Source organism: Nomia melanderi, chromosome 1 (genome assembly GCF_051020985.1).
Source record: "Nomia melanderi isolate GNS246 chromosome 1, iyNomMela1, whole genome shotgun sequence".
NCBI lineage: Eukaryota > Metazoa > Arthropoda > Insecta > Hymenoptera > Halictidae > Nomia > Nomia melanderi.
In genome coordinates, this window is record NC_134999.1 from 23,028,631 (window position 1) to 23,536,426 (window position 507,796).

At 36.6% G+C, this 507,796-nt stretch overlaps 1 protein-coding gene and 1 long non-coding RNA gene across 2 annotated transcripts; one reads left to right on the forward strand and one right to left on the reverse strand.

Moving 5' to 3' along the window:
• Positions 1-954: 954 nt before the first annotated feature.
• On the forward strand, positions 955-474,056 carry LOC116425277 (lachesin). The gene is made up of 11 exons (XM_076366478.1): positions 955-1,083; positions 153,033-153,142; positions 264,725-264,932; positions 297,188-297,346; positions 300,606-300,734; positions 397,011-397,228; positions 401,415-401,490; positions 444,906-444,962; positions 446,027-446,113; positions 466,640-466,738; positions 473,640-474,056. Exons 1-11 carry the CDS (start codon positions 987-989, stop codon positions 473,711-473,713), a joined length of 1,314 nt encoding a protein of 437 aa, XP_076222593.1. The 5' UTR covers positions 955-986; the 3' UTR covers positions 473,714-474,056.
• On the reverse strand, positions 416,789-456,607 carry LOC143174414 (uncharacterized). Its single transcript, XR_012998316.1, has 3 exons — positions 456,502-456,607; positions 435,654-435,944; positions 416,789-418,449 (listed from the first exon to the last, which is right to left on the reverse strand). It is a non-coding gene; the product is annotated as an uncharacterized LOC143174414 (long non-coding RNA).
• Positions 474,057-507,796: the final 33,740 nt, after the last annotated feature.

The window sequence follows — 507,796 nt, forward strand, 5'->3', positions numbered from 1 at the left end:
TATCTGTATGTCCGCTGATTTATCTCTGGTACCAGGTGCTAATGATCCTGCTGCTGTCTGCTACCAACCTGTCAATCCCAGGTGCTGTCATCCACCTGGATCTCCACTGATCAATCCCTGGTGTTGCCAGGTGCTAAGCTGATCAATCCTGCTGCTAGTCAGCTCAGCTGATCAATCCCAGGAGCTACCAAGCATCCATCTGGGTATACACCACTGATCAATCCCAGGTACCACTTAGCACCCCAACTGGGTCCTCATCACTGATCAGTCCCAGGTGCAACTTAGCACCTCAGCAAGATCCTCATCACTGATCAATCTTAGGAGCTACCAGCATCCAACTGGGTCTACACCACTGATCAATCCCAGGTGTCACTTAGCACCCGAACTGGATCTTCACTGATCAATCCCAGGAGGTACCAGCATCCAACTGGATCCTCATCGCTGATCAATCTCAGGTGCCTAGCACCCCAACTGGATCCTCACTGAGCAATCCCAGGTGCCTAGTACCTCAACTGGATCCACTGATCAATCGGAGCTACCTTCACAGCGCTATCGTCAGCTACTGTCAATCCTGGTCGCCGCGTGGACCCAGCCAGCCAGGTCTAGGATGCGCTTGAGAGACATAGTCTTCTACAAGATCCTGACCTAATCAGCCTGCACGCGAGCGACTGCTGATACCCTGCCACGTGAACCCCGGCCCGGCTTCCATGGAGCGGGGCGCCTCCGGTGCATGCTGCAGGTGGATAAGAGGACGCCAGACCGACCGGCCTGACGGGTCCCAGGTTCGTGCGCGCGTGGCGGGACCCTGGTGCGAAGCGGGCAAGTCGTTCCGCGCGTGGAACGGCGAGCCGGACCGGTCGACTGCTGCGGACCTCCTCGGTGTGTCTGTTCTTTGCCGGTGCGCGGCCTACGAGCGTGATTGTGCTACCGCGGTTGCCTTCGGCAACGTGCCCGTGAGTCGAGTGTCCGTTAGGAGAGGCAGGGAGATGGCTGTCAGCTTCCTGCCCCGCATGGCCGCCTTCTTCGTGTTCGCGTGCGTCCTGCTGCAGGACGGCCGGCCGACCTCTGCCGCTTTCACCACTGGTAAGTTTGATGCTCTGGCTTTGTCACGTGAAATATTCGAAACAAATATATTAAGAAAAACATGTCTGTCGTTGAACCGTTATTCAAGCGACTGCTTTTACTCCGCAGGGAATTTTACGTTAGTGACTTAATGTTACCTCATTCTGTACCTGCTCATGGAAAAACTAGCGTTCTAAACTATTGCGTTGAAAATATTTAGAAAATTTCTACTTTGGGTAGACTCTCTTTTCTTTCATTTTTGATTCTCATCTTGTTCTCGCGCACGGTTTCGATTGGGAATGTATACTAATACGTTTCTTATCAGGGGGATGTAGGTGTTTACTTATAGATCGATGATTCATCGACGATTCTCGGGAATTTAGGCTGTCACAGCTTCTTGAGCTCGATGCTGGCACTACCAAGTGGAATGGGGTGTCTCGGCCGCTTGCTGTACTTCAACCTTTTGCACTCGGAGTTTTTATATTTGCACTATTTGCTGTCATTTGTGCGAGTTTTCTATTTTGCTCGGACGTTAATCGAGAAAGGAGAGTAATCTACGTTTGTAAATATGATTGTGGTTTGCCCTCCATATTTCTTAACGTTTGTGAAACTCGAAGAGAGGTCATATGTATATTGAGGAACGATGTTTTATTTCAATGTTTCTCAAATTGATGAATTATACAGGGTGTGATATTAAATTTTATGGTTTTACTGTATGGGTGCAAAGGGTTAACGAGTTTGACTCGTGATACAAATTAGAGCGAATGTAGGTACTGAGTGAGTCGAGGTGATAGAAATGAGATAATGGTATGGCAAGGGGTGAAAAGCATCGAAAATTCGAAATGATTTGAAAATAAATTGTCTCCATTTTACTGTATTAGAAAATTGAAAATAATCAGAAAATTTTTTGTCTTTTTGATTGATTGATTGATGAAATTGAGTCTTTCACTTGAAATGTAGTCTCTGTGGACGAGATTGCTCGAAATTAATTTATTAAGGAGTTACGTGTAAATTATGGGACGAAGGTTCTTTCAATGTTTCACGTATTGTAATTAGAAACTTGTAATTTTTCTGTGTCGAATCCTCTCGAGCGCAAGAGGTTACTTTTTCCAGTAAGGTTATAGGTCACATGTTTTTACAGGGAAAGTTGTGCAGTTCTTTATTGAGAATAAATTGGTGTATTATTTGGAAGTACCTTGCTAGGTTACTTTCAATTAATATCCTTTTAATTAAGGGAATGTGTGGGTCGTAAAATGAAATGTGATTCTGTCGTGCAGAATTCTTTGTGATTAAATTGTATAGGAAAGGCATAAGTGTTTGGAGAAGTTCCTTATGGGTTCTGAGAGAGTGCTGGAAAATGAATTTTGAAATGTTTCGTTGACACGTTGTGTACTGGTTATGGAGAACGTCGGTTTTGTGTGGAGACAATTAGCTGTGAGTCTGGTAATTATCATGGTATTTTGAAATAGTAAATTTTGTTAGAACTGATTATTCGAAATATATTAATGTAAAATATGTAATTTGAGCGATTATCATGGTGTTTAGGAAAAGTAAATTTTGTTAGAAGTGATTTTCTATTTAAAATTTATTACTGTAAAAATCTGTAACTTTTGTAATTATCATAGGACTGAAAAAATATTAAATTTCATTAGAATTGATTATCTGTTAGAATATATTATTGTAAAATATATAACTTCACTGATTATCACACTATTTAAAGAAATACTTATCTGATTAGAATTGATTGCCTATTAGAATAACTTTAGCAATTATCATGATATTTAAAGATGGAAGATTTTATTACAACTGATTATCTATTTAAAATATTTTACTGTAAAATTATGTAATTTGACTAACTATCACACCACTTAAAAAATATTAAATTTGATTAGAACTGATATTCTATTTATTCAGATCTAAGGGGCGGGAATAACAATAATACTAATAACATAAAAATGAATTTTGATTTCCATGAAACTCCGAGTGACTCGACATGAGTTTCATTTTATCAAGATATACTGAGTTTATTCAAATCTAACAGGCGTGACATATAATAATAATATAATAATAACAGAAAAATGAATTTTAATTTTCATTCATCTTCGAGTGACTCTATAGGATTTTTATTTTATCAAGATTTTCTGAGGTCACTCAGATCTAACAGATGTGACAAATAATAATAATAGTACTAATATAATGATAACATGAGAATGAATTTTGATTGACTCTATAAGATTTTTATGTTATCAAAATATTTTGAGTTCACTTAGTTCCAACAGATGTGAATAATAATAATATAATAATAAAAGGGAAATTAATTTGGTTTTCATTTATCTTCGATTGACTCTGTGGAGTTTTATTTCATAAAAATATTCTAATTTCACTTAGATCTAACAGATGTGTCAAATAATAATAATAATATAATAATAATAAAAGCGAAACATAACAATGACACCACTAATTACATGTAACACACGAAATGTCGTGCTGAATCATCGAACTACCAACGTTAGAAATCAGTGTTCACGATTAAACCGTTGACTACCAGTGTCTTCGTATCAGTGAAATTGTACCACAGATCGTTTAGTACGGTGACAAGCTGCGCTATTGTTACCATTGGCACGGCGGTCCAATAGTGGTCAATCTGCATGTATCCGTATCGCTAACTTCATCGAGAATAACGTAGGAACTGTTCTCTACGCGCATATTTCCTGCCTGACGCGGCTCGTGTACGTTGGAATGGCATACAGCGCGGCGAAACGGCCATTTTCTGGACAAAAATCGATAACTTGGAAAGTATGAGTGATAGGAACGGATGTTTACGACTAATTGAGTGCTGTGCAGTCAAATTCTTCAACCATTTCCCAGAGAAACGTCTGTTATTTTGTTAATACGTGTAGAAAGGAGGAAATCAGATGGGGCCATTTTTATCCCTTTGGGAAAAATGGTAATTTGACGGCTGTGAGGGATAGAAACGGATGTTTCCGACTAATTGAGTGTGCCCTCGAATTATTTAAACAATTCCCAGAGCAACGTCTGTTATTTTGTTAATAAGTGAAGGAAGGAAATCAGAATGGGCCATTTTTAACCATCTGGAAAAATAGGTAAATTGAAAATTAAGAATGATAATGACAAATATTTCTGACAAGTAGAGTATTGTTAAGACAAATTTGTTAATCATTTCATAAAGGGACATCAGTGATTTTGTTAATAAGTGAAAAAGGAGGAAATCAGAAGGGGCCATTTTGATTTGCCTGGAAAAATCGGTAAATTAAAAAGTACGAGTGATAAGAAAAAATGTTTATGACAAGTAGAGTATTGTCGAGACAAATTTGTTAATCATTTTTCAAAGGGACGTCTGTTATTTTGTTAACAAGTGAATAATGGAGAAATTAGAAGGTGCAATTCTGATTTGTCTGGAAAAATTGATAAATTGAAAAGTATGAGTGATAGGAATAAATGTTTATGACAAATTGAATATTGTTGAGACAAATTCTTCCTATGCTTGTTAAAGAATTTTTTCAGCAGTACTCAATTTGTCAGAAGCATTGTTAAAGGATTAAGAGTTTCTCGGGAAGACATTTGTCATCTTTCGAATCAGTGCGAAGAGAAGAATTCGAAAATGAGCCATTTTAACTCGTCTGGTAGTTCTAGTGTCAATGAAAAATTCTATTTTTATGAAGATTGTTTTTAATACATTGCGAACCAGGTAATTTGTTGCTCATCTCGACTAAACTGCAATCTGCGCAGGGTAAACCGAGGCGAATAGGACCACGTGGCGAAACGGATAAAAATAGGAATGTCGGCGATATTTGTTACGTTGTTATAGGAATCAGCATATCGACTGTTCATGTTACATCGTACACCTTCCCTGCACAGAATCCAATACATCTTCAATCGTTTCGAACCGTTGTTTGACGGCAGCACGCGTTGGAATCGACGGGAACACAACGAATTCGTGGCAAAACTAAAACATGTACTCGGAATTTCGCATATAGAATGGCAAGGAGAGCTCAGAAATTCAAATGTGTCGATTATTATTAGTCTCCAAGGTATCTAGCTTCAGTATTCAATGCACTGTTGATCATCATATTGCATTTCGTTAATTTCTCAGTCTGAAACCCTTCCGTGCGGAGCTGCCATCTTGTCGCTGAACAGCAGAAAGCGGCCGCGAGCCGTTCATTACGCCAATAACGCCAGCATTGGCGTTTCCAGATAGAATTCTATTGAACTTGTCAACGATACAACAATCTTCTACCAAATACTAAAGAATAATACACTAAAAGTAACAAAAATCATCAGCAAAACGAGAAATAAAGACACACGTGTCGTCACAGCGATGTAAAAAAATGAAAAAATAAATAAAAATAAGATACACTTAATTAAAGCATATACAGATGATAATTGATCTAGAGATCACGAAAACAGCGTATCGATCAGCAAGCAGAGATTACGTGCACCGAAACAAAATTTTACGTAGTTTGGAATTCGTGGAAAATGGAAGCAACTGAGATTAGAATTAATTAATTAATTAGAACGTTAATTTTGCAAAATGATAACAACGAGTGCAGACTAATTTAACAACAATTATGCTCAAAAGTTTGTTAATTTTTGCAGAATGTTAACACTTTGCCTTAGGATTTGTTTCTCAACTTTGGAAATATTAGGCCCACAAATTTGTTAATTTTTGCAAAATGTTAACCCCTTGCCTTAGGATTTGTTTTTCAACCTTGGAAATATTAGGCTCATTAGTTTGTCAATTTTTGCAAATTATTAACCACTTGCCTTAGGAAATATTTCCCAACATTGAAAATATCATGCCCATAACTTTGTGTTAATTTTTAAAAATGCTAACAATGAATACACACTACTTCAGCAACACTCAATCCTTAACACTCAGCTACGATCCCCAACAAACAAGCATCAAGTAACCCACAATCGCTCCAACCCTTCGCAACACAGCCCATCGGTACCCCACAAAACACCGGAATCTCCTGCGATCCAGAATTCCCGTTCCGGTCGAGATTCCTTGGAAGGCGAGGAAAGTCGCGCGTATCGCATGAAATTTTAAAGTCGCTCGGGAAGAAAGCGAATTTCAACGAGCCGGGCGTGAACCAGTGCCCGGCCCGCCGCGGCTAAATAATTCTGCGCACGGAGCGTGTTTCCACGTGTCATTAAGCGTCGTTAAAATATTTAAGCGCCGCTTGATACGGTTCCCCTTGGTTCCTTGTTTTTTTTTCCTTCGCTCGACCGAGATGCCGTGTTCAACGTTTCATCGCGTATTTAGGGATTCGCCGGGAACACCGACGTGGCGACGTGACTGCATACTTTTACGGCGTCATCCGTCATCGCGCCGGCACGCGCGGGGCTGGGGCCTGCTGATGAATGATTTAAGCGGTACTTGGAGTCCCGCGAGAACTTTTCGTTTGTTTTCGTTCCGCGAGTCGATACTGGGGATTCTTTTTAATGATCTTGTGGATATTATAGCATAAAATTTCCAAAGTGGAGAAAAAAGTACTGTGGCAAGGTTAATAATTTGCAAAAATTAACAAACTTATGGTCCTAACATTTCCAATGTTGAGAAATGAATCCTGAGGCAAGGTGTTAATAATTTTCAAAAATTAACAAAATGATGTACCTCACATTTCCAAAGTTGAGAAACAAATCCTAAGGCAAGATTAACATTTTGCAAAAATTAACACGAACTTATCAGCCTAAAATTTCCAAAGTTGAGGAATAAATCCTGAGGCAAGTTTAACAATTTGCAGAAATTAACAAACTCATGGGCCTAACATTTCCAATGACAACAATATCATATTCAATTCCAGTCAAACTTTCATCTTCTCCATCTCGAAATTGAATGTTTATAGTGAAAAATATTTCAAATTGTTAATAACGAAGCAGTTGAATCAAGATACTAACATATAGCAAAAATTAAAACAAACTTACGAGCCCAACATTTCCACTGACAACATCATATCCGATTCCCGTCAGACTTTCACCCGTTGAGCCTCGAGGAAGACGGTCGAACGGACGTTCTCAGCGAACGACACCTCGTGGCGATGTCGTTTGTAAGCATCGTCGCAAAAAGCTCGTCGACGGCCCGCCCTAATACCGTTGCACCCGCGAAATTACACTTCAATGGCGAAATTGCGGGCAGGAATGAGCTACTACGTCCTGCGCGTCGCGCATGCATAATTCATAGGCGAGGCGTCACCGGGAAACCTCGGGGCGATAAATATTTTTTGAAGGCGGAAGCACGTAAAAGTGCATGCAAATGAATTGACCCTAATGTAGCCGGCGCGCCGCTTACATGCCGCGAGCACTCCGCGGACAGTTTCTTCGTTTCCGTGGGTTCCATCGGCTTCGTCTACGCAAAATCATTGATTGCCAGGTTGGTTAAAGGTTTTTAAGATTTCGAGATGGAGAGGATGGTAGTTTGACGGGAATCGGATATGTTGCTATTATTGGAAATGTTGGGTCAATAGGTTTGTGTTAATTTTTGCAAAATGTTAACATCTTGATACAACTACTTCATTATTAACAATTTGAAATACTTCCCATTAAAAACATTGAATTAGTTTCTGACGAAATATTAATAATATTTACAAATTATATGAAAGAAAATCTCGTGTGAGTTAAGTGGAATAATTATTTTATTCCTATATTTGATGTATCAATATTCAATGCTTTATATTGAATCGTTCACTTTATTATTTTGTTGTTAAATCAAACGGCAACTCGGAATTCATGGGAAATAAAAAATAATCTACTCTGTGGCAATGTTTGGTATTGAATTATTACTAATGCTAATCTAGCAACAACAAAAATGCCAAACGTTCAAACATTTACAAAATAATGTTTATAAAATTCTATTAAAAATACATTTCTCCCATAAAACACTGCCAATCGGAACCAATGTCTCAGCCGATAGTGTCCAAAGCCAAAAACCTAACCTCCAATGCTAAACAGGCCTAAAATCAGCCACAATAGCGCGATTATCGAGCGACCCTCGCCCCTAAACGGGCCTAATCCCCGAATAGAATCTCATTCATCTCGAAAACCGCTGTCGCGTCGAAAAATTTTTGCGCTGGGGTCGGGACGTGAATATGATTCAGCAATACTTAAATTGTTTGATGCTTTGTTGAGGAATGAACAAATGTTTATGACAAACTGTGTACTGTTGAGTGAAATTTATTATTAATTTTTGAAAGGAACGTCTGTTATTTTGTTGATAAGGGGTAAATTAATTGTTTGTCAGAGAAACGTCTGTTATTTTTTTAATAAGTGCAAAAGGAAGAAATCAGAAGGGGTCATTTTGATTTTTCTGGTCAAAAATCGATAACTTGAAAAATATAAGTGATTAGAACAAATTTTTCTGACAACTTGAGGATTGTTGAGTCAATTTTGTTAATCATTTTTCAAAGGCACGTCTGTTATTTTGTAAATAAGTGCAAAAGGAGGAAATCAGAAAGGGGCCATTTTATTTTTCTAGACAGAAATCGATAACTTGAAAAATATAAGTGATTAGAACAAATTTTTCTGAAAAATTGAGTATTGTTGAGTTAAATTTGTTAATAATTTTTCAAAGGAACGTCTGTAATTTTGTTAACAAGTGAATAATGGAGAAATTAGAAGGTGCAATTCTGATTTGTCTGGAAAAATTGATAAATTGAAAAGTATGAGTGATAGGAATAAATGTTTATGACAAATTGAATATTGTTGAGTCAAATTCTTCCTATGCTTGTTAAAGAATTTTTTCAGCAGTACTCAATTTGTCAGAAGCATTGTTAAAGGATTAACAGTTTCTCGGGAAGACATTTGTCATCTTTCGAATCAGTGCGAAGAGAAGAATTCGGAAATGAGCCATTTTAACTCGTCTGGTTGTTCTAATGTCAATGAAAAATTCTATTTTTATGAAGATTGTTTTTAATCCATTGCTAACCAGGTAATTTGTTGCTCATCTCGACTAAACTGCAATCTACGCAGGGTAAACCTAGGCGAATAGGACCACGAGGCGAAACGGATAAAAATAGGAATATCGGCGATATTTGTTACATTGTTATAGGAATCAGCATATCGACTGTTCATGTTACATCGTACACCTTCCCTGCACTGAATCCAATACATCTTCAATCGTTTCGAACCGTTGTTTGCCGGCAACACGCGTTAGAATCGACGGGAACGCAACGAATTCGTGGCAAAACTAAAACATGTACTCGGAATTTCGCATATAAAATGGCAAGGACAGCTCAGAAATTCGAATGTGTCGATCATTATTAGTCTCTAAGGTATCCAGCTTCAGTATCCAACGCACTTTAGACCATCACCTTACATTTCGTTCATTTATCCCCATAAAATCCTTCGAAACGCGGCGGTTCTCATCAAATCACGCTTGACGAAAAATATGAGTATAAGCGACATTTGTCAAGTTGCTGCAGGAATCATCATAGTGACTGTCTGTATTACTTCGTACATCTTCCCTATACTTGATCCGATGCATCCTCAATTCTCCCGAACGGGCCGCCCGCGATTATCCGCGCTTATTCCCGCGGGATCCGGCGGAGTCGTTGGTATTTTTGCCACGTAGCGCGCAGGCGTCGCGAGCATATTAGATATTAGATTTAGCGCGCTTACAACTGTCGCTGTAGCTAATTAGGGGTGCGCTCCCCCAGCGAAACAGATGGCAGCCCTCAGGCGACGAGATAATTCCGTGGAGAGAGAGCGAGCGGCGCGGCGGGGAACAGTCGGCCGAGAAAACCGACACGGAACGGTTACACGCGCGGGAAAATCTAGAAAGGAACGGCGCGGATGGGAGCGAACAAAGAGGAACGCGGCGGAGCGGGGCGGGGAGGGGGCGGAGGGACGAAGGGCGGGAGATAAGCAAACTTGGGAATAGATTCAGGAAATGTATGCTCGGGATCCAATTCGGCGGGCGACATTCGTTATCAAACTCCTTTAATAATTCATCGGAATTAGATAATGCCGGGGAACGGATAAAGGGAAACTCGTGTAGGTCCGCCTATTTGAGCGTGTTAAACGCGGAAACGGCGGGGCTAAGGGTTGTCGAGTTTAAGGTTTCAACCGTTGCGCAAGGCGATTTGATATTGAGACAATGAGAGGTGCAGGTTATCTGTTTGATTGTTGCATGGAACTTGGCACTTGCGTTTGATTGGTTGGATTGTGGGGGATAGTGTTATTGACTGAGACGTCGGTGTTTTGTTGTTGGGAGTTGTGGGTGGAGATTGTGGAGAGATTTGGTATGATCTGTGACGTTGGGAGTGACAAGTTAGCTGCGACGGACGGTAATTATTAATTTGAATTTAAGAAGATTAATTAAAATTTAATTTAATAAAGATTAATTATAATGAATTGAAAGCTGAATGCGAGAAACAAGGTCTGAAATATTATTACTAGTATGCGAGTACTGAAAATTGCAAGTTTCCTATGAAGACTAGCTTCGTCCTGTGACGTTAGGAGTGACAAGTTAGCTGCAACGGACGGTACTCAAATTAATTATAATAATTTGAAGGCTGAATGGGAGAACCAGGGTTCGACATTTTATTATTAGTATGTAAGTACTGAAAATTGCAAGTTTCCTATGAAGACTGGCTACGCCCTGTGACGTTAGGAGTGCCAAGTTAGTTGCAACGGACGGTACTCAGATTAATTATAATAAATTGAGTGGTTGAATGCAACAACCAGGGTCCGAAATTTTGTTACTAGTATGCAAGTGCTAAAAATTGCAAATTTCCTATGAAATCGAAGAAAGCAATCAATATACAAGAAGAAATATTTGATAATATTATTTCTCCATCCTCTAAACTGTTTTATGTTCATTTCTCGTTTGGCATATTAGTTGTTAAAACTAATTTAACGTGAAATCACACATAAATTAAGAAACGAAGCTATTCTGTTTTAATATTTCACATACTGATGCATTGCACAAAGATTATTATAAAATATTACACTTCCTTATTTTATATCTAAGATGATTATAAAATATTAAATTTTCCTATTTTGTATCTAAGATCATTATAAAATATTAAACTTCCTTATTTTGTATCTAAGATTATTATAAAATATGACACTTTATTATTGTGCATCCAAGATTATTATAAAATATGACACCTTATCATCTTGTATTTAAGATTATTATAAAATATTATACCTTATCATCTTGTATCTAAAACTATTATAAAATATTCCATTTTATTATTTCGCATCTATTAAACCAAGTGTCCATTGCAAATCAAAAGTTTAAAAAACAAAGAGCCCTAGTGCAAACGATATAATAGAAAAAGCACCTCCACTGGCGACTCAATGTTGACAATAACAATTTCGCAAAATTTCTCCAAAGCAATATCCTCGCAAACAACAGTAACTGCACGATGCACATTAATATCAACAAAGTATTACCATCTGGCGGATACGACAAATGTAATTAACGACACATTTAATTACATTTACTTTCGTCTACCTACTTTCTTCATTCGTTCCACTGCTCGAAATGGAACACACGTATCCCCGCGAATACGCAAGGTTTCCCTATTTGCATTGCACCATATGATGTTCATACATATTCACGAAAGCTCCATTGCTGTTGTAAACCATGACTCCGCGTTTTAAAACAACAGCGTTCCATTCGTATCATTCACGTTTCAACCTCCCTTTCCCTCTGACGTCGTACGAGTTCGATAAAAATATACAATGCTCGAAATAAATTAGCAAACGTTAACGGTCGCTCGGTTAAACAGACCAGACGCGTTCTTGGGCAACAATAACAGTCAGTGCTGCCCTCTGTGCGGACATAACCTCGAAATTCGAAATATATAATAAGTAACGAAAATTGGAGGTTAAGTGGTCCCTTTGTGGATTCTACAGAAATGCAAAAATTGAATTGTTTTGTTGGAAAATTTTTAATAATTTTATGGAAGCATCTGTTGCTGAGGAGAAGTCACGTAGTGCTAATAATAATAAGATGCATTTGTATTTATTGGTTATATCTGGTACAGAGTGAGACTGCATTTGAATATAATTTCTATGTAATTGAAAGTGACGTTATTTATTTAAATATCTGTGCATTAGGGGTAGTTTAATAGAAATATTGAAATAGATTTTATTTTGAATGGAAACTTGAACAACTCAGGAATGGATACAATATTTTTAAATATTATTTTTGGAATTTACTTAATTTAATGCTTTGCACTATGTAGGTTATACTGGCGGTATGTGTAGTATTAAATATTTTAATGAATAAATTCTGAAAGACTAGTTTGAGGTTAGTGGGTATTTTACAAATCAAAATTTTGTATCAAAAAGGAAAATGGTTTTTCATTTTTGCTGGAAGGGTAACGATGGCTTGGAGTTGGTAGATTAGAACCATCTGGAGTGCTAAGGATTAAATAAATCATGTGGTGTTGAAAAGTAATCAACAGCAGAAAGTCACAGATGGTGTAGATCAGATGCTCCAAATAATTTTCTACTGTAACATTTATGATTCCTCGTCAAACCAAATCTAGAATTCATGATTTTTAGAGAACCAAAATTAGATTTCATGATTTTTACCAAATCGAAAGTAGAATTCATGATTTTTACCTAACCAAAAGTAGAATTCATGATTTCCACCAAATGAAAAGTAGAATTTACAATTTATATCAAACCAAAAGTAGAATTCATGATTTTCATGAACCCAAAAGTAGAATTTATAACTTCCATCAGTCCAAATCTAAAACTTCTGACTTTTCATCAATTCAAAAGTAGAACTCATGATTTCCCATCAAACCAAAATTAGAATTCCTGATTTCCATCAAACCAAAACTACAATTAATAATTTCTCTTAAAAATAAAATCCATCTAATTTTACATTTATAATTACAATTCTCTTTATTCGTCTAATAAAACTCAATAAATTTAATCACCAATTTTACAATTTCACAGTAAACCTAAGTCCAATTTTCTACAAGTAATCGAATTTTGAGGTTATGTGCACAGATGACATCACTGTCAAGCCTTGCATGAATATTCTTACATTAATATTCGCGACGAGAATATTACCTGAAATATGTATCGGTGTCCGAAATTTCGTTTACCTCTTTCCCAGAAGAAAATACCAAAAACGCAGCCGCGACTAGTGGCACGGATTATTCTACTTTTCCGTACACGCGCGTATGCGTTCGTGAATATTCATCTGCTCTCATCCGATTAGTACGAAGTATCTCCGTTTCCACTCGTTTCCACCTCATGTTAGAAGATGAACGGTGGCGAAAGAGGGTGGGAGTTCAAGGCGGAATAACACGATCTTTCTTTCGTTCGCGCTAATTGCGAGGCGAATAAAATAGTCGATGGGCTGGCTGAAAATTTAATTGATCGTACGTGATCCCCCGGGGGATAAATTTACATATGCCTGAATAAGGAATTCTATCTCCATTTCGATGAAAATTTTTTATCGCTGTCCTGTCATCCACGATGCGATTAAGAACAGCTGATTGCGATACGTATTAATTGGGAATTATTTCGTGAGATTTAAGCAATCTTTTTAATCGAGTCTTTGTTGTTATGCATTTGTTTATTGTCGTTTGTTTTATGATAGAAATGTGTATTATGTTATGTGTCTAATGTCACTCTAAGTCTCCGCTTGATCCGTATAATTAATGCAAAGTGATTTGCAAATGTAATTTTTTGATTTCTATGACCTTAAAGGGTTCAGTCGATTTTTAAATATTTTCTGATTCTTGTGAAGCTTCATGGAATATATTAATCTTTTTAGGTATTCAAGGATTCACTTATTTCTTCATTTTTTCTAGGTTAGGAAGCCCTTTTTCCAGCTTCTTAATATAATGTGCAATCATTTCAGTAAAAAATGAGGTTAGGTCAATTTTCCATATTTCCCAATTTTTCCAAATTTCAATGGAATAAATAATATTACTTTTATTCACTCGTCTCTTCATTTCTTCTAAGTTAGAAGTACCTTCATTTTACAGGCACTGACTATATTATACAATAATTTCAAAAGCCAATGAAGTTAGGTCAATTTTCCATACTATTCAATTTTTCCAAATTTCAATGAAATGGAGCACATTCTTTTTATTCACTTATCCCTTGGATTTTTATAGACTAGAAATACCTTCCTTTTACAGCCTCTGACTACATTACATAATAATTCCAAAAGCCAATGAAGTTATGTCAATTTTCCTTATTTCCCAAATTTTCCCAATTTCGATGTAATGAATAGTATTCTTTTTATTCATTCCTCTTCCTTTTTTCCGGCCTCTGACTACATTATACAATAATTCCAAGAACCAATGAGCTTACGTCAATTCCACATACCACCCAATTTTTCCAAATTCCAATGGAAGAAATAACATTCCATCCATCCACTCCTTTTTACAGCTTCCGAATACACAACCATTTCACCAACACATTAATTTCCCCAATTCCTCTTTCCCCCAACCCCATTGTCTCCTGACCTCAAATTCCATCCCTACCGTCGCTACATCAATGGACAACAGCGTAGACACCGTCCTCCACTGTTATTCTCTCAGAAACACCGAACGCACAATCTATTTCCATACAAGCCGTTCCGTCCCTGAAACATCCAGGTAGCCGGCCGAGTCCGAGCAGTTCCATAAAATAATGCACATACATTGAACAGCATTCGGTTGTCACGGTGCCCGGAGCGTCTCCCGGATCCAATCGTTTTTACGACCGTTCACGGTTCCGGATCACCGTTCCCGAAGTCGCGATCCGTGGGGCGGCATTATCATCCCCCCTGGTGGCCAATGCGGATTTTATACGGCGGTTATTCAATTCTCGTAGCGCTCGCTCGCACGCATTCTCGCTGGCCAGCGCACGGTGCTGCTGTCTCTGGACATAACCTCGAAACTCGACTATTCGCGAGACGAAATGTTCATACTGCGAATGAAATTTAGATTTGATTAGTCGAACAGCGAGATATCAGTGTATGGTCTTTTTTCAGCATAATTCAGTGTCGCGAGTTTTCTGGGATTTAACTCCTTGACTTATAACGTGGCAGACTCGTGAAGATTTTGAAGAGAATTTTCATTTAATTTTAGATTGATTTAATTTCATTTTATTTAGTATACAGGCGTCAACCCTTTGGTATAAAAAATAATAAACTACAAAGAGACAGATAGATTGTACATAAAAGTCGTAGGAGGCCAGAAATCGGATGGTATATCTAAAAGTAAAGGGTGGAAGGAAAATTGAGGACAATGAAATGTATTAACGTTGATGAAAATTCTATTTAGACAATTGAACTAACCGTAAACGGTCCTATGAGCTTCAGTACGCAATATTAGATGCTGTCTCAGAGATAACCGAGATATATTTAAACAAAATTTGGATGAGTTCCCGGGACAGCAAGAGGGACCATTTAATATCCTAAAATCAAAAATAAGATCAAATAATATTTTACGACTTTCAAGAGATAAAAGGTTAAGTGAAGATAAAACAGGCGAGTAGTTATGATCAAGAAAAGAGAATCTAACAAACGTAAATATTATTTAATTTTTGTGAACACAAATTGGAGAGTAGTCTTTTTTTACGAATTATTATAGCTTAGAGCAAACATAAGTATAGAATGGACTAAGGATTTTTGTCTTCTTTCAATAAATTTTTAATGGCCAAGAAGACGTGTCGATCATAGTTGAGAAGGAAATCGTAGGTCACGGGGTTAAGTCGATTTTTTGAAATTCCCTGGTTCTCGTAAATTTTAATATTCTTTTTAATTGTTCAAGGATTCACTAGTTTCTCCTAGATTAAAAAGTCCTCTTTGTTTCAGAAGTCGAAACACTAATTTTCCCCTTCTGCAGTTAACCTCGTTGTCTCCTGAGCGACTCATGTATGAGTGTCTCAGAATAATAGTCATACTAATATTTCTAAATTTTTGGGAGAAGAAAGTTTAACAAAATATTCATGGATTAACTAAATACTAATATTGAAAATCCATGAAAATCTAAGCAAAAGGTAGAACAGTCTTTGACCTAACCTCAAAAAGCTAACGGTTAACATTGAGCACCAGAAGTGAAAAGTAACATCACTGATCATGTACATAGAACTCAGCTGACAACAGGCAATGCAACACTACCAAACAGCCTCTCCAAAAATAATCCAAAAACTATTCTTTTCGTGTTACATCCAGCAACATCCAACGCGAAAACGGGTGGCCAAGCGAAAATACACGCTCTCCAGAGCAGTAACACGAAGACTAAATCCATCGACACGCGCAATATTGCCGAAGCACTATCAACCGACAGACAGCCGCAGCATATCAAAATCCATCACGTACGGCAACCGCCGAGCCGCCCAGATATAAACTTCGCGCAACATCCGAGCAACCGGGGTGCTCCGCGAAAGAATATCCCGGCCCCAAAAATTCTCTCCATTACAGAGTCCGTTCATAAGGCACGAGATTAACACTAGAACTAGCAGATGGGTCATTCATAAATTCTTTAACAATTATTTTTAAAGTTTTGACTGATGGACGTCTCTTTGGGTTTCTATAAAAAATTTTAAAGACAACTTGACTGCCTGGTAGTTCTAATATCGAACTGTCTGGGCGCCTCACAGCCTTTGGACATAACCTCAAAATTCTCCTACTCAGAAGTCCAACATTGAAGATTGCCCATGTCTAGTTAAGTAGTCCCTACAGCACAAAATGGTTTTCCCATCTCTCTATTTACAGAACCTTAGAATCGACACAACGTATCTATTGTCAGAGAAAGAACCTCATAACATCTCCATAACATTACAAAAACATACCCACCATGGTCTACAGCCTAGTCTGCAGCATTCTCGTATCACTCATACATCCCAAGTTATCGAGTTCCGTCCAGAAAACAGGCGCCTCTTCGCGTTCCGGCCACGTATTCCTCTTCTTTTCCCATCATGACCCTCGAACGACCGTAAAACACAATGGGACACGTGCGCGTACGCGTGTATTCGATCCGGGGGAATAAGAAGTTAGGGGCGGAGAGGCGCGCCCGATGACTGGAGCCATGATCAAAGATAATTTCCGATCAAAGATTAAGGATTACTCCCGCGGGCCCGTCTCAGAATCAAAGTCCAACGAAATATAAAATGCATGAAGCGAGAGTCCCCTGAGGTTACCACTGCAAACCCCTCCGCGCTTGGCGGACGTGTGTGGAAACCGCGTGCGGACCATCTCCCGTCCGCCACCCCTCGCGGGGCGGATGGTAGGGGGTGAGAGTGCGTTCGAACGTATACGCACGTACGGACAGCAGGAATGAGTATTGTACACATGACAGCGACAACACGATCGGCCGGGAACGCGGCGCCGCCGAAAATCAAAGTGTTGTTCCTCCACGATCAGCCTGGTTGCGGATTCGTCGATTACTGTAAGCGAGGGACATTCGCCACACGGAAAACTAGAATTATCAGGCGACCAGGGTCTACCAGCGACGCCGTAACATTTTGAATCCAGATAGAATCGTAAAAACAGCATAGGAGGGACCGAGCGCTTCAAGTGCCGCATTTCGGAAACATGGGGAAAATTGTACATTGAACCGGTAATATTATCTATTTAGATACTTTACAATCGTATAGTAACATTCGCGTTGCTACTTTAGCCTTTTGAACGATAAGCAGCATAGTAGGTGTGGTGGGTGCCCCCCAATAGCCCCAAGTGCCGCATTTCGGGAATTTGGGAAAATTGTACACTTAACACGTAATATTACCTATTTAGATACTTTACAATTCTATAGTAACATGCGCGTTGTTACTTTAGCCTTCTGAATGATAAGCCCTATAGTAGGTGTGGCGGGTGCCCCTCGACAGCCCCAAGCGGCGTATTTTGGGAACTTGGGGAAAATTGTACATCGAACCGGTAATATTATCTATCTAGATACTTTACAACACTATAGTACCATGCGTGTTGTTACTTCAGCCTTCTGAACGATATGCACCATAGTGCCTCTCGTGGGTGCCCCCCAATAGCACCAAGTGCGGCATTTCGGGAATTTGGGAAAATTGTACAATGAACCGATAATATCATCTGTTTAAACACATTACAACACTATAGTAACCTTCGTGTACTTACATCAGCCTTCTGAATGATAAGCCTCATAGTAACTTCCATGTATGTCATCTTTTTGAAGAGTACGTCGCGGCGCGATTCTTTGTCATTGATAGCTGTGCACATTGTAGTCTAGGTTACAATAATGTTGTATAATATTTCTAATATTAATCGATCTGCCTGGTAGTTTTAGTGTCAACAGCAATATTGATTTCACTGACGCACGAAACGGGAGGATTGAGAATTTTTTAATCACGATAGTGTTTGCTTCTGATCGGAGATATTGTTTTCCATTATCGTCCAGCCATTCCGTTCGCTGGAAAGGACTCGACAACAAGTTTGTATCTGTTTTCCATACGAGTCTCCTCGATTCCAGCTGTAAACATCGCTACATCTCGGCCCCGATGGACGACCACTTCTCCGCATAACCGTTTTTTACGGAGAGCGAGCGTTTTCGATTTGAATTCAAAATAACGCCACTTCTGCGCGATGCCGTTTTCACCGTGTCGCTCGGACCATTTCAGTTTTTCATTTGTACCCCCTTTGTCTTCCAGAAATTAAACCGGCGCAGTATTGTGTAACGCTTGTAGCGCGTATCGAGCATCGACGAGGGGGTTATGGGAATGTCCGCTGCACGCCACGAGAGTCACATGACTCTGTCAAATTTTATTTCAAGGCTCGTTGGAAATAGGAGACGATTGTTACGGAAATAGTTGAATAATTCAGGGGACATTGATTTCTCAATTCTTTCGGTTAATTCTTCGGTGCAGTGGTTCAATTGAAATATACAGATGTACCTCGCAACGTAGACTATTGGGGTATCTCAACATTTCCCAAATAATATTTAAACTATTAAATATCAGTCAGACTGGCGAGATTAGAAAATGACTTTTATTCGTTTGGCTGAGTTTTTCAATTTACTTGTAAAAAGAAGTATTTAAGATTGAAGATCAGAATATTTTATTCGAATAATTATTTGCGTCATAAGAACACAATTTCTGATTTTGGTATATAATTTTTTTTTAGTTAAGTCACGTTGATAAATTTATGAACGGACGCTCGCTTGTTATGAATAAAATGCCTAAATTTTAAATACCAGCTGAAACGTCCCGCAGTAACACCATCATTGCCGCGTGTGTATACACTTTGCTTTTTACGTTTAAATTATTCAATTAGCACGTCATTTGCCGGCGTCACGTATTTCCAACGTACACCATTCCGTATATTGCCCGGGAAAACCAAACTAATTTTACGCGGGCTTTTATTCGGCCCCATAACACCATGGAATAATATCCGCGAAGTTAACCAAATTTCTTTATTACATTTGTTCAATATTTCATGAAGAGAGCAAGGCCGCATTAAATAAAATATCTCTATGAGGACTGCGGCCGAGACTAATGGCGCCGGGGAATGTTTTAATACGAAGTAACAGAAATTTAACTTGTCAGTGTAAAATATAACGAACCTGTTTTATCATATGGAAAGTTCTTTAATTTCAGATAATTCAATTTCTGAACTATGGCTCGGATAAAACGGAATTTTCTCAGCGTACAGATACATACTCGATATCAAAACCGTCGAAAAAGTAATAGAACATTTTTCGCGGTTGTATAATTAAATTATTTGTATCTGAAAAGAGTGAATTTGCCATTGAACGTTGTATTCCAATTGTAACATAACCTATAAAATTGTAATAAATAATTTAGTTTATGGTTTGTATATTATATGAGGTAATCTTTGTTGATAATTGAATCGTCAATCAGAAGTGGCATATTTTATGACTAAATTTAAGGTTAGGTCATCCTTTGTTCAATGGACAGGGGCCAATTTTGCTCCATGACAATGCTCGACCGCATGTGCCACAAATAACGGTGCAACAGTTGAACACGTTTAATTATGGAACTTCACCGCATCCCTCAGTCATCATCGATTACTAACGAATTTCTGTTCACTTCAAGTTAACCGAAAAATCGAACATTTCATACGTTACAAACTAATAGAAGTGGAATTAAAAACCTCGAAATTTTTGTTCATTCCGAGCTAACCTAAATATCGGACATTTCATATGTTACAATCTAATAAAAGTGGAATTAAAAAGCTAGAAATTTCTGTCTGTTCCAAGGTAACCTAAAAATCGAACATTTCGTATGTTTCAACCTAATAAAAGTGGAATTGAAGGACTAGAAATATCTGCCATTCTAAGCTAACTTAAAAATCGAACATTTCACATGTTACAATCTATTAAAAATTTTATTAACAAACCAGAAGCTCAATAGAAAACATACATAAAATCCAATAGTTATTATTTTAAAAATCTAGAATCCTATTCTAAAATATGTAACATCCATTGGTTGTTATTTCGATTGAAAACATTCACAATAAAAAATACCTATTTATTCAAATCTAACCTAAAACTCGTACATTCCACATATTACAACCTAACAATAATGTAATTAAAAATCTAGAATCCTATTAAAAATATACGTAACATCTAATAGTTGTTATTTCGTTTAAAAACATTCATACTAAAAAATACCTATTCATTCCAACCTAACCTAAAAATCGTACATTTCACATACCACAATCAACCACAACATCCCAAAACCTCCACCCCATTAACCACCATAACCAAATAAACCCGCAGACCCCAACCGATCCGAAACCAAGCAACCCACATGACCATAGAAATCTAGAAGTCCCAGGGTCTCCATCGAAGCTGCAACAGCACGATCAACTGAAGCTTCCATTGTTATCTAAACGCCAGGATCCATGCAACATCCAATAGTTGTTATTTCGATCAAAAACATTCATACTAAAAACATCTATTCATCCCAACCTAACCTAAAAATCACATTCCACATGTTACAACCTACTAAAAATGTTATTAACAAACTAGAAGCTCACTAGAAAACATATATAAAATCCAACAGCTATGATTTAAAAATATTTCCCTCCATTCCAACCTAAAAATCGTATATTCTACATACCACAACAACACCCCAAAACGTCTACCCCATTGACCACCATGACTAAATAAATCCCCACACAACCGATCCACATCACCATAGAAATCCGGAAGTCCCAGGGTCTCCATCAAAGCTTTAACAGCACGATCAACTAAACCGTCCATTGTTGTCTAAACGCCAGGATCCATGCAGCACCTCTAAAGCAGGAGACTTGCAGCAACGTTGTCGTTGGGTTCCAGGTTAGGTTCGATATCCGGCGAGCCTAATCCTCTCGCGAAAGATTTGGTCCCGCCCGGCAAAAAACCGTCGCACCAGAGAAGACCGGAGGGAGCTAGGGTGGCGCCGCGAGACGGAGGAAGGGAAACGGTGGTTTTCGAGTAGAAATCCTCACGCGGCGGGTCTCGACTCGGCTTACCAAGTTGGCGAAATACTAGGAGCTCTCTCATCCTCTCGACCCCCCCCCCCCCCCCACTCTCGCTTACTTTCGCCGACAGCCTTCCACCTTTGCGCCTCGACCGACCGGCGTTCAAGTCCCCTTCCTAGGCGCCGCTGTCTTTTTCTTTTGCCCTCTCTTTTCTCTTCGTTCGCCACACACCGGTTGCGTACGTGAGGAGAGAAAGCTCCCAGCCTCCTTTCTCTTTCTCCGGGACTATCCGCCCTTGCCACCCCTGCTGAGCCGACTCCTCGCTGGAGATCGTCGACTTTAAAGTTCCTGTCGTTTTTAACTCCGGCGTCTCCCTTTCTTGGCGCAACGCTGTGTGCCTCGTGTTTGCCGGCTTCCTTTTTTTCTGTCACGTGCTCGGCAGGTTAATAAACATTCTGGATCGTGGGAAATGGTGAGCTTCTTTTAGTGGAATTTTGAGAGAAGAGACTTATTGGAAAGGAATGTAGGATTCAATGGTTGTTGTTTTGATTGAAAATATTCGTATTAAAAAATATCTAAAAAATAATATATTCGTTTCAAGCTGACCTAAAAATCGAAGATCTCGTGTGTTACAGCTTGATGAAGGTGGAATTAAAACACTAGAAATTTCTACTGTTGCAAGGTAAGTAATAATAGTAGAAAGTTATGAATTCTATTAATCGTGAAAACAAGTCAGTGATAAGAAGACTAAGTCATATGGGAATTTAAGGATACCTAGAGGGTTCAATATATTGGGGAAATCATAATAATATAAAACTATTTAATTTAGTCTAGATGATTATTAAATTGTAAAGATTCAAAATTGTTCAGATGTTTCGGCTGTAATTAAAAATATATATGAAAGTATATATAATATTTTGTCATGTATAATATAAAATATATCAGTAATATATTGTATAATATAAAATATATCAGTAACATATTGTACAATATAAAATATATTAATAATGTATTGTATAATATAAAATATATCAGTAATGTATTATATAATATAAGATATATTAATAATATATTGATATATTATTGATTATTAATATATTTTATATTATGCAATTTATTTTATAATATATAATATATCATATTAAATAATACTGTGTATACTATATATCATATATATATATATATTTCATACAATAGAATAGTTCAGACAGTTCCATACATACATAATAAAAATCAAGAATACTGCTTCCACCCTACAAAAATATAAATCCACATCTAAAATCGACAGCAGCAAAAAATATTTCACCATTGAAATAACGATAAATAACATTCTTCTGCCATTATTTAAAGCTTCAATGTATCATTCAACTTTCACAGAAAGACTCCCTGAACAAAAAAATCGTCGTTCGAAAAAGGATCGTGTCCACGCGTTGTTAGACCATATCAATAATCCGTGAATAACGGAATTACAGCCATTAGAGTTCAACGGTGCCGTGGAGAATTACGAAGTTGCAACGATGCAAAGCGCCGGCCACCCTACATTACGGTTTCTTCCTCCACAATGTACATCCAATTTAAAATAAATTTCCGGAAACCCCGGTGAATTCTGTTTCCCCCTCCGACTTAACGGAACCACTGAATATTTTCACAGACGTAATCACTCATAAAATTATAATTCCTCTGGACCTCCGCATCTGACTTCTCCCCCTCGTTCCACCCCCTTTCTCTCGGCGCCTCGTTTCTCCCTCCGACTCGCAGTGGCCAATTTGGACGTTTTAGGCGGGAAAAAGTCGATGTCAATGATTTCGTGTGAGATGTAGAATTTTTGATCGAAATTATTTAGTCTGTGAGGAATAAGGTAGCAACTGTTTTTTTATTTATACAGTTGTGTACTTGTATGGTTTGTTGAATATTGAGAGGTTTCTTTGTTGCTGAAGGAAATTAATTTTAGTATTTCCGTTTTATTCAGTTTTTATTGCAAATTATATTTTATTATGAATTTTGTTGTAAAGTATATTTTATTATGAATTTTATTATAAATGATATTTACATTTTAGTACCAAAATACTGTATAACTTCACTTTAAATTCATGGAATTCTCTTTAAATTACCTGTATTAAATATGTTCTACACAAACTCATGACAAGCCTTATTTTCCTGATAAATTTATATAAAGCTTCAAATATAATTAACAAATTTCTCTTTAGCTATTCAATTTAAATAAGATATAATCGTACTTTGGATTCTAATTCAAAAATTACATTTTCCCTTAATCACATATATTAATTATTTCATTCAATTTAAAATTCTGCTGTAGCCAAATAGTTAATAAAAATCAGTAAATACCAAATCTCTATATATTTTATATAATTATTATTATATAGAAAAAAATATTCAAAACCTGCAAACAGATTGCTTTAAAACATAACTTAAAATCAGAAGCGATTAATAGGCTCCAAACCACTGTAGCGTTCGTTGCATGGAACCTGGCACTCTCGACCGAGTGGTCAGATTCCCAAGCGCACGCCTGATTGGCCAAGGCGCTCACGCCCACCAATCAGGTCGCGCGGCGAGCCGCTTCAAGCCTCGCCATTGGACCTCTCGCGGCGACTGTTTCCGCCCCATGACGTCACGAGCGCCAGGTTCCCTGCAACAGACCATATTAATCGTATCGCTCGAACGAAAGCGAAATTCCCAACGGGGCCACTTGAAATATTATTTGCAGTTCTACCGAGGGAGGATTGTTTGCACTCGAGGCTCCTTTGAATCGTGTATTTAATATCGTTACCCTGACATTTCACGAGGCCTCTTTAAACGTCCCGGCCGCGACTGTGTACGATCCGAGTGCCGATCAATTAAAATATGTAGATGCAAGCGCGCGGCCCGTCTTTCAATTGGTTCCATCGCCGGCAGGCCTTGAGTAGCGTAAACAGTCGAGATTCGGTTTTAAGGAGCCTCTCTTCGACCAAAACATTCCTTCTCTAGAGGTCCTCTGTTCGGCCAATTTAGAGAACCGCTTCGAAATAATTATATTATCCAAATTTTATAGTTTTTGAAAATTCAATACTTGGATGTTGACCATTTGAAACGAGGAAACTGGTAATTACATGTTAGCTAGTAGTTTACCACTTATGATAAAACCAAAAACACTACAGGCGATTATTTTAATATTTTATATAATAAAATATAAAATATTTAATATTAAATATTTTTACTAAATATTTAATTTATAATATTAAAATATTAAATATATAATATTTAATATACTTTAATATTTTATATAACAAAATATACAATATTTTGAAAATTTAACAATTTTTAAAATTTCGTAAATCATTTATTTGCAACGATTATGACAAATTACAAATTGAAAGATATTAATTCCATGTTGGAAGTTAGAGGCATACAACCAAAGCGACCAAAATAAATTGTTAATTTCTTGCAATAAACAATTCATTTCAGGTAAAACATTCAAAAACTTTTATTAATCATATTCTTTACTTTTCCTGCAAACGCTGAATCACCTGAACAATTTCCATTCATGAAAGGCCCCCAAGCACGATTGAACCATCACTAGGGTTGTTTTCCATGCATTCTATGGGGGTGGGGGTGGAAGACGCCACGAGGAGCGAAACAACGGTCGGCAAACACTCGGCAAGGCAGAAGGAGATTCACGGCGCAAAGAAGGAAACGGTTGAAGCAATTATGGTCTGGACCGTGACGTTTATAATTCGCGGGGGGCATTGATGCTCGCGGATTTATTAATTACACGCCATCCCCGGCCGCCCTTTGTCCGCGCCGATTCAACGGTCCTGCCAATCTAAGCCCGGCAAACGCGAATCAAGATATTACACCGGTCGAGGATATAATTCTTATTACGTCGTTAGCGACGAAAAGGGCGCGGGGGTGGGGGGCGGGAGGCACGGCTGGGAAGGGGTCAGACAGAGAAAGGTCGAGTGTTTCCTTTGACTGTCGCCGCCTCGTGCAATAGCCGGGCTCTAACAGGGCAAAAAAGTACATTAATTGCGCGCTGTGTTGCGGTGTTATTAAATTCTTATGGAAATGCAGCTACAGTCGGGCTCCGACTCATAAAGTTCGCTATTGTGTTATAAAATCTAAATAATTTCGAGCTCTCCGCTGGCGGCACGCACCCCCCCCCCCCCCCGCCACTTCTATTCGTCGGTTTCTTCGCTGGAGCTGACGTTGTCTGGAAGAAGGCGTGTGGCTAGGGCCGATTGCCTTGGATGGTGTGGACGGATTTGTGTCGGGATTTTTTTTTTGTTGGGATATTGTTTTTGGGTGGATTGTGATGGAATACTGTGAGTGGATTGGATGTAATTGGAACAGGTAATTAAAGTAATGGGTATCATAAAGTAGAGGAGTAATAGTGTCAGATCGTTAGGGGTTGTGGGAGAGAGACATTAGCACCTGATGTAGACAGAAATAAAACAAGATGTGGATGTAGTATTAAAAATATTGTTTAATAAATTGGTAGTGATGGATATTAGAAGGATGGGTAAATAAATTGAGAATACAGGGTAGATTAATAAATAGACAATGTAAATTAAATAAATGAATGAGTAAAAAGTATGAATGAGTGAAGAGTAGGAAAAAGAAGTCTGCAAGTTTATATCTACTTTTTTTATTGTTTTTGTTGTGACGATGTTGTATTGCTATGTTGGTATTTATTAGGGGGTTTCTTTGGGGGCGTTGGGATGTGGAAGTTTAAGTGGGTGTATAGTAAGAAATTATTGAGGTGATTGAAATGTACAGTATATATGACGTGATAACATTAGAATTACCACGTGGGTCAAAATGACTTTGATTACCTTGTTTCGCAATTATTGATACTTCAAAAGCATTAAATATTCGAATTGATTTTGGAAATAAATCATTTCACTTGGACACTGTAATGAATTGTGGAGTCGCAGAGGCGGATGGGCGGACCCTACGAGCAGCTGACTCCGGCCCTATGGCATCACAAGTGCCAGGTTCCATGCAACGGACGGTACAAGCATACTTGCACATCTCCCCCTGCATCCCAGTTCACTCTGTTCCCACTCTTATCTTGGTTGCGGCCCTATGCCATCACAAGCGCCAGGTTCCGTGCAACGGACGGTACAAGCATACTTCCACATCAATCCTGCACTTCAACTCACTCAGTCCCCACTATAACCCAATTAGCTTATAAACCCCTTACCTCTCTGTAAACAGTGATATAATTTTCATAATAAAATTCGCAACATAACGATCTCCCAACACAAAACCTTCCACCCCAAATCGTCCAAACTTTCTCACTTGGCTCCGGCCCTATGTCATCACAAGTGCCAGGTTCCGTGCAACGGACAGTACAAGCAAACCTACACATCTCCCCTCTGTGTTCCGACTCACTCTGTCCCCAACCCAATTAGCCTATAAAAATTCGCAACATAACGATCTCCCAACACAAAACCTCTCACCCAAACCGTCCAAACACTCACAAGAGCGTACCCCAGCGAAATTGCATCGTCGCAAACACTGTCCAACGAGTCTCCCCCGGCCATGTCGGTCGTATCCCGTTGAAACGCCAACCAGGTCAAATATGAGACTTAAAGGTAGCTGCAATCAGATATTCAAATCGTGTTTACTAAATCAGTCCCCTACCGAACTCTCCCCGCCCCCTGCACCTTTTTTCCAGTTTACCTTATTTCCCTCCCCTGTCATCCTCTTTCCCTCCCCCACTCCGGGGAAGTTAACCGATAAGTTTGCTTCTGTCTGCTGCTTGCTGCCGAGTTAACAATTCGGTTAGGAAGTTAGGGGCCGCCCCTTACCTTTCTTCCATACCTCCGTCCCTGGCCGTTCTCGCTCTACGATCTTTTCGACGGCGGACAGTTCGATGGTCTTCTACTCGAAAGAGCTCGCCTTCTCGTTACGAGAAGGGTGGACGTCGAACTTCGTGCCGCGAGTGAAAATCAGTAAATTCGACGATCCTCTCCGGCTCCTCGTGAAATACCGGAATTGGCGGCGCGCCGAGGAAGGGTGTGCCGTGGAGGGGGTCGGAGGGGGTGTAATGCGGTGGATTTCGGGCTTCCTCGGGAAATGCCCCGGCGTTTACGCATTTTGGGATATTTTGGACTCGGATATTAATTAAGGAGATTCGGTTAGCGTTTCGTTTGTACATCGGCAACGATTTCGCGTGCATTTAGATTAACGTGCAGGAGGAATCCGCGTCGAGCACCGTTCGAGTTCCGCTTCGTTCTCCGGATGTAATATTTCCTGGCCTCTCCCGGCTACGGCGCTGTTGCGTTTCGGGACCGGCTCTCCTCGCGGCGCTTCGGTTTTTGCGAGCAGAAAATTAGGGGGAATTCGATTTTCTGGGTTTAGATGTTTTTGGAATTTAGTTGGGACGTTTGGTGTGTTTGTTTGGTGCTTTAGATTTTTTATGGGATAATGGTTGTGTATTTTTTTTGTTAGGTGGATTGGTAGGAATACTATAGTTTTGAAATGATTTGGGTTTTTCTGTGTTCTGGAAATTTTGTTGTTTGAATGGTGTTTAATTAATTGTAGCTAGTTTGATGTATATTAGTGTTTAATTAGCAAATTGGGAGGTCTATTTTCAATGATACTATTCGATTTTGGATTCCTTTGTTTTATAAACGTGAGATCAGTAGCAGCATCCATCAGTAAAGCATGAAAATTTTGTTTAAGTTCCTTTCATGTATATAAATGTAAGTTTAGAAATAAATTATCAATGAAAATAAACATAGTGAAATTTAAATATTACAGAATAAATACATTTTTCTGATATCTCGAAATTTTGAGCTTAGAATTCGTGCCTTCTCAAACTTTGAGGTCAGAATTTTAACCTTCCGAAAGTTTGAGGTCAGAATTCGAACCTTTCGAAAGTTTGAGGTTAGAATTCGCGCCTTTTTAAAGTTTGAGGTCAGAATTCGAACCTCATGAAATTCTGAAGTTAGAATTTGCACCTGTCAAAACTTTGAGCTTAAAATTCCTGGCCCTTGAAAATCTGGGGTTAGAATTCTCAACTCTGGAAACTTTGAGATTAGAATTCCCACCTGTCTAACCTTTAATGTCAGAATTCCAGCCTCCGTAACCCTTAAGGTCAGAATTCACACCTCAAAGCTTCTAGGTTATAATTCCTCGTCAAATCAGTTCCAAAACAATACCGTCTGCACTCCGTCGCAAAATGTCAAATATATCCAGCAAAAAGCTCCCGAGTGCAAAGGGCAAAGCGATCCGGACCATAATTCACATGTGGCGGTCGATTCCTCCTATATTAACGAAAATTATCTTTTGATTAATCTTTCGTCCGCCGCAGGCCATGGGCATACAGATATTCCTGTCACGGATCTTATGGATACAGTCGGAAGGGATCCGACCCTTCCTATTGAAATTTTTCTCCCTTAGCGGACGACGCTCCCCAAATATACGATGTTTGTGCTGCCGCTTTGTCTCATATTTCGAGCAACGGTCACCGTGGCGGCCATTGTTCGCCGGCCGGTGTTTGTTAAGAATTTATATCAAGCCAATTTTCATTCTTCGCTGGACTAGGGAATGGAATCACTTGTCCTCGGATGTACGAATCCCCAGTAAATTGGATACTCGGAAGGAAGAACCAGAATTGTGTCAGATTTTAATAATTTTTTGTAGGATACTAGTATAGATGTAGCAAATACTATGTGTAAAATATTAGGTGTAGATGGTTAGGAGTTTAGAAGGTGTGAGCATTTGAAGTTAGATGTCTTTAAGGAGTACCATGATTTTAAGGATATTCTTTCTAATACCCAATAGGGACGTGGGGTGAATTCTTGGCTAGTAATACGATATTCTTGAGTTCTAGCCTTCTCTGGGATCATTGACTCTTTTTCTATTATTTTTTTACATTTGACAATGTAATATTTTATTTATTTTTCAAGAATAAATTCGTGATTGTCCCTATATTATAATTTTGTTTAAACCTTCATATTTAACAATGTATCATTTTTTATTTTTCAAGAATAAATTCGTGATTGTCTCTATATTTTAATTTTGTTTAAACCTTCATATTTAACAATATATTATTTTCTTTATTTCTCAAAAATAAATTCGTGATTAGCTCTATACTATAATTTTGTTTATATCATCATATTCCACAATATATTGTTTTCTTAATTTTTCAAGCATAAATTCGTGATTGGCCCTGTTTAATAATATTGTTTAAACCTTCAGATTGGCCCTATATTATAATTTTATTTAAACTTTCATATTCTTGAATATATAATTTCCTTCACTTCCAACATACAAATGTGAAAGCAAACATTTACGAATCATCAATTTGTCTAAATAATTACGAATATGTTGATAGAAGACTTCTAATACAGAATAGATAAATACCGATGATATTTAAATTCGGCACCAATTAAGTGGCACGGCAACTAATTACATGCGAAGCATTTAAATAAGTGTGTGGCAATTAGTTCTCTGAGAACAGTTGATAAAAAACCGTCATGAAATCAGCGCATGGGAATTCATTAAATATTCCTTTTACCGAAATCTGTAAACGTTTAAACGCGCGCTGAGATTGCTGCAAAATTAGTTTCCGGCGGAAGTTCGACGTGCCTGTAAAATATTCAAAATTGCAACGAGCATTACAAACCCGCGTGCATATTTAAGCGTTTAATTAAGTAAGTATTTGGAAAATAAGAAATACCATTGCATTGTGGAAATCATTGCATTGATTTATTCGGGGACGGAATTTGCGATTTTTCGCTTTTCCATTGAGAAATTTCGCTGAAAGAGGAAAGGACCATGATAAAGCTATGGAGAGGTACATAACCTTAATTACAGACGAATAATATTTTCAAAATTAGTATGAAATGAAATATTTCTGCAATAATTAGCCCTTCGCAATCTCGAAATTACTTCCCATTGGTGTGTTAATTAAGAGGAATTCATGCAACTTCGGGGAAGGAGAATAAATTAGGAATTGAAAAAGCGTCCATAACCGCAATTCGTGCATGGAGAATGCAATTTTTCCATTCTTCGAGAAATTTCACTGGAAGACAAAAGGACCATAGTATACCTATGGAGAACTGCACAATTTTAATTACGGATGAGGAATATTTTCAAAATTAGTATAAAATAAAATATTCTGCAATAATTAACCTTTCGCAATCTCGAAATTATTATTTCTTCAGAGAAGAAATTTTTAATAACTGCTCAGTAATTTCAGTAATCGTTTACAGCATGGAATAAGTCTATTAACAACCATATAACTACATCATCAACATATATAGAGATATAGAGCATCTATAGAGCAATTTCAAAAACTGTTAATTAGTTTCAGTGCTGAAACCATCATTCAGTTCATAGGACCAGACTAGCAATAACCATCTAACCACATCATTTACTTTATAGAACAGGTCTAGTAATAACTGTCTAACTATATCATCAACAGATATAGAGATATAGAGCATTTACAAAAAGAATTTCGAAAAGTGCTCAGTAGTTTCAATGATTCTTTACTTCATAGAACAAGAGTTGGAGCAAGTATATAACTATATCATTTACTTCATAGAACAAGTCTAGTAATAACCATCTAATTATATGATCAACAAATATAGAGATATAGAGCATCTCTATAAAAATTTCAAATAGTGCGCAATAGTCTCAGTGATCGTTTACTTCGTAGAACATGTCTGGTAACAATTATCTAACCATATCATTTACTTCATATAACAAGTCCAATAACAACCATCCAACTACATCAACAAATATAGAGCTATAGAGCAGACACTAACCATAATCTGCTATATCTAAACACAAAAAAATTTCAAAAACTCAGTAATCCCAATACTAAACGAAACATTCATTCCACAGAACAATCCTACCAACAACCACCACCAATCCACCCCAAACCACCCCAAAATCTCCCACTCACCCCCAATGACACCCACCACCCCAAACCACCCGAAGCCTCCACCCAAAAGAAACTCCACTCCAACATCATCACACCAACAAACCCCCTGCACATTATTCCCAACTACCACCCCTGTAAATCCGTCGCAACCCTTAACGCGAACGCACACATGTAACTCAGCCGGCGAACACATCTGATCACCAAAGTCCGACACTTTACATGGATTCGGGCCGGTCCGTTTCGTCCTGCCTTTTCCTGGCTCCCCCGGGAGCGGGGCTAACTTATAAATATGATAATACGCGGGGAGATCGAGCAGCAGTCACGAAATAACCCCTTCCGACCTGCGCCCCTCCGCCTCCCCCGTGGAAGGACTCACCCTTATCGAACGTCAGGCATTACCCGGCGTCTTCCTTCACCGCTTTACGATATTGGAAATCCGAAAATGCGAATTAAAATCCGTCCTCCTCTTCACCGCCCCCGTTTCACCCCCACCCCCACCTCGACACGCCTTTAAAGGGTGCATGCACCGATGCCTGCCTCTGCAGACGCCGTCCACATAGAAATAAGAAATGCGTGTAAATTGGCTGAGCCTGGAGACCCGTAAAACGCTGGATCCCCGGTTGTTCGCAAATCGAATTCACCCTCGAGCCGGTTACCGTGGTAATCGGAATTCCGGAGTTTTGTATTGCCGCGCGGATACTTTCGGGCACGATGATTTTTCGATTGTACTGCCGGTCCTCGGCGTTTGAGTGGTTCTATACTGGGGAGTTTAGGGGATCTTAACACGTGTGATTTTGTTTCAGTTTTTGGGTATATTTAATTGTTTATTAGGGGGAGACAGTTTGTTGCTTATTTAATATACAATTTTGAAAAATTAATGATACGTAGATTTTTGAAAAATTAATCATATGTGGATTTTTGAAATTTAGATTCAGGTTTAACGTTTTCGTCACGAACTACTGGGAGTTTAATATAGATTAATATACAGTTCCTATGAAAATTTAAAATTAATGATGTATTAATAATTTTGCAATATTTCTGTAATGAAACAGCTATTTTATTTTGAAGTTAAATAATATAATAAAATAATATAATATCATCGAACAACTACCTCATTCCGCCAGTCAATTTCATTCCTAACGATTCCAATTAAGAATATACTATTAATTACATAGCATCAATTTGATCGTCACCTATCACCCGACACGGAATGTTTCGTGTACGACACAGTTCGCATTTCCCTATGTATTGATCGTTTTGACGATTATCATAGTAATAATAATATATAGTCTTGTATAGCTTTATATAGCTTTGTGTAGCTTTATATAGCTTTACATAGCTTTACATAGCTTTCTATAACTTTATATAACTTTGTGTAGCTTTATACAGCTTTCTATAGTTTGTAGAGCTTTATATAGCTTTATAAGCTTTTTATAGCTTTGTATATCTGTATATAGCTTTGTAGAGCTTTATATATCTGTATATAGCTTTGTAGAGCATTATGTATCTGTATATAGCTTTATAGAGCTTTATATATCTTTATATAGTTTTGTATAGTTTGTATAGCTTTATATATTTTTATATAGCTTTATAGAGCTTTATATATCTTTATATTACTTTGCGTAGCTTTGCATAGTTTTGTAGAACTTCATATAGCTTTGTTTAGCTTTATATAGCTTTATACAGCTTTATGTCGCTTTTTATAGCTTTATATCGCTTTATACAGCTATATATAGCTCTGTGGAGCTTTGGAGAACTTTATATAGCTTCATATAGCTTTGTAGAGCTTTATGTATCTGTATATAGCTTTGTAGAGCTTTATATATCTGCATATAGCTTTGTACAGCTTTGTATACCTTTGTATAGCTTTGTAGAGCTTTATATATATTTATACAGCTTTGTAGAGCTTTACATGTCTTTGTACATCTTTGTACACTTATATATAGCTTCATATAATTTTATACAGTCTCCCATAGTTTCATTTAATTTTATGTAACGTGCTACATAGTTCCATAAAGTTTCATATACCACCACATATTCCATTTACCTATCAAACCCTCCACTATCAACCAACACGACCCATTCAACATCAACTGTACCACCCCCCGAAGCCATCAACACACTACGTAATCCCTTCCCAAACATTCTCTAATATTCAACAACAATAAATATTCAAGATCTCCGATGGCAGACGCTCATACTTTTTCATCGGCGAAAGGCGACACGACCGCACGATCGATTCGATCGTGGTTCCTCGAGACTCAGCGGTGGCATACAGCCGAAATGTGGACGGGGAGAAACCACGAACAAGGGTTTCCCTGACCGAAGCTAATCCTCTGTAGGTAAGCCAAATCTAGTCGGAAACAAGCCACGGACTTTGCATCATCGTCTGTGTCCTAGTTCGGGCCAGGATATGCTGATCCTGTCGGCGGCGTGTTACACTTCATTGATTACAAATATCGAAAAAATTCCCTCCTTTCTCTCCGACGGCTGCCAGCCTTTCGCCGGAATATGCGTCCTGTATGAAAATATATTTGTGGCGGAATTCCGTGCGACCTGACGGTAATGCTGTGATGAAGATTGTTCCTGGCGATGGGTTTTTTATGGTGTGGGGTGGTTGTGATTTTGGGGGATGGTTTAGGGGTGGAGAGTAATTATGGAGAAATTTGGAGAATTAGTGATACTGTTTGGAGGGAGTAGGATAATTGTGGTTACTGTATTGTAAGATGTATTTTGAATGATTCTGGATATTTGTTGATTTAAGTAGGATAATTGTGGTTACTGGATTGTAGGATGTGCTTTGAATAATTTTGAAAGTGGATTTTTTGTTAATTTTGGAAAAATTATTTGGATGGAGTAAAATAATTGTAACTCATTTGTTATATTCATATAGTGAAAAATCAGATTTTTATATTTATTATACATATATATATATATATATATATATATATATATATATTATTATATATATATTAATAATTTGATTTTTATCTTATAAACAATATAAAATAAAATAGAAAATAATATTCTATATATTTGTATAGCATTCCCTCAATTGTTTATGTTACTTGGTTTACTGTAATTTTTTAATATATGTATAATACCATAGCTATATTAATTACAAGTTAAATAATATAATAATGTGGTATTATCAAACGAATATCATATTTTGCCAATTGTTCATTCTCACCAACCCCAATTAATAAAACCTTGTCAATTACATACTATCAATTCTACATTACTAATTTCAAAACATTTCCATGATGCAACGTCTATTTTACTTTCAAATTAAATAATACAATAATACAATAATACAATATCATCAAACAACTATCACATTTCGTCAATTGTTCATTCCTACCAACCCCAATTAATAAAACACTGTCAATTACATACCATCAATTCTACATTACTAATTTTCCAATGTTTCCATAATACAATTCTACTTTTAAATAAAATTTTTAACTTTTATTAAACTTTTAAATACATCGTCAAACAGCTATCACATTCGGCCAATTGTTTATCCCCACCAAACCCAATTAATAAAACCCTGCCAATTATCCCCACGCCAACCAAACAATCCCCACACAGGCATTCACTTATTCCTCCATCAGTGTCCCAATGCCGTGCACCATATTCCTAAGTATTACACGCGGAGGGTAAGGTCGCGCCGGTCCTTTGAGCGTGCCATTGACACGGTAAATACAAACACCGCCGGCCCATTAGAATAATTATCCACGCGTGTTTGCGTCGACGGACGGCCGCGACTTCTAATTAATCCGAGTACTTCACTATGGAAATTAATTCAATGGTGTATCGGCCACCTTGCCGCGCTGCTCTCTTACGAAGCGGGCCGTCCGCCATTTTGGGTGCATCTGAAATCGACGGTTTAGCGAGCTGCTCAAAGCCGGCTCCTTTGTTTGCCACGGCGTGGATTTTCATTTCACTGTTCGATGAATAATTAACCCTTTGCACTCGGAACTTCTGCCAGGCACGTTCCACGTTTCAGACGCGGCCGAGATTATTTGGAGGAAGTAATGAGAACGTGTACGTTAATCAGGGAACGATGGTGTTTTATATGTTTAGTGTTTTATAGAGTATGGGCAGAAGTGAATTGATGGTAGGAGATTTTGTGAACTTATGTTTAGTCCCACGAGTGTGACAAATAATTTTTTTTTTTTGGATGTTGGGTATTAGATTTTGAATATAGACATTATTAAATATATATATATATATATATATATATATATATATATATATATATATATATATAGGTATAGATATAGATAAATAGATATTAAATATAGATATCAATATGTTGATTATCTAATATATTAATTGTCTAGTATGTTGATTTCTTAGATATATGGATATTAGCAATAGATATCAATATATGGATCGTCAGAGATATTGATTTATCAGAGATATAGGTACTAGATATATGTAGATATCAATATATTGATTGTCAGAGATATTGCTTTATCAGATATAAAGGTACTAGATATATGTAGATATCAATATATTGATTTTCTAATATATTGATTTCTTAGATAGACAGATATTAGATATAGATATCAATATATTGATTATCAGAGATATTGATTTACCAGATATATAAGTACTAAATATATGTAAATGTCAATATATTGATTACCTAATATATTGATTCCTTAGATATACATATATTAGATATAGATATCAATATATTGATTGTCTAGTATATTGATTTCTTAGATATATGGATATTAGATATAGATATCAATATACTGATTGTCAGAGATACTGATTTATCAAATCTAGGTATTAAATATTGATATCAAGACATTGATTATCTAATATATTGATTTCTTAGATATATAAATATTAGATATAGATATCAAGACATTGATTATCTAATATATTTATTTCGTAGATATATAACTATTAGATATAGATATCAAGATGTTGATTATCTAATATATTGATTTTTCAAATATATAGGTATTAAATATAGATATGAAGATATTGATGATATAATATATTGATTCATCAAATATATAGATATTAGATATAGATATCAATATACTGATCATCAAATATATTGATTTCTTAGATATATATTAATCAGTACTACTGTTTAAGTGCAGAACTTTCAAACTCTGTCCTAAGAAAGTAAAATCATTACAAAGTGAACAATCTCGATTACCTTTTCAATTCTATAGTCCTCCGACCGTGTTTTTCGTGCGCAACGCGCTATACACTGTACATTCTTCGTATTTTTGGTTTCGCACGCAGCAAAGTGAACAATAGATTCACGTGCCGTTGATTGCAAACCATTCCACCGTAAGACTGAAATTTCCAATAAATTTTTATCACGCTAAAAGTCGAAAAAACGACTTCGATGATCAGCTGCCAGGGGTCAGTTAAAATTTCCGAACGCGTCACGCGCCGCTGTGCGTAACATATGTGTACCTTGCTCCATTGTTAGCAGGTTGGATACTATAGGGGTCACCGGTGACCCCAGACAAATCGAATTATAATTTATTCGATTAAGTAATGATTGCTTGGGAATCTTTGTGTTGGATGTGATACTACTTATTCTGGCGTATTTAGCTCTGTTTATTTTTGTGCAATGTTTTATAGAGTTTTTTATATTTTTGTATAGTTTCGTATAGTTTTGTATAGTTTGCATAGGTTTATTCAGTTTCATATTTTTTTTCATTTTGTTTGGTGTTTAGGTTTGTTCGGTTTTATGTAGAATTTCATATAGTTTTGAAGAGTTTTGTAGAGTTTTGTGTAGTTTTCTATAGTTTTGTATACTTTTCTATATTTTTCTATAGTTTTCTATAGTTTCCTATAGTTTTCTATAGTTTTCTATATTTTTCTATAGTTTTCTGCAGTTTTCTATAGTTTTCTACAATCTTCTACAGTTTTCTATAGTTTTGTATACTTTTCTGTAGTTTTCTATAGCTTTCTACAATCTTCTACAGTTTTCTATAGTTTTGTATACTTTTCTGTAGTTTTCTATAGTTTTCTGTAGTTTTCTAAATTTTTCTATAGTTTTGTATACTTTTCTGTAGTTTTCTATAGTTTTCTGTAGTTTTCTAAATTTTTCTATAGTTTTGTATACTTTTCTGTAGTTTTCTATAGTTTTCTGTAGTTTTCTAAATTTTTCTATAGTTTCCAATACTTTTGTACAGTTTTTCATAACTTCATATAGTTCCACATACTTTCACACAATTTTCCACAATTTTACATAATTTTACATATCTTTACACAGCTCTATATAATTTCATCTAGCTTTACAGTCATCCCTCACTAAATTAATCCTTTTCATGTAAAAAGCCATTAAACAAAACAAATAAGACATCTAAATTAATGTATACTGTTATAACTTCACCAACCATTTTAAATACAATCCCTTCCACAACAAATTTATTATCCCCATACAAAAACCTATCACAGACAACCAACCAACTCAAACCCACCCAATCTCACTAATCATTATTAAAAACAACTATTTCCACAACAAATTCACTATCCCCATAAAAAACATACTAAACACAACCAACCAACTGAAACCTACCCACTAATCACCATTCTCACTAATCACCATTAAAATCGACTATTTCCACCACAAAGTCGCCTTCCCCATACAAAAACCTTCTAAACGAAACGATCCCGAGCATCTCGGTGCACGATATATCTAAGGTCCGCACAAAGGCCGCAACCGGCCACAGATTTGTGGTCGTTCGTCACCCTAGACGAGCATAATCCTTCCTTTACCGTCCATTTCAATTTCATTAGTCGGTCTACATGAAGTCCTGCGCTCGCAGTTGTAATATTCTCCTCGGCTGGAATAGCCGCGATCCCCACTCTATTTATTCACCCGCGTAATTCACAACCGGAAGGTGCCCACCGACCGGAAACACATACACGGATGTGGCCATTGTTATTCGAGCTCGTGTCAGGATGCCCCATTCTACCTATAACGGCCACCAATCACACCCTTACAATCCCTCTCATGCGTTCTGCTTATTTTTAGAAAATCATAGGGAATATTGGCTCGTCCCAGACGCCGAGGCCTGGGATCTTAGGATTCTTGTCGAGCTGTTCCCGGGAGTTTGTACTTTTTTCTGTTTGTACACGCGTTTTGTTTATCGTCTTGCTGATTGACTGGCTGCTTTGGAATGACGAGGAAGAGTCGTTGCGAAGATTAGAAATATTGGCGGTTTTTGAACAATAGTAAATCTTCCTTAAATTTTTACTTAGATAATGCTAAAGCACTCAAAAATTTGTAAAAATATTTAATTCATGATGTTGTTAACCCCTTGCATTAGAGTAACGTCGAAGTCTTGAAACATTAATAATTTTTTAACAGTAGTAAATTTTTCTTAAATTCTATTAGATAAACTAAGTCACTTTAGGATCTGAACCAATTGTTAACTGACTCATAAAAATATCAATAAGTTCTCAAAAATAGTAGATCTTCCTTAAAATTTAAGAAATATGAATGTTACCGAATTTTTGTGAATTTAAATAAAATATTATTCTTTGTGATCAGTTATTATACTTTGGATCAAGTATAGATAATTCACAAGGCAAGGAATTAACACTAAGACGAATTAAAATGAGCCATTCCTGATTTTTTAATGTTGCAGTTATTAAAAGGAATATACACCGTGACATACAATATTTCATACTCCATAACTTTCATTTGACACATTTGTTTGTATCATTGATACTTTTTAAGATAATTCTTGATTTGTTCTTCATATATAGTTTCATATAGGTTTATATAGTTTCATATAGTTTTACATGGTTTTATATAGTTTGACATAGCTATATATAGATGTATATAGTTATATACAGTTGTATATAGTTGTATATAGTTGTATATAGTTGTATATGGTTGTGTATAGTTGTGTATAGTTGTGTATAGTTGTATATAGTTTTATATGTAGCTTTATTCAGTTTTATATAGTTCCATATAGTTCTTTATAGTTCTATATAGTGCTATATAATTTTATATAGTTCCATATAGTTCTATATAGTTCTATATAGTTCTATATAGTTCTATATAGTTCTATATAGCTTTATATAGTTTTATATAGTTTTATATAGTTTCGTGCAGTTTCATATAGTTTTACATACTTCCATATAGTTTTATATACTCTTATGTCGTTTTACATAGTTTCATATATTATCTCTTTACACTTCTACATACGTCCAACCACTTGCACATACACCTTCATCCACCTTTACATTATTTCCTTCACTCCCCCATTCACCCTTATTCCCTTCCCCATACTTCCTCATACCTCCCCATACTTCCCCATACCTCCACATACTCACAAATTTTTTTCAACCAAACCCATTCTCTCCTCAGAAACTATACTCTTTCGGGCCCACGTTCACCTGCATTTTTCTACTCGCTGCACTGAGTGGCCCATAACTTATCATTTGTCCGCGACAATTCAGTTACACCCTGTATATCGACGACGTCCCGGAGGTTCTAGATGAAACCGGAGCTGTTATGAAGCCAGCCGAATAAAGGGCTGCAATATTGTTCTATTGTACGTTTAAACTGGCAGATCCGGCTCTAAACCGGTAAAGGATGACTCCCGTCCACCGGAAGTTTCAATGGAATTTTATAAAATTCACGAAAATATTGCCACTATCGGGAATTCTCTTATGTGCAATAGAGTTTTCAATTTTTACGTTATTCCGGCGATACAAGTAGTTGTTTATGGACGCGTGCTTGACTCGGGGATATTCGATGAGATTTTCATGTGGACGCACTGCGTTCTGTGTTGGTGTAATTGTTATTTTGGGAATTTTTTGTTTGATTGGAAGTCAAGTGTTTTCTTGTGGGAAGCTGTGAAAGATGGTACAGGGTGTATGAAGTAGCTTGCATGTTTTGAGTTTAATTGTGAGTACTTTGGAAATAATTATTCTGGTGGTGAATTGAGGATTTTTGCATGGGAAGGTATTGAATAAAGTGAAATTGATTAGGTGTTTGTAATTTTATTGACTACTATTTTGGAAATAATTATTTTGATGGTGAATTGAGGATTTTTGTATAGAAAAATTTATTAAATTGTGAATTTTTGTATGGAAAGCTGTTTAACAGAGCAAAATAGATAAGGTGCTTGTAATTTTATTAATTACCATTTTAAAAATAATTATTTCCATAGTAAATCAATCGTTTCCTTCTAAATAGTTATTAAATAAAATAATATAACAGACATCCAAATTAACTTAGATCTATATAATTTTAATAGTGGCTATGTTAAACGTAACCACTTTAATAATAAATTTATCGTTTTGATATAAATTTATAATAATAATTTTAATACTAAGGTAATTTTTTTCATATAAAGAGTTATTAAACAAAACGAATTAACAGGTATACAAAACAACTTAGCCTTTTATAATTTTAATAATTACTATCTTAAAAAATTATTATTTCGGTAATAAATTGATGGTTTCTGTATAAAATTCTATTAGTCAGAATAAAACAACTTAGACTTTTGTAATTTTACTAAAAAACACTAATTCAAAAATAATTATTTCGATAATAAATTGATGGTTCCCATATAAAAATCTATTAAACAGATCAAAACAACTTAAATTTTTGTAATTTTATTAATCACTATCTAAAAAGAAATTATTTCCATAATAAATTGATGGATCTCATATAAAAATCTATTAAACAGAACAACATATACTTTTATGATATTAATAATAACTATTTAAAAAAAATTATTTCCATAATAAATTGATGGTTCCCATATAAAAACCTACTAACAAAATAACTTATACTTTTATAATCTGAGTAATTACTATTTAAAACTAATTATTCCCATAATAAATCGATGGTTCCCATATAAAAACCTATTAAACGAAAGCAACTTAGACGCACTCCAAGGAAATATATGAAATAATGCGGGACTTGCCCTTGTGGTATAATTAACGACATTCTATGTGAAGTTAGAGGACAGAATAAACCGGTACATAGAAGCGAACACGGAAAGCGAATATTGAACTATGTAACGCATAATTATATGGTACATGTGACGATCCCTGATGAATATTGCCACGTGCACGGTTACTTCATTAGTAGCTGTAGTTTCCGGGTGAGAGGCCAAGGAATTTTGTACAGATTAAATGGAAATTAAGGACAGGGATCTTCGATTAGCTTGATATATTAACTCCTTAATGTACAATTCTCCTCGTCACTGTATTCATCTAATAAATTTTACTACCAATAATCCTCGAGTAAACAAACGAATTTCGAATTCATTGTAAACGAAAGTTTATTTTGAAAATAAAATCATTGAAATTAAAATCAACAAGCAAAGGTAATAACAACAACCCTCAAACTACCCGAAAAACCCAAAAACAACTCTCAAAGCACCCAGAAAACCCAAAGAACCCAACAACCACCAATAATAATAATCCAACGAACAATAACAACCCCACAATAATCTAACCAAAACAACCCAACAACAAAGAACAATAACAAAAAGAAGCACTAACAATAACCCTCAAAACATCCCAAAAACCCAAGAAACGAACCTTCCAACCAGCAACAACTCTCGAAATAATCCAAAAACTGAAAAAACAAGAATCCACCAACCCCCAGTAATAATTCAAACAACAACCCTTAAACCACCCTAAAGACCCAAGAAGTCAGAACCCACCACCCCCAATAATAGTCCAACCAAAAACAACCCTCAAATCCAAAAAACCCAAAAAAAGAAAACCTACCGAACACACACCCAAACCACAGTCACCCACACCCCAGAAAACCCGATAACAGCCAAGCCCCCAAAATACCCAGACATCCCGTCAGCTCCCCCACGCAAGCAACTGAAACGTGAAATAAAAGGACGACGAGCCAACGGCCGAGCCAGCGTTTATCTGTCGCGCGTTCCTCGGCCGGCTCCACCTCGCAAGCGTTTCAATTACAAAATCCTGCGAAATCACCCTGGCCAGCTGCACGTCCGGCCGCTATATTTGTTGTGCCCCACCGTTCCACCCTGGCCAGGCACCTATTCCGCCCTTCGGCCAATGCCGGCCGACCCGGCAGCAGCAGCCGCTGCTAGCGGTTCTCCGGACGAAGAAGAGAAACAAAAAGGGCACGTCTATTGTTTGAACAAGCCAGAGTAAACACCGGTGTCCGACAAAATCGAACTGCCAAGGCTCGCGAATCGCAGACAGATACTTCGATATTCATGTCGCGCTCGCCGCTCCTCTCCTGGTTCGCTACTCGCCGATGATTAACCTTTCACCCACGGGATTCGGACTCGGCCGTGCGAAATACGCGGGATTTTTCGACGCGATGCTTGAGACAGCGTTACCCGGTTTTCGGCTGAATTTCGGTTGAGGGTGGTCTTGTGGTTTGCTTAGGGGTGGGTTTTTTGGGGTGGTTCCTTTTTTAGCTTCCTTTTGTTTTTTGACGCTGGGGTCTTGTTTTGGGGATTTTTGCGGTGTTTTTAGGGTTGCCATTGTTGGTGGGTTCTTGTTTTTGGGGTGTTCTGAGGGTTGTTATTTCTTTTTGCTTGTTCTTGCTTTTTGTTGTTGGATTCTTTAGGTTAGATTTTTGAGGGGCTGTTCCTTCTTCAGCTCATTTCTCTTCTTTGGCGTTAGGTCCTTGTTTTTGGGTTTCTTGGGGTATTTTGGGGGTTGTTATTGCTTGAATTGTTATTGGTGGTTGGTGGGTTCCTGTTCCTTGGGTTTCTTGAGTGCTTTAAGGGTTACTGTTACTGCTTTCTTTGTTATTGTTCTTTGTTGTTAGATTATTTCGGTTATATTTTTGTAGGGTTGTTATTGTTAGTCGTACTATTGTTAATAAGTCCTTCTTTTGTATCTTTCTAAGGTTATTCTTTCTCCAGAACCTCCTTCTCCTTCTTTATTATCAGTTCCTTCTCCTTATATTATTGTGAGCTTGCGTCGCAGCTACTTTTAGACTTAAATTATTCTCATCCACTCTTGATTTCTTCTCTTTAAATTTTTCTGTGGTCGTTCCTTCTTTAGCTTCTTCTCCCTCTTCTTACTTCTCTGTTTCTTCTTCGCATTTTTGTTCTCATTCCACAGCTCCTTTCTCTCAGCCTCTCCTTCGTCATCGATCTCTCCACTCCAAATTTCTCTCGTTTCATTCCGCAGCTCCTTTTGTCTCAATTTATTCTCCTTCTTCTTCTGCTGTCGGTTTCTACCCTTCTCGTTTTTTTACTCTCGTTCCGCAACTCCTTTTCTTAGACTCTTCGACGCTCCTGTTTCTGTTCATTTCCACCCTTCCTTGTTTGCTTTCCACGTGTTGACAGAACGGACCCTCGGATAATGATTCTCAACTGGTTTTATTGGAACCTGTCTTTCGTGTTGTTCTTTGTTGAACTCCGCGAGAGTTGTCTTCGTAAATTGTTGGTGTAGAGTGGATGCAGGGAGGAGCACGGGATTCGGGAGCGCCATGTGGACTGCGGAGTTCATTACGTTCGATCGCAAATTCCTTGGTAATCGCCATCTTTGATTAAAATAACAATCATTGGATTCTACACATTCTGGGCGCCAAGTTTCTAGATTCTTAATTCTAGTTTTATTTGATTGTAATGTATGAAACTTTCCATTTTTAGGATTAGCTTGAAATGGATAGGAATTCTTTCGTAGTGAATATTTTTCATCAAAATAACAATCATTGGATTCTACAAATTTTCGAGAAATTAATTTTTTAGGAATTGAGATTTGTAGTTAGAAATTAACAATCATTGGATTCTACATATTTTGTGCTAGAAGTTTTTAATTTTTAATTTCATTTTTATTAGGTTGTGATATATGGAATGTTCGATTTTTAGGATTAGCTTGGAATGAACAGAAATTCTTTGGTAATGAATATTTTTGATTAAAATAACAATCATTGGATTCTACGAATCTAAATTTCACAAAAATTACTTTTTTGAATATTTATTCATTTCAAGTTAATCCTAAAAATCAGAGTAACTAATTACAATTCACATGACACAACCTAACAAAACGAAACTCAAAAATAAAAAACTCTTTGAAAACGTTCCCTAAAATATATCACAACCCACTAAAAACTTTCTCAAAGTCCTATAAACTTCTCAACAATCCCAAAACTATTATTTCAATTTTCAACACCACATTTCACACACCACAACCTAACAAAATCAAACTCAAAAACTAAAAACTCCTTGAAAACATTCCCCAAAATCTATCACAATCCAACAGAAACGTCCTCAAAAACCCTTGCAATCCTCAAAAATCCAATAATTCTTATTCTAATCTATAAAATCACATTTCACATACCACAACCAAACAAAATCAATCTCAAAAACCAGAAACTCTTTGAAAACCATACCTAAAATATATCACAACCTACTAAAAATGTCTTCAACAACTTATACACTTCTCAACAGACCAATAATTACTTTATAATTAACAAATCCACATTTCACACACCACAAAATAACAGAAGCAGATTTATAAACCAAAAACTCGTTTAAAACCATCTCTAGAATACGTCACAACCTAACAGGATCATCTTAAAAACCTATAAACTTCTCAACAATCCCAAAATTCTCATTCCAATTCTCAAACCCACATTTCACACACCACAAGCTAACACTTAGTTACCCCACAACCCAATAGAAACGTCCTCAAAAACCTAAAAACTTCTCAACAATCTCATAACTCTTATTCTAATCTATAAAATTAAATTTCACACACCACAAACTACCACTCGCCACCCCACAGCCCCCAGCACCCCCAAAAGCAACAGCACCCAAGAAACAAAGGCAGCAAACCGTATATTCCGGGCGCAGCCATTTTACGTCCGCTTGGCCGCACCGTATCAATGGCGACGCTTAGGAATCGAGAGCCGCGGGATCTCGATATTGTTCTCCGCATATTTTTAGCCGGTCTACAGCTGTGCGATCGTTGCCCTGTCATCTCTTCGCTGCCGATCCCCTCGCGGAATTCCCGTCCTCCTCCTCCGCGTCCCTCGCGACGCCGATAAACTCCAGTGGAGAAGCACGCGGCGAACAAAGACGGACGATTCCTTGGCACGGAGTCACGAGGCGCCGTTAATGAACATCCCTCGCCGATTTTAGATGCCGGTCACTAACAAGTGCGAGGGCCAGGATATTTTCGTCCGTGGTTTACTCGTTTTCTTCGGCTGTTCCATGGTGTGTCTGTTGTTTTGGATGGTTGTTGGGTATTTATGTTGTTTGGAGTTTAATTGAATATTGCACTTTAATGATTAATTAAAGCTGTCAGAATGAATAATTTTGGGTGCCTTCTTTTGGAATTGTAGAAAGAATGGATGATTTGAAGAGAAACTATTTAAAAAATTGATTTGGATAGATGCAAAGGAGAATGCAAGGAAATTGATAAAGAAATAAATGTGTTTATTCATTACTGGATTAATTAATTTATTTATTAATTATAGGAAAGTAGGGATGATTTGATCAGGAATTATTGAAGAAATTGATTTAGGCAGATGCAAAGTTGAATGTAAGGAAATTCAAAACGAAATAAATGTGTTTTTATAAGTTTTATAAGAAAATGTGGAGTAATCAGTTTTACTGGAAGGAAGTTCTGGTGTTAATTGATTTATGGTGCAGTTTATGTACGGCTGATGCAATACAAGCTCAAGATGATATTCGCAGTGGGAAATTGAAATTGACGTTGGAAATTGGAAGTGAAAATTATAATTGAAAATGAAAATTGGATATACCAGTTAGAAATTACAATTGAAGATTGCAGTGGGAAATTAGAATTGAAGATTACAATTGAAAATTAGAATTGAATTTTAAAATTGAAGATTACAATTGAAAAGTAAAATTGAAAAGTAAAATTGGGAATTACAACTGAAAATTACCATTGAAAATGAAAATTAAAAGTTACAATTGCAGATTACAATTGAAAACTCAGATTGAAGAATACAATTGAAAATGAAAATTGAAGATTACAATTGACGATTACATTCGGAAATTAAAATTGAAAATTAATTTCTGAACTGAAATGAACTGAAAAAGCCTCACATCTCTCAGTGAGTCTTCATCCCCTCAATATGACACTGCTTTTCCCACAAATTCCTCATTAACAACCAATCATTTTTAATATTAGCAACACAAACATCCCAAAACCCAACAAATTTCCTTTTTTGCTCACAAAATAGCCTCACATCTCCCACAAAATTTTCATCCCTCATCAAGACACCGATTCCCAAAACTCACGCCCCCACACCACCCACAACATCGAAAAACAACCACCTAAACCTAAAAATCGGTCAATTTTCCTACAAAATCTTCATTAACACCAAATTACCTTCAATATCAGCTCACAAACATCCCAACACCCAAAAAATCTTCCTTTTCACTGCGCTTTTTTTTACAAAAACGCCTCACATCTCCCACAAATTTTCATCCCCAACCAAGACACTAATTTCCAAAACTCACCCCCTCACAGCATCCACAACACAAAAAACGACCACCAAAACCTCAAAATCTTCCCATTTTCCCACAAACTCCTCATTCCTGCCTACCACGCTTTCGACCAACGATCCACTCGCCACACGACCCACTCTCCCACACCAACCCCTCTGCTTCGATATTTAAACCCACCCCGTTGTTAGAGTCGCGGGAAACATTACTGGGGCGCGTAAACGACTCGCGCAGCTCTGTTCTCGGCTCGTTAAGTGTAAACAAAACCGTCTGCTTAAGCGGCGGGCCGCGGCGCGGCCGTTCGAAATGAACTCTCCATAATTAAACACGGCCGCGGTGAATTAAAACAATAAATACCCGGCCGTGGGGCACGAAAAAAACGGAGGGGGGGGGGGGGGGAGAATTTGTCGCGCGGCGTAACGCACGAGCCTCGTTTCTCCTCGCCGCGTGATTTTTCGGTTCGTAAATCACCTCGTTCGATATTTCATCATCGATTCGCCGGCGCACGGCGATTGATTGGGAATTATGGTGCGCCTACCGATCGATCGATCGATCAAACCGACCCGGTTGATCAAATATCGCCGATTAATCGTCGTCTTCGAGAAAAGGACCAATCGATCGACCGGTAGCTTGGTAGTTTGGTAGCTTGACGGCTTTACAGCTTGGTAACCTGTCAAGTTGTCAAACGACAACTTAGGAATTTGATTACTTGGAAACTTTAGTTTGAATAACTTACCAAGTTATCAAGTTCTTAAGTCGTCGATTGACTACTTCACAAGCTATCAAGCTATCAAGCTATGAAACTATCAATCTATAAATCTATCAAGCTGTCAAGCTATCAGCTATCAAGCTATCAAACTATCAAGCTATCAAACTATCAAACTATCAAACTATCAAACTATCAAACTATCAAGCTATCAAACTATCAATCTATCAAGCTATCAAACTATCAATCTATCAAGCTATCAAGCTATCAAACTATCAAACTATCAAACTGTCAAACTATCAATCTATAAAACTATCAGACTATCAAACTATCAAACTATCAAACTATCAAACCATCGAACTATCAAACTATCATACTATCAAGTTACCAAGTCACCAAAACGGTCACAGATATTATATCTCAAACACTCATCCTACAAAACAACTGTTTAACATCCCCCAAACCCAACAAGAAGAATATAAATATAACCCCAAAGTAATCATCCAATCGCATACACCAAGACCTCCACGATCACACCATAGCTTCAACAGAACAAAGGCACCTACATCGCGCTAACAGAAATACCCAACCATAACTATAAACCACGCGCACTTAAAAAAAAGAGTGGAGAAGCTAGAATTCCGATAACTGTTCTGAAAAGTATTAACTCGTGGCAGCAGAAAATTTGTCTGGCGGTATAATTCCGGCGGAAAGCGGCAAGCGATTCGAAAGTTTCGGTTGCCAGCATACACGCAGTCCGACACACCGGTCTCGAGAATGAAAGTCCAGTTTCGCCAGTCAACCTGTGACATATTTTCAATAAACCAACGTGCGCGCACAAGCGCCGCGGAGTTCATTATTTTCGTTCATCTCCTAAAATACCCGGCTTCGCCGACATTAATTTGTCGAACGAGCGCTGACAAATCGCGGGCGTTTGATAAATCTTTTAAACGCCCGGTCTTTTTTCAAATTCTTTTCACGCGAACGTTTGTGCAGGGGAAATGGAGCGTTTTGTTGTTATTTGTATAAAATTTTCTGTGCTCCCGGGATGATGATGAACTTTGATGACGTACTTGTGAATATTATAAACATTTTCGCTTGTAGTGAGTAATAAATAAAGTTATTGTATTTATTTGTTTATAGTTAGTTAATGCTGAAGGTATGACAGGTTTGGATATTTTGTTTAAAATTTTGAGTTTTGTTTCGTTTATTTAATTTTTCATTGAGTTTTGTTTTGTTTATTTAATTTTTCACTGAGTTTTGTAGTGTCCGAATAATTTTTTGGTGATTTTTGTGTTTCTTTTTTTTTAAATTTTTATTGATGGAATCATTGGACAGTTTGTTGTTAGATTGTGAGAAACAACGTTGAAACTGAAAAATAGGTAGGAATCCATTGAAAACAGAGTTAATATCATAATTTGTAACCTCTATAAAAATTGTGAATTTTTAAAATAGACTTTTGGCTAGTAGACATGCAGAACACGACGTGAAAAATCAGATATTCCGATTTTCGGTGATCTAAATTGAAAACTTCCTCGAGGACAAAGGTGCACATGGTACAAAAAACATTTTTTGACATTGTTCCTAACGTATTCAGCAACTTCAAACAACAATGTGCCATAGAATTTTTAAAATTGACCTTTGACCACCCAGATTGACAGAACACCCCGTGAAAAATCAGATTTTGCAATTCTTCTGATCTAAATTCAAAACTTCCAACAACATCAAGCAACAGTGCTTTGTAAAATTGTTTAAAATTGACCTTTGACTTTCCGAATGGGCAACATACTCCATAAAAAATCATATTTTCCAATTTTTCTGGGCCAAATTCAAAACGTCCATCCACCTCAAGCAACAATGTTTAACAAAATCACCTAAACCTGTCCTTTGACCTCCCGCGTGGTCAAAATACCCCATTATTCGCCGTTCCCGGCCGAATAGATGATTAGGAGCCGTTAAATTGAAGTACGTAGCAGATTTAACGCGCGTCCCGTCGCGTGAATTCGCCGATATTAACCATCCTTTGTGAAGGGTCGTGCGGTAAGCAGAAAATTCGCGGTTAACGCGGCGCCGGCGCGCGTTGTGCCTTTCATTCGATTATCAATTCGCATTCTTGAATCGGCCGGCCGGCAGGCAGGCGGGCGCGGAGCGGATAGGTGCGCTCGGCGTTTTGTTCCGCCGCGGATAATGCACAATGCGTCCGGATTCGGATTCCGCGTGAATTGCTCATTGTACGTTTCGGCACCGGGTATCGCGTGTATCTCTGTCCCCGTCCTATTTCACGTGACACTCCGCTTTCACCGAAAATTTTCCGGATAATGCAACGTCGTTTACGGGTCTTGATACGCATTTCGGCCGCGTTTGTTACAATTTCCCGGACATTCGAGCCTGGTTTATCGTGTGTCGATGCCGCCGCTGCGAAATGGAACGAGGCGTGTAAGGAGAGCTTTGGCTTTCAGGATCGATATGATGGATTTTGGGATTTATGTTTGGGCTGATTTGGGAGGGTTTGTTGTTGTTTGTGGTATTTGTTGATGACTAATTTGGTGGTAATGGGTTTGGGAATTTTTCTGTTGGGTAATATTTGGTATTTATGTATTTCTAATACTGTTTGTAGTTGTTTGTGGTATTTTTGATAGTGTTTGCTGTTGTTTGTAGCTGTTTGTGGTATTTATTGATGATTAATTAGATTTTAATGGGTTTGGGAATTATTCTATTGGCTAATATTTTATATATAGGTATTTTTCGCAGGGTTTGAGGTTGTTTATTGCTGTTTGCAGCTGTTTGTGGTATTTATTGTTGACTAATTTAGTTTTAATGGGTTTGGGAATTTTTCTGTTGGCTAATATCTGATATTTAGGTATTTCTAATACTGTTTGTAGTAGTTTGTGGTATTTATTGGTGATTAATTCGATGTTAATGGGTTTGGGAATTATTCTGTTGTCTAATTTTGATATTTATATATTTTTGATAGGGTCTTTTGTTGTCTGTAGTTGTTTGTATCGGTTTGTGGCAATTATTGATGATTAATTCGGTGTTAATAGGATTGGGAATTATTTCGTTTGCTAACATTTGATATTTAGGTATTTGTGATAGGGTTTGTAGATGTTTGTTCTTGTTTGTTTTACTAATTGAATATTAATTTGTTTTTAATGGACTTAAGAATCATTCTGTGGGCTAATAATTAATATTTAGACACTTTTAATACTGTTTGTAGTTGTTTCTAAGTGTTTCTGATATTGATCAAATATTAATTCAGTATTAATAGGTCTGAGAATCATTTTTTTGGCCAAAATTTAATATTCAGACACTTCTGCTACTGTTTTTAGTTGTTTATAACATTGATCAAACATTAATTGGGTGTTAATGTGTCTGAGAACCATTCTGTTCGTTAATATTTAATATTTAAGCACTATTGCTACTGGCTGTAGTAGTTTGTAAGTGTTTGTGATAGTGAATATCACAATCGAATCCTCCAACAATTTCTTTATGAAAAGCTGTCTTATAGCTATCAAACAGCTGCGCCATTTTCTAGCATTTTAGGTTAGAACAAATATAAATATAAAGAAGATCACAGCTATCACCTAGAAAAATGCAGAAATTTCCATTTCATAGTTATTATCAAACAAATTCCTAAAGTTCATCAACATCTAGGACGTATATAAAAGTGCCATCTCCCCAGCAACAAACATAAGCTGCAAACGACAGCAATAACCTCCATTCTTAGCACCATAAACAAAAGAACGAAATAATTCCATTCAGAAACTACGAAATCCGGATCGAACTCCCCAAGACTAATCAACAAATTAATAAACATGAGTGCCGCACGATTTCACACAGCAAAATACACAAAATAGACAAAGTGAAATATTAAATAATTTGATTGAACTGCACTATTATTACACGTTCATTTAGCTGAATATCTCCTCATTAAATATCATTATTTATTACACAAAAGCGTTTAAAAATAACCATCGTCTAATTAACTGAATTATAACAAATTGTGTCAACAAAAAGAAACAAATTGCTGTTCTCACTATCATATCTCCTTACTTTCAACACCAAGAACACATTCATTGCCATCACTCGCCCTACAATCCGTTGCACGGAACCTGTCATTCCCGCCCACTCAGAATACTCACATTCAACTGCCATCTCCCCAGCAATGCGCGATACTTTCCATCCTACCTAACATATCACACAACCAACACACCCGAACGAGCACATCCCATTAAATATCTCTCCCACGAACATTTCGAGCACGATTCGAACGAGAATTTCCGTCGGCTCTATCGTCGGCCCCGCCCCTCGACCGAATTATCGGCGAATAAATTTAATTACGATCATCAGGCGCAGAATGCGTTTCCATTAACGCGGCCGGGCTCGAGCCGCGCTCGCGTAAAAGAATTCCGTTATAAATCGGGCGGCGCAACTGTTTCCGATTAAATCTGGATCGTCCCCGATTCCGCGCGCATTTGAAATTGAAAATCTCCGGGGCCGGGTCATCGGCAGTCATGGGCGTTGCGGCCGCCCCTGCCAATTCGGATCGGCCGCCAGAACAAACATTAATTTTCCTGCTGCGACGTGGTGGCGGGGCGGAGAGGGGGGACAGAAAAAAAGAGGGAGAGGCAAAAGTATTCCGGTGGAAATGCGGGACGGTCTTCCGTTCGTTGGACGTTCGCGCGGCCGTGTCCAACGGGGGATGAAAAAAATCCGGCAAACACGCGTTCGCGGCGCGGCGCGGCGAACTTTCTTCCGTTGTCCATAAACAAACGGGGATTATTTATCGCCGCGGTTTTCACTTTCTGCCGCGCGGTTTTCGCGCGACGGTAAACCGTTCCGTTGATTCTCGTTCGTTTCGAACCCTTCGCGCTCGGGAGGTGTTTCGCTCCGGGGTAGTTAATGGTTTTTAACGCGTTAATTGCCATCCGGTTCGGCGCAGGGAAATACGGGAAATGGGGGAAGTATGGTGTCGAGTCGTTTGAGTGGACTGCATTATTATTATTATTATTATTGTCGTTATTGTTGTTAATAGATTTATTCTTGTAGCTGTTATTATTATGAATGTTGTTGTCGTCCTTGTATTTGTCCTTGTCCATGTTGTGGTTGTCCTTGTCATTGTCCATGCAGTTGTCGTTGTTATTGTCCTTGTCCTTGTCATTGTCCTTGTCCTTGTCCTGGTCCTTGTCCTTGTTGATGTCTTTTTCCGTGTCTTTACCGTTGTTGTTGTCCTTGTCCTTGTCTATTCACTTGTTGTAATAATAACAATTGTCCTTGCCCTCGTTCTTGTCCTTGTCTTTGTCCATGTCGCTGTCGGTGTCGTTATCCTTGTCATTGTCGATGTTTTTGTCCTTGTCTTTGTAGTTGTTGATGTCCTTGCCCTTGCCCTTGTACCTGTCTTTGTCCTTGTCTTTGTCTTTGTCTTTGTTGTTGTCATTGTACTTGTCCTTGTCCTTGTTTTTGTCTTTGTCCATGTTGTTGTCGTTGTCGTGACCCTTGTCCTCGTCCGTGTCTTTGTCGTTGTTGTTGTCCTTGTTCTTATCCTTGTCATTGTCTTTGTTATTCCATTTGTTTTTGCCGTTGTTGTTGACCTTGTTGTCGTTGTTCTCGTTCTTCTTCTTATTCGTCTTTTTCTTCTTTTTCCTCGTCTTGTTCTTGTTAATTGCATTAGGCAGCATTGTTCAAGAGATAAATATGTTTACAAATAATCATTATTTACTGAGTAAATTATAGTGATTTGGTTTGGCTGGAGATCGCCGGTAACCCCCATGGCATTCAACGTGTTAATACGTTGTAGATGACACTTTCTGAAGTTGATCTATAGAAATTTCTGATGAATTTAGGAATAAATGTTGATATTATATTTAATGTTTCATGTAGGAATGTATTATGGGAAGTATCATGTTAAATATGACAATTTAGAATGCTGTTCTGTCAAATCAATTAGGATTAATTACACGTTCGTAATGTATAGTGGATAATTTGGTCATTTTGGCTAGGGAAAATGGAAAAATAGCTATATACTGAATTTTTTTACATAATGTCATTATATTTGTGATGATATGTAATTATAATCAGTTGTAAAGTATGTAATAACGAAATAAATATTGAATATTGTTAATTATATAGTATACATTATAAGATATAATTATAACCCGTTATGAAGTATATAATAAATTAATAAATATTAAATATAATTAATTATGTATATAATATATAATTAAATTTCATTAACTATAAATACAATTTATAAACAAATTTATATTTATATATATGTAATTAATACACATAATTATATAATTAATATATATATATATATAATTTTAAGTGGTAACGCCACTCTAGACGTCATAAACTAAAATCATTTTCCGCGCCAACGATGACCATGCTTCCTAATATCACGCGCACTCATTACAAGTCTTACCCCATCACCTTTGACCCCATACCAACTAATCCCCCGCGAGCAACACACCATAACCCCAATTTCCACCGTTAACCACCGAAAATCGTCGCCAAGCGCCAACTCCCCAACAACACCACCGCCCGGACCCACAAACAACGTGCCACATTGCCCATCTTCTCCGACTAATACGGTGCTCGTTGCGTATGCAGCGCGCCGAGTAGCACCACCTAAAGAAAGCCCTTGCGCGACGACACTAAACTGCCGGCGTTTTCGTGGCCCGGCCTAAATGTTAATGAAGCTGCCGTGGAAACGGCGATCAGGTGGCGCCGGGGGGGAAGGGACGGCACGTGCCGCACCACGTGCGGCACGGCTGCACGCAGCGTGCACGCGTGACGGTGCACCGCTCGCGTCACGCGTGCGTAATGAATCCGCGGGCGCCGGGTGCGCTCGAGACGCTCGAGCGGGCCCGCCGCCGGACACGTGCGAACACATGTACGTACACGTGTACGCCGCGCGCGGGTGTGCGGCCGCGCTCGCCCATTGTGGCCGTTGAAAACGACACATTCCGTAATTGCGGGGAGCCGGCCGACGCGGGCGAGGAGAGCAACGTGCGGACGCTGCGGACGGAATGCGCAGCCGGGTCCCGCGATGTGCGCGGCACAGACGGATGCGCGGATCGCCGAGCCACGGACGAGGAAAAGTGACGGAGTGGGCTTCCATTAACGGCTGGGCTTAATATGCACCCCGCAACGCCGATGACGCCCCGCGTTGCCGAGCTCCGAGAAGCGGGATGATGGAAGGAATCTTTTTAGTTTTGTTGAGATACGGCGCGTTGCTGTGGAGATGGCACTTGTGACGTTGTGAGGTAGTGATGTAACGAGAGATTCGATTGAGAGTTGGGAGATTATTTGGGCATGTCGCATGGGAATTTGAGAACTGAGACGGGGGTGACAGGTTTCTTACAATTTTTCAGTTTTATGGAGATAATGTACGTTGCTCGGGAAATGGCACTTGCAACGTTGCTAGGTAGTGACGTGGTGAGTGGTATGATTAATAGTGGGGGGATTGTTTGGGAATATGGTATGGGAATTTGGATACTGGGACGAAGATGGCTGGTTCCCTGCAATTTTTTAGTTTTATGGAGGTACTGTGCGTTGCAGGGGAGATGGCACTTGCGACATTGTGAAGTACTGACGTAATGAGTGGTCTGATTGAGATTTGGGAGGTTGCCTGGGAATATCGTATGGATATTTGTGTAATGGAACGAGAGTGACAGGTTCCCTGAAATTTGTTATGTCTATAGAGGTACTGTGCGTTGCTGGGGAGACGGCACTTGTGACATTGCGAGGTAGTGACTCAAAGAGAGGCCCTGGACCTCCGACGTGGGAAAACTGTCCTCTGTGTCCTCTTGAAGCACTTGCCCTTCAGTTCGTGGGAGAAATTACCAAATCTCGTTATCAAATGATTAAGTTATCAAATTATCAAGTTATCAAGTTATCAAGTTATCAAGTTATCAAGTTATCAAGTTATCAAGTTATCAAGTTATCAAGTTATCAAGTTATCAAGTTATCAAGTCATCACGTTATCAGGCTATCAAGCTACCAAGCTATCAAACGATCGAATGATGAAACGATCAAATTAGCATATTATCAAGTAACCAAGTTATCAACTCATCAAGTTCTCAAGTTCTCAAGTTTTCAAGTTCTCAAGTCCTCAAGTTCCAAGTTCCCAGTATACCAAACTCGCAAGTACTAAAGTTGTCAAGTTGTCAAACTGCCCAGTTATCAAATTATCAAATTATCAAATTATCAAATTATCAAATTATCAAATTATCAAATTATCAAGTTATCAAATTACCAAATTATCGAACTATTATTATATCAAGCTACCTAATTATCAAATTATCGAATTATCAAGATATAGAATTACCAAATTACCAAATTGCCGCACTTGCCCTTCAGTTCGTCAGAAAACTGAAAGTACTTCGTCCATATTCATTGCATGGAATCTGTCACTCTCGTCCCACAGATCAAATCCCTTCACCAAACTTCCCCTGAACCTTCTCAGACCATAATCCGCATCCAAATATTTCAACACCGCCCATCCCGAAATAACCAAACACTTCTAATGCCCAGCACCACGGGACATCACCATCCGCGCCAGCAGAAGGCACAGCGTCAGAGCTCATGGGGTATCAAGCGACGTCCAACCACCGTTTCACAGAGCGTCCCCCGGAACCATTTTGTCCAATAACTGGAGGTGCATTAATGCAGCCTAGCGAGAAGATAACGGCCGGCGCATTGGCACGAGGATATCGATCCGATCGGGCAATGCGAGAAGTTAATAGCTACCGCCGAGAGAGCCTACTACCTGCACCCAGCAGTGCCGTATTTTAAAGGGACAGCGCGCTGCACGGGGTGGCGTGGGGTGTGCGCCAGTGACCAGAGGGCATCTCGGTGGCAGTGCCCGCTGGTAACGGGCATCACGGTGCCACTGGAGAATGTTAATCGCGCGCCGGAGAACACCGAGGACACGTTATGCCGAGCTGTGCTTCACGATCTACGGTCCGCAATGGCGCGGAATACAGCTGGCCCGTGATGCCTATCTCGCAGCGAGGATCGCCGCGGCGTCCTATCGGTGTTATCGGGACAATTATCCTGCGGAACGGCCGCGAAACAAAAGCCTGCTGAACCGATTCTTCGCTGGACCGCGGCTAATCGAGATGATTACCAATTAACGGGCTCGATTTATTCCATGCGCCGCTCTGGACGGCAGCGCGGTACTCCTCGCGACGATTAAGGGGCAACGCCACTGTGGAATTTTGAAATGACTTTTATTTTTGCTTAGATGGTGATTTATTGCGTGGAGAATTTGGGAAGGAAGTTTTCAATGGAGGAAAAATAGGGAACACGTTGTTGAGTTGAGTTGGTATGGTATTTCGAGTTTTATGAGGGAATTATTGAATTGATGACCTTTTGCGACCTTGAATAGCTGGCAGGATTTATGAGAGATTGGGTGATCTGTTCTGGTTTTCTTTGGCTCCTTGGGGAGCGTATTTATAATGTTTTATTTGAAGATTTAAGTTGTTTATTTAAGATTTGAGTTATTTTCCGACCTCTAGAGTGGCGTTATCCCTTGGGGTACACTGTATGGTGATGCACGGCTGAATTTCAAAAGTCTGCTCGGTTTAATTTCACTGTGCCAGCCCTACTACTTCCCCTTTACTCACTGAGTCGAGGTTGATGTAACGTGAGACCTGTGGATGGGTGCAAAATATGTATAAAATGAGGGGCACTGAGACAAAGGACAAACAGGTTACGTGGGGGTAAAGTGTAATCAGGCGAATGATATTTTAACCGCAAGGATTTTAATCTTAGCTTCATAATCGTAGTACCGATGGAGTATTGAGATTCTACTCGTTAAAATGAGCCCAAACACGATGGGAATCGGACTCGTTTATTGGTTTCATGAAAACGAGCCTTAATTTCATGAACTATAATCCATTAAGTTGGTGAGACTAGTCCGATTCCCGTCGTGTTTGGACTTGTTTTAATCGAAACGATCTCAGCAATTCACTGGCACTACATTTGGGAAGGTAAGGTTAAAATAGCTGCAACTGAATCTCGAGGAATACATTGTCCTAGTTTTTGCAAAACCTCAATAATACCATGACTGCTCAGTAATTTTAGTTTCCAAATCTAATTGTATTCAATTAAGTTATACCACAAATAATGTCGTTTCTGTGTTAGCTTCTAATGTAAAAAATAACAACTTATCTTTTTTTTTAGATACTGACGTATTGACATTATTCTAAACGACATTTGTTTTATGTCATTTTAAGAATCATCACGACGACGTGAAGAAACGTCGTCTGCAGACACTGATCATACGAATAATGCACTTGAAACCACAAAAATCGTTAACACCTATTACCAACGCCGGAAAAAGCATCTCAATTCGAATCAGAACAGGATAACGGAGATTTCAGCGCATTACAGGCTGGACGTCAGTTAATAGTCATCTATATTGTTACTAATTGAGAAATAATGAATATAATTTTGAGACGGCGCTTCACTGCCTAATGAATTCGTCGATACTTGCTTGAACTTTCCTTATTAGATCAAACCGGTCTGATTCCGAGAATATGTCATGAACTTCGCAGCAGTTAAATGGCAATTGGTCAAATTCGGTAACACTTATATTAGTGCAGGATGCAACTGTGCTGGGAATTGTGACAGCTCACACGTTTGAACAAATATAGAAAATGTGGTTTATTAAACATTTTCTTTCATTCACAATTTTTTAACACTGACAAAAGGGGGTACACTGGTTAACACTACTATCGAACCAAGTTTTTACCATCTCATCATTTAGCCCATAATATTTTTTCTTACATGGCAGTAGATAAGGCAGGGAGTAAAATGTACTGACACCATTTTTCAGATAAAGCAACCCCCAAATTTCCCATCTAGCCAGGACCTAACCAAGGCCAAAAAAGATCTAATCAAGATCAAACAAAGACCTACTTTTCCTATACTCAAACAGTTGACCAAAAGTCTATAAGGTAAGACCTAATTTTTCCATGCTTGAATAATTAACCAAGACACCATAAGGCAAGACCTAACTAAGACCTAAACAAGAGACCATAAGACAAGAGGTTAATATCATTTATTAAACCACTTTCCATCTAAAACAACCCCCAAATTTCTTAACTAACCAAGACCGACTTTCTCCATATTCAAACAATTAACCAAAGGTCCATAAGGCAAGGAGATAACTAATGACATTCTTTTTCAGCAATAACAACCCCCAAATTTCCCGTCAAACCAAAACCAAACCAACACCTACCTTCTCCATGCTCAAACAATTAATCCAAGGTCCATCAAACCCATTTCCACCCCAATCAACCCCAAACATCAAAACATTCCCACCCAACTTTTCCCTTGATTATTCACGCCACAAAAATCCTGTCTCACCCATCCATCCGACCGTCAATTCGCAGGTTTATCCGGTCGTTCGCCTAAGACCTGCCGTTCACCCGCGTTTTTTTCCCCAAGCTTACGTGTTAAGCGTCGGTCGCCGACGATAAACGAAGTGTCGATAAAGTTTCGCCGCGATAAAACGATGAATTTTCAATAGACGCCGCGGCAGATAGTGAGCCCGGGCGAAAAGATAGGACGGATGGTCTCCTTACGGTCGCCCTGGCCGGCCGAGGATCTTGGAAAGCAGTCACGTACAGACACGAATGACCCCGCTGTCCGACCCCACTCAACGTCGACAATTTATTTGCGACATCATAAACTAACGCTTCGCCCGTTATGGTGCTCGTGATTAACGAATTTCACTGTCACCGCTCGCTGCCCCGTGTATCCGCGACTTTATTCCCAGATATTAAACGTCCGACTGAACCCACCGACCGGGAAATCAACGATTAACTTCTCGTGCGGCGAGAAATATCGTTGCTGCTTCGGCGACTCTGTGTCTCGTGCGTTATGGTATTCCTGATTTGATTTGGATGAATGGGCTGGTGGATTTTGATGGTTTGTTGAGTGTTTCGTCGAGTTTAGTTAGTGGGAATGTTTTATTGGAGGATTGATGTTATTTGTTGATACTATTTGATAATACTATTCGTTAATCTTATTTGTTAATATAATTTGTTAATAGTATTTGTTAATACTGTTTGTTGATACTATTTGATAATACTAGTTTCTGATACTATTTGTTAATAGTATTTGTTAATACCTTAGTTGATACTCTTTGTTGATACTATCTGTTAATACTATTTGATAATAGTATTTGTTAATACTATTTGTAGATACTATTTGTTGAGAGAGTTCTGTGGATTTCGGTTAGTGGAAATATTACATGTCAGTTATTTTATATTACTTAAAAACCAAGTTTCCTCAAATAATACCAGTAACTTTTACTAACAATAATAACCTTTAATAATTCCAACACTAAGTTAAATTTTCAAAAAATGTCCTCTCACACTTTTAGAAATATTATAAATAATATTTAACAGCACCTCGCAAAGCAACCTCCAAAGAACAAGTCAAGAAACTTTTGAACGCGACTGTACTTACGATATATGGAAGTCCCAAGCTCCACGTACATTGATACTCAATGAACGCAGATATCATCGACGGACGCATTGCAGGTTAACAGGTTCGATGCGTGGCGCATAAACAATATCCCCGCGATTAATAACACAACCGTTAACTCAATGATTCACGTTAATAACAGATAAACGCCGACAAAGCGGTAACGCGAGCCGATTGATACAGTTTACCAGCACGCGCCAACCCTTCTGGCCGGGCTGCGTGTTGCGCACGCAACACGCAAGAAATAAAGAAATATCGCACGGCCGTCGGGCTAACATCTCGACGCGGATTATCAGAATCAAATGGAACAGCCGAAATTCCAATCAGTCATCGAAACAGCTGGAAAGCGAAATTTTCCGGTGAATTTCCGTTTCGACGCTAGTTTTTTGGGGAACTGACGTTGACGATGAGCAGCTCGGACAGGGATCATTGCTAACTATCATGGGGATCAGAAATGTTTTCAGTGCTGATGGGGAGCTTGATTAATTTATGGAAATTTAAATATTTCTTTGATGAGTTTATCAATTTGGGTTTCGACTGTTTTGTATTTTAGGTTAGATACTGAAGCTTTATTAATTCTTTACAACTACCAGTCATTGAATACAATTAACTTTATATAAACTTGTTTTTGCGGTTATAAATTTCAAGTTTTGTTACGGAATTATTGAATTAATGACCTTTGTGACCTTGAATAGCTTGCAGAGTTTATTGGAGGTTGGATGACTTTTTCTGATTTCCTTTGAGGAATGTGTTTTATTGTTTCGTTTGAAGATTAAATTTGTTGCTGCTTTTCGAGTTTTCTGATGGAATTATTGAATTGATGACCTTTTGTGACCTTGAATAGCTGGCAGGGTTTATGGGAGATTGGGTGATTGGTTCTGATTTTCTTTGAGTTCTTGGAGATCGTGTTTGTGATGTTTTATTTGAAAATTTAAGTTGTTTATTTAAGATTTGAGTTGTTATTTTCCGACCTCTACAGTGGCATTATCCCTTGGAGTATACTGTATGGTGATGCTCGGCTGAATTTCAAAAGTCTGCTCGGCTTAATTTCACTATGCCAGCCCTACTATTCCCCCTCTACTCGCTGAGTCGAGGTTGATGTAACGTGAGACCTGTGGATGGGGGTAAAATATGAATAAAATGAGGGGTAGTGAGACAAAGGACGAAGAGGTCACGTGGGGGTAAAGTGCAAACAGGCGAATGATATTTTGATCATAAGGATTTTAATTTTAGCTTCTTAATCGTTGTACCGATGGAGTGTTGAGATTCTGCTCGTTAAAATGAGCCCAAACACGATGGGAATCGGACTAGTTTATTGGTTTCATGAAAACGAGCCTTAATTTCATGAACTATAATCCATTAAGTTGGTGAGACTAGTCCGATTCCCGTCGTGTTTGGACTTGTTTTAATCAAAACGATCTCAGCAATTCACTGGCACTACATTTGGGAAGGTAAGGTTAAAATAGCTGCAACTGAATCTCGAGAAATATTTTCCAGTTTTTGTGAAATCTTAAAAATACCCTGCCTCAGGAATTTTAGTTTCTGAATTTTTTGGAAAGTTTCGAAAGTTTCTCGACGAGTACACCCGTCGTGAAGAAATGACAAGGTATTGCCTTATAACAACTGTACTCCTCGAAAAACAGTTGACTAGTTAAAGGAATATTAATTTTCGAAGCAACCAGTTTTACAGGTACACGTTATTTGAATGAGAAACTTAGAAAAAATTATTCCATGTAATAAATACGTACATACAGCAGAATGAATTACACACTTTTTAAAGACGTCGAAGCTTCTAACTGACTATACGTCCAGCGGTATCGGAGGAGCGCTAATTCTCGTCAAACGAGTACGGAAGCAGCGTGGCTCCAAGTTGGCGATGATAAATGGCCGATTAAAAGTGACCGCCGTCCCGGCGGAGTCGTCGCGCCGCTTTATTGCCCGGAACGCGTGTGTAGGAATGTTTACACTCGACCATTCCGCAGTCGCGCGGCCGGCGTCCATAATGCTCAAGGAAAAAAAATGTTTGCACGGCAAACGCGAGCGAAATAACGATTATGTTCAATTGCACTTCGGGGGCGGCCGGGTAAATTTACATGTAATCGCCTACACCGAAATTAAACGATCATTGAGAGTGATGAAATTGATGCTGTGCTTATGTGAAGCGTCAGACACGTGTTCGAGAATCATTTGGGGCAATATTTATCGAGAGTCGATTGGTAATTAGTAAAAATGTAATTGACCTATTAAGTCCCAGTGAACTATTAATAGATCACTGTATAAATCACATCATCTCTCAGTGATCTATTAATAGATCATGTTATATATAGTATATTGAATATGTCAGATTTTTTAAACTATTTTTCTAAGATAGTATGGACACACATTACTCGAAATACAAAATTTCATTTATAATTAAAAAAATAATTTCATGGGATTTAATGGGTTACGGAGGAGTAGATAATTGTGAATTATGGTTTTTAGGGGTTGTCGTCGAGGGAAGGTTGATTGTGTATTATGTGGTATCTGGGTGTTACAAAAATTATGATTTAATGGAGGAGAAAGTAAGCATGTGTAATATTGAGACTTCGCTGATTTGGATGAGCTTGGAGTATGTTATGGGGGACTCGATTCTGAACAACTTATTCCTGAGTATGATGGTACCAAATGGTTTTAGTTTTCGAGATATTCGAGGAAATATGAATATTTGAATACTAATGAATTAGGGGTAGTTATGTATAACACAGGATTTCTCACCGATTTGTATGAGCTTGGAATATGTTATGGGGGACATGTTTCTAAACAACTTTTTCCTATACATGTCACCACCATTCGGTTTTAGTTTTCTAGATATTCGCAAAAATGTACCCGAAATTAGACAGTGTCCTTATTTCATGGTGATGACGTATGACATTCATCTCGGTATATACTGTTGAAATCATTCTTCTACACACCCAGGACTTTAAACTTTCTGACACTAACAATTGGTTAAAAAATTAAAAAGCATAAAAATTTCGCAATGCGCTAAAAATCATTTTCATTTCCTCAGATTATATTCCTTATCAAATGTACATACATTCGAATATATTCATCTCACTCTCATCATTTCTTCATTCCCTCGTCACCATGCATCATTCTGACATAATTTCGTCATATTCTAGATTCGTTGACTGCCACTTCTGTCACCAATGACCGTAGCATCGAAATTACTTGACAATAATTACAATTTCAAATAACGAATATCAAATATAAATATTTCATAGCATAAATTACTAGATAATTTATATTTGCTGCAAAAGAATAAGCAATACGTAAACGTCTGAAGGTTTTCATGACAGTCATCATATTAACATATCAAAACCACAACAATGTAAAATATCCCAACACCTTAAACCAGAGATGGCAAAACCATGGCGCATGCGCCGAACGTGGCACACTGGATGATCACAAGTGGCGCATTGCATCCTTGCTCCTACTTATTCTTCTTAAGTGCTGCAACAAACGTGTGCCTTTTGAACTCAGGTCAATTAATTAATTTAATTGCGAGATCGAGTTATTCCTTTTCCTCCCTTAAACGAAGCAAATCCTACTCCTATCTCCATTTTCCTAGTACAACCGTGAACGTAAGGTCGAATAACTGCTAAGTGTATGTGTTTGGCTTGAAAGTTGTAGGACAGATCGTATTTTGGAGCTTCTTTTACGTAATAAAGACTTTGAGGACTTTTTGTTATTCTCACAAATGTGGCTCAGTAACAAGATAGTTTCTGCAAACAGTAAACTAAATACAATATAATAAACACGTCGATATAAATATCATTCAAAAGTCTCTGCCAGATTGTTTTTAGTGCTTCTCTTGTTGAATAAAGACTTTAAGGACTTCTCGTTATTCTGACAAATTTGGCACAGTAACCAGTTCGTTTTTTCAAATAAGGAACTAAATAAAGTATAACGAATATGTCGATATAAGTAACATCGAAGAGTCGCTACCAGATTGTTTTTAGAACTTCCCTTATACAATAAAGACTTTGAGGACTTTCTGTTATTCTGACAAATATGACACGATAACCAGATCGTTCCTACAAGCAATAAACCGACTACAATACCATAAATACGTCGATATACAGTGATGTTCAAAAGTTTAGCACCAGACAGTTTTTGGATCTACTGTTAGACAATAAAGACTCTGAGGACTTTTTGTTATTTTGGCAAATGTGGCTCAATAACCAAATCGTTTCTTCAACCAATAAAGCAAGTGCAATATAATAAATGCGTCGATATAAGTAGTGTTCAAGAATTTAAGACCAGATAGTTTTTGGAATGTCTGTGACACAATAAGGACTTTGATAACCATCTGTTATTCTGTCGTACAGCACACAAAAGCTGTCCAGCTCCGCCTCAAACACCCTCAAATCACACTTAGCCTCAGTATTCATCAACTACTCACGCGTCCACCGTTCCTCCACCCACCGCCAATAATAAACACCTCAAACCCTGACAAGAATAACATCACGAAATGTTTAATCGTCGGGAATTCTTATTCGCCCGACGCAACGATACTAAACGTAAAAACGTAACGCCGCGGCAACACGTGCGGCGAAGTAATTTACAGTTGCACACCAAGGAATTGCTGCTATCAAATCCATTTCCGGGCCGTACTCCCGCCGCTCCACGGTCCTCTTTAAATCGAGGCAGCTCTACATCAGAAACCGCAGTTTACGGTACAATTACAAGTCGCGCAATTAAACCGCTCGAGGAAAAGGGAGCTTCCTCGCGAGAAAAACTCCGCCGTGCATCACCGCTGCCCCGGACTACGCTCGAACACGGTCAATTTTAACGGTTGCCCGATAAATCAACCAAATATCGATCCTCGGTTCCGTGGCATCGGTTCGTCCAAACGCGGTGATATCGGGCCCGTCGATGCTTGTCGTAAAGGCGCACGGTGTGGTCGCGTGTAGACATAACCTCAAAATTCGATTACTCGTATAATGGGAATCGAAGGTGCCAATGTGTCGTTAGGCAGTCTCTTATTGGCGTCTACGTGGTTTTCTATTATTTCACGCGAGTATTTTAGGTGTTGTTCAAAAACTATGGTGTTTGGGGATAATTCTGTTGCGTGGCGTATTATAGGGCCTATGGACATAACCTCAAAATTTTATTACTGGCAGAATGTGTCGCTGAGTGGACGCTTATTGGGGTCTACTGATGATTTTCTGTTGTTTTAAGCGAATAGTTTTGGTATTCTACAAAAACTGTAGAGTTGGAGGATAGTTCTGTTGTGTGGAGTCTCACAGGGTCTATGGACATAACCTCAAAGTTTGATTAGTGGCAGAGTGGAGATTGAAGGTGCCAATGTGTCGCTGAGTGGTCTCTTATTGGCGTCTATGGGATTTTGTATTATTTCACGCGAGTATTTTAGGTATTCTTCAAAAATTATGCAGCACGTTAGTTTTGTTGCATAGGGTCTTTATCCAGTGACTCTCATCCTGTATGGTAGTGGCTGCCTTGGTGTTGTTGATGATATTGGTGTGTAGAGATTCCCAATGCTGCCAATATCCCTGCTATACAAAATGACTTTCATTTCAAAAATACAAATTTTTGTGGAGAAATTCCATTTTACTATTTACATAAAAAACTACATAGTATTTCCGTAATATAAACAAAATATTGCCACCATGTCTTTAGCTGTATACCTTACAACCTTTCATCTGAATCATTGGCTTGTACCACACACACTTTTTAAGTTATCCAGTTCTGTTTAGAAATCGACTGTTTACCCACAATGTGGACCCGTACACATAACCTCAGAATTCGTCAAATCACATAACCAAAATTAAAGATTAACAATGTGTCGTTAAGTATTCCCTGCTATTCAAAATAACTCTATTATTATCGTTATTTACGTTACCAAGTTCTATCCAGAAAATGACAGTTCGCCCACACTGTGGGCCCGTACACATGACCTTAAAACTCACCTCCTCACCTAACCAAAATTAAATGTTATGAATCTGTCCCTAGGTATTCCCTGCTATGCAAAATGACTTTATCACCCACATTTTTAAAAATATCAGGCTCTATCCATAAACCGACCATCTGCCCACATTGTGGGCCCATACACATAACCTCAAAACTCCCTCCTCACCCAAATTAAACCCTCTCAATCCCTCTCTTCCCTCACAACACCTCTATAACCTAATAAAAACACAACCACCTTTCGCTCTCTCCAAATTTCCCATCATTTCTCACCTCACCTTCCACTCACAAAACGACCCACACCGCGGTACGGCCGGGACACTCAGCAGATTTCGAACGCGTATTTCAGGGCGCTGCAGTTCCGCGGAAAGAAACAGTCAGCAGCCGGCAGGGACCCGAGGCCGAAAGGAAAGGGGCAGCAGCCGAAGGGGGCCACGGTCGTTACGCGGACAATACCGCATTAATGGTTTAAATCGAATTTAACAGCCTACGAGGCTCTTCCGTCTCTCTTTCCCTTTCTCGGCCGCCCCCTTACACGGCCGCGCGACTAACGCATCGACCACAATACCGCGGAGAATTTGATTGCTTTACGGGTTACCCGTGATTAGGTAATCTGCCTGTCTCATCCGGTGCGCCCCTCGTGCACCCCCGCCACCCGGCTAGCTAAGGGGCGTGTTGCGGTGCCGAATTCGCCCGCGTCGATCGTTCCCCGTGCGCCAGTGCCATTATGATCCGACAAATATGCCGGGTAAGATTGGAGAAATACTGTCGAATCGAGAGCGATGCGCGGACGTACAGTCATGTTGGAAAGTTGTGTATTGGTGATTGTGGGTTTCAACTTGATTTGGTAGTGGAATTGCTGGACGAGTATGTGGACTGCAATCTATGTAGTGTATAATGTGTTTAGTTAACTATATATGTTGCTATCTGTCTGTTTATATATATATATATATTTATTTATTTATTGTTTCTGTATTTATCTATTTATTTATTATTTCTGTATTTATTTACTTATTTGTAATTTCTGTATTTACTTACCTATTTATAATTTCTGTATATATTTATTTACTTATTACTTCTGTATTTATTTATTATTTCTGTATCTATTTATTATTTTTGTATCTGTTTATTTATTATTTCTGTATTTATTCAGAGAATCTTCGTCCGAAAAGTGTTAATTTTGCAAACGTTAGAATTTTCAATATAAAACAATTTCTGAATAAACTACCTTTATAATTTTCGTACATAAGTCTAATAGAACCCTTAATACTCCAAGTTTCCTCACAACACTGTCATCCAGATGGAGGCAAAGAATTAATCAACAAAACCAGGACCATTTTTCTGGTCCAGAATTCTGGGTAAAATCCAACATTAATCAATAAATCCAACATTCTCCGCTAAATTCTCTACATCTGCACCATGAAACCACTAATAATACTCTAAAATTCATAAAATAGAAACCTACGTTAGTTACTGGGAAGTTGGCACTCGTGAAGTCATAGGGCGGAGCCAGTGGCTCCGAGAGCTCTAATTACGAGTCTAAGACACCTCTCTCCACTCATCATCGCGCGAACTGATTGGTGGGCGTCAGTATCTCAGCCAATCAGGCGTCGCCCTCAAATCCGACCACTCAGATGAAAGTGACAAGTTCCCCGCAACAGATTGACACATTCTGTTTTCAATATTGATTACTTATCCTATAATTATAACTGAACATTGTGATGCCAAAGACGTTATTTCTATCTGAAATTAATTTACTGTCTGGATAAAAAATTCTGGCACGATTTACTCTACTAATTATTGAAATAATGAACTCTTTTCCTAGAAACATCCACAATTGAATAATGCGCGTTTCACTCGCACGATTTCTCTTAAGTATGGATCTGGAGTATCCGAGAACACAATTTTCAATAACACGGAACCATATCGTTGAATTTGTATGACTTCTAATTACATGTTTCGTGTAACACAGTTCTGAGTAACATGGAACGAATTAACCGTGTCATTCGAGGGTTGATCGTAGCACACGTTCGTGCGGTTTCCGGGCGGTTTCCGGGCGGTTTTAACACGTTACTTACCGACAGTGAATTATGTTAACGGATCACATACGGTGTAATATTGAACTTATGAGTGCATGTTTCTACGAGCGTTTAAAATTGTAAAACTATTTATCGAATGCAAAATTATTCAGCAACAGTACGATTATTGATGCAATAAACGTGCCAAGGATTTTCCTTGAACTGTTTTCTAGGTTAGAAAATTACTAAATTCATAAGTTTCATTCAATCTAAGAAATAATTTACTAATTAACTTTTGTATTAAATATATGACGTTGATAGTTTTGAATAATTCTATTCCCTTAATATTATAAACAAAATAATAAAAACCTTTGCAACCACTCGTAGAAAAATATATAAATTGTTATTTAACCCTTACCAATCCAATATTATTTTTATAGTATTCCTAATAAAAATTAAAAAATGTTATAATATTTCTTAGATCTTCCATTTCAATAATCTACAATTTACAATAATTTTATGGTAGCTCCTTCATTATGGATTTTTAAGATATTTAGTAGAATAAATGGTTCAGTAACATACCCCAAAGAGTGCAAAGGGTAAATAGCCAGAAATCTGCATCGAACTGTTTGTTGAACCACAGCTTCTGGACAGGGGTTGTTGTATTAAGGGTCACTGCTTTAGAAGATGTATCTCCACCGATGGATTAGGGTTTTGTTTTTCCGCTCGTGTTTCTTACAGGCTGATTCCGGAGGGTTGTTACGTTATCTGAGGGAGGTTTTGTTATTCCAGCGAAGGAACATTCAGGTGGGACGCCCTAGAAATATTTTAGATGTTGTCCTTAGATATTCGGGGCATCCATTCAAATGTCAGGGAATTTTTCTTGGGCCACTGGAAAAGAGAATTACGATGCCAAGCGTGGTTGGACATTCGGCGGTATTTGATTAAAGGACTTTCAACGTTGATAATTGTGTATTCGTCCCTAGGGTTCGGTTTCTGAAGAAGACTTTTGAATTATTGTAAGTGTATATGTGGGGCTCGAAAGTTCTGGGTCAGATGGTCATTTGGAGCTTCTCTGAGACAATAAAGACTTTGAGGACTTTTTTTTATTCTGACAAATGTGACAGAATAACCAGGTAGTTCCTCCAAACAACAAAATTTATAACGAGACAGATTTTGGAGCCTCTTTCACACAATAAAGACTTTAAGGACTTTTTGTTATTCTGACAAATGTGGCACAGTAACCAGATCGTTCCTTCAAACAATAAAGCAAATACAATACAATAAATACGTTGATATAAGTAGCATTCGAAAGTTCAAGACTAGATTGTTTTTGTATCTTTTCTTGTGCAATAAAGACTTTGAGGACTTTTTGTTATTCTGACAAATATGACACGATAACCAGATAGTTCTTTAAACAATAAACGAAATACAATATAATAAAGACGTCGATATAAGTAGCATTCAAAAATTCAGGACTAGATTGTTTTTAGAGCTTCTCTTACAAATTAAAGACTTTGAGGACTTTTTGTTATTCTGACAAATGTGACACGACAACCAGATCGATTTTCGATTTTGGATCGAATTGCACTGGTATATATTCCGTATCATCGCTAGTTATTGCAAACGAAAAGGAAATAAGCATATTTCCCATGCTACACATTTTTCTTGCTTGTTAGTGTTAATATTCGGTCGAAATTTATGTTTCCCACGACATCACCGTCGAAAATCGAAACAAAAATTCAACCCCGCTTGCGTGTTGCATACTAAATGAGCCCAGCGGAGCGTTTCGAGGCAAAAATTTCATTCACAGTGAATTTTTCAGCTCCAATGCACAGCAGAATTATTGGACGAAATTAAACGGTGCTATCAGTTTTGTGTATTACGCATTCAATTTAATTAGTTAATTGCATACGATAGATACACAACTGATTATTCATTAAAGCTGATGATTTTCAGGATTGTATTCACGCTAATACTCAGATCCACTGAATCTTTTATTTATAAATTTGCTAGAAACATTGTCTAAAGTAGACTATTCAGTATCATTGCTGGGAAGTTGGCACTCGTGACGTCATAGGGGCGGAGACAGTCGCTCCCACACTCTCAGTCGTGGAACCCGATTGCCAGGCGTCAGCGCCTCAGTCAATGAGGCGTATGCCTTCAAATCCAACCACTCAGACGCAAATGCCAAGTTCCCTACAACAGAGAGGAATGAGGATAAAACTATAGAATGAAGAAACGATATTATAAAACATTTCTTCTGATATATTAATTACTTCCTTTGAGTTCATAGGAAATTTACAATATTCTGTACTCGCATAACAATAATAAAATTTCAGAACCTGGATCTCGCATTCAACCCTTCTACTTGTTATAATTAGTTTGATAAGTACCATCCGTTGCAGCGAACCTGGAACTTCTGACGTCACAGGGCGTAGCCAGTCGTTCCACGAACTCCAATCGTAACTCCCCAATCAAGCATCGCCCTCGAATCCTACCACTCACACGCAAGTGCCAAGTTCCATGCAACGACCGGTACATATATCTCTCCGAACAACTTCAAATAAAACCCAATGAAATAAAACAAAGCATTTACCCATCAACCTCCGGTTGCACAGCTACAATCAAGCTCCCGCCGAATACACACAAAGCCGGCGGCGCGGAAACGGTTTACACCTTCGATTGCCGCATAGCTGCGCGAGAGGCGTCCCCTTCGTTAGTCACGGCGCGAGTCACGTCTCGCTCCGTATAATTTTCGGAACGTTCCGAATGAACGCGAAGGGTTCCGGCCCGGAGATATTCCGGTAGCATAGTCGACGGGGCAGGCCGGTCGAAATTTCTATCGCGCTAAAATGCGCGCAACGCACGGAAAATCCTTAGATTCGCAGCGCATTACTGAAGCTTCGGGGATCGGCGGAATGCTCGGAATCGGGAATTACGCGGCCGCGGTGTATATATATTCCGCCGTTCCATCAATGATCTACGGATGCCGCATTTCCCGCAATGTGTTTCTAGTTTAATGGCCCGCGTCGCGGCTAGACGGGACATTTTAAAAATGCATACACCGACCGATCGATTACAACGCGGCGCGGAGCGGCTCGACTTTTAAATTTCATCGATTTCACGTTCTTCTATGATAATGCCGTGTCGCGCCGCGAACGGGCACAGTTGCGGACGAGACGCTCGAGGGGCGGACGGACTCGACTTGCCCTTTGTTTTTGTGCTTCTCATGTTTGAGTTATGCTGTACGGACGTATTAATTTGTGTTGATGAACGTCGTTAGAGGAATTTTTTGTTTTTCATGGGATTGTTTTATTTGGATAAATTAAGTATGGGATTTTATGGATAATGTGAGTAATTAATTTCTATTTATTTTTTATCCTATTTATAATTATATTATGTTCTATATTGTATATATTAAATTGAATATAGTATATTAAATTATAAAATAAATTATAATTATTTTAAACTATATAATAAATATCAGGTAATATCAATTTTTAATCAAACAGTATGTTAATAATTGTCATATAATTATTATGAAAGGAATAAATTATATAATATTATATTATATATAATTATCATACAATTAAATATCAAGTAATGTCAATATTAAATTAAATATTATGATGTAAGTGATAATTTATATGATATTATTCAATATTTATTATATATCATATCATATTACAAAAAAATAAGTTATGTAATATTATATTATATTATATTATATGATAGTATACTATATTATATTATATGACGTTGTACTATATTATATTATATTATAATATATTATATTATATTATAATACAATATATGATATTGTATTACATTCCCAAACAACAAAAAACGAAACTACTCCAAGGACGCAAATCTTCAAAAAGGACCACATAATGTCAAATATATCCCCCTTCCTGAATTTTTCCTTCTATTTCACCCTTTCTACATTCAATCCATCCCAAAACCATCGTTCCACCGCATTTTCCCAACTAATTCCGTCGAAGGTCCCTCTAAGAGCAACGAATCGCGCGACAAATCAAACGAGAAGCATCTCCCAAGATAACGTAGAATCCGCAATAATCCCGGAATCGGCGACATCTGTTGTGCAAGCATCCGCGTAGAATTGGATCGTATATAATAACCACGAGCGAGTCGTGCATTAACATTCAAAGCGAAATCACCGCGCGCCCGAGCCGTGCCCATTTAAAATCGAAAGCAGCCGCGAGCCGGCTCCGCGTGATTCCCCCATCCCGCAGTGGCGCATCGGCGGATATCGAGCTCGCGGGGCCGGCTCCGTTTGTTTACCGGAGGAAGTGATAGATTCGTTATTATTCGCGAATCTGATATTCTATTACGTTAGGTGACCGTGTAATAGAGAAAAGGGAGATGGCTACTCAGTATGCATTGCGGTCTTCTGGTTGCTGGTAATATCGAGCTACCAATATATGATACGCCCAGCTCGTGCATGCACGTACCCGTCCACCGGCGAGCTCGCCAGAGGCGGCCTGTGTTCGTGCGGGTACACGTGCACGCGAGGCCGTCCCTCCCGACGGGCTCGCTCGGCTGTTCACCGCGAAATGCGATATACCTGGACGGCGCTTTCGATTTTGCGTCATCTAATCGCTGGTCTTTGTTAAGAAGGCCATCGGCGATTAACCTTTTGGGTACTGCACGTTGCTATGAGTAATGATCGATTAGTCTGATTTTTGGATTAGCTTGTTAATTGTTGTGTCGTTGGAATGTTGAGATCGCGCTGATTAAAATGAGTACAAACACGTTGGGAATCGGTCTAGTTTTTTGGTTTCATGGAAATGAGCCTTTAGGTTTGATAATGATATTAAATTTGTGAAAGTAGTCCGATTCCCGTCGTGTTTGGACTCATTTTAATCAGCGCACTCTCAGAAATCTGTCGACACTAAATTCGCGAAGATAAGAATTCGAATTTCTTTTATCGCACGTTTATGTGGGACTCTACATGGATACGTGCGTTAGATATAGATATGGATGAAGGAAGTTTCAGTTGCAGTAATATTAAACTGACTTTCTCAATTATAGTATGGGTCGCATGTTGAGATTTTGCTGGTTAAAATGAGTACAAACACGACATACCTCGGTCTAGTTTTTTAATTTCATAGAAATGAACCTTTAATTTATAAAATGACATAAAATTTGTAAAATTATTCCGGTTCCCATCGTGTTTGTACTCATTTTAACCAGCGCAAGCTCAGCAATCCACCAACACCAAATTCAACAAGATTAAACCAAAATTACAAAATTTTCTCCATCGCATATTTACATTAACCTCGAAGTCCCACGTCTCACCATCAATACCCAACGAACTTTATCCCACTTCCACTATACTCTCCCATCAAGCCCCTGAAATTAACTACAATCACCCAACTCTCTCCTGCATCTCTGCCACCAAAATCCTAAAATTTAACCGAGCACCACTCCACAGACACATTATCCCACCATCTCGCCGCGTTTCGCGCAAAAATATGATTAAAGAAAGGAAATCCTCTGCTTGCGTGATCGAGACAGCGCAGGGTCGCCCGGACACCTGTTGAGCCTCTGTTTACCCTGTAAAAAAGTATAATCTTCCCGGCGCGAGTCGGGCGTGTCCTGGCCGTTCGGCGTTCACCTGCGACGAGGCGCGTCCCGTTCCGTCCCCGATACCGCTCGTGGAACAAGATCCCGACGCCGGGCGAATATATTCAGCGCGAGGTTAGAAGTCGATAACGAGATAATTCGGACGGAGCGGCGCAACGCTCGAGGACAGGCCGCGCGCAGCCTGCACCGTCATTACGAAACTTCGAGCCAGATTCGAATCGAAAGTTGCTCGGCGCTTTTTTCCCCCCGGCCGCGCGGAAATTGGAAGTTCGAGGCCCCATTAACATTTTTCGCTCGGACTTTGTTACCATTGTTTGAATTTCGAACAAGCTTTGACGCTGCCTTGCATTAACGATGAACAGGAAAAATAACAGGTCGCCGTGGCGGAATTTTAAATTCCAACTTACGTAATCGGGAAATTGCATTAGGCATTCCTGCTTTATGCCGAACAGAATGCTTCGTGATTCCTGTACGCTGGATCGGAGTTTTGCTGGAATTCTTATGGGGAGACTGTTTTTGTGAACATTTTGAGCTTCTGTGTCGAGTGTGACTTTTTTTTTATTTTGGTGCTTCTTTGTTGAGTTTTTTTGGAATGGGTTGGGTTGGGTTGGTTTCAATGTTAGTGAGAATTGTTTATACTGATTTCTATGAGCTGAGGATTTTCTCAAATGCAGTTTGAATTAGGCGTGGTAATAATATTGTTGTCGATGAAAAAATGATAAGGTAATTTGGACAAGGTTTAATGTGATTTTGGTGGTTTCTTCTACTGCACTCGAGTTTTAGTGGTGGATTGAAAGAATTTTTAATTTAATTAATGTGTAATTATTGTAAATAATTTTGGTAATAGATTTCTATTATTTCTATCTTGATGTTTATAATAGAAATGTAAAAAATTAAAGGTTGTTCTAAATAATCTTTAATGTGATTAATGTGTGATTGTTATAAACAATTGTTGGAATAGATTCTTTTTATTTCTTCGTTTTATTTTTCATTGTTATCGTTTTTATCTTGATGTTTATAATATAAATGCAAAAAATTGAAGGTAGATCTAAAGAATGTTTAATATGATTAATGTTTAATTATTACAAACAATTTTGGTAACAGATTTCTTTCTATTTCTCAGATGTTTATTGTAGTATTGAAGTGAAACTATTTATTACTTAATTATTTTGAAGATTTAATGATTTTAGGATGTCGATAACTGTGAAATAAGGAAACTAGGTCATTTTGATTGCTGTGGTTCTAGTGTCAAACAGATTTTTCCTATTTTTTAATTTTCAAAAATTACAATAGAAATTCTTTTTAATATAAAATATTTGCCTCCATTATTCATAGATTAAATAAAGAACCTCTATTTTAAATTGAAAGAGTTTTTTTATCTTAATATTTAAAATATTGGAATAAAAAAAATCATGTTATTTATAGGATGACAGCATTGACGTTTTTCTTTTATTTTTTATAGGAATACTAAACATCAATGATATTAGACGTTACAGGTTCGATTTACATTTAAAGAAAATTTGTTTTTAGAACGAAATATTAATTAAAAATAGATTCAATTTCATTGGTCTCATATTGTATAATTTTTACAGGTGAAAATATACGTAGCTTTTATAAAAATTATGTTCCAAGTAACTTGCTTGATTAATGTGACTATGAAGAGCGAGGAGATATACATTAATATATCTTGCAATAACTTTATACTTTTCGGCAGTCGTAAACGGAATATGCCCGCGCATAAAGGGAATAAGTTGGAAGTTATTAGAACTCAGAGTGCGGAAGTTGAAATGTTTACGTGTTACGTTTCTACGTTCACTAGTAGATAAATAGGAAAATTAAAAAAAATTCAAACTAAACCAAATAATGGTTCGATTTCAACCTACCATTAATTTCAATTTTTTCAGTTTTGGGTTAACTATCGTATTATGCATAATATAATATGCAATATGTCAAATTTAACTATTTTTTCCAAAAAATGATACATATAGTAATATGAAACACTAGATGAATTTTTATAATATTTCTATACGTGATTTCATTATATTTAATAATTAAAACAAAATTATTAACGTTTGAAAAATATTGAAATAATATATATTAGTATCAAATCCTAATAGAAAAAATTGAAATAAAATGTGAAGCAAGAAAATATGTTAAAAAAATTATAAATTTTCTAGACGACTGAATATATTTACATTACACTTTTCCAATGAAAATTTATAACAGTTCATCGTTATAAAGTGTAACTTCCGGTGCCCCCGAGGAAATCACGCGAAATACACGTGATAGGTTGCATTGCAATAGGAAACGTCATACGGAACGTAAACTCTATTTGCGAGTGGTGTACCGATAGAGAATACTAATGTCCGCTCGGATTTTGCATGTGTCACTTCTAGTTGGCAAACATGCGTTCTTCGTGACAATAACAAACCATTCAACCGTGTACTAATTTGTCATGCCTTTATTGCGTGATAAACGCACCGTTGCCTCTTGTATATTATTTTTCAATCTTTATTTCGCTAGTATTTCAATGACAGGCTTTTCTGCGAATGATTCTCAGTTTAACTTCGTTCATATGGACACAATGTCACATCATTCGGACCTCAAGAAATCTGTTCTAATTGCAACGAATAATTGGAATAACATGAATGTTCTAAATTCTCTATGAAACCGACACCACCCTAATTTAATTGTATATTATATATTGTATATAATATATTATATATTACATATCATATACTGTATATTGTATATTATATATTGTATATTGTATATTATATATTATATATTATATATTATATATTATATATTATATATTATATATTATATATTATATATTATATATTATATATATAACATATTTCAAAATCGTCCAAATCGGTGAGGAAGCAGGTATTATACAAAACTACCCCCAATTCTTTAGATTTAACAAATATATTACTCAGTTCATACAAATTCAAAGTAAATATTCCTCAACTATTACACTCAAAAGGAAATATATGCACAACATAAGCTCAGAATTTTTCTCCCTCTCCAATAAGTTATTATTAATAAAATAGCCGTATCGATCAGAGTTGAGAAAGAAATCATATGCCAAGGGGTTGCTCCTTCAAGCTAAACGGCTCAATTAATTCGACGAAGCCATACTCGCGAGCTCATTCCGAATCTTGTCGCGCCGGAAGACGGTCCCGACGAGCGCGTGAAAGCACTCCGCTCCGATTCCTCGCGGCCGGCTCGTAAACCGCAGAGATGCCCGCATTAATATGCATGCCCGAAAAAGAAGCGGAATTAAGCAGGGATCCGGCGAATCGCGGCCCGCCTCTCGATGCTCTTAAAAATGTCACCGAAAGTCCCGTTACCCGGGACAGAATTTAATAAAAAGCCGCGCGCGATCTTTACGCCCTCGTAACGAGAGCACGCTCGTAAACCGGACAAAATGGCGAGCTGCCCGGGACTCCGCGCGCGATCCGCTTCCATCCCCCCCCCCCCCCCCCCACTCCGCACCGGTACGTGACGATCCGGAACGCGGCCTGCGAACAATAATTAGAACGTTAGGGTCCGTTTTTACTGCGGCTAGACAAGTCTAGATCGCCCTGCGAGCGTCTCGCGAATATCGATCGAAGGGGGACCGATGTTACCTCGATCGTAAAAATACGGTTAATAGCGATATCCCGTGGAATAGTCTTTGTAAAGTCAATTTTATGGGGTTCCCCGGTGCTCGTTCCAGCCGAGCCCTGTATTATACTGTGTTTAAGGGACGTTGCCATTTTTGGGAGTGGGCTGGTGAAGTTGGATGCGATGGTGCTGTGGGTGACGGTTAGGGGTTGATTTCCATGGAGAATTCGGAATTTTTATTTTTTTCTAGTTATTTGGATAATTATGTGTTTGAAGGGCGGCGCCATTTTTGGGGGTGGGCTGTAGGTGAAGTTGGAGATGATGGTTAGGGGTAATACTTAGGGGTTGATTTCCGTAGACACGTTGATTCTCGATGATGCGAGAGTTGTGGTGAAGGTTTTATGGGGCATTTAGAATTTTTATCTTATTCTAATTATTTGGAAAATTACAGGCAATACCTCCTATATATTTAAATAGCAAGGTGATGCAAATTGAAGGAGATTAACTTGTTCGTTAGTGTAGTGAGGCTGAATCTTGGTTATTTATGGTAATGTCTCGAAGAGTGTTGTAGTTTTACTAATAAGGAATTATATAGTATATAATTCCTTTTTCCTGAATATGATGGTACCGCTCGGTTTTAGTTTTCGAGATATTCGAGGAAATATGAATATTTGAATTCTAATGAAATGGGGGTAATTATGTGTAACATTTGCTTCCTCACCGATTTGGATGATTTTCAAATATGTTATGGAGGACTTTATTCTGAACAACTTTTTCCTGAATATGATGGTACCAAATGGTTTTAGTTTTCGAGATATTCGAGGAAATATAAATATTTGAATTCTAATAAAATGGGGGTAATTATGTGTAACACCTGCTTTCTCACCGATTTGGATGAGCTTGGAGTATGTTATGTGGAACTCAATTCTGAACAATTTTTTCCTATACAGTTACCGTGGCTCGATTTTAGTTTTCCAGATATTCGTTAAAATATGAACAACATTTCATTTGAATTCCAAAGAATTGAGAAACGCGGAGATTGACGTTAACACACCGGGTGACACATATTTAAATAGATAACGTCACTTTTAATGTTCAATTCATTGCATGTTGTTTATTCCGTATACGACGAAGAATTCTATGTTATTCAGTGGTCCTCGTCCCTCGGATACGAAGATTGAAAGAAACGTACCGGGTGACCGAAAAGAAAGAAATCCAAGAGACTGATTCGGCGGCAGTGTTTCCGCGCGGTTTACGAAAAGATCGGCGACACTCGGCCGCCTTTCAACGAGCGGTTCCGGGACTTTCATAAAATGCAAATGTTGTTAGCATTCCCTTATATTCGTTTATACTTCGCAGTCCACGCAATATATGCATACCCACACGTACGGGCCGCGTTTGATATTCAAACACCGAGATTTACGGTGAAATGAAAGGTACATATAACGTGTGCTGTAACAGTTCCTCCGCATTGGTCCCGACCCGATACCTTTTGATACGAATAATTCCGAATTTGCAATTGTTATTCGCTCGTCCCGGCGTGCTCGCACATTTTAAACGCACGGCATCCTGAAATAACAATTTGCTGGACATTAACTGCACACATCGAAGCGTCAACCGATTCGTACCGGTTCTATGTTATTAATTGTGCGTTGATAATTGTTATTCGATTATAGCATTGACGAAATTATTATCGACGTCATTTGTACAATAATAGATCTGTCGCTTACGCGTCGCTTGTCCAATTATACAGAGGCTCGCTTAAATTCCACGATTTCGGATGCCAACGGTGGAATTTAACCGAGCAGAAACGCAGGAGGAAGCTATTTTCTTCCTTGCTTATTTTTAAACTTACTTCAAACTTACTTTCTCCACTGCCAGTGGATTTCTGAGATTCTGCCGGTTAAAACGAGTCCAAACACGGTGGGAATCGAACTACTTTTACAAATTCGATGTAATTTTCAAAATTGAAGGTGAGTTTCCATGAAATCTTGAACTACACCGATTTATGTCGTGTCAGGACTTGTTTTAATCAGGAGAATCTCAGCAATCCACTGACATTAAATTCAACAAGATAAAACTACAGAAACCTCAATACTCATGGGAATCAGACTAATTTCACAAATTTAATGTAAATTTCAAAATTTAAGGTGAATTTCCATGAAATCATAAACCAGACCGATTTATGTCGTGTTTGGATTCATTTTAATCAGGAGAGCCTCAGCAATCCACTGACACTAATTTCAAGATAAAACCACAGAAACTTCAATACTCATGGAAATTAGACTCATTTTACGAATTTACTCTCATTTTCGAAATTAAAGTCTCGTTCCCACCAAATCGATGAAACTAAACCGATTTACGTCGTGTTTGGACTCATTTTAATCAGAAAATCTCCAGCAATCGGCCAGTGCCACTTTCGAGAATGTACCATTAAAATTATTACAATTAAAATATTTTCCACCACATGTTTATGTTCCACACATCTCTTCGACACGTGTCCGTCATTCTCCGCCCCCCCCCCCTCATTGTATTCATTTTCCATCCATCTGCTAGAGTCAAATTACAACGACCTCCAGACAGCGAGTAAAATTTAACCGAGCAGATTTCCTACAATTTAAGCGATCCTCGCTGTACACACAATTCAAGCTCCATAAAAGAACAATGTTACGGTTCGTGAGGATAACACCGGTTGCCAGAATATTCCCAATTAGACCAGCCGGAGGGCGTCGGAAAAACTGGCCTAAAAACATGGACAAAGCTCGCGAGAACGGAGAGCCGAGTAGTTGGCGAGCCCTGAGTGTCTTCATCAAGTAGTTACGGACAGTCTTGGTCAGCCGGGAGTTATTCTCGACTGTTTTCCGCTCGGCTCGCCGCATAAAGGTTTTCCACAAATGCCACGTGCACGGTCTCGCCTCTGCCTCCGACGCATGAATATTCGCTGCTAATTTGTAAGAAGCTTCGCTCACAATGGCGCGCGCGCGCGCGCGCAAGCCAGAAGAGAGACGATTCGGTGACTAGAATTTACCTTTAATTAGTGTACAAACGAATCGACAGAAACATCGTGGCCGTTGACGTGTGAGAGGAGCCGCGGCTGCGGCGAGTTTATAATTAGAGTGAACTGCCCCTTTGATCTCTCGATCGTGACGTTTCTTTCCGGGCGGGTTTTCACGTTGCGACGACGCGCAGCGGCCGATTTGGATGTTTTAGCTGGAATGGGGGACGTGTGTATTGAATTTCTCTGGTGGAATATGATTGCGTGTGTGGTGAGATGTAATTGTGATCGGTTGTGAAGCGTGGAATGAATGAGGAATTTTGAAAGTAATGTTTAATATTTGTTTGTTTATTATGTACTTTTTAACTGATTACAATAATAGTATGACAAATATGTTATACAAATAATAATAAATTATATAGTATTTATTATATGTCATGTGTCATATATCATATATCCTATATCATATATCATATATCATATATCATATATCATATATCATATATCATATATCATATATCATATATCATATATCATATATCATATGTCGTATATCATGTATTATGTATTTAATGTACGTCATATTTGATATGTTATATGTTTAATATACATCATATTTTATATATTATATATTTCTAATATATCGTGTATTATATATAATATATTTATTATTATATTAATTATTATCATATATTTATTATTTCCTACATAATGTAAATAGTATGTATGATAAGGTATAATTACAATCAATTATATAATACATAATAGATTAAATATTAAATGTGATATATATGAAATGAAGCAGTATTAGATATGATTAATAATATTTAATATTTAACGTATTATGTACTATATAAATTATTGTGATTATATCTTATTATACATACTATTTATATTATGTAGTCTATAATTAATATATGACAGTAATAAATATAATAATAAATATAATATATATTATGTGATATATATTAAATTTATTATATGTAATATATAATATATGATATATGAAATATATTAAATATATGGCATACAATATATGATAGATAATAAATATACAATATATCATTACAGTCAATTAAATCCGAAATTTTCCATAAATCTACTAGCAAACCGATTCAATACTTTCCATTCCTCGACATTATTTTTCATTACAAATATTAATTACTTTCAGACCAAATATTAACAATATTTTTCACATCCAAAACAATTAATTACCTCACACGAATTAGGTTAAAGAACTATTTTATTCCAACGTTCCATGTTGATCCATTAAACAAGGTTTAATGTTAAATTAAAGATTTTATAATTTTGCAAATGGTTAAATCTCGATCACCTCATTGTTACGAAGAAACATTATTTCATGACTCCCAGAATCACCGTGCGGATGGTGTCGGTTCTCGTGAATTGCCTCGCGCAAGTAGAAGAAGCTGTTGTTAAGATGACAAGAGAATCGCGATTGAGCCAATGGAATCGGGTCAACGACCGTAGTAAAAGATTACTCGCAGGGAACGCGGTTTCACGCACGTGCATCGTAAACAGGAGGACAAGGAAAGAAGTGGCTGGGAATTTACGTGAATTTGCAAAAAACCACTGCCGTCGGGGAGCCAGTATTAGCTGGCGAGTCTCGTGTACAGTGATGCTTGCTTAAATTCCACAACGTGAGCCCTGATCTTCTTCTACTATTCGCTTTAATGTGATCCTGGTAGATAGGGACGAAAAGTGTATATAATGAGGAAAGTCAAATGTCGACAGGTGATGGAGAAAAGTTCAATTGCAATCGTTTTAAAGTTACCTTGTGTTGATTGTGATCAATATAATCAATGTAACCGTCATAATCAATATAACCGACATAATCAACATAATCAACATAATCAACATAATCAACTACAGAAACTCTATCAACTCAATCAAATACATCGAATCCATCAACTCTATTGACTCAATCAACTTCATCAACTCCATCAACTCCATCAACTCCATCAACTCGATCAACTCAATACACTCCATCAATTCCATCGACTCAATAAACATATTCAACGTATTCAACATACTCAACATACTCAACATACTCAACATATTCAACATAATCAACATATTCAATGTATTCAACATATTCAACATATTCAACTCAATCAACATAATCAACATAATCAACATAATCAACATAATCAACATATTCAACATATTCAACATAATCAACACAGTCTCAAAGTTTTAAAAACTGAAACTTCAGTAACAAGACAACAAATCTTGGAAAGTGACTCTAAAATTTCAAAAGCAATGTGAAATACAAAAGCAAAATAAAATATATTAAAACAATGTCAACCCCTCTATAAAGTGTACCGGCGAAATAAAAAATATTGTTTTACTCACACTCGAAAGATTTTTCGAGCTTCCATACGTTATAAAGGTAGAGAACGTAAAAGGTTACTGCAAAATGACTTTTCAACCCCCTCATGTAGCAGCAGTTCGTTGTAGATCGCACAGGGACTAATTTAGAAATTAATATAATGCAAGTACGAGGTGGACGACGGTAATTTCGGTGTACCATCTAGAAATTCCGTGGTGAAATTTACTCCGTACTCCCATTCCAAGTCGTGATCGCAGACATTACCTTCGTATCACATGATATTAATATTAAATAATCGTAATGAGAATATTTGAGAACTGATAGGGAAGGTTAAATTTCCCTGTTCTTGGAATACGTATAAATGCTTGAAACATTTATGAAAATCATCGATCCAGGATAAAGCAGAATTGTGTATTTAACAGCGTTAAAATATTCGATTAGGGGATGGAGGAAAATTCGTATCGATTTTCACATATTAAAGTTCTTTTTTTAATATTTTATTACATATTATGTATTGTACATTGAATATTGTATATTATATATTATGTATTGTATACTGTATATTTTACATTGTATATTATACATTATATATTGTATATTGCATATTGTATATTATATATTGTATGTTATATATTATATATTATATATTATATACTATATACTATATATTATATATTATATATTATATATTATATATTATATATTATATATTATATATTATATATTATATATTATATATTATATATTATATATTATATATCATATACTATACATATAATGATAATTAAATTATTAAAATATGATAAAGAAGGTATAAATTAAAATATTTGATTATATATTAATTGCATTGATTATATTGATTAGTTAAATGACCTTATACGTAAAATAATAAATGGAAAACTATAAATAATTAAATAGTAACTGGTAGAATAAAATGAAATGAATCTTAATTGTCCTTCAAATGTATTAATTAATTCCTTACTAGTAAATGCTGTCGAATACGAAATCAGTATTATAAAAAATGTAACATAATGAAATTAATTTGAAATTAACAAAAATACCACTTTTCTTCCAACAATCGTTAATTTTTTTATTTAAATCGTCTAATATTTTACATAAATGTACGACAACTACAATACTTTTCGAGACATGACTATTAATAGCCAATATTTAACTTCACTGCACTAACAATCAAAGAGTTAATATTTTTCAATTCAATGCATCACTTTGTTGGTTAAATTTGTAGGAGTTGTTGCGTGCAGTCCGATCGAAATATCGACCTATATGCGGCAAAAGAAGAAAGTTACATAAAGAAAGCAGATTTCTGCGTGTTACAAAGTGCCGAGATATGAAATGGCATCATAGACAGGAACAAATAGGGGTGTTAGACGAGGTAGACAAAGTGGAAAAAGTGTTATTCGCATCAAGAGTAGACAGCCTTATATAACTTGAGAAATGAATTTTTTATTAAGCTGTGGACTATGTGCAACGCAGTGAACGCATTCTCCAATGGACATCTTCAAAATATTACTAACAATTACTAAAAATTACTAGTAAATATGTAATATTTAATATTAGATATTTAATATTAGATATTAAATATTAGATTTACTATTGAATCTAATATTTAAAATTTGATCTAATACTAAATATTAGATAGTAGATATTAGATCCAATATTAAATTTTAGGTATTATATATTAGATCTAATATTAAATATTAGATATTCAATATTAGATATAGTGTTGAATGTTAGGCATTAAATATTAGGTGTAATATTGAATATTAGGCATTAAATATTAGATCTAATATTAAATATTAGACACTAAGTATTAGACCTAATATTAAGTATCAGACATTAAATATTACAACTAATATTAATTAGACATTAAATATTATATCTACTATCAGATATTAGACATTAAATATTATATCAAATATCAGGTATTAGACACTAAATATTAAATATTTAGATATTCAAAAATATCTAAGAATCATTTGACCTGTTCACTGTAAGCATTATACACTGATTTTCACATTAATAATTAAGATGCATCCAAAGTCTTAATTATTCATTTGAAAATCAGTGTGTAATGCTCAAAGTAAACATAACATGATTTTAAAATATTTTTTTTAGTCTATATAAGTAGTTTTTGTAGTTTCTTAATCTTCAACTACCTTATTCCAATCTGTCCTTATTTTATTATATATACATTTGTAATAATCAAAAAATTATTAAACATTAGCTCTGGAAACCTAACCTCAAACAGTGTCCCTAACCTAGAAAACTATATCTTAAATTATTATTATATCACTCTTCCCATAAAAAAAGTTAATCACAGAAAAAATAAACATCTTAAAATAAGAGAATATTTGCTAAACGGAGATCATTAGTTCTCATTAAAAAATTCGCTAACGATGCATAATTCCTTGACCTTGTTAACTAGGCAGACAGGTCCCGTTAAGAAAACGTAGATTCACCGTGGCGGAATCGAATTTTCTACTGGGACAGTTCGTGAAGTCCATCGTTAGGTCAACTGCGAAGTTACAAAATTATTAAATCACTCGTTGGTGTGCACAGCGATGGGGGATGATGGAATTTTCCATAAACGTGGTCGATATTCTTTCGTTTCCCACGACATGGACTTCTTTCATCCGTAATGACGTTTCGTAAACGTAATTATAAGAGGTTAGGAATGTAACATATTTCCTGGTATATTTGACCTTTGCTCGCTGCAGTGTATCCATCATTAACAATTACCATATAATTACAGGTGTACGTTAGTTCATCATTGCATATATGTAACCATTCAACTGGAATGCATGAAGTGGGTCAAAAGTTTCACTAATGTTTTTAGTGGATATTTTTAATTAGAATATTAGAAGTTGGTAAACATTTTTCTGTTTTGTATTGTGATTAATGAATTTATTTATGAGGGTCTCATTTCTTCGTAATTTGAAAGCTTTTATTATGTGTATATAATTAAAACTTTGTATATTATATACGTAATAAGATTTCATTATATAAATCTTATATATATATATATATAATTCAAAAGCTTTGATTGCATATTTATATAATTGAAGCTTTGTATATATAATTTTTTAGCTTTGAAATTTAAAAGCTAATGTTATATACATCTAATTAAAACTTTGTACACTTAATTTCTAAGCTTTCTAATTTAAAAGTTTTTGCTATATATATAACTAAAGCTTTGTATATTTAATTTTTATGCTTTGTAATTGAAAGAATTCATTGTACACAAATATAATTAAAGCTTTGTATATTTAATTTTCAAGCTTTGTCATTTAAAGCTTTTATTATATACAAATACAATTAAAGTTTTGCAATTTAAAATTTTTTCTCATACATATAATTAAAGCTTTGTATATTACATATAACAAAGCTTCAGTCAAAAGACATTCACACCTTTCCTAGAAAAAATGCCATAGAATCTCTATTTCCCTTCAAAAGAAACCTTCCTCTTAATTAAATTCGTGGAGGTCCATTATAATAATACATAACCATACAAATTAATAATAACTTTACCACCAACAACTGAAAATAAATTGCATACAATCACAAATATAGAACATGCCTACGATTTCTCTTTCTCCAATAAATCACGACTAAATAAATAATAAATCACTAATAATAACTGTACCACCAACAACTAAAAATAAATTGCATACAATCACAGACATAGAACATGCCAACGATTTCTCTTTCTCCAATAAATCACTAATAAATAAATAATAGATCACTCATAAATAAATAATAAATCACTAATAATAACTCTACCGCCAACAACTAAAAATAAATTGCATACATTCACAGACATAGAACATGCCTACGATTTCTCTTTGTCCAATAAATCACTAATAAATAAATAATAAATCACTAATAATAACTCTACCGCCAACAACTAAAAATAAATTGCATACAATCACATACATAGAACATCCCCACAATTTTCCTCTTCCTCCAATAAATCACTAACAAAAAATCACAACACTCGTAACGAACCGAACTGTAAAAGAAACCCTAGGTCAAGAGGTCAACCGCGACGAGACAGTTTTAGTACGCCGCATCGAGCCACGCGATAATGCACAAATATCGCGGCACGTTAATTAGCAACGAGGCCCCATTGAAGAATCGTCGCGCCCCTAGGATCTCTCCGACGGCAGTTCTTTGGCAATTGCTTAATTAAACGAAACCTTCCGCGATGCGGCAGGGCCGGCTCTATGAATAAATAAGCCCTTTCTTGATTCACCGGCGCCGAGCGCGATACGAAAGAAAAAACACTGCTCCTCTCTGTGTTAAGTTAGTTAGCTCTCGTGGCGGTTCTTCTTCTTCTGGCTTAATTTTCTTCATTTTTCTCCGCCCTCCTTGTTTTTCGTTTCCGCCATTTTTCCCAGTCGTTTCTCTCGCTTTTAAGGGAACCGAGTACACGCGAGGGAGTAGCGAACGTTGAATGGTGTTACCTTTATACGCGATTCCTGAAAAAGAAGGGGGGTAGTTTGTAACGTAATGCGGCGTTTGAAATTGTTTGCTTAATTGCTCGGAGAACGACAGAATTCGGGTTTCTGTGCGGATGGAGGTTTTGAAGATTCGTCGTGTCTTTGGGAATCTATGGGAGGGTTTTTAAGATGTTAGTGGTTGGGTGCTTTTGATGGGGGTGGGATGTTTTTAATGTAAATTTTTGGAATGGTGCGGTATAAGTGGAATTGTGGGACTGGTTGTCAGCGTTTGTGTGAATAGAACAAAGGAAAGGTCTTGGTTAGGTTAATTAGATAAATTAGGTTGGGTCAGTTAGGTTAATTAGGCTATGTTAGTCGTGTTGATTAGATCAATTAGGCTATGTTAGTCGTGTTAATTAGATCAATTAGGCTATGTTAGTCGTGTTAATTAGATCAATTAGGTTACTTACGTTATGTTAAGTTAGTTAAGTTAATTATATAAATTATGTCAGGTCAGTTAGGTCAGATAAGTTAAGTTAGTTATCAGTATTCATGTAAATAGAACAAAGGAGAGGTCATAGTTAGGCTAATTATGTTAGGGTAATTTGGTAGGATCAGTTAGGTTAATTAGATAGATTAGGTTGAGTCAGTTAGCTCAATTAGGTTCAGGTAGTTATCAGTATTCATGTAAATAGAACAAGGGAGAGGTGTTGGTTAGGCTAGTTATGTTAGAGTAATTTACTTGGGTCACTTAAGTTAATTACATCAGTTAGGTTGGGTCAGTTAGGTCAGTTCTCGGGGCGAGAATTATTAAATTAATCCTTTATAGTTCTAGTGTTAAGTACTCGGTGGTTCCATTGTTAAATAATCTGTAGTTCTAGTGTTAAGTACTTGGTACCTATGGTGTTAAGTACTCGTTAGTTCTAATGTTGAGTACTTGGCATTTCTGGTGTTAAATACTCGTTAGTTCTAATGTTAAGTACTCGGTACTTCTAGCGTTAAACACTCGTCAGTTCTAATATTAACTACTCAGTAATTCTAGTGTTCAGTACTCGGTACTTCTATCGTAAGTACTCGGTATTTCTAGCGTTAAATACTCGTCAGTTTTAATATTAAGTACTCAGTAATTCTAGTGTCAAATCATTTGGCGACTGTGAGTCGCCTCTCGCGTGCAAAGGGTTAATTCCCGACCGAGCAGCCCGAAAAATCGCGAGGAACGGTCGACGCGTCGCGACGAGCTGCAACACAGGTCGGCGGAAGACGAGGGTGTGGGGCGCGCGAGGGGATGGTGGATGTCGTTTTTCATTCCGTCCATTGTCGGGGCATACAATTCAGAAGCCTATTATGGTTGTTATTCTTTCAGCGGCCGACAGCTTTGCCCGCGGTGTATGTGCACGCGCCGCGACGGACAGTCGCGCCGACATTTGTGTACCGATACGTTATTGCGTTTCGTTGCAATGCAACAAGCGGCGCAATATACTGCTAGACTGCGTTACCCTCCGATACCCGGCATCCTGTCGCACGAAATCTATCCGGGCCGCCCCGTGTGTGTTCAGTGGGTGTTCGGCGGGTGTAGAACGATACGCCGGATTCCCGTTCACCCGTTTCTTCCGGGACGCGGGGCAACCTCGGACACCAATAAACGGCGCGGACGAACGCGGAACTAATTTTTGGACTGCGGGGTTAGGTATGAAAGGAATTATTGAGTAGTTAGAATGAGTTTTGAATGTTTCTTTGAGAGAGAATTAATACTGGAGGTAATGAATGTTTGAGAGTAGAAATAGCGAGTGCTTAATAGTAGAAGTATTGAGTATTTGAGACTACGAGTATTGAGTACTTAACGGTAGGAGTATTGAATACTTGAGAGTAGGTGTACTGAGTAGTTAACACTGGACGTACTGAGTATTTGAAACTGGAAGTACTGAGTACTTAACACTGGAAGTATCGAGTACTTGAGACTAGAGGCACTGAGTACTTAACACTGGATGTACCAAGTACTCAGTCTTTCCAGTCTTGAGTTAATTCTAGAACTACAGAGTACTGAACTCTAGAACTACTTAACCGACTACTTAACCTTAGAACTAACACGTATTTCACACTAGAAGTACGGGGTACTTACAATAGATGTACCGAGTACTTAACACTAGAATTACTGAGTACTTAAAATTATAACTGACGAGTATTTAACACTAGGACTACCGATTACTTCACACTAGAAGTACCGAGTACTTAAAACTAGTATTTCCGAGTACATAACACTAGTACTTAACACGTTCACCACCAGCTTCACACATTTGTGACGGCCGTAATCCCTTACCTTACATAATGAAAATCAAATTAATCCTATAGACATTGGCATTAGAAATTGTAAATTAACAATCTCAAAAAATCTTCCACCATTCCATCAGTCCCACAAAACCCCTCAAAACTTCCAACCGAGAAACCCTAAACTCCTCTCTCTGCTTGAAGCCACCAATGACCCCCATAGCATCCAGCAATCAACCCCCTAATCCCAAACAGAAGCCACCAGCAACCCCCATAGCATCCAATATTTATAACATCTAACTAAACAAATAATAATTCTTCCAAAAACAATAAAACGAACTACACAGTATATTAACAAAATGACAAACTCAAAAATTCTTCCACCACCCCTTCCACTACCCCTCAATGCTTGAAGCCACCAATGACTCCCATGGCATCCAACAATCAACCCCTAATTCCAGTCACCCAAAAAACAAACAAAAAACAAGCAAAAAACAAACTACCCACCACCCCAAAACCACAAATCCAAAAACCTTCCACCCATCACCACAAAACTCAAAACATCCGACAAACCATAAACCCCTTAAGCAGCAGCGTGTCACAGCGTCTCCAACGTGCGCAGCGATTATCAGCGTCATGCTCGTCCGATAATTGGCCAGCGACGAAAGAATCGATGTCACCGGTGGCGGACAATCGTCGAGGGACGCCGGGCACTTTTAACGCGGCGAACGATCGTCATTGTTGTCCGTCGCGTTTTCACCCACGGCTGGCTCTCCGCGCAATTCTATAGACTCCCGTCCCCCCCGCCCCCACCTTCTCTTGCAGCCCCATACACAGCCGAGCTCCTCCGCCATAGACTCGTTTCAAGTTTACCCCCCCAACCCCCGGCGTTCGACCGACGTCCGCGGCTTCCTGGTTTCAGCGGCGTGTATGGTTCCACCTAGCACTGGCCACAACGAGTCCGTTGTATCGGCGCGCGAGCGTCCTACGCGCGCCGCGGCGGTGTGGGGTGAGATTTACGAGCTATGCGACTCCGACGTGCACACAAACGCGCGCGCGGCCGGCCTGCGCAGCAGCGGCGCCGCCGACGCCGCCGCCGCGGGAGACGGCGGCGTCGTTGTGCTTTTTCTATAGTTCGGTGATTAAACAGTTTAATATCACAAATACCGGCCGGACAATACGTCGCCCGGCGCGCCGGGGTGCGCGCGGACGCGCTTTGTTCCCCGTGCTCCTGGTCCGTCACCACCCCTGAGCCTCCCGCGTGAATTTTTGAGACTAAGGGTTGTGGATTTGTGTGTTTGTGTATTTGTGTATCTGCATATTTCTATATTTCTATATTTCTATATTTCTATATTTCTATATTTCTATATTTCTATATTTCTATATTTCTATATTTCTATATTTCTATATTTCTATATTTCTATATTTCTATATTTCTATATTTCTATATTTCTATATTTCTATATTTCTATATTTCTATATTTCTATATTTCTATATTTCTATATTTCTATATTTCTATATTTCTATATTTCTATATTTCTATATTTCTATATTTCTATATTTCTATATTTCTATATTTCTATATTTCTATATTTCTATATTTCTATATTTCTATATTTCTATATTTCTATATTTCTATATTTCTATATTTCTATATTTCTATATTTCTATATTTCTATATTTCTATATTTCTATATTTCTATATTTCTATATTTCTATATTTCTATATTTCTATATTTCTATATTTCTATATTTCTATATTTCTATATTTCTATATTTCTACATTTCTATATTTCTATATTTCTATATTTCTATATTTCTACATTTCTACATTTCTATATTTCTATATTTCTATATTTCTACATTTCTACATTTCTATATTTCTATATTTCTATATTTCTATATTTCTATATTTCTATATTTCTATATTTCTACATTTCTACATTTCTACATTTCTATATTTCTATATTTCTATATTTCTGTATTTCTATATTTCTATATTTCTATATTTCTATATTTCTATATTTCTATATTTCTACATTTTTATATTTTTATATTTTTATATTTCTGTATTTCCATATTTCTATGTCTCTATATCTCTATATCTCTATATTTCCATATTTCTTAAAATTGTTGATGTTACAGTCATCTGAAATTTTTGTTAATAATTCCAAACAGCCAAAATATGCATGGAATCACAATAAATATCTAGAACGTACGCGGAGCTGTAAAATATATAGAATATATAGAAGAACATTGTAAAAAGTACTAGACTTTTGGTGTTCCTTATATTTTCTGCTATTGTGTGCATTCAGTACAATGTTGCACTTACAAGCTCCTCATAAATATATAAAAATCCGCACACCAGTCATGAGCAGAGCAGACTGAAAGCATACTTATGTGCAAGTGTCTAGATAAACGTGTAGCATGGCTTGTCTCATTCAATCACTTGGATGCTTATATTCTCCACCTCTCGCAGGCACTTGGCTTCCAAGTCAGGTTAGAGGAAACGCCACATTATGTTCATTCTCCGGAAAGTCGTTGTGCAGTAATCTCCAGTGTATGCTCGTCAAAGCAGCAGGGACGTGTGTGTGCATAGGTGTGAATAAATCATTAAAATTTAAGTATAAAGATTCGTCAAGGTTCTCAAGTAACAAAGACAATTTTAAAAATTTGAAGAGCTTTTAAATAACCAAGATAATTATGAAAGGTTGACAAGGTTTTATGTAACAAACACAATTCTAAAGATTCGATAAGTTGTTTAAATAATAAATACTATTTTAAAGATTCGATAATTTGTTTAAATTACGAAGAAAACTTTAAAAATTCGACAAGGTCTTTAAATAACAAAGACAGTTCTAAAAATCTCACAAGTTGTATGAGTAACAAAGACAATTCTAAAGATTCGATCAATATGATAGTTTCTGAGACATTGGGGCAATCGATTCGAAAAACGCGTTCAAAGTTTCGAGAGCTTTCTACCGAGCAACGCGAAAGGATTCCTAACTTCGTTTATGTTGTCAAATGTCACTCTGAAATTTTAGAGCTCGCTTTCAAAGAGCTGAATGCGGTAAAAATCGAATATTTCAACCGTTACACTGGGATATCCTCCTATCGGGTGCGTCGAGTGTAATTAACTCTTATTCTATATTTATATTTCAATATTTCTATATTTCTATATTTCTATATTTCTATATTTCTATATTTCTATATTTCTATATCTCTATATTTCTACATTTATATATTTATATATTTATATATTTATATATTTATATATTTATATATTTATATATTTATATATTTATATATTTACATATTTATATATTTATACATTTATACATTATATTATTATAATACCATAATCAGATGGCCAGAAAAATTCCAAAACACCACGAATATCATGCATGAACACAAAATGAATTATTAATTTTTCCAACGTTCGTTACGTCGCACAATAAAAATTTATATTCAAGTTTCCGGATCGTACTACGTATTTTCCCGTTTAAAATTGAACTACGTATAAGCACCTATATCGCAGTACTAATATACAATATTTCTTCCGCATTTGCATGTAAACACAATGCCTCCGCGTAAGAGTGGAAAATATAGATGACAGCGTGGCGAATTCGATTGAATCCAGTTCAACTGAATTACAGAATATAATTCAGCGAAGCACGACAATGATTCGGATTACAACAGCTCCGAGGAGATTCGACGAATCAGAAATCCTACAAAGCATCGCTTCAACTAGCAGAATATGATTAAATGAAATTTCACCATAGAGTGCGCTTTCTGTTACCATGTAATATATACTAATCCAGTTGATTAGCTGCCAATTCATCTGACTCGTGCTGTTTTCAATATTATCAACCATTTGCTGACGAGAATATATTTCGCAACAAATAGGGATTGCTTGTAAAAGTTAGGATTCATATTTTGAGCCACTATGTTGATTGTATTTATTACGTATTTGTTTATTTAGAACTGGGATTTTTGGTAAAAATATTGCGCAAATAGAATATATTATTATATTGTTTTCAATGTTATTAATTCAACAAGTATTCATTATTTTCTGATGAAATATCAATGATATCTTCTACAACTGACAAAAAGGAATACGAATTAGAATTGTTCCATGTTGATCCATTATATAAAATAATATAATTAATGTTTACTACTTAATACTTAATATTTAATATATAATATTTAATATTTATTATTTAATATTTAATATTTAGTGTTTAATACATATGTGTAATATATTCAATATTCAATATAAGTAATATGTAACTCATTTAATATTCAATATATTTAATATACAATATATTTAATATTCAATATATTCAATATTCAGTATGTTTAATATTCAATGTATTTCATATTCAATATATTTCATATTCAATATATTTAATATACTTAATATATTTGATATGTAATATTTAATATATTTATTATATAATATTGAATATATTTAATATATTTATTATACAATATTCAATGCCTTTAATATGCAATATTTAATATATTCAGTATATTTAATATATATTACTCAATATAATACTAAAATTAATACTTAACATTGAATTTGAAATTCAATCGTTTTCTTGGGTCAATTCAAAGTGCCAAAACATGCTATTGACAATGTACTTACACCTGAAACCAACGGTCCCAATTGTTGAAGGGGTAGCACTTTATTTATTCGACAGAGGATAAGAAAATTATTCCCTGGAAGAAGAATTGCGATCTGGAGATCACTATTCAATCGGCATAACCGTCGAACCGATTCCGTTTGAATTCCTTTTCGATAATAGATGGGAACAAACAAACGCCGCGTATACGTCTGAAGAGGGGAAACCTCTTGGGGTGGGTCGAGGGTGGAGGGGGAGGGGGTGAGAGGGTTGAAAGTCATAAAACCCTCGTCCTCGTAAAAAGTCAAATCGCTGAATACCACGTACGAATCCCTTTCTTTGTCTGAAAATAAAAAAAGGATAGCTCTTTATAGCGCCGCATACATAGTCCAGGCGGAGGAAGTTTCTTAAACTTTATCGTCCCGCTCGTAATCTTGGTAAGACAGTTTTAACAGTCAAGTTGAATTTGAATTGGGGGTCGTTGAATTATTTTTTGGTGGCTGATTAATTCTTCTGTTTTGCAGTGATTGGAAGTTTTATGGATATTGATGGAATATTTTATACTTAATGTTTAATATTGTGCTTAATTTTATTTTTATTTTGGTCGTCTAAATGATTTCATGATTTTCTGCTATGTCATAATTAAAAAAGATGGAAGGCTATTTTTAAAGTATAAATTTGAATATTTTAAATTTTAGAAAGGTTTATATTTAAATATTTGAATTTATTTAAATTTTAATTTAAATATTTCAAATTTTGAAACAATTTTAATATATTCATTTCAATATTTTATACTTATGTTTGGTGCTCTTGAATATTTTATGGAAATAATTAATTCACATGTTCGATTGTAATTTTGATTTGTGATTGTTAGTTTTATTGATACTGATGTTATATTTTCTAATTAATGTTGAATATTGTATCTAATTTTATTTTTATTTCGGTCGTATCTAAATGATTTTGTGATTTATTATTTATTACAATTAAAAGAGACTTCCATAGTATAAATTTAAATATTTGAAGTTTTAAAACAATTGTAATTCAAATCTTTTAGATATATAAAAATTTCAATTGAAATATTTACAATTTCGAAAATATTTTAATATAAATATTTACAATTCTAAAATTATTTAATATAAATATATACAATCTCAAAATTTTATTAGTATAAATATTTACAATTTTTTAGATATCTTAACATAAATATTTACAATTTTTAAAACATTTTAATGTAGATATTTACAATGTTTTAAATATTTTAATGTAAATATTCAACATATTTAAACAATTGTAATTCAAATCTTCTAAACAAATAAAATGTCAAATCTAAATATTTCAAAGTCTTAAAAAATTTCACCCCAAATATTTTCATTATTAAATTACATTATTCTAAATATTCTTAAACAGAACTTAAAGTACTGATTAACGAAAATCGAACATTTAAAATGTTACATCCGAATATTTCTTGAACGAAATAATTCGACGATCGCGGTTGCTCGAAATGCGGACTATCTGTGTATGGGACAGACAAAAGCTGCGATAGAATCAAGAAACAAAAGTCGAAAGGACCAGGGAAAAACGAAGGTAAGACGAAGAAGTATTCGATGACCGTCTCCAATCAACCACTACCACGGCCGAATCGATTTTCGTAATGAATTGTGGCTTTGTAGCTGCTACTACCGAACCAATATTGCTTTCTCGGAGTTACCAGCTTTTTTCCGTTCCTCGAGTCCAACGAAAACATGACCACTTCTAGTTTCTAGTTTTCAATTAAACCCCCAATACTGTGTCCGGGTCGTTTCTATTTTAAGAAGAACTCAAGAAAGTCAAACGAACATTGTGTTATTACCTTGAGCATGATCTGAGTCTATGATGGTTGCTTTAACACTTTGCAGTTACTATTGACACATATAATAATATAATTATATTGTGTAATATACTATATTATTATATTATATTATATTTTACTGTATTTTATTATATATATTATGTATTATATTATATATCATATTATATACTATATGATATAATATGATATAACTAATATAGAAATGATATATAGGATATATCATATATTATATGATATGTCACATTATATGTGGTATAATTGTAACTATAATATTCTTACTATGTTTCTTTATTAACTATGTCATATTATATGATATCATATATGATATAATTATTACTATAACACTTTTACTGTGTTTCTAAATTAAATATATCATGATATATCACATTATACGTGATATAATTGCAACTATAATATCCTAACTATGATCCTATATTAATTTCATCATGTTGTATCGTATTATATATATGATATAATTATATCTATTATATGTTTACTGTGATCCTAAATTAATTATATTAGAGTATATCATTTTATATATGATATAATTGTAATTAATATTCTTACTATGTTCCTATATTAATTATTTCTTATTATATTTTTACTTTATTATACAATATAATATAATCTTACTATATTATATAATATAATAATATATAATATAATAATATAATCTTACTATAATATATAATATAATAAGATAATCCGACTATATTATATAATATAATAATATAATCTATATTTTGGTAGAATCACTGTTGAGGGTTAAAATAAATAAACCCTTGTTTAGGACAGCTACCACCAAAGCTTCTATACTTGATAAAATATTATAATGTTAACTATAAGAACTATTGAAAATTCAATTCTCTTAAAAGACATCTTTTGAAACGTTAATATGAAATTTAAACCAAAAAAAACGATTATAAATGAAAATGTCGAAAGTTTCGAATAAACTCTCGACAAAACACATAGCAACTAAACTTCTATATTTAATAAAATATAAAATTAACCATAAGGACTGTCAAAAATTCAATTCTGTTAAAAGACACCTTTTGAAATGTTAACATAAAATTACTTTCATATTTCAGTCGTACAATCAACTATAAAAAATATCCACGTTTGGAAAGTCGATTAAACAGAAAAAAAACGGTTATAAATTAAAATTTCAATAAGTTTCGAATAAACTCTCTCCAGCACACCTAGGAACTAAGCAGCAAGCTGTTTCCAAAGGTGCATCGACTTTTTCCTAGCCCAATGATCAGTTCACGTGTACGGAGCCACTGAATCCCCGCAGTTGAACGTTCCTTACGATTTGTAAAGCGCGCTGATGTTTTATTCGCGTGGAAAAAAAAACTGTAAATGATGCATGAGTTCGAGTGTATAAAAATGCGGCGGCGTTACTTATGCCGGCTGTCGAGTTACGCAAAAAGAACGCGGACCCTTCGGAAAGGAATTCCTGAAATATGCGAAATATCCCGAGAATGGCACGTTTATAATGCGTTCCTTCCAGAAGGGTGTCGTGTTCCCACGTTGAGATTTAAGTGCCACCACGTTGGAGCGAATTTCCTGAATGAAGACTCGCTATCGGTTCATTTGTTCATGTGGACTCGCCTGGTCAATTTGTGTCAATTAGAGGATAGAGAAATGGTATTTTGAATTTTTGAATAGAGATTAGAATGGAATTGAATGTTTTGATGTTTAATATGATCTTATTGGGATTAATTTATAACAGTATTAATGGAGAATTATTATTTATAAGATCTAAATCTGGATTAGGTCTTGGTTAGGATAGATTAATAATTCAAATTGTTATTGACAAGATCACATTATTGGTTTGATTGGGATAGATTAATAATAGTAATTATTATTAATAAGGTCTGATTCTTGGTTAGATTAGGGTAGATCAATAATAATTATTATTATTGATAATATCTAATTCTTGGATTAGACTTGGTAATATCAGTAATATAAATTATTATTGATAACATGTGGATCTTGGTTAGTTCTTATTAGATTAGATAAATAATACTAATTATTATTGATATGATCTAGATCTTGGTTAGGTTGTGGTTAGAATAGATCAATAATACTAATTATTATTGATAGGTTATATTTCTTGGTTTGGACTTCGTTATGTAAATAATTCAAATTATTATGTATATTGATCTCCAAAAATGATCCACTATATTTTCAATCATTTTCAAAGGCTCAGCATATATACATAATGATATAATATGATATAAGTAATATAGAAACGATATATAAGATATAAGATATCATATATGATATAATTACAACTATAATATTTTTACTGTGTTCCTAAGTTATTTATATCATGATATATCACATTATATGTGACATAATTGTAACTATAATATTCTTACCATGTTCCTATATTAATTATGTCATATTGTATCATATTATATACGATATAATTATAAATATAATATTTTCACTATGTTTATAAATTAATTATATCACGATATATCATATTATATATGATATAATTGTAACTATAATATTCTTACCATGTTCCTACATTAATTATGTCATATTGTATCATATTATAACTAATTTAGGAACACAGTGAAAATATTGTAGTTGTAATTATATCATATATATCACGTTATATCATATTATAATTGATATAATTATAACCATAATATTCTCCCTATATTCCTACTTACTACCTACTATATCTTCAACAATTACCAAAGACTCATCACCTAATAATTCCACTTAATCCCTCCACCTTTAAACCTCCAAACTCCCAACCCCCTTTCCCATCAAAACCCCACAAAAATCCCCACCCCATCCACCCCATAACAAATATTTCCAAAAAGAAACGTACCAGCCTGCAATGATCCAGAAGCCCATCGGATCCGGCCATGAAACCCTATACCCCGGCTTACTTCATCCATGGAAATCCCTTTGAATCGGCCGAGCCCGCGGAATTCGGTTTCAAAACCCTTGCAATTCGTCCATCAAATCGGGCCGGTCCGCGTGACCGCCCCGGCGACGCGTCGCTGCAATTTCCGTGGAAAAAAATCGCGCATATAAACGCGGCACCCGAAGGTTGCGGACGCAGATTGTTACCGGGCGCTCAATCAACGTATGGGCGTGACACGGGGCTCGGTGATGGGACGACACGGTCAAAAGCGGAGCAGGAGAATCCCGGGCGAAACAAAGAGGGAAACGGCGGGGGCAGGCGTGCCGCGTGACCACTAGATTAGTTTTGTTCGAGGCAATTTGAATTTAGATTAGTTGTCGCAAATTGCCAGAGCCGATCGCCGTCTGATCCCGTTACCTGTCTCGCGGATTTCTCCCGGACGTCTTCGTGCTACGGTGGAAGCGGATCGGTTGGGCTGAACGCTTTCGATAGTGTGACGAGTATGAGGTGCGGGGCAAGGGTCAACGGGGGATGGGGATGTATTTTCAGGATTTTAACCCTCTGTAGGCCCATGTAACTTTGACGTCACATATCAGTATGGCGTCTTGTTGATTTATTTCATTCTGCACTCAAAGTGGTGAATAAAATTAAAATTATTAAATTTATTAATTTTTAAGAAGAAAAGAAACTAATTTTCGCCTGCTGTACGTGTGAATCAAGCTCATGGTGTTACCCGCCGATGTTGTGTTAAGTAATCGGTTATCTTAAATTTGTATACACTGAGGCGTGAAAGTTTGACGTCATTATAAGTTGGAAGTTACAAAATATTTTCTTTTGATGAAATTATTGAAAGTGTTGAGTACATTGTTAGTTTGTATTCATATGTGGATATTTATTAATTATGTACTGCATAGATTTTGTTACAGTCATGAACTAAAATTCGGACTATAGGGGGTTAAGTCTTTGAATGTCGTGTTTTGGAAAGTGGAATGGTGTTGAGGAGAGTAAGTTGATAAGATGAATTAATTGTTGAGGAATTTAGTGATTAGAGGATTTAATGGTTTTGTTATTTGCGGATTGAATTGTTTTATTGGCTGGGTCTTGGTTAGATTAGATCAATAATTCAAATTATTATCGATAAGATCTAGGTCTTGCTTTGGTCTTGGCTAGGTTAGATCAACAACAAAAATTCTTACTAATACTATCTACTTCTTGGTTAGATCGGTTAGATCAATAATATAAAGTATCATTACTAAGATCTCGGTTTTGGTTCGGTCTTGATTATATTAGATCAATAATAAAAATTATTATTGATGCTATCTAATTCTTGATTAAATTAGGTTAATTCCATATTATTTCATATTATTATATAACATTCCTACATTTTGTTGCAAAAAGTTTATACAACTATATATATTTTCGAAAGGCCAATCTGGAAATTTATAACTATTGAAATTATAATCTTAACTTAATTACCGCCATTTCACTGCACACTATTCAGCATTCCGTTTCAAAGGATTCTAAGTAATACAATCTACGTCCTAAAAAAACAGCAATTTTTTTTATTTCGGATAATCCAGCTCCGAGCAACGGTAGTCAGAAAAAAACGTCACGGGAAAAGGCTTTGCGGATATCGATGGTACCATCTATCCCTTTTATTCCCTTTACAACTTTTTATAAAAGCACTTCCCAAAATAAAATAAAATCGACCGAAGTTTATTAATTGATAAGAGCGTTCCTTTTAATCTCTCGCCTTATAATAACGCGGAGAAGATTTGAATGAATATTATTCAGTTCTTCCAAGTTCGAGTGAGATATTACTATTTTTTTATCAATTATATTCTGGGGAAAATATGGGCGTAGAGTGCGCCTAGAATTTTTCTTTTCTATTCAAGTATTAAATGGGAAAGCTATCGATGATACTTAAGAAACAAATCGTAGGTCAAAGGTTTAAAGGGTCACATGATAATATTTCGTCTATAATGTTTCAGATTAAAAATTCTTCTTGTCTCTTTTAATGTCCACTTAACCAGTTAGCTGCTTTTGACGAGTATACTCGTCATGAAGTGGCAAAGTTTTATGACGAGTATACGCGTCATGAAATGGAAAGGCCTTGTGACGTGTATACTCGTCATGAAATGGCAAGGTTTTGTGACGAATATATTCGTCATGAAAAGGCAAGATGTTGTATGACTGACGAGTATACTCGTCATAAAATGGCAAGGCCTTGTGACGAGTATACTCGTCATGAAATGGCATAGTTTCGTGACGAGTAAACTCGTTATGAAGAATAGTTGTGACGAATATACTTTGTATGATAAAATGGCCAGGTTCTGTGTTACGACGAGTATACTCGTTATGAGCAAATTGCAAGGTTTTGTAATATGACGAGTATCCTGGTCATGAAGATATCGCAAGGTTTCATCTTATGACGAATATACTCGTCATGAAGATATGGCAGGGTTTCGTCTTACGACGAATTTACTCGTCATAAAATGACAAGCTTTATGTCGTGACGAGTATACTCGTAAAATGGGAAGGTTTCCTTTTATGACGAGTATATTCGTCGACAGCTACAACTCATTTTACATGCACACTTTTCAAAGACGTAGCAACAGATAACTGGTTAACGTATCGGACTTTTCTATTGTCATGAAAATAATAATCATGCCTCATTTCACACATTCTGTGCTGACGCCAGCGATCGTCGATGTTCTCCGTTGTTAATTGTGGCTCTCACTGCAATGATCCTTGTTGGCTGGGTTCAAATTATTGTAAAATATGCTGCATACCTTCCATATTCATTGGTTCTCACGCATCGAGTCCAATAGGTAATATAATTGTCAAAATTCTGAATGATTGCATATTGTTTCGATACATATTTATTAACTCGGCTATTTGAGAAATGTTCGTAACCTCTCTTTGCAAATTCGTAAATACCATTCCCTTGGTTTCAATTAGCATTGGTTCTCATTTAAATGTTAATAAATGACTATTATAAGAATTGTTAGGAAAATAATTGGCACAACAAAATAATATTTCCAACTTTGTTAGAACTGTTTTCTCATTTTCCAGTTCTAGAATTTTTATTTATTTTTGACTTGTATAAGATAAAAAATAATTTACTAAGTTTAAGTTGATGTAAATGAAGGATAACTTACTGAGTGAAAATTGATGTGAATAATGGATAATTTACTAAGTGTAAATTAATAATGAAACAATTTTAATTTAATTCACTACCTATTGCTCTATCTTTAACCTTGCCACCAATTCATTGCAAATATTGACAGGTGCATAAACAATTGGTCAAAGAATAGAATAATCAATCATTATCCCAATTTCATAATTACTTCGTTCCTTTAATTTCACCCTCAGTGGCTTTGGCCACTTGATTCAATATATACAAAATAATAGAATTTAACATTTAATAACATTATATATTGTTATAATCATAGTTATAAAATTATAATTCTGTAATGTTTATAATGCGTATATTATAATTGATATACTAATATTACAGTTAATATATTAATATCACAATTAATATATTAATGTTACAGTTAATATACTAATATCACAATTAATATATTAATATTACAGTTAATATATTAATATCTCAATTAAGATATTAATATTACAGTTAATATATTCATATCACAATTAATATATTAATATTACTGTTAATATATTAACATCACAATTAATATATTAATATTACAGGTAATAAATTAATATCACCATTAATATATTAATATTATAGTTAATATATTCATATCACAATTAATATATTAATATTATAGTTAATATATTCATATCACAATTAATATATTAATATTATAGTTAATATATTAATATCGTAATTAATATATTAATATTACAGTCAATATATTAATATCACAATTAATATATCAATATCACAATTAATATATTAATATAATATATTTCATATTATATATTAACATACTGTTAAAATATTATAATATTATAATTATAATACTATAATTTCAATATTTTTTATCTATTGAATCAAGTGGCCACTCATTGATCATTGGAAGACATAATTAAAGAAATGAAATATAAAATTTCAACAATGATTGATCATTTCATCCTCCATATCTCTAAAAGTTTAATATTCAATAATAACAATAATAACTCTGCACAACACACCAATACGTAAAACATTAAAACAAAATAATTATGATCCCCAATTCATATGTAACATCTCGTTAACCCAGTTTAAAAAAATTTCATTTACATCTCACGAGAAATTGTTGAATATCTCTGGTGGAACACTTTTGTTAACATTCTAAGAAAAAACGATCACAAATGGACATTACCCAGCCGCTGCGACGGTCAACACTTTCCGCTGACCAGACACATTAATGACAGATTGATCAATCGACCGTATCGTGCCTTATTTTCCACGTGTCTTCCATTGTTATCACTTACAGTCTAATTTTCCGAGCGAGCGCGGTGCAAGGATGATGTCTGCATCGCCGATGTATCGGAATAATCACTAATGGGTGCAAACATCGATTTCGCGAAACGGCTAAAGGGACGTGTTCTCAAAGAACTTTATCCGATCGACCGTTAAATACGCGTTTGTGTATAGAATCATCAGAATCATACTCGTGCCATAGACCAGTCGACGAGAATACGTTGTTATTAAATTTATAGGAGATTTTTATTGTCACTGTTGAACATTTTGCGAAGAGGAATCCCTGATTCCCCTTGAACTATGGGAAAAGAGTGGTGGTTCCTTGCTGTTTGAGTAATTAAATCATTTGTTTGCAAGTTAATTACATAAGTATATTTTATGGTTGATTGAGGTTAGGTAAAAGTGAGATTAAGGTTATGGATGAATAGATATACATTACTTGATTAAATTGTAGGAAGAAAGTACTTAATCCATGTTTTTCAAGTAATTAAATAATTTCATTGGATAGGTCTTGGGTAGATTAGATCAATAATTCAAGTCATTATTAATAGGACCTAATTATTGGTTAGATTAGGTTAGATCAATAATTCAAATTATTATTGATAATATTTAGATCTTAGTTAGGTCTTGCTTAAATTAGATCAATAATTCAAATTATTATTGTTAAGATCTAGGTCTTGGTTAAAATAGATCCATAATTCAAATTATTGTTGATAATATCTAGGTCTTGGTTAGATTTGATCAATAATTCAAATTATTATTAATAATGTCTGAGTATTGGTTAGATAAGATCATTAATTCAAATTACTATTCATAAGATCTATGTCTTGGTTAGATTAGATCAATAATTCCAATTATTATTGATAAGATCTAGGTCTTGGTTAGGTCTTGGTTAGATTAGATCAATAATTCAAATTATTATTGATGAGATCTATGTCTTGGTTAAAACAGATCAATAATTCAAATTATGGTTGAGAATACCTAGGTCTTGGTTAGATTAGACCAATGATTGAAGTTATTATTGATAATATCTAGGTCTTGGTAAGATTGGATCAATAATACAAATTATTATTTATAAAATTTAGGTCTTGGTTATGTCTTGATTAGTTTAGATCAATAATTCAAAATATAATTAATAGAATCTAATTCTTGATTAAATTAGGTTCGATTACTAATTGCGCCGAATGAATTCATTGATAAACATACCTGTCCAACAGTTCCTTGAGAATTGTTCGTTGGAACGAGCCGGCAAAATGGAATTTCAACCGCAATACTTAATGAAAATTACCATGTGAAACATTCGCGCAACCAATTGTCGCGGCAATCAACGCATGTCAAACGGCGTAATTAACGCGTATCATTGAACGAAATAATTACGCGTATCAGTATCTAGTGTCGAATCGGTCCTCGAATTTTCACGATCGGCCCGCGGCATCAACTCGTTTGCGCCGGCAATGTCACGTGTGGTTAGCCGCGCTTGACGTTTCCCGCAATAGCATGATACTGGATGGATGCGCGGACATATTGCTGAGGTCGTGTGGAAATGAGAAAAAAAAATTCAGAGAGAATAACACTCAGTGCTTACCTCGATAGACGGGATGGCAATCAGGCTGAGAGAGTGTTTTCGACCACTGGACAGTGGATATTTGGAAAAATATCATTAGTATTGTTTAGAATATATTTAATCTTACATAACCTTAAAACTCAAGTGACATCTTGAACTTTTCCTTCAACAATTATTTTCTATTATAATATGAAAATCAATAGATCAATTAATCCATGTATTTGATATTACCTAACCTCAAAATCAAGTGACATCTTGAACTTTTCCTTCTACAATTATTTTTTATTATACTATGAAAATAAGTAGATCAATTAATCCATTGTATTTAACCTTTTCCTGACCTCAAAATAAAATAACATCTTGAACTTTCCCTTTTAAAATTATTTCCTATCACATTATGAAGATAAATAAATCAATCAATTTATATAGGAAACGTAGCATCTTTTAAAGTACATTTAAACTAACCTAACCTCAAAACTCAAATGAAACCTTTGGTTTTGTGCTGTGACGAGTGTACTCGTCATGAAATGGCAATGCTCTGAGTTACGACGAGTATATTCGTCATAAAGTGGCAAGGTTCTGTGCTATGACGAGTATATTCGTCATAAAATGTCAAGGTTCTGAGTTATGACGAGTATATTAGTCATAAAATTTCATGGTTCTGAGATGTGACGAATCCATACGTCATAAAATGTCAAGGTTTTGTATTCTGACGAGTATACTCGTTCTGAAATATCATGTTCCTGTGTTGTGACGATTATACTCGTCATGAACATATGGCAAGGTTTTGTATCCTGACGAATATAATTATTCTGAAGGAATGACAAGGTTTTGTGCTGTGGCGAGTATATTCGTCATAAAATAGCTGGGTTCTGAGTTACGACGAGTATATTCGTCACAAAATGACGGTTTTATGACGAGTAAACTCGTTATGCAGACGTGTTGCAACGATTATACTCTGTATGAAAAAATGGCAAAGTTGTTTAATCTGACGAGTATACTCGTTCTGAAACAGCAAGGTTTTGTTTTATGACGAGTATACTCGTTACATGAAAACGGCAGGATTTGTTATCTCGACTACAAATATTTCCACCAACCATCGCACATCTCGGAAATGCATGACGCGACGTAACGTCAACTGCCAAATGGACAAGGGACGGGTGGAAGGAGCCGGAACGGCGCTCAAACGGTATCCAGTCAAGAAGGGGAGAATTTTTCATCTTCCTCCAGGCGTTCCCGGCCGTCCCGGAGAAAGGGAACGCGCATCGAAGATCGACATCCTCTCTCGAATGCTACGGCCACCCTTCCCCCTTCTCCCCCTCCGCAGGACAACAGTTATCCTGAGTGCAGATACGTGTGAGGAATTACTTTGACCGTAGAAATTTAATTTCCGCGGACCTCCTGACGCTTTGAGGGCTCGTCACCAACCCCCCACCCTCAACCCCTCTGAATCTACGGGTTTGCAGTCGCCTCGACTGCTGGCTCGCTCCGTGTGTGCGATCGCCAGACAACGCCGCTTCAGCTCGTTCCGCGTACCAATGACATCTTCGTGACACTGTTCCAACGTCTGATCGAAAAAGTAACGGATACTCGAAAGCGAGGTACGAGGGCGCGATGCTTTCTACCATGGCGAAAGGAATCCGTGATCTTTATGGTGTGACAAGTATAGAAAGGGATTTTTTATGGGGTTGGTTGAAATTACTATTTTGGGGTACAGGGTGGTAACCATGAATGCACTTGAATGTTTTTCAATAGGAATGTGTTTAATGTATCATTTGAAACTAATTTAAATAATTTCATTGTGCAGAGAGAGAAGGGATTTTTATGGTGTTGATTGAAATTATTACTTTGGGGTGCAGGGTGGTAATCCTTTGCACTCGAATGTTCAATGTTTCATTTGAAACTAATTTAAATAATTTATTGAGCAGCGAAGAAATTTTATTTCAATTTTTCTCGAGCAATAAAAAGTTTTATTTGAAATAGTAAATATTCTACTTTGTAATTTGAATGTGTTAAATCAAATGGTGGCAGAGTCACCTATCGAGTGCAAGGGGTGAAATTTAACACTAGCAGAAGGAATCCGTGATCTCTATGGTGTGACAAGTATAGAAAGGGTTTTTTATGGGGGTAATGGAAATTATTATTTCTATGCAGGGTGGTAATCCTTTGCATTTGAATGTTCAATGTCTCACTTGAAACAAATTTAATTAATTTATTGAGCATCGAAGATATTTTATTTAAATTTTTCACGTGCCATAGAAAGTTTTATTTTAAATACTGAATATTCAAGTGAAATTTTACAATTATAAGAATGTTCGCATTCATTTTTATTCTTTGAGGTTATGTAGCTTATCATATGTATAATTGCACTTCATTTGGATAATAGAGATTGGTATTACTACTTGCTTCATAACGTTTGATCCAATATTCACTGGAAAAAGTTTAAAGTCCTGGATGTACAGAATAATGACCTTGATGGCCTCAAGGTCATACAATACAATTAACCTGACCTAACCTCTAAAATGAAATATGATCCTGAAATATTTCCATCTGCAATTATTACCTATCACATTATGAAAATCAGTTAATAAAGCAATACATGTATTTAACCACGCCTACCTCTAAAATTAAATAACATCTTGAGCTTTTCCCTTCTACAATTATTTCCTGCCACATTATGAAGTTAGTAAATAAATAAATCTATGTATTTAACCTCACCTAACTTACAAAATGAAATAACATCTTGACCTATTTCCTTCTACAATTATTTCCTATCACATTATGAAAATCAGTAAATCAAGCAATCCATGTATTTAATCTCACCTAACTTCAAAAATTGAATACCATCTTGAACTTTCTTAAATTTAACCTAACGCGCCTGATAAGTTAACCTAAAATTATGAGCATAGCTTCCTCATCGCCGGAGCATTCGTATATCTCCGCAATCGTGCAGGGACAGTCGAAACTAATAAAGAATCGTGAGAGGCCTGCTGACACGTGGAACCTAACCTCCCCGAATTTGGTCACGAGGATATTGGGTTCGAAGGGAATTCGGTAAGGGCCGCCCCTCCATTAGTGAAAGATCAAGATTCCGATGACGGAAAACGGGGGAGCAGCTGAGAGAAAACTGTGACTGGCGGAGGGAAAGAAGGCCTGTAAGAAGGACTGCTTTCAAATGCAACGGCGGAGACCCCGGAAGAAGAGTAATGAAGACAGATGGATGCGCGTGCGAGAGATATGGCGGACCAGACTGAAGTTGGCGAGCATCTGTGACTTATGCGATCGGGGCATGAAAATTTGATAAACACGAGCACCGTGTTAGGAGAAAGTGGGAGGATAATGTGTAATATTATTTTATGAGACATTCGGATGAACTGCTGTTTAAATTAGCATTGAGGGAGTCAGAGGTAATTGAAGGTAAGTGCAGAAAGGAAGAACTGAGGAAATTGAGTGCTGAAAAGAAAGTTTGGAAAAATTGAGTGCTGAAAGAAAAATCGGGAAAATTCAGTTCTGAAAGGAAAATCGGGAAAATTCAGTTCTGAAAGAAAAATTGGGAAAATTGAGTGCAGATAGGAAAATGGGGAGCACAAAGGAAAGGTTGGGAAAATTCAGTGCTGAAAGGAGAATTGGGAAACTTCAATGGAGGAAGGAAAATTGAGAAAATTGAGAAAATTAATGCAGAAAGGAGAATTGAGAAAACTAATTGCAGAAAGGAAAATTTGGGAAAATTGAGTTCAGAAAAGAAACTTGAGAAAATTGAGTACAGAAAGGAAAAGAAAATTAATGCAGAAAGGAAAAGTTGGGAACATTGTGTGCAGAAAGGAAAATTGAAGAAATATAGTGCTTGAAGAAAAATTCAGTGCTGAAAGAAAAACTTGAGAAAATTAAGTGCAGAAAGGAAAAATTAAGAAACTTAGTGTTATGGTTTTTGCACTGATGAATGAGTTGGTAATTTCAATTTTATATTACGAGACTTAGCAGAGGGGAGGATTTACAACTGCAAATGAATTAGATTTATAGGTCAGTTCATTATTTAAATATTTCTTAGCATAACAGTTAATTACATAACACATTATTTACTTTCCTCAGTAATTTCACAATACATATTAGATTCAATTGTCCACGTAAAAAAGGAAACAATCCTCCTCAAATGTCAAAAATAACAATGATAAAATATTTAAAATAGTTCATTATTTAAACATATTATTTACCTTCACTTAAACAAAGTCTATTCGAAATACATTTACATTCAAAAGTTCCACACACCTCGAAATCCTCACGAATCCATATACAAGTAAGCGAATTAAATATTAAAAAAAATGACTTCGTTCAAAACGATATAACAATTCAACTGAAAGTGTTAGGTTACGAGCTAATTGCACGTTGCACGCCACCCAGTGTTTGTCTGCGAGAAACTTCTCCGTTTCCAACCGAAGAAAACTCAAGTTGGAGGAAGTGCGTACGTTATCCTGATTGGCAGCAATTTGTCGATAGAGAAACTGCACACTGCGCTAGTTGGACGGTTTGTCTTCGCTTCCGTCATGCAACAGTGGCAGCGCAGGCGGATCGTAGCCCGACGACTAACAGAAGACCACCTATTGTGACGGCGACCTCTTTGATGTATTTGTTTACGTACAGCTCAAGAATCCCAGCAGTGCGCCGACAAAGCTGACTGTTTACCTAAAATAAAAATAAGCAATTAATCCGATAAAACGAATAATATTTGACTCTGAGAGTGTGTTTCAAGGGAGAAAGTCTCACTGGTTTTGTAGCACAAGTTTTTATTTAGTTGAACCGAGTATAATATTTGAGTACAAACGTCGCAGTGTAGCTCGTCTAAAGAAAATTGCCTCCTCTTTTCCGTTTTTCCTCCGTATTTAAAGGATTTTGTAAAGGAGTGGGCGAAAGGGATTTTGGGAGAACTGAAGGCTACAGCGATTTGGTGGGGGCGTAGCTTCGTAATCTTGGAATTCCATCGCGGCAGTCCCTGAATTTTTTGGAAAAGGTGAATTTTGTCACCGGATGCGTAAATTTGGCGTCTAAAAGGAAAACTGGACACGTAAAAGGAAAAAGGTATTTTCAGGATACAGAAGTTAGGTGCATAGACAGGAGGTTGTTTTAGGTTCGGAGAAAAGGAAGATTGAAATGCAATCTCGGAAAAGGCCTGTACTCGGACAATCCCCAAATGAGATAAAATGATCAATTTCGAAATTTGTTTTTTTTTTGTGATGTTAGGTTATTTTAAATAGTATCAGGAAGCGAGTGACAATGTCATTTTGGAGCGATTAATCGGTGTTTTAAAATGGACTCTCTGAAATTACGATTGAAACTCGGGGGAATTGTCTGAGCGTGATTAAAGTAAGTAAAATAGACTTGTGAATAATTTGGACGTGGAGGCACGGTATTGCAGTAGAATATTGCGAGAATTTAGTACTGAGTACGTTAAAGCCTGTGCAAATCTTTATTAAAGCCGAACGCTTCTGAGCCGAGCATTAAAATTTCGAGAGCTCTCAGTATGTAAAACCGACTTCACGTGGGACGTTTGTGTCTTGTGAAGTAATAGCAACACGAATTTACTAATACTAATCTATGTTGTACCAGTGAAGTTTGAGTATATATATTGCGAGGATCATAACCTCAAAAGATGAAAATGAACATTTTAAAATTTTAATGCTTTGGAATTTTTGAACTAATACTCTATGCCAAAAGGTTTGAAGTATTGGGTGTAGAGAATAGTGAACTTAATAATGTTTATCAAGGTCAAGGTCGTAGGAGGTTTATTCTTTTTATTCTAATCCACTATTCCCGCGCCGAATCCCATGGGTGGGTAACCGGTGACCCACGCCAAAATCGAACTACCACAGTTCACTCACTCAAACAGCAATTGTTCAAAGACCTGCAATGGCAATACAAATCCACTGTCTCCAAAGTAAATCACGATCGGAATATTCCGAAAATGATCACGTAATGTGCTCGAACACCTCCCCGCCGCGATAGAGGCCCGCCGGAGACAGATGCTCGAGCAGATTACTTAAAAAGCAAGCGGAATTGGTCCGGGGTAGTTCAAAATCCAATGTCGGGCAGGGTGAAACCGGCGGAAAAATTCTGGCCGTGAGGGAAGAGAGGACAACGGCTCGGCCGGGATCGAATTGAGAGGGTGGAGCGCCGCGGCAGAAAGGGATGCGCGTTCTCGGTGTGTTTTCTGGTCACATATTTGTAAAGTACCCGGGAGCCAGCCGCTCTATTCATTTCTGTCCGAGCGGACGTTTCCCCTATTGCCCTGGGATCTCGGTCGCATAAATTCCAGCCACGCAGCATATGAAAAAAAAATTTCGCGCGCGGCCGGGATAAGGATTCCACGGACTGTCACGCGTTGGAGAAGGAGCGCGGTAGGGGTGGAAAGAGAGAGGAGTGGAAAGAGAGGGGAGTGGGGAGACCGGCTGAAGAGACTGAAGTGAATCAGTCTTAAGAGATGCTCTCGGGGGAGTGGACGTCCACTCCTCCACTATTATCCTCGAGCGCTCCTTTTCACTGCACACGGAGGAAATTCTTCCTTAAATACAATCTTCGTGACATTTATACCGGGTGGTGTATTATTGATGGCGTAAGCCGGAGGAAGTAGTCCTCTGTGCGGGAATAAATTGAGAATATGGGGGGAAGCTTTTCTAGGGTGTTTGACTGCGAGTGCTGGGAGGATGGTGGATGGGAGAAGGGGTGATGGTTTTGGGGGGTTTGGTTTGTTGATGATTGTTGGATGATTGGAGTCTTTGACGGTAGTGGGGGGGATGGTTTGTTTTAGGGTTGATGGGATGGGGATGTGGATTTTTTGAGGAAATTAGGGGGTGAGGAGTTGATATGTGTTTGGATGATTGTTTGTGTTTGGATGATTTGCTTTGGTGGAGGTAGTATAAAGTGAGGGTTATTTAAGGGCTGATGAGATGAGGGATATGGATTTTTTTATAAAGTTATGGTGTGAGAAATTGATACGTGTTTGGATGATTTGACTTTGATGGAGGTAGTGTGAGGAATGGTTTATTTCAGGGTTGATGGGATGGGGAATGTGGATTTTTATTTATGAAATTATGGTGTAAGGAATTGATACGTGTTTGGATGATTGTTTGTGTTTGTTGGGTGATTGGAGTGTCTTTGGAGGTAGTGTGAGGGATGATTTATTTTAGGGTTGATGAGATGAGGGATATGGATTTTTTTATGAAGTTATGGTGTGAGGAATTGATACGTATTTGGATGATTGTGTTTGTTGGATGATTTGTCTTTGGTGAAGGTAGTGTGAGGGATGATTTATTTTAGGGTTGATGAGATGAGGGATATGAATTTTTTTGATGAAATTATGGTGTGAGGAATTGATACGTGTTTGGATATTTGTTTGTTATGGATGAATCATGTTGGAGGATGGTTTAGTCCATATTAACACTAGAACCGAACACTTAAACTGAATTTTTAATATTTCTTTATGGAACAAACGTGGATTCACTTAATTTGTACGAGGAAAGTACTTCTTTTTTAATTCTCCTTTGAATTAAATACTTTTTAAGAATCAATATAAATTTGTAACATGAATATAGGTTCTTGAAAACAATAATATTTCATTTGTTGCAATGAAACATTTATCCACTAATTTTCAGAAGATTGATTACAATGCCACCTTTACCAATTAATTTTATTATCATTAAATTCTACAATTTCCACAAAAAATTAAATTTCTTTTCAGATTCCAAAATGATCAGCGAACTAATAAATTTTAACTAATACTTAAAACTCAGAATGAACATTTTTATATTTATTAACCCACATTCAGCTTCAACGTCAGCAGCAAATACGTTCAAAAATCGAAAAATCTCCGTTTTACAAACAAAAATCTGAAAAATGAGAAAATCGAATTTTCCAGAAACTCTGATACGAAAAACTAACAGTTAAAATTCCAGTTACCAATGCAGTCTATTTACAATATCAATATTAAAAGAAATTAATTTCAGTTAAATAAAAAATCCTAAATAATAAATTCGTGCATTACAATCAAAATTCATTCCTCGATTCCACTTACGACAAAATTAACAATAAACTATATCTAGTTTCTCCTATTGCAAAAAACCAGTCATGCAAATATTTAATTACTGAAAACACCACGCAAATGAAAGAATCACTCGAATTCAACAAAACATTCCTCTAACAATGAATAAAATTTTTCGAAAATTTCGAACGATTTCGAACGGTCCAGGTGAAATAGTTATTACTTTCGATATTTGTAGGCGTAGCATTGAATTTAATTAGCGGACCCGAGCGGAACACTAACGACTGCGACCCATTGAAACATCGTGGCCGTTCAAACAATCCGAAATTTAACGAAATGCAGATTGAAATTACTCGTTCGCCACGTAATTAAACCAACGCTCATACAATGTCGTATAAATCGAGGTTTACTTTTAAATGAAGTCCGGCCACGTATCCGAATGGAAGGCGCGGTTTTATCGGGTCCAGGCTTTCCCGACCACGACAATGGGCTATGGGAATAAAACATTCATAAACACCATAATATTTATTGACGTTGCGCTCATTCTTGCTGAACGCTGTGAAACATTGTATCGTAAAACCGAGGCAGAAATAAATATTTAAATGCAGACGTATAAATTGAAAATCACCGGCTCGACGTGTGAATAAACACATATGAATATTGGGGAATTTGTTGTTTTCGCTGGAGTTATTACTATTTCTAAATTCCCATTAACGTGGTGTGCGAGGGATTTTGTTATTGATTTTTTATAAAGGTGTTTGTTGGAATGCTGAAATTATTGTCACTTGTAATTAGAATTAATAAAATTATGAGTCGTATTGGTTGTTTATGAAATTTAGTTTTTGAGTATTTAAATGATGGCTTTTGGAAAAATTGTAAAATGAATTTTTGTATTTGTATAAATATAATAAGGGAGTCATCGAATCTTGAAGAATATATTGTTCTAATTTTTATTTCTAAGTTACAATATAATTCCATGATTTAGTCTCCTTTGCTATCTATTTTTAGAATCCACTTGTAACGATATTTACAGGGTAAACTTGAATATTTAAAAATTCTTTTTCTAATAACAGGTGAATTATATTTATTGTTGCAAAATTAGAGGTTCAGTATTATTATTATTGTTGTTATTATGTATATTTTAATATACATTGCGTTACTCGCGTGAGTCAAGCTGGCCTGTGAACAAAAGATTTAATATCCTTCTTCTTCTTCTAGTTATTACTATTATTATTAGTATTAATAGTTGTGGTAGTAGTATTATATATATTAATAAATATTTATCACAGTAGTCTATCTTTATTAATAGTTTTAATTTTGAGGAAGAAGAGATTGCTATGTAACAAATTTTTTTGCCAGAGAACCAAAGATTTAATATTCTTATTTTTATTATTATCAGTATTAGTATTAGTATTGGTATTATATACATTTTAACATACATTCATCACAATATTCTATCCAGTTTAATAGTATTAATTTTAAAAAAGGAGAGATTGCTATGTAACAAATTTTTTGCCACAGGAACTAAGATTTAATATTCTTCTTCCTCTTCATCTTATTATTATTATTATTATATACATTTTAACATACATTGATCACAATAATCTATTCAATTCAATAGTATCACTTTTAAAAAGAACCAAAGATTTAATATCCTTATTATTATTATTATTGTTATTATTTACATTTTAATACACATTCATCACAATAATCCATCGAGTTCAATGGCATTAATTTCAAGAAAGAATCAACTACTCAAGTTTCCTCGGAAAAATTCTATAAACAATTCTCGTGGAGCTGAACATGCATGTAGATAACAAAGTTCTACAACAGACGATTACGATTCGACGTATCCCATACCTCGAGTAGCTGTGAGTGGCTTCGCTTGCCTGAATTTATCTGAAACCGGTAGAGGGTCGCGCACGCTCAACCCTCTCGAACTGTTTCGGGAACCAGACCGATTTACCTGAAACTTCTGATGCAGTATCTCGCAATCAAACCTGTGCGCTGCTGCTACGTATGTTTCTTTCCTTCTTCTTTGACAGTTGTCGTGTGAGCTGTCATTTCAGTTGATTAAAATTATTTATTAGTGAATTTTGAGATTTTGTATGGTTTGCAACGAGTTTTTTATAAGGAAGTTAATACTAAAATAGTGTAAATTAAATAATGGAGAAGAAGCTGCGTGTAGATCATTTGTTGCTTGAATAAATAAATTATTAACTAAGTTAGGAATTCAATTTTTGTGAGAATCTATGATATAATGTAAATAAGAAAGTATATGAAATATAATGACACATAATTATGTCTATATCTATATATTAAATTATGTAATTGTATAATTATAACTGTATATATAAATATATTAAAAAAATATGAGAATGTAAAAATATATATATAAGTATATTAAAAAATATAATAAACCAAAGAAATCTATACTAATATATTAAAAAAATGTAATAAAGTAAGAAATATATACATATATAAATATATTAAAACATATAATATACCAAAAATTATATATTTTTTAATGTATTTATATATATATTTTTTTACTTTATTATATTTTTTAATATATTAATATATATTTTTTGGTTTATTATATTTTTAAATATATTTATACATATTTTTTATAAAATAATAATAATAATACTAATAAACCAGAAAAATATATATTAATATCGTAAAAAATATAATAGAATATCTGAATATTATATATTAATATCTGAAAATAAGGTAACATAAATTGGAATTGTTAGATACAGAATCTGAATAAAAAACAATATACCTTATAAAAGGATGTTTCCGTAAAATCGTTTTGTTTAAAAAATCTCCGAAGTCAGATAGTTTCCTCTATTTATTAGATAGTATTATTTGAAATCTCTAATCAACTGCAGAATTTCATTGAAATCACTAGATAGGCGACTGCAGCGAGTAAATCCTGTTTCAAAGCGTTCATTTCATAAATTCGGAATTATACATGCTTGTGTGTATGAATTTGCACTCATTGTCGGGTGCGTTTATTACGACACGCGTCAACGGGAGCGGCGGCCAAAGGGATATTAGAGCGTTAGAATGAATGAATTATTTCATTGTGGTTCGAGTTACCAGTTGAATTTGTTATTTCACCTTCAATAGGAACGTCCGCGGAAACCTTTCGTCGTTCCGTTGGAAAAAAATTGTCGAATATTTAGACTCTGCAAAAATTACGAATTATGAAGTATTTACGCTTTATGCAAATTATAAAGTTTTTTCACATTATACAAATTATAAAATATTTACATTTTATACAGATTATAAAATATTTACCCTTTATATAAATTATAAAATATTTTCATATTTCACAGATTATTAATTATGAAAGATTTACACTTTATGCAAATTGAAATTATAAAACATTTACACAATCCAGTGGAAAATTTGTTGTATGAGCTATAGTTTTGATGTACATTGAATTGTTGCTGAATATGTTACTAAGAATTTCAGAATATGCTTTTTTTGTATATCATTAGTATTATATATTATTATTGTATATATTATTAGTGCTAATTACTTTTAGTATCATTTAACATTGTTACGAAAGTGCCAATATAACATTCAAAATGATAAAAATTCTCATGGCAGTCAAGGTGTTAATAGGCTTCCAGTAAATAAACAACTGAAGAGGGTTAACCAATAAGGAACCAGTAAATAAACCACTGGAAAGGGTTAACCAATAAATAACCAGTAAATATACAGCCAAAAAGGGCTAACCAATAAACAATCAGTAAATAAATCGCCAAACAATGTTAACCAATGAATAACCAGTAAATAAACTACTAAAACGGGGCTAACCAATGAATAACCAGTAAATAAACTTGAAAAAATGGTTAACCAATCAATAACCACTAAACAAACTGTTCAAAAGTATTTGCCAATAAACAACCATTAAATAAACCACTAAAAAGAGTTAACCAATAAACAACGGTTAAATAAACCGGCAAAAAGCGTTAACCAATGATAACTCCACAAACCGTTTAATGCCAGCCGACAAAAAAGTCAGGCAGCCGTACTCCAGCGTGGAGCGTGATCGATTCGAAGCAAATCATGCGTCGCCGAGCGTCGCTCGGCGAATTACGCGATTCTTGGAGCGTCGCGCGCTCGGACCGTTTATTGAAAGTTCACCGGGCGCGATGGGAAGCGTAGAAAATTTGTCGGCGCGCGGGAAAGCGTCGCGAGCTCCTACTGGCTCCCACGAAGTAACAACATTTTCGGTTATAAAGGCGGGCAGGAAATTAAAATCGATTAACTGCCGGCCCGGGATGCGTGCGAGTTGCCGGCCTGTGACTCGCGTCTCGCGAGATTGACACACGTTCAACGTCGATCGTTAAACTTCACCGTTTCCTGCCGAGCAGTCGTGTTAACGCGAGCCTCGACAGTTCGGCGATCCATTGAATGAATGAACGATCGTTAACACCAGATTTAATGGAGGAATTTTATAAACATTTCTTGGTAAACGTTTGGATTTTTTGTTGATTCAATTAGGTGATTGTGGTTGATAATAATAAATTTTTAAACATTTGATTTTTTAGGTATAAGTGAATATATAATCTAATATGTGAATGTAATATAAATAATATATCTAATATATCTAATATATCTAATATGCAAATCTCTTATAAATAATATATCTAGTATATAAATCTAATATAAATAATATATCTAATATATAAATCTAATATAAATAATATATCTAATATATAAATCTAATATAAATAATATATCTAATATATAAATAAATTTGCATAATATATAAATGAATATATCTAGAATACAACGAACTGTACAAGTGTCCATAACTCTAGTGATAGTGTGTTGAATGCTGTAGGGTGGGTCACTGGTGACTCACGACCAAATCGAATTATAGTTCATTCAATTAAACAGTAGTTGTTTGAAAAGGTTTTTATATTACAAGCAATGCTACCTAATGCAATGACATTGATCAAGGCCAGCGTGCAATAATAATAATAGCATTCGATCAAGTGGTTTAATATTGTATCTTTTGTCGAACGTGATGTAAACTGAAATTGTCTGGCGTTTGGTTGATTTTTTGGCTACCGCGGGATGGAGATTTAGAGGTTTGTTGTGAATTGTGTTGAAATTCTGTGCTAGAGATACCTAAATTCCACTGCGCTAGATTCAGTCTTTCCCCGCTGCTCGCTGGCTTGGGGTTGATGTAACGTGTTCTCGGTAGACAGGGAGGAAAAATGAATACAATAAACAGAAACGGGATGACGCGGTCCGTTGAGCATTGAGGGTCGGCGCGAGATTCTGAAGGGACACGTGCGTTGGATGTAAATATGGATGGGGGAATTTCGGTTGCAGTAATGTTAAGCTGATCTTCTCGATTGCAGTATCGATGAGATGCTGAGATTCTGCTGATTAAAATGAGCCCAAACACGATGGGGATCGGTATATTTGCACTCATTCGGTGGAAACGAGCTTTAATTTTGAAAATTATATTAAATTCGTGAACATAGTCCGATTCCCATCGTGTTTGGACTCGTTTCAATCAGCGCGATCTCAGAAATTCACTGACACTACGTTTTAGAAAGTAAGATCGAAATTAACAATTGTTGTAACCTAGAAAAAACAGTTTACCACTCAATTCGTTTTTTGAAGATAGTGGAAGTAGTAGTAGAAATAATCTTTGAATAATCCCATCTCGATTTAATATAATATGAACAGTACCATTCAATTTTATTAATAATGAATTTTTTAAGATTATTTAAGTTTTATTATAAATATAAACTTAGCAAGACTTATACCATAAACTATTCGTTTAGACTGTTTGACAGGTTCCACAAGACGACATTTTTTTTCTTCATAGAAAACTTCAATGATTACTTTCTGTTTACCGGAAGTAAATAAGCCCGAGCACACACGTACACTGAAAGTCATATTTTCCGTTCAAGCTAATGACGGATTACAGAGTATATTTGTCGCATAATTTATTAGCAAATTTTCAGCGTACAGAATGTCCATTAATTGTGGGCAGATTTCATGTTCATGTGAAACATGAATCTGAATGTAATCAGAACGCTTGAATTAAGCAACCATATGATTTGCGGGAGTATCTAATTAAGCTACGCAGCACGATTAGTGTTTATAAATCAACTTCTGTGTCTGTTCAAGCTTACAATAAATAATTAAAGTTTCCATGGCTGTAATCACCCCTGTTATAATTTTAATCATTATATTTCGACTTGGTGTTGTGTAAATATTAATGATAATAACACTTTTAAGAAATATTTGACAGAATCGACAGAATAAAATATAGTAATATTATATATTGCATAATATAATATAATGATACAATACATTGTACTATATAATATAACAATATAATATATTGTACAATATAATAAAACAATATAATACAAGAATAGAATATATCGTACAATATAATATAATAATATAATATATTGTACAATATAATATAATAATATAATTTTTTCCCCACCAAACATGGGAAACAGTTCCAACCCAAAATTTCAAAAAGTGACTTCTGACAACATCAACAAAAATACCGTTAACAATGGCAAACAAATTGCTAAAAAAAATAAAAAACCATCGGCAGTACAGAGTAATCTAAAAATCAGATTCTTCATTTAGTCATAAAGCACACGTGGAATCGTAAAAACGAGACCTCACGATACTACGTTTTCAAAACGCGTGGCCAAAATACACGAAAACCACTCGACCGATTTATTTCGAACCTCGCAGGCTTATTCTAGAGACAAAAATCCAGGCTCCATGGAGAGCGTTTTTTTTTTGTTCCGGAGCTTAGTTCCTATGTTACAGGCGAAAAACGAGCGCTTTGTAGCCGAAAATCGATACCTTAACTTTTAACTACAACCGTTTGTTCGTACATTCATTTTTTCGAAAATTCGATACCGCCCACTAAATCATTTTTATACTGCGAGCCGCGCGAGCGATCGAATGTACGATCAGAAAATTACCAAATTTTTCATTTCGGGGCCATTGCGAGCTGCGCCAGTGATTTCGAAGTGATTCTGGAAAGGAAAATGGTCATTCACTGTGTGTTCCTATTTCGTTTGAGCTAAAGGTAACTATAATTTTTTGGAAATAACAGGTTCAAAATAAAAGGATTTTTGTTAAATATATAGTTGTTAAACGAGAAAGTTTTTGAAAAATAAATGTTCATTGAAATTTGTGTTTTTTATATTTAACAATGGATTTGTGGAACAACTCAATTTAATGGATATTGTATTTTTAAAATGTTATTAACAATAAAAATAGCAGGTAGGTCGAAGTAAGGTGTTCTTGATGTTTTGAAAATTTTTGAAAAATAAATATTTATTGGGATGTAAAAGTTTTAATTTTTATATTGAACAATAGATTTGTGGAACCAGACAATTTAATGGATATTGCATTTTTAAAATATTATTAACAATAAAAATAACAGATAGGTCGAAGTAAGGCATTTTAGATGGCTTCATTTTGCAATTGAAAATTTTTGAGAAATAAATATTCATTGGGTTGTGAAATTTCTGTGTTTTATATTTAACAATAGATTTTTGGAACCAGTCAATTTAATGGATATTGCATTTTTTAAACATTGTTAACAATAAAAATTGCAGGTAGGTCGAAGTAAGGCATTTTTGATGGTTTCTTTTTGCAATTATTAAAAAGATGACATGTTCCTCTGATGAATTATCAAAGGAAATGATTCAGCAATACGAAAACTGAATCATAAATCAATTGACACTTCGAAATTCGTTTTAAAATTGCTGATTGATGCTGGAACCAAAGCTCAAAATGACCCATTCCAAAATATTCGTTTCGCTTTATTGAAATCATGAAGATCCTCTCCTAGGAAATCACAAAATTTTTCAATCAACACATTTCCTTAATTGTCTAAAACTTCTCTTGTAAATTTTGTCTTGTAAGTTTTTGAGTATTTGAATGATGGCTTTTGGAAAAATTGTAAAATGAATTTTAATGTTGTATAGATACAATAAGGTAGTTATCGAATCTCAAGAAATATATTGTTCTAATTTTTACAAAACATTTCAATCTACACATTTCCCTAACTGTCACAGTAAATCACAAATGAATCTCGTTAACACACTTCTAACTAAATTAACCAAAAAAACCAAATTCAAAAAACCAAAAATTCACAAAAAACCAACTCCCCTAAACCCCCATTAAAAAACCCTAAAACCATAGAACCCCATACCAATCCGAGCCAACTCCACTCCAAAATTCCAAATTCCAGAGCAATCCACATGAAAAAAAAATAAACAAACAAACAAACTCCAGAACGTTTCATTCGTAGCATTCCTCGGCGAATAATCAACGGCGCGCTGGACAAGGCGATTAATAAAAACTCGGGGGAAACCCGAGGGATCAAGCGGGTGAGAATATTCGTCATCGGCCGGAAGATTTTATCCCGTGCATTTATTTGTTTCGGGAATAATGATTTCGGTGCGGCGTACTCCGGGACCGGGCCGGTCCCGGCGTCCATATGCTCGATAAATCTACTTGACAAAATCTCGGACGATCCCTCTTCGCAATCATGCCGGGTATCGGACGTTGACAAACACACTCGCGCCGACCACCGACACAGTTTGTCCTTCATATTTCCGCAGCGTGCTAAACTGATACTTCTCCCCGGGCGTCGTAAAGTAAATCCTCTCGAGAATCACGTATCGTAAGGACGGATTTATTCCTTAGCCCCAGAAGCATGAGGAGGGAAGAGGAAGAGGGAGGGAGGAGTGAGCGAGGTAAGACGGCGAGTGAGAATATCGGATTTACGTACTGTTCCGCTTGCCTCTTTGGCCCAGCCCGCCCCTTGTTCTTTTCTGTTTTCCCTTCCCCTCGCGTGTTTACGCCGCGCGGCGGCCCGTCCTCTTTCGTCGCTTTAAAATGCGATTCCCTACCTACCGCGTCGACTTTGCTCGGCTGACTTGTGGCGGACATTATTCCCTTATTCCCGTCTTGCTAGCGATGCTGCGTAAGGAGAAAACCGTGGGAGAGGCTTGTTTTGGGAGTTGCTTTTGTTTGAAGGTGATCGTGTGGGAGGTGTGGTTTAATAATATTGGGGATATTGGAGTATGCTGTGGGGGGTGGTTTTGAAGTTTTTGTTATGGTGTTGGTGTCCCTTGGTTTTAGTTTTAGAGATATTCGTTAGGATATGAATGATTATTGGAATTTTAGAGTTGGGGTGGTTCTTTGCGACACCTGCTTCTTCACTGATTTGGATGATCTTGGAGTATATTGTGGAGGGATTAATTTTGAATAAATATTTGTTATAGTGTTTGTGTCGCTTGATTTTAGTTTTAGAGATATTCGTTTAAATATGATCATTGGAATTTTAGAGTCGGGGGTAGCTGTGTACGACACGTGCTTCTTTACTGATTTGGATGATCTTGGAGTATGTCGTGGGGGGTGTGATTCTGAACAACTACCTATTATAGTGTTACCGTCGCTTGGTTTTAATTTTAGAGATATTCGTTGAAATATGAATAATCATTTGAATTGTAGACTTAAAGTAACTTTCCCAAATTTCTTAACTAGAAAACATCTAAACACTTAAATTGACTTTTCTAAATTTCTTTATAAAACTTCTAACTGCATATTTATTAAGATTTCAATTCTCTACTATTTCAGCATAAATATCAATAAATCAACGTTAACGATTTCTCACAGAAGCATCTGTACCTTTCCAGTAATTTTCTAGAAAAATTCTTTCAGCACAAAATTTGTATGTATGGAAAAGCAAATAATTTTATGGCACTATCTTTAAAGTTCATTAAAATATTTAACATTATAACTGGTTCAATATTACAGCTTACTGAGTTCAAAGCATTAAAGTATCTGTACGTCTTCATTAATTCCAAAAGAAATCAGGGATGGGTCAATTTTGACCCACCCAGTAGTTCCAGTGTTAAAACCGTTTCTGCTCTCAGCGTGCAAGCAACAATTTCTGTATGCAACGGATTAATAGAAATAAGGCGATTAATTAAGCGCAATCGGAATGCACAGTTGTATCATTAAAATATAATTCGAATTGAACCGCGTAATTGCCATTTCGCCGATGAAAGCGGGGCCGCATTAAAAGCCGTGTAAAATCCCCGTAGAATTTCCCCGGTGTACAAAGGTCTCAGCGTCGCAACGGTTTTACCGGGGGCCGAACAATGGAATGATTAATTCGAAAGATTGGCGCACAACAATCGATGGGAAACACGAGCCGGCCGGAAAGCTGAAACGCTCATAGAATCACTTGAAACTCTTTCGAGAGTAATATTTCAAATGGTTTCGCTCTTGGGCCAATCCGCTGAAACGCGAGGCCTTTATGGAATCGTTTTCGGGACTGTTGCGGAATTGGTATTTCGTGGCATCCCCCGGTCTTCGGTAAACATCCGGAGACACGGCGCGACTTGCGCGACACGCGCTGGCCGCATGTAAGGCAATGGCGCGCCAGCCGAACCGAGAACAAAACAAGCTTGGAAATGTTCGAAGTATAAGAGATAGATTCCGCCCGTGGAATTTATGTCCGGTGAATCCGAGGGGAAGAGCGGACCGGAATATCCTCTTTTGTGAAAATTCGATTGTTTTGAAACGCTGCTCGCATCGGGAGGAAAAGAAAAATTAGATGCGAGTCCAGTAATGTTTGAGTTCCGCGATATCGCGCCGGATCATTTCAATTGCAGTCATTTTAACGGTACGTTTCCGAATGTAGCACCGGTAGATTGCTGAGATTGCGCTGATTAAAATGAGCCCAAACACGACAGGGATCGGACTAGTTTTACCGATTTAATGCAATTCACGAAGTTAAGGCGGGTTTTCATGAAATCGGAAAACTAGTCCGATTTACGTCGTGTTTGGGCTCATTTTTATCAGAAGAATCTCGACATTCCATCAGTACTGCGACTGAGAAGGTTTAACATGCAGTGAACAAATTTCAATCATAGCTTTTTCAACTGTAAAAAATTTAATTTTAGCCTTACTTTCATAAATGTAGCGCCAGTAGATTTCTACGGTTGTGCTGATTAAAATGGGTACAAACACGACAGGAATCGGACTAGTTTTACCGATTTAATCTAATTTTAGGAAATAAGGCTGGTTTTCATGAAATTGATGAAAATGGAGCGATTTACGTTGTGTTTGGGCTCATTTTAATCAGAAAAATACCAGCAATCTATTGGCACTGCATTTGAGAGGATAAGTTTAAAATTGTTTCAACTGAATTTTTCTCAGTTTTATGTATATGTCACATTTAACATTGTTTTCACAGCATTTCCTCGAACCTGTTGAAAATTGTACAATATTTAAACAACCACAAACTGTTCCATCCAGAAAAAAGTTACACCAATGAAATCGATATTACAGTATCGATACGAAAGGACACAATATGGATTTCACCGTGAAACAACATTTCCAAAATGTCCGAACTCCAAACTATCCCATTCTAATTAGTATATCCGGCACGTAACACCTAATTGAAGCGATGAGGCAAACGGTGAACTTTAATGGGAGCATTACCGGAGAAAAGTTGGCTTTCTCGGATTTACCGCGCAAAAGCGCGATTTCATGCTCTAATGAGAACCGGGCGTTAAAGATACAACAGGAGTAATGAGGAAAGATCTCGCTACGAGGGGATCGGGATACGTTGTGATAACAAAGAAATGAAGGAAACGAGGCGAACAGAGAGATTAATTCGATTTAATAAAAGGCAGCCTTCAGATATCGTTCCGTGAAATTATGGTATGTATTTCGCGGGTGAAGAAATTTTTGTAAATCCGCGGAGAACGACGATAACGAATCACCGTATTATCATATATTTATGCAAGTTAAGTGAGTTTTTGTACCTTGTTAGCACGTAGACGGTCACGAGTGTTGTGATCGTTGCTATTATTATTTATTGTCTCATGACAGGTTCAAATAGTGTTAGAATTAATGACAAATTATTTCGTAACATTTTAGGGTCAGAGAGTTTCAGGGTTCACAGAATTAATTACAAATGACTTCGTAACATTTTAAGGTCAGAGAATTTCAAGGTTCAAAGAATTAATTAGCAATAATTTGGCATAATTTCAGAGAGGTTCAGAGTACATACAATTAATTAGCAATGATTTGGTATCATTTCAGAGAATTTCAGATGACACAGAAATAATTAGCGATGATTTGGTATTATTTCAGAGAATTTCAGACTCCACAGAATTAATTATCAATAATTTGGCATAATTTCAGAAAGTTTCAGAGATCACAGAATTAATTAGCAATGATTTGGTATCATTTCAGAGAGTTTCAGAGTTCAGAGAATTAATTAGCAATGATTTGGTACCGTTTCAGAGAATTTCAGACTCCACAGAATTAATTAGCAATAATTTGGTATAATTTCAGAAAGTTTCAGAGATCACAGAATTAATTATCAATGATTTGGTATCATTTCAGAGAGTTTCAGAGTTCAGAGAATCAATTAGCAATGATTTGGTATCATTTCAGAGAGATTCAGATTTCACAGAATTAATTAGCAATGATTTGATACCGTTTCAGAGAATTTCAGACTTCACAGAATTAATTAGCAATAATTTGGCATATTTTCAGAGAGTTTCAGAGATCACAGAATTAATTAGCAACTTTTTGGTATCATTTCAGAGAATTTCAGACTTCAGAGAATTAATTAGCAATGATTTGGTACCTTTTAATGTTCAGAGAGTTTCTTTATACGTTCTGAACACCTCTTTACTCTTCATTGAGCACAGCACTGTCAATAAATACAATTTCTTCAACTATTTTCGCCGTGCTGAGCTGGTATTAAGGACAACTTGCGAAACCAGCGCGTCAATCTTTTGTCACTGAAGTGAAGAATGAGTGAAACCAGCTGGATATTATTCCAGTAAGTAGTTGCTACTTAAATCTTCATAGATGCCGCGTATCAATTCAGCGAGTTCACTGCTTGAAGCAGTTTTACTTTTCTGTGCATTTTATTTCCTCGTGCCTTCGTTTATTCCCACGCCACCTCGATCTGTTACAGCGAGATTCGTATAGCTTGACATTTTTCAACGATAACACAGTGGACTAAAAAATTTGAAAAAATTTGTGATTGTCTGTCATACTAATTTGTCCATTACTGTAAAAATAGAAAAGTTGTCGTGTAAATACTTCATCGAGAAATCCACAGTTTTCTATTTTTCGGGGGGTTTTTCATTTTTCACGCCAAGAATTTTCAACCGAAAAGTCTGAAAAAATTCTCAGCGATGCACTGCTATGCCAGAAATGTCTCCAAATTTTTTCAGAATTTTTGGGTTCCATTAAATAGGGGAAATGGGGAAGAAACTGACAATTCGAATTTACCCTGTAACTACCTTTGTGGTTGAGATAGGGGGCTGAAAATTGGGATGCAATGTTTTCTGTGGGTAAGCTATCAACGAAAAGTTTCTCGAGAAAAATCGGTCAAAGGTCACTTTTCTCCTCCTTGTCCTGCTGTACCCTTTTGTAGAAAAACATTGTACGAATTTGCTTATTCACTTTCCGATTGAAAGTACAATCTAATGCAGCTGCTTTTCCATTCTGAGTTCGTCAATTAATTTTCAAGGTTATTCGCTGTTTTATTTCATTTAGTTTATTTAATTACTTTTATAATTCATTTAGTTTATATAATTCATTTTAGAATTTTACTTGCAATTTATTTACGTTCATTTTATTCATTTTATAATTTAGTTTATCATTTATTTACTGTATTTAATTTATCTTACAATTTAGTTTATAATTTATTTAGTTCATTTAATTTACTCGCTCGTTCCCGCTGTAAAAGTGTTATAAACCTACTCAACACTACTGCGATAATCCTAGAATCACCAGAAGAGTTTGCTGTAACTATGACTCTCGGTTTTATGATAGAATATTACCACAACGCAGTTACGGGAGGTTCAGTCGGGTCACCGAGTTACTGGGATCGCTCCGTTCAAACTCTATAACTTCGTTAATCGCTGGAATTTTCAGGTCGGATTTATTTTATAATATTTCTAACACATTGATTCAGGAGAAATAAGTGCTTCAAATTTCTTTTTTGCTCGAATGACGATTATATCGTACTATACAAATTTATTCTTTTACAATAAATAATTGGACGTTACGTTTAATTATCTTCAGTTGATTCTAAAATGATTTAGCATTCCAAAACGATGTAAAAACTACAGTAGGGGTGATTTGAAGTGAACAAGTCATTACAATAGTTGAAAATAATCGAATGACTTCTAAATAAAGAATTAACGAACATGAGAAACAAATGACCGACAAATATAATTTTATTTAATGAAAACGTCACTATGCGTATTCATAAATTATTTATTTTTCAATTTCTAGTTGTCATTTGTGAAATTTGTTCATTAAAATTGAAGTTCTCTTCACTGGAATACTTCATTACTGGAATTCTTCCGATTAAAATGAGAACAAACACGACGTAAATTGGTTTAGATTTTCGATTTCATGGAAACGAGCCTTAATTTTGGAAATTATATTAAATTCGTGAAACTTATCCAATTCCCACCGTGTTTGGGCTCGTTTCAATCAGCGCGATCTCAGAAATCCATTGGCACTACACTCAAGAAGATAAAATCAAACTCACCGCAGTTGAAATCTTCGCTGCATGTTTCGATATTCTTCGACCAACTGTATCCACTTCCACTCACTATAGTCCTCTGCCTTCGTCAGCCTTACTCAACTCTCGAAAGCAAACAGCTTCCTCCTTCACGCAAATTCCACTTCCCGAAATAGTAAAATTTAAGCGAGCATTACCATGCACTCAACTGTATTGTGCCATATGGCGTCCAAAGGGAACCCGCGCTATGACTCACCGTGACACCCAACAACCAAATCCCCGGTCTCTTTGTTCCGGTATCGGTTAAGGCGACGGCTCGCGAAGAATTACGAGCCTTTGTTTCGGCGGCGATACGATCGGAAGCAACGGGCCACCCTCCGGCGAGACGCGGCCGAACGAGCCGCGGATCGGGGCGCCTTATCTAAATGAACTGCCGTGTCCTAACTTCGTGCGTACTTTCGGCGAATGGCCGAATCGACGTAGCAAACGTTCGTTTCCCTGGCGAAAGTATAATTGGACAAGACGCTAAAATTGCCCGATTGGCCCGCGTCTGGGGGAGGGAATTTCGGTGATCTTGGCAGATCTCCACGCCGGATCCTTCCGGCCGTCTGAATGGAATCGTCGTTACCTTAATAAATATCGAATGCCCTTGACGTTGCATCGATATGTTATCGAGGCTCGCATTAAGCTTGATTAAACGGCCCTTGCTAGCGAGTAGATCGAATTAGGTCCGTCGGGATTCATTATTTTTGCATCGTCGTTTCCTATGGAGTTTGATGGGTCTTTGGCAAGGAAAATACTGGCTTGTTTATTTGGTGTGTTATGGTATGTAGTGACACTAGATTTAGGGATGATTATTCTATAAATTGTTCCAGTGTAAATGTGCAGGATACTTGCTTCTTCACTGATTTGGATGATCTTGGAGTATGTTATAGGGGACCCGATTCTAAACAACTTTTTATTACAGTGTTACCGTCGCTCTGTCTTAGATTGAAAGACATTCGTCAAATTTGAAAAATCATTTGAATTGTAAAGTGGAGGGTAATGGTGTACGACACCTGCTTCCTCACTGATTTGGGTGATTTTGAAATATGTTGGGGGGGACTCGATTCTGAATAACTTTTTATTGTAATGTTATCGTCGCATTTTATAGTTCAGTTACATCCTGTATATGTTTTATTTAACACTAAAACTACCGAGCAATTAAATTGAATTTTGGAAATTCGTTTATAGAAATTCCAAGAGTGCATTTGTTGAAACTTTAATTGAATTAGGTTTCAGTTTGTGTGGTGTTATATTAATTCCTTTAGCAATGTTAAAAGAACATCGAATGTCAATTAACTAGTGAGAAATCAAATATTTCATTGCTAACAGGTGTATTACATATTTATTTAAAACTAATTAGCAATTTATTGAAGGTAGCACACATTGCGCATGTAATTCGTATTATTACATATTTGGCACTACATCTACCAACTCGTAAATTTCTGCTTGAAATTTCGTTCTGAACAACTGTCCATTACAATTTCGAAAAATTGTTGAACTTTCCCAATTCTATTACATTAAACAACTGACTAAACTTTGAAAAATTGTGGAACTTCCCCAATTCTATTACATCAAAAAATTGACTCAATTCGAAAAATTATTAAATATCACCCAATTCCATTAAATTAAAAATTGATATAACTTTAAAAAATTGTTGCACTTCCTCAATTTTGTTAAACCAAAAGATTGACTAAATTTTGAAAAATTGCTGAATTTCCCCCGATTCTATTAAATTAAAAAATCGACTCAATTTTGAAAAATTGTCTAATTGTCCTTAATTCTATTAAATCAAAGGATTTATTCAATTTCGAAAAATTGTCGAATTTCCCCTAATTTTTCGTTTACATTTTCTCATTATCTCCTTCCAAACGATCTCGTCCACGCCCCATCGGAAAGTGTCGAAAGTTTCGAGTGAAGGGCTTCCGCCTGCGAAGGGCGAAATATTTCGAAAACCTGAAGCTCTGTTAATTCGCTGGCCGCTGCTGGCGTTCTAACTTCAACTCGCAGCTTGCGTGGAATTGATTTCACGTTGTTGCAGGCACGTAGCACTTGTTGATAATATGTTTATGCGTGTTTTACGGCGTCGAGCTCTGCGCGGCGTGCGATCTGTAATAAAGGCACAGGAGCATTACGAGCCCGTGATATATTTATTTTAACGAAGCAATTCACTGGGACTGGGAATTCAATAAAAATTGTTTCAGTTTCCAGGACGGCTTTATCAAAATTCATCGCATCTCCATTGAACGTTGCGAAAGGTAACGTCGGATTTTCGAATAATGCTCTTATTTTCCGATGCGAGCCCCTATTCCTAACCGATCTTGTGTGCACGTGTTCTGCTTTTTGTCGCCGGTTGGAAAAATCATCGGGACGTTTGGATTTTATTCCCATGGATTGACGTTGCTTTGAAAACAGCCCTTGCGAAGTTATATTTCCGCGGAATTAAATGCGAGGGGCGGGAGAGGGAGTCCAGCGTACCGTTGTAAAGCGAGCAGATATTTCGAGGATGACAAAAATATTCTGATGGAGACTTTAATCCGATTGTAAACGCTGCCGTTAGGACTTGAATAAAGTGTACTATGTTTGGATGAATTAACTGATGATTTTTTGGTGAACCGTGATTTTTTGGTCGAATATGCTGTAGTTTGAATATAAATAATATTTAGTGTATTTAATTTTGATGTTAGCTACGGAGTTCAATTACGCTTTCTGTTAGGTTAAAATTAGTGCAACTGAAATTTTCTATGTTGTATGATTAACTTTACCTTCTCGATCGTAGCACCGTTGGAATGTCGGGATTCTTCTGATTAAAACGAGTCCAAACAAGACGTGGATCGGACTACTTTTTCGATTTCATGAAAACTAGCCTTTAACTTCGTTAATTATATTAAATGTGTAAAACTAGTCCGATTCGTGTGTCGTGTTTGGGCTCATTTTAATCAGCAGAATCTTAGCAATCCACTGGCACTATATTAGACAAGGTAAAATTAAAATTGCAACTGAAATTTTCGTCATCGCTTGTTTATTCTTACCTTATCAATCGTAGTACCGACGGATTGTTCAGATTTTTCTCGTTAGAATGAGTCCAAACACGACAGAAATCGAACTTCATGGAAACATCGATTTCATGGAAACGCGACTTGAGTTTCGTGAATTACAATAGATCCGTAAATTTAGTCCGATTCCCATCGTGTTTGGGCTCATTTTAATCAGCACGATCTCAGAAATTCAATGGCACTGCATTCGAGAAGATAAAATTAAAACGATTATAATTGAAATTTTTACTTTTACTTTTAAACGAATATCTAATACAGTTCTCAAATGCTTGGTTTGCAAAAGGGTGCGTTTCATTTCCAGTAGGGTGAATTTGACATGTAAAACGTTAAATTTGATTTGCAAAAAGGTGGATTCGGAGTGCAAAGGGGTGGATTTAACACGTAGAAGAATGGATTTGGTTTGCAAAAGGGTAAATTTGACATGCAAAAGGTGAATTTGGTTTCCAAAAGGGTGAATTTCGATTGTAAAAGCCATAATCTCCCGATTTCGAACGGCGAATGAACAAGCCATTATGGATGCTATCCATACCTCCATCTCACAGTCGGAGACAGCAATGTTCACCATTTTCTTCTTACAACCGAGCATTGTCTTATCACGGCGTACCGAGTACAGCAATACCATAGGAAATGACTACACTTCCGGGAAACGCAGAACTTTAGTACGAAGCCTCAGGAATGTGTAACACGTAACGGAAAGCACTTGGCAGATGTGATTTTTAAAACAGCTTGATAAACGAAAATTGCCTTGCAATATTCTGCAACAGAAATTTGGATTTTATCTATATTGTCTTCTTTAACTTTTTTATTCTTTCAAAACGACTATACAAATTGGGCTGTCACCAAATTTTCATTAATTTATATATCATTTATTTATACATAAAGGAAAATTTATGTGTTATGTCATTTAACAGATTAATTGTGTTCAACGAGTATTTATTTATGAATATTATTTTTGAAATATTTACCTGAATGTTCGATTTTTAACGGTGAATTGCATTGTCGAGTGAATAAATAACCATAGTTTATATAATAGAATAACTGGTTACAATGTAAAGATAAATAAATCAGAGAATCAATTTGTTTTTAATGGGAACAGAAGCAAAAGGTAGGACAAAAATTGGAAAACTGATTAATCTGGCAGTATGTTTCATTAATAGCTGCCGTTCTATTTCACTTTGTTTTAATATAGATATAAAAGACTGTAAATTGATAGAAATAACGCAACACACAGTTTCATCTGAAATTTACCTTTTGATTCGTGTAAATATTAAATGTTTGTATTGCTGAAAATACGGTAGAACGTAGTTGAGTAATATATTTTCACTAAAATCAATACAAAAACGATATTTTTGGAGAGACAAGCTACAATGCAGGTATTTTTGAAGGAACAAATTACAATGCACATTTTTAAATACTCCATTTTATTTATTGTATATTTAATTTATTTTTAAATTCTCTAATTTATTGTTAAATACTCTACACGTAGTAAACAACAGGGTTTTAATAATTTATCGTTGGTAGACTCGAGAATTTCTCTGATAATCCTCCAGCCTCCGTTCACTTAGTACGTAACGAAAGGAAGTGGCATCTAAAAATATCTTTGTGAATATTAAACAGTTCAATCTTTCACGTCTGCGACAGAGAATGAAAATTATCGGATATCAGAAATAGATATCGATCAAGTTGAATCGAAGTATTACCATTACAGTAAAAATAAGAAGAAGATGCTATAATTTAGAGCTTTTCTTTGATAAATGTCTACACTTGAGGAGGTGATATTAAACATGCAATGAAAAAATTTCAATAGCAGTCATTTTAACCTAACCTTGTCAAATATAGTACCGGTGAATGCCTGAAATTGTGCTGATTAAAATGAGCCCAGACACGATAGGAATCAGACTAGTTTCACGAATTCAATGTAATTTTCGAAATTAAGGCTCGTTTTCATGAAATCAAAAAGTACACCAATTCACGTCGTCTTTGGGCTCATTTTAATCAGCAGAATCTCAACATTACATCGCTACTAAGATTGAGAAGGTTCAAAAATCATTAATAATTATTTCCAATATCACTTCCCTTTGTTATTAAAAAATAAGTATCACTATACAAGACGCTAGAAATTCTCGTGGCAGTCAACGTGTTTACCCATTTGGATCACAGGAAAAAGTAGAAAATTCCTCAACACCACAAATGTTTCGATTGCATCAAAATAAAAATGGTTTGAAACATATAAAAAATTAAAAATCTATATAGCCACACAATTATTGCATTTATAAAATGTATTCCTCCTTTTTTTGTGATATACAGATTACACAACAGTGTAAGGTGCAGTAATCTTAATGTTAATAGGTCAAAGCAAGGTCACGAATCACGGTTCACACCGATACCCAAAAATCTGAGTCTCTCAGGCATCCCTGCGCTGTTTCCCACCTATCCCAGCGATACGAATGTGCCACTTCCCAGCATTCGCAGTTTTCCACGTCTCCTGGCTGCGCGCACGTCCCCACCTCCCAAGGAGGGGACGAGGCTACTCGAGAACCTCGTGAACCTCCCGGTGGCGTGGGGGGAGGGGGTAGCGACGAAGCAAGGACGAAGAGGGCGGCCAAATGTAACAAGAAGGACGCAGTAGAACGATTGTAAAAAGCTATACGACGTGCGGGCGCGAGTCGGGCTCCTCTCATTTGAATACTTAGATTGGAAGGGTCGCCGAGGGGGTTGGCGGTTCGCCGGAAGTCGGCGCCGGGGGGGAACGGGCGCAACCTGGGGCCGCTTAATCGCGTTTTCCGTGAAATTTATGAGATCCGAACCGATAAGGTGGGAAATAAGAGTCGAGCCCCGGAGAAAGATGGAAAAACTGGCGCGAGCCTTGGCACGGGGGGCGGAGAGGAGGGGGCGGGGCGTGCTCGGGCGTCGGGGCGGGGTGAATCGGGGCTAAAAATCGTGGTAAGAGTATAACGGGCCGCTTTAATACGCGGAACGCTTGTGATCCCGAAGTAGATAAGGGGAACCGGCAACGGAGATGCTTTCCGGTGGCTTTTTTCTAGATGCAGACCGGATACGGAGATCCCGCGGATGGGTTATTGATGGAAGTGTTATTGGCCACGGAGTTACACCGTTTAAGGGGGAAGGGCGAATGGGACTTGGAGATTGCGGGGGCGTGTTTTTGTTTTCGTGGTCTTAAGGGGTCGGAGGATGAGACGATGTTTGGGAATTTTTTAAATAGAAACCGTAAGAGGTGTAGGATCAGGAAGAAGGTTCATTGCGTATATTGTCAGGGAGGTTTGTGAAATTTTTTAAACGTTTTGGATTCAAAATAGCTGCGGGTGGTGGATAGCGAAAACACATTTTCTCGGAGGATTGCATTGCTGGAAAGGTTTTTCTATAACGGATGGTCTTCGAGACTTCAAAGCGATAAATATATATATAGTGACGAAGATTTCAATTGCAGAATTTCAACATTACGTTATCGAATGTAGTGACAGTGGATTGATGGGATCGCGCTGATTAAAATGAGCCCAAACACGATGGGAATTGGAATAGTTTTACGATTCAATGGAAACAAGCCTTTAATTCTGTGACTTACATTAAATCTATAGAACAGGTCTGATTCCTATCGTGCTTGGACTCATTTTAATCGGCAGAATCTCAACATTCTACCTGTACTACGATTGGGAAGGTAAGGTTAAACATCCAATAAAGAAAATTTCAAGCGCAGTAATTCAGTTTTACCTTGTCAAGTATAGTGCCAGAGAATTGCTGAGATTGTGCTGATTAAAATAAGTCCAAACACGATGGGAATCGGACTAGTTTCACTGATTTAATGAAATTCACGAGATTAAGGCGCGTTTTCATGAAATCGAGAAGCTAGTCCGATTTACGTCGTGTTTGGGCTCATTTTAATCAGAAGAGCCTCAGCATTCCATCGGTATTATGATTGAGAAGGTAAGATTAATTAGACATCAAAGAGAATTCCAGTAATTTTTATAATGAATAATAAAATAAATAATGCCTTTCCATATCAGCAGAATACCTGTTTACTCTATGAACATAAAAATATTGACAAATGCACGAAAAGAATATTCGAAAGATTTCTTCTAACAGGTTCGGTAGAAATAGCGTTAAGTGATCATTGGAGTGCAAAAGGTCAATCGTAAGGATTTCCAAGGCAGCCAAGGTGATTACAGCAGTCGTCATCGTTCGTCCGGCGTTCCAGCCTTTTTTTCCTTTCGTTCTTATTTCTTTATTGCTCCCACTTAATCTTCGCGGCAATGATATCGGCGGGAAAGAAAGGTTTATCTACCCTCTGGTGTTGTTTTTCCACCATCAGTCTACCACCATGGCAGCGAAGTGATATCGATAGATAGACCCGACACCCTTTTTCGCCTTCTCCACGGGAAAAATCGAGAGGCTGCGCCGTGAAGCGGCTGATAAGGACGACTCATTGGTCCCGGGACAGACAGACTGCTGTCATTTGTCAGACGATCCGCGCCGAGCAGAGACGACTGCCGCCGCTAGACTTTAGCTACCGGGGCTGCCGATTCGATTGAGCTAGGACGGCGCATCGTATCAGCATTTTTGCAATTTATTTAACCAACCCCCTCCGAGCTTATTCCGTAAGACGAGGCGAACCAGGTTTCCTTTCTCCCGCGAAATTTGTTCGCAACGACGGAGACATTTGTGCCCGTTATTGCGAGAGTGGTCTAAGACAGCTTCTTTTAGTTTAATTTTGTTTAAGCCGCCACTACTGTTAGCTGGAGACGCTCGGGAAACTTGCGTTTAGGATACTATTAAGATTTTATTTTCTATACTCTGGTCTCTATTTTCTATTTTTTCTACTCTATTCTGTTTCCTATTTCCCATTTCCTATTTCCTATTCTCTATTCTCTATTCTCTATTGTCTATTCTCTATATACCATTTCCAATTTTCCGTTTCCCATTTCAATTTTCCATTTCCATTCCCCATTTTCCATCTTTTAGTTTCCCCTTTCCATTTCCCCCTTTCCGTTTCCCATCCATTTTCCATTTTCCATTTTTCGTTTTCCATTTTCCCCTTTTCCTTTCCCTTTTCTCTTTTCCATTTTTCATTTCCTCCTCCTTTCCCTTTTCTATTTTTCTTTCCCCATTTCTTTCCATTTTCCATTTTCCGTTTTTTCATATTCCATTTCCTTTTTCCATTTCCCATTTCCCATCCCCATACCCATTCCCATTCCCATTCCCATTTTTCCTTTTCCCATTTCCCATTTCCCATTTCCCATTTCCCATTTTTCCTTTTCCCATTTCCCATTTCCCATTTCTCTCTTCCCTTTTCCCTTTTCACTTTTCCCCTTTCCCTTCCATTTTCCATTTTCTATTTTCCGTTTTCCACTTCCTTTTTTTTTTTACGAAGCTTACGAGTCAATTGCTAAGATACCATCAGATATATGATGATACGCTGGTGCACCTTTCAGACATCGTCCAGTGACAGTTGCCAGCCGTTGCACAGTAAGTCCGAGGACGAAGTAAATCGCAAAATTTATGACCGTCTGAAAAACGGCATTGTTGCCTCCCGCCAAGGCATATACCCACGCACGTGGTTCTTGCAGGATATATTTGATTGCTATATAAGTTCCACCTGTCGCTTGGTTCACGTGGACAATTTTTCAGTGACTTATCCAATTAAAATGTAAGATTAGTGCCAACGTATATCACTGACAATAACGTGAACATTTCTGTTAAGAAAATTAAGAATCTGCCCGAATACAAATTATTATAACAATGAAGAAAGAAAGCATCAGATACACAATGGAATAATTCTCCACGGTTCTATTCGATACACTATATATATTTACTATTTATGTACAACACCTGATTAATCATCAATTTTAATGATCTTGGAGTATATTGTGAGAGGCTTCGTTCTGAACTACTTTCCATTATAATTTCTATTACGTTAAAAAATCGATTCAATTTCGAAGAATTGTTGTACTTCCCCAATTTCATTAAATTAAAAAATTGATTTAATTTTTAAAATTGTTGAATTTCCCCCAATTCTATTTGTCGTTTTGGTCCACACGATAGCTTTAGTGTTAACTGCAATCAGAAATAAATAGGCAACGCAATTCAGGCCAATACTTCATCCGTTACCAGGAAAACTAGCATTCTCTATCTGTACGTATTATTACAGAAGCACACCGGCATTCTTTAAAATTCATAAGATATCACACGTAACCGGTATAGAGGGAGCTCACATATTTCACTATCCACAAAGTCAGGATTTCATTTCGCCATACGATGTGCAAGATCCCGGGGCGTAGTACATAAAGATTCCGTTTCGAGCGTCGCTAATAAAGAAGACCATGTGGCACGGGCTAAAGAAAATAAAAGGAGTTTCCTTGGCATCCGTCATACCAGCCAGCTGAGCTGTTGTTCGCATCGAAAAATACGGCTTTTGATAATCTTCGCCGCGCACGTGCGTGTTCGCACGCTCGTTCTGCATTCTCGGGGCGTAGTTTCCCGAAGGATACAGAATAAAAGCCGCCGGAAGAGATGCATTGGTGGAAAATACATACTCGAATCAAGATAAAGTGAACGAGAACGCGGGCGAGAAATTATCTCAGTTCGAATAAAATTTAACTCGTATGTACAGCTATACAATAATTTTGATTTTTTTAATCTTCAATTTTTTTTAATTTTCATTTTTCTATGTTTCTCAGAAATTCAGAAGAATATTGCATATTCAGTCGCTAATTCTTAAATAGCATATTGGTTAAGAAAGATTTTCATTAAAATCGTGCATGTACCGCCAGTTGCATGGAACTTGGCACTTGTAACGACGTAGGGCTGGAGAAAGCTGCTTGTAACTAAGTGGTTCTAGGGTTGATATTTAATTCGAACTATAAATGGAATTCACTTAGGATCGCTGCTTCTATATTTGAATTTTCATGTGTTATCGGCTGGTAATTCAGTGGTTAAATAATATCCAACTAGCAACGTCCGTATGTTCTTGAAACATTGATGAGATAATTCGAACGAGTTAGTACCGTCCGTTGCAGGGAACCTGGCACTTGTGACGTAGTAGGGCCGCAGACAGTCGCTCCAAGAACTCCAATAGCGATTCCGAGATGGCTCTCCTCACTCTTCATCCCATGACCAAGTCCAATCGCACGAAAGTGCCAGGTTCCTTGCAACGTACAGTACTTTAATTCAAACCACGTTCCATTTCGAAGCAAGAAACATTCCAACGCACATTTACCTCAAACTAAGGAATCACAGAACCCGTGAACCGTGAAGCCAGTAAACAATGTCGCTCGAAAGTGCCAAGTTCCCTGTAACGTACAGTCCTATAATGCAAACCACGTCCCATTCCAACGCACATTTACCTCAAACTAAGGAATCACAGTACCAGTAAATCAAAAATAAACAAACTCGAGTCCCTGCTACACGAAGTTAGCCTCACTTATCGCAGCGTCCGCCGTAAAAATAAATACACAATGGCGTCACCGTTGGCAAAGGAAGCACGCACATTCCGGCGCCCGCATGGACTGGATTTATACGGACCTGCGTGCACTGGCGAATAGATGGAACGGAAATAAAATAGCGGAATAGTGGGGAAGAAGGTGACTTTTAAAGGTAACTCCGAAGGACCAGTGCTTGCCAAGTGAACAGGACGTACGCTACTAGGAAATTCTCTTTGGGCAGCTGCCATCGACTTCGCCATCCGAGCAGCCGAAAGACTGGGTAGTTACAGGTACATACGCAAACGTGTACACGTGTGTGTATATAAAACGAGCGCACTCAGCCGTACACGTGTATCCTCCTCTGTGAGACCGCATTCCAAACCCGCCCTCTACCTAACCCTCCCCCTCCCTCCGACCATCTGCCGTGGCCAGGCTCAACTTCACGCCACGAAATCCTGATTTTCGCAGTTCATAAAGACTACGAACTTTCACGGGGAATCAAAGATTCGTGTGAGAGCTTAGAGCCAACACTTGCTTCCCATGCTGGCTAAGGGTGCAGGCTCTCTGATGCGTGCATGCATTTTATATCCGGATAGCGGGCCGAATTGGAGGTTCGGATTTCGGGGATTGCCTGCTGTGTGTATACAGGGTGTTACTTGTGATTTTTCAGACACTTGCGGTAGTTCGACGAAAGGAAATTTAGGGGGAGTTTACACTTTCTCCGTTTAAAACAGAATAAAGTTTTGAAAATTTTTGTGGCACTGATGGGGAAATGAAAAATGATTTTTGGAGTAATTTTGTTGAGTACATCTTAAACGTTCAGATATAAGTCGAAGTTTTTATGTAATTTTGTAAGTGATATTTTATGGGGGTTTTTGCAGTCGAATGGGCATTTTGAAAATTTTGATCGTTACCTTCTCAATTATAGTACCAATGGATTGCTGAAGTTCTTCTGATTAAAATGAATCCAAACACGGTGGGAATCGGCCTAGTTTTACCGATTTAACATAATTAACAGAATTAAAAGTTGGTTTCCATGAAATCGATAAACTAGACCGATTTATGTCGTGTTTAGACTCATTTTAATCAGGAAAATCTCAGTAATCCATTGGTATTATGATTGAGAATTACCATCTCAAATATAGTGGCATCTTCGGAAACGTTCAAAGAATATTATTCAAATATGATACTTTCTAAAACGTCGACTTTTCCTGAGAATGTCTAAGGTCCCCTTAAACATGAACTTTAACATTGCACACTGGCTCCACGTTAATGCATAAAACCATGAACACAGCCTTAAATGAAACGAACAGCAAACATCCTTCCCAATGGTCCTCCGAGCTCGGTAGACGATATTTCACCGCAGGTAAAATAATTTTTAAGGAGACACACAACTCCTCCCGCAAGTGATAAATCCCGCCTGAGTAGGAGCAGATGTAGCAAGTCAGCGATTTCTTGCGGTAACGTCGAAGCAAAAACTTCTTGCCCCCGGTTCCTTTATTCTTGCCTGAATAAACTTTCAATTTGGCGGACGAAGGTGAATTAACATCACGAATATCCCGTCGAACGACAAACTGTCCCGACAATTTTCCACCAAGAATCATTCCTAAACCACGAATTCCATTACTACCCTAGAAGCTTGAATACCTGAAAATGTTAGGTTAGGTCAGCGAATCCTAATGAGCCCATATGTACGACGACAAAAATAAAATTCCCTATACCAGAAACTTATTAATAAAATCCTAATAAAAATAAGAAATTCATCCATACTAGTCGAATAGAAGCTTGTATAAAAATAAATAAATATTCGTGTGCCATCATTACTAAGCCAAGAAACTTTGTACGATGATACGTTGATGATGACTTGCAAGAAAAATTTCAAGATTTCGAAACATCCGAATGGCAGCATCAAAAATATGTAATTTAATATGGAGTTTCAGTTAAGAATTGTGACCTCTACAGGTCGTTCCAAGGTCACACAGTGCAACACCTCTCAGCACATGGTGCAAAAAAGGAAAAACCTATTTCTCCCCAGAAACAATCAACTTTGACCCTATGTTCACATTTTTCACTCAGTTCAGCGCAATTGTACGAGCAATAAACAATTGTGTATTGTACAACAACATCCTCATTCCGTTCCAGTTCCACTCGTACTCGTAACTCCGCGGCGGCTCGAAAATTCAGCGCGGATCTTCCAGCGAATTGGGCCGGCGCTCTCGAACAATAACAACTCTTGCTTTCAGAAGGGTGCCAAGAGAAACACGGTCGGGCCGCTCCGACTGCCGCCGTTTGGTCTAATCACCAATTCACTGGAGCGCAGGGCGCCCGTCTCGCGAGACACACGATCGCACGGAGACTTTCCGGCTTGTTACATAAATTAATAAACACGATATATCGCGTATGATGTGCCGGGGATGGGGCTGAGGGTGGGGTGGGGGTGTTTGAGAGGCGGCGGGGTGGTTGATTTCACGACGTGACACGCGGAACAGCCGATCGCGTAGCTGGTGACAGATATTAATTAAAATTCGCTGGTGGCACTCGAGCGGTAATGAAGGGATCTCTCGGTCTTTAATCACTCGAGGGTGTCGCGTGGGAGCCGGCGCGCAGGACACGCGCTTCCCGCGTGCGCCGGGGTAAGAGGCCGCTTTTGTGCGCTGAGTTTCCAGCTTTTCCCTGTCGTCGCGTTCGTTTTCGTTCCCCGTGGCCCTTCCAATTAGCGGCTGGCAAGGATGCACGTACGCGTCGCGGATCGAGCCCCGGTGAGCCGGGGCTCTCAGGGACCCCCGGCGGGCCCAAGGAGGCTCGGCCGCCCTCTTGGCCGCTTTGACCGCCTCCGCGCTCGTTAATTCGCGCCGATACTCGGGCAGGGTATTAATTATTCCGAACGCGACTCGAGGCGCTCTACTTTCCTCCACTCGTAATTGATACTTCGGGTTCTGAGGTAGTGTAATGAGGAGGATCGGGGTCTTGAGTGGCTACGTGGCAGCGGCTGGGACGGCGACATGTTGGAGGTGTTGGTGGGCCTTGATGGAGCGTGGAGTGTAGTTATAGGATGCCATCGGTAGAGGGCCAGACCTGGGCCTTGGTGGCGCGTAGTTCTAGGACTCCTCTGGGACAGGGCCAGTTTTAGTCTTTAATGATGCATGGGGCATAGTTCTAGGACGCCAGCGATAGAGGGCCAGGCCTGTTTCTTGATGGTGCGTGGTGTGTAGTTATAGGACGCCATCAGTAGAGGGCTAGCCTTGAGCTTTGATGGTGCGTCGGGCGTAGTTCTACATCACCAATGGTATAGTTCCAGGCCTAGGCCATCCAGAGCCTAGCCAATTTCGAGTCAATTTGTACAGGAGTATTAATTATTTCGAACGCGACTCGAGGCGCTCTACTTTCCTCCACTCGTAATTGATACTTCGGGTTCTAAGGTAGTGTAATGAAGAGGATCGGGATCTTGAGTGGCTATGCGGGAGCGACTGGGACGGCGACGTGTGGTGGAGGTCTTGATAGGCATTCATGTCGCGTGTGGCATAGTTCTAGGACAGCACACATAAAGAGCCACACCTGGGCGTTGGTGGCGTGTAGTTCTAGGACGCCACCGATATAGGGCCAGCCCTGAGCCCTGATGGTGCGTGAAGCGTATTTCCAGGACACCAGCGGTAGAGGGCCAGCCCTGTGCTTTCCCGGTGCAAATCAGTCCTTAATCTATATTAGGTTTTATACTAATTTATATCGGGGGTCAGTAAGCGAGCCATCCCTAGCCTCAACTAAAGACGCCTTAGACACCCAGACCACCGTTGACCCCCTCGGGGGACGCGACGCAGCAGGCCAGTACCTTTATGTAGGAGGAAGCAGCAGACCCAAGCTTCGCGTGCTGCTACGGTGCCGATTCCTCCCCCCACTCAGGCGAGAGGGGTGAGAGCTTTGATCCCAGTATGCAGCTCCCCCTGTCTAGGCGACAGAACACAACCGGACCTAAGCAATGGCAAACCAAGCCAAGGCAGGGACGAGGTGTCTAAATATGGGAGATAAGGAGTTTTTCTCCTTATCCTAGTGGTCCCACCGGTAGATCATGAAGGACTGGTACCTCGGAGGCTAGTGTCCAGCGCCCCTGAGGATGCTCCAGCCGTTTGGTGTTAGACTCGAAGAGGCAGTGGTTCAAAACCCACGTGCTGAATTAGGGACCCCTTTTCCTGGGTCTCGGCGGGTACTATCCGGTTGATAGTATATCTTTGGAAGGTGAGCTCGGCGCTACCAACAGCCTACGTTCAAAGGACCCGTCATCCACAGAAGGCAACGCTGGTAGGACTTAGGTCCCAGTTGATGGAGCCTAATCTCAATTCCGCGGCCATGGGGGCCTTCATGCCGGGTACAAGGAAGTGAAGCTACCTCTGGACCTCCAGAGGCCACGTGGCGATGGACTATCTAGCTAGGGTCTAACCCACCCTTAGTGTGTACGAGAGACTTTAATCTGTCAGCTATTCCTGTATGTAAGAAGCCGAACAGGTTCCACCAAGAGACCTCTCATGATTGGTACCATGGCGTCCGGGACTGAGCAGCATCTCACCTGCTCCTGGACCAGACAGGAAATCTAGCAGAGTTTTGAAATGTGATCTCGGTACCCACAGCCTACTTCCATGGGACTCGTCATCCTGGGAAGCAACGCTGGCAAGGCTAGAGCCTCAACTGATTGAGCTTAACACTAGAACTACCAGATGGGTCAAAATCACCCACTCCTGATTTCATTTTTTCCAGTTATTCCATAGTCAGCAGATACTTCTCTGAAAAGCTACTAGAGAAACTAGTTCAGTAACTGAATTTCAAACTAACTGAAGTCTCAATAATTGCACTGTCCATACAAAGAACAATTTGCTTTTCAGTTTCCTGTACTGTAAATCGAATAATATGTTATTAGAAACATCCTGTAGCATATATTTTGATCTCGTCATGATATCCTCTACAATATGCTAAAAAAAAGGATGTGTTCCTATTTGTGAAGCTCAAGGTGACCTTGATTTCAAAATGAAACCAATCTGTCTAAACATTTTTTCCTGATATCTGTTGCACACTCTCGTCTCATCGGACGGGACAATGAATTACCCTATTTTCACGTGAACTTGTATCCCAAGGGTCCCGTCAAAAGGCAGCGCGAGACAAAGGAAACGAACAGTCGTGAGGCCTGCAATTATCGTCCACGCGAACGGTTCATTATCAACACGTTGTTGCGGCGGAAAGGCGTTCGCGGAGCGCGGAGCACGCAGTAAACGCGGAAAGCTGCTCTCCCGTCGACAACGAGTCTTAGAGTGACTGTTCCGAGAAGGGTCTCAACGAAACACTGCTCTCTAGGACGTCTCGCGCGCTCAAAAGCGGTGGCGGAGCCGAGGGGGCAACAGTTTACGTCAATTTTCCGGTCCAGCTGGCGAGGAAAGTCTCGCGACGGCTACACAGGCGCCGCTCCTCGCGAAAATATCGCTGTTACGGAAGCCGTAGGCAATCGACCGTGCGAAATATCGAACGTGTCGCGTGGACTGGAGCCTCGTTACTTCGGCGCCGCGATTTTCTATGCGTCTGCATTATTAATAAGCGAAATCGGATTCCGATTTTCTATATGGAGGACCGGCTTCTTGATGAACTGTTCGTCGCGAGCTATGACGAGGGGTGCTGATTTCTCAGCATTGGTATCTGTTGATTTGGGTATTGGGAATTTGTTTAATTTGGCAATTTGTTTTGCGATTGGATGTAATCGAATCTTATTGTGCTTAGAACAATTGTTATGCGTTAATTTAGATCTTACGAATTAATTTAATTAGTCAGTTTGTTCTGTCAATTAACTGTATTCAAATTCCATTGTTCTTAGAACAATCGTTATCTATTCTTTCAGATCTTAGAAATTAGTTTAATTTGCCAATTCGATATATTTGAATCCTATTGTTCTTAGAAAAATTATTGTCCATTCATTTGGATCTTAGAAATTAGTTTAATTCGTCAATTCACTATATTTGAATTCTATTGTTCTTAGAAAAATTGCTATCCGTACATTCAGGTCTTGGAAATTAGTTTAATTTGCCGATTTGCTATATTTGAATTCTATTGTTCTTAGAAAAATTATTATCCATTCATTTGGATTTTAGAATATTGGTTTCATTTATCTTTGTTTTAAAAATTAATTCAATTTATCACTTTGCTTTGTTCATTCACTACATCCGAAACCGTCCTTATAAAAATTGCTATCCATTCATTCAGATCTCAGAAATCATTTCAATTCTTCAACTCACTATATTCAAGTGCCATTGTCCTCACAAAAATTGCTATCCCCTCACTCATCTCTCACAAATCATTTCAACTCAACTCCTTATACTCAAATTCCATTGTCCTTACAAAAATTTCCATCCACTCAATCTCAAAAATTACTATCAACTCAGTAATCAACATCAATCTCTCAACAAAGAAACAAATCCACACCAATCATCACTATACCTCCTATCAACCACTCATTCCCAGACCATCCTCCACTAACCATCCACCCATTCTATATCCAACACCCCCAGCTCAAACACCCATTCAACCACCGTAGTCACCCATTCATTCAATCTCAGAAATCAGTTCAACTTGTCAACTTACTATATTCAAATTCCATTGTCTTCACAAAAACTGCCACCCACTCAATCTCAAAAATCACAATCAACTCAAAAATCAACATCAATTACTCTCATCAACAAAACAAACCCACACACAACCCTAAACCTCCTATCAACCACTCATTCCCAGACCATGCTCCATCTATCCATCCATTCATTCCATATCCAACACCTCCAGCATCAAACACCCATTCAACTACCGTCTCACGTGTTTATCAGCCACGCCGAAAACAAAAAGCGCCATTCGGCAACTTACTCGGAATCGCCGCGCGAATTCCGGGACGTGTCCCAGGCGCCGAATTGTTTTCGCATTCCCGGATTTTCATTAAACCGAGATCGCTATCGGGCTTAAAAGGTGGCGTGGGGCGGGCGTTCATCAGAAATGCATGGGCTGCCGATTCCGCGGCCGACGTCTTTACGCTCGTTTCTCCTCTGCAGTAACGCCCGCTTCGAAGTCCGAGCGGAAATCCGAGATAAGGCTCGCACGCACGCACACCCACGGAAAAGTTTACCGCGCATGGTCGCATTTGCATATACAGGGTGTCGTGGCCGAGCACAGAGACCTTTTCTGCGGCACCGCGGAACTCGCGCGAATACGAATTCTTCTCTGGTGCTTTCGCGAGGTTTTCCGAGCGTTTCTCGAACTTGCCACTCGCCTGTGTGGTCTCGGATTATCGGATCGCGGCGTAAGCGGGGACTTTGGGATTTCTGGGTGATTTGGTGGAGAATGTTTTTAGTGTATTCTATATGACGTATTCTATGTTAATTTTTACTGTGGAGTGTAGTAACTGGTAACAGGATTAATTAACCACTTGCCTTAAGAGTTGATAGAATATAGAATATATTCTGTATAATATATTCTATATTCATTTCAACTAAGTTTTATTTATCAATTATTATCGCTACTACTTTAACATTAATAATTATTGAGGAAAAGAACAAAATCAGAAGCACATTCTATATTATCTATGATTAATTTGTCGAGTATGATTGATACAGCTACTTTGACATTAATAATTATTAAGTAAAAGAATAAAATATTAAGTGCATTTTATATTAATTTTTACTGAAGTGTATAATAGTTGATAACAGAATTAATTAACCCCTTGCCCTATGAGTTGATTAGCATTCATAGTATTCCTAACATCTAGTGTTGAATGAAACTTTCTCCAATAAATGATTAATTATAAATTAAATAAATGATAACAATTTAATTATAAATTAAGTAAACAATAATAATTCAGTTATAAATTAAATAAACGGAAATAATTTAATTATAAATTGAATAAATTATAATACTGTAATAATAAATTAAGTAAATAATAATAATGCAATTATAAATTAAATAAATAATGATAATATAATTACAAAATAAATAAAAAATAACAATTTAATTATAAATTAAATGAAATTAACTATAAATTAAATAAATAATCTGATCCCAGCACACACTGTCTCATTCACCAACATCTGTTAATGTTCAAAGAAAGCTCACGGTGGTCCGTGAAATCGACTGCAATCAGTACACGAGCCTCGCGCGTTCCAGCTTCTACCGTCGCCTCACGCTGGAACATCCCCATAAACTCGTAACCTTGGTAGACACTTGCAAATTCGAGTTAAAGCGCACCGCGACCATACTTTTCCATTAAATTTACCATGCGCGCCTTTATCCTGCAGGGAAGTTCTAAATTCAGTTCAGGGAAAATTGGAAAATCTGCTTCCTGTAGGGTGGAATCAATTAGAAGTTAACTCGCCCTGGGAAATATGCTTTTTCGCAGGGTACTCGGCCGATCTGGCCGGTCAGAAGTTGGTTTCAAAGAATTCCACGAAAAATTTTTGCTGCTAGGGACAGCTGAATGTGTGAACAATGTAAAAAAAATAAACACCATGTAACATCTAAATAAGACGAAATAAGGAGACCCTATTTAAAATTGTAACAATGAATATTCGATATTCTTCGTGACCTTTGACCTGCAATATGTCAGACTCTTGAAGAAAATTTTCAATTGATTTTGAGAAATCTATCTGTTATTCATTCTTTTTGAATACAAATTATAAGTGATAACTAATAAAGTAATAATGCTATAAATAATCAAAGTATAAAAGTTAATATTATTAATAACATTCATCATTGAACACTAATGTTAATAACATTAAACTAAATATGTCAACATTACTAACAAGAGGAGGAATTGTCCCTTTCAGATTTTAATAATTTTCTGCAAGAGAATAGTATACATATACCTAAAACCATGTGTGAAATATTAAGTGTATATATTCAGGAATATAGAAGATACAAGCATTTGAAGTTAGACACCTAGAATAAGTACCATGATTGTAATGTTATTCTTTCGAATACGCAATGGAGACGTGGGCTAAGTCGTTGGCTAGTAATCAGACGTCTTGGGTTTCGAGTCCCTCTCCGAATCACTCATTTTTCTTTCTTGAATTTTTCACCCAAACTGCGGTACGCACCATGCAGACTAATAATTGTCATACATAAACAAAAATCACAGAAAAATCAGACACCAGTAGTACAGAAAGTATTTATTTTCAAACAAACTAGTATCCAATAATTTCTAAATATATTGGAGCTCCCATTTGTGGATGGGTAGTAAAAATGTGCAATTCGATACAATCTGATTAGATAGGTCTCAACTGGATGAATGTTTATAGAGAATATTAAGAAAAAAAATGAGTGATCAGAGAGGACTCAAATTCAACAATGTCTGATTACCAACGAGGTTTCCCCACTCCATTGCGGAACCAAAGGAATAATATTAAAACCAATGTAGTATTTATTAGAGGTATCTAAAAATTCATCATATGCTTCTTATATCTTCGAAATTTCCTGGATAACCACACCTAATATTGGATATATGTGTACTATTATCCTGCAGAAAATTGTAAGGCGTTCAGACTTGATTCTGAGCACTTAACATTTCCCTTGCACTTCTGACAAATTCCCGGATACCTAACGAACTATACGGGGTCGAATTCCAAGGATACATTTACCGATCGTCTGGATACTAATGCCCTTCAAAGTGCACCGTTCAAACGTTATTACGGATTGCACGCGGATGCCTCTCTCCGAGGAGAGAAGAAGTGAATAAAGATCTCGGAGCCAGAGAGCAAACGAGGTGGTGTAAGGAAAGAGAAAGATCGTTACCTCTGAAGAGAGCCAGCCAGGTTTCTAAAAATATTCTCTACCGCAGGGAGAGGCACTACTTTCGTCTTCGAATGCAATTTTACTAATGATCCATATCATTAGGCCTGTATCCGTGAACCCTCGACGTTCATCTATAGCGTGGCACCGTACCAACACTCGTGTATACCATGCTCTTAGCTTTTGCAAATAGGATGCACGAAGAATATGAGATATTGAGATTGTACAGAATATTGACTGTTATATTTTAAGTGGGGTCTCCTTATTTATTTCGCCTCATTCGAGGTATCTTAATTTCGGATTACTCGTGGTAATTTGGAGATATGTCAAGTATGTATTTATAATAGTCCATCTAATTATTTCAATATTAATTGTTTCATAGTTATTAGTGTGTTTCTGTTTAGTTTTAAATATAAACGTTTTAATCGATATTTCTAAATACGTATCTACCTTCTTAATTAAACATTTTATGTTATAAAACGTTATACAACAATTCAGATATTTATTTCCATTAATCAATTCATAATTATTAGTATCCTATTTAGTTTTAGATATAAAGGTTCTAATTAATATTTCTAAATGTGTATCTACTTTCGGAGAGAATAAACGAAACATGATTGTCATAATTCAACTCAATTCCTTAATTAAATATTGTGTTACTAAACATTATGTAACGATTTAAATATTTTACATTATCGAACGTTATATAATAATGTAAATACTGTACATTATCAAACATGACATAACAATTTAAATACTATACAATATCAAACATGATATAACAATTTAAATACTTCGCATTGTCATACATTATATAACAATTTAAATACTGTACATTATCAAACATTACCTAACAATTTAAATACTTTACGTTATCAAACATTATATAATAATTTATATACTTTAAAGTATCAAACATTATATAATAATTTAAATGCTATAAAGTATCAAACATTATATAACAATTTAAATATTGTATATTATCAAACATGATACAACAATTTAAACATTGTAAATTATTAGACATTATATAACAATTTAAATATTGTAAATTATCAAGCATGGTACAACAATTTAAACATTTTAAATTATCAAACAATATAACAATTCAAATATTTACCACAATTATGTCACATTTATTACTACCTTCCTGCATATGAAATAAAACCACAACAGAATCTCAGAACCGAAAGCAGCGCACACGTTACCCTTGAATCCCACTTGCCCCAGCCGCGGTTCATGAAATAATGCTACTCACGATGGAAACGCGATCGCGAATTTCAGGATGGATGGGTCGTCCCGATCGTGCGGGGCGGGCACCTCGAAATCCTCCTGTGGATTCGATCAGCTCCCACAACGGGAACAGTCTGTTACTTCTGAAGACGGGGCTGCGACGAGATGTACCAACGGCAGACTTGAAAAATTGCATTTTGTATTCAATAACTAGACTGTCAGGCCGACCGGCGAGCGCCTATAACTCAAAGCGTATCCGCGCGTCCACGTAGACGCCGCTTCCCGATCGATCGATCTCTCTTCTCTGATGCAACCTATGGGATCCGGGGAAATACAACTGATAGCACGTGTCTCGGATACTCCTGTGACGTCGTGATTTGGGAAAGATGGAGGCTGCGACATCGGGGATCGTTTCGTTCGGTTTGCCGAGGGATGCTCGGTGCTTTCTTATTGGGACTGACAACGCGCCACGGGGTTGCGTGACAGGCTTTGTCTCTGTTTGCGAAGATATTCGTGGATTTTGGTGCGTGATGCAGAGAGGTGTTTGAAAGTCCTTGGATAGATCGGTTTTGCATCTCTTACACAATAAAGACTTTGACGACTTTAAGCGACGAGGCTGAGGGACACGATTTGTCTTTGTTTGTGAAGATATTCGTGGATTTTAGTGCGTGATTCAGAGAGGTGTTTGAAAGTTCTTGGACTGATCGGTTTTGCAGCACCTCTTACAAATTAAAGACATTGAGGACTTTAAGTGACGTGGCTAAGAGACAGGCTTTGTCTTTGTTAGTGAAGATACTTGAGGATTTTAGTGCCTGATGTATAGTAGTGTTTGATAGTTCGTAGTCAGGCCCGTTTTGGATCTTCACTTATGGAATAAAGACTTTGAGGACTTTGAGGACTTTAAGCGACGAGGCTGATGGACAGGCTTTGCCCCTGTTTATGTAAATATTCGTGGATTTTATTGCGTGATGTATAGTGACATTTGAAAGATCTCTGTCAGATCGATTTTTGGATTTTGTTCAAGGAATAAAGACTTTGAGGACTTTGAGTACTTTAAGCTACAGGCTTTGTCGCTGCTTGTGAAGATGTTTGTGTATTTTGATGTACAGTGGTTATGAAAAGGTTCTGGCCACATCAGTCTTGGAATTTTTGTTAGAGAATAAAGACTTTGTTTTGTTAGGGAATAAAGACTTTTCTTACGAAATGGAGACTTAAAGGACTTTGAGCTACAGGCATTGACTCTGCTTGTGAAGATATTCGTGGATTTTGATGCGAAATGTACAGTGGTCATCAAAAGGTTCTATCTAGATCGATTTTTGATACTTTTATTATAGACCAAAGACTTTGAGGACTTTGAGCGACAAGCTTTGTCTCCGGATGTGAATATATTTGCAGATTTTAGTGCATGACGTACAGTAGTATATAAAAGTTCTTGTTTAGATGGGTTTTGAACCTTTGATTAGACAATAAAGACTTTGAGGACTTTGAGCAACAGGCTTTGTCTCTGTGAACACATATATGACGTTCACTGACATACAATGACCTTCAAATAAAGACTTTAAGGACTTTCCGTTATCATGATACCTAAAGGACATATTGCATGAGAGAATACTGTGAAACATCCACACCATCTGTTTTTTACACATATTCTCGTCGAAATAAATAATTCTTTAATTAATAATAATTAATAATAATAATTATTATTATTAATTATATAAAAAATAAAAGAATGCTTGCTTGTGCCCATACAAATCGAAGTTCCGACTTAAATACTTTTCTCATAAATCAACAATTCTTATATTTAACATTTTAATCATCCCTCCATCAAGCTCCTTAATAAAGCAGGTTCTTCATCTCGAAACACAAGGTCCGTAAACATGAATATAGCCAGCCATAAAGCAGAATGTATCGAATATTTTACGATGTTGTGTACGTGCGCTAAGTCTCATTAATATTCACGCGGCAGAGTCGAGCGATGCCCATTGTTACATGGTTTACAATCGAAATAACGAGTTTTCGACGAGTTATGATGTATGTACCTTGCTTAAAAATGTCCTCAATGTCTCATTCCGCTGTTACTTTCTCAATTCCGCCGTTTTATGCCACATTTTTTGCCTCATGATGCTTCCCATTATATTTCCATGAAATTAAAGATTTAATAGGTTAACTGTAAAACGCCGTTCGGACAGAAAATATCGCCAATGATGGTTTCAAATATTGTTTCCTTGGTTCGACGACGCCATTTTGAATTTGCCACGTTCAGGCAGGTGATACCAGGTGTAATGGTGCAAAGTATTTTGTATTTTTCATGTTATTACTTGATTGGTTATTGTTTATTGTTATTGATGTGCCATTTTTGTAATGTGTGTGTATATCTGGTTAGTGTTGGTGTGAATGGTCAATCTTTGAGAGTGAACTTGTTTTTATGTAGTATAATTATGGAACTCTAATTAATTGAGTGTTAAAGGTGATTAAACTTGTTTATTGAGAGCTGTGAGATGAAAAGTTGTTAGAAAAATTGTTGGAAGGATTATTAGAAGAATTGTTAGAAACATAAATAGAAACATTGTTAGAAAAATGATTATAGCAATGATCGGATATATTATTGGAGGAACTATTTAATAAATGATTAGGAAAATGATTGGAAACATTATTAGAGAAGCTATCAGAAAAATGATTAGAAAGATTATTGGAGAAACAATTTAAAAAGTAATTAGGAAAATGATTAGAAAGATAATTAGAGAATATATTAGAAAAATGATTAGAAAATTTGTTAGAAAAATTATTAGGAAAATTATTAGAAAAATGCGTTAAAATTATTTTCCAAGTTTAGTCGTCTATTTAGAATTGACTTTTCGACTTTTCCAAACAGTTGTAAAATTAACTATGGGAAATGTCCAAAATTCAATGGAGGAAAGGTGACCAATTAAAATTTCAAAAGACATCTTTTGACACCTTCTATATAGACTCATAAATAAATAAACTCAAGTAACAGTGAACACTACGAAACAAGTTTAAACGAAACATTTTCCACTAATTACCTCTTCGATATTCTTTAGTCGCGTGACAAAGGTCATTGAAATTTTGGAAAATGTATTTTCTCAAATAAAAGCTAATCACACCGAAGAAATAAATTCTAAAATAATTTCTGTCAGCATTGAAGCGACATATTTAAATTGCATTCAAAATACAATTTAATATGCATAGGAATTAAAAATGCATTGGAATTCAATGAATCAGTAACTAACTTGTTATTTCACGCGCCCGTAATTTTTTTTTCGAACTTCGAATACGTGCCGCAGTCCTAACAAGTTAATGGCGAAGTTTGTAAACAAGTTAAATATTTTTGAAAGGCGAGAATTAAGCAAACATATACCATAAGTTAGGGATGAAACTGTTTGTACAGGCTTTGCTAGGCTTAAAGTAATGAATCAGCAGGTTTTCAATTTGGTTTTTGAATCGTCGACGTGGCAGTTTCATAGGATTTTAATTACCACAGAAATATTGATTTATTCATCAAATTGGGAACAGGTTAGGGTAATTTTATACATTACTGAAACAAAGTGTGAATATTGGGGCGTAAGAAAAATTCAAACTTCTCTTCTCAAAATTAATGCTTTCATTTCATTTGTTCCAGAAATTTAATGTGTATAGAATTTTTATTCCTAAGTTAACAAAAAAATTATTTAGTACATGTAAATATAGAATTATAAACGTTTTCATCTTTTTTGTATTTTTTATATGGTTGACGACCTTCGTAGATAAATGTATTGTCTGTTGCTGGGAACTTGGCACTCGTGACGTCATAGGGGCGGAGACAGTCTTGCGGAGAAGTCAATCGGGAGTGGAGGAGGCCTCCTTCCACCAACCAGGTGTGGACCTTTGACTCTGACCACTCAAACAAGAGTGCCAAGTTCCCAGCAACGAATAATTCTACAATATGCAACGTTGTATTAATTTAAGAAACCAAAATATTAATTTTCTCAATTTTTATTTTTCTTATAAGCAGCAGTAACTTATTTTGCTCTGTTACTGACGGAAACGAAACACCATAAAGCTCAGAAAACAGTTTTTAATATTTTCTGATTTTTGTACATTTTAATGGAATAAATAATATTCTTTTCAGCTGTTATATAATAATATTATTACATTTACATTAACGGTTATTACAATGTTTGTTTCAGTTACTACCATACCTGATCCCGAGTTCGTCGCTGATATTGGAAATAAAACAGTGCCAGCAGGACGTAACGTTAAATTAGACTGCAGCGTCAAGGATCTGGGACTGTACAAGGTAAGGGAACGTGCTGCTAACAGTTTATAAACTTGATCTTTCCAAAAATATTATGCTGTTATCACTAAGGAAATTTTTTCTAATAATTAATATTAAAATTTCAATAAATTTACAATTATTATTGATTAAAGTTTTTTAAAATTTATTAAAAAAGTAGACTCGGTTCAATAAATTATTTTATCGGTGTACAATCTTAAATTTCTCTAACCACAAGTTATTCATTAGAGACTTAATAAGAACTTGTACAATTGTTATTCCTTTTCTGAAAAATAATGCCTACCTATTAAACAAATTAATTTTATTCAACCATATTTTGTATATTTGATAAAACACGTGAATTGTTTTGATTCTCCATTCAGTCAAAGTCTACGTATATATTAACGCTAGGTTTGTCGCGTGGGTCATTTTTGGCCCAGGAGCCGCTTACATTCTTTTTCTTTGTGCTGACTTCTATCCGCACATTTCATAGTTTCATTTATAAGATCATCGTGTATCATTGTGTTGTATTATAATTGTTTAAGACTAAATATTTTCGATTTTGTTCAGGGTACAAATTAACCCGTGTCGATACAGATAGGTATATAAAAATGTCGATGCAGCTAGTGATGAAGAGTAGTAGAAGAATCAATTCAGAAATCTACATAACCTTAAAAGAATGTTTGATTCGAATCGACATAACCTTAAAAAAATGTCTGATTCAAGTCTACATAACCTTAAAAAAATTTCTTAATCGAATCTGCATAAACTTAAAAATATGTCTGATTCGAAACTATGTAAAATGTCTGAATAGAATCCACATAACCTTAAAAAAATATCTAATTTGTATCTATGTAACCTTAAAAAATGTCTGAATCTCATCTACATAACCTTAAAAAATGTCTGATTCAAAAAAGTGTTACACGTATACTACAAGGTGTAATGGAGGTGTAATTTTCTGCCAAAAATGACATGGTCCCTTATGCGAGCAGTAGCTGTTATTGAATGAAACCTGAAAAGTTCCGTTCCTCGAAAATCAAGTTACCGTAATTAGAAGTATTTAGTTCTCCCATTCGCTGCTCCGCAAAGTTTTCTTAGTACTTGCATCCGATACTTCCCAAACGATCCGTACCAGTTCCTGTTACTTTGCCTGCCTACACACCAGCAAGAAGCAACCAAAGTTTTCTGCCCGCCACGAATCTCAGTACCGATCTGCATCGTTATTCCGTGGCTACTAAATATTCTGATTCGCCGCATAATATTGAGGGAATGGCCGTAAGAATGAACGTTGTGCGTGTGTGCGACAGACGAACGACGTCTGTGCGTGTGAACGTTCATGACGTGTGGAATATTCTAGATATTGATTATCCGAGATATTGACGGTTGACGTAGTGTTCACCTGAATGTTCCAAATATACGTGAACTTGATGCAAGCTGACAAAAAAATAGAAAAAATATTATGTCGTGTAAAATAAAACAAATAAGGAAAATATTTTGTTGAAAATGAATTTTTTGAGTATCAATTTTCACAACATGATGGTTAATTGTAGGACACCCTGTATATAGAAGTGTTGTTAAATCTCGAGGATCAACTTTTTTATAAGGTTGATATTTATTTTTAATTATAAATGGAATTTACTTGCGATTGTTGCTACTATATTTGAATTTTCATGTGTTATATCGGCTGGTAATTCAGTGGTTAATTAATCTCCAATTAGCGACGTCAGTATGTTCTTGAAACATTGATGAGGTAATTCGAAAGATTTAGTACTGTACGTTGCTGGGAAGTTGGCACTCGTCACGTCATAGGGGGGTTGACAGTTGCTCCGAGAGCTCCAATCGCGAGTCCGAAACGGCTCTCCCCACTCTTCGTCGCAGGAGCCGATTGATGGGCGGCAGTGTTTTAGCCAATCAGGCGTGCGCCTTGAAATATGACCAATCAGACGAGAGTGCCAGGTTCCCTGCAACGGACAGTGCTATGGCATGCATAGGGTTTCATTTAAAAAGAGATTTTTGTGTCTGATCCTCACATTGTGAGTATTAACTTAATTAATTTTGAGTATTAACTCAAATTGTGAGTATTAACTTAATTAATTGATTCTATAAGTTTTCCATATTGCAAATGATATCTCCATCGAGAGGTAACTCCATAAAAATTCCTTAAATATTAATTGAATTCAATTCAACTAAATCAATCAGAAATAATTACTTTGTAACACCTAGCACCTCTTTCTAAAATAATACAGTAAAACTAGAAACTAGATAGACCAGATCAGAATTGAACTGTCCAATTATTTCTAAACTTATTATTCCTAAAATCATTAATTATTTAAATTGAAATATCTAATTATATATAAAATCCTCCACATAGCAAATGCCATTTCCATCCAGACCTATCTCCATCAAAATCCCTCAAACACTCATTAAATTCAATCCAAATAAATCAACCAACACTGCAACCCCTAACACAACCAACAACCCTAACAAATCCAAAATAAATCCAAAACCGAAAGCAAAGTGTCCAAGGAATCAAGACCACCTCTACAAAGCCAAAATAAATCCAAAACCTAAACAGACGAAACCAAAAGCAAAGTGTCCATCGAATCAAGACCACCTCATCAGTAAGCTTGTCGAAAATCCTGCTGCTCGAATGATTCGGCAGATCCAATTAGAAAGTGTCTCCCACAATTGCAGCGTGCCACGTTCCTCCGCCGCGCGTGTCCTCTCCCTCCCTCTGGCTCGATCTTCTTGCTTCCTCTGTCTTCCTCTCTGCCCGGTGGATCCCTCGATCCGAACTACATAAGCTCCGCTTCCCCTACAGCCATACTGTTAGCTTTGGTTTGGCGTTTGGTCGCTCCAAGCCGCGTGTTTGCGGTTTTACTGCCGGTGCTCTGGAGTATTCGTCGACTATATATTATACGCTCACTCCTGGAGCACCCTGTAGCCTGGCGACAGCTTTAACACGTTCGCGACAGGAGATACGTTGTTATCTGTCCCATGGGGCGGGATGTGCCACCGGTGGTACATTTTTGTCTGTCCCATGGGACGTCATGTACCACCGGTGATTCATTCCGTCCCATGGGACAGAGAAGCATGTAACACCGGTGGTACATACTTATTGTCCCATGGGGCGGTATGTACCACCGGTGTTACATGCTTCTCTGTCCCATGGGACGGAATGAATCACCGGTGGTACATGAACTACTGTCCCATGGGACAGGATGAGTCACCGGTGGTACATGAACTTTTGTCGCGTCACAGCATTTAAATAACTGATTACTGAAATTAATTACTGTAATTAATTAAAAATACTGTAAATCGAAAGGGAACATTCCTCGCACTCCAAACATATACAACCTGCTGCCAACGATATTACTGGAAAAATTATAGTAATTAATTCGAAATCAAATCAGATTAATCAAATTAAGTCTAAATTGAAGTCAAATTAATCAAATTGAATCTAAACTTAATTCGAATTAATCAAATTGAATCTAAGGTTAAGTCAAATCAAATTAATTCAATTACATCTAGATTTGAATCAAATCAAATTAATCAAATTATAATTAAATGTATTTACATCTTTATATACGTAAGAGAATTATTCTCTAAGGTCTCAAGTGCAAGGAGAAAGTAAATACATAGATAATTTTCGAATTAGTCCTGGCAGATGGGAGAAAGTAGGAAAAATAACATCGGCCCACGGCGGGTACACTAAATTCAAGTCCCGTCGCGAACGTGTTAAACAGCCGACGAGAGCGGTGAATGATCGACGTGGTAATAGATACGAACCGCAGCAGATTGCCAGTCCCGGTGGATACGAATTCTTTTGGTTTATCGGCCACTGCGAGCTGTCGTTCTGCGAGTTTTCCGTTCGAAGTGGGGATTTGATGGTGTCGGATGGAGTTCGGAGAATTTTGAGTTTTGATGGGGGAGATACTTGGGGTGGTTTTGAGATTTGCAGCGGAGGTGATTTGAAATTGGAAAGTTTATGCTTTGTGATATGATTTTAGCAATTTTAATTCTGATGCTTGAAATATTTTAATTTTCTCTGAAAGCAGTAATTCTGATGGTTCTAATTTTTAATTAGGAACTTAAAGCTTCATGATCTGATTTCAAACATTTTAATTATCAGTAAAGAAAAAATTTAAATATTTCAAATTTCTTCAACAAAAATGATAGAGTACTCAATGATTCTATTAATTAATAATAAATATATATGTAACCTCCTGCCAACGATATTACTGCAAAAATTATAGTAATTAATTCAAAGTCAAGTCAAATTAACTCAAAATTATAGTAATTAATTCAAAGTCAAATCAAATTAATCGAATTAGATCTAAATTTATATGAGACCGAATTAATTCTAATTAAAATCATTTCAACGCCAAAAAGATACATCACAAGTACCGAAGAACATTCGTGTTACACCGATCAGTCTCCGTTCACTCCCATCGCTGTGCGACAAGTAGTTTGTCCGACTTTCTCGCAGAGCAACATCTTAATAACACAACCGACAACCAACTACCAACCCTCCAGTTCATTACCCATTCCCATGTAAAGGCGAAAGCGAATCGGGGAATAACGAACCTCTTGGAAGCCGCCTGTAACGCCGGCAGACGCGACTCCGCAGAATCAATTGAAAAATCGTTCAGCTAATTAATTGAAGAATAATTTGAATGGCATTTAATACAGCGGATCGGTTGGCAGCTGGCATTCACGGGCACCTCGGGGTTGCTGGAATCTAAAGCCCCATGAATCGAGAAGTGGAAGAATCTGATGCATAACAGGGAATTTCGAATGAATCTTTGGTTATCGGTGGACTGTGGCTTTTTGTCGGAATTCAAATTGTTCGGAATGTGTTTGGGAGATTAATAATTAATCAAATTGCACTGAAGGCTAATATATTTCTAATTATAAACAGTATAATTAGTACTCGTTTAGTTTAAGTGAATTGGTTTATAAATAATCAAATTTATAAATTTATAAATATCAAATAGCACTGAGGTTTAATATCTTCGTAAGTATCAATAATATAATTATTATTCAGTAATTTAAGTAAATTGGTTTATAAATAATCTAATAGTACTGAGGTTTAATATTTTCCAATTTTCAATGATATAATTATTACTCATTAATTTAACTAAATTAGTTTATAAATAATCAAATAGCACTGAGGTTTAATATCTTAGTAATTATCAATAATATAATTATTATTCATCGATTTAAGTAAATTAGTTTATAAATAATCAAATAGCAGTGAGATTTAATATTTCCCAATTATCAAGAATATAATTATTATTTATTTAGTTTCAGTAAATTAGTTTATAAATAATGAAATAGCACTTAACCTTAATATCTTCCTAAACATCAACAATATAATTATTATTCATTTAGTTTCAGTAACTTAGTTTATATATAATAAAATAGCACTGAGTTCTAATTTCTTAGTAATTATCAATAATATGATTATTATTCATTTACTTTCAGTAAATTGGTTTATAAATAATCAAATAGCATTGAGATTTAATGTTTCCCAATTATCAACTGTATAATTATTTTTCATTTAGTTTCAGTAAATTAGTTTATAAATAATCAAACAGGTTTCATATCTTCGTAATTATCAACTATATAATTATTTTTCATTCAGTTTCAGTAAATTAGCTTATAAATAATAAAATAGTACTGAGGTTCAATAACTTCGTGATTATCAATAATATAATCGTTATTTATTCAGTTTCTTAAATACAGTCCTTAATTAATAACCAAATACCTTATTTATAATACTTTATTTATAATACTTTATTTATAAAATTCAACATCTTCCCAATCACCATTATTGCTCTTTATTCCCATCACAGTTCATTAAACATTTACTCCTAGACCCACATTGTTTAAACGAAAAGGAGACTAAAAAAAACTTCTACAAGTCATCAGCTCCCTGCCTCCCAGTCAGCGCCACTCAATTTTCTGCCATAACGTTAGAACGAACAGCCAGCATTCCACGGGAGAAAAAATCATCCTGAGTCAGGATCGAAATACATTTTCTTATCAGACATCTCTTCCTCATCCTATTTCCGTAGGAATGTCGATCGTTCCGGGCGATCTACCCATGTTACGAGGTCCACGATCGCATGCAGGCAACAGTATCGCAAAATAATATCATTGAATGGCAGGGGTCTCTATTAGACGAAGGGTCTGTAAATATCGAGCCACTTGATTGGCGGTTTATATATCAGAGACGTGATACGTTTAGTGTCTCTTGGAAAAAGGTGTATACATAGCCTCAAATATACCTGGAGTCTTCTGTTCCTCCTTCTTGTTTTTGAAGGATTCGAAGAAGAAACCTTGGACACATTTATTTCATAATGGCCCTGAGAAAGACATTATCGAGTTTTCCTGGGGTTTCCTTATTTTTTAGTCTATTTAAGAATGTTTGCCAATTTTTTTTCTTTGTTGCGTGAGTGTAATTTAGAAGCAGTTGTGTCATTAATATGTGTATTTTATAATGATTTATTTTATAATGGCACTGAAAATGTCATTTTCGAGTTTTCCTGGGGTTTCCTTATTTTCTAGTTAATTTAATATTAATTATCAATTGCAACATTTTTTCCTCTCATTGTTATTATGTCCATTATAATTGTATTAATTATGACAGTGGTAAGTGCGCTGATTAATTACCGGATATATTACACGAGTGTAACGAAGAAATAGTTGTAGTATCAATTAATCTATTTCATAACGAGTTTATCATTAATTTATTATATTCCACGTGTCAGTTAATTATTATTAATTAACAGTTCGTAATTAACAATATAGCAAGATTGTCCATTGTTTAAGTAATTGCTACATTATGTCCTTAAATGATCCCATCAAAATCCCAAATGAAGAAATATGTGTACAAAATCCCTTATCTCATTTCTTGAGAAAAATAAAAGAACAGAAGACTTTAGATATATTTGAGGAGCAAGGCGGCAGCGTCAATAGTTTATTACCAATAAATTATTAAAAACTATTTATACAAGGGATTAAAAATGATTAAAACTGTTTATATATGTTACTAAAAATTTTCAGGGCTATTATGAAACAAATCATTACAAAATACACAAACGCATAACACAATCGCTTCTAAATTACACTCAAGCAACAATCAGAAGCATGCAACCGTCAATCAATCTAAAAAAATAAGGAAACCTGACAAAAATTGGAAAATGACTTTTTCAGTGCCATTATGAAATATATCATTACAAAATACATAAATTAATGACCTCCACAACAAAGAAAAAGGACAATTGATAATCAATCTTAAATTAACTAAAACATAAGGAAATCCCTGGGAAACTCAAAAATAATTTTTTCAGTGTTATCATGAAATAAATCATTAAAATACACAAATGAACAACAAAACTGCTTCTAAATTACACTCACGCAACAAAGAAAAAAACAATTGACAATCAATCAAAAATTAACTAAAAAATAAAGAAATCCCTAGAAACCTCAAAAATGACTTTTACAGTGTCAATATAAAATAAATCATTACAAAATTCACAAACTAATGGCACAACCGCTTCTAAATTACACTCAAGCAACAATCAAAAACATACAACCGTCAATCAACCCGAAATGGCAAAAAAAACAAGGAAACCGCTGGCAAACTCGAAAATTACTCCAGTGATATTTCACGTGGCAACAGTCGATGAAACGAAAAGGAAATTCCTTTGCGGCAGACGTTTCTCTCTCGCCGTATTGACTCGGCCGACTCTGTGGAGGTGAGGGGCAGAAGAATTTTAATATCTCTCTTTAATGGTATTTTTCTTGCTCGATGTATCTCGTCTCGCAGACGCCTTTAAACCGACGATTTTCGCGGCAGGACGGACAGACAGCTGGGAGGGCCGGGACAAATAATTGAGGGAACCTCGCGAAACTGCTCGGCGCGGGTTATCGATTCGCGCGAAGTGTCGCGGATTTCATCCGGCTAAACGTTATTGGTACCTCTTCGGGTACATCAAACGGTCCGGCCCGCGAAAGAAATTGAATTATGCCGCATAAGTTGAATTCCCCGGGCGCGCGCCGTGTACCGTGCCGTTCCGAGGGCCGAATAATCGGGATTACCGTCGCGCAATTCCAATGTTTCCGTTCGGAATTTCATTTTCGGAGTAATATCGCGCCGATGTTTTCTCAATCTCGGATCAATTGTTTCGTAGACGAGGAGGAATTCGAATTATTACTCCTCTGTGCGCCGAAAAATGACACCGTGACTGCGTGAGATTGTAATAGGAACTTTCCAATTATTCATTCTCGGGGAACGCTGAGCCTTTGATTAAAATGCACGGGTTTTTGTCGTGAATTGTGTTCTGATGGAATGTTTGAATTTTAGTTGATTATTTGGGTGATGGATGGTAAATTGGACTGACACGAGTACTTTGGATGGATGCTGGGTCTTAGTACTAGGAGGAACAGCCAACGTTGGCAATGGGAATTTCTGATGATTTACTGACTGACTGACTTCCTGACTGACTAACTGCCTGACTGACAGACTGACTGACTGACTCGCTGATGGAGGTTTTCTGAATTCGTTTCTAAACTTCCTCCTGATTGAACTTGTTCCTCACTGAACTTGTTCCTAGTTGAACTTGTTCCTGACTGAACTTGTTACCAATTGAACTTGTTCGTAATTGAACTTGTTCGTAATTGAACTTGTTCCACACTGAAATTGTTCCTAATTGAACTTGTTCTTTACTGAACTTGTTCCTAATTGAACTTGTTCCTCACTGAACTTGGTTGCTGATTGAACTTGTTCCTGATGTTGAACTTGTTCCTCACTGACCTTGTTACATAGTATTGTAATTGTTGACCTGGTGAAGTGATTTTTAAGGTGTCAAAAGTCATCTTTTGAAATGTTAACCTAACATTGTCTTCTCATTTTAACACTAAAACTACCAAATGTGTTAAAATGACCATTCCTTGATATTTACTTTAACGATTACTGAGGGTACACATATATCTTTGAGAAATTACTAATGTAGCTAAGTAAGTAATACCTAACCTGAAATTTAAACCAATTCTAATCTTAATAAATCCACGTTTCTAGTTTTCATAATAAAATTTTGAAAGGTCTGTCCAAGTACTCGGTATTTCCAGCGTTAAAAGGTTATTTTTGGCGCTGATTTTTATTTAATCTTTATGGTTTTGGAGGGAATCAGGTTCTTATGCGTTTTATTAAATTCTTTAATTTCCATGGAACTCCATTTCCTTTATTCATTTCCTTTGGATAGAAAGGGGAAGGTTACTTTGGAATGTAAGTGAAATGCTTGTTGTAATTAAATGAAGTAACACTGACCTTTAGTAGCTCGCTCTGTTGTACCGTTGAAATGCCGTGCAACATTTCCTACGGTGAATAAAGCTGCTGGTTTCATCTCAGTGGAGCTGTTTATTTTGTTTTTCCATGGAGAAAATTCGACGTGATTTTGCCATAAACAGTAAACACACAAATAAATTGACTTCTATCTAGGACAAACGGAAACTACGTTTCAAGTATTATATTAGAGCCTCTGGACATCAACCTCAAAACTCTCCTGCTCACATAACAAAAATTAAGGTTACCAATCTACCATAAAATAATCCCTGCTATACAAAATGGTTTTCCTACCATTTCTCAATTCATACAACATTCAAATTGAAACACAAAATATCCACTGTCACTGACAAAAACCATATAACACCCCCATAAAATAAACAAAACGTAACCTCCACACCTTCATCTCCTCCCCGCGCAACTTTCTATCCAAATCATTCCACCCTACAACTCACGCTTCCTAAGTAATCACGTTCCATAAAAAAATTCGTCATTTACCACACCATGGACATAACCTCAATTCACCTACCACATAGGTATCGATGGGATTCGATACATAAACTCTCATCTAATTTACCTAATAAAATTTCGAATCTGGAAAAAAATGGGAAGGGATCAGAAATCGATTTGCCACTGGAACCGTCTTTCCAAGTGTCCCATAGAAAATACGTGGCACTGTAATCCCATGGCCCACGTAACGGCGAGTACGTGTACCGTGCACGATATTCGGGCAATATCGAGCCGCGGCGGTAACGATGCCGAGGTGAACAGCGGCGGCAATTACTTCCCTTTCGGTATTCGTGTGTCCCGGATGCGGTGAGTGGCGAACCGGATGACCATTGGGTAATAACGTTGATCTCGGCTGGAGGGTGCGAGATAGGTGGTTCAAGTGCGTGTTTAGCGGTGCCGATCTCCCCCGAGCGGCCCTTTCACCGAACACTAAAGCCCACTGGGGCTGCTATACGACTTGTAAGAAGGGCCGGCGTCTGGCAGACCCCGCCACGGAATCACTTGATGCCTTGATCGCTGACAAACTGTCGTCTTTATGGGGCCGTTACGGTTCCCGCGGGCGCCGATGAAAGGATCCGGCATTTAGGTAAACGGTGAAATCTTTATCTCCTTCCGCTATCGGGGATTTCACTTGGAACAAGTGGTTTCGGGGGCTCTGTGGTTTCGGTTGTCCTCGGGATTTGTGAGTTAGGCTTGTTTGGCTTTTGGGAGGGAGGTTTGTTTGGATTTTTTGAGTGAGGTTTGCTTGGCGTTTGTGAGTAAGGTTTGTTTGTTTTTTGTGAGTGAGGTTTGTTTGTCTTTTGTGGATGAGGTTTTTTTGTGAGTGAGGTTTGTTTGGCTTTTGTGGGTGAGGTTTTTTGTGAATGAGGTTTGTTTGTTTTTTGTGAGTGTGGTTCGTTTCGATTACGTTATCGAGGTTTGCTTGTTCTTTGTGAGTGAGGTTCTTTTATTTTTTGAGAGCGAGGTTTGTTTGGTTTCTGTTTGTGAGGATTATTTGGCTTTTGTGGGTGAGGTTTCTTTGGCTTTTTGGTTTGGATTGTGATTGGATTGCAGTGGAATTGTTGGAGCTACGAGATTGGTGTAGAATATTTTATATTTATAAATACGTCTAGTTGTGAATATTAAATTCATAGTCTTCGTTTTGATCAAGTGGTTTTGGTTATGTTCAGGATAGTGAGGATTGTTTGATTTTTGTGGCTTGGTGTGTGGTTTAGATTGCAGTGGAATTGTTCGAGCTGTGAGGTTAGTATAGACTATTTTATATTTGTGAATATTAAATTTAAAGTCTTCGTTTCAAAAAAGTGGTTTTGAAGACTTTGTAGTTTCAATTACCTTCGAAATTGTGCAGTTCCTTTGGTTTTTGTGGCTTGGTATATGGTTTATATTTCAGTGGACTTCTCATATTAATATAATATTTAACTTGTTACATTAATATAATAATTAAATATTTTATATTTGTGAATATGTCAGACTGAACATTAACATAGCACAGTCGCAAAGAAAACCAACCGCACCGTAAACACATCTCAAGATCTCGTCGTGCGAATTCTTAATGTAACATTCGAGAAACGCCAAGAAACCTGCGACACGAGGATCTAGCGCGACGTACCGTTTGGCGATGGTCCAGGAGATGCCAATTCAATCTTGCTCCCCGCTGCGGATGTAAAATTTCAGGTGGCCGGCGAACTTTCCTCTTTCGTACCTTGTTCCAGCCACTGCAGCAGTCCTCCGAGTATGTTTCTTCATCCCTTTCGGGCACGAGCTCTCTAACGACTTGCCTCGAGTTCTTTAACAACGGCACTCGCGCCGCCACTCGTCCAACAGGATAGCACTTCGCTCCTCGGTTTATTTTACTTCCCGTCATTTAATTATGTTCCCAGTTATCCCGTAAGAGTAACGAGCTTGTTGCTCTGTGACGTACCAGACTGGACGTAACTCTGTCCGTTATGTATACAGCGGCGTCCAAAAGTTTCTGGTCTGATCGTTTTTGGAGATCCTCTCGTGGAATAAAGACTTTGAGGACTTTTAGCTACAGGCTTTGTCTCTGTTTGTGAGGATGTTCTTGAATTTTAAAATGTGATGTGCAGTGGTGTATGAAAGACTTTGGTCAGATGGGATTTGAAGCTTTGTTTGGAGAATAAAGACTTTGAGGACTTTGAGGACTTTAAGCGACGAGGCTGCGCGATCGTCACTCCAAGATATGGACACATTGCTCGAAATACAAAATTTCATCCGAAAATTCAAAAAAAATTTCGTAGGTCTTAACGTGATAATTTACATACGATTCCTTGATAAATTAATTGTACAGAACCTACATCCAATTACAAGCTACTGAATATTTCAAGTGAAAATCTTTCGAATTCATTTCAGTAGTCCTGAATCTGAAAAAGGCGAATTCATTTGTTTACCATGGAGCACATTGCCTCGAACCACAGAATTATTCGGACATCTCCACTGAAAGTTGTTTCACGTGGTTCTATCATCGACGACGCGAGTTGATCAAAGCGCCGCACGATCCGAGCCAGATCTCGTGATCCCGTGCCGCATAATCAGGAGGAAATCAGAGGAGAACTTCCGGAACACCTCTTACCGCTCACTTGTTAGCATACATCGCGGTGTGTCGGCCTGACACGTTCCACGGCTCGAAACTTCGATCTCCCGATGCGAACTGTAGAGCGGCCGTGTTCGTCGCGACACGGAAGGACGCTGCAATATTCTTCGATTGCTGCCTGTGCTCGCGATGATCTCGTATTTCCTATCGGCACGATTGCTGATAAACAGGTCTCCTTTCCAGGAGCAGCTCGTAGCTGAAATTAGGAGTGCTGCTTCGTAAAACTGGTAGTGTTTGTATGTTTTTCATGAATTGGGGATGGCTACTGACATTAAGATTGAGGATTGTATATGGTACAAATGTAAATTTTAAGTGTTGACGGTGCAGAGGTTAGGATTTAGTTAGTGGAAGGGGAGGTTGCTGGAGAGAAGACATTTAATGGGGCATTTCAACAACAGCAGCAACATTTGTTTCTTATTGAATGACGACGACAACAAGAGTAACTACAACGATGACGACGACGACGAACACAACATTAGCAACAACAAACAACATCAACAACATCAACAACAATAACAATAACAACGATGACGACAAGAATAACAATGACATCAACAACAGCCACGATAACAGGAACGGTGACGACGACAACTACAACGACGATAACAACAACATAAAAAACAACAGCAACGACACCGATAGCAATGACGACGACGACGATAACAACAGCAACAATAACAACAACGATAACAGCAACGACAGCGGCAACAACAACGACAATCACAAGAACGACAACGACGAGGACAGCAACAACATTAATAACAACAACGACGACAACAATAACTACAACAACAATAATAATATTAACAACGACGACAGCGACAAGGACAACAACAACGACGATAGCGGTAACGGCAACAACAACAACGATGACGACGACAATGACAATGACAGAAACAACAACAACAACAACAACAACAACAGTAATAATAATAATAATAGTAACAAAAGTTATTACGAACGTACAGTGCGCTAAGTGGGATAGGATGTACCAATTACCTAGAAAATTGTCGGATCCACTAAACTTCTTGATTACATTACAATAGGACGAAAGAGGTGGATAATTTCAAGCAGGATATCGATCTCTATAAGTGCACAGCTTCGGTTGAGCACCGTTTAGCTCCACAACGAACAATAATCATTCCAATTCGCTCCCGTTTAGAGTACTTCATTATGGAACACTTGCGGATACAGGCAAATAATATTCTCATTGCAATAATCTTGATATGAGTCATTCAGAAACCAACTAGGTTAAGTCCAGGAAACAAAAATTGAGAAAACTAACGTTTTAGTTTATGAAATAATTGTACAACTTATTCAGAAGCTATAAAGAGACCTTTCTCACATAGAACAATCCTTGAATAATTAAGAAGAATGTTATCTATTCCATTGAAACTTAAAGTTACAAGTTTATTCTCTGTTGGAATCGAAACACAAAATATCTATTATCACTGAAAAAACCTCATAACGTCCTCAGAACCTAACAAAAATCCAGCCATTACATATTTACTTCTATACCTCACAACATTCTCCACTATGGACATAACCTCAAAATTCGCCAACACACATAAAGTTAAAGGTCACCAATCAACCATTAAGCAGACCTCGCTATATAAAATGATTTTCATTTCAAAAATGAAAGTTTTCTGCAAACAAACTCAATTTCTCAATTCATGCAACATTCAAATCGAAACACAAAATATCCATTCTCACTGAAAAAACCTCGTAACAACCCCATGATGTAAACAAAACATAACCTCCACATGTTCATCTGCACCCTTAACAACTTTCTATTCAAATTCCTTTCTACCACTCATGCTTCCCAAGTAATACTCCCATTAAATAAATCAGTCATTTGACTACACCATAGACATAACCTCAAAATTTGCCAACACACGTAACAAAAATTCATTCCAAAAATCATAATCTCCTGCAAATAAATAAATCCACTGTAATAAATCCTGTTTCTTCATTCATATTATTGAAAAAACCTTATAACATCTGGGAATGTTATGAGACATGAACAAAACATAACCTCCAGATGTTCATCTCCACCCCCTGCAGCCCATATCCCAGTCATTTCTCTCTGCCACTCATTCTTCCCAAATAATCGTGTTCCATAAGAAATCAGTCATTTGACTACACTATATACATAACTTCGAAATTCACCAACTCACATAACAAAAATCGAAGATCACCAATATGCTAAGCATACAAAATGATTTCCTCCCCCAACCCCTATCTCAATCATCCTTCCACCACTCATCCTCTTCAAAAAGTAGTTTCTAAAAAAAATCGACCATTGACCACACCATAGACCTCAAGATTCACCAAATCATACACCAAAAATCAAAGTCACCAAAATGTCGCTAAGCATACAAAATGACTCTCACCCCTCAGTCTTTCCTACCCCAATCATTTCTCCACCACTTATCCTGCCTAAATAATCGAGTTCAATAAAAAAAATCGGCCATTTTTCGACACCATGGACATAACCGCAAAATTCTCCACCTCGCAAAACAAAAATCGGTCACCAAAATGTCGCTAAGCATACAAAATGACTCTCACCCCCATCTCCTATCTCAATCATTCCTCCACCACTCATCCTGTCCAAGTAATCGAGTTCCATCGAAAGGATCGGCCTAACCTAACGCCGCGACGATCGGCAGGCGCAACGGCTGAGCGGCGTGGAAAGAAGAGGCGAGCGTGTCAGCGAAGAATTCCCGATATATCTCGAGCGTCGTTCCCCACTTTCAACGGGAAGGAAATATTCCATCGGGCCGGAACGGGGCTCCGATCGAAAAAGAGCTGCAATCGTGTCGCATGGGGGAGGGGCTGCTGGCGCTCAGGCCGGCCGGGTAGGGGGCAACGGGATAAAAGACCAGGAGATTAACGCATCGATTAGTCGGAACACGGCAGGACACTCTTCGGCACTTTGGCGCCGTGTGTATGCTCCGCAACGCGTTCTTTTTATTATTCAAAAAGCTCCTCTGGCGGCCGTGCCTTCATCCAGCTCAACCGGCGGATCGAACACCGTAGCCAGCCAGCCTCCGTTAGGCCGAATTTTCCCTCTGGCATTTCACGGCGAAGACTCCTCTGATTCGCACGAAGGATCCGGCGAAAATCCGGAGTATTTTTCAAATCTCTGGCCCGATATCGGCGAAACCCCGGTGGCCGGCGCAGGGCTCCCTTGGCCGCGGAGGAATTGGATTGCGAAGGAGCTTGTTGCGCGGCAGATTTGCGCCGACTGGACTAATATCGGGAATCTGTGTCGGCTGTTTTGTCGCCTGCTGCTTTGTTACGTTTTGGTACTATTGTCAGTGGTGTTTTCGAGTTGTTTCGCTGTTTCTTGGCTTTTTGGGGGTTTCTTGGAGAATCTGTTGGTGTTAATCGATTACATATGCCCTAACGAGACTATTATTATTATTGTGGTTGTTGTGGGTACTGTTGTTGCTATTGTTGTTGCGGTTGTGGTTGTTGTCATTGTTGATTTTGTTGCGGTCGTTGTTATTGTTGTTGTTGTTGCTGTGGTTGTCGTTGTGGCTGTGGTTGTGGTTGTTCTAATTGTTGTGATTCTTTTTGTAGTTGTGGTTGTTGTTATTGTGGCGGTTATTGCTGTTCTTGTTGTTGTTGTTGTGGTTGTGGTTGTGGTCGTGGTTGTGGTAGTGGTTGTAGTTGTGGTTGTGGTTGCGGTTGCGGTTATCGTTATCGTTGTTGTTGTGGTTACGGTTGTGGTGATTGTAGTTGTGGTGTCTGCGGTTGTGAATGTGGTTGTTGTTGCTGTTGTTGCTGTTGTTGATATTGTTGTAGTTATGGCTGTTGTGGTAATTGGAGTTATTGTAGTTATTGTTGTTATTGTGGTAATTGGAGTTATTGTAGTTATTGTAGTTATTGTTGTTATTGTGGTTGTGGTTTTGGTTGTGGTTGTTGTGGTGGTTTTCTTTGTTATTGTGATTGTGTTTTTTGTGTTTTTTGTTTGATTATGGTTGTTGCTGTTGTTATTTTTGTTGTTGTCTTGCTACATCGATGACAGTTGTAAGGCATTACAGAATTACTCTAAGCGCCTCCTCTGTGTTTTTTTATTGTCTTTCTGACCTTCCATACAATATCTTTGTTTATAAATTGATATAACTTGTGACTTTTAGTGCTTGCTCAATTACACAGATAGATATAAGCTACGTTTGGTTCTCGTAGGAGAGTATTGAGATCCCGCTGTACGGAATAGATAGGAGGCACTTCCGCGAATTTATTTCGTCCGATCGGTGCACGTGTTACAATAAAGTATTGCTTACTGCATTGTTGCGTATAAGCAGTATTATCTTAGGAGAACGTATCAAATACACAGCGACGTTATAAATAACAATTTATTGCGATTCGCACAGTCGGAACGGAAATTAAAAACAGTGAAAGCGCCGATATATAACTCCGCCTCGTCCTCTTTATTCATTTCTTGGAGCTGTGAAGCTTATAAATTACGACAGGCGAAAATCTACGCCTCCAATATATTTTTATTGCCACGGTATAATCAATATCCCACCGGAATTATAAAATTAATATTTAAACAAAAGTACATTGGGAGGAAACTAAATTGTATCATTTCCTTTCTGCAAACTGTATTCGAGTTTCTTATATACATTAAAGGCACAGTTCGTCTTAAAACATTTTTAATAAACTAATTAACTAGTTTTTTTTAATAAACATATGCTTACACGTTTGTTTTTCAATCGATAATATTTTTTATGGGTGAAATACATTTTATTTCTGTGAAATATCACTTTACCTCTTGAAGGACACTGGCACAAACCGTTGCACGGATCCTGGCACTTGTGACGTCATAGTGGCGGAGACAGTCGCTCCGAGAGCTCCAATCGCGAGTCTAGAACGGCTCTCCCCACTCTACGCGTCAGCAACTCAGCCAATTAGGCGTACGTCTTAGAATCTGACCAATCGGACGAAAGTGCCAAGTTCCCTGCAACCAAGGCACATTTGATTTTAATTTTATTTTAACGTTCACCTAACGAACACTCACTTCTTAATAAATAAATTTAATTATTGTCCAATTTGTACCAATTTTAACCAATATAATCTGTAATCAAATGAAAACTGGAATCATCTGCGTCTGTTCTCGATAAGAATTCATCCCCGAAGAGGTTAATCTCGTTTGAAGTAAGGATGGCGGCCTGTGAGTGGTCGAAAGGTTGCGTGTCGGGATATTACGACTGTGGTAAAAGTGTAATCCAGGCAGCATCGGAATTGGAAAGGAAAAGCGGCGGCGGTCGCCGTAAAAATAGAACTGAAGTATTTGCATCCGTTAGACGATCTCCGTTCTCCAGGGCTTTGCCTCTTATTCCCCGACATTTTCGCTTTAACTCATAAATTGCCCAACTTAGAGTTCGCGTATTCCTTCTTCGGTATGCCCTTGCCCTTTCTCCTGTTTATTTGCCAGCGCAATCACTTTAAAAGCATTTTAACCCGCAACAGTTTCTTTCTGTATCGTTCTCTATAGATGAAATTAATTTAATGCTCGACACGCTGCAACTTCCGCAGAATTTCTGATTAAACGAGTTGTAAGAAATTTTGCAATATAGGACTGCGGGCTGGAGCAATATGATTCTAGAGGATGCAGATTCTTCTTCAAAATATTGTGAAGAAAATATTGTGAAATATTCTGAAAGTACTGCGCATAGATTATAGGACGTGGACAATTCACTAAACTGAGTAAAAAGGTCTGATCGTTTTTGGAGCTTTTCTTAGGAAATGAGGAATTTGAGGACTTTGAGTACAGACTTTGTCTTTGTGAATGCAGGTGTGGATTTTAATGCGTGATGTACAGTAGTGATCAAAAGTTTCGGGACAGTTCGGCTTTGGAAATTCTCTTAGAGAATAAAGACTTTGAGGACTTTGAGTAGAGGCTTTGTCTCTGTGAAGATATTCGTGAATTTTAATATGTGATGTACAGTGGTGTTCTAAAGATGTTAGTCAAATTGGACTTGGAGCTTTGTTTGGAGAATAAAGACTTTGAGGACTTTGAGCAATCAGGCTTTGTCTCTGTTTGTGAAGATATTCGTGAATTTTAATATGCGATATACTGTGGTGTTAGGTCTTGGTCAGATCGTTTTTGGAGCTTTTTTCATGAAATGAGGACTTTGAGGACTTTAAGCTACCGGGCTGTCTGACAGGCTCTGTCTCTGTTTTTGAACACATGTGTGAATTTTAACGCGTGATGGACAGTGGGTTTCAAAAGTTCTTGACCTGATCGGTTTTGAAGCTCGTCTTACGTAATAAAGACTTTGAGGACTTTTCATTATTATGATATATAAAAGACGTATTGCGTGAGGAGGTACTGCAAAAATCAACACCATCTATTCTTTATACATATTCCTTTAGAAATAAGTAATAAGCAATAATAAAAATGAACTTTGGAACATGGTAATTTATTTATTTCTTTAAAGGCAACTGTGAAAACAAAATAGAACGAGACAGCTTTCGTGTTTTTTATCTCTCCGAATGGTTTTGTAATCTGTCAGCAACTTTAAATGATTTTTACAGTAACCCAAACAAAAATTAACAATGGTATAACATTTTTTAAATTGGTTCTTTAAGGTCCATGAAAATATTTAATATTGTATGAGCTAAATTATATTATGAAGATTTAAAGTTATTATCTCACTTCAAACAATCCTCTTACTTTTCAAACATAATAATTACAAAACTACTTAAACAACAAAAAAGAAAACTACGTACCAATTTCCCCAACTAATAAACTCATTTATTCAACCAACTCCTAAAACCATAAAAATTCCATCTCGAAATGACATTCACCATGTATTACCACTGTTCCACCGATGTAAACGTCGAACTAATAAAACCACCCCTTCACGAGAACGTTAATCGTCTTACACAGATTTTAACGAAATCATTCCGAGCAGCCAAAAATACCCGCATTATATAATTCGGTGCGGAGCGTTCAAATTGAAATTTTAATTAATATCGCCGATAAATTCCGCACGGCGGCCGCGTAATTCAATCGAAGAACCCGTTCTTCGTTAATCAGTTTTTCTTCGCAGCGTCGGCTCGAGGCCGGATGATTATTCCGCGATTTCCAACGGGCATACATTAAATCGCGCTGCCGCCCCGAAACCGATTGCCTGCCCGATATATACGGGGCGAAAACACGCTCGAAACTCGTTTTCCGGTGAAAACGTCAAGTGATAAGCGTTCGACTGGAGCGGCGGCGGCGGCGGCGGCGGCGGCGGTCTACAAAGCGATTAAATAAAAATGAATTTTCGATTTTGTATATCCTGTCGAAAGTACGGCGCGAATAAATTGTACTCAACGGCAGCACCGGCGGTGTGAAAGGGTGCGAAAGGAAAACGTATTTTCCTCGTTGAATTCGCGCCCATGATGGTAATGGAATTCGTTGTTCGACGAAATACTGCTGCCACGCGCTCGCTGTTTTTCGTTTGTTCGAGGCTTTTAATGAAAAAGCAACGACAAATGTCGAAAAGTTGAATGGTAATAGTTTTGGGGCAGGGTTCTTGGTGGAGGAGAATTTGGGGTTGAGGATTTGGAGGTTAGAATTTTAGGTTATGTAGTTAAAATTTTTTTGGGGATAATAGACTGCTTTTGGTAATAATTTTTGAAATTCTGTATTAGTATTTTGTGTTTTGGATAGTTTGTACAATAGTTTGATGTAGAAGAGTGTTTTTATTTAATTTTTATTTTTTATTGTTTGGGATTGTGTTCACTGCATGTTCAACCTTACCTTCTCAGTCAGAGTACCGATGGAATGTCGAAGTTCTCCTGATTAAAATGAGTCCAAACATGACATAGATCGGACTAGTTTTTCGATTTCATGGAAACGAGCCTTAATATCGAAAATTACATTAAATTTGTGAAACTTGTCCGATTGCCATCGTGTTTGGACTCGTTTTAATCAGGACGATCTCAGGAATTCACTGTCACTGTGTTTGAGAATGTAATATTAAAATTACTGTAATTGAAATTTTCTTCGTTGCTCGAGTAAATTGTTGAAAGCAAACAGCTTGCTCCATTGTATTAGGCTCCCTTAAATTTCAATGCAGGGTCCCGAGACTGTGGAATTTAAGCGAGCATTGATTTAATAGTGTCTTCGAGGATTGTCGCATATCAATGGGAAATAAGTTTCACAATTCTAGCGACAATGAAATGTTTCCTAGTTAATAATAAAACTACTGAGTGACATTGAGTTCTTGAAATTTTCGTAACTAACTAACAATTCAGTTCTAATTTTTATTTTTTGTTGTTTGGGATTGAGAACTTGGAGGTTAAAATTTTAGGTTGTGTAGTTAGGGATTTTTTGGAAAAATAAATTGCTTTCGGTAATTATTTTGGTAATTATATGTTTGTATATTGGATAGTTTGTATATTAGTTTGATGTGGAAAAATGTTTTTGTTTAATTTTTATCGTTTATTTATTGGTAATTTGGCAGGTTTTAGTTTCGTACTAATATTAATTAGAAGGAATTAGTTTTTATTTGCATATATACTGACTTCCCAGAAAATGTTAAATTACACAACAATAAATTCTGTCGATTGTTTCACAGCAAAAAACTTTTAGTTGCTGAGGGTATGAGGCAGAAATGCAGTAGTTATTTATTGAACTTTTTGTTTTACCTGTGACTAGATGAATCCACAATGGAAACGATGTATCGAGAAGAGATCGAACCATTAAATTATTTCACATTGTTTCCTTCGTTATTGTCATCTGTGATCTGAAAGAACGCAGGGAAATGTAAATAAAAACGAGTAAAAGTATCTATATTCATAGGTCTGCGGAAAAACGAATGTACTGATGTGTCAAAAACTGGAACAGTATGCTTGTCAACAATGTACGTGTTGCAAGGAGTTTCTGCTGGAACCTGTGTGTTCAATCGATGGAATTTATGAAAGTCCTGTGTCGAATAATAACATAAGCTTAACACTAAAACTACCTGAAGTGTCAAAATCAATTAAATATTAATTTTAACGTTACCTTCTCAAACACAGTGCCACTGAATTCCTGAGATCGCCTCGATTAAAACGAGTCCAAACACGATGACAATCGGACAAGTTTCACAAATTTAATATAATTTTCGAAATTAAGGCTCGTTTCTATGGAATCGAAAAACTAGTCCGAATCGAACTTTTGTCGTGTTCGGACTCATTTTAATCAGAAGAATCTCGACATTCCATCGGTACTTTAACTGAGAATATAAAGTTGAACGTGCAGTGAACAAAATTGTAATCATAGTTTTTTCAATTGCTAAAAATTTAATTTCACCCTTACCTTCATAAATGTAGTGTCAGTGGATTTTTAAGGTTGTGCTGATTAAAACGAGTCCAAACACGATGGCAATCGGACAAGTTTCACAAATTTAATATAATTTTCAAAATTAAAGCTCGTTTCCATGAAATTGAAAAACTAGTCCGATGTATGTCGTGTTTGGACTCGTTTTAATCAGGAGAATCTCGACATTCCATTGGTACCATTATTGAGAAGGTACCATTAAAATCATCACACTGAAAATTTCCTTCATTTCCTGTCCCCGTCCACTACGATCACGTTAGACTGAGCTCAAGACAGATGCTGCAAAATTTTTCCGAGCAGATTTCCGCAGAGGTTAAGCGAGCCCCGCTGTACATTCGTTGCGATCCGGCATTTAAATCACTTTGCCGGTGTAAATTTTATACGGTTGACCCGCGGCTTTATCGTCGACTCGGGGATGACCAGTTATCGTCACCGTTAGAACGCTGTAACATCGACGTTTTTACGGTCAGCTGTTCCATCACTTACAGCTGCACTCCTCCCGCTGCGAAATGAAACGCTGTAAAACCGTAATGGACGTTTGGGACGGGATTATGGCACCGTCCGGCTCGAGGGCGCAACCGACGAGTATCTTTGTTTGCTAACCGCGAAGGTTTCGATTGTTTGTTTTCCGCGGATTGCTGCGGCGCAACATGCGGACCGTGGAAAAATTTCATATTCCTGTTCATGGCCGTGTAAAAGAACGTACGAATCTGGCCCGATGTCCATCGCCTGTTTCGAGTAGAGGGAGTCTACGGTAAAGGGATTATTGGAAGGATATGAGTTTGTGTTTTGGTGCTCGTTGTGACGTTTCAGTTTAATTTTGGGATTCTTTCGTATTTTTGGGGGTTTCGTGGAGGAATACTGAGAGTTTGACACTAGGATTATTCTTTCCGTTTCTTTGTAACTATTGGAAATGTTGAGGATGTCATACTTAAACGGGACACCGTTGTAGGTAGCCCTTGGCAACCTAGAAGCCTCTAGAAAAATTTATGTTTGTTTATTCTGATTTTCTAGGTTAGGTGTTTAACCATTGGCACTCCAGATGTCTCTAGGAAAATTCATATTTGCTTATTCTGATTTTTTAAGTTAGCTGTTCAACCCTCAGTGCACCAGATGCCTGCAGAAAAATTTATGTTTCTTTTTATCTCACTTTTGGAGGTTAGGAGTTCAACTCTTTATACTCCAGATGGCCCTAGAAAAATTCCTTTTTTTTTATTTCGGGTTTGGAGGTTAGATGTTCAACCCTTGACACTGTATATGCCTCTAGAAAAATTCTTGTCTGTTCATTCTGGTTTTGGAGGTTAGGTGTTTAACCCTTGACACTCCAGATGCCTCTAGAAAAATTCACGTCTGTCCATTTCGATTTTAGAGCTTAGGTGTTCAACCCTTAGCACTCCAGATAGTTTTGTTTCTTACTTTCATTTGAAATAAAGCATAAATGGGCACTTTACAATTGAGAAAACTATTTCTAGAACTACAACTGGGATTATTAAGGAAACTTCTGCGAGAGAAAACGGCGAGTTCTCTAAGAACGAATTTCCTATTTTTGTCAATTACTTTTGGCTAAAGTGGTAGAGGGTAATAGAAATTTTTTATAGATCGCTCTAATTTCAGTCGGAGCTGTAGAGAATTTTATTACAGATCGAATGAGTACTCAGATCAATAAAACCGGTTGTTCACTGTTAGGGATATCGAGAATGCCTGCTGGAAAACAGGACGATCGAAAAATCACTATGAAAAATTTAGTCAGAATTTGTATGATGATAATGAAAAAATAATTATGAATTTCATAAGCTGACGAACAATTTATAATTCTGAGATATGACAGTTCTTGTTTTTGTTCGAAAAATCATTATTGAGAATTTCTTTTGTCTCTCTCAATATTTTTGCTGCTCTAGTGGGATTCTATTTTCTAATAGAAAGTGAACGATTCTATTTTCATTCTACTTTTATATCTTCAATCTATTTTTATAACCTTTGTGTTCGCCAAAGGAAAACGGAGTTTGAATTCGTCACTAAAAATACGTGCTGACCGAGTATAAAACAATTTGTGAACGAAAACGCCTGGCAGTAAAAGTCGAAAGTCGAGAGTTTAAACTTTTGTTATTTTCTCGAGTATTAACCTCAAATATATTTCAAATAATCCGCCGGAGTGGGAATTATCAGAAATAGGTTGTACGATAAATATTAGCTTTCCAATATGAGGTGGAAAAAGTTAATTGACAGAGAAAATTTAGCGCTTCTGGAAAGTTTGTTTTGTTGTGTTTACGTCAACTATCAAGTAAACGTATGTGATGAATAAAATATTTAATTAAAAGTCAAGATAAATTAAGAGGTACGAAATAGGTATTAACTTCAACGAATTGGCAAGTAGTTTCAAATAAATATGTAATATACCTGTTTGTAATGAAATTTTTTATTTGTTACTGAATAATTGGCATTTGGTGTTTTTTTAAATAAAATATGTAGAGTACTTGATTTGCAAAAGGGTGAATTTAAAGTGCTAGGTGTAAGTATCAATAGTATTTATATAATATAATAGTATAACTAATATATTATATTATTTTATGTAATACAATATATTATACAATATAATAATATAATATTTTGGTAGAAATAATGTTAAGAGTTAAAATAAACTTCCTTTAAAACAACTACCAACTAAACCGATGCATTTTATAAAATATTGTAAAATTAACTGTGAGAAATTGTTGAAGACAAATGATTAAACTGAGGAAATAATAAAAAGTTAAAATTATAATTAGTACCTCCCAACAAAATCTATATATTTTATAAAAGATTATACCATTAATTATAAGAAATGTCCAAAATTCAGTTAGGTGAAAGTTATTCAACGGAGAAAACAATTAAAATTCTAATTAACACCCACCAACTAAACCTACATATTAAAAAATAAATTATACCTCTAACTATAAGAAATGTCCAAAATTCAATTGGGGGAAAATAATTAACCCGAGAAACCAATTACAACTTAAAACAACAATTAACACCCACCAACTAAATCTACATATTTCCGAAAATCTCAAAATTACCTACAACAAATATCCAAAATCCAATCCCCTAAAAATTATTCAACCGAAAACTCGATTACAAGTTAAAATTTCAAAAGATGTCTCCCGACGCCTTCTCTGGAAAGCAGCCTCGAATGTCCCCATCGCGACAAAACAATAAACGACGCTGTAAGTCATTCGCGGTAGCAATTACAAGCGATTAGCTCAGCGACAACGTTTTCACGGAAGACGTTCCCGCAGTCTCGCGTAACTTCCGCAAAGTCCGTAAGTCTCGAAATTTCGTCACTCGCCTCGGAGACGCTCCCCACCCTTCGAGAATCCCCTCCCACCCCTCCACCCTCCGTTCCGGGATCTTCCGGGTGCATGTTCTGGAAGAGATGGCACTCATTTTCCCGACCGTTGATTCTCGATGGCCTCACGAAATCTTCTGGCCTCCTTTAAAATCAGGAATAGACAAGGACGCGGCAGAGGCACCCCCTCGATCAGCAGAAATTGCCCCAGTCATGAAATTTTAGTTGCGCGAATCTCGGAATTGTTCTGCCCCTTGTCACTTCCTCTTCTTTCCCCTTCGAGCCGCGTTTCTTCCAGGCTCGCGCCGACCAGTGGTATATACAAATGAAAAGGTTGTGGGATATAGAGATAAATGTGTGGTGGTTGTGTTTATTTTAGGTTATGATGTTTTGGAGGTTTTTTAGGGACAATAGGTGCTTTGTGTTTTGATTTGAGTGATATGTAAATTGAGAAATAAAGAAGACAATTTTGTGCAGCAGGAATTACTTAGCATTGATGACATTCAATTTTGGTTATGTCAGTAGGTGAATTTTGAGGTTATGTCTACAAGCCCACAACGTGAGAAAACGGTTATTTTCTAGACAGATCTTGATAACTCGAAAAATGTGAGTGATAAAGTCATTTTGCATGGAAGAGAATATTTAACAAGATATTGCTAACATTTAATTTTTCTTATGCGTGTAGACTAATTTTGAGGTTATGTCTAGAGGCCCACAGTGTGAGCAAACGATTGTTTTCTATATAGAACTTGATAATTTAGAGAATACAAGTGATAAAGTCGTTTTGTATAGCAGGGACTAATTAACAAGATATTGCAGACCTTCAATTTTAGTTATGTGGGTAGACGAATTTTGAGGTTATGTCCACAGCCAAAAAAAATATATTACATAATACTATATAATTTTGTGCTGCCAAAAGAAAATTTTCTGGACACTAAACGTATGTGTCCATAATAATAAAAGTGGTCTAAGTGAAAATTAAAAAAGAATGAATTTATTACTTCACATCACATTATTTTCTAAATTGAAACAAAAAATATATACGACTTAGACCACTTTCATAATTACAAATGAACAGTTCACATATGATGAAAATTATTATTTTAATTCATATGTCAAAAACAATTCAATTTTATAAATAAAATTTCCAACTCTCTATTTTCTAATAAAGTTCTGGGCCATTTTTAAGGATACAACGAAGTAATGTAAATAAAAAAAATTCATGAACATGAACCACGTTATTTAACAACTTCAATCAGGCGACTTCAAGTAGCACAGATTGAGATGCAGGCAGATCAAGTTTTGCCAAACGTCACATCAGGAACTGGAGCATCCACTAGGAATAGTCTCGAGGAATACAAATGAGATCTCTTCAGGTGTAATGGACACGTATCAAATAATTGAAGAATTTAAAAACGCTTTTCAACGCTTTTAGCAAATCATACAGAGAAGTCATAAATCTTTCGATTTAAAGTTGGAATATTTTCTCAGAGCCAACATTTTTGAGTCAGGCATACACCTACATATTGAAGCATTAAACCGACTGTCCATGTGATTCCATTAGGCTGACAATTTTTAACTCCACTCTGTGTTCTGCGATCAGGAACACTGGGATTTAAGAATTCAAGTTTAAGCTTCTTAAGAGAGATAATTTCAGATTTAACACAGAAATTCTATTAGGTTTACCATTGATGTCAGAACAATTTTATTTTTAGGTTAAAAAATTGAACCAAAATTTGTCTACAATATTTAATAATAAACTTTCTATTTGTCAACTTTTAATAGTTGAAACCCTGGCCATTTGGATTGTAAGAATTTTCTGGTTAAAACGAGACCAAATACGGTATATTTTGTAGCATATTCAGTTATTTAACACTAAAAAGGTGACAGGCGTTTTTCTGAGGAATTTTTAAAGAAATTGGATCAGCAGCACGTAAGCTGAATTGTAAATTAATTGAAGCATCAATAGATGCACTCCTGGAGTTTCTGTAGAGGATTGTCACTAAGTCAATTTAACTGGTAGTTTTAGTATTAATAAATCACAATCATAGTGACAGTCCAAAGTTGAACTTTTTCATTTATTTACTTTATTCAACACTTTTACTAATTGAAACCCTGACCATTTAGATTGTAAGGTTTTTCTGATTAAAACGAGCCCAAACACGGTATACTTCGGAGCACATTCATATTTTTTCAAAAATTATATAACCTATTTTTTTCTAATAAACTGTGACTTGATGTATATCGTGTCTGGGCTCGTTTTAATCAGAAGAATCTCACCAATGCATTGGTAAAAATTTTATTGGAAAAAAATCCCCCATAACAAAGTTCTATAATTGCATTAATATTGCCTCACCGATTGTCTACCCTAGTGAATAGCGTATCATATTACAATGCTCGACGGTTGAAGTTCCGGCTTGCCGAGGGGCGAGTCCCCTCTGCAGTAGGGAGACAATCTGGCTCTAATCCTGCAGAACGTACCGATTTTTGTATGTCAATAGTTGATGATGTATATACCTCAGTACATTTTAACGTGGAATCGATAAAATCAGATTATGAAATTTTTATACAGTGACATTCGATTATTTACATTAGAATATTTTCACTTATCATACGATGGAATTATGTTGCAGGATTTTCTATAATTATTAAGGCTTAATTATAATGTGTAATTATAATTTTTATAAATATATTCTGCATCTCATGTTGATTACAGTAATTGTTATAGATTGCAAGAAGATTGATTTAATTATGGTACTAAGTCAAGCTTTCTGTTTTTTATATTTATTATTTTTTTAAATATTTTTTCTAAAAAAATTTCAAATAAAAATAGAATAAAGAGTTCATTTAAAAATATTTCTTTATTTTCAAATAAACTATTAAAAAGTATTAAAGCTTATATTATAATATATACTGAATAATATTTAGTGTTTAAATATGTGTAGACTTACTTTAAGTAGAATTGAACAAACATGAGTATTACTTGATTATCTGATTCAAATTGAATATTATTCTTCTGTAAATTATTGTACGACAAACGTAGACACAGAATATGCATCAAGTTTCATTGCTTTTTCAATAAATTATCACTGACGAAATAAACCAGTCTTGAAGTTTATATTATATACTGAATACTGTTTACTATTTAAATATGTCCTGTAGATTCAATTTAAATTCGGAGGAAGCAAGTGATATCTGTTCAATTCTATTTTAGAAAAGTCTAAAAATAAAAGAATAAGATTCAATTTAAATTCGAAGGAATCCAGTTATATGTATGTTTTTTCAATCCGATTTAAAATAAGTCTAAAAATAAAACAATAACATTAAATTTAAATTCAAAGGAAATATGTGATATTTCTGTTTTTCAATTCTATTTAAAATAAGTCTAAAAATAAAAGAATAATATTCAATTCAAATTCGAAGGAATGGAGTAATACATATGTTTATTCAATTCTATTAAAAACAAGTCTAAAAACAAAACCACAACATTCAATTCAAGTTCAAAGGAATCCATTGTCATTCACGTTCCTCAATCCTACTTAAAATATTATTGTTACCAATTATTATATCATACAGCAAACGTACACAGAGAGAATGCACCGAGTTCCTTTGCTTTTTCAATAAATCGCTGACGAAGTGGTCGCGCCGTTCACAGCTGAGAAAATAAATCACAGGCCGAGGGGTTAAGCACGTCACGCAATTAGGCGGACTTGAGGAGCATCGAGGAACGCGTTGACACCGTAGCAGTTTTCAAACGTCCACGGTCACAGCTCGTATCACGATCTCTTTTGTAATCTCAACAGGCCATTGCGCTTGATTGGATTCACAATTCAATTATCGTGAGTCCTCGCGACCGGGGATCGATCGAGCCATGCAAACGAGCCCTATTGCTCCTCTGCAAAACAAACAAGTAGACATCGTCTACCATACCGCAGGGATACATTCCAAATACACACCCGCAAATGTTCTCCTCTTAGAGTACGACGTTTCTTCACGTTCCTGCATTTTTCATCGCCTCTGGACGTGATCCGATAATTTCATGCTGGGCAAACTGAAACTGGAGATGTGTACTCGATGTGTTTGTAATTATTAAACTGTTCGAACTTTATTTAATATTGGAAACTGAATAGTTGAACTGACTTTTGGAAATTTTGGAATTTTTATAATAATTCATTAATTTAAGAGTAATTGTGGAAAGAAGAAATCAGGAATGTGTCAGTTTGACGTCTGGTAAGATAGATTACGTGTCAAGGGTTAAGTGGGGGTGTATTTCTTTTATTGGAGATTTTTGAGGTAGAAACGTCAACTGTGTCTATAAATTATGAAACTGGCCTATATTGTATATTTATTTTGATTGAATTTAGTTTAAAATAAATTTTGGTGTGAAAATTAGGACATTTGTTTCGTAGGGTTAATTGGAGAGTGTATTATTTTTATTGGAGATAATTATGAAAGTGGTCTATGCTGTATATTTCTTCTTATTTAATCTAGTTCATAATAAATATCCTTGTAAACACTAAAGGATTTGTTTTATAGGCTTAATTGAAGAGTGTATTTTTTTATTGGAGATTTTTGGGTTAGCAACATCAAGAAACTGGTGTAACTTATATATTTTTTTAAAAATTTAGTTTAAAATAATACAATGTAAAATAACTGACAAATTAATTTCTTTTTCATTTTGAGTTTGACCATTTTCATAAATAAGAACATATATCTATGAAATTTATAAGTAACAATTTAACACTAAAATTGCCAGACAGTAATGTAACAAATTTCTTATGCAATAATAAACAACTATTACAATAAATAATTTTTTGCAACGACATATTTCAAAATTATTATTATATTATTGTCGTCAATGAAATGCAAATATGTATTACAAATTTCTTACATATTAATAAATAACTATGACAATAAATAATTTTATATAACGACATATTTCAGAATTATTATTATATTATCGTCGTCAATGAAATGCAAATATGTATTAAAAATTTCTTATCTGTTTACATGTGTTTCCATCAGTTTTTCTGTAAAGCGAAGCGTGGAAAGATAGATAATGATCCGTTATTTGTACAGAATTAAATCAATTTTCGCTTTTGAACGGGAAACGATATCTCAATATGATGCGTGTAGAACGTTTATATACTGACGTGTATTGTCCGCTGGCGAATGTTCACTGCGACGATATATCACTTCCATCAGTTAGCCCGAACCGCCGGAAAAGTGCGGAAAAATGCGTGAAAATTTATTTCGCGAAATACGCTTCGACCATTCGGACGGGGTACTGATTTTTAGTGCGGAATTTTCGGAAAAGTATTCTTACAAGTTATCACGCGTAAAATTTATATTATATAATAATTCTTGTTTATCGAAATCACAATCGAAAATGTTTATTGCAAGCAGAGAATAAAATAAAATTACTGTTTATTTATTCGAAATTTAATTTGCGTGAAAGTCACTTTTGAAAAGTGTTTGTACAAGTCATTATTATTAAATTGGCGTTGTTTATTAATTGTTGTCGATTGAAATCACTTAAAATTGCAAACGGAGAATAAAATAAAATTGCTGTTTGTTTATGTAACATTCCAATTGTGTGACAGTTATTTTTAAAAAGTATTTTTACAATTTGTTGTTAAATTGATGTTGTATATTAATTGCTGTTTATGGGAAGCATTGGAGATTGAAATCAGAAAATTTTTGACGTATTTTGAGGGTCGTTTCTAGCGGTTTTCTTTTTGATAGCGATGAGAGCAATTATCAATGGAATTTTCCATATTTGTATTTATCGCGGACAAAAATAAAGAGTCGCTGAGAGCGACGATGAAAATTTGTACAAAAAGTGTCCTAATTTGTTCAAAAGTGCAATGATTATTTTTATCGCTGTAAAAAGTGTGAAAAATTCCTTTGATAGAGATAAACGTAATCATCGATGGAATTTTTAACATTTTTCGTTATATACGTTGCTATCAATATAATTTTCCATTGTTTTTATAGTTTTTCATTGTACTTATCGTTATCAATTAAATTTTCCAATTTTTCCCTTGTATTTATCGCTATCAATAAGATTTTCCACATTTTCCGATGTATTTACAGCTATTAATAAGATTTTCTACATTTGTCATTTTACTTATCGCTATCAATACAATTTTTCATATTTCTGGTAGCGATCAGTACAATCGCCAATAAAATTTACCACGTTTTCCATTGTACTCGTAGCTAACAATTAAGTTTTCCACATTTTTCATCGTATTTATAGCAACCAATCAACTTTTCCACTGTACTTATCACTATCAATAAAATTTTTAATATTTCGGATATGGATCAATATGACCATCAATCAAATTTTCCACATTTTCCACTGTACTCTATCAAATATGAATAAAACTTTCCTTCATATCTATCGCTGTCAATAAAATTTTCCATGTTTTCCATTCCACTCATCCCTATCAATATAAATTTTCACACTTCTGATAGCGATAAGTCTGATGATTAGTCAAATTTTCCACGTTTCCCATTGTACATACCGCTATCAATCAAATTTTCCACATTTTCCTTTATATTTACAGCTATCAATAAAACTGTCTATAATTTGTACTGTATTTATCGCTACCAATACAATTTCTTATATTTCTAGTAGGAATAAGTCTAATGGTCAATAAAATTTTCCACATTTTCCATTATACTAGTCGCTATCAATCAAATTTTCCACATTTTCCGTTGTATTTATAGCTATCAATAAAATTTTCCACGCTTTCCATTGTACTCATCGCTACCAACAAAACTTTCCCCATTCCCCACTATACTTTCCCTTCCCAATACAATTTTTACATCCCAAACACCACCAAATCAAATTATCAATAAAATTTCCTCATTTCCCACCTTCTCCACCAACCCCCAACCAAACTCCATATTCACCATCGCATTTATAAACCCTAAAAAGTCGAGTCCGACGCCACTCTAAGCATTGCAACTATCGCTATCAATAAAATTTTTCACACTTTCCATTGTACTTATCGCTACCAACAAAACTTTCACATTCTCCACCATACTTTCCCTCCCAACACAATTTTTACATTCCAGTCACCACCAAATCAAATCATCAATAAAATTTCCACATTCCCACCTTCTCCACCTCTCAACCAAACTCCATATTCTCTATCGCATTTATCTCCAAACCTAAAAATTCACCAAGTCCGACGCCACTCTAAGCGTTGCTACTATCCACCCTCCCCTCTCCCTTCCGCCCCCTCACCCGCGGTCCGCGGCGCAATTATCACGGTGCACCCTCCTCGAGCAGGCCGAGCCAATTTCCGATGCGCAAGAATGCATAACAGGATCACGGTCGGTCGCGGTATTGATCGATCGGCGCGCATGAATTGGCCGGAAACATATTTTCTTGTTACGGAACAAAGTCAAATCGTTCTGAGACGTCCATTGTTACGTTCAGACCCGATTGCGACGCTATAACATCGTGTATACCCGACGTGTGTACATTCCAGCCGATGTATTGTCCGGGGTCGAGTGTCGGCCACAATGGATCCCGTTTGCGGAATCGATCGATCCTCTGTGCAACGAGGGGCTGTCGGGTGGGGGTGGTTTGGGGGGTGGAGACAAACAGCTGAGGGTTGGAAAGCAAATCAGTGGCTCCGTAGATGATCATTATAGATGGGATGAGAGCATATTAAGGAAGCGAAAGCGCCAGCAGGCTGCTGGCGAGTTTTATTAAAAAATCTCGCCTCAAGGGTGATGGATATTTCTAGACAGCAGGCTCTGGGAATGGTGAGGTTAGGAAGGGCACGTGACGTATGGCTGATTTCGAGGTTTGAGGAGGCTGGACGTTGATAAGAAATATTTTTTGAGGGAATTGAGGGGGTTGGAGATTTGTTGGGGTTGAAGTTGAGTTGGGGTTGGGGTTATGTTTGGGGAACGTTGTTTTTGTGTTTGAGATTGTTTTATGGGGGAAGAGGTTTGAGGGTTTTGGAGGTTTGAGGAGGCTGGACGTTGATGAGAAATATTTTTTTGGGGAATTATGGGTGTTGAGGGGGTTAGGGATTTTTTGGGGGTGAAGTTGGGATTGGGGTTGGGGTTGTTTTTGGGGAATGAATTGTTTTGGGGTTTGAGATTATTTTATGGGGAAGAGGTTTGGGGTTTTGGAGGTTTTGGTGTTTGCTGGTTTGTTTCGTGGATTGGAATTTTTTTAAAAAATCTCGCCTCGAGGGTAATGGATATTTCTAGACAGCAGCCTCTGGAATGGTTGCCGGTGAGGCTGGGAAGGGGCACGTGACATATGGCTGATTTCGAGGTTTGAGGAGGCTGGACGTTGATGAGAAGGATTTTTTTGGGGGGTGGTGGTAGTTGAGGGTTTTTTGGTGTGAAGTTGGGTTTGGGTTGTTTTTGCGGGAATGAGTTGTTTTTGTATGAGATTGTTTTATGGGAGAGGTTTGGGGTTTTGGAGGTTTTGGTGTTCGTTTGTTTTGTGGTTTGTAATTGTTGTTGTTTATTGTGTGTTGTGTAATTTGAATTATGCTATGTACTTATGCAGGTTTTTATGCGAGGATATATGTAGTTAATAATAGTTAATATTTGTTGAGTTATTATTTTGTTTGTGACTGTTATTGCTTATTGTGTTATTATTATTTATTGTGTGATATACAATGGAACCTATTCTACATAGTTATATAGCTTTTCACATGAGTGTGTATATAATTAATAACATTTAATATTTATTGAATTATTATACGCTTTATATACAGTCTAAACCATTGAACATAATAAATTAACATCATTAATAATATTCATTATCTCTTCATCTATCACACATCTTCTAACTATCCATAACTACACCTCACCACAGAACGACACACCCTCAAATATTCAACATATATATTTATACAATTACATTTAATGAAACATATTATATACATTGTACTATATTAACTAACAATATCCAATATCCTTTCATCTACCACTAACCCTCTAACTAGCCACAACCACACCTCACCACAAAACCACATTTCCTCAAAAATTTAACATGTATACTTATACAATTATATTATATTAATTCACAATACATTGTATCCCTTCATCTACCACACATCCCCTACACACAGCGACATCATATAATCACAGTCCCTCAAACCTCCAACACCCCAACATACCCACTAAAACCCACACACTGTATCGCAGAACAACTAAACACCGTCTCAAACAACCCCCATCCAATGACACATCAACCCTTATATCAAACAAAGACACCCCACCCTCAAATAAAGATACCAACTACCCACAACCACATTCCTTCAAACATCCAACACACAAACATACACACCCAAACCCACCTAAACCAACCCAAACCCACACACTGCATTACACAGTAACCAACCACCGTCTCAAACACCCCCCACCCAGTGACACACCAACCCCTGTATCAAACAAAGACACCCCTCAAAGAAAGAGAATACCAACGAAATCTCTCTCAGCCCGTGAAAACGTGAGGTGTGCGCGGCTGCCTTGGCAGGCAGCTAACGTTCCCGGTGCAGATGGCAGAGGAAGGCGGCGGGGCGGCAGGGTGCTCGAGAGGGTAGTGAATTAAAGCGGCTCGTCCTTCCTAACGAAGTCAACACGCCGGGGCGGACGGATGAGGCTGCCTTGTCGAGCGGAGACTGTCGTAACAAGCGTAATCTTATATAAGACGGCGGGCCGGGGGCGAGGGTCAATTGTAGGCGGCAGGATAGGGATGAAGACAGAAGGAATCTAAAGGGAAGTAAGGTTAGGAAGAAACCTCAGACCGCGCCGGGCTCGAATTATGCCTCTTTCCCTTCCCCGATACCGGCGTTCGCTTCCTTTCTCTTATTCTATTCCCGTTTCTCACCTCCTCGCGACATTTTTGCTCTCTTTTCTACATACCAAATTATTGTCCCCCTTTTTCCCTCGCAGTCAGCAGACTGCTGGGTCCCCCGGACAATCAGATTTCCGGTATCCCATGCTGCCCGTGTATTAAATTTATTTTTGTTTGACTTTCTTGCCGGATGTCTCCTGTGTTATTCTTTTCGCTTCTGCTCGTGCAGCTTAACGAGCGTCTCGGTGTTTCGGTCGAGTGCTGGATTCGGTTGCGATGGGATTCTTGAGTGAGTTTTTTGGGTGCTTTTGTGTGATTGTGTGGGTTTTGTTGGGATTGGGTGGAGTAGGTTGGGTAGTGTTAATATTAGTAATAAACTCCTTTTGATTGAAACAATCCACAAGTCTTGCGACAAAAGGGAGTTTCTTTATTAGTATGTAAGGGAGAGGTTTAACATTATTAATGAAATCCCTTTTTCACCAAAACCACCCCTAAAGTTCCCGAATGAAAATAATAACATTCAAACTAAGTTTCCATTTTGTTATTCAGCCATAAAATCCTGTCCTACACTACAGTTCGTTAGGGAGAGGGTTAACATTACTAATGCAACCCCTTTTCACCAAAACTACCCCCAAGATATCCAGATAAAAAGAATAACATTGGACACAAGTTTCCATTTCATTATTAAGCCCATACAGTGCTATGTTACACGACAGTTCACAAGGCAAGGGGTTAACGTTGCTAACGAACCCCTTTTCACTAAAACAACCCTTAAATTTCCCAGATAAAAAGAATAACATTGAAACCAAGTCTCCATTTCATTATTCAGCCCATACAGTGCTATGTTACACGACAGTTCACCAGGGAAGGGGTTAACATTACTAACGAACCTCTTTTCACGAAGACAACCCTTAAAACTCCCAAATAAAAATAATAACATTGGAACCAAGTTTCCTTTTCATTATTCAGCCTTAAAACCTTGTCTCACACTACAGTTAACAAGGCAAGGGGTTAATGTTACTAACGAACCCCTCCTCACCAAAACAACCCTTAAATTTCCCAAAGAAAAAGAATGACATTCAAACCAACTTTCCATTCCATTATTCAGACATCACGTCCTGTCTTACACTATAGTTCACAACATAAGGGGTTAACACTACTAACCAAACCCCTTTCCACAAAAACCACCCCTAAATCTCAAAAATAAAAACAATAACATTGAAACCAATTATCAATTTCATTATTTAGGCATAAAATCCTGTATTGCACTACAATCCATAAGGCAAGGTGTTAACACTACTCACCAAACCCCTGCTCACCAAAACCATCCTTAAATTTCTCAAATAAAAACAATAACATTGAAAGCAACTTTCCATTTCATTATTCAGCCATAAAGTCCAGTCTCACACGACAGTCCCCAAGGTGTTAACATCAAACCCCTCTTCACCTGAAACTAACCCGAAATTCCACGGTTAAAAAAAATTCAACCCAACTATCCATTTCCTTATCCACCCCATAGAATCCCGCCTCACATCTTTAATTTTCCATTGTCCACCTGTCCCTCGTAGTGTACCCACTGCAGCCAATGCACCCTATTCGCCTATCATCGGGTCCATCTCTCGCGCCTTTAATTTCCTCCGCGACCTCGTTCCCACCCCCTCTTTTTCTTACGTCCCGGTCCACGTTCTGAACCCACCCCCGCTCCCCTACTCCCCGTGCTCTGGTAGCCATTAAAATGATAAAATAATGTTTGCGATGGTAAGTGCCACTAAAGCCCGCCGCTTAACCACACCCGCCGGCTCACCCCTCGTAAAGAAGCCGACCCTCGACTTTGTACCATCTTGTCGAACCACTTCTCGCTCGCGCTCGTTCGGCCTGGTGCTAATTTACGGACGCCGTACTCGAGGCAGCGACGAGTAATCGATTTATGGGCGCGATAAACGAAAACGGGTGGAACGGGAGGGGGGTGGGGGATGGCAGCGAGAGGACGTTGCGGTGGTTTCGGTACGGGGAATCGAAACACAGTGGGGTATCCGGCTGATCTGGCTGGATGGAATTAAAGGTGCGCTTGTGACGGGTTTTTGTAAGGCGATATGGGGATGTTGTACGGTGGTATTGTAATGTTCAATTTTATGGGGGATGAGGATGGGTTTGTTGATGTAGATTGTATGTGACTCTTTGTGTTTAAATAAAAAATTAAATGTGTATGGATTTTTTAGTAGATGATATGATATTTATTTATTAATATGAATAATATACAATTTCACATATTAAAATAAAAAATTAGAAATCTATGAATTATATATTGTAGGATGTAATAAAATAATATACAATAATATGCAATTACATAACAAATATCAATAAATATATTAATAAAAATTAAATATAATTCCATATATTTAATGACAACAAAATTTGTAAGACATTGCTCCTCACATACTCAACTTTCTCAAGTAGCAACAATTTTCATGAAATTATTTAAAATAAACTTAAGACTTATTCCTGGAGTATTAAAAATCATACAAAATATATAAAAATTCATAAGCATCTGTTTATTTTAATAACAAACATTTCACAAACACTAAAATATTAATTAACCCTCATTATAAAGAAATAAATACCCTCTATAACCCTCTATAAAATCTAAATGTCACGAACACAACCGTTCCTTGGTTCGTATTGTTCGAACGAAATGTTTATTTACAATTTTTCGCTTTCATTGGCGGGAATGTGGCTTCGTAATGCGCATGGCTTTCCGGGAGCTCCTTAATTGGGCACAGTAACGGTCTTTGATGTTCGTGAGATTGTTTTAGCCTTTGACAGCCTGAGTCGGTTGTTAGTATAACGTATTCCTTAATTGGAACCAACGCGATGGCACATTTGTATTATTTACGCGTATGCAAATCACTTTGTGTCTGTGGAAATTACTAGTACACCGTGAATTAAGGATCCCATAAATGATATGGTGATACCTTACTTATTGTGCAACGCCTTTTCCTTGGAGCTCGGTGAGGAATTATTTATTATTAATTTATTCGAATTGTTTAAAGACTTTTGTTGATTCGGGAAAGTTTGATCGATATGTGACACCAATTGTTAATTATATTTCAAGAAAAATATGAATTTCGAGAAAATCAGTTATAATTGATATTAATTAATATATACATATAATACAATGATCAAACATTAATAATTTTTTAAGGATTCCAAGTAACAAGAGACACTAATGATTCATTTCTTCTTTATGTTACAGGTCAGTTTGGTGTTCCATGCATTCTTATTGCAACAAGTACTAAACTAATTAAAGTAGGTAATGAAATGTTGATTTCTCGTTTTCCATATTTTCTCTGAGTGCAATATTCATCGTGATACTTTGGAACACTCAAACCCATTACCAGAAGTGATGGGTTGAAGTCTGTCTCATTTTCTCTGAGTGCAAAATGTGTCAAAACACTTTGGAACACTTAAACCCATCACTACAAGTGATGGATTTGACACTAGAACTACCAAATGGGTCAAAAATGACCCACTCCTAGATTGTTATTCTGCAACTATTGAAAGGGAACAGATGCTTCTTAGGGAAATGAATAATGAAATTGATTTAAAAATGCACAAACTAAATTATAAATCCATTGAACTCTCAACAGACACCATATTGGAGTTTTGATGAGAAAATTATTCCGTTGTTCTAGTGTTAAACCCTTCTCACTTTTCCTTTGAGTGTAACATACTTCATGAAACTTTTTAAAACTCAAATTCTTCACTGCAAGTGATGGGTTTAAGCCTCTATCCCTTTTTCTGAGTGCAACATGCATTATAGTATTTTGAAAGGCTCAAACCCTTCACTATAAGTGATTGGTTTAATCATTTATCACTTTTTCTGAGTGCAATATGCATCACTCCCGTTTCGAAGTCTCAAACCCATCACTTGTAGTGATGGGTTTAAGCCTCTCCCTTTCCCAAGCACAACGCGCATCTTTATACTCTATAATCCTCAAACCCATCACTACAAGTGCCACAATTTCCCACATATACGTGGGCCTTAAACTATACTCCAGACACTCCCTTAATTTCTTCGCGAGCAGAGCAGTGCGCCCGATCCCTCAATCATCCCGACTCAGCCGGGGACGCGACAACGTTAAACGATTAAGCTCAGTTCTGGCGAACGACAAATCCCGATTCTTTCCTCGCCTTTCCATCTCGCAGACGGGTGTATCTATAGCCGGGGCTTTAACGGGCCGATTAGCTCGCGCACATCGAAACACTTTTCAGCACTTTGCCACGGCGCGCGGAGATTTTTCCCCGGTCCCTTTCCCCTCCCGCCGGGGGATCCCGGTCCGTCTGTTTTGAAAGGGCGGCAATTACCCCGTGCCGCCGGCAGGGACACGAATGGACCGCGTTAAGATGTTGAACGCGAGACCGTGTCTTTCTCAGCCGGAATAGAGGCGAATCATCGGAATAGATGGCTGGAACGGGGGTCGAAACTTTCTGTGGGGAGGAAGAAAGTGAACTGGCCTAGGTATTACTGGAAAAGGAAGAAGCTAGGGGAAGTTTGGGAGCGAGTGTTTCGTTAGTTGTCTACCAGTGCACTTGGTGAGGCAACTGGTAGGATTAAGGGTAACGCCACTCTAGAAATTTGGAACAAACGATTTTTTTTAAATGATGCTTCATTGTGTGAAGAATGAGGGGAAAATCGAGAAGAGAATTTTTTTCAGGTGGAGTGCAACTCGCAGCGCCGGAATTCAACGCTTTGTTGGACCAAGGTTCTTTGAAATATAGAAAAACCGAGAGATGATAATAATGATAATAATAATTGTCGCGGACTTAACCGTTCCGGGATTGATTATCACCGGAGAATGATACTGATCTACTGAGTCACGTTTCAATTGTATCTACGGTGTGTTGCAGGAAACTTGGCACTCCTGATGTTATGGGGGCGGAGTCAGACGTTCGTTAGGCCCGCCCATTCCGCCTCCGCGGCACCGAGATGTCCAATCGCGAGTCCGGGGAACGCCCTCCGCGCTCTCTGTCGGGTGACTCAATCTGACCAATCAGACGAGAGTGCCAGGTTCCCTGCAACGCACGGTACAACTCATTAGACTGAGTGAAAGAAAATCCTGTGAACATGGGTTCAAAACTGAGTAGTTTCCGAGAGGAAAGTAATAAACTTGTTTAGGTAACATTACTTATGGGATAACGACGCTCTACAATTTTGAGAAAAACGATTCTTTTTGCTTAAACGAGGCTTTGTTCTGTAAGAAATGTGGAAAAAAGTTTTATTTGGTAGAAAATATAAAGTTTTTAACCAATTAACTTGAAATTTTGCATAGAGGTTCAAAATAACGTAACTCAAGAAATATCATAGGACTTTTTTTATTAATTAACAATTCCTCTTTTTATGAACTCTTTAATGTCAAATTTTTCGTGACTTCCTTATCACTCTTCTTCAAATGTTCACTAAATTAACGATTATCAATATATTTTTTCATTTCTCTACGATGTTCCCTATATTTTGCTATATACCAAAAAATCCTTGATTCTTTCTTCCAAGACCACCCGTTATAGAAAAACCACTTCGTCCACGTAGCCCTCCGAAATAGACGCTGTTGCTCGCCAGCTCCAACAGCCATTTTGGATCGCAGATATTTAAAAAAATTCACAAACCTTCCTGAAAATATATACAATAAACCCTTCTTGTCCTTGATCCCATACCTCCTATAGTTTCCATTAAAAAAATTCCCTAAGGTCATTTATTTTTCTAAAAACGCTCTTTGAGTACCTAAGAAAAAATTTAAACCAATTCGAACCTTACTAAATTCGTTCGTGGTTTTCAAGAGGAATTCTCAAAACTCAGTTTAAGGGCTCGGTGTTTCCAGTGTCAATTTAGGTACTGGCCAGTTGTCCCAGGCCAATATTAACCCTTTGCACTCGGATGTTTCTTACTAGAAATATTTAACATTCCTTTACGAGGCAAAGACGATGTCCTTTAAGACTAATTCGAAGAGAAATCACAAGTACATTGAGGAACAAAGCTGTTATATTCCAACGTTTCACGTATCGAGGCATTACACGAAGTTTAACATTAAATATCACATTCTATGGTTTTACTGTGTCGAATCAAGTGATGACCGAGAGTCACCTCTCGAGTGCAAAAAAATCAATTGAATGCTACAACAGTAGCCACAAAAGCATAAAGAATGATCAGGGAGTAGGCAAGGAAGTCGAGACGAGGTGGACACAACAGAAATGGAAGCAGCTGAGGGGGGAGGCTAAGATAGACCGAAGTGTTCGTAGGCAACGAAAGGAGGGAGAAGCAGGATTGGTTGGAGGGACAGAGACGGAGAGGCGGGAACATCGGAACTCCGACTGCGAGAAGGAAGGAAGCTGGATACGGGGCTCATTAAACCGGGAATGCTGATTGCATTAGCCCTCGGCGAGTCTTTTCACCTCCCCTTGGTTGTTAAATGGCCGTGCATTTCCGTCGGTTTCGCACACATTGATTTCCGGGTACACGTGTCGGGGCTCGCGTGCGTGCGTGCTGGCTGGCTGTGTTCGAGCCGTTCCTTACAATTAGAGAGCTTCACGCCTAATTGTATTCTAATGGAAAGTGAAACGTTGCGCTTGAGTTTTTTGACGGAGGGCTGATCGACGTTTATGGCGGGGCGATTGAATTTCGGATGGACCGACGGGGTCAGTGGTTGGTGGAGAGATGGGGATGCTTGAGGGGTCGTTGACCTTTGATCTTGGTTAACTGCTTGGATATTTATGAAGGATATTGTGGTATAGTGTATGAAAAGGATGTAGTGTTGAAAGACGTTTATTTAAACGAATGATAGGTTTAGGTTAGGTTTGGATTAGGTGTTAAAAGGTAAAAGCATTTATTTTTTAATAAATATAGTGTTAAAGAATGTTTACTTCAATAAACATTAGATTTAGGTAAGATCCAGGTTTGGTCTGGTTTAAAGGATGAATAGCCATTTATTTTTCAATAAATATAGTGTTAAAGGACATTTACTTCAATAAATGTTATGTCTAGATTAGGTCCGGATTAGGCGTTAAAAGATAAAAGCATTTATTTTTCAATAAATATAGTGTTAAAAGACAACTATTTCAATAAATGTAAGGTCTAGGTTAGGGCTGGATTAATTGTTAAAGAATAAAAGCATTTATTTGTCAATAATGTTTATTTCAATAAATGTTAGGTATAAGTTAGTTCTGGATCAGATGTTAAATGTAAATACATTTGTTTTTCTATAAATGCAGTGTTAAAGAACGTTTATTTCAATAAACATTAGGTTTATGTTAGATCACTAGATCAGTAACTTTAGTTAGATTAGTAACTTTTTAATAAACATATAACACACCTCATAATAATACAATTTTTCATTCCTCACTATTCAATATCTAAAACAAAATACACATATGCAACCACTTAACCATCAAAACGATTTCACAAAATGAATCTCATTTGCAAAAGGCCAAAGTTCAAAGCCTACAACAATCTCCACCGGATATCGTATTCTTACAGAAACGGTAATCTCAGCGAGTCCGCTGATAACCAATTAACTGTGTTTGACGAGTATACACGTCATCTTGAAACTCTTAATGCTGTTAACTTTTCCAACGATGGATTATTTACTTTTTGAAACAAACATGTAGTTCTCCTTCCTTTCTCTTCACTTTTTCGTTAGGATATACTTTAAGTGCATTTGGCCTGCATTTAACGAGTATACACTTCATGATTTGATTTTATTGCGCGCAATGAGAGATTTTTGTAACTAAAATCCACATTTAACTGGTTAAGTGAATTTAGTAAATAGACATAAGAGTGGCTTAGAATTTTTCTCTTTTCCTAATAAATTATTGATGATTTTTAAGTGAATTTATGTTTGTACACTTCATTATTTGATTTTATTGCGAATGAGAGATTTTTGAAACTAAAATCCACACTTAACTGGTTAATTCCCCCGACACTGCTGGAGTGAATTGCCTGCCCTTCGACACGCTGCGCGGTGTTAAAATGTGAAACCGTCCCCGGGGTCGGGGCCAAACCGCAGGAAACATATATTCGACGATTCCCAGGGATGGACGATGTATGACGATGGGATAAAGTACCGTATTTCGCGCGCCTCCCCGATTCCTCGGACTCGATAATGCTTTCGTCTTCGGTTCTTTCTTCGCGCCGGTTCCCTCTCCCCGCCTCGCGGATATCCGTATCACAGTGAAAATTTATCGAATCCTTTTCGTTCGCCGGAGGATGCATGGGGAGTCGCGGGAATCCTCGTATCTTCCTTAGAAAACTTAACCATCTATAACTCCGGAGTATAGGTTGTGTAACTACTGGCTCGTACACTCGTATGCTATTTCATTTTCTCGTTATACCTCGATGCAGTGGCTTGTTATTGTCGTGTATGTGTACTTTACCCTATATAGGCCCGTGTGATTTTGAAGTCACACATCGATATACCGAGATAAATTTATTTATTTAATTTTTTATTACAGAATGACGAACGACGTTAAATAATTAATCAACTTAAACTTTTGTATACGTTTACGTTCAACGTCATTGTAACTTCAGAGTTACAGAATATATTTGTTTCAATGGATGTATTAAAACTATTGAATACATTGTTAATTTATGTTCATATGTTGATATTTATTAATTTCGTACTGAATAAATTTTGTTATTAGCACGAAACACAATTCCGCCCATAGAGGGTTGATATTTTCACTGTCGCGAGGAATATCAGTGTTTTACTTGTCACTTGTTAGCTTGGGGTGAAGATGAAATGTTAGTGGACAATTGTTAATTATGTGCTACTATGATTGCTATGTTATAATGTTAATATGTTGATTGTCAGGGTGGTGACTGATCACTGGAGTTTCCAAATTGCTGAAGGATAATTGCAACAATAAACTTGATTTTTGATAAGAATTTTAATTTAGTGTAAGTAATTGTACGTAATTTAACAAAATACGTGGCTAGATTATAGAGTATTGTGACTAATTAATTATTATTTTCAATATCGTTTGCATTTGTTGTTAAAGAATAAGTATTATTATATAAAACGATAGAAATTCTCGTAGCAGTCAGTGTGTTAATTAGTGGTTTATGTTATTGAATATTTTCATTCGACGTCAGTTGTTTTATGAATTATAAGTGTTCCCAAGGCATTTGGTAGCTTTGGTCGCCGGAGTCACACCGTGGCAATTATCGTGTTAACACCTGACACAGAACTAGGCAACACATAACCTAGAAATAACATTTATTGAAATAGTCCTTTCACACTATATTCAATTAATCTGGTTTTATCGTTCTGTACAGCATTATTAACTCTCTACATTGATAATTTCATTTATAGCTTGCTAATTGTATGCTCCAAGTGACAGAACAGGTTCCAGATGGGTAGAGGAAGACTGTACCGTCCGTTGCAGGGAACCTGGCACTCGCGTCTGAGTAGTCATATTCGAAGACACACGCCTGATTGGCTGAGACGCTGACGCCCACCAACCGAGTCAAGCGACAGATAGTGGGGAGAGGCGTTCTGGACTCGCGATTGGACGTCTCGATACCGCGGAGGCGGAATGGGCGGGTCGAGCAAGTGCCTGACTCCGCCCCCATGACGTCATGAGTGCCAAGTTCCCAGCAACTAGCGATAACTGATCTAAAATACCAAGTGTGCATCTATTTAGACTTCGATTGATCTTCTCTAATTAATTAATAATAATATAACCATCTATTACCTCTTTAACCACTGCAAAAAGAAAAAATCTGTAACGGGTGGTTTTGATATCATAGATTCAGTGTTAATTCCAACTAAGCTCTCATATCAGCAACTAAATACTCATTCACTCACACTTTTCCCAAACCACAAAAGGAACCAAAAATCACCACCGTCTCATCCACATGAAATTCAACACCAGAAACAGAACACCGTCAACCCCCATCGGATCTCCCCGTACGTCCAGCATGCCCGTGCGTCAGTCGAAAACAAATCACCGCAGGAAATCAACCGAGGGAACGCGAAACGAGGAGGCGAAATCTTGAAGCCCTAGGACCAATCAAAGTTCCTGATTGTTGACCGACGGTGTTGATACAAAGGACGCGGTGGCCGAGGAAGCGACAGAGTCGTTTAGAATTCGGCGCGGGAATGTGGCCGTCCGAGGACAGCGTCAAAGCGCACGAGGAAAGGACCGAGGGAAGTAACAGCGAAGGTTTACGCATGAAAGAAGGAGCCGCCGGATTTACGTGGCCCTGTGAGGCGGGGCGGGGCGGGGCGGGGGTTGAGGGAGGGAGCAACGTGGAGCAGAGACAGTGGACTCTCTGGATCATTGGAGCCGGACGAAGTCGACTGTGTAAGCAGTAGGGCGAACGGAACGTCGGTCCGATAGAAGAAAAGCAATGGTGGTCAGAGAAAGAGTGTGCCTGGAGAAGCGTAGCAGGCGGTGGACGGGGGCGATAGGAGGAGGAGACGAACGGGGTGAGAAAGACGTAAAGGAGTCTCGATCCCGGCTTTGGTATACAAGTGACCGAGCCAGCCAAGCACTCGAATGTAATCGAAATCCGCGCAGGAAAAAGAATAATCGATGGAGCGAGGCAGGCGGGTATGGAGGATGGAAAGGCCGCCATAAATTACGCCGGCCGAGCCGCCATCGATCCTAAATACGTAAGCTTTTAGCTTTCACTTTGTTCCTATCCGACGTGCTCTATCTATCGCTGGCAGATCCTCCCGGCCGGTGGCCTCTCGACGTCTCACCTCGGTGGTCAATCCCCGTCTTCTTCTTGCCCTTTTTCACTCTTGTGCACCCTCGGAATAGGACTCTGCGACCGGAGTTTCGCTTTTTGTCGACTCGTCAACTTAACGGAGCAGTAGGTTGCCGACTCGTCAACTTAACGGAGTGTAGCGTTGGTTGCTGGGAAGTTGGCATCCGTGACGTCATAGGGGCGGAGCCAGACGCTCGCTAGGCCCGCCCATTGTCCCTCCGCGGCACCAAGACACCCAATCGCGAGTCCAGAACGTCTCTCCCCACTCTCTGACGCGTGACTCAGTTGGTGGGCGTCAGCGTCTCTGCCAATCAGGCGTGCGCCTTAAGATCTCACCAATCGGACGACAGTGCCAAGTTCCCTGCAGCAGGCCGTACTGGTGCCCCTGTATTTAACATAGCTTTAAAATATGTACGTGCTTTTTAATAACAAACTAGGATCTCCAACTTTTCAGAGTCATGCTCTTAACATTGTACATACTTTTGGAATAGGTAGTAGCTCACATTAAAAATCACAGTTACTGGAACATCATATTAAAAATTGCTTCGATATCAAATGATTAATATTTAAGAAAAAACCACATTACACCACATATTACAATATTAAATAAAACCAAAATATAAAATATCAATTGTCACAAACATGACACTGATATACAATATATTTATTTAACATACTATATCCACTGAATCTTCTAACCAATTTTCCACAAAATTTTCAATATTCCCAACCACGATTAAATTACAATTTTCAAACGAAGTGCTTATAATCAATGTTTACAAGAAGTCCATCGTAATCTGAAAGTTTCATTAAAAATATTCCATTAATTGGTAGAACTTCGTATGCTTCTACGCTGCAGGAGACTTCATCTACCAGATGCTATTATTAAACTTTCATTTCTATCAAATTTTCTATTGTAAAGTTAGCCCGGGTCATATCGAGTATCCTGCGTGCTCTTTTATTTCGCTTCCGCCGAGAGGTACCTTAGTTTTGAATTTCCATTAAGAAAATATCCGCCAGGATAGAAGCTACTTTAGACGAAGTCGACGGAAACACATCCGACGATGAACTTCGGTCGCAATTCACTGAACAATATCTCGTTTGTTGTATCTTATCAAGGTTCTTTTTTTTACACTTCCAGCTGAAGGACTCGTGGATTCCAAGGAATTTGCGGGGAACTTTCCTCAGAATCTTTCGAACGACTTTGTTAAACACGGGGAACGTCAGGGAAGTTACGATTCCTAGCTATCTCCCTGCTTGGCAATGTATAAAATCATTATAATTCCTTTCACGTGAAAGTGCAATTTTTTTCAATTTTGTCGATAACATTGTTTATCCTTTAAATGTAACATTTCTGATCTTAGGTTGTAATTTAGATCGAATTGAACTCTTTTTTGTAATAAATCTGGAAGGAAATATTAGGAGAATATGGATAAATAATTATGGTGTTAATGATAATATTTTTATTGAAAAATCTTCTGTATTAAAGAGGGAATTTGCAAAGTGTAACTTCTTATGGGTGATATTTTATTGTTGAAATTTTTATAGTTTTGTGTTTAATAAATGTCATGCTTCTAATGTAGTGTAACTAATCTTATTATCTAATTACTTCAATTTTGATTAACTCATATTATTATCCAATTCTTTCGTGCAATTATTCCAATTTTGACTAACTCATACGATTATATAATACTTTTATAAAATTATCCCAACTTCGATTAATTCATATCTTATTCCTTCGTGCAATTACTCCAATTTCAATTCATTCACCTTATCACCCAATTCTTCTATACAATTATTCCAATTTCAATTATCTCACATTACCATCCAACTCTCGTGCAATTATTCCACCCTAAATCGACCCCCCCTAAAAATCAATCAATCTCCCAACTCTCACGAAACAATAAACCAACAATCTCTCACAAACACCAGACTCGAGAAACAAAATACACATTGCATCACTGATCGTCCAAAATAAGTACTCAACATATCCACGACGCATCGCAACGCTGACGTTTCATGTAACGAAAAAAAAGGTGGAAACCAAATCCGGGGAGGAGCCGAGAAATATACACGCGTAAACTACCGAGCGTACGTGCAGCGAAAATTCCTTCGAGGCAATGTAAAAAATAAAAAAAACAGGAAAAACTTTTTTTCAGCGTCATGCCGAACCAACGGTCAGGCAAATCGTTTACCCGCGGTCGGATAATAATCCATCGCATCGTTTTAATGATCGACGGGGACGCTCGCTCGCGCGCGAGTATTCCGCTCGGAACTGGTCGTAATTATTTCGTCGCCGGCATTTAGCGCAGCGATCAAGTCCGGGGATTTTGCGCTCACGGGAGGCACGGCATTCACGGACGGCGCGTTGACAGTTGCGAGACGAGCGTTGCAAAATTTAAGGGAGAATCATGGACTTGGATTCCTGAAACTCGTTTGGGGTTTTTCCTGTTTCACGGGGTTATTATTGTAAGGGTAGTCGGACGGTTTTGGTTTTTGTGGTTGGGGGATGATTGGGATATAGATTTTAAGGTGGAGCCGATAGAATCGGTTGTGTTTGATTGTTATTAAGTATTATTGAGTATTGTAGAGTATTGTTGAGTAGTGTTGAGTACTGTTGAGTAGTGTTGTGTATTGTTGAGTATTGTTGAGTATTGTTAAGTATTGTTGAGTATTGCTGAGTATTGCTGAGGAATGTTGAGTAATGTTGAGCATTACTGAGTATTATTGAGTATTATTGAGTATTCTTTAGTATTCTTTAGTATTATTGATTTTTATTGAGTATGATTAGGTATTCTGGAGTATTCTTTAGTATTACTGATTATTATTGAGTATTAATGATTTTCATTGATTCTAATTGGTTATTAGCGATTGGTATTGATTGGTCATTGGTTATTATTGAATATTATTGAGAATTATTGAGTATTTGTATTGCTGTGTTAATTATGTTAACTTAGATTTCTCCATTTCATATTTTTTAATTTTATTTGCCTACTAACTTAGGTTTATAAAAATTGCTAATTCTTAATTAGACTGATAGGATCTCCTGTGGGAAGAACGATATTTATAAACGCCGCGTTGACAGCTGCGAGACGATCATTAAAAATTTGAGGCAGTAATAACAATGTAATCCATAAATGAATCAATCAAGTTATTGCACGCATAACAATATTGTATAAATGTTAGCTACCGAAGCTTCCGATAATTGCTCCCTGGTCTTCCTGTATCCGTGCGCTACGAAAACAATACTCGCAAATTAATTTCATGAAACAAATAAAACTATATGGTGAATATGGAAGATATTGTAACCGAATCAGGTGGTACGGCTGAAAACATTTTAATTGTATATTGGAAAACAATATGGCAACAGGGTGTATAGGATTTCCCGAACGTTATCAATGTCGAGCCACACGGACAATGAATGGGTCTATTTTGTGACAGCTTAATTTTCTATTATTTTACTTACGACATTATTATTATAACGAATACAGAATTCCTTTTCAATCGTAGCACCAATGGAATGTGGAGATTCTTGCGATTAAAATGAGTCCAAACACGATAGGAATCGGAATAGTTTTTCGATTTCATGGAAACGAACCCTTAATTTCGAAAATTACATTAAATTCGTAAAAGTCGTCGGATTCCCATCGTGTTTGGACTCATTTTAATCAGCAAAATCTTAGAAATTCATTGACCCTACATTGAAGAAGATAATATTAAAATGACTGCAATTGAAATTTTCTTCTCTGTCGAGATCTTCTGATTAAAATCAGCCCAAACACGAGTTTCTCTACAGAACCTGCAAGAGTGCACCAATTGCAATTTTAATCGCTTCACAATTCAATATCCCTGGTACTGAATCAATTTCTTCAATAATTTCTCGAAGAGACGTCTGTCTTCTTTTGAATAATTGCAAGGCGAAGACGTCAGGAATAGGTCACTTCGACCCGTCTGGTAGTCCCGGTGTTAAACGAATCTCCTGAATATTTACAAAGCACCGAACCCCTCCAACATTCGTAATACTCGCGACGAAGCTCAATCAGCGGTCACCCGCGAAAGCTGCTCTTTCGAAGTACATGGTACTTCGTGAACGGTCAAATGGGAATTGATTTCATCGCATAGTTGCAGATCAAAACGCTGGTATCAAAGTCAGGTGTTTCTACGTGTTCCAGCGGCGTGTTCGACCGGTGTGCCCAGTCATTAAAGCGTCAAGCGTCGGCATGCAACCGTGTTCATGGAAAAATGTTTCGCTAACCGAGAGAGCTTCCGGCCGCGAAAAAAGGGGAATGACGACGTCGAGGGTCACGGATGTAGGACGTGGAGAGAAAGAATCATGGGCGCCGATTGAAAACCGCGTTTGTCGCGGTGTGCTTTTTCACAGCCAATCCGGAACGCCGTTATACACGCAACCATTGTTACCCGTGAATTGCAAAGATTTTTCCATTATTTTTTTCGCGGTTGACGCTTTCGCGTTTTCACGGTACATGCGGAACGTTATAGCTGAAATTCTGTCAATTTTCCTGCTATTCGGCGTGACTGCGTGACTCGCGGAAAGCTACACTTTGTTTTATGGAAGTGGAGCCCTTGGCGGTAGGCCGCTTCTGACAGTGTAGAGTGAGGCTCGATTAAATTTTACAATTTCGGGTCCGTACAGTGGAAATTGGAACGGAAGAAACAGGAGGAAGCCATTTGCTTCAAGAAATTGACTCGAGCCTGGAAAAGAACTTCGAGGATGAGAATTTCAATTGCTATAATTTTAACTTTATCTTCTTAAATGTTGTGTCAGTGGATTCTTGAGATTGCGCCGATTAAAATGAGCCCAAACCCGATAGGAATCCGACTACTTTTGGGAATTCAATGAAATTTTCGAAATTAAAGGCTCGTTTCCATGAAATCGAAAAACTATTCCGATTCCCATCATGTTTGGACTCATTTTAATCGCAAGAATCTCGACATTCTAATGACGCTACGATTGAGAACGTAAGTTTGAACATGCTATGAAGAAAACTTCAATTGCAGAAGATTCATATTACCCTCTCAAATGCAGCGTCATGTGTAATGTGTAATGTGTAAAAAAATATCGAGTACACAATTATTTTTCATTTCCTCATGAAAGGTTCCTCGAGTGTTTACGCGGAATTAATGAGAACAATATAACATTTACCAAACTGCCTCAAAAGAAATGTGTACTTACACACACGTACAAAAAAATGTCAATGATATTAGTCGAAAAACATTGGAATTTTATCGCACCATATTCGAGCTCGTACACCATATTAAACTGATTTATAAAATTTTTCCTTGTCGCCAGAAGTAAATGGCTATACTTTGTATTTCGAAAGACGTGCCTTGAGGTAGATTGTGGCTAGTTTGCGGTGTTGCCACGTGCTCGGCTGTGCTACGGAGGTTCGCCTACGTGTAATTCATAGCGCTGCCTGTATCTTGACCAATATCGTTTAATTCTGCGGCCACACAGGACGCCGTAATCGCGTTCTACTTATCCGGGTAATTCGGGCAGGCCACGAGATTATCGTGTCACATTGAATTCTTCAAGTGTTTAACCGTTTGCACTCCAGAGACGCCCCTCTGACGCCAATCGATTCGACGCAGCAAAATTGTAAATTTTTATGTTTAACACTGGAAATAATTTCTTTATTTCAATTGAAGTCTCAATAGTTGCACTATCGAAGATTCTACAGAAAATCGTCAGATAAAGTTTAATTTTATCTCCTCGAATGTAGTGTCAGTGGATTTCCGGGATTGCGCTGATTAAAATGAGCCCAAACACGGCTAGGATCGCGCTAGTTTTTCGAATTTAACTTAATATTCGAAATTAAGGTTCGTTTTCATGAAATCTACGAGACTAGGCCGATTTATGTCGTGCTTGTACTCATTTGAATCAGCACAATCTCAGAAATTCACTGACACTACACTGGAGAAGATAATGTTAAAGGGACTGCAATTGAAATTTTCTTCGCTGTCGAGATCTTCTGATTAAAATCACCCCAAATACGAGTTTCAATCTCAAAATAACCCCATGAAGCCCACACAAACACGGAAACTACAATAAATATTCTACCCAACAATCAGTAGTCAAATTAACAATATATTAACGCTGCACCGAGTTCAATTGCTCGTAGAATTCCACGTTGCTTGTTTCTCGGGTCATAAAGCCGTAAGTTTTAGGAACAGAACGATTGTTCGGGGTGCGGGCCACCTTGCGGCGCGCATTTTCCCCGAAAGATCGTCGCAGGGGTTACTCGACGTCTAAAATCTTTCGCGCAACTTTGCCAATAGCCGATGCAAATATGCCGTGCTCGCCTGGCGAACGCGACGCGTGTATCGTCCATGTTCCGGTCGTAAAAGTCTCCATAAAAGAGAGCCAAGTAACCACTCACGGCCGTTAAGTTCGCTGATTCAGTTGGCAGAATCGAATGAAGGATGAGCTAACGCTTTGCGGACGGTATCGATAGTTTGGGATAAAATGTTGGGTTTGGAAGACTAGAGATGATTGAATGACTCGAAGAGAGCACGTGATTCCTGTTTTCTATTATTTGACACTGGAACTACCGAAGGTGTTAATGGATACTTTCTGAAATTTTAAGTTAAAATTATTTTCCAAGGTTAGGAGTATATTATGGATTATCTTTTCAGGTGAGGATTATAAAATGAACTATAGGAAGTGTCCAGAATTTTATTGAAAGGAAGTTATTGAACTGAGAAAATAATTTTAATAATTTAATTAACGAGAAATTATTAAACTGAGAAAATGATTTTAATAATTTGATTGAAGAGAAATTATTAAACTGAGAAAATTACTAGACTTTTAAATTTGAAAACTACTAAAGACTTTTACTAAAAATTATTTTCTCAGTTTAATAACTTTTCTTTAATTAAATTATTAAAATTTAGTTGAAACTACGAAAGGTGCCTTTTGACAGCTTCGGTAGGAATAGTATTAAGAAGTTGATATGCAGGATAAGTAAATTATTGCATAAAAATGATAGGGCGTGTACAAATAAAAAAAAAGTAAGCGAGAAAACTCAGAAGCTCGGTAGATTTTGCAAGAAAAATAAGTTAGTTTAAATGAAGTTGCATAAAAAATTTATTATTTACCTTGGAAGTTATTGAGTTTCATACTAATATTCACTGCGTGTTTTTTTACTCAGTTTAGTGGGTTGTACCGTGCGTTGCAGGGGACCTGGCACTCTCGGCTGATTGGTCAGATTCGAAGACGCATATCTCATTGGCTGAGACGCTGACGCCCATCAGTCGAGTCGCGCGACAGAGAGCGCGGAGGGCGTCCTCCAGACTCGCGATTGGACGTCTCACTGCCGCGGAGTGTGGATGGGCGGGCATAGCGAACCTCTGACTCCGCCCCCATGATGTCAGGAGTGCCAAGTTCCCTGCAACACAGTAGATTGAGTTGAAATGTGACTCAATCGATCAGCATCATTCTCCGGTGATAATCAATCCCGAAACGGTTAAGATCGCGACAATTATTATTATTATTATTATTATTATTATTATTATTATCTGTCGACGTTTTTCTATATTTCAAAGAATCTTCGTCCAACAAAGCGTAGAATTTAGACGCGACGAACCCGACGCGATAGCTCAGCGTAATTATTTTTAATCGGCGAACCGTTGTTCGCGCAACTGCATAAACACCGCGCGATTAATAGAACGTCGACGGCCGAGCGCGGCCCGTGTAACGCGTTTACGGCGCACAGCAATATCCATATGTTACGGGGATAATACACCACCAGTGTAATCGCTTTGTTTTCTTGGAACAAACTGTCTGAAATTTCAGTAACGCCATGGCGTGCGCCGGCTGGCGATCAAGTGCTTCAATACGCGAGCCGCGGAATCGATTGTTCTAATTCGAAGTAACCGTGCTGGAAATGAAGTGCGCTGAACCTCGCGAGGTTGATTCACCTGTTAATCACGGAATTATTGGGGGCCTGTTAATTCTATTATGAAGATTCGAAAGTTGGTAAGAGTTCGCTGGATCTGTCGGGTGGGGAAAATTTGAACGACTGGGAATGGGAGGTTTAATGTTTGAATTCTGTAAATTTTATTGTGAATTGTTTATTGTAATTATGGGGGTTGTGAAGGTAATGGTGTGGGAATTGATATTAGTGAAGTAGATGTTGGTATAAATAATTTATGGCAGGAGTGGTGTAGAATTATATTATATATTGTTATGAAATATTATTTATTACTGTAAAAGTAATAGTGTAAAAATTAATACTAATGCAATGCTAATTAATATGAATAATAGGAATGGTATAGAACGTTATATGTTAATTTAGAATATTATAAAATATTAAGAAGTTTTATATATTAGTGTAAAGCCAATCATATAAAGATAAATATCAGTGCAATACTAATTAGTATAAATAATTAATAGGACTGGTATAAGACGTTGTATATTAATTTAAAATATTCTGTAGTATTATGAAACTAATAGTAAAGACGTAAATTAGTACAATAGTAATTATAGTACTAGTAGTAATTATTAGTTCTATACTAATTGTAGTACTAGTAGTAATTATTAGTGCAATACTAATTATAATACTAGTAGTAATTACTAGTGCAATACTAATTATAATACTAGTAGTAATTATTAGTGCAATAAGAATTATAATACTACTAGTAATTATTAGTACAATACCAATTGTAGTACTAGTAGTAATTAGTAGCACAATTCTAATTATGGTACCAGTAGTAATAATTAGTGCAATACTAATTACACTACTAGTAGTAATTATTAGCACAATATTAATTACTACAAATAATTTATAATAGAATTGCTATAAAACCTTATACATTAATATAAACCTAATACCATAAAAATAAATAATACTGCTACATTAACAAATAATAATAATTAATAATACAGTTATTATTGAATATGACAAGACACGTGCAATCACTGTAACATTCTTCGAGCAAAATACAAGATCGCGGTAATCTTATGTACAGAACACTTGTTGGAAGATGATACATTAAGCACTAGTCGTTTGAGGCGGTACAGCATCGTGGAGGTGCTTTGTACCGCGATCCTCTGAGTAAATCATAGCATATCCTAAACGTGTTACTGCTTAAGAGCCACCGCTGAAAGGGTGACGCGTTGATTCACGGGTGTGCATTGCAGTTAGTTTACTTATGCACGGTGCAGTTTGATATTGGAGATTGGACGTCAAAACGTGTCACTAGTAAGCTGTGTCTAGTGACTACCTTCCGAATGACCATCTCCCTTTGACCTACGCCACTTCTAAACCAAATGTTCTCGTATTGTCACCGCAAGCTGCGTTAGCTTAATTTTTGTGACAAAATTCAAAATTGTTGTAAAATAAAATTCCAGATTTTTGTGAAATTGAATTCAAAACCTTTGTGAAGTAAAATTCCAGAATTTTGTGAAATAAAATTCAAAATTTTTGTGAAATAAAGTTCAAAATTTTTGTGAAATAAAAATCTATTTTCACGTTATACTTTTCATAGAAATTAAGCTGGTTACATGAACATAGGTCCAATGACTTTGTATGTTATGAATATAAACACTTTTTGTATCTTCTACGTACAGACTGCATCAATTTCGAATTTCAAAGTTTTTGAGTATTTGAAAAGTCAATTTAGAATATACGACTGAGCTTAGAAAATAATTTGAAGTTTTACTTTAATTACAAAGTGATCTTAAGCTTCACTTTTATTTGAAGTTAACTTTTACAATAATATTTACAGTAATAATTTCATTTCAATAATTTTAAATTTTACTTTTATTCTAAGTTTACTTTTGCAACAATATTTACAATAATATATTTATATATATAACACATTACTTTGTTACATCAGTAATTTTAAATATTATAGAGAAACATAAATAATTGATTAAAAAAAAACCTGAAGAAACGAAGTGAGAAATTTATATTTGCAAAACAGTTGTCCCTTTAGAAAGGAACTACACGAATTTTTCGGTTTTCTAATAGTTGTGCTGTTTAGCTTCGGGGACAGGTATACCAACTTATGATTCCGAAAGTATCGTAGCCTGCAAAGTTGAAAAGTTCGATTGTGAGACACAACAGTGGCAAGAGGGGAGCTTCGTTCTCTCAGTTGGATTCCGTCCGTTACATGGTTCGGTTCGTTGATATTCACTTCGGCCAATAACGAAAATACGTGTGCCCAATAACCAATCAGACCCACTTCCCTACCGCACGCAACATTTTTACCTCTGTACAGTACTTTTTATTTTGATACGCTTTGAACTAGAGCTACTTGTTTCACAAATATTGGACCACGCGTACAGTCTCGACCGAAAGTTTATAATCTAGAAATCTTTCGAGAAAAATATTGCTTCAAAATATATTGCTATATTCTTATTCACTCTTAATATTTTTTGAAAATTTTGCTGGTATTTTTCAATTACAATTAGTACCTTTTTTTATTTTATGCAATCTTTTGGTAGTTATTCTATATTCTAATTTAATGGTGATATTTTTTAAATTTGTTGCAATGTTTTGGTAATTATTCTATATCCTAATTTATTGTTAACATGTTTTAGAACGTTGCTAGAATTCTGTAATTATAATTAGTACTTTCTTTTATTTGTAACAATCTTTTAGTAGTTATTCTATGTTTTAATTCATTGTTAATATTTTTCAAAACCTTGCTGCAATTTTGTAATTAGTACCTTTCTTGATTTCTTGCAGTGTTTTGGTAAATATTCTACATTATAATTTATTGTTAATATTTTTTAGAACGTTGCTGAAATTTTTTAATTACAATTAGTACCTTTTTTGATTTTTATTCTATATTCTAACTTATTGTTAATATTTTTTAAAACGTTGCTAGAATTTTGCAATTAGTACCTTCTTCGATTTCTTCCAATGTATTGGTAATTATTCCATGTTGTAATTTATTGTTAATATTTTTAAAACGTTGCTGGAATTTCATAAATAGTACCTTTCTTGATTTTTACAACGTTTTGGTAGTTATTCTATATTCTAATTCACTGTTAATATTTTTAAAACATTGCTAGAATTCTGTAATTACAATTAGTACCTTATCAATTTAATGCAATCCTCATATATTATTTATTCAAACAAAGCACTCACTTAAAACTTTTCCTCACATTTTCCAACGTCACAGACACAATTTCCATTCCACGTTCATTATTCACCACAGATATACTTTTACCAAGCAGTACGAACACATCAGGAAAATTGATATATTTTGACACGAGTCAGGAGAAACTGGGTTCCGCGTTCCAAGTTTTTCCGGAGAGGAAGGAAGTTATTGGCTTAACTTTGTTAAAAACAAACTTAGGTTCAATTACTTATTCCAGGGCTAAAGCTGGTGCCCCTTGTGCTTCGCGCTGGCTTGTAGATGACACTCTTTTTCTTCTGCGGGCCATTCGAGCCCCTTTCACTGCTCGTTTTAATCGTTGCGCTCTTCAGCTGACTGTTATCCTCGTCAATGCAATGACCGAACAAAAGATTGTATTCTTTCCCATCGTTTGCTAAAGAGACACGTGTCAGACGCAAATCTTCTATTTAATTCGTACGTTTTTCTTATTATTGGCAGTAACCATTGTCTATGGACCTGCATCTTGTGTGTTTTAATATCTGAGGAATTTATTAAAATTTGGGGGGAAGCTGATAAGAAAAATTAAGAATATATAAAAAATTAAAAAAGCGTAGTATGAAATAAATGAGACTATTTTGTTGCTGTCTAATTTTCCATTCTTTTACTTGCGACATTATTATTATAACGAATAACAGAAGTTCTTCTCAATCGTGATACCAATGGAATGTCGAGATTCTTCTGAATAAAATGAGCCCAAATACGACGTAAATCGGTTCAATTTTCTGATTTCATGGAAACGAACCCTTAATTTCGAAAATTACATTAAATTCGTAAAAGTCGTCGGATTCCCATCGTGTTTGGACTCATTTTAATCAGCAAAATCTTAGAAATTCATTGACCCTACATTGAAGAAGATAATATTAAAATGACTGCAATTGAAATTTTCTTCTCTGTCGAGATCTTCTGATTAAAATCAGCCCAAACACGAGTTTCTCTACAGAACCTACAAGAGTGCACCAATTGCACCTTTAATCGCTTCAGAATTCAGTTTCCCTGGTGCTGAATCAATTCCTTCAATATTTTCTCGAAGAGACATCTGTCTTCTTTTGAATAATTGCAAAACGAAGACGTCAGGAATAGGTCACTTCGACCCGTCTGGTAGTCTCGGTGTTAAACGAATCTCCTGAATATTTACAAAGCACTGAACCCCTCCAACATTTGTAACACTCACGACGAAGCTCAATCAGCGACCACCACTTAAATCTCTTCTTTCGAAGTACATGGTACTTCATGAATGTTTAAATGGGAATTGATGTTAATGGTAGCAACAATAATAATAATAGTAACAGTTTAGACCTTCAGTTAGGAAACATAATACCTAAATACCATTATTGCCACATATGCAGATATAAATAATTATTATAAAATATTCGTAAATAACAGGACATGATACTCGCAATGAATATATAATGTTTATGTACGATGTAAATATAAAATTTGAACGAGTAACGGCGAGCCGGAAATAAATTCGTGTATTATTTAGAAAATTTCGGTGGCCATAATCGATATGGTAAATACCGGCGCTACCGGAATATTTATTTTAATAAAATACCCGAAGAAACTAGAGACGCGTGCCGTAAATAATAAAAAAAAATGTAAAACACAGTGGCGTAGCGATGGCAAATCACACGGTGAACTCGAACGGTCGCTGTAAAATAATTGAAAATCACTGGAATTTTTACCGGAAAATCCGCTTTGGCCGGATCAAAAAATTAAAGAGACGTGGAACGGAATGAAATGCGGTTTCTGTTCCACACCCGGGGGTTTTCGAAACCAAATTTAGTTTAAAAGATACTGTGAAAGAACTGCCTTTGTCATTGCTTCACAAAGTTAGAATCTATCGGTAATAAATGGGTCAGCCAAATTTCAAAGGAAGAATTACAACATTCACAGAACAAAACATACATTATACAGGATAGAAATTATCAAGCGTACTAGTGGCAATTATTAGTGCAATACTAATTATAGTACTAGTAGTAATTAATAGTGAAATACTAATTATAATAATAGTAGTAATTATTAGTGCAATACTAATTATATTACTAGTAGTAATTATTAGTACAATACTAATTATAGTATTAGTAGTAATTATTAGTACAGTACTAATTATAGTTCTAGTAGTAATTATTAGTACAATACTAATTATAGTATTAGTAGTAATTATTAGTACAGTACTAATTATAGTTCTAGTAGTAATTAGTAGCACAGTACTGATTACTAATAAATAATTTATAATGGAATTGCTACAGAAAGTTATATATTAGAATAAATCTAATACTATAAAAATAAATATTACTGCAATACTAACAAGTACAAACAATTAATAGTACAATTATTATAGTATATGATAAGACACGTGCAACCACTGTAACATTCTTCTTATAAAAAATTCTGCAAAATAATTACTATTCAATCAATTGACAGTGAAGTAAAATGAAAACCAATTTATTTTACTTCACTATGAATTAATATTAATTTATTTCACTAATTATATTAACCATAAAAATATAATTCGAATATATAAAAATATAAACTCCAAAATAAGTATATACACCAACCAACAAAGATTTCCAAACTCAAATATTTTATGTTCATTTTCTATTCGTCTTCTAACGATTTTCAATTGATTTTCTACTTAATTTCTAATTATTTTTCTATTGATTTCCTGTTGAGTTTCTATTGATTTTGTATTAGTGTTCTAATCGTTTTCTAGTCATTTTTATTCATTCTCCATTCATTCTCTAACGATTTTTTACTTATCTACTAGTTAACAAACACTTTTTTATTTTATTATATTTGGTGATAGTAATTGTAATTCTATAAATTTTTCATTTTTCTTTATAATTTTTTTTAGACTTTATTATGGAATATTTTCAAATAATATATTTGCTAACAAAAATTTTAAAATATCAATTTTAGATAAAATTGTATTATTTAATAGATATTTTATTAGTTTTTATTTCTTTTAGACTTTATTATGGAATATTTTTAAATAATACGTTTGTTAATAAATATTTTAAAATATCAATTTTTGATAAAATTTTATTATTTAATAGATATATTATTAGTTTATATTTTTTTTATAATTCTACCAATTCTCCGAAACATACTTGCGTATCAATATTTTCGGAGGTATTCGACTAACGCTTTATAATTCCCACCCTGTGTATGCAGACCAAAACGACTTTCTTCCCAACACAAAGAAATTTGGGAAAGTTCGAGTGCTTAGTCGCAGTGTCGATCCCCGAACGCAGATGAGTCCCGAGTGCCGAGGATTTCCATAGGAGGTCAGAGGTCACGCGGCCGAGATACGTCAACAGTCGTAAATACAATGGCACGAGGGCCCTCGAACTCTGCTGATCTACGAGAGTCTTCGCCACTCGAGCCAGCCCCGGCCCCCGGCCGATCGTATCGCTTTATCGCGGCCCGGCGCGAACCCTTTTGCAGTTACCCCTGCCCCGGCCTTTTTATTTCGTTCCCACACTCGGCCGACCTCCTCTAAGGAACTCGAGAGACCGCTGCATCGGGGTTGCCGAAAGACGTCGAAGTAAGACGACTGGGGACGGGGGCGGCGGAGAATTCTAGTGGCTGCGACCGCACAGACCGGTTGGGGCTGCAGGATGTCGCGTGCAACTTTACCAATATCCAACACCGGCAGGACGCGCGACACGTGTGTATGCGTGCACGACGCTGTATGCGTCCTCGCTGCCCGTCGGTTGGCATCCGGGTGGTCGATGAATTTACACGACCGAGACCGGTCGCGGTGTTGTAGGATGTTAAATGGGGACTGGTCTTTGGTGGGTTAACAGTTTGCTTGGGATTTGGAGTTGGGGAGTGTGGGAGGGAGTGGTGGATGTATGATATGATATGATATGTGATGTATGATGTATTGTATATGGTATATGATAAATGATATATGATATTCGATATAGGATGTTTAACTCATGATATATGATGTGTAACATATGATATATGATAAATGATATATGATATTCGATATAGGATGTTTAACTCATGATATATGATGTGTAACATATGATATATGATATATGATATATGATATATATGATATATATGATATATATCATATATGATATATATGATATATATGATATATGATATATGATATATGATATATATGATATATGATATACGATATACGATATACGATATACGATATACGATATACGATATACGATATACGATATACGATATACGATATACGATATACGATATACGATATACGATATACGATATACGATATACGATATACGATATACGATATACGATATACGATATACGATATACGATATACGATATACGATATACGATATACGATATACGATATACGATATACGATATACGATATACGATATACGATATACGATATACGATATACGATATATGATATATGATATATGATATATGATATATGATATATGATATATGATATATGATATATGATATATGATATATGATATATGATATATGGTATATGATATATGATATATGATATATGATATATGATATATGATATATAGAGACTTTGTATTCTTAGTATGTTTCTATATTAATTGTCATATTGTATCATATTATATATGATGTAATTATAACTGTAATATTCTTACCATGTTTCTAAATTAATTATATCATGATATATAATATTATATATGATATAATTGTGACTATAATATGCTTACTATGTTTCTATATTAAATATATCATGATGTATAATATTATATATTATGTAATTGCAACTATAATATTCTTACTACGTTTCTATATTAATTGTATCATATTGTATCATATTATATATGATGTAATTATAACTATAAAATTCTCACTATATTTATATAATTTTCTTACTATATTTATCAAGAAATAAATCATAATGTGTATATTACGAAGTTCTTCAATAACAATGGATATTTCATGTTTCGGTTCGAACGTTGTATAAATGGAGAAACATGATTTATTTTGGGAAATTGTTATTTTTGAAGTGAAAACCATTTTGTATAGGGACTGCTTAGCAACACAAAACTAACCTTCAATTTTCGTTATGCGTGTCCGCAGGCGTCCGCGCCGCGCGGCGTGTCTAAATATTCATATCGCGTACTTCCAGCGAGGATTTGCCATTTCCAACGCATGGATCGCTGGGCGAATGCGAACGAAAGACGTGAAAAACATTAAACGAGGGATGAGCGCTATTTATTTGGCGTTTAATCGTTTCTCACCGTACGTGCCGGCAGTTCTTAAAACCCATGAATACGAGCTTTCGGAATCTAAGGCGAGCATTTTACGAACATCGTGCTTCTTTCCTATGAGAGCTGAAGATAAGTAACAGGTGACTTCTGCTTTCACTGTTATCTTTTCATGTTCGTTTCTTACTTTAGCTGACATCTTAGTTAAATATATAGAAGTCTATATAATTTATCGTAACATACCATACAGTTCCATATAATTCTATATTAATAAATCACATTATACAATATATCTCGTAAATATCTGACATCATATTTAAATATATGAATTTCTACAAAATTTATCACAACATGCCATACAATTTCATATTGTTATATATTAATATATCACATCATGTAATATACAACATAACTTATAAATATATGATTTCTCATTTATTATAATTATTATTAAATATACAAGGTTCTATATTAATATATCAAATCATATAACTCAAATACCTGATATCTTATTCAAATATATAAAATTCTATATTAATATATCACATCATATAACTCAAATACCTGATATTTCATTCAAATATACAAAATTCTATATTAATATATCACATATAACTCAAACACCTGATATATTACTCAAATATATAAAATCCTTAATAATTTACCATTCCAACCAAACAATTACAAACAATTCTATATTAATATACCAGACCGCACACTTCTTACAAAAACTCACCTCAAAACCCGCCCCCAACCCCCCATCACATCCACACCCCCAACACGTCGTTCCGATCGTGCACCGTGCCATAATCAACTCAATCCGGGTGTTCGCGTTGACATAATGAATCGTGAGGCGAGGCGACGCGCACGGAATCCGAACGGCCATATTTCCCCGGCCGTTATCCGAAGAATAAATTACTCCAATTCGCAAAACACGAAACTTCCAATTCGGGAGCAGTCGTATTGGTCCCGGAGCGATATGTTACCGTTAATGAAGCATCCCGCTAGACGCTCCGCGCATCTCCCGCCACCGTTGCCCCCGTGTAAACGCGCGCACGTCGCCCGGCGACACACATCGTATTTTCCTGATGGATATTGGAAAAGTTGCACGTGACATCCCGCAGAAGGAATCCCCTATGTCCTCGCGTGCGTAACCTCGTAACTTTTTCCTCTTCCCGTCGCTGTTTACGTCTAGTAACCCCGGCGACCAGCGGGCCGACAACTTTCAGACGAATTCGAGCTGTTACCCGCGTGAAAACAACACCGAACCGGATCCCGCGATTTACATTCCCGATCTCTCGAATTGATTGCTCTGGCACGCTTTTACCAGTTCAGTTCGACTTTTCTTCTGACGCCACTGTTGGCTGGCTCGACGCAGGTCGCTAGTGCTTTTGTTGTTATTGGAAATGTACAGTTGTTTTCCCGAGGAATTCGGATAGCAGACATCGGGGACTATTCCATTAAGACAACAGGTTCCATTTAATGGCACTTTTTATAGGTGCCTTCAAAATGGACAGTCAATTGTTCCTTTCCATTTTCTGTATTATATTTCATTTACATTTTGAAGGTACCTGTGGAAAGAGACATTAAATGGCACCTTTTGTTTTGATGGAATTATCTCTGATTTCGGATTTTGTTGTTATTGGGACTATATAGTCGCTTCTCAGGGAACTTGTAAAGCAGAAGTCAGGGATTATTCCAATAAGACAACAGGTTCCATTTAATGGCACTTTTTATAGAGTGAAAAGGAATATTAAATGATTTCAAATTTACTTTTAAAAGGAACATTAAATGGCACCTGCTATTTTCATGAAATTATCTTTGATTTCCGTATTTGTTGTTAATTAATTCACAACTCAGTTTGCATTTTGAGAAATCAATTTCTCCAGGAAAACGTCTGTTACCTTAACAATAATTTCAAATAAACAAAAACCATAGCTCATTCTGCCCCGTGGTACTATATATTTTCAATAAAAATAAAAATCAGAAATAATTACCTGAAAACAACAGGTTCCATTTAACGTCCCATCTCGCAAATAAACTTCAAACCATTTAAATCCCCGGTAACACTAGTGTCAAACGAATTTCGATGTCCTCGAGCCTTACGCCACATTTTACCGTTACATAGTTTTAAATCCAATAAGACAGGCGAAAAACGTGGGGACGCGTGAAGGGAGTAACACATATAATTCGATTTCCAAATAGACACGGACGTTGAATAATATTATCCAGTTTCGCGGGGGCGCGGAATGTTCAAAGTGATGAGGGAGACCTGCTCCGCGAGGCGGACAGGTATCGAGACCGTGGTTCACTCTTTCATTTTATTGAATTTCCCCGGCGCAAATTCGTATCTATTTTACACGACAAATATTCGATTCTACAGAGACGTATTTCTCCGATCGCTATCGCGACATGAAAACCACACACCGTTACCCGGCCGGCCGAGATATCTCGCGCGGGTTGTGCAAATTTATCGACCACTCGGACAAGAACAACGCACTCGATAACTGATATTATAGTTAAATATATAAAATTTTATATAATATATCGTAACGTGCAATATAATTGCATATGTTTCTATATTAATATATCGTATCACGTAATATACTACTCATAAATAACTGATACCTTAGATGAATATGTAGAATTCTATATAATATATCGTAACATGCGATATAATTACATATATTTCTATATTAATATATCACAGCACGTAATATACTACTTATAAATAACTGATATCATAGTTAAATATACAGGATTCTATATAACATATCGTAACATGCCATATAATTGTATATATTTATATATTAATCAATCACATCATGTAATATACTACTCATAAGTACCTGATATATTAATCAAATATATAAAATTCTATATAATATATCGTAACATGCCATACAATTCCATATAATTCTATATTAATATACCACATCACGTAATATATTACTCGTACATAACAGATATAGTAATCAGATATATAAAATTCTATAGAATATATCGTAAGATTCCGTATAAGTGCATATATTCCTGTATTAATATATCACAACACGTAATATATTATTCACAAAACCTGATATCGTAGTTAAATATATAGAATTCTATATAATTTATCGTTCCATGCCATACAATTGCATATAATTCTACATCAATATATCACATTATACAATATACCTCATAAATATCTGATATATTATTTAAATATATGTAATTCTACATAATTTCTCGTTACATGCCATGTAATTGCACGTACATTATGGGAAATCTAAGAAAATCGAATAATGTTGCCAATGCCTAATTTAAATTAGAAATTTGACAAGGAAAATAATTTTTATAGAAAGAAGTCAAACTTTAAACGAAACTTCTTTTTCCCATCGTTCAAAATAATTGTTACCTAATAACTCCAAACAAAAATGTCCATCTGCCTCATTTGTTCTATCGGCATAAACATTGCATCGAATGAGTTGCCAAAAAATTTTCGTAGCCTGGAAACATAAAAATCGCAAAAAAATCCAATTGTCATTCTGTTCGTTCGATAATAAAATACTCAAAGGTGTTTTCACACAGATTCAATTTTAGAAATTTCATGACAAAATTCTTTCAAAACTCTCTAACGTTATCGAGTGTCACGTACACACTATAATTTTTATAAATATAAAACATATCAATTTATAAAAATTATAAATATAAAATATATCAATTTATAATTTTTATAATTATAAATTCTTACTTTGGACGAGATTGCAATAGTGTCAGTGTGACAGTGAAAATTTTGCAACGCAGTTTCGGTGTTCTCATTACAGATTAAACAGGTTTCTCGAAAAACTGCGAGTATCAGAGGTTTTCTTGGATAATTCGCAGTACTAACCTACTTTGCACTTAATTCCCAAGGGTTGCTATTCTACGTTCGGTGCGCTGATATTGAGAACAAGCAGTTTTACTGTAATTACTTCGCAACAGTTTCATGAACTGTTCTGCAGTTGGGTTTCATTGAAACCATTTTACTTCGCCGTTCTTTGTAGATGGTAAACTGCAAATAATGAATGAGACATCATAACGGAATCGTTGTTTATTTATTTCGTATGATTTGTAGCAGGGAAGATCTCTTTAATTTGCTTGTTAATGATTAAACTGTCAAGTTTTGTCTAGTATGGTAGTTCTAGTGTAAAGATGTGATAGTTTGATTGTTGGTGCAGTCTGTTTCGAAGTCGAGTGACTGAGTTCGGTGAAGGATCGAATTATGTATAATATGATACAGTATAATAACATTAATGCAGCAACATAGTAATAATATTATAGTTAGAATTATATCGTATATAATATGATACAATGTGATAAAATTAATATAGTAACATAGTAAGAATATTATAGTCATAATTATCATATGTAGTATGTTACATCTCATCTATTGTTTCTATACAAGTTATATCATATCATATCATATTGTATATATGAATTGTATGTATGATGTATGATGTATGATATATGATATATGATATATGATATATGATATATGATATATGATATATGATATATGATATATGATATATGATATATGATATATGAATATGATCTATGGTGTATGATGTGATATATGACATATGATATATGATACATGATACATGACACATGTTACATGATACAGGATACATGATACATGATATATGATACATGATATACGATATATGATATACAATATACGATATACGATATACGATATAATATGACACAATATGATATAACAATAGAAGTCTCTATAATATTTTTACTATATTTTTTTATCATATATCAGTTATATTATATCCCATCATATCATATCATATATCTACCCCCTCTACCCCAAAGGTCCATGACTCTAAATTACAAGCACCGAAAGCACCTAACCTTCTCTTCCCCGTTCGACATCATCTTTATTCAACGAAGTAACGAGCCTCGCATTTTGTCGTCGAGAAGGCGAAGCCGATCGTACGACTAAGTGGGCCGAATGAAGACTAATGGGAATGAAAAATGAGAAACCAGAGGGGACCGGCCAGCGGGTGCTGCGCGCCCGCGGCAGGTCCGTTAGTATTCATGGAATTCCGGGCATTCGGATTATTATTGATTCGTAGGACACGTCGAAGAAATTGGCGGCGCGGGATCGCTATTCCTCCATCGGCATCCGGACATTTTCGAGCGTTTATTTATCTGCTAATTGTATGCCGGCTTCTTCTGAACCGTTCCAACGCCGCTGCTCATTCCAGGAATCCCATAGATCAACGCTAACAAAGGCATCCCGATAACCTGGAAATATCAATTCTTTTTTTGGAAACGTTTTCTTTTTCGATGCAGTTGTTTGTGTTTGTTAATTCCTTAACCTGCCTTAAAGGTTAATGTGTTTCCCTTATTTTTGGAAAATAGTGAATATGATCAACAATAGTGATTGTTTTGGAGGGAAAAAAATATATATGTATAGAAGGTAGTAGAAATATAATGAGAATATTATAGTTACAAATATAATATGTACAATATAATACTATATGATAAAATTAATGTAGTAACATAGCAAGAATATTATAGTTATAATGATATCATATGTAGTATGATATAGTGTGATGAAAATAATATAGAAACACAATGAAGATATGATAGTTATGATTATATCACATAAAATATGATACAATATGTTACAATTAATATAGAAACATATAAAAAATATTATAGTTTTCGTTATATCATATACAATATGATACGATATGTTAAAATTAATATAGAAATATAGTAAGAATATTATAGTTACAATTATATCATGTACAATATGATACAATATGATAAAATTAATATGGTAACGTAGTAAACATGTTATAATTATAAGTATATCATATATGACGTGATATTAATATAACAACAATATTATAGTTATAATTATATCATATATAATATGATGTAACAATATAATTAATATAAAAAAATAATAAGTGATATATTGTGTGAAATTTTTTCGTAACAATTATATGTGTAGTACTATAATTGTTAAATTAAATTTAAAAATTATTGTATTTATACAGCATATAATTCTATATTTGTTAAATATTCTATGTTCATGAGAGAATGGATTCTCCCGAAATTAACTAACGCAGTCGCAGGAAATACAGCTGGATAGTTGAAATTTTATCTATTTTTCGAAACCTGCACTCGAAAGTCTCGCGAGAGCTTTTGTGTTTTTACCGAGTTCCGTCGCGTTCCAAATCCGCGATTCACAGATCGACAGGTCGCGTCGTGTCGAAACAGAAATAAATCAATAGTACACGCTTGCTATATTTTCTATAACTACAGTGGAAATTTATACTAAACACGATACCTTTTTTTATGCAAGTAAATCAAACTTCAAAGAGGTTCACTGGAAATTGCAAATTAAAAATAATTCACATGTTTATTCATAAATAATTTATTTAAAAAATGCCGAAATGTTATTTATAATATTATGAAAATACAAGAAATAATATTTCAGTTTATAAATATTACTTTCGTATTTTTCCCATAGAAGAATTTATAGCTAATTTATAATTGGCTTTCAATTTCCGGCAATTTCGTTATTTGGATAATTTTATTCGGTTAATTAACCTCTCGCCGAATAATGACGAGTGAGCCTCGTGATAAAGACATTTAAAACAAATTAACGAAAATCAATATTGTTTTCTGTGCAGATAGAGAATTGAAAGAATATTCTGCTATTCTCAGTACCTTCACCTGCAAAGTAAATTTGCACCTGTAACGAACAGGAAACTCTTTCCTCTGGAATTATTGATAGTAAAATAAATCTGACGGGTATAGAGGAGAAAATTGCTCGACGAAAGTTTGAATAACACTAAACGTATCACCGACAGTCAAAAGATGAGTTTTAAAATTTGATTTAAAGTTCTTCGTCTTTTTCTGTTAATTTAACGACAAATCAATTTTTCAATTTTTCTATTTCCCTCTGTTCCTGTTTTCAATAAGAGAAATGTATAGTTTCGTTCATTTATCTTTATTTTATAACTAGATATTTGATTGGTTACAGTAGGTACTGTCTACAGACGATACTTTTTCACATCTCCATTGATCTGTAGGGACAGGTGCAACAAGGGGACACGGAGCACAGTGTGACAAAGTCGGAGAATGGGTATAACGAGAAGAAGTGAGACAGACACAGTCCGCCGAGCATCGAGGGTTGAGAGGCGAGACTTCAAAGCGGTGTCGCACGCAACAAACATACACAATTGAGAAAATTCAAATTGTAATAATTTTCACGTTACAGTCTCGAATGTGGTGCCGATGGATTACTGGAAATTTTCTGATTAAAATGAGTACAAACACGACATAAATGCGTCTAGTTTTTCGTTTTCATGAAAACGAGCCTTTAATTTCGAAAATTACATTAAATTCGTAAAAGTAGTCCGATTCCCGTCGTGTTTGGACTCATTTTAATCATCGTGATCTTAGAAATGCGCTGACACGACATTTGTGAAGATAAAGTTAAAATGATTACAATTGAAATTTTCTTCACTGTTGTTTACGTTTGACGCGTGCAGCCTGGCCTTGAAGTCCGGCGCCTCGGCCCTCGACGCTCGATGCACTCTATCCCACTTCCACTCACTGTATCGATCTTCAGTCTTTGTCAGGCTGTACTGGAATCAGTTCCTGGAAGGAAACGGTTTCCTTCTGTTTTTTCTGCTCGGATGAATTCCACTGCAAGGATCTGAAATTCTGAAATTTAAATTACTGTATACACAAAGTCTCGGCCCGTTTAGTATTAATTGATGCTATTTTCAACAAAACTTGGAGACCCAAAAACAGCTGCAAATGCAGTTACTGAAATTTCAAGCATCTCATTCTCAGACTTCCAAATAAGGATCCCCTATTCATTGCCCTGATTAAATCAGCCATTTTTTTAAAAATGGTGTAAATCCATTTTTGGAAAATACTGAATTAATGGTAGCTATAATGAGACATAGATATCTTCTTTTTACATATTTTATATATTTTATAAATGGATTTATACCACTTTGAAAAAGGAATGAAATAACGACTGTCTAAGAGAATCGTGGCTCGAAAGGGAAGAAAAGCAGGGAACTGCATTCGTCGTTTGTCTCCGTTCGTTCACGAGGCAACACAGATTCATTTAATTCCGGAATCGGTTCCCTAAAACGAGCGTGTTCGCACGGTGGCTGCGTGAAATGGTTTTCGAGGCTGGCTGCGACCGAATGCGGCTACAGCACCGCGAGAATAGTCGACCATAAAAATGTCCGATGGAAACGCAATTAAAAAATTAGTGGGCCGCGTATATATCCGGCTGCACGCCGCGCCGAGCCCCGCTTATTTTCTCTAGTCGCGGATCGCTGCTATTAGCGAGCCCTGTCTCGTTTATCCACACACATCATCGAATAACTTGCCACATTTTTTTCCACATTCAACACCCTTAATCAACCTTCCACGCTGAATTCAGTTTTCCATTGGAATATACGAAAATGTGAAGATGATATGATGATGATGGTTTGATGGAAACGAATTTTTAATTTTCAAAATTACACTAAGTTCGTAAAATTGGCCGAATTCTATGTTTGGACACATTTTGAACATTATAATCTCAGAAATTCGCTGACACCGCATTTGAGAAGATAAGTTTAAAATTATTTCAATTGAAATTTACTTCACTTATGTTCAATCTTACCTTCTCAATCGTAGCGCCAATGGGATGTAGAGATTCTTGCGATTAAAATGAGTCCAAACACGATGGGAATCGGAATAGTTTTTCGATTTCATGGAAACGAGACTTTAATTTCGAAAATTACATAGAATTCCTGAAAGTAGTCGGATTCCCGTCGTGTTTGGGCTCATTTTAATCAGCGCGATCTCAGAAATTCACTGACACTACGTTTGAGAAGGTAGGATTAATATTATTTGAATTGAAATTTTCTAAATTGCACTTTTACATTTGACTATCTAATCACTAATCATTATACCGATTCTCTACAGTAACTCTAAACCCGCAGCATCTATTTTTAACGTCTCAGGCGATTCTACGTAAATTATTCAACAGATCCCTCTAATTCACTGAATTATTTTCATTACGGACGCTACTCGGCGGTAGGTCGATTAATTACCTTCTGGTTTTATTTGGTCTTATTTTAAATTTAGATTTGTCCTGGCCGACACAAATTGGTGTTCGGATAGTGGACACACAATTTGAATCTGATCGCTTGCGCGCCACCATCGATCACAATTAGCCGCGAGTTCTACCTATCTTCATTAATCACTTGCCGGGTGACTAAAAATATCGACGTTACACCAAATGAAACACCTCAGTTGATTGGAACACAAATAGCATGTATAACATCTTTATGCATCTTTTCCTCTTTCGTTCCCCATGAAAGGAAATATATCAATTCTAATAACAAAAAAAGGACATTCTCTGAAAATGTCACTTTGCTGAATTGTAGCTTTCTTATCAGAATTAGACTTAATGAAGCTATAATTTATTCAGAAGCTATACGAATTTCCTCCTAAAACAAAATCCCTAAACAACTAAGAAAAAAACTATTACTTTCCAATAAAACTTACAAAAATCAGACAGTACCAAAAAATGGTCTCAACCAAAAACGAAGAGAAATCAGTCAACGTTCCAGGATGCATTGCACCCGTATACAACTAACAATGTCCAAAAAAAATCGAGAAATCATCAACTCTTTTTTACTAGACAAAAGTTAGTCAAAACCTCAACAATACTTTTCACAATACTTTCACTTTTAATAAAAAGGTAATAACCCTCACAGCAATAAAATACTCGAAATCCACGTTTTACACGAACATCCCTAGAACCACTCACGGTTTTTCTTGGAAATGGAAATTTCTTGGAAATGCAATAGAAAATATTCAAAAAATTTAAGTAAAGAATTCAAGTGTGACTCAAAGTCACACCATGGTCCGATTAGATTTAACACTACCAAAATGGGTCAAAACGACCCATTCTTAATTAATTATTCCTGCAATTAATAAAAAGATAACAGATGTTTCTCTAAGAAATTATTACACAAACTGATTAAAAATGGGTCAAAACAACCCATTATTAATTAATTATTTCTGCAATTATTAAGAACATAACAGATGTTTTTCTAAGAAATTATTACACAAATTAATTAAAAATGGGTCAAAACGTCCCATTCTTAATTAATTATTTCTGCAATTAATGAAAATATAACAGATGTTTCTCTAAGAAACTATTACACAAATTAATTCAACAATAATTGTATTACGAATTAATTGAAGTCTCAACAGATTCTTGAAGATCCTCTAAAGGTAGGACAAAAATTAAATTTTCTCGGTAGTTTTAGTGTCAAACATCAAATGTTACAGTCCTGTAGTACGAAATCGAATGCTGAATGAGAGTCAGCTCTCAAAGGGTTAATAGCCTGTCTTCACTTTCGTTCTACTCAACTCGTCACCCTTTGTTTTCGCCTCTTTGGCCGGGCCTCCCCGCTATCAACCGCCCAGGATCAACGAAGCTTTTATTAGTTCGACGCCGGTGACACTCAGCCCTGCTGTGCTCTCTCACGGGCAGCGAAGGATGAGCCCCACCGGTTGGGAGGAAGGGTGGCGAGGCGTTGCGTGGCGCGCGGTGGTTGGAGACATCGATGCTCGCCGGAAAGTGGGGAAGACAGGGCCGGGGGGTGGGGCAGAGAACAGGACAGTGCCGTCGAATTCCCAGTAGATCACTGTCAGGCCTCGAGAAGCCAATATAAATACCTCAACGCCTCTCCGGTTTGCTTCTTGCATTGCTATACACGGCTGGCCCGGTGTAACCTGTCTGCCCCGTTTGTCTCCTCCTCGCAACGCACGCTGGGAACAAAAAGGAGCAGACAGTGGGACCAGGCTTGGATCGGAGAGTAGCTAACGGACGACACCGGAGGTGAGCTACCGCCTCCCATAGTACACACTGACGAGCGTCATATGGTGCGTTACTGAAGTGATGCCGGACGGCACGTGGGTCGAAAGTGGGAGGGGCAAGGAGGCTGTGAGCTCCACCTCAGATTGCAGCTTGGAGAATACCTGCCCCATTTGTTCTAGATTCAAAATCGGGTAAGAGGTTACATCTCGAAGTACTCATCGTGATGACAGACTGCTTGTGGGCACGCGAGGTGGGCAGTGGGCGTGGCCGCCACAGCGAATTATATAGCAGAGTCGACCAATCACATAGGGAGGGCGTGCGTCTTGGAACCTGACCCATCCGACGAAAGTGCCAGGTTCCCTGCAACGGATTGCATAAGACTGGAAACTCTTAGAGCTCATCACGACTCTTAAAAAGAAAAGAACGTTCTTTCAGGCACAATCGAGAAGATCTAATTCACTCAGAATTTACGATCGTAGAAAAAAAAATTGAAGGACACATGTAGACATCTCCTTTTGCCTCTTCACTTTCGAATCACAAGCCGGCTGGTTTCGTGTCAGTGACGCACCGTACGCGCCGAGAACGGATTATTCCACGTGCATACGACTTCATTCTGTTGCCCCGTTTCCGGGAATGACTCCGCGTTGAACTAGTTTCCGCGCGCTGAGCTCACGGTTGAATTCAAATTTGACGGGAGCTCGCCGGGTCTTAGAATATTGCTGCGAGTTTTCCGGTACCGGTGCCAGGCTCCGAGAAAACACTTGCCCCACAGGTTCTCCCTGTGTCGGTCGGTTTATCGTAGGGGACTTAATTGCGATTGTTCTTCCCGCCGGGAAGGCAGGAATACTTTGTCGCGCCGGGATTGTCTGTTCGAGTTTAGGAAGTTCCTTTGCTTGGCTCTGCCCCTGGTGCAGGCCGGCTCAGCCATTGTCCCCGCGCTGACTAACCCTGCTGGCGTGAGTGTTTAAATCTATTGCGCGTTCAACGGTAACGCCACTCTAGAATTCTGGAAAAAAGAAGACCCAGTGGTCCAGTGTCCAAAACTTGATGGTTTCCGAGAGGAAAATAATAATCTTTTTTAGGTATCCTTATTTCAGCGGTACCGCCACTCTAGAATTTTGAAAACAAGGGATTGTTGTTCTGATTAAATGATGCTTTATTATGTGAGGAAAGTGGGGAAGAAGCTTTAAGTGGGGCAAAAATCGGGAAGAGGATTTTTTTCGAGGTGGAGTGCAACTCGCAGCGCCTAAATACAACGCTTTATTGGACGAAGGTTCTTTGAAATATATAAAAACGACGACAGATGATAATAATAATAATAATAATAATAATAATAATAATAATAATAATAATAATTGTCGCGGACTTAACCATTTCGGGATTGATTATCACCGGAGAATGATACTGATCGACTGAGTCACGTTCCAACTGGATGTACCGTGCGTTGCAGGGAACCTGTCACTCCTGGCGTCGTGGAGGCGGAGTCAGACGCTCGGTAGGCCCGCCTATCCCCCCACCGCGGCACCGAGACGTCCAATTGCGAGTCTCGAGCACGCCCTCCGCGCTCGCTGTCGCGCGACTCGGCTGGTGGGCGTCAGCGCCACTGCCAATCAGGCGTGTCTTATAATCTGACCAATCAGACGAGAGTGCCAAGTTCCCTGCAACGCACGGTACAACTCACTGAACTGAATAAAAGGAAACCCAGTGAAGATGGGTTCAAAACTCAATAGTTTCCAAGAGGAAGTATTAAACTTATTTAGATAACATTATTTAATGGGTTACGCCACTCTAGAATTTTGAGAAAAACGATTCTTTTTGCTTAAATGATGCTTTATATTGTGAAGAATTTGGGAAAAATATTTTAAATGGTGGAAAGTATAAGTCAAAAAGTTTTCAACAAATTGACTTGAAATTTTTTGCAGAGATTCAAAATAAGATAACTCAGGAATATTATAGGTTTTTTTTATTAATTAACAATTCTTTTTATATAAACACATTAATGCCAAATTTTTCGTAATTTCCTTAACGCTCTTCTTCAAATCTTCACTAAATTAACAATTATCAATATTTCCTTATTTCCCTATAATCTTCCCTAGATCTGTACAATATCAGAAGATCTTTGATTCCTTCTAAGACCACCCGTTATATAAAAACCTTCCCGATTCAGCCCTTCTAAAAAATGCTTTCCATCACCTCCAGCCATTTTGTATCCAAAACGGTTAAAAAAAATCACAAATCTTCCTGAAACTACACAGAATAGAACTCCTTTCTTCCTAATTCCACACCTTGTATAGTTTTCATTTAAAAAATTCCCGATCATCCGATTTCCTCCAGAGTGGCGTTACCTTAACCGATGCAAGAAACGCAAACTCGAAGCAATAAACGAAAGCAACGAGCCTCAAGTCCGCGTCTGGCGACAAGAAAACAGTGAAACTTTGTAGCCATCGATATTGAAGAAAATCACAATCTCGATGGCCGGGACGCGTCGCGCGGCAAGAAACGTAAAATTGGGAATCGGTCCGGACTTCTTTAACACTGCAGCGAACTCGCGGCGACCGGCCGGCACATCCTTAAAGAAAGGGGCGAACTTCCTCGCAGAAGTTTCCCTTAATTCTGGCCGCGAGTCACTGGACGTACGTGACGAGATATTCCCTCCGGCGTATTCTTAGGACAGCGGGAGAACGTCTTTCTAGAAAGGACGCCAATTCCCCGCGCCGTCAGCCCTCTGTCCTCGGAGACAGATGAAAAACGACCGTCTGGGAGAGGTCGCCGCGTCCGAGAGGCTAAACCGGCGGACGCCGAATAGAATAGTCGGTCGCACGCGGAATAACTCAGATTCGCATCGTTGTGTATCGTTACTTTCGTTGTCGGCGAACTTCGTTACCGAATGGCTTGTTCGTTGCGATTTTCGTGATAAGTGACTTGGAGAAGGTGATAGGTGTAATTCTTTGAGTATTGATTGGATGGGAATAATGATAATAATAAGGAATTAAGAATTATTATATTTATTAATTATTAGTAATTGTTATTAGCAATTTGGGCCATTTTTGTTATCATGGTTATAGAATTTGAAGCATTAAAAAGATTGTACAAGACAGTGTAGGTGGTTAGATGGGAAATTTGGGCCAAATTTTTATTGTTATGGGTGTACAATTTGAAGTCCTAAAGAAATTGTACAACAACAACAACAACAACAACAATAATAGTGATATTAATGAAGTAACAATTATTATATTTATTAATTGTTAATTGTTATTATTATTAATTTAGGCCATTTTTGTCATTGTGGTTATAGAGTTTGATGCCTTAAAGAAATTGTCCAAAACAATGTAAGTGGTTAGATGAGACATTTGGGCCATTTTTATTATTATGGTTATAGAACTTGAGGCCTTAAGGAAATTGTCCTAAATAGTGTAAATATTTGTTAGATGGGAAATTTGGGCCATTTTTATTATTATAGTTGTAGAATTTGAAGCCTTAAAGAGATTGTCCAAAACAGTGGGACGTCCAACTCCCAAACCGTTGGTTCCTCATATGAAACAGACGTGACTTATTAAAGGTGTACGATTTCCCTGGTGGCTAACTTTTCAAAATGTCAAAAAGACCAGTTTCTTCATAAAATAACAACGCTTGAATTTTTCTAATGTTTGATTTTCTAATGAATGATATTCTCTTAACATTTACTTTGCATTTCTTCTACATATACAATATTTTGTACATGTTTAATTATAATTACTAATTACGTCTAATACAATTATTGTATAATATAATTATCGTACAGTATAATTATTAATCACATCTAACATAATTATTCTATAATACAATTATCATATAGTATAATTATTAATCACATCTCACACAATTATTGTATAATACTATTATCACATAGTATAATTATTAATCACGTCTAACACAATTATTGTATAATACTATTATCACATAGTATAATTATTAATTACATCTAACATAATTATTGTACAATACAATTATAGAATAGTAGAGCTATTAATTACCTCTACTATAATTATCCCACAATACAACAATTAACCACACCTAAAGTTCTATCCACATTAAAAACTATCACTCAACAAAACATTTCCCAAAAAAAAAAAAAATCTTAAACAAATTTCTCTACCACACCACAACACCTAAAACAACAGAAGACCCCACTGAAAAACCCACCCTGTCCATTCCCTCTGATCACGAGCACAGCTTTTATCACCTTGATGATCGAGGGATGATTTTACTGCCGATCCCGTATGCCACGCGAGTGCCGGAGTGGTTTAATGAGCCACCCCTCCCTGCAGCCTTGTCTAGGATCGTTTCTCTTGTCCCCCGTTCAACTACCACGAATTCCCGGCTCTTCTTCCTCCACCCTTCAAAACCAACCCCTTCCACCCATCCCCCACTTTCACGGCACCTGTGCTGGCAACCTCTGGCCCCGTGCACCCCTCACCACCCTTACAATTACGCCAGCCGTGCTTCGACTAAAGAAACATACACCACCAGCATCCCTTTCCTTGCAACCCTCCTCCAAGGGAGGGAGGAGGATAGGACAAGATTCTCTTTGTTCTACCCCGAAAACTATCGTACTCTGATTCTTCTTTCAGTTTGCAGTTCTCCGTATACGTGTCCCTACACCTTTATTCGACTTTTCTTGTTACTTCTGCTACTCTGTATAGAGGATTCTCTGGGGCAATACTGGGGATCACTCGATGAGGCTGGGGGGATGATTGGCTGGGCTTTATTTTTTTCAGTGAATTTTATTGGTTGCTTCGTGTTTTTGGTATTTTCTTGGTTGCTTCGTATTCTGGGTATTTTATTGGTTGCTTCGTATTTTTGGTACTTTATTATTGTCTACGAGCATTACGCTAAGCCATTTTAAATTATACTACCGAGAAATCAAATTCACATTCGCAAATTTTTATTTAAAGGCTCTAAGAACTATTGACAGTTCAATTTGTGTTGAAAAATTTATTTAGTAATTTCTCAGGGAAGCAACTCTTGTCTTTTTAATAACCGAAGAAGGAGAATATAGGAATGGGTCAATTTAACACAAGTGATAGTTCTGGTTAAATATCAAAAGATTTGTAAATAATTTGTGTACCCTTAGTTAACATTGACTGCCACGTCAATGATGACTTCCACATGGCTTGTAAACAATTACAAGAAAATTTATTTTAGTAACACCAAAATCTAGATAATAGTATAATACGAGTACTGCAACAACGAAAAATTAATAATTATTTTTAATATTATTTTCCTGCATCCTAAAGGAATAAATTTTACCAGTATAATATGAGTATTGCAACACCGAAAAATTAATAATTATTATTAATATTATTTTCCTTTGTCATAAAGGAATAAATTATACTATAACAAAACGCTCGAAATTCTGGTGGCAGTCAACGTATTAATGCTAAATCCGAAGCTCTTTATGAAAATGTAAAAGCTCTTAATATAAATAAGAAAATTATTCAAAGCTCTTAATGAAAATATAAAATTTTTTAAAATCTCTCACTGAAAATAAAAAAATTATTTCGATTAATATATCGTAGATTTCTAAAATGTCTCGCCGTTCCCACTAAAGGAATTAAATAGCAAAGGAACACTCGCCGTTTCCACTGTTGTTTAAAAAGATTCAAATATTCCATGGGAAAACTTAAACTCCCGTCGAATAATGTGATTGCGCAGAATTCTAAAGGGAAACGTACACATTCGAGAGCCGGTAAAGTGAGCCGGGAACAGTGTTATGTGTAACCTCCGCTGTTTAATACAACGGTAAAGGCACATAGAGAATCGTGCCGCAACAAAGAGGTTCCACCGCTTGGATTAGCACTCGACGTGGTTGAAGGCGAAGAAACACAGAGAGAGAGCCGGGAACGGGTGAAAAACAAGGCGACGCCGGAAAAATAAGAAAGTTACCTTTAATGAAGTCCAGGTTCAAAATGCGAGCGGAAGGTAACAAAAGGTGGAACAATGTTAGACACATTAGAACCTATAAAAACCAACTCGAGGATAAAGACTGAACAACGGGGAAAAGGAAGCTTGGATACACTGACGTTAGCAGGCGAAAGGGTAGAAAATACAAAAGGAGACTGGAAAAATGAAGGAAAAGTGATGAAATCAAAGTAAAAGCTTGAGTGACTGAAACAAAATCGAATGAGGCGGGAGACGACGAGGGAACTTGGTTATAGGGAAAGAAACCAGTTGCAGGGAACTTGGCACTCGCGTCTGAGTGGTCGGAATCAAGGACGCGCGCCTGATTGGCTGAAGCGCTGCCGCCCGCCAATCGGCTCGCGCGGCGAAGAGTGGGGAGGGCCGTCCCGGACTTGCGATTGGGCTCTAGGCGCGACTGGCTCCGCCCATATGACGTCACGAGTGCCAGGTTCGCTGCAACTGATTATTATTTGCAGTTGTTTATATTACCTTTACTGATATTGTGTTAAAATTGTCAAATTGAATTTTTTCTTCGTTAAAAATTTTCTTTATATGTAATTACGAAGTGAAAGTGTATAAAATTTTATATTACCTTTACTAGTATTGTGTTAAAATTGTCAAATTAAATTTCTACTTTGTTAAAAATTTTGTTTATATTTAGTTACCAAGTGAAAGTGCCAAATTTGCTGCAACAACTGTTGTCTGTAGTAAACCTGGTTTTTATATTATATTAAAGTTCTTATAATTCATGAATATGTGAAATATTGTAACAATAACTTTGTTTATTAACTTAATAGCCCATTGGAAACTGTGGAATATTTTTAATCAAAGTCTTCTGATTGCAAAGTAATTAGTTTCAAGAAACAGATAAGAAGATATTTTCAGAAATATATTTAATTAACAAGTATTACTCAAATTTAAAATCAAATTAAATTTAAATTAAATTAAAGATCGATTTTCTCGAAAATGAAGGCTAACTAAAATAATTGTATCCTACGCTCTTAAAATTTTTTTTTTCAATTTCAATATTGAAGTCACCTGAATTTTGCATATTATAAAAACAATGTTTAATGAAGCTAATTTCAAGAGAATTCAGTTTGTCTGGAAATGGTAATTCCACACAAATCTAATTCATTTTATTAAATAAGGTCACACGAAATATTCAGAAACCTTTTGAAATTTAAGTTCCACGTTGACGAACGCAGAATAACTTAATCGCGACAAGAAAACTCGTTCGCTATGGGAGTCAGCAGTAAGTTAATTATATCGGTGAATTTTGACGTAATGTCGCGAGCGAAAACTTCGAATTTGACTTCCTGGCTGCGCAGCCTGCGATTCGTGGCAGCTCAGCTACTCCGCGGAAATTCGAAACTTGATCTTTCAGGAAAACATGAGTCAGTATTAGCCACGGTTCGAGCCACTGTTTACCGAACATAAATTGATCAACAACATCGTACACGATGCACGATAACTGCGTTAATGCATTATAGGTTAATGTCAATCAATAAACCTTCGAAACCGTGGCTGATTGGAAATGGGGTATTAAATTGGTTTTAACAATGAAACTACTTAGAAATTAGAGTGATTTATTTTAAATTTTTGTAAAAATTATAATAAACTCTTTGAAACCATGGCTAATTGGAAATGAGTTATTAAATTGGTTTTAACACTGAAACTACTCAGCAATTAGTGCGATTTATTTTAATTTTTTATAAAAATTATAATAAATTCCTTGAGACTATGGCTAATTGGAAACGTGGTATTAAATTGGTTTTAACACTGAAACTACCAGTGATATTTCAATTTTTTGTAAAAATTAGAACAATAACAATCTTGTCAAATATGCAAATAGTCTCTTGTACAGGTCTACAAATTTATTTAAAAATAGTTTAAATATTTGCTAAATAAAAATTCAATTTGTTTCGTTCAGTGGTTTTAATTATAATTAAAATTAATTATTCCAATTTTAGTAAATGAATAAAATTTTCATATATTTAAAAAATTATCATGAAATATGTAAATAAATAATAATATAAGCTGTCATCAAATATGTAAAAAAATAATTATATAGACTATCATCAGATACTTAAATAAATAATTATATAAATTGTCAGCAGATACGTAAATAAATGACTATATAAACTACCACCAAATGTGTAAATAAATAGTAATATAAATTACCATCAAATATCTAAATAAATAATTATATAAACTATCATCAGATACGTAAATAAATAATAACATAAACTATCATCAAAAACGTATTAAATATACTTTTCAAAATTGTAACAGTATACATTTCATTCGTCATCGGTGAAACTTTCTCGTATTGTGATTCCCTAGGAAATTATTGATTGGTCCATCGAGAAGAGCAAGAGTGAAACAGTGTTTTACTTTCGTATGCGATTCGTTCCAGAAAAGTGGAGATTCCGTGGCGTTAATTAAACCGTCAGAAGGATGAATTTCAACGAGGCAGGGTCTTCCTTCACTGGATCCAATGCTTTCCCCAGGTGTAAGCGCGCTGGGTGTTCAATCATATCACAATTAATTCATTTATACGCCTCGCGCTTAATAATTAGCACGGCTTTAGCTCGCATCCATAAATGCAGAAGAGAACATGGTGCCAGGCACGGGAAGTTTTGTAATCACTTTAAGTGCCGTCGCATACGACTTGACGAGGATTCGAGCGCGCGAAACGAACACTAAAATCTACGGCAGTTTGGATACTCGAGTGTCGCGTCGTTTAGAAAATTGCCGCTGTTGTTCGCTAATTCGCGAGCACTGATTGTCCGTCTTCTATTTTCAGTATATTTTTACGACAATCGTAAGGACTGCAATAATGCTCGCTTAAATTTTAAAATTCCGGGGCACAGTGGAATTTAACCGAGCAAAGAACAAAGGAGGAAGTTCTGTGTCTCTAGCAATTGACTCGAGCACAGTCTGATGAAGGACTTCAAAGCCATGCTGCACGCGTGAAACGTAAATATACCAGGAAGAAAATTTTAATTGCATTAATTTTAACTTTATCTTCTTAAATGTTGTGTCAGTGGATTCCTCAGACTGCGCCGATTAAAATGAGTACAAACACGGTGGGAATACGACCACTTTTACAATTTCATGTAATTTTCGAAGTTAAAGGCTCGTTTTCATGAAAACGAAAAACTAGACCAATTCATGTCGTGTTTGTACTCATTTTACTCAGAAGAATCTGACTAAACTCCTGGTTGAATATTTGAAAACGGAAGGCCGAAATGACTCAAACCAAAATTTTCATCACTGCACGGTTGCTGTTTATTTTCGCGAGACTACATTGGTGTGTGTATGTTTCCCTTATGCTCATTGTAATCATTTTCTGTCCCTGTGCAAGTTATTTTCTGAGATTGTTGTAACTAAAACGAGCCCAAACCCGATGAGAATCCGACTACTTTTACGAATTTCACGTAATTTTCGAAATTAAAGGCTCGTTTTCATGAAAACGAAAAACTACTCCGATTCCCGTCGTGTTTGGGCTCATTTTAATCGCAAGAATCTCGACATTCCATCGGTACTATGATTGAGAAGGTTAAGTTAAATATGCAGTAAAGAACATTGAATACCTGATTTATTTTGATGTGGTTCAAAGCAAACCGACACCTAAAAAATATTTGGGATGTTTTCAGTTAACTTGAGGACTAAATTCTATAAACTTTACGTTCAATGCCTTTTGTACATATCCCATTGGATCTACTGAAATCAGCTTGAACGTAAATTCCTAAGTATAATGCAATTCAATCGTCCGATTCCAATCTGACGATGAAAAGGGGCGTTTTATTAAAATATTAAGAAAGAGTTGGGTAAAATAAAGAGGAGCGAGTAATTAATTTAGAAAGTTAATGGGATTTGTCCTTGTGGTTGAAAATCCACTGAACTTGCATTTAATATTTTGCCAGTGAAACAAGAATGTTACAAATAAATATATTTTTTTAAATAATAACGTATTTGATGATATGACACTTGCAAATTAGTAAAATACAAGAAAACGTTTATATTAAAAAACATTAACATTCCTACTTTATGCAATTGAAAATTAAATTTGATCTTTATGTATTTTGGATTATTATTAATATTAAAGTATTAATTATTATAACTCATATTTACCGTTATTTCATAAACTTCCCTTTGCTATCACTCAGATTTTACTGTAAATCTGGAATATTTCATATCGTGTAAACAAGTTTTATTACGTTGTCAACTGTTTAATCAATATTTCAGTAAAACGTTTGACAAAATTCTCGTTTACGAACTTGCCCCGAATCCATTTCCTCCCTCGTACGTTGTTTTTGGTAAACGTCAGCAGCACTTCTCCGAATTTCAAAACTTTCATTGAATTTCATAAATATCTGCAATCAATTTCAGTTTTACCCATTTTTTCTGAAGTCCTTTGTTGTCGCAATTTTCACATCGGAGATTGATTTTCCCGATTAACGTATGTCAGTGTATTTTCTTCACACTACACTGGTTTGATGGAACTGGTGTTGGTACATGTACAGGGTGAGTCGTTTAATCGTGACACAAAAATTTTTTTTTTGGGTGAACGAAAAATTAGGAATTAGAATGAATATCTTCATGAACAAATTGCAAATTATCTAGTATATTAGAAATTTTCGTTTTAGAAGTAAATGTTTATATCTGAAAACAAGAGTGTTATGGTAAAACTATAAACAATATCCAGAAGGTTCTTAATTTTTATTGAGACTAGATATTTTATAAATTAGGAATTTTTACATTATTGGTTCTCAAAAGTAAACATTTTATTTACAAGTGAATATTTGTATGAAATAAGTTGTCTAAATAAATGAAATGCAGAAAATTCTCAATATTTATTTAAACTGGACATTTTATAGTATCGATTTTCAAAAATAAACATTTCATTTTGAAGTGAATATTTTTATAAAATACTTTGGCTAAATAAATTGTATAAAGAGAAGTTTTTAATATTTATTTAATCTATATATTTTGTAGGTTAGAAATTTTAAAACTATTGATTCTTAAAAAAGACATTTCATTTAGAATTGAATATGTATATAAAATAAGTTGTCTAAATAAGTAATACACAGAAAATTCTTAATTCTTATTTAAACTAAATTTTTTATAGGTTAGAAATTTTAGCCCAACACTATAGGTTCTCAAAAACAAGCATTTCATTTAAAAATGAATATTTATATAAAATAAGTTGTCTAAATAAGCAATTCATAGAAAATTCTTAATTTCTATTTAAACTAGATATTTTATAGGTTAGAAATTCTAACAATATTAATTTTCAAAAATAAACATTTCATTCAGAAGTGAAAATTTGTATAAAATAATTTGGCTAAATAAATTATATGCAGAGAAGTCTTTAATATTTATTTAAACTATATATTTTACAGGTTAGGAATTTTAGCCTGACACTATTGGTTCTCAAAAATAAACATTTCATTTTGGTTAGACAATTTCATTGTCTAACACAAAATTTCCAATATTTATTTAAATAATCCACAGGTTAGTAATTCAAACATAACCTCAATCACATCCCACCATTCCACTCAAAAAACAAAATCATTACAAACAATTATCCCAAACAACCAAACTCAGAAAATTCAAATTTTCCCAGATGCTATCAACTTCGATAGTCCTTTAAACATCCCCGAACGATACCCGATGCCACGTCCACGATGGTGGCCATATTGCCAGTGACAAAATCAGAGCAGTAATATCGGAAGTTAGCACAAAACAGGAAACGCAATCCGCTCGGATTTGGTCACTTGATTAGAATGCTGTTGCGGAGTTCCCAGCGAAACGCCGATTCGGTATCGGTGTCATGATCGCTTATTTGGGGAGGCAACGTACGTAAGTACACTGTTTAATATTAAAGCCGGCTACGCCGCGTTGTGTGTCGCAGATTTACGTTGCATCATGCGCGCGTTGTGTTTTCAACGCGTCGCGCCCTCGAGTATTTATTACGGGGAGATTAGCGCGGGAAGAAATGCAAATATGGCGGGGCCGAGTGGTAGAACTAATTTTGTGGACGTTTATCACGAGGCGAGCGGGTTTTCATGAATAATTAATGAGCGGATCATTCCGTCTGATCATTTAGTTGTCATAGAGCGGATCGATGTGAACAGCGGACTCTCGGTTTTCTGGGAGATGGTTGTTTGTTGAAGTTGAGGGCGCTTTGTTTTAAGGTGTTGTGATGGGGCTTGTGGGGGTGGACTTGGATGATGGGTGAGTAATGATGTCTGGGGAAATGGTGGTGTTGGGTTAATCATGATACTAGATGAATTATGATACTAGATGAATGGTACTATTTTGATAAATGATAATACTAGATGTATGAGGATACTAGATAAATAGTAATATATGGATAAATGAGGATACTAGATAAATTATGGTACTGTATAAATTGTAACATTAAGACAAATGATAATACTATGTAAATTATGATACTAGGTCTGTTATAATATTTAGATAAATGATAATCATAGATAAATTATGATATTTCGATGAATTATAATATTTATTTATACGATAATACTGGATAAATGATGATACTTGATAAGTAATGGTATTTAGATAAATGATAATACTAGGTAAATAATAACATTTGGAAAAATGATGATACTTGATAAATTATCATATTTTGATGAATGATACTTCTATATAAATTATGATACTAGATCTAGTGTAATATTTAGATAAATGATAATCCAGAAAAATTATAATATTTAGATATATGATAATACTAGATAAATGATGATTCTATATAAGTAATGATATTTAGATAAATGATAATACTAGATAAATGATGATACTAGGTAAATGGTAACATTTGTATTAATGATGATACTTGATAAATTATAATATTTAGATGAATGATAATACTAGATGAGTAATAATATTTAGGTAAATACAACAAATTGTAAAAAATTTTAAAACAATCGAGTGTAAAAAAATCAACGACCATCTCCTTCACCGAACAAACAACAACAAAAAACCATTCCACGAACCCAACAATGATACTGTAAACAACATTTCCCCATTAAGGATTCACGAGTCGAAACAGAACACGGTAGCCCGGTGGAAAAATTCTGTCAGCTGGAAAACTGCAAAGTTTTCACCGGGAAATCTTGGAATCGGCGCGAAGCTGACGCAACAAATTCCCGTCGAAAAATAGTAAAGCTCTTTATGCTAATTTTATCTTTCGCATGACATTTTATCTCTGGAGATATGCTTCACCTTAAAATTTATCTTCCGGTTCATCCGGAAGTTCCTGGCGAGAGAGGCTTCGGTGTTTAACGCTGCAGCGTTCAGTAAAAGATGTTAATAGAAATTCGCGAGATAGGGTATCACCGGCGGTTTGAATAAATTTACGAGTACCTGGGAAATTATGTAGCGCTACACTTGTTGGATTTATAGGCGCGAGGTATCTCGCGGCTGAACGGTCATCGTTTTTCTGGATACTTTCGCGCGGCGTCGCTTAATCATTCGGCGTGGCGGGCTGCTGTTCCGTAGAATTTTGCGGCTCGGGATTGAAGCCGGAAGTGGTTGGAATACGAGATCAAGGGAGAGAGGGGGTTGATGTGTTGTTTGTTTTTGGGGTGGATAGGTGTTAGATGGGTAGTGATTGTTAGATATTGTGTATGTAGATAAATATTAACATATATTTACTATATTATATAATATTAGATAAATGATATTAGATATTGTATATATGTAAATAAATATCAATATACATATTATATGATATAGTATTACGTAAATGACATTAGATATTGTATATATAAATAAATATCTATATAAATATTATTTATCTTAATAGTGGGAAGTGGTTGGAATACGAGATCAAGGAAGAGAGGGGGTTGATGTCGATGTTTTGTTGCTTTTGGTTTTGGGGCGGAAAGATGTTAGATGGATAGTGGTAGTTAGATATTGTGAATGTAGATAAATATTAATATAAATATTATATGATACAATGCTTCTGTTTCAATCAGTTCACCCGTTATATCTACGCACTACCCTACAATGTATATAAATTTGACAAATCCGTTTTTTATAATTATCTCGGAATCTAAAAATTAGCGACACATATATATAGAGAAAAAAGTTGTTTAGAATTGTGTCAGCAATAACATATCCAAAAATCATCGAAATCGGTGGTCAAGACCCTAAACAACATAATTACTCCAAAAGCTTAAGCACCGTGCACAATGCTCCCCGCGAAAGCGCAAACGAACTCGGCGATCGGCGCGGAAGCTGGTTCAGTGGAACGTGACAATCTAATATGTATCTCGGCGCAGGTTGGAATGATACTCCGCGCGAGGCAGTTCGCCTGGGGTTGCTATTATCGCGAAATTTATGGCTGCCGGCTATAAAGTTAGCGGGGCCGATTTGCCATCAGTCGACGAGCGGGCAAACACCGGGAAAAGTGTGATCTTTCAGGGAACAAATGGCGACCGCTATTTCCGTTGGCCGTAGTTCTCGATGCAGTTTCACTTCTCCACTTACCTTATTCGATTTCACTACCAAATGCGAGGAAATATACGTTTGGACCGATAGTCGTCGGGCACATATCACCCTCCGCAACAGCTCCCGCTGGGCGAAGGCTGGGATGGGGTGTTTTTCCTGGCGGAGAAGCGGGTATGGCGAGAAGGGGGGATGGGAGAGTGTTGGGGTAGAGATGGAACGAGTGAGGCAGAGGATGAGGAGGAGAATGGGAGAGGGTGAGAGTGAAAGAGGGAGATGGAATGTAAGAGAGAGTTGGTGAGAGTGAGAGAGTGAGAGAGTGAAAAGGAGAGTAAGAGTAAAAAAAGGTGAGTGCAAGATAGAGATAGTCAGAGATTGTAAGAAAAAGTAACAGAAAGTAAAAGAGAGTAAAAGAAAATCAAAGAAAGTAGGAAAGAGTGAAGTAGAATTAAAGAGACTGAAAAGGTATAAAAAAGATTTTTAAAAAAGTGAGAGCAAGATAGAGATAGTGAGAGAGTGTAAGAGAAAGTGACAGAAAGTAAAAGAAAGTCAAAGAGAGTCAAAGAAAGTGGGAAAGAGTGAAGGAGAATGAAAGAGGGTGAAAAGGTATAAAAAAGATTTTTAAAAAAGAGAGAGCAAGATAGAGATAGTCAGAGAGAGTAAGAGAAAGTAACAGAAAGTAAAAGAAAGTGAAAGAGAGTAAAAGAGAGTAAAAGAAAGTCAAAGAGAGTGAGAAAGAGTGAAGTAGACTGAAATATAGTGAAAAGGAACAAAAAACAGTAAAAAAAGGTGAGTGCAAGATAGAGGTAGCCAGAGAGAGCAGGAGAAAGTACCAGAAAGTAAAAAAAAGCTAAAAGAGTAGTACCGACTGAAAGACAGTAAGAAAGAGTATAAGCGTGCGAAAGACAGTAACAAAGACTGACAGAGATGGAAAGAGAGCAATAGAGAATATAAAGGGAGCAAAACGTGCGAGACAAAGTGGCGGAAAGAAAGGACAGCGCTGAAAAGGTCGGAACAGAGCTAGGGGTTCGAGGGGGCGTGGGTGGGGGCGGTGGTGGAAAAGGGCCGCGAGCTTTTGAGCTTCGATGGCACACCATAATGTATCATTCCGATGATCCGATCGTGAGTTACGGAGTTTCGAAGTACAAGAGTGGATTTACGGTGGTGCGTGGAAGTTAGCCGCTGATCCGGATCCAAGTGGCGGAATTCACTCTTGCACTTTCGAACCCCATAATTCACGGACGAGGATGTCCGGGATTTCGCGGCGTTATGGAATAATCTACGGATCCCGGCGCGAACTCGTTCTCTGTTCGTGGCATTCGAACGACCCGCGGAAAATTGATACAAACACTTTCCCCCAGGTGGGGGACGGTGGTCGCTGGTCGCGCTGTTCTTTTTTAATTCGCGCATTACTCCCCTTGATTCACGTCTCGGCTTATCTTGTCGATACGCGGCTACGAGGGAGTAATGTTGACGCGATGCTCGGTTCGGGTGTTTTCAGTGGTTGGAAGGGAATTTTAATGATTTTGACGATTGGGGGATTGTGGGATCGTTGTGGAGGAATTAGTTGTTGAAATGAGGGGAAATTAATATATTACCATATTATATTATATTATAATGCTGTATTATAGTACAATACTGTATTATATCATATTGTATTATAATGCTATACTATATTATAATATTAATAGTATATTGTATGGCAATATTGTATCATGTTATATTGTATTATAACGATATATTATATTACAATATTGTATCGTATTATATTGTATTATAATAATATATTATATTACAATATGGTACCATATTATATTGTATTATAATGCTGTATTATAGTATAATACTGTGTTATATCATATCGTATGATAATGATATACTATATTATAATATTAATACTATATTGTATGGCAATATTGTATCACACTATATTGTATTATAATGATATATACAATATTACAGTACTGTATCATACTATATTATATTACAATGCTATATCATACTATAATACTATATTATATATTTAATATATCTTCCTCTTTTACATTTATACACACTATATTTATATATATTATCATATTAACTTCCTTTTCCTTCTCACATCTTTACCTATCAACAATCTCCCACTTCCACTACCTATAAACTTATTTTCCAACATTCCATACACATTCTCAATTCCCACATTACTCACACTCAACATATTCCCATTACTAAACACTTCCAGTCAACAGTCACCTTGTACCCTCTATCTCCCCCGAACCAACACAAAAACATTTTTCACCAATAACCACACGACATTCAACCTGTTACCTCTCAGTTTTCCCAAGAAATCGCTCAAAAGTCTTCATAGTCGCCGATTTCCTACAAATACCCAACATTCATCAGGTTTCCCAGAAAATAACTTCCCACGACTTCAGTCCAGCGACTCAAACGTCTCAAACGTCGAAGTTCCGAGCATCGCGCGAAAAAACGACTATCCTTTCATTTTCAAAGTTTCCGCTCCTCTTTGATCGAACAACCGCCGGCGGCCATTTTAACGGTCTCGCCGTTACGTAATGAAACTTTTAATTATCAGAAATAGGTGTAACGTCGCCGGATAAACGTCGAATCGAAATTTCACTCGATTGAAACCGGTTTCAATGGATTCATTAAAAGTTCCTCTATGAAATCCATTTTCGAAAAATATGCTGCGGTTGCGGGGCACGCCGGGAAACCGGATCTAGCAGCGTATCGAATCATCGCGTGAAACGGATCGTATGGCTTCATCGAAATTGGGGTTTAGTTGCTGAATTCATTGTGGCCCGGGCACGTAAACCTTTAAATTTCGAAAACAAACGTCGGCCGGCTCGTTTTGAGTTTGTTTGCAGATCAATGAGTTGCGTCAATTTCGGGCGGACGGGATATAGGCTGCAGCGTTAGTCGACTGTGTCGAATGATATTCGTGTCGCTCGGAAATCTGCTTTAACCGGTTCTTCATTGCTTTAAACTTAGGAATTTTTTGGGGGAATTGTAAGGTGTAATGGATTAATTATGAAGTCTTTCTTGGTATTTGATAGTGTGATTGACAGTGATGTTAATGAATAATATGAACATTGATTGTTTAGTAAGAACAGCATGAGTAAAGGTGTTAATTAATTACAATTCAGTTGAATTAGTTGGATTAATAATTTAGTGTGATTATTTAACATTCAATTGCATTAATTGAATAACTAATGAAATTTAAGTAATTATCGTTCGATTGGATTAATTGAATAAAAAGTATACTTTAGGTAATTATCATTTAATAGGATAAATTGAATAACTAATATACTTTAAGTCATTATCATGCAATTGGATTAAGTGAATAACTAATATACTTTAAGCAACCATGATTTAATTGGATTAATTGAATAACTAATGTAATTTGAGCCACTGGCATACAATTAATTTAATTAACCAACTAATAAAATTTAATAAATTACGGTTCAATTAAATTAGTTCAATAAGTAATTTAATATAAGTATTTAAATTTTAATTACATTAACTCAACAACTAATATAATTTAGGTAAATAGCATTAAATAGAATTCATTGAACCTACTAATATAATTTAAGTAATTAGCATTCAACTAAATTAATCAAATAACTAGTACCATTCAATTAACCCACTTAAACAAATTAAACAACATTCCAAAGATCCTCCACTACTTCAATTACAAATGAACATAAAATCACGAATAGTCGACCACCTAAGAAAAATTTCAAAATACATAAAATCTCGAAACTCTAACTCCTCCTCCATTTCAATAATAACAACCTCTCATCCGCATTCCAAACAATCCCAAACTCAGCTCCTAGTCCCCAGGCTCAGCAGCAAACCGAATCAATCACAGCGCGCGCGCGTCAGCCGGGATTCGGCGGCGTTAAAATTCAGCCGTTTAAATGGGAAACATTTCCCCGGCAGCTTGTTCGCGCGAGAACGATCGGCCTCACAACAAATCATCGCTATCCGCCGGATAAATGCGCAAACAGTTCGATCAGCGCCCCGCCGCTCCGCGCAGCCATTCTTTTCTCCCCGTTGTAACCGGCAAGCTTAATGCGGAAGCGCTAGGAAGCGAAGCTGGCCGCCAGTTCCGACCGAATCGCCGTATTTCGGCGTCGAAACGTCGAAGAGGGATTCATGGCCGCGCACGGCACGCCGGGGCGTCCCGAATTAAAGCAAATGGACGGGAAGCAACGTCGTCGATGTGTTTCTCGGTCGGCGCGGAGCGGAGGAAAGAGGCGGGGAGCGGAACGTCCGTGGCGAAGGGCACTTAGCCAATGCTTTTTAAATTGAATTATGCTTTTTACGCCCTTACGCCTCACTTTCCCGGTGTGTGTCACGGTTCAGGTTACGACGGCCGGGAGCCAGGTAGAAGAACGTGTTGACAAGCGGAATTAGAGCAACACCTCCGGCGGTTTTCCTCTGGAGAAGAGAAACAGACGCAATTTCTTTCCTAAGGGCGCTGGCTGGCAATTACTCTTGATTGTTTGGACCTAGGACTGGTCTGCGTCCGTGTTCACTGCGATCGATGCACTGCGTTGCAGGGAACTTGGCATTTGTGTCTGAGTGGCTGGATTTGATGGGGCACGCCTACTATCTGCGAGTGGGCGGCACTTACGCCCACTACGCACGGAGAGTGGAAAGGGGCGTCGACGGAGGCGTGGTTGGGCGGTCGGAGCGACTGACTCCGCTCATGTGACGTCACGATTGCCAGGTTCGCTGCAACTGACGGTGGAATCGTATGTAGGGAATTAGGCATACGTTGAATTTTTGCTAATGTAATATTCGTCGAATATGTGAGTTAATTTTGATTAAATGAGAATGTGGTTGATGTGGAAACTGATTAGTTGAATTGTAGTTTAATTGATTGCAAGAGTATTTCTAATTTAATTTTGTTTGCGAGAGTGGAACATATTCATCTTCGTCCTCTGTGCAAATAAACAATAGGTAATCTTATTCTGCAAACAGGCGTTTACAAATACAGAAGATGGCGTCTGTGGACAGTAGTTGTATAGATAATAGTTAATAAATAAACCATAGGGCAAGGAGTTAACGCTAGCCGAAAATTTGATTTAATTAAAATTTAATTTGTGTTCTCTTTTGTTCATTTAATTTTATATAAATTTTCCTAGTGTCCAATTGATTATTTATATACTTAAAATTTAATTACATTTCACTAATAATATTACTAATAATAATTCTAATTTTATCAGTAATAATTAGATCATTAAACAGATCAAATAAATCATTATAAAAAGTTAAAAATTAAGGAAACGGTTTTTTAAATGTTGTCTTTCCTTTAGATTCTGTTTTCACTAGGAAACATGCACCATATCATTTGTCTATATGCCTTTTGTGACCAGTCGACTGGTTACGATGGGAATAAGTGCACCCGAAGTATTGCTGCGGTTACTGTTAATCGATGCGTAAATGTCGGCTCGTAACAACTTCGCCGGAACGCCTTCTATACGCGTCTTAATGATACTCGTGTTGGACCACTTCAGTGCCAAGGAAGGAATGCGTTATATTATGAACTACCTGTGTGACCAATGGGTAAAACTATTTCATAAACTCGAAGACCGTTGCTGCGCTCAATTACAGAGTTCACTGAGTTGATTGTCCATTATCGAGTCTCATTCCACTCGATGCTAATAAAACAAATGTAAAATGGCAACATTGTAGTGGGAACGTACCAATTAATAATTATTTTAAATTAATTTAGAATAATTACACTTCTACATTAAATAAAATTCTAAGAATTTCATTTCTTAATATTTATTATCTACCTTGTTCTTTAACGTATCTATTATTTATATAAAAAATTATTTTAAATTAATTTAGAACAATTACACGTTCTACAATTGTCATATGAAGTACATTATTAGGCAATAAATGCATGATTCACAAAGACGAGGTTCCATTCCGTCAGTTGCAAAAATATCCGTCACTGATACGGGAATTGCGGTGTCTTAATTCGGTTTCGTTATCGATGCGCCAAAGTTCCACCGAAAATTCGCCGTCGGCAAGTGAGCCGGCGGATTTACGAGCACGTAAAGCTTCGTGTAAAACTGCCATTGTAATTATTCGTTTTAATCTAAATTACGGTCGGACAGACGAACTCCTGTGAAACTTCCCAGTATCAAATTTCTCGAGAATTTCGCGGATCAGAAGTTGACTTAACCTAGAGCCAATAAAGGCTGGAAGGAAAAAGGTATCTGGTCTACAAGTGATCAACGCGATAAGCGATATTCAAATTCAAACAGACACACTTCGTCGTTTCAGTCGTTAATTACTTCGCCGATAGTAAAATCCTGTCGTGTCATTAGGAAATAAATCATTGGGCAAGGGGTTAACAATTTGTTCAATAGTTTCAATAATTTCATCTAACCATGTTTTGTAACTTTCAAGATGAAGTGGCTTTAAACTTCCTTTTTTGGAATTTTAGATTCATATTTTGTAATTTTCAAGTTACAATGACTTTCAGCTTTCTTTTTAGGAATTTTAGATTTATATTTTGTAACTTTCAAGTTACAATGACTTTACACTTTCTTTTTTGTAACTTTCATATTACAATGACTTTAAACTTTCTTTTTTGTAGCTTTTAAATTACAATGACATATTTATATTTTATAATTTTCTAACGTAACTGAGTACTTCATTTTATTCACCACTTTCAGTGCAAAATGAAATAAATCAACAAGATGCCAATATACTGATCAGACACTGATCAGTGTCAAAGTTACATAGGCCTACAGAGTGTTAACTACTAATTATAATACAATAAATAATATTATCCAAAAAGCTCTAAATTCTCATAGCAGTGAACGTGTTAACACCTTGCCTTATAACAACGTGCCAGACTCGTGATGATGATTTTCATCTTAGTTGAAAAAAAACAAATATATTATGTCATAAATAATATTATATAATAATATAATATAGTAATAATATAATAATAATAATAATAATAAGAAGAAGAAGAAGAATATAGTAATATAACAACAACAATAATAATAATATAGTATTAATATAATAAAAATATAATATAATATAGTAATAATATAATTAGTAATATAATATAATATAGTGCAATATAATAGAATGTAATATAGTACAATATAATATAAAATAATAAATAATATATTATTATATAATAATATTCATTAATCCTTCCTTCCATCAACTCCAATCATTAAACCCTCAACAAACATAAATATTACTTACTTCATTCGACTTCAAAATAAATATTATTTTTCTATAAATAATTACTATACTCTAGAATAAACATACACATAAAATCTAGAATTTTTCCCATTTTCCAATAAATTATTACACAAAGCTTAACAGTATCATTATACAAAACCATGTCGATGAAACTCCAGGAAAAAGTTTGCCAAAATTTTCTGTCAACCTATCAAAGCAACACACCTAACAGAACAGCGAAGATCGAGCCAGTAACATTTCAGTAAACATTTATTCAGGTTAGGTTGATTTCATCGACTGAAAAATCTGACTGGAGAGGAATCAATGCCGAGCCTGTAGCTGGTGCTCCGGTAAACATTTGCCGAGACCAAGTTTAAGTGGCTGTAAACGTTGAGCGGTAAGTCGAGGGCAATCTTATTGCCATCGCAGTCGTTCCGGTCGCGAGACCGTCGATTTAGTGTCTTCGACGGGAAGTTTCCAGATGCTTTTAGCGCCCTCGGCTGGCGCGCATACTTCCGGCCGGCGGGTTGGCTTTGGGGGTCCCTTCCTATGCCAATTAGTTGGATGTCTTGGAGGTCTGAGGACTCGACAGCTTGCGGGCTAAGTGGTTCTAATACCTTCAACTAGAATGTGTCCTAACTTCTGCGCGACGACGAAATCGGAAGACCCGTTGTGTGTGGCCGACCTGAAACAAAGAATGGCGAATCTTTGGCGTCTCGTTCGACACGATGGAGGAATTAATTGGATACACGGTGTTCTGAGAGGTTGATTTTCACTGTGAGCTAAATTGATGAATAATTATGGGAAACTTGATTTTAAATAAAAATATTTTGTGATAAGTAGCTAGATTGTAGAGTAATGTGACTGCTGTAATAATTTTCACTGTGGTCGTGGTTGGAGATTATAAATTGATGAATAATTATGGGAAACTTGATTTTAAATAATAAATTTTAAATTTTAGGTACTAAATAATATTTAGTAATAAGTAGTTAGATTATAGAGTAATGTGACTGGTGTAGTAATAGATCATTGAGAATTATTTGGAATATCATTTGCCTTTGTTATTAAAGAATAAGTATTGTTATTTGAAACGATAGGAATTCTTGTGGCAGTCAAAGTGTTAATTTATAAATTAAATTATTCGCGGGTGTGTTACAAATTTTATTTTAATGTTTGATGTGGATAGGTTGATATTAAAAGTACTAGAGAGGTTAAGATGATACATTCTTGATTGCTTTTTCAGTAATTATTAAAAATGTTGGATGTAATTTTTTGAGATATTACAACAAAAATTGATTTGGTAATAGGGAAATTTAATTTCTGGTATTGTCCTGATTAAAATGAGCCCAAACACGATGGGAATCGGACTAGTTTCATGAATCTCATGTAATTTTCGAAATTAAGGCTGGTTTTCATGAAATCAAAAAATTAGACCAATTCATGTCGTGTTTGGGCTCATTTTAATGGGGAGAACTTGGACATTTCATTGCTGCTATGATTGAGGAGCTAAGGTTAAACAGAACCTTAAAACGAAAAATTCAATTGCAGTAATTATACAAGTAAATATGTGAAGGTGAACTGTATATCCTATATGCTAATTAAATTGAATTGAAATTCAGAAAACTATAATACTTTCTATTACATAAACAAAAAAAGATCCTTATTTCCATCAATAAAAATAATTATAACAATAAAAAAATTCATGGGTATTCCCATATATATATCTTCAAATAAAAACAAATTTAAAACAGTATCAACAAATTAATATTAAAAATAAGCAATTAATTCAAACACTGATTTCTGCAATTATTACTAAATTAATGAAACCATACCAGTTAATTAATCATTACCAAAATTCTTGAGAATCCATATAAATTCACCAATTTCCCGAAAGAAATATTTATACCACCCGATCCACAAAGCTGTGCACGCCGATTCGTTGCTTTAATTGCGACTGTTTACAGACAGTAAGTGCATTTAATATTAAAATTAGTATGTAAAGTGGATTAGCGGGGAAAGGAGTGGTTCAGCTCGTTAAATAAAAGCGGCGTTAAGTGATTGTAACAAGTACTTAGCCGGAGTGTAATCCTACTTACCGCACGGCCCAGAAAACTCATCTCGAGTTGCAGATGCAGACGTTTCCGACACCGTGAAATCTTCTAACAGACCCTGTTAAATTTACGAGTAAGCCAGTAATACACTTGTTGGTCACGATGTTTACCCCAACAACATCCGATCCGGTGAAGTGTGCTCCGGCAAGCAAAACAAAAAGTAATTACTTAATCATTATCGGCTCCTTCCCTTAATTTAACCTGCCAACTCCGTTCGACGAGTATATACGTCAGCCTGAAAATCGAATTAATACTGATTCCTTGAATAAATATATAATAATAAGTATTCCAATAAAATTTATTAAAATATTTATTTTTATTTATTCTAATAAATTTCATTAGAATATTTATTGTTTTTTATTCTAATAAATTTTCTGGAATATTTATTATTCTTTATTATAATAAATTTTCTGGAATATTTATTATTCTTTATTATAATAAATTTTCTCATAAAATTTATTATAATAAACTCATTCATATTATATAATAAAAAAATTAATTAATAATTAGTAGTAATATTAGGAACTAATATAATAGGTATTCAATATATTTTTATAATAATTGACAAATAAAATAATAAAACAGAATTGCATGTATACTTGAAAATCTAGAAAACTCATTTTTCACTTTGATTTTATACATTTTATTTGTCAATTATTATAAAAATATATTAAATACCTATTATAATAGTTCCTGATATTATTACTAGTTATTAATCATTTTTTTATTATATAATATGAATGAGTTTGTTATAATAAGTTTTATTCGAATATTTATTATAATATATTTATTAAAATTTATTATAATAAATTTATATTATACAATGTATTATATAATATATACAAGATAAATATAATAAATATAAACTTAGAAATAAATCACAAATTACAATTACTCGAGTTATTCCAGTTGTCAAAAATATTAATAAAAATAACTTTAAGTTTATATTTATTATATTTATCTTGTGGAAATATGTTTCCAAAAGTGCAAACAGAAATAAATAACAAACTAAAATTACTCGAGATATTCCAGTTGTTAAGAATATTAATAAAAATATCTTTGTTTGCAAATTTCTAGCTACCTAACGTGATATTTCTGTCGTCAATGGAAGAAGACTCGTCGTTCTCGTAAAGTGCAATCAATGAATCAGTATTCGAGCGAGAAAGAGAATAAACAAAAAAGACGAGGGGTTCCTCCGGCCTATTCGGCTGTCTTGGAAGTAGATCGAGCAAAAAGGTCGTGTAATTGAGACATAAATCTGAAAAATGGACAGGAACGGCCACGGTGAATTTGAGTTATGTATTTAATACTCACGTGACATCAGTTGGGAAACGGAGGGATCACTCTAATCCAATCTTCTAATTTACGTCCCCGGTTTATTCGCCGTTTGTGCGATGTATCGTCTGGCGATTTGTTCCCATATGTTTCTCAATTTAGTTACTAGAAAAATAAAGCTGTCCACGGATTGAAGTGTAAAGAATATTTTTATCGACACTATTTTTACAGAAATTACTGTGAAAAATTATTATTATATAAAATATATGATACAAAATTATAACAATAGCTTTTTAAAATAATGTAAAACATAGAATATAGAATAATAAAAATAATTTCCATAAATTATATGAAATATATAGTATACAATAATGATAATAATTTTTAAAATAATATAAAATATAGAATACAGAATAATAATAATAATTTCTATAAATTACATGAAATATGGAATATATAATAATAATAATAATTTTCATAAATTATATCGAATATATACTATACAATAATAATAATAATTTTTAAAAATAATATAAAGACAGTATAATATTAAATAATAACAATAGTTTTTTAAAATAATATAAAGGCAGTATAATATAAAATAATAAAAGTAGCCTTTGAAAATAATTTGTAAAATTCGTACAGTCAAAAATATTGTTTATACAGATAAATTCTTTACCTCCAACAGAACTGAACATTTAAAACTGTTTATTCAGATTTTTCGATATTATTAAAATACTTTGTGAAAAGTATCATTCAATGTACCGTACGAAAAGAAATCCAACATAGTAAGATTAAGAAAACGAGATGGCTAAATTTACCGCGCTGCTACGATCGATCAAACCTCCAGGAAATTTTGTGTCAAGTCCTTGACATGTCGCGATAAGCATTACGTGACGAGCAACCATCATGTTGGTAACACATCCGATTATCATATCATGCTGGCGCTTCGCCTCAAAGGAATTGTTATTTATTTTTCAACAATATACTTGTATATTCAAAGTAAAAAAAAGTCGAAGAAAAACGATTTAAGTCTCCATGTGTGTAAATTACTAAAACAAATTCGTAAAGGAGAATTGTAATCATTATAATTGTTTATACATCGTACGAAAACCAATGAAAACCAGTCACAATTAATTGATACCAATTTGGAACACTCTACAACCATGATACTCCAATCAGAGTGACACAACTTTTTGCATAGAATTAAACATTAATATTCAACACTAAAATTAATTTAGCAGAGAATAAATTAAATTTCATTGGATTTATCAACCAAAACGCACATTACTTTAATTTTACTTGGTAATTAAACATAAAGAAAATTTATAACCAGGAAGAATTTTGATTTGACAATTTTAACATAATGTTAGTAAAGGTAATATAAACTTTTATACACTTTCACTTGGTAATTAAATATGAAGAAAATTTTTAACGAGGAAGAAATTTAATTTGACAATTTGAACATAATATTAGTAAAGGTAATATAAACGACTGCAGATAATAATCAGCTGGGGACCTGGCACTCGTGACGTCATAGCGGCGGAGACAGTCTCTCCGAGTGCTCCAATCGCAAGTCCGGTACAGCTGTCCCCGCCCACCGTCGCGCTACCCGAGTAGTAGGCGTGAGCGCCTCAGCCAATCATATTCCAGAGCCAAACGTTCGCGTAGGGAAGGCGTGTTCCTTCAAGCCTGACCACTCAGACGAGAGTGCCAGGTTCGCTGCAGCAGACGGAGTAATTTGACGAGTGCCATAACTTTCATAGTTTACAGGAAACAAAGTTTCTCTGCTCAAAACGTCTGTGGTTTTGAACTGGAGCTCTTCAAACAGTTTCGAACAAGTCTCGACTCTGCAACAAGACCTCGTGTAGACGTAAACTGTTTTAATCGTTCAGCTCTCAGTTTCATGTGTTGCAGCAGCATATTTAATCAATTTCCCCAGTATTCATTTTATCTTTTACATTTGTCTCCATCTCTTCAAACTAGGCCAGTAGAAACAATACGTGTCAAATATTTCTTAACAACTATGTTTCCCATAAGTCTCATCAAACTTGACATGAACTGGTAAAAAAGGTCCACCGGAACCATGTGCTGCGGCTGTGTACGGCCCTGGTTTATGGCAGGGATGGGAACGTTGGAGCACTAGGGTGTTAAGCCGAGTCCGATTGGCAGACCCTCGAAAAGGTCCTGACGTAAGCTCCTCGCTCCGTTAAAAGGTGTCCCTGCCGTAAACCAGGTTAAACTTTGTAACCGTTCTTTCAAGATGTATTTCAAGCGCAATTTTACAAGGTATTGTCGTGATTTACAAATGAATTTTACCTCGTCGAGTTTGCGAGACGAGGCGAGGCAAATGCCTGATCAGGAAGGTGTCACACTAGAACCGAGCAATTAAAGCGTTTTTAATCAAATCTAGAAGTCTGAATTTATTAAGATTCCAATTGGTTTATATTTCAGATCAGGAATTACTTAATCAGTTTCTTCAGACATGTTTCAAAAAGGTATTCATACCTATTCAGTAACAATAGAAGAAAAAATCAAGGAATGGGACATTTTGCCCCATCTGGTAGTTCCAGTGTTAATTTAAACTGGGCGGCAGTGTTCACGGTGGAGCCAGGGGTGGGAGACTTCACTTGGCAGGAAAGCAAACCTGTATGACTTCTCAACAACGGGAACCCCCTTGGGTTCTCTAGAGGTCACATGGCTATTTCGGTATGGGATCGGCCATCCAGAGTCCCTGAGCTGAGCCAACCATGCCTTGGTGTGGAAGAGATACCTCGGTATGAGAGATACCGCTATCTGATTAAGAAACCAAACAGGTCCCACCAACAGACCTACGGTAATCGGTGCCATAGGGTCCGGGTGCCCAGCGGTTACTGTCCCAGATATTGTCCCCAGGGAGTGCTGCCATAGTGCAGTGTTCTTGGTGTGGCGATGCATCGGGCACCCCTTGCTCTTTGGGGGAGCAAGGGTTAGTGCGAGATTCTTACTCACCAAAGCTCCAGGGGTGTTCCAACCTCGGTCTCGAATGAGGGGCACCTGGAAAACAAACAAAATCCCTCCAGGTGGGCCCCTGGGGCCAAGTCTAAGCAGACTCGACACACCAGTGTTTTGCAACACTAACGACACGCCAAGACTTCGTGTCACACAAAAACGCGGACAGGACCCAACGCGGATCACGGGACGCAGCCGTAGACACACCGTCTGCATCCTTCCCTCGCTGGGGTCAGCAGTGCCTCTAGCCCCAACTAGAGACGCCTCAGGCCCCCTGGCCACCGTTGACCCCCTAGGGGGACGCGACACAGCAGGCCAGAATCTTTATGTAGGAAGAAGCAGCAGACCTTGGCTTCTCGTCCTGCGACGCTGCCGATTCCTCCTCCCACTCAGGCGAGAGGGATGGGAGCTTTGCTTCCTCTAGGAAGTTCCCCCTGTCTAGGCAGGGCTGAGCAATGGCCAACCAAGCCAAGAGACGAGCTGTCTAAATATGGGAGATAAGGAGTTTTACTCCTTATCCTAGAGGTCCCACCAGTAGATCCTCAAGGACTGGTGTCTTAGGAGCCAGTGTCCACTGTCCGTGAGGATGTTCCGGCCGTTTGGAGTTGGACTCGAGGGGGCAGTAGTTTAAAGCCTCCTGGTTTGAGAACCCCTTTCCCGGGTCCTGGTGGGTAAGCAGTGTCCCAACTGCTCCGGTACCATCCGGTTGATAGTAATGCTTTGGAAAAAGCTCAGCGCTGCCAACAGCCTATCCCCAAGGGACTGGTCACACCATGAGGCAATGCTGGTGGGACTTCGGTCCCTGATAAGCCTAAGCTCAATCCCTCGCCTGTGGGGGCCATCTGACGAGGCTCTCTGGGTATATACCAGACGTAAAGCTACGGACTTTCACTTGACTCGGACATTGACTTTGGCATGGTAGTGACAGTAGTTTAATGCCCACATGCTTCGCTAGAGACCTTTAGAGGGTCTCAGCGTATGAGCAGCGTCCTATCTGCTCTTGGGCCAGACAGGAAATCTAGTAAATACCTGGGAAGTGAGCCCGGCGCTATCGACAGCCTCCATCCACAAGAGTCGTCATCCCAGGAGGCCATGTTGACAAGGCTCCAGCCTAGGCTGATTATGCCTAATCCCAATTCGCCCATAGGGTACTCAGAGGCAGGCCTTCATAGCTGACATTCTGGAAATCTATGGACTCCCTTCCCAAGAAAGGGAATCTCGATTTTCCTCATAGTTCCTGCCATGAAGGCCCACCAAGGAGCACCCCCATAGCCGTGAGACTGAGATTAAGCTCAACCAGCTGCGGCTGTAGCCTTGCCAGGGAGATGACGAGCCCCATGGAAGTAGACTGTCGGTAGCTCTGAGCTGACTTCCCAAAACTTTACCAGTCCTGTCTGGTCAAGGTGCAGATAGGATGCTGCTCATGCGGTGAGGCCCTAGAAATGTCTCTAGCTCAGTATGTGGGCTTCTATCCACTGCCACTACGAAGCTAGCGTCAATGACCAGTTGTATTGCATTGCGCCTGGCACCCGGACACAGTAGTACCAATCATCACAGGTCTATTGGTGGACCTGTTCGGCTTCTTAGACACATGAGTAAGCAATGCCTTCCAGATCAAAGTGTCTCGTCCAAACCATGGGTCACTCTGGGACCGCCACTTCCCATAACACGATCGCCACGTGATCCCATGAGGCCTCCTAAGAACGGGGTGGGAATCTAAACATCTATGGTGGTGCAAGAACTCCTGTGGCACAGTCAAAACAGTAGAACAATTAATCCTCACCACCTTTTAGTAATTATTAGAATCGCGTATACCGCGGCAACAGTCATTAACTCCTCCTCCGATTTATTTCTCAATTGTGACCGATACAACCTTCTCATTAACAATTCTCTGGAAAGAGAAAGATTCGATGCACATTCTACCGTGCTCTAAAATATAGCAACTAACAGCAGAAAATTAAAATTCCATTTGAATCCATAAGAATTAATTAATGCTTACATTCATTAAATTCTGCTTTAAACCTTCACCACGAGTCTCACGTTAATTCGAAATACATTCGCTTCAACAGACAGTAGTCCTTCAAGCCTCAGCAATAATTCTCTACCATATCCTAAGTAACAATCATCCATAGACGCCAAGATCACTGCCCCGAATACTGTATCCACACCTACAAACCTACATCCTAACAACGCAGCAATCTGCAAACATCCGTAAATCCACCATGAAGTACCCAAAAATCGGAAACTATGCTCCACAAACCGGCATCTGAGGAACGCCTCGATTCATCAGGGGTCAACTTCAGGCGCGGACAGCTATAGCACCGGGTGGTCGCGCTCGTCGGAATTACCCGCGGGCGGGAGCGTATGACAATTAAATGGACCACGACGCGCGACGCCACGGAGGAGCCGTTGGCCGTAGGTCTCGACAGGTCGGTGGTGTGGGGGTTGAAGGGGATGGAGGGGTAAGTGCTCGTAATGCGTTTAAGTCCGGGACGTGGCTTAACTTTCCACATACGCCTAGGACCAGCTGGCGCGGAGCGAGGAGGCTGCTTGTTTGCGGTCCTCGCGTGTGTTTGCACGCGCGGGAGCGATGGGGAACTCGGAATCGTACTCGGGAAGACGAACGGCGTTGATCCTGACGTCACCGACCGTAGCTCAGACGACGGAGCCGCTGCGCGGGAGGAAGGCAGTGGGGGGTGGTAGAGTTCGAAGGAACTGGGTGGAGGCAGAAGCGGAGGAAGAAACACAGGCGAGCAGAGCCAGACTGGACGGCGCTGGGCTCGTCGCCCGCGTAGTAAACAAAGCTGTAACTCTGCTCGCGGGGCGAGGAATCAATGCCTCGTAACCCGGCTCTCCGAGGAATGAACTCTTCGAGGAAACCCTCGCGGAAGCATCCATCTTAGTTTCGGTGCATGCTGATGCACCCGTGGGCGATGCTTTTACAAAACGTTTCGGTGTAACGGTTTTTCTTTTTTTTTTGTTTTTGGTTTTCTGCTGTGTTGGGGGTTGGCAGATGGTAACTTGGATGGGTTGGGGTGGATGTGGGGTTTGTAGTTTAAGGGAGTAGTGTGGTTTTATATTGTTTAACGGTTTTGTGATGGTTTTTAATGGTAATTTGTTACTGTTTCGGTGGAATTTTAGTATTAATATGGTTTATGGGTTTTTACTGTTTTATGTAGTTTTATATAGTTTTAGATGGTTTTGTATGGGTTTATATAGTTGGATATAGTTGAATATAATTTAATATAGTTTTATATTATTTTATATAGTACAATATAATTATATATAGTTATATATAGTGTTGTATAGTTTTATATATTTTTATACAGTTTTATACAGTTTTATATAGTTTTATATAGTTATATATAATTTAATACAGTTTAATACATTTTTATACGGCTTCATGTATTGTTATAAGTTTTTACATTAGAACTACCAGGTGATTCAAAACGACCAATTTCTAATTTCTTTTGCAATCATTCCAAAGGTACAGACACTTCTTTAAGCAATGGTTAAAGTAACTAATCTATTAATAACTGAACTGAAACAAGAGCCAATCGAAATCTTAAGAAATTCATATATAGAGCATTTATAAACAAATTTGAAAAAGATGGTTTCAGTGCTCGATAGTTAGATATTTAAAATCGAAAGCTACTAATGAGAAACTTAATGATTTAACTAACGAAAGTATATTTTTAGTGACTTTGTCGAAATTCGACTATTTTACGTCTGGCCTGTGCTAGTTACCGAGAAAACCAAGTATCCGAAACGAAAGGAACGATTCAGCATGATAACTTTTACTGTACAACTCGAAATTAATGATTCGTGGTGGCACACCGAATGTTTGATGTTTCTTGGAACTTTTGCTGAATATTTCTTCTGAAGTAATCAGTTCTCGTTTTAGAAGCAGCGTTTATTGAGTTATTGAATATAGAGGTGGAAAGGTGAACGTTGTGCAAGTTGACTTTCTGACCTCGTCTATCAGAATAGAATTTGTAATACTTTAATTTCCAAAATTACACCAAATTCGTAAAAGTAGTCCGATTCCCATCGTGTTTGTACTCATTTCAATCAGCGCGATCTCAGAAATCCATTGCCACTACCTTTGAGAAGATAATGTAAAATTGACAGCAGCTGAAATTTTCCTCGTCATACATTTACATGTTCTACGGCGTCACATCAAATTTTCATTCCTCACAGAACGCCCCTCCGATAGTTACTTCAAAAATTCCCAAAAATCATTTCACCCAACCCCATAATTACCTCGCCATTCATCTAATCACAACACAAACAGTAGCCCATCAAAGAAATAAATTAAAGATCTTTACAAAATCCTTTAAACACGGTGGAAAAACGGAAAAGAGGAGGCAGTTTCTTTAGACGAGCGACACTGCGACGTTTGTACTCAAACATTACACTCAGTTCAACCAAATAAAAACTTATGCTACAAAACCAGTGAGACTCCCTTGAAACACACTCTCAGAGTCACCTCGACGATACCCGGAAGCCACGTGCCAGCAGTGCTGCAATAACATTGTGAATCGATTAACTTCATACGCCTCTGTAAATATCATTTAGTCGGTTCGATTGTAATCAGACGGGAATACCGAACAAATACACGGGGACTCTAAATTCGTCCGTCTGTCGGCTGTTTACCGGTCGATTCCGAAACAAAGCAGCACTCGGTTTAACTAGTCGCGTTGGCCCCTTCGGCGTTATGCGGGCGTTTGAGCGATGACGTCGAGGTGAAAACCACCGGGGGAGAGGACCTGTGGAACACTTGGCAACGTACACCGAGGTCAATCGCTCGTGACGAAGGTTTTACAAGGGTGGGAAACGGGGAGCTCAGGCGAAACTGTTTCAGTGGCCATGGTTAAGCCCTCAAAGGTGGTTAAGTCAAGCTTAAGGTTACGTTTAGTGGTTTTTACGCGATACCTTACGGACATGGAATTCCCTCTGCTATTGTCGCAACCCTTTCCTACTGGTTCGTGCCGTTCGAGGAAAACATTCGGTACAGTCGCGTTCAAAAGTTCATAGTTTTTGGGAGGTCTCTTTGATGGGGTGAGGTTGAAGCATTTTTGGTGGTGTAGCGGATGAGGAGGTATTTGCAGGGATTTATAGTAAGTATGAATTGCAGTGCTTGAATGTTTGTTATTATTATTATGAGATGAAAGGAACTTTTGGTAGTGTAATGAATGAGGAGATATTTGCAGGGATTTAAATTTTGGTGTCTTTAAATTTTTGTTTTATTATTATTATTATTTAGTGTTCGTTTTTCGAAAGATTTGTAGGGAGAATAGTTGGGGTTGTGTTTTTACAGAATCCTCTCATATAGTGTGTCATTTGTAGATTATGATAATAATTTCATAGGGTTTAGTTAATACTTGTATTATTTGTTTTGTCAGTAATATATTTACAGTGTGTAGTTTTGAATAATATGTGCTCATAAGTATATAAATATTTATAATATATATTTACGAATAATATATATTAGTAAATATATAAATATTTATAGTATACAATTATGAGTAATATATATTAATGAATATATAAATATTTATATTATATAAAAATTGATGCTCATTAGTTTAAATCTTAGAATCCAGGAATTTAAAATTAAACAATTAAGACACACATTAGCTTAATTGCGCCAATCAAACACAACCCAAACATTTACAGAATAACATTTATGAACTTCAACACCTATCAAATTCACTCGTTCCCCAAACCTAGTGTTAAACAAAGATCCCCTATTAAGTCTTTGCCATGCTATTTAAACAGTAACGCCACTTTAGGGGTAGGACAGTAAGATGATCTTCAGAAATTTTTAAAATAAACACCATACAAGGTATGGAAACAACAACAAAATATCTTTACTGCATATATTTTCAGGGTGGTTTGTGAATTTTTTAAACATTTTGGACCCATGTTCACTGAGTTTCCTTTTACTCAGTTTAGTGAGTTGTACCGTTCGTTGCACAGAACCTGGCAATCTCGTCTAAGTGGTCAGATTCGAAGACACACGCCTGATTGGCTTGGATAGCGAGCGTCTGACTCCGCCCCCACGACGCCAGGAGTGCCAAGTTCCCTGCAACGAACAGTACATTCAATTCGAACGTAACTAAGTCGATCAGTATCATTCTCCGGTGATAATCAATCCCGAAGCGGTTAAGTCCTTGACAATCATTATTATTATTATTATTATTATTATTATCATCTGTGGAAGTTTTTCTATATTTCAAGGAATCTTCGTCCAATAAAGGGTTGAATTTTCGCTGCGAGTTGCACTCCACCCCGAAAAAAATCCTCTTCCCGATTTTTCCCCACATTCTTCACACAACGACGCATCATTCAAGAAACAACCCTCAATCGCTCGCATCCCCTAACCGTCAAACCCATTGCCCCTATCGCCGGAACAGATCCACCTCCAAGAACACCCGACGCAGAACATTTCCCTCGCCTCGGAATTTTCGTTTCCCAGTATCGCAGGCAGATCCGCATCGCGTACCCGTTCGCACAAGTGCTCGCCGCCGCGCGAGCGGCTAAACCGCGATGGCCGCATTGATCAGAACGCCGCCGAGATAAAACAAGCGCGTCGCCTTCCACGGGTCTAGGCGAAAGTGCAGATTTTCCCGGCGAGCAATCGCCTCGACGCCCGGCCGTCTCCGCCGTGGTCTCCGAAGGGATGCCGGGAACGGGGACATAACCTCTGCCACGCTGACTGCCGCGGCCGCGGATAAATCGAGGTGAAAATTCCATCGCGGAATACGAAAAACCGGGGAGAGATACCGGGGAACTGTCACGGCTCGGTGTGCAGACGTTGCCGGTGGTTATGGTCGCGCGAGACTTATGACAATGGAGTCGCATCCAACGATGCGCCGGCGACGCAGCTACTGGGTCGGGGGAGGAGTGGCTCGGGCCGGGCTGTTTCTTCTCGGGGCGCAGTAAAAATCCGGGAAACGCGCTACGCGATACACAGGAACGGTGTTGCTTCCTTGGTCGTCTTTGAAGGATGTGCGCGTGGTTGGGGGATTGTAAGGGGATGTTGGTTTAAGGGAATTCTTGAGGGCTTTGAATTTTGTTGAGATTGGAGGGTGCAAAATTTTTAATTGACTAGTGGTTGGTTGGACAAGTTGTAGGGGTGTGTTTTTTATTAAGATTTGGTAGATTTATTTAATAATTTAGTATATAAGTAAATAGGGTTGGGTAATTTGGTAGGTCTATGGTCGTCTTTGAAGGATGTGGGGGTTGTTGGAGAGGGAGGGTTGCAAGGGGGTATTGATTTAAGAGAATTCTTGGGGGCTTTGGTTGTGGGATGGCAATTGAAATTGGAGTTTTAAAAATTTTGAATTGACTGGTTTTTAGTTGAACAAACCAGAAGGGTGTGTTTTTTTATTAAGCTTTTATAATATTATGCTGTGAATATGTTTATTGAAAAATTAATCAGTAATTTAAAGAACTTAACAACAGAAAAATGAAAACTTATGCATCACTGTTTCAGACAACCAAACTTCAGATAATCAATCAGTAAAACAATTACCTTAAAAACTATCACCACCAACCAACCAAACCCTAAAATATCACCCAAGTCAACTACCCCAACAAAAATCTCAAAACCAACGTTAACCTAAAAACAAAAAATCCTAACCACTCCATCTTCCTCTACACCTCCTATCACAGCCTGACACCCAACACAGATCTCCCAAACCGAAATTCCCCGTTCTGCACCCATTGAACCCCGGAATTCACTCCACGCTCTAACCCAGGATTAATGCAAAAATCGTCCGGGGGGACGCCGGCAAGATTACTGCGAGTTAAAAGTAACATAAACAGCCGCTCGCGCGCGCGCCTTCTTTCTTTTATTCCCGGTTTTTACACCGTTCGTAAACATCCGCCGGTTAGCTCGAGCCGAGACTTATCACGAAGGTGTTGTATCTCCGCCGCGCATCGGCACATTTTCTCGCCGTAAAAAGGCGCGACTGTATCGGGGCGGGGGCCGTGGAAGTTAACAACATCGTGTACACTCACGAAACGGCCCTTCTTTATTTCTCCAGGGACGTTTGTCCGACGGCGAAAGATTTTTCTCCGCGCGCCAGATACGCTCTCTCGCTCGCGGCGGCTCCCCGGCGCCTTCTTCCGTGCTCCCGCCGGCCGTGTATCGATTTCCGCGGGCGATGCTCTCCGTGATCGGAATTCAATCGCTATCTTACACTCCATTCGCGCAATCAATGAATCCCATTGAATCCAGGTTAAATTTTGAGAACGTAATTCCTTCGTTCGTTACCAGCATTTTTGCTGGCTGGAAAATTAGTCTGGTGGAATGCTTTCGTTGAAAGAAAGAAGGCAGTGGAGAAATTTGACGAGGGTTATGGTGAGAATTTGATTTGTGAGATGGAATGTTTTTTGGATGGGGTTTCTGGTTTGAATGGAGTGCCTTCGTTGCAGGAAAGAAGGCGGTGGAGAAATGTGGCGAGTGCTGGGTGTGGGAATTCGATATGTGGGATTGGGTTGTTGTTAGTGTTGTTACGGAGTTTTTGGTAGGAAGGTTGGTGTTGTATAGAAATATTTATATATAATAATGAATATTTTATATATAATAATGAATATCTTTAAAACTAAGACCGAGCGACGGTAACAATATAATAAAAAGTTGCTCAGAATCTAATCCCCCGCAGTATACTCCAAGATCATCAAAATCAGTGAAAAATCACGTGTCGTATACAACTACCCCCAACTCTACAATTCAAATGATAATTTATATAATAATTAATATCTTCAAAACTAAGACCGAGCGACGGTAACATTATAATAAAAAGTTGCTCAGAACTAAGCCTCTCACAACATACTCCAAGATTATTCAAATCACTGAAAAACCACGTGTCGTACACAACTACCCCTAACTCTATAATTCAAATAAGTATTCATATCTAAACGAATATCTTCAAAACTAAAATCAAGCGACAATAACACTATAATAAAAAGTTGTTCAGAATCTAATCCCCCACAACATACTCGAAAATCATCCAAATCATTAAAGAACCACTCTTCCTACACACCTACTATTCCCTCTAACCAAAAAGTGCGATTTCCAATATAACTCCAAGACCATTCCACGAGGACAGTGTTTCACAACCGATTGTCGCGTATCAGCGGCCAATCAAATTTGTCAAGACAATGCCAACAGTAATGGAGCCCCGCTGTTTGCAGATCGGACCGTGTTTGGTCGTCCATCGAGTGTAGCAGAAAACATTCTCCGTAAATAGCGCGGTCCGTGTACATAGACGTCGTCACGTTCTTGTTACCCCGGATACGTTCGCGAGGAATCTGGCCGCAGTCCTCGGGGCAATTCATTTTACCGATGAATATCCATAACCTTGGCGGGTCTGTAGATCACTCGGCCGGTTGAAAGCACCGTAGATCATCCGACTCGTCCGGCATCCCGTGTTTGGTTCCCTCTCGCGGCCGCCATTTATCCGATTCAACGCGATTAGATTCTCCGTTCAAGAGAGTACTCCCGTTTCTCGGTCAGTTCCCGGAGTACATTCGGAGATTCGATTTTGAATGGAGCAACGTGTCTCGATCGCGAGAGGAGCAGGATTCATTGACTCCTCAGCGACGAATTTTTGCTGTAGGGCGAATTAATCATGGGAACTGTGTGGATGTAGTCTTGGGAGATAGTATGGTGGGAATAATGTATTTTTTATTAGTGGATTGGGCAGGTTTGGAGTGAACAGGTTTTGTGGAATATTGAATTTTTTTAGATTGCAGTGATCAGGGAGAAACTAAAAGTTCAAATGGAGAATCGAAATTTATTTTGAATTGCTTCATGTTAATTGACATTAAGCTTCAACGTTAGTGAAAGGAATTATTAAAAGATTGGAAAATTTTTCAAGTCTAAGGAATCTGTGTAAAGTCAGAAATCTAATACTTAAAATTGACAATCAAAATTTATTTTGATACGTTTCTGAGATAAACGTTGAACCCTATTGTAACATCAAAGTCACAAAATATAATTTAATAAAATTATTAAGACCATCGAATACATTGTTAACCCCTTCTGACTTATTTGTTAACTATAATCAAAGCAACTACTTTATCCTCAACAATTTCTTAGAAAAAGAAACAAAGTCTAATACATCATTTATTTTTTTAAAAAAGGTACTACTTATATTTCTCAAAGTCAGTTTAAAATTTTCACCACGAATGACACGATTTTATAGGCCAAGTAATTAATTAGTATTCATAAGTTGGTATTTATTAATTTCATACTCCAAAAAATTTATTTTAGTTCAATTCATAGAGTGTTAATTATTCGACCATCAGCTGAATCCTAATGGAACCTAAAATTTTCTAATTCACCTTATTTATTAATTTTATACTCCACAAATTTTATCACAGCTACAAAAAACAGTTCAGTCCATAGAGTGTTAATTCTTCTATCATCACCTTAATCTCAATGGAATCTAAAATTTTCTAATTCTCGAGGGTTTTATTTTATTAATTCTTCGACCATCAGCTGAATCTCAATGGAGCCTAAAATTTTCTAATTCACACTGCGATATGAATAGCGTTCACAGCGTGACAAGGCTCCGTTTTGTTTCAGGTGGCCTGGATGCTTTTCGACAAGGGCGCTATCCTGACGGTGCAACATCATGTTATTACCAGGAACCCCAGGATATCGGTGTCGCACGATAAGCACAGGACCTGGTCCCTACATATCAAAGAGGTACAAGAGGACGACGAGGGAAAGTACATGTGTCAGATTAATACGGCGACCGCGAAAACACAGTACGGCTATCTCCACGTTGTCGGTGAGTAATTTTAGTTTACCAGCCATTGCCCTGGTCGTACAATTGTTTTAATTATCGACTGCCGATGGACCACATATCAGTGGCTAGCATGGATCGTGCAAGAACCTGTTATACTGATCTTATTAAACAATTTATTAAACGGAGGTTCCTGAAGTAATTATACTTAAAAAATTGATTCAGCAACTTTTGATTAGAGTGACAGAGTATTGTATATTCATATTAGAGCAAGCACAGAATCAGATAATGTTTTGTTGTGTGTTTATCTTCTGAATGAAAGATTGTTGCAAATTCAAGTTTTTTTTAATGAAAGATTGTTTTAAATGAAAGTGGTACTAAATTGAAGGTTTTCTAAATGGAAATATGCTCTGAATTTAAGCTTTCCTAAATTCAAGCTTTTATAAATGGAAAATTATTCTAAATTCAAGCTTTCCTAAATATAAAATTGTTCTAAATTCAAGCTTTCCTAAATTCAAGCTTTTTTAAATGGATAATTATTATAAATTTAAGCTTTCCTAAGTGGAAAATCATTCTAAATTTAAGATTTTCTAAATTCAAGCACGTCTATATAAAAAATTGTTCTAAATTGAAGCTTCTCTAAATAGAAAACTGTTATAAGTTCAAGCTACTCTAAATATGAAATTGTTCTAAATTCATTTTCTTCTAAATGAATAATTGTTCTGAACACTACTTTTTCTAAAGGCCCAATTATTCTAAACTCGGATTTTTCTAAATCTGCAGCTTTTCTAAATTCAATCATTACCAAACGAATTCACTAAACCATTACCTTCAGTTTACGAATTCTCTTATATCTTGAACACCAGTTTCCGATATCCCATCAAAATAATTGTCCGAATATACAAAATTAAGAGAACTGTCTTATTCAATTCGAGGTCGTTTTCAAAACTGAAGCGTATCTCGCCGATCTCTCTAGGACCGGCAGTCCCACTTCCATGTCGCCAGGTTGTAATTTTCATTCAAAGCATTATAATTATCCTGTTTTCATTTGCTTCCTGTTTCAGTGTAATTAATGCTCGCGCATTCGCGCTGTATGCTTCTTTAATTATGTAATTGTATAACGCCCGTTGTGTCCGCGTGACGAAACACGTAAAGCATATTGACAACAATATAATGTTTCGAATTCACGTCCACTAACGATCATGGTTGATAATAAATTTTACCAACACTACCAACGAAATAATATTTTTAGTGTTTCTCGTGAGTATTAGAATTTGATCATTGGAATGTGTGCACATCATTATATTCACAGATTCATTATAGTTTCTAATTATATTAATTTTTGTAGTTTGTTATTTATTATTATGATAGTTTCTAATTTTATAAATTTTTGTGATTTGTTATTTATTATTATGATAGTTTCTAATTGTATTAATTTTTGTGATACGTTATTTATTATTATGATAGTGTCTAATTTTATTGTTGTTTGCAAATATTATTAATTGCATTATGTTATTTAGTATTACGATGGTTTATAATTATATTATCGTTTGAAAATGTTATCGATTGCATTATGTTGTTTATTATTACTATAGTTTCTAATTATATTAATTTTGGTAAATATACAATAATGATGTACTGTTTCACAATGTGTGAGTACGCGTTCGCGACGAGACTGTGGGATGCGTTGAGAGCCGAGTCAACGGAGGGCGTAAATCTCCGATACGATTTTAAATCGACGTCACGATGCGCGTACGACCCTACGACATTTTACAGAGATAGGGTGAATACGTTGTGTTCCGACAAGGTTTCGGTTTAAATGGTACGTTTTTCGCGGGAGGATGATGTTGTTCCCTTGACTTGTTGATGCTAACTGACCCCTTGGAGACGCAAATTCACTTCGATTCACCCACGCCGGAAGTGAATTTGCCGCGTTGACGGAACGCATGCGGAAGTGGAGACGTCGAATTTTCCGATTCGCTGAGATGAACGCGTTGGCGTGTTCTCCACTGGGACTGGTGGTTGAGGAATGCACCAATCGGCGAATCGGAAAATGCCGGAAAATGAAGGTCCCAATTGGCGGGTCCCTCGGGCCGAGGCGATTCGTACGCCACCTGTCCGTGCGTGGGTGCATCTCAGCCGCGAGAGCCCGCTCCTTTTGGGTTTTTCCGGCTTCGTGTGACGTCATCCACTCTCCCTCCGAGGGTGTCTCCAAGGGGTGGTTTGCCAAGGCTGCGGCATGTGTTTTGCAAGCCGTCGACCACGGACTGAATTTTTACCGTTCGGCCGAACGGCTGCAAAACACGTGTACCCCCGTCATTTACTTGAACGAAGATATTTTTCGCCAAGTTGTCAATGACGGAGGGCTTTATGGAGATTTACGATTTAATCTTTCCGTCTTCGGACGACGGAACATGTACTGTTAATAGATATTCAGCTCCAATGTTAGCAAAAAGAATTATTAAACGTTTGAAAGATCTTTGAAAAATCAAGAAACTAATACTCAAAATTGAAAATTCAAACAAAAAATTTCATGGGACTTAATGGGTTAATATCTTATTTCCTAAAATAACGTTTTCCCATTGTAGTCCCCTTTTGATGAAGAACACTAAGTCCCAAATGGGTCAAATCTGACCCATGGTAGTTTCAGTATTAACATCCATTTGTACATATGTTCCAACAATAATTTTCAAATATATTAACATGTTATTTCCCAAAAGTCTTGTCATCTTTTAAATATTTGTAAAGCAATAATTCCACAATGGGTCAAATTTGACCCATGGTAGTCTCAATATTAAAATCCATTTGTATACATATTCCAACAATAATTTTCGATGACATTAACGTAAATGTTTCACTATTTCTCCAAGATAGTATGCACACTCACAACTCAAAACACAAAATCTCACATGAAAATTAAAAAAAAAATATCACGTTCCTGAATAGGTACCTCCACAGCAACCCTCCACAGGGGTCGTCTCCTTCAAGGCTCCTCAGAACAGAGCGTTCCACTGGTAAACACCGCGGCAACAATCGAGACGCGACACGGGTTACGATTCCCAGATAATTCCCATGGAAATCTAGCCAGACGAAATCGTCAAACTCGTGAAAACCGTTTATTAGCTCAGGAGGAAGGTAAACGCCTCAGGTGGTAACTTTAAGTGACTTAGCCCGTATGGAATATTTACACACGTCCCCCACCCCCTGCCCGCCCCACCCCCTCGAAAGGGTTGAGTTATGGCAGCCCATTGTGTCTGTTCCTCTGGCATTATCACGAAGGGCGAAGTCTTCCATGTATTTGTGCAACGCTAGGCCAAGAGTCCCGTGGAAACAATTAATCTAGCCCTCTGATTACTCCTCCGACTACTGGCAACACCCCCCCTCCTCCGCCCCCGCCCCCGGGATACTGGCGCCGAGTCGCGCTCCACCGACGACTCCAGACGTCAAAACTCGAGATATTAATATGTTCTACCGGATGGCAGAACGAAGACCGACTCCCACCCCCCGCCAACCCCCAAGCCACCCTCCTTCTTAGCTTTCTAGACTTACGGATACCTTCTGATTAAATTATTATTGTCTCGCCAGGTTCCTTGGAACTGCGAAGAAATCCCCTCCAGTTTTGTTTGAATTCCTGCCGACCCTGGGGGTTGTTTTTAGGGGATTATTCGTGATTTCGGACTTTGGGAAGTTGAGGGTGTTTGACTGTTTGAGAGTGTTTGATTTTTGGAAGTTTTTGGCTAGTGGTTTAAGGGGTTTTGAGGTTTTTCTGAGATTTTTGGTGATTCGGTTTTTGGTTGTGTCTGTGCTCGCATAATTTTTTGTTTCGTGATTTAAGTGCTTTTAAAATTCTTTGTAACATTTTAGGTGCCTCCTAACGTTTCTTTCGCATAATTTAGGTATTTTGTAATTTTTCTGTAGCGATTCGAGTTTTTTTCTAATTTTTTTCTGATATTTTAGAAGTTTTAAGGTACGTCTGTGCTCGTTTAATTTTTCATTTAGTGATATATATGTTTTTATAATTTTCTGTAACATTTTATGTGCCTCTCATAGTTTCTTTCGGATAATTTAAGCCTTTTTGTTATTTCTTTCTGATATTTTGGTTTCTTTTGCAGTTTTAAATTACATCTGTGCTCGGGTAATTTTTGATTCAGTGATTCAAGTATTTTTATAATTGTCTCTAATAATTCAGCTGCTTCTTATAGTTTTCTCGAATAATTTACGTTTTTTCTTTTTGGATCAAGTCGAATAGTAACACGTGCGATTATTATAACAACGAAATACATTTATTTATGTTAATTCTATACAAAACGTGATATCGGTGATAGTACAATCAGCCGTGAGACGATTTCAAACGCAAACGTAAGTAGGAATAACAGAATGAAGTCTATTTTATTGGGTTTTATCTCGGAGAAAATTAAATCTAAATATTCATAGCGTACGCGTGCTCTTAAATACGGCTTGATTAACGCGTCTCTTCGTTACTTATAATTTTATTATTTCAAACGCGGCAGACACACAGTGATGAATTTTACCGAAACTATTCTCGAAATGAATAATTTCGAGCTCTAAGTACATTGTTTGAATCATTTATTATAAATCCTTTGTAACACAATAGAATGAACAATAAAATTTCTGTCATGGTTTTCGTATTCCTCTAAGATGGAATCTAAAGTACCATAAAATCTCCTTTTTATGGGATACTTATGTAGCTTTGGTGGTATCAGATTGTCAGCATTGAAAAGCTGTAAAATTTGAGATTTCGGTCACCAAAACTTAGTTCCTATATTACTAAATCTAAAAATTTCTTAATTAAATACTTTTTTACTTAAAATTTCTTCAAAAACTTCATTGAGAAGGATCCATTATTCTTTCAATAATTGTAAAACACAAATTTACAAAATGGCTAACTCTTACAATTATTGAAAAAATAATAGATCCTCCTCTACGAAATTTCTGAAGAAATTTTAAGTAAAAAACTTTAGTTAAAAAATGTTTAAATTTAGTAATATGCAAACTAAAGAATAATTTACAAATTGGCTAATTCTAATGCTAACACTAGCCCTACCAGACAACTATAAATCACCAACTCCAAGATTCTCATTTCGTCATTAAACTAAAAAAACTGCTCTCAGTCAATCTCCCTAATTTCTCTAAAAAACAATAAACAATTCACTCTTATTTCTCAACTCTCTCAAAATCCATCATTAGCCACCTTAAACGACCAGAACTCAACGCATCAACCGCAGTTCCCACTCGCGTCGACGCAAAGATGTCCTCCAACTAATCCCGGGCCACGTGATCAATCCCCTAAACTGTCCTCGATACGAGAGACTCGAAATTCACGGCTGATCGCCGCGATAATCCGGGAGCCGAAGGGTAACGATAATTCGATGACGATCGCGCCCACTTCAGCGGATATCACGTCGCTGCCTTCTGTCGGCGCCCGGCTGTTTCACTGACCTCCGTCCCGCGCGCCTTCTTTCCCCCCGCGCTCTCGTAAATAAGGCAAAAGCCGAGCGACTATCCGACTTTTATTCGATTTGGAGGCGAGTCGGCGAGCTTAACCGGCGAGGAAGCTCGAGTGGAGCTGGACAGCGCAGACTACGGAACGTGACGCTGAGCTTTCGACCGTTCCCGTACATTTTTAGACGGCTACTTATAGTTTTTTTTTGACAATTTAGGTGGATTTGTAAGTTTCCTCTGATATTTTGGGTATTTGCAGGTTTTAGTTATGCCTGTGCTCGCGTAATTTTTAATTTAGTGATTTAAGTGGTTTTGCAATTTTCTGTAATATTTTGATGCCACTTATGGTTTCTTTCGGATAATTTAGGTGCTCTTGTATTTTTATCTGATGTTTTAGAAGTTTTATGGTATGTCTGGGCTCGCTTAATTTTTCATTTAGTGATTTAAATGTTTTCATAATTTTGACGCTGAGCTTTCGACCGTTCCCGTACATTTTTCGACGGCTTCTTCGGCTCTACGATCGGACAAGTTGTATTCGCGTTCTCCGTAACGAGCGAGAGGGGAGTGTTTATGACGCTCGCGAGCCTGTATGTAATTTTGTGTCTGTCTCTATGGCTTCTTGGAGTCTTTTAGTCACTGCAGAGGCACGTGAGATTGCGGTATGGGAGTGGTGAACAAAGAGTGTCAAGTTTGGACAAGCTGTTAACTTGGAGTGTTGCGAGTATCTTGGATGTACGATAGTTTTTACTACTCGAAGGAACAAAGGTTATGGGACTAGAACCTTTCTGATGACTAACTGACTGAATGACTGATAGGGGTTTCCTGAATTTACTTCTGAACTTGTTCCTGTTTGAACTTGTTCCTCACTGTATTTGGTTGCTAATTGAACTTGTTCCTGATTGAAATTTATCCTCATTGCACTTGGCTGCTGACTCAACTTGTTCCTGATTGAACTTAATCCTGATTGAACTTTATTCTGTTTGAATTTGATCCTGGTTAAACTTGATCCTGATTGAACTCGTTCCTCACTGAAATTGGTAGCTGATTGAACTTGTTCATCACAGGACTTGATTGCTGATTGAACTTGTTCCTGATTGAACATGATTGCTCATGGAACTTGTTCCTGATATTGAACTTGTTCCTCACAAAACTTGTTCCTGATTGAATTTGGTTGCTAATTGAAATTGTTCCTGATTGAACTTTATCCTCATTGCACTTGGCTGCTGACTCAACTTGTTCCTGATTGAACTTGATCCTGATAGAAGATTATCCTGGTTGAACTTGATTCTGGTTGAACTTTATCCTGGTTGAACTTGTCCCTCACTGCAATTGGTTACTGATTGCACATGTTCCTGACTAACTTTCATTTCACTGATTCTAATTTTGCTTGACTCTCTCCAAGGGTCTTTCGAAAAATTTGGCACTAAGGTATTCATAGAAACAGATTTGTTATTTAATCAAAAAACTCCTACGATGTTCCCTGAATTATGTTATTTTGAACCTCTGCACAAAATTTCATGTCGATTGAAAGCGAAAACAATGGTGGACTACAACAAGACGTATAGGAACATTGCACTGAAGGATTTTCGGTTCGGCAGGCGAGTATTTATGATCGGTTGTAAGAAATACGTATTCGAAAATGCATGCGACTAGGGCACTCATTAGAATTGGCACGATCACAAATGCTAGATATACTGGCATTCTACATACAGCTGACTGTAGAGTTGCGGACTAGAAACGAGGCCAGGTAACTAATCAATTTTGAGGGACGATAGATGAATTTGAATAATTTATTCTAATGATCCAGAAGCATTTTAAGTATCTTCAAGCCGTTGTCTAGCTTTCCGGTAATTTAAAATATTTATGGCTCTTCAATTACTACAATTGAAAGTTCCTTCACAGTATGTTAAACATTCTCAATCATACTACCAATAGAATACTGAGATTCTCCTGATTAAAACGAGTCCAAACACGACACAAATCGCTCTACTTTCACAATGTCATGGAAACGCACCTTTAGCTTCGAAAATTACACGAAATTCCTAAAACTACTCCGATTCCTATTGTGTTTGGGCTCATTTTAATCGCAACAATCTCAGCAACCCATTGAGTCTATATGCAATCAAATAAAATCGAAATCAACGAAATTCACATTTCCTTCAGCCATGTTTACACGTATCGCTTTGAGCTCTCATATCCACACCCTCAACACTCATACTCTCTGCCTCACGTCATTATACTCATTCCCCGACCCCGTTCGTTTAAAAAATAAAAAGATGTCTGTAAACGGCATTCACAACGCTGCAAAACAAAATCCGAAAAAAAGCACTTCGAGGCACGGTGACGTATTACAAGAACACGCCCGTCGTCACCCAACGCCGAAAGCTGTTCCTTGACAAAATAATTAGCATTCCTCGTTTTTACGTCGCTCTCCCGAGTCGTCTGGCCATCGGACTCCGCGAGTCCGATTCAAGAATACTTAAAGCAACGGCGTAACGTGACACAAAGGGAATTCGTCGGGCGCGCGTTACGTATTGTGCGCGCTGAACGCGTGTCGCCGCGGCCGTGCATCATATATTACACAGGCCCGACACCGCATTCCCTAAGGGAGCGGTGTAATTAGTAATTTGTAGTTCCAGTGGCTTCATTCACCGGGGTACCTAACAGTCATTTCGACGCGAGCCACTCTGCGGGCCTTTGTGTGCTAATCGTACACCGTTGAGTCGTAAACGTTACACCGCGTTGCGGCAACCACTTAAGACCTTGCACTTTCTCGGTGGAAGATTTTGGGAATTTTTTTGGGCTCGATGGAGTAATGAAGATACGTTTTTTGAGTCATTTTGAGTAATTTTTATGTCATTTTTTAATGATATTTTATAGGGTTTTTTTGCAGCCTCGTGGAGGTGATTTAAAGATATTTAATTAATTAAAGTAAATTTATTTGGAAATTGAATTTAATGTAATAAATCCTAATATAGTAAGTATAATAATGAATATAATAATAAATATAGTAACGAATACAGTAATAAATATAATAATGAATATAATAATGAATATAGTAACGAATACAGTAATAAATATAATAATAAATATAATAATATTTTGTAGAGGTTTTTTTACAACCACATGGAGGTCATTTTAAAAATGTTTAATTAATTAAACTAAATTTATTATAATAATAATTACACTGGCTAGTAACCAACGCCCTGTACATCAGTGTAGAGAACCTATAAAAATGGCCCCAATCCAGTCAGTCGAATCAATTTTTAAAAATAAATTTCCTGTTCCCCCTCGTACCCAAGCACACGGCCAATCAAATCGTTCCAAACAAATATCATAATTCAGCATTTGGAACGGTTGTGTCCACATGTAGCTGTGCCATCGAACCGTTGATAAGAATCACTCGGACTTCTGGCATCCGTAAACAACGTACGTCCCATTCGAGTATTTCATCGTGCTTCCGCTGTTGACGAGGATGCTAGCAGTGTTATTCCCTTTTTCATGGCCTCCTCCCACTCCTGTCTTCCTCTTTGCAGAAGAAACTCTTGTTTCCTGGGAAATCCTCGAGTACACAGGGTGGGTCAAGTAACTCTGTCGTTCTCCTCGCCCTTTGTGGACGTCGACATTTTGGCGAGATGGAATGCTCATGCTTGGAATACTCAGTTGCAAAATGTGAGAATCAACTTGGCTGTTGTTTATACAGAATATTTTCTTGGAAAATTTGGGAATGTTACAAAGGAGATTTTGGATTTATTAATGTCTCCGATGTCATGAGTCTAAGTCATTTAAGTACTTTAAGATTAAGTCATATCAATCTTTTGAGTTTAAGTCATTTAAATCCTCCGAGTTTAAGTCATTTAAATCGTTTGAGCATAGGTCACTTAAATTCTTTGAGTTTAATTCATTTAAATCGATTGAGTTTAAGTCAGATAAATCATCAAGATTAGGTCATTTAAATCATTTGCGTTTAAGTCATTTAAATATTTTGAGTCTAAATCGTTTAAATTCTTTGAGTTAAGTCTTTGGAGGTTAAGTCATTCAAATACTTTGAGTTTAAATCTTTTAAATCGTTTGAGTGTAACTCATTTAAATTCTTTGACTCTAAGTCGTTTAGTTTCTTTGATTTTAAGTCATTTACATGATTTGAGCTTAAGTCACTTAATTCTTGGTATTTAAGTCACTCAAATCCATTGAGTCTAAATCATTTAAATCCTTTGACTCTAAGTCATTTAATTTCTTTTATTTTAAGTCATTTAGATCCTTTGAGTCTAAGTCATTTAATTTCTTTTGTTTTAAGTCATTTAAATCCTTTGAGCTTAAGTCATTTAATTCCTTTGATTTTAATTAATTTGACCCTTTCCCGATACGGTTATCGTTAATCCTGACGAGGCCTAACGCGAGGACGCTGTCTTACGGACCAATGGGAAGGAAGGGGTTAGACGTGGAAACACGAGGACGTCTCGAATTATTATACCGCGACGGAAACGACCGACGTGCCGGATCCTCTTTCATTCCCGATCGATATCCGGGTCTTCGTTTACCCTCGACTGGAGTCTCTGAAATCTCCGTTGTTCGTAATTGGCCACTCGAGAAACAGAAAGATGAAGGAGGGACGGGGCAGGCTCGAGAGGGGCCGATCGGCCGGTGTTCCAGTGACTATCCAGCAAATATGTAGCCACTTCACACTAGAACCACCAGTAGAATTGATGTTCTGCATTTTCTTGTAGAATTCATAAAAATTCATTTATTTTGCGTTCAATTTCCTTAAGGCGTGGGCCCTTTTTGACCCATCTGGTTTTAATGTTAAGCTCAGAAAATAATATTAGGTTAAAATTTCAAAAGAAGTCTCCTGACACTACCGTCAGAAATAGTGCTGAACATCACTTCAACTGCTCTTATAAACATTATATAATAAATAATTGTTCGACATATTTAAATTACATGAAGAAGCCTACACTCTCATCCAAAATTCAATTCAGAATGGACAATTAACACTAGAATCATCAATAAAATTGATTTTTCTGCATTTTCTTGTAGAACTTATAAAAATACATTTATTGTGTGTTCAATTCCCTTAAGGAGTGGGTCGTTTTGACCCATCTGGTAGTTCTAGTGTTAAACTAAGAAAATAATGTTAGGTTAAAATTTCAAAAGAAATGTTCTGACACTACCATCAGAAATAGTGCTGAAAATCAATTCAACTGCTCAGTAGTTCTAATAACACTAGTACCACAGACCAGTAAAATTGATTGTTCTGTATTTTTCTATGAAATTAATAAAAATATTGTTAACTTCAATTTATCATAATTTATAACTTACATTTATAATTATGGCGACTTAATGCGTATGTTACAAATAATATTGTTACAAATAATATTCTAACATTTCACTATCAGCAATTTAGAAGAAAATTAAAATTATCCATTCTACTTAAAGTGGAAATTTTATTTGAAGATAAATTAATAACAACGAAATTGTCGTTTGCTTCGGTCCTTGGCTAATAAACAACACTCATTGTCAAATTAGTCTACAAATCTTCACCACCAATCTCACTCGTCATTTTTTCAAATATTCACCCATTGTACAACAAGGGTGAATATTTGGTCAGAAAATAACAAATATTTGCAAAAAAATATTATCAAGTGCAAAGAGTTAAATAAGTAAAAAAATAATAAAACAGACACCCCCGGACACCCCTAAACTTTCATTGCCCCCTTCGAGCCGTCCTGACGATTCCCGCCCCCCTCCCAGGCCAACCGGCGAATTTCTCTCGAATATGCCCCGCGAACTTTAATGATCCGCGCGAGTTATTGTGTTCGCGAACGCTTTTCAATTCGGGGCCACTGACTGCGTTACGGGCTCCACGGAAAACCTCCAATTAAAGAAGCACCCCGTCCCCCCCGCCAGGGTCGGAGAGAAGGAAATTGTTTGCGGTAACGAAAGAGAGGGGGCGATTGCTGAATATGGGGTGGGCGGAGGGAAAGGTCTTGCAGGGAGTTTTTCTGTGATACTTGTTACCGAGGTTGGTATCAATTGGAAATTATGGCGTCGTTCGTTGGAAGTTGTCGAGATGGTTTTTAAAAAATGAGGGGGGAAGTGAATGGGAAATTTGTTATCTTCGAGAGTTATTTTGCTTGGTGAGGTGAATCGGTTCGGTTTGCTTTGTGGGTTTTCTTATGGATCGTGGAGCTATAATTTTCTGAATGGAGGATTGAGATATTAATTAATATTAATAGTTAATATATAATAGTAAAACATTGCTTCGCGAATTTTTAAAATAAAAACCATATAAAGTATGGAATTAACAACAAAATATATCTACTACATATATTTTCAGGGTGGTTTGTGAAGTTTTTAAACATTTTATACCCATGTTCACTGGGTTTTATTTTACTCAGTTTAGTGATTTGTACCGTGCGTTGCACAGAACCTGGCACTTTCGTCTGATTGGTCAAATTCGAAGACACACGCCTGATTGGCCGAGGTGCTGACGCTCACCAGCCGAGTCGCGCGACAGCGAGCTCGGAGGGCGTCTTCCGGACTCGCGATTGGACGTCTCGGTGCCGCGGAGGAGCAATAGGCGGGACTATCGAGCGTCTGACTCCGCCCCCACGACGCCAGGAGTACCAAGTTCCATGCAACGCGCAGTACATTCAGTTGGAATGTGACTCAGTCAATCAGTATCATTCTCAGGTGATAATCAATCCCGAAACGGTTAAATCCAAAATAATAATAATAATAATAATTATTATTATTATTATTATCATCTGTGGAAGTTTTTCTATATTTCAAAGAATCTTCGTCCAATAAATGATTGTATTTAAACTCTGCGAGTGGCACTCGAAAAGATTCTTTCCCCACATTCCTCACACAATAAAGCATCATTTAACTAAAAACCATTGTTTCAAAATTCTAGAATTGAATGACCCCTTAACAGTTCGTGTTCGTGGACGGTCTCTTTCCCGCCGACGCCCGTTTCCTCGAGCGTGTCCTCCTCGGATCCCTCGCTGTGCTCCCTGGCTTCCGCAGACGGAGTTTAGGGCAAGTTAACGCGCAACAACGCCGCGGCAGCGTACACGTGACGGCGTTTGCGCTTGAATAATGCATCGACACCCCGTACACGGCTGCCGTATAACAGGTCGGCGTTGTTCAATCTGCGCTTGTTGAACAATTCGGTAACATTCCGCATTAGCATTAATGCAGCGGATCGCCGGACACCTGCGGTAATTCATAGGATTGAGTGGCTCCGCCGACCTACACTCGACGCGCCCGCGCCGCGGCGGACCGCGCGTGGCGCCAGTGGAAATTCGGTCGTTTGTATTTTCTGCCATCCACGCTTGCTCCCGCAGCTTGTAGCTTCTTTTCTGCGGATTTATCTTGTATGGGATGCGACAATAAAAATGAGGAGTAACGGAACATTGGGAGGTATGGTGGAGGTAATGATTGGATTGGGATCTGTGGTTGAGACGTTTTTTGTGGTGAAGGTGAATGTCGTTTTGAATGAGAGTTATTAATAATAAAAGTAAATATAATAATAATAATAATAATAATAATAAAAGTATAGTGTACACTTGATGTTAGAAATTTGAGTATTTTATTTATACCAAGTAAAATAGTAATTTAATTGTAACAAATGAACTAGTATTTTATTTATATCAAATGAAGTAGCAATTTATTTACACCAAATAAAGTAGTAATTTATTTTTACCAAGCAAAGTAGTGTTCTATTTATACCAAACAAAGTGGTATTTTATTTACACCAAATATCAATTCATTTTCATGTAAACCTAGATGTTTGAATCAAAGTGAAAATTAATTGCTTGCAGTATATTGTTCCTCACCTTTCAATTACTTCATATTTATCTTCATTTCATTACCTTTCGTCACGTGCCATTTTTTTTCTTCATTAGCCATCGTCATTTCAGACAGTATCACTTCCACAAGAAACAATAACCAATATAAAATTAGTTACACACTCAAAACAATAACAGAGGAGGCTAAATAAAACAAGTGAATGTTGGTGTAAAAATATGAGGTATTAAACTAATTAAATTAAAATTGATAATTAGATAAAATATTCTAGTAAACATAATTAAATTAAATTGAATATATTCTTTTTGTCAAAATTTTAAATTCATTGTAAATAAAATTATATAATATCATTCATATAGCATTGATTCGCGACGGAATTAATCAATATGTTCAATTAAAAATTGAAAGTATATATTCCTCACGTCCCATTTTTAACTGCAATAGTATTGAACAATTTCAATGAATTTCGTATCATTATTATAACTCTCTATTTCTCCAGTAAATTCGACTGATTATGCATTAATTAATTATTCCCGGGGACAAAGTTACAGGGAATATTCGACGTTCACTAAATGGCATAGACGTTTCCTTGTACATGAAATTCGCACTGTTGTTCCCTTTCGAAGAGATGACTCGGTTCATGGATCATGTTTATGTATGTACAACAACCCACTCCGGTTTGCGTTGCGACCACTACACGAAGCTAAGTCCAAGGGGTCCACTGTTATTTCAACCGTAAGCTGTGCATCTTATCGAGATAACACTCCGAATAAATTTCGGACTGCTCGAGTAATTGCCCGGCACTCTCAGGACCGTATGTTTTCGTTATTTATGATTCTGATTATTCTGTATACAGATAAGTGATATTACATTTAATAATAAAAAATGATAGGTTGATAAGTGATATTACGTTTAACCAATTTTTAACCAATTCCTAGTGAAAATAAAAATGTCAATATTTCTTAGATTGTTTAATTTCCTTGTCAATAGAAAATTTGGATGTATAAAAGGTCTAATAATCTTAAGGAGGAATTTTTCAAATAAAAATATATACTATTTAAACATTATTTTAAAGCAATATATTAAAATAATGAAAATGGCACTTTTATATTTTACTTCAGAAACTAGAAAAGACTGTTTTCCATTGTTATGAACTTATATTCAATTGGTTTAATGGAATCGTTCAATAGTAATGTGACCTATAATTTCAATATAACGTGGTACGTAGAAATACTATGTTAATTAATTGTTAAAGAGGCTGTTCGAATAGTTATTCAAAATTAACGTTGAAACTGGAGCTATAATGAACAGACAGATAATTATTGATATGTACGTAAGTGAATGAATTCGACCGTCACAAATTCTCAATTTATTATAACAAACATTGCCAAATTTTTTAATTCTGTTATATACTAATTAATCATCTTTAAATAAAAACTGTTAAATGTAATTCCTTTAATCGTGATTTATAAGGAAATATATTCAACAAATTCCATTTTTATATAATTTATAACAAGAATGTTTATAAAAAATATTTGACAAAATTTGGCGAGTTAAAAATTTATTTCTCAAAATGGTTCAACATATAGGGAGTTCAGAAACATAAATTATGTTATTCTGCATCAGAAATTCAATCATGTAAAAAATTACTAAAGGAAATTATTTATTTAGTACTACATTCAAAATTGAAGTTATCCTTTTCCAAAATGTGTGCCAAAATATATTTTAGCGTACAGGTAACTTTATAAAAATTTCCCAACAATTATTATTAAAAAATGAAGATTGTTAAAGTTTATAAATATTTATTCCTTACGTCAACAGAAAATCGATGAATATTTACTAGAAAATATTAAATGGGAACTGACGTTTTTTAATATACTCGTCGAATGAGCAATTTTTTTCTGTAAATTTTTGTGACTAAATTTGCTATACACCAGCATAGAACTTAAAATCAGAATTACATTTTTGCCCTTTATAGTTGGCCAGATATTAAAAAGAATATACCTTGAACCCTCAGCTTTGAGGACTCTTCACCCTTTCAATATGGATGATGGCCCATAAAAAAAAATACATGTCAAATATTTTTTCCGAGAACTATCTCTCCTGTAAATTTCATCGAAATCGACGTGTATGTGTGAGGTATGTTCCCTTGTTAGTTTTTGGGGAAATCGATTTTCAAAATCTGTCACATATGCATCCATATGGCTGACGATCATTGAGTAACATTGCAATGCCAATCGTGTTTGTTCACAGATGATGAAAATGATTCACACGAAATTTAATTATTTATTTGGAGACGTAACGAAGGAATTTACGAAAATACATTAATGGTGTAATAAACTGAAAATTAGAACACCATAACAAAGGCAATTGTATGGTTAATTTTTTAATTAACAAAATGCAAGGTTGTTGGTAAAAATTATCTTCATATCTGCTTTAATACATTCACGTTGAGATATAATAATAATTGTTTGCCATTTAATGAGAGTTTGCAAAAATAATGTTGAAATGCATTATTTAGTGGCTAGTTGTGGTAAATGTAAATCAATGATTTTCTAAATAATGTACTTCAAATGAAATTCCGTCCTTCGTCAGGAAAATTTATACTTAGTAATTTTTGTTTGTAATTATGTATCATTCAATTTACTGCAGTACCCATTTCGACAAACTTGGAAAATTAAGGTCTACTTTCATTTTGTAATTTCACCAGTGCCCAATTTCAATAAAAATTTATAACAATCAAAATGTATGAATATAGTGAATATATGAATATTTATCACCACTTTATTATAAATACAATTTATAAGAATCAAAATATATGAATAAATGAATACGTAAAAAGTTTATAAGGATCAAAGTATATCAAAATATATAAATAACTAACTCCCAATGTGTATATTGAAAATTCACTATTCACATAACATATTAGTATGAAGATTATAAAACAATTATTAATATGAGAACATATATTTATAGTTTTTGGACTGCACCCACTGTTATCGAATTTTTCTTGTCCCCTGAAAATATTCGTCGTTCAATATCTGTTTACGTAACAACCATATAGTCGATTCGGAACTACTTCCAAAGTATATATTAGGAAAGTTTTAACGCGGGTCATAAATGACCCGGACCGACCTTCTGCAGCGATGCGAGATGATTGGCCATTGGAGGATTAAATGGGAACTACAAGTCATACCGGTCGCACAATTCAACGTATAGACAATAGTACTGTCCACAGACAATATTTTTTCACGCTCCCCTCGTTGCGGCAAGGAGATACGGAGCACAGTTTGACAAATGAGAACAATTAGTATAATGAGTAAAAGTGAGACAGACACTATCAGTTTTAAATTTCTGAAATTGCTGCGATTAAAATGAGCCCAAATACGACGGGAATCCGACAACTTTTATCAATTCGGTGGAAATGAACCTTTAATTTCGAAAATTACATTGATCTCGTAAAACTAGTTCGATTCCCATCGTATTTGGACACATTTTAACCGCAACAATCTCAACGACCCGCTGACATTACGTTCGAGAAGATCATTTTTAAATGTTTGGACATTGGTCTCGTGGAAATGAACGGCGTCCTCAAGAAGAAAATTTCAATTGCACTCATTTTGATTTTACCTTTTCAGTCGTAGTGCCAATGGAATGTCAAGATTCTCCTGATTAAAATGAGTTCAAACACGACATAAATCGGCCTAGTTTTATGATTTCATGGAAACCAGCCTTTAATTTTGAAAATTACATTAAATTCAAAAAACTAGTCCGATTCCCACCGTGTTTGGACTCATTTCGAACAGCATAATCTCAAAAATCCACTGACGCTATATCTGAGAAGTTAAAGTTAAAATTCCCACTACTGCAATTTTCTTCACTGCATATTTAACTAAATTAAAGGTGCATTTCCACCAAATCGGTAAAACTACTCCGATTCCTATCGTGTTTGGACTCATTTTACTCGCAAGAACCTCAACAATCCACTGACACTACATTCAACAAAATAATTTCAACATCATAAAACTAATATTTCCTTTATTGCACGTTCACATTCGACGCTTCGCTTTGAAGTCCCGCGACTCGACTCTCGACGCTCAGAGGAGTCTCTGTCTCACTTCCTCTCACTTCAATTCCCCCATAAAGAATATCATCTACAGACAATATTTACCCGTTTCATCTATTACCCCGCAATCATATCATTGACATTTCCCGCAATTACCAAAGCTACGGAACTAAAACCGAACCGCTCGACGTGAAAACGCTCCTCGATCGAACTCCCCGATACCTTACACCGTTCACAAATTACGCAACACCCGGGGCTCACTCGCCGACATTTAAAGCCGAAGTTCTAAATTGAGTTTATTGAAAAAGAAATGAATTTCACACTGCCCGTGAAAAAAAATCGGGGAAAAACCGCCGTGGCTCCGGCGGGCTCCTGTAAAGTATTGCAAATTAACATAGCCCCCGTCCACATTTCATTCGAAAATGCATTAGCTCCGAACTTGGAAGCGGAGTTGAAATGTCGCTTGGAATTCGCAATAACCATCACCGCGAGCTGCGATACGGGATGCAAATTATTCCTAACGGCGATGCGAACGCGTCCCTGGTGGTATCGGTTCGATCCGGTATTATCACAAAAAATATTAACCGCTAATAAACGGTATCGACGAGCCGTCGTATTTTTAGAATTTCTCCTTTCTGTTCCCTTTCGCCGGCGTCCGCCTTCGCTTTTTCCTCTTTCTTTCTTTTTTTTTGCACCGGCGTGATACGTTGTCGGCGCCGGAACAAACGAGGCGCGCATGCGTTCGAACGCTTCAGAGGACGTGTTAATGAGACGAAAATGGTTCTCGTATTTCCTCCGTGAAATGCAATTGTATGGCTCCTATCCTTGGACCTCAGTCACTTTTTATTCGGGAATGTGTGATGCAGTTGATTATGCGTTCCCGTTTGCTTTATTCGTAATTAATTGCGTTCACTTGGGCATTTTTGTTGTTGTCGTTCGAGACTTTTAGTGGTGCTTGGATATTCATTGTTTGATAGGGTCTGGATGTGGAAATGAATTCGATTGCGTTCTACTTTGAATGGAGAGAAAGAAGTTCTAGGATGTTTCTGGATGTAGATGTTAATTTGATCGAGCTGCCGTTTTAATGGAGCTGTTGAATTACTGTTGCGTTAAATTATAGTCAAAGCTCTGTCGTTTCGTATGGAATATTGATGTTTGAAACATGCTTCTGTATTGAATTCGTTCCTGAGGATAGTGGAAATGGAATGTGTGTTTCTCTTTCCATTGAAAATATTTTCATTAAAATATTTTTAACTTTACCTTCTCAAGCATAGTAGCAATGGAATGTAGAGACTCTTCTCGTTAAAACGAGCCCAAACACGATGGGAATCGGAATAGTTTTTCGAATTTAATATAATTTTCGAAATTAAGACGGGTTTTCATGAAATCAAAAAACTGAGCTGATCTGCGTCGTGTTTGGGCTCATTTTAATGGGAAAGATCTCAACATTCCACTGGTACTACTATTGAGAAGGCGAGTATGAGCATATAGTGAAGAAAATTTCAATTGTTGTAATCTTAGCCTTAGCTTCTTCAATGTAGTGACAGCGAATTTCTAAGATTGTCCTGATTGAAATAGTTATGAATAGTTGTATCGATTTAATGTAATTAACGAAAGTATATTTCATTAAGTATTTCGAGGAACAGATAGTATAATTAGACCGCGATTGTATATGTATTAATATAATATCCATCTTTACAAACAGTAAAACTTTATAAAAATAAATTATGTGGAATAATATACCCCTTACATTACATTAAATTCCATTAAATGTGATATTTTATTAAAAACGACAATATTTCTTGAGAATTACTGCGAATTAAGGCTGCAGTTTAATTATAATCAACAAGATCTCCTTCGCCGAACGATGCTACATTTCAAACGCGGCAGATATCAAGGGAATCGAATCCGATCATCGCTCTTTACAAGCGAACGGATTAAACTATTCAACGATGAAAACGAGTTAACTCGTGCTTTGTATTAATCTCTTTCCTTCAATTACTTCCCGTTCCAATATCCCGTATTTATATCTCAAACAGTATGAATTAGGTCATATGTAACATACATTTATCAAAAAACAAACAACATGAAATTACTTATATCCATACAGATCCCTAGGACGAAGAAACCTTAACTTTTCATGCTTTTCAATCGAGCAATACCTACACAAAAAGAACTGAAGTTAAAGAATCAACCTTGAAAAAAAATATTTATTATAAATTAAGAAAACTTCAATCGCAATCATTTTGACCTTCTCAAATATAGTGCCAATAAGTCTCTGAAATTGCGCTGATTAAAATGAGTCCAAACACGGTGGGAATCGGACTAATTTCACCAACTCGATGTAAATAACGACATTAAGGCTCGTTTCCATGAAACCGGTAAAACTCAACAGATGTATGTCATGTTGGTACTCATTTTAATCTGCACGATCTCAGCAATCCATCGGTACTGCATTCGACAAGGTAACGTTAAGTTTATTACAATTACAATTTTCTCCATTCCATAATTACATTCGACTCATATCGCACTTTGAAGTCCCGTTTACTAAACGTATCCCATTTCCGCTCATCGTATTCCTCTCCCATCCCAGTCTACCGAGATCACGTTACACCGAGCCCAAGACAGCGAACACTTGGGGAAAGGCAGATCTCCGGCGCAGCAGAATTTTTCCGAGCCTGGCTGCGCGGTCCCACATGCAACGTCGACCGTCCGCGTACGCGCAACCCTCTCGGATGCAGTAAATCGATGCTCCATTGACCGAACAGTCGTAATGATTCTTCGGTGGGACAAAAAAAGGAGTGTCGCGTGTAACCAGGGGCAAGGGGTCGTTCGGCGTCGAGGGCGCGAAAAAAATTGTTCCCGCAGGACGTACGACGTTAACGTTAGACAGAGGAACAGCGGCGGCGGCGGCGTCGGACGGCGAAGACTATACGATAATCGTTAACCCGGCGAGCTCGAGCGAGCGAGCTCGCCTCGGTGTGCGTCCGTGTATCACTGTAACGCTTTCGAATATCGAAAGTGTCCGCTATTCATCGGGATGGGAATCGCACGGCTGATAGGAATCCCGGCGGCGTCCCACTTTCGCCCCTCCCGAAGAAGGGCACCCCCTTTCCGTAGATTCGGGCGTTTCGATAACGACCATTAATACCGGTAAAAATATTCCTGCTTCCGCGCACGTAACGCTGCGAGCGCGTGTTTCGCCGCGGTGCCGGGGATTTCGACAGGGGAATCGATAAGCGAACGCTGATGGAAATCCGCGCGGCCCTTTAATCTCGATGGAACGTATAACGGCGCATGCTCGCTTAAATTTTATTGACACCTGCTCGGATAAATTTTATAGTCATACTGTTTCTACTCGCTGTCTTGGGTTCAAGACGACTTGATACTGGTAGATAGGGACAGGGAATGAATACAATGAGCAGGAAGGGTCAAGGGTCGATCAACGGAGATTAAAGCGAAGCCGCAAGCGTCAAATTTAAACGTGCAACGAAGAAAATTACTACAATTGCTCGACGGACTGTCTATCCTGCTTCCACTTACTTTATCCATGGTCCAGCTTTATCAGACTGTGCTTGAGTCAATTCCTGGAAGCAAACAGCTTCCCCCTTTGTCTTCTGCTCGGTTAAATTTCAGTACTGGGACCCGAAACTGTTGAATTTAAGCGATTATTACCGTATTATCCTTCAGTAAATATAATTACAAAATTGTTACTTGAATATTCAACGTGAACTTCCGCCTTTGTCTTCCTGCTCCGTTAAATTCCACTGCTGGCACCCGAAACTATTGAATTTAAGCGAGCATCACCGTATTAGCATTGAGTCAGTATAATTATGTAATTTCCACTTGAATATTCAACGTGAACTTCCTCCTTTGTTTTCTGCTCGGTTAAATTCCACTGGTGGGACCCGTAACTGTTGAATTTAAGCAAGTATTAGCATATTATCATTGAGTAAATATAATTACAAAATTGCTACTTGAATATTCAACGTGAACTTCGTCCTTTATTTTCTGCTCGGTTAAATTCCACTGCTGGCACCCGAAACTATTGAATTTAAGCGAGCATCACCGTATTAGCATTGAGTCAATATAATTACAAAATTGCTACTTGAATATTCAGCGTGAACTTGGGAAATAATAATAATAATAACCACCAGGTGTTACCTAGCCGGTGGACGTTAAAACATTAACAGCCGAATTACATAATCATATCTGTGCGAAATAATCGACTGGTTTCACACCGCGGTGGGCGATACGTGAATTTCAGGCGTTTGGCCATCAAGGAAAATTTCACCACCAATTATCGTTAATTCCATCGATTAACAGGAGCTCTAAAACCAACTAATGTGGCCCGATCGGTAATGAGTCATCAGAGACCATCTCTGAAGAAGTGATAATCGCCGGCCGCGTGAATATTTCACTTTGATTATCGTTATCGAAGCAAAATTGTTACAGCTATTTATAAGCGCTCGAGCACCGTCATATGAATATTCACGATTAATTCCGTTCGAAACATTTAAATATTAACCATACAGCGCTCCTCGCACGACACGAGCGTTGTTTTCCCTTTTCACTTCCTTTTAATTAATCAATTAACAATTAAACATTTCACACGTTTCAATTAAGCATTCCCTTTTAAAAAAATTAATTTTCAGTAATTTTTAAAAAATTCCTGATTTCTGGAATTTCCAGGGGATAATCAATTACTCGAATTCAGATTTCCCGACTGTTCGTGAATTTTGCGTGACTATAATTTTTTTAGTGAAACAGGGATGGCGTGAAAATATTCTGGTATTTTCAGGGGTTGGAAGTTTCATTTTTATTTTGATAACTTGGTTTATGGTTGTAGTTTATTATTCACGCGCATGGATACGGTAGTCAATTTATTTCCCATCAAAGTCGTTCAATCTAATGATTCATTTATTCGCGGAGCAATAATTTACACAAAATGCTCGCCAAGGATAATTGCTATTTTAATGGGTAATTGTCTTAGTCGGAATAAGATGAAAATCATAAATTGCGGATTTAATGTGGTTTTAAAGTTATTAGTGATTAAAGTCCGCTAATAGCGATGCGTGAGTCTCTCGCACGTCACTGTCCACGCTCGTAATGACCTACCCCGCGCGCGCAACTATTAGCGCATCGTAATAGTTCAGAGGCATTTTTAATCATTAGAAGCTTCGAAACGAAGTTAAAACCGTAATTCCATCGCTCCGGGTTTTCGTTTTATTCCGGCGTGCAGAATATTCTTTTGAAAGACTAATTATACTTTCTGTGTCTTCATTTGCCCGAGAATATTATGCTTACAATATATGACCGTTTTCGCAAATGCTTTTTATTTTAAATATCATTGATCTATTTGTTATTTTTTTATTTGAATACAAATAAATGGATATTCTCAATAAAGTTTAGATAAATTATTTTTGAAACAGATATGTGAAAGAAAATTTCGGATTTATATATTTTTTTTAACTGACAATTCTGTCATTCCAAGAGAATGTAATCAATGTTTTGAAGATGTTCTTTGCGAAATGAAAATTTAATGCAACGACGAAAATTTCAGCTGCAGTCTATTTAACTTTACGTAGTATCAATGAATTTCTGAGGTGCCGCTGATTAAAATGAGCCCAAACACGATGGGAATCCGACTAGTTTTACCGATTTGATGGGACGGACCTTTAATTTAGTTAAACATGCAGTGAAGGAAATTTCATTTGCAGTCATTTTAACGTTAGCTTCTCGAACGTGGTGTCAGTGAGTTTCTGAGACTGCGCTGATTAAAATGAGCCCACACACGATGGGAATCGAACTATTTTTACAAATTTAATGTAATTTTTGAAATTAAAGGCTCGTTTCCCTGAAATTTATTTCTTTTCCGATTTATGTCATGTTTGGACTTATCTTAATCAGAAGAATCTCAATAATCCATCGATAATGTGATCAACAAGGTAACATTAAAGTTATTGCTAGAATGTTTCCTTCTCCCTTAATAAGGAATCACCTCACTCGCTGTTGCAAAGAAAATTCCTTAAAAACTTTCAACAATAAATAATCGATGTTCAAAAGTACCGTGACATTCCAAGGGAATTAATCATTCGTCCGCGGCATTATACGAGAGCCGCGAAGCAAGGGTAGTGTAGCCGTGTGTTTTCGGTTCCTCCGAGCGTTCGCCCGTTAATTCCGCGTATCGGCGATGTCGGTTTCGATCAACGTCAGGAATGACGGTGCAGACGACAGATGTCTGCTCTCCAGATACGATATGATATTTTTCCGTAATATGACAGCGATATAATTGAGTTAAACGCGGCTCTGTTATTTATTCCCGCCACATGGTCCCGCATTTATTGAACGTCGGGATATAACGGCCGGCCGGAAATTTAAACACACTCATACACGCGCGCGCGTGCGTGTCGAGGATGGATCGTCAAGACCCCCGGCTCCGAAGGTGAACACTTAAGCGTCCAAATTGGACTTAGACTTTCAAATGAGCCAGTTAACCGTGGAATTTACTTTGAAAAATCTCTCATTGCGCAAGCGCAAGCGATGAAGTCGAGCGATGAAAATCTACCGAAAATAATAATAATAAATCTAACAAACTAATGCGAAATAAATATGTACATAATTTTGACGCTCGCTGTAGTTGGCTTCTCCTGATTTTATTATAGTTACGTGCAAATTTAAAACTCGGAGGACCATTGTCAAAAAGACCATTATTATTTTTTATTTTTAATTGTTTACTACGTCATGCATAAGTTTTCATCCAAAAACAGATTTTTATGTTTGGCCCAAAAGACAGTGTCGAAGTAAAACGAAATAGAGTTACATGTGTGTCTCAGGCAGTAATTAATTTATTAGTAAATTATATAAATTATTGTAGTGTGTACAATCACAATGAAGAATATTGGAATGTTTGACTAGTAATATTGGGTAGGGTTAATAAAATTATTGAAAGTTTAAGAGAGGCAAAGGACTATAGTTTACAACTATTGTCGTTATTGTTTGTTACTTATTTTGTGTGTTCTAACAATATGAAATAAAGAAGCATATAAAGTGATTCATCGTTGAAAAGATTAGTATTATTTCAAGCTTTAAGATGAAGTGTCCCGTTGCTGGGAACTTGACACTCGTGACGTCATAGAGCGGAGACAGTCGCTCCAGAGCTCCAATCACGAGTCCAGGACGGCTCTCCCCACTCTACGCCGCGCGACGCGATTGGATGACGCCAGCGCCTCAGCCAATCAGGCGTGCGCCTGAGAATGTGACGAATTAAACGTGAGTGCCAAGTTCCCTGCAACGGACTGTACTGACAACTGATTATCACTGTAGTTGTCAACCATAAGTAAAGATTCTTTGTGGCACAATTTTCCTTGATCTTCAAGGAATAATCAGGAATTTATTTTGATAATTAGATTAATTACTATTGACACTAATGTTGCAGTGGTGAATCACTTAATCAGCTTCTTTAGCAATTTCTCAAAGAGAGATTATTATTAATTGAAGAATAATATATCTATAAATTAAATCATACGTGTATGTATAATTTACGAAGAAAATAATTAAAAGTAAATTTGCTTTTCTTAATAATTACCTTTATTAATGTCTACGTTAATATTCTTCTTTCATACTGTTTGCAACTTATTTATAAGATGTATACAAACGAACTTAAATAATAAAAATCCACCAATACCGAAATTTGAGTAGCAGTTCTCCTTTTTCGAAAAAACTGTAATGCTGCTGAAATTTATGAGTGGCAGTACGATAAGACAATGGCGCCGCTCGATTCGCGAAGGATGAACGAATATTCATGACAAAGGATCTAACCATCGCTCTGTACACATCGCGAATGATTTAATAGACGAAATGAATGAAGAAGATCTTGAAGACCATCGATCACAGTTTTTGCAATTATCCATTTCATTCTCAAAACAGTTTTACAGGCAGCGATTTGTAATAAATTTCGTTAATGAACTCGGTTCTGAACAATTAAAAAATAATTAGAAACCATGAAGAGAACAATTGTTTATACAAAAAAATTTTATTTTTGAAGTTTTATTTGCACTACAATAACTTCTTATTTAATATTTTTAATAATTTTGCAATGACGAACATCGTGCAATGATATAATTAATAAGTGCATAAGCATATTCAATTTTCTAGAGAAAAAGTTCAATATTTAATGTTTGCAATAACAATAGTCTCAATAGTGTCTCATCATTCTGTTATTAAAAATTTATTGGAATAAAAAGAATTTTGTGTATATTTTATATCTACAATTTCCCCAAAGTAATAGTTAATAATAAAAGAATAATATTGAACTTAATATTTATATTTGTTAAATGTTTTTAAATGTATATAAAATATTTATCGGAATATTATAAATAAATTTACCATATATCACTGACTCACAGGCCATCTATTAAAACTGATTTCGTTATTTATCCCTGTTCTTAGCTTTTCTTCTGGAATCGATGGTGTTCTTTGATGGCTATCTTGTTAATTCATCATTAGTTCCCTGGGATGATTAAGGGAAAGGGAGAATAAATCCCAAACGATTCGATACTCATCTGGATGATGTATTTTGCTCTTTTTCCAACCCTTCAGCTGGAATTACTGATACCAGCAGCAAAAAATTGATCCCGTATAGTGGTGGGATGAAAGAAAACCTAATAGACGTAAACTGCTAATGGGATTCTGAGATCTGATGGTTAAGTAACACATAATTGCACTTGATTTTCTCTGTGAAATGGAACGTCCTGAATTTACCTGGAAACAGGAAAAATAGTATCACGAAATAACAGTCTGTTATAATTTGTAAAGAAAATTATTGAAATTTTTCAATGTGCTCTAATTATTTTTATGAGACGTATAAAGTATGATATATTATTTCTGTCTTATTTCATAAAAGAAACTGTTTAATATTTATTTTATTTATTTTTACAAATATTAGTTAAATAAATATAATTATATTATTAATATTTGATGAATTGATTAAATGACGTTAATTAAATATTTATCTTGTTCAATTATTTAATTATATTTATATTAAAGCTAAATTATTTCAGTTTACTTCTTCTAAATTTTTAAAAAGTGAATGTATACTCAAAAAATATATTTTTACATCAGTGAGATTAGTATCTTCCTGATTATCCATAATTTAAATTTATATTCATATTTTAAAACATTTTAAAAAGTGAACGTACTTGAAAATTATATTTTGACGTTAGTTTAATTAATGTTTTACTGTTCATTTGCAATTTGACAATTTTTTTCCATAATATCTAAAATACCATGCAATAATATATTTTTAAAACAAATAATTAGTAGTATATTTCTGATGATCCATAATTTAAATTTATATTTCTATTTCAAATTTTTTAAAAGTGAACATACTTAAAAAATATATTTTTACGTTAATTGAATTAGTATTTCACTGTTCACTTCTAATTTGACAATTTTTTTCCATAGAATTTCAAACAACGTGCAATAATTTCCATATTTCATGCAGCCTTCACGCAATCAACGTTGACAGCCGATGTTTCAATGATATCTACCGGAATCCTTACACTTTTTATTCCGCGTCCCTTTCACCGCATCCAGTACGCCATTTTTCATTCGAAGACTCAACGTCGTCAATTCTTTCGTCAAAGATAGGTTCTTCAAACGCTTCCTCGTCAACGTTGAAACTTTTTATTCCCGTTTCCATGTATTTTCTCCTTCTTGCCACCGTTTTTCTCCTTTCGCTGGTCCCTTACCTTTACATTCTCTCGCGCTTCACCAGAAAATTACAAGCATTACCGCGGCTCAAAGAGGAAAAGACAAAATACCGTCACACTAATACGTTCGCTACCGTAAAAATGGAAAAATCGTCGCTCGAATGCTTCATCGCGAGATCTACATTTTTATATTTTTTGTGGGAGGGGTATTCGTTTTCCACGGTAAGAGTTTGCAACAGAAAAATCTGAAAAAATTCTCAGCCATGCACTACTACGACAGAAATGTCTCTGAATTTTTTCACAATTTTTACGTACCATTAAATAGGAAAAATGGGACAAAAACTGATAATTCGAATTTACTTTGTAACTACCCATTTCGTTGAGATAGAGCGCTGAAAATTGTACGATGTTCTCTAGTGTTTCTACGATTGAGAATATAAGGTTAGAATTCCAATTAAAATTTTCTTCGTTGCATGTTTAACGTTACCTTCTCAATCGTGGCACCGCTGGATTGCTGATATTTTTCTGATTAAAATGAGTTCAAACACGACATAAATCGGCCTAGTTTTACGATTTCATGGAAACCACCTTTTATTTCGAAAATTACATTAAATTCGAAAAATTTGTCCGATTCCCACCGTGTTTGGACTCATTTTAATCAGGACGATCTCAGAAATTCATTGATAAAACAAAAATGTGTTGAAGTCACGAAAAAAAAAATTTTAAACAAACCTTTAATAGTCCATTTTTCCAATATAGGAATATATGAGAGAATTTCGTCGTTCCTATTTTCTATTCATTTCTAACATAAATGTAAATAAACATTTAGTACAAATAATCTTCATCTTTTCTATTTTATACCCATTTTATATTAATTTTCAGAACCTTGGAACAATTCTACTTTCCAATTCGCGTTCGAAACGTCCCAAAAATATCATTTAAATTTATTTATCACACCGTTCATTCGTAAATACCAGAATCCTCTTTATACAGTAGCTTTTATCGCGTTCGTATCAAATGAAAACTATCAAAGCTCACTGGTTCACTGATACGAAGCAAAATTTCGCAAGCAGCTCGTACGTAAATGGTGTTCACTATAATTGGGATATTCATTTTATGGGGATAATGAGGACTGTCTGTTTCCCTCTCGAATTACCCTCTCATCCCCCGATAATCACTAAACCAGATGAGCTGAGGGATTATACGTAAAATCCCTTGTTCCCGTAATAACTGATCAAAAATCCCAACCGTCATTGCCCCAAATGATCATTATAAGATTCCGCCTGTTTATCAGGGGCAAATGGGATAACGTCATATCAATATTGCCGTTACTAGACCACTATGAATAACTTAAATGACGTGGATGACCACAACGACACTTCGAGCAGAACCTATTTCTTACATTGATGAGACGTGAAAATAGATTGATAACTGTTGCTGGCTGACTGATTCGAGTAAAAGAAGGTTAAAAATAAGAGACCATAATTAAAAATTTACCTTAATTACCTTGAAGGTAAAAAGTACAAATAAATTGATGACTGTTGATGACTGTTGATGACTGTTAATGACAGTGTTTTTATTCATTTTGAAATTTATTGTTGTCAAGTAGAAAGGGTTAACTTTAAAGATACAGTAACAATAATCGCGAAACATTCAGTCATCAACAGTCATCAGTTTACTTGTCCTTTCTACTTTTAAGGTAACTAAGATAATGTTTAATTTTAGTGTTTTATTTTTAATCAGTTATTTGAGACATTCAGTCATCGACAGTCATCAATTTATTTTCACATCTCATTAAACGAAAGATCAATTTAACATTTCATTTGCCTTATAATTCTTAATAAACAATATCTTACAGCTTATGTTATAAGAATCTCTGTGTAGCACAATTTGACAAAACATATTTAGGACACCTTGTATATTACAAGTGTCCACAAATCAATACGAGAAGCATAGTTATTTGTCGAAATCAGCGCATTAATAGAAATCCCATATGATCAATTAGATAACGCAGAAATAATTGTCAATGGAAGGCAGATTAAATCCCGAAGAACAGATTTAACACAATGCAATATGCCCTTTTAAACGCGCAAATGTTATGAATTATTAATAACAGAGAGGCCGCGTTCACAATTCAATAAGTTTCAGTATGCAAACCATTAATATTTATCCGTTGAAGGTTTTACACACGCGATTCATGCTGACGAATAAACACAGGCCAATTAACAATTATCCAGTTGATTTATTAGGGTTCCAGAGTTTTCACTCGGAACAAACTCGGTACTGGAAGAGAAGGATAATTGGATTTTCTATAGCCGGCTACGGTTTTTTTTCATCAAAGCGCCAAGATATACGATAATCTCTCTACGACCGTTCGAACATTAATTATTTATTACCTTGACAAAGTAAACTTAATACCTAAACATAATTTATACATATAATTATAAATTTACTGATAATTCAGTGTAACGGTTGTAAAGCTGATAATAGATTTTATCGAAATTAACACTAAAATTACCGAGCAGTTGAATTGACTTTTTCAGAGGGTATACAGTGGTGCTCGCTTAAATTCCACAAACAACTCACTGTCTCAAGGTCGGAGTAACCTGATCCCAATATACAGGGACAGAAAATGAATACAATCAGCAGAAAGGGGATGATGCAGTCCGACGAGCGTGAAATGTAAACAGACAATGAAGAAAATTTAAATTAGAATAATTTTAATCTTACCTTCTCAATCATAGCACCAATGGAATATTGAGATTCTCCTCGTTAAAATGAGTCCAAACACGACATAAATCGGGTTAGTTCTTTTATTCCATGGAAACGAGCTTTAATTTCGAAAATTACATTGAATTCGAAAAACTAATCCGATTCCTATCGTGTTTGGGCTCATTTTAACCAGCACAATCTCAGAAATTCACTAGCACCACATTCGAGAAGCTAACATTAAAATTACTCTAATTAAAATTTCCTTCACTGCATATTTGACAAAATTAGAGGTCCGTTCCCACCAAATCGGTAAAACTAGTCCGATTCCCATCGTGTTTGAGCTCATTTTAACCAGCGCAATCTCAGAAATACATTGGCACTACATTCAAGAAGCTAACGTAAAAATTACTCCAATTGAAATTTCCTTCACTGCACGTTTAACTAAATTAAAGGTCCGTTTTCACAAAATCGGTAAAACTAGTCCGATTCCCATTGTGTTTGGGCTCATATCAATCAGCAAAATCTTAGAAATTCACTACATTCGAGAAGCAAACATTAAAATGACTGAAATTGAACTTTTCTTCACTGCGTGTCAACCACACCTTCTCAATTAACCACCGAGTATCCAACACAATTAACACGTAAACTCAAAAATTGTAACAATAAATTACATTCAGTTTCCTCAAACCTCCATTACAGTATTCAAATGCAACTAATTTTCAAGCTCCTTTCCAATATTCAACACTTCCAAAATATCAACAATTCCAACATAAAAAAATTTAAACACATTTCAACTATCCTCGAAACCCACACACTGTACCCTCCATCCTATCCAAATAAAAACAATCCAAACCCGAACGACCAGCTCCAAACCAACAGTATTTTTATCCAGTCATCACACGATCATGGAGAACAGTGTCGAATGCTCCCGATCGACCGTTCCATCCCCCTCGCAACGAGCGCCCTCTCCAAAGACATTTCTTTCGCCGCCGAAGGCCTCTTATCGCCAGTGATTACGACTTTTTAACGCCCCCCCCCCCCTCCGCTCGCCTTATCTGCACGCAGTTCTCGTTTCCTTTGGCCTTCTGCTCGCTCCCGGCCCGTCCTCGAACGCTTCCGCGATTGTAACCGGATTCCATCCGTTCCTGGAACCATCGACGTCAACCCCTTTGCAACCTCGTTGAACCGAACGCCTTCTCTCGTCTTTTTTTCCCCGCCGGCTTAAGTTTGAATTCGATTTGCATGTGAAAGAATGCCATTCAAGGCTGCTGCAGGTCTTCTTTCAGGGGGCAGGCTCCTCGGAACGTTCTCGAGCAAGGTCCACTCGTGGACGGCGGCCCTGTGTCATGCAAATTTTATTATTGTGACCGCTGCTGGGTCCAACTGACGCTTTCGTTCTTTCAGTGTCGCTCTTTTGCACGATTTCGCCGCCGTTGACGCGGCTCGAGTGCACGTCGACGGCCCTCCAGCTGCCGTTCGCCTCGATGAATCGTTACTCCACGGTTTTTGCCGGGGAAACGGAGTATCGCTTATTTTCGCGTTTAAAAAGGATGGTTTTTGTATCGAGACCCGAAGGGGATATTTATTGGTTATGGGTTTGGTCATGGGAGTGTGTGGAGTGTTGGAGGATGAGATAAGTTGATGGGAGAGTGTTGATGATGGGAGTAATTGATAGTGGGAATGGGCTGTTTTGGTTTTTTGGTTTCGTGATTTTTGGAAGATAGGTGGATTTGATTTTTTGATGTTTTGATTTTTTGGTTTTGTGATTTTTGGGAAGATTACAGGTGGTTCTATGGGAAGTTGTGGGAGGTGAGTGATAGTTTGGGAAAGGTGGGAGTAATTTTTAATTTTTTGGTGAAGTATGTGAAATAAAATTGTATTTTGAGATATCAGAAACTGTGTAGTTAAATTAAAAATCATTACATTGGCACTAATGCTGCCAGATGTGTCAAAATGAGCCATTTTTATTTTTTGTTTTTGTGATAGTTGGAAAGATAATTGATGGTTCTATGGGAAGTTTTTAATTTGTTGGTGAACCATGTAAAAATGGAGAATATATTTTGAGAGTAATGAGAATAAATGAATGATCAAATTTCTAGCTTAAGAATTATTACTATCAGAAAGGTCAAAATGGGCTATTCCCAATATCTTTTGTAATTATTAAAAAGACAACAAATGTTTCTCTGAGAAATGTAACAGAAATTGAACAATACAAAGACTGAATTATAAATCAATTAAAGTCACAGCGGGTGCAGTCTTGGTTTTTCCATAAAATTTCAAAAAGTCAATTTTACTGCTCGGTGGTTTTGGTGTTAAACGCTGAATAATTATTAATGATAATCGTGTTTGCAAATGGAGGCATAATAAATAGTCCACGCTGAAAGACACAGTGTATGTTCAATTGAGTATTTCGGCCAGTTTCGAACAAAGCAACTTCCAAATAGAGTTCCTCCGGTTATTGTGAAAGGAAGTGAATAGATGAGCTGTTGCTACGCTGAAACAAACATTACCCGCAAACATGTTTTTGTTCGCAGTGCCACCAAACATAGAAGACTTCCAGACCTCGTCGGATGCCGTTGTGCGAGAAAATGCGAACGTTAGTTTGACATGTAAAGCGACCGGAAGACCGAAACCGTCTATAATCTGGAAGAGGGACGACGGTTCCATGATAAACATTAATAAGACGCTCTCTGGTGAGTACTCACGTTCTACTGTTTCTTTCTATTAATGGCGGCATCTTCTAGAGTTTTATATAGTTTTATATAGTTTTATATAGTTTTATATAGTTGTCCATATTTGTCTATAGCTTTCTATATTTTTCTATAGTTCCATATAACTTCATATAGTTTCATATAGCTTTATATATTCTCATATATTATAATATACTTTTATATAACCCTATATGTTTCTATACAGTTTCATATATTTCCCTACAATTTCACATAAATCCATTCCCACCTCCCTTCCACTCAGCTTCGTTCAGTCCACTCCCACTACCAATTGCAATCATTCATTCAAAACGTAGGTGATCCAAACGTCCTGATTGGACCAACGCCCCGACCATCTGACTCTTCAGCTCCTTAGTACCCTCCCCATCTCTTCTACGCTGCACTATACATCCCAGAAACGTTTCCCCGTCACTCACGTTCGAATAACGAAGACTTTACACGAAACACCCCACACACGAACGACGCAGCGGCCAATGTGTTAATTACACCACGGAAGTAATTCGCTCGGGTCCCTTCACGGAAATTCCTGCTGCGTCGCCGGAACAGTCTTAAAACACGAGTGACGTCGATCCGTGACCGGATTCGGATAGATCCCAGCGCGGCGACGCGCGGTGCAATTAAAAATAATGACATTCGTCGGCCTCCTGTCCGAAGATCAAACGACCGGCTACGAAAACTGTGTTACCGCTGCCGAAAGAGAATCCCGCGTCAAGCTTCGACCACCGAGGAACAAAGAGCACGATGGACGACGAGTTTTGCAGCGGAAAATGAGAACATACGCGAAGATTGTGCTCCTCGTTAACCCTTCGCACTCCATGGGTGATAAAAATAATATTCAATTCATTGTACACAGATTGATATGAAGTATCAAAATTTTTGTTGCTTCGCTGCGTTGAATCAAGTGGTGGTCATTGGACTCTCAGGAGACTGATGATTTGATAGCAAAATTATAAGCTTTGGTATTTTAAAATTGTTTTGATATATGTAAATTAATAACATAAATTATGAAGTAAAGCTATTTTCTTAAAAATCATCTTATTCTAAAATTTCAATTGCAATAATTTTAACGATACCTTGTCAACCATAGTACCAATAGATTGTTGAGATTCTTCTGATTAAAATGAGTCCAAACACGACATAAATCAGAAAAAAAATTAATTTCATGGAAACGAACCTTTAATTTCGAAAATTACATCAAATTTATAAAACTAGTCCGATTCCCATCGTGTTTGGACTCATTTTAATCAGCGCAACCTCAGAAATTCGTTGACACTACGTTTAAGAAGATAAAGTTAAACTGACTGCAATTAAAATTTTCTTCGCTACATATTCACATATTTCGCAGCATCGCATTAAACTTGTATTCCTCACAGAACTCTCAAACTCTAACTGTTAGTTTTAAAAATATAAATAAATTCTCACGTTCCAATACCACCTAGAGTTCCACATTACTGAATATTTTTATTCGTTATCTCACGAACTATAATTATTTTCAAGTCATCTCGCATCAGTCAACCTATAAGCTAACTCGTCATGAACGCGTTACTAACCACGAGTTCCAATATAATTTACCTTTGTCGACACGATAAGTAATATCAAAACGCTCTAAATTCTCGTGGCAGCGAACGCGTTAACGAGCAACGCATCTCGAGCGTGCACGTGCGCCGGATGAATAGATTCGCTGTCATTAATGGCGGCCAGATGAAAATCCCGCCGCGTAATTACGCAGCGGGGCCCCCGGAATTTTTTGCAGGCGTCAGGGCGCGTACTAATTAACGGGCACGGTCGGCGATAGTTATTTATTGGGCCGAAGAAGAGGCAGTTAAACAGGACAAGCGTCGGGGATACTTGTTGCCCGACCCTAAACGCAATACTGCGCAGCACTGAGAGGACGGACAATTAAAGACAGCGTCCCCGTTTCGAAGTAGAACGTAAAATTTCGCTGACACGCGAACGCCAGGAAATGTTTTTAGGCTGTTTCGCGGAACAATTTCAAAGCCGGCACTGGCGATATGCAATTAAGGAATTCGTCGAATTATGAACGACTGCGAGCTGCCGGCGATCGAAAAAATCAGGCCGAGTGCTCAGGGGCGGTTGGAATTTTCATGCGAGAGCCAGGGGATGCCTGTCGAAACTGTTGATTTGGCGGGTTGTTTATTGGGTAATTTTTAGAAAATTCAGTCGTGGCAGTATATATTGAAAAACTGCGATATTATATTGTGTGAGATAATTTAAATAAATAATTAGTTCTGATGGAATTTCATTTTTTTTTAAATCCTGTGGTAATTAATGAGGTTACTTAGGTTCATTTGGCAGGTTGTTTATTAGGTAATTTTTAGAAAAGTGAGAAATAGCAGTAGATGTTGGAAAACTATGGTATTATGTTGTTGTGTGAGGTAGTTTGAATAAATAATTTGTTCTAAAGGAATTTCATGTTTTTTAAATTTAATTTTTAGGAAATTGAGTCGTAGCATATTGTTGTGTGATGTAGTTTGAATAAATAATTAGTTCTAATGGAATTTCATGTTTCTGTAAATGCTGTATTAATTAATGAGGTTACCTAGGTTGATTTGGCAGATTGTGAAATGGATAATTTTTAGAAAATTTATTAGTAGCAGTATATGTTGAAAAACTGAGGTATTATATTGTTGTGTCAAGTAGTTTAAATAAATAATCAGTTTTAATGGAATTTCATGTTTTTTTAAATGTTGGGATAATTAATAAGGTTACGTAAGTTGATTTGGCAGGTCGTGTATTGGGTAATTTTTAGAAAATTTGTGCGTGGGTCACCGGTGACCTATGGCATTCAACGTGTCAACCCTCTTCTCAAAAAGCGACTCTCAGTCGCCATTTAATTCAACGCAGTAGAATTATTAAATATTTTATATTGAGTTTCTCATTTTACAAAGAACTAACACGTGAAACATGTAAATAAGAAAATTCCACCTCATAAATTATACAAGTTGTTTCTTTGTAAAACTTACTGATAATATTGTCAATATGTTCTCAGTAAACAATAAATATTCCTAATAAAAAATACTGCCGAGTGCAAAGGGTTAAACGTAACTATAAAATTACATTATATTAAACTATAAAATATAAAAATTTATAAACTTATAAAAATCTCATTTCATACATTCTCCACATAAACACTTCCTTACGAATGACAAGCAATTCGAAGTGTTCGAACTGATAATAACGCTGAACTGTTTCTTGTTTCCAGTGCTGGAGTGGCCAGGCGAAACGCTAGAAATGACGCGCATCTCCAGACTTGACATGGGTGTTTACTTGTGCATCGCGACTAACGGCGTGCCTCCAAGTGTGAGCAAGCAGATCAAAGTCTCCGTTGACTGTGAGTACATTCTTAACTACTGCCAACACTGCGCCGAAATTGTCCTTACGAGACGGCAAACAAGTCGAATAACTCGGGACCCTTCAACGCTGAATGTACACGAGCGGTTTGCGGCGAAACGTCTTGGCGACGTTTTAGAATAACAGAGAAGTTAGTTCCTAGGAAAATGAGGATAAGAGTTCGAGTCTCCATTCTTTGTAAACAATCAACGCTGCGCGTGTACATTCTTGACTGTTGACATGAGAAGAATGCTCTGTTGACCCTTTGACCTGTGATTATTGTATAGGTCATAGGTCATAGGTCATAGGTTATGGATCATAGGGCATAGATCATAGGTTATTGGTCATAGGTCATAGTTCATAGGTCATAGAACATAGGTCATATTTAAGAAATAAATGACCTGTATAAATATATTAATAAATGATATAAGTATATGACCTATATATAAATATTTAAATAAATGACCTATGACCTATGAACTACACAACTAATCATCAAGGGATAACAGCAAATATGATATTGTAGGTCAACATGTTAATACTATTGTAGGAGTTTTGGTGCTGTTGATGATAATCGATGTTTAAAATAGTCGGGGGGGGGGGGGGGGGGATCACAGAAATGATAACAAATAGTTTATTAACAAAAGGCATACAAAATTGTGCCTAATGATATGAAACTATGACTGATAGCCGAGTTTTTGACAGTGTTGAGACTTGAGGTTGCTTCTATAGGACGTTGAGATACTTGGAGTAATTATGTGTATTACGATAGGCTCAGGAGATCAAAAGTTCAAAGAGTTAAAGTGCATTTAACGTAATTATTCGTGGGACGTTACAATGAGATTGTTCTATATATTGATTCCTGCATTATTTATATTAATGTTAGTTATCAAACATATAAAATGAAAATAAATTGTCAAATGTAAAAGGTTAAAGTTCATTTAACATAATAGATTCCTATATTATCAAGGTTACCTTCCAAATCTATCACTGGCATTTTACCGAAAAACGAAGACCATTCCTATCCAAATTTCCAAGTGCAAAGGGTCAACCCCATAATTACGCACCGGTGTCGTCCGCAAAAGTGTCCAAGTCACGATCGAGCGTTAGCCACGCGGATTCCGTGAAACGGTCGTCACGTTGGTTCGGAGTTCGAGGGATATACAATTTAATAATAGAGAACAGTGTCCGGCAACAAAGCGAGCCTTTGCCGCTCGCACTCCGCCTTGTCCCAATGAAAGAAGGGTGGCGGGAGCAGATAAGCGCGGAGGGGCAAAGAAATGGCGCGTAAGCCGGTGCCAAAGAGTTGAAAGCGGCCGCAGAAGGTGAAGAGCGGCCCTGCCGGGACATAAAAGTAAGCTCGGGCGAACCACGACACACCATTACCTTTCCCGGCCCGTGTACTTGCCTATTGTTACGTTACTGCTCCTCTTAAATACTCCGCGCGTGCCTTCCCTCTGCGTCGACCCCTTGCAGTCGAGCGGCATACGTGCCGGGCAGCGGGTCCCCTAACCCGCGACGAATTAACCCTTAACCGCTTGCCTCTTGAATGAATTTTCGGAGGGGGAGAGCGTTGGGTTGGGGGTCAGTTTTGATGGTTTTTATGAGTATTGTTGGTGTTGCTGTTTATGGTTTGTGTTATTCGTATTGTTGTTGTTGTTGGTATTAATGATGATAATTTTATGATTGTTGTTGTTGTTGACATTAATAATGACAATATTATGATGACGATTTTTCTTGTTGTCAGTAATAATAATAATAGTACTGTTATTATTGTTGTTGTCATCAATAATGATAATATTATAATGATTGTTGTTGTTGTCATTAGTAATAACATTATTATAATAAATATTGTTGTTGTTGTTGGCATTAGTAATGGCAATATTACAATGATTATTGTTTTTGTTATTAGAATCAATAATGTTAGTATTATAAATATTATGGTTGTGTCGTTGGCATAGATAATGATAGTATTGTAATGATTATTGTTGTTGCAGTTGGCATTAATAATGACAATATTATAATTATTATGGTTGTTGTTGTCGATATAAATAATATTATAATTATTATTGCTTTTGTAATTAATAGTAATATTACTATATTGTTTATTGTTGTTGCTGTTGGCTTTAACAATGATAATATAATAATTATTATGGCCCATGTTGTCAATAATATTAATATTATACTGATTACTGCTGTTGTCATTAATAATAATAACATTATAATAAATACTGCTGTTGCTGGTATCATTAGTAATGACAATATTACACTGATTATTGTTGTTGTTGTTGTTAGCATTAATAATGTTATTATTATTATGATTATTGTAATTGTTGCCATTTACAGTAATAATAATATTGTAATTAATATTCTTATTGTCACTAATAATGATATTATGACAACGATTATGGTTGTTGTTGTCAATAATAATAATATTACAATACCTATTGCTGTTGTTATTAACAATAATACCATTATAATAAACATTGCTGTTATTATTATTTCTAAATTAACCAATCCATACAACAAAATTTCGTCTACAAAACTGACATAAGTTCACACCGAAAAAAATTGTCCCTACGCCACGAAGAAAATTGTAATCGAACGTGCGAAATGATACGAAAACGAAGTAGTTATCCCTTCAGCCGAAGCGCGGCTAATTAATTTAGCGGCGCCGTAAAGAAGCGTCGAATCGCGATTCAGTAGCCTGCCGGCCTGGCCGGTCGACGCGGGTCGGAGGGGGCGGGGGGTGGCGGAGTCCTTCCGCGGACGCGCGTCGGATTATCCTTTTAGGTATCCTTTAATTCCATTTGTAGCCGGTGCTCCGGGCAAAAGCTTTTGTCAACGAGTATTACCCCAAGCCCTTTGAAGTCAAATTGCGATCGAGTAATGTAATAGTTCTGTCCGCGATATGCATTACCCGGCGACGGCCGGAATTGAATAAGAAGTTCGCGGCAAGAAAATGTAATTTTCTGCGTGACCCGCCGGGGCGAAGCAACAGGAACGACGCGCGCGTAAGGAGAATATTATTCTTGCGCTTGTTGACGTCACGTCGACTTATCTGGACGTGTTGCGTGGGTAATTGTGAATAAGGTGGTGTGTTTACGTTTTCTGGGGATTGAAGGGGTGAATGAGGCAAGGGGTAGGGGTGTAGTTCGAGGAAGTTGGAGAATGAGTGAGAGAAGTGAGAGATATAGTTGGAACGTTGGAGGTCGACGTAGTAAGGGAAATATTGATTTTATTAATTTTCATATTATTTTGTTGATTGTACTGTCAGAGGGTTGTTGAGGTTGTGCTGATTGAAATGAGTCCAAACACGAGGGGAATCGGACTATTTTTACTGATTTGGTGGAAACGAACCTTTAATTTTGATAAACATTCAACGAAGAAAATTTTAATAGCGGTAATTTTAACTTCAGCTTCTCGGATATGGTGTCAGTGAATTGTTGAGATCGTTGTGGTTAAGATGAGTCCAAAACACGATAGTAATCGGACTAGTTTTTCGAATTTAATGTAATTTTCGAAATTAAAGGCCGGTTTCCATGAAATCGTAAAACTGCGCCGATTTATGTCGTGTTTGGACTCATTTTAATCAGAAGAATCTTGTCATTCCATTGGCACTACGATTGAGAAGGTAAAATCAAAATGATTACAACTGAAATTTTCATCTCGAGGACAACGTTCATTTTCATGAGACCAATGTGAAATCATTTGAAAATGATCTTCTCATTCCATAGAGATATCATAAACGATGACCGTTATTATTTCAAAGATCGACGTTCGAAACGAATGCAAGTAGAACAATTAATAACTTTCTACCTCATAACTTTTGTTTAACCGTTTAAAGATTGATTGCTTTAAGAGCAACGATAATTACTCATTTATCACAGAATCTCCATAAATACATTCCGCCATTAGAAATCGGCAGCACGATCCATAAATATTATTACACAACAATGATTAACAGTTATAACGTGTACCGGAAAGTTTCCTTCTTAATTAATGTATAAGCTTTTATGATCGCGCAATTAAAGCGCAATCGACGCGTATTATGGAAGGACAGGCGCTAAAGGCTGAAATTATCAAATTAATTCGAGCGATAATTCGAGCTCGTTTCGCGGGTTTTTATGTCCCTGGAGAGGAAAATTAATTAAACGACCGGACAGATTACACCCGCCCCATCCTTTCGATGGTATTACAAGTTTACGAGGTGAAAAACTTTTCGCGTTCGATGGCCCATCCTTCACACGTCTCGCCATTATTATTCCTCGGATTACATTACGCGATATTCTTCGCGAGATCTTCAGTGAAGCAGTCGCCATGAAAAAAAACAACTCGGTTATTGAACACACTCGAAGTTAAATGCCTAAGGAAAAAGAATAATGCAATGAAAATGCAGCAAAACAATTTCTTATATAATGTCGTGTGTTAGGTAGAATTGTTTAAATTTTTTAAATAATTTGACGTAGAAATTTGTTATAGGAAATACTCGACGGAATCAGTAGAGCGATTTCAGTTTCATCCGACAAAAACGGTTGCCAAAAACTAAATTCGATCCAATTAAAATATTACCAGTTGATTTCTTTGATTCAAACGAATCTCGGGAGTTTTAACGGTTAGTACGAAACTAAAATTAACTGACCTGGAATTTTGAAGCAATCTCCGAATTTATCTGCGATTCCAAAACTTCGGTACTCCTAGCGGAAAATATTGGATCAAACCGTGCTGTTGTCACGAGGATTTGCATATTGGACGTAGGAAATCTAATATTTTTATCGATAACAGTAAAATTAATGAATAAGTAATTAAATATAAATCAGTGTTACTCTGTAACTAAATTTTCATCTCGTAGACTATAAACTAAGAGAATAGATTTTTATGTCTCTTCTATTTACATAAAAAAAATTAGCACAAGTGATATCAGTTTTTAATTAAGAAGTATAAAAATATTCAAAAGTAACTAGGTCTATTTAGTCATCTAGTGTTAACACAGTAATAAATGAACAATCTATACCAACAATTTCAATATTAACAATATTAACAAAAGAACAACATAAACAATATTAACAAATAAACTCTATCGTTTATTAACTATTCCCAAGAAAAATTGAGGAACAAATAAAATTGATTTGACCACAGATAGAAGTCCAAATTTAAAATCAAGCTCACAATTTGTTATGAAAACAGCAGAATCGATTGAAATTTAGGACAAAGTATTCGTATTTGCAGATTCACATAGCTCGACAGCATCGCATCGTACGCAAACAGAGGAAAGCAGCTATATCCGATTCGAATAGTTGTGTCAACACTATTGGTCTATCCTGGCTGTCAAAGGAGCTCGCTGCTCCCTTGTTTGAGATAAATAGAAACAGGAGCGGTTGATATACCTCGAGTCTCCCTTTGCTCTTGACGGCTTTATTTCACTATTGGCAAAGGTGCTTCAGTCATTAAACGTGCAAATTGCAGCATGATCACAATTTAGTTCAACTGCTTAATAGAAAGCCTTTAGGAAATGGGTCGTGTGTTCCTCATTTTGTGGCAATAGTTTGATAAATGTTCTCTTATCAAGGGAAGACATCGTGTACCCTCAGTTGCTGGGAAGTTGGCACTCGTGACGTCACAGGGGCGGAGACAATCGCTCAGTAGGCCCGCCTACCCGCCTCCTCCGCTCCTAGACGTCCAATCGTGAGTGTCGACGAGGCTCCTCTCATTCTCTGACTCGCGACTCGAGGGGTGGGCGTCAGCACCTCAGCCAATGAGGTGTGTGCCTTCGAATCTGACCACTTAAACGCGAATGCCAAGTTCCCTGCAACGAACGGTACATTGAGCACCATTTGTATTGAATTTATTCTCCCTAATTTGAGAGGAGTGAGAATAAACCTATTTAGAGAATAAAAAATGACAATAAAATATTTCTTATATATTAATCGCTTTCTTGATTAATGCCTTCAACTTCATGGGCAATTAACAATTTTTAGAACATGCAGTAATGAAATTTCGAAGACACCTGGTTCTTGCATTCGACTCGTCAATATTATAAATAATTTGATGAGTACGGTCCGTTGCAGTGAACCTGGCACTCCTGGCGTCATAGGGGCGGAAACAGTCGCTCCGAGGTATCCAATCAGGAGTGCGAGAACGCCTCTCCCCATTCTGTACCGCACGCCACGCCTACCGCCACGCCTACCGCCACGCCTACCTTGCGCCACGCCCACCACGCGTAAGCGGCGCAGCGAATTACACAGTAGATCCGAAGGTCCTTGTGAGCAGGGCGTGCCTTCGAATCTGACCACTCAGACGCGAGTGCCAGATTCCGTGCAACGGACTGTTCAACACGTAGAACGAGCGACGACAAGTCGACAATTCTAAATGACTAAATAGTTCTCTCAAAAAGAAAACCATGGGACTCATGCCATGGGAAGTTCGAGCAGCTGATTTTTCCAGCAGATTTTCCGTCTCGTCTCTGAGTGTTCCGTCCTGCGAAAAATGACCAGCCCTCCGGCAGATTCGTCCGGGCGAATCCAAGTGTAACGGCCATTAACTATGCCGGCCGGTGTCCAAATTAAAAAAGGGCAACTTATAGCTGCAGGTCTCCGGCTCGCTGCACTCCGTAGATTACGCGGGATCGATAACGCGTGCTACACAGAATGCCAGTCTTTGATACAGTATGCACACGGGCCGGACGTATGCGCGCGTTTTTAAAAATGAATGAACGCCACTCTCAAGGAATAAATGGGCCGCGCTTCACAGAACGGCCATAAAGGGCTGATTAAAGTGAAGCATGGCAAATAAGGGCCTGTGTCAGATGCAAAACTCCAGCGAATGTTCCGTTACCTTCAATTCTCGTTTTTAGTCGTTTTCAGTCACCCCGACGACCCTGTTGAAAGAGCATGCCGGGGATGGTAACAGACATCCACCTCGAGGGAGACGTTCGAGACACGATGAAAGGAATAATTATTATATTTATATTAGTTGGCTTAATACGAATGCCACGCGATTTCATAGAGCAGAATATAGAAAATGGAAAAAGTAGGAATATTTAAAGATAATCATTTAATTGAGTAAAGTATTCAATGTGTTAATGACATATTACTGTTAACCTCAAAAATTGACATTATGCATTTATAAAGAGTTTATTAAATTTTTATTTAGAAGAAAGGTACTAATTCAAATTTGTTCTTATGGTTCCATCTAGTGAAAGAAATATTTTAATATTATATTAACAATTATATGTTACTATTATGATATTAAATATTATTATGTTAATATTAATAATATTATTATTATTATTAACAGTTCTCAGCAGAAGAAATAATATTACGAGTATCAAATGACTCATGATATATTTCACATATCCAAATTAATATATTTATATTATTTCATATATCCAAATAAATATCATATTTATATTGTTTCACATATCCAAACAAATATCATATTTATATTATTTCATATATCCAAACAATATTTCATACATTCAAATAAATATCATATTTGCATTATTTCACGTATCCAAACAAATATCATATTTACATTATGTCACATATCCAAACAAATATATCTGAATATTCCATAACAAAACTCCTCCCAAAATAAAAGTTCCAAACAATTATCTAATTTATTTAACTCAAACTTCCACAAATACTACCCATCTCACAATATTTCCCACATCCAAACAGTTCCACCTTCCAAAACAGAATCTCGTCCATCCCCAACAAGACGATCCACAGAAGGCAGTTCTTAATAAATAACATTTCGGAGGCATTAGAAAACGTCGGAGCTCGAAACGCGAGGGAAAGTGTGTTACCCTCTAAAATGTTTCTCCTGTTTTATTCAGACGTCTCGTCGGCGAGTCAAAGGGATTTTCAATTTCCAGTTTGTCGCAGGAAAATTGTGCGACACGTGTATAGCTCGGTCCTTCTGTGCTTAAAATTTTATTAAGTCTTTCCCCTCTTTACCCTCTGATTTGTCGCCACACTCTTCCATTCTCTGTGTACCACTACGAAATCCCAAACGTACTTTAAATTCCCAAGAAAAAAGAGAGCTGGGAAAAGATAATCCATTTTCTTCTCTGCGAAGGATCAACCTCGTACTCGTACGAGAGACTACCGCCATAAAACTTTCCGTCATATCTCTCGATTACGAAATTTCCAAGAAAAATCGGCTCTTTGATGCTCGCTCGTGCCCTGCACCTTGCCCGTAGATTGATCCTGAATATTTCATTAATAGTCCGCTGCCGAAGCGGACAATGTAAGCAGTTTACGTGTCCTCTTTCGAGGAACGCACCGTATAGTGTGTTTACATGGGAAATACGACGTCGAGGTAATTTGGATAGATATATCCGTACACGTTGCTGTACGATTTCTTTTGTGGTTGTGTTTAACCCCTTGCATTTTTTAATTATTTAAATTTTTAACATTAATTTAACAAGTATCAATGTTATTCATTACCCACGGATCAAAGCAAACTATTTTTCTAATATCAATGTATTCGAATGAAATTTCCACATGAAATAAAATGAAAAATTTTGTTGTATTTCTTACAAATTGTCGATAGTTGAAATATTACACGAGCTTAGTAACAAAAGTAAATAGTACGAGGGGTTAACTATATCAAGTGACATTCACTGTGCTGTTTGTTCTATTAGAAAAATTGTTGTTTGATCATTTAAATCTTGGAAATTAGAGGTTTTAATGGTAGATAATTAGAATCCATGTTTGGATAACTGAGTTAATGCAAATCGACCCAAATGTTTATCAAATAAAATTAAATTAATTAATAAAATTTAATGTAAGGTTTATTTGATTATTTTATTTTGAGTTTGGAAATGAGTGATTTGTGAAATGGATTTAGAAGTTATTATTATGGGAAGGTTGTTAGTGATAATGGGAATTATATTGTTTCATGAATGTTGATGAGTATTGAAAATTTGTTGTTTTCTTTTAATTAAACGATAAAACTACCGAGCAGTCAAATTGACTTTTTCTAAGATTTCTATGGGAGCTCTCAGGCTAAATGAGTTTCTATAGTGTTTTCTAGAAATGCCATTTTTTGGTCAACTTCTTATGAATTTCTATTCCCTTACTGTGTCACAACATTAATGAAACTAATCGAACAACCTAGAAGTGCCATTTTTTTTTTAGTCAACTCCTTATGAATCCTCTACAATCTAACCTAATCCAAACTCGTACCCAAAAAATTCATTTACTCCATCACAACACTAAAACCAACCCAACAAACCAAAAGTACCATTTTTATGTATTCAACTTCTCACGAACCATTTACACAAATAATTCACATCCATCAAAAATTCCTTCACCCCATCACAACGCCACTAAAACCAACCCAACAAACCAAAAGTACTATTTTCATTCGTTCAACTTCTCACGAACCATTTACACAAATATTTCCCGTCCATCAAAAATTCTTCACCCCATCACAACACTAAAACCAATCGAACAAAAGTACCATTTCCATTTACTAACTTCAACTAAACTCAAGGCAACTCAACATAACCAAACACGCATTAAATACACAAGAACGAACGACAAACGTCCACAAAAAGGACAGCTCAAGCATATCGAGATCAAAGGTGCCGAAACCATAAGATAGGCGCTACGTGTAAGCGGTGAGTCAGCCTGCACCCCGGGTCCCGCGGCACCCTTTGCACCCGCCCCCGCGATCCGCTTCTTCCGACTCGCGGCTCCAGCGGCAATCTGTTATTAAAATCAGCAATGAGAAAAATCCGTGCCGTATCTACGCGGGACGGACGCGCACCGACAGACGTGTTGCGGCAAAAATTAAGCCACCTGCAAACTCGGAGACGAAATTACGGCGAGAGGACGGCGGCTGGCTCTGCGCGTGGCTGTTGGATAGGATTTTCGACGATCTTCCGATAAGATCTTGATGCTCTCTCTCCCCGGTTAGTTACTCGGCCTGATATCCTTTTATTCTCTCGTCCCTCCCTTTTTTTTCATGCGCGCCGTTCTATTAATTTTATGCCCGTATGCGCGTGCACGTTACCGTTGCATAAATGCCGGGAAGTTGAGCCACTGGCGTTAGACTCTCGCAAACGAAATTGGCGTTAAACTTTAACGATTATACTGCAGCCATGCTTAATTATAAAGTACTGTGGGATTCGTTTATCGGGCCGTTTTCGATTGTTTTGGGGGTGGACGGTATTTGATGGGAATTGCTTCGCGATTTTTAGGGGTTGTTGAAGGTGTCTTGTGGAACTTACAACTGGATGTTGATTTTGGTGGAAGGTGAAATGTTGTTTGAAGAAATTCGGGGGGTGGTTTTCAAATTTGGGGATGGGGGTATTTTTAAGAAGCCATTTTTATAAATTGTTCAGTCTGAAATGAACTATGAAAATTTATTTCATAGGCATAGCTTTAGAAATATTGTAACAATTTTTTTTGCACCCCCTAATACAGGGGTACTCCAAGAAATTTTATAGAAATGTTGTGGAAGATATATTTTCAACCCTCAACACTGAGGGTGCAGAAAATAAATCCATATTATTAATTTCAACAAAACAATTTAAAAGAATAATTTCCTTCCTACACCCCTAGTTCCAAAGATATTACAGCAAATATACTCTCAACCCCCAAACAAAGTGTTTCCAACCCCTCCAAACTAGACATTGAAAATCAAAAGGTACACGTCAAATATTTTCTTGAAACCTACATCTCACAAGTTTCACCAAAATCAACCTGGTTGAAAAGTTTCCCCGTAGGATCTACAGGTACCAAGTCTTTCAATAATAACTAGAACTGCATTCACCAGCATCCCCACATCCTTCATTCCATTCCAAAATGAAACTTTTCGATTCGCGAAAATCTGCGCAACCAGTGTTTGCGAGTCGTTTAACGAAAAACGTTTGAAAGCGTTGATTCATTTATGTCGCGGGTTACGTTTCAAATTTAATAGCCGGCGTCCCAAAAAGTCCAACGTTCCCGTTGAGTGACACCACGATGGTGCAGCGCTCAAAATTCTGTTTGAATATTTTTGTTGCCCTCTGCGTGGCCGACGCGACGCGGATTGACGTTTTGATTTAAGCGACACCGCCTTGAAATATTCATTTTCCTCGGAACGACTGTGCTTATCGTGTTTGCCGATTGTAATTTAATTGTCCGGCAGCGGGGAAATTGGAGTTCCGCTCGGGACGCGTACCGCCGATATTACAAATCGGCATTTGAATCCATCGATTTCAGTTTAGCCGGCTAAAGCCCCGAAAATCATCTGCTCCTCGAACCAACGAAAATGCGATTTCGAAGCAGACGCTAATCTACCGGAGAACTCGCGGCCAATTGTCGGAACCTGGAACACTTGGACACGCGTTCGTGACATTCTCGTCAGCTAAAGAGATTTCCTTTGAAATTGTATACAGTGGGATGAAGTTCCAGGAAATCTTCTCGGTTAAATTTCACAGGCCATATTCTTACTTAGTATCCGCTGCATCGAAGTCGGTTAACCTGCTTACTATGTGCGTGATAATAAATTATGTAACTTGAATCACAGTGATGGTAGCGTAAATTCTACAGAAATCTGCTTGGTTTAATTTTACAGCGAAAGCCCTACTTTTCTCTTACAAATCGCTGTTTCAATGTTGATGTAAGTATTCTAGTAGACAGGGACAGAAGATGAATATAATAGGCATAAAGGTGATATAGTGATGTTTGCTTAAATTCCACCAAGTCTGCTCGGTTTAATTTTGAAACGAAAGCCCTACTCTTCCCCTACAAATCGCTATCTCAAGGTCGGAGTAGCCTGATTACTTCGTGCGTGATAATAAATTATGTAACTCGAAGTACGGTAGTACTGGCTTAAATTCTACAGACATCTGCTCGGTTTAATTTTACAGCGAAAGCCCTACTTGTCCCTTACAAATCGCTGTTTCAAGGTCGATGTAACTATTCTAGTAGGCAGAGACAGAAAGTGAATACAATGGGTATAAGGGGATATATAGTGATATTTGCTTAAATTCTACGAAGTCTGCTCGGCTAAATTTCGCTGCACAAGCCCTGCTTACTTTCTCAATGTCAGTATAATCTGATCATAGTAGACTTGGAGAAAAAAGGGGATGCAGTAATGTTTGCCTGTATTCCACAGAAACCTGCTCGGTTTAATTTTCCAGCGAGAGCCCTACTCTTCCCCTAAAAATGGCTGTCTCAAGGACGGTGTAACGTGATCCTAGTAGACAGGGACAGAAAATAAATACAATGAGTGGGAACGGGATGACGCAGTCCGTCGGGCATGGAGGATCGAAGTGCGGGACTTCAAAGCGACGCAGAACGCGTCAAAGGTAAACATGCAATGGAGAAAATTTCAATTGAAGTAATTTTAACGTTACCCCGTCAATCATAGTACCAATGCATTGCTGAAATTTCTATGATTAAAATGAGTCCAAACACAATGTAAATCGGTTTAGTTTCATCGATTCGGTGGAAACGAACCTTAATTTCGTTAATTACATTAAGTTGGTGAAACTAGTCCGATTTCCGCCGTGCTTGGACTCATTTTGATGGGGATGAAATTGTCGACTAATATAAGAATAATTCATTTAGCTAATTGCTTTAGATAAATTTGTGTTCATGGCAATTAAATTGAGGTTCAAAGTCCTTTATTATATTACCTAATAATATTAGTTGAATCATAATTATTTGCAATTCAATTATTATATATATCCTTCTTTAATAAATCAAACTGCGCAATGCCGTTGAAATGTATATAATTAATTTTAATTATTTCCTGCTTGGCATTTAAAAATTTACTGATTTAAAAATTTTCAACATAGTACTGTAAGCGCAGTAAGAACATGATTGACTAAGTAACATTATATTATATCCCTTCGTTGTTCTGTTGAAAGAACTTTTACTTCTTTATTCATGTCTATTGAACTCGTCCGAATTTTACAACCCAATAAGCTCGTTAAATTTGTAAGCAGATTTAAGTTCAGCGACAGTAAAGAAGAATGCAATACTCCCGGACAATTGCACTATACATATTCCCGAATAAATCTCGTTTTATAGTTGTGATCGATATTGTAATAAAACTTGGAAGTGACATTTACACCCATATTTATCGCTATATGAGTAGTAAATATTGTTTCAACATATCTAAACATTTGTTCCCATACAAAACCCGGAAATTAATATTCCCATGGATGATGTTACAATGAATAATGCGGTTCTAACAATACAGAACAATGCAATCACAACGATCCAACCCAATGAACCAATAAATCTTAACTCTCTATTTCGGAAATACTCTCAGAATTCTATTATACAGTCACTTCCACAAAACTACACAAAACTATAAACAAAAAGATCTAGTCCTGGACCTCTGCAGCACACCAAAGACACCGAGGAGGAGTCTAAAAAATATAACCACTCAACCAATAAATTTAAATCCCCTAATTCCTCAATACTCTCAGAATTCCATTATCCAGTCACTCCCACAAAACCACAGACAAAAATTCCCATCCCTATCTATGCACCTCAGCAACACACCAAAGGCACCAGGGCTAAATTAGGGTACCAAGGACCTATAAAAAAATGTAACCACTCAACCAATAAACCATAACCTCCTAATTCATCAATACTCTCGGCATTCCATTATCCAATTCCTCCCACAAAACTACACAAAACTACAGAAAAAATAAACAAAAGGACCCAGCCCTGGGTATACACATCAGTAGCACACCAAAGACACCAAGGATCAGTCTAAAAAATATAACCACTCAACCAATAACCTCCTAATTCATCAATACTCTCAGAACTCCATTACCCATCACCCACAAACCACAAACAAAAATTCCCAGCGCCAGCTCCTCACCTCAGCAACACACCAAAGTCACCACTACCCCTTTATCTCCACCAAGTAGCAGTGAAGAAAATTTCAATCAGTTCCGCAGCGAAAGGAGCGCCGGGTAGCTCCCAGGGAAACCTTTTAGGCCCGTGAAAAGGAGCACAATAATGATCGGATTTTTTCTCGATATCGATCTCACGGCCGTGTTTTCACGTCTGTCCCGGCGCCTACTTATCCGGCAGCCTAGCTACACACAAGCCTGCTGGAAGAAAGATTGCCGGCGGGGCTCGGGGGTGCGGCAGAAGGACGGTCGACTATTGCGAGAGAGCAGGGCCTTATCGTCTACGAGCTGGCGTTTATTTAAATTTAAAACTGGAAGATCGATCTCGAGCGACGCCCCTGCCGCGCAGCCTTCGACTTTCCTTTTTTCCAATCCCAGACGCGACCCTTTCTCGCCTCTAATTCCCAGCTCTTGTCGATCGTCTCCGCACCCGGCACGTACCTCGAAAAACTCATTAACGTGTCTCGGTGACTCTGCTTCCGCCTCGCTCCGCTTCGCTCCTCGCCCTTCGCGCGAAGAAAGAAAACGACAACGCGGCCCGGGCCTGGATAACGGCGAGATTCGTGATACTCGCAGTTTTTCATGGTGTTGCCGGCTGGGGTATGGGGTGAGGGAGATGTGGGATAGATATTTCTTGAGGGCTGTGGGCACTATGGGGTTGATGGTTGCTATTGGTGAATCGGTTGCTTTGTGTTGGGATTGGAGGCTACGTGGTGACACGAAAGGGTTGGTTAGGTGATTAACCCATTAAATCCCATGAAATTTTTTTTGATTTTTCTACCTTGAAAAACAGTGGAAAAAATCTGAGATGTTCAATATACTATTTTATTTTGTAATTCCGAGTTGAAGAAGCCTTCACTTTGTTATTTTAAATTTTGTAAATAATTTCACGCGACAAGGCAATCGTAGAGAATTTTGTAAATTTTTAGAACTTTAAATGAAGTATAAATTTTCTTTAAAATTCTAGTGTAGGGCAAACGTAGACATAGAACATGCATAGAATTTTCCCATTTTTCAATAATTATTAGTGACGAAGTTGTATCTATCACAGTTTGAAAATAAATCGTAGGGCAGGAGGTTAAATAAACAAATGTAATTGACTGTAGAAACAAATAACGAACACTCTGTTTGTCATTTTGAATATTTTTATTAATTTACAAAAAATGAAATATATAATCCCCTGAAATAACCAAACAATCGTTATTTTTCATTACGAGTAATATTAAATCACGTGCAAACAATGGTAAATATCCGTTTCACCCTTTAGTTTCCTCAAACGTGAAAACATACCGAGAGTATTCAAACAATGTTCAAAAATCCAGCCTCCATTGAATGCGAGTAAGCACTGCAGACGAAAAAGCGACGTCGTCTCCATCTGTGAATGCGAGTTCGACGCATTATAATGGCCCGTGTTGGTAGATCAACACGTGGAAACGCAAAGGGGACACGATTTAAGGATGTTCCTTTTGCTCGCGTAGGGGACTTGTGTTTGCCGTCGACCGTCGAAGTCATCGTCATCGTCGTCATTCCGCCGTCTACGTTAAAGGAACAGAGACGTCGCCGCAATTAAACTAAAGGGCCGCACTCGTGTCTGCGATTGCGACTGTTCCTTTTCATTTATTTTTTTCTTCATTGCACGAAAAAAGACTTTGACGGTAAATTTCACGTGTACGTGTCGAGCAGTGCTCAAGAATCCCATAAACAAACGGGACAGTAGTTTTGCCGGGACGGTTGCCTGGGATTTATAGGTTTTAATTTTCTTGGGTATCTTTTATTAATGAGACCCGTACATAACCTCAATTCGCGTGTCTTTGAATTGTTAAAGCAGCGGGAATCAATTCGAGACGTGGACGTCGCTTGAAATATTATGGAATGTATAAAATGCCCCCTCGTTCCCTTTCCTTAGTTTTTGGGAGAGTATGATTCGTCGTGTATTTTAATATACGAAATATCGGTAATAATTACTCCTCAATTAATTAGAGAATTCCAGTTCAACTCGCTTCTTTATGAGCGATAATAATTTATAGTAATAATAACTTGATATTCAGTATAATACGATATTGTATAAATTTGAAATTATATTCACAATTTATTTATTATTTATTGGTATTTATTATTATTTAAACTGAGTGATTTCATCGGGGAGAATTCACGAACGCTACATTCGGCGGAACAAATATTTCAATGATGCAGGATCGTGTGCGTAAATATCGTAAACAAATGTAACTCGGGAATTGTATATGATTTCTGTTATAATAAGCTGTGGAAAACTTTATAGCAACAGACGCAATATGATCCTGTAGCAAGAACAGAAAATTAATACAACGGTCAGGAACGAAGAAAGAAATTTTCAATTGTAATTATTTTAAATTTACGCACTTAAATATAGTGTCACTGAATTCCTGAGATTGTTCTGATTCAAACGAGTTCAAACACGATGGGAATCGGCCTAGTTTTACGAATTCAATGTAATTTTCGAAATTAAAGGTTCGTTTCCACCAAATCGATATAACTAACCCGATTCCCTTCGTGTTTGGACTCATTTTAATCAGAGAAATTACAGCAATGCATTGGTATTACGATAGACGGGGTAACGTTAAAATTACTGCAATTGAAATTTTCTCCATTGCATGTTCAGCTTTGGCGCGTTCGGCATCGCTTTGAAGTCCCGCACTTCCACCCTCCATGCCGGACGTACTGCGTCATCCCGTTCCCACTCATTGTATTCATTTTCTGTTCCTGTGTACTAGGATCAGGTTACACCGGCCTTCAGATAGTGTCTTGTGGGGGAAGAGTGGTATTTGTAGTGGAATTTATCCGAGCAGGTTTCGTGGAATTTTAACAAACACCACTGCATCCCCTTTTTGTCCATTGTATTCATTTTCATCCCAGTCTACTAGAAGCAGGTTATACCGTCCTTGAGGCAGCGATTTGTGGGGAAAGAGTAGGGCTTTCACTAGAAAATTAAACCGAGCAGATTTCTGTCGAATATAGGCAAACATTGCTGTATCCCCATTTCTGCACTTTGTAATCATTTTTTGTCCAAGTCTACTAGGATCAGGTTACACTGACCTTGAGAATGTTAGTAGAACTTGTGCTGTGAAATTTAGCCGAGTAGAGTTCGTGGAATTTAAGCAAATATCCCCTTCATACCCATTGTATTCATTTTCAGTCCCTGTCTACTAGAATAGTTACATCTACCTTGAAGCAGCGATTTGTAAGGGAAAAGTAGGGCTCTCGCTGTAAAATTAAACCGAGCATATTCCTGCAGAACTTAGGCAATCATCGCTGTATCTGCTTCCTCCCCATTGTATTCATTTTCTGACCCTGTCTACAAGAATCACCCGGCACTGTTCTTCAGACAGCAATTTTTAGGAGAAGAGTAGGGCCTGCTCTGTAAAATTAAACCGAGCAAACTTCTGTAGAATTTAGGGAAGCATCACTGTACCTCTTTTTTCACCATTGTATTAATTTCCTATCCCTGTCTACTAGAATCACGTTAAACCGAACTTGAAGCAGCGACGTGTAGGGGAAAAGTAGGGCTTTCACTGCAAAATTAAACCGAGCATACCCATGTATAGTTTATGCAAATTTCACTGTATCCCCTTTCTGCCCATTGTATTCATTTTCTGTGCATGTCTACTGGAATCACATTATAGTGTTTTTCAGGCAACGTTTTGTAGGGAAAGAGTAGGGCTTTCGCTGCAAAATTAAACCGAGCATACTCCTGTAGAATTTAGGCAAACGTTATTGTACCTTCTTTCTTCCCATTATATTAATATTCTACCCTGTCCACTAGAATCACGTTACATCGACCTTAAGAAAGCGGTTTGTAGTGGAAGACTATGTCTTGCGCTGTAAAATTAAACCGAGCTCGCTTCCATAAAATTTAACCGAGCATCGTACTTCGGCGTTAGACAATTTATTATCACGAAGTAATCCTATCACAAAGGGTTAACAGCGACACGACTCAGCGACACCGTCATACACGCGCCTCTCTAAACAATTGTTAATCGTCCCTTGAAGTTTCCGTAATTAATCCACGCCGCGCACGCGGATACGAGGCGGTCGTTAAACTTAATCGTCGGAATTATTCAGCCCCGGGAGCAGAGTTCAGTCGCGATAAACGCAAGAGCAAAGAAAGACGTTCCTTAATCTACTGCATCCACTGCACAGGAATATCCTTGCGCCGGCGAAATTTAGTCCGCGCTGCTGAAATAGAGAGGGAGATTAAATAATAGAAAAAAAAGGAACGAGAAAAGAACCAGCACTTACCGGGCGCTGCTGAAATATTTTATTAACGAGTCTGCTGCCGCTGCTGTAGCTGCACCGTTGCCCGGCTCTAGGGCTCGGCCGGCGAAGTGTATTATGGGGCAAAAGATGTTGCGCTCGCCCCCGGGAACCGCCGGCTGTTACCAGTTATTTAGCTTGTTTAGCTTGTTTCCCTTGGTTCTTCAATTACTATTAGAATAATTCGCGTAGGCGCCGTTCGTTCAGCCGCTGTCTTTCGAGAAAAATTCCAGTGAACCAGCCGGATGCTGATGGTAAATGTCCGTTGCCGGGGAACAACGTTCTTAACCGGTTAAGTGTGTTCGACAACTATATCCGTCATGGAGATACGGCAGAATTTTGTGTCGTGGCGATTATATCTGTCGTGCGTAAAATTTTGTTACAATTTGGTATTTAAATTGCAATTCTGGCGAAAACTGAATAATAATAATAATGATAACATATAATACAGGAATATAGAAATATAGAAATACAGGAATATGGAAATATAGAAATATGGAAATATAGAAATATGGAAATATAGAAATATAGAAATATAGAAATATAGAAATATAGAAATATAGAAATATAGAAATATAGAAATATAAAAATATAGAAATATAGAAGTATAGAAATATAGAAATATACGAATATAGAAATATAGAAATATAGAAATATAGAAATATAGAAGTATAGAAGTATAGAAGTATAGAAGTATAGAAGTATAGAAGTATAGAAGTATACAAATATACAAATATACAAATATACAAATATACAAATATACAAATATACAAATATACAAATATACAAATATGCAAATATGCAAATATACAAATATACAAATGCACGTATTCATATAAATAACTAACAGTCCCCCATAGAATCTCTTTCTAGCACGAAACCGGCACGCCCCGTACATTCCAATTTGCCACTCGTCAAACATCGCGTTAACGCGTATTTGAATAACGCGTGCACGTTAAATACTGAGATAAATGAAGGAATACGTCCCACAGGCTCGCCCCGAAAGAGAGAGGCGGCGGCGGGTATTCCGGGCAGCGCGACACCGTGCTCCGCGCAAAAATAATTCTCGCCTCGCGCAGACACCGTGTAAACACGTTCCGCCGCGCGCAGAACAGGGAAACCCGCAGGGCGCCAATATTTCATCGTATCGCGCGACATTCGTTTATGAAACTTCCCCTTCACGGTCCCGGCTCGCGTTCAATGTAACGAGCGTCGCCGACGGATCCCGCGGACCTATTTAGGTCTGTCGAGATAAGCATCACCACACACCCCTTTCATCTCATTTGGGGATCGTCAAGTGGAGGCCTTCTCCGAGGTTGCATTCCAATCTCCTTTTTCTCCGAACCTAAAACAACCTCCTGTCTATGCACCTAAATTACGTATCCTGAAAATCCCTTTTCTTTTTAACTGTCCAGTTTTCTTTTTAGACGCCAAATTTATGCATCCGGTGACAAAATTCACTTTTCCAAAAATTCAGGGACTGCCGCGATGGAATTCCAAGATTACGAAGCTACGCCCCCACCAAACCGCTGCGGCCCTCGGTTCTCCCAAATTCCCTTTCCCCCACTCCTTTACAAAATCCTTTAAATACGGAGGAGAAACGGAAAAGAGGAGGCAGTTTTCTTTAGACGAGCGACACTGCGACATTTGTACTCAAATATTGTACTCGGTTCAACTAAATAAAAACTTGCGCTACAAAACCAGTGACACCTCCTCCCTTGAAACACACTCTCAGAGTCACCTCGACGACAGGTCCGCCGAAACTACTCAAGGCTCCGTCGGGCCGAGACGATCGTCCCGTTGCCCGGCGAACCGAAAACAATCGGCGAAATGCCCCCGTTCCGAGCTCTGATTCCGCGCCGGTATTTATCTGAGCATTAAACGCGAAGAATACGGAGGCAACTTTACTCCACGCTTCATCGGGCAGGACGCGGTGTCGCGTTGTTTAATTAAGATAACGTTACGTCAGGCTCCACTCGAGCGGAGAAATGAATTTTGATCTGTTGGATAGTTTTTCTTTTTATTGGAACAGCCAGATGGGTGAAAATGATTTATTTTTGGTTTCTTCTGCTGCGATTGCTGGAAAGGTACAGATGCTTCTATGGAAAATTGATAATTAACTAATTCAGTGGTAGTGGAATTTTTGGTTTTTAGAAGGAAATTTGTGAAAGTCAATTTTAGTGATCGGTAGTTTAATTTCGAAAATTGTATTAAATTCGCGAAACTAGTGCGATTCCCCTGGTGTTTGTACTCATTTCAATCAGCGCAATCTCAGCAATTCATTGACACTATATTTGAGGAAGTAAGATTAAATTTACTGCGATTGAAATTTTCGTTGCATATTTAATTTTAATTTTTCAATCATAGTACTGATAGATTATTGAGATCTTTCTCGTTAAAATGAGTACAAACACGATAGGGATCGGACTAGTGTTTCGATTTCATGAAAACCAGCCTTTAATTTTGAAAATTACATTAAATTCAAAAAACTAGTCCGATTCCCATCGTGTTTGGACTCATTTCAATCAGCGCAACCTCAGCAATTCACTGGCACCTGAAAACACAGCATCAAACCACCTTCAACTAAAACTCCCATCCCTGCCCATCTATAACTCCTGCAGCATGGCTTTGAAGTCCGCGCTTCGACCCTCGATATCATTCGAGCACGTCCATCCCGTTCCCACTCGCCATATCGATTCCCGCCTGTCACAACGTGCCCAGTCAATTCTTCGAAGCAAATACCTTCCTCCCATTTCATCAACCCGCGTAAATTCCACTGCAGCCATCCGAAACAGTAAAATTTAAGCGAGCACGACACAATTCAAGAACAAATTCGCACCCGCGGAGTGAAGTAATGGCAACAATAAACAGCCGGAAGTGCGTACAGTCTGGGAACTAATTCGCGTAAAAATTCAGTCGCTCTTACGATTCATGCGCGTCGCCGGTAGAGTCGCATTTAAAAAGGAGAAAACAAAAGCACTCCCACGGGGAGTGGCGGGACGGGAACAAGGCGCGGGCGCCGAATGCACTGCTCCCGCGCGTTTTTAACGAAACAACGGAGCCAGATATCAAAAAACAGCGCGGCACGTCGGCCCTGTCGCGCTTTCAGGGTTAAACGTCTGAACAGGTTTTCATTGTCGCCTGTTGCCGATGTAATGGTTCGTTCGGGGCGCTCGGTATTTTTCTTCCTAAATGCAGCAGGTGGGACGCGCCGGGTGAAAAGATTCCGGCTTGTTCGTTTACTTTCGCCGGAAGCTACGCCGTGAAACTAATGGCAGTTGGGGGAGCTTTTCCCGAAAACATTATAAATTAAGGGTGCGTTCTGATCTATGGCGGAAACAATCGGCTCGCCTTGCACCCTTTCCACTCGTTCTGTGCCAATGGGGTGTTCAGGGGGGTTGTTGACAGTAACCCCTTGCTCTGGGATTGATTTTTTGACTGTGATCGATAGGACTGGTTTGTTGTTGATGGTTTTGTGGAAAGGGAAGAGAATGTTGATGATTGTTTTGTATTAAGATTTATTAATATTCTTTTCAGGTTAGGTAAGGTTTCTTCGTTTTTTATAGGTTAGGAAACCCTTTTTTTAATTATTCAAGGATTTACTGGTTTCTTTTGTTTCTAGGTTAGGAATCACTTATTTTTAGTTACTCAAGGATTTACTCGTTCCTTCGTTCTTTTTTAGGTTAGAAAACCCTTCTTTTTATTTATTCAATGATTTATTGGTATTTGCGTCTTTTTTCTAGGTTAGGGAACACTTCATCTTAGGTCTTTAAGGAAATACTGGTTTCTTCTTTTTTTCTATTTTAGATAACCCTTCTTTCTTGTTCTTTAGATTTACTGATTTCTTAACTTTTTTTCTGGGTTAGAAACTCCTTAATTCCTCAAGGAATTATTCTTAATAAGTCCTTAACAAATTTCTCCGTCCTTTTTTGGGTTAGAAACCCTTCCTTACAGATATTCAAGGATTCACTCGTTTCTTCCTTCGTTTTTAGGTTAGAAACCGATTTCCTCTACCGGTAAAATCAGGCACTAATCACTAGAATACCCGATCGCCAACAAATCACTTTCTTCGTCGCGATGAGGTTAAGTCCGCGTATTCGAATCACGTGACACACGAAGCAGCAGATATTTCGCTGCAGGGAATCTACAGCCGGATTAGAAAATGTAATCTTCGGTCGGCAGCTAGGCGCGACGAATCTAGATCTTACCCTGTAATAAAGATAAGAAAGACGCTTGTCAAAGGGTGAATTTACGAGATTGGCCGTCGAAAAATATGTCCCTCCTTCGCAGGTTTCTGTATCACGGGAAAGTGAGAGTTCGTCCAATATCCGGTCGCAACGGGGGAAAAGTTGACGCGCGAGGAATTTGAATATAAATCGAAAACCCGATCACGATCAATCTCTTTTTACGTTCCTCGCTTCGGAAAATATCTGGCTCGATCATCAGCTTTGGCCTCCATATTAATTAATCCTCCGACAGTGACAAAGTAAATTACTCGCCCCCGGAAAAGACATTGCGCGCCGCTTTTTCTCTGTGTACATGCATAAAAGAATGTAATATTTGAATAGGAACGATGCTAGATAATCCAATTACTCGGAACCCGGACCGAGAATGTTAATGATTTATCCTGGAAATGGGGGAAGTTGGAGAATTATTTATTTATCTTTTTTTTCATTTATTTATTTGTTTATTTCCTTGGTTTGAGGAATTTGTTGTTTATATTGATATTTGCTTGTTACATCTAAGTAATTATTGTCAGAATTTGAAATATATATGTTTTTTTCCCTCAGAGTACTCACTTTTTATATGAATAATCTAGTGTATAATCTAGATAGTATTATAGCCGATACACAAATCTCTAAGGTTATCTTTTAAAGGGTAACTCGAGAATTTTGAAAAAACGAAAATTCGGAAATAAAGTTAACGTATCGATCATAGTATCGTTGAATTATTGAGATTCTTGTGATTAAAACGAGTACAAACACGATATATATCGGAAAATAAATAAATTTCATGAAAACGAAGCTTTAATTTCAAAAATTACATTAAATTACGAAACTGAAGACTCGTTTCCATGAAACCACAAAACTTCTCCGATTCCTATTGTGTGTGGGCTCATTTTAATCGGGACAATTTCAGCAATCCACTAACACTACATTTGAGAAGGTAACATTAAAATTCCAGGAATAGAAATTTCCTTCATAGCATTTAATGTTACCTTCTCAGCCGTAGTAACGTTGGAATGTCGAGATTCTGCCCGCTAAAATGAGTCCAAACACGACATGAATCGGCCTAGTTTTAGCAATTCATGGAAACGAGCCTATAACCTCGAAAATTACATTAAATTCGTAAAACTAGTCCGATTCCCATGGTGTTTGGGCTCATTTTAATCGGCACGATCTCAGAAATTCATTGATACTACGTTTAAAAAGATAAGGTTAAACTAACTGCAATTAAAATTTTCTTCGTTATATTTACGTGCTTCACGACATCACATTAAATTTTCATTTCACAGAGAACGTCTTTAAAACCTGATTACTTTCTCTTTAAATGTCAGAATTGTTAGTACTTTGTTTGTTTTATATTGTACAAATATAAACAAAGAATTCAAGAAAAAAACGCTCGTATTAAATGTTATCGATAATATCAAGTGGAAATTGAGGGTGCTCCAGTTCCACAGTGCCTATACGCGACTCGCCACTGATTCCCACGTAGGCTAGCGTCGCCGGCTGGCATTCCACCGAGAGGAAGCGTGTTTCCACGCAGCTCTCCGTGATATCTTCCAGTTCGCCAAGCAATGGGCCCATAAAAGCGTGGAATCCGGACAGGTTCTCATGGCCTCAACCAGACACTATCTTTTCACCGCAGCCACCGAGTCGCCGGCGTATTCACGCGGCTCTCGCGAGGCGATGTAACCAACGTGTCAGTAATGTAGACGAAATCAATTTCTGTTTGTTATTATAAATCATTTAACTATACGTTTTAACCGTTTCACTACTCTTGGCGCCTAAAGGCAATCAGAAATTTATTAAATTATCAGATATATCGTAAAGAAACATTGATATTAATGTAAAACGTTAATTTTAAATTTCCATGGTAAATTTTAATATTAAAATTCTTTTGTTAATATTCGTGACATTCTTTTTGTAAGTACAGGTGACAATCCTATAACACTGCAGATAGGTCCATAGAAAATGTTGTATGAAACCGTGTTTCCCGTCATTATGTTAAAGTAATTTAGTTCTCGAATGGCTCAAATGGTTCTTGGCATTCTTGAATACAAAACCGATGGATTCTTGAGATTCTCCCGATTAAAATGAGTACGAACACGGCATAGATCCGTCTACTTTCATAGACTCGGTGGAAACGCACATTTAATTTCGAAAATCACACTGAATTCGTCAAGCTAGTCCAATTCCCATCGTGTTTGGACTCATTTCAATCAGCGCGGTCTTAGAAATTCACTGTATAGGATTATATGGCAGTCAAATGGTGCCAGGTCACGAGACTATATTGACCTACTATTTATTTGCTCTACTAAGCTCATGTAACATTTTACTACCAACAATTTAGTATGAACACAGAAAAACTAGCTCTTCCACTTGAAGTGGAAACTTCATTCGAAGATAATAAATTAATAATATTATATCAACAAACAACATTAATTGTTATTAAATAAATCTACAAACTTTCATCGTCTCACTCGTCATTGCCACACGAGGCCTATCATTGCCATGCTAGAAGCCATCTTTTCAGCTACACAGCGCTGGTCAAACTTTATTTACCGAACATTGTAAACAAATAATATATCGAATAAAGGAACGCCACAGTGGTGACGTGGCTGCCAGGAGAGGCGTCGCAGCGAATAAATAAAAATGAGCAGACACGTGTCCCACAAATCACGCGACGGCGCGCTGACGAGACCCACGGGACGCCGGAGCGAACCTCTCTTCAGCGTCGCGGAGGATCGGCACGAGAGATGGCTTCCAGGATTATTCCGCGCGTGTCCTGGCTTTGCATGCCCCTCCGTCCGCGTCTTTTTTTCTGGCCGCGGCACTCACGGCTCCCCCACGCCCCTTCGTGACGGTGTTATTTTCCGTCTGGAAGAATATTCTCGGGCCGCGCGGCTCCTATGATTTTCGGATTAAGCGGGGAATGGCGTCGTTGGGAATAATCGGTCCGCATGCCTGCCCTTAGTCGCCGATACTTTACTGGCGATCCGAGCGAGTGACGTGCAGAGCTGGTTTGATTAACGGTTGCTTGTTGCGCTGGTGCGTCCACTTGAGCATGGTGTTTGGTTGTTATGGATGAGTTTTGGATTTTTAGGTTAGGTTCGAGTGAACTGCGATTGTTCAGTAGTGGATAGCAGTTCTCTGGTAATCAATTTTGTAAATAGAAATCTGAGATATTGAGTTCCAGATGAGTTTACAACAAGCTTCTAATTTTTTAATTTCTTTTTATTAGGTTATAATTTATGGAATCGATTTTTAGGTTAGGTTGATATCAGCAATTCTTTAAGAATCAGTGTTTTTAATTGGAAAAACAGTTATTGGGTTCTATATATAAACAGAACAAACTATACTCCTTCAATTACATTTTAACAAAAATTCTAACGTCTCTAACACATCAATTAATAATCATCCTACTTATAAACATTCATATAACAAGACTACAAATCTTTTCACCCAATTCCTCCAGACGTCCCCACAGATTATAACCTAAATAATTCAAATTATAAAACAATAATCTCTGATTCACCACAACCTATTTTACCAAAATCTAATTAACTCATTAACAAGGACCATATTTAATTTCACTGGCCACTACAATTAAAAAAAAAAAGAAAAAAATACTTGAATCTCAAGAATATACTCAAATTACAACCATCGCAGTATTATCTCACATTCTCACATAACCTCAATCTTCCAGACGAACCCACAACGTCCGAAGAAATTCGATTAAACATTATTCAACAATGTTAAACACCATCCCACCACTGCAACGAACAATCCCCAATTGATTTCCTATAAATCGTCAGGGGGTGGCTGTGGGGTGGGTGGGGGCGGCTGGGGTGGCATAATTAAATCGTGGACGCTTCTTTCCCGCGCGAGGATTAACACGAGCGGAATGAGTTTAACGGAACCGAGAATTTCCATGAAAAATGCGGCGTTTAAACGTTTTCGGGAGAATAATGAGCGGCGAACACGCGAGGAATGAGCCGAACGGATGTTGGATTCGTGTAATATTCCAAAAATTGCCTTGTCCGGGAAATTCGCAAGAACACGCGGCACCGGGATAATGAAAAATAGTGAACCGCCGCCGCGCGACAACTTTTCCCGGGGATTACGCGTCACGTTCGTCTGCTCCTGGAGAAATAATGATTTTTGAAATTATTTCACGCGTGTACTCGCCCGGTGTCGCGGCCGTTGTTACGTGTCAGGGACGGGAGAAATTTCAGAGTGATGTCGCGTGTAGTAGGGCTAGGCCGGAGTTGGCTAGATTAGTAATTAAAAGACATGATTGTTATGAACGGTGCTTGGGGTGGCTGTCTTCTGGTATATGGGACGTTGAAAATGTGGTGGTATTTTGTGTTGCATTTTGGGGTTGTTGGGGTGGTTGTTAAGGTTGGGAATAAGGATTTGGGAGTGGTAGAAATGATAGTGAATTGGGGGGTTGTGGGGTGGTTTTTTTTATAGTATTGGTATTTTTTATAGTGGTTTGATAGTGCTTGGATAAATTAATGTTAGTTTGTTTATAAGTATGTTGTTCAATATCGTATTGTAAAATTAAATATATATTGATCAAGTATTTTTCGACACTAGCGTAGTTTGATAGTTCTTGAATAAATTGATATTAGTTTGTTTCTAAATATATTGTTCAATATCTTTAAATATCATAGTGTAAAATTAAATGGGTATTAATCGAGTATTTTTTAACACTAAGGTAGTTTGATAGTCCTTGGATAAATTAATATTAGTCTGTTTCTAAATATACTGTTCAGTATCCTTCAATATCATATTGCAAAATTAAATGGGTATTGATCAAGTATTTTCCGACAACAGGGTAGTTTGATAGCTCTTGGATAAATTAACGTTAATTTGTTTATAAATAACTTGTTTCCCTGAAATTGGGAGAAGGGGATGTAATGTGAGTATTAGAGTGTAGGGAACATGGAATTATTGATGTTTAGTAGTTTAGTGGAATAGTATGGTTTCTATTAATATTAAATAGGTTCACAATGACACGAACACATTGTGTCATTAATTAAAGCCACAAGTTATTTCAATAGATAGAATATTGTATACGTATCACGATGCTGCTGCTCATGTTACTTACAATTAGTCATATTTCCTATATGAATTTAACTGTACGAATAATTTTCTATACGAATAAATTTATATCAATCAAATGGACGAACAAACAATCAATGCCTACTACAAAGTTCAAATTCTTAAATACTATATACTATTATAATTCACATGGTAAATATTCTTTAGATAAACATTATAAATTATTTATCAATCCACAAGGTAGTCACTACGAATTTTTAACTCTTAACTTCACTTAACGTCACTTACTTACAGGGTCCAATACTTTTAAGCGGCGCACGCCTCAAATATAAACATACAATAAACAAAATTTCAATTGCTATAATTTTAATGTTACCCTGTGGATCACAGTACCAATGGATTGCTGAAATTCTCCTGATTAAAATGAGCCCAAACACGACATAAATCGGGAAACAAATAAATTTCATAGAAACGAACCTTTAATTTCGAAAATTACATTAAATTCGTCAAACTAGTCCGATTCCCATCGTGTTTGGGCTCATTTTAATCAGCAGGATCTCAGAAATCCATTGACACTACGTTTTAGAAGATAAATCGACTGCAGTTGAAATTTTTCATTCACAAATATCAATGCACCGCATTAAATCAGCATTCCTCAGAGAACGCCTTAAGTTCTTTTGAAGTATCAGTACTCAGTTTCTAAAAAAAACTCATAAACTCAAAATTCCCTGTCACAGATCTGCAACAAAAATAATTTACAGATTTTTGTTCTTTTTTTTTAAATTGCAAAAAATCATCCCCTGACCTCTGGAGTGCCCTTGCCCTCAACGCGTTAGAGGTTAACACGCGAGCCAACGGAAACGCGTTTATTTAAATTTCCCGCGTGCCAACTTCACGAGCTAACGAGCACGACGCGCGCCTGACGATCGCGCTCTACGGAAATCCGTATCTCAGGCATTAAAAGGATTGTCCCCCCGAACAATTGAAACAAACGCCGGGATTTCTTTCCGTCTTAAAATGTTTATGTTCACGCTCCGCGGAGGAGGATACAAAAGAATGCTTTCAGCCTGCGCAGGTCGAGATGCAAACCTTTCTTCATAGCCCGTAGTGACCCACGAAGGGGAGGAACACAAAGCTTCGGGATTATGCCGCGTGTATCCCGCCGCCATGCCTCCCCCCGTCCACTATTTCCTGTGTCCGTGCTCATCCTATCTGTCTCCATCTCTTCCTCTCGGCTATTCCCCGCCGTTCGGATACCGGCGCGAGAGAGGATCGCGTGTTTGTACCCATGGGCAGTATGCATATGCGTCAGACGCATGGGGTGACGTATTGCGCTGCGCTGGAATCGTTAAGAGTGCCGAGCGTGGAACTGGGTCAGCTGCCACCCATAATAATCGACTCGCACAGGGTGCCAGTCCCTCACAGGCCAATGCTGTTCCGTCGATTTTTTTAATATTTTCTGATTTTTCGGGGTTAATGGGGTTTTTTGGTTGCTCGAGGGTTTGGGCAGTTCTTCGAATTTTATAGGTTAGTAAGCACTTTTTTATATATTCTGAACAGGTTGTGTAATAGTTGTGTGTTAAAAAATATTAATTTTCTGGCTTTCTGTTTGTTGGCCTTCACTTCATTGTCTTCTGAGCAACATAACACCGTATACATTAATAAACACATACAAATAATACTCTAACCTATAAAAAAACTTGTGACTAACCAAAATGGTGGCCACATAAAAAAAAATTCGTTTCATCCCAAAAATTTTACAATTATCATTTAGCATAGGAAACTTATAGTTGCTGACATAAATTTACCACTATAAATAAATATTTACATTAAGTACACATCTCACCATTCCAAAAGTTTAAAAACTTAAGTTCCAAATGCTCGGTATTTTTCCAGACAGTGCCTTAAAAAAAGCTTTTGCTACGTAAACATGAAACAACACTGATCATTAAGTCGACAAATGCTAGCAGAAGACAACGTAACCTAACGCTCATCGATTAACAATAAAACAGAACTTCCAGACATAAATGTTTCCTCGCGGAAGTAAAAAAGGGCGAGAACGTAGAGGATACGATAAAACGAAACAGCTGATGAAGGATACAGGAGTAAAAGCGCGCGTTAAAGCTCGGAGAAAGTGGTGCAGCTATAAAGGGGGAAAGTGGGGGCGTTTATGAGGCCTGGTTGGCGAAGGTTATGCAACAGGAGCAGCGTGGCCCAAGCGGGAATTTAGGGGAGACATTAGGAACAGGAAGTGTCCTGGACAAAATCAAAAGATTCTAGTTCAAATTAATTAATAATGTACTAAACTCGTGTCAAAAAGTGAGAAACACAAAAGGAAGATGAAATAGCTTTGAAAAAATGTAAACATAATTTTGATATAACGTAAATTTGTTAAATGCAGTTTTGAGAATAACGAAACTCATTGGGAAAGTATGTAGAACGTGAATTTGATGCCAGGGGAATTTTGCAGCAACTATGTTACCCCACCGAAAATGATTGCGTCTACAGTATAAAAATAAAATCCTGCGGAGTTTTCAGATTCTCCAGGCATCTCATTTATATGGAGCGTCAGCTAGTTCCGGTAACTTTAATTATTTGTAAACTGCTTTTTACACTGGAGAATGTTAAAAAAGATTGGGTAGTATCAAGGGACCACGCTACGTATTTTGTGGCCAGTGTACCGTATGGTAGTGTCGTCCTAGTTCATTCGTTTACCCAGATGAATAAATAACCTCGCTGCTGTTAAAAATCTCTAAAAAAAAAAATGAGAATTATTTGAGGGTTTTGAAAATTTTAGATTTTATAAGTTTGCTTGATAGTAGCGAGTGCTGGGGGTAAACTGGGAGCCAAAGCTATCACGATTCCTACTAATTTACCAATAAATATTTTCAGCTATTTTCCAACACCTAACCTCCAAGATCTAAATGAAAGAACATCAGTTTCTCTAGTGTGGCGGTAGTTCCTGCCCTGTGCCACTAGATGGCCAGGGCACCTGGGCTTTCTCGCTGCTAGCCAGTCCTGCCTTAATTTGTATTAGGTTCTCCCAATAGTACCTCCTCCAGGGTCCATGTGGTGATGATGGGAAGTGGCGGTCCCAACATGCCCAAGTTAGGGTCTAACCAACCCTTGGTGCAGACGAGACACCTTGATCTGGCAGGCATTACTTATCCATGTGGGTAAGAAGCCGAACAGCTCCCACTAAACCTGTGATGATTGGTCCTATGGGGGCCGGGTGCCAGGGGCAATGCAATGCAACCGGACATTGGCGTTAACTTCGTAGTGGCAATGGTTGAAAGCCCACATGCTGAGCTGGACTCCTTTAGAGGGCCTCAGCGCATGAGCAGCGTCCTAGCTGCTCCTGGGCCAGACAGGAAATCTGGTAGAGTCGTGGAAATTGTGCCTGGCGCTACCAACAGTCTACCTCCCAGGGACTCGTCATCCCAGTAGGCCACGTTGGCAAGGCTTTGGCCTAGGCTGATGGGGCCTAAACTCAATCCCTCGCCCGGGGGGCCGTGTGGTGAGGCCCTATGGGTATACACCGGACGTAAACCTCCAGACTTTCACTTGTCCCATGGCAGGACCCATGGCAGTCCCTACCAGCCCCACAGAGTTCACTAGCAGACGCCATCAGAATATCCCTCTCTCTCTCCCACATTTTTCTTACTCCATGCTTCACAAATCCCACGAGACCTCACACCCGTTAGCACCGTAGTTACTCGCTAAAAAGGTGTCGAGCGTCGCGTTTTATTCGCCGCGTCCTTCGCACGCACGTACGGAGCATAACGCGCTGTAATTGCGTATGGAGTAGACACACGGCGTGACGTATCGCCGGAGGGTGTATTGTCACGATGTTACGGTGTATCGCCGCCGGGGCGGCCTACAATAATCATGTCATAACGCAATCCACGCGTGCTTTCCGCGTGTGCAGCCGAGGCTTGTAATTATCGCGGCGCACGAGGACTCGTTATAGCCTTTAACGTGGCGTGCATCGGCTTCCAATGCACATACGCGCCGAGTGCTGGTACAATTGCATCAACGACCTTGCATCCTTGGCCCGGCGACGTGTCACCGGCAGCAGGCAGCGGCTTTTGCTCCCATGCTCGCCCGTTATGCGGGCCATTCTAAATTTCCGTAGCATTCACCCGGAACCTGCAGCGAAATTTCAATGCCGTCACTGCGGTATCTATCATTGTTAATACAGTCTTCGTTAATTGGCAAATTACGCGTGCCCGCGATTCACCGTTTAATCGGCCGTGTAAATACGCGCGCAGCCGCCGGCGTTTCTGGGTGAAAGGGAAAGTAACGGAATCTGGGAATCTTTTTTCTGAAGAAATTGTTGGCTCTGTGTATGTTTGACAAAATTGAGGTTTTTTTAGGTTCTGACAGGTCAATCGCTGGTGCCTTCACCTTAAATGGAATTTTCTTGGGTTCTAGATGAGTTTACAACAAGCTTCTAATTTTTTAATTTCTAATTAGACTATAATTAACGAGAAACATATTTAATTTCACTGACCACTGCAATTCAAAAAAACACTTGAATCTCAAGGATATACTCAAATTACAACCCTTGGAATACTATCCTTCATCCCTCCTCACATTTCTCCACAAAACACAAGCCAACTCACATTCTCACATAATCTCAATCTTCCAGACGAGCCCACAACGTTTTTTTCAAGGAAATGTTGGTTCTGTGTTGTATGTTTGGACAAATTCAGGTTTTTTTACGTTTTGTAGGGTTAATCGCTGATGACATTACCTTAAATGGAATTTTCTTGTTTTTACTGAAACTGGAACTACCAGAATCATTTCTGATTTTTTCTTCATTTTCAGTATTTATTTATTTTATTATTATTTTCTTTATTTTTTATAATTATTTTCTTTATTTTCAGTTATTGAAGGCTTAAGAATGCTTAGAGATATTTAAAATTGTTGATTTGTTGATATACGAATTGAAAAATAATTCGATATCTTAATTATGGGACTGCTATAGTTTCTATAGAAAATGTTTGAAAATCAATTCAAGGGTAGTTCTAGTGTTAATGTTGTGAAATACCAGGTGGGTCGAAATGACGCATTTCTAATTTTTTTCAGAGTTATTGAAAGCATACGAATGTTTGATCGAGAGATAATTGAAATAGTTGATTAACTAATATACGAATTAAAATATAATTAAATTGATATCTTAATCATAGGACTGCTATGATTTCTATAAAAAATGTTTGAAAATTGAAAGCATACGAATGTTTGATCGAGAAATAATTAAAATTATTAATTTATTAATGTACAAATTAAAATATAATTCAATTGATATCTTAATCATAGGACTGCTATGGTTTCTATAAAAAATGTTTGAAAATCAATTCAAGGATAACTCTTACGTTAATAATATTTCTAATTTTTTTTTTAAATTAGAACAATATGTTTCTTGAGTTTCGAAGAGTGCCCTAGTTTTGTATCCGTGCAAGGGATTTAATTGATAATTTTAGCAACGTTTTCGTAATTGAAATATTTTTAAAATAAGAATTCTGAAGTGAATCAATTTAATTTGATTGTAATTTTAATGTTAACAGATACAATGCAATTCTTACGTTTAGCAGTCGGCCCCATGAGATTTCGCAATTTCCTCGAACTTTCTGCCATGCACTTCGCATGCAACTGAATTTCCTGAAGCGTGGCCCCCGATTTTCTTTTTATAATATTGTGACCCATACATGGGTTGTAATATAAAACGTGCCGAGTAACCGTGTCACGTATGTTCAACGTATTTCTAGAAGAAAAATGACCCGTCGGTTCCCTTTGACTACTGTTTCCAATGTGATTCGTAAATTAGCTTCCTGAACGCCATTAGTGACGTATTTCGATTTGGAAAAACACGGACAGCTTATGGTTCGATGGTAAACAAATAGATTAGAAATTTGAAGGGCTGGGAATTATTAAAATTGTGAAATATATAAGGGGAACTTGCTACATGGAATTAGTCGAAGAGCTTTGGAACTTTTCCAAGGAATTTTATAATCTTAATACAGTTGCTGAAATAAGAAAAATGAATCGAACAAAAGTTTATTTCCTTGGATAATTATTTCAATGCATTGATATTGATGCTGAATTAAGATTGCAGATAAATAAATATTTACTGTAATTATATTGCACTGTGAGGCTCGCTTAAATTCTATAGATGTCTGCTCATTTAATTTTACAGCGAAAGCCCTACTCTTCTCCTACAAATCGCTATCTTAATGTCGGTGTAACTTAATTCTAGAAAACAGGGACAAAAAGATGAATACAATGGACCGAAAGAAAGATGCAGTGATGTTTTTTTTAATTCCACGAAATCTGCTCGGCTAAATTTCACAGCACAAGCCACTCTTCCTCCACAAGTCACTATCTGAAGGCCAGTGCAACTTGATCCTAGCAGACAGGGACGGAAAATGAATACAATGGGTGGGAACGGTATAACGCAGTCTGTCGAGCGTCAAGGGTCGAGGTGCGAGACTTCAAAAAGACGCCGAACGCGGCAAATATAAACCTGCAATGAGGAAAATTTCAATTGCAGTTATCTTAAACTTACCTTCTCGAATATAGTGCCAGTGAATTTCTGAGAATGTGCTGATTAAAATGAGTCCAAACACGATGGGAATCGGACTTGGTTTCGAATTTGATATAATTTTCGAAATTAAAGGCTGGTTTCCATGAAATTGGTAAAACTGGACCGATTTGTGTCGTGTTTGGGCTCATTTTAATCAGAAGAATCTCGACATTCCGTTGCCACTATGATTGACAAGGTAAGGTCAAAATTATTGCAATCGATATTTTCTTCATTTTCATTGTATTCGTTTTCTGCCTCTGTTACTAGGTACACGTTGCACTGAGCTCGAGGCAGTGATTACTGGGAGAATACTAGAGCTGGTGCAGTGGAATGAAGTCGAGAATATTTGTATAGAATTTAAACAAGCCTCATTATACTGTCCGTTGCATGAAACCTGGCACTTTCGTCTGATTGGTCAGATTCTCAGACGCCAACCAATTGGAATCCTCAGATCGAATGTCTCCTATGACATCACAAGTGCCATCTTCCCTGCAACTAACATTATTGTCCTTTTTCCTATTATCTAACCACTAAGCCTACAATTTAACTTCACACATCAAAAATTCCTCTCATTGAACGCTCCCTATCCCCCGATCGAGGATCCCACGAAACAAACTATCATTCTCCCGAAAATCCTCGAGGACTAAACGGTTGAAATGAAAAGCCAAGCGTTCCCGCGTCTGGTAATCCCGGCCTTAAGCGTAATCGCCGCGGGAGCGATTAATTAACGTCGCCGCGCCGACGAAAGGGCGGAACTTTTCTCGCAGGACTCGGCCGGGGCGGGCGCAGGTGCGGCAGCCGAAGTCATCCTAGCGTCCCCGCGTAAGAATCGTGGCCCGCCGGAACAAAAGGAAAGTTTCGCATGCCCGGCACGTATCTATTGTCTCGCTGGGGGATGTCATCTGTCTTTGCAACAGACATAGACGAATGAATCAAGAGGAAACATGGAGTCGGAATTATCGAGTCGGCCGGCCGACTTCCGGGGATCCTGCAAAGCGGAAACTGTTCCGCCGAAGTCCGACGGCTTTTTACGTACCGCGGTGGAACGACCGTTTAATCGGCGCGCTAACAAAGACGCAATCCGTCCCTGGCTCCCTCCGTCGATATCGAAAACTTGTGTTTCACGAAATGACTCCGGACAAAGGGCGAAGCTTCCAGGTGATTGCTGCATCCTGTTGTTCTAACGGGGACCTAGGCAGTTTCTTGGATTTTAGCATGGAACCTCGATTATCCGAACCTTGATTATTTGGACTGATGAAACACTTCTCATTTTTGTTTTGTTTTATTTGTTGAAATATTTTCCAATGAAAATTAATATTATTATATCCCCATTAACCTAGGCAGGGGGTTTCTTGGATTTCAATATGGAACCTCTATTATCCGAACTTTGATTATTTGGACTGATGGAATACTCGTTTTTGTTTTGTTTAATTAGTTAAGGTATTTGTGAATGACAATTCAAACAATTCTTATATCCCCATTAACCTGGGGAGGTGGTTCCTTGGATTTTCGTATGGAACCTCGATTATCCGAACCGATGGAATATTCGTTTTTGTTTTGCTTGATTAGTTGAAGTATTTATTTGATTAGTCGAAAGTGAGAGGGTGAAATTAACAGTAGAACTACCAGTTAAATTGACTTTTTGAAATTCTTCTATAGAAACTTCAATAGTGCATCTACTGATACCTTCAGTGATTTACAATTCAGTTTTGCACATTGCAATTATAAAATTAATTTAACAAAAGTCAATTTTCTTCATTGTCCACAAATTAAAGCAAAAAACTATTTTATTATTATCAATGTATTCTTCAAAACAATCTTCAAATTAAATTTCTGGAATCAGGAATGGGTCATTCTGACCCGTCTGGTAATTATAGTGTCAATGATTGTATTCTGCGTTTGAGGTTAGGTTGCGTTATCGTTATTTGTTGAGACATTAATTATTCAGGGCTAGGTAATTAATATTATTAATGAGAACGTTAATATGTAAAATTATCATTCTGTAATTTTCATTAATGTGGCCTTTTGTAATACTTGATATTTAAGATATAAAATAAAGTTTCCATTTTTATATATTTTTTGATTTTTCTAAATTTTAGTGGGATAAGTATTATTGTTTTTATTTATTCGAGGATCTAGTGGCTCCTTCTTTTTTTCTAGGTTAGGAAGCCATTGTTATAGCTTCTGAATATGCTATATAAAATAATAATTATCTTAACTATTTACTATATAATTTAATAATATGTATATTATTATATAAATTAATTATTTATTGAGAAACATTGATTTTCTCAATTTTTACATACAAAGGATACTCTAACCTATAAAAATCTTGTACCCAGACAAAATGGCGACCACACGGAAAAGAAAAATTCGTTTCACTCTGAAAATGTTCTATTTAGAAACCCCTTTCACTAGTCGTAGGTTATGGAAACGTTGAATCAACTAAGAATAGATTTCGTCTACAAAATTTGAGGTTAAGTCGAGTTCCATATAAAACTTTTGTTACGTTTCGCCAGAACTTTTACCTTATTTCATATTCACGTTGAATGGAACTTTGTTTCAAACATATTGCAAAAGTATTCGTATAGTACGACGTATTCGAGAGACGTCGGTTGACGTTTTATGATTTGATCACTTAACCTCAAACTTTTACGTCCAAATTTCGACAAGAGATATATTTTTACCCTGCACTGACTTATATATACACTTCAGTCTCGTGAAAAGACGTATCTGTCTCGAGAAGTTTAACTTCCAATTTTAATTCTTTGCTGACGAACCTTTTTCAAAATTCCAAAAAATTTGTTCATAAAAAATTTAATTACATATGGAAGTTTTAAATATTAGATGAGAATTACTCACACATTAATCTTTCGTTATTAAAAATAGCAAAAATTATACTACAAATATATTTTTAATTATAAAGATATATTTTCACTGTATAAAACATTTGTAAGACAACATTAAGTTTCATATAATACATCAACACACACCACACTGATACAAAATATTTCTGTTCCTTATCCCTTTGCTTTCAACTGTAGACACTAGATTTGAAAATTATAATTTTCTACATAACATTACATAAAGCATCAATATTTAAAATATCAAAATAAAATACTCTGCTCCTTAATTTATTTAATTTGTTATCAATTCAGTCCCTGAATTTTTAGGAAAGGTGAATTTTGTTACCGGATGCATAAATGTGGCATCTAAAAAGAAAACTGGACAGTTAAAAGGAAAAAGGTATTTTCAGGATACATAATGTAGGTGCGTAAACAAGGGGTTGTTTTAGGTTCGGAGAAAAGGAAAATTAGAATGCAACCTCGGAAAAGGCCTCCACTTGACGATCCCCAAATGAGACGAAAGAGAATTTAATAAGATTGATATACAACCCCTGTGAACAATCTGACAATTATTTTCAGTTTTTTCGGAGATTCAGTATAGTATTCTATGCTATAGTGAAATTTAACCGAGCATAAAACAAGGGAAGGAGTTATTTGATTCCAGAAATTGTCTGGAGCCTGTCAAAGGCAGAGAATGGATATAGATAGTGAAAGCGAGATAGGATGTCAAACATAGACATGCAAGAAGAAAATTTCAATTAAAGGCATCTTAACGTTAGCTTCTCAAATGTAGTGCCAGTAAATTGCTGAGATTGTCCTGATTAAAATGAGTCCAAACACGACGTAAATCGGACTTGTTTTACGAGTTCCACGTAATTTTCGAAATTAAAGGCTGGTTTCCATGAAATCAAGAAACTAGACCGATTCATGTCGTGTTTGGGCTCATTTTAATGGAAAGAATCTCGACATTCCATCGGTACCATAGTTGAGAAAGTAAAGTCAAATGCAATGAACAAAATTTCAGTTGAAATAATTTTAACCTTACCTTCTCAAACGTAATGTCGGTGAATTTCTAAGAGTGTCCTGCTTAAAATGAGTCCAAACACGACGTGAATCGGACTAGTTTTACCGATTCGGTGCAACCTTTAATTTCGTTAATTTCATGCAACCTCGGAAAAGGCCTCCACTTGACGATCCCCGAATGAGACGAAAGGGGTATGTGGTGATGCCCATCACACCAGCAACACGCTTTATTATTGCCCCCGAAACAACCGAAGAGACGAAGAAAATAGCCGGGATTCCGCTACTCCAGTCAGCAAATGAAAGTCGATAATCGCGGTAAAACTCGACGCGTCCGATTGAATGAACGTTCTCGCAGTCGCGGCACGTACCCCTCGGCAGGAATATCCGAGACCAGGTTTTTTTTTCTCCGCCCCGGCGGGAGGAAAGGAGGAATAGACGAATGAATCTAGGAATACGTCGTCGGACGAAAAAGTGTCTCGTTCGGGGCCGGCAATCGGCTTTTTATCGCGATCCCGGGCGCAGTAAATTCCGGCGGCCGTGCCTACCGCGTAAGACACTATAAAATTACCATACACCTTCGGCTCCCTTTCGCGGATGAACGACGGGGGATCACGTGCCACCTTTTCTTTCTATTTTACATTTTCCTCGGTCGCCGTTTCGTTTTTACGCTCTCCCCGGGGGACAAGTTGAAGCTTTCATTTATTTCTTTGGTGGACTACTCTCTGTGTTGTGATTAGACGAATGGTAATTATGGGGTTGGATGAAATGATTTTTGGGGATTTTTGAAGAAAGACTGCAGGAGCGTTCTCTGAGGAGGGAAAATTTGATGTGATGTAGAATATGTAAATATGGAACGAGGAAAATTTCAAGTGTAGTCAGTTTGACATTATCTTCTCAAAGGTAGTGGCAATAGATTTGTGAGATCGCGCTAATTAAAATGAGTACAAACATGATGGGAATCGGACTATTTTTACGAATTTCGTGTAATTTTCAAAATTAAAGGCTCGTTTTCAAGAAACTTATTTATTTTCCGATTCATGTCGTGTTTGGACTCATTTTAATCAGGAAAGGTCAACAATGTATCGGTGTTATGATTGATAAGGTAACGTTAAAATCATTGCAACTGAAATTTTCAAAAGAAGACGTTTTTTTCAAAATTCTAGAGTGGCGTTGCTCCTTAAGGGTGGAAACTTGGTTAGATGTAGATTGGAGTTGTCGAGGGGTGTCCATAATTATGAAACTGGTTTAAGTTATATATTCTTTAAATCTAGTTTAAAATAATGTAACTCATTTTTTTAAAAATTCTGACTTAGACCATTTTCATAATTATGGGCAGCATAATTAAGAACATAAATTAAATACAATTCACTCTCATTTCCTTAACAGTAAACATAACAGTAATTATAGTAATTTCAACTATGTTCTCATTTAAATATATTAAATTTATTTATTGGTTAAGAAAAAAATAAAGAAAAACAATTATTAACTATTTATGAATATATCTTCTCTGTTTATTAAAAAATCATAATTTACCTCAACTTTCCCAATAACAATTATAAAATTATAGCAAACATCCAAAATTCAAATCAGGAAAAATAAATGAACTGAGAGTAGAGTTTTACCCGAAAATTTCAAAATATGTCTTTCGACACGTTCGCTGGGAATAATGTTAAATAGCAAAATCATTCAACGTGTCACGGATAAATTCACAGAAAGAATATCGCGATTGCCCAGGTGGAAATGATACGACGTATGCAGAGGAAATTTCTGGAAACTTCCGTGACAGCACTCTGAGACTGTTTTCGTCTGTCTCTCTCCGCTGTCCTCCTTGATATATCCAATTTCATTCTGGATCCCTGAGAATAGCTTAGGATTTTGCTTTCTTCCCTTCCGGCGTACGTTTCCCTTTGCTTTACCTTATATTCTATACGCTTTGCGTTTCACTCCTTTTTTCCTCCATTTTATTTCCCCTGCGCCATTCAACTTTCATGTTACTACCGCGTTAAACCTTCCCCTTTTTTTTGCCAAGTAATTCCCAATGGGCTGGGATTTTCTCACGTGACCGTGCGAAGTTCGTCTGTTTCTTTAATTCTCTTTTAATTTTCTCGCTCAACCTTGATACGTCGACATAATTAAGGGATACACCATGTAATACGAAACTTATGGGAAATTTTGGAATTTTTCTAATGAATGTATAATTAGCAATTTATGCAGTGAATTTTGTGTTCGTTTGTAATATTTATTAGGTCATTGTAAACAAATGTTAATTTCGTTTAATCACTGGTTAATATGATTAGTTAGTATTATAATTAATTAGCAGTAAATTCAGTGAATGTTGTTTGTCTATAATAGTTTATACATTAAAAAGTTGTGTTAATTTCGTTTAACCACTGGTGGTTAATATTATTAGTAACTATTACAATTAACTAGCAATAAATGTGAATCATTTGTTTATTTATAATACTTACTCCTGCATTACAAAAAAGTATCAACTTTCTTCAACCACTGGAGATTAACATTAATTTTCATTATACAAATTGTCATCATCATAAACCTAGTGTCAACGTGCCACAGTTCCATGAAAACACACCACACAGAATTAACCGTGAAAACGCATCGATATACGTTCCTTAGATCGAGAACGCCACAAATCGAATCGACGTTGTCATTCGATGGGAGTGTCATACTTTCATTCCTGATTGCGTCACGGTATTCCCAGCGACACGTTGCCGAACAGGGGATTTATGCGTCGAATATTAAGTCGTTATTGTCCGCGCCACGTTTGCGGAAGCTTTACAATTAAAGGACCGTTTGCTTTACGATTCATTGGACGACTCGTATACCACGGTTTTAGAGACTCCGTGGCGCGGTAAAAGCGAAATTGCTCGATTCACTGCGAAAGTATTACGACTATCTGGCCGTTAAGTCCCTGCTCGCAGAAGTATTCCGGAAGTTACGCGGTTCGAGAGGCGCCGTTAAACGCAGTTAATTTGGTGAAAATGTTGGGGCTTTATGACGAAAACAATGATTCCATCCGTTTCCGTGTTTAGCCTGCGCGGTCGAAATAAAATATTATCTACCGCACGACCGACAGTAAATTAGCAGTAATCAAAGAGTGCTTAATTCCTTCTGCTGAGTATGGTTAACTAATAATTGCCAGTTGCATGGTACCAGCGGATTGCTGAGATTCTACCGATTAAAATGAGTACAAACACGATGGGTATCGGAGTAGTTTTACCGATTCGGTGGGAACGAACCTTTAATTTCTTGAATTATGCTAAGGTGGTGATAATAATTCGATTTGCTTGCAGTAACTTCAACATTACCTTCTCAAACGTAGTGTTATTGAATTCCTGAGATCGTTGCGGTTAAAATGAGTCCAAACACGGTGGGAATCGGACTATTTTCACTGATGCGACGGAATATTCAAAATTAAAGGCTGGTTTCCATGAAATCAAGAAACTAGGCCGATTTATGTCGTGTTTGTACTCATTTTAACGAGGAGCATCTCAACATTCCATCGGCACTATGATTGAGAGGGTATCGTAAAATTATTGCAACCAAAATTTTCGAAATTGTATCCACTTTCTGTTCCTGTCCACTAAGATCAGGTTACATCCAGCAGTCGGAGAGTATGGTTCAGTGATATTCATCCGAGCAGATTTCTATGAAATTTAAATAAACAAAGTTGTATTTTACAAAAATTTGTGAAATACCAAGGACCATTAAACTTTAAATCTCAGCGAATTGGCTTGTTACTGTTTCGCTGAAGATTAGATTATGATAGTTACAGTCCGAGCGTTCGATATTACGTTACGCAGTATTAAACTCTCCGCAGGACGTTTCGACAAAGGAGGTTGATATTATGCTCCTGGGACACGTCCTGATTGTTCCGTTATCTCTACGCATCATCGTTCATGCGAAAGTTCCCGGACGGTTTCCCCGTGCCCGGTCAATGCCATAAATCTTTAATCAGCTACTAAGTAAAATCGCGCTTCCCCCTTTTTCTCCGGGCGTTAATTAGATTTTAATTTAATGAATTTCCGTCGCGAACGGGCGCGCTCGTGCCAGTTTCCTTTTTATTAAATCGTGTACGGAACTCATATTTCCTGCGGGACGTTTTTCTTTTCTTTTTTTTTCTTCTTTCAACAAACGAAAATCGATATTCTATTGTTTATACACGATGTGTCGCGAAAATAACCGAGCTTTTTGCGGATAACAAAACGCAAGAGATTTTCGGGGATAAATGTTTTACCTTGGACGTCAACGATTGAATAATTTGCGTATTCGATTGATACGGGACCTGGGGGAATTTTATTGGATATCTGTAGCCGGGTGTTAAATAATTATACTGATGTTGAAAGAAATTTATGGAATTTATAATATCGCGTTCATATTGAGAGGAATTGATTTTATTAATAATAACTATACTAATGTTGATTGGAATTAATTATGTTAATAATTACTATACTAGTATTGGTAGGAATTAATTATATTAATAGTTACTATACTAATATTGATAGCAATTATTTATATTAATAAATACTGTACTAATATTGATAGGAATTAATTACATTAATAATTACTATATTGATATTTACAGGAATTAACTATATTAATAATGATTCTATTAATATTGATAGGGATTAATTATATTAATAATATCTATATTAACTAACAATAACTGCATTGCCCTTAAATTTTTCTATATCAATACATCTGTCAATAATTTGCCTGTAGCAAATAATTTACATAAGAAACACTCGCTGCCATCGAAATTAGTTCCAAGCATGACCATAGATGAGAATGCCGTTGGAAGCCGAATCAATCACTTAGCACGCTTTCATAAGAACGTTCATTATTACCAGCGAATAACCTTTTTAGCCCTGCGAGCAACATAAATCTCTCCAGTGTCATTGCCAATCCTGTCCCAACCATAGCATCCTCTCTGAATAGGGATCAATTAAAATCCACGCGCTTCCTGCATTCCTCGCAGCTATTCAGACCTCCTCTTTTATTTACTACCGCGAAAACATCGAAAAACCCTGTTATCTTGGTGGTTGTTTAATAAACTGAAGTGTTTGGTCAATCAAATATTAATTATTAATTAATTAGACAATTATTATCTTTTACCTAAAATTTATATGATTTTCTGTACAATATGTACTACAATATGTTTTAGTGCTAACCTCATTGTACGGTTAGTGTCAAAGCATCATCTATGCATCACAAAACAACCCACAAACTATAGCCCACGTGATCCATGACACTAGACAACATCTGAGACTCTAACAGAAACCGCTGTACTGGTTAGTGTCAAAAGTCGTATTCACAGTACCACAACACAGCCCCATCTATGTCCCACAAGACTGCCCACAAACCACACAGCCCACGTGATCTATTACACCAGACGACACTCGAGACTCTAAGAGTAACCACTGTACGGTTGGTGTCAAAAGTCTAATTCACAGTCGCACAACACAGCACCACCTATGTACCACAAGACGGCCTACAAACCACAGCCCACGTGATCCATGACAGTAGATGACACCCGAGACTCTCGCAGGAACCGCAGTGCGGTTAGTGTCAACATTATAATCCATAGTCCCACAACACAGCCCCATCTATGCATCACAAGAACGCCCATAAACCACAGCCCACATAATCCGTGACACTAGATAACAAATGTGACTCTAGTAAAAGTCGTTGTACGGTTAGTGTCAAAAGCCCAATCCATAGCCCCACAATACAACATCTGTGCGCCACATGACCACCCACAAACCACAGCCCACATAATCCATAACACTAGGTGACACCTGTGACTGTAGCAGAAACCACTGCACGGTTACTGTCAAAAGTCCAATCCATAGTACCACAACATACGCACCACAACACCACCCGCAATCCACAACCCACGTGATCCCCGACACTAGACGACATCTGTGACTCTAGCAAAGATCATTAAACGGTTACTATCAAAAGTCCAATCCACAGCCCCACAAAATCTATGTCTCACAAACCACAACCCACGTCATCCCCAACACGAAACACCCAACCCAGCATCAACCGCCATACAACTCCACCGCAACTCACAGAAAGAAGGCAAGAGCGATCACTTAGCGCGTCCCGTTATCATCCGTAATTTTTCATCCAAGAGACTGCCTCCTCCACACCCACCCCCGTTGTCCTCTCGCCACTCGTATGAATTCGACTGCCATAACGAAGCACAGCCTCGCCGGCCATTTTCCTCCTCGACCCTCTGAATTGTGTCTTCATCTCTCTTCCCAGCAGGCTGCTACTTCCCCGGAATCTCTAATCCGTGCAAGATGTTGCTCTCCCCGCGCCCCCGCCTATCCCCCTCGCGTTTTAAACCCTGCGAGAGCCTCCCAAACCACCCACCTACCCCCGACCACCCTCAAGCTAGGTTCGGCAGACGTAAAGCGAGAGAAAAGTAATTACCAACCTCTGAAATAATCATCCCCCCGCCGCCCTTCCACCGTTTGCCTTCCACCCTTATTTTATTCATCCGTCGTTTCGTCCGATTACCTAGATCCCGCCCACCGCTGACCCCTTTTTATACTCGCACTTTTTATTTCGTGCGCCCGAGGAGAGGCTCGCCTTTGCACCGGCATCGCTGACTTTTAGAGAAGTGGCGGATCGTTGGTGAAATTAGTGGCGGTGCTGTTGTAGGGAATTTGTAGCCTTTGTTTGGAAATGTTTGTATTTTTTTATGAACTGGATAATGGCGTTGAGCTTGAGAGGAGCTTATAGTTATTTGGGAGACGATATTGACAGTTTGTTTAATGTGTTAGAGGCAATTGTTAGTTTATGGGGTTTTGATTGGTGGTTTGGTGGATGATTGGGAGAGGGAGACGTCTTTTTTTGAATAAGAATTGAAATATGGTACTTATTTGTTATTTCTTGTTCATTATTCATTACTCATTATTCATTATTCATTACTCATTATTCACCCTTCATTATCCATTATTCATTACTCATTATTCATAACTCACTACTCACTACTCACTACTCACTACTTATCGCTCACTACTCATTACTCATTACTCATTATTCATCACTCACCACTCATTACTCATCACTCATTACTCATCACTCATCACTCATCACTCACTACTCTTTTTACTCACTACTCATTACTCATTACTCATCACTCACCACTCATTACTCGTCTAAATCACGAAACATCAAAAAATGGACTAACTGCATGGGCTTCTAAGCAATTCATTCCACTGTTACAACTTCTGTGAGATTCTGAGAAAATTCTAAGACAACCATTGCAATCCCTAATCTAATATCAGCTAATTAACGCTTTATCCATGCCTTCACAAAAATTAGATAAAAATTAGAAGTCCTGATGGAGCCAGGGAACAAAACTTTGCTCAAGCCTTTATTTTCTAATATTTCCTACTTATTATTAAACAATTAAGTTAACAATGATGAATTCCTCACTCTAATCTGTTCAGGCAAACATTCCCAAGATCTGAATTGTCATCGCATCAGCAAACAGTCTCATTAAAACTATAAACCATTAAGTATTGACATCATAAATATTCCAAATACTATAAAAATATTAACAACAACAATATGAAATATTCAAGTTATATTTACAATTGCCATTTGCAAGAAACAAACAGCACCCACAAGCAATTATTAACACAAACACACTTTTACACAATCATTATTGATTTTTCCCATAAACAGTACAAATGATACAAACAAATTATAATTTTAACATTCGTGATTTTTCCCAAAAACTGTACAAATGATACAAACGAATTATAATTTACATAATTATAATTTACATCCTTCAATCTGATTACAACATCACGTATCGATAACCGTCGAAACGACGATCGACGGACGCAACGTCGCGAACCTTTCGACGGGAACACCGTCGTAAAAGCGGACTATAGATCTTTTGTTGATATTTCAATTTCCACGGCATTGGTTAGCATGCTGTTTCATTTTCTTTGTGAATTTTAATAAAATTCCGCCGCCGTCGCCGCTGTCAACGGGAAATTGCTTTTTTTTCCTGTACGCTTCCGCGCGCAGTAATTGAATCGATCAACAATGCACCATTATCAGCGGGAAATAGTAACGCGATTACTGTGAAATAATTGGAGAACTTAATTGATTTTCACTCATACCAATCGTGACAAAATAACCTCCGCTCCCGAAACACAGCGACGGGGAAATTAAATTGTTTGTCGGACTTGAATGTGTGTGGGGAGGCGTGGCAAGATCTGCGAGTGGAACTAGATGGAACTATGATTTGTTTATAATTATTATGCATTCTTGTGATTAAAAGTATAAGGAGCATAATAATTAGGCTATTGATGATAGGTTGGAAAGGATGAGAAGGTGTTGGGGTTAGAATGTATTAACTTGTAATATGTGGAATGTATGGTTTCTAGGTTAGGATCAAATGAACATGAATTCTTTGGTAATCATTATTTTTAACCAAAACATCAATCATTGGGTACTACAGGTACTATTCAACAAGTATTTTTAATTGCATTCTTATTAGGTTGTAATATATGGAATGTCTGATTTTTAGGTTAGGTTCAAATTAACACAACTTCTTCAGTAATCATAAGGTTTAATTTAAACATAAATCATTGGACTCTACACATTCATTCCAACAAGTTCTTGGTTTCTTAGTTTCATTTTCATTAAGTTATAACATGTGGAATGTCTAATTTTTAGGTTAGGTTGGCATGAACAGCAATTGTTTAGTAATCGAAGAGATTTAAAAATCACACATTCCATTTATTACAAACCCAATAAAAATGCAGTTGAAAACTAGAAGCTTATTGAAAAATGCATGTAAAACCCAATGATTGATATTTCAATTAAAAATATTGATTACTAAACAATTGCTGGTGATTTCAACCAAACCTAAAAATCAGACATTCCATACGTTACAACCCAATAAAAATGCAATTAAAAAACTAGAATCATGTTAAAAACTATATTTAATACCCAATGGTTATTATTTCAACTAAAAATATTGATTACAAAAAAATTGTTGTTCACTTAAACCTAACCTAAAAATCAGACATTCCATACGTTACAATCTAATTAAGAAATGCAATTAAGAAACTAGAAGTTTATTGAAAACTATATTCAGTACCCAATGGTCATTATTTTACCTAAAAATATTGAATACCAAAAAACTGTTGTTCACACAAACCTAACCTAAAAATCGCTCCATACATTACAACCTAACAAATTCCACATAATAAAATCATGCATCACTGTTTCCACGTATCAAAAGCCCATTACGTAATTTCCAATTGATTCGAAATTACCACATCGAAGCTGCCTCGATTTTTCTCTTGGGGACAATTGAGCACACAGCAGTGGCGCGGGAGCCGAAAGGACACAGCAGCGATGCGCTACTGTCAAGAAGTCGAATTTCGTATTCGAGCCTCGTCTCGTTGGAACGACACGTGTGTCACGTGTCCGCCGATATACATACGTGTTTAAATACGTTCGGTCGACCGGTCTTGCACGTAGCTTCCTATTCACTCGAGGAGAAATCGCTAAGAAAAATTGACGAGGAATTACACGGAAATATTACCTAATATTATCTAATTATTGTTAAAAAATTCTAAGATAATCATTATAGTCCCCAATCTAATATTAGCTAATTAACGCTTTATCCAAGCCTTGACAAAGATTAGATAAAAATTAGAAATCTGTTTTATCTTTTGTATTAATTTTTTCTGGTGTTGGGAAATGTTTATGACATACATTTATAATATTGTTTGTTATTTGTGTTAAAAGGTTGTTTGAGAGTCACTGGTGGACCTTGTGATTCCAAGTATTTTTTCTATTAATTTGTTTTACCTATTAACAACTATAAAATGTAATGTTAACATTTCTAGTGTTTTAAAATATTTATAACATATATTTATAATATGGCTTGATATTTGTATTAAAAAGTTGTTTGAGAGTCACTGGTGAACCTTGTGATTCAAAGTGTTTTTGTTTTTTTCTACTAAGTCTGTTTCAACAACTATAAAAAGTGATATTAATATTTCTAGTGTTTTGAAATATTTATAAAATATATTTATAATATAGCTTGTTATTTGTAGTAAAATATTGTTTGAGAGTCACTGGTGAACCTTGTGATATCAAATACTTTTATTTTTAATTAATTATAAAATTTGTGTTGTTGATATTTTTATATATTGAAAAGAATATTTAGTATGGTAGCACTGGGCCTATTAACAATTCTATTATATCATTTTGATATATTAATATCATTTTTCAATACTCTAAGCTACATACATAATTTTCTACAAGATTAATATTGTGCATATTTCATAAGAACATAATTCAAAAACAAATTCGAAACTCCAAGGAAGAATTATATTTACAAATATATTTTATATTAAAAATCAAAGATAATCCCATTTTCTATTAAACTAATAATATGAAAAACTCAAATTTTTTATTAAACTAATTACATTAAGATCTCAAAATAGTTCTTAGATTCTATAGATTGTTATTTACAAAATTGTCATAGAATAGAGTTCTATAGATTGTTATTTCCAAAATTATCACAGAATTTATAAAAATTTGAAAAAATTACATTCTATTCATTTAAATTTGTCCCAAAGGAGTAGAACTCACTTTGCACTTGTAATTGACAATGATTAGTAAATTGGCTCTGACGAATGTGCAGATCAGCAAATAAAGGCACTCCTTCATTGACACGTTCAACACTGGCTAATTTTCAGTGGGGTAATCTCTCTTTAGCCTTTCTATCAGGTTATAACAAAGCTTAAAACACTACAACCATAAAATGAAACCGTTTAAACTAATTATTATTTAAATTACTCATTTCGTTCTCAATATATTCGTTAATAAACAAAATATCTCGTTTCCGATACGCACTGTGTTAAAAAGCAAGCTTACCTTTCTTTCAACCCTTTACCATGTAATATCGAGTTTCCTCGTTACGGATGTCCCAAACAAAAATTAATTAATACCAAATTATTTATTCACAAATAAAACAGACTGCAATTCCTCTGTTATTGGTATTAAATTTTTAACAATATAAATACCGAGCAATTGAGGTGACGTATTTTCAATTTTTTATTAAAATTAGAACAATACATTTTTTGAGATTTAATTGGTTAGGCTAATCTATGCAGATTCATTAATTTAATTGAAAATCCATCAAAACGACTTCAAAGTTTAAATATTAGAGAATAAAAATTTTGAAGTAGCTCAACTTAACTCGACAATCGTTCTAACATTAAAAAAAAATTACATTGCTTTCTTAATAATTAGTTACACTATACCGTTAATTAACAAGCTACAAAAATAATCAAAAGATACCGCACAATCCAATATAATTATCAAAATTTTTATTTCGCAAGGGTTTGAAGTGGTTCAATTCACCTCGACCAGTAGTTCCAGCATTAAAAAAATTAATCACTTTAAAAAACTAATTAATTACACTGTACCTTTAATTAACAAGCTGCAAAAGTAATCGTAAGGTATCCCCTAATCCCCTATAATTATCTAAAAACGAAAACCGTGAAACGACAGGCCATTTTCAATTTCCCCAGCAATGGGGCGAATGGATGACCTTCAGTGACCTTCAAAGAAAAGATCATTTTCATCGAGAACGACCGGTCGACGTTCGAAAATCCGATGATTCTTCGACTGCGGAACGACGCGGAATAAAGGAAGCGACGCACGGCCAGGAATTTCGTATTCGACGACGGTCGCGGCATAAAGTCATAAGGGTGTAGGGACACGAATATAACTGTTTATATGCATATGCCTCTGCCAGGGTTTTCTCGTTACGTAAGCATATTGCGTAGCAGCGCGGTTCTTCGGATAAAAAGGAGCCCAAAAGAGGAGGCCAAACGGCTCCTTAAAATGAAGTACTTTTCTCCGGGAGACGCGCGACCATCCCTTCGCGGAAAGCAAGAACTCGATAAATTGCGGTGCATCGACCCGATTTGTCCCGTAATCTTCGTAACACGATACGAACCATCGGTTTCGCGAACGGGAGATGGCAATCGGCTTTGAAAAACCGTTCGCTGAAAATTTTGGACAATGTTATTTAATACTCGGACAACTGTACTTGTGTAAATATGTTTTTATTTATTTATTTATTTATTTATTTATTTATTTATTTATTTATTTATTTATTTATTTGTTTATTTATTTATTTATTTATTTATTTATTTATTGATTTATTTACTTAGTTACATATTTATTTATTTATTTACTTATTTATTGATTTATTTACTAATTTATTTATTACCTACAGTGAGGCTTGCTTAAATTCCAAATCTGCTCGGATAAATTTTACTCCAGTCTTACTCTTTCCCTGGTATTCACTGTCTCAAGATCGGTGTAAGGTGATCCCAGTAGACAAGTCCAATGTAAAGAGGTTATTAGGGAAATTTCAATTACAGTAATTTTAGTCTTATCTTCTCGGAAGTAGTGCCAGTGAATTTCTGAGATTGTGCTGGTTAAAACGAGCCAAACACGATGGGAATCGGACTATTTTCACGACCTTAATGTAATTTTCAAAATTAAAGATTCAGTTTCATGAAACGATAAAACGAAACCGATTTACGTCGTGTTTGGACTTAATTTAACGAGAAGAATCTCAATATTCCATTGGTATTGCGATTGAGAAGATAAGGTTAAATGTGCAATGAAGAAAATTTCAATTGCAATAATTTAAAAACTATCTTCTGAAATACAGTGCCAGCGAATTGCTGAGATTATTCTGAGTAAAATGAGTCCAAACACGATGAGAATCGGACTAGTTTGACCGATTTGTTGGAAACGCGCCTTTAGTTTCGTTAATTACATAGAATTGGTAAAACTAGTCCGATACCCATCGTGTTTGAACTCGTTTTAATCGGGACAATCTCAGGAATACACTGGTAGTCTAGTAGGATCTGAAAAAATGCTATAGGGAAGTATGGGTAACAAGTATGCATGAGTTTAAGTAAAAATTTGATAATTATATTATTAGATCGTGAACATATAACTGCGAATGTCTATATTAGACGTTACGGTGCACTAATTTCTGAAGGAGAAACTTAAACAATAATTTAATTGTTTTATCAACGTTTCTGTGAAGTTTAAGGTAAACTGAAATTTTTGTGAAACCCCATGAAAGTCATTATTATATTTTACTAGTTTGTAAACGAATCCAGCTGGCTTATCTTAAAGTTGTGTTCTTCTGAAACTCATTAAAGTCCATGAGAATCTTACAAATTTTCAATTAGTATGAAATTCCGAAGCTCTAATTAAAATTAATAAATTTCCATTAACGCCGCGTTATTAAATGGTTATTCATACAGGAAATATTTTTTAATATGCAACACGAAATTGTAATAATATATAAAAGCGAAATCGTAATTTCCGGTTCGCTTCGTATTTCTGTCGAATTTTGTACCAATCCATAGATTCACTTCATTGACTAATTCCACACGTGAAAAAATGCTAAAATTAAAATGTTCCCATTTCATCGGTGAACTCTCTCGTCGTTCGACGTGGGTTTATTGCATTGAACCTTCAATGCTTCATCATCGATATCTGTTGATCGTCCTGGCTCAGTTCAGTTTGAAGATTGGTATCTTCGAAACGAAACTTGGCAAGCCATTTTCGCATTCTGTGTTTTGATACAATACCCTCATCGATAACATCGCGTATCTTTTTGGCAGTAGTTGCACTATTGTCGACCTGAACGTCCTATAACACTACGTGATGAATATGTTGTTTTGACTTCACCATTTACCACCCATGAATTATGAACACTCAATGAAGAAAATCTCAATTCTGCTCATTTCAACATTACCTTCTTAAATGTAGTGCCAGTGAATTCCTGAGAACGTCCTGATTAAAACAAGCCCAAACACGATGGGAATCCGACTACTTTCACGACCTCAATGTAATTTTCAAATCTAAAGGTTCATTTTCATGAAACGATAAAACTAAACCGATCCCTGTCATGTTTGTACTCATTTTAACGAGCAGAATCTCAGCAATCCATCTGCACTACAACAATGAAGCTAAAGTCAAAATTATTCCAACTTAAATTTTCATCACTTCATGGCTGTGTCATCTGGTTCCCACTGATTATTCTCGTCTCCTGTCTACAAGTATATTACACCGACCTTGAAACAGTGAGTTGTGAAGGAATATTAGGGCTGCCAGTGGAAACCGAGTCTTTAAAATTTAACCGAGCACCTCTATAAAACGTGAAAAATCCGCACTACCACCGAAGGACCGTTGCAACGGCCTCCTCGAAGGGTATACGAACTTCCCCGTACCACGTGCGTATCGGTGTTCAGTTTTGTAGCTCCGTCGAGGGGGCGTAAAGTCGAACGGGCACCGTGGCGGGAGTGCGGTTTATGGGGGTTGCATTAATTCACCAGCTTAAAAAACGCCGCGGAGCGAAAGACGGAGGGGCAAGCCGCGATGAAACGCCGCATCTTCGTTCGTGATTTATGCCGCGGCAGTAATTCCTCGCCGCGCCGCGTTGCCGGCTTCAAGGAATTTCCGAACCGCTTCGAGGCGCGGCTTGCGGTTCAGGATTCGAAAAACAAACCGCGCAGGAGGAGCGGGGCATTGTTTACGACGGTTTCATTATTCTTTTCACGGCGGAGGCTAACAGAGAATGATTCCCGCCGGGAAACGAATTAATTATGTAGAGATGCCTGTTCCCCGGCAGATTCTTCATCCTCCCGCGCAACGAAAATTAATCTGTATTAAAGTTCCTGCTGGAATGTTCGAATTATCGACTCTTGGAATCTCCTACTGCGAATGGGAAACGTTTTCTGATTGTTAAAAATTTTTAATTACTAATTTCTTCAATAAATTTACAGACGTTTATTTTGAAATTTATTCTATTGTTCACTGACATATTTATGTTATTAATTATGTTATTCATTATGTTATAAATATTCATTTTTCTAGATCTAGAAAATCGAATTCGAATCGAATCGAAAATCGAATGTTTATAAATTTATTCTTAGGAACCATAAAAAAATTGAATCAATGAAAATCGAGCCAAATGTTTAATAAATAATTCTTATAAAATTCAATGTGAGTCGAATTGACTCTTCCTGTAAATTTATTGTTAAATATTTGGAAGTATTGTGGAAATTTTATAATAATTTTTAATAGTTTGTTGCGATGTGTTCATTTTTTTATTTGGAACTTTGATTGAAGTAATTAAATAATTAAATGTATGTGAGGGAAAGGAGTTATAAATATATAAATTTCGTAGGTGTTGTATTGTTATGTAATTTGAATATAGAAAAAATGGAAACACTGACAGTTTTTAAAATAAACATACTGGGTGTGACGTTCGTTAATGCGTTTCAAGGAATTCATTAATTTCCTGCTGTCAGGCAACAAATGTTTTCGTAATGTCAGAAATTCGATGTATGAATGTTTTGATTAACGCGAGGTTTGATGCAGTGTGAATTTGGTTTTGACCGTGTTATGTTTTAATTATAACGATACGAACTCTGTCGTTTTTACTGTTTAAATAAATATTTTCAGTTCGCTTCGTGTATTCACCGATTAAATAATCCTACGCACGAGGGCGATACATTTGAAAGGTATAATTAGTACATGCGTCATACCATTAATATTTGACTTGAAGAAAATTGGTAATTATACTCTAGGGTATGACTCGAGTAAAAACAGAATAATGACGTCATTATTTTCTAGGCCATCTTAATATTGGATTTATTGAAGGATTTATGCTATTTAGTTTTCTGTACTTTTTATAGTTTTCTATAGTTTTCTATAGTTTTCTATAGTTTCGTATAGTTTTCTATATTTTTCTATAGTGTTATATAGTTTTCTATAGTTTACTATAGTTGTCTATAGTTTTCTATAATTTTATGTAGTTGTTTATAGCTGTCTATAGCTTTATATAATTATTTATAGTAGGCTATAGTTTCATATAATTGTGTATAGTTGTCTATAGCTTTCTATAGATGTCTATATTCGTCTATAGTTGTCTGTAGCTTCCTATAGTTGTTTGTAGTTGTCTACAGCTTCTTATAGTCGTCTATACTTGTCTACAGCTTCCTATAGTTTCATATAGTTTCATACACTTTTATATAGCTTTCTATAGTTTTCTATAATTTTCTATAGTTTTTTATAGTTCTATATAGTTGTCTATAGTTTTACATAGTTCCATACACTTTTATATAGCTTTCTATAGTTGTCTATAGTTGTCCATAGTTGCCTATAGTTGTATATAGCTTTCTATAGTTTTCTATAATTTTCTATAGTTCTTTATAGTTCTATATAGTTTTTTATAGTTGTATATAGTTTCATACACTTTTATATAGCTTTCTATAGTTTTCTATAGTTTTTTATAGTTCTATATAGTTTTCTATAGTTTTATATAGTTTCGTACACTTTTATATAGCTTTCCATAGTTTTCTATAGTTTTCTATACCTTTCTATACCTTTTTATAGCTTTCTATAGTTGTCTATAGCTGTGTATAGCTTTCTACAATTTCATAAACATTTTATATACTTTGTCTTCAAAAACATTACACTCCAACTACAATACCTTAACTTTCTTCACTCATTACTATATCCCACCGAATACGCTCCCAAAATCATTTCGAACGTCCACTTCCCTCAACGCCTCAACAATAAACACAAAAAAAAACCGAAACCAGTCGTTTTAACCGCAGTCTCAAAGGAACACCAGTCCTCCGGTTTCCACGAGCGCACACTTTTCCCGAAGATCGATGTAAGTCATAATTCACAGTTAACAGCAGTTCAGTGAAACGTACAGAATTGTCTCCGCCCACGTGGCCACGCCACGGCAAACGGTGATTTACGACGTGAGACCGGCCGCGACCTGAATATCTCATTTTTGGCCGATACGTGTAATCTTGCCTCGAGTTGTTTACCAGACACCGCGATACCCCGCCGACTAATCGAGCCGCCGCCCACGATACGGGAATTATGCGAGCCGCTTAATACGTTTACCGGCGCGTCGTTGATTTGATACCGGCCTGAATTATTCCAAGCGGGCCGGCTGATAGCCGACGCCGACGAACTATCGGGGGACAGACGGAAACGCTGCGTTAATTTCAACAATGTTGCTGAGACTTCGTCATGGACGAGTTGCTAAGTTTATCTGAAGGAAAAATCGGTTTTCGAATGGGACCGTGTATGGTGGAATACCGCGCGTTGCATGGAAGATGGCACTTTCCTCTGATTGGCCAGATTTGGTGTTCAGTATTTTTTAATTTGTGGATATATTATTCTTTGATTATTAAGAATACTTCTTTAGAACAATATAAAAATTCTATTATTATTAGAAAAATAAATATTTAGAAATTAATAACGAGGTGATTAATTAATAGCTAAGATAAAATCTGGAACAATTGGGACCTTAATAGATCCATCACAGTATTACTAATGTCAGTATTAGTTAAGCTATTTATCAAAATAAATTCCTGATTGTTCCTTGAAGATGACAGCTTAAGTAATAATCAGCTGTCAGTACCTTTCGTTGCAGGGAAGTTGGCACTTTCCTCTGAGTGGTTAGATTTGATGCTTAATATTCTTTAATTTATAAATATATTGTTCTTCGATTATTAGGAATACTTCTTTGAGAAATTAATAAAGGAGGTGATTAAGTAATAGCTAAGCTAAAATCTGCGCTAATTCAAACCTTAATAGATTCACTATAGCGTTACTAATGTCATTATTAGTTAAGCTAATTATCAAAATAAATTCCTGAATATTCCTTGAAGATCAAGGAAAATTGACCATGAAGAATCTTTGTTTATAGTTGATAGCTTCAGCGACAATCAGCTGTCAGTTCAATCCGTTGCAGGGGACTTGGCACTCTCGTGTTAGTGGTCAGATTCTCAGACGCACGCCTGATTGGCTGAGGCGCTGGCGCACGCCAATTTCGTCGCGCGGCGGAGAGTGGGGAGAGCCGTACTGGAATCGTGATTGGGTCCTCGGAGCGACTGCCTCCGCCCCTATGACGCCACGAGTGCCAAGTTCCCTGCAACGGTACACATCATCTTAACTCTTGAAATAATACTAATCTTTTCAGCGATGAATTACTTTAAATGCTTCTTTATTTCGTATTGTTAGAGTACACAAAATAAATAACAAACAGTAACAACAAAAGTTATAAGTTGTAGTCCTTTGCATCTCTTAAACTTTCAATAACTCTCCATTCTCTCACTTTTTATTAACTCTAATATTACTATTTAAACATTGCAATATACTTCCTTGGAATTTTACATACTACAATAATTTATATAAACAGCATTTCAGATATCTTACAGTTCTTAATAAAATACGAATAATTCTCAGAGAAATAATTAAATAAATTAATACTTCCATTAATGAACATTCTAAACCTCTACAAATGCAGTATAATAAATAAAAAAAAATACAAACCAGTTAATTTAAATTTTATTTTGTTTTTGTTTACAACAAATGCATAATTAAAAATGATATTTCCGTAACCACCTCTGTCGTTATACACAACAATCGATAACTATGTAAATCCTAGTGAATTAATTCAGTAGGTCAGAATGCAATTAGCAATGTGCCCACTAGTTAATTATCGATTACACTCAGCAGTTAATTAGCGCCGTGATGTTTGATACGACGAACCGTGAAAAATAAAAAACCCCGTTTATTATTAAAACACCGGGAACACGACTCCATTATACGAGAAAAGTATCGACAATTTCGGAGTCCGCCGTACATAAACTCAAATTCGTGTGGCTAATGACGTAAACCGAACCACCCTCGATTTTATCAAAAGGTAAACGTTTTTTCTATGGAAATGTCCGTTGTAATAGCGATGTCGACACTGAAAAGGATCGAATAACATTTTCCCAGGGATTGCGTGCAAATACGTCCACGTGAAATACGTTTTCACTCGCACTGATTTTAGAGATAGAAACATTTTAATTGTTACCCTCTTCTGTCCGCGTTATCCATATTTTATTACACGGAACACGATACATACGCCGGGACAGATAAAATCGAAATACCTGCGCCGCCCGTCGGACGGAGATGCAGCTACTGAAATTAATAAAGTAACAAAACGCCTAAATTAAAACGACTAATAGAGTTCGAATCAGCACTATTTAAAATTACAGAATTAATTTTATATTGTGCTGTCTAATTGTGAGGACGTTTTGTGTATTTTGTGTAGGTACTTTTATTTGCAATATTGTTTATTGTATCATTTTGTATTGTATTGTGTATAGATGTTGTTATTTAGAATATTATGTATTATTTAATTTTGTGTTGCATTTTGTATAGGTATTGCTATTTGCAATATTATTTATTAAATAATTTTGTACTGTATTGTATATAGGTATTATTATTTATAATATTATGTATTATACAATTTTGTATTATATTCTGTATAGTTGTCGTTATTTAGAATATTACGTATTATTTAATTCTGTATTGTATTGTGTATAGGTACCTTTATTATCAATATTATTTATTATATAATTTTGTATTGTATTGTGTATAGGTACTTTTATTTGCGACATTATTTATTATTTAATTTTGTATTGCATTTTGTATAGGTACTGCTATTTGCAATATTATTTATTATGTGATTTTATATTGTATTGTATATAGGTATTATTATTTATAATATTATGTATTATTTAATTTTGTATTGTATTGTGTACAGATATTGTCATTTGCAATATTATTTATAATATTATTGTCAATACACGGTACTAGTATACTGTACTAGTTTCCAATGCTTAATTAAAATTATTGTACATCTTTGAAATTTTCAGTTAATTCAGATTATACTATTATTATTACTATGTGAAATATAAAATTTATTCGTCATGGCATAGTCAAAATTGTTTATAGCACAGTACCAATTTCAATTATTATTATATATTTGCAATACACATTCAAAGTGGCTAATATATTATTTCGTTTAATTTGTGATATTAGCTGTATACTCATTTTAGAGATTTACAATGCACAGTAGTATAATTCTCTTCTCAGGTTAATCTCACACATGTGGTCACGATATTCTGAATGCTGGACAGGAAAAGAGAAGAAAAGGGAAAAGGCGAAAGGAGAATGAAATTGCAAAGACAAAACAGGAGAACAAATGAAATTAGCAGAAAAAAAGAAATTAGCAAACGAAAAATAATTAAACACAACCGCTGCCCATTTACAATTTTCTAATTTATTTATAACAGTCACAAATGTTGCAACTTCAATTAGTTGACTAGTACAGAATCACTTTAAGCAACATTGTAGTCATAACTTAATCAAATTTTTATTTAAATAATTACTTAAGTTGACGGATAATTAAAGTTGATTGTTTAATTTCTGATTAATTTATGACATCCTCATAAACGCCGTGTTTCCGAATCGATTACCCGAAATATCGTACGTCTGGACGATTTGTCTCAATTAATCCGTATAATCGGTGTTCTATTGTACAGGGTAATTAAGCGAGTAATGGCCATATTCTCATTGAAACACGTTTAAACGAGAACTAAAAGAATTCCAACGTCAAATTCCATTTCTAAATAAACTCTAATCAGTTTCTCGCTGAATAATCAAAATCGAAGTTTCAAATAGAGAAACATTGATTTTAATTGTAATTCTTAATTAAGTTAATTGAATATCTACCCCGGAATTAGCCAAAGGGAAAAATTATTATTATTAGAATCGAATTAGGACAGTTTTAACAGACAGTTTTAATAGTTAAAATTGAGAATAAAATTTTTTTCATAAATTCGTTATTAATATACTTTCAGCTCAAATATCAGTAAAAAGATTGATTAAAAAATTTAAAAACCTTCGCGTTACAAGCAAAAAGCTGAAAATTGGGAAAATCGAATTTTCCTCAAATTCAAAAGCAGAAAACTAATAGTTAAAGCTGAGAATGAAATTTTTTCCATAAATTCGTTATTAATATACATTCAGCTCCCATATCAGTATAAAGAGTGATTAAAAAATTTAAAAACCTTCTTGTTACAAGAAAAAAGCTGAAAAATGAGGAAATCGAATTTGCTTCAAATTCTGAAGCGAAAAACTAACAGTGAAAACTGGGAATGAAGTTTTTAAATATACATTAATATACATTCAGCTGGTACGAACATTAATTTTTTATTAAAAATTGCCTCCCAGGTTGGAAACCGCGGTCCTAACCTCAAACTCGTTGCGTCCGCATCCAACACTTCGAACTTCGTTGATAACGAACAACAGTCTGAAACAATGCAACGTCATCACGATTTTTAAAAATAAAAGAACGCTTTTTCATGACACAATCGAGAATCTCTTCAGTCAGAAGTCATTGTAGAAAAAAAAGGAAAGGAACATATCTACATACCTAATAATTTGGTATATACCGTCCGTTGCATGGAACTTGGCACTCGTGGCGTCAAAGGGGCGAAGACAATCGCTCCGAGACGCCCAATCGTGAGTCGGGGGACGGCCCACGCCACGCCCCGTAGCTTGAGACGGGCAGTGGGCATGGACGCCGCAGCGAATCATATAACAGAGTCGACCAATCGCTTGAGGAGGGCGTGCGTCTTGGAACCTGACCAATCAGACGAAAGTGCCAAGTTCCCTGCAACGGATTGCGTAGAAACTCTCAGATCTCAACACGATAAAAACAAAAGAACGCTCTGTCATGCCACAATCGAGAATTTCGAATTCAGTCAGAAGTCATCATTGGAAAAAAAGGGGAAGGACCGTTCGCAGGCGTCTCGTTCGGAAACACGCGTCGCGGATAACGAGTGACACGGTCCGCCGATTCGAGAATCCCAGTAATTCGAGGGCCACACGGCAGGCCGGGAGCACCGGCGATTTGTCGTTCGGGCTCGTCCGGTTAGTTTCGACGGGGCGAAATGCAACGTGGCCCGCATCGGCACGAGAGGGTATCATCTGCAATTTCCGAAATGTATTACACGGACTCCGTCCCCGCGGATGATCGCCCCAATTTGCCCATTTCCTCGTTCCGGCCCGTTCCCGATGCCTACCGGCTCCCCTGCCGGTTTTATGCTCGCGTCAGCCGAATTATCCCCGATTTGAAATTTTCTCGATTCAAGCCTCCCCCCGCCCCCGCAGGCAGCACGCCTCCGTGATTAGGACGATGAAAATCGTAACGAGCGGATCGGAGGGGCAGCTAAAGGGGGGGGGGGGAGCGTAATCGGTTTAATGGAAATTTTCCGTCGGGCGCAAACAAGCAGCGAAAAATAGACGGAGGTGGTAATCGTGGTACAACGGAGCGATTCCGAGGGAAAAAATATGCCGGAAGAGGGGGGATTTTTTTGTGGCTATGATGGCGAACTTTTGATGAGGACACTGGTAACCTAAGTTTTTTCTGTTGGTAATGTTTTTTCTTTATCAAAAGTTCTGTAGAAAGTTGTAGGGTGTGGAGTCCGTGATAATGGATATTTTACGGTTCGATTCTAATGTTATGGAAATAAACTAAAATTTTCATTGTGTGAATGGTCAAATTTTGTTGTTGTGTTTTGTTCGGTCAAGGTTAAGGAGATTCTTGGATATTTCCTGATTTTGTAAATTTTGGTGTGATATAATGTTCTTTTTGGTTAGGTCAGTTCTTTGTTAGGTTAGTTAGTCCGGTTTCCATCGATTTCCATTGGTTTCGGCTTGTTGAGATTGTGCTGATTAAAACGAATACAAACACGATGGGAATCGGACTGGTTTTTCGATTTCATGGAAACGGAGCTTTAATTTCGAAAATTACATTGAATTTGTGAAACTAGTCCGATTCCCATCGTGTTTGGGCTCAGTTTAATCAGCATAATCTCAGAAATCCAATGGCACTACCATTGAGAATGTAAAATAATAATTGATGATTTCAATCATTAATTAATGTGCAGCTTCGCTTTGATTTCATCAATTTCAAATAATGTCAGTGGATTTTTAAGATAACTATGATTAAAATACATCTAAACAAGATGTAAACCGAACTAGTTTTACCAATTTCAAGAATTTTGTTCAATTTTGTTAATTACAATATAATTTCCTGTTTATTAGGAATATTAATGACCTGAGTTGCTTTCTGGAGAATCTCTGGAAAACTCATAGTACATAATTCAATTTTCGGCAGCTGTCGATGAATAATAGTATTACACTCTACTACTAACACATGCTCTTCATCAACAATAATATTATCCGCATATCGCTTCCAATGAATAATTACACGATGATTATAATATTCATAATATTGTAATTATTCACGTTCACTATATGGCTATTGCCGACTAGTCATTCCCTGAATCAACATATTCAAGGAAATGCAGCTCATCCCATTGTTGTTACATATTCCACCATTTGTTATAGCGCTATATTTAAAATAACGAGTATTATAAGTATGTACAATTTAGAAATACACGTCTAGAACAAAATATTTATTGCAAAACCTATTATTCCTTATTAGAAACATATTATTTTAATTTATTAGATACCTTATTTTAAACAATACCTAATTATGCAAAATTTAGAAACACACGTCTGCAATAAAATATTTATTGCAAAACCTATTATCCCTTATTTTATACATATAATTTTAATTTATTATATACCTTATTTTAAACAATACCTAATTATGCAAAATTTGAAATACACATCTAGAGCAAAATATTTATTGCAAAACCTATTGTTCCTTATTTGAAACATATTATTTTAATTTATCAGGTACCTTATTTTTAATTTTATTAACAATATATAATTATGCAAGATTTATAAGTACACGTTTAGAATCAAATATTTATCGCGAAATATAAAAGGTTTCCATCTTTATGGATCCCTTTACAAAGGTGAAACCCCATAAACCGTATTATCTGCTAAAACATCTATAAAATTAAATGTCAAACAGAAGCATTAACTTGCCGCGATAAAAATGCGTGAATAAAATCTCGCAGTAACGAAGTATATTTCATTAAACGCAGAGCACATTAATGGCATTCATTCCGTGTCACCGTTTACTTTAGTGCACTCTATTAAAATGTTCGTTTCATTCTGTTTTACAGACTGTAGGCGTTCCAGTCCAACTTGTTTGATCGACTTTATGTCCGCTTCATTTTGCTTATCGACCCAGCCGACTGTTTTATGCATCAGGCCTCCTAAAAACCTGGGTGCATTTGTATTCCCAGTGTAAACAATAGAATTTTTGTTTATTTATTTATTTCAGTTTATTTTGAAACGGTTAAGCTGTCAGTGACCTTGGAAGGTATTTGTTTAATCCATCAGGGTCATTCATGTTCATAAATAAATGTAAAGAAGACACCAATTTTTAGTAACAATAACTTTTCAATAATTTTACTGGGGTGCTGGTAATGGTGTTTGAAATTAATATGGGGAGAATTCTTAAATTAGGGGTTAATAATTTATTTGTATGGTCCATGTGTTGATATCTAATATAAAATTGGAAATTGAATTTTGTTTTATTACTTTCTAGTATTTTTATTTATTTATTTCAGTTTATGCCTATAACATTAATGTCTATTATTTTTTTTGGCTGTTGATATTGTTGTTTAAAATTAATACACAAAGAAATCCTAATTAAATTAGGGGTGAGAATAATTTATTTATACGTCTCATATGAAATTCGAAACTGAATTTTATTTTTCTTATTTAGTATTTTATTTTCTAGTATTTTTCTTCATTACTTACGATCGATAAATAAATTAATAGATTGACGTGCAACAAGGTAATAGTGCATATACAGTTCATCTAGAATCAGTGTTGCATCGGTACAGGATTTGTGGCAGATAGAAACCCAAATTTCGTTTGCCGATCGTTACGCAAGTGAAGGTTTGACCAAGGTATTTGTCGGCCGTCAGAAACGTGACGTGGTCCACCGGCTGTAAACACGTCGTCTGCCATGGTGGCCACCGATGACCGGCATTCGACTTTCCGGTGGTGATGCGGGGTCATCGGTGATGTCTGACTAAATCAGTTAGCGAAGTCCGTTTAGCTAAGCGATAAATGCCTCTGACCAATCCAATATTATCAGCGATGCAATTGAACAGTTGGTTTATGGCATTTCTAATAATAATAATAATAATGGTAATTATAGTTATTATGAACACATCAGCGTGATCTTCAGTTAGGAAATGTAATATCATGATTAAAATACCAAATACCATTATTGCCTTATATTATTTAGATTTAAATAATTATTATAGGGTATTAATAAATAATGATAATTATGTATATTATTGTTTGTGATATATATAATATTAATATGAAATTCTGAATTGACTTTTTAACTTTGCCAGTGGTGATTGCAAAATTAATCATAAAAAATCTAGAATATTTAATTGAGGAACAATGATTGATATGAGAAAATAATTTTCAGTTGAAATTTCAAAAGATGACTTGACTCCTTCGATGAAAACATTATTAAATTGACTCATTTTGGAATTTTTGTTTAGAAAGTGTTTAAATTGTCAATTATTTATATTGTGAATTGACTTTTCGACTTTTTCAATAATAATTTAAAATTAACCATAAGATATCTCCAAAATTTAATTGAGGTAATATTATTAAATTGACTAATTCTAGAATTATTATTTTGCAAGTACTTAAACTGTCAATTATTTATATTGTAAATTGACTTTAGGACTTCTCCAGTAACAGTTGTAAAATTAATCATAAGAAATCTCCAAAATTTAATTGAGGAAATATTGTTAAATTTACTAATTCTAGAATTATTATTTTGCAAGTATTTAAATTGTCAATTATTTATATTCTGAATTGACTTCTCGACTTTTTCAGTAATAATTATAAAATTAACCATAAGAAATGTTCAAAATTCGACTAAGGGAAGATTATTACACTCAGAAAATAATTTTCAATTGGAATTTGAAAAGATGTCTCCTGACATCTCCTCTAGAAAATTAACTAACTTATTTAAATTAACTAATTCAAGAATTTTTGCTTAACAACTATTTAAACTACCAATCATTAATTAACATTCTAACCAGCCCTCCCAACTTCTCCAACCCCAATCCCACCCAAACCCTCAAACCCCAACCCCCAATCAAAACCTCCCAAACCCATCAAAACCATTTACCCCAAAAATTCCAAAATGTCCCTCCATCTGCAGCGGTCCAGTACTGCGCATTCCTAACGAAAACTCGATCACGTGCCCTTAAAAACGCCACCGGCTAAAAATAAACAGCCGGTATTGGTGGTAACAACAAATAGCTATTAGCAAATGGAGTACCGAAAGGGTCGAGGTGGTGGAAAAAAAAATGGTAACAGTCCGTGGGTGAAAACGAAGAGCGTGTTTTACAGCGGTCCGATCGATTTTCGAAATAACGAACGAACACGCGCAGGGGTGGCAGGGATTTATCAGCGGTACGCGTCGGAGGATCGAGGACACAGTTTAATTCGCGGACCGTTTTAAGGCTGAAAATCCAATCGGCGCGTACAATAGCCACCGTCGACAGATGTCTATCTCTCAATTTCCTGGATGAAAGTTTGCGCGCATATGTAAACCAGAGCCCCGCATAAACTGTCGCTGATTCAACACGCTCGCCGCGATTGACGCGCGAGGGGCCGTTCCGCGCGGTTGTCACCGTGCCAACGAGTTCTAATGCGTGAATGGTACCTGGCTCCGGAAAGGAGCCGGCGTTGTCCTGTCGCCGATGTACAATTTTTCCTGCGTCACGGCCGCCTACTACGTTCTCGTTAGCCGGTGAGTCATAGGGTTGTTTACGGGGAGCTGATCTTAGGTTATGGCACTCGGGGGACGTTTTTATTTTTAAGGTTTGGTGACTTTGGGTGTTGGCTTTTTGAGGTATGAGTGGATGGCGGGGTTTGGTTGGGTGTTTTGGGATTTTTGGGGTTTTAGGGGTGTGGTTTTTGGAGACTGTTGGTTGTTGGTTTTGGTGACGTGTTTAGTGGCGTTTTGGTAGTTGGTGTTGGGTTGGTTAGTATGATACTAATGATAAGTGGATTGGAAATTATTTTGCGGTTTTGATTGAGTTTTGTGGTTTCGGAATTCAAATTTTGTGGTTTTATGGTTGGATGGTTTTGCAGTTGCATTGTTTCATAGTTTCATAGTTTCGTATTTGCATAGTTGCATAGTTGCATAGTTGCATTGTTGCATAGTTGCATAGTTGCATAGTTACATAGTTTCATAGCTGCATAGCTTCATATTTGCATAGTTTCCTAGTTTCTTAATTTTCTAGTTCCACAACTTCATAGTTTCTTAGTTCCTAGTTTCCTAGTTTCCTAGTTTTCTAGTTTCCTAGTTTCCTACTTTGCTGGTTCCACAATTTCATAGTTCCTTAGTTCCTAGTTTTCTAGTTTTCTAGTTTTCTAGTTTCCCTGTTTCCTAGTTTAATAATTTCACATTTCTACAATTCATGGTTTCTTAGTTTCCTAGTTTCATAGTTCTACAACGTCAAAGTTCCATAGTTCCATAGTTGTACAGTTCCACAATACAAAACACAAAGTAAACCACCAAACCACAATCGAACACTTCAAATGCTTCTCACATTACTACCCCAACTCCTGTAATCCCTCAGAAACTCAGCCTGATCAATCTCGCTGACTTCAAAGATAATATTCACTCAAAATATAATAAGGTATCGCTCACCTCGCAAGCAACGAGTAACAGGATAAAAACTTTCTGATCAGAGGAGGTCGCTAATAATTTAATGATAATCTCGAAGGTAGCGCAGAAGACAGCGTGGCGTTCCTCGCGTTGTGCATCAGGGAGGGCATTAATATGCTCCGTGGCCGGAGATACATAACCTCGAAAAATGGAGCATTAATCCGTTACATTACCAGTGGCACTGAGTAAGCGTGCCTTTAAGTGGCCGCTGCACCGTACAAACGGTGCTATTTCTTACGTACCCGTGACCCCTCCTCCGTCTTCTGGAAAATACAGTAATGTAGCGACACGATGGAAATCTGGCGCCCCGTCGCATGCCTTTCGTTGACCTTTCCCACTTCCACTACACTAAACTCTTCTCCTTCCACGTCTCTCCGCATCCAGGCCACTTCCATTAAATCGAAACGTCCTTCGATTTAGCAAGAAATAAGGGAGCAAGTGGATGAATGTTATTAACATTTATATGTTAATGCTAGTTTATTATTCAACAAAATGTTCCTCTGGTGTTATAGTAGTTGGCTAGGGGTAGGTGCATTATTGTGCTTTTTAGGCGATGGTGGGAAATATAGTTGAAAGTGAAAAACTAGAATGGAGTTAAATAAACAATTAGGCAGATGTGGTTATGGGTAATATTTAATAAAATAATATACATAGAAAGAGAAGGAACAAAACAAATAAATGAACTATGATCCAACTACGATATCTATTTTCTAATTAAGGCTATTATTAACAATTTATTCGAAATAAGAGAAAATTCCAAAAAATAATTTCCATAAATAATAATAATAATTATAATAATATGATAATATGATAATATGATAATATGATAATATGATAATATGATAATATGATAATATGATAATATAGTAATATAATAATATAAGAATATAATAATAACAATTTTTTAATTTGCACTCAAACAGATTGAATATTTTTTATTCCTGTTAAATTCCATTCGAAATCTTCATCACTCACATCGTAGAGCAAGGGGTTAAGCATTACCCAAGCCAAAATTTAAACCAATTCGAATCTCAATAAACCATTCGTAATTTCCACAATAAAATTTTCCAAAGTCAATATAAATTCTCACTAGTTCCAATGTCAATCCTCCAACACATCCCATCCTCCAAGACAAGTATCTACCAGGTAGCCTTAGATAACTGACAAATCCCAGGCAAAACTCACCCCAAAATTCTTCCTATTTCACCCCCAAATTCCTAGTCCCTTCAGCTTCATCGCGCAAAGATGACAACTGCTTCCTGCCCTCAACGTATTACCTCCACTTAGCGAACCCGCTGCTCCCGCGAGGCCCGATTCAGTCGTGTCTCCCAAATCCTCGTTACGAGAGACGATTCACCCCTTTTTTTCCCCGTGGCGGGCACTTACAAGCTGAAAGGAAGACCCAGTTTAATTCGCGTAACCTCCCCTAACCACGACTCTCTATTTCTATCTCTGCCCGAGCCCGGACCCGGCAGCGTCCCCCCTAATCCCTCCGCTCCCGAAGGGCCACTAGCAACCCTCCATAATCAAATCCCACCCTAACCGCTCCGCCCTCCCCCCGCCGCACCCTCTTCACACGAAAGGAATGTTAATGCGACAATGCCTCTGTTCTGACTCACCTCGCTTTACCACGAGCCGATCCACCCGCCTCCCCTGTCTGCCACCCCTCGCGCACCCCCGACCCGTTCTCCACCCCCGACCGCTTTTTCGTCGTTTTTTCCACGTCCCGCTCCTCCCGCCGCCTCCTTCGGTCGGATAGTCGTTTCTCCGCAGAAGCACCTTCTCTGTACTGAAATGAGAGTTCTTCTTGAACCCAACCCCCGGCCGTTCAGTTCCGCTTTCCTTATTTCTGTCCCCAGCGTTCTTTGCACTTGCGATTCCGCCCGCGTACACCTGTTCCTCCTGCTGTTTCGCCTTTGGTCCGCTCTCGGCTCACCGATTCCCTTTTTAGCCCGGCCGCCAAGCATTGTGCCCGATTTCCTCGGAAAAAAGGCCATTTCGAGAGTTTTTTAATATTCCTGCTTCGTGAAATTGTTGAATGTGTGGGGGATAGTGTGGCGGTTGTTCATTTTACGTTCGTGTGACCTTGGGTTTAGTTGATGGCACGGTGACGGTAGTATGAAAGCCTTCGGAGTTTCGTGTATCGCTTATTCTGTCGCAGGAAGATTGAACATTTTTAGTTTGTTTATGTTATAATATTTATGTATGTTATTATTGACAAAGTAGCATTCTTTTCAAGTTGTCCAACTTCGTACAGAAATGGCTGCTCGATCGAGCCGTGAGTCGGGTCAAAAATTACCCACCCATGATTCCTCCCTCCCTTAACGATCCAAAAACCGTCAGACGTCTTTCCAACAAACCTCCCATCCCCCATACTTCCCGAGTCATCGACTTCCGTCCAGAAAACAGACTTCCGCAACTCCCATTGCTCTCTCACCCCGCTCCCATTCCCATTCAACCCCGTACCCGTGTCTTGATTATTCATCGCATTTCGCGCTTAACATTTCCGCCGTTATCCCGAATGTGTTCCCCCCTCGCCGCTCTCCGTCCGTCCTTAAACACGCGTTTCCCTCTTGCGCCTCTTTTATTTTCTCCTTTGGCGACTTCGCCGTGCACTTGAACCCCAAGGAAATCCCACGAGGATTTCCTCTTCAGGTACCTTTTCGTTAACTCCGTCGAGGTATTTCTGTCTCACTACCCCAGCCCCTCACCCCAGGATGTTCAATTCTCCTTTTATCTCTCGCACTGTCTCCGGCTGCCTCCACCCCCCCCCCTCCCCCGACCCGGCGTCAACATAATGCACGAAAAATGGAGTAAAGAGGAGTCTAATCGATCCTCCAGAAGGAATCCGACTTCCTCTAGCTCGCGGTAATATCGGCCAGGACTCCTCGTCCGGCTCCTCATTTTTCTTTGACGACCCGCGGCGCGTGTCCTTTGATCCCTGCACGCCCTCCAGGCCGCGCGGCCGCTAAGTACAAACTGAAACGACGGGATTACGCCGCGGACTATCTTATTCCATGGAAAGGGACCACCTCTGGAGGACCGCAAACTTGGCTACCTTCAGGAGCACCGTCTTCGTGACTCGAGATCACTTGTACCGAGTGAGAGAGAGAGAGTTAATGGGCCGCGTTTCGAGTGGTCCGACGAAGGTCTCTTCTGAGATGATCGGGTCGAGCTGCATCGTACTTTGTATTTGCTCATTGATATTTAAAGGATCTCTGCAGTTCCACTCGCCGCGTTCCAGCTTGCCAGCGACTTTCTTGAGTGATATGAGGGCTCTGAGTTTTCTGGACAATTGAATCAACGGTGTGCTTGGATCTTTTATGAGGCCCAGCTGATGCGCAGGTTGTTATGGCTTGTTGGGTTTTCCGGTGGATGGGAATGTTTAAGGTGATGTTGCTTGGGAGGCAGTGAGGTTCTGTTGGTTTTTGGGTGTTTTCTGATTTTTGGGAATTTTAGTGCAGTGAATGCTTTTGTTTTTTAATTTTTTGTGGGTTTACTGGGTTCTTGGCTTTTTTAGATTAGGCAGCACTTTTTTGTGTAACTTCTTAATATATTGCACAATGATTTCAGAAGCCAATGAGGTACAGTTGGTTTTTGGGTGATTTCGGATTTTTGGGAATTTTAATGCAATAAATAGTTTTGTTTTCTGTTATTCGAGGATTTACTGGGTTCTGAGCTTTTTTAGGTTAGGAAGCACTTCTTTTTGTAGCTTCTGAATATTTTGCAGAATTATTTTAGATGTCACTGTGGTCAAATTGATTATTGGATGATTTCTGATTGTTGGGAGTTTTAATGGGATAAATAATATTCTTTTTAGTTATTTGAGGATTTAGTGGGTTCTTGCTTTTTTTAGATTAGGGAGCACTTCTTATTATAGCTTATGAATATTTTGGATAGTTATTTTAGACGCCACAGTGACTAAGTTGGTTTTTGGGTGTTTTCTGATTTTTGAGAGCTTTAATAGAATGAATTGTTTTTTCTTTAGTTATTCGTGGGTTTACTGGATTCTTGGCTTTTTTTAGGTAAGGGAGCACTTCTTTTGGTAGAAACCATGCCTTAGAAAATAATTGCAACTATAATAATATCAACAAACCTAGTGTTAAAATAATACAAACATTGATGATTTTTTACTGATTTTAATTGATTTTTTAAATTTTCACTTGAACAATGCCAAGAAAATAATTATTCATTTTGTTTATACCCAATATTAATAGTACAATGTATATACTAATTAAAGTACGTACTAAACACTCAATAACTCCAATGTCAATTATTTCCCACAGACTTCTATCACCAGTCAATGACATCAAATACCCACTTAGAACTTCTGTAACTCCAGCAATTTTATGAATTATGCATAATCACGTTCAAGGTGCATCCTCAATAGCACGGAGTTTAAGGAAATATGATAAATTGATTTCTTTGATCTTCAACCCCTAAGACCTCCCCAAAGCTGTACCCTGTAAGAAGCCTTGAAATATATTTTCTGTAACGATACTGCGAGTACCTCTTTCTAGTTATCGAGCGTCTGTGTTGGTAAATAAATTTGGTCTCAAAAGGGCCGGCCTTCTTTCACGTATAATTGTGAATTTAATTATATCTATCGGGGAATAATTTTAATTAAAATGCTCCTTCGAGCGTCGTTGCTCGAGGAAATTACGAGATACGTTTTCACAGATATTAAGTTCCATTATATTTTGTTTTATTTCCCAGAAATTTTGAATCCGGACCCTGTTCAATCAAACTGAATACCGTTGTAAGAGAAATACACGTTGCCAGGCGAAATTGCGTTTCTATGCCGTTTGAAACGTAATCCGGATTGCAAAACCCACGTATGACAAAGTTTTATACTAAACTCTCTAATAAAATTGATGGAATTTATCTGCGAGCTTTGTGATATTAAGTTGAATAGGGACGATGTACTGTCTGGTGAAATAGCAACGAATTGGGTATTTCCAAATGTTTTAATTTTAAATGTTCCAATTTTGGGTAATAGGTGGGAGTATGTCGTGTGGTAGATATTGTTAATTAAAGAATGTGAGTTATATAGTACGAGGAAATACTGATTTGGCAACTTCACTGGAAGTTTAAATATTACTAAGTAATTATTTATGAAATTAAATGATTTTCATATTTTTCGAATATATCTCTTTCAAGGAGGAAAACAATAATTTTATTATTTAACACTTTGTTTAACTTAGAGTTGAAATATTACTAAATAATTAATTTTGTAACTTTTTATGAAATTAAATTTATATTACAAGGAAATACTGACTTAGCAGACGGAAATAAACACTTTGTTTAACTTAAAATTGAAATATTACTAAATAAATCTGTAATTATTTATAAAATTAAATGATTTTCATATTTTTCAAATATTTCTCTTTTAGGGAGGAAAACAATAATTTTTGAATATAATAATCTACATTTCCTATTTGCATTTGGTTATTCTCAAATAAAAAGTACATAATAAATTTTAAAATCTCCAAGAATTTAATTTAAATTATTACATCAAAAATTTAATTATAATTTTAATAGATTAAAATTTTTATTTAATTTTAATAGTAAACTCAACATTCTTATTTATCACATTTTAATATTTTTATTTACCACATTTAAATAAACGTGAAAGTGAAATGTGAATCCTGAAATATCTCAAGCTGAAAAGAAAGTGAAACTAATATATTCATTATTATATTATAACCACAATTATTTCCAAAAACTGGCTTTAACAGAGTTCAACATTTATCTCTCTTGAATGAACAAAAATTCGTGCTGAATTTAAAAAATCGTTTATACTGTTCCAGGAAAGGTACATATTTTTCGGTTCAGTGTACAGGATAAGCCGCTTTCCCTTCCATTTGAAAACTTCAAAATTCATTAAATTCATCTATAAAGCCACTAAATACTTCAAAGCGTCGAAACGCGAAAATTCTTACTATACTGTATTTTATTTTATTCAAATCGAAACTGAATGTTTCCATGATACCGACTATGAATTCTCGGAAATTAAAAGCGAAATAATCGCAATATTAGTTGGCAAGCGATTAAAAACACACGGGCATTCACGGTATAATTGCACACTCCAGTTAGACTCCGATGTAAATCTGTAAAATTCTAAAAATTTTCGTGGAACTTCGCTAACGAACATTTGAGTATGTGATAATCATAATTGTATGGTATATTCTTTATATCCATGGTATATTTATAAATTTTTCAAAGGAATTATTTATTTTATTGAGGAAGTACCGATAATAATACTAATACTAATAAAAACAACAACAACAACAACAATAACAACAACAACAGCCGCAACAACAACAACAACAACAACAACAGTAGTAGTAATAACAATAGCAGTAATAATACTAATAATACTAATAATACTAATAATACTAATAACACTTGTAACACTAATAATAGTTATTACAAAAATACTGGGTGATTAGTGAGCTAGTATCTAACAGTATTAAATTAAATACTACTACTACTAATAATAATAATAGTATTAACAGTAGTGATACTACTGCTACTAATAATAATAGTAATAATAGTAGTAACAATAACAATACTAACCATACCAATAATACTAATAACACTAATAACACTATTAACACAAACAATAGTTGTTACAAATATACAGAGAAGTTAACGAACTAGTATCTAACAATACTACATCAAATACTACTACTACTAATAGCAATACCAATAATACTTAATGTACTAGTATCGAAGGATACTAAATCAAATACTACTACTACTACTACTAATATCAATACCAATAATACTTAATGAACTCTAACAATACTAAACCAAATACTAATACCACCACTACTAATAACAATACCAATAATACTTAATGAACTAGTATCTAACAATACTAGACAAATACTACTACTGCTACTAATAACAATACTAACAACACTTATCACAAGCATACAGAATGCCCACTAAGATACTACATAACATTAAATTTAAAAAATCCTACCACCAACAACAATAACACTGTCATCACCATTTTACAATCATCATTGATTAAAATCTTAAAAACTTTATTAAATTCAATTATCCTCCCAATAAAATAATTATATTAAATAAATAAAAAATTTTATATTCCAACAACAATTACTACAAACAATACACTTAATAAATCACCATACAACAATATTACCCTATAATAAATCAAATCACCCAAAAGCTCTCCGCTTTCAAAACAATTCTTTCCATTTTGTCCGAAGATCGACCACTGTCCGACGTGAGCAGCTTATCAGGATCGATCACTCAGTGACACCGGCATAAGTAACGTTTCTTCGTCTATCATTTCCCGGCTGAGCGTGAAGAGGCTGATGGCCTCCGGCGCATATCATTCCGCCGGCTCTCTCTCTCTCTCTCTCTCTCTCTCTCTTTCTCTCTCTCTCTCTCTCTCTCTCTCTCTCTCTCTCTGTCTATGATTGATGCGCAGGGACGTAGTTCCGGAAGCAAGTTGCCGGAACGATGTTACTGCCAGCTGTCGTTACGAAGATAGTTTGTACCAGTCAAGTTTCATCGCGCCGGTAACTTAGTTTCGCCGGGCGAGCCCCGGCGAAAATCGCGGCGGAGCCGTCTGTTTCGACGGGATACGCGCGGGGTGTTCCGTCGATGCGCGAGATTCTGATACAGATTGTTTTGATTCGGGGCCGCGGCCCCGTAAATCTCGCCACGCGGATTTTTCGATCGCGACCTGATGCTGAACCGCCACGACGCGGCGCGATAGCTTTTAAACAAATTGGGGAGTGGTGGTTGCTTTCGTTAGTACATCGGTAATATGTGGAACTACATGTTAGGAAATTCAGTTGTTTGTTGTTTTTTAATGTTGTTTAATATATTGTGATTGTTTAATACATTGTTGTTGTTTAATATATTTTAAACAAATTGGGGAGTGTTGGTTGTTTTCGATGTTACATCACTAAGAAGTACAATATCTTGTTGTTGTTTAATGTTGTTTAATATATTGTTATTGTTTGATATCTTGTTGTTGTTTAATATATTTTAAACAAATTGGGGAGTGTTGGTTGCTTTTGTTGTTACATCGCTAATATATATCAATAAGTTATAGCACTATATGTGGAAGAATTCAATATCCTATTGTTATTTAATATATAAAATAAGAAATACAATATCGTATTATTATTCAATATATTTCAACCCCCTGCAATCAACAATATTCTTCATTACATACATTCCTTATTATCCAACAAAATGTCAACAATATTATTCACAACTTAACATATTTCAATATTTCCAAAAAACACTGAAAATTTAAAATTTCACTGCCACCATAACACCAGATTGAATGCACATGTTTATCTTTTATATTTGACAGGCTGAACATATTATTTAGAGGTGCAGGGTGGTCTCGATCGCCTGGGAAAAAAACTACAAGAGCGCCATCTGTAAGTGAAAATATGAGAATGAGGTTATGTCTGCTATAAACGTTTTATTGGAAAGTTATAGGCAAATATTGAACGCAGTGTGGAATATATGAATGAGAATGGATTCTGCCTTTTAGTGCAGGAAAATCCATCGTATTTATTTTTGCTATAATCAACGCACAGATAATATTTAACAATATCTCCACCGAAGTAAAGAGACATCTTTCTAATTTTTCACTTAAAATTATTTTCTAAATTTAGTCGTGTATAAATTGACTTTTCGATGTTTACAATAATATTTATTAAATTAACTATAGGAAATGTTCAAAATTCAGTCGAGGAAATTCAGTCGAGAATTTCAAAAGATGTCGTCTGATATCCTCGATAGAAATAGTGTTAACTTGACTGTTTCAAATTTTCCATTAAACTAATAACATTCACAGAAATAATTTCTTTTTGTATTTAAATATTTTTAAATCTCGTTTACCAACTGTTACCAGGTTCTCTTTGTTTATAAATAAAATATTTTGGGTTATGTTACTTACTACATTTTCATTGTTGACGCCTTTGGTAAAAGTAGTGTCAATTTGTCAATATTTTTCACGATATTAACAATATGACAATGCAAAGATTTTCGATACGTGGAAGATTGGGTAAGCGAGGATAACGAAAACACGTTTCACCCTTCGTATTCTTTAACGCAGAATCCATTTCTATGCACATATTTCAGGGTGCGTTCGATATTTGCTTATAACTTTGCAATAAGGCGTTTACCGAGAAACTTTAAATAACATTTCCTTCCTGCTTTCACTTTCTACGTTGCTGTTGCAGTTTGAGGTTTAAATTAGAAAGCAAATTTCTAATTTTGGATTATAACTTAAAAAGGACAAAAGTAATTTGTGAAAAGACTGTTTCCTATGGAATAGATGATATAGAATGACTATAGATGACTATTGTAGAAATTATGCAAAATTATATAGAACCATGTGAAATTATATAAAATTATATAGATCCATGTGAAATTATATAATACTATATAAAATTATATACTGTAAAGAACCAACTATATACTATAACTATACAGAACCATATAAAAGCATATAAAACCATATAAAACCATATAAAGCCACACAAAACCATATCAAACCATACAAACCATATGAAACCATATAAAACCATATAAAACCATACAAAACCATACAAAACCATACAAAACTATACAAAACCATACAAACCATATAAAACTATACACTATAAAGAATCAACCATATACTATAACTATATAGAACCACATAAAACCACATGAAACCATATAAAATCACATAAAACCATATGAAACCGTACAAATCCATGCAACTGCATACAAATCCACACAAATCCATACAAACCATATGAAACCATGTAAAACAATACACTATAAAAATCCAACTATATCCTATAACTATATAGAACTACACAAAACCATACAAAACCACACAAAACCACCCAAAACCACGCAAAACCCTAAACCAATCACACCCCCCAAATCAAAAACGCCCCACATCTCCCAATCTCGAATGACAAGGGCAGGATCGTCGCCGACGAAGTAATCCCGACGTCTGTAATTAATACGGTTATGCTGTTAAGCAGAGCGGATAACGTGACCAAGTGACCGTGAGGTATGCGAGGTCTTTGTCGATTTCCGGTTCGCAGAAGACATACCGAACCGGAGAGCCCCGTTCCTCGCGAGGGTTCGCTCCTCCTCGGCGCGTTCGGTTAACGCGCGCGCCTCTTCCTCCATTCAGGGACCGTTTGACATCCGAGAGAACAGCGTCGCCGCCGAATGCCAGTCGAATTACCGTGAATCGAACTGCCAGCCCTCGGAGGGCTCGAGGAGTCGGCTAAGCTCGGGTCTTACGTCGACCGTTGACGAATTCCCGGGTACAGAAATCACCCCGACGTGCCCCGGGGCGACGAGGGATCATCGCGCTCGCAATTCGAGACGCCTGCCGTATTCAGAATTTGATTTTTATTATTGAATTTGTCGGACCTACCTAATGGAATGGGGTTTAGGGAAGGAGGACCTTGGGGAATGTTTCTAGGTGGAGTAGTGCTTAGTGCAGGGTGGAAGTAGGGAAAGGGTTGAAGGGGATTTCTTGGTGTACTCTTTTTGGGGTGGGAATTTTTTTAAGGAAAAGTGAGACTGGTGGTTTCTTCTTGTGGTTGTTATTTTTTAAGTATTATTTTTTTAATGTTTGAGGAACTAGGATGTTGTGCCGAGGGAAACGGTTGAAGGGGATTTCTTGGTGGATTCGGTTGGGGTGGGAATTTTTTGAGTATTATTTTTTGTGTTTGAGGGGATGGGGTATTTTAGGTAAAGGGGTTGAAGTGAGACTGATGGCTTCTTTAGGAAGTTGTAATTTTTCAACTATTATTTTCTGTGTTTGACGAGCTAGGGTATTTGTGCTTAGGGAGAGGATTAAAGTGAGATGTTCTTGATGGATTCGTTTTGGGGTTGGAATTTTTTAAGTATTATTCTTGAGTGTTTGACGAGATGGGATATTTATGCTTAGGTAAAGAGGTTGAAGTGAGACTGATGGTTTCTTTAGGAAGTTGTTATGTTTTGCCACCTTTTATTTATTAAGTATTATTTTTTACTATTTAACAGGGGATAAAGTGAGCCATTCTTGATGTCTTCTTCTTGTGGTTATTAATTTTTACTACGTTTTTAATTTTTAATTATTATTTTTTAACTATTTAACAAGCTGAGCTATTGATATTTAATTAAAAGGGTTAATGTGAGCCATTCTTGGTGTCTTCTTTTTGTGGTTCTTATGTTTTATTACGTTTTTAGCTTTAACTATTATTTGTTAACTATTTAACAAGCAGTAAATTGCAACCCTGAGTTATAATAAATTAATAAAGCTTAATACGTTAAATAAATTACTGAAACTCAATATTTCCACAGAACTATCCATTAAAACTAAAATTACTGAGCAGTTAAATTAACTTTTCGAAATCCCTCTATAAAAATTTCTAGAATGCACCCATTTTTATAAAAGAAATAAATTATAATCTTGACTTTCAATGCACTAAGAAAGTTCAATGAAAAGCTTTTGTTAGTAAGAATAGATTAGTAAAAATTTTATATTAATAATCAAATAAAAACATGGATAACATTTGACTTGAACTTCACATATAATGTTGCTCACCAAGGAAATTTGTTTATTGAAAGGTTAAATAATTTAAACATTGGAATATCCACATTTTCCCTCTAGATCTTTCGTTACTGTCTTGCCACTTCTTCAAATTATGTGCTTCATTAATTTTCTCTTATTCTCATAGATCCATGGTGCCCTGACTATACAATTTCCTCTTATTTTCCAGGTCAATACATAGCTCCAGGAGCTTAATCATAATAAACGATGAAATAACCCGAGAGCAATTTTCTTTCAAACTTTGCACATTAGTAGTTCTATGAGTTTGACATCGATTCCACGCAATAACTTTCTCAGTGATGTCGAAGGTCAAGCGGGTGAGCAGGTCAAATTGCCTAGATATTTTCTGGAATCCATCGACAGTTGAAGATGTATACGATACTTCGGTACGATCACTGCAATGTATCGATTCAAAGTTATAATGAGCACTATTTCAATTTTATGAGGAATAAATGTAAAAAGAATAGTTAAATAAAAATATTGTATGCGAAACTCTAGAGACATTTATTGACTCAGCTTTAAGCAGAACTGTTCCTTTAAATATTCCTTGTGAAAATGAAATAGTGCTCGATATAAAATTTAATTTTGAAAACATTAGCAACAATATACTTTCATAATTATGAAAATCTTTTTTCCGTAGTGTATTAATAGTAATAGTAAAATAATAATAATAATGATGATGATGATAATTACAATGGTAATAATAATAATAATGATTATGATGATGATGATGATGATGATGATGATGATGATGATGATGATGATGATGATGCTAATTATAATGATAAAGATAATGATAATAATAATAATAATAATAATAATAGTAATAATAAATTGTTGTTGTTGCTGCTGGTGTTAACTATTCATTATTGTTATATAAAATTACATTGTTATTAAAAGTAACAGAATGTAGACAAAGACGTTAGTAGGACATTTACAATAATAATAACTAATACTTAATAATAAAATAATAATAATAACTAGACCACACCATGTCAGAATCTTTACTTTGCAACAATTTAAATTATAAAGCCGTTTCTGCAAAGAATTCAATTCCAACTGTTCGTTAGTTTCAGTGTTAAAACCGAACAGAATACTTATGACACGTGTTCACTTCAAAACAGAACTCTGCAAGTTCTGCTTTCGGAGGCAGGGAGCGACAGCTACCGAAGAATAAGTTGTTTGAGAGTTGCTGCCAAGCCTTTGCCCAATCCAGAGTTTCGTTGTGCTCTCAAAAACACTGGAGGAAACATATCATTAAAGTTTAATTATCGTATAACATTCGCCGGGCGTTTTTTTACTGAAAGAAACGCACACCCACAGCAGCACAGTGTTCTTCCATCAACGTAAAGAATATTTCGCTTCAATTTATTTACGCGAACACGATTAATCCGTTTCTATCCTATGGGAGAGTGAAAAACATTTCATTGTTATGGAATATTTTTTTAATTATATTCGAGTGATGGTAAAATCATAATAATATAGTGAATAATGGTAACAATAATAAGAACAATTGACTGTAATAATATAGTTAATAATAATTGACTGTAATAATATAGTAAATTATGGTAACAATAATAATAATAATTTACTATAATAATATAGTGAATAATGGTAACAATAATAATAATAATTGACTATAATAATAAAGAGAATAATAATAACAATAATAATAACAATTGTAAAATAATAACACTATCATCCAGATAACAGAAATTGAAGGCTACCAATAAGTTTCATTTGAAAAATAAAAAATTTAGTGTTAATAAATTCCGTTTCTCTATTTACATAACATTGCCACTGAGAAAAACTCCATAATACCCACATAACGTAACAAAAACATAACTACCATACGTCTACCTCCATACCTTACAACTTTCGTCTGAAGCATTTATTCGTACCACTCATACTTTCCAAGTTTTACCCAGAAAACGACCATTGTGCGACGTTGCAGAGAACCTGGCGACATCAAAGGGGCGGAGTCAGTCGCTCTCCCCACTTTCCGCGGTGCGACGCGATTGGCGTGCGCCAGCGCCTCAGCCAATCAGGCGTGCGTCCTTGACTCTAACCACTCAGACGAGACTGCCATGTTCCCTGCAACGAACTGTATCCACGAAAAAGCGTCGTGGTTCTGCCTGCCATGTTTGAAAATCGGTTAATAAAAATTCTTCAGATCAATAACTAACACTAACTTCGCTAACAATATTTCACTAGAAATATCCAACATTACCCAACACGAAGCTGGCGACATTTTTAAAGCAACTCAACGAGAATCAAAGTTCCCTTTGTTTCAATATTTCACATACTGACTTATTATACAAAGCTCAGTATTAAATATTCAATTTTACACTTCTGTATCTAACGAATCAAGTGACCACTGGGCGTGTCGTTCTCCCCACTATACATCACGCTAGCGCCTCAGCCAATCAGCCATCGAATTCCACGAATCAGACGAAAGTGCCAAGTTCCGTGCAACGTACGGCCCACAGAACATCTTCCACGCACACTACCGACTCAAACGAGCAAACATAACCGCTTTCGTCCTCCTCTAACCTTAACCGTCCGACGGATACGTTAACGAGAATCTCGCCGAGGCAAGGGTTAACCGGAGCAACGCGATGCTCGAAATCACGCGACGAGCCTGGTAATTCGTCGGGCCGCGGACTCGAGGTTGAATGGCGGCCAATAAAGCGGAAAAGGAGTGAGACTAACGGGCGTTCGAAACCGACGGCGCGGGGCCGGTCTCTCGTGCGCGGTGATAAATCGATTTCGCGGGAAACGAACCGTGAAAAATGGCGGGGCAGTCGCACGTGGAAAATGTGTTTCGGCTGATAGCGCTTTCCGCGCGCTCCCTCGCGGGGAGGGCGGCTGCCGGCCGTTAATGTAGTTGACCCTATGCACCCCTGAATCCTATCGTTGATTGCTGCGCCCCGACCGATTCGGCATGCTCCGAGGATTGTGCCAGTTCCTCGAGACTAGGGATTGCTGTGCGTGGTGCAAATGTGGATAGATGGCAGGCTAGTCGGTAGAAATTGGGACCGAGCTGTGGGACCACTATCGCTTAGAATGTTTGGGTCTTTCCTGGATTTGTATTAAGAATAGTAGTATCATTAATGGTATGTTAATTATTATTGTTATTATTGCTATTGTTATTACTATTTACTTTCGCTTACAATGTTTGGGTCGTTTCTGGATTTTTAATAAGAGTAGTATTACAATTGTTCGTAGTATTATAATTATTATTGTTATTATTCCTATTGTTATCACTATTGTATCATTACTGTATATAGTGTTATCATTAATATTACCATTATAATTACTATTATAATTATTGCTGTTATTATTACTATTGTATCATTACTGTATATAGTACTATCATTAATATTATTATTATAATTACTATTGTTATTATTGCTGTTATTATTACTACTATATATAGTATTATCACTAACATTACTATTATAATTACAATTGTTATTATTACTATATAATCAATAGCTACGTTCGTATTGTTATAAGTATCAGTATCGATACAATATCAACAACAGTAGCAATAATGACAATAAAAATTACAATAGTAACATTAACAATAACATTAATAATAATAACGACGACGGTGAAAACAAGAAAAATTCGGATTACCAGTAACATTCTTTAATTGGTTAAGAATCAGTTCCTCAGCGGCAGCGGCGAACAATCGGAGAACAGCACTCAGCTTGATAATTGCTCGTGACAGGAGTCTGTTCGTCTTCGCGAGGCGAGAAACGCGTGAAAGCCGAACGGGGTTTCCATGGAACGGAGAATGGGGTCATTGCGGTTCTTTCGAGGTTGGACCATTCGTGGTCGGCGAAGGTATTAAGGAAGGGCAAGGTCAACAGTAATGCTCTTATCGCGGTTGCCAAACAGCTGTTTGCTTATCTTGTCCCAGCGTCCATCTCGTTAAATGTAATGGCGGTCGTTTCTGTCTACGGGAGGCAATCTGATCGGGGAAATACCTGCGATTCGCCATACGCGATACTAGCCCACGGTCCTTGGATCCTCGGAATGGCCATTTTTCCGGAAATCTATGAATTACAATTTCCAGGTCACGCTCGGTTCCTCTATCAACAAATCAGAACCGGAGCCATGAATCCGGAAACAGGACGAGTCGACCAATCGAGATTTCGAGGGAGCCCTGCATTGTTCCCGCCTTCGTTCCGTTAATAACGTAGATGAATAGCTAAATAGATAAATAGATGAATAGCTAAATATCTGAATAGATCCATTTCGCAATAGCTCAATAGCTCGATAGCTCATTAGCTCAATATATGAATAGATAAATAGATAAATAGATAAATAGATAAATAAATAGATAGATAGATACATAGGTACATAGCTACATAGATACATAGATAAAGATAAATATCTAAATAGATAAATAGATAAATAAATAAATAACTAAATAAATACATAGCCAAATACTTAAATAAATAAGTAGCTGAATAACTAAATATATAAATAGTTAAATAACTAAATAGCTGAATAGATAAATAATTAAACAAATAAATAGCCAAATAACTAAATAAGTAAATAGCTAAATAACAAAATAGATCAGTAAATATCTAAATAACAGAATAGCTAAATAGATAAATAATTAAACAAATAAATAGCCAAATAATTAATTAATAACTAGCTAAATAACAAAATAGGTCAGTAGATAAGTAGCTAAATAGCTAAATAAATAAATAACTAAATAGCTGAATAACTAAATAGTTAATTGCTAAATAGCTAAATAGCTAAATAGCTAAATAGCTAAATAGCTAAATAGCTAAATATCTAAATAGATAAATAGGTAAATAACTAAATAAATAAGTAGCCATATACCTAAGTAAATAAATAACTAAATAACTAAACACCTATATACCCAAATCCCAACGAATACCCAACGAATTATATCCGACGAATCAACGCTACAGCTTTTTATAAGCCGAATGTTTATTCCCTAGTAATTCAAAGCCCTATAGTATCCTTACAGCGTCCTTTATTTGCCAGTGCCGAAAGTAAACACAGCACGCGTATGGAACAGATAATATTGAAGTTATAACCGGGTTAGCAGAAGTGGAGGGGAAATCCTGCGCGCGCCGGGGAAATTCACTTAAGGCGGGAAACTATGTGTACGCAGAAAGTTCGTCGCAGACTCGCGAAGAGGCCTGGAAACATGCAACTCTCCGGTGACCCCGACAGCTCTCAACTGTTTGCCTGTCGCTCTGCTGCTCGCATGGATTCCAATGAATTTCAAATTGAACAGCCTAATTGCCGAAAATTTCATTGATACTTTCTATACGGTACAATACATTCTCCCTATTTACAGCGATCGCGTTAACGAAAGTTGCAGAGCGTACAACAGACTGGATGACAAATGATTGTATAGCAATGCTCGCTTAAATTTGACAACTTCGGGTCGCGCAGTAGAATTTAAACGAGCAAAAAAAGAGGAAGGTGTTTGCTTATAGGATTGACTGGGGCACGGCTTGATAAGGTAGAGGATTGGTATAGAGTGGAAGCGTGATAATTAAGAAATTTTAGTTGTTGGAATTTTAACATTAGCTTGTCAAATGTAGTGTAGGTGGATTGCTGAGATTGCACTGGTTAAAGCGAGCCCAAACACGATGGGAATTAGACTAGATTTACAGATTTAATGTTATTGACGAAACTAAAGGCTTGTTTCCATGAAATGTAAAAGTAGACCGATTTATGTCGTGTTTGGACTCATTTTAATCAGAAAAATCTCAACATTCCATTAGTGCTATGGTTGAGAAGGTAACGTTAAGTGCAATGAAGGAAATTTCTGTTGCAGGAATTTTAATGTTACCTTCTCAACTGTAGTGTCAGTAGATGGCTGAGATTGCCTCGATTAAAATGAGTACAAACACGATAGGAATCGGAGTAGTTTGACGAATTTAATGTAATTTTCGGAATTAAAGGCTCGTTTCCATAAAATGTAAAAGTAGACTGATTTATGTCGTGTTTGTGCTCGTTTTAACGAGAAGAATCTCAACATTCCAACGGTACCACAATTAAGAAACAAAGCTGATCTCTATTTTCAGGCACGACAAAACATTTAAAAGTTAACGAGTAGGAGTATGATATAATAGATTACGGGCACTTGAAAAGAAATAAAAACGGTTAGACCGTCGTGAAATTCCTCACTTCACTGTCAGACAGTGAAGAAACTCTCCTCTCCGTAAGAATACAAGAATTTTGGAAGTCGGAAAAGATATAGACGGTGTATTTCAGTCGACCCAGACGAACTCATAACCTAACCTTACCCAAACTAACCCATCCACCCGTCGGTGTACTTTTGATGCTGTTTAACTTCCAGCTGAATTAGCTTCCATCCACCTTCCGGCTTGTTCCCCACACATTGTTCTCGAAAATCTAACTCAACGTCGTTTACACTTCGCAGTAGCTCCGGCTAATATTTAAACCATAGCCTGCCGTAGGTGAATCACTTTCCTGAAGGGTACGTTGGAGCGCGTCGAAGAGAACCTTCCCCTTGGATACGCGAAGCGATTGAACGATCTTTTGTACACGGAATCTGTAGAATCTTTGTTTTACGACTCACGAGACTTGACGTCTTTGTGCGATTGATGAATCGGCGAGGTTAGGTACAAAAAAAATTGAGGAAATTAATGTTTTGGCTTCTGAAATAATTAAACAGAATATTCATGAGCTACAAAAATAGGTTTCTAATCTATTTATTCAATTAAAATTTAGAAAAAGCAGAAAATTTAAAAAATGGACTTAACAGATAGGTTAGGTCCAAAAATCAAAAATTCAGAAAATTAATATTTTTTCTTTTGAAATGATTGAACAGCATATTCAGGGGCTACAAAAATGGCTTTCTAACCTAAAAAACAAGTGAATGCTTGAGTAACTAAAAAGAATACTATTTATTCCATTAAAATTGTTGATGGATCGATTTTTCTCAGTTTGACTGAAACACGTAGTACATTGAAGTAGTTAATTTATTCCAGTGATTGTTAATCTCTGAACAAAGAAGTTTAATCGTTTCCAATGGTTTCCTATCAATTTTATGCTCGTTTTACGTGACTATCAAGCGCCTGGCGATCATAACGCACTGTATATCTGCTTACAAATCTTTGGTATTTTCATAAAATCTACAGGGGAATTTACGAGGCTGTCGGATTGCACAAGTATGAATTACACCGACCGCAAATTTTATGGGGGTCGGTTTAGGGGTTAATTTCGTTGTATAACGACTTAGCGGGAAATGCCACGGTTTATGTCGTTCGAAATGTTCCCCTTAGCTTGTGAATAGCTGATTATTATTACGATTATCGTTGTGAGCAATAATTCTTTTCTTCTCTGCCGTTCGACGTCCCTTTTTTCTGAAAGTTTCACCGCGTTATGGTAAACTGGACAATGGCACCTCCTAAAAATGTATCATGAATTAGATAAACGTTAAATATTTTTCCGTGCGACACAATAAAATAAGGCAATGCATAAAACGATGATGCGAATAGATAAATATAAACAAAGTTGGTTCCAATTTCGTCGTTTCTCCCTGAAAATTAATATTTTCAATTACATTTCATTGAATGTAACGCATATGTACTCAGAAGTTATAAGAAAGGCTTTCTAACCTAAAAAATGGAACGAGTGAATCCTTGAATAACTGAAAGGAAATATTATTTATTCTATTGCAACAATTTTAACCTCAACGATCATGGTACCGACAGATTGTTGAGGTTCTCCTGATTAAAACGAGCCCAAACACGACATAAGTCGGAAAATAAATAAATTTCATGGAAACGAGCCTGTAATTTCGAAAATTAGATCAACTACTCCGATTCCCGTCATGTTTGGGCTCATTTTAATCAGCGCGATCTCAGAAATCCATTCACCAATTGCTTAAACACCAATAAACACTAATAACAATAATAAATAAAATAATACTCAATACTTTGGTATTATGATCACTGTGTTACGTTATTGTCTATTTACCTACGCTATTGAACACCATATATTATTATAATTACTTTCAACTAATCTGGAAGCTCGGGTCATTCATGACCCTGGCAGTCATTCTAACCTATCCAAGATGTCCGAAGAGCAAAAGTTACCGAGTCTCGTTTTTGCAATAAGGATCCCAGGCATCCGTGCCAGCGACCCTAACCTACCCGGCCAGGCGAAATGTTTTGCATTTTAAGAAGGTGTCGGGTATCCTTTGCGCTATTCGAAGACAGCGCCCCTCGTCGGCCGGTCTCGGGGGAGGGGGGAGAGGGCGCGAAGGCCGGAAAGCCTCGCCTGAAATCCAAAGTAATTCACGAGCCTGTATTACGTGCCGGGACACTCTCGCCGGGATATCCCGGAAAATCGGAGAGCTTCAGCGACAATCCACACGGTCGTTTAACGGCCCAGCAAGATTTCGTCGATGATTTCGGAGATTTGATACGCGGACCATTGAGTGAATTTGTAGGTTAGACACCAGTGCTTTTCAATTTGTTTGCACGTTTGACTCCTGTTGGATGCTGGCTTTGTGTGATATATAATTTTATTTAATTTTTACCAACTTGACTTCGAAATTATATAATAATATATTATCATCTTGATTTATTTAATTTCACATAACATTGTGGCAACTACAGTTAAAGTAATTAAGTTCACTTCGAACTCAATCTCGTAAAAATTTAAACAAACTAAAAAATAATAAAAAAAACCTATACACACTTCTAATGTTTTATGTTGTTTAAATTTTTATGAGATTGCGTTTGAAGTGAACTTAATTACTTTAATTACAGCTGCCACTATGTTATGTGAAATTAAATAAATCATGATGATAATATATTGTTATGTAATTTGTTGCCACTATGTTATGTGAAATTATTAAATGTGAAATTAAATAAATCAAGATGATAATATATTGTTATATAATTTGAAAATTAAGTTTATAAAGAGTTAAATAAAATTATGTAACAATATATTGGCATCTTGATTTATTTCATTTTGCATAACAGAGTGACGAGTGGAATGATGTTGAAAAATAATTTCAAAATCAAGCTGATAAAGAGTTAAATAAAACTATATAGCAATATATTAGCATCTTGACTTATTTTATTTTGCATAGCAGAGTAATAAGTGAAATGAATTATGTTAGTCATTAAGTATGTTAAAGTCATTGTAATTTCAAAATGACAACATATATTTGCACTCGAGAATATTTTTCTTAACAAATATTCTTTAGTATTTGATGAAATATTAATGATAGTTTTTACAATTAACATATAAAAATATCTTGTATAAATTAAGTGACAACTATTTTATTTCGATGTTCCATAATTATTAGGCTATACTAAACAATTTAAGCTTTAACAAATTACGGTATTTATTGTATATAAAAATTTAATTACAATATAGAATTAAAACATAACATAATGAAACATAACCTAATAAAACACAACATAATAATTATTATGTTAATCAGCTAATCACTGAAGTGTTATTATGGTAGAGCCTCAGTACGAGGTAAAAATTCGAAACGAGTGGAATTTGAAACGTCCCAGCATATAAATCAACCCTGTCGAATGATGCGGTCACTCGAATTTACAAGGACTTAAGTGACAAAAAGCTTTTGAAAAGCTGCTTCAACGCTCTCGTTTGAAATTACTCTTCTGAAACATTATCGAGCCGGGCTGGGATTGTCGGGCCGGCGAGTTGTTTAGCTCTGATCTAGTTTAACGATGGGAACACTGGATTACGACAAATAATGGAGGTACTCGAAATGAAAATTGGATCATAGATATCCCAATATCGGTACGAACAGGATCGTGCTTTAAACGAGGCGGAGTGTATTGGCCTTGATTTGCCAAATGTGCTTTATCGCTGCGACATAAAAAACTGGAATTAATATTGTATTTATAATCCTGTCTTAATTCGAAATATTGAAATATAAAATATAATAGGAATGTAAATATAGCTATAGAAATAGAAATATAAGTTTAATAGAAATATAATTATATTTCTGTTTCTATATTTCTATATTGCTATATTGCTATATTTATATATTTTTATATTGCTATATTGACATATTGCTATAATGCTATATTTCTATATTTTTTACCTCTATACTTCTACATTTCTATATTGCTATATTTTTACATTTCTGTATTTCTATGTTTCTGTATTTCTATATTTCTATATTTCTATATTTCTATATCTCTATATCTCTATATCTCTATATCTCTATATCTCTATATCTCTATATCTCTATATCTCTATATCTCTATATCTCTATATCTCTATATCTCTATATCTCTATATCTCTATATCTCTATATCTCTATATCTCTATATCTCTATATCTCTATATCTCTATATCTCTATATCTCTATATCTCTATATCTCTATATCTCTATATCTCTATATCTCTATATCTCTATATCTCTATATCTCTATATCTCTATATCTCTATATCTCTATATCTCTATATCTCTATATCTCTATATCTCTATATCTCTATATCTCTATATCTCTATATCTCTATATCTCTATATCTCTATATCTCTATATCTCTATATCTCTATATCTCTATATCTCTATATCTCTATATCTCTATATCTCTATATCTCTATATCTCTATATCTCTATATCTCTATATCTCTATATCTCTATATCTCTATATCTCTATATCTCTATATCTCTATATCTCTATATCTCTATATCTCTATATCTCTATATCTCTATATCTCTATATCTCTATATCTCTATATCTCTATATCTCTATATCTCTATATCTCTATATCTCTATATCTCTATATCTCTATATCTCTATATCTCTATATCTCTATATCTCTATATCTCTATATCTCTATATCTCTATATCTCTATATCTCTATATCTCTATATCTCTATATCTCTATATCTCTATATCTCTATATCTCTATATCTCTATATCTCTATATCTCTATATCTCTATATCTCTATATCTCTATATCTCTATATCTCTATATCTCTATATCTCTATATCTCTATATCTCTATATTCCTATATTTCTATATTTCTATATTTCTATATTTCTAGATTGCTATATTTCTATATTTCTAGATTGCTATATTTCTATATTTCTATATTTCTAGATTGCTATATTTCTATATTCCTATATTGGTATATTGCTACATTGATATATTGATATACTGATATATTGATATATTGATATATTGATACATTGATATATTGATACATTGATATATTGATATATTGATATATTGGTATATTGATACATTGTTATATTGATATATTGATATATTGATATATTGATATATTGATATATTGATATATTGATATATTGATATATTGATATATTTCTATTTCTATATTGTGTTAATTCCTATATTGCTATATTGCTATATTTCTATAGTGCTATATTGCAATATTCTTATTTCTTTATTGTATATATTTCTATTTCTGTATTGTTATATTTCTATATATCTATTTCTATATTCTGTATATTTCCATAACACATACATATTTCAAAACTTCATTTCATTCAGCAATTTCCATCCTGAAATGAAGAAAATTAGTTGATCCCTTAGAAAACGTTTAAATCGATAGAAATTAATGAGCAAATCATTTTTTAGTACACAGAGTCCTATGAAGGATATATTCATCTTGCAGCAGTGACCCACGGTACCTAGTGTTCTAGACGGTGCGACGATACAGATCCGCGAATGCGAAAGGGAACGAAAGAGGGAAGAGGAGGAGGAGAGGCTTTAAATCCATTTAATCGCGTAATAATTCGCCTCCGTGTGTTTTTTCCCTCTTTCGCCGAGCTTTGATCGATTTGCCTTTCGCTTCTGCCGCCGTGGAAAATGTTGTAATTAGCTTAATTGCTTTTAAGTGCAATCGTATCGCGTTCAAAGCGATTGTATTGAAAAGGAAACGTTTTCAGGTATCAACGTTTATTAGTGAGCGATCCCATTAAGCTACTTTAATTGTCAGCGTATAAATGTGGTGTAGCAATTCGAGCACCATCGATTTTAAATGTAGTTTTCGCGAAATGTTTATTTATAAACTATTCGTTTCTGTGTGCTGTGTTGAAAGGCAACTGTAACGCACTGAATAAATTGATGAATCATTGAGGTTTTCAAATAGTCATTAAAGGAGTTAGTGGAAAAATCAGCAAATTGTTTGGAGGGATTTTGCATAGAATTCTTGTCAGGTTGAGAACTATGAAATGAAATTAAGTTTGCATTTGTGGTGAGAGGCCCTCATTACTTCTAGGGTACCATTTTTAGTGTCAATTAAAATTAACAGATTTTAATAATATTTAATATTCTTTATTTAAATAGTAAGTCAAGTTAACAGATTTCTAGTGGCAATGAACTTGAATTATTATTTAGATTCATTACCACTCGAAATGGTACCTTAGAAATAATAAAGGGCTGTCAACAAAATTAACTCAATTTTTAAACAACGGTTCCTATTAATATTTTCTAAATTAAAGAAATGATAGAAACATTTTAATATATTTACCATAAAAATGCCATTTTATTGAAATTTCTTTTATAAATCATTTTAAATAATAATTCAAACTCATTGCCACTAGAAATGGCGCTCTAGAATTAATAAAGATGTTAACATAATTCTCACAATTTCCAAACAACGATGCCTATTAATATTTTCTGAATTAAAGAACTTCAGAAACATTTTAATAGATTTCCCATAAAAATGCCATTTCATTGAAATTTATCCCACAAATCTTTTTAAATAATAAATCAATTTCATTGCCACTGGAAATGGCACTCTAGAATTAATAAAGAAGTATTTTACCATAAAAATGCCATTTTATTGAAATTTATCCCACAAATCTTCTATGCCATGCATTTACTTTCAATTACTATTTAAAATTAATAAAAACATTCCTCCACATTTCCTACCAACGTTGTACTTCAACGAACGTTCCTAAACACACTGGTGAAACACAGTGGTGCCTACCGAAAAGTTGCCATTTCTATTTCCGCCGCATAAACATCTTGCTGCAAGTTATGTTTGCTCCGCCGTGGGTACAAGATCAGAACTGATTTACGATGAAAAGTCGTGGGTGTACACGCGGCCCGTAGAAAATAAAACTACCATCGTGTATAAGTTATACGAAGGAGACAGAAGTCCACGGAGAAGGAAATCTGAAAGGGAATCCGCGAGGGGGACTTTATCCAATTTATATCGGTTCAGACGACGTTTCGACGTATCCACATTTTCTCATCTTGTTTTACAGATATTCCTGTGTTCCTGTCCCCTTTGACAAACATATAGGGAACATATCTCCGCAATGTCAATTAGAGATACAGCGTCGTTCAAAAGTTCCGGATAGTTCTTGAAGCTTTTCTCACGCAATAAAAACATTAAAAACTTTTTTTTTGTTAAATATACAAGGTGTTCACACTGTTACTAGCAATATTAGAAATAGTAGAAAAAAATGAAGGAGAAGTAGGACTATCTACTACAGGTTATGAATCTTTTCATTTTTTGGCAGAGGTTTTAGTAATACATAAAAGTATCTGGAATATTCACGAATGTGATGCCAATGGGTTTCTGAGATTACGCTGATTAAAGTGAGCCCAAACACGATAGGAATCGGACTAGTTTCACCGATTCGGTGGAAACGAACCTTTAATTTCGTTAATTACATTAAGTCGGTGAAAGTAGTTCGATTTGCGTGCAGTTACTTTAACGTTACCTTGTCAGACGCAGTGCTAGTGAATTCCTGAGATCGTTGCGGTTAAAATGAGTCCAAACACGATGACAATCGGTCTAGTTTGACGATTTTGATGTAATTTCCGAAATTAAAGGCTTGTTTTCACGAAAGCGGTAAAAGTAGTCCGATTTACGTCGTGTTTGGGCTCATTTTAATCAGGAGAATCTCAACAGTCCATCGGTACTGCAATTTACAAGATAAAATCAAACATTTGCTCCCTGCAGTTTTTCAGTAAAAATATTTTAACATTTGATCATACATATTTTTTCAGAACTAAATAATTCTACATGTTGAAAGACATTCTCTAGTAGAATGCTTACTTTCTTTAACAGAATACAATACATTAAATTACCATAGAAAACAAGCATTATTTTTTTAATGTCAATCAATTTTCAAAAGTTGGAAGAATATTTCACTTTCAAAGAAAACATTTTACGATTCTTCGAGATAGAGAATTTTTGGAAGTCCCTTGGTAGAAGGAACTTCGAATTAAATTTTTTCCTCCACGTGAGAACAGTGAAAGTACCACGTATCCGTTATTTTCTATAAGAAAACGGTGTAACGGCGTTTCATCGAAGTTCGAGGGTAGTAGAAAATGAAAGCAATTCTAACGGAGTGGGAAGAATCAATGGAAGTGACGGGATAAAGGAAGAAGGCTCAAAGGAATGCACTTTGTTCTCCAGGGCAATTCAAGGGGGATGTTTATTTAAATTTTCAGGTAATTTACATCCACTTGCCACCGTATCGGTTTCCTTCCCCACCCCTTAAGGCTGGTGTCGAATGTACTCGAATTTAAATCGTGATATTTGTTCCTTGTGTCGCGAGGATCCGCCTGGGGAAAAGGGAGAGATAAATTAGAGAAGATTACGTGGAGATGTTGAGTCGATGGACTTGATAATTTGTACCATTGAAAAAGTGGATAATTGTGAAAGTTCGAATTTAGGGTGAGTGAATTATTGAATGGGTCCCTTTGGAATCGAAAAGTTATTTTGCATGGAAAATGATGTGACAATGATAGATAATGTTAGAACAATACAAGAGAATAATATTGTAATAATAAAGTACAATGATATTACAATATTAAAATACAATGATATTAGGATAATAAAATAGATTAACAAAATATGGTAATATTGTGATGATGAAATACAATAATATTACAATAATAAAATACAATAACATTATAGTAATAAAATACAATAATGTTACAATAATAAAATATAATAGGATTACAATAATAAAATACAATAGCATTACAATAATACGCGATCTTAAATAAAACATTGCCCATAGGATCTTAAGGGATGAAGAAAATCAGACTTCCATTCGCTGTTAAAGGCGGGATAGGGAGCCATGTAATTCCCCGTGGAATGATGGGGGTGAAAGTTGCTCCCTGAAACCATTCGGCAAAGGGTCGTTATTTAAATTTTCAAACTGCTTACCATGTATATGCCCTTGTATCAGTCTTCGTCCATCTCCAGTGCGATGGTAAAATCAGATTATTTTCATGGATAATATCTGACGTTAGGAATTAAATAGTTCATGATAAATAATAATGGACCTTCGTTAGAACTGTTTTATGGGAAATATGTATGCTCAGGTTACCTTTGTAAGGTGTAATATTAGTGCAATTGAAATTTTCTTGATTGCATGCTTGTGTGTTATGTAGATTGTAATAGAGAGGTACTCGTTTAAATTTTACAGTAATCTGCTCGGTTTAATTCCACAGCCCTACTATTCTCTTACTATTCAATATCTCGAGCTCAGTGTAACTTGATACTGATAGACAGGGACAGAATGAAGTCAAGAATTGACACGACGCAGGTGTCAAACATAAACAATAAAGAAAATTTCAGTTGCAGTAATTTTAACGTTAGCTTCTCAAATGCAGCGCCAGTGGATTCCTGAGATTATGCTGATTAAAACGAGTCCAAACACGATGGCTATCGGACTAGTTTTACCAATTGAAAATAATTAACGATATTAAAGCCCCGTTTTCATGAAACCGTAAAACTAGTGCGATTTATGTCGTGTTTGGACTCATTTTAATCAGCAGAATCTCGACATTCCATTAGTGCTATGATTGAGAAGATAAGGTTAAAATGATTGCAACTGAAATTTTCTCAATTGCATATTTACATTTGACGCACGTCGCTTTGAAGTCCGCGCCTCGACCCTCGATGCTCGACCGACTGTGTCGTCCCGTTTCTGCCCATTGTATTCATTTCCTGTCTCTGTCTACTGGGGTCAGGTTACACTGAGCTCGAGTGAGTGAGCATTGTGGGACTAGTGAGTCTGGTGCTGTAGAATTTAAACAAACACCATTGTATCTCGTTTCTGCCCATTGTATTCGTTTTCTGTCCCTGTTTAGAATCAAGTTACACCGACCTTGAGACAGTGAGTAGTCGGAGAATAGTATGACTGACTCTGTAAAATTTAACTGAGCAGATTTCTATGAAATTTAAGCGAGCATCACCATACAAATCGTTGAAAAAGATCCAAAATTATACACAACCCAACTTATCAAACTAAACAATAAGTTCCATAACAAATTCGACAGAAATAAATGGTCACCTAGGAAATTCCACACGGTTCGACGTGGATCGACTCGCATCACCCTAACATTAGGAGCGTCCACACTTTCGCCGACCTGACGTCAAATTTTAAATGAATCGCTTCCGCACGATGTGCCCACCATTTCCAAAACATTAAATCTCAGAAGATAAATCGTGTAGACTTAACTATGCTCACCGTGGGAGTGGCTCCAATAAAAAAGTAATTTCGCCGCGACGAATGGTTTCCCATGAACGTCTCCCCGGCTCTGATAATGCCTCCACGGCTCGGAAGTGCTTCAATTTAACTTAAACCTCGTAACAATACACCTAGCGTCTTCGAACTTTCGCGGGAACTTCCGGCCATATTTTTTCAGGCTGTTCGGAGGCTGAGTTAACCGGCGCTCGTGCATTCACGACCTTAGGCCATGTACACTTATAGACATCCCTTTGTACAGGGTGTTTTTTAAATCATGATGCATTCTGGAAGCAAGTATTAACATCGTGTATTTGGTAGAGTAACATATTAATTTGAAATAAAATATTGTGAACTAAGTAGAGGAAAATTAGGAGAAAAAATTCAAATTCAATTTTTTTAATTTTAATAACAAAGTGTCTGAATAAACAAATGAAATCACTTTTGCAAGTGTTAAATTGTAGTTCAAATGTAAGGAAGTAAAAGATTTTTAACACTATTTTTATTGATGGATAGACACTTTTTGAAATTTTTACTTAAAATTGTTTTAACAATTATAAAATTAACTACAGGTAACTATAGGTATAAAATTAACTATAAATTTTACTTAAAATTGTTTTAACAATTGTTTAGTTTAATTATTCTTCCTCAGTCAAATGTTGAACGTTTCCTATAGTTAATTTTATAATCGGCGAGAAGGTCGAAATGAATTATTTTTTAATAAATAGAAAAGATATATTTATAAATAATCACCAATTCTTTTTATATTTTTCTTAACAAATATATTCCACATATTTAAATAAATGTTTCAATTTACAACAGTCAATTTATATACGACTGATCCTAAATAATTTTAAAATTTCAAATTCTTCTCGACACCTTCGGTAGAAATATTGTTAATAAAATATTTAGTTATAGTTTATATATTTAGGATTCCAGTGGCGAACTCCATTAAGGCAGCAAAGACGTTTAAGCTGATTTTCAATTTCCACGAAATTGCTTAGCGAACTTTTAATTGTATCTATGATGAAAGTTCGCGGAGCTTTTTCAAGAAATCGGTGTCCGCCTCTGTTGCCGATCCTAATACGAACTTAAGACCACCGTCATCATCAAAGTAATAATGAGAACTTCTTTTAATATGATGGGAATCCTCCCTTCATATTTTTATTGTTGGGACAATCGTTGATTTGAAGATTTACTAGGCTATATGAAATTTTTAAGTGAATGTGAAAATATTTATAATAAAATTGGTGATCTCAATTATTGTTTAATTATTTTAAATTAGTGATTATTTTTTGTTAATATTATTTCTAATGTAGGTGTTAAAGACACCATTTCAATTTTTAACTGAATTGACTTTTCGACTTGTTCAGTAAGAATTGTAAGATTTATTTTATAATTAAAATTCAAAATTTCTACCTTTAGTAGAAATAATGTTGATAGAAACATTTAGCGTACAAGGAAAATACGATTTCATTAAATTAATTGAAACTATGTTTCAAGTTAAATTACATACACTGATATTTCTCTATGACAATCACAAAATTAACTATAAGTATAATTTTACTGTGTGAAATTAGCTGGTGAATGAGAGTCACCCCTCGAGTACAAGGGGTTAAAAATGCCCATAATTAACTGCATAATAAATTTTTTAAAAATTCTTCAGTTTACAATGAGAATTCCAAATGGTTTGAATGGAAGTTTCATAGTTCTACTGTGTGAAATTACATAGCGAGTGAGAATCATCCCCCAAGTGCAAGAGCTTGAAAATTCCCACAATTAACTGTCTAATACGTTTTCTAAAAACACTTCATTCCACAAAATTTCACGAAACGTGTTGAACGTTATAGTTCTCCTGTGTGAAATTACTTGCTACCTAACAAACCACCGTCGAGAGCAAGGGGTTAAAAACTCCCCCAATAAACTACATAATAAATTTTCTCAAAATTCTTAATATCAAAATAAGAATACTAAATGGCCTGAACAGAAATTTCATATTTTATATTTTATATTTTTACTATGTAAAATTAGCTGATGACTGAGAATCACCCTTAGATTACAAGGGGTTGAAAATTCCCACAATTAACTGAATAATAAATTTTCTAAAAATTCTTAATATTAGAAAGGGAATACCAAATGGCTTGAATGGAGATTTCATAGTTTTCTGCTATCCAAAAAAACCACCCTCGAGTGTGTCAACAAATAATTCTAAATAAACCATCAACCGATCTCCAGATCGCGCCGTTCAAACATCGCGAAACATTTCGGCCGATTGAAAGCCGATACCCGTCAGACACAATGCTTACACGCGTCTCGAAGAAAGAGACGCACTTAACGCGGCTCTCCCGTGACAAAAGCGCCCGGAGGAAATTAGTTTTACCGTTCAACAGGAATTTCGCCCTCCATTTGATCGCTTTGTCCCGCGCCGGAGGATCGCGGAACATGCGTCTCCGCGTTCACCCCGAGATTTATCGGCTCGGTGGGGGGGGGGGCAGTTATCGATCCGGGGAGCAGGCTTGTATCGCTAGTAATTGGAACATTTATGAGCCAATCAATCACTTTTCTCGTTGCAGTCCCCCCGCAGCTGTGGATCCCGCACCAATTGGTCGGCACACCCCTCGGCTATGCAGTCACCCTGGAATGCCACATCGAGGCTCATCCAATTTCTTTGAATTACTGGACCAGGGAGGACGGCGTGATGATCCGGGAGACGAACAAGTCCAGGGCGACCAACACGCCGCACAAGCCTTTCTATAAAACGCACATGACGCTTGTCATATACGACGTGCAGGTCAGTGGATGGTGATACATGTAGGGTGAACTTTGGGTGGAGGGGTTTGTGGGATGTTTTTGTTTGTGGGTTTGGAGGTTGTTGTGGGTAGTTGTAGTTGAGGGCAATTGTTGTAGAAAGTGGTTTGATGATAGTTGATAGTTAGTTGGTGGTTGAGGGCAATTGTTGTAGAAAATAGTTTGATAATAATTTATATATTTCATAAGTTATTTGGTGGTTGAGGGCAATTGTCGTAGAAAATTATTTGATAATAATTGATATATCTCGTAAGTTACCTGGTAGTTTAGGGCAATTGTTATACAAAATAATTTGATAATAATTGATATGTCTCATAAGTTAGTTACTTGGTAATTGAGGGCAATTGTTGTACAAAATAATTTGATAATAACTGATATATCCTATAATAATTGCACTTAAGTACCAAGTAACTAGAATTATCCATACAAAACCAAAATCTAAAACTGCTCTTGTACCTCATAACAGTTGACCTCATAATTTCAATATTGTTATAAAAATTGTTCTTTTAATTGTGTAGCTATTTGACAATTATTGAAAGTGTGAGTATATATTGAATTATTGAATTATTATTATTCTTTTAATTGTGTACGTATGTGACAGTTATTAATACTGTTTGGTCAATTATTATGAAGTATATCAATTATTCTGTGTAATTTATCAGTATAAAAATTATTCTTTCAATTGTATAGTCACTTGACAATTATTAAAATTGTGAGGTCAATTGTACAGTCATTTGACAATTATTAAAATTATGAGGTCAATTGTTATAAGGCACATCACTCCACGAATCCATAGAAATTCTTAATTAATTCTTTAAAATGTCAACAATCCTTCAATAATAAAACAAATCCCCCTTACATTCTATCTTCAAAACCAGAAAGACACAATTAATATTCACAATTAAAATAAATGAGTCACAATTAAAATCAACTTAAACTCTTACTAAAAAATCCTAAAAAAACTCAACACCCATCAAATCAACAAATTTCATTCATCTAACATCAACTCAACAAAAAGTAAACATCATTACCCACAGATCACAAAAAAAAATAAATTTCCCATCATCAATGCATTATCTTAAAAAAAAATCTCCGTTTAAAGTGCAATGAACAATTTTGTTCTTATTGTTTCCGTACCACTTACTTAACAATTCCTCTTCCATCCATTTCTCGTCTCTGCCCGCGTTTGAAACTTTTAGGGCAGCTTCGTTGATAACTCCTATTGCGGCTGACTCGCGGCTCGGTTTGATTTATAAAGAAGCGCGCCGGCCAAGTAAAAGTAACTTCTATCTTTACTCGTTTGTACTTCTGAAATTTTTCCCAGACGCATTTATTATCCCTGTAAAAGCAACGCAATAAAGATCCCCGCAAAATAAAAGGACATCGCGGCAGAGAGAAGCGCGGGACGTATACGTCACCGGCGTCGACAGACACCGAGGAGCCATCTTTTTCCACGGGGAGCCGGCAATTTTCGGAATATCCTTTTCCATACGTGAAAATAATCCGGGAATAAATCTTACGACACATCGCGAAACTTTTCAAATATCACCTGTTGGCTGCGCGAGTGTTGATGCCAGATAAAGTTCAGGTTAGGGAAGTATTTGCCGGCTCAATCTGCCACTGGTACCGGAGTCACGGGATTACTTCACGGTTGGGGAAATCTTGTAGTATAACGGTTACTTTCGTTTTCGGAAGAGGCGACGCGAACTCGGGAGAACCGTCTGCTGGGGTTATGAATCTTTTCGTCACTTTTCGGAGGAGGATTTTTTAATGCATAAAGGGAAACGTGAAATTCATTCAGTGAGATCTTACTGTCTCGAATGTAGTGCCAATGGGTTGCTGGGATCGCGCTGATTGAAATGAGCCCAAACACGATGGGGATCGGAGGAGTTTGACGAATTTGATGAATTTTTGGAATTAAAGGCGCGTTTTCATAAAAGTGGTAAAAGTAGTCCGATTTGTGTCGTGTTTGGGCTCTTTTTAATCGGAGGAATCTTGATAGTCCATTGGTAGTGCAATTGAGAAGGTAAAATTAACCCTTTGCTCTGGGCAGTTTTTCAGTAGAAATATTTTAACATTCGATGATGAGATAAAGACGATATTTTGTGAAATTAATACTAAGAGAAACCAAATGTACATCGAAGAACAAAACTATTTTATTTCAATACTTCTCAAATTGATGCATCATACGTAGTATAATATTAAATACCAAATTTTATAGTTCCACTGTGTGAAATCAGATGGTGAGAGTCATCTCTCGAGTGCAAAGGGTTAACTTAAGTGCAGCAATTTAAATTTTACCTTCTCAAATATAGTATTATTGAATTCTTGAAATTTTGCCGATTAAAACAAGTCCACACACGACGGGCATCGGACTAGTTTTGTCAATTTCAAGTAATTAACGAAATTAAAGGCTCGTTTCTATGAAATCGAAAAACTAAACCGATTCATATCGTGCTTGGACTAATTCTAACAGCAACGATCTCAGGAATTCACTGGCACTACGTTTGAGAAGATAACGTTAAGGTTACTGTAAACAAATCGAACTACTTCCACCGCCCTAACGTAATTAACGATATTAAAGCCCCGTTTCCATAAAATCGTAAAACTAGTCCGATTTATGTCATGTTTGGGCTCGTTTTAATCAGAAGAATCTCGACATTCCATTGGTGCTATGATTGAGAAGGTAAGGTTAAAATGATTGCAACTGAAATTTTCTCAATTGCATATTTACATTTGACGCACGTCGTTTTGAAGTCCGCTCCTCGACCCTCGATGCTCGACCGACTGCGTCGTCCCGTTTCTGCCTATTGTATTCATTTCCTGTCTCTGTCTACTGGGATCAGGTTACACTGAGCTCGAGTCAGTGAGCATTGTGGGAGTAGTAAGTCTGGTGCTGTAGAATTTAAACAAACACCATTGTATCTCGTTTCTGCCCATTGTATTCATTTTCTGTCCCTGTCTAGAATCAAGTTACACCGACCTTGAGCCAGCGAGTACTGGGAGAATAGTATGATTGACTCTGTAAAATTTAACCGAGCAGATTCCTATGAAATTTAAGTGAGCCGTACAAATCATTGAAACTAAAGAGCCAAAATTATACACAATTTAAGTTCTCAAACTAAACAATAAATTCCACAATAAATTCGAAAGAAATCATTGGTTAATTTTCATTTGGCAAAACGTTCCTATTTGGAAAACTAAGTTGCAGACAAATGATTTAATTACTCACACAGCAAGAGATGTAGTTTCTGTTGTTGTTATTATTCAAGCAATTAATTTATATTTTAGCTTCATTTGCTGAAGGTTCTGTAAATTTCAAAGAATCTTCGATGGCAAAGGGTTAAATGAGTGTCACTGCAATAAGTATTCGGAGTTGTTGAAAGCCTGTGATGCTATCATCTAAAATATAGGATCCTGGAGGCAGGCTCCATAGGGACAAAGCCCCCAGCCAGTCAGCCGATAGAGGGGAACATTAATGGTCCATGGCGTGTCTAGACTGTAGCGTTCACGCGTCGCCAGAGGAAAAGTGGGGATTGCGTCATCTGTTGTGTCGTCAGTGCCCTGGGGTCCTGACATCTTAACACTGATGGGAACTTAGGATCACGGTCAAGGGTTCGGAGCCTTCACCTGCTTACCAGGTGGAAAGGTGGGGACGTTAACGAGCCACGACACGTTTAGGGTATTGTGCTGAAGTGACGCGAACGGGAAGAGAGGATTTTTAGGTTTGAATTTCGACTCTTACTGCTGTGTCAATAGGAATACTTTGCCTCTTAAATTGTAAAGAGTAATTGATGTACCTCGTAATAATTGACCTCATAATTTTAATAATTGTCAGATAGGTACACAATTGAAAGAATAATTTGCATACAGATGAACTATAAAAAATAATTGATATACCTCACAATAATTGATCTCATAATTTTAATAATTGTCAAATAGGTACCCAATTAAAAGAACAACTTGTACAATAATAAATTACAAAAAATAATTTCCCTACCTCACAATAATTGACCTCACAATTTCAATTACTGTCAAACAGTTACACAATAAAAATGTTAACGTTACACCATCCAGTACTACTCTCAAATCAAACAAAACGAGTCAAAAAATCTCTACAAATCCCCACTTCCCCTAATTTCTAATATTATCATTATTTCCATTTTCAGGAGGAGGATTACGGCAGCTACAAATGTATCGCGAAAAATTCACGTGGAGAGACGGACGGCACCATCCGGCTGTACAGTAAGTGTCGTTTGTTTACATGTGCTTTAAACCATCCCGCAGAAACGTTTGTCGAGCTAATGACGGTTCGTCACGGTGACTCGCTGTTCGTGTACGCCAGTGGTTCGCAAACGAGGTGGATGCATACCTTGTCCTGATGAATTTTTAAAAAACGCCCTCCCTCGCCACCCTGCCTTCTAAATTATTCACGTGTTTAATACTATTTTCGCCTTCCCTTTTCAACCACCTTTCCGACTTTCCGTATAATTGGAGGATGTTTGCTCGTCGCGGACATTTTCGTTCTTCCAGTGATGTATGCAAATCCGAATATCACGTTAGGACGTGCTTCATTTAGTACCATTATTTCTGTTTGAATCGTGCCAGATATCTCTTAAAACTTTGAAGGAATTGTTTTTGCAATTTTTTGTTTGTCGCTGTATTTTATTCTTGGAATTTATGTTAGAATTTTCTCAATATTTGAAGGAATTGTTTATGTATTTTTTGTTTGTTGCTGTTATTCTTGGACTTTATGTTAGAATTTTCTCAAAATTTTGAATTTGTATTTTTTGTTTGTTGCTGTATTTTATTCTTGGACCTTATGTTAGAATTTTCTCAAAATTTTGAATTTGTATTTTTTGTTTGTTGCTGTATTTTATTCTTGGACCTTATGTTAGAATTTTCTCAAAATTTTGAAGAAGTTGCTTTTATTTTTTGTTTGCTACTGTATTTTATTCTTGGACATTATTTTAGAATTTTCTCAAAATTTTGAAGGAGTTGTCTTTTTTTTGTTTATTGCTGTATCTTAATTTGGATCTTTAATGTTTATTTTTGGTTTAGTTTGTTATTAGATATTTTTGATTTTTAACTCGGTTATATATTAATGGGAATATTTATTGTTTGGTTTGATTGAATTTTTATTTGGAAATTTGATCTTTAAGTGACATATGGAATAATAATTAAAGTAAATTGAATAATTCAGTAATAGATGTAATAAAGGATTGTTAACACAGTTAATACAATTTGTAAACAATGGGTTAATGGAATTTTATAGAAACATTTGAGACGAGTTGATATTTGTTGGAATTTGTTATAATATTAATGAGATTAGAAATAAAAATAGGAGAGGTCTATTAAAATTGTAATAAACATTTCCAAACTATGTTTATGCCATATAATTTCAAATATAATTTTACACCTGCTTTTACTGGACTTTTATCTATTTTGCTCTTTGAAATAAAAATTAAGAACTCTTATTATTTATAAATTAGAAATAAATATGTTATTTCTAAATAATATGATAAATAATATTTGATAATGTTTGATAATGTTTGATAGTATTAGATAAATATATTATTTCTAAATAATATGGTAAATAATATTTGATAATATATTATCATACTACTTAGAAATGATATATTTATCATATTATTTAACATAACGTTTATCATATTATTCAGAAATAATATATTTATCATATTATTTAGAACTAATACATTTATAATATTATTTAAAAATAATAATTCTCCTAACCTTCCAAGAACCTATCATCACCCAACCCACATCCAATCACAGAATCATCAAAATTAGCTAATCAAGTAAATCACCGTCATCCATTCCCTCCACATGAAATACAATTTCTGCAACGAGGAATTCACGAAAGTTTGAGAGACACTGCTCGCACATCTATTCCACTCTTGCTGGAGGTGTTTACGAAGTAGAGGAAGAGGAGTCGCGTTATTTGCTGGCACGCTTGGCAATCGGATGCAGAACGTTCTTCGGTCGATGTGTTCGGTATCGTATTGGCTAAGTCTCGGATTTCAGTAATTTCGACTGGCTCGACAAATATATACCCGCAATTAATGAACTGCTCCCGGAGCCCCGGGGAATGCTTTTGCGGCGATCTATTAATTCCTGATTACATCGTTGGTGAAATCGCGCGAAAACACGAGCCGCCCCTTCGGTTACACTGTTTGATTTGAGACACGGAGTAATTGCAACCGGTTTAACTAATCTCGGAGTCCCTCTTAGAAATCTTTTAATCTTGAAATGCAATTTTACGGGACGAGTAAATTCCACGAGATACTTCATCGTTTTGTGTGTCAGTAGCAAAAATGGAAATGAATAATTATTGATTAATTAGTACGTAATTATTAGGTGACAGTGTCTAGTTATTTGCGTTGACTCTGATCGTACCACATGATTTTATAACGAATTATGCCGTGATGTGTAATTTAGGGTGGTTGCTTGAAAGATGACTTCTGACGATTTTGAAAATAGTGTTGTTGAAATAGGAATAAATGGAATGATTAAAATGTCATTGTTTTTGTTTGTAAGGTGAGAATTTATATTTGTGAGGCTATATTGGTTGAAGCTGAATTGTAATTTGTAGTTTGGATTGGTTGCTTGAGAAATGGCTTCTGAGTATTGTGGAAATAGTGCTGGAGACTTCTTAGAAATTTTAACTACTAAAATTTTAATAAATTATAGAAATATTTGGACACTGAGGTATTCTTGGCTTTAACATCTCAAATGGAATTCAACAAATATAAATATTACTCAATTCAAATGAAATATTCTCCTGTTATCGATTATTACATTGCAGGACAAATGTAGACAGAATATTTATAAAATATTTCTCCTTTCAATAAATAATTACAGACAAAGTTGTATCGAGTTGAAAAAAAACAATGAATTTTCTTAAATGCAAATTACATATTACTCCTTATCAATGATCTCAGAGACACTGACAATACGACCATAATTTCCTCTTCTCAATAAATTGTAATAATATAAAAATAATTATAAAATAATTAATATAAAATAATAATTATAAAAATAACAAAATCGGATCACAGTTCAGAGATCACAGAGCAAAAGGTGAAACCGAACAAAATTTTTCTTATCGTGCAAAGAATAATTCCCCATAAATATTGTCCTGGAAATCCCCGATTCCAACTCCTCCCGGGGCGGTGTGTACACCGCTTAATGTATGCATATGACATAGAGGGCCGCCGCAGAAATGGCGGGTCGCTGTGCAAACTATGTGTAAGTACAGCGGCGTCTACACGCGCGGAGGAACGGGTGATTTCGGTGTCCAGCGGCGAGCCGTACGGGAAAGAGGGGAAAACACTCCGCCATTAGTATGCATCGGTTTTTCGCATTAGCGACATTCAAATGAAGCGGCCCGTTTAGCATAAAAGGCCGCCGGCAAGAAAAAACGAGGTGATCCGGCCGGCAATTACACCGGCCTTCTGCCCTAAACTCCGGGGATCCCTGGAAATCGGAGATCGCCGCGGCTGTATTTGTCATCGCGATCCGGAGGGGGGGGACGTTTATCCGTGGAGCGTTTGCGATGATAACGACTCCGGCCGGCGATAGTGATTTTAGGTTAGGTTCTAGGGCCGGGTCAACCGATGGATGGTTTTGGTAGTTTTTCTTGTAAATGGTAAATATTAGAAAGAAATGAAGTACTGTCTGCTATAGGTTATGAATGTTGACGTCACTTTTTGGAGGATTTTTTAATGCATAAAAGGAAATGTTAAATTTATTCAGGGAGATCTTACTGTATCGAATGTAGTGCCAACGAATTGCTGAGATCGCGCTGATTGAAATGAGCCCAAACACGATGGGGATCGGAGTAGTTTGAGGAATTTGGTGAATTTTCGAAACTAAAGGCGCGTTTCCATGAAAGTGGTAAAGGTAGTTCGATTTATGTCGTGTTTGGGCTCATTTTAATCGGAAGAATCTCGACAGTCCATCGATAGTGCAATTGAGAAGGTAAGATTAACTGTTTGCACTTGGCGATTTTTCAGTAAAAAGGTCAAGAGGTTAATGATGTTTAGCAGTTATTTTGGAGACTGCATGACGTGAATACACCCGTTGCGTCGCTGGAAAATTTGGTTTATGCTCATTGAGTCAGTAAACTACAGAAGTGGAAAAATTATGATGTCAAATCACTGAACTTTGACCCTTTGAATTACAACGTGTGAGACTCGTGACTAAGATTTTAAGTCTTGTGAATACAAATGAAATACCATGTTTCAATTATTATGTTTTAGAGCAAAGGACATAGAAGGTGTGTACAATTTTTCAAAGTCAATCGATCAAATTCGTCAAAATGATGTCTTCCAGATGCCTTCTTTTTGCCATTATTAATCATATGAGAAATGTATCTCTAGGAAATTATTGAAGAAATTGATTCAGCAATACTTTGAATTTTCGCAAGCATATTTTACATCCAAAGCAATACGCCAAACAAAAATTAAGAAAATACAATGTTTAAATAAAATTTATCTAAACATCCTGCAAACAATTATAAACTCTCGCAATACAACTATATACAATACGTTATACAATCTACAAGCATGTTTTACATCCAAAACAACACTGCAAACAAGAACGAAGAAAACACCAGAGTAACCGAACATTTTCTAGTAATAAGACTGAATACATTCGTCCAAATAACTTAACGGGAGAAAAAGGGGTGAGTAAAAACGGAGTTAATACACTGGCCGCTGTACCAGAGGGAAATCCTCGGCGCGTTCCGCGGAAATTGCTTTCTAATTGGCGAGATTTTTAAAAGTCACACAATAGCTCAGAGAGTTTTCACCCCCGGACACGGATATTACTTACTAATTGGTCGCTTTTATAAAACAAAATGTATAAAGGCACTGTTCTCGGTTTCGCAAACAGCCGCGAGTTCATTCGCAATTACTCAAGCTTAACTGCGGACATTTTTTCTTCGTTCAGCCGCGTTTTCATTCGGCTCTCCTTTTAACTTACATAATCTGTAGTCATTCTTTCCGGCGCAAACGTTTATCCTCCGCTCCTTCCGTCCCATCAGCGGGAACTTGGTAAACATCGACGAAGAATGCAGCGTTGACGGATGTTCGTTGAGAATTGAATAATCTGATTTGATCAGGCTTTGTCGAATCGGGTTACTTATTTCATTAAAGGTATCAGGGTGTTATTTCTTGAAAGGATTCTTTTTCTGTTGCAACGAAGGTTGAAGATTTTTAGTTTATTTACGTGATAATATTTATATATGTTATAATTGACAAATTATCGTTCTTTCCAAGATTTTGAGTTTCGTTCAGAAACGGCCGTTCGATCGCGCCGTAAGCCAGGTCAAAAATGATCCACCCCGATTTTTCCCTCCCCAATGATCCAAAAGTCACCAGACGTCTTTCTGATAAAGTACTACAGAAATTACACAAATCACTCCATTTACATCATTCACACTTTCCAAATTACCGACTTTCGACCAGAAAATCATTCGGAGACGCCGTAACCCGGGTCAAAAATGACCCACCCCGATTTCTCCTTGTCGTAACAATCCAAAAGACGCCAGACGTCTTTCTGACAAACTACTAAAGAATTTACCCGGAGCATTCCATTTGCATCACTTACACTTCCTCACTTTTGCCCAGCACATCACCATTCGGTGACACCGTAAGCCGGGTCAAAAATGACCCACCCCTCTTTCTCCCTCCCCACCGCTCCCAAATACTCCAGACGTCTTCCCGGCAGACTACCAAACTACCTCGACTCAACGATACGCGATTCATCCGAATCATTTCGTCTGCATCCCCCATACTCTCCGAGTCACCTCGCCTCACCCACCAGTGATCCGTTCGGCCCGCGCGACTTAGGGGATCCGAAATTAAGTGGCAGAACTCGGGGATACGTCCGACGAGTTTTATTAAGCGGCATAAAAAAGAGATTTGTCGTCCGACCGAGACAGAGCCGAGCCAGCCAGTTAGCTCCGGCTTCGCCGGGGGTCTCCGGCCGCGGGACCCCGGTCCCCTAACCCCCCCTCGTGCACGGGGACGGAACAGAAGGGAGCTCGAACGCTGAAGAGCAGCAGAGCTCGTAGATATGAATTTATTATTAAGGACCGCCTAAGGGCCAAAGTACCCTGTTTCTTGATAACTAACCATTCCGGCCAGCCACACCGTCTCCTCGAACCACTCCTCCACCCCCCGGTCCCGCGCCATTCTTTTTGGCCAGGCTGTTCCTTGCTTTTTTCCGATTCCACCCTCCTTTTCGTTTGTTCGCCGGGAAAGCCCGGGCACGGCTAATTTATTCTATAGTCGAGTCAAACTGCTATTTGTGACGGCCCGAGGGTGCCTGCCAGCCGGACGGACTGAAGTTCCGATGGCAACAATATCGTATTCATTCGCCTGTCTTCTTCTTCTTCTTCTTCTTCTTCTTCTTCGTTCCTGAGGATTTCGAACCTCGTATACATAATGCAACGCCTCCTCCTGCGCCTCGACTGAGACAAGGATTTAATTGTCGGTCTCACGCGGTACCTTCCGTTGCCATTTAAGATGTCCGCTTCCCGTTATTTCTTGGAAGGATTCTTTTTCTCTCGCAACGAAGATTGAACATTTTTAGTTTATTTACGTGATAATATTTATATATGTTATAATTGACAAATGATCATTCTTCCCAAGATTTCGAGTCTCGTTCAGAAACGGCCGTTCGATCGCGCCGTGAGTCGGGTCAAATATGACCCACCCCTGATTTCTTCTTTTAACAATGATCCCAAAGAAGTCTTCCCAACAAATTACTAAACTAATTCGACTTACAAATACTAATACTTCCAAAGTTACCAATTTCTACCCAGAAAATGGCCTTTTCTTCGAACCTCGTATACATAATGCAACGCCTCCTCCTGCGCCTCGACTGAGACAAGGATTTAATTGTCGGTCTCACGCGGTACCTTCCGTTGCCGTTTAAGACGTCCGCTTCCCGTTTTTCTCCCGGATGCAGATCTCACTGCTCGCTACACTCCGGACTAATTAATGATCGGACGATTGCGAGACGCAGGGAGACCAGGGAACATAGTGTTCGAGTTAGGAGAATTGACGGTTGAGGAGTTGTGAGTGGTCTGTGGTTTATTAGGTGATTTTGAAGTTGAAGGTCAGGTGAAGATCGTGGTTTGGAGATTAAAAATATTTTTAAGGGAAATATGTTCAAAGCTGTATACGTTACAAAGCACCGAAAATATCAAGAAACCACATCAAAATATATAAAATTGAAAAAAAGACTTGAATATAACGTAGTATTTTATTTAAAAAATCAATACAGTTCATAAGCAAAATATGACTGAAATTTCTGTGGCACGGAACGTGTTAATTGACTTACTGGATTGAACTGACTAATTAATTTGAATTTTTACACACGCAGACTTAAACGTTCGTCGTTGTGGTTTCAGGCCTTCGAGATGTATTTGTTTCAATAAAATTATTAAAACTATTGAATATATTGTTAGTTTGTATTCATAAGTTAATGTTTATTAATTTAGTACCGTGTAAATTTGTTTGTAATCATCCTGTTTGGAATCTGTTTGTACTGGAGTTCATAGTACGTTTGTTCTTGAATAAATGTTATTCGGTACAATTGTTTCGTCGAATGGTTTCAAAGTTCAAGGTCACTTCAAGGTCATACCTTAGAAATTCGTTGTATACGGTGTCTTTCGACACCTTCGATCGAGACAGTGCTAAAAACACACTGTGAATTGCTGAAATAATTATACAATTAACCTCGTGCTATGTAACGAACATAACCGCAACATGACGTCACTCCTTCCTACAAACGTACGTCTTATTTTACGTCCCTTATTCTTCTCAAGTGATTCGTTAATGATATTCTTAGAACGAAACAAATCGGCTGACTTCCCTCTTGTCTCTATATTTAATCTCATACGCGACATTAAATCTTTCTTGTCCGGCATTTCGGCTACCTCTCGCCATGTCTGTTATTACAGCGAGGCAAATTAGCTGTTCGTTCAGAAAATTAGAAACGCGAATTACGCCGGCTGATAAAAAATTCAGGGGGATTTTTTCTCGCTCACGGTTACGAAAAAACCGCGGGCGAGGAGATTGTATTACCAGGATGAATTCTCCGCAAGAAGGATAATACTAATTCCCGGGGAATTCGATTCTTCTCAATTAGTCAACGAATAACGATGAATCCGTAATTATACTGATGCGATCATAGGTATTGTTAGATTGATAAGAAATGAGGAAGTGAGAATTATTTTTTATTTTGTGAATAATTTTTAATAATATAATGATATTTCTGAATCAGATATTATATTATATATAATATTGTTATATATGATTTAATGCTTAATTTAATTTAATGTTAATATCTGATATAATAATTATATATAATTTAATATTTAATGTAGTTTGATATTAATATATAATATAATGTGTTATATATAATTTAATATTTTATAACGTCATATATATATTATTTCTGATTTAGAAATAATATTTAATGATATAATATTGTTTCTAATTTAGAAATAATAAGAGGTTTCAATTTTTATGTTAAGGGACAGGATAAATTTGTAGCAAACGCAAATCGCATAGAAAAGATAAGAGTATAGTAAAAGCAATTGTAAAATAATATTTGACATTATAAGGTATAAACATGGTTTGAAAATGTTTATTATAAAGCTAAATATATTAAATACAAGATATCTGAATATTCTTCATAGAGGCCTGACTATTTCAAAATTATTTAAAACTTCATCAAACAGCATTAAGATTACTTTAAAATTATTAAAAATTTATCAAAAGTATCTGAATATTTTCCATTTAGAACTAATTATTTCAAAATCGTTCAAAAGTTTAACAAATACCAAAAAAATATTTGAACATTTTACACATAGAACTGATTATTTTCAAATTATTTAAAAATTTATCAAGCAACGATAAGATTACTCTAAAATTATTTAAAAATTAATCAAACAAGAAGATGTTTGAAAATTATATCGATATATGGAAAATTTTCAAACATCTTCCTGTTTGATTAATTTTTAAATAATTTTAGAGTAATTAATGTCACTGAAAATCATCAGCCAAAATCTCCGAATTTTTAAAGAATTATTTTGTACATAATGTGTTAATATATCCTCTGGTTTCAAGGTCTCGAATTTCTTTCTGTTAATCTCCAACGAAGGACGCTTTATTAACATTACGATACTCCGCGATACTGTCATGCACGCTTCGAGGCAGTAAATTCTAAATAGCATAATTAACATGCGTAATTAATACGTACTATGCTTCGAGAGTGCATCAATTGCGGTTCATATACATTCCATAGCAGAAACGCATTAAACTGAATATACCATGACGATGGTCGATGGATATTGATTTCAATCGATTAGTCCACGTTTCCACTTACTAAGCTCGCATTAATCGAAATAATAAGTGTTTTTGTAGTGTGATGCTCAATGCGGCGAATTGGCAACATGGTATTCCGCGTAGAAAGCTGAACATATGGAATTGACAGTAAAACTAGCAGAATGGCCAAAATGGCACATTTCTGATTTGTTATTTTTGGCAATTATTCGAAATAAATAAGAGAATGATTGAAATTATTGATTTAGTAATTGAAAACGGAAATATAGGTAGTTTTAGTGTTAACAGTAAAGTAGCAGAATGGTCAAAATGGCACATTCCTGATTTGTTATTTTTGGAATTATTAACGAGATGTTTCTGTGGAAAATGATTGAAATTATTGGTTCAGCAATAATATGACAACAGAATTGTAGGTAGTTTTGGTATTGACAGTAAAACTAGCAGAATGGTCAAAATGGCACATTCCTGATTTGTTATTTTTGGAATTGCAAAGCAGCTGAAGAAACTTGACATTCAAACTTCTTCCATTTCATTAAAATCAGTTCAAAATTTAAAAATTCAGCTAAAATCAATTATTTCCCTGTCCCATTCGAAAAATTGATTCCCCAATGAATATAATTATAAAAATTACCTTTCGTTCAAATTTAGTATAAAATAATGTGACATGAAATAGTTAATAAACTATTATTTTCCAATTTCGAAAAAACGAAAAGAAACCAATCGAAGAAACTCCATGTTCAATTAAAATCAATTATTTCCTTGCTCCACTCAAGAAATTGATCAATATTTATAATTATAAAAATTCTTTTCGTATCAATTTAGTATAAAATAATGTGACATGAAATAACTAATAAACTATTTTTTTCAATTTCGAGAAAACGAAGAAAAACCAATTGAAGAAACTCGACAATTAGCTAAAATCAATTATAATTAAATTATAATTAAATAATTATAACTAAATATTAATACAATTAAATATTTCCCTGTTCCACTTGAAAAATGGATTCAATATTCGTAATTACAAAAATTCCTCTCATTCCAATTCAGTATAAAATAATGTGATATGAAATAACTAATAAACTAATTCTTTCTCTATTCCAAACAAACGAATAGAAATCAATTAAAGAAACTCGTTCAACTAAAATCAATTATTTCCTTGTTCCACTCAAAAAATTGATTCAATATTTATAATTATAAAAATTCCTTTTCATTTCAATTCAGTGCAAAATAATGTGACATGAAATAATTAATAAACTATTTCTTTCAATTCCAAAAAAACCAAATATAAACCAATCGAAGAAACTAGTTCAACTAAAATCAATTACTCCCCACCGCTCGAAAAAAAAATTTTCAATTTCCCATAGAAACCATCCAGTTTACAGAGCAGTTTTAACGAAGGAAAGGTTAAACAATCTTTTATTCATAAACTGCGATTGGCCTGTATTTATAAATTCAAAGTGAAACAACAAGTTAAACAAACTTCATTGAAGCTCCTAGATAATTTATTCGTTAGGGAACAGCAATTCTGATTGCGGCCCCGGATACCATGGAATAGAATCATTCGGCTAATGTATACAATTTTAATAAGATATTAAACTAAAGTTCCCATGGGCAGATATTACTTTCAGCGCAACAACGTTGCGCGCGCAACCCACCCCTTTAAAGCTGAACTTCCCGGCGGCCCCAGCGCCCCCCCCCCCCAACCCTTAAAGTTTTGTTAATCAATTTTTCTTCGCGGAACACAAACACCGCCGCAGCGAATATTCTCGGGAATTCTTCTACGGTGTTGATTTTCTGCAATCGATCGTTCGGAAATTTATTAATGACACTAATTTCCATGGCGAACCGAATTTCCCGATCATTTTTCGAATCGATCGCCACCTTGGACTGTGCGTGGTGGAGTGAAAAAAGAGAATAAATAACTTTATTCACCTCAAAATAAATTTATCGTTTGTTTATACGAGGGTTGAATGTTTTTTTGTATTTTTAATATTCAGCGGTTTCGAGGGTTTGTTTTGCGTGTGACGCAGAGGGTTGGGGTTGTTGATGTGAAGTGGGGTGCTTCGAGGTTTTCGAATGTTGGGTAAATTGTTGATTTGTGGGGCTGGGAATTTAATGTGTTTGGATGTTGATGTGTGTGCTGTTTTTTTAATAGAGTAATTATTTATTTAGTATTGAGTGTAATTACTAATTATTTGAGTATAATTTGAGATAATTTCAGTATTGAATAAATAGTTAGTTAATTTGTGTGACTGATAATTTCAATATTGAATAAATAGTTAGTTGATTTGTGTGACTGATAATTTAATGTATTTGGATGTTGATGAGTATATCCTTTTTTGAATAAAATAATTATTGATTAATTTGAAGAATTCAATTAACTTTGATCTGTTTGTATTGAGGACAATGCAATGGTTATATGTGATAGCTAATTTAATTATGAGAGTAGAAGTGTTTCAGGTTCATTATAGTAGTATATTTTAATGGTTAATTATATTATAATATATTACTATACTATGTTACTAGAGTATACTATACTATACTATATGATACTCACTATACTATACTATACTATATGATACTCACTATACTATACTATACTATATGATACTCACTATACTATACTATACTATATGATACTCACTATACTATACTATACTATATGATACTCACTATACTATACTATACTATATGATATTCACTATACTATATGATACTCGATATACTATACTATATGATAATCACTATACTATATGATACTCACTATACTATACTTACTGTACAGTACTATACTCACTATACTATACTTATTGTACTGTACTATACTCACTATACTCACTACACTATACTTACTCTACTACAATAACATAAATAAAATACATTAGTACATTATAATATATTATAATATACATTTTCCTTAGCAGAAACTTATATTATTTCCTTAATCAGTTCATCAGTTCTCTTCCCTCTTGTTCAAGTCTCTAAAATACAAATTCTTCAATTTACTCGATAAATCCATAGAAAATTGAAAGGACGAAGGAGAATACGAAATCTCGACGTATCAAGTAGCCCTCGCGAGCTGTTTCGATTAATTGAACGGAAACACCGGCCAGTTATCAGTGGTTCGGAAAATCCACCGGAACTCCCGAGGAGATTTTCATTCCGAGAATCCCGCTAATGAATTCTTTACCGCGATACGCGCGCAAACAGAGGCTCCTCCGCAGCGCGATATCGGAGTTCCCGTTGCCGGGTTTAATTACGAATTGATCAAGACTTCCGTGAACTCGCCAGACAGGGACGACAACTCTCGGGCAGCCTTTTGTGTAACCCCGGAGGTGCGAAAATTCGCCACGGTCGCCGCAGCGAAGGGAGAAAGTTCCCGCGACTTTCGTGGCATCATTTGAAAAGTTAGCCCTCGAACGGCTAACGATTCAATCAATTATTTCGGCCAGGCGTATTCGTTCGCTGCCGCGACGTGGATCGTCTCGCTTAAGCTGATTTCTATTGTTACTTGTTCGTTGCTTCCGGGTTTTTTTTTAATGTAACCTAACTGGAACATTAATTAGGGTGATTTGAATTGTTGTTAATTCTTTTAGATATTTTTCGAACATAACCTAACCTCACATAAAAACATCACTTAAGCTGAACTTAATTGTTACTTGTTAATTCTTGTAGGTATTTTTTCGAACATAACCTAACCAAGACCTCACTTAAGCTGATTTGAAATGTTGTTAATTCTTTTAGATGTTTTTCGAACACAACCTAACCAAGAAATAACCAAAAAATAAACAAGGCCTCACTTAAGCTGAATCAAATTGTTGTTAATTCTTTTAGGTGTTTCTTCGAACATAACCTAACTGAAACCTCAATTAAGCTGATTTAAATTGTTACTTGTTAATCCTTTTAGACGTTTTTCGAACATAACCTAACTAAAACATTATTTAAACTGATTCATATTGTTACTTGTTAATTCTTTTAGATATTTTTCGAACGTGACATAACCAAGAAATAACCAAAAAATAACCAAGACCTCCCTTGAGTTGATTTAAATTTTTGTTAATTGTTTTAGATGTTTTTCGAACATACGCTAACTAAGACATGACTTAAACTGATTTATATTGTTACTTGTTAATTCTTTTGGGTGCTTTTTCGAACATAACCTAACCAAGACCTTACTTAAGCATACTTAAATTATTACTTGTCAAATCTTTCAAATATTTTTTCAAACATAACCTAACTAAAATCTACGAAATATAACCTAACCATTCAACAATTCAACCAATTATCTCCTCCAGCTAATTAATAACATGCCAAAGATCAATTTACTACTAAAGCTACTACTACCAATTTACTGAAGCAAGAAACAATACAAAATATTTATTCTAACACATCTTCACCAACAAATCCACGAAAGTAAATAAAACAAGAAAGCCAACAAAACTGCAATACGTCAATACCACACCATTCTAAATTCTTGTGCCCATTACAAAGCTAACCTATCTACTACTGCAACCATCTACTCTGGTCAAAGCAACAACTTCAACAACTACCACATCGCGACAATAGCTTCCCTAGCAGTTCACTTTCGCACACAGTCCACGTCCGGCAAAATAAACACGGCCTAGAGATTTTAATTGGTCAGTTGGCGCGGGAAATAAGATTAAAGGCAGCGGAAGGGGACACAAATTTTTTTCAATTCGGCTCAAAGTTGTCCGCGCCAGTGTTTCGATCGCGCTGCATCCCATAATACGAGATCTAAACGTGCGCGGCGAAAGGGAAAGTACAAGGGCTTTTAATTAACCCGACAGCCCCGGCCACGCTTTTTAAGTCGCCGCTCCCTTGTAATCGCCGAGCCTCTTTTCCTCTTCGAGCTGCGACCTCCAATCGAATCCTTGAGAATGAATCAATTAGCGATAATAAAGAAGCTGTAAATGAATTGCCGGTTCCTTCGCTCAGCTCCTCTGTCTCCGAGTCTCGAGTTTCTTAAGGTCTAGCTGCAATGGACTCGGCTGTCTTCCTTTTGCAGGGTGGAGCTTGGATTGAGGGGAGAGTTGATTATTGGCATTGTAAGATGGAGTAATGGTCGCGTAGACGACGTAATGTTGGGTTCCAGGTGGGGGATTTTGGTGAGGAAGAATGTAGGAGGAGGATATTTGCTTTGGGAACTGACTTGAAATTTTAATTGCAGGAATTTGAATGGTAGGTCTTTGAATGTAGTACTGGTGGATTGCTGGAGTTTTCCTGGTTAAAATGAGCCCAAACACGGTGGGAATCGGTTTAGGTTCGTCGATTCGGTGGAAACCGAGCTTTAATTTTGTTAACTTTGTTAAGTGGGTGGAAGGAGGATGATTTTCGTCGTGTTTGGACTTATTTTGTTCGGGAGAGTATTAGGAATTCACTGGGAGAATATTTGAGAAGGTAATGTTAAGGTTACTGCAAGCAAATCGGATTATTGTCACCGGATTAACGAAATTAACAAAATTAAAGGTTCGTTTGCACCGAATCGGTGAAACTAGACCGATCTGAGTCGTGTTTGGGCTCATTTTAATTAGGACGATCTCAGGAATTCACTGGTTCTACTTTTAAGAAGGTCAGGTTACACTGACTATAACTGAAATTTTCTTTATTACATGTTTGACTTAATATTCATTCTCTGCCTTTGTCAGGCTAAGCTCAAGTCAATTCCTGGAAGCAAATAGCTTCCAAATTACCTTTATTAAATACATTTCCTAACAATTTAAACCACAGCACTCTACTCTAAATAAATTAATAGAAAATTCAAAATTTAATTAATAAATTACTCCCTGTACATATTTTTCTACGAACTATTCTCATTTTTCATCTTCGGTTCATTATAAGATTTTCAATTAAATCCAACTAAGAAAATCTGTCGTCGTAGTATCATAAATATTAAAACAATTGCCTCCATTCATACAAAATTAAAGTTTTCCACGTGCATCGAATTATAATTAAATATTTGCAACTATTGTAATACGAATCTTTCCGTTTAGGAACTAACTAATAAGAATTTGTAATGAAAGAGGGAACCACAGGGAAGACGGAATTTTTAAATGTCTTAGAATATGGAACATTCGGGGGAGGAATACTCTCGTGAAGATTTGAAGCGACAAAGAACTGTGCGCTCCAACTATTCGGCTGTCTTTTCCTTCGTCGGTTTTTGTCTCTTTAGCGTACAAATTACACCGGTATTTCTTTTAATAGGTACACACTTCCCGGCGGTTGAATTAATTGCGGGCCACGAACAGTGCTTCGTTAGTGCTCGGCAAGTAAATTCGTTAAATATCTCATTCGCGCGGTCCGTTTCCGCGTTGCTGCGGAATGTGGAAACAGGCACGGTCGTAAAGCGTGCATAAAAAAGTGTCCAAATTCATTAAGCAAATAGTGGACACTGCATTCAGTAAGAAGTCGATCGTTGTACATTATCAAATTTCGTATTAATAGTTATTGAGTAATTTAAACGTATCCTCGATTTAATTTCACATGAGAATTTATTGAAATGCTCTTCCTGAAATAATTCTATTGGATCATCGAGTAAATAATATATTTTATAGACTCTTTTGCTTACATTAAGATAAACAATAATTTTTTTCAATCGAACAGTTGCAATGCTTAGACAGATAAACTGTAGATAATGAAGATCTTATTTTTTATAAATATAAAAAGTATGCAATAACCTTCTCGATCATAGTACCGATGGAATGTCAAGGTTCTCCTGATTAAAATGAGTCCAAACACGATGGGAATCGGTCTACTTTCACCGATTCGGTGGAAACGGACCTTTAATTTTGTTAATTTTGTTAAGTGGCTGAAAGTAGTCCGATTTTTGTTGTGTTTGGACTTATTTTGTTCAGGAGAGTCTCAGGAATTCACTGGGATTATATTTGAGAAGGTAACGTTAAAATTACCATAATCAAATCGAAGAACTTCTACCGAATTAACGCAATTAACAAAATTAAAGGTCCTTTCCCACCAAATCGGTGAAACTAGACCGATTCCCATCGTGTTTGGGCTCATTATAACCAGAAAAATCTCAGCAATCCATCAGTACTATGATCGAGAAGCTAATATCAAACATGCACTGAATAAAATTTCAATTGCACTTCAACGTCACCTTGTCCTAAGCACCAGATCTCAGAGATTATCTCAATAAAATTGAAAGCACACCTCCAAACGTAAAGTCTAACATCAGTCAGACTGACAAGCTCCGCAAATCCAGTGTCAACCACGAAGGCAGTCGGTGTGAAAGGTAGCCGAAGCACGAGAAAGAAAGACGGCCGGGAGCACAGATAGCAAGGGGGGTTCGGGGGGAGGCAAACGAACCTGAGGAGCGATAGAAAGGCAAAGAGTCGCTTGTATAATTCATGGGACCACCCCAAGTGGTTCCGTGGTCCATGGGTCTACCCACGTTTCAACTTGTACCTCCTGGCCCCGCGGGCTTCCAGCAGACTGTCCCTTACCCCACGCTGGCATCTCAATGCTGACCGACCGGCAGATTAGCCCCGGGAAATTGCCAAACTTCGCCCCCGCCGTGCCGGAAAAGTCGATTCCAAAAGTCGTTCCTCAAGCGGTCAGTAACCTCGCCAGACTTTCTGTTCGGCGTTCCTTAAGGTGGCCACGGCGGGACACCAGAAATTGTCTCTTAAATTAATGCGGCGTGAGGCGATCTCCATTCTCCGCTATCTGCCATCTTTCTCTTCAAATGTCCTACCCCCGAGGCGAAGTACCGTAGTCGTGTACAGCAGCCGCTTCATAGATGCGTATTGAGTGGGCAGGAGCGTAGTGAAAGGGGGAAACACTGAAACTACCGAGCAGAGAGACTGAGATGTTTATAGTTTGTTATAAAAATTAGGGAAGTGGTATTATGGTGTATAGAATCTAGTCAACATAAATATGTTAACGATTATTCCATTCGATTGCTGAAGTTTCGCTGATTAAAACGAGTACAAACACGACACCAATCGGACTAGTTTCACAATTTCATGGAAACGAGCCTTAATTTCGAAAATTTCGTTGAATTCGTGAAACTGGTCCGATTCCCGTCGTGTTTGGACTCGTTTTAATCGGGACAATGTCAGAAATTCAGTGGAACTGTATTTGAGAAGGTGACGTGAAAGTTATTGCAAGCAAATCGGACTACTTTCACCGACTTAATGAAATTAACAAAATTAAAGGCTCGTTTGCACCGAATCGGTGAAACTAGACCGATTCACGTCGTGTTTGAGCTCATTTAAATCAGGACAATATCAGGAATTCACTGGTGCTACGTTTAAGAAGGTCAGGTTAAACTGACAGCAATTGAAATTTTCTTCATTCCATGTTTGTCTCACTTTATCGATCCTCTGCTTTCTCAGGCTGAGCTCGAGTCAATCTCTAGAAGCAAATAACTTTGTCCTCTGTTTTCTGCTTACATCAATTCAACTGCTGAGACCCGAAATTCTATAAGCGAGCACTACTGCATTCGCATTTCAAGCAGCTTCTTCTAACTTTCATGAATACTTACTCGTCCGAATGAACGAAAAAATAACTAATTGAGTGAACCTTCGGGGGAGCTGCTATTACCTGTCAATGTTTCCGCTCGCTAATAAGGCAGAGGAGTTGGATTCGCGGGCTTTCCGTTGAAGGATAATCGCGGGCCTTTTGATCCCCGTACTTCAAGGACAATGAGACAGCGCGAACCAAGGATAAAGAAGGGGAATTAATTAATTTCCAGAAAGTTGCATAATTGCATCGATCGTATTTCACTGGGCTTTTTTTCTTCCCTCGTTCACGCGTAATACTTTTTAACAAGGATACTCTTCGTTGCTATTCTTAACTCCTGGGGAATCATCGTGTAACATTTCGCCAGAGACAGTACTTTTATTAAAGTTTAAAGACAAGTTTATTCATTTTTGCACCATTCAAAGCAACGAATATAGAGTTTCGGGTTTCTACTTTAGGTTTTGAAACAGTCGACAGCAAAATAATTGAAAGTAGTGATAATAATAATAATAAAAATAATAATAACGATGATAGTAATAATAATTGGAAGAGTAAAACAAGTAGCAATACTAATAATTGAAAAATAAATAATAATAATATTGACCTGATGATGATGATGATGATGATGATGATTTAGAAAAATAATAATAATTGAAAATAATATTAATAATAATTATAATAATATTGATAATTGAAGAACACCTGTTATCTTTTTAATAATTGCAAAAATAAGGAATCAGGGGAAGATCATTTTGGCTTGTCAGATGGTGTTAGTGTTAAAAAGCCAAACTGTTAATTCGAAGATAAATTCTTTAGGCTTCGTTGAGATACCTATGAGACTAAAGTAAATGGATGACAAATCGAATCAAGGAAGGTAAAATACGTAGAAAAAATATGGAAAATCCTGGCGTGCCAATTGGACCAGTAACAGCTCGGCGAATGAACATATAATACGTCTACGTACGATAATGCGATTAAAGGGGTGCGAGGGGACGTGCTGGTAAAAAGAAGCTTCCCCAGGAAGGGAGGAAATATTTCCATAAGATGCTTTGAGATGACGTCTTCGAGCGAACGACAATAAGACTTCCCATTCAGTGGATTTATCGAAATTTGAAATCCGTTCCTGTTTGTTCACTCCTGAATTATCTTCGAAGTCCCATTTCACACGAGAATGCGAACGTTGGGAAATATATTATACTGGAAATACGAATTGCTGAATAATTGCAAAGAATTTCTTGTAAAATTCAACGGTCTGCTAATTATTTCTGGAAATATGGAAATGACTTTAATATTTGTTTTGCATTTGGCAGTTCGTGTTTGAAATTGATAGAGTTGATTTTGTTGAGAGTGTCTAGTGATGTTTATTTAGAAAATGATTCAATGAGGTACTAATTATATATTTTTCATTGTGTATTTACTACTCAATTATGTAGTAACTATATATTTTTAATTGTGTATTTACTACTCAATTATGTAGTGACTATATATTTCTAATTGTGTATTTACTACTCAATTATGTAGTGATTCTATATTTTTGTAATTGTATATTTACTGTTCAATAATTTATATTATTGTATACTTATTTACTATTCAATGAGGCACTAATTATATATTTTCCTAATTCTATAGTTACTACTCAATTATATAGTAATTATATATTTTTGTAACTATATTTACTACTCAATCACGTAATAACTATATATTATAATTATTATACATTTACTATTCAATTATGTCGATATTTCACATAATTACACAAGATAATCAAGCTTTCACTAAATTACCTTCCCCTGCAACAATCATTTAAATTACTAAGTTTCCCAAACAATTTTACCTACCAAAGGTCAAACTAAATCGACATCCTGGCAAGTATATAATATCGATGCATTCGATCGAATGCTTCAGCTGTTCATTAAAAGTCGGCGTGACGGAAACCCACCCTAATTAAAACTCACTTTCCGAAAACTAAGAAAGTTTCCTCCTATCGTTTCTTATCTGCACATTTCAATTTCCTCGAATCGAAATTCGCTTAAGTAATTCTTCAGATTCTGTCTGATAACCGATTTCCAATAATTCCACGAAAAATTCTTATTACATGTAAATGAAACGGGATCACCACGATCACCGTGCTGGATGAATCTCTAAGATCCCGTTGAACACGTAAAAACAAATCGGTGATATTAATTCCTCTGGTAACATGAACTTCAATTTGTTTCATGAGTTAAATTTGTCTTCTTTCCCATAAACTATGGAAAGTAAATTATAGTAATTAATTGATTGATTAAACGAATGAATGAGTGAATTATAGTTAAAATTATGATTCATTCAATTATGCATTTAATTTTAACTATAATTAATTATAACAATGATATTATGATTCATTCAATTATGCATTTAATTTTAACTATAATTAATTACAACAATGAAATTATGATTCATTCAATTATGCATTTAATTTTAACTATAACTAATTACAACAATGAAATTATGATTAATTCAATTATGCATTTAATTTCATTGTGAAATATAAAATATTTAAATAATTTGAGCGTGCTGTTGAGACTATTGCTTCTTTTAATTGATCATTCTATGTACTGATTTCACATTGAATTTTTATTTATGTTATTTGAGTTAGAGAGGAATTGTACACATTGTGACATTTAATTTAAATTAGATTATTGAACTTTTCTAATGTTTCTCAGTTTTTAATTAAGTAATTAAATGTGTCAATATGCAATGCTTAGTGGACTGGTCATTCATGGTTCATTTGTATTCAGAGTATGTCAGTAAATTAGACATTGAATTTCTCTGTGATTAATTAAGAAATCGTTAGTAAAAATAGAGAACGACTAATTAATATCTCACATTATAATATTTTTCTGTGATAATAATACTCAGAAGAGACAGATTATTGTCAATATCATAAACCCAAAAATTTTCCAAGTTAATAAATAATTGTAATCAACGAATAGTCTCCCAAATTAATGAACAATTATAATTAATTAGTAATTCTCCATAATCTCTTACATTAAAATTTTCTTCTGCAATAATAATACTCACAAGAAACATTTTATCGTTAACATCATAAATCAATAACTTCCCAAATTAACAAAATAATTATAATTAACCAATAATCCCCCAAATTAGTAATTATAATTAACAAATAATTTCCTATAAAGAAACAAAACATACAATCACCACGTATATCTATTCCCCTAACAAATATACCACAAAAAATCTTATTTATCACACAAAGTCATCACAATTTGTTCATCAGACACGTCGCAGCCCCTAATTAACAATATCCAGCGGAAACGAACGTTCCTCATATTCCAAGAATTTCGCCCTGCGAACCGGTAGATCCGCGAAGCGATTCACGCGTCAAAAACTACTTCTGTTTCCCCGGCATCCCCCACGATCCACCGACTAATGCGAAAATGTTCCCGGCAAGGGTAAATAAAACAACTCCTTATTCGCAAACAAAAGAAGGCACACAAAACGGCGGAAAGAATGGAAAAGCAACGAATCGCGTGTCCGTTGCTACGGTCACACACAAACGCGCAGCCACCCGCGCAAACACACGAGCGCACGGGACCCTCGTCCGAGGCCTTCAGCGACTCATTAAAGCTACCGAGCGGTAGGGGAGTTATCCGGTCTAATTAAAATCGATCGAAACTGGGGAGCCGATCAACCGCGTCGATTACCGTTGCGATCACTGCATCGCGAAGATGGCTGGGAACGGATAAGTTCCAGATGCATCTGGAACGCACGCATTTGCGTCAGAAGATTGTGTCCCTGCTTGAGGGTAATTATGTTGAGGCTCGCTTAAATTCTACTATTTCGAGTCCCTGTGGAATTTAACAGAGCGGGAAACAAAGGAGGGAGTTATTTGATTTAGGGATTGTCTGGAGCAGAGTCTGATAAAGGGGAGGAATGAATGTAGTGAGTGGAAGATAGAGAGTTATACATAAATATGCAAAGAAGAATATTTCAATTGCAGTCATTTTAACTTTAGCTTCTCAAATGTAGTGCCAGTGAATTGCTGAGATCGTCCTAATTAAAATGAGCCCAAACACGACGTAAATCAGTCTAGTTTCACCGATTCGGTGCAAACGAAACTTTAATTTTGTTAATTTCGTTAAGTCGGTGAAAGTAGTCCAATTTGCTCGCAGTAAATTTAACGTTACCTTCTCAAATATAGTCTCAGTGAATTCCTGAGACTCTCCTGAACAAAATAAGTCCAAACACGACGAAAATCAGCCTACTTTCACCCACTTAACGAAATTAACAAAATTAAAGGCTCGTTTCCAACGAACCGACGAACCTATACCGATTCCCACCGTGTTTAGGCTCATTTTAATCAGAAAAACTTCATCAATCCACCAGTGCTACATTCAATCAGCTAACATTAAATTTCCTGACCACAAAAATTATAAAATTTGATATTCAATATTTCACCATGCATATTGTATCTCCGCGTGAACCATTGTAATAAAATCTTAATAAATTCACACTTGTAGCTTTATAAAAAAATTTTCCAAGGCCTGTTTAACCACTCGCCAGATCCGTCAACCACCCAATAGTCCTAGCACCATGAAACCTCGAACCACCATAAGCGCCAGGACACGAGTAGCAGGGCCCAAGGTGTAGAATTAGTATGCGGCGGCTGTCACGTTCCCTCGTCGACGCCTTCCTGCACCTTTCACCCTGGACCAGCCAGGGCTAGACCGTTAATTTTCCATCCCGTGACTCCAATCAATCTTCCCCGCCGTCAGCGGCTCCCCTTATGGCCCCGTCGTCTCACCTCCGGCTTTGATGCGTCATCGGTCGCCGATCTCCGCGTGTTTCCTTCATTTCCGCCGCGATTTCTGACGCCGTCACCGGAAATCCGCTAAATACCCTCCGACGCGTCGTTTGTCCACACGGACACGTCCAGCGGCCATTCTCGGACCTCGTCGACTTATGGCCGCCTATCGGCCGAGTCCGCAATGGAAGTTGGCGTCCGTGTTACGAGTTTTGCGGCCGGCCAAGGAATGCTCTGTTTTCGTCGCGACGCTTTAGTATTCATGGACGCGCCCCTTGTTCCCGAGTTCGGCACGTGAGGGGTTTGATTTCGAGTTCCCCGGAAACGTGCGATTGTTTAACCCTTTGCACTCGACAATATTTTTTATGAAAAATATTCATTACTTTCTAACTATTAACACTAGGTTTACGAGCAGTTATTGTATAGTTTATTCTATTGTACCTAGGACAGTTGACATTCGCCTATTTAGATTTTGAAAATTATAAATTTAAAAATAAATAATTAGCAAAAATATTAAAATATTAAAATAAATCATTCACCAAACGATGTTTACAAAATTCAGTGTGCGTCAAATTGACGCGCTAAACCTAGTTTTAATGATATTTTTCGCAACTGATACAATTGATTATTTTATATCACTTAAGAAACAGAAGTATTTTACTTAGATATTTTGTGTGTTGATACAGTACACAAGGTTTAATATTGAATTGAAAATTTTATAAGCTCGCTGCGTCGAATCAGGCGACAGTAAGGCGCCCCTCAAGTGCAAAGGGTTAATTTTATACGGCTGCAAACCCTTTGCTAGGAAGGAGTTCGTTTGGAATGTACTTTTTGAGGTGAAGGTAGTATTCATTGGAACTGGGTCGAAGGGAAGTCGTAACATTGGGGAACGAAGGTTTTAGTACAATGGTTCAAGCAGCGATGCAATAGGCGTGATGATATATTGAATATCAAATTTTATAATTTTTGGTGATTAGGAAATGTAATGTTAGCTGATTGAATGTAGTACTGGTGGATTGCTGAAGTTTTCCTGATTAAAATGAGCCCAAACACGGCGGGAGTCGGTTTAGGTTCGTCGATTCGGTGGTAACGAGCCTTTAACTTTGTTAATTTTGTTCAGCATAGTCTCAGGAATTCACTGAGACTACATTTGAGAAGGTAACGTTAAAGTTACTGCGAGCAAATCGGACTACTTTCACCGACTTAACGAAATTAACAAAATTAAAGGTTCATTTTCACCGAATAAATGAAACTAGACCGATTTACGTCGTGTTTGGACTCGTTTTAATCAGCGCGATCTCAGAAATCCATTGCCACTACCTTTGAGAAGATAATGTCAAATCGACAGCAGCTGAAATTTTCCTCGTTACATATTTACATGTTCTACGGCATCGCATCAAATTTTTATTCCTCAAAGAACGCCCCTCCGATCTTTACTTCAAAAATTCCCAAAAATCATTTCACCCAACCCCATAATTACCTCGCCATTCATCTAATCACAACACACAGACATTAGTGCACCAAAGAAATAAATGAAAAATCCTTCACAAAATCCTTTAAATACGGAAGAACAACGGAAAAGAAGAGGCAGTTTTCTTTAGACGAGCGACACTGCGACGTTTTGTACTCAAACATTATACTCGGTTCAACTAAATAAAAACCTGTGCTACAAAACCAGTGAGATCTCCCTTGAAACACACTCTGGGAGTCACCTCGACACGACGCGACATCCCTCTTTGTTAATTGGCGGCGCACGTCCCACGGTGCATCGATCTATTAACGCCGATGCCTCTCGTGGCAAGTGACAGGCGACCGAGCCGACGGAAACTGATTAGTAATTGTTGCACACCGTTCAAGAATACACCGTGCACCGAAACACCCGGTAAACAGGGGTTAATCTCTAATACCGGTTGCCGCGATATGTTTTCATTTACCTGTAACTCGGAATTGCCCGGCCGGATTTCCATGAACCGGTGCAAACACCGAACGCGGATGTCGGGGTCCATGTTGCGATAAAAGAATCGATCGGCCAGAATTAATTCGATGGGCCGGCTGAGTGTTTCCCAGGGAACGCTCCTCGTATGATTTTTCATGTTAATTTTCGACTATTCCGAATTTACATATCGTAACGACCCGACTCGGTAAACAGAATGCTGGAAGTGCGAGCAAATGATCGGGAAATGCTTTCAAATTATGGTAATGATTTTTTTTTGTAGTTCGATGGCCTAGGAATTTTGTTAATTTTGTTAACGTTGCATGGTTGAATATATTTTTTTTAATTTGGTTTAATTCTGTATGGAATGAATTTTTTATCGTTGGTAAAATTAGTTTATGAAGTATTAAATTAACTCTATATGTGCAAAATTTTGTTGAGTGATTGTAACAAAAATTATGTATGAGATTAATAAATATCAACATATTAACACAAATTAAAACTGTGTTCGATAGTTTTAATAATTTTTTTAAAATGAATATATTTTGTAACTTTGAAGTTACAATAATATCCAACATTTACCATTGTTTGTATAAAAGTTTGCGTAGATTAGTTATTGAATTTCATTCGTTATTTTCAAAAAATTAAATATATCAAAAAAATCCAAGAATATTATGACTTCAATGTTACATGCTTAATTATTATCTCAATATTTAAATGTTCAACATTGACACTAATAATATTTCCCTCGTATTCTACATTTCCCTTGGAACACCTCAGCGTCGTTGGTTTGAGGTTATGTCAACTATTGAGATCTCAGCCGGAGAAAATTAGTTAACTTTAGATGCAAAGATTAGCATTAAAATCGGAACGAAGTTGGCGAAACTTCACAGAATTTCTTTGGACTACCAAGAACTCTGGGGTTCTAGAGTTCCCGAAAGTATCTGAAAGGTACACGGGAACGGACGTAGAATTCAAATTAACCTGCACTTGTCTTACCTACCCATGTTACTGTTGGCGTCTCATTATTCGTCGATTCTGTGTTCCATCATTTGCTTCTGAATTTATCAAAAAAGTACATTCAACCACATAAATATCAAATTAATTTTTCTATGAAACACATTGTATTTATACATGTAGATTAAAATGCTCTAGAAATTTTCTAACAAACTTTACCACATGTTAAATTAATTTCAACGTATAGAGGTTAGGTCTCAGCCTCTTAAGAAACGAACAACGGCTACTTCAATTACAGAAATTTTAACCTGACCTTCTCAAATGTAGTACCATTGAATTCCTGAGATCGTTGCTGTTAGAATGAGTCCAAATACGATGGGAATCGGACTAGTATTACCAATTTCAAGTAATTAACGGTATTAAAGCCCCGTTTCCATGAAATCGTAAAACTAGTCCGATTCATATCGTGCTTGAACTCATTCTAACAGCAACGATCTCAGGAATTGACTGGCACTGCGTTTGAGAAGGTAACGTTAAGGTTACTGTAAACAAATCGAACTACTTCCACCGTCCTAACGTAATTAACGATATTAAAGCCCCGTTTCCATAAAATCGTAAAACTAGTCCGATTTATGTCATGTTTGGACTTGTTTTAATCAGAAGAATCTCGACATTCCATTGGTGCAATGATTGAGAAGGTAAGGTTAACGTGATTGCAACTGAAATTTTCTCAATTGCGTGTTTACATTTGACGCGCGGCGTCGCTTTGAAGTCCGCGCCTCGACCCTCGATGCCCGACCGACTGCGTCGTTCCGTTTCTGCCCATTGTATTCATTTCCTATCTCTGTCTACTGGGATCAGGTTACACTGAGCTCAAGTCAGTGAGCTAGTGGTGATTAGTGTGTCTGGTCTCAAGTCGGTGACTAGTGTGTCTGGTGCTGTAAAATTTAAACAAACATCACTGTATCTTGTTCCTGCTCATTGTATTCATTTTCTTTCTCTGTCTACTGGGGTCAGGTTACACTGAGGTCGAGTCAGTGACTATTGAGAGACTAGTGTGTCTGGTACTGTAGAATTTAAACAAACATTCCTGTATCTCGTTTCTACTCATTGTATCCATCTTCTGTCCCTATCTACTGGGATCAGGTTACACTGAACTCGACACCAGTCAGAATTTACCCAAGCAGATTCCCTGGAATTCAAACAAACATCACTAACTATCGCTTTCACCCCTCTAAAATTCCCAGAAAAACTTGCTCTTCACAACCTGAAATTTAGAGCCCAACGTTTCTAAAATTCAACACAAAAAAGTTTAGAACCCAACATTTCTAGACTTCAGGGTCAAAAAAATTCCCAGCCTAAAATTTAGAGCCCAACATTTCTATAATTCAAAGCTAAAAAATTCCCTGCCTAAAATTCAGAGCCCAACGTTTTTAGAATTCTACAGAAAAAATATAGAGCCCAACGTTCGTAGAATTCAAGACAAAAAAAAATTCACTCGTCTGCTCGGTAATTCGAATGTCAATATAATATTACATACACTTTCATATCTACACAGGTCCATTTTATTTATTCACATTCGAATATTTCCATAACAACAGAAGATACTCTCAAATATTCCAGCTTTACCTGAAGATCATTCAGCCATTGTCAGCCACATTATCAGTCCAATAATTTGCCTCGAAACGTGACAATAACGTCGTGGTGGGAGGTAAGATAGTGACAGAAACTGCGTGCACCGTCTATGCATAATTGGATCAAGAAGATAGAGAATTTTCGCGGGATACATCGCCGGAGGACTACGTTATGAGTAATTATAGACGGCGCCAGAAGACGCCTGCAAAAGGCAGCGGCGGGCCATTATTGTTCGGAGAAATTGGATTACCTATTCGTGAGCAGCGAAGCTGGCAATTTCCTGGTTGTCCTATCGCGCGTCGTGATTTAATGATGACGCTCGGCCAAATTATTTCCTGCGCGGCCCATCGGCTATATGGTTAACGATTGCGACCGCGGCATTTGCGGGATCTCTGTTCATGGGAATTATGCCCGGCCGTGTTTCGATTGTGATAAAGAGGCGGGAAAATTAGACTGGATGCAGTTTGTCTGGGCACGTTGAGTTTCGCTGATAATCGATCGAATTGAGAATTAAGAATCAATGATAATTTCATGGTGCACTTTTAGCGGTGGTTGTTGGGAATTGAGCGGTTGAGGGTGGGGAATTCTGGGGGTTGAGTTATTTGTTTATGTGTGTTTGTTGAGTTATGGTGTTGAAGGGATAGGAGGGAAGGAATCATTTAGAATGATTCGAATGATTTCTAGAATACTGTGGTTTTAATGTTTTATTGGAGGTGAGGTTAATCAATTTGTTTATGCATATGAATATTTATAACAGTTCCTTGAGTAATGACCCTGAAAGCATAGAAGACAATAAATGATATAATTTCCAAGGAAATCATTTGACAATAATGATTGATATAAACTGATTTCAAGAGACTGACAATATTTGAATATATTGATTATTATATTGAATTACTGACTAAAAATAAATTTGAGTGTCAGTAAACCGTGACTTGGTATGTTGTATAGAAATAATGAAGTCAAGGTTGATCACTTAATTGTTAAGTGACTTTAGCTGTACCGTTATCGGAATATCGATTTCCGAAAATAGTGATTTTTCCATTCCCAGAATTCTATGGTCCGACAACTGCAAATTGAATGATTTCCTTCTGATATATCGACCATAATTATTCTCGTCACCGTATAATTTAGAGCGGGTTTCATCAATTCCCTATCGACATTCACCCATTAACAGTTTGCGCTTCAATTTATACTGCATTTGCTCGAAATAAACTGGAAAGAACCTTTACAATTCGATAGGTAATGATTTAGTGCTGAAAACTACAAAATGCAGATTGTTTATTAAAACACTGATGACAAATATACAAAGAAAATTACCGAATGATAATTTTTAAATTTAATTTCAAAAAGAAGTAAAAATATCGTTCATCTAAAAACAACTGTGGATCACATTTAAAATCAGAAAATTAAATTTATTTATTAATCAATAATCAGTTTCTCAGTTTTTGACAAAAAGTATTTTTTCTAATAAAAACATCTTTCCAACGAGATTCAGTTGCTCAGATTTATAATTTATAATAATTAAATAATATATAATAATATAATAATTAATAATTAAATAACTATAATTCATGTTCTATTTGGAATAACGTAAAATATTTAATTAAAAAAGCAATCAGCATTATATTCTACTACAAATATATATTATCAATCACAAACTGCACCAAAAAGTCGAAAGTAACGTCAGCTAATACATCGCAGCCATTTTCAATAACAATCCTTAACGTCGATATCGTAAAATTTCCGAGCAAGCTCGTCACAAAAGGGGCCGATACGCGTCATTATTATTATCAGAACTCCGCCGTTACAGCGTCAAACAAGAATTCCCGAACACGGATAATCCGAAGTTCCCCTGCCCCCAGGCCACGCCCCCTGTTTAATAACCGCGGCGCGATGCACCGGCGTTAATGCCTACTACTCGCAGATAACACCATCAAAACAGACTTATTTATCCTAACACAGGCTCGAAACACGCGTGTGAACGGGGTTAAATTTAACTTAGGACCGGAGCTCTGAAAGAGGCCGGGCGCGAAGAGGGTGGGCGGAGCGGGGGGGAGGAGGAGTTATGGAAGCGTTGCAGCGTCCGCGATTCCGCGCGGAGAATTGTTGCACGAGTGAAATCCGCCATAATCAGATTTGTATGGGCGAGGAAATTTGTTCGGCGGTATAAGCTAAGCATCGCGCGGCGAACGACGCGTGCAGAGGTGGATAGACTACGGCTCAGATAGGGAGAAAGGAGACGAACATCATCGACATCCTCGGTGAAAAGTAGGTTCCAGTATACTCCTGCGAGGACAACACAGTTTTACGAGCTCGTGGTAATATGTACGATACAACGTGAATAAGAGTGATAAATGTATGGGTACTTCTCATTTTTTTATTGTTGAACTTGGTTAGGATGGGAGTTCCTTGTTGTTAAAGGTCAAGGATTTAGCGTATTCGGTGAATTCTTTGGTAACTGGCTAGGAAGATGTTGATACAATGAGTGGTTGTGAGTTGTAACATCGGTTGTTGCAAACTTGGCACTTGCGACGTCATGGGGGCGGAAACCGGCCCTTGGTAGCCCCGCCTACTGCCCTCCGCGATCCCTGGCGCGGTAGAACACTAGTGGGCGTGAGCGCAGCTGCGAACTGGCACTCGCGACGTCATAGGGGCGGAGAGAGACCCTCAGTAAGCCCATCTATTAGCCAATCGAGAGTCCGGAGACGAAGCTCCGTCTTCCCTGACGTGCTATCCCACTGGTGGGCGTGAGCGCCGCGGCGAACTGGCACTCGCGACGTCATATGGGCGGAGTTAGGAGCTCGGTAAACACGCCTGCCAGCCAATCGCGTGTCCGAGACGTCTAATCACGAGTCCGGAGGAAGAGCGCTGCGGCGAATCTTATACCAGAAGCGAGCACTCGTGTGGGTAGGCGTGTGTCTTAGAATCTGACCGCTCAGACGAAAGTGCCAGGTTAACTGCAACGTACGGTGACTTGTACCGTCCACGGATGATATCTTGTATCTCGAATCGAAGAGACATACACAGTGCGTATAATTGTTTGAGCTTACGAGGAACTTGGGAAGGCCTATAAAGGTCACCTTCTAAATAAGTCATAGACACTATGTAACAATCATGTGTTTGAATTAATTCAGGATTATTATAATATTTATTCTGTTTAACACAAACGCAAGCATATGGAATATATAAAGCGACAGGTTCCTTTGCGAGATGCATAAATATTGTTACATTCAAATTTAATTCATTAACAAAAAAAAATGAAATCATCAAATCTAGTGGAACGGAGAATAAAGTATGATACATGTGCATTGTCTAGAATTATCCAACGGCCTAGGGAAATTGATAGAAGAGCACTCTACCGTCAGATCTGCGAATCGCTGGCACTATCCAAGAAAATAAGCAATACGTGTTCAAGGAAATGGCAATATCCGACTCGCGGCAATTGTCCTTGGTGCTCGGCTTTTATCAAAATGAAACGATAAGTTCTAATGTACCGAAAAAGAATAAAGCCGTCATTGTATTATCCACGACGTATAGTGATACTTTAGTTCCCGGGCTAAAAGCTACACCAAAGACTGATGACTTTTATTACAAAACAAATTCCGCTGGTGACATAATCTACCAAATGGTCAGCCGCCGTAAGACGATCGGTGGCTGTATGTTAGATATTAGGTATTGCTGCTTTTGATGTACAATGGAAATACATTGAAACGATTTGAAAGTATATAGAAATAAATAAAGAAAGAAAGAAAGGAAGGAAGGAAGAAAAATAAATAAATAAATGAACGAAGAAAGAAAAATAAATAAGTAAATAAATAAAGAGAAGAAGGAAGAAAGAAAAATAAGTAAATAAATAAATAAAAGAAGGAAGAAAGAAAAATAAAGAAAGAACGAAAGAAAGAAAGGAAAAAAGAAAAATAAATAAATAAGTAATAAAAATATGTGTATTGAAACGAGACAATTCTCTTCCACTATCAACTCCATGGAAAAATAATTGACGTCAATAAATAAATAAATAAAAAGAATATCTATATAGAAACAAGACAATTCTCTTCTATCAACTCGATCGAAAAATAATTGACGTCAATAAGTAAATAAATAATAAAAATATGTATATAGAAACGAGACAATTCTCTTCTATCAACTCGATCGAAAAATAATTGACTTCACTTCTTTTTGTTATAGTTAATAAAAAGTCTAATGTGTAGGGAGATTTTGTTTTAGACTCTTTCACATAACAAACTAAAGAATATTCAAAAATGCACATGAAAAATGGTTTGAATTTTTGTAAACATTCAAAATGATAATATTATTTTATTAATATTATTATATTATATAGTTAATATTATAATATTATTTTATTTGCAAAAATCCAACGAATAATTTATTTATTGAGATTATATTTATAACCCTCTTTGAATTATTATATTTGTACTTTTGTAAATTAAATTTAATGAAAATTACATTTCCTTTTCAATAATGTGTCTTTTGGTAGTTCAAGTTGTCAAGAAATAATAGTTTCCACATCCTCATTAAGGAAACCGTGAAAGTCTAAGAGAATCCTGTCGTCCTATAAAAGAATGGTCCTCAGACATGCATGTCAATAGTAATTTCATTAGTAATATTTCAAGTAGTATATAATACAGTTCATGAATCCCTAATGTCTGCTAACCTACAAAACGTAATGGAACAGAAATACCCATCGTTGCCGGTACTGCACGAATATTTAAACGAACACGACTAAAAAAAATGAAAAGGTCTCAACTATTATTACTTCGTATAAATTAACATTTCATCAAATTCACCAATCCTATTTACTCCAATCTACATTGAAGCTACTCTGGCGTAGAACGCATTAAAATTTCAGACCGATCGGTTAAACGGTTTTTAAGTTAACATGCACGACTACAAAAATGTTGCTTCGAGAAACACACGTTTAAAGTTTTAACAAACGAATTGTCATATAAAATCTTCTTACGTTTAATCAGCATGCCTACATACAAAATTCCTTCCTTCATATACTCCTTTTTCTCAAGAGTTCCTTTTGATGAATTTTAATGAATTAATTAATTTGACAGGGGCTGGCTTACACTTGCTATAATCGTCTATAACTTCGAAAGAATTTCGAATTTTCCTTTGAAATTTTCAGAGAATATTATTCCAATGTGATAATTTGCAGTAGGATGTATTTTTATAGTTTTGTATAGTTTTGTATAGTTTTGTATAGTTGTCTATAGTTGTATATAGTTGTATTTAGTTGTATACAGTTTTCTATAGTTTTCTATAGTTTTCTACAGTTGTCTATAGTTGGCTATAGTTGCCTATAGTTGTCTATAATTTTCCATAGTTACATATACTTTCATATAGTTCTATATACTTTTACGTAGTCTCAAACCGAACATAACCTGAAACCCCGCACACCAACGAAGTCCCACGTCCAAGAAACCAACATCCCGCCCCGATTGTCAGCTATTTTAAATTGAAACTCGCGAGCCGTTACTTCGTCAAGCAGCTCACGCGTTCCTCCGCCGATTGCGGCACAATTTAATTCCCAATTTATATTCACTTAGCGCGCGTGCAGCGACGTTTCACTTTATTACACGCCCCGTCCACTTTTTGAAAAACACTCCGCGCTTCCTTTCTGTTTCTCCTTTTTACGGATGATAAAGAGCAAAACGAGAGGAGGGGCGATGGGTTACGGCCAAAATGCACTAATTGGAATTAGTATACCTGGCAATATTTGAACGGCGTCCAACTCTCGAGCTCCACGAAGAAATTGGATGGAGGGAGGCGTGGGGGGGAGGGGCGGTGATGGACCGGCGAAAAAGGATGATGCTATTAGACTAATTAAGACGCCTTAAGATTTTAACGAGTTCACTTACCTCTCCGCGCTGGAACTTCAAAATAATCGCGTGTGGCGTGTAAACCCAGAGCAGGCTCGTCCCTTACTCCGCTGGATGCTGCTGCTTTCTTTTATTGTTTCAATTTGATGGAGCACTGGTTCCCTGAAGTTTCCGCATCTCGTGATTACTGGGAGATTTCGGGGTTGGGTGGGATTTCCTTGGATCTTCTGGATGAAGGGAGAGAGGGAATTGGAGTTTTGTGTAAGGGTAGGGGTTTGAGTAGGTTTTTTTAGGTTTTAGGGTAGGTTGTGTTTTGGTTTGGTATTGGGTAGGTTAGGTGTTCTAGGGGGCTGAATGTAGATGTGGAATTTGAGTTTTGTATGAGGGTAGTCGTTTGGGCAGATTGATTGGTTATGTTTCAAGTTAGGTTATGTTTTGGTGTGTTTTTTTGTTATGGCTTGGTTAGGCTAGATGTTCTCGGTGGCTGAAGGATGATGTGGAATTGGAGCTTTGTGTGGGGGTAGTCGTTTGAGTAGGTTAGTTTTTTAGGTTCTAGGTTAGGTTGTGTTTTGGTTAGGTATTGGGTAGGTCAGGTGTTCTCGGTGGATGAAAATAGATGTGGAATTTGAGTTTTTTTGGAAGCAGTCATTTGATTAGGTTAATTGGTTAAGTTTTTATTAGATTCGGTATCGTACATAAGAGGATACTTGTTTAATTAGGTCTTGATTAGGTTTTGATTAAGTTAGGAGGTGTATATGAGAGGATACTTGTTTGATCAAGTATCGATTAGGTCTTGATTAATTTAAGAGTTGTATACAAGGGGATACTTCTGTGACCAGGTCTTGGTTAATTCTTGATTAAGTTAGGATTTGTATATGGAAGGATACTTGTTTGATCAGGTCTTGGTTAATTCTTGATTAAGTTAGGAATTGTGTATATAACTCATTCCAAACCCAAACACTTCCTCCAATTACCTCAAACTCGAGAATCTCTGACCTTATCGAATGACAAATTCCCTCCCCAACCCAAAGCAACCAAGTAAACCAACAAAATCAACATCCTCTCCAAATCCAAAAAATCTCCAAAAATCAACATACTCACAGTCCCTTACAAACAACTCATTCCCAAACTCAGGCACTTCCTCCAATTACCTCAAACTCGAAGATCTCAGACCTTATCGAATGACAAATTCGGCGTTCCAAAAGAAATCGGCGCGTAACGTGGGCCAATCATCAATCAGCTGTGCGAAGTTAAATGGCCGGGACAACGGGTTTTAATATCTCCCCGGAGAAATAAAAGTTGGCGCGATAAATCAAAAGTGAAAAGTCTCTGGCCGACTGTATCTAGCCTACCCTCTTTCTCTCTCCGCCTCTCTTTCTCTTCTTCTCTCGTTTCCATCAGCTTTTCTTCCGTCTCCTTTTTCTCCTGTTTCCTTCCGTCTGCCACTCAGCTGCGTGCAAAATGGAGGGTCTTCACTCTTTGCCTCTCTCCTGTTCCTCGTGTCTCTCTGCGCCGTCCCCTTATCTCTCCGCGTTTCTTCCTCCCAGTCATTCTCCGCTGCCCTAATGCCTCTTACTTCTATCGATGACTCGGTGAGGTGATAAATGAATCTCCCCCCTTCACTATTTATATCTGGCTTGCCCCTGAAATTAGATGATATCGTCGCGATAATCGCGGGCATCGTTATCGTTAATGTCGGTCGCTGTTTATGGGGGTCCTATGGTTGACATGCCATGAAAACTTTTGGAGTTTTATGTGTCATTTACTTTTTTGCAGCAAAAATATTTTATTTAACTTTTGTGGATAGTTAAATATTATTTGGTTTGGAATTATGATTGTTGTCAAGTCATTTGGAAACTCGGGTCATCTGTGACCCAAGTGGCGGTCAATGTGTATGTTAGACTGTTATCTAGTAATTTATGGTGTGAGATATATTCAATCGATATTAGAGATCTGGTGAATTATGATTATTGTTAGGTCATTTGGATGCCCGGGTCATCGGTGACCCACGTGGTATTGCAATGTGTTAACACTGAAATTAGTGAATAGTTAAATTGACTTTTCGAAATTTCTCTGTAAAAAATAATTAGAGTTCATTTATTGAGACTTGAATTAATTTTTAGAGTTTTAAGTATAGCTAAATTGATTTCTTTGATGATTTCTGTTAGAAATGTCTGTTGTCTTTTGAATAATTGCAGAAAGAAAAAATCAATTTATATAAAAATGATAGTTTAATAATTGGAAAGTAGTTTATATAAGATATAAAAATTATTTATATAGAAATAATAGTTCAGTAACTAAGAGTAATTAATGTAGAATATAACAATGATTTATATAACAACATTACTTCAAAAATTAAAGAGTAATTAATATAGAATATAACAATGATTTATACAGAAATAATAATTCAATAATTAAAGAGCAATTTATACATAATATAACAATGGTTTATATACCAGCAATAGTTCAATAATTAAAGAGTAATTTATTATTTTCTAAAAATACCAAATTGAATAAAAGACAAGTAGAATATTTATAAAAAGCTTCTACATGCATGATATTGCATAACACCTATACCTAATAAAATATTTAAATGACCCATAATATAACAATAGTTCAAATAAACAAATAGACTCGTGCAACGTCAAATCTGTTAATAAATGCATGCAAAGTCACATAAAATGGGCTTTCACGTTTATTGCTGCTCAATGAATACATTTTCTCGCAGTGTATCGTAAATCAGCCATTCGTGTAGTAATTACAATTATGGACGTCCATTCAAATTAATACGTAAATTCCGTGATACTAACTGTTTATTACTCGTTTATGCTGAATATCACTGTAAACGCTGCGCAACATTCATTGCAGCGAAGTTGTTTATTGCCCCAATTAGAACCTTCTATTAATACATAGGGTATTTTCAATTGATATGTGCCCATAATTATGAAAATGATATAAATTAAATATACAATCAATTTTTCGACATTTTCTAGACAATTGTCTTTAAATCTTCCCTAAAGTAACACTCACGAATATTTTTTCATTTCCCTCCCATGTTCCCTAGATTTTGGTATGTAATATCAGAAGATCTTTGATTTTTTCTTCTAAGACCATCCGTTATGGAAAAACATTTCCCATGTAGCCCTCCAAAAATTTCAACTGCAATAATTTTAACATTACCTTGTTGATCATAGTACCCATGGATTGTTGAGCTTCTTCTGATTAAAATGAGTCCAAACACGACATGAATCGGGAAATAAATAAATTTCATGGAAACGAACCTTTAATTTCAAAAATTACATTAAATTCGTAAATATGTTCCGATTCCCACCGTGTTTGGACTCATTTTAATCAGCACGATCTCAGAAGTTCATTAACACTACTTTTAAGAAGGTAAAATTAAATTGACTGCAGTTTAAATTTTCTTCATTACAAAAATAATTCACATAAATTTTCTCGAGAGTCCATTCATCCCTATTCAGACTTCTTCTTGATTCTACACCATGTGTATGGTCTATATTTTAAAAATTCTCGAAAATCATCTTATTCTCTGACCTATACATTAGCGTTGCCCTTAACGTAGCATGTAATTTCAAGCACAACAGCGTCGGTTAATCATTCGATTGCATCTGAAGAAGGCGCCACGGGTTGGCACGCAACTCGTTTCCCGCGCAATCGAGTCATCTGACTGCATTAGCGCAATTCATAAACACACTTAACCCACGGAAACGCGAAAGTAAGTCGGACCAGCGGCAATGAAACGAATAAAAAATGTCATGGTAGATAAGATAGGCATGACTGAGAATCTAATTTCGTATTATCAACCCCTTCCGTGCGATTTCATTGCGACAGATCAGATCTCCCTCCGCGATATCGTGTCTTCAATTATCGAGCCTTAAAGTCGACAACGAACAACAATCAAACGGGACTTTCGCAAACTTTTAGCGACCAGTTCCTGGGCTGATAGCATCTGGGTCGTAATCGTTGTAAAAATTTATAATTACGATCTCGATGGCGGACAAGTAACATGCTACGTCGTGTAACTTTAGGGGAACATGAGATTTACAGGATAGTTAGGTGGAAAACAAGCAAGATTGTAATGACAGAATTTGTAGTGGATGATTCAATTTGTATTAGATTATTCTGTAAATTCGTGCTGTTTTTTTTTTTTTATTGTTTAACACGTTGGCTACCAGGGTCACCGATGATCGAAGCTTCCAAATTGTTGAGGAACAATTACAATAAAAAACTTTAAATAAAAATATTTAGTAACATAAGTAGCTAGAACATAGCGTAATATTACTACTGTGGTATTAAATTATTAATAATTATTTTCAATATTACTTGCTTTTGTTATTAAAGTGTGAGTATTATTATTCAAAACGATAGTTGAATGACTTGTTAAATATATAATTCTTATAACTTCAGCTGTCATACAAATTTTACCATAAATTTTCATATGCTTTGTTATTTTATTTTACTGGTCTGTTAAGAAAGGAGTCAATCTCTGTTTCTCTTTACATACAGGGTGTTACTCTCTATAAACATAAAGAAAATTTCAGTTGCAGTAATTTTAACCTTCTCAGATATAGCACCAGTGAATTACTGAGACTATGCAGATTAAAATGAGTCCAAACACGATGGGAATCGGACTAGTTTCACCGATTTAATATAATTAACGAAATCAAAGGCTGATTTCCACCAATCGGTAAAAGCAGATAATCTAGTCACCATAAATGTATGAACGATTTATTCCATTGGATTGCTGAAGTTTCCCTAATTAGAACGAGTCCAAACACGCTACCAGTCGGACTAGTTTCACCGCTTTCATGGAAACGAGCCTTAATTTCGAAAATTACATTGAATTCGTAAAACTGGTCCGATTCTCATCGTGTTTGGACTCATTTTAATCAGGACAACCTCAGCAATCCACTCACACTACATTTGAGAAGGTGACGTTAAAGTTATTACAAGCAAATCGAACTACTTTCATCGACTTAACGAAATTAACAAAATTAAAGGTTCGTTTGCATCAAATCGGTAAAACTAGTCCGATTCCCATCGTGTTTGGGCTCATTTGAACCAGCACAATCTCAGCAATCCACTGACACTACATTTAAGAAGGCCAGACTAAAATGCATACAATTGAAATTTTCTTCATTGCATGTTTACATATACAGTATCGCTTCCAAGTCCTCGACCCTCGATGTCGGACTGCGTCATCCCATTTCGTTCATTGTACTCACTGTCTATCCCCGTCTACCAATATCAAGTTACACTGAACTCGAGACAGCGACTAAAGGTAGAGTTGCAACGGAATTTGGCAGATTCCTATGAAACCTAAGCACCACTGTTGCCACATATACAATCTTAAAACCGTACCGAGTGCCAACCGCGAAAATACTTCAACCCTCTATAGGCTCGTGTGACTTAGGAGTCACACGTCAACATAGCGAATTAAATTGACGTATTTAATGTTTTATTGCAAAATGACAAACGACATTAAATAATTAACCCACTTAAACTTTCATATACACAGGCGTTTACGTTCAACGTCATTGTAATTTCAAAGTTGCAAAATATATTCGTTTCAATAAAATTGTTGAAACTATTGAATACATTGTTAATTTGTATTCATATGTTGATATTTATTAATTTCGTACTGCATAAATTTTGTTATAATCACGAAGCAAAATTCGACCCATAGGGGGTTAAAATAATTACCTCCTTAATAGCACAGAGAATATTTTATGAAAAACACTGGAACATCCACGACCGTGTTCGAAGAAGAAAAGAAAGGGTAGGACGGTATCGATGATCTCGAGGGGTCGCAATTTGTAGGAAACATATTTTACGGTTAAAGAGTAGCTTTAAACGCGGCGTGCCTGGTTAAGGGGTGTTCCGATCGTAAAATTCGCTTCCCGTGTCGTCGGTTAGGCTTATCGCGGGGCCGCACGCGTCCAGAAAGATTATAACTTGTCAGGAAAATTGCTGGCAAGTGAGCTCTCGTTTCGCCGGCGCAATCTTCCCTACCGGTTACAAACTGGGTCGCATTCGGCCAACCGCGTGCCCGTAACAATTGATTTCCCGCGATAATATGACCCAGGCGACAACAGGAGTCCCGAAAGACACGGTAATCCACGCAAAGATGGCGTCCGATGGGAACTTGTGCCGCGAACGAGCCAACATTCGTTTTGAAAGTGGTTTAAGTCAATAATAAGTCCCTCCATTGTTTGCTCGGTTAAATTTCACTGTAGCATAGAACACTATAACGAATGCCCGAAGAAACTAAAGATAACTGTCACATTGTGGTACTGGTGGATTGCTGAAGTTTTCCTGATTAAAATGAGCCCAAACACGGCGGGAATCGGTTTAGGTTCGTTGATTCGGTGGAAACGAACCTTTAATTTTATTAATTTCGTTAAGCCGGTGAAAGTAGTACGATTTTCGTCGTGTTTGGACATATTTCATTTAGGACAGTCTCAGGAATTCACTGGGACTACATTTAAGAAGGTAACGTTGAAGTTGTTGCAAGCAAATCGGACTACTTTTACCGAATTAACAAAATTAACAAAATTAAAGGTTCGTTTGCACCGAATCGATGAAACTAGTCCGATTCGCATCGTGTTTGGACTCATTTTAATGAGAACAGTCTCGGGAATTCACTGGCACTACATTCGAGAAGCTAACATTAACATGACTGCAATTGAAATTTTCTTCTTTGCGTGTTTATGTTTAACTTCCTACCTCTATTCCACTCGGTATATCCAGACCAGAATAAGCTAATAAAGAAGATCAAAAAACCATCAGAAAATTAAAAAGTTATTTAGAATTGTAACCGTTATTAGGAATAATTTGATTTTTTTGGAAAATGGACTTAAATTTTGAGAAATAAACTGCTTGTGGGTTGTAGGCGTGTGCATATTCCACCGTCGGAAGACGTGTCCGACGGAAGACACTCTCCCGCCGCGAACTCGTTAATTTGCCCGCGAAACACGGCGTATGAATAATAAAAGGACGCCATTCGCCGGATCAATAATCACGGGGCTCACCGTGAGAACTCATTGAAGCCTGGATTTAAATTATTGCGCTTACCGAAACGCGTCCTGCCGAGGTTTTATTGCTTCCGCGGCGTCTCTGTGCTTTATCATTGTTTTAGATTATGTTTCTTTGGTTGCTCCTTTTGCCGTGCGAAGGGGGGCAGACAGAATTTCTATGAAACTTGAGTTTTTGGGGTAGTTAAGATTTAATTATGGTCTTGTTTTTTTAGGAAAATTGGTTTCTGTACTTCGAGTGCTTCCTATTTCTATAATTGACATTTTGGAAAGTTAGTTTTGGGTAATGGGTTTGTGCCTGTGTAAAATATGAATATTGAAACCAGTGAAATCTTTGTTTATAACTGACACTATTAATGAAATATTATAATGTAATATAATTTAAGGTAATATATGACTTCGCACTGTGGTCTCAGTGGTCAGATTCTAAGCTCAGGCCTACTGTCCAGTTCGCGCAACATAAAGTGGAGAGTGTCTCCTACAGATTCGCGATTGGATGTCTCGCTGCTGTGGAGGCGGGTAGGCGGGCCTACCGAGCGTCTGATTCCGCCCCTATGACGTCGCGTGCGCTGGTTCGTCATTGCACTCACGCCTACTAGTCGGCTACCACGTCAGGGAGCAGTAGAACATCCTCCGGAGTCGCGATTGGTCGGTAGGCGGGTCAACCGAGCGTCTGACTCCGCCCCTATGACGTTATTAGTGCTAATTGGCCGTGACGCTCACGCCCACTAGTCGGCTAGTACGTCAGGGAAGGCGGAGCGTCTCCTCCGGACTCGCGATTGGCCGGTAGGCGGGCCTACCGAGCGTCTGACTCCGCCCCTATGACACTACTAGTGCTAATTCGATACTGCACTCACACCCATTAGTCGGATAGCACGTCAGGAAGGGCGGAGCGCATTCTCCGGACTCGCGATTGGATTTTTCGGAGTTGAGGAGTGGGGTAGGTGGGGCTTCCGATCGACTATCTCCGCCCACATGACGTTACGAAAGTCAGGTTCCCTGCATTGGACGGTACGTGTGTACGTATTCAACAACGTGGAAAAAGAAACGACGCGACAACGAAATATGAGAGCAACAATAACATTTTTACAAGAAACTCACGGAACGATAGAAGCGATTAAGGCTTATCGCCAAATAAAGTCACCGGCCACATATTTGCATCATGTCCGGCCATGTAAACACGTCTACCAAAAAGTCCACTTTGTCATCCCATCCTATTTGCTTCCAGCAGCGAGGAGGCAACTTGCGGAATGCGACGTGCACTTTCCACACACGAGCAATCGCTTAGCGGTCCGTGACAAATAACGATGACTTTTTCACGATGGACGCGTCACGGTCTGATGCGAGTTAGTTTGCTCGTGGACGCCGCGGAATTTCGCGCGAGTAATTTAGACGATTTCCTTTCGCGACGATCGCCAACGGAATTACCTCTAATTCACGGGGTGGGTGCCTAATGTGATATGAAATATATGCTTTATCTTCTTTTTTTCATTTTATTTATTTATTGATGCTGCTATTAAGGAAAATAAAAACAGATGAATATAAATGTGGTTAGTTCTGACGTAGGTAGCGTTTGAAAATAATGTGAACATATTTGACATTTACAAAGTATCATAATAAAATATAAATATCATTATAAATAAATTTAAAATTAATTTATATTATATGTGACGTTCGACTGGACAGGCTATATTTTCAGGTTTCAAACATTCAAGACTTTAAACAAAATATGAATAATAAAATGTCAATAAATATTGTATATCTCAAGATATAAGATCAGTAAATCATAAATTTAACAAGAACGTGTAATTTCAATTCACTGTGCTTTATTATATTAATTGCTATGATAGTTTCCCTTGTTAGGTTATAAACAAACGTCATATGGGAAGTGGTATGAACAATATTTTATCAGATAACATAATGTTTGCGATGATTCAAAAGTTATTCTAAAATCTGAAATTCATTCCGTATTAGAAAAACTTTCGGCACTCATAATGTATACGCAGCTGACTTGACTCCCATCCTTGTTGAATCTGAATACTTGCAGAATTATAGAGAGGAATCTAACTCCGTCTTAACCTCTACCTTAAAGAACCTAAGAAACTTGTATCTATTCACTTACACACCGATTTCAATTTAATTTAAGAAAAGGACAGTTTCTCGTAATATAATTGACACGTGTCTTGCAACTCATCGGAATTTAACAATAAATTTATATATTAATAACAGCTTTGCAACAAATTTATGTACTGATTTTACCCTCTCAACTGCATCAACTGTCGAGATTTTTCCGATTAAAATGAGCCCAAACACGACATAAATCGGTCTACTTTTACCCATTCATGGAAACGAGCCTTTAATTCCAAAAATTACATTAAATTCGTGAAACTACTCCAATTCCCACCGTGTTTGGGCTCGTTTTAACTGGGACAATCTCAGCAATCCACTGACACTAGAATTGAGAAGGTAACATTAAAATTCCTGCAACAGAAATTTCTTTCATTGCACTTAACGTTACCTTCTCAACCATACCACTAATGGAATGTTGAGATTTTTCTGATTAAAATGAGTCCAAACACGACATGAATCGGTCTACTTTTACCCATTCATGGAAACGAGCTTTTAATTCCGAAAATTACATTAAATTCGTGAAACTACTCCGATTCCCACCGTATTTGGACTTGTTTCAATCAGCACAACCTCAGCAACACACTGGCACCACATTCAAGAAAATAAAATCGAAACAAATAAATTTAATATTTCCTTTCACGCATCCTCTAACATTTTTTCTATTATTTACTATTTAAATCTCCGGCTACTAATAAACTCAACACCCTATACCAATGGGTTACCAACAATCTCCAATGCAAAACACACCGAATCAAGTATCCGCACCCTAAGTCCTAACCAAGACCTAACCAGTACCTAACCAAGCCCTAACCAGTCACTTGCCAGCCTCCTCCACTTGAAAACCGGCCCACAGCTCGAAACGCGAGCCACCGTAACAAACTACGACGATCCATCAAACGTATCACTGCGGCCAATACACTCGATACTCCCCCCTCCCACACACACACACACACACACACGCACCCACAATTACCCCGATCCCCAGCTGCAGCTACCACTAAACCGTGACTACGACTTCCGGTAGGATGACGCGTACGCAGGACGGTATTACGAATAATTATTCAAGTATATTCACCGGGCCGGCAAGATGGAGAAGGGACGAGCAATGGAAAGGGGTGTAGGGTGGGTCGAGGGGGGGTGGGTAGCCTGTAAAATATGATCCGGAGTTTGGCTGGCCTGCCCGACGCCACGGTGGCTAATACGTTTGAGGGCGAAGTTAGTAACAGGTGGCGCGATCCATAACGGTCCCTGCAACCCCCGACCACCCCCTGACGCATCCCACACCACCCTCCACCGTGATCCTGTCTTTCTTCGTGGAAACTAGCCCCCGGTGTTGGTTCTAACGGGTACACGCGCCTACACCAGAAAACGGGGGAAGAAACTTTAATTAAAAATAAAAACTTGTTTCTTTCGTTGCAGAGTCCCTGCCGCCGAGCACCAGCCCCAGTCCGTCCACCACGGAGTTGCCGAAGAAAGGTAAGCTCGTAAACCTCCCTTAATCGCGGGGAAAATAATATTTCATCCCCGCGGAAGCGCCGACATGGCGTGCTTCTATTTTTTCTCGATACCGCTTCGAGAGCCCTCGTTGCAGCCTCCACTCTACCGCTCTGGCTGATCTTTCCTCTTGCTCGCACCGCGTTCAAGCCGGTGGATTCTGAGCGCGCCTCCTTCGTTTTCACTTCTTTCTGCTCGTAATTTAGTTGCGAAGTTTCGCGCGGTGAATATCGTGTATCGCGGAGGGATTGTCCTTCGAAACTCGTTTTTGATACGTGGGGCTGGAGTGGGTTTTGTGCGGGTTTTGAGAGGAGTTTTGTGGGTTTGTGGGACTGTTGAGTTTGGCATTTGTGTTATTCATAGTGATAGATTAATATTCACTGTATTGGGATTAGTGTAGTGGAATTAGGGGATGGAGATAGAAAATTAATATAGTGAACAGAAAAGGGATGAGTGAGAATCTTCTCAGTGGTAGTAGCAATAGAATGTAGAGATTCTCCTGATTAAAATGAGCCCAAACACGATAGGAATCGGTTAAGTTTTATGGATTGGTGGTAACGAGCCTTAATTTTGAAAATTAAGTAGCTCGATTTGTTTGCAGTAACTTTGATGTTACCTTCTCAAACGTAGTGCTAGTGAATTTCTATGATCGTTGCTGTTAAAATGAGTCGAAACACGATGTGAATCGGTCTAGTTTTATGGATTGGTGGAAAGGAGCCTTTAGTTTTGAAAATTACACTAAATTTTTCGACCTCGTTTGATTCCCATCGTGTTTGGGCTCATTTTAATCGGGTGAATCTCAGGAATTCACTGACACTGTATTTGGGAAGGTAAGAAGAAATTTCTATAACACCATAAAAGTTTATATATCTTCGACTGGTTAAAACCAATAGATGTATAGGAAACACACTCCTCCTATCTATTATTAAACGTAATAAGTCTTCTTTCGTATAACATGGTAAATGTACAAGAATCCTACAAGTAGAATAATTTTTACCATATTCGTTCTTCAAAATAACTAATTCAATGCAAAATTTTCTGTGCAGATTGGGAGCTGATGGCTGAAATAAATAATTCTGTTTACGGAAACCCAAGCTCCTTGACGATTCACAATGAAAGGAACACGAAAAATGGTAAGTTTGCTTCTAATTTATTAATTCTCATTCGTTCGCTGGAAACTCAATTCATATCACATAAACTGAAATTCACTAAAGACAAATAATAACAAATCATTATATATTCTTAGTTAATCACTTGTTCCTCGAATTTCATTTTCAAACAATAATTTCTTCAATCATACATCAATACAACCTTCTATCCAAGATGGAAGTGAACATAACCTAAAAATCAAAGGCATTTATCTCAATAAACATATTATATGAGAAAATAATGTTCCTCTATACAATAATAAATAAACATACTCAGACATGGCTAATAAATATTTTATATACTAACAACGAGGAGTCATAAGATAAAAAAAAAATTATTAAAATAAGAATAAAATAATGCAAAATAGACCACATAAACAATAAGTTAATAAATAAAATAACTTAAATATATAAGAAAGTAAAAAAACGACAGTACAAGTAAAATCAATGCAACAAACAAAGAGAATGAAATAAAGTATAAAAACGAAGTATCAGATGGCTAAAGTGTGTCTCGGTTAGGTCACATAACCTCGAAATACTACGATTTCCATTTAATCTGATAGCATTGAACCAATTTCGCTACGACACGAGGGGAAAAAACCGTGGAGAAATCACACCTACACAGAAATATCGCGGGACTTAGATGGAAGCAAATGTAAATGGCAAAAAGTTGCTCCGGCTCGAGTCTACCAGCGAAACGCATTCTCTTCAATCTTGATCTTTTTTCGAAGAACGCATCGATCACCCGGATACCTCTCACGGGAAACTCGGGAAAGGGTGCAGCGAGGCGGAAACGCAACAAAAATGTAATAATGCGATAAAGTTAGCAGTCAAATAAAGAAAAATCTCTTGAACCGTGCATTCGAGGTTCTCGCGAATCGAATTGCTTCTGCAGGTGATTCCATGGCAGTTCTAAAAGGGAATTGATTGCCTGAACGTCAACGATTCCGCTTCTTTTATTCTGATTACTTTTATTATCATATTGTGAATATATAGTGTGTCAATTTTATATGTCATTGGAATTAAATCATGAATTATTTGTTATTTAACAATGTCATATTTTTATCTATAATTTCAATTAACTCATGAATTATTTTAGTGTTCAACTTTTGCTCTAAATAGTCTTCAACGGTTGAAGGTTCGCTTTTACTGGTTCAACTTTTACCCTCAACTGGTTCAACTTTTGTCCTTAATAGTGTGTTCAACAGTTGAAAATTCACCTTCACTGTGTTCAACTTTCACCGTTAATAATGTCTTCAACAGTTGAAAACTTCTGCACTCAAAATTAGCTCCTTTCGATTCAACAAAGGAATACCTGTCCTCGAACTTACATATCGAATACCACCAAAAATTTAAGTCCTGTTTCCACAAAACGCATTGAAAATTTTTTTAACCTCTATTTTCACAAAAACCATTAAAAGTACTGACCATCAGAAACCATACACTTCATACGTCACAACATAACAATTGTTTCAATGAATATACAATTTACGGTATGAAGATTGAAATTTAGAATTGAAATTCGGAATCGTTCGCTTCGGTGTAATCATGTGAGACTAATTCTACGCTCGCGGTAATTAATCCCTACGTTGTCTGACGTTTACAACTTCTTCCAAGGATTCTTAGAATCAATGGCCGCTTTGAGGGCAACTTTAAGGAGCCGAGAAGTTAGAAACTTCGGGAATTAAAGTAAATCTATCAAACAAAGGAACACGCTTAGAGTACCTACTCGAAGGAGCCTGAAGTGTTCAATTAACCTCGTATAACAAGTGATCGTATAATTTCACTGTAATTAATTTGTAGCTATTAATTAGGAGTTCGTCGTGATGCAATAGTTACTATTGAATTCTGTCCCTGGCTTCGTATATTGTTCAGTAAATATCGTTATAAACACAATACTGATAATTAATATAAGTGTATTAATATCAATGTTCGTAATTACAAATTAATTGTACCACTGATGTCAGTATTATTAGATTATTTAATTACAATGTTTCCAATGAAACAAACTTGGAAGTACACTGAAAACAATGTTTAATTCTTTAAGGTGTAAATTAACAATGTTTTCAGTTTTAATAATTGTATTGAAAGTTAAAGTTAATTAATCACTTCATCCCACTTTGCTATGGGAAATAAAATAAATTAATAAGATGATAATACATTTCATGTGATTTTAAATTCACACAAGCTTATAGAGGGTTAACAAACCATACAAAATTTTGCAAGCAACAATTTCATTCCAAAAATAAATAAAAAATCACAACTAACCAACAAAACCCAAATAACTGATTTCGTCGTCCACTGATGTCAAAATAGCCATGAAAGTCAACGACACACTAAAATCCGCTGAGTCCCACAAATAGCAGCCAAAAGACCCAGAACCGAAGGAAAAATTCCCAAAACCTAGCAAACAACAAATCCAACTCGAGTTTCGCCTGACTCGAACAAGCGGATCACGAGAACCCAAACAATAGAGGAGGCCAAACCCTGAAAACCAGGGAACACCAAAGAACCCAGGAAGCGCATGGGGACAACAAGTGAAAACCTCGTGAAAGTAGAAGTAGATGTTTATATACGTGTAAAATCTGAAGAACTATAGGGAGAAGAAGGGTCGAGCGACGGGGCGGGGGTCGAGGATCGAGAGCTGATGGGGGACCTGTAACATCAATATTTCATGTATGCTAACACGCCAGAACTAATAATGCACCAGCTAGGAAGACCCAAGAATAATATCAGCCACCGGCGTGCTCCGTGCTCCCCCTCCACGGCCATCCCATTCTCCCCGTGTCGCTAACCCCAACCCCCTGATCCAGTCCTTCGAACCCTTAAGGGGTGACGCCACTCTGGAGGTCGAGGAATAAGATGGTTTTCGAGAATTTTTAGAATAAAGACCACACGTGGTGTAGAATGAAGATTAAGAAGTCTGAATACGGATGAATGGATTTTCGAGAATGTTTAAGTAAATTATTTTTGTAACAGATATGTTAACGTGCAATGAAGAAAGTTTCAACTGCAGTCAATTTAACCTTAGCTTCTTAAATGTAGTGTTAATGGATTTCTGAGATCGCGCTGATTAAAATGAGTCCAAACACGAAGGGAATCGGCCCATTTTTACGAATTTAATCTAATTTTCGAAACTAAAGGTTCGTTTCCGTGAAATTTATTTATTCCTCGATTCATGTCGTGTTTAGACTCATTTTAATCAGCCCGATCTCAACAGCCCACCAGTCCAATGACCAACAAGTTAACGTTATAATGACTCAATTAAAATTTTATTCATATATTTTCATTGACGCGTGCCTCACCACTCTAAATGACAACACCACCCTAGAACTCCAAAAACAAAAATCTCCATTAATCCTCAAAAAAACCACAAGCCACAAAACCAAGAACAAAGAAACTACATCGCATACACCCTCACTAAAGTCCGTTTCCATAGAAAAATTTCCAGTCAACTCGACCGCTCAGTACTTCCGGCGTTAGGCCTTTCTCCGTTGCACGCGCGGCGGCACGAACGGGCTGTCCTCTCGTCCGTGCTAAATTTAATCTAACAAAGTGCGAGAACCTTTTCGAAAATTCGTGTCTCGTTGGCCCGGGCCGCCCCCGTCGTCCCGAGCTGCCTCGGGGCTGCATCTAAGCTGCAGCGTCGTCGACGGAGGAAGATGGCGCGGGGGGGAAAGACAAAGAGCCCGGGACAGGAAGGTATGCGACATCGGGCTCGTAAGTCCGGACACGCCGTGTTCCTCCTTGTTTCTCTCTTTCCAGCGCGACGGGGGACGGGGGTGGGGTGGGGGCGTGCTGACAGAAGAGGAGGGGGTGAGGTTTGTAATTGGCGCAACATCTGCGGTCTGCGGGGTGGCATTAATGTTTGCTCCCCCTCGACGCTTCCCCGCTGGAGACCCCGGCTCTTTGTCAGCCCTCCCCCGCCCCCGCCCTCGCCGCCACCCCCCGGCCGCGATTTCCTTCTCATTTCTTTCCTTTGATTTCTTTTCCCAGGTTTTGTGCCTTTCTTCTAGCCCCGTTGTTCTCGAATTGAGTCGCGAGCAATTTCTTCTCGGCAACTACTTGTCGCGGGCCAGCCTTCCGGGGGTTGGTAATTGTTTAATTAACGGGTTGCCAAGTGGATTGGACGGTGGTGACGGGAGGTGGGGGTGGGAACGGTGACGTTGGTTTGATTAGCGGTGCTCTTTTTTGGAGGCTTCTTGTTGGATGGCTGGGGAGGTTTGATGTATGGATTTGGACTTGGGGTGGGTTCAAGGGGAGGTTTCTGTGAGTAGTTTTAGTGGGAATTATAGTTATTGGGTTTTTAGTGGGTTTGTTGGGAGTGTTTAATTGTACGTTGTGTATATTGGGTTGTGACGTGTGTATTAGGTTTTTAAGTTAGGTTGAAGGGAACATCAATTTTTTTTGTGAGTAGTTTCAGCAGAAATAATAATTATTGGATTCTCAGTGTAAATTTCTTGGAAGTGTTTAATTGTATATTATAGGTTCACATAAAAATCAAATGCCTTTATTTCAATTCTCACAACACTAAAATCAGCATTAACTTAACACTATTAATAAATAATTTCTCACTTACTATTCATTTTCACAAAATAACCCAAAAATAAAATTTAACAACATTCCATCAAAAAATTTCAATATTCTCTAGTCATTTATCAACAACTATATATTGTATAATTTCCAACGTGTCACGATATTAACAGCTTCCATTTCAAAATTCCAATTTTCACAATCGCTTCGAGTTTCCATTTAATCGATCATTCTCATTTTTTAATCGACACGAAACGAAATTGTTTTCTTCTTATTTATTCGTGTAATTCCATCATTTTACAAATTCCTCTACAACCGTACCATTTGATCTTTTTTGAATTTCTCATTTCATTCCCTTCTCATTCCAACTTCTGCGCCACTCAACATTTTGTTCTCCTTTCACCGTGTTCTCCCCTTTTGATTTCTCGCGTGTATATACCTCGCGGCCTCCTCCCTTCTGTTTCATTGTTTTCTTTGCCCGTGATATTATGATTCCCTGAATCTTGATATTGCTTTAAAAAGCGTAACGTATTTCTTCGGGTTACTTTCCCTGCTCAGTTACCCAATATTCTTTTATGCCTGTAGCATTCTTTAAAGACACAATTATGGAAATAAAATTTATTTCTTTTGTGGTATTCGTGTATATATCTGCTTGTTCACTATATTAACAAAAATTAGTTTGAACTCATCGTAATGAAAGTTTATTATACACAATTAATACAAAACTACATTAACATAAAATATTGAGATAAATAAATACTATATCTATAAACAAAAACAATATCTATAGCATTAATTTCATTTTCATTATACAAACTATAGAATGACTACCCCCTAAAAAATCTCATTAATTTCATAATTACATTATCCACACAATTAATGCAAAATTACATTAACATAAAGTATTGAAATAAAATAACTTTGTTGCTTAAATTACATATACTTCCTTTTTAAATTAATTCTAAATAAACACTTTGCAATAACAATATCTATAGCATTAATCTCATTTTCATTATGTAAACTATATATACATGTATTAACTAACATACAAGTTTTATCAATTCGTCTCAAAAAATTTCTACAACTAATTAAAAAAATCTTTAGTAAATCTTACACTAGAACTGTTTAAAATACAACACTGCCAACGAATCTATTAACATATACATCTCATTAACATCTCAAAAAGTCTCCACAACTAATTAAAAGATTTAGAAAATCTTACACTAGAATTATTCAAAATACAACACTGCCAACGAACCTATTAACGTATACATCATTAACACCTCAAAAAAATCTCCACAATTAATTACAAAAAACTTTAGAATTATACTAGAATTGTTTAAAATACAACACTGCCAACGAATCTATTAACATATACATCATTAACGTGTCAAAAAATTTCCACAACTAATTAAAAAAAATTTAGAAAATCTTACACTAGAATTGTGTAAAACACAGCACTGATAACGAACGTATTAACGTATAAATCTCAATAACACCTCAAAAAACCTCCACGACTAATTAAAAGTAATCTTCACATCATGAAATCTCATACCAGAATCATTCAATAAATTACAAAACACGTCGATCCCTCGTCATCGCACAGTTCACTCCCCCGTTTCAATCCATCTCCATTAATTAATTCCCACCGTAGGAGATAAGGGGACAATTAACAATCGTTTCCCCGAGAAGCTCGGAGCCGATTGGCCGTGCGTTACATCTATTGCGTTCGACGCGTATTAACCAACAGATCGTTGGGCAACAACGAAATTATACGCGGCCGCATTAATTACCCCCTCGCCGCCGCAATAACCGTTTACCGGCACGATAATTGTTTGATCGAATAATTCGGCAAATGAAAATTTAATTAGCTGCTCCACCCCCACCCCCCTTTCAAGCATTGCTGGAAAATATCGGAAAATTCCCGGTTGATCATTGTTCTGTTTATAATCGGGTATTCCTCCGATACATATTCAACGTCGAGGCCTAATTAGTCACCCTCCCACATTTTTCATTAGCCCGGACGCACACGCAATTAGTCGAGTTCCGTTCGATTTTCGTTTATGCTCGGATCGCCACGGCGACAAAAATAACATTGCGTTAATTAACGGGCCTGTTAATTTAGGTTTCCTGTAATAAACCTGTTCGTGCGTATGCGTTTTAAGGGTTGAAAAATATTTGTTCCATTGTGAATATTAAATGTGTGCGGGGCTTGTGAGTGGTTTTCCTGATGTGATGATTAAAATGATTCATGTTTGTCTTTGTTTGTTGATGGGGTGTTTTTCTGACGAGTGGTTCAATCAGTATGGGATGTTGATTTCTGAGGGGAGCGTTGACGTTTAAGGGGTTAATAAATTATTGTGTGATGGGTGATTTGGGAGGTGAATCATGACTGTGTACTATAGTATGTACTATAGTATATACTATAGTATATACTGTGTACTATACTGTGTACTATACTATATACTATAATATATACTGTGTACTATACTATGTATTATAGTATATACTGTGTACTATACTATGTACTATACAACATACTATACTATGTATTATAGTATATACTGTGTACTATACTATGTACTATACAACATACTATACTATAGTGTATATATTCTATATACTGTGTACTATATTATGTACTATACTATATACTATACTATAGTATATTCTGTATACTATGGAATATACTATATACTATACTATATATTATACTATAGTCTATTCTATATACTATGGAATCTACTATATACTAAACTATATATTATACTATAGTATATTCTATATACTCCACAGTATATAGAATATACTATTCAATTAAACGTTGATTATTTGAAAACATCCCTATATTACAAATAATATTACATAATTCGTTGATATTCAACTGTATAAACATTCAACAATAATAATGCAATTCAATGATATGATTTAATATTATATTTTTCCCATTTCCTGGAGCAATAACCCTACTAGTTTTAGCTACGAGTCACCACTGCCCACCCCATTTACAATATTCCACATCCCTCTTTTCTTCTTCTCCGTCCATATCTACCTTATTCCACTACTTCATTCATCACAAAAAATAAAATAATACAGTAACATTTACAACACTTACAAAACAATCACATCATCTCAATGACACCAACCCCCAACCCCGAATAACCCGAATCACCCCAAAAACCCCCAAAATTCACCTTAAACGTATTTCCACCTTGAATTTTCTATTCCACCGAGGCGTGAACGAGTTAATTACTTAATCGCGAGAAGCCAGAGGTTATCGATGTAGGATGTAAGCACTGGGAACCGAGTCAGAGAACGATCACCAGCGATCGGAGATTTAATCAGCCCCGGTGTTGATTTCGCTGACGCATTCGAGGCATTTCACCCACATTTCCTCACGGTTCACCGACAGCCGTTGCCACGTGTGCGCGCGCGCGCGTAGTCGCTTTATCTATATGCAAGCATGCGACTAAGCCAATCTCTGTACGTTCTCCTGCAGAATTACAGGCGAACAACGGTTCCCGGGGGAATTAAGGGACACCTAAGTGTGTATGCGGTCTGGAAGATGTCACGATACTCCGACCATACTCTGGTACAGCTGCCATTGTAACTATGGGGTGACGCATTACCCTCTGATACATATTCTCGCCGCGTGCAGACATTCACGAAACAAAAGAGTGATTTGAAATATTGCGGACGGGACGGGAGTGGGTTTCGTTGAGATGATGCGATTGTTTTGTAAGTGTTGCAAATGTTAGTGTATTATTTTATTTTGTGCGGTGTATTGATGAATGAAGTAGGGGAATGAAGTAGATGTGGATGGGGAAGAAGAAAAGGGGGTTTAAAATATTGTAAATGGGGTGGGTTATGCTTCAATTCTTGTTTGTTTGTTTGTGCTTTCATTTTTGCTTGTTTGTTTATGCTTCAATTTTTGGTTGTTTGTGCTTCAGTTTTTCTTTGTTTGTTTATGTTTCAATATTGGTTTTTTGTTCAAGCTTTAATTTTTGTTTGTTTGTTTGTGCCTCAGTTTTTCTTTGTTTGTTTATGTTTCAATATTGGTTTTTTGTTCAAGCTTTAATTTTTGTTTGTTTGTTTGTGCTTTAATTTTTGTGTTTTGTTTATGTTTTATGTTAGGGAACAATATCTTCAATTATTGGAGAGAAAAGCTGGTGAAGCTAAGTTGCTTTTAAGTGTTTTCTGATTTTTGTTAATTTTAATTGAATAAATAATATCCTTTTTACTTATTCGACGATTTACTCGTTTTTTAGGTTAGAAAGCCTTACTTTCTATAGCTTCTCAAAATATATAAGGTTAAGGTAGCATACAGAATATTAATTTTCTTAAGTTTTCCTTTCTAGACTTCAGCATTGGCTTCTGAACGACGCGATTGATAAAGAAGAAAGTCTTCTAGTAGTTTTAGTATCAATACTTTGATATTTTTTATTGAATTGCATTTCAAATCTCTAAAATGAAAGTCATGCTCTTGAAAATAATGATTTCTCAATACATTTCTCTACTGAAATGTACTCGTTTCTACAAAGAAATAACACTGTTAATTTCTGCATTATCGTAGCTGTGTAATTATCTGTTCATTCATTAGTATGTTATTACCAATTATCGATTCATCCTTAATATTACACTAATAATAATCAATATATGTATTTTTCAATGTATACATGCACTCTAATTGAGATTTTTACTGTTAATTATATTTTCTTATAAAAGAACACTAATTAAAAGAAAAACATAACCAAATTCCATTGTCAAATGGTGGCAACATTGAAAACAATTATTAAAAATTAATTAACCATTCAACAAGCACAATAATATAAAATTCCTCGCTAATTTCTATTTCCTGTTCTCAGAACAGTTTAATTGACTCCCCACTTCAATTAATTATATTTTTTCATAAAGTGAAAAAAACCTAACCTCAACAAGCCCGCCACTTATTTATGGCGTCTTCCGAAAGGAAACGCGACGATTCGTATTCAATCGGGACGGCTAATTGAAATGCACATAGGCGGATGGAACTAATGTGACCACTTGTTGAATCAGACTGTGTGTTTAGGTTATCAAGTATTTAGTTCTCGAATTATTGCAGTTCGCCGAAGATACAATTATTTATCTTTGTACTCTGTGAAACCAGTCGTTTACCACAATGTTGAATCGAACACATTTGTATCGGTGACAGTGTTAATTGTGAATAGAACATCCTATTTGTATAATATTCGTTTAAATTATATAATTTTTACAAACATAATACAGATCTCTATTTTTAAACAAACATTTGTTATTGTTGGGAATACAGGAGATTATTATATTTTATTATCAATAAAAAAATCCTATTTGTATAATATTCATGTATATTATATAATTTCAACAAACATTGCACATATCTCTATTTCTAAACAAACATTTATTAGTATTCCATCTATTCTGCTATATAAATTTTTGGTCAGCGAATACAATAGCCATTTGTATTATATTATCAATAAAAATTCCTATTTCTATAATATTCATATATATTATATAATTTCAACAAACATAGTACATATCTCTATTTCTAACCAAACATTTATTAGTATCCCATCTATTTTGCTATATAAATTCTTGGTCAGCGAATACAACAGCCAATTATATTTTATTATTAATAAAAATTCCTATTTCTATAATATTCATTTATATTTTATAATTTAACAAACACAGTACATGTCTCAATTTCTAACCAAACATTTTTTATTCTTAGGAATGCAACAGCCATTTGTATTTTATTATCAATAAAAAATTCTATATGTGTAATATTCATTTAAGTTATATAATTTAACAAACATTGCACATACCTCAATTTCTAACCAAACATTTATTAGTATCCCATCCATTTTGGTACACAAACTTTTGGCCAGCGATACAACGGGCAATTGCCAACCTAATTCCACTGGTTCTCCCTATTACCTTCGATTGTATAGATTTCGAGAATGGTAGATATCTGGATTGACTTAACCGCGCGTGTCAACATGTTGCACATACTATTGTGTGCGTGCGTGCGTGCCGACTGGCTTAATATTCGCCAAATGGGGATGGAAAGACGGATTGAATTGGGTCAGTCCTGCCACAAAGTCGATCATAGCGGACGTTGGAAAATCATCTCGCTGAAATGCCGCCAGCTAATTACGTTCGAGGCCATTACGACGCTTGATATCGCGAATCATGTCCCGACGAATATTTCAATAGAAACGATACTCTAACCGAGCAACAGATTCCCTAAAATTCGACCTATGACTGGAAATGTTACTGACTTTTCATTCTCATTGCTTGTACTTTGTTTTTTATGGAATGGTTATGGTTCATTTTCAATGAATTATTTTTAATGCATTCTTAAATGAATTTTTTAATTGGGAATTGTTTTAGTGAAACTTATACTGTCTGTGTTAGTATCAGTAAGATTTTTTTTAGGGATTTTTTATGAAAGCTGTCGCAGTATTTATTTTTAATTAATTATTTTGTTCGACACTATAGTATTGTAAATTTTCTTTGTTGCTGTTGAATACATTGTCAACTATATATTTGTGAAACTTATGCTGTCTATGTTGGTATTAATAAGAAGATTTTTTTTAGTAGGGATTTTTTGTGAAAGCTGTTACAGTATTTATTTTCAATTAATTATACTATTTAGTATTGTTGAATGAATTGACAATTACATATTTGTGAAACTTATGCTACCCATGTTGGTATTAACAATAAGAAAAAATTCTTAGAGATAGATATATTTTTAATAGGGATTTTTTGTGAAAACTGTTGTTGTATTTATTTTCAATAAATTATTTTGTTCGATTCTATAGTACCATAAAATTTCTTTTGTTACTGTTGAATGCATTGACAATTACATATTTGTAAAACTTATGCTACCCTTATTAGTATTAACAATAAGGAAAGGTTCTTAGGAAAAGATATATTTTTAATAGGGATTTTTTGTGAAAGCTGTTGCGTTATTTATTATAAAAAAGGATATCGCTCTAGGGGATCTATTATTTTTAGTATTACGTGAATTAGATTATTCAGTACCTATTTTTCAATATAAAGAGTGAAAAGGTAATGTCCTACTAACAATTGGCAATATTGAAATTAAGATACTTTCCATCAGTAACTTCTGGTTGTACCTATAGTAGTATTTTAATGGCGCGACAGTTGGTAAGTGAATGGCGTTGCGTTGCAAGGTAAGACCACGTTTCGTCAATTATTGTTGGAATTGAGAATGGTATTATCTTATAAAGTAACGCTGTGTGATTGAGCCAGTGAAAAGTGGATGAGTGGGAAGTGAATTCTGAAGAAATGTGGATCGGTGTGTGTCATATTAAATATATAGTACAGTGTTATAGAGAATGTGTGGACCATGTGCAGAGTGCGTAGAGCGTGGGTAGAGAGTTACAGACTCTTTGTGATAAAATTGTTGATTTCTTGCTAGGTAAGTAACATTCGGTGTTTCTTTAAATATGTGTGAAATACATGGAAGTATTTGATTTGTAAAAGTGTGAATTTGGGTTAAGAAAAAATAGAGAATGTTGGGAGTGCCATAGAGTGTACGGAATAGAGAGGGTTTAGAGAGTATATTATAGAGGGTGTTATGAAGAGAGTCATAGACAGTGTAGTATAGAGGGTGTTAGAGAGTATATTATAGAGAGTGTTATGAAGAAAGTCATAGACAGTGTGGTATAGAGAGTTTTACAGAGAGTGTGATAGAATGCAGTACAATATAGTGGTGTGAAAGTGTTATAGAGAGCAGTGCAATATAGAGTGTTGTGAAAGTTTTATAGATGGCAGTGAAGTATAGAGTGTTGTGAAAAAGTATTATAGAATATAGTGTAATATAGGCTGTTGTGAAAGAGTGTTATATGGTGCAGTGCAATGCAGTGTTGTGAAGGAGTGCTATAAAGTGCAGTGCCATATAGAGAGTTATGAAAGAGAGATTATTATAGAGAATGTGGTATAGAGAGTGCCTCTAGTATGCAGTACAATATAGAGTGTTGTGAAAGTGTTACAGAGTGCAGTGCGATATAGAGTGTTAAGACAGTGTTCTAGAGTGCAGTGAAATATACAGTGTTGTGAAAGTGTCTCTAGCGTGCAGTGCAATATAGAGTGTTGTGAAAGTGTCTCTAGTATGCAGTGCAATATAGAATGTTGTGAAAGCGTTTTCTAGATTGCAGTGCAATATAGAATGTTGTGAAAGCGTTTTCTAGATTGCAGTGCAATATAGTGTTGTGGAAGAGTCTTCTAGAGTGCAGTGCAATATAGTGTTGTGGAAGTGTTATAGAGTGCAGTGCAGCATAGAGAGTTCTGAAGGAGTGCTATAGAGTGCAGTGCTATATAGAGTGTTGTGAAGGAGAGATTATTATAGAGAGTGTGGTATAGAGAGTATTATAGAGTGCAGTGCAATGTGGAGTGATGTGAAAGAATGTTATAGAGTGCAGTGCAATATAGAGTGTTGTGAAAGTGTGTTATAGAGTGCACTGCAATATAGAGTGTTGTGAAGGAGAGATTATTATAGAGAGTGTGGTATAGAGAGTATTATAGAGTGCAGTGCAATGTAGAGTGATGTGAAAGAATGTTATAGAGTGCAGTGCAATATAGAGTGTTGTGAAAGTGTGTTATAGAGTGCACTGCAATATAGAGTGCTATGAAAAAGAGATTAATATACAGAGTGTGGTATAGAGAGTGTTATAGAGTGCAGTGCAATATAGAATGTTGTGAAAGAGTGCTCTATAGTGCAGTGCAATACAGAGTGTTATGAAGGAGTGCTCTAGAGTGCAGTGCAATATAGAATGTTGTGATAAAGTGTTCTAGAGTGCAGTGTAATATAGAGTGTTACAAAGAGTGTTAAAGAAAGTGTACTATAAAGAGTGTTGTGAAGAGTGTTACAGAGATTATTATAGATAGTTTATGAAGAGTTCCACAGAAAGAGCGCTGTAGAAATTATTCAAACACTATTACAAAAATTGCTATAAACTGCAATTGAGAGTATGGCACAAAGAGACACTCCTACAATACACAGGATCTATCACAAGAAAATCTGCTACAAAAGGTATTTACATATTCCCACAAATTTCAGTCCAATACACTATCACAAAGTATCTCAAAACTCTATTCCAAAGAATACTCTAAACACTGTTACACAAAGCATCATAAAAATTCTTACAAAAACCCAACAACAATACAAAATATCCCCAAAACCCTCCACACAGCTACAATTCACCCCACAACCCCTCACCAATCCAAAACTAATTAACCCCTTGACCCACAATTCATTACTCAACCGTAATTAAGAAAACAAGCAACTCTAATATTTACTCTATCTACATTTATTACAAAGATTAACAGAAAAACTAATATATAATATATAATTAATATATATAATTAATAGGAAAATAGTTTGACAGTAGAAAACTAGTACTTAATTTACATTAAAAAATAAAAGAACATATAAGAAAAGAATATATAATTAATAGAAAAATAGTTTGACAATAGAAAACTATTATTTAATTTACATAAAAAAAACAAAGAACCCCTAGACCTGTCAAATCCACTTTAAAACCTTCGTCACGTCTGCCTGTCGTAGGTCAAGTGTCACAATATGTGTCAATTCACACCTAAACATTTATACTCCACAAAATAAACAAATCCCTCACACGCCAATGTAAATCTTTGTACCCAACGCTCCATTCCACGATTATACGGTATTAGACGTCGACATAGTCACCTGCCCATAATCGCTCAATATGCCTTGTATGCTATCGTCGGCACACATGTATCGGCGGCAGCTTATTACCCCGGAGATCACAGACTACCCTCCACCCCAACCACCACCCCCTCCACCCCCTATTCCCGCCATAAATGATATGTTTATGCCACACTTAACGTACGTTTCACGCATGCGAACGCGCCCGGCCGGCTCGTTCTAATTTGCAATCTTGGAAATTCGTTGCATTTCAAATTTCACGCGTACCGCTGACGAGCCCGCCTGTTTTGCAAGGCAGAATAAATGGAAATGAAAGTGTAAAGCCCGCTAATGATTCCGGAAAATGTACATCGGGACGCTCGCGTTTTTTCAGGCCGGATGAATATTTCCGCAAGATGGGATTCCTCCGCCATTTTGTGTCACGTGGTCTTGCTTTGAGGTTATGATTTCTGGAAGTTGGCTTCTGGGAATTTTTGGGAGATTCTTCGGTTTAACCCTCTATAAGATTGTGTGATTTTGAAGTCACATATTAATATACTGGCATTTTGTTGATTTATTTTATTTTCCATAACAAAGTGCCAAAATTCAGTAATTAATTAACAAACTTTTATACGCTCTGGCGTGAAAGTTCGTCATTGTAATTTCAAAGTGACAAGATATACTCGTTTTAATGGAATTACTTAAACTATTGAATGTATTGTTAATTTGCATTTACAGGTTGATATTTGTTAATTTTATACTGCACACATTTTCTTATGGTCACAGAAAAAATTCGGCCCATAGAGGGTTAACTGCGAATGGTGATTTAATTTCAATCAAAACGATTTGTTACGAGAAAAGCCTTGACGTAATGGTTATTGTAAACTTTGAAATAAACTAATAACTGGAATGTTCCTTATTATATATTTCGTTCCTTCACTTATATTTTTAATTTCTCTAATAAAACATAAACAATATGAAAATATATAAAACTTACTAAGAACTTAATAATAATATTCTTATCACGTGACTATTAAATCCTATCAAGACCTTGTTGCAAAACTACCTTTACAGAAGCTACTTTTTGTTGCAAACAATATGAAAATATGTAAAAATTACTAAGAACTTGAATATAATAATAATATTCTTATCACGTGACTACTAAAGTCCACCAAGACCCTGTTGCAAAACTACTTTTACAGAAGCTACTTTTTATTACAAACAATATGAAAATATGTAAAAATTAACAAGAACTTGAATATAATAATAATATTCTGTACCACGTGACTATTAAAGTCTACCAAGACCCTGTTGCAAAACTACTTCTACAGAAACTACTTTTTGTTATAAACTGATATAATTGATAACTGATATAATGATGGATGATTATACGTGAACGTGTCTTCAGTTTCTATCGTTCTATTCTACGAATATCTTGCATTGGGAAATCTATGCACTAAATGACTAATGCCCGAACTCGACTGTAGAGGTTATGTTCGTTCGTGTATTCTTCCTGGGCATTGTACACAGTCGTTGTTTATTACCACGATATCTCCCGATTGTTTTATGACTAATAGAACGGAAACGTGCGGCGTGAAAGTTTCCAGTAATGGCATTAGTATGCGGCAGTTAGTTATGGAGCTTAGACAGCCTTAATGACCCGATACTAACAAAAGGCAATGGGGTCAATAAGAGATAAAGGAAGATCCTTGTATTTAGGGCAGATGAGTAAATGACGTACGAGTAAATGATGAGTTACAGGAAATAGAGAATATTATGATTGTTTACATATATAATATAATATACAATATAATATATATTGTTGAAATATAGACTAATTGAAATCTTAACAGGTTGAATGCCGTGGGGTCACTGGTGACCCAACCAAATCGAATTACTATGATTCACTTAATTGAACGATGATTATTTAAAAACAAATTCAATCAAGTAATGTAAAAGTACTTTACAATTACATTACATTACATTATATCTAAGTGTCTCATGGAAATAGCTACCTGTAGCATACCCCAAAAAATTAGTCAAGAGGTCAAGATAGTGCCAAGAAAAAGTGTGGTCAATAACGAAGCACAGGGTCAAAGGACAACACATTAAAAAAATAGCAACACCTGTACCTCGTATTCAGAAGACATGGAAATAGCTACCTGTATCACACCCAAAAAATAGTCGAAAGGTCAAGGCCAAGCAATAATTGCTAAAGAAGATTGGACCCCATGCTTCATGCATAGATCTAACCCACACAAAATCTTCAACAAATCTACAAATACTTCCAGAAACATTGACAGGCTCTAACGTGCCAGTACACATAAATTCTCCATAAAATGATAAGACATTCCAGGAAAGACCATCAGTTCCGGCAGCGCCATACATTTCCGGTATGTAGCGCGAGTGTGCTGTCACCACTAATGTTTGCTCGAGATTTGCATACGTCTGTCCGGCCTACCCATTGCTCCGTACACCGATGCATCTCACCTTGTTGTCCGTGGACAGTGTAATACGACCGGTTACCTCAGCACCGGTCTCTATCGGCGCCGCTATTATACAAAGGGCTGAACAAGTGACTCACGGCGCAGGCGTGTGTACCAGGATGATCGCCCATTACCTAGCCGAAATAGGGTATTGTGCTAAGACCGTGTTCCCCGGCGCTATCCGCCTTTCCTGCTCTTCCGCTGGCCAACCGCCTTCGGCCCGGGAACTTACGAAATCTAATCAGCAGGCCACGAAGACAAAGCGGCGCGTTCGGGGCTGCTCGCGACTGGCCGACGATGGGAATTAAGTCCGAACTGTGCTGATGGGGTTTATCGATAGGGGGATGGTGGCTTCGGGATGGTTGGGCGTTCGGTTTTGGTTTTTATGGGGTTTCAATACTTAACACTAGGACTATTGAGTAATTTAACTAGATTTTCTAATTTTTCTATAGAAACTGAAATATTGTGTCCAGTGGCTGGAGGATGGTAGCTTGGAAAAGTTTGGGGGTCGATGGTTCTTGGTATTTATGGGGTTTCGATCTTTACAATAGGACTATCGAGTAATTCGATTAAATATCCTAATTTTCCTATTGAAATTGCAATATTGTGTTATTTTAGATAGATGATTAATAACAAAGTAGTTAGATCGATTCTGAGCTCTGAATTCAGAAAGAAATCATAGGTCAAGGGGTTAAATCGGTTCTGAACTCAGAGTTCAGAGATAAATCATTGGGCAATCGATTCTGAACTCTGAGTTCAGAAAGAAATCATAGAGCAAGGGGTTAAATTGATTCTAAACTCTGAGTTCAAAAAGAAATCATAGGTCAGGGGGTCAACTCCATAATCCAACATCCCCAAATTTCTCATTCCCCATCAAAACATTCAAAATCCCAAACAGTCATTACACAGGTCATCTCCGGTACTCCACAAAGAAACCACAGGTCAATGGGTCATCCCCAAATTCGTCCTCCACCTCGAAATATTTAAGGTGGCGGTTACACAAAATTCCTCTCGGTCCAAATTGAACCGGCTCCATGAATGAATGCGCAATGAAAGCGAACGGGCACAAAGGGGCGAGACAATGGGGTCAGGCGAGGGGGCAGGCGAGTTAAAGAATGGAAGGAAGCGGGCCGCGGCGGAAAGGAAGCTTCGGACAAAGGGGACGCACGACAAGTGGCCTCTCCGCTGAAGATGTTTACGGGCCTGTTACGCGTAAAGTGAGTGGCAAACGCGGTAACTAGTATGCAAACTACGAGTAAACACAATTCTCTTATACACTCTGTGTCTGTGTGTGTGTGTGGACCCTTCCGTCCTGCCGCGTTTGCCGTGGATCGAATCAAGTAATGAAGCCGGCTGCGAGCCGTGGAAAGAAGCTTTCTCGTTGGTTTAATACCTGCCGCCGCGTGTAACCTGCGCCAGGTGGAGGGCCGGCCAGGAATTTTGTAGTTACAACGGCCGGATCCATTTGCATACATCAACCCAGCCGGGGAAACCGAATTTCGCGCAGGAAGGGTCTCGTTGACGGGGTTAGCACCGCACCGACGTCAACAGAATCCATTCACGGATCTCTGATTTTCTCGTTAGCTGTCTCCGCGCCGGCTGCCTGCCGTCCACCGTACAGCCGCTCGAAAAATTAGCCACGGCATCGATCGTAACGCCGTCCAATCGCTGTCTTCGGATCGTACTGGTAATGGAACCTGTCGGAGTGGCTGCTGCGTTTCTGGATCTCGTGTCTTTGGGGAGACTGTTGTTGGGTTGTTGGGGAGTGGGAGGGTTTTGGGTTAGGTTGAGGTGAAGTGAGATTTTTTGGTAATGAGTGTTTTTAATTGACATAAGGGATATTTTAATTAATTGAAAAATAACAATCATTGGGTTCTATATGTATTTCTTAAGTTTCTATTTTTTAGTTCCATTTTTATGGGGTTGTTACATGGAATGGTAAGGGTTTTATGTTAGGTTGAAGTGAATAGCAATTCTTTAGTAATGAATATTTTTAATTAAAATAGGAACCATTGGATTCTACACATTCCTTCCAACAAGTTTCTAGTCTTTTAACTCCATTTTTATTGAGTTGTTACATATAGAATGTTAAGGATTTTAGGTTACTTTCTAATTAGGTTTGGTTTTAATTAAAATAAGAACCTTTGGATTCTACATGTATTTCCCAAGTTTCTAGTTCTTTAATTCCATTTTTATTTGGTTGTTACATATGGAATGTTAAGGGTTTTAGGTTAGGTTTTAATTAAAATAAGGACTACTGTTAATCCTTTAATGATACCTCCAAAGTTTGCTTCAGTCCTGCAGATTTCTCTTTGACAAAGCGACTAAAGTGTTCAAAAATAATGAATTGAGGTTAGGTTAACAAGCAAATCAAGTAAAGACCAAATCTAAAAAAAGAACACCTTCGTTAGCCCCACAATGGTTTCTTAACCCAAAAAACCCATAAACACTAGAACTATCCCATAAAAATATTAAAAATCTGCAATAAAAGATTAAAATAAATTATACAATCAACAAAAAAAATATATAGAATTATACAATTAAAAATTATACAATCAACAAAAAAATTAGCACTCGATCCCCTTAATTTCCTAATAAAAACAAAGAGTATTTAATTAATCAAAATGGAATATTTTAACATTTTTTCCATTCAAATAAAAATATACAAGATTCATTTTCCTTATTCACTCTTTTGAATACTTTTACACACAAAACACGCGGAAGGATCAATTTACGTAAAAACTAAAGTCGTACGAGAATGGACTTTTATATACCATTCAGCTTTTTCCGCTACGGATGTTTTTTATCTCGAACTAAATTCGAGATATAGCGTGACCAAATTCCGTAACTAACCCTGTATACCGTAAAAGCCTATACCGTGTGAGCGGCTTATAGCACGGCCAGCGCTTGACTCACTCGCGGTCACAAAACGTTTATTAACACTTTGACGGTGATATTTTTTATTGTAAAATCTATCATCTACAGCTGGGACTTTTTGGGAAACCCATCTGCCCAGTCTTTACGACGAAATGAACTTGTTGCGTGAAACTATCAAGCCACTGCTGTTTTTTATAGAATATTTTAGAATGTAATATTTATTTAGTATTATTATTAAAAAATGCTGCGACTATGTACATTCTGATGAAGCTTAATATTTTTATTTTATTTTATTTCTCTAGCATTTTTATTCTTGTTAGAAAACTGTAAAATAAGTTCTATTATTAAATGATTACATTATTATAAAATTCATTAACGTATATAAATTAAGCTAAAGTACACTAATCACTATAAAATGTTCACCCAATATTCAATAATACAATCTACAACAATAATTACGTCACTACAAAGACCATCAATTATAATACAAATTCACGTAACTATAGTTCCAATTAATTAACAAATACAGTGAAACATTAATTAAACTTTCAAACATTAATAAAATATTTAAAAAACAAAGTTCTCCATAACACAATAACATATCTGAATTCCCATAAAGAAAAGAATTTCATAAACTCATCCAACTCCAATATCCAAGATATTCGAAATGAGATTACCAATCAAAGCTGCGGTAACGAAGCAGAGACCTAGTCAAGATTTTCCCCAAAACCTGACAAATTCAAAAAAATTCAATTTGCCCGATACACGGAAAAATAAATGTACAAATTTCTGCGATCCGTGCGACACGGCGAATAAAATGTTAAATCGGTGTCTGGCATAATTTTTGATTCCGCCGTTCGGTCGTGTGTCGAATCTTATTCAGTCCGGCGTTTGTTTTACTTGCAGGTAATAAATTCCAGTCGAGCCTCAGCGAAATCGGGAAGTCGGAGCAAAAATCGAGCGACCCAGATAGAAAACGGAATTACAATTGGCCCCCAGACAGCGGTAAGCTCTGTTGCTGTGTGTAACTGTGGACTAATTTAAACGAGGCAGCCTGATCGACGCGACTAACGGCTCCTCTTTCTTATTCTTCGGGCTCGTCCTTTGAAAAAGGAGAATCGATGTCCAACACGATTTTTATTTCAGCCGCTCCTTATACTGCTCCTCGCCATAAATGCGAATAGGAAACGTGCCAGTATAGACGTTTATTTTAAACGATAACAATTTTTATATATTTTTCGTTGTCAACACAAACTTTGTCTTCTTTTTTTTTTTAATATCTTTTCTTTACCTACACGTCTACACCAGCCTTCATTTTTTAAAAATATAACAGGAGTACTTGCAAAATATTTGTTTAAATTTTAATCATTATTTAAAAAAATATCTAATGAGACGAAATATTCGAAATTTGTATAGGGATGTATTCAGGCAACTGTCTATTTTTGCAATAAATTTGAGCTGCCTATTGTTTCTAGTTTTCACGTGACACTTTTTCAAAAATTCGACTGCTTTTATAGAAACCATGTTTTTGGAAAATGAGGGTGGCCTAGTAATTTGGTTTTTGGATTTGTGTTTAATAACACGAAATATTTGAAATCTGTGTAGGTATGTATTCAGGCAACTGTCTATTTTTCCAACAAATTTGAGCTGCCTATTGTTTCTAGTTTTCACATGAATTTTTCAAAAATTCGACTGCTTTTATAGAAACCATGTGTTTGGAAAATGAGGGTGGCCTAGTGATTTAGTTTTTGGATTTGTGTTTAGGGCAAGGTGCTCTATGAGGCTTACCTAGTGGATATTATAAACAAAAATAGAAAATATTGAAAAAAAGGAAATTTGTTGGATAGTGTAGTGGTTCGGAGCGTTAGTTGCTGGGAAGCTGGCGCTTGTGACGTCATAGGGGCAGAGACAGTCGCTGTTCCCACTCTTCGTCACGCGACCCGATTGGTGAGCGTCAGCGTCTCGGCTAATCAGGTATACGCCTGAGGATCTGACCACTTAGACGAGAGTGCCAGGTTCCCTGCAACGGATGGTACTCGTGTTTGTAATATAAAACGATAAACAAAGGCACATTCGAATGTTCTTTTGTTTCAATAGAAATACTTTAGAATATCAATATCGTTTCAGAAATAGAGTTAATAAGACAATTAATTTATTATTATGGTTTAATTAACACTGGAACTACCGAGCAGATTTTTGAAAATTTGTTTACAGATACCATATAAATATTGATTAGGATACCAATTGACTTATATTTCAAATTGTACATTAATCAACCATTATACAATGTAATTAATCATTCTTTCAATTATTGTGAAAGAATGAATGAGGCATGGTGACCCATCTGGTAGTTCTCATGTTAATTCTATCACTACCATATGTAGTGTCATCATCAATATCACTATTACAATTATCATTGTCATCATTGCCATCATTACCATACAATTTGGATTCTTACACCAACACTGACCCAATAGTATAACGATACCAATAACAATTACAACAGTAACATTAACACATTCAATTCCATGGGGGTCACCAGTGACCCCAGCAAAATAAAATTGCTGCAATTTCTTCAAACGATGATTGTTCTAAACATTTCTATATTATAAATAATGTTGCTTGCGGTGACATTCAGCAAAACAAACCTGCAATAACAACAATGCAATTAAATGAAACAATTTAATATTGTATCTTCTTCATTTCGTATATTTTACACCATAAAATCGTGAGGCACTCAATGTATTACCCATAACACCACCAATAATAAAAACAATGATGACCACAATATTAACAAAATCATCCAATATCTATTAACATCCCATGTTATCTATTAACTATTATTATATACAATCTTATATATAATGTTACATATAATGTTATATATAATGTTATATATAATGTTACATATAATGTTACATATAATGTTACATATAATGTTATATACAATCTTATATATAATGTTATATATTATCTTATATATAATGTTACATTTTATCTTACATATAATCTTACATATAATATTATATATAATCTACCATCCCACCCACAAACAAAATCCTTCCACCCCACTCTACCCTCCCCATCATCTCAAAAATTAATAACGGACCACCGATATCCAACAAGTCGACGGACCCGTCTCGAAAATCGGAGCCTAATACGGCGGGTCCATTTAACCCACCTGAAAATAGACACGCCGCGTCGCAGCAAATGAGCAGCGAACGAAACAAAACCTTCCCGAGCTCCGAAGTTGCGGTTTATCCGTTATTTCGCGGCGGCGCGATGGCATTTAAATGACAGAGGCTCGAACGTCGGGCGCGGGTCAGGCTGAGCGCGCCGCAGAATTCCTCTAGGCCTCCGGCATTATCGGAATATTTCTTTCCACCACCCTCCACCCCTCCCCCACCCCCCTCCGCGTCTTTGTCTGTCGACGTTCGGCGTGGTTCGCCATCCTCGTTCAGCCGAGCTCCCTTTCAGCGCGGCGGAACACTCGCACCCCATCCCCCCCCCACCTCGTTTCTCGATACAGCCTCTCGGACGATGGTTTCTTTTTAGAAGAAATTTGCATAATGGCAAAGTGTGAAAATCCGTTTTCTCCGCAGGCTCGATCCCGATAGTCCCGTGGAAGTAGGTAATTTCGCTCTCGGGGAACCGGGGAAAAAAGAAGGTGCGCGGGCTGCGAGCCTTCCGCAACTCGATAAGTAGTTCTGGCTCCGCGGAGCCCCGGTATCGAAGGTCGAACGGTTTCCGCAGGGCCGTCTTGCGCCCCGGTAAATTCGTTTGCGAACTGCCAGGCGGTTCTGATATTAGTGACCGCCTCGAGTGCCGGGAGGAGAGTCCGTTCGCCTGGGAACTAGATTTTAGAGGGTGAATGGCTGGGTGGGCTGCAATGAACAATTTATGGATTTGGAATTATTGGGAATGTAGAGACACTTCTTCGGGATGATTAAGAAGAGAACTGGGCTGTTGAATTGGCGTTTTGATATCGTTCTGTGAAGAAATCGACGGTGCAGTTGGCTACAGTTGGTTTGCGATTCAGTTTGTGTATTGTGAATTATCTGTTGGATAACTGGGAAAAATGAAGTCAGGGGTGGGTTTTGGTCATTGAAGGAATTTCTGATTCTAGAATTATTGCAGACGTACAGACACTTCTTCATAGAATGATTAACACTAAAATTGAACAGTTAAGTTGTCTTTGAGATTGTTCTGTGGAGAAATTGACAGTGCTGTTGTTGAGGCTTCAGGTGGTTTGAGATTCTGTTTGTGTATTGCTGAATTTGTTCCTCTAGTGTTTTTGGGGAAGCATTTGTTGTTTATTGAATAAATGGAGAAAATGAAGTTAGGGGTGGGTTTTGAGTCATTGGTTTTGGACGTTGAATGAATTTCTGGATTTTGAATTATTGTGAACAAACACTTCTTCAAGAGATGATTAGCACTAGTACTGAGTATTTAAATTGTCTTTTTGAAGTTACTTTGTGGCGAAATCGACAGTGCAATTGTTGAGGCTTCAGTTTGTATATCGTTGAATTTGTTGCTTTGGTGCTTTTAGGGAAGCATCTGTTGTCTATTGGATAACTGGAAAAGTGAAGTCAGGGGTGGGTCATTTTGACCCACCTGGTAGTTCTGGTGTTAAAATCCAGTTGCCTGTTAACACCTCCACCACAGTAAGCAGCAAACACTTGTGGAAGCATCCACAAACCCAAACCACCCCATACACTCCCCAAATCAGTCTATCCTCACCCTACAAACCCTCATTATCCAGAATAATTCCTCAAATCCTCTCTCTAGGGCTACTATAAAAATTGCTTCGACTTGCTGATAGATACCAAAACCATTTACAATACTAACCCTAAAAAAATATCAAAAAAATATCTACAACCCCAATTGCCTGTCAACACCTCCACCACAGCACCAGCCACTCCCAAAATCATCCCCAAAAACCACCCCCCCCCACCCCCGCCAACCCAACCTCCTCCACTACCCAAACTAACCCCTCAAACCCTCCCCACTACACCTCACCATAAAAAAGCCACTCCACACAACTCACCAAAAACAGCCCCCTACCGGGACCGCAAAAACCAGTCCAGTCCCCGCGACGAAAAAGTGGCCGCGGCGTAAAACCGGGTGGCCCCTAAAAAATCAGCAGGAAAAACCAACCGGCGCAAAACCGGCGTCCCCGGGGGGGCTCGAGATGTCAGGGGTCCCGTTGTTCGGGAAACGGAAACGAGGGCGGGGGATGATTGGGGTGGAGGCTCACCGGATTGTTTCTGATTTGTAATTAGGGGCGAGCGAGGCCGGAAAGGAACCGGCGGAATACATCTCTCCCGGAGCGAGTAATGGCTAAAAGTATAGGGCAGGCCAGCCGGAAGAATAACCGGCTACCATTCTCTTGGCTTGCTGCTCCGTCGTCCACCCCTCCGCCCCTCCGACCCCTCCACTCCTTCGCCGCGTCTTTGCTTATCCTCGCGCGGGAAGGATACCCCGCGAGCGCAACCTATCCGGAACAACGGGCCAGACGCTGGCTGCCGGAGCTTCTTGATCCAGCGGTGGCCCTTTCAGGCCTACCGACGCGATTTTCACGGCAGCCGATCGCTGCCTGCGCTTTCGGCCCGGTTTAATGCGAGACTCGGTTCAGGTGGACCGCCCTCATTACGCAGAAACGTTCCTCTTCGCGGTTGCGTGCCTGGCTACAGCGTGGAAGGACGGTTGAGAGATTGAGAGGTTGAGACGTTTAGGAGGGTTAGGTGGAGGGTCGGGTGGGATGGGTTCGTAGGTGTGGAGTGAGGTTGGGTAGGGATGGGGTGTTTGGTAGGATCTTTTGAGGTTTTTTATTGTTGGATGAAGGAGGTTCAAGGTTTTCTAGTTTGTGGTATGGTGTTAATACTGAAATTTCAATTTCATGTTTAATTTTAGGGGTTTAGTTGGTGTTTGAGGACGGGGGTGTTTGGTAAAATATTTCGAGGTTTTTTATATTGTTGGATAAAGAAGTTTGAAGGTTTTCTAGTTTGTGGTATGGTTTAAGACTGAAATTTCATTTGTATCTTTAATTTCAGGGGTTTAGTTGGGGTTTGGGGTAGGGTGGATTCTTGGGTGTGGAGAGAGGTTGGGTTTGGGGATGGGGGGGTTTGGTAAGGTATTTTGAGTTTTTTGTATTGTTGGATAAAGAAGTTTCGAGGTTTACTGTCTATAATTTAATAGTCTGTGGCATGGCATTAATACTGAAATTTCATTTATATGTTTAATTTTAGGGGTTTAATTGGGGTTTAGGATAGGGTGGGTTCTTGGGTGTGGTGAGGTTGGATTTGGGGATGGGGTGTTTGGTAGGGTATTCTGGGTTTTTTATTGTTGGATGAAGAAGTTTCAAGGTTTTCTAGTTTGTGGTATGGTGTTAAGACTGAAATTTCATTTTTATGTTTAATTTTAATTATTTAACTGGGGTTTGGGTTTTGGGGGTGTGGAGTCAGGTTTGGTTTGACATTGGACTTTGTTTGAAGGGTGTTGGGGGATGGGGGTGTTTGGTGATATATTTTGAGTTTTTTATATTGTTGGATAAAGAAGTTTCAATTCTTGCTTTCTATAGTTAAATAGTTCGTGGTATTTTATCAACACTGAAATTTCATTTGTATGTCAATTTTGTGTTTCAATGAAATTTGGAATTAGTAATAGGACCTATTGCAATTCGATTACATTGCATGAATACAGTAGTATTAATAAAAAATTTTCAATTATAACCTATAAATTTAGTAAAATTGAATTACGAGGGACACAAAAGCAACAATTTGTATGAATAAGAAAACAATTTCATATTGAATGATTTAATACTGAAAAGTAAATTAAATATTTATTTCCAAAGTTTCGTTATTTTTTATAAAGCCACTGGAATGTTTCAATACATTGAATGTTTTTCAGAATTAATTAACAAATGTGAATATTTTAAGAGATGATCCACCGTTATAAGAATACATATATCTTGCTTCAGCTAATCCTCAGATATGCAAAGTTTCATCGCAATCGACGTTAGACACTTCGACGTTGTTCCTTGTTAGAACCATTAGAATTAATTGTACTTCCAGACTTCGAACTGAACAAACTTTCGTACTACGAACTCTCACTTAACACTCATAGCAGAACCGCTGCCTGAACTTCCAAACAAAACTGTTTGTACTTTAAACTGAAATTGTTTGAATATTTCCTCTGAAAATCTCAAGTGTTTCAACTATTATTCAAATATAATGCAATTCCTAGTCTCCATTTTATTTATAATCATATAAATAAAATATTTCTTCAAACAATAGACCTCTTTTAAATCATTTGCCATATTTATTTCATTCCTAACATTTTCCACTAAATATTATGGCCAATGCAAACTTTAAATAAAATAAATTTATTAAATAAATCCAAGAAACAACAAAAAAAAAATAATTTTACTATTCTTCGAATAATAGTACTCTTCTAAATCATTTGCCATTTTTATTTTATGCCTAACATTCTCCACTAAACATTATAACCAATGCAAACTTTAAATAAAATAAATTTATTACATAAATACAAGAACCAATGAAACAAAAACAATGTTATCCTCCAGAAAGCACAGTTAATAAATAAATAAAATACTCTCATACAAAAGCTATCCATGAACAACAAATTCCTCAATAAACAATTATCCAAAGCAATTTATCGATAATCACTACCAACAATTAATTTCTAAAATTTAAATCTAAAGAACAATTTCCACAACATTTTCCACTGAATAAACAATCACCCAAATATATTTACATTTAATTCTACTCACCTTCCATTATTTAAAAAATTAAATAGCTTTTTATTATTAATCTAAATTTATTATTAATTATTATTCATCAAATTAAACTCTAATTCTCAACATACTCGTTTCTTCTAATTGCAGACTCATCCGCCGCCATCACAACGACAGGAGTGCTGCTGATAATAGCAATGGTCCTGGTGTCGATCACACGATAAGCGGAACCGGAAACGAAACGCCTTCGACGTCGCTCGACCTGTAATTACGGACTCGATTAAAAGCAAACTGAGAAACCGAACGAAGTTAGACACGACACGTTACGCACAGACGTGTACGCAGAGGAAAGTACACAGCTCACAAGATGTCCTCCCACAAACACAAACACACACAAACATAAAACACAAAACACGATAACAGAAAATTGACTGAGTAGTTAGTGTCGTATTAAAGAAACCAAAAAAAGAAGAGAGGAAACGTAAGGGGGATAAATAAAATAATAATAATTACGCGTGCCAAGTCAGTGTAGCGCAGTGTCCAAGAAGACGAACGAATAGAGAAAATTGAGAATTTCTACGGAGCAACGAGCATGCACGGGACGTGGAGGACGTGGAAAGGGTCAAATCACAAAGTGCAACGACTATCGCTTTCAGTGTAACATATTGTATAACGCCGTAACGTCGCGACAGAGACCGCGCCGACGGTCTCCGGTTTAACCGCCAATCGAACCTGTGCGCGCGCCGAACGCTTTACGCCGATTCTGCCCGTGTGTCGCTTCCTTCTGGCTCGAGCACGTGGGTCTTTCGAGGACTTGTTCAATTCGATCGTTGACGGGGTCGAGTCGGTTCGGTGAAACCGAAACGAGAGTACGTGGGCTATTGTGGCTCGTTTGGATGGATTTGGTTGGTGGTTTGGTTGGAGACGTTGTTTGTTGATTGGAATTGGATTTATTTGGTACTTAGTTTCTATTCGGAATTGTTTGTTAATTGATTTCAATTCGGAATTGTTTGTTAATTGATTTCAATGCAGAATTGTTTGTTAATTGATTTCAATTCGTAATTGTTTGTTAACTGATTTAAATTCGCAATTGTTTAGTACTTGATTTCAAGTAGTAATTGTTTATTACTTGGTTTCAATTCGTAATTGTTTGTTACTTAATTTCAATTCATAATTGTCTATTACTTGATCCAAATGGATTTATTTATTATTTGATTTCGATGGATTTATTGATTACTTGATTTCAACGGATTTATTAATAACATAATTTAAACAGATTTATTTATTAAATACACAGTAACGCTCGCTGAATCCATTTGCTGGCAATCAGAGACATATATATAATGCTTATAGAAAGAGAAACGTTCAGTCTTGCCAACTCGAGTATCTTAGTTGTATTTGAAATGCATCTTAATATAAATTAAAAGAAATTCAAAATACAAATGAAGTCGCAGATTTTATGATAGCAGCGAATGGGTTACTATAAGGTTTGTCACTGTTATAAAAGAGTAAGCAATATTAAATGGAATGCCTAAAATTCTGGTGGCAATGAACGTGTTAAATTCCACAATTTCGGGTTGCAACAGTGGAATATAACGCAGCAGAAAAAGCAGGAGGAGCTATTTGTTTCCAGGAATTGACTCGAGCACAGCCTGACAAAGGCAGCGAGTGCATACAGTGAGTGGAAGCGAGATAGACAGTCCGTCGTGCGCCGAGGATCGAGGCGCGGGACCTTAAAGCCACGTCGCAAGTGTCAAACGTAAATATGCAGTGAAAAAATGTCTATTTCAGGAATTTTAATGTTACCTTCTCAAGCGTAGTGTCAGTGGATTGTTGAGATAGTCCCGATTAAAATGAGCCCAAACACGGTGGGAATCGGACTACTTTGACAAATTCAATGTAATTTTCGAAACTAAAGGCTGGTTTTCATGAAATTGATGAAACTAGACCGATTTATGTCGTGTTTGGACTTATTTTAACGGGCAGAATCTCGACATTCCATTGGTACTGTGATTGAGAAGGTAAGATCAACATTATTGCAACTGAAATTTTCTTCATTGCATGTTTACTCAGTGCTCGACCGATTGCGTCATTTCTGCTCATTGTATTCTTTCCCTGTGCCTGGCTTGGGATTTAAGAGAGCATCGCTGTATGTATTAAACTTACAAATTCAATTTATTTATTTAGATTAAATGTTCATTTGATATTTAAAAGAGTAGCTAGCGTGAAGTTTCAATTCAATGCTTTGCTTATTGATTATTTAACAGCAACGTGGGAGACAGACGCCCAGTCGCTCGTCATACATACTATTATTGTTTATTCTGTCGCGCAATTGAAGGTGTAAATGGAGTTTTCTGGGACAAAAGGAAATACGTTAAAGGAAATAATCGTGTTCCTTAAAAAATATTCCTTTCATATATTTCATTAAAAATAACGACAACGAATATTCAGGAAGATAAATTCCAATCTTGTTTACTGTGTGGTCAACATACAATGGTAGAATTAATATTTTCCTTAAAATTATTTTGAAATTATTATCAGGTTCATCTACAGGGTGTCCCATTTTAATTTTGCATGTTGGAACATATGGAAGATATAGAAAAATATTTTGCATGAATGTTATGAATTATAAAAATACAATTTTATTTTTTCACCACAATTAGCGAACCTCTAATTAATAAACCTCTTATTAGAGTTACTTTAAAGATATTAAAAAATATAAACTAATGTCACATGAAAAGGAATATTAAACTTTTTCAATGAATATTCATTTTACCTTTTTGCAATAAAAAACATGAAGGATCTAATTAAGGAATAGCTTCGTTAACAGACGTGCAATCTTCCTGGGATTCCGCGTGAAAAATTCGAAGTCAATTAGTCGAATATAGCTCGAGTTTGCAGAGTTACCGTAGAAAGGGAAGTAATCTTAAGAAATATATGTTGAACTTTTTCCCGAGCCACTGAGCTATATAGATCGTTTTCTTCAAAATGATGAAACTCAGTTTTTCGAGCTTGCTTTATAATATTTCAAAACTATCAATCTACAAATATTGAAAAGAAAATATTGATTTCTTGAAGTCTGCATATTACTGTATTTTTTTCATACAATAAAAATTCTGTTGGATATTGTAAAAAATTAAAAAAAAATATTGTTAATAAATTTACCTATGTATCAATAGATCAAAAGACAAAAAAAATAAGCAGTGTTCTAAAAATATTTTTTTTTAATTTTTTACAATATCCAACATATATTCCTGATAAAATAAATTTATATTAACATAAGCAATCAAGGGATTCTACGTTAATTATTTTGAAGTATGGAGTCAGTGCTCATTGCAAGAATAATGACTCGATTCATTTCAAGCCTAGTAAAATATATAAAACCCAATTACATAACCATCTCGCACTCTATACGTGTACACTGTGTAATTCATATCCTGGAGATACGTCAGGTTTGAAATTTAATATCTTGAGAAACATTAAGGTATGAAGCAAAAGTATACTGTGCTTTTAAACAGTTTTAATTTCAAGTATATACGTACAAGAGTATGATTAAGAAGTACACACGTATTTTCTTAAAAAATCATTTGTAGTAAGAATTTTATTTATATTCAGTTTTAAAAAAATAAAATAATTATCTTATGTTTTTTGTTTTAAATGTTCCTTAGAGAACAGTTGATAGAAAGCAGTCTAAATAATTTTTAATATTAATAATATAAATTCTAAATGTAATGTAATAAATATAATAAAATTTATTATATTATATTATATCATGTTATATTATATTATATTATATTATATCATATTATATTATATTATATTTATTATATTACATTATATTTATATTTATTATATTATATCGTATTTATATTTATAATAAATTCTATTATATTTAATGTCACACTTGACAGAGGGTTGCATAAAATTAAATTACTACAAAGGTATCTAAATTAATCAGAAATATATTTGAAGAATATTTAAACATCCATCCCCAATATTTCATGCAAATTTTCTCCAGAACATTCTTTCTCATGTCTTCCATACCTCTCAAGATATTTGCTAAGAATTACTAAAATGGACCACCCTGTAGAACAACTATAATAAATACCATAGGCAAATATATTTTCTGTGACTGGTATTATTTATAAAAAAATCTAGTATACGTTTTAAAATTATATTCTCCATCCAAACTGTATTTTATTACATCCCCAACATATTTTTTAAATTATATCAGCACCAAATCCTTAAAAAGAAAGGAAATATATCAAGAAGAGATAAATAAGATGAACAATTTTTCTTCTCCCTGCAGAATTTACACATTAAAAGACTCTAGTCGAGTTGGGAAGAATTCCTACGGTGTAGTATCGATTGTCCGTACAAGAAACACATGTAAGAAATAGGTCAATAGTATCTAACCCAGCAATGGCTTATCGAGAGTCACAATCGATAGAGAGATCCCCAGTGCTGTTACTTTCATCTTTTTTTTATTCAACACTAGAATAACCGGATGGGTCGAAACGACCTGTTTCTAATTTCTTCTGTTACAATTATTGAAAAGGCACAGGCACCTGTGAAAAATTATTAACGAAACGAATTCGGTTATGGGGAAACTGAAATCTTAATAAATGAAGCCTTGTAGTTTTTATATAGACATTTATTATATAGCTGTGTAATTATGTTTATAAAAAAGTATTATATAATTATGTAATTATATTTGTATAGACAGTTATTATATAGTTATATAATTATGTTTGTATAGAACTTCATTATGTAACTATATAATTATTCATACAGAAATTTATTATATAATTACATAACTATATTTATATAGACATTTATTATATAGTTATATAATTATGTTTATATAGAACTTCATTATGAAATTATATAACTATTTATATAGAAATTTATTATATAATTACATAACTATATTTATATAGACATTTATTATATAGTTATATAATTATATAATTATTCATGCAGAAACTAAAAATATAATTACATAACTATATTTATATAGACATTTCCTATACACTTATATAATTATGTTTGTATAATACTTCATTTCGTAACTACATAATTATTTACATAGAAATTTTTAATATACTTACATAATTATATTTATACAGAATTTTATTATATAATTTATAGTTAAATAATAATTTATATGATCTATATTATTTATAGAGTCAATTCAATTGATCGGTGGTTCCACTGTCAACATTGCAAATAACATTCGGTCCATAGCTTTTTTATATTTACCCTTTTTCTTCCATCAGATTACTTTTGTCATGCCAGGGCGTCCTGCAGCTGATGGTTCAGTCACGAATAATATAACGGTGAATCCAAAACATAGAATAACATTTTTTAGTTGACATCCGGCTCCCGGGGAAATCGAGCGAGAATATTTGTCGAGCACGCGCCACCTGGCTAATTCGTGACTAAATGCAGAAGCTAGGATAGGCAGGAAGTTATTTGACACACGAGAAGAAGCGAAAACCGTGGGCTAACACTTTTTATTTAAATTTCAATGCACTCTGTCAGCAGTAACCCAAATATTCGGAGTGAATCCGCTTGGAAACAACGTTTTAAACAATAAACAATTGTAGCATTATTGATTAATTTTTATTCGCGTGGGATCAGTCTCCAGCGATCTTAAATTTTTTATATTAATATTAATATTTTATTTTAGTACTTCGTAGAATGGACTCGAATTGTATTAATAAATTTTCTTTTGTTTAAAAAAAGAGGTAGTATCGAAAGTGTATTTCCTAACAAACTGTAGATACGAGGCATTTGTCATTAATTTGATTACGTTCAACGATTGCAATTATTTTGGATGGTTTTATTTTTTTATAACATTTTTCTGTTTTATTCTTGATTAAGTTTGTAAAACTATGTTAGAAATTTTCTGATATGAAAGATTGTATGGTTACTTTAGAAATAAATTTACTGGGAAGAACAATTTATACAGAGGCCTTATTTTTCTTCAATTCTTACGAGCTTAATTTGTTACTATGTGAATTTATGTTTGGTAAATGATATTTATAGTTGTTTGCAAAAATTCCACTATTTTTATTTCACTCCTGATATTTATATTTTAATTTATTTACTCAGATATTATATGCACACCGCTAAAATTTTTGCAACAACATTCAATATTATTAAAATTTAGATATCTTGCAAAAAGTACACTCCTGAAATTCTCTGTTGTAAAATATAATTATTTTCTAGAATATTCGCAGCATGTACCGTCCGTTGCAGCGAACTTGGCACTCTCGTCTGAGTGGTCAGCTTCAAGAACGCACGCCTGATTGGCTGAGGCGCTGACGCACACCAATCGCGTCGCGCGGTGAAGAGTGGGGAGAGCGACTGTCTCCGCCCATATGACGTCACGAGTGCCAGGTTCCCAGCAACTGATGGTATGTATTTATTTATTTATTATTTTTATATCAAGCATTTTAAGACATTGCTTACTATTCATTTAACCTGTAAGCAATTATACTTTTATTAATTTTCAATTATACACTTTTCATTTCAAAACGACAAAATTCGTTCTGCTTGTCTGAAATGATGGTAACAGTAATGAAAATTGACGAGTCTGTAGAAATTAAGTTCCCTTTCATACAAAAGAATGTTTGTGATTTTTAATCTGTGTATATATTTTTTTGGAAACTTCTTTTGAATACTTCAAACAATTTATTATTTTCTATAAGTTTCTTGTTTTATGTCAATACAATATCTACTTCATTTTAATTAATTCTCTATTGATTTTAATTAAGTCTATCAATTAATCTTTCCCAACAATTATTGTATTATTTTATATACAATTATTTATTTATCATATGTAATTTTTGTGCCATTTTTTCACACTACATTTAAATATCCAAACACCATCTCCAATTTACACAATAACCTTTAAAACGCAACAATATTTTAATTATCTCAAATATAATACTATTGAATTGCTGAGATTCTGCTGATTAAAATGAGTCTAAACACGATAGAGATCCGACTATTTTCACCGATTCAACATAATTATCAAAATTAAAGTCTCGTTTCCATGAAACCATAAAAATAGTCGGATCCCCATCGTGTTTGTACTCATTTTCACGAGAAAAATCTCAGCAATCCATCTGTACCATCACTGAAAAGCTAAAGTTAACTATGCAATGAAAAACTGACACAAAATGGGTCATTTCTGACCCATCCGGTAATTCTAGCATTAACAATGATAAAGCATCGTACTATAGTACTATCACTGAAAAGCTAAAGTTAACTATGCAATGAAAAAATGACACGAAATGGGTCATTTTTGACCCATTCGATAATTCCAGCGTTAACAATCACTAAGCATCGACTTCTTCGCATAACACGACTACAACAATCACGATTATTCTAAAATCCAACCATATCTATCCCCGAGCAAATTAGCTCCCCATAATTTGTCTTCCGAGCAGGCTGCCATGAAGTTATAAAGTTAACTTTTTCCAATGAACGGAACGGAACAAAAAACAGTGATGCGAGCACAAATTGTCTCCACCATCGATTCCGCTCCCTCCCCGCGTTCAGACGACTCTTCCTCGATATTCCCCTTTTTATTCTGTCTGCAAAGTGTCCTTTCTGTTCGCCTCCAATCCCACCCCCACCCCCGCCCATCTCGCTCTTTTTCTTCTGCACGAAATCGTGGATCCCATCTGGATACTTGAGATTAAAGCGTCAGAATCGGTACAGACGACGCTCTTGCATGAAGAAATCCCCGAAAAGATGGGGAGGAACAGGGGTTAGACGCGCGAGGACGCCGGCGAATATTAAAGAGCGGTATATTATTATTATTTGGCGAGGTCTGCCTGGCCGAGACATCAGATAGAGTTTTCTCGTTACCCACCTGTCACGGTATCGACATTTTGTTTTTAGGGGATTTTACGTTTTCTCGGTTGGACGTTTTGAGAATTTTTATGGGACTGGTAAGGTGATGAAGAAGGGTTTATTTTGCCTCGTGCTTCTAAGTGACATCTTTGGATACGTAAGCTTTTTACTGATCTCTCAGCAAGCACTTAATCCAATTCTCAGCAGTAGAGCAACGCTAGGAACAATAATTTGAAGAAATGTTTATTCAATACCCAATGCAATATTAATATAATTACTTCCATATTAGTTTGTAGACGTTCCACCAATCTCCCAGCAAACACTTAGTCTAATTCCCAGCAGCAAAATATTCCTCAGCAATAATAATGTAAACAAGTGTTGATTCAATACCCAATGCAATGTCAGTGTTTCTTATTAGTTTATAATGCTTTTATCAATTTCCCAGCAAACGAGCTTCTTCCAATTCTCAGCAGCAGAATATTCCCCAGAGACAATATTCTAAACAAATGTTCATTCAATACAGAATGTAGTATCAATACTATTACTTGCATATTATTTCGTAAACCTCCCACTAATCTCCCAGCAGATACTACCCCAACTCTCAGCGAACCACCCCCCAAAGACAATACTTTAATAAATGCTTATTCGATTCCCACAATATCAATACTCCACATTACCCCATAATACTTCTCCCATCTCCCAGCAAACACTCCCCAACTCTCAGCAAACCCAAAAGCAATACTCCAACAAAATACTCATTCCACTGCACAAGCTAGCTGTTCGAGGCATGCAGATCAGTCTTTGTCGGCGGAATAAAAGCCGAGTTACCGTCGGAGACTTCGTTCTCCGAGTGTCACGCGTGACACCTGTGAAAACGGGGATGTGCCTTTCGAGGGTTTCGATGTACCTTTAGAGTGCCAATTACAGGCGGAAAAGCGTACAACTTTGTCCCCCTTTGTCTCGCCTCGAGAGAGTGTTCTCGGCGGATATTCGTGTAAAATCAAGCCCGACCGGGCGCCACATACGGCTCTTTTCCACTCTCCCCAGTGTTCCACGCACTTTTGTTGCTCTCTTTATCGCGTTATTTCGCTCCCGTCGACCCTCAGCGCGACAGCCGCCGCAGCTTTTACGCGGCAGCAACGCTAACCTACGGACGCGTTCTATAAAGATTAATTTTCATATAACACTGCTGTCTCCTCGTTCCCCGTGTAATTACAGTCGCACTCGTACCTCCGACGATGAGCCCGGCTAATTTAACCGTGCCTCCCGCTAAATACTCGCTTTTTCGTTGAGCATTCTTATGCTCCTGTTACTCACTGATTAGTTTGTGATTAGTTAACCAGGCTGTTGCCAGATGCTTTGACGACTCTGCGTTGGAATGGTGCTTCGTTGCTTCTGTCTTTTTGGGAATTACTTTTGGTAAGGACTTTTTGTGGAATTTGTGGATTATTTTTTATCGAGTTCTTTTTGTTGGAATTTGGGAATAATTTTGTATCTAATTCTTTTGGTAAGACCTGTGAATAATTTTTGATAAGGTATTTTTTATGAAATTTGGGAATAATTTTTGGTCAAATTCCTTTTGATGAAATTTAGGAATAATTTATCTAATTTCTTTTGTGAAGTTTGTGAATAATTTTTGGTACAGTTCCTTTATTAAAACTTGTGAATAATTTTTGATAGAATCTTTTTAGTAAAATTTGGGAATTGCTTTTGATAAGGTCTTTTTTATGGAATTTGTGGATTATTTTTGGTTAAGTTCCTTTTGGTGAAATTTGTGGATAACTTTTTATCGAGTTCTTTTTGATGGGATTTGGAAATAATTCTTTATCTAATTCTTTTAGTAAAATTTGTGAATAATTTTTGATAAGGTCTTTTTTATGAAATTTAGGAATTATTTTTGGTCAAGTTCCTTTTGATAAAATTTGGGAATAATTTATCTAATTCTTCTGGTAAAATTTGTGAATAATTTTTGACAGAGTTCTTTTAGTCAAATGTGTGAATAATTTTTGATAAGGTCTTTTTTATGAAATTTGGGAATAATTTCTGATAAGGTCTTTTTTATGAAATTTAAGAATAATTTTTTATCAAGTTCTTCTAGATGAATTTTCGGTATAATTTTTTATCGAGTTCTTTTTGACGAAATTTGGGAATAGTTTTTGATTAAGTGCTTTTTGCTAAAATTAATAAATAATTTTTTATGAAGTGTTTTTTACAAAACTGGTGAATAATTTTTGATCAAGTTCTTTTTGACGAAATTTGGGAATAGTTTTTGATTAAGTTCTTTCGATAAAATTTGTCAATAATTTTTGATAGACTTTTTTGATGAAGTTTGTGAATAACTTTTGATAAACTTTTCTAATGAAGTTTGCGAATAATTTTTGGTAGACTTTTTCGATGAAGTTTGTAAAAAATGTTTGATAGTTTCCTTTGACAAAGTCTCCTCTGATAAAATGTATAAATACTTTTAATAAATGTATTTCCATAAAATTTCTAAATAATTTTTTATACTCTAATAAAACATCTAAATAATTTCTGACAATATTTCTACATTTAGAGAGTAGTGCCTTGTTTCATTTACCACGTGACTAAGCTAATTATCTAATTAAAAAATTACAAAACCTGAAATTCCAACAAAATCTATTTTCACCATAAAACATTGAAACTAATGACTCAGCCCATATTCCAAATAAATATTAACAAGCTAATTATCTAATTAAAAAATTACAAAAACTAAAATTCCAACAAAATCTATTTTCACCATAAAACATTGAAACTAATGTCTCAACTCATATTCCAAATAAATATTAACAATAAACATCGAGTAAGCAAAGAAACGTTTAGAAACCGAAATTTTATCCTCTCACGTTGAATTTTCATTTGTTTCACCGGCGTCCAATCAGACGTTTTTATCGTGCCCTAAAAAACATCGAAACTCTTTCACGTATAATTTTGCAAGTTTATCGACGACGCGGAATGCCACTCACCAATATTCGGTCGCGCCGACTTCTATTACTCGTAATCACGAACTTTAATTTCGGTGATATATGTTTTGCGCGGAACTGTCCCGTGTTCTTGGGAACAGGTCGCGTTTTAATAATTAATAACACGGTGCATTAAGAGCAGACATCAAAACGATTTTAATATATCGAGGCTGAAATCTCGTAGAAGAGTCGAATTTCATTTTGTTGAATATTAATTGCAACGACCAGTGAGGAAATTTTTTTTCAGTGGAAAAATCAATTTTAAATAATATATTAATATTTTATATTAATACTTAATGGTTGATGATCTATAATTTTTTATCTAATTCTTTTGGTAAGACTTGTGAATCATTTTTTATGAGGTCTTTTTTATGAAATTTGTGGATCAATTTTTATCAAGTTCTCTTTGATGGAATTTAGAAATAATTTTTTTTCTAATTCTTTTGGTAAAATTTGTGAATAATAATAATTTTAATATATCGAGGCAGGAATCTCGTAGAAGAGGCGAATTTCATTTTGTTGAATCTTAATTGCAAATTTGAATTTTAGTGCAGTATATTTTGTAAAGTTACTTTAATTAGATACGGTAGACATTTTATTGAAGCTTTTAATGAACTCTAAATTGCTTTATAATTGATGTATTTGATTTCTAAATAATTTTTCAAATTTTCAGTAGCAATTTGGACGTCACAAAGATGGACCTAACCTTTGAATATACCCTAAATTGCTTCGCAATTTATTTCTTCGATTTATAAATAATTTCCCAAATCTCCAGTGGCAATGTGGACGTCACAAAGATGGACCTAATCTCCTAATATACCCTAAATTGCTAAACAATTTATTTCTTCGACTCCCAAATCACCAGTAGCAATATGAACGTCCAGACTTCCACCTAAGACCTAGCCTCTTAATAAGCCCCAAATTACTAAATAATTAATTTCCTCGATCTGACAAGCAATTCTTTAAAACCCCAATGCACGAGCATTTCGCCGACGAAGTCCCCCATTAACACGCGAGCCGATTAATTTATTCGAGTTAGTTAACCGGGTTTAGAATTTATCCGTGAATAAGCAAACACTGCTCTAGGTTGCCGGTTTAAGCGGGCTTCGAACTACTTAGGAATATCCATTATTCAGCGTACATCTTGTTTAAAGCAACAGGTTCGAGAGTCCCGGCGCTCGCCGCGAATGGGTTAACGCCCATGATGGATTAAAGAAGGATGCCAGAAGGATTACGCGGACTAACTCTGTCGGGATCTTTAATCTTGTCATCGGCATAAAGACAACCGACCGTTTAACAGAGGCTTGCTCGGAATCTCGTAACACACAGCACCGTGTCTCCGGAATTCTGGCGACTCGAATGTACGAAACGTAGGTTATGTCGTAAAGTATTCGGTGATCCTAACCTCCAACACAAATTTCATTGCAATCCTCAGGTAACAGGAGAAGACGTCCAGGGCATAGAAATGAAAATAAAGCTATTGACAGTTACATGTCGATTATTTATTTCGTTCAAAAATTTCAAAAATTTCAGAAATTCGAGTTTAACCCTTTGCACTCGAGAGGTGACTCTCCACCACTTAATTTGATACAGCAAAACTATGAAGTTGAATATTTAGTGGTTTAAATTAAAATTTGTATTGCTGTGGAATATTCAAATAAAATAGCTTTGTTATTTAATTTATCTGTGAATTATTAAGTTAGTTTAAAACAATGTCATTGGTATATTGTCAGTAAATGTTGAATATTTCTAGTGAAAAACTTTCACAAAGGGTTAACCCTTTCACTATGGGGGCTATGGTGTTCATCTAAGAGTGGGAACATTAGGCAGTCTTCAGTATTCGGGAACCTTTGGTCTAAGAAAGGGCCTCGTGACACTACTTTTAGAAGCAAAAGGATTTGTGTTCGTAGCAATGTATTTATAATTTTTCCATGGACGTGTTTTTGTTGTTTATGTTGTCTTAAGTTTTGGCTCTATTTGTGTGACAGGGGACTATAGTTATCCGTCCTGTATAGGTGGCATCTTGTGGTACCTTGTGACATCTTGTGGCAACTTGTGGCATCTTGCGGCTGGTGACTATAGTTACCAGTCCTATATAGAAGGCATCTTGTAGCATCTTGTGACCGGCAACTATAATCACAAGTCGTGTATAGGAGGCATCTTGTGGCCGGTGACTATCGTTACCAATCCTCATAGGAGGCATCTTGTCAGATCTTGTGACCGATGACTATATTTACCCATTCTATATTTGTGTCATCTCGTGACCGACCATAGTGACTCGTCGTGTCCAGGTATCATTTTCCGGCAGGTGACTATAGTCACCCATAGTAGCGAAAGGGTAAAACACTCCTCCGTTGACACGAATTCATCAGCTGGAGACAGACCTAGGGATTCTTGTCTAACCTGTTCCCCTTTGAACTTTGTTCCAGTTATACAATTTCAGAAGCCACTGAGCAATTAAAACTTCACTTACCGGCGTTTATATTTGATGACCCTTTAAAAATTGATGATTAACGTCTCAGGGTTCACATTGCCTTTACAACCAGTGAACCATTAATAATTGAATCGCCTATTTCAAGAGTTTGTTAAGTACATCTTCCAAAATAAATTACTTAATTTTTGTAAGTTCCAATTCAATATTATTTATTTATTTCTTAACAATCATTTTTTTCCTTTTTAACACTGATAAACAATTCTTCTACATTAATCGTCACGAGTACTATAATCCAACCAGTTTCTTCTTCATTATTTTAACCATCAGTTATTTGTTTATATACCCTTTGCACTCCAGAAGTACTTCACAAAAAATATCCATCATTCCCTAATAAAATACAGACATTTTTGAAAGATCCTTAGCAGTAAATCACACACACAGTAAACAACAGTCATTCGTTTGCATATTTCACATATCCATTATTCGAAGCTCAATACTCAACATTAAACATTAAATTTCATAGTGCATTAAATCAAGTGGCCATTCCAGTGCGAAAGGTCAAATTCCTTTTCGAATATAACACAGGCCAGTGGCGGCTCGCGTACAGACACTGTGGTACTGTAGCACTCCAATTTCCATTCGATAGTATCGATAACATTTAATACGAGTCCTTTCTTCTTCCTTTAGCTTACGTTCGCTGCCAGTGTCACATTTGTGACAGACGCAATTCTATATTTTAAATAAATAAAAAAAATTAAATCTATAGACATAGTTAAAATTATTATTTTATAATATTATATTCATTATTCAAACTGAATAAAATATTATAATTGAGATTGCCACTGAAACGAAATCTGACAGCGAATGTGCCATTGTCAAAACGTATAAATATTTCGAAGCAAATACTAAAAATTTTCCGTAGCAGCCCCACTAATTTCAGCCGCCACTGACACAAACTGCGAAATTACCGACAGCTCCGGGTAAAGTGTTACCACGGTTCACCACTGGGTACACAGAAGAGGCGTGCAGGTTCGACGTTTGGAATGAACGAGGCGCATAAATGGATAACTAAATAAATACCATTCCTATCGGCAGAAAACGATGGCGCAATATTAACACTACACGAATATCGGCCTGGATGTAATACCGTTCGACACGTCAACTGGCGGATTCTGTAAATACGAGTAAATAGGTTAAGTGTAAAAGGGAGAAAAGGCGGGAACAAAGTGTTCTCGCGCGACTCCGGCGAGCCTGGTATTTCCAACGGGGCGATTGAAGAATAATAGAACCTACCAGAGACATCTATTCGCGTCGCGATAACACTTTGTCTGGCTTCGTATTTATTTAGAGTAAGTTCACCGAAGCGTCCGGTTAAGTATCACGTGGTGGCCGCGGATTATTCTAGCGATCCAAGTGACAATGGCCTGCGGAATCAATTCCTACGAATGTTTTGTTGGAGACACTCTAGGATAGCATAAAGCTCCGTTCACACGAAAGTAGAGTCTAAGTTTTAACAGTAGAACTACCAGGTGGGGTAAATTAACCCGTTACTAGATTCTTCTTTCAATGAACTGAAGAAAATTTTTGTTGTAGTAATTTTAACGTTACTTTCTCGAATGTAGTGTCAGTGGATTGCTGAGATCGTGCTGATTAAAATGAGTCCAAACACGGTGGGAATCGGACTAATTTGAAGAATTCAATGTAATTTTCGAAGTTAAAGGCTCGTTTCCATGAAATCAGAAAAGTAGACCGATTCCTGTCGTGTTTGGACTCGTTTTAACGGGAAGAATCTCGACATTCCATTGGTACTATGATTGACGAGGTAAGGTTAAAATTATAGCAACTAAAATTTTCCTCATGCGCCGATTCATTTCATGTCTCTGTCTACTCGGATCACGTTACACTGAGCTCGTTTCTGCTCTTCCATTAAGACAAATGTACCACTCATAATTGGTACAACTGCTCTGCCCTTCTATTTTAACAGGTGCTCAATTATTAACATTCATAATCTGAAAGACAGTAGATAAACAATCCGCAAAGCAAAAATTTCATTACACTATCGTAACAACAAACAAAGGAATATACACATCGGTATCCGAATTTATTTGCCCAGCAATTTCCACGATATTATGAAAGCCAACATCAATGTTTATTTTACCATTTAAACGTTCATACATTTGAACTTACTTAACACTTCGACGGCCGCACACTTAACCTGAGCACTCTCACGGCTTGCCGGTGCGTTCACCTTAAATCTTACTTTGCCTTTCGCACAAGTCATTCATAAACTAATTAACATTAACACTAAACGACCAATAATGAAACCTCATTAAAAATTCTACATATCTTTCTTCCACTGCCCAATTCAACAAATTTTATTCAATTTCAATTCAACCTATACTAATTATACAATTACCTAAAATAACATTATATTAGTCTTCCAATTTTTCTCTTTCATACAACTTTCCATTTCCACTAGAAAATCTTCCAATTTGTCTACCTTCATTTTATAATTATCACTGGTTGCTAGGAATAATTATAAACAAATTACCAGTACGTTCAGTGTTCAGGGAATCAAAATCATCATGCAATCTCTATAACATAATTTTAACACGTCGAACGATTCCATTCCAAAATATACAAAATGGATGAAATCAAATATGAAAATTCGAATTATAGGAATTTTTTATTCGGTTGGATCACCGGTGACCCATGGCATTCAAAGTGTTAATTTATTACAATAAACGAAATAGAAATATATTCAAATAATCATTATTTAATTCAGCGAACTGTAATAACTCGAATTGGTCGGGTCACTGGTGACCCATGGCATTCAACGCGTTAATTTACTACAATAAACAAAATAGAAATATTTTCAAACAATCATTATTTAATTCAGCGAACTACAGTAACTCGATTTGGTTGGGTCATTTTTGACCCAAGGCATTCAATCTGTTAATTTCATACTTATTCACATCCACAAAATCCAAACGACTTCTTTCTCGATTATCTTCCCATCCGAAATGATCCTCGGATCAACCGTTAAACGAAGAAACACGAGTCAATTCCGAAGGCCAAGGTCACCTTCCCCGAAAGAGACTTCCATTTTGTTTTCCCGATTCGAGAGGCCATTGTAAAGAAGCGACATCCAGCGGCGAGAAAAGTAAATACCGATAGCGAGGAATATTTTGACCCGAGCGTAACGTGTAACTAATTCGACATGAGCGAACGGTCGTCTTAGTGGTTAAGTGGTTTTAAGTGGTCGGCCGCATCGTTTCCGCTCGAAGCAGGGCGGGACTTTCAAACCGAAGTTAAATTGAAGTTAAACGAAACCGATCCCCGACACACCCCGCTGTATTTTCCTTGGGCGATGCAGAGGAAAAGTTTGTAGATGAAATTTGTGCGTTAAGCATGCCAGCAATTAAGCAGTGTATCGATGTTTAACGCTGGGTTCACCGGCATTTGTTTATTTACAGTTTATTCTTTGTCGGTCTTAAAATATTTTTTTGATTTTTGGAAAATTCCATTTAGATTCCGGAAATTGGAGATTCGAGTTGCTGAGTCAATGGAAATCGACAGAAATATTTAAATAATAATTTATTATTTATTATTGTATTTATTAGAGAATAATAATTTTTGTTAATGCCTGAACCTAGTGTCAACGCTAGAGCTACCGAGAGTTCGACACGATTGTGTGATTTGTATGAAAATTGTAAGTGTGGATTATTTTTGGTTTATTTAGATGTAAAGTGTATTGGAGTGAGACTGTTTTTAAGATTGTTTTGTGTATTCGGTGGTTTCGAGAGGTTAATGATTGAGGAGCGAAGCAAAACTGGTTACTTTGATTGGTAGTTCTAGTGTTAATTCTGTCGAGGTTGGTAACACTTTGACTGCCTCAATCTAATTTGGGTGAGGTTATGTTTTAAAATTTGGAAATTAATTTTCTTGGTGACTTAGTAATCGTTATGAAGGATCTTGAATTTTTAGTTTCCGCTTTACAGTAATGCTCGTTAATTTGAATGTTTGCAAAATTAAAATTCTGAAGTGGGTCAATCTGACTTGTCTGATAATTTTAGTGTTGAATTCTACAATTTCCCTGCAGTGGAATTTAACCGAACAGAAACGAAGGAGGAAGCTATTTGCTTTCAAGGTATTGACTCGAGCACAGCCTGACAAAGACAGAGAATCAATATAGCAAGTCAAATGTGCAATAAAAATAATTTCAATTCAAGTAACTTTAACTTTACCTTCTCAAACGTAATGCCAGTGAATTTCTGAGATCGTCCCGATTAAAATGAGTCCAAACACGGTGGGAATCAGACCAACTTCAGGAATTCAATGTAATTTTCGAAATTAAAGGCTCGTTTCCATGAAATCAAGAAACTAAACCGATTCATGTCGTGTTTGGACTCATTTTAACGGGAAAAACCTCAGCATTCCATCGGTGCTACAATTGAAAAGATAAAGTTACAATTATTACTAAACTCTTCTCCACGGCATGTTTACATGTAACGGCGTCGCTTTGAAGTCCAGTGCCTCGACCCTCAGCTCTGCTCTGAATACTGCGTCTGTTCATTGTATTCACTTTCTGTCCCCGTCTGCCAGTATCGCGTTACACTGAGCTCGAGTCAACGAGCAGTGTAGGACGTCGATCCGACGCAGTGGAATCAAGCCTAGCAGATTCCCATAGAATATTGAGCATCACTGTACCTAAAAAATTCTTTCGACTGCATATAAATTTTATTCACTGTCTATTTGGCAGTCAAAGTGTTACTGTCAAACACAATTCACCCTTTGCACTCAGAAATATTTCCTTAGAAAATATTTGTTTAAATAAACTCAAAAATATTTTCGCCCATTTCACACAGTTTAAATATCAAATTTTACAGTTCCACTGCGTCAAATCGACAGTGACCTCTTGAGTGCAAAGAGTAAAAAAAAATTCTGACCTCGTGTCCCCTGGAAAGTAATTGTCCACTGGACTAAAGGAAGATCAATTTTTGATATCTAGCCCTTCTGTTTCGTAGGGAACGATATTAGAGAAGCGTGAATTATTTTAGGACCTGTTTAAGAGTCGAAGTGGAACAGCTGCTCAAACGAATATTCCCGCGCGACAGGATTCGAATTCGACTGTTCTGTACAGAGGACTTCTCTGGGATTTTCGATGGGAGACGATGCCGCCGAGACTTGCGGATTAAACGAATTAAACGCGAAGGTATATATGTATACATAACACAGAGTATAAATATATAAATATATAAATACAAATATACGAATTAAGAGGGACTATTGAGTAATGATATATCATATATATATATATATATATATATATATATATATATATATATATATATATATATATATATATATATATATATATATATATATATATATATATATTGTATGTTACATGATATATTATTATAATATTATTATGCTTTGCGCCGTTGAGTTGAATGTTGTTATTTACATGAGGAGAGAAATAAGAGAAATTCTTATGGATACACTCGACATATGTAATAAAATGAGGGCGAAGTAAGTGCCCCTGAAAATCTACGGTTTCGTTAATTATTGCTCACCCTGTACCTTCCCCTGTACACCCTGAACGAGAATTTACAAGGTACGTGTTTAATTTTTTTAATTTGTATTATTGAACGTAAGTGGTAAATAATTAAGTAGATTTTCATTGTGAAAGAAATTGTTAAATATTGAAGTTTCAATTTAAATCATTTAATTTTATAAATCATGTAGAGGGTGCTGGAATCTTTAACTTGCTTTAGCAATTGAAAAAAGTAATTAGAGTAACTGAAAGTGGTAAATAATTAAGTAGATTTTCATTGTGAAAAAAATTATTAAATATTGAACGTTGAATTTAAATTATTTAATACAGTTGTTATATATTTTTTATAAATAATGTAGGGGGTGCGAGAATCTTTAACTTGCTATAGTAATTGAAAAGATTAATAAGAGTGATTGAAAGTGGTAAATAATTAAGTAGATTTTCATTGTGAAAGAAATTGTTAAATATTGAAGTTCCAATTTAAATCATTTAATTTTATAAATCATGTTGGGGATGCTGGAATTTTTAACTTGCTTCAGCAATTAAAAAAATAATATAAAAATTGATTATACAGCAATCATTAATGAAAATTTCAACAAGCATTTTCATTTAAACAGGAATTATTAGTTTTTACGAGCAAAATGAAATATTACATATTTCTAAAATCATGTTGTTTTCTTTCTATGTCCATATGCATTTCTCAAATAAATAAAAAGTTTCATAATAAATTTGTAGAATTAAATAAACACTTCTACTAAATTAAACTAAAAAAATAATTTAAGGAAAAATCATTTTAATAAAATTTAGAATAAATTTATTGTTAAATAGTATTATGAAAAAGATTTCTAAATCCCTTAAAATTGAATCTATTTAAATTTAATTTAAAAATTAAAAATTAATTCTACAGCTGTTGTGTTGAAAGTGTGACACTAGTTTATACTTTCGAAATCTAAATTCTGTCATAATCCAAGAAATATCATTGTCTCTATTAAACGCTGTTAATAATCTAATTATGGCTGAAAGTATCAACCTAGGACTATGCACAGGAAACTGGTAATTTTAAAAGTATAGTCTCCTCTGTGAATGTAGTGGTAGGAAAACTTGGCTCGGTTCATGTTACCCATGCTGCGTAATTCAGTACCCATGGAGAGCTGGAGTGGTGCACAATGTGTTTTCGCTATTAAAAGTTCTTACAAAAATAATTATGGTCTTGCATCTGTTAGAAATGAATTTCACAGGGGTTTTAATTTTGCCTGTCGTAATAGGGTAGCATCTGGTCATGTAATAAAATCATGGATTAATAATTTCGAGAAATTTATATTTCTTTGTGGCTTAAGTAATGCACAGTGTAGTATCACACACCCTTACAGATTTAGGATAGTATTGATCTCTCTAAATATTTTTTTGAAAATTGAACATTACTTAACAATTATAATTATATTAAAAGCAATCTCAGGTATATAATCAGTAATAAGTGATTATATTAAAATATTCAGGAGATGGAAATTATGTAAAAATAATATATATTAAAATTTATAAAATAAAAAATGTGATATCTACAGTGTAGTATCACACACTCTTACTGATTTAGTATTCTATAGATTTTTCTGAATATTTTTCTGAAAATTGAATATTATTTACCAATTATAATTATATTAAAAGCAATCCAGGTATATAATCATGGAGATGGAAATTATGTAAAAATAATATACATTAAAATTTATAAAATAAAAAATGTGATATTTACAGTATAATATCAAATACTGATAAATTTATCCATTAAAAAAAAACAAAAGGAAGCACAAAAATCGAAAATCCGATTACCCAAACAATATAAAAATTAATATAAAATTCCATGAACCAAATCTCAGAATTTTAAATCCAGTGATTTGACCAGTACAATTAATATCACTCCCCTGCACAATAATATATAATACTTGTGCTGAAAAATTCAAATAGAATTTACCAAATAGAAAAATTATTCAATTATTTAAAATAACAATTAGGCATTACTCTTCTATTATCAATTATTATAATACCCATAGAATTCTACCTATAAATTATTAACAAAATTGTCCGGTCGATCACAGTTAAAAAATAGGTCACAGGGCAAGGGGTCAAGAACCAACCCTAGAAAACACAAAATTCAACTACCCAAATATAAAAATTAATACAAAATTCAATTAACAAAATCTCAGAATTTTAAATCCAGTCATTTGTCCAGTACAATTATTCCAATAAATTACTAACAAAATTCTGTCGATCACAGTCGGAAAACAGGTCACACAGCAAAGGTCTCTCGACCCTACAATCCTTCAGAAAGTTCCATTGCAAACGATCCCCGTCCCCAACTAGAATAGACTATCTGGCAAGTAAATCCCCGAAACAAACTGCACAACAGAAATCAAGGTTCCTCGGCAGGATGGGCAGTCACACGGAGAGTACGCCGTCGAATCGAGATAAGTGACGCCATGGAAAATCCACGGACGGTTCGGTCTCTATCTAAGATCGGCAGATTAAACGCGCCGGCCGGCGTGTTTGCCGCGGCGAGATAAGTGCGTGGAAGTTCAACACGACGATAGCGCGGGGCCTTTACACAATATTTCGCGGGTTATTGCCGGCGGTGTTGTAACAGCCGGTTCACCGGCCGCATACTAACCGGAGGATTAATTCGAGTCGGCTTACGGCCGGCCGTGTGACTTTTCCGGGCGGCCGCCGGCTTTTGACTTCACGCGCCGTGCCGATACGTTACGGCAATTACACAGGCGCCGATGAAATACGGGAGAACGAAGATTCCGGGTGTCCAACGGAGCGTTCGTGATGTGTCGTTTCGGGAGGGTTTAGGATTCGCTGATTGGGAAGGGGATAATTGGGTTCAGTTCTTTGGTCGTCGAGCTTGGCAACTGGAAGTTTGGTTCAGTAGTGGCATCTTTGGTATGATGGGAACTTGATTTGAATACTAGTATCTTTGATATGATGAAGCTTGATCTAAATACTACTATCTTAGGTATGATGAAACGTGGTTGAAGAACTATTCTTTTGGTATGATGGAAACCTGGTTTGAATACTAGTATTTTTAATATGAAGAATCTTGGTTTGAGTACTATTCTTTTTAATATAATGGAAACTTGGTTTGAATACTGCTATTCTTAATATGATGGGAGCTTGATTTGAATACTAGTATCCTTGATACGATGAAACTTGGTTTGAGTACTAGTACCTCTAATATGATGAAACTTTTTTCAAGTACTATTCTTAATATGATGGAAACTTAGTTTAAAAACTTAGTTTTGAATACTGCTATTCTCAATATGATGGTAACTTGTATAAAATACTGCTCTTCTTAACATGACTGGAACAATCCCAAACTTTATCACAGGCACCCAAAGGACCACAACTCAATAAACCCTAGAGAACTCCAAATGAACCTCTACCCTCCAAATGGTCCACGATAAAATAAAAAAAGGGGCAGTCTCACATCAACCCCGACGAAAACCTCCTAAAGGCAATTAAAATCCGTCAATACCGAACTGCCGTAATTTATAAAATCCCACGGTCTGCGATCAGTCCTATTACCAACTGCACAGAAATCCCGATGAAATGATTTCGAAGGTAGAAAAACGATCGACCATTCATCGGCACATAAATCGAGATTACACGGGAACAAAAAGAAATTAAATCTCCACGGTGTATCTGCCGGCGCGCCACAAAGCTGCGACACGTTAACGTCAAACTGTCGACGAGCGTGACATTATGTGGCCGTGCCGGAATTAAAAAGTGATGGAGGTCTGGCCCGCTGCGCGTGCTGGCGTATGCACGCGCACGGCGAACGGAATCGCTGCGGTTTCACGATGAAATAACTCGCGATCAGCTATTATGTTGAAATTTAACACTAGATCTACCGGGTGAGCCGACACGACGGATCCAGGTGTCTTCTTTCGTGATGTTTGCGAAGGTGGAGATGCTTCTTGGGAGAATGATTAGAAAGGTTGATTTGGTGACACGTAATTTGAAATATAAATTAATTGAAAAATTAAATGCACGATTTGTTTAAAGAAGGTAAATTTATTTATTTAACTGTATTTAAACTAAATTTATTTTCCTATAAAAAACTATTAACCTATGGACCTATGTCCATTAAATGGTACCTGCCAAATCATTCATGGCACCTAACCTAAAATATAAACCAATTGAAATATTAATGAATGCATGCTCTATTTAAACGAAATAAATTTATTTAATTAAGTGCATTTAAACTAAATCTATTTTCCTATCAAAAACTATTGACTTTTGGACCTATGTCCATTAAATGGTACATGCCCTGCCATTCAAAACACCTAACCTAAAATATAAAGTAATTAAAGTATTAATAACTGCAGACTCTATTTTAAATAAACTTATTTACGTAACTGTATTTAAACTAACTAAGCATAATTATTTAACTTTATCTAAACCTCTTAATAACACCTAACCTAAAATATAAACTAATTGAAATATTAATAACTGCAGACTCTATTTTAATAAACTTATTTTCGTAACTATATTCAAAATAACTAAACAAATTTATTTAACTAAATCAGAAAAAAATAGACTTTTGGACCCATGTCCATTAAAGTAATCTCACCCACTTCACCGAATGGCACACGCCCCACCATTCACCCGCACTAATTCCATTACACCCGGTATATACCATACTCCTGAAATCAAGTTCGTTTGACGTGGATTATTCTTTCTTTCAGGCAGAACATTTTAATCAAAAGGCGTCGACGAACCCCTTCTTCCTAGTCCTTCCCATCAAACCTCTTTCCTTACGTCCCATGAATTTAATTAAAATGCGCTGCCTAGGCTGTTATATTCCAACAAGGTATATTATATCCTTCGGCAAAAGGAAACCATTCAGCTTTGTCCAACGCTAAATCCGACGGTTTTCTTCGGGAAATCATTCAGCGAATAGTTAATTGACACGAAAGACGATCTTCACTTCCCCGGAGCTAATTAGGTCTCGATCAGTTGACGGCCGACTTCGTTTAGGGCCGGGCAACACTTCACAGCTGAAGCTACCGGAAATTCCAATCAAGACCTTTGTCATCGAAAGGATACTGCCAAACATTATTTATCTAATTTATAATTGATACTAAACTAATTTATAATTTATATTTTGATTTTCTTTGAGGAGGATTCTTGATAGTAATATTAAATATTAGACAGCAGTAATATTAGACAATAGTAATATTAAATATTAGACATCGGTAACATTAGATATTAAGTAACAAATTAATTAGACAACAGTAATATTAAATATTAGACATTATACATTAGACAACAGTAAGATTAGATATTAGATATTAGACAACAGTAACATTAGACATTAAACATTAAATATTAGATAACAATAATATTAAACATTAAACATTAAACATTAAACATTAAACATTAAACATTAAACATTAAACATTACAAAACCCTAACATCAAACATTACCCATTTCAAATCTCCAATTTTCACGATTTATTTAAACGAACACGTTCCCTAAGAACAATAGAATACACCATAGAATAAACGTCGGTAAATCTAGTGTTGAAACCGTTAAACGGCGCTCCTCTTGCAGTACCTCGGTCAGTCCGAAACGGAATCTCCGGCTTGAATTTTAATCCACCGGTCAGAATCGGAATTATCTTATTTTTCGAGTGTAATCCATTCGAGTGTTCGAACAGGCTGCGCAACGGAGACAATACGGATCGGAACAGGACGATTTCGCGTGTCCATTGTGCCGGCCGGGCCGGGCCGGCCATTAGCCGGTTTTACACATTCTGTGAAATCGGCGTGTCCCATTAACGAAAAATCGGGACGATCTTGATTACATCTGTCAATCCCGCGACGATTCATCGCGATGAAAGGCACGAATTAATTCAATCATCGCGTGCGCCGCGTGCCGATCGATGGCTCCCCCTTATCGGCCACCCTGCAACACCGTAAAACTGCTGCCCCGGCAAAACTCGCGATTCACTTCGAACAGCTACGTGTGTTTCCCGATTGAAGTTCGCGAATGGTCAAGATTTAGTGGCCGGCGACTTCTCTCGCGTTTCTGGGACAGTTTCTTTGGCGATTTCAGTGGTACTTGTTTGTTGAAACGTTTTTTGTTAATGATAGAGGGTTGGTATGAATTGTTTGGACTGTTTGGATTGTTTGAATCGTTTGAATTGTTTGAATTGTTTGAATTATTTGAATTATTTGAATTATTTGAATTATTTGAATTATTTGAATTATTTGAATTATTTGAATTATTTGAATTATTTGAATTATTTGAATTATCTGAATTATCTGAATTATCTGAATTATCTGAATTGTCTGAATTGCTTTAATTGCTTGAATTTCTAGTATTGCTTGAATTGTTTGGATTGTTTAAATCGTTTGAATTGCCTGAAGTGTTTTAATTTTCTGAGTTGCTTGAATTGTCAGAAATGCTTGAATTGTTTGGATTGTCTGAATTGCTTGGATTGTTTGAATCGTTTGAATTGCCTGAAGTGCTTTAATTTTCTGAGTTGCTTGAATTGTCTGAATTGCTTGAATTCTTTGAATTCCTTAAATTGTTGGATTATCTGAATTGTCTGAATTCTCTGAATACTCTGAATCCTATGAATCGTCTGAATTGCTTGAATTTCTTGAATTGCTTGTATAATTTGATGGATATTATATTTGAATTGATACTTTATTTACAGTACTAGTGGTGTAACTTATATTTGAAACAGATTTTTTTTTGACTTTAGTATTATTTGTTTGTTGGAAACATTTGTATTAATGACAGAGTGTTGCTTCGATATTTAATTTAGATGTTTGAATTGTTTAATTTAATTTGATGGATGCTGTATTTGATTTGATACTTGGATCACTTATTTGATGGGAAGAATGTTGGAATTTTATAATGGAAAAGATATAAATAAATGTTCTTGTGCACGCAGTGCTTCTGGTTAACTAATATTTATGTGTATGATGATATATATTGACTTGCGGAATTAATTAAATATTATCTTTTGTAATATTTTATTATTTAGTTCGAATGTAGTCGCCTGTGATAAATCTTTGGAAATATACGAGACGTGGGAAATAAAATACTGCATTAATAAAACTAGGAAACATGAAGAGTGTACTTGTTACGAAAATAAGTAAGTGATCAGCGTAAAGAAATCGAATTTAACGTTGAAATATAATACAAATTTAAACATTTAAAATATTTATTGATATACATTAGTACGTTATAATTAATAATATAATATTTATTAATATTTTAATGTTTCAATACTTTAATATTTTAATAAATACTTCCATATTTTAATAATTTAATATTTCAATATTTCAGTAGTTTTATATTTTAATATTTCAATAGTTTTATATTTTAATATTTTAGTAAATACTTCCATATTTTAATATTTTAATATTTTAATATTTTAATATTTTAATATTTTAATATTTTAATATTTTAATATTTCAATATTTCAATATTTTAGTATTATGATATTTATTAATATTTAAGTATTTCTCTAGGTATATGATTTTTATAAATGTATCTCGTTTGGCTATAATAACAAGAAATTATAATTAATTTCATCGAAATCAGTAGTTTGTTTTTCCAATTTAATATCCCTTATTTTTAATTATTTAAAGAAATTTATTTCCGCACACTTAAATACCTCACACGTTTCTGCTGTATCAATGACCATTTATAATTGATAATTACGGCCACGGTAAATTTCAATCAACGTACTGTAATAAAACATGTATCTTAATAAAATTTCATTAATAACATAATTTTATTTGCGATTTAACGGACGTCTCAATTAGGTGAATAAATCACTAATTACGTTTGAGCCTGTGCAAATTGAATCAATATTTCAGAATCGGATTCAGCATTAATTATATATAATTTTGTACCAGAAATTAACAACATCAACAAAAGGTCAGATGTTTCAGTTAAATTGAAAATAATATATAATGAATAAAGAATCATTCAAGTGCTAAATAATAAATAACAAATAAAGAACCATTCAAATGCTAAAAAATAAATAATAAACAAAAAATCATTCAAATTCCGAACAAAAAATGATAACCAAACAATCATTCAAATTCCAAAAAATAAATTACAAGTAAACAATATTTCCTCTATCATTCATATCATCCAAAAACAATGAAATTTCTAAATTCCTTCACTCAAACACACTCCATTCATAATCACCACTCCACACGTTAATTCCACATAATTGAATACTCCAAATTACCATCAACAAAACATCATTTCTTCCAGTCAATTAAAAACTAAACCGTAAATGCTGAAATAAATAACAAAAAAACATCAAGCGAGAATAAAACAATTTCTAAATACTCTCGCAGGAACAGCCCTCAGCAGTGCATAAAGCGAAATAAATTCTCCGAAAGTCTGAGTCCATAAAACTCCCGAAATTAGCATCACCGACACGATGGATCATAGGCGCCGAACACTTCGAACTTTACAGCTGCTTTTTTCTCGCAGCAGGACTGCCAGAAGGTAGCGATGGGACCAAGTGAGCCAGAAACAATATGAATTGTCTCAATTGCTTGAATTTTTTGAATTCTTTGAATTATTTGAATTGTTGGAATTGTTTGAATTGTTTGAATACTTTGAATTCTTTTATTTCTTCGAATTCTTTGAATTGTTCGAATTATTTGAATTAATTGAATTGATTGAACTGTTTGAATTGTTTGATTTGTTTGAATTGTTTGAAGTGTTTGAATTATTTGAATTGTTTGAATTGTTTGAATTGTTTGAATTGTTTGAATTGTTTGAATTATTTTAATGGTCTGAATTTTCTGTATTGTCTGAATGGATTGAATTCTTTGAATTGCTTGAATTGTCTGAGTTGCTTGAATTGTTTGAATTTTCTGAATTGTTTGGATTGCTTGAATTCTCTAAATTGTTTGGATCACTTAAATTGTTTGAATGGTCTGAATTGTCTGGATTGTTTGAATTTCTTGTATTGTTTGAATTATCTGAATTGCTTGGATTGCTTGAATTGTCTGAATGGTTTGGATTACTTGAATTGTTTGAATGGTATGAATTTTCTGAATTGTTTGAATTGTTTGAATTGCTTGAAGTGCTTGAATTGTCTGAGTTGCTTGAATTATTTGAATTATTTGTATTTTATTTCAATTGGTACTTGATTTAGGGTAATACTGTTGCAACATATTTTTGAAACATGTTTTCTGTTGATTTTAGCGTTATTTCGTGTGTTGGTTCCATGTTTAATTTAGACGTTTGATTTGTTTAAATTAATTTTTGGCAGTAGTACTGCCAGCAGGCAGCGACGGGACCAAGTGTACCAGAAACACTATGGAAACCTGTGGATGCAGGCCCGGACACTCCATCAGAACAATGGTTTTCAATGAATCCTCTTGATATGGGGTCATCCGTCTGGTATGCGCTTATCTCTGACATAGAAACCACGATCCATATTCAGGACATATCATTGGAACGTAATCGTGCTCGATACATAATGCCAGCAGCAGCAGCAATGCCATCAGACACTTACACTGATACACGAAAGTATGTAATGGACGGAGTCATTAAGCTAATACGATCATTCTAGCTGGAACACTGTTCGGTTTCAGTGGGATTTGTATGGAAAATTAGGTCCGGATTTCGAAGTAGATGTGATAATAAAGGGACGTAGAATAGATAGTCAATGTAGATATCTTAGGGATTCATGATAGGGAGATTTGCATTTGTTAGTTTAGGTGGTTATCTTGTGTGTGGAATTTCAATGGAATTCGGATTTCAATTGAAGTACTATTGTTCTAAGAGAGTTTAGTGTATTAGGTAATGGATAAGAGAAACATTAAATGTTAGACTGTGGTAATGGTAAATATTAGATGTTAGACAATAGTGACGTTAGATATTAGATATGATAGAATTGTTAAATTAGGCAATAGTGATATTAGACAATAGTAATGTTAAATATTAGGCAACAGTAACATTAGATATTAAAAAACAAATTACTTAGACAACAGTAACATTATACAATAGTAGCATTAAATATTAGACACCAGTAACATTAGATATTAGACAACAGTAATATTAAACATCAGCCATTAATCAACAATAACATTAAACCCCAAACCTTAGACACTAAACAACAATAAAATCCGACATTAAACACTATTAATCAACCATCACTAACATAAAATCTACAATCCCTAACTCCACAACAATTCCCCAATAAATTCTAAATCACAAAATTTCCATTGAAGCACGACCATCAGAAAACCCTTCAGCACCACAGGGCGCAACCCTTCCGCACCCACCCCCGATTGATTGACATTCGCGAGAGCACGCACGGAGCTTGGACCCATCGCTGACGCGGAGCTTTCAGCTATCGATCGGCCGTTGTTCTTACTACCTACGCGTTTTACACTTTCTTTCTTGACGAAGGTGAAACGGGTTAACGAAGGAGGGACCAAGACCCGGTGGGTGAAGTGCTCCGTTACAATCCATAAAATCGAGCTCGTGCTGCAAGCCTCTCGTTTACGAGCCATACGCAAATTTCAGATCTCCGCCGGCGATCAGGTCGAGCCTAAATCGAGCTAATAAATCTGCGGCCAGGGGAAAAATAGAAGGAATAGTTACGACACTGCGGAACGTATTCATAGATTCGATTCCATTCCGCGGACAAGCTTCCGCCGGCCGACAGTTTACATGCTTGTGCGGCTCGCGACGGAAAAATGCAGCACACGTTTATTGTGGGCCGTTCGCATTAGCATAGGCCAGCGGTTCTTAATATTTTCGAAGTCACGGAACCCTGTTGCTTAGCGGGAATATTTACGGACCATGGGATAAATGATACGTGGGTGTATACCGCGTGTTGCAGGGAACTTGGCATTTGCGGCGGAGGGCGGAGACTGATGTTTGCCCCGCCCATTTGCATTGTGTGGTTCCCATTCGACCCACTCTGTGGCGTACACTTTAAATGTACAGAATTTGAGTATGGAATGTTAACATTAATGTTTGATTATTTGTGGTTTTTTAACAATGGTAAACAAAGACGTCTGAATTTTGAGAAGGTTCTTTGTTTGAAGGAAATTTAGTCTTTGTAATGTGAGGTTTTATAAACTGTATATAATTGCTTAATACCGTCCGTTTCGTGGAACTTGGCACTCGTGACGTCATAGGGGCGGAGACAGTGTCTGTAGGTCCGCCCATCTGGGAAGATAGGCTCCTCCCACCTCTGCCACACAACAGAATCAATGGGCGTGATCACCGCAGCGAATCGTACCACACAACGAAGGACCCACGTGAAGAGGGCGTGTATCTCAGACTCCGACCACTCAGATGAAAGTGCCAAGTTCCCTGCAACGAACGCTACATCCACGTTTCGCTCCGCATTTCCTTCGAGTACCTAATAAACCACATTTCTCGCAGCCAGTTGCAATAAAACGAGCACACTTCTCATTAGAGTTCTATCTGTTCCTCCCGACCTCATCGCGTATGCCTCACACACAGCAACCTGGAAGTTCCCCGAATCGCTGGTGCAACTTTCAAAGATCAGTTTGGCGCACGTTCTCAATCACGGTCGTCCCCGAGAAACGGTATTTTCGTTACAAGCAACCGGCCACGTGCGACGGGCGAACGAGGAAAAAAGGAACAGGCCGGGGAACCGGAGTTAACCCAGGGACCGAGCCGGGCTCGGCTGTCAAAGTGGCAGAAGGAGATGCGAAGTTACCGAACGTCACGTACGTGCCGATGAAAAGATCGATATAATTGCGCTCCCAGAGCGAGGATTCATTATCCGGATTGTACCGGGCGCGCTGGAAATCTTTTTCACGAAGATGGACGGAACTGCGGCCGGATAACTGCTTTAGGATTCGACGAGGGAAGAAGTTAGTACTCTTGACGTGGTTTTACGGCAGCGTGCTCTCCTCGCAGTATTTCATAAATGGAATATGTGTCATGGAGTAGTTTACCAGAAACACGAAAAATTCTTAACGTTGGAACTACTGGACGGGTCAAAAATGACCCACCTCAGGTTTCCTGTAAATGCTTCTCTGGGAGTTGTTAAAATTGATTTGTCAATATGCAAATTGAATCGTGAATCAATGTCTCAATAGATGCACTGTTGAAGTTTTTACAGAGAAGTGTCGAAAAGTCAATTTCAGTGCTCGATGAGTCAAAAATGACCCACCCTAGATTTCTTCTAGATGCTTCTCTGGGAGTTGTTAAAATTGATTTGTCAGTATGCGAATTGAATCATGAATTAATTGAAGTCTCCATAGATGCACTGTTAAAGTTTTTATAGAGAAGTTTCGAAAAGTCAATTTCAGTGCTCGCTGGGTGCACTTTTTTGCAGTATTTGTTTGGAAATATTATCTCGGACCATTAGACTCTAAGACAATTCGACACCTAGACACAGGCTGCTTTGCGCTTCGTACAAAGCAAACTTCAGTGCTTTGACTGTCAGCCTTTTGCAGTATGCAACTTTGATGTTCCTTTCAGCTCTCGCGAAGCTACCAAATTACAGATCTCTTTTATACTTAACCCATTGTCCACGGGTCACAGGTTGAGCTCCTCTGACACGTTTAGTCGGGGAACATCAGTGAAGTTTGGGAAACAAGGTTTGATATTTTATTATATGGAATAATCGAGCACTGGTAAATGTTTTGATGCTGAATCCACAGCATGATGCATGAATTGATATTTGTTTATAATTTTCGAGTACAGGACACCGTAAAGCACTGTTGACACTAGAACCGAGCACTTAATTAAATCACGATCTTAAAATTCCTTAATGACAGCTATAAACCTGAATTTATTAAGATTCTAATTGGTTTCTAACAGAAACCTGAGTTGGGTCATTTTTGACCCATCGAGCACTGAAATTGACTTTTCAAAATTTCTCTATATATATGTGTGTGTATTAACTCTTTGCAATGGAGAGGTGACTCAAGTCACCACTTGATTCACAACAAAATAAATTACTAATACTTACTTAATTATTAGAATTACTATTTTATAAATTTGTTTAAATTTTAAATTACTACAAAATAATTACTTAATTATTAAAATATTCGTGTTGAATATTTAATATTTCTTTTTATTAAATATATATTTAACATATATTTTTATTATTTTCTAGTTTTTATTTTACCTATTTTATTTACCTATTACTTAATTATTAAAATATTCAAGTTGAATATTTAATATTTCTTTCTATTAAATATATATTTAATATATATTTTTATTATTTTCTAGTTTTTATTTTCCCTATTTTATTTACCTATTACTTAATTATTAAAATATTCAAGTTGAATATTTAATATTTCTTTCTATTAAATATATATTTAATATATATTTTTATTATTTTCTAGTTTTTATTTTACCTATTTTATTTACCTATTACTTAATTATTAAAATATTCAAGTTGAATATTTAATATTTCTTTCTATTAAATATATATTTAATATATATTTTTATTATTTTCTAGTTTTCATTTTACCTATTTCATTTTTATTTACCTATTTTAGTTTTTATTTAAAACTTCTTCGTTGCTTAATTTATCTATGAACTATCATTAAATCAGTTTCAAACTATTGTCCATATCCCGCCAAAAAACGTTAAATATTTCCATTGGAAAACTTTCGAGTTGTTAATAATAAGTGTTACCAGCGTTATTTTAGCGTTAAATCAGATTTGTTTACCAGGCGCGTAACAACGAGGGGCGCGAAGAAGGAAGGGGAGAGAAAATTGGAAGGAGAGACAGGTGATCATGTGTCCGGAGTCGGATGGAACTACGATTACAATTCCAGAATGCCGAACGGGTCGAAAGCCTGTGATATCCGCGTGGGGGTCAACTGCCAGTCCAACCCCGGGTTACTATTCTATAGGTATATCACCCGCCTCCCCCGCCCCCGAAGGCCGCCTTTCTCTGTCGGCGAGTGCAGGTCCCTCACGCCAGGGATACGGTGTGGAATTCGAATTGTAATTTCTAACCGCGCGTCTCCGCACGGGCCATTGCCTTTCCGTTCGAAATTCGTAAACGGATTGCGGGCGACCAAACTCTCGGCGAGCCTCGGCGAGCATGCAAGAGCATGGCAACGATATCCAAGGATAAATATGCGATGAGTTGAATAATTGAGAGGAGCTGTCTGTTTGAGGGTGGAGGTGAAGAAGAATATGTTGAGTTGAGGTTGTGATGGGAAGTTGGGATGGGAGGTTGGGAGCTTTGGATGTTGTGAAGTTGTGAAGTTTCTATGTTGTGATGTTGTGAAGTTTTTATGTTGTGATGTTGTGAAGTTTTTATGTTGTGATGTTGTGAAGTTTTTATGTTGTGATGTTGTGAAGTTTTTATGTTGTGATGTTGGGGTTTTGTGATGTTGTGACGTTGTGATGCTGAGAAATTGTGAAGTTGTGGAGTTTTGATGTCGTGATGTTGTGAAGTTTTGATGTTGTGATGTTGTGATGTTCTTAAATTGTGAAGTTGTGAAGTTGCAAAGTCGTGGCACTGTGAAATTATGAAGCTGTGACGATGTGACATTGTAAAGTTGTGGAGTTGAGTTTTTAAGTCTGTATGTTCTTACGTTGATAAGTTATGAAGTTGTTCCGATGTGACGTTATGAAGTTGTTGATTCGTTGATTTGTTAAGTCTTTATGTTCTTAAGTTGTTAAGTTATTAAGTTGTGATAACGTTAAGTTGTGAAATTGTGAAGATGTTAAGTTCTTAAGTTCTTAAGTTCTTAAATTCCTAAATTGTTTAGTTGTTAAGTTGTGAAGTTACGTTGATGTGACGTTGTAAATTTATGGAGTTGTTAAGTTGTTAAATCCTTATGTTCCTAAGTTGTTAAGTTATTAGGTTGTAATCTTGTTAAGTTGTGACATTGTGACGATGTTGTAAACTTATTGAGTTGTTAAACTGTTATATTGTTAAGTCATTAAATTGTGATGCCATTAAATTATGAAGTTGTGATGTAACGTTCTGAACTTGTGATGTTGTGAAATTATATTGTGAACTTGTGAAATTATAACGCTGTTAATTTTTAAATCCGTCACACTATCAACTCTCCAACTAACCGAACTCCCAAATCATCAACCATCAACAGTTATCCACCCCAAACACTCCAAAAACCCACATACCCACAAACCCAAAACCAAATCCAAACCCAGATCCAAACCCAACTAACCAACCCAAAACCCTCACCAATCACAACAATCCCCTCCATGCAACAAACCACCCCTAAACAAACCCCCTCATTCCATCACCCCACGCCACCTGGACCATCCACACACTCTCGATCCACTGGCACAATGGAATATCAATCCACCGATCTGCAGCCTCTATTTCATAATCAACCCATGTTTACACAAGCCAACCGTCCCCTGTTTTGGTCTGTATTCAGGATCGTTTGTTAAATAGAATCCTCTCTCTCTCTCTCTCTCTCTCTCTCT

What these genes read in the sequence shown, in the direction of transcription:
- LOC116425277 (XM_076366478.1), top strand. Translation starts at nt 987, where the DNA reads ATGGCTGTCAGCTTCCTGCCCCGCATGGCCGCCTTCTTCGTGTTCGCG. An exon ending in AGGATCTGGGACTGTACAAG is followed by an intron (nt 153,143 to 264,724) that starts GTAAGGGAACGT and finishes GTTTTGTTTCAG; the next exon opens with GTGGCCTGGATGCTTTTCGA. An exon ending in CATTAATAAGACGCTCTCTG is followed by an intron (nt 297,347 to 300,605) that starts GTGAGTACTCAC and finishes TCTTGTTTCCAG; the next exon opens with TGCTGGAGTGGCCAGGCGAA.